Source organism: Anopheles ziemanni, chromosome 3, assembly GCF_943734765.1.
Source record: "Anopheles ziemanni chromosome 3, idAnoZiCoDA_A2_x.2, whole genome shotgun sequence".
NCBI lineage: Eukaryota > Metazoa > Arthropoda > Insecta > Diptera > Culicidae > Anopheles > Anopheles ziemanni.
Genome location: NC_080706.1, coordinates 22052993 through 22543319, shown reverse-complemented (window position 1 = coordinate 22543319; position 490327 = coordinate 22052993). Strand labels below are relative to the sequence as shown.

The 490327-nt window shown below is 44.6% G+C and overlaps 13 protein-coding genes and 3 non-coding genes across 16 annotated transcripts in view; 9 read left to right on the top strand and 7 right to left on the bottom strand.

The window, feature by feature from the left end:
* The first annotated feature begins 13443 nt into the window (after positions 1 to 13443).
* On the top strand, positions 13444 to 14588 carry LOC131287006 (protein CREG1). Its single transcript, XM_058316021.1, has 3 exons — positions 13444 to 13698; positions 13769 to 14128; positions 14204 to 14588. The coding sequence occupies exons 1-3, from the start codon at positions 13455 to 13457 to the stop codon at positions 14395 to 14397; spliced, it is 798 nt and encodes a 265-aa protein (XP_058172004.1). The 5' UTR covers positions 13444 to 13454; the 3' UTR covers positions 14398 to 14588.
* A 723-nt stretch (positions 14589 to 15311) lies between these two features.
* LOC131286362 (bifunctional 3'-5' exonuclease/ATP-dependent helicase WRN-like) lies at positions 15312 to 18002 on the top strand. The gene has a single exon (XM_058315309.1). It carries the CDS (start codon positions 15354 to 15356, stop codon positions 17970 to 17972), a length of 2619 nt encoding a protein of 872 aa, XP_058171292.1. The 5' UTR covers positions 15312 to 15353; the 3' UTR covers positions 17973 to 18002.
* A 962-nt stretch (positions 18003 to 18964) lies between these two features.
* On the top strand, positions 18965 to 24590 carry LOC131284348 (organic cation transporter protein). Its single transcript, XM_058313203.1, has 6 exons — positions 18965 to 19167; positions 22584 to 22745; positions 22864 to 23318; positions 23386 to 23554; positions 23640 to 23932; positions 24022 to 24590. The coding sequence occupies exons 1-6, from the start codon at positions 18965 to 18967 to the stop codon at positions 24588 to 24590; spliced, it is 1851 nt and encodes a 616-aa protein (XP_058169186.1).
* Positions 24591 to 24693: 103 nt separating this feature from the next.
* LOC131284347 (transmembrane protease serine 9-like) lies at positions 24694 to 26958 on the bottom strand. The gene is made up of 5 exons (XM_058313202.1): positions 26720 to 26958; positions 26269 to 26277; positions 25346 to 25450; positions 24945 to 25272; positions 24694 to 24867 (listed from the first exon to the last, which is right to left on the bottom strand). The coding sequence occupies exons 1-5, from the start codon at positions 26956 to 26958 to the stop codon at positions 24694 to 24696; spliced, it is 855 nt and encodes a 284-aa protein (XP_058169185.1).
* A 6255-nt stretch (positions 26959 to 33213) lies between these two features.
* On the bottom strand, positions 33214 to 146916 carry LOC131286361 (uncharacterized). The gene is made up of 5 exons (XM_058315308.1): positions 146461 to 146916; positions 136773 to 136801; positions 124634 to 124835; positions 33775 to 35439; positions 33214 to 33706 (listed from the first exon to the last, which is right to left on the bottom strand). Exons 1-5 carry the CDS (start codon positions 146769 to 146771, stop codon positions 33394 to 33396), a joined length of 2520 nt encoding a protein of 839 aa, XP_058171291.1. The 5' UTR covers positions 146772 to 146916; the 3' UTR covers positions 33214 to 33393.
* Positions 103299 to 103371, bottom strand: Trnav-aac (transfer RNA valine (anticodon AAC)). The gene has a single exon. It is a non-coding gene; the product is annotated as a tRNA-Val (tRNA).
* Positions 146917 to 149521: 2605 nt separating the features above from the next.
* On the top strand, positions 149522 to 152859 carry LOC131286026 (zinc transporter ZIP13 homolog). The gene is made up of 4 exons (XM_058314883.1): positions 149522 to 149680; positions 150167 to 150797; positions 151831 to 152376; positions 152454 to 152859. The coding sequence occupies exons 2-4, from the start codon at positions 150584 to 150586 to the stop codon at positions 152786 to 152788; spliced, it is 1095 nt and encodes a 364-aa protein (XP_058170866.1). The 5' UTR covers positions 149522 to 149680; positions 150167 to 150583; the 3' UTR covers positions 152789 to 152859.
* Positions 152860 to 153940: 1081 nt separating this feature from the next.
* Trnan-guu (transfer RNA asparagine (anticodon GUU)) lies at positions 153941 to 154014 on the bottom strand. The gene has a single exon. It is a non-coding gene; the product is annotated as a tRNA-Asn (tRNA).
* Positions 154015 to 155896: 1882 nt separating this feature from the next.
* On the top strand, positions 155897 to 158213 carry LOC131284346 (uncharacterized). The gene is made up of 3 exons (XM_058313201.1): positions 155897 to 156168; positions 156914 to 157271; positions 157341 to 158213. Exons 1-3 carry the CDS (start codon positions 155897 to 155899, stop codon positions 158211 to 158213), a joined length of 1503 nt encoding a protein of 500 aa, XP_058169184.1.
* Positions 156718 to 156790, bottom strand: Trnak-uuu (transfer RNA lysine (anticodon UUU)). Its single transcript has one exon. It is a non-coding gene; the product is annotated as a tRNA-Lys (tRNA).
* A 645-nt stretch (positions 158214 to 158858) lies between the features above and the next one.
* Positions 158859 to 161557, top strand: LOC131287065 (nuclear pore complex protein Nup107). Its single transcript, XM_058316081.1, has one exon. It carries the CDS (start codon positions 158920 to 158922, stop codon positions 161554 to 161556), a length of 2637 nt encoding a protein of 878 aa, XP_058172064.1. The 5' UTR covers positions 158859 to 158919; the 3' UTR covers position 161557.
* A 5669-nt stretch (positions 161558 to 167226) lies between these two features.
* Positions 167227 to 380195, top strand: LOC131287064 (peripheral plasma membrane protein CASK). Its single transcript, XM_058316080.1, has 20 exons — positions 167227 to 167285; positions 201455 to 201567; positions 209120 to 209225; positions 213601 to 213678; positions 214370 to 214551; positions 216539 to 216607; positions 220988 to 221163; positions 221520 to 221642; positions 221706 to 221853; positions 223583 to 223761; positions 224369 to 224536; positions 373672 to 373863; positions 373938 to 374171; positions 374529 to 374558; positions 375372 to 375470; positions 375567 to 375705; positions 378891 to 379010; positions 379120 to 379242; positions 379388 to 379671; positions 379936 to 380195. The coding sequence occupies exons 1-20, from the start codon at positions 167227 to 167229 to the stop codon at positions 380113 to 380115; spliced, it is 2802 nt and encodes a 933-aa protein (XP_058172063.1). The 3' UTR covers positions 380116 to 380195.
* LOC131288721 (alkaline phosphatase) lies at positions 242007 to 247220 on the bottom strand. The gene is made up of 8 exons (XM_058317894.1): positions 247127 to 247220; positions 246690 to 247021; positions 246425 to 246617; positions 244980 to 245152; positions 243528 to 243692; positions 242881 to 243049; positions 242513 to 242682; positions 242007 to 242357 (listed from the first exon to the last, which is right to left on the bottom strand). The coding sequence occupies exons 1-8, from the start codon at positions 247218 to 247220 to the stop codon at positions 242007 to 242009; spliced, it is 1647 nt and encodes a 548-aa protein (XP_058173877.1).
* A 30335-nt stretch (positions 380196 to 410530) lies between the features above and the next one.
* Positions 410531 to 411332, top strand: LOC131287531 (mitochondrial inner membrane protease subunit 1). The gene is made up of 2 exons (XM_058316590.1): positions 410531 to 410632; positions 410699 to 411332. The coding sequence occupies exons 1-2, from the start codon at positions 410531 to 410533 to the stop codon at positions 411305 to 411307; spliced, it is 711 nt and encodes a 236-aa protein (XP_058172573.1). The 3' UTR covers positions 411308 to 411332.
* A 103-nt stretch (positions 411333 to 411435) lies between these two features.
* Positions 411436 to 415183, bottom strand: LOC131286087 (ubiquitin conjugation factor E4 A). Its single transcript, XM_058314953.1, has 2 exons — positions 412515 to 415183; positions 411436 to 412227 (listed from the first exon to the last, which is right to left on the bottom strand). Exons 1-2 carry the CDS (start codon positions 415177 to 415179, stop codon positions 411773 to 411775), a joined length of 3120 nt encoding a protein of 1039 aa, XP_058170936.1. The 5' UTR covers positions 415180 to 415183; the 3' UTR covers positions 411436 to 411772.
* A 55471-nt stretch (positions 415184 to 470654) lies between these two features.
* Positions 470655 to 490327, top strand: part of LOC131287273 (tensin-1) — a 111832-nt gene continuing 92159 nt past the window's right edge. The window contains exons 1-2 of the mRNA XM_058316308.1: positions 470655 to 470786; positions 476327 to 477334. Of these exons, the coding sequence (XP_058172291.1) occupies positions 470721 to 470786; positions 476327 to 477334 (1074 nt within the window). The 5' untranslated portion in view covers positions 470655 to 470720. The remainder of the gene's footprint in view (positions 470787 to 476326; positions 477335 to 490327) is intronic.

The window sequence follows — 490327 nt, the reverse complement described above, 5'->3', positions numbered from 1 at the left end:
GAATGTTTAAGCAAGTAAGGAAAGAGAAAACAATGAGACAGTCTTCCATTAAAGCAAACGAGACAAAACAGTAAAACACAAAACCACTACCACACCTACAGGTCCCGAGTGGGGCTAAAACGAAGGAAAGCTAATCACTTAGTAGAGGAGACAAACTGTATATTGAATGTGCGAACTGCGCTACTAAGCAATATTCGTTCAGGGAACGAATCGAGAGATGTTTTAAACTATTTTTCCCAACGTGAAGTTTGATGATAAGTTTTAAACAAAAGAGTATGCATTTGATTTACGCTGTATACCTGGGTGAGGTTAAAATAACAGGGAGAATTTTGATCCACTTGTGTTCACTTTATTTTACAACAAAAAAAAGGTTAGAATTAGATAAAAGTACTATAACCAACCCACCCTTTCCGGTATGAACTAACTCTTTTTAACTGAATTCTTGTTAGATTTTTCAATAATCGAATCAATAGGTTTGCTTTTCTAGAATAAGTTTTAAGACTTTCTTTTTATTATCATAAATTGTCTCTAAAAATATTAAACAAAACGTCGTAAGCTCGTTAGGTCAACCCTCTAGCATATCCAACCCAGAATATCAAAATGAATCGAAATAACAGACCATATCTTTAACCCGTGTTCCTCAACGCCCGCACCATATCTCTCAACCTTTTCCGTTTCTCTGCCTTTATCCCTTTCTCTCTATATCTCTCTTTCTTCCACTTTTGTTGACAGTTAGTTTGCTCCTAACATCTAAGTATCCACCCGATACAGTTTGTACCGTATTTGAAAAGTTTAACCGTCGATGGACGAGTCGACGCAGTTCTAGTGACGTTTGGGAGTTTTACGAGAGTTGTGGAAATTTTGTTTGAACGCGCGGGGGCTAAAGGCAGCTCTCAAGCAGCAAATAAAGCAGCAGCTAACGCAAATGTACCATGTGCTGTAGGCTAATTATTGCAAATGTCAACGCCGATGAACGTTGCTTTCGTGTCCGCCGAGCGGTCGATGGCGTACCCGATACCTGTCCGTAGCTAATTTGTACATACTCGTCTAGTGTAAATTGTTCCAACCGCGAGAAAACGATCGCGCCCGCTGAAGGGCGACCGAAGACGGTAAATTAAACCAACCCCAAAAACCAAGCTTCCCTTGTTTTCCCAATGTACATAGTACGAGCGGCTAGTTCCGAGAGTTCCGTAAGCAAACCCGTAAGGCTAATTGTTACTGCAACTAGACCAAGATGGCAGCGAGGTGGGTTGGGCAGGATGGCGCTCCCGCGGGCGTGGCTAGATGTAATGAAACAGTTATCGAATTGAAATTATCCATTAGCATCCGTTTTGAATGAATGTACAGATGAACCATATACTCGAGTGTTAGGAATGGAGCGCTGGAGCCAAAACCGCGAAGAAAAATGGGCCTGCAGAGAACGATTCCAATAAACATTGTACATAGCATAGGGTTTTAGGCTAAGATCGACAGTGGACGATCGACTTGCCTGCGTTGGAGTGTGGGCTAGGATTCGTTTGCTCCTAGTGAACAGTAAGAGGCGAACGGCTAGTGTGTGTCTCTTAGTGAAAACGAACGATAAGCCTCAAATGTGAGGGCAAAACGATTGCAATGTAGCCCGAAAAAGTAAAGAAGAATCAATAAAAAGTCTAACTAATGGTGTTTTTTTAAACCAGTGTTTTTTTTATCAAGTTCGTGTTCAGCTGATATCACATAAGGACATAAGAAAATACAAGCTTGTCGAAGCTTTCATACTATTCACTTCACTTTCAACTTTCAATAGTTCGGAAAAATACCAGATTGATATTTTCTAGCATAAACTTTGAAGAACTTCTATTTCCATTTTAACAACTTTTTCATAAAACGAACTGGCAAATATCTGAAAGCATAAATGTGACTGATTTCACCCTCGGATATAATCCAGATAGTTTTACGCCGACTTTCCATGATTTGAGCCCTAGAAAGCTACTTGAAATAATCCCTGATGGAACCTAAATAAACTATTATAAGTTTTAGAAGTAGGAGCTTTTGGAGGAGCACACTTTGACAAGAACTTTTCTGTAATAATGGGAAAACTTTACAGTAGCTGTTATTCCCTTAACTCGCCAGAAAAGCTTGATGAACGCTATCATTCAACTTACTTCATCCGAATGAAATAATTGCCTTACGTGGTGGCTTTTACAAGAATTTAAGTAACCTAGATAGGAACTTTATAAAACTTTTGACTCTTTCAAACAAGTTTTGTGTTCAACATGTTTTAAAAAGAATACAACTCGTGCAAAAACGGGGCAACGTAATGAACCGTATAACAATCAAGAGAAAGCACATTACAATCCATTATAACAAAACACAAAGTTCGCTCAAAATACTATTTTACCCATCATACTATTCACTTTCAGCTCACCCATCATCACTTCACTTCACTTTCAATTTTCAATAAACTTGCAAATAAGTATGGTAACTAAGCATGAACTATATTCTATAGAAAAATTCAAAATAAATTGAAGAAAATACGTATTCTCCTATTTTTAACAATCATACTGAAACCATCAGAAGTGTCTTTACTAAGTCGCCAATTCAATATCGCAGGTGCAATAGTGTTCGGACAAAATCGTATGTAAAGTCATGAAAAGTTCGGAAAAGTAGCAGATTGATATTTTCTAGCACAAACTTTGAAAAACTTCTATTTCCATTTTAACAACTTTTGCATAAATCGAACTTGCGAATATCTGAAAGTATAAATGTGACTGATTTCACGACTTTCCATCATTTGAGCCCTAGAAAGCTACTTGAAATAATCCCTGAAGGAACATAAATAAACTATTATAAGTTTTGGTAATAGGAGCTTTTGCATACTTTGACAAGAACTTTTCTGTAGTAATGGGAAAACTGTACAGCAGCTGTTATTAAATAACACGCCAGAAAAGCTTGACGAACGCTACCACTCAAACTTCTTTCATCCGAAAGAAATAATTGCCTTACGTGGTGGCTTTTACAAGAAATTAAGTTACCTAAGTTCTAGCTATTTCAAAACAGTTTTGCATTCAACATTTTATAAAAATAATACAACTCGTGCAAAAACGGGCCAACGTAATGAACCGTATAACAATCAAGAAAAAGCACATCACAGTCCATTATAAAAAAACATGAAGTTCACCCAAAACGTTATACTCCATTGACATGCGCAGTATCACTTCTTAAATAAAGTGTCCTTGCTGTATCCTGTTGAAAGTAAACTTAAATTGATCCTTGCTGTATCCTGTTGAAAGTTAAACTTAAATATCAGCGGTAGCTATACTTGGAGCAAGAAAACTTTTCCCGAAAGTTTCTGGAATCAATTTGATTTGATGAGATTATGTAACAACGGAAGACTTTTTGAAGATAACATATTTTCGATAAGTTGTGAGTTTTATGATAATTTTCATATGACATCGTTCAGTTTCATACGATCCTTGAACTGAAAATCAACTTAAAGTTTAAGTTTTTGAAATATATCGAGAGTAAGAAATACATACGTTCAAACGAGTTGAGATACAAACATAAGCAATGTAAATATTAAACTAAAAATTGTTCCAGAATTTTTCTTTTACTTGCTGCCTCGTTTGGAAACCCGTTTTAAGACTCCATTAGGAAAACAATCAGCAGTACAATAACAATAATTTGAACTATTAATTAAATTAAAAAAAATAAAAATAATTGATATAGTGAAACAATCAGTACAGCATAACAATTAGATTTGATTCTATCTACTAGTTTTCCATCTCGACAAAATAATATGGATTCATCTCCTCTCTACATTCATGCAATGAACGTACAAAGCAAACCAGAATTCTTCCTTAAGGAATTCATTTCCTTCTGACTCAAACAAATCAGCCGCCTTTCCAGTTTTGCAAGAAGAAAGGACAATCGTAAAACGGCACTTCCCTCTAGTCTTCCATGGTTACCCCTTGGTTGCGCCGGGGAAATCGTTGGAATGCGAAACATCCCCTATTTCAAAGGGATGCTGTAGCTGGAAGAAAACCCCCCGTCACTGAACGGGAGGGGAACTATGTTGCATCTCGAATGACACGTATCATCATCGACACACGATTCAGCCATCGCGATTTTACTATCATTCTCCCGAAGTCCTCGGTTTTCCATGGTGATGCACACCCGAACGCTCCATTCCGGTAGAGATGGGTAAGTCGTTTTAGTGTTTGGTGAGTCCAATTCCACGATCAGCTCTGTTTGTTGATTGTCGTAGCGAATCAAAAATTATTTTCAAGAACGTTAAAAAGTCGTATGCATATTCGTAACAAATCAATGCTTTTCACGCATGATTGATTTTGATATTTTCGTGTGAAACATTGTTTCCTGGATTCAAAGAATTTCTCAACATGCAACATATTAGTTTCGAAGAACCACGTATTAGTTTAAAGTATTTTTCCCATCTTCACGGCCCAATGGAAACGATGTCAAGTGAAGCAAAATTTAAAAAAAGGAAAACACTCACAAAAAAGTTCAACACTGTGTAGCGCAAACGAACACAATGTCTACAGCGTGTTGTCATTTTCCCCCAACGGCAAACAAGGTTCAATCCCTATTTTTGGAAGCGAGCGAAAGACGAACCCGTACCAGGTATGGTTGTGAGAAAATGTCATGAGAAAAATGCAAAGCATAGATTGGACTCGAGGAAGCGGAGAGTAAATCTCTGCCGTATGTTCGCCCCGACGAGACCGTGTTGTTTCACGTGAGGACCACATTGAACTTGAGACAGTCGGTGCAGCCGGAGGGCGGATTGCAACCCACACCCGGCACCCAGGAACGACAGAGCGCATAGGGATGCCCGGTTAGATAAACAGTACGTACCGGCACCGGCACTCGGCCGTCGATCCGTTGCGAATTTGAATGCAAATTTGAACACATTCGTACCACCAAATCGGTGCAATCGCTTGTTTGACTCAGCCTCAGACCTCCGGCGCGCGTTACTTCCTGGCCCTCCCTGGACGGTCCACGGTTTGTCTGACGGTTTATCATTCTTTTTCAACCCACGGCCATACGCTGGTGTGGTGTCTGTTGTTTGTGCTTTGATTACGCTCCGGTCTCACCATGCAATTCAGCTGAAGCTCTTTTTTCGATCTGCACCTGGAGACAGAATGGGCTCACGTTTTCCGCCCGCCAGGGAAAAGGCGGCCACTACAAACGATGTGTTCAACCAATCTTTGTTGGTTGGTTTATGGTAACATTGCAGCTTCCCGGAAGTCAGACGGTCGAAAGTATCCATATGCCAAAGGCCTTCGGTGCCATTGATGCAAATTGATACAATTCACCATAAGGCTTTTGGTCGTTCCGAGGCCATAAGGCCCGAATTCGAAGGATAAACAGCACAAAATCAACATATATACACCACCCTCCCGCAAAAGACTTCCATGGAATCCGTTGACAAGTTTTTCCGATTTAGATAAAATCGTTTTTGAACGGATCAATAATAATTGTTGCACAAAACCTCCCGATCGTCTGATGTTTACCAATCCATTTCCATTCTCTCTCCCTCTCCCTCTCTCTGGGCTATAATATTTGTCCGTCCGAGTGAAGTGCAGCCAAAGATAACACGTCGCAAGATTTATGCACCGTCCGCCATTTGTCGACGTAGAATGAGGATGGACAAAAAACTAGCGCCCATCGCGCGGTGGCGTCCAGGGACCACCAGGGCGTTGGGTTCGTTTGTCATGAAAACAAATCCTCCAATCTCCACTTACCCCGACCCCTGTAGTTTTCTCCCGACCTTCTGGCCTCATCCCTCGGGAGCTGTCGGGGCGAGAAAGTAGTTGGAGAAGATGAAACAAACCGGCCAGGCCAAATCAAAGCTCTTTAATTGGAAAAGTTTTGCAATAAAAGAATAGCTTTTGGAAGGTGGCATTTGTAGTAAAACCAGAGAGAGAAAGAGAAAAGAAAGTGCAAAAAAAATGAAACTTTAGCCAATGTGCAGAATTAGTGCGACAGCCGGGAGTCCGTATGAAGTCCTAACCATACGGTATTACAACTTGACCTTTTTTTTCCTTTTGCTTCCGACGAACTGATAAAAAGACTCGTTGGTCACCGTTGCGTTCGGGTGCGCGTTTCGGAAGTTAAAATGTTTGATGAAATGACACACATTTCTTGCAATATCTCAACTGATTGGATTGGCCATTCGTTGGACTAAGGTTTTTTAGTAAAAAGTTTTAAATCATACACATCGTCCAGCAAAGAGTTTGAGCGCTTTACATATGAAAGCGACTGAGAATGAAATCGTTTTCTGCTTGAATAAATCTAGGATTTGTGACTCGTTCGGATACACACATGCCAGTTCGTTTAGTCAGCCCTACCGAATATGAAAGGCCGCTTTTCCAATGGCAATTTGTTGCACTCCAGTGAACGCAAAGGGAAAAATTGCATGTACTACATTCAAAATCCATCCCCTAGCAGATATCGGCCAGTGTTTGTCTTTGGCAAAAGTTGCCTTTCAGCCCGGTCAGTCCCGTGCAATAGATGCCCGACCACAGCCGAAGCAGCGCACTGTGGTCCAGCCCGGGCAAGATCTGCCAATGGCAAGAAAATTATTACATTTCAAGCAACACTTCCGGAAACGGCACCGAACTTCAGCGTGCATCGGGAACACACATGCTTCCCCGACCCGCCACGACCGCCGGAAAACCCATTTGATCCGATTTGAAGTCGCTCCCACGCTCTGCGGTCGACTCCCGTTCGTCGGATGAACGTTCAAGAGGAGCACTTTTCTGGCTACCATAACACTCCATGTGCCTTTGAAACTTCACACACGCACATGCTCTATGTTTGACAGTGTCCTTCTGAGTAGCTGAAGCTTATTCCTGCTCGTTTTCTATTTTTTCCCCCAGTCGATCCACACCCGATGATGATATTTTGAAACGAACGACTGACAGAAAGCTGGAAACGGTTCTGCACCGACCAGCGCACACGAAAAGTGCACAAGAGAGAAAAAAAAACATGGAAACTAGAGCTGAAAGAAATAACTCAGGCGTAGGAGCGGGTAGGCCGCAACAGAACGTTACAGTTGGCAACCGCACCGGTATCGTAAAATATGCAAAACTTTGTCAAATCCATGTCAACACCCGAACAGGGACACGCGCTACCGGGGAACACAATGACCTCAACAGCGTTGCACAAACCCGTTGTGCACAAGTGGTGCGCACACACTTTACGGTGGAAACTTTGCTGCATTTGGGTGGGGGAGGTGGGACTATTTTAAACGTGTTAAGAGTGTGCAATGCATCAACGGATGCTGGTGCTCGTCGGTGGCAAAGTTAGCTAAAGTGGCTTTGATAGTCATCAGACGACAGTTAGATGCACCACGAGCGAAGATGTTCCTGGTGAACAACTTAATATGCAATTATGTTTCAGCTGGTGGTAGAATATTATTCGCCTACGGTAGAAACTCGCTATAAACTCGTTTCAAGGAATTACTTTTTGAGCTCAATAATGTTCCCACATTCACTGCTGAAGCGTGCGAGCCGATTTCAGAAGAACGCAAATGCATTGACTGCCGAATTGCACCGACGCCGACTTGACGATGCATGTGAAGGCGGGCCATCATTGAACTCCACCGACTAGCGTGTGGAAAGAACCATCGGAACGAGTACACCAGCATCTAACCGACCCGGTTCAACACCGACACGGTTGATTTAGCTTTGGCTTTGCGGTTGACGGGTTTGCTTTTGATGCGGCCCGAATCCCGGCCAGGATCGATCAAAGTGCATTCGAATGCAATAGTAACGACGGTTCCGGACCAACAGCACCAGAGTTCCGCGGTCACACATACGATCGGACGGGCAGTCCTTTGCAGAAGGTTTCTGACCGATGCTCGAAGTTAAACCACCCAAACCCACTACAAAGACCACTAAGCAGCGACATATTGCCAACACATGCCCGCCTTCAGACGATTCGCCGTAAAGTGACGGCATCGTCCGGATGTGTCCACAAAGCCCACGGATTCCCAAAACACATTCACACACACATACACACACACACACACATCCACACGCTGCGTGAAGTGAAGCGCGGTCAAGCCAACGCCTCGGTGCAAAATAGTGGCAATTAATTTCGTATTAATAGCCAACATTAACTCCGCATAATTCCTTCAATCGGCGGTGTGGTTCCTAAGGGTAGTCCATTGTACACCCCTCTACCCTGGCGCCCGATGCTCATTTAAGTCCCATAACTTTGGCCTCCGGCTTACCCGTTGACTTTAGCCGGACCCTGTGCAGCTGCTGCATTTCACACTTTCTTCCGGGCCGAAGTTGGGCCGAAGTTGGGCGACGGTGGGCGATGAATCACGCTCCGCAGATTCCGCGTTTCAATGGTAATTTATTTATTACCCTGACCAAGGACTTTTGGCTACCTTCGTTTCAAAGGGGTAGCAGAAGGGGAGAACGGAAATTGAGAGTTAGCAGCGAACAGTCCCCACAGGAAGGAGCGTGTGAGGGACAAGTTTGCTTTAATATTTATGCATTTTTCATTGAATTTAAAATCGCCAGACTTACAGCAGTGAAGGACGGTACTCAATAGTAAGTAAGTAAGAAAGAAAATTGTTCGTCAGCTCAAAAAAAACAAAATGTACTTCCCAGCATTTGCCTTGGTCATTGGATACCTCACCTTTTTACCACTTTGATTACAACGAAAACATCATGAATGCACTTTGAAAGACCGGATAGTTAATGGAAAAATGTTTGACCACTCGTCGGTTGATGGTTTTACTAGTTTTCATTTACTGCGAAAATTTACCCTTTCATTACGGTTTTGATTTCCCAACAGCAAAACAGGAAGAACCATTTTTACAGCGAGCGCTTTGTAAGTAACTGTTGCGTAGATGCATCATGCAATTATTTTTCATACCATTTTTGTAATGGCAACCATTTCATGCATTCATGTTTGTTAAATACATAATGCTGTAAACTCCGTCATCGAATGAGCCTAAATTAAATACTTCATCATCAATGTCAAACAGAGGTCTGTTTTATCCTATCCTTTTCAATGTTTAATCGTTTCTTATGTAACTTTATACTAATTTGTTTCATCATCAATTTTAAACAGAAGTCAATTTTATGCTATCATTTTCCATTTTGTATCTTATTATGTAACTTGATACAAATTTGCTACGGTAAATCGGGCTGAAATTATTTTAATCATCGATTTTCCAAGAATATCCATTACATGAACCACGCACCGAATGTTGCTGGTTTTATAAAATATGATTTTTGGAAAAAAAACTTTTTTATTTATACCGGCCCACTTGTTCCATTGGAACCGCGGTCATAATAAAAACGATTTAATACAGCAGCAGCCCCTTTCGGCACGCCCTGTCCGTGCCATTATGTAGCTCGTAGACGCTTCATTAAATTTATCTTAATAGAATTCACCACCCAATCAATTAATCGCAACTCGCCGGTAGCATGCGCTACCAAATGCCCATCAAACGGTCTTTAAACATGATTTTAATTAAAGTGTAAACAGAGACAGGTTCGGGATTTTCCGCGGAACAGCGGCACCCACTCGTGTGTGGGTGTACAGCACACATCCGGAGCACGTTCGATGGGGAGACATAATTGCAGCACGCACAGTAGCTCCAATTATAGCACCCGGGTGTTGTCTGTGATTTTGCTCTCATTTTGCGAACCGATATCGGACGAACGGTACCCCGAAGCCGAAGAGGAGGAAAAATATCTTGTTTCCGATTGAAGCGAATCGACATCTCGAACCATCTAGCTGTATTGACATTGTGCGACAGCTCACTTGGACGTTAAATTTCGTCCCAATTGCAATCCACAATGTAACCGTGGGTATTTCCCTGGTAACCATTGCCCTGGTAACGAGTTTCGGTTTATTTTTAAACCCCACTTTTGGCATAGACTCTATTTTATTTTTACCGGCGCACATTCAGTGCAACCCACAGTGCAGCTTTTCATAAATCATTTATTCAATATATGTTTCCCCGAAAAAAACCTTCACCGACGTGGGTGCGAGGGCCGAAGACCGGTGTGTTTTTCTTTTCTTTTGTCAGCCTCCATCGTTCGCTAACGGTGCTTGAGGCACGCATATCGTGTCTGTATAGTTGGCGGCGCGACATAATTGTTGCAATTAACCCATTCATCTTATCCGCCCACTTAAGCCCCTGACCCGGATCCTGGGACGGGATTTTGTCCCGTACCTAGAGAAGCCGGCCAGAGCCTTCCCCAACGGAAGGATCCAGTGGTTCACATTTTCACGACACGACCCTCAACGCGAATGCAGCGAAAACTTATAATCCCGTCGGTCCGTTTCGGGCACGGAAAGCCCATCTCGCGAAAGCGCACACAACAAAAGAGGCTGCAAAATGGCATCACTGCAACGTATGGGGGACGCGAGGGAGGTGCACAAATTTGTTTCCCTTCGTACCAGGGGGGGAGGGGTGGGAAAACTCGACCGAACCGTACCACTGGAATGGGGTCGATCGACTTTTCGAGCGCTTCGCGGCGCCAACGACAACGGGACACCCGCAGGAACTCGCGCAAGGTGTGCCCGGTGTCTGGGTGACGATGAAATATGCTAAAAATTTATGCATAATTACCTTCACTCTATCTTTCGCTGCACAATGGGATGGCCGTTCGCTTCGCTGCCTGCACTTCCGGTACTCGGGATCGCAGTCCCGGTTGTCCATTATGGCCTTCGGTTGGGGAAAAATGGGTACACTAGGTTGGGATTCTCCTTCTTTCCAATGGATTTGAAACAATTTATGACCGACCTCTGCCGTGTTGCTGGTACGAGGTGATGTTTCTTGCAATGCTTGCATATCCAAGGGCTGATGCTGTTTCGAAAGGTTTTTTTTTCTATAAAACTCTTTTCTTAATCCCATGTCCTGGAAACCGACCTACCTTCCCAGGACCATACAGAGCTCGTAGGGTTTTTGTTTTCATTTGGGGTTAAGATTCATTATTAATTAATTTTAAGATTAAATAAATTTTCAAACCATAATATAACATTCATTGACTCATCGGAAGAAATTGACAGTGTGGACCGTTTGAGGTGATTGAATTATTATAAAATCTAATGAGAACAGAAACAAGAATTTGTTTCTAGGATTTATAGTCTTCAAAACAATAAATATTTACCACCAAATCATTCAACAGATTTCCCAGTAAGATGGAAATAATACGTCTTATGAAACAAATTAATTTTGAAAATTTGTTAAAAGAATTAAAATAAACTATAGTCAAAATTACATATCTATTTTGAGAAGTGTTTAATACTTTTTAAAATGGTTACAAAAATATAATATTCGACACTATTTGAAATGATGAAAACAAAACTGACTTAATGTGCATGTACATATGGCAAACCGATTGTTTGGCAGAGAATTGAATCGACGGATACTGGCAGTAACACAACAAATTGCCGTGTAACAATGTAAAAAGTAGTAAAAATGTCCCACATTCCCCAACGGTCGCGCTGGTGTGGCGTATGACAACGCGGTACTTCCGTTGACCATTTTCCAGTTTCAATCGATTGGAAAACTAAAGTTTTATTTCCCAATTATGGCCAAAACTTCGGGCTCACGGCATGGCGACCGACCGACCGACCGATCCGTTCCATGCCGCCGCATAGCTACACCGAACTGCAGCGCACTCAAACAAATTGAAAATTGAAAAACCCCCCCTCTGGTTCGCCGATTCTGAGTCAGCAGCGTTCGGCTGCGAATTGCGATCATCATCAGTGCTATCATCCCGGGAGGAGGCCGGCTTCACCTTCCCCAAAAAGGGAATGATTATTCCGGAAGTGGTGGATTACACGGGAACTGCACAACGGTGCCCCAGTGTGTGAAACCACGGACACGTAGGGTATTTTCCAATTTTTGCTTCAGTTTTTCAATCGCCCAGCAACGGGTGGAAGGGGATTGAGACGGAGGCGAAAGTAAACAAAATGGACATTGCTAAAAGGACATTCTTACATCAGCCCACACGTGTGCAGGTTGCACTCGGCATTGCATCGTTGGGCGCGACCGCCAGGACAGAACGGGAAAGAATGTAACGTAACCTAAGCGGACATCCGGTCTCGTTACCGGTCTCAATTGAACTGCGGGCTGCTTCTGATCGTGCGGGAAATATGGACGGGGTGCCTGAAACAATACCAGTCCGCTGGCATCGAGATACAATGTCCACATTCGTTCAAATACATTTCCGATTTCTCATTATTGCCAAACCGTTTTCGATAGATTGCATGCGTTTGAATTGCATTTTAGAATACATGAGTAATCAGATGTTTAATATGGCTTTAGTAAATAAATGTGCGTTGGAGTGCATTTTTATGGAAGGTGTTATTACTAGATTTACTATCAAGCGTTAAGGATTGTCTACGCTGATTGACAAATTTGGCTTTACAAACATGCTAGTACAGTTTTTACAGCAAGTACAAACATGCTAGCACAGTTTTTACAGAAATTTTAGAGAAAATCGACATGATTCCTTGGTTGAAAAAAAACAAAACGTAAAAAAAAATCTGTTAACATTCAAAAGAAAACGCTACACCAGTTCAAGTTAGTTCGATGCAATATTGCATTCAATTGCGAACCGGTTTGAGACAAAGAAAATTGGAACAAATGAATAGAAATTTTTTCATAAAAGGATTTTGTTTGAGTTCGAGTTTTGGTATTGTTATTTATATGAGAGATAAACTTTTAAAAATGCTCCGAAGACTAAAAAGTTATCAGATTCAAGCTAAAAACTCCAACCAAGGTTACTATATACTTTTTTAGCCTGTTAATTTATCCTTATTAAACTAGCTACAGCGGGAAAATATTTCTCAAAAATGTTGTAGGCTTTTAAAAGAACTATCGTTTGTGGGATTAATTGCTCAAATTAGTCCAGGAACTTAAAAGTTATTTACGAAACGGCTTTTTCAGCCATCACTTCAAATGTGTGAAGGTTTTGAAGCTTTTTTGAAAGAACCTTGGTCGTATGTTATACGTCAAGATCAGTTTGCGGACCAATTTGTTCAAAACAAGCTGCAGCGAACACAAACTGCACCATTTCATCGGCGACTCTTGCTCCCGTCGTAAAGAATATAAATACAGGAGAAATTCCAGTGTCCAGTAAGTTGAGGGTAAGTTTTTTCGCGACACATCAGATGAACCATTATCAAAGGTGTCTCGAATTTGGTTCGCAAAATCAAACAAAGGAAAAACCAGTTTTGCCCTTGGCGATCGTGTATGGTGATCATCAGTGTACGCTTACCCTCCGCGATCTTGCTGTGCAGTTTTATCACTCGCAAACGCTTGAGTCATGTGTTGACGCATCGAAACAAAGAGGCCTACAAGATTTCGCCTACTACGCGATCGACGCATTTACTTGTACAAAGGGGCGTTTTAACTGAAATATTGGTATTGCGTTTTATCCTATTTTTGTTTAGTCCAGCACCACGCCACCAAAATGACGATTCCGACGGTTTCGTACAAAAAGGTCATTGAACCTGAGACGAGGCCACCAGTTGCTGATAGCTCAAGACGATGGGTTGTAATTTACATTCTACTCGCTCTATCGTTGCTGACCACGTACGCATGCTGGAACAATATACGGTCCTGGGGATTGATGGAAACCTTCGAAACGACTAACGATACACCACCAAATTACAAGGAGTACGCCAAGATGGCTCGTTACCTCGTACATAAGGCCGGTACGTCTCACCTGTTCCTAGATAATGAATTATTTAGCAACTAATGTACACTTCATCTTCATCTATCCAGAATGGGTTTCTATGGGCTCGTTATCTACGGTGGCCGCTGTTAAGGGCTTCCCCATGGTCAACATCATCTCGGTGGCGGATAGTGCCCGTGGAGAAAAATCCACCGGTGTGTTGTACTTCTATTTGACCATGCTCGACTACACGGCTCAAGATCTGGCCAAGGATAACCGCCTGACTGTGTTGCTCTCGATGGACCAAGATTTGTACTGCACAAAGAATGGCATCGACCCCATGGAACCAACGTGTGCACGCATAATGATCTCAGGCACTGTGGTGAAAATCAACGAAACATCGCCCGAGTATCAATTTGGCTCGTCCGCTATGTTCAGTCGTCATCCGGCTGCGAAAAAGTGGATCGAAAGTAAGCCTAAGATGACACAAATGTTATCAACCTTTTGCTAATCTCTTTTCATATAATTTTATCTTCTCCGCTTAGCCGATGGGCACAACTTTTTCCTGTGCAAGCTTGACATTGTGCAAATTGCCGTACTTGACTTTTACGGAGGGCCCCACTACGTTACCGTGGAAGATTACATGGCTGCAGATCCCGATAAGAAGGCAGTCGCTAGTAACACCAACGGTCGTCGGGTGCCGCCTCGCTTTGCTGAAGTGGCTGGTGATGCACACTAAGCTACGATGCAGCATGCGAATCGGCATCATTGGGCAAGAGGGACAAATATTCAAAACATCAATCGAACGAAAGTGAAAATGAAGAAGATCGAGAGAGATTGGCAGACTGTTGCAGACCGTCGTGAGAGATAGATGAAAAATATGTGTTGCAATGTTTCTTGCGATAAACATACACGTTGTACGAAAGTTTAGCAATAGCTAGTAACGGGAGCAGAACGCAAAACAAGCGTTTGTGATAATGCTAGTACAGGCAAATGGCAACGCGTGTAACTGATAAAGATTTTGAATCATTTTATTTACATTAATATAAAGAAAATCAATAAACAAATACAGACGTAATCATGCGAGGGTTGCCTTTTATGTTTTGGGATTAGAGAACGAAAACAAATATTATGTTTATGCAATATTGTACTAATACCAAAGGTTGCCTTTATCATACGATAGGTCACTTTGGGATCTTGCAATGTCAGTTCGCACACAGCATCAATGTTTTTCGGAACAACAACTGATTTTGGACGACACGAAACAACTGATCTCGAAATTTGTCTTGGACGAAATTCCGACCACGCTTGAAAGCACACTGGTCTGTGATGGAGCTTCATCGCCAAAAGCTGATTTCAGCTCATTCATGCACTGCTGCTGTGTTAATCCTGGTCGAAAGTTGTAAAGAATAATCGTACAAATTTGTTCACAAATTAATTCCATTATTTGGGTGCAGATGAAACTTATAATCTGTAAATAACACAAATATCGCGCGTATGTCAAACAATAAAAATAAAACAAAAAGATCGAAAAATACAAATCTAACATACTGGCAACACTTCCTGTTGTTTACAAACTTGACTTTTAGATTTGACGGCTGCAAACGCGGGGTTTCTCAGTATATCAAAACAATCACAGTCGTTTCGGATCATGTTTTCTGCAGATCTGTTATAAACAGAACTCTATTACACGAAATGTTCGCAGATCCCGGCCCGGAACACCTAGAAGTATTGTCCAACCGATTCGGACACTCGTCCTTTCGTCCGATGCAATGGCGCATCATTCACTCGATCATCCATCAGCAGCGGGACAACTGCGTCATCATGGCGACCGGTTACGGTAAATCGCTTACCTACCAATATCCGTCCGTCTTTCTGGACCGCCTCACGTTCGTCGTTTCCCCACTCATCAGTTTAATGGAAGACCAAGTGCTATCCCTGAACGTTTGCAACATTCCAGCCTGCCTGCTTGGATCTGCACAACGCACCAATCAGCTGGCGGCCATCGAGGCGGGAAAGTTCCGTGTCGTGTATCTCACCCCGGAGTACATTACCGGTGAGAGTGGCCAAAAGTTGCTGGCGTCCGTGCGGGACCAGCTTATCCTGATTGCCATCGATGAGGCGCACTGTTTGAGCAAATGGGGTCACGACTTCCGGCCGGCTTATCGAGGCTTGGGCGTCATCAGGGAGCTCTGCCCGAATGTGCCAATACTGGCCGTTACCGCAACCGCCACACTGAAGGTAAGGGACGACATTGTGCGTAGTTTGAAGCTGAACAATCCACAAATACTCTGCACCGGTTTCGATCGACCCAACTTGGAGTTCATCGTGCGATCTAAGGGACCGCAAGGTCCGCTGGAGGATATCAAGCCACTGCTGTCCAAAAACCGTCCCGGTAGCGTAATTATTTACTGCATCACACGTAAGCAAACGGAAGAGATAGTGGAACTGCTACGAAGCAAAGGATTCGTCTGCGATGCGTACCACGCAGGACTTTCGATAAAGCAGCGCCGAACGGTGCACGAGCAGTTCGTGAGCGACAGAGTGCAGATCATCGTGGCCACGATTGCCTTCGGAATGGGCATCGACAAACCGGACGTGCGGTTGGTCATCCACTACGGTGTGTCGAAAGATCTCGAAAGCTACTACCAGGAGGCGGGACGGGCGGGGCGCGATGGGCAACCGTCCCGCTGCATCATGTTCTGGAACCGGGCCGACTTCAAGACGCATGAATTTCTTCGCTCCCAGAGTGAAGGATCGGTTAAAACTAATCTCGAGCAGCTGTCGCGCACGATGAACGAGTATCTCGACACCAGAGACTGCCGGCGGAAGTTCATACTGCGATACTTTGAGGGCACTCTTTCCCAGATGGGCAAACAGGAGGAAACAAAGGTGGAGATGGGGAGGAAATGCTGTGATAATTGTACGCGTGGCGGGGTTGCGAAGGACTGCGAGCGATACGAGGGCATCGATGCCGACGGTCGGTACGACTTTGCGGTGGACACCGTTCAGCTTATGCAGGCGATCGAACTGTTGGGTGGTGGAACAGGCCTTTCTCTACCGATTCTGCTACTACGGGGATCCAAAAACAAGAAATTGGGCGACCGTCTCTTACGACACCCGCTGTACGGGAAAGGCAAGGCGAAGGATGAAACGTGGTGGAAATGCCTTGGAGGATTGCTCGAGCGGGAGGGTTACCTGTGCAAGGTGAAAATTCCAAATATAATAAACAAATTTGCCACGATTTACAAGGTGCAACTCACCCCTGTAGGGCGTCGATGGCTTAACTCCGGTGGGCCCGATCGTAAGCTAATGCTGAAACCGACCGCGGAAATGTTCAAAATGATGACGGTCGTCAAACCAGCTTCACTGTACGACCCAACGGAACCACAGTCATCCGCTTTACGAGGCCAGTTACCCTCCAAGGGCGCAGGACTCCAAGATCTCACGCAAGAACTTGTTAAGTGCCTGCTGAAAAAACGCTCCGAACTTGCGACCACATTCGAGTGTATGCCGTACATGATAGCCTCGAATGCCGCCTTGCGTCAAATGGCAACCCGTAAGCCGCTCAACCTGAAGGAGATGAAGGAGGCCCAACTGGACGGATTTTCCGATGCGAAGCTGCAGAAATTTGGACGAGAGTTTTTGATCTGTATTCAACGGATGCTAAATTTCCTTCCCCCGACATCCAGTGAAAGCAATGATGCTGCCGATGCGATAAAATCGCAGCCAACGTTCACCCAAAACGTGGCATCACAGCCGACTTGCAGTCAACCAAAAGATGCCATAGCAACCGTAGATTCCTTTTTCGACGAGGAAGATGAAGATGTGTTCGATTTGGACGAACTAGATCGGGTGGAAGCTTCGTTCGTTAACGAGAAGGATGTTACAACGCCAACCTCTTCGCCATCTCTCTTGGGATCATCACAAGATTGCCGGATAACGATCGACGCAGGTTCAGAAGGAAAAGACTGTCAAGAGGATTCTCCTAACAGGGTAATGGATGCTGCTCGTCCAGGTGGAAATAGTGCCAATACTCAAGTAAACCTTCCATCGACCGTGCTTTCAACATTGCCCATTTATTCAGATACGAACGTTGGAAGAGAATTGAAGCCGCAAAATCCATCCCAGCCATCACTTAGTGCCACTCCCACCGCGGAACCGCATAAAAAGGGAACATTTGTCATGAAAACTCCAATACGCGGGCGTACGGTGAACCTTAAACGCATCCTTTACGAGGATGACGAGAGCGAAAATGATGATGAAGTCGAAAATGAATTGTTTTCCAAGAGGTTGCCTAAGAGAAAATCGTAAAATAAAATTGTTGACCTGTTAAACATCTTTGTAAAATAACAGCGTTCGTAAACATCCATATCACGTTTCTATACAACCATATTCCAGGGAGGAATCAGTTTGGCCGTTCCAGTGCCGAAGATTAATTTCTTCCCTTACGCGACCAACGACTAAGCCAGGGTCGGACCGAATAGAACGACAAAAGGTACAATCAATGATAATTTCGGGTCTTCCAGAAGGCAACAATTGACGCTCCAGTGGCCCTTGTTGATTGGTGCACAAAGGACACGGTTTTTCACAAATTACGCTCGCATCGCATCTACGGGACCGGAAGCACTCGATTTCAAAGTAACGCGGTCGAATGCTAACGTGCCCACGAAAATTCATCATGCACTCGAGCGCGTATGAAGGGCCTCCAGTTTATGCAGCGCATTTATTTTACAGCAAACGACATCATCCCATCTTCACCGCGGGCTAGCATTTCCGCTTTGTTTTGTCCACCACTGCGTTCGGTCGCAGTTTCTTCTTCTTCGCCTGATAAACGCTACACGGGCCACCACATGGTGGTGTGTACGATTGAAGAACGCGCCACTACTCAACGCGCATCAACCACGAGGTTCCCGGCCTCTAATCGCGGAGAGCGGGCAAACGGTAACGCCGTATCTGGTGCCGGAGAGCATCAGCGCTCAGTTCTTGACCGTTGGTCGCGGAATCAAGTCACATTGAGCTGTGCTGTGTGCGAAGAAAGCGGGAACACAGAGCGCAGCTTACAGGAACTTAAAAGGTGCCTTTTGCGGGCATTGCCAGCTGCACGGATTGGTGTGGATCTGATCGAGTATGGCTAGGGATTGAAACAGAACCGAACTGTAACCACTACGCACCGGTGTGAGTGTATACAACACACGATCGTAGTTTAAATTTCAAACCGAAAGTGCTTCGTGAAAACGTGCTCGGTGGTGCAGTGCGGTGTGCGGTGTTGATCAAATCACGAAACAAAGTAACCGTTCGTTGCCATGGGTCAGGAGCAAGATCATGAAAGCGATGTCGGTGAGGAAGCGCGCAAGGCAGATGGAAAGCAGCTGCAGCCCAACCAGGACGAATCCGTCTGTCAGCTTAAAAACGGTACGGCCAAGCTGACCGTCGAATCGAACGGTGACCTGAAGCAAACCATCCTCGATGGGCTGGAGAAAAAGGGTGACCGTGGACTCTGGCTGTGGTAAGTCGTGGTAGCATGCGCGCGCGCAGAGGATGCTAAAATTAAACCGGAGAAATAAACACAACTCTGGCCGCGCCCGCCAGCAACGGTTGGCGCGTCCGCTTTTTTGTTCTTGCGAAACATTGACCCATCTTTTCCACATGCGCTACGGAAGAGAAAAGAAACGAAATCGTGCCATTCCCACCGCGAACGACTTTACGGTTGCAAAATACGGCTGGTCATGAGGAAGGATAAAAATAAATCCCATGCAAAGATAACGTTCACATATGGTTTCCCGTCCGGTGTGAGACATTGAAACGGGTTGTTTTCTTTTACTTGTCATGGTCAGTTTTCCGCTTGCCACGCTCGCATCACCCGCGGAGAGCTGCACTTCCTGCGGGAGGCACTGAGGCATTAGTCCAATTTTCCCGCCCACAACGTGAGCTGATGAGGAAATTAAAATCGCATACTTACACACCAACCGAGGTCAAACCACTAACAGAGAAGAGCGTGTGTCGAAAAAATGCCATTTCGATAAAAAAAAAAGCAACACCGGATATGTCGGCAAACACGTTCTAGGGGAAAGCGAAGCGCACGTGCTTCGAGCAAAGCCACGAGATGGCCTGAGGAATGTGAAAGTTGTGCGCTGTTTCTCCCGGCGTTTGTTGTCACCGGTGAGAATGGTTCTACATTTACTTTCTATTTTCTTTCACTTCGTTCATTCTCCTTTCGTCAAGCGACCCGGATTGGTTCAACGAAGTTCAGTGAACATTGGGCCTGAGTATGGCGAGAAGCAAGCTGAACGATGAAGTGGGCTTGATAAACTAGAAAGTGATAGTGTTGCATTCCCTCTTCAGTCCCACTGAATTACGGTTATCTGATTGAGAAGGAAAAATGTGTTGATTACAGTGGGCTGTATATTTAATCGATGCGTGGCTCGTTCGGTAGTCATGGCAACATGATCCCTTCGATGTCAGCTGTTAAAACGTTAATGCAGTAGACACATGCAGTTAACCTAAAATCGTTCATCTTTTTGAACAGGTATCTATTGTAACAAAGATTTATCGAAATTGGAAAAAATAGTTAAAAAATGTAGTTGTGAATTTACTTACGATTTTCTTTTGCAGGTAGTTTGTACTTGGAAGAACCTTTTTGGAAACTTGACCCTCCTTAAAGGCATTACCTTCAAGAATCCACAGCGGTGTTTCATGCCAACAAGAAAAAACCGCGGTTGATAGGCAATGTGCTGGGATACAACACGAAATACTCCCGGAAAGACCCCGGTCGTGCCAGGTTACAAAATTCCTGAACGTTCCTAACGTTTGCCAATTACGGTCTCGAACTAATGAAATAAATGGTGGCGCTGTAGGACAGTTCGCTCCAAACGGCTAGGGCTTACCTTTTCGAGGTGCAAGAGGTGGGACACCTTGCGCGACGGCGAGTGCAAAGAAAATGCGACTAAAACGTAAACATTCAATGCCAGCAAGTTTAACAACTGACCTTTGCCTTCTTGGGCACACTATCGTGCGGGTTCCCTTCGGGTGCTTCGTACCAAGGAACCCTACCCCTCTTCGAAACGGAGCTCATCGTGCCGTGCTTATCGGTGTGTCGGGAGGAGCCGTAAAACGTATCTGGAGCGTGCCCACTGGTCGATCGATTGGGCGGAAGAAGATTGAATCTGAGTAGTACCCCTTGCGATTACCTTTGCCACTGTCTATACATCAGCGGCGAGAGGTAGTCGAGGTTGGCGGTAAAGTGCAAATCTTCTACCAAGCCCAACAACACTATCAGTCGCGCGGTCTTACCGCGACAACGGAACCCAACGACCTTTTATGGTACGCCTTATCGGGAGGGGCACATAAAACGATGGAACCGAAAAGAAAGGAAACGTACGGTAATTGAACGATTGACAGCGGCCAGGATTTTGCGATGATAGACCGCAGCAGTACGTACGCTTGATTGGCCCGCTTAAGGCAGTGGAGGCTGCCGTATTCTTATCACCGAAGCGAAGAAGAAACGTTGCCGGGAGTGGATCGGATGCACCGTAAGCGATAATGACCCGTGAGTCGACGGAATTCGGCGGCACGATTTCCGTCAATATAACGTCCAAAACAATGGACTGAAACACCGTGGCCTCAGTCTGATAATGAATTGTCGGGTTCGGAAGATTAAAATATTATTTGCATACATACTATTTGCATTCCGTTTACACCACACGTTTGGTCAGCATTGACTAGGTCAGCTAATGATAAAAAAATTAAAAACATCCCACGGTTATGTACGCAACGTGTCTCCGTAAAAACTTGCCATCATTTGTCCAACAAGGGCACGTGAGAAGTCGGCCTTTTAGCGGATTTTGCCAAGGTTGATCAGGTTTATCGACATCACGCACGCGGGGGGATATAGCGTGGATATACACTGTATACATGCACAGAAACCTCAGGGGCAATTTAATCTGACACGGTGTAGAATAAATTAAACTATGTCAAAGAGGCTTCCAAAGAGAGTGCAAAAACTAAATACAATCAAAGAGAAACATAAAATGTGTAGACAACATTCGGTTTCAAGCTGCAGACTGTAAATATTTATCGGTTTTATTATTCATGAGAATGCAATGAGAAGCAAAGATAACGAGATATACGACGGTGCACTAAGCATGTTTATCATTCGAAACTGATATGGTTTGTTAAAGATTATCATACCTATCTACTGGTTTGTTTTAATCCGTCTTCGTTATCTTCCGTCTGTTATGAAAGAGATATCCTTATGGGTCGCATTTTTATTACTAGAACAATTTAAATTCTATCTGACTGCAATTAACCCTCACTCAAACCAAGACTCGCCAAATGTGTGACCTGAGGAGTACCTAAAATGAAGTTGTTTTAAGCCAATAGCCAATAGATAAAGGTGATTGGCGTTGATATTGAATTAATCAATTAATTTGATTTTTAAACAATGCAAGTTAATTCTACAATCTTAATCGTGCTTTTCACGCAGTAATAGTTGTTGCAAAAGCTAGTGTTATAAACGCAAAAATGTGGTAATTTCACGATTATAAATGAAAAATTACAATAAAAAACCTGAGCTTGTAAAACATCATTGACAAATGTTGTAGAGCTGGTTTGCACCGTTAATTTTGCAACCAAAATTTGATCTTTTTGATAAACATTGTAAAATCATTACCTGCCCTGCTCCTGAACAAATTGTTTTTTTGTTTAGCGATGTTAAGCTCATCGTCACCATTGCTTCCTTCACGAAGCTTTACAAAGTATGTCCGTTTTGATTACCCGTTTCAAACGTATCACAACAGAAGATCTCCTAATGTAATGACTGTTTTTAAAATAAATTGGTCACGAGGTGAAACGTTTCTCTCGCTCGACTCTCTTATGGCGCCACGTGATTGACTGTGTATTTTTTCATTTCCATATTTCCCCCAGGGTTTTGTTCATCCTTTGCCTCACACCGAACATTCTCAATGGTTTTCACGTGTCGTCGTACGTTTTTCTTGGCCAGCAGCCAAACAACTACTACTGTATGGTGCCAACTCTCGTGCATGCCGGCTGGAGTCACGAGGAAATACGCAACATCACAGCACCAACGTAAGACCATCCAAAACCGTAAGACACTGTGTCCCGGAAAGCGCGGTTCACGTCCTTTCCCCACCGGAACGATGGATTTATGAACGTTCCAACTTGTCCCGCCGTTTCTTCCCTGCAGCGGTAGTGCCCGGAACGGGACCTGCACAATCCTCGCCTGGAACTACAACCAGCTGAGCAACCTGAACTACCGGGACGCGCTCAGCTACACCCAGTCGCATCCACGCCCTACCGAGCTGGACTGCCTGTCGACGGCGTCCACCCACGGGTGGCACATGTACTACGATCAGCCGGAGGGCGTTTCGATCGTGCCCGAGTGGGATCTGCTGTGCGAGCGGACTGCCCTGCGCTCGACGGTACAGGTGGCCCTATCAATCGGGAAGTTTGTTGGCGCGTCCAGCTTCGGGGTCATCTCGGACAAGTATGGACGCAAGACGAGCTTCTCGATTGCGGCCACACTGTACATCGTGGCCGGGTTGCTAACGACCTTCTCGCCGGTGTACGCCCTGTTGCTGCTCGGTCGCATCGGACTCGGTGCCTCCGCTTCCGGAGTGTTTTATCCTGCGTTCGCTTTGCGTAAGAGTCACACTAACGAGATGTTGGGCTCGAGGGTTTCTCATCGGTTCTCGGTTCCCATTTTCAGTCACCGAAAACATTGGCAAACGGCATCGATCGTGGATGAGCATCGCGTTCAACTTCTCCTACCCCTTGGGTATGCTGTTTCTCGCACTGGCCGCCTACCTCATACAGCCCTGGCGGGATCTATCGCTTGCCCTCACCGTACCCTCGTTCCTGCTCATCATACACCTCTAGTAAGTTTATAATTGAACCCGAAAGATATGCCATAGTTGGGAATTGTTTGATTAAACGTTTGGTCTCACTTTCGCTTCAATTCAGCTTCCTGGTCGAATCGCCTCGCTGGTTGCTGAGCAAGGGTCGGGAACGGAAGGCCTTCCGGATGGTGTTCGGACGGAGCGCCCCGAAGGAATTGCTGGACAGTGCGGCTGTGGCGGAGAAAAACCACGACGTCGACGCCGAATCTCAACCGGCGGCGACCGTTCCGTTCAGCACCAAGCTCAAACAATCGGTCAGTGAGTTTACGAAACTGTACGGCACACCCGTCCTCTGCCGGCGGGCTCTAATATGCCACTTTACCTGGTGCATTACGTCACTGTGCTATTACGTGACAGGTAAGGGGTTTACATTAACTTTAAGGTTTTTTAGCATATATTTAGAAAAAAAGGAGATTATTTACCTTCCATCGTTTGATTACCATCAGCGCTCAATGCGGACAACTTCGCGGCCAACCGGAACGTGTACGTCGCCACGACCGGCTCGGTGGACATCGTCGCGTACATCCTCTCGATCATCGTGCTGGCGTACTTCGGGCGGCGCAGTTCATCGTTTTGCTTTTTCCTGTACGCCGGCATCTGCCTGCTGGTGGTGCTGGCCATTCCGGAGACCAACACGACTGCCCTGGTGACGCTCGCCATGCTGGGCCGGGTCGGCATTACGGCCGTGTACGCGATCGTCACGTTGCACACGGCCGAACTATTCCCAACCGAGATCCGCAACACGGCCCTCGGTATCTGCTCGACGATGGCGCACGTCGGTTCGATTGCGGCACCGTACATAACGGATCTGCTCGGACGGCTCGCCTGGTGGATACCGACCACGATCTGTGGTTGCTCGGTGCTGCTGGCCGGTGCCCTAACGCTGCTTCATCCGGAAACACGTGACGCCGCGCTCAAAGACCATGCGCAGCAGGAACAGCTGGACCACGCAGACGAACCACCACCGACTGACCCAGTGGATCCGGAAGACGTGGAAGCGAAAAACAAACACTAGTTGTAGGCAGGGAATTCACTTTAGTTATATGATAGTTAGGTTAGGAATCGGACACGATTTGTTTAAGTTTAGGATTAATTCTTGCTTCCGCTTTTTTTTTGTTTCAATGAACTGACATTATGGAACTCATCGGGTAATGGTGTAGGTAGTATGCGACGTCGGTGTACACCCCGGGTGTACCGGCCGCACCACACCCGACGCCGTACGATATGATGCCGCGCAAGACGAACTGGTTGGAGGGAGGCTTGTGGCAAACGTAACCGCCACCCGAGTCGCCCTGAAAATATGATACCATTATTTTTAACATTACGATATAAAAGTACATAGCCAACATAAAGCAGGCCACAACCCTACCTTACACGCGTCGGCCTGCCCAATGGCACAGAACATTCCCGAGTTGGGTGGCGGTGCGACAACCGCGCCCATCATTCCAATGCAACTATCGATCCCGAACGCCAGCACGGTCCCGTACCGGAGCGTCGTGCTAATGGGTCCCTCGTACGATTCCGAACCGTAGCCAAAGATGTAGCATTGCTCCCCGTTTACCACCGTTCCATCCGAGGGCGCTGGCAGTGACAAACGTTTCGCCACGTGGGTTCTAGGACGCAGACGTAAGACATTCCCATTGCTTTCACTACTTGTGGCCGCCCGAAGAAGCGCAATATCACCGACCATGGTAACGCTTTGAGAATGAAAAAAGGCGAGGCAACTAAGTATCATTGTACCCACCAAACACCATGTACACATGTGCTTACCGGTTGTAGGTGCCCTGTATGTGCATCTCGACGATGGGATACCGTACGACGGTGGTGTCGTTCAAATTCTGACCTCCGATCTGAGCCACTATTTGAGAGTGGTTACTTTTTCGTAAAAAAAATAATAAAAATCATACAAGCAAAAGGGTCACACTGCTACGATATTAAATAAAACTAGGAAAATATTTGGTACGACCGCAAGAGAGAAATAGAGCATATTCTGTATCAATTGTACAAGGTTTCAATAATAAAAACTGCCCCAAGCCTGGTAAATTCGGCTGAATACGATGATCTTCAGAGTGCCCAATATATTTTCATACAAATTCTAACATCAGTTATTTCTTATCACTAAGTCGCGTTTTCTTGAATTGTTTTTTTTACATTGAAAGCTACATTTTTAAAGATCATTTTTGGATGAAAAAAAATGTGCATTTCAGGCCTGTACCCCCTCTCTAAGCCATGGTAAGGTTTTAGAAACATGATTTTTTTCCTATTAATGGAAAAAATATCACGGAACCTATCCTAAACCAGAATCTGCCATTTTCTCTGGAACTGCTACAAGACATAGCTTTCACCTGCAAAGACAAACGCTCCTCGCTATCTGGGTCTGCTACAGGACATAGCTACGGTCTACAGGAGACCACTACGGCTGGATGAAAATAGTGTATGCGAATATATTGGACATCGTGTATGTCTACTGTATTACATGCTCAGACGCTGAAAATATCGCAGCAATAAAAAATTATAGTGGATTCCCAGTTAATGATCCGCAAAATATTAAAAACATAATCAAAGGCATTAAAACCAACATTTTAAAACTCAAAAAGACGCAAAATAGCTACACAGTCGATATTTAAATAGTAAAAGTTGATTTTTTTATATTTAAAACCAAATCAATCACCAGCTTCTATCAGTTAGTATACCCAGTCTTCCTCTTTATTCATAGAATAAGTTCACCGGTATATTTCGTTAAAAAAATACATCTTTACGTTAAGGCAGATAAATGGAAGTACGCTATACTTGAGCAAAAAGAACAAGATGATCCGTGAAAGAAGTCAATTGTATCTTCCAAATCGATATCTTCAATACTATCAATGGAATATATTGTCATTTTGTTTAATCTTGACAAGAGTTTTAGCAACGTAATCAATTTTTTTTTCACAAAGTAATGCATCTAAGCTGGATGGTAAATAACAAAGTCCTAGTTGGTCTATTTACCCCAATTCAATCTTATATAACATTTTAAAGAGCCCAGTAACCCATTTTCGCTTAATCCACACATGTGTTACTTGACCTTGTTATTGAAGTAACTTTTTTTTTTAACTGTCAAGCAGACAGAGCTTGACCCATCAGGAACCGTAACACTCTACTTACAACGAAATCACGCAGTGTGCCGCCGTCAGGATCCACCCGTCGCCCAGATGCGTTCCGCCACAGAAATGTTCAAAACCACGATCGATTAGCTGCAGTGAAACGGCAAACGGAAACCATGCAGACCGCCGCGCCGTCCCATTGTCCGACTCACTGCGCACTACCGCCTCAATGATCGTTGGCAGTGGTAGTACCAGTAGCACCGCCACCAATAGCAGCAAATCTCCAACGCGATCGAACATCGTCGTCGGTTCGATCTTTTCGACACGCACGCACCGATGATCACCGCCAACTTAGCTTAACATTACCGAACACAGTGCTTACTTTTCCGATAGTGTTTGACACTTTATTGCCATGAAAAATAGAAACGAGCTCATCCAAAGTATCGCTTCGTTTCGTTGCCGTTCGTTCTGGGACGACTCACAAAATTAAACCGGCTGTGTCAATAACCTAGCAGTGGCAAGCAATAATTGAAGCATTGGCGTCATAAAAATAGGCTCAGCACGCGACAGCGGATTACAAAAATATGCTAAAAGTTTGTTGCATTTCGTTTTCAAGTCTAATTTTTTTATTTGTCAATAGTCGATAATTCCAGCGCTATTGTTTGTTCCGTTCTATAATCGCGTAATACTTAGGGAATTCTTAATAGTTATTTCATTTAATATCCTTACTAACGAACCTTATCACGGGGTTCATTAGATTTAAAAAAAAGAAAGATGGAAGATTCTTGCAACAATTAAATTTGTAAAGGAATCATGGAACAAATATTTCATTCTATGTGATTGAATGAAATTTAAAGTTTAACGATAAAAATTTAAACCAAGGAAAATTATGTCATTACAATGCTTTACGATTTCTGCGTTTAGCGTTTAATGATAGAAATGATTTTCATACGAAATAGTTCAGATTCTTCATCAAAGTACACCTTTGCTTTAACCTTCATGCCGCGCAAATCATCGGTCAAATTGCTGCTTCCTATCATCTCTTTGGTTAGAAAATCGGTATCTAAAAAAAACAGATAAGAACGAAAAATCATGCCATAAAGTATACCTTCAGGTTAAAGAATCTGAATGAGAGATCAACACTTACTTTCTATATGATATTCCGAACAGAAAAGCTTCCGTGTGAGACCTGGGGGGTATCGGCGCTTGGGGCACGATTTGTCAAGCTGGGAAAAGAGTCCCAGGTCTATCAAAAAGAATTGATTTTCACAGTCCGCAGTTAGTTTGACCGCCCGGATCCAGGCGCCTTCGTAGTTTACCAAACAACCATAGTTATGTTCGGGCTCTCCTAAGTACTCGTTCCGATCCAACTGGCCGTACTCTTGGCACTCCCGCATCATGTTGGCGAAAGCAGCCTCGGACTTGGCCAAGATTGCTCCAACCTGATGGCTGGTGGCAAACTCGGACGCTTCCACTATGACGAGCTCTTGTTCCTCGTGCTGTTGAATGTCCGACCGGAGGGAAGCTTCATCGAACTAAAATAGAAAGCGACTTGTATTATCACTGAATAATGAAATTAACTGAAATAATGCATTCGTTTTCGTATCGAGTATCATTATAAATCAAAGTTGCAAAATTTGCTTGGATCTGCAACCCGTTCAACTCCAGAATAGAAAGGGCAAAGCATTATGCTTTAAGGACAGTATTAATTATCAGCAGACCCGACAATAAGTAGACACATTCTAGAGATAATTTAAAAAAAAGGAATAACTTACCTCACTTTCGTAAACTGGTTTGTACGTTGCAGGATCCGTTGCCTCGAGCTTGATCGTTTTCACCGCCGGGGTTGTCATGGAACGCACTTTGGCGCCCAAAAGATACTGTGACTCGACGTGACGCAACTCCACCGTTTTGACACCCGACGTGGGACCGTCCTCCACAAGCGTTAACTCAAACTGGTGCGCCTCGACCAGCTCGTTGAGGAAGTGTTCCACAGCCGTTGAAAACGGCGCTCCTTCACGAAGGGCAACGGCATGCGTTAGGCAGTTGGCATACTTCACAGAAGCGTCGCGAATTTCCTTCATCTGGCGCCAAGGGAGGGTTACCAAGTTTCCAAAATCTGGAAACACCACGGTACCATCGTTTCCCTCGACCTTCGTGACGACGGCACGGTAGAAACAATCGTCAAACGGAGCGAACACAATGTCACCCTCTTGCGGTGGCTGCTGCAGTAGCTCATCTATCTCATCCGCATGCTTCATGCAACGCGTTATGAAACTCAGGAACGGATCATCGTTCCCACCGTACACCTCGTGAATGTGCAGCAATTTGTTCGAAACGGACGAAATGGCCACCTTGCTGCCAACCGGCGGGAATGGATCGTATGCAATGGTCCGCTTCGTCGTCGCTGCCTTCTTTTGCATTCTCTTCAATAGCGTCGAGGACGGTTGTTGCGGAGAAGCATTGGATGGTTGTTGCGGAGAAGCATTGGATGCTTGTGTAGGATCAGGCACCTGATTCTGCTCTCGCTTTTGTTGTTGTTCCTGTTGCACCGTTTTCTTTGTATTCTCCGGCACGGCAGCACGATTTGACGTTTTTTCCGGAAGAATCGGAGTTTGCGGTTTGTTCTGTAGCTCTTCCAAAGCCTGTTTTACTTTCTTGAGTTGCTCTTGCTGCGGCTGCTGCTTTACTTGTGGCTCGTTTTCGATATTTTTCTGCGGTACGCGTTTCTCTGTCGCCGGGTTTTTCTTGGGCCCATTCGACACGGCCACATGACCAGCTGCCTTTGCCTCCGACTTCTGTTCGAACTGCTCTGTGTTTGGTTTTGGCGACGGCTGATTTACTTTTTTAACTTTTTGTTCCTTCTCCTGCTGTTGGCTCTTCGCCTTCGGCTCTCCATCGGAGTACAAACTTGGGTGCGGTCGATGTTTTATTATCAAGGGTCTGGCAATGAGAAATATTACAACATATTGTTAAAAAAGGTTCCAATGTCAATAGAATCCCACACAACTAAGAAAATGGTAACAATTATTTCCTGAATGCAAACGATGCGTGAAAGTGGGAAACCGAGCTAGCAAACCACAGTTTAGTTTTGTCGGGTTTTTGGTGTTCTTGGAGATTAGGCTTTTCTACTTCACTACCCAAACCTTATTATTCACTTTATACAATCACGTTCACTCTTTAACACGTTAAGCGCTATTCCCAAATTGCACTACTTTCCGTTCTGCCAGCGATTCGTAGAAACGGCGGCCTACCTAACGGACTCTGTCGGTCCTAGCAGACCGACGCCGGCTTACGGGAAAGAACACTGTCGGCCCCACGGGGCCGACGCAGCGCTTAACGTGTTAAGAGAAATACACATAAATCGGAAATTAGATTAGAAGGTGGTTTCCATTACTTACGCCTTACAGATTTTGCGATGTTTAGCAAAATCATCATCGCGGCATTTTTGGCTGCAGTACGAAGCAAAACAAATGCCGCACATGAAACCCGCATCAATCTTACGGCATTTCACGCATCCGTCCAGCAAATCTTCCCTCATGGTGCTATCTTGAGACACGGGATCAGACGATTTTGAGCTGGATTTTGATTTCTAGCATGAATAAAAAAAATCAAAATACAACATAAGTAAGATTACCATAGCCTCAGTTCTTCAGAAATGCAAACCTGCTCACTCGACGAGGACTCCGCACTTCGTTTATGAAAGGGCCAGTTGTCCATTGGTTCTATAGAAGCCACGCGCCGATCAACCTGCAATGCCCTCTTCGCATTCATGGCAGAACTGTGAATTCCGAGTAAATCATTTGTAGTATCAACCAAGTAAGGTTAGCCGCATCGATCAACGATCTTACCTCGCTTCCTTGTATTTTACGTTCACAACGTCAGGGGCGTAGGGTGCAACGAATACCTGGTACGTTGGTCCGAATGTTTGCAGCCACGTACGAACATCGTTTCTATCAATGTTGCTATTGACGGTAAATTTAAAACACGTGGGATCAGACATAATTGAAAACGATTTTCGGCAACACAATAAGCGTTATTGTCTTCGAGTTCCAGATTCCAAATGGCGTTGAAATGCCGAATGACAGATGAACTTGCCGCCAAAGTAGAGGTGCAAGGCCGGAACTGGAGCGATTGGAATGCATTGAATTCGATATTAATTCGCTCTCGGAGCGACATTGATTCGCTCGTTTTGCTCAGAGTGTCAAAATGGTGATAAAGGTAAGTCTTGAAAGAAGTAAGCTCGTGGCGGTCAACAATTTCCTTTATTTTTCATATAAACAACAACCGAGCTGGACAACCTAGCTCGTCCTTTCATCCACATTGGAGTTGATCCCGGAACTCGACATGCCATCACTAAAAAACCCTGGATGTCAAGGTACTGATATCCAAGATGAGTCAACATACAGTAGTAGACATCTTGGTGATCCAGCCTTTTGAATATGTGTCCGTTAAATGCATTTCGCAAAATACAAAAATTGCAACCAACTTATCAAAAACCACCGCGCATATTTAAAATTATTGATGCGTTCGCCATGTGTCCAAAAGAAGGCCTCTGACCATAAGATGCAATCGATGACGAGTGATCAATAACCACGACAGCAAACGGTTCTGTACCAATTCCATTACCAATCAAGAGCAAGTATTTTTGCTTTCATTAAGTTGTCCGTTTTATACCAACATTATTGAGACACATAACAAAAATACTGTTTCGTGGCAGTCTTATAAAAACAGATTTTTAATTTTGTATTCAATGGAAATGGATATTCAACAGACAGGTTTTTTTTTATATGAAAACGACGAAGGCTTCATAACCATTCGTCAAGCATCCACGGATAGTGCCGGATTTTTACCGACAAAACCCCAATTAACATCTGTTGGCTCCTGACCATCATTTTTGTTTTCTTTTGAATTGAACCATCGTTGAACTAATATTCAGTGTTATAAATATTTTATTCAATTATCGATATACGCGTACCACTGGCATTTAAACTGTCGATTTGATGTTGATTTTCAGTCGGCACATGACACAGAATGTCGTTTGTGAATTAAGTCTAGCTGCTGTGTATAACGCAATGCGGACATTCAAATGATCCGCAAAATCAGTCTCTCGTATAAACAATTCATTTTAGCAAGCAATTGGAAGACAACCGTTCCATTCTGGAGCTGGTGTCTGCGTTGCTCGGGATATAATTTCGCTCAGTTTTTTGTTCTCTCTAATAATGCGCGAATGCGTGTGTCCTGATAGGTTTCGTTTGTTATTTCATGATTTTTATATATATATTTGTTGCTTACTTTTACCTTACATTCTAATAAGGGTATCTTGCTATCGTTGTTTCTTGCACATTTTTTTCTACCTCAATCTCATCTTCGCACCGCTTATGCTTAAGCTATTGTATTCTCACTTCTCTAAAATTTGGTAAGAAGGTCTATCATCTAAACATTTGCACTCTTCCTGGAACGAATCAGCAATGCGAAGACATATCGCTAGCGCATGTTTGTAGAATTTGTTTACGCCAATGTTTAACAGTCTCATGTTCAATTATGAAATACAAACGAAATCCTTTCGTCTGCAATGCTTTTCGTATTTCGCTTGTATAAGAGGATCTTGGGATGGTTTCGTTGCATAGCTCAGGAAGTATTTTCACGGGTATACCCCATGCCGACGGCGGCGTATAGGATATGCCAGAGCGTGTGCACCTGTCTAGGACAGTGCGAAATTTTTCTATTAAAACAGTCATCCCCATGCAGCTAACGCGCCCAGAATGGTGGAGGCGAAGTTATCTAGATCCATGCACCTTCGTCCTATCACTAACAGTTGTATGACTTTAACACGCTACCTAATTTGCACTTGTCGCTTCATTTACGCATTCGTTCTCTCAACAACGCCCGTCACTCCGTCAAACTAGTTTCCTATTGCAATTCAATTTACAAATATATTCAATAAACCAGTAAAATAGCAATGTTCACGTAGGGCACTTTCAGCATCGTGGTTTCATCACGTGCTAATGCTGAAGAAAGGAAAACACAAACTAGGAAGCTTCTAGTGTTTGATCTAACCGTTTGTCTTGTGTGACGCCAATGATGATCAGCACTGCCGCCTATCTTAGGTCAAACGAGTCATGCTTGCCACGGTACAGGTACCTACTCTGTCGACCAACAGTAGATGTTACTAACGTTGTGCAATCGAGGCTACGTTTTGTTTGTGTATTTTTGAAAAGAAATCCGCGAAAATATAAAGAAATTCTAAATCACAGATACAAAATAATGAATAACAATGAAACAAAAACTAAAGAAGCAACGCAACGCAAAAGAAAGGGAAGTGCTCCTAGTGAATGGAGCCGGAAAGCGGCTTTGGCCGTTCGATACACTTGGTGAAAACGGTGAGTAAAAATTGTTGCAAATTTTTGAAAATTGTTCAAACGTTTCGTAAATTGTCCGAAAATGAAGGGAAAAGCTATTTAGCAAATAAAATTGTCTAATGTTGGGGCACCACTCGAGCGGCCATTGCTATGAGTTTGAGAAAAAAAAACAGAAATATAATATATATATGCGTTTAAAAATATGATAACAAATAAAAATCATAACGTATTTACATGCGGAGGTGTGCGCGGATAGAGAATGAAAAGAATAAAAATTAAAGTGACAGCATGTGGTACAGATTGTTTCCAGTCCGGATGGTTGGATGGGGGAGGTGGCAGTGGAACAACTTTGCGTCACCTTCGGGGCAGTGCATTAAAGCATCAGCCTTGACCGGGACTTGGTAAGCCGACTGCCGCCGGCGAGTGAAGAGGACGAAGGAGCAGCGGTAGATTTCACCGTTCCCGTACCGTCCCCATTCCAGCTACGCGACTTCGCCCGGAACTGGCGGTACTGGTTGCCAAACTCGGGGTCCAGCATCGGTCGGTACGCGATCGGATCGCAGAGATCCGCGTGCTCTCGGAAGAATTCCTTGTAGCCACCGTGTAGCAGGTACATTTCGGGATAGTGCAGTGCTGGATAGCTGTCCGCGTTCAGGGTACGATCGTGATTGCGCAAGAAGCGTGACCTAAGGAGAAAATAATGAGCCGATTAGTTCCATGTCCCAGTTTGGTTGTTATCGATGTTCGAACTTACAATTTGGGACCACGCTCGGACGAAAACTCGCAGTGAAACACGACGATATGACGACGCACGGAGCCACCATCTGGACCATCGGCCACCTGCGGTGGTTCGTTCTTCGAGTTGATCAGCTCCTCGATGATCTGCTCCTGGGTGTAGAGATTCTTCGCGCCTCGTATGTGGCCACCCTCGAACTCGTACGGGTACCGGCAGTCGATAATCTTGAAGCTTTCGACCTTGTCATCGAATGCACCCCGCAGCAGTCGCGCCATCGTGTCGCCGGAGATTGACTTCAGGTCACGATGCTGCCCATCCATCAGTGGCAGGACGTACGATTTGCTAAAGTCACCGATTAGGTTCGGCTCGGACCGGGCCAGGGCGCTCATGATTTGCGCATCGTTCATCGAAATCGACTTCTGGTAGATGGGCTTCTTCGGCACGGCTGCCAGCACCGTCGTGCGGGCCGGACTGTCCAGGGCGTTCGGGGCGGGCGGAGACGGCACGGTCGACGAAATCGCCGCTGCCGTCGCTAAGGCCATCGCGTCAAATTGCGCCGTCTTGTAGCGCTTGCTCTGCACGGGGCTGACGCCGGGCGGTTCGGGCCGCTTGAAGCAGCGCGTCACTTCCGCCGACACGCGCGATGAGTAGGGGGTGAGGTTGAGGTTCTCCTGATCCTCCATTGCGATCGCCCGGCGACCGAAGCGTTCCGGCGTCTTCGTCTGCAACACTCCGGCAGCAACGTTCGCTGGTGCGAGCGGGCTTGCGGTCAGCTGGCTGGTGGCACTCTCGTTCAGACTAAGGCACCGGCGAACGAAGGGACGTTTCTGCTCGGGTGTGGTGGCCGTGCGGGTCGTCTTGATCGTGCCGCAAATCAGCGAGTTTAGCCCGCTCGGCAGGATGGATGCTTGATGATGCTCCGCCTGGTAGGCCGGGGCCTGCTGAAACGAGCCCGCCGAGTGGTGGTGCTGGTCCTGCTCATCGATCGCTTCCATGTCGAACAGCTCCATATCGTCCATCGACTCCATCGAGCCGGACGACAGGCTGCTGTGCAGCAGTCGCCGCGAGCCGGTGGGCGAGCTGACCGAACTGTGGCGCGAAATGGACGCCGAGCTCGAGGAGTGGAAGTGGAACAGGGAGTGCTGCTTCGATGCCAAGCTGCTGCCGCCCGCACTGGTGATCGTGGAGCTGGAGTTGTTCAGCGAGTTGAGAAGCGCATCGTTCAGCACGCTCGCACCGTACCCGGAGTCCATCGAGTTGGGGTCGTGCTCGTCAAGCGGCCGCCGAAGCCGGTAACCGAGGCTGCTCATCTTCATCCCGACGGCGGCGGTGCTCCCCGCGCCCACGTTCCCCGCCACCATCGTGCCGGCCTTGATGATGTGCTTGCGCGGGGTGTTGTTCTCCGAAGGAAGCAGCTCGCTGACGCCGAGCGCATCGTCCGGGCAGAGCAGACACGGACTGCACGCCCGCGGACTCTGGCTCTGGGGGCTGTGGCTCTGGTAGAAGGACAGCTCCTCGGTGGGCAGCAGGTTCTCCTTGCCGGGCGAGCCGAGCTCGTGCATCTTGCTATCATCGTACACCATGCGCTGCGGCTGGGTGTGCTGGCGCCGCTGGATACTGCGTTGCCGCTGCTCGGCTCGTCTGCTCGCCGGTGACTGGCTGGCCGAGTTGAGCGTGAAGCGGCTATCGGATCGAGGGAAATGAAAGAATGGACAAGAAATCATCAGTAAGCTGCAGGAAAAAGGGGAGCCTCTTACTCCAAGGGCATCGGGGTTAATTACTAGGCTAATGGCCCTCGTGCATCTCAAGGATAAAACCATGTGCTGCGGAGTGCAACACGGTACAGACCGCGCGCGCGTTAAACTTTTATTTTGTTATGCATTTTTCAGTCGGGTGTGTGCGTGCGTGTTTGCGCCAGCGCAAGGACCCCGGGGCGACGCACACACACGCATCGTGGGCGCAAAGGCAGGGGCACAACTAATAATAGCGGTAGAAATTATACGGCCAAGCCCCAGGAGCTAGCCGTGAGAAGGTCACATCTGGCGCCTCGCTCTAGGCGCACGGCCCCTAGACGACACCGCGTGTTGCAAGGGACCTCCGTTCTCGCTGTCGCACATACATTCGCCACCAGCCTCGCACCACTACAAAAACGAGTCCGGCTGGCTAAGCGAGGGCCCTTTCGGAGTATCGGCTTCGGGTGTGAACTGATAATGGCAGGGGGCGGGTGTGTATGTTGGCGGAGGCCTGTTTTCCCTACAACCCCGGTTGAATGAGCTCGCGGGAAAACTAAAAAAAAACCTCCAAAACATGGTCCGGGCGGGTGGAAAAAAAACCGAGGGACCGATTATCGATCGAGACGTTTGGAGGAAGTTTTTGTGTGTGTGAGTGGAAACAAAAACAACAACAGGCTACCCGGTTCGAAGGCGATGATCTCGCCGTAGAGAGCAAGATCCCTTCGATCCCCGGTGGCGCTTTCGGAGGGGGTTAGGGAACGGAGGTGTGCGAGGATCGCACGCATACAGCGAGACGCGAGACGTGAGTGTGTGTTGCACATGTGCATCTCGAACGGTGTGCATCACCGGACGGATCGGTGGATGATCTTTGACTTCCCCGTGCAAGGCGCGCTCGATATTTTCCCTTTTTTTTGTCGTCTCCCGCTTGCATCTTTCGCGTGCACGGAGGAAAAGGCGACTTCGGCGGCAAATGTACCGGGGTCGGTGTACGTGTACCTACACAACACACGCGGTACGACAGCTGGACGTAAGGGAAAAAAAAGTTGTAATTCTTACCGAGTGCAGTTAAGCGAAATGCGGAAGAAAAAAGTACACCGTAGGATGACTGACCTAAACCGGGGAGGCACAAGAAAGTGTGGTAAAAAAACCGCTACCCCCGTCCGCCTCCCTGTTCCACTGGCCGGTCGTCCAGAACGCAAAAATGCAGCCGGACTCGAACACTGACCTATCCCAAGAGCACAACACACGGCACTCCGCAGTGTGTGGGCTACAAATTTGGAGGTACAACTCGCGGGGTGGCTAGAGAGAGTGGACGAATGACTCTTTTTTTATTTGATTTACCTTAATTTCTTTTGGAGGTTCTTAAATTTCGCTGTTTCCGTCCCCACGCGGCTTTCGGCGGCGTGTTTTGCCGTTTTACGAGAGAGAGAGAGATAGAGAAATGATTTGAACCCAAGCGGTAGGAAGTCGCCGGTGGTCAAATTGCCAAATTTGGGGAAATACCATAACAAACCGCACACGGCCCACCTCCACCCGATCCGCGAACGTTGCGCAAAATGAAGAGAAATAGCAAGCACAAGACGGGCGCGAGAGAAAGGAGGCACGAAAGACGGAGCAAAAGGAAAAAACGAAGGAACACTCAGCCGGCAAATCTCATCCGTAAACAAACCGCTTTGTGGTCTGCTGCTGCTTCTCCCACCACCCAGCTGGCCCACCCTCCCACGGACAAACACACACACACACACACCCACACACACAAGCACAAGACACAACACATTCGCGCATTTTCACGTTCTCGCGGGCCGGAAAGAGCTTTTCGGTATTAAAAGGCCGCGCAAAAACCGGCCACAGCCTGGCCTGGTGGCGGCGGGGCCGACCGGGGCCAGAGGCCGGCGCGAAACCGAAAGTGAGTTTTTTCGCGATTCTACCATCCACCGGCTTCCACGCAAAGCGGCCAGTAGAGCACGAGAACCAACCAGTGGCCACCAACAGCTGAAGTCATTAGATTCGCTGGCAGGAAAACTGCCCGAACGGTGGAGTGGAGAAAATGGAAAGTCGATCGGCTGGATCCGGGCATGCGGTGGAGCATTGAAGATGCGGAGATTTGCGATGGATTTTGAGTGCGGGTTCTTACCGTTGGAAGAAGTCTTCTTCTAAGCATGCAACGTTAAAACTTCTTACTGCTCGCAAGAAGTCTTATGCTAAACACACACGTCAGTGACCTCTGCCTGGGGGGTTCCTTTTTTTCCCCCAACACAGACATTTTTTGGGGTTTTTTTTCATTCTTTCCCCTCCCACCCCACTTCAGCCCGCCGCCGATAGTAATGACCGGGGAAATGTAACGAAGGGAAACGACCCTGGGGGATCGGCGCTAGCCGAACCGAGCCGTGCGAAGAAAGAAGTGTCCTGTGTCGTCGTCTTGTGGGACCCCTCTCTCCGCCGTGCGTCAAAAAACGCACGCAAACGGAACGGGCGGAAGTAGAAATTTCTTCGCCTCCCTCTCTCCCCTCGGTTCCCTCGCCCTTCCTTCCCTGCCCCGCTCACAAATGTTCTTTTGCGCCACTCTCGACTGCACACGACGATGGCGACGACGACGACGCCGGCGAGAACTAGGTAAAATGGGGTCTTCTTTCCAGGATGATTCCCTCCTACCCTCGTGTTCCGCATATATTTTCGTCCCCCCCGAAACCACACGTACAAATGGGGTTGGGAAGAAAATGAAAATGCTTTCCGTTGTGTGGTTGTGCGCGGAGGAAGAATGTGTTCAAGCAGCAAGAAAAGGCTACGAAAAAAAACCCGGAGGAACAAAAACCGTACGAGACGTATTTAATGTGGGCCTCGACAGCAGGCTGGTAAAACTTCCTCCCGTATTGTTTATATGTTTGTCGCTGCTTCGGTCGGGGGAGATACGGGGCACACGCTGCAACACTCGTGCGGTATTTTTCCTTCGTCGGGTCGTTGCCACGCGGGGGAAAGGAGGAAACTGCACCATGCACGTCGGGAAAATGGCGTGCAGCATAAGCGCAGATGAAAACCATCCAAAGTTGGTGTGGGAGAAAGGCAGTGTGTGTGTGCGACACTTGGTTTTTCCTTTTTGGGAAACTGATCCTGTCTGCTGTGAAGTCGTGACTTCAGAAAAATTACTACAGCTCCGCGAAAGGCTCCCGAAGACGTTTTATGGAAGCTGAGCGAGAAGGCGATGATAGCGGTTCGGCAGTGCTTGCTTACCTCGTATGCTCGACAATCTCGAACACCACGTTATCGTCGAAGTACATGATGAAGCTGGGGATTTTTTTCTTCTCTCAGTTATTTCGTAATCGTTTCCTTTCCACTGGTAAACTGCCTCGAAATTACACTTCGGGGGAGTGTTTTCCTTTGCCTATTTGTATATTGCCAGGAAAAGTCTTTACGATCCCACAGACGCACGGCGATCACAACGGTACACACGAACACAATTCACCACAAGGATTCTACACTGGATGCCGGTCACTTGATCGCTAGCGGCTGCTGGGGATGCTAGGAGTCATTTTCTATGCTTTCACCCCGTAACTGTCCGATAATTATGCACCCAGTCTGAATGATGATCACACTCTGGCAGGCCTTCGACATGAAACACACGGTCACACAACAACACAACTGGAGCACAGTTCACCGGAAGGGTTCCGTTGCGTGCTCTTTCCTTTAAGCCAATGCTACCGAAACATTCTCGCTGGTGTGGTGGATATGGTTCGGTAATGTTTGTTGAGCTTGAAGATCACAAGATTGCGGCACGATCCTTGCTATAAGTCAGCCCGTCACCTGCTGCGGCACTGATAAAACTGATCGAACATTTGCCAGCGGAGATCATGGAGAGCAATTCCCAACACTTGGGGAAAGCAGAACAATTTCCACTATCGTCCTATTGCTAATACCCACTACTCTGTACGCGTTCCACGGTTCCAAGGAGCTGCTTCTGACTGCTCTGAAGCGCTAAACTCGAGTGACAGGCCGTATCGCCCGATCCCGATGAGGTAGCCCCTGGTTCTGTGTCGAACATCGCAGGCTCGCTGCTGCTGCTGCTGCCTTATGCTCGCGTCCTTTTTTCCCCTCTCGTTTCGTCGAGAGCCTGCACACAGCACACACCCTTGGGGGCCAGCATAGACCCGTCTTCTTGCCCGCTGTGCCCTGTCTCTCTCTCACATACAATCCCTCTTTCTCACACACCACATACACACTCGCACACAGAGATGTGCCCGTTCTCGTTCTTATGTTCTGCTAATGTTGCCCTCTCGGCCCATTCGGGGTTATGTAGCCGCGTACGCACACAACACCAGCCCCGCGAGAGAGCGAAACGAAAGAGACTTGCCGAGTCTCGAGGTGGTATTGAATGAAGTGAACGAACAAGAATGGAACGGATCGGCAAGACAGAGAGACGATGATGATGATCGCGACGGCGAGGAAGTGCCCGATCTTGCGGGGGGCTTCGACTTTGAACGGGTGAGCGAGTGAGTCATGGGCCGGGAGGCGCCGCCGGTAAAAGAGTGAGCGTGAAAGACGCACCGAGTTTTCGGACCTCCACGGGAGGTTTTGCGGGTGTGCGAAACGGAAAAAAAGGACACACCACACACTGGTGCATCTATGCTGCGCTAGTGTTCATCGGTGCATACAGTCAAACGACGGTGCACTACCGCCCTTCCCGGGGCTTGCACTAACGATGAAGTAACAGCATCCAACACTGATGTGCGATAGATCAGAAGATATATGCAACGTCAGTGTGTGCAGTTTGCCATCCGACCGAAAGGGTCCGCTAGGAGGGGTGTGAGTCCGGAGAGATTTCGTCTTATGCACTTTCAAACTCCAGCCAAGAATTTCGTGCCCAGCATCCACACACCCGGAGGGGCAAGAGCACACAATCCAACTAGAAAACTGTCTAAACAAATCCAATTCCACTTGTCGCTTGATGGAGCGACTTGATGATTCAATCTCTATTGCATCTCCTTCACCATAAATGGCTACATGCTCCGGATCTCTTTGGTTTGGAGATCCACGAAAAGTGCGTTCAACCAGAGACTTTAAATAGAAAACACTCTGCACCACCGTCACCTATCCCGCAACCCCCCCCCCCGATTTCCGGGTGCGCCCGTTTGAAGAATTAGGGACAATCAAAACAAATTTAACTGCAGCCAGTGCCCGGGGCCACCACCACCACCACCAGCAGTATTGATAACCGACCAGATCGCCCGTTTTTCGTCAATGACCCGGTCCGGGACCCGGGAGTAGAGGCTTTACCAACCCGGGGAACAGGGTCAGGATGGGGGTGGGTTACCATCTCTTTGACCGGGGCGGAAATTTTGATTAGAGAACCCGCCTCTTCTGACTGTTCGGGTGTTTGGGGCTATTTTTTGTTTTGTTGTTTGTTGACTGATTTTCGTTACGCCGACGTTGTGTAAGTGCCTCTTTTCTATGCGCTAATCAGGCAATAGGAGGAGGAGGAGGCGCGAGAAAAATGACGGTTGACCAACGGTTTTAGAGATGGGGCCGGTTCGATAGCGGTGATCCAGAAGTTCACCAACGGCCGGCGACGGTGGCGATAAGTTGTCGGATGCGCAAAAAAAAAGCGGAGAACTCATTTCCTCGTCCTCGCGAGCGGAAGAATTTAGTCACATCCTATGGGTTTTTGTTTACGATCTTGATAAAACTGCTGCCCAACTCCCATTCTCGCGGGTGGTAACCACTGGCGTGCAAGTTCGAAACTCGAAACTTCTCCTTCAAAATGATGTCTTTCTTTCGCTTTGCCGTAAAGATCGTATTTAGACGATAATATTTGTACACCCTTGGCCGTCGCCGGGGACACGGATTTGTATTCAGCGCACATTCCGCCTGTTTATTTGCTTTAAGAATTTCCAATGAACGTCGATTGGGGCAGCACCTCTGCACACATCAAAGGCAAGAGAGAACCCCGAGAGAGTTGAAAGGAAGAAAACAAAGCATTCCGTCCGATCGCGCAGACGGAAGGACATAGTGCTCCTTCTTCCATCTTGAGCGGCCGGCCGGATCCAACCGGACGACAAGAACCTGTCTTCGAGCGTTGCCCGCTCAAAAGGCTAGAGGATTGAACCGGTTGTTAGAGCGGACAGCGCAGATCAAACAGTAAGACGAACGGGGGAAGCAGTAAACAGACGGGGTAAAAAAAAACTCCATACACAGATTCCTTCCTCTGCCGAGTCACCGAACGCCCCGGTCCCTTAAGCTCTCAGCTGACCGTAAGGGAGCTGATGACGAAGGGCAAGGGCTTTAGATGCTAGCTATGGAGAAAAGGACTAAGGCATGATGGGCTGGGAGGAGGGTGTAGATGGGGGCGGACGTGCGGGTCAAGATTTCCGATACTTCTCGGGCGACCCAGTAAGAGAATCTCAGCTCAGTCTGTCCCAATTCTTACCGGAATCCTACCATCATGCACGGGGAATCCTTATGAGACCAGGCGTGCGTTGGTGTTTGTTTCTCTTGCAAGAAACCTTCCATTTTCTTTTTCTTTTCCTTTACTGACCACTTTTGACCAGTTTCTACGTACACACTGTCAGGGCCAGGAAGCTGCTGAGAGCAGGATGGACAACCACAAACATTGCCATACGGAGTCGGGGTAAAGGCGACGTAAGCGACCAATGAGCCAGCATAACATAACCGGCAATGTTTGTGCCTGTAAAAAAGTCAATACCAGAGCAGAACTGTAGAACTGTGGAACATACATATCGACTATGGGCAAATGTAATGTAATACTAATATCCGTTGGACCTGCTGCTTCGAGACGAAGTAATTCGGGATTTCCCCGAACGTTGCGATGTACGTGCGAGTATTGGCGTTGGGAAGCGCGCTCTAGGCGAAACAATGCCGAGCAGCTGATTCCTCCCACATAATTTAGGCAGTGGGGTAAATCGGTCTCTAACGAATTTTTGAGCAATAAAAACATTATTTGCTCGTTTTACCCGATTAAGGTAGTAATGGAAAATGTATTCGAGATAAAAATAATTCTGGATAGCATAACTGAATACTGGTAGCTATAAATCAACGGTGAATACTAAAATGGAAAATGGTTCGTTTTTGATCAAATAGTTTAAACACAGCAGCGAGTTTTCAAAAGCTGTCTAAAAACGATTCATTTTGATCTGAAACAATTCCACATTATACCAATCCTAAAAGGTATGAAAGTTATGCAATGAATTTCTCGAACCAACTCATGTGTTGCTATGTAGATGAATAAATATGCTCAGACCAATGAAAAGAACAAGACCATTCCAGTGCTCCGGGAATCTTTGCGGTGGAAAAAGAACTCAAATCTGCCAAGAACATGCAGCAGCAGAATCGAATCCGGCGGATCGGCATTTGAAGATAGCTTAAAAAAGCACAACACATGCATACGCATGATCCGCGGCGAAACGATCCCGGAACGGCAAAAGGCGAAGCGCATTCCTGGGTATCCGCCGTCGACGAGCTCGAATGGACCCTGGTTCGGGACGCGAGAACTCCGCGGTCGTGAAACCACGGCGGCGCAGCTAAGAAGACGCAACGGCCATGCCCAAAGGAAAGGTCCTTTCCTTCCAACCTCGCGCGCATATCTCGCATGCGCAAGCCGAACGACGGTAGGAATAAATTTTCGTGGCCACCGCTCCCCACCTTCCCACGAAGTGTACTCTCGCGCCTCGACCAGAAGCAGGTTATTTGGCACCGATGTGGTCGTGCGGGCAAAGACAGTGCCTAAGGTTTCGCGAGTTCCTCTGTGTAAGTTCGCAAAGAGGCGCACGCAGACCCACGTCAGTGTTCGCAATCACAGCTGAGCGCAAACGATGATCAAAAAGATTTAACTGGAGGAAGGGCGAGCGAGTTCGGGGGAAGACCGGCGCTAAACTCTGGATCTTGTCGGTCTTCTATTACGCCACGCTGGTTGCATTTGCCCGAAAAGGTTCGCCAGCGGCGGAACGGACAGAACATTGCCAAAAACTATTCGCGCCCATTGAGCGAACTAACACATTATGCAAATCGCAAAGAGAGACGTTCCTGTGTGTTCGTTATACACTCGACCGTTCCCGGTTAAATGTGCGGGGATTTTTTTGCAAGTGACTATCTTTCGCGCCGTTCTAGGAAAAGCGCGAATAGGCCTTGCCAAGGGTTGTTCCATCGACAGTCTTCTTCCTCACCTCACCGAAGTCGCAGCAGAGCCGGGAGTTCGGTACCTCTCGGTTTCCAGTACCCTTTCACCACTACGACCACCACCATCGAAGTTCCATATACGCGGCTAGGACCTATATGCACATGGACGCACCGTTAATGGAACGGAACCTCGCCAAGAGGTACTCGGTCGCGGGAAATTAAGCAGGTGGCGTACATCATATTACCGCCAGCGTGGATACATACGGGCATGCGCGCGCCGTTACCGGGGCGGGAAAACAAAACCCGACACTCCCGAAGGGGTAGGAACGGCGGCGGTGGTTTAGTGCTGCCGTTAGATACCTCTTCCAAAAAAACGCCCAACTCGGGCTAGTCACGCGCGACAAATTCCACCCCGCTTCGACACACCAGTCCGAAATGGGGCGCAGGCGCACAATCAGGGATGGGATTTATCACATCTGTTCAAATTTTCCACCACCATCACCGCCGGGAGACAATTGGAAATGTGGCGAGGGTTGCCGTGGCCGTGGATCGATGCATGTGCAAAGCCGCGCACTCTGATTAAACGAGGGTGCGCAGGTTCCACAGGGGTGGTTGGCGAACTAACTAACCCGCCACCGGCTACAGCACGGACTAGGAACCATTGTCAACTGGACAAGTTGATCTGGCCCTACCGAGGGACGATAATTCAAATAGGGGTCCGCCAGGAGGATTTTCAGGACATCACAGAATTGAGCCGTGTTCTAAGTCGGAGCACCATAATTCATTAAATCAATTCAGTGCAATGAAAGAAACCTGTAACATAAAAAAAGTGGAAGGAACATTAATATCCTTTTTATGCATAAATGAATGTTACCTATACTAGGCCAATTGAAGGGAGGAGAAAAATATTGCTTAAAATATAAAAATATATAAATAAATATTATAGAAAAAGAAAGTTGACACACAAACAAAATAGAAATATATTTTTAATACTAAAAAAGAGACAACATAAAATTTCGTTAACAAACATCGAGTAAAGCACCATTTTCACAAATCAAAACTATTTCCACCAACATCGGGAAACATCCCGATATAACGATCTACCGAACCATATTTTCCTCCTCGCTAGTTTCAAGAGTCCACTGACCCCGTTTCATTATAAGCCGGCCGGCAACCATCGTCCTGTAACGGTTTCCTGCTAATCCTGTTACGCTTAATGAGACTGCGTAGGATATCGAATCGAAATGCGTTGCGACTATGTGGCACAGGGGAGTGGGAAATATCCTAACCCTCCCCCTAGCAGAGCTCAACGCAATTTGGACGTCGATTGTAGCGTGTGCAGTTCAAAAGTGTTGTACGGGGTTTCGTCCGTTAATACCATGGCGCCATCGAGTGCAGATTGGTTTGTTTTGTTTCGCGGATCGGCCACCATCCATATCATATCGATCATTGTATGCCAGGGAAAACTTTTTTCGTGTTTTATGCTGGTTTGCCCTGCCCGACACCAACCGGTGTGCCACTTTGGTGACAAGTTGGAGGTTGGTGAAGGTGGCGGAGGGAAAATGATGACATAGGGAAATTTTGGAACCTCCCAAACCGGCCGTGTGGTCCAAGGGGGGAGCTCATGATGGAGGGCATGCGGGGAAAATCGAAACGGTATGGCACCGGATCTCGTCCTGGAACGGGACCTAGACGGCTCCGAACTACGGACTCGGGACGTTCGCACACACACACACGCTCGACACTCGTGACGTATGGATCCGGTTTCCATTTCAACCCCTGCGCGACGGGGAAAGGCTCGCGAGCGAGCGCGCGCGCGCATTTCGATCAAACTTCATCCTGGCCGGTCGTTGTCAGCCGGGCTAGAACCAGCTAGGCCCTGGAGAACCCCTCGGTGGTTATCAACCGAGCAAACCCCCGGCAAAAACATCTGCAAGAGTCGCAAAGCAGCCGGGGAAGGGGGAAAAAAGTATAAATAAAAGTAATAACAATATCCGCGCTAAGAGCGAGCACTCGAGTTGGCATCCCTTTCGCACCGACGCAGAAGCCAACGGCAGGATCGCCGACCGACGCAGGGTGCTCATCCAAAAATCCCTCGAATATACGGGCACGTGCCATAAGGGATTCGCCTCCCTTTCCCCGCGAGCTCAAGCGCAAAATAAAGCAAAAAAAAAGGAAGGTGTCCTCGCTTTTGCTCGCGTACCTGAGCGGGAAAGAGATGGGGAGAGGGAAAGAAAGAAAAGAGCGAAAGTGCAGTACTCGCGCACATTCGCTACAGCTTCTCGCTTCACCCTAACCTACATTACAAATTTTTGCCATACGTACGCACGCACCACCACCAAAAGGATCGCCGCACGCAAGGACACACCGAAGAGTGCCCCAGTGCGCCGGATCGGAACAAGGAACAAGGATGTGGAGGAAATGAACGAAGCCCGCCAGCCCGATATCCCGGTCCCGGTGCGGATTGGCAAAGAAGAAGGCGAAGGAGAGGAGAAAAAAATTGCATTACGCTCCTTTCTCCTCCATTCCCTTCGCGCCGTGCGACTCCTCCGAGGGCGACTCTTTCTTCCGGACCCCGGACCCGGGTGGTGCGGCTCTAGTTCCGATGTCCTTTTCTGCAATCTTAAAGATCCAGCTGCGCGAGACACTCCGTCTGGCGCTAAAGTCTACGCAGGCAGCGCGCCAGACGGCATCAAACTTTCCCCCTTCAGCTTCTCATGCATATTTCTTACTGTTGTCCGAGCGACGGGCCGAACTTCCTGGCGAATGAGATCAATGGCATCGGGAAACAAATGGCAAATCCGGAAGAAGAGACTCTCGTCACCCAAACGATGTCATTGTCCGAAGCCGAGGAAAACAAAACAGAAAGTCACACTGGAAACATAAATGAAGATACTGTGTCGATGAACCGGTGTACAATCAGGAGGATGCGGTTGAGACTCATCAGCTGGAAACTTGAAGTGTCAATACGCTAGTAATTTGAAGATAGGACAGCTAAGCTAAGCTAAGCTAAAAATATTTCAAATTTTTTTTTACATAGGTGTTTTTTAAACAAGAAAAACATTACTTTATCAAATATAGTAAGTAAAAAATGAACATTTAAGGAAAAATAAATGATATAGAGAACAACCAATAGAAGAGTAAATATACAGAATAAGTTTATTGATATTAAAAAAATCATATTTCTCATGTTCGACCCCTGGAGCAGGGACTAGTACAACCAGTTAAAAGGCAGCAAATTGCAAAGCAAACGAAGAAAAACTCATAAACATGAAATGTGTAATAAATACTGACAGAGGCAAACAGAGAAAGCAACAAACGAAATTGGCAAACCTAGTCTGAGTTTGCTGCCATTATAGCTCAAGTTCCCTGCTTTAGTCCTTCCCATCCAGTTCGTTCGCTTTCTTAGCAAAGTTACCATCCCTGCAGAGCCTCGAGACGTTGAGTAGAGGACCGTTTTTCCCCGCTTACCAGAGGGACAGAACGGGGAAAAGGAAAACAATTAGCTCCGTAACGAATAAGGACCCGGTGGCAAAAGCGGGAAGATGGTTTGATTCATGACGGGCATCGACCAGGGGCGAAAGGGAATGGCAGAAATGTGCAGACCAGCAGTTGCCCGCGGTGTGCAGAAACGTCTTGGAAGGATTCCCGTATGAGGCAAACTGCATGACATTGCCCTATGCGACTGGGCGGGTGGTCAGTTTAAATCTCTCGCTCGGGGCAGACCCCTGGAGGATGGCAGGGGTTGCCGTGGACATGGAGAGACATCTTTCGACTCCGATGCACGCAGCAGCTTGCCGTGCGCGCGAATTTTCCTAGGTCAGAGCAAGCAAACCCGGGAGCTGACCACAATAGGATTTTAATTGCTCACAGGGAAAGAGAAGCGCCAGCGGTTTTGCTTTGGAAACTAGATTTCGTTGCATTGAAGCGCCAAGACAGACCCTTGGTTGATGCGCTACAGCTGGAAAGTGTCTAAGGACTTTGGATCTTCTCGTCTTTCATCGGTTCCATCCTTTAAAGTCCAGCTGACATCGTCTATGACTATGACATCCAGCCAGTTTTCTTGGTGCTCCCCAAAAGATCGCTTACCCAAAAGTATGACAGAGCTATGGAGCCCCAAAGTAGCAGGAAGTCGTGAGGTTCTGATCAACTGCCCGGGCATCTACACAAAGTCAATTGAAGTCAACTCAATTGCCTCCAATTTCACGCACACTTCGACATGGCTAGTCAGTGGCTTCGGAGGGCAGTCTTGCGGTGGAGACCTCCGACACCGATGGCAGAGACGGTTTTTGGGCGAAACACTTGAGCACATTCGCAACGGTACCGCCAGCAACGGGATGGCAGCAACTCAATTGAATTTCATTGGAGCTAATTTATTTGTGGGCCTTTTCGAGCGGAAGGCAGCAGATTGTCTTACTCTGCTGCAGCTAATTCCGATCGACACCGTTGCAAATCGTCAAATGTCGCGCACATTCATCAGTCTCCCTTGGAGAGGGGGTGCGAGCAGTATCACCTACAAGAAACAATGTCAAGCACTTAAAAACTATGGTTCCAACTGGAGAAGGTGAAGTATTGGTTCCTTAACCAGGCTAAAACTAACGATAAGGTACGTTACATCGAACTGAAACTGTGCAGCGATAACGACGATGGGAACCTTATGAAAAACAGTTTTACAAATGCTTGAAACGAAAAGAAAAGTGATGATACAGGATACGGTTTGCGGTTGGTCTGATTTATCGGAAAGATACGAAAAGGAAACTGGATCTTTCCGATCGGTCTAAGTTTTGGGTGGGAAAATTCTTCCACAGAAAACCATTGCTTGCGAGACCCTCTTTCCCTTTCAAAACCCTGTTCCGATGCAATTACAGGATTCCATGCGAACAATACCTGAACGAATGAAAGTAGGAAATCGCAAAAAAAATACATTGAAAATGATCGATCGTACTGCGACGGGAAATGCTGGCGCCATTAAAATAATGATAATTAGTTCATGAGTTTAGTTCGATATTTCGACAATAAAAAATATATTGTGGAATTCGAAAAATGTTTGCCTTTCCGGTTGATTTTCTTCCCAACCAAATGCCAGTTAGTGCAACAATTTTTCCGGAAGAAAATTTTCCCATCCTGTCTTGGGAAAAGTGTATTACCCACACCGGGGTACGTCATGCACTGGTTGGCACCGACCGTCATATGGCACACCGATCGCCTCGGATCCCTCGAAAAGGATGGTTGCATAGTTTAACGGAGGGAAAAAACATACCACACCACACGGAAAGGCGTTTCGAGCTTCAGCTCATGGTGGGATAACAAAGAAAAAAAAACGGAATGCCCCAGTAACAAACGGGCAAACAGATATGGTGAACTATTTTAATGAAAGTCAAATTTACTCCCAAATTGCCTCTGAACATCCAGATAGGACAGTCGGCAGTCCCGAAGCGGCATGATAAGTTTGCCGATAGGGCCTGATTTGCATTTTTGTGTAACGCTTTTCGGTAAAGAACGTGGCAACGAAAGGACCCAAAGCAAACATGGCACAGGGTAGAGGAAAGGAAACGTCATATGTTCGGCCTGAGAACGTCTTGACATGCTCGGGAAGCGATGATTTCCCGGCTGGGAAACGGAAGCGGCTTTACAAGGGGACACCACCCAGGACAGCCGGGCGAACACGACAGAGTTCGTGTAAACTAAATTCTACCGCATGTCATCGGACTCCGTGTACGGTTGAGTAGTAGCAATGTTAAACATGGAGGAATTTGCCGCACGACTGACTTAATATCTCGGTGAAAGGTAAACGACCATGTCCGGAGGCGTTCAGAATGGATCTGCTAGTTGACCGAGAAAAGATAAGTTAATCTGACTATCAAATAAAACCCGCTACAAATTCAATAGATAGTACTCGGTTGATGAACGTCGCCAAATGTATGGAATAAATAGAGACAAACAAAACATCACCTAAGATAGAACTCTACGAGAGCGTTGCTGTACGAAATGGGAAGTAATATATTCATAACACTTGTGGTTTGTTTGTGTAATAAAGTAATAAACATTTAATTTTAGCAAACTGGCCCAAACGACAACTGTAATAAAACAATTTAGCTGTCATTGTTTGCACACGGAAAGGGCGTGAAGGATAAGAACAATTGGCTGTAAATCGAAGAAACGCAACCGATGAGCTTAAACCAGCAGAAAATGGGGCGTACGACAATCATTAGGCGCGAATTGAATCTGCGAGCTGCAGACACTGTAATGTCAGGTGCGAATCGTACCCACAGCCTTCACACCTGGTCCATTATTGCCCATTCTTGCGGACGATGTCTATCTTCCTAAGCGCGGAAAGGAGCTGAAACACGCCGGGACATGCCAGGGCGTATCAGGATGCAGCCCGATTGCACGGGCGCCCATCGTATGTTGATATTTTGCCCGAAATTACCCTAAATCCGTTCCGGCCGGTTACGAGTCTCCCGTCGACACGTTAAGCAAGACGAGCTGCTGTTGCCACCGGACTGTAACCGTTTCAGAGGGAATGTCTGCGAATTTTATTCTTTGCCCCCGAAGATTCATCACGTTCCCTGACGACAGCAGGGATGGACTCGGTATGGTTTGCCCGCTTTGAGCGAAGCCTTTGACGTGTATCCTAAGGTAGCGCTTTTGCCTCTAATCACAGTATGCTGTTTTCGCCAATATATCGAGGCTCTACCTGCCCCAGTGCCGGTTTACGTCTTTTCTGTGGCCGATCGTCTTGAAGGCAAAATCGGGCAAGGATGCAAGAAATGGACTAGAGAGCATGGAGAAAAAAAACAGGAGATATGTGGAAGTCCCAAACAGTGGGCTTTCGTCTGTGGGCACGATCGTGACAGGGGGAAAACTAGAAGATAAGAAAAAAAATCGAGGTCTAAACACGATGGGAATATTTCATATGTTTGTCCTTGCGTGCAGCAGGGCAACTCTACTTCCAAGCTCAGCCATCAAGAACCATCGTCCCGCGGTCCGATGTACTTGTTGTCATCATCCTTTTACATTTCCCCCTTGATCTGATTCCGGATCCAGGTCCGTACCGGGAACCGTTCCGGACGGGACGCACCACCGTGCGTTCTATATGTGTTCCGACCGTACGACCGGTAATTGACAATTGCACAACCTATTTCGGGACGATTTCGGGACAGCCTAATCCCCTTTTCACGGTCCGGACACTGGTGCCCATATTTCAAATTCATTATCAAACCCGAATTCCCGGATAGTGAATACACACACACACACATACCAGAAAAAGGTTCTTCCTCTTGCCAACATCATGAGGATCTGCGCGCGAATCGGGCTGCGTCCAGGCGCTTCGTTCTGCCGGCGAACCAAACCCGGGTCCCGGAAGGATGAGAAACGAAAAAATAATCTCACAGCCAACCGGGGCACGGATGCGGCAGGAAGATGGCCCACTGCATGTTGTTCCGGACGTGCAAGGGTCGACCGGTGGTGATCGTTGCGAACGTCGGGGCATAATTTGTTCCCAGGACACCGTTGGTCGTGGATCCGCAGCCTCCGCGCTCGCTTCGATCGACATGCCTGGAGACTGATGGGAACGGAATGATGAGTTTTAAGTATGCAAGATAAACATCTCCCGATGGCGGTGGCTCGAAAACTCGTTTGCATATCTACATGCACGGTTGTAGAAGGACTTCGCTCCACTTTATCGGCCCTGAATGGTTGCCGATGCTGCATGCTTGTCAAGTACCCGTACATAATTGAAGATCTAAACAAAACTAAGTACCATTGTTATCAAATTAAATCGATGCTTGTGCGTTGCTCAATCAAAGGGTTTCATGCAAATCATCCAATTGAGAAATGCTTCGAAAGGGTCATGGAAGGTTCCACACTATCTCTTTTTGCTATCTTTTTCTATAAGGGACAGATCAAACGACTCTTTTCCAATTGAGTTCAATATTTCGATAATATCTTTAGTGGTAGAAGAGAAGAACCTGATACATTTTTCATACGAACCTAATTTCCCAATATCTCAATCAGTGTTCCGGAGGGTCCACTCTTCCAAGCAAGACAAATTCATAGATTCTAAAGAATCCCAAATGATCTGTCTCGTGTAGACCACCGGGCATTTAACGAATCGGAACAAGTCCCAATATCACGGAAACAACTTCCACTCTGCACAATTTAAGGATCAATCGGGAAAAAAGAACGCTTTCTTTCCACAATGTGCAAAAAAAACAAGTGAAGTTTAAGAAACTGGAGTGAAAAAAACACACAAACTCTATTTCTTGCACAGGAAATAAGGTAATTTTCTTCGGCATGAACGTCTCTGGAGCGTGTGCATTTCCCGTATCCCAATCGACGAAATGTGATAATTGATCTTTCAGTTCAACCTGGCTCAGTGTCAGCTCGACACTTCTCCAATAATCGGGCAAAGCAGAAAAGTTGCACAAGATAAGGCGAAGAAAAAAAAACTAACAACCTGAAAACCAACACCAATATTCCACCACCACACACCGTATCGAACCGAACCGGCCGTAGCGGTTGCTCCTGAGGGCCATGTCTTGTCCTACTGCCCTATGCGCCGACAGTGTCCTTTGTTTTGTGCGCTAAGAAGGAAGTGGTTTTTGTCTGCTGAGCCGTATCCTGCCCCGAAGTCCCTGGACCCTGGACGGAACCGGGAAAGTTGGAGTCGAGAGAGAGAGAGAGGGAGCAGTTTGCGGCGTTGGTGGTCACTTCGCAAAGGGAAAACCGGTTCCGCACGCCGGTAACTGAAATTTTGGCATTTTTTCCCATGAAACCCGACCGCGCGATGGTTCGATGCGATCCCGGCACGAAATCCAGTATGCTTCCCTGCCTGTGGAGCCCCGGTAGAGGCGAAGCAAAAGGATGGAAAATAAATTGGCTAATAGTGAAGGTTTGTCGATGTTGCTTGATGGCTTTTTTTTCTTCTCATCCGAGGTTTGTTTTCGAATCCAAGGATCATTTGTTTATCAGTCGGTCAGATCTGACAGCATGGAACAACATGTGGGCGGAATCATCAAACTTAATCGAGCGCCAGGAATGTGACATAAAAACACGAAGGTATGACACTAGGAGTGCTAGAATTTAACATTCATTTATCAACTATAATAGGCAATATAAAAGCATTTAAGAATTTTTGTTTGTGCCGAACACGTTTTAAAACAGAGAAACTTAGGTAACGAAGGCCAGTTACCATTCATATAAATGTGGTTTGGTTTTCTCCATAAAGATTGCCAATTCATCGTATTCATTGATATGTACAAAGTAACGACCACTTCACTGACAGTAACACTCAATTTGTTTCTTCCGCTTCCACTTAGGCGAACAACAACATTATCGACACTATCGTTGGCCAAAAGTGCGGCTCGTCGGAGGTGGTTTCGTGTTGGAATATAAATCAGTTTTCTTCCTGCCCACTACCACATCTCTTCGAATCGAAGGATGAAGAGGTGCTCAAAGTGTCGAACCGAATGTTGTTATGCGAAGCATTAAGCTCTGCCTCGCGTCCGGGTATAGGGTAGGGTGGCGATACGCCCGGGACAGTTCTTGTTTTGGCAATATATTTTCGCTTTATTGTAAGCATAAAATCTACCCGGGGGTGCAGACGACGTGTGCGCGTTCTTCGGGTCCGAAGAACGCGCAGACGAAGTGCGCGGGTTAGCGAAACTCCTCCCCGAAAAAAACTCCTGCAGCGAGAGTGAGCAGCAATATACTGCTTTCCTTTGCAACCGTACAGGAAGCAACGTAAAATCTGAGCTGCACTCCGGATTTTAGGATGTTTACGCACACAATCTTAAAAACGCCTTACATCCCTAGATGCGCAGCTTTGGGTTTTCTCTAGTGGGTTAGCCATGGAGAAATTTTTATTATTTTGGTAGCTGTTATTTCTTGTAGAGCCAACAGGCCAATGAAAAACATTTTAAGAAAAGGGCATTTGAAAGCGTTATCGAAAAACATAAGCACTGTCATGAGTTCATTGCAGTAAAATAAAAATAATTGGGCTCATGACATTATGGTTGGAGGACAATACCGAGAGGTTGAGCCCTTCAGACATTCGTGCAACCAATCTTCTCAAATGCCCTGTTTTCATATCACTTTCAGAGGACTTTTTGTATGAGCCCGAAACGGCTGGCCTACATTACTGGAACTAAAAGTTGGATCGCCTCAGCTTTTCATGTATATTACTTAGATGATAGTGGGTACAAAAATGAATAAATTTTGAAGTTGATATAGATACACAGATAAAAGTATTCATTAGAATACCAATCAAACAGGTTTTCCGATACAGGAATCGTATGGTCGGTAACTGTAAATCAATATAAATGTGTTTTATTCCCTGGTTCTATTGTTTTCTCGTTATTGAACGGAATTTATAAGTTTATTACGAATGTTTGTTTTGGTTATCCTACATCGCAAGATAGCGCTATTTTTACCAATTATATCGTTCTGTATGACCTTGCGGCTGATACAAAATTGAGGCATTTTGCTCTAGCGTTAGTCTAGTTTGGTGTGAGCCGTTTCGTACTCATACAAAAAGTCCTCTGAAGGTCATGTCAAAATAGGGCAGACTTGCAACTTGAGACCCACGGGAGTACGAGAGGCCATTCAAAAGTTTGCATACACCGTCAGATTACAACAGCAACCAGCAACTTTAGCGCCAAAAAAGAAACAATTGTAATACTCATTCCTTTCCGGGTCCACCAACAGTAACAGAAAATCTTGCCTGCAGCGGAAGTGAGAGTTCAGAAAACCCGAACATTTTCTTATCCTGTCGCTCTTCTGGTAGCCAATGGAAAACACGAAGGTTACCGAAACCTGCCCGAAAGGTTCCGAACAATTTTTTTCACTACCACTGCTTTGATTTGTGTACGTACACGAAACACCGAACTCATTGCGTCCCCCTTTTTCATATAATCATTTTTGTTCTTCCTTCTCTCTCGAAACTGTTTCATCGGCATTTTTCTCAGTACTTCGTTCTTTTTGCATGTGCCGAACATACATCGGAGGAAGATGGAAGAACAAAAATTGCCATAGGATAAAGAGAGAAGTAACGATTTTGGCATTTCGTGTACGTACACAAATCAAAGCAGTGGTAGTGAAAAAAATTGCTCGGAACCTTTCGCGCCGGTTTCGGCAACCATCGTGTTATTCATTGCCTACCAGAAGAGCGACAGGATAAGAAAATGTTCGGGTTTTCGGAGTTCCCATTCCCGCTGCTGCCAGTTTTTTTCTGTTACTGTTGGAGGAGCAGGAAAGGAAAGAGTATTATAATTGTTTCTCATGATATGTCGCTAAATTATGGGTCTCCTAGTATGTCCCTTTCTTAGAAAGTTCGTTAAAAAGATACCGTAGTCGGCCTTTCGTACCCCAAGGGGTCTTAATTCGAGGTGCGACTTTGCAGTTGGCACGTGATGTGTTGGAACCGTTGTGTTATAGCACCGCGGCTATTATTTTGCTGCTATGAGTTTAGAAGAGCGCCTATTTTCGTTAGCTCTTTAAAATGTCCTAACTACAAAACGTTTGTTCTTAAGACTGCAACAATTTTAGACAAAAGATTTACATGACATAAAATTTATATTTCTTGAATCCCTACGCAGTGTTGCTTATAATACTCAGAAGACAGCATTGATCATAGAACGGAACCATATTCCTCAGCTGCGCGAGTCATAATGGAACTGCAGTTGTCCGTCACTGAGAACATCGGTCAGAGGTTACCGAATCAACCAGCTTCCTTCTAGCAACAGTCGAAGCTCAGCGTGCAGCATTGCCAGGCTCGGCTTGAATTTGCTCACTAAGGTGTAGTCCATTAGCGAAATGTGCTGTTCAGTGATGAACTCAAGGTATGACATATGTGAGACAGCTCCGGAACAAGCTATATGACCTACGATTTGAGCTACCCGTCGGCACAGTTTGTATATCATGATCTAAGACTGCTTTAAGGGTTAGAGTGTAGGACCTTTACCTTTACCTTTAGCTAAGCGGCTTTGACGAAATTTAATGAAATATGCACTATAAGCCGTGCAATGGGAAATACAGAGGCTCAAAAATGAGAAATGGATGTGGTGTACAACTTGTGTCCGACATTGTAGTTCTTCATGAGAAAACAGCAACCAAAATGATTAAATTTCCTTCATGGTCAAACAATTAAAGAAAAACCAAAGATGCGCATCTAGGGATGTACGTTACTTATAAGGTAGTATGCGTAAATATTCCAAATTTACCTTGCCTCCTGTACGGTTGCAAAGTAAAGCAGTATATTGCTGCTCACTCTCGCTGCAGTAGTTTTTTTCGCATTTTGCCGAAGCTAATCCGCACACCTCGTCTGCGCGTTAGCCGCGCCCGAAGAACGCGCAGACGACGTGTGCACACCCCTTACGAATTATAACGAATGGATTATCGCAAAGAGTTGGCCGGCTTTGCTGTAAAGGGGGTCCTTTGTGAGGTGGAAAGAGAGTCCCCGTGGCGGAGCCGGCGGGTCAAAAGTTGCGGAAGATTAGAAGGCAACGTCTTGGAAGATACAGGTATGGGTGATAGCGAATGCGAACTAAAGGAGGTGAACAAGAGAAAGCAAGAGATAGCGAGAGTGAGAGAGAACGATGGAAACAGAGAAAAAAAGGAAAAGAGACTCGGCTGCGAGAGAACCCTCGAAGGAGGTGATAAAAATAAGAATCTTCAAAGGATTCACGATGCGCGGTGGTCCAAGAAATCGCTCTTCCAAGAAGTGGATTCAAATAAAAAAGAACTAAAATGAAGAAAGGGGGGTAAAAAGGAACAAAAAAAAAACCAAAGCATCGACCAGTCGTTTACGCGAGACGTTAAGGAGAAACCCCTTCTTTCCCCTCCCCCACTTCTCCGCTGAAAGGCATCTCACGCCACCGGCAGTGTTTGGTTCATTCATATAAAAATTTCTTATTATTAAAAGGCAAAAAAACAGAAAAGAGAAAAAAAACACATGCTAAAAGATCGATGCAAAAAGGGAACAGGAAAAAAATAACAACCTAACAAGCTTAAAAAATGAAAACGAATCCAACACCGGACAGCGAGAACGTTGCCGGAATCCTAAGCTCAGGTGATTATTAACGAACGCAACGTTCTGTGGAGTCTCGGTTGTGGAATGAATTATGATACCGATCAGCTGTTGAAGGTGGTCAAAATATGTCCATGATGGGTGGCGTTGATACAACGAATTTGGTCGCGATTCATTTGTACAATTTGCAATCCGAAGTAGCGCGGATAAGAATTAAACTTTAAACCTAATATTTTCAACATGCTGTTATAGGAAATATTCGAACGTACTTATTTGTGATGACGGAGCCACGGCGGGTAATCCTTAAACACGTCGATCGAATTAAAATTGCACCCAGCGACGGATGCACGTCCAGTGTGCCGAAAACCCGAGCTCAGCAGGAGCGGATGGAAGGCTTTTAAATAAAGGTGTCCAGCTCCAGCTTCTCCGCCGACCTCGAGAGGAGCGCGAACGTTAGTGAAAACTGATTATCATCTCTTCATCATTGCCCTCCTCCACGATCGCAACTCGTGCCTCCACCACCCCCCCAAGGCATATCCTTGTTGGCGTACCGGGCGATAGCAACATTCCGAAACCTATAAAAATCCCACCGAAAACCTTCCGAGGCCGAATCGGCTGCCAAAGCGGGGAGCCGAATAAACGGCGTGCAAAGGCAAGCCAAGTGGCGTTCGGAGACGTGTGCGTACACTAAGATCTAAGCATGCTTATGTTCTCGGCTCCTTCAATCGCGCCCGGGCCCTTGCTCCCGTGCATACATTACCGCCCCCGTGTCCGGCGCGTACGGGACGGCCCCCGGGCGAGAGTTATTGGCGTATTTCACTTTTTAAAAACCGCGCACAGCGCACAATTAGGTTTAATCGCTATTTTCATATGAATCGTTATTTTCCACAAACTGCTTTTTCCGGCCCTTTTCGGCGGCTTTTGCGCGAGTTCTTTGAGGAGAACTTTGCGAGAGCAAAAAAAAAACCAGTCCTCCCTTCGTACCACCACCTTCACCACCCACAGGGAAGAACCGTTCCGGTGCGAGGAAAGCCAGCGAGGGGTTGGCGAAGAGCTCCCCCCCTCCCCCCGGTGGACCATATCTGTGTCTGCGTGGAGAATAATCAGCGGGAATTGCAGAACACACAAACAAAAAACGCATCCGCGAAATGAATGGACCGGGGCCCCGGGTGGAGAAAGAATGAAAGAGAAGAACGCATGGTCAGGGCGCGACCGGAAAGAGACCGAGCAGACGAAGAGTAAAATGCAAGAATCAGCGTAACGGTCACATTCCAGACCGTGCGCGCTGGCCACAGATGAGACTGGTCTGGAACCGACCAACCACGTCGGCGGAGCGGCACCAGGGTAGGACCGTCGGCGTCTGATTGCATAACAAATTCTGCAACTTTCACATTTAGCCTGGGAAAGGGGAAAGATAACAAAACTAACTCCTTGCTTATTAAAGAAAAGAAAATATTAAATAATTACAGCAAGTATTAATGTTCTGATTGATGCATATATGGAAGAATTGAGGTATGCGATACACTTATTTTGTGGCAATCGTATAAAAATGTCAATCGGCAAAACACAAAGAAATAAAATTTTATAAAGGCCAATAAAAACTAATCCGTGTTCTCTTGATGATTCTGCTGACTGAGGACATATATCACTGTACCTTTTAACATTTTCACACACCATATTTGAGGCATCTGCAGTTTATTAACTGCCTGTTTCAATTTGTCCCTAACTCCAACCCAACTTCCATGTTCACTGTGGGAGTATTAAAATGAAGATTGATATACATGTGCGGTTCTTGATGTGCCCCAAATCCCCCTCTATATATCACTTGCGATGCTGCACACCATGCACGAACCGGCTTCTCAAACCACCATACTGATTAATTTAAGCAATAAAAAAACACACGAGGATACTCGCGTCAAAGCGACGAACTAAAACAAACAGTGGAGCCTATAAAACACATACGCATCAGAGGATGTAACCAATTGAGCCTGATTGCGAAAAAGTGTATAATAATCTGAAGTAAAATGATAAAAAATAAGGGTAGAACAACTCCTCGGAAAATCAAGCGGATGTGGTACCGACAGATCGATTGAGAAAAATTAACCGCACTGAAGTTTATGCTTTTTGCCCGTTGTAATGACCACATATTTTATGCATAACTTCGCAGCATCCCTAAGAAATGTTTTCTTTTTTTGGAAGTGTAGCTTCACGCCTTGCCGAATGAGAACAAAGTCACGCGGCATTACTCGTTACAGTAAAACAATACGCTCGCATGAATTCCAGGGAATATTGCAATCCTTGTGCTGAAAGGAAGGGCCCTTCGAGTCTGTTTATGCCATCGCAAGTCACGATCGTAATTATTTGTCGGTTGCTTTAGCAGTTTCGCTGCGGGAGGAATATAAGATATGTCTAACGTTGAGCAAAAACCAATGAAAAAAAGGGTAATTCTATCCTGCCGGATGTTTTCTGCGGTAATGAAATGCTCCAAAAAGTGTGCGAGGTTTGTAAGACCCACGCGCTGTGTTGGATATTCAAGCCTTTCTACTAGTTCACAATTTGTGCGGTGTCAGAATTTTTCCTTAAAGGAAAACTGCGAGAGCTAATAAAAACAGGCTCCAACATGGACGCCTTATACTACGACAATGCTAGAAGAAATGCTATACAGCTCCTCTTTCAGGCGAACCAGGCTTTGGGTGGCTCGTGCGTGCAGAACTAACACTTTGCGTCAGATTGATGATGATCGCGTTACCAGCGATTCGCAACGGTTCATATATGCACGGTCGGTGCGCGACCGCGTCGGCTCCGAAAATGCTCAGCGCGGGGAGAAGAACCAACCGGGCGGAGGCTTCTTCCTGGAACCCACGGACGAGCTCGAGGAGGACCCTCTCGGATGAACCCAAAACCGGTTGACGCCACGGTCGGCGACGAGCGTAGCAATTTATTATCTCCGGGGGTAACTATTGTTATTAATGCTGCGGCTATTATTAGTCGCTCAACATAACACTCTCTTCGGCCTCCCGGCGCACGTTTGGGGGTTGGGATCGCCCGCCGTATGGTTTCCCGTTGGAGGAGCTCGTGGATAGTTTCGTTTCTGCAAAAACACACTCCACTCCAGGGACCGCCCTATGGCCCCCGAGAGGACTCCGGTGGATATTGCCAGAACACGAGAGAACTGCTGAATGTACAAGAAAAGCACGACACACGGGAAGAAACCAAACGTAGAAGGATTCGCAGCAATCGGCGGACGATAAATTCGACTGTGGAATGAGTGTGGGCGACGCGGATTATAAATTGAGTTTCACGGTTTAAAGGGATGAAGTATTTCGCAGCGGAATCCAATAAAGAAAGGGTACAATGGAATCTTTTTGATACGAAGTTTTATCATATGTTTCCGCTCCTTCCCCCAGAGCATATTGGTAAAGCCTTTAAGCATGCTTTTATGATCCGTGCACGCCGAAAGTTGCTAAAAAGGTGATTGTATCCTCCGGAAACCCCCCAAACGAGGATCGTAAACCGAATGATTTACGACAACAGTAAAAATCAAAACTGATCTTTTCTAAAACTGCCCGCGGCGGTGGCGTTAGCTAGAGTTAGTTTTCTCTCGTTATATCCCTTGCTCAGTATTCTGCTCGTGTTTTTAAGTTAATGTTTTTTTCATGTAACTAGAACCGGCCACCTTATCCCGTTTGAGAAAAAAAGGGACGCACAAACACACACACACACACGTGACGAAGGCGCTGGCAAAAGAAACACAACCCGGTACCAACAAAGTCTGCCGGTAAACGGCATAGGACACAGGTCGGTAATTTATTCTTCGCTCAATCTCTTCAAATATTGTTAGTCAATTATTTAAACTTCAATTATTGCTTTTCTAAGGTAAACTGCTGCCTCACTCCTTCGCTCCCTGGAGCTGCTTCCTGCCATCCCCTTCCAGCCCCGTTTCCAATGGTTAGTTTGAGTGTTGCGGGCACGGGAGGCTGGCGGCCATTCTTTCAGAACATTCGGCGAAGCAGGAATAACCTTTTCCTCTCCTAGGAGAGCTGCGAATAACGACACAAAGTCGGCAAAGTGAACCGTGGCTCCGCGTCGATTCCTTGGGCCAATGGCTGAAACCCGACAAACCGCAGCATCGTGTGTTGTGTGTGTATTGTCTTTTCCGGTATTTCGTCTTCTGGCAGCGGCAACTCCTCGGCAACTTGACCATTCGACCGCTCCATCCATCTTGCTTGAAGTCGCGCTCGTCTGTGTCCTGCTCGGGCTATGCTGGATGAGAACCGGTTGCGGGCCGGACGGCCGGCTGTTCGCGGTGAGGATCACTGCAGACTGACAACGTTCATGAGCTTACCATCCCCGCCCGAGCTGGAGCAGATCTCCAATTGCCACCGACGAATGTTATCGCTTATGCTGAACCGTTTATTACAGACACTCGCTGGCGATGTGAACCATTGTAGCATCCCGATGCGTGGATACATGGGAAATTGTACAGTTTTTTTTTTTTTATTTCAGGCCAACCTTTGCTCTATTCACGCACATCCGCTGTTCATGAATGGCTCCAAAGTGGTCCCTAGTAATTGAATGGAGGGGAACCATTATCGAATACTACGACGAGGAAAAGAAAATTTCAAGTGATTTCTTTACTTCCTTCACAGGGAAAATCCCTTCACCGCGATCGTACTTATGTGAATTGGTTTAAATAAAAATAAAAGGTGGTTGAATAAATTATCTCCAGCAGCTCTGCATATAGCAACAGAACGAGACGAAGGTCCATAAATTCCGAAACAGGCCACGGACAAACGGACCTTGCAATACCCCATATACCTTCCCCAAACATCTAGCAGGATGCATGTGCACCATTCTCACTTTCCATTTCGACGAGGAAACGAAATTGGCACATCGGAAATTGAATTAATCAGAGAATCTAAGCCAGTCTGGCTACGTTGAGCAGTTGCTGTTATCACTTCTGGCATGGGGCAGACAGGAGTAACACCACACATCCGTTCGCGGCCGAACCACACAGCGTCCGGATGGTCGCTGCGTACGCGTCTCAGCTGATCTACCCCGTGAGAAAATGGTGCATAATGCATTTGCATTCTCACGAGTGCACGCCGTCTGGAGTTTAGTTTTAGATTAGCCAACAGAGGAACCAACAGAGGATGGTTTCGGCTGGCGTCTCCGAAGGTGCGCGCCGTCCTCTCGCACGCTCGTCTGGAAGTTGTCCATTCAAGGAACGCCGTGTCGTCGTTCTGCCGATCGCCGGATGAGCGATCAACCTCTTTAATTATAGAAATTACCCAAGGCGAAAACATATTGATTAACGCCACCGCCGTGGCCGCCGCTGCTGCCGTGGACGATTATCTTATTACTTAAGGAAGCTCACCGCTCATCCGCTCACGCTGGGCGAGTCGGGTACGCAAAAGGGGTGGTGCCGCCCGAGAAGCTGCTGGGAGGGGTGTGGGCAATACCCGTCGGGATAATCTTTCGCGGGAAGACCTCAAGCGCGCATTTAGACGGTGGGGGAAAAGACAAAGCAAAAAAACACATTCACGACGAACAACCACACCATAGCACAATCAACCGATCCGCGGAAACCGTCGGTACATTTGAACGATTTGCAACGGCGTCCGTGATAGGAGGGCGACCACACCCTGCACCGGCGAAGACGATGCTGGGATCTTCTCGCGTGTTTGGCGGATTACTTTTTTTTTGCCGGTTTGCTTTCGGTTAACGTGAGTCGACCAATTTTACGTTCGCCATGGATGAGAAGGCCGAGGGTACGCTGGGCAAAACAAGCTTCAAAATCGTGCTCGTTCGAAACCGCCTACGGGCTCGACCAAAGAGAGAGAAGGTATTTTTTTGTACGAAGCTGTTAGAATGTACGAGTTTTCGTAATTCTGGATAACAAATCGAATTATTACCTTCGAATTAGTTCTATTCGTTCGGCATCGGAAGCGGCTCGGTGCAACATTGTCGAAATAAGCAATACTTTGAGATGAAACGAATTGATTGATCAGCAAAGAAAAAAAAAGAACTAAGATATTAGCAGGCAAGGAAGCTTAAGGCGTAAATCTCACTTAAAAGAAAGTATAAAAGAGTAAGAAAAAAAAGCTCAGCGAAAGCCAACAGCAAGTAATAAAAATAACATTTAATTGGGTAATTTACAACAGTACAAACACCTAAAGACAACGTTATCCCTAATTAATTGACATCCGAAGGGGCATGGACATGGGGGAGGTAGTCGATTAGTGCAGAAATTCGCAAACAAGACTATCATCAAGCTGGCTGAATGTCCCCAACCTGATCGCATTCTTCCCGAAAGTCCCGAAACACACAAGCCATTAGAACACCTTTTCGCATAATCTTCCCGTAGGAACCTCTAACCATACCAAACGTGCGTGTGCCAAGAATTCTGGGAACGGAAAGCATTAACGTCCGCACGCATTTCATTTTCCCGCGGACGGTGAGTTTTGGGTTTTTTTCGAACGAGGCGCACACGACGGTCGCTCCCAGGGACACGCTGCGACGGGTCGATAATAGTAAAATTATGCGTCTGAGCGAAACAACCCATAAAAATCGCCTCGCAATTTGCCGACCGATCGCCATTTCCTGTCCAAATATTTATCATCTCCAATTCTCGGTCGCAAACGGCTCTGCCCGTGCGTTGCCGACTTATGCGAGGCGCGCGCATAGGAGAAGAACTAAATAAACGGATCGGAATCGATGCGTTCACCTGCGTACCGATAAAGGGAGAAAAATGAAACAGGCAAAGACGTCTAGCGCGCCTGTGTGCGTCTAGCCAAGACCAAAAACGACTAGGCGACTATTTCGATCGCCAAACGCCACTGCCAGCTTCAAAGGTTCGCTGAAAGAGACCTTTCCTATGTGCCCGAACGCTCGCCGGAAGATAACGTAAAAACTTTAAAGAAAACATCCAGCAAACGGTGAAACATGCTAGATAAAAAATATACATTCCTACGTGCGCTCTACTGGAAACCGTATCCAGCACCGATAGACTCCATCGATAGCTATTAGGCTGCCCAACGAGGGGAATGAAGAAGTCTCTGGCCGGTTTCGACTAGCTCCTTCTGCTGACACCACGAAGAGATAGAAACAGTGGAGAGTCTGAAGGAGTCACTGTGCTAAACATTTTAAATGCCATCCCGGAACCTGGGCGCATTGAACTCGAGCCCGTTCGGTGACAAAACCTCGAGCCCAAAACGCGCGATAGCATTCAAGGTCTGCGCCCCAAATGGCTTCCCACCAACCGTTGATCCTGTCCACGATCGGGTTCTTCTGCATCATATCAGCTAAGCTGCAGAAAAGGAAAGGCGAAATGTTGGGAGTGTTTAGCGAAGCTGTTGCCGAATAAATACACCGGCGATTCCTGGGAACCCGAAACGATGTACGAAGCATTTGCCTGACACTGGAACGGTTTGGGTGTATGAAAAACAATAAAACGATAAATATAAGACGTTTAACCAACAAAACAGACAAAAAAAAAAACACACGCAGAACCTAATGTTTCGACGAGCGCGCCGCCAAAGAAGTCCCCATTTTATATGCACCGAACGATGCTCCCAAAACGCAGCGCACACCCAACGCAGTCACAATAAGGTGATAAAGTTGCGAATGCGGATGGGAGAGTTGTCAGACCGAAGACCCGAGCAAAAACAAAGCTGATCCGAGACAGAGGCAAGATAGTTTCCAGTCCTTGATTATGTATGCAAGGCCATTGCTTTCACCTGACCAACCACATTGACATCCAGCCCCGGTCCGTTGTGCATCTTGGGGTTAATGTTAATCTCAATCGACGGATTGTCTCTAGGCTGTCACTGGGGGCTATTCTTAACGGCTTTGCTGCCACTTTTTGCCACTATTGGCGTGAGGAGCGAGGAGCGAGGAGGATTTTTTTTGCAATGTCCCAAGGTGCAGTTTCGAAAGACAATCTAACGAAAAAGTTAGTTATGCCTATAGGATCACACTAAGTTTATATGGCACATACGTTGCATAGACCATACAATACAGAAACAATCAATAACAGATGAAATATTCTTAAACAAGCAAAAATCGAGATGTTGGATTACTGTTATAATAACCCGAACAGTGAGAAAGATACCCACAAATGTTAATTAATAAAATGCGAGCTGTTGCTTCGGTTTTCATCCTAAGGTTGTGCATACCAGACATACGACGCCAGCCCTAACGAACAAACGCCCGATGAGATCATTTTGCATTTCTATGTTGTGCTAAGTTCATGCAGGAGAAGCAAACATGCTGCAGCGAACAGCCTGGCCGTGACCGACAGCCGTAAATGGAACCGTATGACGCCCCCCCACCACCATAAGAACAAAGAGTTCTCCCATATCTCGCGAAGAGCAACAAAAAAAAGAAAAAAAGGCGGCAGTTAAGTGAAAATATAAAACTTCATGAAGGGGCGCACAGAAAGCCACATTTATTTATGTTCTGTTCGTGGAACGGAAACGTTGATATCTTCCAGGCAAACGGCCATGGCGACGACGCTGGGTGGGCATCTGCTGAGAGCGATCCACAAAGTCAGCATCCAACAAACACACACGCTGCGCACCCGAATCACTGTGAATGTGGAGCCCACGTGACGTGCGGGATCGACGAAACGGCAGTGCGTGACAACGGCGGCTTATGTTTTGCCCGAGCATAAATAAACAGTTGCCATAACGTCCGTTGCGTCGCGCAGTGCCGCCGACCGGAATAGGGAGGCACAGGACCACCATAAGTACATGCTTTAAATATATAAAAAATGGAATAAAAACAGTGGGTAGACCCCGAACGATGTGATAAAACATCGAATCGGCCGTGAAGCCCTTGCAGGGTGCTGGGATCGTGTTGGCCCGTTATCAGCGGAACGGTTTTTCGCGCTCAGAAGACGTATGAAAAATACACACATGCTAAGTTTCGTAGGGGAGCGGATAAGAGTGTGCAGGAGGCGCCTTTTCGGAAGCATAACAGTGTTGAAACAAAACCGAGAACCCAACGATACCATAACTACGCAACGCAAACATAAGACACGCTCACGCACGACCCACCAAAAAAAACAACATATAAACTGACTCAGACCCACCGAGTTCATGCATCGCCCCTTCTGTGAGCGTCAAGCGAACGTACCGCCGTGCATAATGTTCTAAGCGAAATCATAAGGGTCCATTCATGCCATATGGCACCGAGTGTGTGTGTGTGTGCATTAACGAACTCCTGGCCCAACCAAGCCCGCCCCGTCCACCCTCTGCGACATCGAGATCGAAATGAAGTGACAACAAAGTGGTTCCCTCTCCAGGGGGCGTTTTTGTGGAACGTAACGGTCGATCCCGGTTGTTTGGCGAATATCCCGTTGAAATAATGGTCAGTGCTGATTATGCTGCAGAAATGAAAATGGGCGATGCTGATTAACCATTGTTTTTATCGTTGATAAGATGCTCGGTGCTCGGTATACAAGCGTACGTTTAAATGCTTACTATATTTAAGTCCCTGACAACTTTCACGTTCATAATATTCTGATGCTACGTTCGTTTTTGCACTAGCCGGATGATATTACGGTTATGCTATTGCGGCCATTTTGCAGCATAAAATCAGCAACAAAAAACGATTACCAAAAAACTGAATGGCTCTTTTTTCCATCGTAACAACCAGACTGGTTCACCTCGAAAGAGCATAACCCCACGCGCTTCTCGTTGTCTGGTCCGACGAGGACGTCGAATCCGTGACCGAAAACATAATCGCGCAGGCGCAACCATCGATGCCGTGGTCGCGGCGCAGAGGCCTCGGAAGAAAAGGAAAGACGCACGAGGAAAAAGTTCGTTACAACCTACTTTCGTTCGGGCGTCGGCGTCCCTGGAGTCTGCGTGCGGGACCCACGCCGTTCTGGCGAGCCGTTTGGTGGCTTCGAATATTCAAAATCTCGATCGCCCCATAGGGCGGAAGGTACGTCTCCCGCTGGATCTTTCCACCATGGCGTACATTGTAGCGTTGGTCGTCGAGCCCTAGAACCTTACACCCCAAGGCACGAGAAAGGTTCGAAGAATGATGCTCGCAAGATGAGGCTTGCGGAGGCAGAAGGGGAAAGCGGCGGAGAACCAAACAAGCGCCCGGTAATTATGTTGAGCGACGCGTGAGCGGATTAATTTTTGTCTGTGGTCCTCCAGCCGTGGGGTACTTATTTCGGGCATCCTACGCACAGCATCTCCCTCCGCGATATTCTATTTCATCCGCCGAGATGAATAACCTTAACGGCCCTTTTCCACGGCGCGTACGCAACGCGAGCTAAAGCCGAAGCCCAACGGAAAACCCATTCCGTCCGGGGTGAATCTTCCCGCGGTAAGCCACTCTCTTTCACTCACTCCTACTGGCCCGGTAGGCCTTATATCGCGGGATGGAGATAGTGGTACAATAAATACTGGCTCTTCTGGCTTCCAAGGGATGGTTGTTGTTAGTTCAGACTCGCGGTATCAACTTGCCGGGCGAGGGAAAATCAAAGCCGGAAAAAGAGTGAACGTCAAAAAGAGACCCACATAAAAGGCAGAGCTACAAAAAAAGCCAAACAAATGAAACGTTTTTTAACGCTTCTTTCAAACATGAACGAGGAGCGGGAAAAGGGGACAGTGTTGGAGGACTCAAAAATGGAGAAGTAAAGTGTTAACAAATATTGGTTGATTAAAAAAAAATGAGAGAAAGGGAATGAAACTGTCGGAACGTGGTGTGAAAAGTTTAATCGTTTTTCCTTCCTATTACATGAGACGTTTCTTTACATTGAAACATATTTTCTTATATTGTGTGGACCTGGTACGCACATGGCACATCTGGCAGTATGATGTACCCTGAACTGTGGCTTCAGTGTATTAACATAAATGATTTGTCAATCAGTGCCAGAAGAAATCAAATGATTGACTCATAAGTAGAGATCCATCACGATAAGAGATGCTACTGTTGTTGTACTTTTAGTTCGTTTTATCCAACGTTTAAAGTCGTTCCTGATAGGCCTTGGAAAACCCTTGGAAATACGTTGAAAAGAGTAATACGAGCAGAATTTGTAAACATAATATTTTAATTTATGATCATAATCCTTTCACTGCATGATACATGTTGTTTCCAAACGAAACGCCCACCGAATGGAACAGTTACAGTGTAGTCCGGGGGGTATGACGGAGAACAAGAAAAACACTGCAGGTTTCAGCGATCCTCAGAGTACTTGCTGTCAGGCTGACAACCGGGTACAACCCATTACCTCCTAGGGGCACTGTGTTGAAATCTTCAAGAAAGATTCTTCGCTTGCTTACCACACAAACCGCACAATCTGCAGTATCAGCGTACGATCGATCGTCTGACGCACCCTTTCTTTTTCTCTTTGCGAACCCAGGAGACGTCACCGGTTTTAAGTTACAATGTTGTCCTTTGTGTTGGTCAAAACAGTTCACCACCTTCTTTTCTTCTAACAATTGTGCTTTGTGCAAAATCTTTCAGCGAGCGAGTATCACAGCCCACTAGGAATGGCACGACACCCGCCGAACGACATCAAAGACCGCGGACCTGCAAGTGCGTTGGATTCCTTATTCCTGTGTCGATGCTATCGTCCGGATTACGCGAGAGTTCCTAGGAGGAAGTGCCCCGAATCCCCCTGGGTTGGACCTGCGTGGGTTATCCTAATCCGCTTATTGTGCAAAGTGACGAGGGCAAAGGCGCACAGGTACGGTTTGGGGAACCGGCAAGGTGCCGGACGAAGGTTCCGCACAAGAACACTCCGTAGTGGCCACAGGTAGAGGATGGGTTCGTTCTTTCTGTAGAAGTTTAAAAAACCAGCTAACCGGCATCGATTGTAGGAAGCAACCGGCCACAATAGAGGATTAAAGTGTCGAAGACATCGGCTTACATCTTCCTTTTGGCAATTGTGGCCACCCTACTGCATCCCTTTTGCTCTTTAATATGTGACGTATTGGTTATTTTTTCTAAGTTTACATGTTTTACGCTCACAGGAACTAATCATTTCCGATCAGACGATTTTTCCGGCGAAAAATTCCTCCCATTCAAGCTCCCATGTCCTTTGGGCGAGGAAAGTAGGTCAAACGGGCCGGCGCGATGGGCTGATCGGTATCCTGAATCATCCTCTTTTCGCACGCACAATTGAGAGATGCCTGTGCCTGTAGCATAGTAGACACTTTGAAGGTGTGAATTTGGGTGATTCGTTCTTTTTTGTGCACATTTTTAAGAGACTTAAGGAAATGTCGTCTTTTGCGTTGATTGATCGGTTTCGAGTACAATAAACTGTACATGATCTTGACGAGGATTTCACACTCAGGTATCGGTGTCCACCGTCAAGTGTATTATCGCAATAGTAAAAGAATGTCGGAATTTGGGATATCTCCCAAGCTAGTGCATTATCCTGCAACAAAGCAAGTGAATTCCTCGCGACTGAAGTGTCCTAACAAGTTTTGCGAACCAGCATCCCTTAGGCATCCTGATGTATGGGCATGCGTTCTAGGTATTCTTGACCACAGAACAAACCAAATTACACAAGACACACTTACCAGCAACCATTCTCTTTGGACAATGGGGAACAATTGTGCTGACCGCAGGGCGGACGGGTTGATCCTAGCTCCGGGACCAGGACACAAGCGATCGATCTTGAGCGGGACACAATCAATGTTTGTGCGAAAACTCACCTGAAATAAACGACAAAACGAATAGAACAGTGAGAACAATGGAACCGTCGGTGGTGGTTAAGGAGATTTGCATTAAAAATAACATTAGCCACAATAGTGGAAAGTAAATGGTGAAGAATGGGAGAAGAGCCCACAAGAATGGAAGTGAAGAGCCATAGGAACAAAAGGAAAAGAGTTGATGTCGGGGGTGTTTCAGACGATTGGTGATCTTGTGTTCGATGCATGCAAATTCCTAGAAGGTGTGTCGGGAGGACATGGCAGCAAATCTTCGGCAAAGAAAAAGAAGCCAACATTTGAATGATCAGAATAATGCTATTTTCCGTAAAGAAACCCATACCAACTTGTTAGGTGAAATGTTATTTTGAATAAAAATATCATACTTTTAAAAATAAGGGATGTGAAAAACCGTGCTATGAAATAAAGAAAAAAGATAAATCAGGATGCCTTCTTCGATGTTCATGAGTTCTTGATCTGCTGTACCTAGAACACGAACTCAGTGTTGAATATTCAAATGTATACGCACCCCGCGGAGGTGTTTACAATGAAGCGTAGAAGAATCTTCAAGTTATTTAACTATTTCACGCCGGAAGAAGACTCTATTATCTAAGAATCTAGCAAGCCCCAAACCCGAACTGATTGGAGGGAGAATTATGTAAAAAGCCTTTACCCCTTAAGCTCGGTGCCGGGGAGGAAGATTAGTGTTTTCCGTCTTCTGATCACTATCGAGGACGGATGGTTGCGGGCCACCTTCTTCCTTCCAGCACGCTTCCCATTGCTTCCCCCCGGGTGGCTCACCTTCAGGCAGGACAAGCTCGTGGAGAGCCTTGTACAATGGCGCTGATGATACCGAGCGGACTTCTTGAAGCTGTGCGTGTGGCTCCTCACGGCAAATCTTATTATAAAAAATCCTTAACGTCACGCTCTAAAGGTGACGCTCCAAGGGTGACGCTCCTACTTGGATAAAGTGACACACTAAAATCGATGCAAAACCACATCTTTGTATGGACATTTTTGAAACGCACATCTTATTGCATTGCATTGATCGCCATAGCAATCAGCTTCCTTGGGGAAAATGGACGGATCGCTATAGCAACCTCAGTTAACGCTGGGGAAACCTGCTCAATTGGAGAAAAGGAAAGCCGGTTTTTCGAAACGGTTTTAAATTTTGGGAAATGAAAAGGATAACAAAGAACGACGGCGGTCCCGGGCACTATGAGTTTGGTTGAACAGGCATGTCAAGGAAACACCGGATTGATAATGTATAGTTCAAAATGGTTCGAAAAAAATGTGCGTCAAATCCGTGTTCGATATTCACGGGCAAGTTGACTCAGCTCGATCACTCACTTTTGTTAGGTATTTTCTAATACTGGAAATGCTCGAACAATTCTTCGAAAGATTCACACATTAGTCAATTAATGGTGCTTGGCAAATAACGGGTATTGGCCCTGTTATTTTTCTTTGACTAAATTTTTTCGTTATGATAGTCAGGAAGTTATTGTATCCGGGCAATGTAAAATAGGTAAAATCTTCAGTGATCAACAATTCTTCTGTTTGGCCCGATAAATGTTTCATTACCATTCAGCCATGAGCATATCATAAGGTAGCCAATGAAATTGGATCAGCCTCTCGCAATTTGATACAGGTTCAAACTTCTAACTGGGCTGAGGCTTTGATTTACTGAATTTTCCACAATTTTACTAGATTCTAATGCAAATTCTTTTATCAACATGGGCCCGTGTAACCGGGCCTTTATACCTAGTATAATACAAACAATCTAGAGGAGCACACCTCTAGCCCCACTCTCGCGTCGGTGTCTTTAAGGTCTTCCAATCACATCGGTAGCAAATTCTTATGTGCCTCCTCTGCTGCCTGCCGGTTGGGATTTTGGCCTGCTCATCAGAGATAATTGCGACCCGAAGCGGCCTGGAACGGCGAGAGGTGATTCCACTCTCCCCAGCTGGCAGGACTGCCGACATTTTTCGAAGCGTCTGCTAGAGCGGCCACTGAACCCCGTCGCCTGGAGTACCACTACGAAGCTCTTGAACTATCCTACGCACATACGCACGGTCGCGAACCACCGCACTATCAGGGAAGCGAAGTCAAAGGATCCGCGACGCACGAGGAGAGGTGTTTTCGGCGTTTTATGCGAAGCAATTAAAACATAAATCTTTTTCAACCTCATCACCGTCCTAGGGCGGTTAGTTTCGCCTTGTGACCTGCGGCGTTTGATCTACGACCAGAGTCCGTGTGTGGAAGAGTGTTTGTGCTTGACCAGCTCTCCGGACGTTGGAGCGTTCATCTTAGGATCGCGGAGTGGCGAGATGTTGAATTTCTTTTTTCCTGCTTAACCGAAGCGGCGGAGAGCACGGCAATGTGCGATCCTCGAACCGGACGTGTCTTACATTGACCTTTCTTCACACGAGCGGCCGCTGGAAGAATCACGAGTTCCTCTTCGCACCGATTGCCGAAAATAGAGGTGCGTGCGGTTAGCTGCCGAGATCCGCGCAAGCTTTACTCCTTGCTCCTTTTGTTTGATCTTCTGACTTGCCTTCTGGTGGATAATTTCTTTGGTAAACAGAATCACCGAGCAGGACGAGCAGGGAGGGTCGACTAGTCTATTCCTAGGCCATCGCGCCCATTATAAACTGACCGATCCTTTTCGAAAGGCAAGTGACCAGGAAAACACACACACGCTGACATTTCGAATTAAAATGTGAGCGAGCAGGATAACAAATCAGTTGGAGAACACAAACCCCAGAGTGTGGAAGGGAAGTAAGGTGCCTTATTTGCTTGGAGAAAGAGTGAAGTGATGTACAAACAAACTTCCAGTGGGAAGTGTTGATAGAATGCCGTCAGGTTCACTGCTGCATCAAGTTCAGAGGCCTGGAACGTTCTCGAGCAGCAACCAACACTGTCGCCCTCCAATGCCCACACAGGTTCTTCAACCTTTCGCCAGCGTTCCAAAGGGCGGTAAGTGGAAAACCGTCACTCCAGACAATCCGCTGCATTCATCTGGGCGGAGGTCGATATCCTGAAACATGTCGCCTTCATGGGATTTTCCCATGCCGATTGGTACAGTCGAAAACGCACAGAACACTCGTGAAAGCCGGCGATGAAGAATTTTTCTGACATCGCCACCATGACCTACTTGGATGCGTCTTCACACAAAAACCTAGCCCAAGGATGGAAAAGGGGTAAAATTTGTGCAAGCCCTCACCAGCCTGCTTTCTTTTCCAGAAAATATGCAGTTTTGTTTTTATTTTTCGTCTTCGACCAAAACAAAACCCGTTTTGCAGCCATTTGGTTACGCGGTCTCGTTTTATAAACCCTTCAACAGTGTCCTCCAAACCAATGGTTATGCCCTTTTGCCCACCGAGGATGTCTTCACGGGTCCGTCGCGGTTTCGGGCGTAGCGAAGAGATTGTTTTCGTCGGATGAATTTTCCACCGCGGTCGAAAAGAAGAAGGACCTGGCCCGGCCTGGCGGCAGGTTGAGGAATGGGCCCCGTTGCAGCAATGGATGCTGTTGCTGCCTCCCGGGTGCTGCAGGCGGCGTCGTGTACCACATTCTTGTCATCGGTGGAATGAAAACCGGTTGGCCGTGTTTTTTCGGCGAACAGACCGAGCCGTTGACCAATCCGACCGTTGGTCCGGATATTGGCGAAACTTGGTTCAGTTCCTACCCTGCTGCCTGCTGATGGTGCGCAGGCAGACAACGAGATGCACACGGGGAGGATGAGAAAAAAAAGCCCACCACGCGAGAGATAAATCTTTCCATCTCAAGATCTCGCTCACAACAAGGATTACATGCTTCATTTGGGACCCAGGGCTGGACACGACACGGGCCGTTGATAAATCGGAAAACGGGCGCGTAAACAAATGAGGGAAAAGCCCGCTCCGCACGGCCCATTCCTACCGGGGACCGCCGAGCCATGGACCCCTTCTTTCCCCGGGACGGGCGCTGCAAATGCATTAAAAAAAATCGAATCATTCTCAAGCCAGATCAAAGAGGATACACCTCGGCGTTTGCCGTGCACCCGGTGGTACTTGCCTTCACTAATCACGTTCATTAATTTTGGCAGGCTCCGCTTTCTTCGTGTCGTGAGATTTTGGACAGTTTTGAGGAGGGAAACCAGTCGAACCTGGCCAGGATGATGATGGCAGCCCTAGCAGGCTGATTTCTCTCCCGATGGGAAATGTTGTTTTTTTTTGGTCATATGAAACTGTGTTGTCTTACACCTCCGAGGAACGATCGTTTGTTGTCAGACAAGAAATCGTAAAAAAACACCCTAAAATAGAATTTTAATCATCAGATTCGCTCAACTCAAGATAGATCCATGTTGGTTCCCACCAATCTTGTTTTACTGTTGGCATTTTCAAAATGCAGTCGTGTCGAAAACAAATGAATAGCTAAGGAACTGGGCAATAGAGGTGTTTAAAACATCAAAGCTTAGACAACTTTAGATACAAAAACAAACAAATCCATGTGAAAAAATGATTTAATATAAGTTTTGGCTCATGTGGCTTAATTCTCTACCGTTCAAATAACGCTTATGCAATGTAAACTGACAGAGTTCAGCTCGACCTACGCCAGTTTACGAAAGCGATAATCCTTGAAGGGAATTGAATCTCATGTTTACTGTTTGGCGTTCCGTGGAGTGGAACGAAACGCACCTGAAGCGCCGCAGCATCCTGCTTTTATGCTGACGTTGACGTTGGTGATATAGCAACAAACGTCTGAACATTGATCGGCCACTTCACGAGCCTCCCCGAAGGTTCGCTAATCGTACCTTTCGGCCAGTGGGGGCTGTGTTGGTTGAATCCCGGTTCCAGCAGGTTGGTGTGTTCGTGCCGGGCCTTGTCCGGCGGCCGGGAGGATTCCCGCGCTTTTACGTACCGGTCAGACGGCGTTCGTTCGCCATTTTACGTTCGATCTTTCACCTTCCTCTAATCGGGTTCTTGAGAGCCGCACGAGTGCGCGATTTTATGTCGGTGTTGAGAGTGTGTGTTTCACCGTTTTTTTTTATTATATAAATCACCTCTACTTGTTCCTTTTCTCGCCTACTCGAAAGGTTCCGGCTGCGAAAGATGTTTATGGCCCAACACAAAGTTTCAATTCTCACACGTCGGCGAACGGCCAACGGGACAGGAAGAGCCGTTGTTTGCGCTGATAACGTAACCCACAACCTTCTCTCGTCGGGATCGTCCGATCGTGTACCAGAGTTGCTTGCAAGATCAATATTTCCCATGTCCGCAAATAATCCCTAAAATCGGTACCGTGTAATTCTGCATTACTCTCTGGCAACCGGCAAACCGACTGCGTTCACAAAAATCTAATTTGAATGCAAATCATTCCGTGCAGAAAAAACAGATTCCCACTTGGAGGACGTTAGCAAAACGAAGACATCAGCTGACAGAATCGCATTCCAGGAATGTCCGTTAAAACTTGCCACTTTCGGGCACGTTTTGCGCCGTCTGGGCAGTCCCCTCGTGCGGCTCCGTCACTTTCCCGTTCCTAAGAGTTATCGAAGAGTACGCTTCTCGCTCATTCTTAATCTTCACCCGTTCTCGCGTCGGTTGGTTGTTTCTTTTCCTCCCGTCCCGAGATTGCGAAACGTGGCGAAACACATAACCTGAGGTCGGATATCACTTTGACATTGGTGTACGGTTAACAACGGTTGGCTTTATCGGTGTGACGTGCGACTGTTTTTGAAGCCCTTTAAATTTATCTATCGATGGGCAGCTCTAGGCCGAATAGTTCTTGTATCATATCTCGATATGCTTTGGACGTCTCTATCTTAAACAAACAGTGCCTATCGTTAACGATTTCCTGCACGCAACGAAACCCCGAACACCGATCGGCCGGAGAAAGCTAACGAGGCTTTCTTCTTGTTGGTGGCAATTTAAAAAACGAATCTTATGGCATTGGTGTAGAATTTAAACCACTCATTACCATACCGCAGGCTTGGCCCGGCGCGCTCGAAACCGGACTTTTGCTATGCTTTCTGTTCGTTCTGGAGCGTCGAGAAGTCGAGCGGCTGGTAGCACACCCGCGCACCTCCCGTACCGTCCGCTCCACCATCCTCTGCTGACTATCTAGCTGGGAATGTTCTGCCGGGGAAAATCTCACTTTTCACACCGGTATGCAAATTAAACCGAGACCAGGAGACAATCATAAAAAGCCGGATTGACAACGGGAAGTCGGGATACGAGGAAGGAAGGTACGAGGGAAGTCGATGATGGTTTCATTCATTTCTAAACCATATGCTCCAACTGGTTGCTCGACCGGTTCGCTTCCTCCAAGGTGCTCCAACACCGAAGCATACATTTTTATAGCCTCCTTCTCCTTCGCCCTCCTCCTTCATCCACTCTTTTCAATCCTTCGACTTCCCCAAGATAGTGGGGAGCTGCAAAAAAAAAAACCTACCTCGCCCTCTCTGAACATCATCATCAACATCATCGGGCAGGCAACGACAGAAAGCGATAAAGCAACTGTTTATGAATAAACTTTACGTGGAATAATTTGTCCGACTCCGATAACTCCGGGCGGCAAATGCGCAAGACATTGGCGGTGGACGGCGGAAAAAATAATCAGAAAAAGATTACCCTCACAGTAATATTCCTCAGCAGTGGCGGCTTTAATTCCTTCAGATAGAATGTCGTTTAGATGGGTACGCTTGTGAAACACTGTTGTGGCTACAAGAAGACAACTTGTGCCGGGTAACTATGGCAAACTATGCCGTAGTGCCGGAGGAGAACCACCGGCAACCGTTGTCTAGGTCAGTGTTTCTCAAAGCGAATGAACTTTTACCGTTATCTAAGTAGCCACAGGAACAAATGGGATCGATTTATCTACATTTCATATGCACACAATCAAACTGTACATCTTTTATAAAATTTAGTGTCAATAGTTCGCAAGGTTTGAGAACCACTGACCTTAGCAGAAGCAAACGAGAAAATGAAAAGCACCGACGAAAGTTTCGATCGCGCACGTTCGTCCTGTGTCAATGAAACAGTTCAAGGTAACATCAACCGTGTTTCAGCTGTCCGAAAATAAATTAGCCTTAAAAGAATAGCACACATTCCGCGACAATTTGACGGGAGCTTTGTCACCGAAACAGGATTTCCTTCCCATGGTATAGGTTAATGGGTCGGGCGAAAATAGGAAGTTCGTCGGTCAGTTTATTAGGCCTACACATTGTGCAAACAACACATGTGCACCACGGAGACTCATGGCTGAAAATAAGTTACATAGGATGCCCGAAAGTGGCCAACTTCTTCCGGTGCTAATGGAGCGCAATAGAGTGATTTGCGCATGGGAATCCTGCCCGGTACCATTCTGTCGAGTCAGTCGGATTAATTGACGCGCCGGGATCGGAAGAGGTCCAACCGACCACGATGCTGGGATACTCTAGAAAGCGGAAATCCTTCGTCTTCCTAATTTCCTGGCGGATGGACCATCTCGCAGGAAAAGAAATGCGTACGTTAGACAAACAAAAGCCGGTTCAGTCCAGGACTAGCGATTTCGACGTGAAGCAAACGGCACCCATGTACAGGGCACTGAATTGACCAACCATATAGGTCCTTCCGTACACTTGTTCACGGCCGATGCATGTTGATTCTACAAGGATTCCCGTTGGATATCCCTGGTTTGCAGTTAGAAGGACCATCGGTTCAATATTTGTCAACGCACTCGAAAGTAATTTGAGAGCGAAGGCAAATGCCTAGCCGGAACATGTCCCGCTACGACTGGCGGTTCGGACAAGGCGCTCTTGGTTGAGACTAGCTCGTTTTTCGCTATATACAAGGGTACTGTGTGTGCAAAGATTTGTGGGAAAAATGCACAACTCGTCCGCAGTCCTTCGTTTCAAGTGTCGGTTGAACCGTTAGCTTGTCCGATCGGGGAGAACGGTTCTTCCGGGATGTGTGGGAATGTTTTGCCTGACCACACAGTACGCACAGGAAGGTGTCGGATGGCTGACACTAGTGCTGTGGCAGTAAAAATAAGAAGTGTCCGAGTTTGAAACCAAATTCACCAGCCTGGTTTTGACTTGATTTACTGTGGTTTGCATATTTTAAGTAATTTTTATCTGTTTGACATTCCTTTTACGAACTGTCGGGCCGTTTGGGTAACGGAAACGAAAGACATTCGGGGTGCAGTACATAAATCAGGCATCGGCACTTCGACGAAATCGCGACATTCTTGGACATCTTTAGCACCATTATTTTACCAAACTTCAAACATCATCATGCTGATGCCATGACGGGCACAAGTTCACGTTCAATGATTTCGTATATTTGATAGTAAATATTGTTTCACAAACTTGCCGGTTTTGTTTACTGTACACGCGATTCGATGTGTCGCCACAGTTCTTCTTTGAAGTATGGACCGGTCAAGTTAACGATGCTTACACTTCAGTACTCAGGATGATACCTATGTGTTGCAATTACCAATTACTATGTGTTGCAATTACTTGCCACATACTTAGCCACTTTGTACTGGCATGTTAAATGTTCAAGTTTTATAGACCATAAAAGGCGAGTCGACTGCCCTTACGTACGTCACATTCGCAAAATCGGTTCTTTGAGAGCCGGGCTGAGAATGTTGACAGCGGCTTCGAGTTATTTGGAATCCATTAGGTGAAGACGGACTTGGATTTGGGACTTGTAACATAAACATGCAATCATCTGTTCGACAAAAAACAAGTTAACGAGCGAGAAAAACAGGAGCAACCCTGCCGAGAGACTCGACTTGCAGTGAAGCCTGAACCGCGGTGGAATAACATAACAGAAAAGATAAGCCAACACTGACGGATCGTTATCGGTTGAGGTCCAGCCTGAACTTCCACCGGCCAAGACACAGCCATTTTACGGGACTGAAAGAAGACTCTCACGCTTCTAAGCCCATTTTAGAGAAAACATCATCCTTGACCTTCCAGCGTCTGGGCACGAGGATTTGTGCCAAAACGGCAAACGAACTTCTTAAGAATCCCCACCCATACACCGGGAGGACACCGGTACGTCCATCCCCAAACAGTTCGCCGGCCACTGACGAGGGCAAGAGACCTGCCACGATGAATTGCCAACCGATTCTGCCACACCAACACCAATGCTGGTTCAGGCGAGCACGGATGAGCGAACGGAGCCCACCACCAGCGATCGTTCGTTCGTGCATTCCAAGAGCCTTTTGAAGTCCTGAACCGGTTTCCATCCAATTGCGCGACTCAGCGCCATCACCACCAGACCGATGAGGTCTTCTACTTCGCTTTACCAGCCGTAACAATCCGTCGGGCGTCGGTCGTTTGTGAACTCCAACAAACCAGTTCTTAGACGACGACGTCGCCGTTGCCACCACCTTTGGCGTCGCTTTCCCATCATCCTGCGCAAGGTACATACAAAGGCTCCGAAGGCACGAAGCCTGCGAGCATATACGATTACACCACAGCCAACGGAGGGGGACCGGCCCCCACCGAGGACCTCCGGTGGCTTCATGAAGGGAGGAGAGGAACACAGCATCATCAACCTTCCACCGGCACACTACAGCAGGACGACTAACCGCCATCCCATTTCAACCATTGTTTGCCAAATCTGGATCACCGAATAAACCCCGACCGGAGAGGTGGCTGGGGCTAACGGTGGAAGTGTGTGCCTTAACGAATGTTGTAGGACCGTGGAGGACGGGCTGCAGCAGCAACATTTCGTGAGAGATTGTGTCGAATTCTGCGAATCGAGCGACCGTTGCATATTAAAAGGGAAAAGAACCGCCGGCAACGGCAACGGGCAGACCCTTATCGCGCGAACCCGAGACGCCCGAATGTCCGACATTCGCTGACGTCGAACGGACGGGCAAAGAATGTCAATAATGACAAACAACGGCCCGCCAAACACGAGCGCCGAAGGATGTAGGGAAGGGATGGCAAAATGATGTAACTTCGGATGCTGAAACAAATCAGCTGATTAATTTGGCTCGTTGATACAGACCAATTAAGGCTGGCTAAAGAGCATTGAAATTCCGAAGGATCATAGTGCGATTGCCAAAACGAAAACGATGGCAAAAATGTCACTCTATTTGATCAGATACTGCTTTCAAAGCTATAAACTGAGCTGTAGTCGAAATTGCCAGGAGATGGATTCAAACACCCAAGCACTCTAACATTCTTCTACTTCAAGATAAGGTTCTTTCGAAGTCTTTAGAGGCATTACATAATATGGCTGCAACCTAAACTTGATACCTGGTTCGCTTTATCGCTTCCTAAGCATCTTCAAGCAAACCCATCAAGACGGCGAAATGAAAACCAGGATTCTGTTTCTCTGGATGTCTGATACTCAACGGAAAGCAAAAAAACAAAACAATACCACACCCCTAACCCACCCGACGAAGGTGTCAAGATCCGTTGAGGGAAAAGTTTACGAACCAAATGAACGTTGCCATTCCCCACGTTTGATGCTCCAATCCGTGATCGCGGTCCTGTGGTGTGCCCCAACCGACGTCAAACGCTTGCGATGAGAACCGAAGATTAATGGTAACTCCCCCTTGCGGCTTCCCGGCCCGTTTTCTCGCTCATTGTCGCCGGCCGCATTCGATCTCGCTCCGATGATCGCCACAATCGTGATTTAGTTTCGTGGCAGAGGGTAGCAGAGATAAAATAAATGATATACGTACACCAAGGGTTGTGCAAAAACCATTGGCAAGGGCAGGGAGACGTAAAACGGGCCTGTGGGGCACGACCCAGGCCGAACATGATACCGAGGATATCACGGGGTGCGATTGGGTTTATGCTGGGTCATAAAAAATACGGCCCCCATAAAATGTTCAGTCCTAACAATCCTCGGGCCGAACCCTTACAAGAACGCGCCCTCAGAAGGTCTCCCGAAAGATCCAAACAGAACGTCAAAACCTGATGATGCTCCAGAAGATATGGACCTGTTCTTATACTAGCAACATAGATGAACCGACCGTGCCAGGCCTCGAGAAGTTGAGTGACCCCCTGAAGTTTCGTGACACCGTCAGCTCACTGGAGACGACCGGAAAGCTCCTACAGCAGGAGGATATTTCTTCCAGGATATTCTCTCGCCCATCACCACTTCGAGGGCTCCGTTGGGGCTCACACAGCATCCGATCGCAATTACTCTCTAATTACGCAATCTCACTTGGCCCGAAGGACGGAATGTGGTTTTATGACCTGTTAAAATCCAATGATTGACCAAATCGAGCATTAACGAAATCGCTAACTGCCGGTGATGAGCAGCGGGTACATCGAACGTTGTCTCACCAGAGTCAACCGCCCGGTTGGACCTGTTTACCGCGCGCAATGGGCTAGGATTCATCATTTAACGATCGTATTTTGTGTTTTCGCTACAACTTTGTCTTGAAATTCCTAAAACCTTTTCGCGTTCCAAAACCCGGGCTTGCTCCTTCCTATCGGCGTCTTTCGTTGCCACTTTTCGACGGTGCGTACGCTTTATTACTGGTACGACGAAACGATTTACTTTGGAAAAAAATGCTACAGGCAATAGGAAGATGCGAAGAGAAAAAAAAGCACACACTCAAACACACCGGCAGATCGGTCAATTTGTGAGACGTTTTGCCTTTCGGCACCGGCACATTCTTGTTCTTCTGCTTTTCGGGTAGATGTTCATCAGGCGTCGTTGGGCATGGACCGCGGGCGAAGGGCGGAGTAGTTAATTGTCTCACACACGATTTAATTCGCACGCATCCTCGGACCCAAGATTGATAGCTGTGTGAACTGGTCGACGGAAGAACGAAAGTTGCCTCCTCAGCCCTCTAATCTCTAACACTACGGTGCTATCGGACAGTTGTGCCTCCTTAGAACGTGCAATCTACTGTATAGTGCCCTATTTAGTCAATTCGCTCACGTGCCACCTTGGCCTGTCAAAATAGCCACATCTAATCGCATTCGCTCACTATCCGTCACATTCTCACTCAGTGGCGATCTTATCGATTCAGAAGTTCACCGTCTTCAGTGTGATGATTTCATGATGCTGAGCATTAAACGGATTCTTTTCTCCCGTCCTTCCCCTAGCCCAACGTCTTTTAACCCTGTGTACTAGAGCTTAGAGCGTCCAGCACAATACGTTCTTATCGTACGGCTTGCGACCCATTCGAATGTAAATACGGAGTATAGTCGGGTAGCTGACGCTATTCCCGGCTTCAATGGAGAATCTCGTGTGTATGTGTGGGCGCATGTCCGGTTGGTCGTACGACGAAGCAAAAAAAAAACACCGGAACAATCTTCGGCACCATCTGCAAACATACACTCCACACATAAACCGTGTGCAAATGTTGACTGAAAACAGCTGATTAGCTCAGCTGCTTTGGGTGATCTGTTTTTTGGCAATCTTGACACCACCTTTTTTCCAAGCATTGACTACGTTCAAAGAAACGATTTATCAAAGCATAACTTTACTTACGGTGTGACCACACTTTACCTTTCTGTAACTCCACAGTTGCAAAAAAATCTTAGAAGAAACTGATCATCACCACTGCCAAAACGTGCCTGCTCCAGGGTGGATATGGTGTGCATTTATTCATTCAGTACCGCACATGTTTACTCGCTCATTCATGCGGTCGTGTAGTTTCCATGGGGCTTATCGATAATAAAAATGCCGGAAGCGCCCCCCTGAAGGTTGCACACACGCACAACGGAAACAGATGAACGCCTTATCAAACGTCATCAGCTTTCTTTTCAAGAGCGCACTGCGCCGATGAGATAACGACATCGGCGATGTCGAACTCCGATTGTGTCAACAGTTGTGGCGACTTTCTGACATTCCCGACAATTGTGAGAATAAAAGTGACCCGTGCATTAAGCATCAGGATCATCGACCACAAGCAATCTAAGGGTCATTCATACATTTAAACGGCACGCCACTTGCAAACATTTGAAGTATTGCCTTTTTTTTGCAAAATGTAAATTTACACATATTTTACATCTCCAGACGCCGGAAGCAACGTTAGATAAGATACTCACAAAAGTATGTGAGAGCTGCAAAAAAAATGCAAACACACATTATTCAAACTAATCGAGTCGTTACATTTTGTACACTTTGTATCGTGTCTGATTAAAAATGTTTCCAATTGACTTTTTTGTGCACTCGAGCCGAGTAAACCCAATGCATGTCTTTTTGACGAAAAAACTGTAATCGGTCATACGACGAGTCGTTGACTGTTGAGTACGAGAAGTATATGGGAAAAGGAAAAAAAACAAAACTGGATGAAAGAATAACATTTACTTTTCACTCTGCGGGAGCAACACATCATTCTATGTCGAACGGAGTTTGGAACCGGAGTTCTCATCGCTCCTTGCCATCAAAACAATCCATGCCTTTGGATGACGACCGCGAATGAACAACACAAGATCATGCGGCTTTGAGGTTTGCGGGACGCCGAAGCAGTTCCCGGACGTTGATTGTTGTGCCTGGCTTTAGATGGCACTCTTTGTCTCTCCTACTCCCACACGATCCCGCGAAGAACCTGCTTCGTAAGCATTAAACGGACGCAAAAGAAATCTACACAAATCCTTGCGCAGAGCGCGCGCTTATCCCGCTAGCACGGGCTCGCTGCCACGAAAACCGAAAGGAGTCTCGAGGAATCAAGGATGATGACCATCTACATAATAATCAGCCTATGGATCGAACCCGGGGGAAGCGGAGAAACGGGGCAGACAAATCATGGAAAGGAAATCTCACCCGCGATGGTGCGAGGGCATAAAGGGGCGCGGTTCAATCGACTGGAGAGGGTTGAAGGAGGACGCACAGTCGAGGCTCGCGGACGAGGAAGCAGAACAGATAAGAAGAATGGGGCACCGAATCCACGCTGAGCCTCACCAGCCATATGATTGATGAACTTAAGTTTTTCACTTCTTCAATCGTGCTTTTGTGGCTCTCTGAAGGGGACCACTTCAAACTGTACGATCCTCACTCGAAGACATCGGCTCAGAATAACAACATCAATCGTCCAACTGTAACAATTGAAGAATCCATCAGTTAAGATATTCGTGGAATTTATCTCACGACAGTGCTCTTTCAAAATTAAAAATTGATTTTTTTATCTTCTTTGTGACAGTAAACTCCAAAGAACGAAATCCTTCGAGGAACGAAATTGTGAAACAGAGATTCGTGAAGACCTTGACATACGCCCACAAGCAACGAATTAACATGATAAAGTATACTCCTTATTGTTCATGCGTATTCATAAGTTGTGGTAACAATTGCGTATAGCTATTTTATATTACTATATTCAGCACCTTTGTATGTTCTATGTACCTGTACCCTAAACTTTTCTTAACCTCTTGTTTTTAGATGAGACCAATAAAATCCAACTATGTAATCAACTTTACTTTGTAGCTGTTGCTCAACTATCTTAAAAGGGGCAATTACAAAGAATGAGATGTTGCTTTTGACATCTCCGCTCACTGTCAGCAGAAGGATTTCTTCCGTTTTGTTATTTACAACGCAACGTCCCAATACAGGAGACACAAGAAAAATCAAGTTAATCAATTAATCCTGCAGCGTACGCAACAAAAGGAAGAAAAGGAAACATCAACTCCGATGACGACAACGGAATACACACGGCCACTTTCCGTGACGCCAGCTAACGGATACATTTTCTAGCCTGAAAAGTGATCGGAGGAAAGGATTTTTGTTTTTTGTGTTCGCTTCCTTGTTCTGATCGCCTCCAACGGGCCGTCATTATAGCTTCAGACGGGTGTATGGTGCCGGCAAAGGATATCCTCTTCCTCTAAGCGGCGCGGAAATGGTGGAAGTGTGATGGGCCGCAAAGTCACAACAAGACATGCATCTTGAATTCTAGCGTCAATTATCATCCATGGTCGTGCGGACGACAGTGAGAAATCCGGTCTCGGCGAAGCATTCGAGGGCGAGAATTCCATTAAAAGTCTTAGACCAAACTATGCATTCTGAAACTACGTTGGTAGCAATCGGTTTTCCTAATTATCATACGTGTTTATCCTTTTCCGTTCTTGTCCTGGAATGTCTCCTTCGAGTTGCTGGATTCGTTTTTTTTTAATTTGTTTTCACTACTGCCGAAGATGCTTATAAATTATTTCCGATGAGCAGTGCACGGAATGTGGAGAAAGATGAACAAAATGCACCAACTGAATACTGTGAAAGTGAAGGTTTTTTCACCTTTTTTTTAGCTTAGGAGATGCTGGATATACGAGTTGATGTCGGTTGCAAACGGGTTAAAACTGAGGTTCCTGCGGGTCTTAAAAAATGATCGTGGGAACGCGACACGTCCTGACAGTGTCGACGGGGGGGTTGAATGTATTGCAAGTAATGAAACATGATGGTGGATCATTCCAGCTACGCTTTTGAACAGAACGCAACGATGCCAGAAAAACAGATTGAATTACACCACACGATGATGAAGCCTGTTTCTTGCCTCTGTTCGGCTCTACATCATCAGAATCCATAAAAATATCGTGGAATTCGTACGTATCAATCAAAAATTCATACATTTAAATAAAATATGAAATAATATAGGAAGCGTAGTGAAGATCTTTTTACTACGTACAGTCTAACGCTAAGTCTAACGCCTCACTTATAAGATTGCCTAATTGATATAAAATACAAAGAATAATAATTTCCTATCATTTTCTAAGTTAAAAGTTCCTTCCATTGCAATTAATAATGCTTTTGTTGTCATTCTGTACAATCTGTGGGAAACTATTCCGATCTATTTGTTGCAAAGTGTAAACACGAGAGGGATCGGAACATTCAGCCTACTGGCACAAGAAAAGGACCCACCGGGACATGGAAGAGGATCGCGGAATCGAACATCTATGAAACAGATAAATTTCCACAGTATTTTATTACTGGCTACAACAACCGCAACGGGGTTTTATTGCATTTTTTCACAACGATACAGACGAAAAAGTCGGAAAAGCTTCATAGAATGGGAAACGAAAGATATTAACTCAGCCCCTGCAGAGCCTATGTGGCAAAGAATCAAAGATATCTTGGCGAAAAAAATCTTGTATATCCCAATCCAGCCGTAGCCCTTTAAATCGAAGGATAACGTCTGCAGACAACTATTTTAAAAAAAAGCATTCGATCGAAAGGACAACGACCAGAACCGCCAGCCTGGAAGGTAGAAAGGACCCTTCCAGGATCGACGGTGAGACGAATCAACCACAGAAAACGAACTGTCAAAGAGTCAGGTGATTTCCCACAGGCCAAGATCAGCTGAGCCGGCCGCGATCATATGATTTTTGGGACCGTCGCCGGGCCGTCGCCACCTACTATCCTTTTGTACGCAAGAAAAAGTCACGGAACAAAACAAGGGTTCACTAGCTCCTCTCCATCGTTCCACTTCCCCGGGACCACGCCCGGGTACGATTGGTATCCTTCTTCGAATTTTTTGCGAGCATGGAATGTCTTAAGAAGATACCTTTTGCCTCCTCGAATGTCTTCAACAATATTGGGAAAACACTTTCGATATTGTTCCACATGGGAGTTTCCTTAAGGTAGCGTGGAGGCAGGAGTAGAAATAAAATTACAGAAAAAAAAAACACAGAAACCAAACTGGACACACAACAGAACCAGCACCTAGCCTAATGGCTCTTTGCCAAGGATTGATCTTCATGATTGTCGAGTAGCGCTCGAGATCTTTTTGCTTCCTTTCGTCCTGGCTCCTTCTGGCCGAAAATAGTCCATGATGATGAAAAAACTAAATCGCCCTTTTTCGCCTTTTTCTTGGTTTTTAAGGGCCAAAGGTATAGGAAAGCATTTGACAAAAAAAAAAAACACGATTACGAAGCTGTAACCACTGGAAGCAGGGAAAGCCGTAGCAAGCGATAAGAATAATGGAAAGTTTGAAAAATTGCTATAAAATGTTTCCCTAAATTGATCCAAATGGAAGCGAGATCATTGGCAGCGTTCCGATGCAACCTGCCATTTTTCCCACCGTATGCACTCACAAACACGAGCGCCAAAGACTTTCAAACCTCGGTGATCATGATCCTTCCGTTGGGCCTCCCATGAGGGCTTTGATTTCGCAAGACATTTATTGATCTTCCTCACAGATCCCTGTGAGATAGGCACATTTTTTATTGTTCAAAAATAAAAATATCCCAGAGCCGACCGGGGGACAAGAGCGACCGTCTTCGAGGATATGCCGATATGTTTACCAAATTGCCCATTCAAGCGGTATGGTTTGATCGGAGGCGAAATCCTTCCTTTTCTCATCGCTATTAAATCCTGAAGGAATAGAAGACTCTTTTGATAATGGTGAGAAAAATCTTGTGGGCATCCGTACGTTTTCTATTAGATGGTACAAAGAATCGGACCAGGTGACCAGCAACTCGAAACAACAGTAAATGTAAAACCGGAAGTTCAAAGGAGCGATGACCAATCGAAAATCAAGTACGAATGGAAAATCAGGTTCAAGAAAAACGAACTTCAAACTTGTGCGTAGTGTTTGAAGCGTCATTAATTATACAATTTGCAATACACTACCATACGTTTGAAGGTGGGTAAATCGTGACAGGCCTGGTTTCGCTTCAAAAGATTTCAGCTACCGTAGCTGATCCTATTATGAGAGGTAGCAATTTTGACATCTCATTGATATTGCTTATTCATCTTTTAAATAACAAAGGAAAGTGCCGAAATAACTTTTAAACCCAACAGGATTACATCACTTTTTAACATGCACTTTAGGCGTGGGAATAAAAAAAAATCAAAAGAAAATGCAAAAATTGAATTTTGACCAAAAACGTTGCACATAAAATCTAAAAAAAGAGGGAGAAAAAAACAATACTGAAACTAATTTTTGGACGAAAACAGTTTTTTTTAGAAAACTGTATCATCATCCGCATGCTGGGCACAATATCCTTTCGTCGTTGCGGTTGGTCTGAGCAGCGATGGGTTGGTAAGATTTATAGATCGAAATAAAACTGTATCCCTTAATTTGCTACGATCTGATTCCTACGTTCGGAACCACTGTTAGAAAAGCCGGCGTTAACTGCCATATCCTGGGGCGTTAGGTTTTCAAATTGTTTGACCAAAGATCATACCTCATCTGACCGGTGGGAAATATAGCAGCATCATATGGTCCCGTGGAGATCCACTTGAGGTGCATAGCGAAGCAGAATGTCGGGCAGGATATGCATCAGGATAGTTCACACGCCCGGACGAATATTCAAAAACACACCACAAAACCGTACCGACGTCGGTGGAACTGAATCTTCATTTGTTTTCATTTGTTCCGAAAGGAAATATGAAGTTTTTCCGGTGCTTCAAAAATAAAGGACTACTACTAGGACAACCGCGGTGCGATTGTTTAGTTTACCAGGATCTACCGTGAATTATTTGTCGTGGCGGCGTTTCTTTTCAAAGTGTTCCATCAGATGGCAGCCGGAATGAAATCCGGTAAGAAAAGAATGAATACACCGCGCATTTTGGGACTTCGTATAAGTATTGGGGAACTTACGCATAGCAAATTCAAAATAATACGCTGTATTAAAATTATAATAGATTATAAAATTTGTTATAGTTGTGTTCAGCGAATGGGAGAAAAGTATTCGTAGAAAAATGTTATTTTTATAAATTTAATCTTACACAAAGCATCATGCTAAGGTATGACAAGGATGGGGTCGAAGCAGCGGTGCACCAACACTGGTCAAGATACAACAAAATTACTTTGCTTTCTTCTTTTTACAGGATGTTTCGCACGAAATATCCCGTTAATTTCATATTCAGCTCAATCAAAACCACAAAACTCACTCTGCGCCGTATAATTTATGGTTCCTGCAGGGTTATCGACGAAAGAAACCCCCCAAGTGCAATGAGAAGAAGACCTGCTATCAACCAATGGTTTTCGAAAGCGCGCCAACCAAGTCTCGTTCGAGGAACACCCAACTGCCCATGGGACACGCTATAAAGAAACTCTCGAATTGGATTGAAGATGTTCGGCCACGTAGGACATTCGTTCTCTCTCCTCAGTGCGAAAGAACGGATAAAACAAACCAAGAGTGGCAACATAATATTTTTAGGCCGAAGGTACACGTCTCGATCGAACCCCACAATCCCTTCGCCTACTATTGCGGTCAACGAAACATGGACAAAGATTTAACGGAGCCCAGAGGATACAGGGCCTGAACGTTGTTCCTGAAAACCCACAGGTTCGCCAACGTTTCGCGAAAATCGTGACAGTCTTGGATAAAAGCAGGTTTCCAAAATATAGCAAGCGGGAAATGTACAAGAAAAAAAGGTGAAGGTTTCCTACCAATCGATGCGCCATGCCGCGATCACGACCCTTAGGAGCTGGTAAATGGCTAAAGGAGGTAGGGATGATGAAAAAAAAGGTTAATGACATTCAGGGAATGAGCGGTACGCGCCTTTATGTGTGCGACCTCTTCCTGAGGCCTCCGACAAGAGCATACCACAGCAGCATGGCAACATAAACCATGTAGCCGCGCTTTCCACCTACTCCGCAAAAGCGATCCGAGAAGACGGGAGTGTACGAAAATTGAACCTTGAATTTCATTGTATGATAAAGCAAGCCAGTATCACAACTGGGCACACCGGAGCCCAAGGGACCGTTGCCATGCACGTTTAGAGCTGCGATCAAATCCCCCTAAAGATCGGCAATGGAACAATCAGTTCGCAGCGAAAATAATAATCTGTCAAACATTCAAGCATGTGGCCTGCCGTTAAAATCGTAACACTTTTCCGAAAGGACTCAAATATAAAGCAAACGGTACAAAACTGGCAGCAGCCAAAGGAAACCAAAATAAAAGGAATCGAATGTGTGACACGAAGTCGGCGCATACAGAAGAAAACTGAGAAACGTCAAGAAACGAAAAGTGTAAAACCAACGTGAAGGAAAGAATGTAGAAATTAAGGAATGGAAAAGCAATAAACGCAACAAGACGAAACAACAAAGATGAAAACGTATTACGAGATTGCTCAATGATGTCTGCCTACGTGGCAGCAAAGAAAATACTATAGGAAAAGAAATAACTGAAGCAAACGCCTTAACACGAAAGTATGTGAATGATATGAGAAAGAGACAAGATGGAAATTGAAGTGAATAGAATGAGAAAGAGAGATAGGGATAGAGAGAGAGAGAGGATAGAAGAGGGAAGGTAAAAAAGAGAGGCAATCATAATGTCAGAAAAATGAGTAGGTAGGAGACTTTACCAAATATCCTGGCAGGATAAACCCCTGAATGGGCGGGTAGGAATGTAAAATAGATTAAGTTTTTACTGTATCAAATCAGTTTTATGCTAAAAGAACTACATATGTAAATAGCTACAACTTTACATAGTATTTTTATTGAATCGTTTCAATAACACACTTCAAGTTTTACAGGGAATTCTGTGCACCTGAGGGTTGATTTACATCAAACCGAGAAAATGGAACAAGGAATCCTCGCGGTACGAAAACAATGAAGAAAGCCACGTTTGTTTATGCGATGGTATCTTTAACACGTCGTCTTTCGCGTCGTCGTAATTGGTCGTTAAGCCATGGGTGTCTGTTTGGTACGTCTGAGCGTCGAACCCGCGAAGACAGAAGTTCAAGATCCCTACATCAATGTTCGGAAAGGATCGTAGCGGTTTCTTCGCGGGGGCTAATGCATCGGACTGATTGTGTTGCGTAACCGTTGTTAGTGTGCGCTGGTACGTTTATTCTTCAAGGATATGTGTCGAGGATACTTGGCCAGTCATAATAGCGTAAGGTAGATCGATGGTGTAATAACTCAAGCCAACTCAACGTAACGGATATCAGGACAACAATTAGTCCAATCTACTTCGGTCGGGACTCAATGAAGGGCACTTGGAAGTGAAGCAAAACATTGATGCCATAAACAAAGACTAGCCGGCTATAAGGCAGCGGTCTGGGTCGAACGTTTCGTCCGATAGTAGCAACAGAACCTGTTTCGTCCATCGCGGCCAACAGTCGATCGTTGATCTTCGATCGTCACTTCGCGAAGGGCCGATTGATTGCCATATCGCGGCCTGGGAATTACAAGGTGTTCCAATCCAGGACAACCTGCGGCAACTTCCATTGGCGGGTCCATTGATGGGGGCAAGAAGATTTTAACGCTTTGATATCGAACCAAAAATGAGCGTTTACTATTGATTACAAGAGCGCGAGCACCTTTAGCCGATTGGACGACAACTGCAGATATGTCCTCCCGAGGAGAATATCATCGACACGTTTGTTAACGGTCGTACGGTTCAGCTGTTGACGCAAACATTTCCCTCGCATTATTGATTTGTTAGTCAACTACATATATAAAAGCAATTTCTTGGCAATAAGAAAATTATTATTCTATCTTTCCAACTCCAAATTTTCTCGTCTTCTAGCCACTCTTATAATAACCTACCAATTAAAGATCACTTTCACTCATGAAGCAAAGTTTGCGGTTCGGCCCGTAACAAATGATTCCATATTTCAAAACAACTTCATCAATCATTCATTCCGTCATCGAGAGTATAGTTCTGTTCCCTTTTACGGATTTAGAAAAAAACCTTTCCTCGTCGGAGGAAAAGAAATTTCATAATATTGCCAGTTCCTAGCCAGCAAATTACAGCGCAGTCTGACAAATCGCTGGTCCTTCATTAGCAATCACATCATTTCCAACACGCCCTGATTGAGGCAGCAAACAGCGTCTTGGAACAATAAAAGATCTGTAACGTAGCGTAAAGTAAACGCACGTCCATCTCACACGTTTTTCCCACCGAATTCCAGCACCGGGGGGTGATAAACGATCCACGGACCGTATTAGATCGATTGTTTTCCTAACACAGCTATCATTATTATATGGTTTCACTCTTTTCGTTTCGGAACGTCCCGTTAGATTTTATTTTATTTTCATTTGGAAAGATTTATTCTACCCGCCACCTTGACGACTTTCCGCCCGCTATGGTGGTGTGCCGAATATTCCTAGAAACCAAACGCTCCTGGGCTAGCTTTCAACGAAAGCCCAATGACAGAGGTAACCGAATCAAGCAGCGAGAGAAAGATAATTAATAAATTTAGGATCACGAACAATCACTTTCATCTCCCCATCGGCCGTACAAAGAACCTGATGAGTAATATCACTACTTTGCCGTCCGTAGTGTCCTTTTCACTCTCTGTTTTATTTCTAAGTTTGATTTTAATCAGCTTCTTTGACGCCGCCACGGCCATTTGAGCAGCGCAATAAAAGATCGAGGTGGCTATCACAAGGGGTAAAAAATCCCAACGCTATGGCTCGTAAAAAAATATCACCAACGTTATCCTTTTGCCTCACCGTCGCTTTTAAATGGACCACACTTTTACTGAGCATTCCGCGCCGGAATCCTTGGCTTCAGATCCAACGGAGGCACCGAAGGTTCGTCATCATGCTGCAGGAGAAGTCATCATTAAGTGGTTCGGTTCGTCTGTCTGGCGTAGACCTTAAACCTTGACACCTTCGGACTGGAAAGGTAAGATCACCGAATGTTTCTCTATCTGCTGCACTTTGTGCGCTTCTGATATCATGTTATTCCTCTACCTCCATTTCCGTGCAATGTCCTTTTTCCTACCACAACACGCTCAAAGGAGTTGCACCGATCGACTCCCTACCAGCGTTGGTTTTATTTGATTTCATTGGAACTCCGCGTCCTAGGACAAGACGAAGGTTTTTGTAGGCAGTCAAAATTCTCCCACCGTGAAGTGTGAAGAGAAACGGTTTGCCATCGAACGCCGGGGCGGTGTTTTCTTTCCTGCTTTATTTTCCCTCCCGTTTACCAATATCAAATATTTTCCTTAAGCACATCACCTCACGGCGCTGGGTTGGATTTGGTTTGGTATCCTTTCAATATTTACTTCTCTCCAGTCATCAATTGAGAAGGTTATTTTTAAATTCTGGGGTCACTAGTTTCGTATTTTACTTGGGTTCGAATAGAAGGAACCTGCGGGAAAGAAGACAGTTTTGGCGCCTTTTTTCCTTGTTTGATTGAAAAAGAACCGCGAAAAGGATGGTTTTAACGCTTTCATGGAAGGGAATCGTTAGGTCCGGTGGGAAACTATAGGAATGTGGTAGATAAAGTTTTTACTCTGGAATAGTTATTATATGGAAAATTGTAACTGAAATACGAAAGGCAAACGAGTAGGTTGCATTCTTTTGAGTTTTTTCAATGTATCCAAAGGAGGTGTATAGAAGATCTCTCCACTGCGTAGTACAACATCAACCGTTGTAATAACAGTAAAACATAGTTTTAATTTCATTCATTTCACTTGCATGTCAACCATTGTGAAAGTGTCTTTTGCACCGCAGGCTTCTCAGCCATTATTTCCAAACTAAATGAGCAAAAAATGTAATTCAGTCAGAATTTAGAAAGTAAAAAACTCCGACGTTCAATACAATGGACAAAACAATAACTAAAGATCAGCTGTCGAGAACTATATCCTTCGAGCAAATAACAGGAGTAACAACTAATGGAGAAAAAATCGGGTGCCATCGAGCGAAAACCTCACCCAATTACAGCCGCTTGCCCTAATCTGCAGCAAACAAAAATCCCTCCGGGGTGGTTCCCATCGTTTTAACCCTTTGCGGCGACGTCTCCACTCGACGGCGAAGACGACGGCCGCGTTTCGACAAACGAAGAGCAAACACCACTCCACGCATTGATTTATGCGCGCGCCGCGCTATAATCCTTTTCTTCCGTGTTTGTGTTTATGTGCAAAAAAACCGACGGAATCAACATAGGAAATCCATTCAAAAAGGATAGAACAAAAATGTTACAAAATTGTGCTTTTTTTTTCGCGCATACGACCTCCTTTTAATCGCAGGAAATGTTCAAGTACTGTTTGAGGTTATGTTACGTATCAGCTGTGGGGAAGAGGAGCAAAGCCTTTTCCGTCAGCTTACTGTTGCGAAGCACAGAAGTAAAGGGTTTTAGGTGATGGTTTGTTACACGTTTTTTGATGCGTTTACTGTTTTTTCCTTCGGCAACATCACTTACTTTCGCTTTCCCTATCCAACAAAAGTTCCTATGCGAAGGATATTACACTGCACTTACAACACTTCGTGCTATTGTTTGGCGTGACAGGAGAAAAGTGTCGATTTCTACGCGCTCCAACGGGCGGATGATTCCGAGCGGAGCAAAACATAAAAACTATGTAAAATAAAGCAACCGCTGTGAGCGCAAAGAAAACAGCGTGAGTTAGTTCTTAATTAAGATTTCAATATATCCGCTCTGCATTGCCTTGGTGTAAGCGCAGCACGATCCTGTGTGAGAACGTATGCTAATTGAATACGTGCTAGAAGCGGGATGCAAAGAAAAACACAGCATTTCACAAATGTTAATAATTTTTTGCTTAAGGCTGTTATTGTTGCTCTTTGTTGCACAATGTAGCGTCACAGCTAGTTTCCTTCCTTTCCTCGTACAGTTCGGTGTTATTGAACAAGTTGGTAAATTGGACAGCTTGAAAAGTGAAAATAACAACAGGAGGAAAATTGATGGCGCGTCGGGTGAGAAAGATAAAAAAAACCCTAGAAGAGAAATAAATTATGAAAAATCATAAAGCAACACGCAAAAACTTGCATCAGATGCGTCCTTTGTACCGGGCGCAAACCACGGAGACAGGAAGGAAATGTAATGAAGACGATTTAATAAGCAGAATACGACCCCGGTGAAGAGGGATGGCACTACCACGCACAGGGTAAACAAAAAGAAGCGGGAAAGGGTTTGGCCATGTTAAACGACTCGCAACCGCGCATCCGGAACATCATCGCCGGGAAGAGGAGCGGAAATGTTAAAATCTAGAGGTCGTTATCCATCCATCGGAGGAAGAGCTTCAGGGTGCAGGGGCGCCACGCATCAGGAAGTACAAACAATAGGTTTTAAAGCATTTCGGTTTGCCAACAGTAGAATAGTACACATGACTACGTGTGCTATCACTGCAAAGGACGTCATTAGGGAGTTCCAAGATATTGAAGCAAAAGACATGTTTACTGACGACGTTTTTGTACCTTCGCTCAGAGTTGCAACCATGAACACACCCACTCGTAGCTGATCGTATAACAAATAATGAACAATTTTATTTCACAAGAACTTGATGGACAAACACGCCTTATACCAATGTAATCACCAAAAAATCCCAAAAGTTCGTTAGTAGGTAGTAGTAGCAATTATTTTTCCTCTCTAAATGATGATCCTCAAAACCGTTGGTATAATCTGCTACCGTTGTTACAAGTGCAAAGTAAAACAGGCAAAGAACTAGAGCCAATACGCCTATTTCCAAGATTCTCGGTTTTGCAGGAAAAAAAATACAAACATTTAATAGAGTTTCATCATTTTTTTTGTTCAATTTACCCTGTCACCTGCTACGAGACGAAGGCATAATTCTTACGGCCTTATTCTTGGTGCCATTTCGGTTCACACCCAGAAACATCCCACCGCATGATCACGAACGATCTCGAGAGAGCCGGTCACAGTGACCACATACTAGCTTATAAACGGGTGGAAAAAGTGGTTCGCGCATCGTAAAAAGAATGTCCTTCGCTAAACGGTAGGACAACGAGCTTTGCTTTTGAGGTATGTATTTTCGTGCCTCCATACTTCACTTTGCTTTGTTGTTCCATCGCTTTTGTTCCTTTTCAGAAACGGGCTGAGGTTGATTTGGTTGCCTACCTGTCGCGGAGGAAAATTCCTTAACCGAAGAGAACGATTGTTTTCGAGCCACCGTTTGAACCTTACCGCCTGACAAAAGGACATGCAAACATGTGTGCATGGCACTGCAAAGCTTCCTAACTGTCACATTTGCGTTCCCACTTGCTCTAATGTTGTTGGATCGTCACTGTTGAGGACTTTACGCAGAATTGAACTATCTTTCCCATCCAGGGTAATGTTTTTCATTAAATTTTGCAATTTTTTAAACCTAGCTTCCATGGTACGGCATCGTACGGAAAAAAGAAAGCACATAAAAAAGATTCAGACATGCAAATACGAAGCGCATCCGAAAATCTTTATCACCTGAAGTTGACCAGCCAGGGGTCATTATTGGCAAGTTATCATTGTTGCCATTTTCAGCTAGGACGAGGAAGAGGGAAAGGAACCTTTGTTAATACCAGAACATCCCAGCTCTAACCTGATGCGCACCATTATGCGCAGGAGAATATTTGCAAAATGCATTAACGCTGTTTGGCCAGTGCCTCGAAACCGCACGTAAACGACAGGATTCATCTTTCCCATGGACCTATTCACTTTTCGTTTTTTGTTTTTTGCTCGCTCGGACACACCGCAGGACACGTTTGTTTGGCTCGGACATTGTCCACCATTTTTAAAGGACACCTTCATTCTCCAACCTTAACGAGCGCCTACGGGTCGGACAAACAGAAATTAAATGACATACGATCTCATCGGACATTTAAAAATGGCTGGACATTGGCCGTTTTGTGTTGCACCGTGAAACCAGCGTACCGCATGAACAACAATACTTCAAATGTTCAGGTACTCAAAAAGCGTTTTGTTTTAAATGAGAGGAATTCAACTGTGCAAACACCGTAAGATCTCAATTTCAAACAAGCACAAGTAAGAGTTCGGAAGTAAAAACACATGCACAATGCAACCAAATTGATTATTACCGGTTTAAAGAATGATAGTCAAATTGATTTGTAGTAAGTAAAGACCATGGAATTATATTATACTTCCAATCCTAATTCTGCTGCTAAGCATGATTTCAAGTTTGTTAAATGAATCAAATAAACAAGTATATAAACTTTTATGGAAATCAAAACATAAAATTTGCGTGCATCACACCATCCCATTATGCAACGCGGACTTCAGTCTTGAAGCTTAAAAAGGGAAAAAAGCATCTCTTCCATCAGATAAGAACCCAGCAATCCATTACGATCATCAATATCCTTCGTGGTTTTAAGAAAAATGACTGCTCATTTTAACAGACAATCAATATTATCGTACTGAGGTTTATCCTCCGTACAGTGGTTTTCAATCATAGTCAGGATTCTATCAAAAATCGTTGAAATATTGAAGTTATTATGGATATTGTTACAAACAAAGATTTGTTTTACGAGATAGTACATTAGAAGTATTTCTACTTGATTTCAATCTTAAAACAATCAAAATATATTTAAATTTCTAAAGATTGTCACCCTTAGAAAAGCTTTAATCGCCTTAATGCATGAAAAATCCTCCGATACATAGCGTCTGCGCTTTGTACTTTAATACTTGCAATGTTTTATGTTGACACGGGGTGAAGTAAACGAAAATGCTTATGAAGCCGCTTCTTGGTCCGGACAGGTTCTCGTGCTTCTCATCGCTTCCCACGCGGTGAGGGACATTTTGCATCTTGCCTCTGCTACCGAAAGAAGTGTCTCCCAGGCACTTCGTTTTGCATCCCACTGCGCACGACACAACCACTTAAACCCTAAGTTGATTAATGTTGGTTGTGCAAAACGGCAGACGAAGCTCGTCGTTCCCAGGCATCCTTGTTTCGGCAATCGTTCCGACAGCATTTCCTCCTTCCCAGCCAGTGGCAGGACGGCCAGTGCCAAAACGATACCGGAGATTCTCGCACTCCAGGGCTGACCAACGTTTCAAGTGCGCTTCATTCATTAGCCTTCGAGTGTGACTTTTCTTTCGCAGCGCTCGGCAGAAGCAACCCCTGAAGCCCTAAGTGTCCTATTACACTGGTATTGATTGAAATACATTGGATAATTGGTGAAACCGAGGACCGAGGCTCACAATGGTCAGATCCCGGCTTTCCGGCACAGTCGCCAGTCTCGGTCCGGGGCTCGGCGACTATTTCTCCGGAATTGGCAGGGACTAGGCAACCCTAGCCGGAGCAACCCTGCTGCCCGTGCCCATCCCGGTCCCTGCTGGCCGTTGCTCCTTTCACACCAAACAGACTCTCCGGGACATCCAGTCCCGGACCTGTACCACTCACAGTAAAATGATCATTGCATAATGAGAAAAGAGTGCTCAAGGAGCAGCATTTTCGGTTCATTCTTTCTCCCGGACATCATGCGTCGATTTCGGTATCGTGTTTTTGTTATCCTCTGGCCTGATCTCTTTGCAGTGCGGGGGCGCAAGAAAGGACGGCCGGGAGAAAAAAAAACATTGAACAAGCACACAAAAAGTGAACAACCAAGAACCTCGCCTGTCCTACAAGATCTTGGACAGCCAGGATGGACGCAGGAACATGTGACCCGTCGCTTAGCTCTTTTGCGACCAAGGACAATGGGCGCGGCTTGACCGAGGGGCCCCTGATGCGAAAAAATAGAAATTGTGTGCGATATCAGTTTACGGTTTCACAACCGGCAAACGGCGACGTAACATTTTCTCATGACCTTTTTTACGCATTTTTAGCACTTTGCTGGCTGCCTTTCGGAGGTCCTACGCTGGACCCGTGGCCAATAGACTCTCTCACAGGGCCGACGGGAAGGCACGAAAAATAATGGAAAAGACAGTAGTCCAGATAGCACAAAAAGGCGCAGGCTATAATTTAAGGCTTTGCGAGCACAATTATCAACAGTGCATCAAAAGGTTTTCAATTTGTGGAACTGGTTAGTTTGGACAATCTAAAGCCCAGGATTTCTGAACAAGAAGGTATGGCAAACTATCGCATATCACACTGGAAAGGGAAAAGCTGGGCTTCAAAGTGTATTTTTGTATAAACCACGATCAATTACCGCGTCATTAGCAACGCGACGGTGTGATCAATTCCAATGCATTTTCTAACCCAAATATTCCATCCCATGAACCTAACCAGTTTCCCAATCAACGACTAAAAGGCGCCGAATGTTTATACGACTTGAATGCTTGTGCTGCGTGTTGCTACGAAAAGCGGCCGATAAAAATAACAATCGACGATCCTGCACGCCGAAACGATCCTCGCTGCATCCAGTGGGGCAAGCTTGTTTGGGATTTGATTGCAACCGAAACGAAAGTCTAATCGTCGCTCATCCTGGGGCGGAATTATTTACACACAATTTTACATCGCCGTAAAGTTTATTGGGGTGTTTTATGGCGCACAAACGTAACCCTAAAGCGCGCGTTAAAGCGAGGGTCCAAGAGAACAGATACGAGGAGAAATCTGTAGCTTCACGGATCGCAGGGTACGGTTGTGCGGAGGCGGTAGCTAAGGAAAGGTAAGCCACAAAGAAAAAACATCAACAACGAAATAGTCATAAAAAAACGTACGGAGGAAAATAAAACCGGTTTCAGGCGAAGCGAAGGATTCCCGCGCCAACCCCTAGGCTGGTGTCAAGCCTTTCAACAACCCGTTTTCGAAAGGATAAATAGGATTACACCGAACTCCAACGCAGGGCCGCTAGCGGTTACTGATTAAATTATTTACGCAGCGCATCCGCGCATTCCGTGTCTGAAGGGCATGAGAAGGAGGAACAAGTGGATCTGAGCCGAGCTAGGCGTAGGAAAAACATCATAGTTGGGCACACGTGTTCCGTGGAGTCGTGCGAGTTGTTGCGTTCGTGGGCAGAGATTTGACGCACCACAGTGCATGGAAAGGATGTTTTTCTTTTGATTCCCATTTTTCCCATTCCAATCCGTTCGGTATGGCTCACAGAAACCTTAAAAAATGAGCAACGCAAAGCGATACCGATCACTAACTTTTTTAATTACACCCAACACATTTAAAAGCATTAGGCTGGAATCGAGCAGCGTGTCTAGGATGCATTGGATGCGGTGGTGTCCTATTCGGGGGAAAAATGCAGATAAACCGAGGCCCGTGATCGTAGCCGCGGATCCCACCAGAAAGCGTCTCTTCTTGCCATCGAGAATGCATCGTCGTCGTCCCGGCTCGCCTAGGACAGGTACACAAAGGAAGCAAATGAAGGAAAATACCTACGAGAGAAACCTGTCCGTTCGATGATGATAAGTGAAATTGAAAACCCGCGGGGACGCGACCGAAAATTCGTGGGTCAAAGGATTGTACGCCGGCGCAAAGGATCATCCTTGCCTTACCCCATGTTGGGTCTGTTTTGGCCGGATGGACAACTGCGCTGGCTTTTGATGATCGTCGCTCGTCGCAGGAACGAGAATTGTAATTAGCCCTCGGGCATGATTCATGATAATCTGGACGCGACACAATACCCGACGTCGTCCGAAGCTGGACAGAACCTGTTTTGTCATCCAACGCTACGTTCACTCGGTCGGAGTATCCCCAAAAAGGCCGAAAACGACACAGCGCGTTTGAGAATGCGTCGTTAATGGGCTACATTTTTATGGGAATCTGTGCGTTTGGCTGGGATGCCGATTAGTGCCTGGAAGACTCCCACGGTTTCGAAAGGGGATTGCGTGAGAAAGTTTGTTCTCCACTTGTGGATAAGGATGACATATTGAAGTTACTTCCTTCATTATCCACTATTGCCCATTTGAAAATTAGAATACTTTCCATTTTACAACGTGCATTCAATCGAAAGATTTAATGTTTACAAACTATTAATACGTAAATATAGCTTTATACAAGTTAAATCCGTACAATGGTTTTAAACATAGTATACAACTTGAAACAGGAAAGTTGTAATTGTGCCAGGGCTTGCAATTGAAACTAAAAAAAACGAATATCCTTGAGCAAAACCAATATCCCACATGCAACTCTGCTTCCTTCTGTTTAGTTCTGTTGTGCCCCGAAACTACCCTTAACCTTGTGGCAAACCGTATGCGCAGAGGTTTTCTTTTAAGAATAAAAAAATTAGAGCAGAATGTCTTATGCCTTAGCTTAGAAAAAAACGATCTTTGGTAAAAATAAAGGACTCAAGCAGTTTTTGGTATTGGCCTAAGCCATGGCTTTCGCAGCATCTGTCCTGATCTCCCTGGCAACCGGTGACCCACATCTGGACCACGCACTACGAAAACAATCGCGTTGCTAAATTGCTTTCGGAAATAAGCTCAGCATCCAACCTTCGATGTTGCTCGGAATGCCACATCGGACGGCATCCTACCGGCTTCCTGTTATGCCTGCCGTGCTTGCTGCTAGCCGGAAAAAAAATTACGTAACCCCCCAGGCTAGGCGGCATCCTGCCACGCAGACGCTCGTAAACCCTTTTAACACGCAGAGGCTACTTCCGGATGATGGTCGCTTTTCTTAGCTATGCCCTTTACAGCGCATTTACATCGGATATGGCCATAGATACAAACAACCAACAGCAACGAAAAAACGAAAAGTCGAATTTGAATGGAAGATTGCCCGCCCTTCACGCGCTTACCTTCAGGGAATTCTGTTCAAGGTTGTTTATTGAGGCAATCAAACCAAACTGCCCCAGACCGACCGAATGGTACGATTGTTGCCGCTCAATCTTTCCGTTTTGGTCAGAATTCAAAGATGTTTTACAACACAGTAATTTACAGAAGAAAAAAAGTTTAACCAATTCCGTCATGACTTTAAACAGGACGGCTGATAAATTGTAATCGCCATACACATTGAACAAACTAAGCGACCACCAGCGATATTCTCCAATCAGAAGAAGAAAGTTTATGACTTGAAATTTACCCATCAAGCGATCGGTTGAACATGTTTCAAACAATACATTTGCTTTGGTGGTACCGGAAGATAAATAGATGCAAGTTGCCACGTAAGCTCACCATTACCGAAAGAAAGGGTTTCATACCGAATATATACAGCGTACTACTGGAATTCGAATAAGATTTAACGAACGCGTAGATGGGGAAAATCCTGGTACAGGAAGAAACAGATTTCATTCCAACAGGAAACTCCACAGGTATGCTTCGAGCGTTGGGCCAAAATGAAACGATGTGGAGGGTGGGGAACAGTGGTGCGTGAGATCGTGTGCGTTGGTTTGGTTATGAGAGGGGAAGAGACGAACAGTGTGTGTGCGTGTGCGTGTTTGAAGGGCTCAAAAAGGGCACAGGAAGACAGGTCCATCGACAAGTGGACAGGTACGCAGCAGCGGAGTGTGGGTGAGTGAGGGGTTAGAAGATTTTCTGGTAAGAAATTACTTTTCATTGCCACAAAAACCGCCGACCATCTCTCCAGCGGTACGGAGGAGGGGCAAGAGAGCAGAAGCTAAGAAAAACTGGTTTCTGAACGCTTATTAAGCCCGATTAATGAGTGTTCGTTTCGGGCGCGTCCGTCCGAAGGGCGAGCCCCACAAATCCTGCGCCGTGCGCGGGAACTTACTGCGATTGATCTGAGAAAGCACCAGCAGCAATGGGTGGTTTCCTAAAAATAAAACATAAGCATATCGCGGTCTCACGATGCTCGCGAGTGTGAGGTCCGACTTTCACCGCCTTCAATATTATAGGTACCTAAAATTGAGAATAAAAAAGAATACAAAATAATCATAAGTTACACAGATGTTCTTTTAGACACAAAGGTATACATTTTATAATTCTAAAGGAAAAAGCGAAGAGTGATTATCACGACACCGTCGGGAGTCCACTTGAGTTGAGAGGCGGGCGTGAAATCGCGATTATTGCATAATAGCATGAACCGTTCCCCGCATGACACGTAATGCTGGCCCGGGTACGCAGAAGAGTTACCACGGTACCTATCCCAGACGATTCAGGTGACAGCAGAGGGAAGAAAAGGATTCACCACGCGGTGGGACACCAAGCATACCTCGACGACCCAAGCCACAGAGACACAGAGCGAACCTCCTGATGTTTTATGGCGTATGTGCGATGCAAAGGGTTCGCCGTACCGATGGAGTCCCACCAACGGAACACCAAAGTGGCCAGTCTAACACCTTTCAAAGCACCGATCTACAAATCTAATATAAATGCACAGCCAGAGAAACAGTTGTAAAAGAATTATCATCTTTCACCTTTCACCGTGCATTCAACATAAGCGACATTGCGCTGGAAGTTCGTAATGACCAACAGCAAACAAAAGAACAAAACCATCGCATATACTGATTACAGACATAGCAACTGATGCCGGCGAAGCAAATCTGTACACGACGACGATGTCCGAAATATTACACGCCGCGGTGGAACATACATTCATTTCTCCAATTGTGGCTGGCGAAGGGTTGCCCTTGGGAAATTCTTTAGAAAATGAAGTAGACTACACCGGGTGGGGTTCGGATTGCAGTCGTACGATAGACGAAAAATAATAACGCACCACACGCGACAGGACATTCATTAAATCCACCTAGAGGCCCTGCGCCGGGATCCACTTAAAGATAAATAAGGAAATCAAAGGAAATGTTATAGAAAATATAATATTGTGACTAGATAAGTGTAAAATACATTAAATGGAATTTTCTTAAGCAAACACAACCTCGAGTAAGGCAAATCAATTCTAATTCTCCACATTTCCCAACCTAACGAGAAAAATAATCAAGAACATGATGTTTTATCGTGACACAATTTCCAGGTCCGTTTTTCCACACCCCTTCACACACAACCTGCGCCAAATCGAGGCCATACAGAGGTGATACCGGAGGCACAAAGGGTGGGCGCAGGCGGTCAGTCGGTTGCATGCGTTTCCGTTTGAATCGAACAGCTGAAGCCGTCCAGCATGATGCCTCCGGATAACTTAATTTCATTCCGGGAATCCACCAGAACTGGACACTATTCGGGCCGTCGCCAAACGCCGCCCGGACACGGGGATCCCTCGGCAGCCGGGAAGCCGCCAGTTCCGTTCCACCACGCCAAGGTCAGACACGGGAGAAGTGCGAGAATGTCATTTCGCTTTCGTTCTCAAACCAACGTTAGCACATTCCAGCCACGGTCTTCTGTAACGGACGATTGGAATGCAAACGTTTGGCGTCTAATGAAAACCGAACTCTCCTGCCGTATCAGCTGCATGCGCGCGCCATTTGCGCTGGGCCATGCGATACGGGTCGCTTTAAAAATAACCATTTCCGAATATGCATTTGACGCTCAACAAAACGGCTAGATGCAACAGCGGAAGTTTTGCAACGGGTTTTTTCCTTCCTTGATTGACCAGTGCCTAGAGCGTGCATAAAAACAAATGGATGAAAGAGCAAAACAAAAAGCGAAAAGTTTGATGTTTCCGCCCGGGATCGAACCGGGGGCCTTCCGCGTGTTAGGCGGATGTGATAACCACTACACCACGGAAACAGCTGATGACCGCTCGGTGACCGAACAGGTACCAAGGTTACAACTGTTTTGGAATGCTGAGATCAATTAGATTGTAACAAGAGATATTTGTAAAGCATCGCATATTTCCCATTCAGGCGAACAAATGAAATTCTTCGGAAAAATACCATTCACTCGATCGTTTAAGAGATACCAATTGACCACCTCCGAGATGCAACCGTCCGTTCCACAAACCCATTTCGGTGAGAAAATGGGACTTCTCGCCTGTTGATGAATGAAATAACACAGGGGACAAAAAAACACACGAGCTCTGGCAACAAAAGAGCGGCATTATGATAGAAGTGGGCCATTATCAAATTGCGAGCTGTTCGAAGGACCTTTGTAAAGACGGGCACCACAACACATTCCTTCCCAAAGGAACCCAGCCGCCGAATTGGAGAGCAGAGCAGGTTCTCCTTTTTCCCGGCGATGCTTTCCATTCATCTCGGAGCGACCGATTGCGAATGAAGTCCTGCGGAGGTCCCGCGATGCCGCCACGTCAGGCCCTTCTCTTCAATCGTTTCCTTACTTGTTCTCACAACTTCCAAGTGAGCTCGGAAGAAAAAAGCGATAGACACCCGGGACCTCTTCAGGCGGACCGAACGCCGAACGTTGATCCTTCCGAAAGGATCTTCGACGAAAAAAAAAAGAGCGATCTCCCTAGTTCTTGGCCTTCCTCTTCTGCACTGTCTCACGGCTTGTGTGTGGGGGGGTATGGAATTTGTAGATGCCGGTGTACATGCGGCCGTTTTACTTGGAAGGACACCCGAAAGCCCATAAAATCTCATATATTTCCACGCAAGGAATGCACCAAAACGGTCGGTACGTGCTGTCGGCGACTGGAGCCTTTCTACCCCATATTCCGGTGCGTGAAACACGAGTAAAAAACCCAAAGTTCTAAGCTACCCGAAATATTTTCCCACCACGCCAGGATTTACGGAACACAAAACCGGTATCCCACCAACATGGTTGGCTTGTTTCAACCATCTTCACTGTTGAACGTTGATCGATGAATAAACGAACAAAATTGCAACATGCAGCTCTCGAAGCGATTCCGATGCAAGAATGCAATAAACATTAGTATGGGTCCAACGTCCTACCGGTTGCCGCCAGGGTGCATAAACAAAGCATGTTACCGAGCCTTCTCTCTCAGCGGCCAGTTTTTAACAATCCGCAGCGCCGTCCCTCAGCCCGGCCGGCCAGAAAATGCCTCCGGACTCCGGCCGCACATCATCCTTTGTTGAATATTTTTGCATCGTGCACATAACGGTCAATGAGCATAAAACGATAAACGACAACGTATGCAGCTGATTAGCATGCAAATGTTACGACGCCTTAACCAACACACTGCCCTCCAATGCGCCAGAGCTCCACTGTTCTGCCTGGCAAATTGCACCCTAAAGCAGGACGAAGTAGGAAAATACATCCATCCACTACGAACGGTTCGAGCCATGAATCGCTGTGCATATTAACGCCAACGAAACGAGAAGCATTGTCCAGCACCAATTGGCATCGTGATATATCGCCTTCGGTGAAATGGTTCTTGTACCATTGCGCATAACATTGTGGCATCGGAAAGTAGATGGTTTGCAGTTTACTCCGGACTTCTGGATTTACTTCCCTGGGGCCAAGCACCACACTATTTGGACATTTGTTTCATCTTTCAATATGTTGTTTATATTACAACACCCGGTACTTAAATTGCCATATTTTAAACAGGAAATTTAAGACACACTCCTTGCCATTTAAATAGGATTTTAAACACTTGGCAAAAAAAAAATACACAAAGAGCAGACCGCACGCTGCAATACTAAACCTTACATAAATTATGTTTCAATCTCGCTATCTTGCGAGTTGCCCAAGCACGCCCGTCTGGTCTGCAATAAAACTGCCATGCCGCTGAAAAACGGGAATGATGCACATTTTCACTACCATAAAATTGTTTTTAAAGGTCCGACGCACCATCGTAAAACACTTCAACAAAAGAACCGGATGCGTTTTTTTTTCTTTTTAACTTTCGCCTGCAAATTTTGACGTTCGACGCCTATATTTGAACCTTTGCCAAAAGAATTGGACAAACGAAGAACTTGTCGGTTCTTTGGCTGGGCAGTAAACATAGGTTTGTGTTTGTTTTACTCATTGGTCCCTTTAAATATTCTTGGAAAGGACCCAATGGAATGTTTGCCGAATATTACACACACAAAATTGGAACCGAAGTGATCCGTTGAGATGAAAACAATAACATGATTTTTGAAGTCAGCTGACACCCAACCAGGTTTCTTCCAGGTATAGAGCACCAAAAGCTGTCAAAAATGCCAACCTTAAAAATGACAATGTTTTGCATAACGTCCTAATATCGCCAAGCAACGATCCAACTAAATATATAAATTAGGTACTGATTGGTTTCGGATGAAAGTCCATTTCCTGCTGGATATTGCGTAAACTGTGCCTTAGCTTCAGTCTGTCTACCTTAATTTGGTCGATTTTGTAGAATGTTCGCGTCCATCATGCCCTTTTCCTGCAACTCCGGATACAAAACCAGTTCAACTCGTTTTTAGTACATCCAGCAACGTTCATCCCAAACCCCGGTAGCAGTTACTCCATCAAAAGGGCATCCCACAAACAGACCTCGGTCGGGCATCCAGCATAAAAAACGTCCGGATCGTGATGGGCACGGAAGAGCGAAAGATAACATACAGACTCCACTTTCTCGCCATACCTTCCCAGCATCCCGTCTCCTCAGCGCACGTAACGTTCTCCAGGCTTCTGGGCAGGTTCACCAAGTTCACCGATTTCCTGTCATACTTGATATGTTTCATTTCGCTCGTCCATTCCTTTGATTCCTTTGGAAGCGGCAAGAAGATGCTGCCCCAGCTCTGATCCAGCGGAAAAGGTCCAAAAGGGCTTTTGCCATTGCCGTACCACTCTTTCAGCCCCACGGTTTCCCCTCGCACGTTCTTCCTTGCCACATCCACAATAATGCTTTCCAACGAATTTGCCGCACCGAACAACCGACCAACCGCGCCGCAGGACGGCCCGGTAGTGGTTCGTTGAACTTTCCGATGTACGATTTCCTGTTCTCTCTGAGTGTCTTCTGGCCCGGATCGTGAGTTTGTAGCACCAACAACAAGTTACAACGTTCGTTTTGTAAGACCGGTTTCGGGCCACGGGAGGAAACCCACAGGAGCTGTCATTGCTGGACCCTCGGAGGACATCCCGCGAATGTGATAACAAAAAACAAACTGATAACTTCCAACTTTGGTCAACTCAAATTATCAATGAACGTGATCGCCGCGAGTAGATCGTAACCACCGTTAAATGGAAGGAGCAATCCCAGAAGAATGCCAAGAGCTCTTGGCGAGAAAAAGAAACGAATACAAAGTAAATAATTATTGCATAATATAAAATGTTGCGAGGTGAAGTAAGGGATAATAAGAGGAATGGGTTTCTTGAAAACTAGTAAAGGAATGACAAACGAAATTAATGTTAGATACATAAAGATGTATCTGGTTTCATCAACGAATAAAAAATAATAACATGCCACTATGCTCAATTGATTATTTTAACAGAAAAAATGTTAGCATTCTTAATCCAAAAGAATAAATAAAACAACTTAGCAACATGTGAGGAATATTCCTAGAAAAACCTTGAAAAAAAAAACTATGCTAACAACCACTATCATAAACCACACATGGCACACACCACAAACCGCAGCGCAACCTTATCGCATCATTAGACGCAACACCTTTAGAGTGCGACACTTCACACTGATCCGATAGGGAACTAATCCCCAGGAACAGCTGGCGAATGAACCCCGAATGCTGATAACCATCGGCAGATCTACAAAAATGACCGTTAGTTAAAAGAACTGTGTCCACCCGACCTAACTCGTGCCACTGGCATGGCGCGGAAAAGCTTTAGCACCCCAGTATGGTCCGGTTGCTCTAGAAGAGTTAGCAGAGCCTCTTCGCCCATGTGGTAAGCGAACATTGTGGCACGGTAAGTTAGCGCACGGCGATCACCAGTTTGTTTTTATGACTTTCTAATGAACCGGACGGTACACCCGAGCTCCCATTAGTTCATAACGCACGCAAGAGGGTCCTAAAGATGGTCTAAAACAGGTCGAGAAATAATTTGTGGATTTCAGGTTATTCCAAACTAGGATGGACAATTACCTGGAAGTTTATCTTACTATTTCACATCGTTTTTGGACTTTGCATTGAAAACGATGTGTTAGGGGAAAAAGTATCACACGCGTAACAAGTAAATAAATAAAATCTTTTACGTAGTTAAATGAACTTTTAAATGTGTTACACATCAAATCAAATTATACTATCATTTGAGGAAATTATTTAAATATCCATAACCTACAACAGAAAAATAGGGAACGACAGCAAGTCCAGGCAGCAGATGTTCCGTCTGTTGTTTGTTTGCGTCCTGCAAAAAAACACCATTTCACCGTCAAATTCTTGCTTATATTCAACCAAATTGACCACCACCGAACCATGCTACCGGTAGCCAGCCCCCGAATGGAACTGGCCAACGTGTTACAAATTCTACCACGCTCGAAACCAGTTCGTTCTCTCGTTGGAAGAATGGCAGAAATTTCACACCTTTTCCGTCGTCCCGATTCCGGATTTTCAACCATAATGCCCACAAACGGCAACCGGCTGCCTGTCGGTCAATGCTTTTGGATTTTTATGCAAATTTTGCCGCCTCAAAAGATGGATGGGATGCCTCCGGTTCGGCGAATGGCCGGTCTCGCGCCCGATCATCAAACTATGAATGATGGCGATTAATGAATCGGGCTCCTTGGAAAACCTTTCGCCCCACGTGCATATTGGCTGTTCTCAAAGGGTGACCGATTTCGGTTTCCGTCCTTTCATTTCGCCAACGGGCGAACGGCCTTCTTGATGACAGAATCGGAGAGAAGCGTAAGCCGCCACCCGACCCGGTTCCCTATCGCGGTGATGGATGAGAAAAAGGGTTCCCTTCAATTGACCGGCATAGGCATATCGGTATGTCCTGGGCGGAAAATGATGAATGACCTGCCGGCCGGACATCGGCGCGCATGCCGAAACACGGGGTACGAGGTTTTGACCACAATGTTTTGTATTATTTACTTAGACCATCCCTTGCACCGTCTGTCGGCACCTTGAGCTCGATGAAAAATGTACTTCGGTAGCCAATTTGCTGGACAATTAAAAGCGGTACTTACTTTGCCACATTCAACTTTTAATGACATATAACGAAGCCGCTCTTCAACGACAGCAACTTCAAAGCATTATAAAACATCATGATGTGTATCAATGTGTATGTTTTACTACACTTTGAGTATGTTGTCTCTAAGTATGTAGCCCCTTGTGTGTAGGTATCCTTTTAAAAATCTTTCATAAACTACACATTTCACTACCATTATTATTAGGATAGCTCTTTTTTTTGTAAAGCCTAAAAAATCTGGTATAAAATCTTCATTGAAACTATGGTAGATTTTGTGTTTGCGAATGATTGCAACTAGTGCAGAATATTAAAATAAGGTGTAAATAACTCTATGTAAAATATACATAAAATCGTTAAAATAAAGAATTGATAAAAAATGCTTGTTTTATACAATACGGGTAACAAATAATTGGTTGCTTATAAATGCTAAAATACGGATTTTTGAAAGAAGAATATGTACGTTTTCAATGAAAATTTAACATCCAAAACAAACAGAAAATGAGTTCGAGCTGTGCATTCAATGACATCATATTCCATGTTTTGCACTGCGCAGATTCCCGCCTTTGGATCCGATAGCCGTTCATAAACAATCCATTCCGTACCATATGGTCCTGCCGTGCTCATGTGTCAAAAACACATGTGTGGTGAATTCAAACAATCCGTTGCGACTCAGCAGATCATCATTTCCGGCCAAAATTGGTCTTCTCAGTTTTCGCCACACACACCAGGGGGTAATCCCAAGCGACTTTGCTGGAGCCCTTCAGGGTCTGAGCGGGATCTACGGGGGCCTTTGACAAATTCCGAGCATCACTCGGCTAGCTTTTAGCTTTGGTCTGGCTGCTTCGCTATACCAAATTGCGAACATGTGTAATCCATGTGTAACATAGAGCAACGATCTTCGGCCCGTTGGCATGACTGCGTGAAGGAAAAAAATAAAATAAACGGTCCGTTCCAACGGTCGCATAACAAAGTCACAATTTTTACCAGCCCAATCGAGCAGGGCGCTGGGCAAAAAACGGTGAACCGACTTTACATACGAAGTAAGGCATCGAGATCAAGTGCGGAGTCCGAGAAGAAGGACGAAGTTAGGATGAAAATTCTTAGAAACGTTTGGCCAACGCGAAGAGTTCGCTTTAAACCAGATCCGACGAAGGAAAACAAAAAATACTATATCAACTTGTGTTCTTGCGCGAGTTTTCTTTCGGGGTATGTTTCGGATGGCTTCAGCTGCGTTTTATAATTACCCGGGTGATTTTTGGTGGAAGAGAGAGTTTTGCTTTATTGCAACTATCTTTTATAACCTTTTTGTAACTCCCTTTTAGTTCCCCTTTTTGACGTAACGGGTTCGGCCCTATAAATCAATTATGGCCGTAATTGCCATAATTGCCTATGTTTTTGTTTACGTGTTTGAATGTCAATTTTTGCCTGATCATCCTCCGCCCCCTTGACACTCGTCAACAATTATTCTCCACGTGGTGATAAGCTCAGTTTGTTGCCTCCGGTAGCAAGCAAATTTTAGCGATTGGCCTAACCGAAATTCCCTTTGCAGTTCTTAATGTTACCACACGTGTCAAACTATCCGTGCCGGGGTGTGTCTCAACTATCCGCGCGAGTGGCCATTGTGTTGTAGGAAGAGCCTCGTCCATCAGGATTGCCAGTCTGCCAGGTGAGAAATCTGAATTGCTGCAGGTCTTCATCGTATCCCTTTGCATCTCTTGTAGATACTCGCTGGCCCAATGTTTCCAGAAGCGCTGGACGAGCAGTTGCCACTTCTGCCACTCGCTCAGGGTGTACGTCTTTCGGTTTGAATAGTCCGGCTCGGGGATGGCGTTCATGGATGTGCCTATAAGAAAATGTGCAGGTGTTAAAGCGGCTAAATCGTTGGGGTCGTCCGACATAGGTAACAGCGGACGCGAATTCATTGCTGCCTCTATTTGGTGCAGCACAGTGATGTATCCTTCATAAGGCAGTCTCGTGCTGCCCAGCTGGCGAAACAGGTGTCTTTTGGCGGTCTTCACTGCAGCTTCCCACAATCCGCCAAAGTGTGGAGCCCTTGGTGGACTGAAGTGCCAAGTGATGCCCATATCAGCACAAGTCGAAACGATGATGTTGCTTTGCTCCTCATCATGGAACATCTCGAATAGCTCACTAAGCTCCCGGGCTGCGCCTTCGAAGTTTTTACCGTTGTCCGAGTAGATATGGGACGGACGTCCTCGGCGCGATGCAAACCGTCGAAGTGATGCTAGGAAACCAGCAGTGGTCAAATCACCCACTAGTTCCAGGTGAACAGCCTTCGTAGCAAAGCAAACAAATACGCAGAGGTATGCTTTGGCGGGCTCTGCTCGTTTGTGGATCGGTCGTAGGTAGATCGGCCCAGCATAGTCCACTCCGATGGTCGCGAACGGTCGATTCGGTGTGATCCGCGATGATGGTAACTGCCCGATTTGTTGCTGCGCAAGTATGGGCTGTTGGCGAATGCATCGTAAGCAGTGCCTAACGACGTTTTTCACCAGATGTCGTCCGTCGAGTGGCCAAAATTCTTCGCGAATCTGGGAAAGCAGCAATCTTCCGCCACCATGTATGAGTTCTCTATGAAGGTGCTCTGCGATGCGGCGTGCGAAGATGTGCTTCTTGGGCAGAAGAATTGGATGTTTCGATTGATAAGGCAGTTGTGAGAGCTTGAGGCGCCCTCCTACTCTCATAACTCCTTCGCTGTCGATGAACGGGCTCAGACGTCTAAGTGGTGAGCGCTTTGGAACCACCTCACGCATCCTCAACCGCTCGAGCTCCGTTGGAAATGCGTCTTGCTGTGCCAGCTTGCATAGCACAGTTTTAGCAGCTTCCATGAGGTCCGGAGTGATAGTTGATGATGCTGGGGGCTCCAATGGATCGCGGCGAGTACGGCACTTCTCCTTAGCATTGCGCACGAATCTAAGGCAATACCCAATGACGCGTAGAAGCTTGGTGTATGATGAGTACCGCTCGAACCAAGGATGCACTGTCTCGATGACGGCAACCGCTGCACTCACTTGACGAATCTCTAGCTCGGCACCATCCGCAACCGTTGGTGTTGAATTTGGCCATTCAGACGCTGGACGAATTAACCACTCTGGACCGCTGCTCCACAGTGCACTTTTCACGAAATCTGCTGCGGTCACGCCTCGTGATACCAAATCAGCAGGATTCGAACATCCCGCAATGTGTTTCCAGGGATGGAGATGTGAGTAGGCTTGCACCTCCGCGACGCGATTGCCTACATACGTTTTCCAATTGTTGGGCGGTGAACTCAGCCAATGCAGCGTAACTGTCGAGTCGGACCAAAAGTATGACTCCGCTGATTCGAGTCCCATCGCCTGCTTCACACGATCGTATAAATGCGCTCCTGTAACGGCTGCATTAAGTTCTAATCGCGGTAATGTAACCCGTTTTAGTGGTGCTAAACGTGACTTCGATGCTAATAGCGAGATTCGTACGTGTCCTTGTTTGTTTTCGCAACGCGAGTAAATACATGCACCAAACGCGGCTTCAGAGGCATCACAAAACGTATGTAACTGAACGCGAGAATCAGGTAAGAGAGCGTAGCGATCACTTTTATAACCGGAAATAATTGGCCAGTCGGATTTAATGGATGTCCACTTTTTATAGATGCTGTCAGAAACAGGATTATCCCAGCCAGGCTTCTGCACCCACAATTCCTGCATCAGCAACTTAGCGCGAATGATGATCGGCGATATCAATCCTATCGGATCGAACATTCGGGAGATGCCAGAGAATATTAACCGCATTGTGGGGTAGCTAGTGTCGGCGTCGATCCGCGACTCGAAGGATAAAACGTCAGCTTCGGGCTCCCAAGCGATACCGAGTGCCTTTATCTTCTCGTCGGGCATAAATTGAAGCGTTGACTGCGTTCCGATCTGATCCTCCGTCAAACCAGAGAGCACGGCCAACTTACTAGAGGTCCATTTTCGCAGAGAGAATCCACCCTTTTTTAACAATTCATCGAGCTCCTCTCGTAGCTGCTTTGCTTGCTCCTCTGAATCAGCACCACCGATGAAGTCGTCCACGTAGAAATTTTGAACCAAAGCTTGTGCAGCATGCGGAAAGTTCGTGCCTTCATCCTCGGCCAACTGCAGCAACGTACGCGTAGCCAAAAAAGAAGATGGAGCAAGCCCGTAGGTCACCGTATTCAGCTCGTAAGTCTCCACTGAAGCATCCGGTGAGAATCGAAACAACACGCGTTGAAACCGACGGTCATCAGGATGGACTTCTATCTGCCTGTACATTTTCGCGATGTCACCAACGAGCGCTACTTTGTAGGTGCGAAAACGAAGAATTATATCCAGCAACTGGTCTTGCACTACTGGACCGACACGCAATGCATCGTTTAGCGAATATCCAGTAGATGTCTTCGCTGATCCGTCGAAAACGACCCGGAGCTTTGTCGTCGTACTAGATTCTTTCAAAACGGGATGGTGCGGTAAGTAATACCCGTGATCATTGTCTGCTGGAGACGTGGGAGTCATGTGCCCCAGTTCCAAGTACTCTTTCATGAACTTGTGGTATTCTTCTTTTAGGTCTGGATCACGTTGGAGTCTTCTTTCGAGAAGTATGAAGCGGTTCAAAGCCATATCCCTTGACAGTCCAAGTTTGTCAAAGAAATCTGGTTGCTTCGGAAGACGAACTATGTATCGACCCGATGGATCCCGCTGGGTTGTGTTTCGGTAAATAGCCTCACATTGGCGTTCTTCGGGTGAGTAGCCATCGTTGAACCATAACTCTTCTGATTTCCAAAACCGCTCGATGGATTCTTCTAGAGTTGTCATACAAATTACAGCTGTCGTGTGAGCAACATTAGAAGTGCCTTCCGAAGGCTCTGGCGATCCAATCGAACCAGTGACGACCCATCCGAATACGCTTTCCTGCAGCGTTGGAAGGGTAGGTGCTAGTTTGAGCTGGGCGCTACCTTCGAAGAAAGCAGCATAATGTCGAGCGCCAAGAATAATGTCGATTGCCGAAGATTTGTAGAACTCTGGATCGGCTAGGATCAGCTCGGACGGGATGTTCCAGCTCGTCGTGTTAACGTCCCGCAGCGGCAGATTAGCCATCAACTTGTCGACAATCAAAAATTCGACACCCACTTCAAACTGTTTCGTTCGTGAGGCAATCTTCGCGTGAACGGATTCTTTCAGCGGACGGGTAGATTGGCCTGCACCCTGCAGCATAACATTAACCTTCTTTCTTTTTAGCCTCAGTCGATGAGCGAGCTGACTGCTTATCATATCAGGCTGCGAGGCACTGTCCAAAAGTGCTCGAGCTGGATGAACTAATCCGAAAGAATCAACTATATTGATGATGGCAGTTTGGAGCAAAACCTGCGTTGGTGCTCGCTCCATTGCTGCTGCGAAAGTTCGCTGAAGATTTGCCGTGTGATCGTTAGTGGCTGGTCCAATGCTCGCAGCTGGCATGGCAGTGGAGAATGTTCCGGCAGAGTGATCCTGTGACGTGTGTGAGTGCAACATAGTGTGGTGTTGTGAATTACAGTGGCGGCATTTGTACTGCGAAGTGCAGTCGCGGGCGCGGTGATTGTCTCGAAGGCAATTCAAACATAATCGTGCGTTCATTACGGTGCGATGGCGTTCGTTCGGGCTCAATGCAATGAATCGGGAACACTTTGCAATAAAATGCTCTGAATCGCACAGAGAGCATTTGCGTACAGCATTTGATGCCGCTGCAAAGCTTCCTAGCCGCGTGGGTGGCATCCGTTTTGTATGATGTTGCGCTTCGCTAAAACTGACATCCTGCTCCTTGTTCACCGATAGCGTTTCAAGCACTCGCATACGGCGCTGCAAGAAAACAATCAGGCTAGCATACGTCGGGCTTTCTTCGTTTGATGCGTGCTCCTCCCAGTCCCTCAGTGTGCTTGTTGGCAACTTGGTGCACAACAAGTGTTCCAGCAAAACACCCCATGTATCCGTCCTTTCCCCAAGATGGTCAAGGGTTTTCTTGTGCCGTTCGAACTCGTCCACTAAGAGGTGCAGTGCGGTCGCGGTTTCCCTTTTAGCGGGCGTCATAGTGAACAGTGCTTGCAAGTGACGTTTTTTCAATAAATATTCGTTGGAGTAGCGCGCCGTTAATGCCTGCCACGCTATCTCGTAATTTGCCGCGCTAATAGTGATCGCTTCTATCACTTGTGCTGCTTCACCCTTAATCGCTGCGCGCAAGTAATGAAACTTTTGGATGGCGGGAAGATCACGGTTGTCGTGAATCAGACACTCGAACGTGTCCCGAAACGTAAGCCATTCCATGTAATCTCCATGAAACTGAGGCAGTGATATGGTCGGAAGTTTAATACCAGCCAAGGAATTACCGGTGGCATTAAATGACGAGCCTTGTGAGGGTCTTTTTGCCTTCAGTTCTGCTTCCACCCGTATCAAACGAGGCTCGAAATCGGCGCGAAGAGCTTCATTTTGCTTGACCTCCTCTTCGGTTGTAGCTCCGTCTTCAAGCTCCTGCTGCAGCTTTTCAAGATCTTCACATAACCTTTCGAACTTGGATATTCTGGCTTCTACTTCAACAAGATCACGGTCTTGTTGAAAATCGCGAACGAAGCTTTCGTAACGGCTGAGTGAAACGAGAAGGATCGCTCTTCTCGACGAAAGGATGATGGGTTCCGCGGGCATTTTGAATCGAAAAACGGCGTACGTAGCGTTTATGGTATCGCGCAATGAAAACGGCCCGAAATCGCGAAGATAAAATTAACCAACGTTCGTATTTCAAGAATCCTGGTCACGGCACCAATGTTCGTGCGCGAGTTTTCTTTCGGGGTATGTTTCGGATGGCTTCAGCTGCGTTTTATAATTACCCGGGTGATTTTTGGTGGAAGAGAGAGTTTTGCTTTATTGCAACTATCTTTTATAACCTTTTTGTAACTCCCTTTTAGTTCCCCTTTTTGACGTAACGGGTTCGGCCCTATAAATCAATTATGGCCGTAATTGCCATAATTGCCTATGTTTTTGTTTACGTGTTTGAATGTCAATTTTTGCCTGATCAACTTGCTCTTGAGAAAATGTCGAAGAAAAACAAATACCCCTGTAGACTGCTTTAGCGGTCGTGTGATGGAAGAGAATCGCAGAACGAACATCGTATCTCAACTTAAGACGTGCAGTTTCCGTTCCACAAGGCGCGTAGGTGGGCGCAAAGCTACCAAAGAATGGGTGTGATCGAGAGCGAAAAAAAAAAGATACCCTTCGTAGGCGGAGAAAGTCCCCGGAAAAGGATACACACGAAGGACCCCCGCTCAAGCTTCAGAGCAAACCGAACGCGTTTGAGGTTTTTAAAATTTAAAAGGAATCCCTTTTTTTGCAGCACGGACAAACATTTGAAGAAAAGCGAGGATAAAGGAAGGATTTGACTGTTCTTTAAGGTCCACACCACCAAGGCCCTTTTTTGCGGCCTCTTTAGTAGTCGTTCACGTTTTGCTTTGAAATCCGAATCGGGTATCGATCGACACAGGACCTTCCATCTCGGCCGAACCGTTTGCACCCCGGGACCGGCAGAGGACCACTGGAGACAAGCGGAACAATAAATAATCATATGATCGAAAACACATGACTTCTGCGGGTCCGAGACCGATCTCGGAAAGATGACGACAGACGCAAAAAAAAAACAACTGATCTTCTGCGAACGGTTGGTACAGAAATGGTGGGAGTATAAGCCACTGATGCGAAACACTTGTTACAATTCTGAGGGACCTGTTTGGGCTGGTGCATTTCTTTTTCTCCTTTTTTTTTTGCTTGTCTCGTTTCTCTAGAGGTTTCGGTTTCATTTCGTAGAACGATTTTCCTGATGTTTCTTGCACTTGCTTGTCCAGAGGCCCTCTCGTTGGGGGCCTATTTACAAATAAGAACCCGAGTCATACGTTGGCGCGTAAAGGAAGCAACAATGTTGGTTAACTTTTTACCGAAAACTTATTCTATGTTTTCTTTTATAGATAGGCATCGCTGCCAATCTAAAAATCGCATCACAGATGGTTGAGGTAATCTATGAACTGTCAAATCAAGAACGAGGTTACCTTGACGCCCATTTCAGTAACTTTTGGATACATAAAAGCTTCAGCCTTTATGTACTATGAAAGCCGGTCAATATTTGTACTGCTCTTCAATTAAAGAAGGACACCTTTCCGGGGACAACCGAAACATCTTATGAAACAGAGCGGCTGAGAACGAAAACCACCGAAAAGGGGTTTCGGTGCTCGTACCAGCTACATTTTCCCAGGGGTCCCCCGGGTTCGGGAACGGGTACATAAAACCGGTTCGCTAAAGTTTCCAATTATCGGCGGTGCTGATTTAATTACATTCTCTCTTTAGGGCCAAAATGACATACGGCGGAACAGAACCTGGCTTCAAACATGAAAAAATAAAAATACACACAAGCGAAAGGTCATTTTGGCAGCGTGGCCGTTTTGCAACCCGATGATTGCCCGATCGACTCGAACGCTTTTGCAAGCAGTAATTGGTAAGCACCGAGGTCCGAACTGAACCGGATGAATCCTTGATTACAGGGTCCCGTACACGCAAAGAATGCTGAGCAACGGTACTTATGTAGGGGATGATGGGCAGAAGAATTTACTCGTTGATAACGGAGTACACAAGTAGTAATTAATTCAATCTATATGAATGCATTCTTTTAAACAAGAAGATTTAAAAATTGTTTTCAATAATGAGATATGTTTTCAAAAATATTAAAATAATATAATGTAATTTAACTACCACAAGAAGAGAGTGTTCTGATATTATGTAAGGTATTTGGACTTTCATTCATGATTGTAAATTACTCATGGACGATGAACAAATCATTCACCATTAAACACGTGCACAGACGGTCTAAATTTCACGTTGTCACGTAGCCACAGACCGGTCACGTTTTACCAAATAAGAACATTGGTCTGGTTGCCATTGTCGAACAGGGCGGCAACAAATAAAAGTAAACCCTGCCAAGATGCAATCGCCCAACAATTGTGAATATCCGGGCACGTAGGACCACCGCCGGTATGAGCAGTCGGTGCAATTGTCATCGGCCGCACAATTTCTGCCAGTTGACCAACGTCCGTCGAACATAAGCCGACTGCACAATTCCCCTGGCCACCGTACGTCCTTTGCCAGCGCTGCAGTAACAGCGTCCGGATGGCACTTTTGCACCCACCGTCTTCGTCTAGGAAGGATTAACATTTTTTGTACGTCCTTCCAGCTGCACCGTGGGGGTTCACCATTTCTTCGTGCGTTCCTTGCGGCATTCTGGTCGCTTCCTTACTCGTACCAAGAGGCACAATGCTTCCCCGGCTTATCCTCTTGCGAGGGGTTTCAGCAGCGTCTAATCAGCTTCCACCGACCCGACGTCCGAACGGCCTGGTCTGTGCAAAATTGAAATGCAAATGGTTGCCGCCCCGGGTCGGCCCTTGTCAAAGAAGAAATTCTAGTGCGGTTGTTTATTTTTGTAGGAGATAAGCTGCGCTTCCCAGAGCCACTGATAAGATTTACCTTCCTTGACCAGCTTGTCGTGCAATGGGAGCGGGGAAGAAGGTAAAGGCAAAGACGCACCCAAGCACCGACATCCTTGGTCCGAAAAGAGAAAACACCTGAGCAATTTTTCTTCCTGCAGTATAATTATGATGAAACAAATCGAGCAACTTTTTCCAATTCCAAAAAGGACATTTGGAGGCACATTTGCATGTTGAACCGTTTTGAAATGATAATTAGTTTCTATTTCTCTTTCTCTCTTTCTTGATTTTATCCAGAAATCTGAGGGCTGGTCGGTGCATTCTTACTAGGCCAAGATGATGAAGGACTTATAAGGAGCTGATTGACAATTACCGGTGAAGTGTGCTCTGTGCGTCCCACCAGCGCAAGGGATGAGCAGTCGCTAATGCCATTATTCTAATAATTGAAGTTGAAATGTAGCCGCCGGAGAGAAGATGGTAGGAAATGGAAAAATGTTTATCAAGAAAATTATGCATAACGTGATTAAAGTATATTTGATACTAACATAGTGCATACAGTTATGCACACGTTTTGTGCTTACGCCTTGCTTAAACAACATATTGCCGACTTTTGTGTGAATATTATAACCACACCAGAGATTTTGACCTATTTGCTTAAAAACCGTTTGTTTAAATTTCTTTTAGAGACTTTATGTACAAAATACTTAGGTAAACCAAAATACTTAGATCCAATTAAAACATAAAATATATGCAATCCTTTCGTTCCTCGATTGTGCTGAACGAAGTGAAATTCAAAAATGTCTACGCCAAATTTTTCTTTATAAGAGACCCCATACCAAAAGATAAAGGATAAGTGCAAAATGAAAAAATGTATAAAACACCACTCTACTATTCGAAGGCGAAATTGTGGAGAAAAGGTGGTGTGATGAACATGACAATATAGAATATTTCACCAGCTATTTGATTTCCGACAAAAAGATACTTGCAAAACATGTAATTGAAAAGATTTGCTTAGAAAGCAAGAAACAACCAAATTTGATATCAAATATAAAAAATTACCTTTTAAGAATCCAGTTAGAACTATGCCGTCCCGTTGGAAACTTCGGCCAAAATCCACCTGACGCCGCATTTTCGCGCCAGAATTGTAAAAAGCGCGCCTAAATCTTTAACCCGACTGACATACCAATACATCACATACCAATACAGAGCGAAAGAAACCCAACCAACCCAGTCAAGATCCCATCCTTGGCCGTCTGGCTTACTTCTCCCACGGTTCGCTCCCGGTCACTGGGCCTCGAAAAGGATAACAGAGACAGAAACCGTTCGGTGTAAACAAACGAAATAAATATCCAGTAGAAACCCGGACCCGTTTCGACGCTCTGAAGAAAAGGAGAGCTCGAACCCATCAACAACAAATCATAAAAACGCACACTTTTGCTCCGTTGGCGCGCACGTTCCCACGAACCCCGCCGCCCACCCACCGCACCGCAACGGCACACAACAGACGTTGACTCGTGTCCAACACAGCCTCCAGAGGTACTGGCACACTACGACTGTAGCTGTGCGCCCGTAGCACACTTTGTCTGTGTGACCGGGAGGAGATCGACGAGCGAAAACACACCTATCGGAAAAAAGGACAACAAACCGTGCCCGAACGAGGAAGCGAGAACCGGCCAACCTATTACCTGTTATAATCTTGTTAGAAACCGAACGAGCGCACGGTGCGTGAGCGAGAAGCTGGAAGCTGGCAAGCATCCCGCACAATTCTCCGCACGTACCAACAACCGTTCGCGACGATCACCATCAACACCCCCGAAAGGATCGCATATATTGGCCGCACGGGCTAACCTGCACACCCCCGGGGCCCCTTGTACGGTAGGAGGGGGACCGTGGTACTGCTCAAACACGAAGAACAGGTAGCAGCAATCGCACTCGCTCGCACTTCCAGGACTTGCCCACTGGCAGCATCTACAGGTTGGAAGAATGAATGGATCGGATAAACCACTCCGTCGACAACGGTCCAGGGTCCGGGCAGCGATGCAGCTCCTTTTACAGGCTCCGAACCTGCGAGCAACAGGTACTAGAGCAAGAAAAAGGTCGCAAAAGCAAAAACTGGTGGGAAAACAACAAAACGGCTAGGATTCCCTTGTACGCACCGGCATCATCCGGTAAGGAGCGATTCTTATAAGCAAGGTGAAAATAGCGGTACTGAAACGGTTCTTAGCAGAATTGGGCGGAAAGAAGAGGAAAGCGATATGCCTTCTTCCTGTTCGGAGCCCCGTCCGGTGGTCTGTGTCAGGTGAAGTGAGGACTGCCCTGTCAGGCCCACATATTCCCACCGAGAACACACACGGATAAAGAATTGAACGTCTGTTGTTCAAATTTGAGTAACAAAGCGCTTGTACTACGATTATTATGAGTCTATTACGCACCAGTCAAATGAGATGCTGCGCAATGCTCGAACTCCTTTCTATAGTCCTTTTATGAAAAGGGTAAACAAAAGCTGGCATTTTATTCCCATAAGGATTATCAAATTTCCTACCCAATAACCCAAAACGCTAACAGAGATCTATCCTGGGTTGATGGAATATTCCAGATCGGGATGCAAGAGATATGGCGGCGCATAGGCACGCCACGTTCACGCGCCAAAACGTGGCGCACCAGCATCTTACATACCAACCAATTCGTATGCCGAATATGGACGAGTAACGAGTAACATCTTTAACTCCGTGCACAAACAATTCCCACTGTGTCAACTGAATGCCCTCGGAGTCTTGCATAAACAGCCCCCGACCATGCTGCACGCAGACAGGATGGCTTTGGGCAGCGAACCGGAGCCGTTTTTCCGTCGTTGGCGTTCCAGAAGAACTCGAGCATCTCGAGTGGAACTTCATCATCCGGGTTTCCTTCATTTTCGCCAATTTGGTTAGGCTCTGGTACAAAGCCTATGAGTAAAGAGTAATCGTATGGCCTATTCAAGCCTAGAAAAACATAAACACTTCAGTTAAAAGTACGTAGATTACAGTTTTCAGAGAAGCTTCTTGGCGGTCGTGGCTCCTTTTCTTTTTCGTAAAGATCAAGTTTGTGGGTAAAGATTCAAAATTTTCCATTGCAATCCGAAACCAGAGGATGCTGAGGAAAAACATGCAAATTCAAGAACCTGCAACCATCATAATGACCTTTAAAAAGTTCTCCGGTTTCCCGCCTATACGAGAGTGGGTGGTCATTAGAATCCATAAATCTCACACTCAATTAATCGAACGCATCTAGTGCGCGCTAATCAGGGACCTGGACCCAGGATCCGCGCATAACAGCTGCGACGATCAGGCAGTATTAGATTACCTGACTACGGGGCAGGGTTTAATGAGGGATTGCTTCCTTTCTGGGGACGATCGGGCACCCGCTTGCCATACGGCACTCGGGAGGACCATCTTCGACTAAAACAAACATCGACCGCCGATCACGTAGGCCTTCGTTAGAAGGACCCGGTACCTTACGTTTACTTGCCATCCGGCGATCATCACTTTGGTGCCGCTACTACCAAAGGGTAATAAGGAGGATAATTTATGAAACAAAGGAGCCCACATGAGGAAAACATAATCCAGACGGTGAAAGTATGTGATTTTTTCGGCCACTAATGACCATTTCACAAGAACAGATCATGAGAAATCAGCTTACTGAAATGAGCATCAGTTAGAAAATGTCCCTTGCATACAACGACTTCATTCAACCTGCCTAAAAGCACCGGATTGGCCGACACAAGTGTACGAAAATTTCTTGGAACTCTAAACCAGAGCGCAACTGTCATGCAAATCCGTTTCGACAACGGATGGGATCAGATTTCCGATCGGTTTTCCGCTCCGTATTTCGTTACAGCACCAGCATCAGAAACAACCACAGGTTTCCTCTGGCCGTTTTGACGTACAGACCACCGCCATATCCTGCGAAATTGGCCCGTAACATGTGAGAAAGTATCAGATTACTTAGGCGATAAAAACTTTGCGAGGTTCTTGCGTAATATGTTAGCGAATATTGAAACGACACAAGCATAGAATTTGCCGATGCCACGAACGTTAAGTTGTTTGATTCAGTTTTCAAAATTCATTCAAGGATTAAATCATGAGCAAGGAATGCCAGGATATTGAATGTTTCACAGATCATAAGATCAGACTCAAGTCTTTTAAATATGTAGTAGTTTAATATTAGAAAGGTATATTCCAATTATACAAATTGATACATTGTTAGACAAACCAATTCAGAATAATTGTTTGATCGATTACTTATTATATTGTTGTTGTGATTTGAAATATCAGTACGATCTTCTTATGCCTCGAATCGATATCACCCAAAAGTCGAGTTCAAAGAGACCCCACGCGGACCGTAAATTGACAGCGTTCCGTTCCCGGAATTGGCAACATTCTGCTATCTATATGGGATGTCGTAAAACGGGTCAAAGGCGGCACTAGCACCCAACGCTCGCCTTGACCCTTATTTATGGCATGGCGCTCGTCCTGTGGCGCGGAGGGTCCGAAACCAGGGACACAGCGAGAAACCGTGCCGGCGAACGCTACGTAGGTGCTGGACCAGAGCATGGACAAGGATCTCGGTAGGACTTTTATGGTATGCCCGAAATCGAGAAGTCATAAAAATTGCATCCAATCACTGCTGCGTGTGAATTATGCAAGCATCCCAGGCGATCTTCATACCGCACTGGCACATCTACCTAAAGATCTACCTTTTCGCAAAACCTACCGATTTTGCAGCAATTCTGGTTATAAACATTTGATTGAATGTGGGTTACAAGTAGCGTGTTCATACACAATACATCCTTTTTTCTACTTAAGAAGTGTTCGAGAGTGGTAGCTATTATTAGAGCAAGTAATAAGGTATATACAAAAATGTGAACAAAAACCGTAGTCATTGTACAGCATAAGATTACTGGAAACAACCCAAATACATGGACAAAAAGGGATCCTCGTGAAATTGGAGAAATGTTGGCTTTTTTTCCTTCTTGTTACTTTATTTTTTTGCAAATCACGTATCATCGTTAATATTTCGAACACCGAAACGCACGGCATGGTGCCAAAGTAGGTTTCCCGACAGGCCAGAACATTAAATTTTAGAAAAGTTTTAAAGCAAACTAGAGAAATTTCGGCAACGGCGGCAGCATCCTGAGGATCGAAGGTATCTGATCCATCCTAACACAGTTCGTCGGAACCGTGTGACCAATTTGTGTTGGTGGGAGTAATTTTGGAGTCATTTGTAGAAGGTTTCTCTCCTTAATGGAAAATTGCTGGCTATTAGCTATGGTATTGTTGGAGAAATTACGAATCATACTGCTACTGGCTGGCGATCGTTAGCCATCGTTCAACCTGCCGGGGTATTTTTTATACCTTACAAAAGCAAAAATTCTTGGACAAGAGTCGTATATAATTTACCACTTCAGCTAGGATAATGTATAAATTGCAGCAGGTACCGCTATTACCGGTCACTCAAAGCAGCTATCGTATGGGTTTCCGACGGATTTAAAAACACCTACGACCAGAATGACCCAGAACCATCGAGAGCGCCTTGTGTCCCTTTAATCTTTGACAGTTACCAAGAAAAAAAGGAAGCAAAAATAAAAGCTAAATAGTGCGCCAAAAGTGTTTTAATTACTATTTTCGGCAACTTTGGCAGAACGATCTCACGCCAGAGAGCCGTGTACCGTATCGGATCGGTTTTTAAAAAGCGCACGTCAAGTGCAGCGGACGCAAGAGGACATGCACCCTTGCGATCGCTGCAGGGAATGGGCTCGGTGCCGAACCCATCGATAAACATGATAAATGACCCGAGAGAGAAGGAGAGAAGCAAAAAAAACCCATCAGTCCGTTCGTCTTAACGAAGGATAGCGCCAAAAGGAAACCATTGCAAAAAAGGAAGCATGATATGCAGTTACTTTTCTAGCAAATTCTCTACTCCTTACGTCGGGCGCAGTCAGTCATACCCGAAAAAGATATCGATGTTCGTTTTTTCCCTTCTTTTCGGTACAACACTCCTAACAATTGCATTTCCCAGCACTGAACAGCGAACGGCACGCCATTGGACAGTGTCGTCCTTTTTGGACCCATTTGTCCCTTTTTCTACGCTTTTCAAATCGCCGACTTGCATGCACTTGTTTTGCGCACCATGTCACGTCCGCTGTGCGGACAAAAAGATGTGAAAAATTACTTCCAGTTAATCATTGTTTTCAGTGTCACTGGGATTGTAAAAAGAAACTCAATTTTTTTTTTTTTTATACAGTGAGCGATCGGTAAACAACGAGGTGAAGAGAAGGGCAAACTTACACAAAAGAAAACCTGTCTCCGGGCGAAAAAGATTATTCGTGGCGCCAACAAATTATCCTGGTTAGCAAATGTAGCAAAAAGACAATGGAGAGAATGTACTTCAAACACTGAAGTGCCGAAAACAGACACTTGTTGCGAAAAGCGAAGGGAAACGGTTCTGCAATTGAAATGCGATAGAAAGATGGTATCGTACGGCGCCTACCTGTTATCCAATGTTGCTTCATCTTCCTGCTGCTGCTGTTGTTGCTGCTGATGTTGCCACCGACTAGATTCGTCGTCTTTGGTGTTACCGCCGACGTTGTCAAGATTTTGATGGTGGACCGTGCTATCCTGCAGTGCCCGGTGGGAGGCGTCATTTCCAGACGGCGCTACTGTATTGTTTTCTTCAGGTTGTTGAAATTTGTCTAGCAGAGAGCGGAAGAAATATTTGAAGAATACTTAGAATGTGTACTGTATCTTATCATTTGGCAGCAGTTGATCTGCTTCCCCCATAATATGGCGAATCTTAACATTATCATACACTCCATCAAAAATCAAACGTCCACTAGTATAGAGCTATAAGCACTATTCTGTAAAAAATCAGGTCAAAACATACCAATAGCTCAATGATGGCAGATGGCTGCAGATTACACTTACGGTCAGCGCGTGATTTTAGAATTGTATTTATATTCCATTACTTAGAATAGTTTAAGACACTTGCGGAAACGTAGAGATCCTCCCCACGAAACTCTTCAGCTCGTCATTTTTCTTTTCCCAAACCCTAACATCGATAACAATGATCGTGGAAGGGAATTCGACGATTCAACAAAGGTATTAACGCGTTCCCCCAAAGCAAATCGCACACCATACGCGAAATGAACAACGACCTAAAGAGACGCTTCAATTGGGACGAGCATCGTTTCCTCGTGTGCTGATGGAAAAGTGTCTACTTCCGATTCCGGCATTACGCATTCAAATCTTCCGCAAACTTCCGCCGCCGGGATCGTGGGTAGACAAACTTTTGCCAAAGCCCGGCAAAGAAAACGGAAGGAAGGAAGCAAGCGATCTCTATTCTTACAAATACGTCTATTTGTCATCACTTTCGATGTGCCCTAAACGCATGATCTTTGGAGATGTTCATGTTGGGTTAAAGAATCTGAAAAAATACGCAAAGGAAGCTGCGGTACATGAAAATGACCCGGAATTCATTGATGCACGCCAAAAGGCGTTTCGTTCCGGTATTCTTTCCTGTTTCTGCCGAAACCGTACAAAGTAAAGATGCAGAAACTTTGAGCAAACCCAAGGATACACAATTTTGCCCTTAGCTGACAGAAAGCAAAATAACGCCATCTAGCAAAGGGAATATCTTTTCCATATGCGTAACACGTGCGGCTTTGAAAATCCAAAAATCTTACGATATTTGAACTACAATAAATCGCACACCGGACACTTGATGTTAGCATCTGAAAAATGTTAAATTTACAACACAAAAAAAGAAGAAAAGCTCGTGGCACATCGTGGAAAAAAAAGAATATCACATTTAACATTGATGGTATTTTCCTTTTGTACTATTGCTCAAAGGCACACGCGTGTCATAAAATAGATTAGAACATTCTGACAAAAAAAAACTTGCCAAGCAATCGAGGCTCGCATTCTCTTTATTACCATAAGAATGTCGGGCGGGTTCCTTCCGGAGCGTCTGAAGCAATGGTCGTGCGGGGTTTGAACACGTGCGCAGCACAAGAAGCCCGAACCATCCCTAGGCTGCACGAACATGCGCAGACAGCTTTCAAAAACTACAAAACACAACCATGAGAGGAGTGTCCATCGTCTTCGTTTTTCTTGCTGCACAGCTCCAGTAAGCAAGCCCCGAACCCCTTAACGGCTGCAGGCTTCTAAGGCCCCGTCAAGCGTCCCTACGTCAGTGGGTGTCCTTTGAACCGTGGCAACATAATTTCGTGGCCCGTGCGCGCCAAGCCAAACTGCAGAGACTTTGGCTTTCCTTGCTGAAACAGGAATTACGCCGCGCTGAGTTTCTGTTGAAATTGCCATCACCATCCAGCATTGCCCACCACGTTACCGCGTCCGGCACACGTTTCGGTTGAGATTCCTTGATGGCAAAGACGGCAGTGGAAAGGAAAAATCAAACCACCGACATTGGAAAAACCGTTGGCCGCAAGCTAAACGGCAATGACCGTTGCACCTGTTATGCCCTGCGCGCACACTCACGTTCGTTCGTTCCTTGCTGACGGGGTCGTCGTGGGGCTACATACTTCTTCACACTTCCGTGCACAATTCCGGTAAGGACTGCATCCATGTTCTCCACCCTATCCGAAGAGCGCACGCTACACGCCGTCCCAACGTCCCTCGGTCGACGATCGTTGTACTCCCCGGCCTTATGGCCACTGAATCTTTGATGTAGCTGAACAAAAAAAGCGGTTGACCCATACGAGGAAAGCAAACACATACACGCACACAGGAGGTTAGAGAACAAACAAATTGCTCCCTTACGCAACTGGCCCAGGAAGAGGTACAACAAGTGGTTAGAACTTTTCTAGCCGGTGATCGACGTTGGAGACTAGGACTTGTTGACCTGTCGGAACGAACCAACATACGCCGATGTCATGAGGCGGTCGTGCATGTCAAGTGCGGACGTTCATAGTTGAGTTTCCACCTTTCCTCCTACCCACCCCTATACTCCATCCAGTACGGAAAGCGCGCGAAGAAGGAGCACAAACGTACTCGAAGGTTTTCACGCTCCAACAAACCCATGCGGCGGCCGTTCACCGTCGATGGCACGGAGAAGCACCGCTTCCTTGCAACGGACAGACATGGACAAGTGCTTTCACTCAACACTGGTTGGTTCTCTATGATTTTACGCTTTTTGTTTGCTCGTTCAGCTCCGCCAAGGTTACATTGACCGTTAGAGAGACATTGCTCAATGTTAGCATGGGAGGCCGTCCTGATGGGAATTTACACTTCGCTTCCATTTTCCCAACCGTCATTCACTGCTCGCTGCTACATGTCCCTTTCGAAGATGCTCCCACAAGCCATGTAGTGCGTATCGAAATCTAGCCATCAGCAAACAAACGGCTCGACGCACTTCGGCACTTCCGGCAACAGTTTCCCGGGCTTTGCTTGACTTTATTTCAAACAAACCGATTGGTAAATATTGAACTATCTAGCGACGCACTATCGCCGCGTTTTTGGGGTCCGGAGAAAATCTAACTTCTTGGAGCCATGGAAGGGTGTGAAAATATGTTGGTTCAGACTGGTAGGTTTCCAGTTGGAAAAAGGTAACAAACGACATTCATTGAACCCGGGGTCTGTAGACTGATGCTTTCTTTGATCTGCAGAATATAGAAAAAAGTATGTTTGATTATTTATGCTTATTGGAATTTTTTACCAACCTGAATCAAATCTCAACACATAGAATAAACTTTGCATTTTACAATACCCCCCATTGATTGCCCGAAACGAATCAAGCAAAACGACGGAAATGGCGCTTTTTGTAATAGCCCACGAGCACCGGGGGAATCTAAAAAAAGGATTTACCGGAAACATAATCTAGCATGTGTCGTCTGTGTCGCTGTAAACTCCTATGTCCTATCTAATCTATACAAATGAGACGAATTAAGCGAACGCGCCCGGGGAACGTGTCCCTCCGTTCGTGACGAACAAACGGCAAACGGAGCTGGAAAGTAATCGAAAAGCGTTAAGCTAACGTTTTGTTTCGGGGTTTTCTGTTCCATCATCTGCTCCTGCTTTCCGGCCATCTTTGGCATCAATCATGACACAAACGGTACGAGTTCAGTGCAACGTCCATCAGCAATCGCATATCCTGTCCTGCCAAACCGGACTGTCTGCCCCCATGAGGGACGGTGAACATTCCATCAGACCACATTATAGCTGTCCGGACGAATGCAGCGCATTTCCATAGGAAAATGTCACGTCACGGCAAAGGTCAATATGATCGCTTAATCAAACTCGTTGAAGCAGATGTAAGCGGACTCGGGCGCGTTAAAAACTCGAGATTTCCATCCCTCAGATGCTGCGGAAGATGATGCTAGCCTGCCCTGAGCTGCGAGGCTGTGTGTTCCGGTGCGGACGGTTGCATTATCCGTGGCGAATCTAATATTTTCCCTGCCATTGTGCCGGCCGGGCGTGCTGGCGCCCGGTAAACGGCACGTTTGCGTAAAAACAATAACCAGCAGATGACCATCTCTCGATCCCGAGTGTTCCCTCGGAAGTCCAAACACAAACAACCTGAAGAACCAGTTAACCTCTCGTTCCCCTTTTCGAAACCAAAGGTTCGCTCGGTTCAGTGCCACCCGGCAAGTACATCATTCACGTTCGCTTCCCTTATCATCGCCCATCCGGGGAAAAGAAGTTTTTGTTTTACTTTTTCTCTCGCAATCCAAAAGCGACCGGTGACATTATCGCACTTCAAAGCACTCTTCACCATAGCATTCACCGTAACTGGCGTGCCGGTAATGTGCATGCGTCATCGGCCGTTCTGATGTTGCGCTTCGAAGTAAGAGAGCCAAAGGGAGGAGGGGGGGACACATCTTCCCTCACCGGTACTAAAACAAACAAGATTGATCAACGCACCGGGAGGAAGGCAGACGAAGACGATGCGATTATTTTAATTTCAAATCTCTAATGTATGCATAACCCCGTTGCTCTCGGTGTTCCGGCGTAGAAAGTGGCATTCGAAATGGGATCCCAGGGAAGGATTTTTCCTCGAGAACAGGAAAAACCGGGCACGAGCACGCACAGCAAGAAGTGGAAAACCTCCCAAATAGTTCAAGGTTTTTTTTTCTTCACGTTATCGTGCAGGCTTTCGGGGGTATCCGTTTTTTATTTATATTGCACCAAACAAAACTGCTCTTATCGTCAACCACACCAGTCATTTGGAATACTAGCGCAAAAAAAAATGCTCCCACCGTTAGCACCCCTGGTACCGAAAGACCAACGGTGTGTGATTAATCTTTTGCCAACGGTTCCGGAAGCGGCATGAAAAAAAAACAGATTTCCTCAAACTGGAATCATAAAATTGTCAACCACCTATTGGTACAAGCGCGTTCCTTACTTGATTTGCCTTTATGTGTTTTTTTTTCTTCTCCATTGACTATATTGCATGTTTAAAAAAATAAACCCTCAGCAGCGTTTCTTATCCCAGCGAAATGTACCGACTCGTTTTAATTATGCAAGAAGTTGGTGGTGACAAAACAGTTTTCCTTCCGGGTCACGCTTTACGAGTGCGATATGCGAAGAGGAAAAAACATCCTTTGCTTACGGTGGAGGCTTGCAGAGCATATTCATTTCGTGCCTCTGTTGGTATGAAAAGATTCTCAAGATGCTGCAGCTTCAACCCCGGGCAGGCATATCATAGACAATTTCCTTTTTCTCTCTGTGTCGTATGCCGCGAAGATAGTAGTGGTGATAATGTTATCAATCATAGTTAAAATCGTTTTTTCTCAACCGTCTCTTATTGAAGCTGGAAAGGAAAAAATGCCTGCCCGGCTCGGTTAAACTGTCTAACCAAATTACATTACTGAAACCAATTCAAGAAATGATTACAAAAAATAATCTACCGGTAGGAAGTAATAAAAAAAGCCCTAGGGGTGCCGCACGGTTGCCTTTGTAGGGTAGGATCAGTTTGTGCCTTGCCTATTTGCTCGATTCAGTCTTGAGACCAAAGAAAACCTCGAGCAGCAAGCAGTTTCCCCCGAAACCTACTAGGGGTGTCGTTTTTTCATGTTTCTCCTCTCCAAAAACGGTATATTTTCATTACAGCGGCTTGTCAACTATCGAACCAGCTCCCTTTGTTGCCGGCCGAGTGCATAAACAATCTTTTTTATTTCAACATTTCCCCCAACACCGGGGCTTATTGCACATCTTGCCAGCGCAGAAGCGCAGAACCAAACACGTCCTTCCAGAACCTTAAACAAACTGCGTCCTTCCCATCATGCATCGGTGGTGGCACGGAGTTTATTTTTGAGACTATTCTATCAACCCGCGCTTCTTTAGGGAGCATTATTTTCTTTTCGCCCCATTGCAAGCATGCAACATTGTTGCCGCCATAAAAATGCTCCCGGGGGCGACCGTGCCATGGCCTTTCGTCCGTCGTTTGGAGGCGCCCGATTCATTCACGTGCTATCGGCGGTGGCATCATCTTCCATAGGAAAGCGCGCCAAAATATGCTCCCGAAAAAAGGTTATCGCGGCGGAAGGCTGTGGAAATGCAAAGGTTGCACTTTGGGTTACGGTCCAACGCCAGCCCGGACCATTTGAACCCGCATCACAAAACGGCGAAACGGAGTTTTTTTTTTCTGCCCGGTCCCATTCGCCATGCGCTTATCGAAACTGATTAAAGCAAGAAGCTCCCCCAAGAAACTCGTTACAGCTGTACTTCCCCATCACCCTTGTTGGAGCTTCGTCGTCCGTGGGTTTACACTGGCGGTTCATGAATGAGAGACGATCCGATGCCGGGACGCCTTATCGCTCGCTCCCCGCCAGCGTATCAATGGAGACGAATTTCCGTTAGATTTGACCTACATACTACGTTACATAAACGATCGGTTAGGATTTGCGGCGGGAAGGCCTTCATTCTCTAACGGGCAACTTGTGGCCGGGAAGCGATAATGCAAAATGCAATGATGTCATTGCGCGCGAACGTGTTTGCATCACACATCAACGTTGGTTTGTGTGCTATGTTCTTCCGGATTGTGCCATTGGAGTTTTCTAAAATGACGGGCAGATTGCTAAAACGAAATTTAAACAAAATGTTTAGATTAGAACAACCAACCATTATTCTTGGCGAAGACCCGATTCACATCATGGAGAATAGCAACCGTTACACAATATGATCCCTACCATCTTCATCGGGGGCTTTCTTCATACTGAAAGGAAAAGAGACTTCTAACACGTTCCCACAATGCAGCCAACACTAACGGCAAACCCGGGAAGGTGTCAAGCAGGGGGATTTGCTGAATCAATCTAATAATTTACTGCCCGGTCATGTTTCAATCACCACGTCCATCATATCCTGGGGTATTTTTTTACACTTTCCTTTCGAACACCAAACACCAAAATATTTCCATTCACGCGTAAAAGATTCACTGTCCGCGCGAACGCACCTAAACAGAACAAATCCACAAAAGTACAAAGCACTAAGAAAGGTAGCTGTGCATTGCAGAAGCCTGCCCGGTGCGCTACCTTTGGCACCTTTCCCCGAACAAACACGCGGGTATCCGATCACTGACCAGCCCCGGGTTCCACGGTGAACATGCCGGACAATATTAATGCCGCGGAAAGTGGAAGCCCTCGAAAGTCCTCGTCCGTCGTAAGGTCTACCGTAATGGACTGATGCTCCCGGGAGTCAAGTAGGTTCACATTTCTTTGCCATCTCGGGAAAGATGTCCGGTGACCACACCAGGACCTGACCAGCAGTATGTCCCGGTGGTCGGCGAAAGGGTCATCCGTTTAATTATGCATTAATTCTCGGATCCGCGAGTGACCGCCGCACGGAAACCCGCGGGAAAGGTGGTGTGCTTGACCGGTACGGGATGGCTAGGACATTGTGTTCGGCCGCGGGGACCCATTACATGCGATCCGTTCGCGGGTAAATAAATCGTTAAAGAAAGGCAGGCACCGGAACGGAAGAATGGGCTTAGCATAATGAGGCGGCGAGGGCAAGAGATAACACCACGGTGCACAATGCAGGAGAGCGCGGAAGAAAGTTCGTTTGTTTTACGCTCGAGGGCAGTTCGGGGTGGGGCTGTTCGGACGGAAAACCAAAGATTGAAGTGGCCAGTCAAGGGTCGCACCCGTCGTACCCGATGCGACCATGCTTCGCGATATCATATCTTACAGCACTTCAAGGCGAAGAAACTCGGCAAGGGTCACTGACTTACACCGACGTTAGGATGACCTTACGCGACGACGGCGGACGCTGGCGAACCCCTTTTGCGCGAATGGAACGGGGCTGACCGGAGACGGGTGACCCTTTCACTATTTGGACTCGCGGGGTTCGCGGGTCCGCGGTCAGCATTGCCGTGGTAGCGTGCGATCGGGGTACCATTGTTCTTTAAGATTACGGTTTATTTTGATTAGCAATAAAAATAAATCACAGCTCCTAGTGAAATGTGAAAGCCGCGCGCGGTGCTTGGATTAGAAGCGAAGGGCGCGCAAGGGTCTCGCGGGACCCATCATCATGATCGCGAACCACGTCAAAAACCATCGCGAACCAGCTGCAGGCCCGAGGGCACCTTAACCGTCATTACATAGTTTCCTCGTGGACAGTTCTCAGGTATAATTTTCCGATATGGACCTTTGGGAACCGAAAGAGCACTCGAGATTATGCGGATCCTTACTGTTTCTCTTCTTTTTTCTTCAAATCCTTGTACATTCATCCCTTATCTCACACGGCATACGTGCATCCCTTTCTCCAGTGTCCAGCTGCCGTTGCCCACAAACGTCATCTCAAACGTTGCGTCCCGGGAGACGGGAATGGATAATTTATGTGTTATCTTGTACAACGCTCATCATCTCACGACATTGATGGTCTCCCAATCGCTGCAGAACGAATGCAGCCAGAGGAAAGTATAATCCCTTAACGTACCGAGCCTAATCAGCCTAAGCAATCGGTAAAGACAAGGAATCTAATTGTGCAACCAATCTAAACACACACACACACACACACACACACAAAACTTTTCTCGGGATGCCCCAGAACTTCAAGGGCTTTTCCTGGTCAAGAAACGGAGTTTCCTTCACTAACGTGTTATTTCACTGGCGGGATCTAATAAAAACGGAAAATTCGCTTCGTAACGGTTTCTTCCTTCAATTGCCGTTGGCTTTCCCTTTCGGGACGTTGTGAGCGTCTTTTTCCTTCGCGCTCCTACCTTTCCATACCTCGGACGGGATATCCCTTCGATGCAGTTTCCCACTTCCGTCCGTGTCTTGTCTTGCCTCACGTTTCGGCCCAAAATCCTACCTTGGCAGGGCGAAAAAAGGCATCGACCTGGTTCAGCGACCTGGGCGCCGCAGGTAAACGAACCTAACGGCAGGCCTCAAATTCGTTCACCTCAGCTACCCGTCCCGTCCTACTCTAGGGAACCGCGCGTCTGGGACGCCCCGATTGACGTTTGATAAATCATTGATCCTGATGATGATCCTTCCGCAAGCCCGCACCCTCCGTTCTCCCATCGCGATGCGCGCATCTTCCAAGCCCGATTCCATTCTTCAGGCAGCATCAACCAAAAAATTAATGTCCTATTCACTTCCATCAATAGCAAAAGGATCCTGTTGCACCGAGACGCTAATAGCAACGCAAGGGTGCTGCAGTAACCATCGGCAAATCTAAGCAAATCCAAGACGCTCCGCGTTCCGTTTGCGAGAACTAATAATTTGCGCAGTTTCTTCGACGATTTGCTCCCGCGTTCTGGGATTGGGGTGTGGTGTGGCATTTTGCAGCCCGATCAGATGCATCTGTCCTAATAAAGAAAAGGCAGCGACAGGGTAAGAAACTTGGCCACCACCTATCATCTATGGCGCCAACAGCTGCACACACGCAAGCGACTGGTATCGTTTTGACTTTCGATTTGCCAGTTCGTCCACTCGAAGGTTGTTTGACGACGAAAGTGAACTAAACAGTTACCTAAAACGATCGAAAACTTTAATACAATCTTGCAAACTTACTTCCCCTTTCCATTGGAACGCCCGTTCATCTCCCTACCATCATTGCATTGGAAACAAAACAACACAAAACCGTCCTACCCGCTGGCGTTTGCAGGCGTGATTTTCCACACGCAAATCGCACCACCATTCTCCCTGACACCGGCTTTATCGCGTCTAATCATCCCTTCGCCGAGCCCCGGACTTTTCTCCTGTTGCTCCTGGGACTACTTTGCCTCGGTTAATTTGCTTCCATTGTCGGTATGCACAAACGCATACCAACATTAGCATAGTCACACTCTGTGGGGTACCATTCTTTCGTTTTATCACACCACTATTTCCCTGCATTCGGCCCTGCAGAGAAGAAAAGAAAAAAAAATCCCACCAAGCCGTGTGATTGCCAAACAGAGACTTCCATTCTGTGCCATTCATCCGAAACCTTTGTTTGGTTGCAATTTCCATGTTTTATGCAATCTCCTCCGAAGCCGACGAGCGCGCTCCGCTGAGGCCCTTCGAATTTTGGCGGCATCTTGGCGCCTTCATCTTCACCGAGGGTTCCTCGCTTTCCTCGAAGGGCGCAGGAACAGTTCCTCCTATCTTCTAATCGATATTCCGTGGGATTAATTACGGCCAATAAATTAAGGGGTTGCTACCTCGAAGTTCGATAATTTATTCATACCCCGTGTGTGTGTGATTCGCTAGCTCGAGATGCACCATATCACTAAAGCATTCTAAACGCATCCTCGCCAGCTTGGGACGAGGAGAAAGTAGGGTCTAACCGTTGCCAGCATTCGCACCCTGCCTAATCAAATGATGCCCAGCGCCGCAGACATCCTTTCACTTACTTTCCCCTTCCCTTTCACTGCGTAAGACAAAATTCTATGCGAATTTGAAAGAAGCAAGGAACGCTAGTGAAGTTTGGCACATAAAGGGTAGCGAAAATCTAGCGAAAAGTATGAAATGCGCCCCGAAGGGAAATTAATCGATCGGTGAGAAATTTGTCCCGCTGAGAGGAATGTGTTGTATGCGTTGCAGGTTAGTGGTAAAACAAATGAAGCAATGTTTCCTCTCAATCTGGCCAAATAATGTAACACTTAAACTGGAAGGTTCGTAGAAGAGTTTGTTTTTTCGAAAGGACTCAAGGATCCGGATCAGGGAGCTTATAATCGAAGCACAACATGTTTAAAAACGGGAAACGATAAGTGTTATACAATAAATATAGCAGTTTATCTGGAAATATAAAACGTTATTTAATCTCCCAAATAGAACCAGATACTTTACGTTTGTGTTAAAAGCATTGGATTGGTTTTAACATTTTCTCCTTCCGCACCGTAATTATGTCATTCAAAAATGGTTATACTTTGTATCCTATCGCAAAGAGAAAAAAATGACTTTATTCTTTACCGCTCGGAGGCAAAGAATGGAAGCAGAAGATGCGTTAACAGCATCCCTCGGGACAAAACTCCCAAACCTACCTCTGCAACGAGAACGCAAGCAGCTTTATGAGAACGGCAACCTTTCACTAAAAGATCCATTAATATGCAACTAATTAACTGTAACGACGACCGACCGATCCAATAGAAGGTAAAAAACAAAAACAAATGGTTCGCACAGTACCCTGCAGTACCAACGGAAAGGATTCCACAGCCCGCGAGGGCCAGTAGAAAAAAAACAAAGAAAAACAAACCAATCGACGTCTTTATGCAAAGGATGCAATAACCATAACTTTCCGCATTACTATTAACGGTGACGGTCTTCTCGGTCGCGGAATTGTTCTGCATTTAAATGACACCCATCGTGTCCGCGAAGGAATCCGCCCCAGCGGAACGAAGACGGTCCTGATATGCATGCAACCGGCAACATCGGCCAAAATAAAAAAGAGCCCAGATTCCTGATTTTAATTGTCTCTTGCTGTTCTATGACAAGTCAACGCCACCGGGCAAGAAGGTTCTGATTGAACTCCCAGGGAGGATCCAAATTGATCCACTTTTGGTGCTTTGTTTTTTATCAATTCTATTCTTTCCTCTGCTCTTACAGCGCCTTGGGGGGAACCCATTTCCGTTCTCTTTGGGCTCGCTGCAGCAACAGCAACGAACCGCAAGCGCAGTTCATTAACTTGGACCGAGCGCGTTGAAGAGCTGGTTCTTACTTAAGAATTTGGCTTTCTGCAGAAGACGTTCGAATGGCTAAAGTGTCATTGACTTGTGCAGTCAGCTTTCGGGAATTTTTGAATGACTTCGGCATAACATGTCGGACAAAATGGAAACAGAAAAAGTAAGGCTAGGGAAGGGAGTTGGCGTTAACTTTTTTATGCAGCTATAGTTTTGTTTGTAATATGTTTCCAAAAATTAAAAAAAAACAACATACACTTCTGGGCGCTCCCTAGTGATTTTCCTAACGGAATAAAAATCGAACAAATGTCGATAAAGTCTATCGAATTTTCCCTGCCCTTAACGAAAACGCAGCTGCATTCGCAGGCCCCGGTGAAGAAAACAATTTCTTTGTGCCCTTCCCTGCTGGATGTTGCTGGTTGTGTTTCTTTTTTTCCCTACTTATGACTCTTGTGTTGCCAATGTTTGATCGAAAGCCAATCACTATCGATCGTTCGAGCAGGCTGAAGAAGTGTTGTCGAAATTCAAACACTCCTGGTGGCAGGAACAACCAAAACAAACCAGCGACAACAGTTCCTACCAAGACACACAGAGCGTTGCCTACATCATGCGTTTCTCGTCACGATATATGTTTCTAAATTTAATTAAACAATGGATTCATGCTGCGTAAGTGCGAGATCACTAGCCGAGAGAGAACAAGGAAGGCAATACCCAAAACAGGACGAAGGATCAGGATGCATTATAATTTCCCTAAAAATGTAACCAACCGAGCAGACACCGCACACCTCTCTCCTGCATCGGGTCCTTAAACCTTCAAGCACGAGCAATGCAAGGCGCTACAAAAATGTTAATATTATGCTGCAATACCTCCTTCCTACACATACCGGCCTTCGCATTTCCAGCCTTAGGAGTGACGGTTTCGTTTTCCTGCTTCCGCTACCCTGCCGGAACACACGGTTTGGGGTGGTGAGTTATTACCATCCGGTATGCCCGGGACTCAGTCTCACTTTCCTTACTTCCCGGGCAACGACAACCCGGCGTAGGAAAGGAAAAGTTGAAGACATTTCCCAAGTCTTGATTTGACGTCCATCGACAGGCCCGGAGAGCGGTCCTCGGTGCTGGGGGAATCGAGCGCCGTCGGCGCAGGGGACGGATCATAGTTTCGGTTTTCGGTTTCGGAAGGAGCTGGCTGAGAACTGCAGCGCAGGGAAATCCTGGCGAGAACGCGAGATTTATTTCCGATTTATGACTATTACTTTTACCTTCCGGAAGAGAGGAGAACCTTTGCCGTGAGGAGCTGGGATTAAAGTTTAAGGGATTCGGGGACGTGTCGTGGAAATGAACGACGGAACGAAACGAAGCAAAACACGTTCCCCCGTGCGCAACTAGGAAAGGTTGTTTCGAAGACTAATTTTGTTGCGCAAGCGCGCCGAATCGGAGGGATTGTACGTTTTGGAGGGAAATCTTTATTTGTGCAGCGAGGTGAAGACCGCTATCTGTATTTTACAACTACCCAAATTTTCCATTTTATTTTAGAACTAACAATTAATGATGGTAGGGCGGTGGAAATAAACTTCTCAGATATTTTGTGTGGATCCATCACTTACCCAGATTAGTTACTTTAGAATACTGCGATTGCATCCAAAAATATAAACTTAAATAATCTAACAATTGGACCCATTAGTTAAGACCCGATCATAAAAATAATGCAAATTTTATGTAACAAACTTTTACCCTCCTCTCTATATCAAAATCAATTCCATCGGAAATTCTTATGATGTACAATCTAAAAATAAAATAAAATAGAAAGCAAGAAAATAAATTTGGCGCCAATTTTCAGTCTGTCAGCTCTCGATGACCACCTAATGTGCACAATGCACTTATTGTGTGGCGTCTTTTGCCTATCAAACAAATTAAATTATACCACTGTGAAGAACCATGGGGAGTGTCGTTGAAATTGGTGACCATTGTTCAAAGCACAGAATTGATATACGGGCTTTTTTACAAAATTAAATCAAAAAACATTATAAAAATGCCCCGGGTAATATATTAATAGTTATGTATAACTATGTATAGTTTGGCATTTATCCTAATACATAGCTAGGATATATCAATTGCTTATCAATCTTAACGATCATTTGTCTTACCTCAAACCAAGTTCAATTTCAAGGAGGAAAATTATTTTTAGTTTTTCATCTACTCTTCGTTACAGCAGTTCATTGCACCCTACGGTAAAACGAACCAACTCCCGCCACACCCGGCCACAGTCCATATGTCGCCTCGCTACCGATTCCTGCCTACCGGGGCGCGCTGATCCTGGCAGGATCTAACACCGTTGGCTTCACCAACTTTTACAAAAACTGTAATAAATTTCATTTCCTATCGTATACACAGCCGGGTCGGCAGCCTCGGTGACACACACGGGCGAACGAGCATGGGCAAAGGGAATCGAAGTTTTCGGCGCGTGCCCTTCCGAAGACGTGAACAGCTGACAGCTTTTCTTTGGCGCTTTCTTACGAGCAGCGGTGAAGAACACACCCTCGTTTGCTTTGAGAAACGGCCCAGTTCCTTGCGACTCGCAGTGTTGCCCGCCGCAATCCGCTTCCCCTGCCCCACTGGCCCTTGCGCATCGCACAGTAGGCTCAATGTTTCCGGACAAATCTTAGCACGCGCCAAATCCATTCACAAGTACGCTGAAAGGTTTTTCTCTCTCCTCCACGCAGACCGTGTATCTGCCGCTTGATGGGGGAAGTGGGAACTAATGTCCGAGATAAGAACCAAAACAACATGATAGCTGCAAAAGAAAACTGATTCTGCTTTCTGTCAATCGTCTGGCGCATGCCCGGCGCGCTGTAAAAGGATTAGCCACATATACTCCAGCGGCTCGGCTAGAACGAAACCCTACAGATCCCTTGTGGAAAGGAGGCATTGGAAGCGGGCCGCGAAAAGTGGAGGGAAAAATTATAACTAGAGCTCGCGTTGTCTAACGGAAAACCCACACAATTGGGACGCGAGGGTCATCAACCGAGGGCGATGCTGATGGCGGTGGTAGGTTGCATACATTAAAAACTTCCCCAGGATACTCCTTCGTCTTGCAGGAGGGAAGTAATAGACGCGACTACAGGGGCATACTGGGATACCCTCACGCAGGAGGTCGCTCAACCGTACAGCGCCTAATGCTAATTACACGCCAAGGCATACTTCTTTCTTCGAGCGTGCGTGAAACCGTTCCGTTGTCACTTGGAACTCGTGGAGGGTGGATAGGTTATATTTAGAACGTTACTTTCGTGCTCGCAGTTCCCGGGTGTCACGTTAAGTCGTGGAGTAGCTAAGGTAAAGGTTGTTCGCGGGAAACGGAAAGGATAATCCATGCTGACACAACTCCAACGTTTGTAGAATGACTTTTGAGTGCAACGCATTGGCCTATTTCTACAACTGCACTTTAGGGCTCAGACTTTCAAAAGATTTTCCTCTCTACAAGCAAACTCGGGAAACCGTAAGGGACCTCTCTTTAGAGCACCCATACCGAAAGCTGTTCCAATTCGCAGTCAATAGAAACTGCTGCGGCACATCGTCCTCGTTCGGTCTACAAGGGTGTTCCCCTTGACGTCACGCCAGGCAAACCTATCGGCAAAAATGACCCCCACTCGAGGGCTCTCGATGGTGGTTTTTTTTTTAAATGTTGGTTCTTCCATTTAGAACGAGTATAGAACCTGCATCGCCACCCCAATTTTCCATCGGCTGGAAGGATTCGTATGCCCTTCCACCAACCGTTTCATAAAACACCAGCATGTCCTTGTTACGCGACTGATCAATGCGAGTCAAACTTAGCGGGGAAAAACCCGACAGGGAACCGGACCAATAATTCCAACATATGGTCACGTTGGCGCACGGTTTCCCGGGTCCTCCACCCCTGGGTTGAATGGCGCGCAGGCGCAATGCGGCGGCGCTACCATTTCAACAGCGAGGCGCATACTCTTTTTTTTTGCGCTACGCTCTGCTCAATGTCGCGCCGTAACGATGCCGGCTGGACGACGCGAGGAACTTAAGGATCTCCCCCATACAACGCTGCATGCAGTTGGCACGATAGCATGAGGTCACGAGAAAGTATACCCCTTACAGCACGGTATTTGGTTCGACAAAAAGTAGGTTCCATTTTTCCCCCTTTTCCCTCCCGCATTGGGCTACGATTGTCTTACTTGCTCTTGCTCTCTTATGTCTATATCCTTGCTTGTCTTTTTCTCCCGGCTAGCTGGGGCAAGCCATGACACAGAATTCGAACATAACACTCCATCACGGTTGAGGTCCATCATTTCACGGACCCCAGCCCACGAGTATAACCCCCGACGAACGACGCATAGCGCCTCACAATACAAGGATCATCAAAAAGCCCAGGGTACCCCGGGAACGATGCACCTTGGCTAAAGGGAGTTGCAGTGGAAGTCGCCCCGGAAGTGATGCACCGCCAAATGGGCACGTGTTTAATTATTCATAAGTCCCACAACTGCTCCTTGGAAGACGCTCCCGCTCCAGGATGCTCCACCGAGCGTATCGAAGAACAGTGAAGATAAAGACACGTTAATTACATTATGGTTGTATCATTTGCCCTAGGACGGACTCCACACTCCTGTCCTCACAATAGGGCACGTGCCATCCCTTTGAGAACCCAGATGGGAATTTGCAGGTACAGGAGTCTTTTGCTTGTCCGGCACAGTTCAAGTACTATCAACGATATGACCTCCATTACCTTACTAGCTAGCCGTAGTGTGTAGGTGACCAAACAGGACATATTGGAAGGGTCAAAAGTTTATTCACCGCAAGCCAATGCTTACCTACACGCCGTTTCGTTCTGCAATCCAAAACAAGGATGCTTCCAAAGAGTTTATTATCCTTTCGCTTCCACCTCGCAGACGGTAGTCGGTCGTTTCGGGGTCGGCTTATCTTGATTCCAAACACAAACGAACCTCCCGCAAGTAGAGCGCGTTTTCAACAATGAAACAATTTTCACCAAAAAAAAAAACCCCAGAAAAGGGAGCCTCCATCGGTGGAAGCGAAAAAGAAACTCGGTACCTAAATTACTCCTTTCCCGGGCGAAGAATAAATGAATATCTAACAAACAACTCCCTAGCACACCGAAGGACCTTCTGGGGATGCCCCGTGAACATCGTTCGTGGCAAAGGAACGTCGTCGGCCACCGGGATCGGGGCACGTGTCCTGACGATCACGCTTTGCTGACCACGATCGGGATCGGAGGCGCACCGAACAGGGGATGATTCAAGGATGAACCATGCGCAAGGGGTTTGCTTGACTGCTCGGGCGGAAAGGATGGTAAAAACACTTGCCGCGACAGGAGCAGGACGAAGGAATAATAAACAACAAAAAAAAACTATCTACTTCTACCGCGGCAGACGACTCATTCATAGCGTCATTAGCGTACAAATGTGTGGCACCATTCGCGCTACTTGCACAGGACTTCTCAAGCGACTATTACAACTAGTTGCGGCCCACAGTGGCCATGTGGTGTTGTTACACTTATAATCAATCGTGAAAGGACCCTAGATGAGGCGCAGGTTACAGTTTTTTTACTCACAAAATATTTTGAAACTTGTAACATTTTGTTTGTTCTACATTCCGGTACACCATGCTTTTGTCTATGGTATTTTGTGTTCAACAATAAACACTGTCATTTTTAAAACGTATAATATGTTTTTAAGACCCACAATCGTTTTGAAAAGAAACTCAATAAGACACAAAGGATGAAGAAATCAAATTGACATCTAACTAAAATTAAATTATTTGAAATGAACAAAATTTTCCGAAGCTCACAAAAATTTTACATAACAAACAATCGTTGACCTAGAAATTAGATTGACTATTGTTAACGCTGGTCTCAACAAATGTTTATATGATACTGGTATGAACGGTTGGGCAGCTGCTTTTATCACAGCTTATAGAGTCGCTCGTGCCAAACTATCCTACGGTCTTATAAATTGCAAACTGCAACTGGCCGATTTTTTTTTCATTTCCTTTCTGTTTTCATTCGACACACATTAAGCCAATGTCCTTGGCGCCTTCGCATGCGTTACAGTGCGTGTAGAATCGACAAAGTACCCGCGCACAATAGCGGTAACGCAAGAATCATAGCTTTTACACACAAAAACTGCATTCAATAGGGCTTCATCAATAACCAACACACGCACGAAAAATATCCTCTTCCCACCCGTCTACCCGCCCGCCACAAACGGTAGACGACTTCTTTGCGAACAAAAGAAGAAGAAAAAGTTGGCTCAAGATTTTGGCTCGTGCTTGCAATTTTCCGATCGTCCTTTTATGTGCCGTGGGGTTGTTGCCTTAGCAATTTTGTTTTACCTTTCTCTACCTCCACTCCTTCGCCGCGGCAGACAGGCAACGGCTGGCAGATTGGTAGGTTAAAGAAAACACGAGACATTTCTTTCCATTCCATCCCGCTTTCGCCCTCCCACACGTGGCGTACGGACGTGGTTCGAGTGTGCCGTACCGTTGGCACACAAAACCGCAACTTGCAGCCGCCTGTGCAGCGGTGCGGCACCGGGAGGAAGTGGTGCCTGATTGTACCGCACAGGCTTCCGGTTTGACTTTCTGAATGACTTCTTGATCTTGCTCCTTGCGAGACGCCAGGTCAAAGGCCTTCGCCTACCGGGCACGTCCAGGTGTGGGGCACACGGGGTGTGCTCGAAATGGTCCACGCTTCTTCGGTAGCTCTCCAGGCCACGTAATCCCCATACATCAGCGAGTCCGGCGCCGTCCACACGGAACTGCAACTGCGGCCTGGGGCCAGCTATTTGCTTGCCGCAGGTGGGATAATTTTCGGCGTCCGAAAGAGGTGTAATAAACGCATGCCCCGGTACGAGTTGCTCCTACTTTAATCAATCAAAAACTCCGAGGGCATTCCAAACCCTTCCCTAGCGGATCGAAATGTGGAACTTAAACTACATCAGCACTTCAAGGGGTATTTGAATAATTATGATTGAAATCCAGAACAATGCAATGTACGCCAGGGGAACCCAGACAAATCACCATTCAAAATCGTCGCGAGGGGCTATTGTTGTGGGTTTGAATATACTTCAAGCAACCCGCATGTAATACATGAAAAAGTGCAAAAGTATTTTTTTTGTTTTGGGAAAGCTGCAAAATTTGATTCATTTTATAAAAAGAACCATGCAGTGACCACTGAACTAGGCGCACTATGAAAATACTTGCTTTATAAAATAAATTACATGTAAATAAAACATCAGTTTGTAGCAACTCGAAAACTTTTGGCGCCACAAAACCCTATAAACATTATGAATTATAATAAAAAAAACAACACGGAGTTTCGCGCCGAAAAGTCTCCGGCAAACCAACACAAGTGATGGCAGGTATCCCTCCTATGCCACTCGCGATGCCCCTATGAATCTACCGCTGGCTCTCCTGTAAGGAAAATTGTACCTGTAACAACGGTATGAGCAATTGTGTCCAGAGGGGGGAAAAGCCCGCGCCTAGCACTAGTTACACCTAGCACAACTATATATGTATTTACACCCATATCTAATTATGAATGTGCCCCGGGTGACGGTTCCGTCTACTCTAATGCCCTGACGATCTACGGGAAAGAAAACGAGATAGATTATCTATTTTGTGCGCTAGCATAAATTGCCATCCTTCGAAACAGTTGAATGCATCGAGCCACCCAAACACACATACACACAAATACAAACTCCAATCGAGCAGCCCCGCAAACTCACTGAAGCGTACCCATAATGAGCCTCAAAGAAAAGCGCGCGCGCGCACAGTCTCGTACGGCCCGTCGCGCAGGGAAAACCCCCAAGGGACGGATCGCGGGTATTCCTTCAAGGACTCGAGCTCGAGCTGCAGTTGAGAACGGGCTCACGCGCGCATTTTCGTCCTGCCCGGCATCTAGCTGCGCGACCCATACTACTAGGGAAATAGAGCACAACATAGACCGGAAGAAAAATCTGGAAAGGGTTCATGCTGGCGCCAAGAGGCATGAAAACACACACACACTAATACGTTTAAGGGTGCAGTTGCATGTAGCCCGAGTGCGAAGAAAAGACGGTGACCTTTTAAGAAAATTTAAAGGGACTACGTTGGTTCCGTTCGGGCATTCAAGTAGGGGCCCGAGACGAGGATTCGCAAAAACCGGTAATAATCCTTGGCAGCGCCGGGTTGCCGTGGTCCGTACGGCAGGATTCGGCGGTGTAAGGCATCTTGTTCGACCGAGGGTTACCGGTCGCCGGCAGCAGAACTTGTGGCAGCGAAAGAAACGCGGAAGATGCCAACATCGTAGAGCGCGCGTATAAAAACAGCGAAAGAAAACAGGAAGGAAAATCAAGATCCTGATTTACTTTTTTTCCTTCGTGCCCGAACGAAGATCAAACCTTTGTTCTGAGGCCATTTAAACGATTTTTTGCCAACTCAGTTTTGCCCTTTTTCCGTGCACTGGCATTTTCCTACTCTCTCATCCCTACGAATGCCTTAAGGATCCAGCCATCGTAGTTTAATTTGGCGCCCAAAAATCCAGTTTCGGTAATTTGCATTACAGCTACGAACGAATACGTTTGATGTGCGGTGACAGGCAGGCCGCTTTGCACTGCATGCCATGCTCTTTTGCATTCCGACAGCCTTACCAAACATGTGTGCAGTTGCATTTGCTCAAAGATGTTTGCAACTTCCCATGTGAAAATGGAAACTGGAATCTCTAAATCGTTACTTTTTAAAAAATAGATTTAATGAGCTATTCTACGAAAATATATCAATTAAACAAAAACAATTATCTCTTGGAAAAAGGGAATGATGTACAAATGTTCTGTTACAACAGTTTATAAACAACCCATTTTCTAACTCATCATCAAATTGCTGTTTACCGTTACGTCGTTCTAAAAGGATATTTGAGGCAGAACTCTGCCACCCCCGTTCAGGCATGGAACATTTCCACATTACTGACAACAGCTAAATCGTAAAGGGTTTCCACGTCCATACAGCTGCCAGCGGCGCATGGAAAACCTTTCAGTGAAATCGAACCCTCCTAAATAGGGGTGGTCTATTTTTAACGCCCGGCGGAGCGCCCTGGCGTAGTGGCAGGACCTCAAAGCAATCATCTCTGACACATCCCTGACTGCTACTACTAAAGAAGCCAATTGGTAACGGCAACGACCCGGGATCACCACGAACGTTCGATCATGTTTCTAAGACGCGTGACGGTAAATATAAACACAAGAATATTGTTCGGCTATGTGGAATTATTAAACATTTCAAATACTATCAAAATAGGTTAAGGTAGAGCAAAGTAATTTTTTTTCCTGTACCCCGCAGAGTAGAATAACAATAGTGAAGGTTTTAACTGGCCGCTTATGACGTTTGCGGCAATCACGAATCTTTTAATTCAAACCACAAGCACAGGAAATAAGAAGGTTGCGTTGTCAACACTTATATAAAGAAGCTCTTGTTATTCATCTGACTTTTTTTAAACAAATAGTTTACAAGAACCAAACCCTAATTTTGTCCTGCTTATGCAGTGGTTAAAACCGTCACCGTGGCGACATCTTATGCTTACCAGCATAAACATGTTCATATGTTGTTAGCCAAGACGCACACCTTTTGATATGCTCGTGTTTACAGTAATTTACGAAAAACGGTCCTGTTTGGTTTTTGCCTCCATAGTATTGTGGATTACAAATAACTTACTCATAATTATGAGAATAATGGTTATATTTTAGTATTTAATCCTTACATTCAGAAGCATTCGTATGAGAAAATGAAATTTTGCTTTACGAATACTGAGCAGCTGTTCCACATATTCCACCAACAAACATTCGTTTTCTTAACGACGTTGTTCTCAGCAAATCAATTCAGAATCTGTACCTTCTTCTTCTTTTGACGAGACTTTTGCCCGGGGTCTACGTGGATAGTCCTCTCGTACGGAGGAGAGCCAGGGCCTCGGTTGGAATTCGAACCAACGCCGTCGAGGTGGAGAGCCCCGGCGGTGCTCATGGGGCCGATTTTCTAACCGGCGCTACCGACCGACTGTCACGGACCCCAATCTTTACCTAACAGGACCTATTTATCTAGTTAGAAGGACCTATTTATCTAGCCAGAAGGAGTTGATACTAGTGGATATCGTAAAAACCACTGTACACTAAAATTGTGAATTTATGACATGCTTCTGTTATCCAAGATTTTAACTACTACACGTACCTTTTCTTTTGCTGGCGAGTCCTGACCTGTCCGCTCGGCTCAATCTGGGTGTATCCAATCCGGTGCAGTGCAGGGCAGCGGATAGTTCCGAAACGGGAGAGAGGCCAAATATTTTCGTGGAGCATTTTTGCAGTCGGAATATCGTTGCGTTTCTGGTCGGTGTTTCAACCATCTGGTCATCTATTGGACCGGCATCCAACGCCGTTACTGATTGCCTTTGGTGGTCCAGCTCCGGTGAAGTCTTCGACTGGATGATGTAGCTTCCATCATCAGCGGGGCACAGTACATTGGACAGTCCATCATCACTTTTCACACCGTTTTCAACACCGTTCTCCATCGTACACTGGATCTTTTGATGCAATGGTTTGATGTGCCGGATGCTATATGCTGCACTGTTCAACAATGATCATATAAGATAACCCCAATCGACGCCACTCCTGGACAGAGAGTACCTGGCTTGGTAATATCTTGAAGCACACGGCACACCAGTTTACTAAAACAAAGGTTTCATGTTAAAAACTTGTAGACTATTAGCCTTTTGTGGGGTGCTGGAGTAGCGAGTCTGAACGATAAACCACAAAGCTAAACAATGTAACAAAATGCAGCCCACGTCAGCGACAACTTGCAAACTACTATTTTACTCACGCTCATTCCATGTGGACTCCTGCGATGCGTCGGAGATGTTAACAAGCCTGCATACTGCACACTTCGCCAACTGTTTATGAGATGTCTTTCCGAAGCTGGAAAATGGCTAGTTCACAAGCAATTACTATTTTCCCGTGCTTTACATTAAAACCACTAAAACTGGCGCCGAAAGATGACAGCCTCACTTTGTGACAGTAGACAAAATGATCTGTTTTGGCGCAAATAACGTAGAAAACAAAGATAGGCTCCCCTTGGCATCATGCGCTATCCGTCTTCTGTCACATTGAATCAGAACATCAACAAATCAGAAAAGCAATTTAGTATTGTTGGAAGTTTAAATTGTTATCTGAAGTCAACAGTATGATTCCTCACTTTTTCTAGTTTTTGACAAAAATATTTAGCTTGAAAGAGAATCACAAACCTATGCTGAAACTGCTGTTTCATATGTAACTTTTCTAATGTGGACAGACTGATTTGTTCAGTGCAGACCACTTAAATTAAATGTCTTTTTGAGAAGAATGATGATGTGCAAGGAAAGATGTTTCCTTTTTTCTTAGTTTATGATAAAAAACAGATTAGGTAGAGGGTAGTGGTTTATTTTGAAACAGTAAATTTAGAACACCATGATGTTGTTAGACCAAACCATCAGCTGATTGAGTTTGACCTCCTACGTACGCACAGACCACTAGGCACGCAAGCACTTCGACAACTGTCAAAATACACAACAGCAAAAACAACAACAACAGATAGTGTGAATAACAAGTGTACTTTCGGCAGTGCAGCGATTTCAGTCGTAATAAGAAGTTGCTGGAATTAGTGTCTTAATTGTCCAGGAGATAGTGCATTCATCATTTGACGCTACTGCTATAGTTTAACCAACAATTTGTTACTTTTACAAGGTATGAGAACAACGTACCATCTAAAAACAGCTGATCGGTGTTTACGAAACGACGTCATTTATCTCCCGTGTCTTGAAACAAAGCGGTTTTCGCGGTTTACTTCCGTCTTGCGTGTTTTGCACGGTCATTATTGCGCTGTGTGTCGCATGCAAATTTTTCGATACGCGATTGTTTCCGCTTCTTTCGTGATGTAGCGTCTGGTGTACCTTGATCGTTTTTAATTTTTGCAACGAGCGTGTTGTATAAAGGTAAACATTGCCAGTGAACACATTACTTTTGCACGGAAAGAGATGTGCAATAGCGCACCGACAGTGTAATAAACTGCGTAGGATTACCAAAGATGCTACAGATTCTTTCCCGGAAATATATGTAGTTCAGGACGGATTCCTACTGAAGATATAATACTCATGAAGCTGTTCTGAGACACACAGCGTCGGATAAATGTTGCTAATTGTTAATCTTACAAATATTGCTGATCCGATCACCCTTTAACGGTTTGTTATTTTGTTCCCATGAAATTACGTGTATCGGAAAAGACAAACGTTATATTGCACATCCTCGGTGAACTAGGAATGGGGTATAAATCTGTCAACATGTTGCAGTCGATGCATTGCAGTTTAAATCCATGTCGTTTCAAGAAATCCATTCAAACTGCACTTCCACAGTGCCCATGCGAATGATTATCACCAACGCCCCCGCCCCGAGACGAACGGTTGAGATAAGCAATTTGCCACAATGGTTATTACGCGCAATATGGTTGTGCCCGCAAAGCTATGCCACTGGATGTGTCTACTGTCATGTTTCTATTAGTAACCGGACGAAGCATGCGGTGACGAATTACTGTATTGTTTTCTGCAAATCCCCGTACTTTTTCTAAGATAAGCGATGGTTTCTCGTTCAAAGTTGGCCCTGCTGTTCGCAGCAGCGACGATCGTGCGTCAGAAAAACCATTCCCCTCAGAACGGATGGTTTTGCGATGGTTGTGTGGTATTTGTGCCTGCCAACCATGAGTAAGCTGTTATTGAGAGCTGGGCTCGTGGTTGGAACAAAGAAAAATCATGGTTTCAGTTCCAAAGGGTGACGCACATGAGATTTGCTTTCCACGAATGGTTGTGAACAGATAGTGGTTTACATATAGTGGTTTGCGCTGTAAAACCATTTTAGATGGTTTACTTGCCTACCCACACCCGTCTCACACCCCGCGTCATGCGATTACTTGAGTGTGTGTGTGAGTTGTGGTTGAAAACCATGAGTAAATCCCCCGCCGGTCGCACTGGCCACTCGATCATGGAGGAGAGATTTAAGTGCGCAATAGCAGCAACCACCTCAACCATGAACCACGCGATCGGCGAATGGTTGTGCGCCGTGCGCAGAAATGGTTTCTATGACTATCGCTCGATGTGGGTTTCTTCTCCCTCCCTCCCACTGCATCTATCGTCTGCGAAGGGGACGGAACTTGTATGTTCACGAGAAGGCCAAACGCGGTCAGACACGTTCTTTGGTATGCTCGACACTTCGTTCTGCCTGTAGTGTTTGGGCGTTAGTTTTCTTGACGATAGATAAACGATAACGCCGAGTGGAAGAATACTGGGCGAAGACAGCGATAAGAGCCCGGAGTCACGGAAGAGAAGACAGCCTCTATTTCGCGGGTTGCCAGAGATGTAAAGTGGCTAACAAAAGAAGCACGCACCAGCAAGTAGAGGTTTGTTGAAGAGGCCACCTTTTGTCCGCTTACCTGTTGTGGGTAGGGTACGGGTACAGGGGGAGTGTTGTAGCTGCAGGAATTTCTTATCACTTTCGCCCGCCAATGCTCTCGCGGTATCGGTATACCATCGGTCGATCCTGTACCAGTCCGTATGTGTATGTAGGTTCGTAGGGTTTTCGTATGTTTCGTCCATCTATCAATGTTGGACGCTATACTACGCTGGTAGTGCAGTGTAGTCGATAAGAAAGCAGTAGAAACAGCTGGCCGAGTCATTAGCGAACGACCAGTGGGCCAAGTAAGACGTTCACGCGTGCGCACAAACTCTGTTGTATCGCTTCTCCGGTTTCGTCCATCGTCCATCGTGGTGTTGTGTTTATTCTTTCCGTTTTTGTAATTTGTTTTCTGTGGTACGGACGGTGTTTTATTTTTTCTAAAATTCATACAGATTGCCTGATAAATGTGTTTTTTCTTTATCCAATACAGGTGAATTAGCAGCTGCCGTTTTCGAAAATATTGCCCTGCTACAACCGGGAGGGGGTCTCCGGACGCGATAAAAATCCTCACCGATAGGCAGTTTTCGTGGAATATGTCCCGCAAACTCTAAACGAACACCGGCTCTCGATCACCCAATCAGCGAAGAAAAGAAGGGAGTCGCGAAATAAGCGTGCTAATTGCGGATCCCATTCTGACCGGCAAACAGACCGGCTCCGGAACACGTAAAAGATCGTCGCCTACCCTGAAGGGGGAAGGGTATATCCGCGCTGCGATTGTGCACATACACGGGTGTATGAGTGTTTGATCGTCGCGATCGCCTACCGTTGCGCAGCATCAGCGCCACCACTGACTTCAAGTCAGTTGACCGAAGACATCGAACGAAACTGGTTGCAAAGACGTTTCGAGATGAACGTAACTAGCTCGTTCTTGGACGAAACATTCGTCTACCTGTACAAGGAGATGAACCACTACATGCCGGAGTTTATCAGCTCGATGGGATACGTGCCGTGGGTGTTTTCGCTGCTCGGTTCCGCCCTGATCGGGCTGAGCGGTATCCTTCCCATGTTCATCATACCGGACGCGGCCAAAAACAGCAAAGACGCGTCGGAATTAAGTGATCGTAAGTGATGGTTTGCTATGATTCGCAAGTGTTGTTACCGGCAACGATTTTCCCTTAGTGTACTAAAGTGATCACCCAACCATTTATTTCATGAAAAGGTTCTGTGTCAACACGATCGAAACGATGACGCACTAAAACGGGCGTCATGTGCTTCTTTCTTTTGTTTTGCTGCTGTTTCCTTTCCCTTATGTTTATGCTTTGTATTTTCAAGGTCATCAAGGTATTTTTTTTTCATTTCGTTTTGTTGTCTTGATTCGTTGTAGCACGCGGACTTGCGTTGCGCGAACGCGGACAGTGTTTATCAGCTCAATTCAAAATTGTGTTGTTTAGTTTACGATATTTTATCTTCTAAAACATTTTTTTATTATATTTTATCTGTATCAACCATTTCGTATTTTGCGTTTAAAAAAAGCCTTGCATGCCGAATGAAAATTATACATTTTATATTTTGTCACATTTTGGAAGTAGATCTAAAATTAATATCGGCGATTCTTTTAACTTAACTTACCTAAAACAATTTTCAATTAGCCTATTATGGAATGATCGTAGGAAATCTATTAAAAAAGATTTTTTTTAAACAAAATTGTTCGAAAGATACGTATGCTTCCAAACTAAAATGTTGATAAACATTTTTTTTATCTTTCTCATTTAGTCACCTAAAATAACCTTGTTTTAACTTAAAACAGTAATAGCAATTGCCTCCGAATTGTATTGAAAAAAGCCTTATCGTTGTCGCTGGAATCAGTGCACCCCCAGTGACAGTTGCCCTGCGGCGAGATTTGATAAATTTATTGCCCTTTATCGGAAGCTCCCGACAATTCGGATTGCTTTTTTTTTGTGAAACCATCCCCTATGGTACGTAGTTGGTGGTGTGTCCAGTAACTCTATCTTGTTGAAATCATCACCCACCACGACGTGCCATCTTGCAGTCACTATCAGCGAGATCTCTATCACACTTATGTGCTGCAGTGCCGGTTTCATTTGTCCTTCGCACATTCTAACCGATCTACTTTCCTTTGTTTCAATTCACTAGCGTCGGAATCGAAAACCCTAAAGTTACTGCTAAGCTTCGCGGTCGGTGGTCTACTGGGAGATGTGTTCCTGCATCTGCTGCCGGAAACATGGGAACATGAAATAGCGGCCGGTCCGACCGCCAGCGGCCACCCGTCGCTTCGCAGCGGACTGTGGGTGCTCGGTGGCCTGCTGCTCTTTACCATCGTGGAAAAAATCTTCTCCGGGTACGCGAACGTCGACGAGCAGAATCCCCAACCAAAGTGCGTCGAAATTGCAACCTGTCTGCTTCGGCGAAGCGGGGGCAAGTTGCCTGAAAACTTCGTCGGCGGTATGTGTGGTGGTGATGGGAAAGGTTCGTGCGATATTGAGGATGTTCCGAATGGATGCTTCCTGGCGGGTAATGCACCTGCCGAGGCGGCACGGGACGAGGCGGCCCATAAGAAGGTGGCCGGTTATCTGAATCTGCTGGCCAATTCAATCGACAACTTTACGCATGGGTTGGCCGTTGCCGGGTCGTTTTTGGTTTCGCTGCAGCATGGTCTACTGGCTACGTTTGCTATTCTGTGTAAGTATTTTACCATTATTCATCGTCTGCTCAGCGTCAGAAGGGTTGTTACGATCAGTCACCTTTATCACTTTCAGTGCACGAAATTCCTCACGAGGTCGGCGACTTTGCGATCCTGCTGCGATCCGGTTTCAGCCGATGGGATGCCGCCAAAGCACAACTACTTACTGCCGGTGCCGGTCTGCTCGGTGCCCTGGTGGCCATCGGTGGAAGCGGTGCCACGACGGCACTGGAAGCGAAAACCTCCTGGATCGCCCCATTCACGGCCGGTGGGTTCCTACACATCGCCCTTGTGACCGTGCTGCCGGATTTGCTGGACGAATCGGACCCGTGGGAATCGTTCAAACAGTTTGCCGCACTCCTGCTCGGCATCGGCCTGATGGCCTTCATGACCGTGTACCTGGAGCATTAACAAATTTCCCAAGTTCGGCAACATCTCCTAAGACCGTTTGCTCACTGAGAAGAGAAATAGTTGTGGTAACACGACAAAAACAAAAACGAAGACGACAAGGCGACAATCAATAGGCGTTGCCGAAGGACGAAGACCGTTTTTGTTGTTGTACAGATTGGTCCAAATATCCTGTGAAGACAAAAGAAACAAAAACAATTGCACGAGGATACACGACAACATTAATTCATCTAACATTAAGTGTAAAAAATAAGTCTGAGTGATCTGTGTATGTTTGTTAGATTAGTCGCGCACAAAGGCTCTCGTTTCTTTATCATTCGTTTCAAACGAATGGTGCGTGATTAATATCGTATGAAAGCGTGTGTATGCTATAGTGTAGCATCTCCCCGCGGTACGGGGACTAAAAGAACGATTTAGAGTTTCAAATTAAAGCATCTAATTAGGGTCAAAAGTATTAGAGCGTCATCCTATCGAGGCACTTGCATAGATGCATCAAAGAAGACCGGAGTTGAACGATCGATTACGCAGTAATTGAAACTATCATCAAGCAGCAGACAGGAAAGTACATCTTTCTCATTATAAGCATCGTAGGGTACTGTAGGTTCGCAATGATACGAGGACAATGAAATTAACAACGTTGCCATATTGTTACTCCTTAGCCTTTCTTTACTAATTATAGATAAGAAAGGCTCTCATTTGTTTATAGGTGTAAAATAAATAAATCTTCCACAAAACAATATGGCAGCTGAAAAGGAAAGCGTGCTGCATTGTAAAAACTAGTCGTTTTGATTCCGAACCTGCCTGTGCTGGAATTGATCGAGGGCGCGTACGTGTGGGCATGTTGTGATAAAATAATTGTTATAAATTTTACCTTAAACTCATCTTAAGGGAATACAAATATAAAAAAAGGAAATAAAATCATCCCCCCAAAATAAACTGGTGGTATGTGTAAACATGCTTTTCCCATTATTGATGAACCACGCTTTCCATTTTTTTTTTACAGGCATCCTCAAAAAACACTTGTCTACCATCTATACATTTAACCTTATTTAGCAGCTACTTGCGGTTTGACGACACCTGGAACCTATTCAAGGAATTCGTATGGAATAATCAAGAATATTCTTTAAAGGCCCTGTGCTACTAAAAAGAAACCTTCGCCCCCGGGTGGGCTTGAACCACCAACCTTTCGGTTAACAGCCGAACGCGCTAACCAATTGCGCCACGGAGGCCACGGGTCCATTTAGGATTATGGAAAATTGAAATATTTTTTTAAGTTTTAGAAAGTATTCAAACATCATAAGGATCAGTATTTTTGAGGGACCTCATTCTGAGTCTGACTGATTCTATCTGTAAAACTGTTCCGTATGTTTATTTAATAAATTATGTTTGTATTAAAAATTTGAACATACAGTAGAACACCATTGTTCAGATATACGAATAAAATGCAAGGTTTGAGCAGAGAATAAATGCCAACAATAACAATAACAATAACAATAAAGTTGTTAAATAGATGCCTATGCTCATGAATCGTCTGTGGCTCGTACATCTACATAACAAATTGCATCCGGAACTTGTAGTAAAAGGAAACGGGTTTTTGGTTTCAATTTCCAACGTGCGTAGAAACGCGCAACAACATTAGTGAAGACAGCGTGGTCATATTTTGCACGACGAGCCCCTCGAACCTTAGCGTAACGGTTCCTCAAACAACCCAATACGGTAAAGAAACTGTATCTCGCGAATCGCGACTGACCCGCACAAGGCCGATGCTCGCAAAAAGACTGACGGAAGCTGTACCGATCCTTGTATTGATCGATTGGCGTATGCGGACTATATAGTGCACATACGCAACAAATCAAACGGACCTGAATTGCCCGCGCTGGGGCTGTCTTATAATCGTCATTGATAAATTGACTTTCCTTGAACTAATAATAACGGACGATGATTGTGGCGCTGCACCGCAAATGCAAGCCGATGGCTTCCCCATTGCCCGTTTGGGCGAGACAACGCTCTATGTGCTCTTACATTATTGATCTGCATAGGTCTGAACAATTAGTTCAGTGAGTGTTTTTCACGTTTTTTTCACGGCATGGCGCAACAATCCGGTGGGTGGGAGGCAGAGGAAAAGAGCAATGGCTCATGTACATGATCGTCTTTTTATAGTGATGAATTTCATTGACGTGCTTGCACAATGCCTCAAGTGCGATGGAATTGGAAATAAATGTATTATGCTTGGGTCTATTTTATATGTCAACCAATATTTTTCTTCAATTATCTTATTTTTAGACGAGTCATTTTTGTTGTTGATGTAAGTGTTCTACATCTGTCCTAATTACTGTCATGCTTTCAGTTGGATAATAGTTAGTATCTGAATGGTTCGTTTATGGGGACCTTTTTCCCATCCTAAGGCACAACAATAGCAGCTTCACAAATCAGCATCACCCGATCCGCTGGGAAAGCACGTTGGGCGCGTGGAAGAAGACCGTCCGGGATGCGTAACCCGATGCCCGTCGACGGTGGTACTACTTTTACTGCGTAAGCATTACCACCCCCATCTCCGGCGATGGAATCATCCGGTGGCCGGAGGGGAGGAAAATTCCAGACGGCAACAGCAAACCAGTTATGATTCTACGCGAGCCGTTGCACGCTGTTGAAGAAGATGCGCACAAACTCCCCGTGTAATGCTCGCTGCATGTTCGGTACGCTCGTGGCCTACGTTACGCCTCGAGAAAAAGGGGCACGTAGAAGATATTGACCGCGGTGCAAGAGCGGCAACGAGTGCGATAGAGACGCTGTATGGGAGGAGTAGAAACAGAAACCCCCCGGATCTGGTATTTATCAACGCCAGCCCGACACACTCCGCGATCCCGACCACCACGGAGTACGGGTTGCTGCGGTTCCGAATCGTCCGCGCTCGGTTCAGTACAAGATCGAGCGCTCGATCGATCGGACCGCCATCGTACGCCGAGTTTTGACCACCGCCCACACCGACAGCTGAACCCCCCGCACGGTGTCCGTTTTCCGCGATTCGGTCGAAGGGAAATGCTGTAGCTGCAATTAACCGTTCGTTTCTCGTACGGCACCGGTGCCGGTAAAATAAACATGCCGTTAAAGATGCTCCGGTTGCGTTGGTGGTGTTGGTGGTGCATATCGCTGGTGCTTGCGGCCGCACAGGAAATGCTGATCAGTGAGGAGCTGGAAACGTGCAGCACGCTCGATAGGGCGACCGTGGAGCAGGCGTTCGGCGATGCGGCGGACGACTTTCACGGAAAAGTCACGGTGCTTTTTAATGTGGCCCCACCGAAACCGGTGCAAACGCCGCGCGTTTTTGCGGATCGGGATCCGATTCACTACAACAAGATCGACTATCGCGAGCAGATTAACCTGTGAGTTGGGAGGATGGAAGTGGTTTGAGCAGTGTGTGAAGTTTACTGAAGAAGGTGTTAACTGTGCTGTGTCTGCCCATCGAGAATGTTGTTTAGTGAAGTCGTCACACGATCAATCAACACATTTTTTGCCCCATCAATGATGTGAAGCTAAGAGCAAATCAAACCAAAATCACGTTCAATTAAGATAAATTTATAATCGACAGCGAATTAAAATATGATTCAAGAGGAAAAGTTATTATTAGTGGAAATGTAAACTGCATAGTGCAACCATCGATCGAGTCATGATCACCAAGATTTCGTCGGGTTTTCAAAGTTATTCTTTGTTTTCTCAAATAAAAATTCAAATTGCTGAGTAGACCCAGTGCCCATTCTACCTTTAAGTTCTTGTTGAATTATCATTCGTCGACCGCAAGAATTAAAACTGCCCAACAGCTTCAACATATTCAATGACATAAATAGCATTGTTTTATGTTTGAGAACAGCTGAGCAAGATGTTAATATCCTTTTCTATTATTAAAAACATTTGCAAAAATGTATTTTCCTCTCCGCCCGAATGGGGACTTGAACCCCAGACCGTTGGATTAAAAGTCCAACGCTCTACCGACTGAGCTATCCGGGCTCACGGGAAAGGATGCGCCTGGACCGTTGCGCGTCAGGATTCCAGCTGTCGGCCGTGATTTAAATGATCGATGATGGTCGAAAGCTATACTCTCTCAATGTGCTGTTTTGCTTTCACCCGCAGATACCACAATCTGTACCGGATGTTCCGCAGCCAGGAACCGTACCGGAATGGAGTTCGGTTTTTGCTGAGCGCTTCCCTGCATCGCGTACCGTACGAGCTGGTGGAGTACAATTTTACGGACTTCTTTCGCTCCGTCCAGACGCTAGCAGGCGGGCATAACTTCACCGTCTATCCCAACCATTTGACCGAGAATCGAACCTTCGCGCTGTTCGGCTTGCGGGAGTTTCAGGTTTACGTCATCGATCGTTGCTTACGCGTTTCGTACATCATTCAGCCACCCTGGAGTCTGCTGCAGTATGCATACGTAAAGGCGGCCGTCTTATCAACGTTCTACGATCGTCCGTGTGGGAAATGTGAGGTACGCCTTGGAATAGAAAAAGGTTTAAATTAGATTTATTTATTGTTTCTTTTTTTTTCAAATTTTTAGCTCGAAAACTTTCTCAACTCGACGGTATTGGATGATGAGAAGGGCCATGGAAAACTAGCATCGATCACCAGTTGGGCTAAACCGTACGAAGAAACCTCGGATGAGTATACTACACCTAGCGAGGATGAAAATGAAGGCGAAGGATCGCACAGCGAGGAAGAGGATGATGAGAACGATCCAAATAGAGATCGCACCAGCACCACCAAAGATGATTTTGATCCTTTCGCGAATCTAACTGTAACAGGGCCTGAGTTATCGTTACCCTTGCGTATAATACTCCCAGTGCCACATATTCACGTTCAATCACAATCGAAGCCGGACAATGAGACCGGGGAAAATAATTCCACACAATTGCACGAACTTCATCAATACATTGTGCTCCATTCGAATGACACTGATCGTCACCATCATCAGGTCGGTCTGGCTCCACAGAACAACGATGTTAAGCTGGAGGAACTAACGCTCGCATTTAATTCAACCATGGTGGACAATCCGAGTGCAGGAAATGAATCCGATTCGAACAACATTCGTATCGAGGGCACCGACTGGCCAATGGATCAGCTACGGGAGATCCTAAATGCAAGTTCCGTACTGTACGATTCGGCCCAACAACGGGTTTTCGAGCGGTTACAGAGGTATAATTTAACGGAACGATTACAGTACGACGAAGTGTCGGAAATTTCGGTGGCCAACCGCTACGCCGCCTGGAACCGACGTCGTATGCCACCCAAAACGGAACAACCACGTCATAACCGCCGATCGCAGATAAAGAAACATTACGCCCGGTTGATTCCGTGGCTTAACTGGACGTTTGGGAAACCCATTCCTCCGGTAAATGCGGGAAAGCTGAGAGCTTCAAGACGATTGAATTGAATTTTCGTTGACCAGAGAAGTTTAACTTAAAATATTACTGAAATACTACCGACAACAGAATCAATAAAATACTCTACGTTTGATTTTATTGCCCGTTGTAAATAATTAAGAAGATTCGGTTTTCTTATTACAGTAATGACTTGTGAAGGATGCTGCATTTTTCAATAACGTTGGATATAAAAAACAAAGTAAAATAGTGTAAAGTAAACACACAATTAAAGTTATTTGAGTGGTGTATTGTTGCATAGTCACAGTGTATCGTATCTCAGCCTTTATTTTTTCCAAATTCACTGATTTTCAAGTTACTGGTCGTTTTGTTTTCAGGCCGAGATATTTATCCCAGTTTTTAAATAAATTTTGATTGACATCAATTGTCAAATTTGCACAAGATACACTCAATCAGTCACTGCCTACCTCGGTATGTACAAACCTTGAAAGCCGCAAAAAAGCGCAAGACGATCCGAAACACATAGCGCAACAAATATTGTCTATTTTCTTTAAATTCAGTCGGTTTTACTTGATTTCTGCTGTTTAATCGATTCAGTTGAATATCTTCATCAGTCGACGGTAAAAGTGTATGGTTGATTGGCGTGTGTGCAGGAATAAACGCTGACTATTTTTGTTTTGCAAATTTTCTAGGTTATGGTGCAGTGTATACCGCTTCGAGCCTGAAGAACCCAGAAAACAAGTTAGATAGTTTGCAACAATGAATCAACTGGAGCTATCGTTGCAGCTGCTGGACGAAAGCGCGGTGAAGTCCCATCGTGGATTGCTTCGTTCGAAAGAATCTTTCCGGGGCCTGCAACAGCAACAACAGCAGTTCGCAACTTCGTTCGACGAACCGACGCTAAGCGGGACGCTCGATTTGCTACAGGATGTTAGTGCATATCGGCTGGGAGGAGGTGCGGAGCAGGACAGTGAAATGAGTATCATCGGAGCGAGCACGACTACACATGGTTTCACGAATATAAAGGAAGTTACGAAGGGTCTTTGCGAGGAGTTCCTGGAGATTCTTCAGCGGCACAACAGCGAATCGAATGTGTTCGAAACGATCGATGAGCTGATTGAGACGCTGAACGAAGCACTTGTGCGTATAGAACTTGCCGCTCGGAAGCTGCAGATGACCGGTCGCGAGCGGCACTTGCACGAGGACGAAATGTGGTTGAACGCCGAAAGGGAAACGTGGAAGCTGATGGCTTCTTTGTACCGCGATCGATTGGTCACGCAAAAGACGGACTGTGACATGGAAGACTTGCCGCTGGTGAACAGTGAACGAGCGATCATAGAACATCTTTACGCTGGGAATGAAAACTTGCGCGAGTATCAGATGATAGTGGATTGGCTGGAGAAGATGGTGCTGCGGCAAAATCAATCGCTTGCGGGAACGTTCACGAACCACTCGGTGGCCTGGGAAAACACACTCCACCAGCTGCTGGAAGTTGGTGAAACGGCTTTCGGTAGTACGCGAGAGCTGGTAAAAAGTCTCGATCCGGATGCACCGCTTCGCGAGAATCGTCCCCTCCACGATCTTGACGCAGAAGATCAGGTACGGTTGGCGAAGCACATCTTTCTCGAAATCCGTTCCGGGCGGCTAGAGGAAGCGCAAAATAAGTGCGATCAATGCGGACAGTCATGGATGGCGGCCGTCCTAGAAGGATGGCGGTTGCATCACGATTCAAACTATGGCAACGAAAATCCCAAACTCGAACGCAACCCGATCGAAGGCAATCCGAGGCGCGATTTGTGGAAAAAGTTTGCCTGGAAGATGGCGGAATCGCGCCTGCTCAACCCGTACATAAAGGCTTCGATTGGGGCGCTCTGTGGCCATTTGGATTCGATGGTGGAGATTCTGTCCAATTGCACGTGGAACGATATGCTGTGGGCGTACTTGAAGGCACAGATTGATATTCGGGTGGAGAGCGAAATCCGATCACATTGCATCAAGAGCTACCTACCGATGCCGGAGCAGTACTGGAACGGAAAGATGTCGCTGGAGCAAATCTTTGGCGAGCTGGAAGCGCACAAGAATGCATGCATAAGTCTTGCAGCGAAGGACGTGGACAAGGTGATTCAAAAGTACATGATTCTGGACGACATTCCGGGACTGATGCGCATCGTTGACGGTTGGCTGAGCGATTCCGATGAAGGCGAGCTGGTACTGTCCCAGCAGATGCTTCGTTTTCTGTCACATTTCGTGATGTGTGTACGTCAGATCGGTAAACCGTTTCAGCAGGACATCGGTGATCGGATTATCAAGCGATACGTGGAGCATCTGATACAACTTGGGGAACCACATTTGGTCGCCTTTTACACTGCCACCCTGCCGCCCGTGATGCAGCTTATGTTGTACTCCAACTTTCTCATGACAATCCGCACACCGACCAGCGCAAGGAAAAGAGCCCTCGTAGAAGCGTACAACTTTGGGCTGGATGTACCAAACATTACGGTGCATACGGTGGAAAAGTATCGTGCCGCCGAGGAGGACAGCAATGCACCGGCTCCAGCCCAGGGCGAACTGACCGACCTGGATCGGGAGAAAATTTCCTCACTCGAGTGGCTCACATTCTACCCGGAGCAACGGGGACAGCTTCTTTGGCAGGCGAATGCCCTCATTCGCTACTTCCTTGGTCGTCGTTGTATCGAGGCAGCTCAGAAAACGTTTGCCCTCGTGCCGGCCGATACGATCGAGCAAATATTCACCATCTACGGCTCGAAGGTCGACATACCGTGCAAGGAGGAGGTAAGCATTCGCGAATATCTCTGCCACCAGACGTACCTCGGTGCGATCGATGGCTACAACGGTTGGTCGCAACTGTTTTTCAACGGAAAACCAAAACCACCACCGTCCGTCTCGGTCACGAACTTTACCGAGCGTGTTACCTCCGAGCACCGGGAGCAGGCGTATAAGAAGGAGCTTGACAACTGGGAGCATCGAGTAGCGGATGCGACCAAGCGGGCACGCGATCTACTCTACAACGTGCTGCTGTTCCCCGAGACGGGCTGGTTGGTTGATCCGGACACGAACATGGAACGACCGGGCGAGAACGACGATGATGACGACGAAGAAAGTGATGCATGGCGAAACCGAGCGGTACAGATGGAGAATCTGCGGAAGCTGTGCATTCCGGAAGTGGTACTGCTGCTGCATCAGTTGCACACACTCACCAACCATCACGACGAGTGTATGCTTCTCGCCAGCGTGCTTAGCTCGGAGTCGCGTAAGCTGTATAGCGTCTTTTCCAAACACAAGCTGGCGGAAGTGCTGGCGAAGCTTGCCGAATCGTCTCTTACGCTCATGAACGACCGGAAGGACCCGTTCGTTGGGGAAGCAGCCAAGAAGTAGAAACGGGGTACTTTAAAGTTTTTACAGTGGCCACCGAGGTGTGTTGCATTTACAATCTTTTCTTCGTATTAATAAAGTAAATGTTGAAACATTATACCACGAATGTGTTTATTAATCCAACTTTCTCTATAAAAGTCTCAAGTACACAATTTTTCTACGGTTAAGGCGTCAATTTACTATCAAGCTTATATTTTAATAGTTTTACTGTATTTATACGATTTAACAATTTGATTCGAAAGTACATTCGATAACGTTAAAACAACAGCATCAACAAAGCAACCTATGCAAGTGCGAGAGAGATAGAGAGCGCGCAGCTAAATCCAAGTAACGTCATTCGCCCTTCGAAGGCGGCTTGCAAGAAAGAGTACAATACACGGTGCGGGAGCTTTCTTGCAGGGCTCGCGATCCGCGAGGGCTTATCATTTTGACAGCTCGTTTCGCTGGCCCCAAAACGGGGTGGCTATCCGCTGTCAGCTGGGATTCTTACGATTTCGTAAACATTGCGCGGCCCGCACAGTTGTGTAGTTACATTCAGCTCGACTAGTGCACTCGTTTTTCCCTGGAAATTTTTGAAAACATTCCCACCCAGAAACCCCGCTGTGTGTGTCGTTGCTATTGTTTCGCGGGTGGAGGATACTACATTCTGCGCGAAAGCGTACGGCATTGTGTTTAGGTAAGGTGGTGCGCTAATATTAGCAGAGAACTTTCTTTCAGAAAAAAAGGGTGGCGAGCGATAAAAGCTTCTGTTTACACAGCGTCAAGTGGGGAAGCGTTCGAAAAGCTGGAAAAGGGTAAACGATAACAGGGGGTTGTTAGAGCTGTGCCGTGTTGTGAGGGGATTGCTTGGAAGGGTTGGTTCGGTTTGCCACCGTAAACATACCGGTGTATGTGTATGGAGACTCGTGCCGAGCGGTATTTGAAGTGATGTCACGAGGGGTCACGGGCCAATAGATTCCCAGCAGCAATATGACCGCGGGAGCGATAGTGTTAGAAACACGGGCACATTCGCCATTCGATGGAACGGTCGGTTGAAAATGGAGCAGCATGGTTGGAAGGCGCACAGTTGCATTCGTACCTCGCTGTGGAATGTCGTGACGACGATCGTTAATGTTACGGCTCGCGTGTTTTCTTTCGTGAGTCATCGATCCGGTATGCTGCGGTGTTGTTCGTGTCCCCGGATCCGTTCAATGCGATACAAACGTGCAAGTGCAACTGCCTAAAGCGGATCAAAATCCTCCGGAACCACTCACCGGGAAAAGGGTCCTGTGAGTGCCTATGTTGTGAATTTTCCATCACCCCCCTCCCCTTGAAGGAAAATGAGTGATCCGTGCGTGCGCAAACGTGTGTGAGTGAGGGCTAGAATCACACCTACCAGGAAGCGTGTAAAAGGAAAGTGCGTGCATGTAGGCGTGCGTGTGCCTTTGGGGTAGCTATCGTGATTTTGCCCGGAAAAAACGGCCCCGCAAGGATACGCGGTCGCTAGCATCGGACGGTGCCGTTGCCTAGGTGGTACATCTTGGTCGTTGGCTGCTGCGCTTCGCTCGTGTCCTGCTGTGTGTGTTGTGTGTTGTGAATGTTGCGTGCTTCCTTTCCCAAAGCGCTAAGCAGTTAACGTAGTAGCGCGTTGCGGAAAAAGCCCACTGCTCGGCTCCAATCTCTGCCAGCTTTCAACGTAACCTTTGATTTGCTCCATGGAAAGGCATTTTCAGTGAATTTCTTTCGGCCGTTCCCGTTACGAATAGTAAAAAATTGGAAAAAAAGGTGTGAGCGAGCGTTTTCGTGTTGGCGCAGGATCGGAGGGACCAGTCGGGAGTGGCCACAGAGGAAGACATTTATCCGTGTGCCAAAACAAAACCCAGAGACTATGGTTTCATCCACGCAGCCTTGAATGGTTCGTCGGTAAAGACCTCAGCCTTTCCGTTTTGCTCAAGTCCTTACAGTGAAGTAATAAATGTCATTGGCACGCCTCGCATGAAAAACGGCTTCCCCGAAACAGTGTGTGCCAAATAGCAAAAGCCAGCAGCAATTTGAGGAAAACGCCCCACCCGCCGTACGAGAACGAGAGAGAAAGTGAGTGAAAGTAAGGGAAAGAACATTCGAGCTCTGGTACAGACCGTATCGTCCTGCCATCCTGCCCTGTGTGACGGGCGGCCAAATTGTGCAGTGCAGTGTGTGACCGTGAATGGAAACATGTAATAGCAGCAGCATGCGTTTACGTGCCCTTGTTCCGGACCGTCGAGAATGTCATCGGCTGTCGGGTTGGAAATAGTTGTGGTCAGCGTAAATGTCCCTGTCGTTGGTGTCCAATGTTGCGGTAAAGAAAGTGTCAACGCGCAAAGGAAAAATAATCGGTCAATCTGAAACATTCGGGAAAGTCAGCACACAACGTGGTCGTGAAAAGAATCTTCTAATTTCGGCACAGTGGAATTCCAGTTAAGCGGTATGCTCTATTTACTATCGGTTGCTGATAGCCGTTCCTGCACGCCAATCATTCGTCGTGAATAATGTCTGTCAATCGAGGACTTACACATCGTCGGAGAGCGTAAAATCTTCCTCAAAGAAACTTTGTGATACCGTTTGTCTTCTAACGCTATTAGCAAATCGCCAAGGGATTTGGCAACGAGACAGGTTCCTGAAACATCGGAGCAAGGTGCCGAAAGTCAACCGGAGAGTATAGTTCTACGATACGATCTTGGTACGTGGTGGCAGCTGCGCGTACAAACCTCCTCGATACACGGTGTACAGGTACATCGTCTTCTTACGGTAGTATTTGTGCGCATGTTTTGCACGTGTGGTTGTATGTTGCGGAGTAAAAGGTTCGGAAAATTGCATCCTTTTTAGGGACACTTTAATGCGAAAGGGCAGGTACACGGCAGGTGGAAGTAAACCTCTTCGTGGGGAGCCAGCATTTTTGACAGATTGGTTGGTGTTGCTTTGGTGGTGGTTGGTTGCAAATGCAAACGTTGGCAAATACAGTCCTTGCTCTGTTAGTTTGGTTCCGGTAGCCTGCTACTTTGTCTTGTGCTCTGTTTTCAAGGTAGTACCTTTAGTACATGTTCCTACGATGATTGCATAAATCAAGTTAAACACAGTTTTGGAGAACAGTACATTTTTATTCTTGTCTGCTCTAACAATATGGCAACGCTCGAAGTACTAGAATAAACAAATAAATACATTTTTATTCAGTTTCAAAACATCTTGGAACGATTGCATCCAAAAAATAAAATTACATGTCTCAAAAAAGATATATTACTTAAATTTGAAAGATTCTCATGCTATGATCCATTTTGATATTCTGAAATATGATAAGTTTTCGTTTGTTCATGCATTTTAATTAGAGTGTTATTTGAAAACTTTTCGACATATTTCATTCCATAAGCGTTTCCTCCTAAACTGTGTTTTTTGCACAAGAGGCTTTTAATGGATTTGTTTTCGTTTTGGCTTGAGTACTTCAAGTTAGCTAAATATGTCGACTATAAGAGAAGAGACTTAAAATTGCTTTTATATGTATATATTCTTTGGTTTTCGTACTAGTTTCTTGGAAACATTCTCAAATATTTCTGGTCAGGGGATTGAGCTAAACGACCACTTAAAGTTTCACTTATTTGGCTGTTTTAGTTAATCAAACCTTAAAAGGATTTGTGAAGCAAACCACAACGCCACAAAATATGTTCTAATAATTTGTCCATAAATTGCCGAACAAGTGTACCAAGAAGTTAGTTTTGGTACAATAACATCCAAATTTTACACCAAACAACATAATAGGATTTGAGCAATCTCATCAATTTTGGATTGATTCGCTCTATCCTCTTCAATCGAATATCACAACACCAAATCCGCGCTGCTGGTCTCTGTTTGGGTGGATGCCAGATTTTCCGCTGGGTGACTTCGCTTCCCGTGCGAATCGTTGCGATGGGAGAATTTTTGAGTGTCCTGACAGGAGCAACAAAGGCAAAATAATGTTGTTTTGCTGGCGTCGCTCCGATGTAAAAGTAATTGCAGAAAATTCTTTCCCCCCCTGGTGGCGTCTGCCGTGTGTTGGTGCTGGCGGCGCTGAGTGACAGCTTCATCGGGCCACGTAGAGAGAGAGCGAGATCCCACCCACACGACTCCACCGAAAGGGGAGGCCGACTTTTCCGACGGAGGCTGTAGACCCGGCTTCACCGGCGAACCCGCTTCGGAGCCGTGCACAGTACAACACGAGCCAGAGAAGCCATCGGACACACGGAAGCGCGCGCTCTGGCAGCTGCCCTACAGCGAACTCCGAAGGGTTAGCTGCCTGGCCCTTCGGGTGCATCTGGTCGGTGGCTGGCCGTAGAACGAAAGGCAAAAGTCACACGATTTGTGTGTCGGTTTGGCGTTTTCCCATGGCCAAGGATGGCCACTTGCACCGGTAAGAGGAAGCCGAGTGAAAAGATTGTTGTTACAGAGCGGGTGTTTTGGGTCTTGGTGTTTCACACGCCGGGGTTTTCCATGAACCGTGGGGTAGTCGTTAGTGTGTGTGTGTGTGTCCCGATGGATGGAATAAAAATCAATCTCAAACACACCACCCATTGTTTACTGACCGGTCACCATCATCGTGTAAGTAAAACTGACGTTATTTTTAGCCAACCATCCAAGCCGCTCAATCCCATCCCTCGTCGGGACGCGGATTCGTTGGGGGTCATCTGCGCCCATTGTTGGCGTACACCCACTTTACGTTTGCACTCGATAACAACTACTACGGTGCGCTAGGTCGAGGCAATCGTTTCTCGATTGCAAAACGATTGCAAGTGACAGTGAGTTTTTGGTTGCCAGCGCTTTGGGGCGGGGGAGGGTGAATGAAAAAAATGTTTACCATAAAACAAGGGTGAAACCATTGCCACCGTTCTGCTGCTTTACGTGCCTTTTTTTCTATGCTCGCGGGACGTATGTGCGTGTGTTTGAAAACATCGGTGTCGAACGATCGTAAACATATTTCGGACCATAATAATTCGCATGGCTGATCGAGTGATCGATTGCATCGTGCGGGTGTTTAACGGGGATAGGAAAAACTAAAAAAAAAAACATAACCAGCAGCGAGAGGAAATGGACCGATCGCCCGCTAACGATCGGCTACAAAGATCTGCATGGTGTGGCAGTAACGCGTTAAATAAATAATAACAGTTCCGATGCGTGACGTGCCGCGATCGTCAACATTATTTCCCACACCGTACGGCGCGGGTATCGATCGGGAAATTTCCACGTTTCATTTCAGTCTGACCCTGGCGCTGGTGTTCGAGTGTTACAGTGGTTGCTCTTCTTTGCAGCGTTGATCCAAACACTATCGCAGGAAGGAAAACAAGTCCCTTGTAGTGTGTTTTCATCCGCCGATGGCGCAGTGTACTGTGTGTGCATAGTAAAAACATACCTTCGCTGTGCAGTGAAGACAAACCAAAAGTACCCAAAGTGATTGCGTGAAACTTCTTCTGTGAAGAAAGTGTTTTAATCATTGTACAATAATCACAACCTACTCGTCTTCGAGTGATTTCCCAGAGCTAGTAGTTGTTAGTCGGTGTTACTAGCATTGTCCACCCAGCTGGGTGGTTAGTGTGTGCAGTTTTCCTTCAGTGACGAGTGGCTATAGCATCCCGAAATCAACATAACAAACCGACAACCACCGACGGAACAGGAACGAGCACGGTTGTCACAATGGCCGACGACGAGATTCTGTTCGATGACGTCTACGAACTGTGCGAGGTGATTGGGAGGTAAGAATTGAATTATTTTAAACATTCCATTTCGTGCGCCATTTCAGATGAGTGCGCCAAGAAAAAGAATTTGTTGTTAAAATGAGAAAAAGTTGCAAGACTGCTGACGTTCTTGAAACAGAAGTTATTTCTAGCAAAAAGTTAGTCCACATTGTGTAGCTTGACGCAGAGAGATTCAATGTGCTTTGAGTACTTTCGTTCAATAACATTATTCGATTCTTTGTACATGAGAAAATCAATAACCACAGATTTCTATGGTATTTTGTTTCTGCAAAACTAATAGACTTGCGGAGCTTGCGATAAAAAATTGTATAATAAATCAAATTCAAATGATTTTGGGGATAAACATTTTAGAGGAGTGTATATTCAATATAGATTTAAGCAAACATTATTACATTATTATGTTAATAATATCGTACTGCAATGTTTGTTTTTCATAGTATTAAATTTTCATATTTTGTCTACATCTTTGTCAATGTAATAAAATGTCTTGAGGAATATTTTTAATTGAAAACGAATAATTTTTTTCATACTCAGATAATAGTCAAATGCTTGAAAAGTTTATAGCAATTGTTGATTTTATTTAAAAATTAGTGTTTTTTCATTCTATGGAATATTTTATATCAACTTACATTTTATATCAATTTCCTTGGTTCGTTTTCTTTTTCATTGATTTCAAAGATATTCCCTTGGTTCGTTTTCTGTTTCATTGGTTATTTTCCCTCAGAACGAACAACTTTATTTTATAAGCAGAATGATAAAAAGTACTACTGCATCTATAAAATGGTTTATTATTTTAAATCCTTCATGAATACAGTACGTTTAGTTTTCCGCATTGTTTCTTTTTGTTACCATTAAAGTATTATGAAAATGCCCCCAAGGGCATGCCGTGTGGGGCCTATTGCGCACTCTTCTGCTTCGATGACTTGTTGATTTATTGATTTGTCAAATTAAGGCTAGCACGCGCTGTCCAGATAAGCCCGCGCCACACACAATAAAATCGTTGCACGAACGGGCAAAGGGACCAGGCATGCATGTTCAATGCTGTATTGTTCCTTTCACCACTACATTTAACCGGCACTGGAAGAGCAATTAGCATAAATGTGTTTTTTTGTTGTTGTGTTTTTCACATTTCCTAACGTTGGAAAATGGAGCGAATAGGACGCAAGCAGCAGAAAACTATTTTGCCGTTTCTGTGGAAAATTTATTTCTCCCAGACCGTGCGGTTTTCCCAGCGGACGGCATCAACTTTTCCCATATATATCCGCAAACTTTGCTCCTCCGATCTCGACGCGCCAGTGTCGCCAGGGGGAATGGAATGGAAAGGTGTGAAAAAAATATCCGGATTTTGAGCTGCCTTACCCGGCGGGTTGTTTTGATTCAACAGATCTCCACAGCCGAAACCACGACGCCACATGTGTGCGGCGTTGCTCATTTGCCCATCCTGAATCAATGAGGCGAAAGTATGCGCCCCGCTCCGCTTGTTGATGCAAGGTTGTTGATTATAAATTATGGTGTGCTTCTTTCTTTTTTTTGTGCCGCTCACGCGTATAACAAAGCGCTCGGTTGCGTTTTCAAGTACGGGACAGGGTTTCTAGGGTACCCTTTGTTGCGGAGCGTGTCCTGGGACTGTGTAGGGCCATCATGAAGTGCGCCATCATCGTGCGGCTTCATCATGTGTCACGGCGAGCAATGAATTAGGGGTCTGGCATCTAAAGAATGCTTCGTTAGCGGACACGAGGATCGGGTTGATAAATCCGTGCGGGAGGGGGAGGGATTCGCATTTCGCTGGATGTGCACGAAGCGTATTCACTGCATTCTCAACGCGCCCTCCACGGGCCCGACGCTGTGACAGACATGATAATTGCTAAAGTTTACTCCTTCACACCGGATGCTCACAGCTCAACCGGCAACCGGCCAACCGCGGTCCACCCTCGTCCTGCCCTGCCGAGCCCGTTGGTTGGTTTGGAGGACGTACAGCATCCGGTTTGCGTAACGCGATCCGCGAGCTACATCATCTTACGCCCGTCACAACGGACACCTTACAGCCCGTTTGGGTTGCGCGGGCCCGACATGGGTGAGCGGGCATCAAGAGCCCGGAAGCTATACTCCCCCCTCCCATCTCCCCCTCCCCACTCCTCTCTTTTCCAAGTTCCCTTTCTTCCGGGAAGGATTTTGCGTCCACCGTTCACCGAGAACGCGAACTCCGGCGGGAAAGAAAGGCGCGTTACGTACGTGCTTACGTGTGCGGTGTTGATGCTGGATGATGGCTACAAGGACCGGGGTGCTCCTGCGCATGGCCATCACCACCGTGGTCGCTTGTTCGCCACGAAGATGCTGGAGCTCCCGCTCTGGCCACTCAGCGCTCGCCGGATATTATGGGTTGAAATTTTCCATGTTTCCACGCCAGAGAGTTGTGTGAGAAAAGGTTGTGCCAAGCGTGGAGGGAACGACGACGACGACGGGGTTTGATCTCCGATTCCGGCTGAGCTTGGTATGTGTGCTGGGAAGTAGAGTGTGTACACCGCACGAGAGAGGTCCTTGCTGCTATAATGTTGTTTTCGGAATTGTGCCGTTCCCTCGCTGGTCGCTGCTTAGTGAGCCGGAAAAGTTTCGCTTGCGCTTTCGTCACGAATGTTTCCCAAGACGACGCTCTCGGCGTCTGCGGGTGGGGTAGCAGCGGGGCTCGAGACACGAATGCTACCGTGAAATGGTGCGAGCGAGCACTCCATGACGTCAGCGGGACGCGAATGTTACACGAAATTCCAGCCAACTCGGCCAACAATTCTCGGGGTAGACCAACCCGTGCAGGGCTGTTTGTGTTTGTATTTGTTTTTCGCTTCCAACTATAACCTAAAATACCGGCCAACTTCCCACTTTCCCGTTATGTGGGTAAACTATGATTCCATTCCCCAAAAAGAAGTCGATAAGATCTCCCTCGTCGGCATCAGTTGCGGTTTGCAAACGAGAAGTATAAAGTGAAGATCTTAGACGCACGCAATTGGTTATGATTTTGCTACACTTTTCCCGTCGCTTCATCGCCACCACGAAAACGGCGGAACGGCTGAAGTATAATGAATGGAAAGCTTAGGGCGCGGAAGTTGCTTTCAATGACACTTGAAATTATGGCCGAATGATTATTATGGCAAACCGGTGGCGAACCCACGAAGGATGGTCTATGATAATGATATTCTTCTGGCAGGGATTAGGTGTGGTACGCAAGCAAGTTTCCAATTACGTCTCACCCGCACTCATCTCCCACGCTCTCCGTCCTGCCCATATCCTTCGTTGGAGTGCTATATCTTACGAAACCTGTTACAAAAAATGGAACGAGCCTGAAACGGCCACCCATTTGCCGGTTTGGCGGAGGCTTTTAGTGTCCGCTGCGTGGGCAGGAGCTTACCTCCGTCGTACTGTGGCCAACAGGATGGCACACCTATCCCAAGCAGTGGATGAATCCAGACCGGGGTGAGAAAATTCCGGACCCGACCGGGTATCGTCTTTTTGCGCTTTTCGGTCCCACTGGGGACCCTTTTTCGTTCACCCCGGAAAATGGGATCAATAGACAGACGAAATGCCGAACGCCCCACCCGCGGCAGGGCGACCTCGACAACGGGGTCCCCGGGCCAACCCGGAGATTAAGTGTGAAAAGCATGATTAATGGTCGCATGCGTGAGCAGGTTCATATTTTCCGGCAAAAGACACACCAGCGTACCAATAATTGCCTACCGAAGGAGGGTGGGGGGGGGGGGGGTCCGAACCATGGGATGGGTTCTCTCGGAGTGGATTAATTGTACGTTCGGACACGCACCGAAGGTTACGGTGATACTTTCACGCACGCAGTCGCAGACCTCCAGCGGCAGGGTGGCGAGGAAAGGGCTTTTCCGGCAGGTTGATGGCCATGTGGGGTGGCTAAAAATACCGCACGTAGGTGGTGGCCCCGTGTGTAGGTGATATCGGTAATCACTTTTCCCACTCGAAATGGTCCGTGGTGTGGTTGGTGGTACGCTTCTCACAGTCCGGCGTACCGTTTTATTGCTTCCCAAATCATTTATGACGAGCGTTACGGACCATTTGTTTCGTTGCGATGCTGCAAAAGTGTAGGTAAATGCTGGGAAATGGTATTCGATTGCGTTTATATTTGCGATATGTGTACCACGTACGGGCGAAAAAGTTAATCTTTCTAATAATCTGCAAAATTCGAATCAACTGTTTTGTAATATAAAACCCGCGAAATGCACGATGAGTTGGCATAGAGAATTAAATTTGAAACGTGGTATTCCAATCATTTAAGAGTGGAAAAATGAAAAGTGGCTTAATAAAGAGGTTTCTCGCTGTAACAGTAACGAATAAGTGGATGACTGTAAAATGTACAGCCTTTTTCTCGGGATTACTTACTGTTTTTGTTATTCATTGATGTTTTGTGGGATCCTTCTCTTTTGCATACGCCCGATTCATTGCCCTTTCAGAACTGTACTTCCGCTGAAATTATGATCGTTGTAACGCAGGGTTTGCCACCTATGTTCAGCTATAACCCACCGATGATTGAAATAGCTCATCAACTGTTGTCTCTAAAGCATATGGTATCGAAATAGCTCGTCGACTGTTGCCTCTAACTCATCTCATTTTGTCTCTAACTCAGCTGACTTTGCCTCTAACGCATCTGGGTTTGTCTCAAGCCAAAAACTAGGGAATAAACAAAGTAATTGTGCTTATGATACATTGTGAAACTCCAAGAACAGTGAACATTATTATTTTTGTATGCTTAAAGTTATTCTTATGCATTTTTGAACAATGTTGCGTTTAATTTTTATACGTGCCTGCATCGTACATCAACTAAGAAGGCAGCATTGTGGTGTTTACCTCGGTGGCATAAACGTACTTGCTTGACAGTTAAGATAGGGCGTTTATGCCTCCGGTTTTTTTTTTGTTTTTTTTTTTTATGTGGTACGACATTCCCAAGTAGGACAAGGCCTCTTTCCGAAGAGAGTTAAAAAAAAAAACAAATTGTTTTTATTTATAATACCTATCGGACTGTATTCACTCCAATATGATGTGATAAGCTGTCAATCGATCAGGCTTTTTTCACGCCGTACGGCGGCGAAGTGTTAAAATACAAAACTCCAAATCACAAACATTCAAAGTTACTCTTCCGATTCGTGTAACTTCCTGGGGAAAAATCCTGACAGAGTCAGCTTTCTCTTTTACTTCCTCGTCAACTCAATTTATCCTCCAAAAAATTTCATTCGAGACACATGAGAGTTAGTGAAATATTCGAATCCCTCAAAGAATTATTGTTTCCCCTCACTATTTTAGAGTAATGCTATAAAATCCCCGACTATGGATGCGCCCGTCTGAACAGAAATATATTTTTGCGCGTAATCCTGCATAGTGTTTAACTAAAAGCTTCCAATGAAAACCAGATTTTTCCTTGTTCTTTTTAAATTGAACAGAATCACGACAATGGAGGCGCCCGGTATCGCACGTCCGCAGGTTCCATCACGCCACCGGACCCGGTAATAATCCGGTAATGTTACACAATGAATGCCGATGAACGGTAGCTTATTTATGCAACGGTTGTACCGATTTTTCGGCCAAACTTTGATACGAAACTTGCCGAAACTCATAAATAATAATGCCTCAGCGGGTAGCGAAACAAATAATTTCATTCGTGTTTTTGATTCCCTTTTTCATTCCCCTCCCCACGGTATTGTGCTTATCTTCCTTTCAGTTTTTTTCCCCATCCGTCTCATTTGAATTGTTCTTCCGAATGGCCATGGTCGAAGCTGCTGTTGTGCGTGCGTGTTTGTGTGTGCTCGCTGATGGAAAATTGAAGATTTTACCAGAACCGTTCCTCCCCGGTTCTTACTGGTTTATGTATTTTATCCCCCCTCTCATTTACTGTTTTTCTTACACGGTTTCGCTCGTGCTTTACGGTCCGGCTTTGCTTTTTCAACTTCTCCGTTCTAACCTTCCCTTTTCGGCAACGTAAGGCGTGCCCAGTATTCATTTTGCAAATGAAAGTTTCGCTAAAACTTCCATTGCTCATTGCGATTCCTCTCGACGGTGCGATTCGGCGAAGCGGAATTAATTTATCGATCATCGGCTCCGTTCCGGTGGGTAAAGTTTCCCCCGGCGTGGCTTTCATTTCACCATCGATGTATCTCACCTTTTACTTACTGCCTTGACTTTTACTCTTCGGAAAGCCGTTAAATATGCAATCATTTGTGCAGTTGGATTTTATTAGAGCTTAGCTTCTTTTTCTACGCAACAGTTAACCTAGGATGGTGGACGTTTGGTGGTGGTTAAATTGAAGTGACTCCTCCATTCGATGGCGACAAGAAAAAGTTTCTCGAAAGCCCCATACTCGATACTTGTTGGCGGGGGAAGGAAAAGTGTATGTAACGAGTTCGGAGTGCCGATACTTCAAACCGTCGATAGGAAGACAAATAAAGATAAACGACGAACATACCGACTTGGAGGGCTGTGGGTTGCTTTTTTCTTATCCGTACGGATGAGAATTTCTGCCCTCGCATTCCTGGAGGTGGGTGGGCTTCACGGGAATGCTGTTGTTACCTTTGTGTGTATGTGTGGGTACGTGCGCAAAGCATGTTCGGGTTCATCCACTATGTATGAACCTCTGCACGATTCGCCGCGGTTAACGTCTTCCGATGATCAATGGTACGCTTGAATGGATGGATGGATGGGTTGGTGAATTTATGGAAAAGTTTTTCTCCATTCGGCCCGCACTTCCCGTTCGGCAGCGCCGATGGTGGTGTGTGTGTGTGTGTAAGGCGTAGAAGATAGACTGGATCGTGCAGGACAAGTTGTTTGCCACCCGGGCGTTTGTGGTCACACCACCGTCTCTGCGGTTTTCCCTGGGAGTGTGTCCCAAAGTGTCCCCGTGCCCGGTTTGTCGCTTGGGTACGTGACTAACGAGCAAATAAAATGTATGTAGCGGCGATGTACTCAAGTGTTTGTGTGGTTTTGTGAGTGTGTGTATCAAACCAAAGTTACCAGCGGTTAGAAAGTGCCGAAAGTGCCGATGGAAAAGCAATTGATGATATCGCTGTTTGGCTGATTTGATGTCCTTCCGCGATGTGGCCTGATTTCCCGGCCTTTCTCCCTTCGGAGCGGTAACATCTTTCCCTCTCCTTTCTCCATCCCCCACGCCCCTTACAAAGCTACATGCGATTGGTATCTCTGACGTGTACTTCCGTGCCTCCTGCTACTCCTGCGCTCCTCCGAAGATGGCCGAAGAGTTCGTCTTTAATAGAGTGCATGTTGCTGCAGCAGACGTGACTTGTTTTTAACCGCACGTCTGTGTGTGTGTGTGTGGGGGGCTTGGGGCCCGGCTGTCTATTTGGGGTCGAACGAATCGCACGTACAAACGGTGCACGGGAACTTGCACGACCGCAACTTCTTGTCTCTTCCGGCGACGTTAAGGAAGGATGAAAGGAGATGGATAAAAAATCACCACGTATACATTTGACGATGAACAAAAAAGAAAAAAAAAAACAAGAAACACCCGGAAACACTTCAATCTGCGGGCAAACAAGCCCGTTGTGCTACCAGGAATTGATTTGCTACCCAGCGCGAAGGGGGCCACCACGAACGGAAGGATGCGGAACGTGGATGAACTTTGTCTTGGAAGGAATTCCGATTTCCGCTTCGGCAGCGCCCGATTGGCATTTTCGATTTGATTTGTTCCGAAAAGTTGAAACACGGCACGGTCCCCGTGGTTGTGGGTGATGGTGGGCCCGGTTTGCGTCTCCCTGCAGTTGACGTGTTTCACCCCCTGCCCGGCGAACCCCTGGCGTAACTGACGGAGATTTATGGCGACGTGCGACTCCGCGGAAGTCTGCTGCGTTACATGCACGGCGTGGTGTGTATTTATTGGTCTAGCAAACCGGCAACCGAACCGTGGTGGTCGGTGGCGTCTCCTCCCTCCCTCCCCCGCCCCTCTCCTCAGCTGGGCCGTGTATTTGATGTAGTTCAATATCACCCATGACGGTGACAAATTGAATTTATGGGGATTTCTATTATGGAGTTGTTTTTCTCACGTTCCAGTTCTCCTTTCTCTGCAAACCAACCAAAATACTACACCTTCCACCATCAGTAATGTGGAGCCCAATTTCCCAATAGATGATAGCCGGAGGCCTCGATCGATTTGGCGACAGTGTTGCTTTGTTTTTGTTTTTTTCCCCCGTTTTCCCGCAAGCTCGTGCTTTGCACCGCGATAAACCGTCGATGGTGAGTGCATTTGTTTTTATGTTTCACTCCCCCCTTTTTTGCGTCGGCCACCCCTGGTGTGTAGGCAGCCGGGGTGGGTGGGTTGGGTGTACATTTCGCGAACCACTTAATGAAATATGCCTCCGGGGGCGGAGCTGCGGCACGTGGGCAGATGTTTTTTTTCTGTTTGCTGATCCGTTGAACAAACCACTCGGGGCGGATGGTTAACAGCAAAGGAATAAAAAACACGCACACACAACACTGACAAGAAACATGACGTCGCCCACGCTGCTTTCCGTGAACCCGAAAACCTCAACCGAAATTTTGTGATTTTCGGTGCTTGCTTTATGTTTGCGCTGCCTTCCAAAGTGAGCCTGCGAAAGGTCACGTACGGTACAAACTGTGAAATAATTGATACGCGATCCCTTGCGCCTTCCCCGGATCAAGGGATACGGGGCGAGCTTTGACGAGAGCTTTTTTTTTGGGTGGGGAACGGTGGCGGAGGGGTCGAAAAAAACGGGCGACAACAGCCGCGCTGAAAAGTTGTTGGCGATGGTTCAAAACATGAAAAATAATAGTCCGAAAAATCCGGCCGAACCGAAAGAAACAAGCCCGGAGGCGAACGGCGAATAGGTTTCGCTGTGTATGTGTGTGTTTGTGTACGTGTGTTTGCAGAGTTTCCCGGGCGCTTGCCAATCGAACGGGAAGACTATATAGTCAGTGGCCGCGGCGGCATTCAGCCTACCGTGGTGTTTACCTCCAAACTACCCGGTCGGTGTCCGCCATCTGTATGGGAATGGTGAGACCCTGCCAAAAGTGGACCCTTTACGTACCGTAGCTTCTCGCAGGTGACTGCGGTGGCTTAGCTGCTGCTGCCGGCTACGGCTTTTGAATGGCGTGTGAGTTGTTGCCGGAACTGGACGCATTTTTGGCATGATGCAGTAGCTACACTCCACGATGGAGCGAAGCCGGGATAAAAATCAAAAATTCATTTTTGGATTTCAGAAAAAAGAGACATGTTTTCTTAAACTACAAGATGAAACTAAGAAATGACCCAAAAACTAGAGCCTCTGCTCTTCCAGGTTCTGAGAAACAGCCTCTCAAAGTCAAGATTTGTGAAAATATTGCGTGAAAAATTGAAAAAAATCCATCAACTTTGAAGGTCTGTAACTCCTATAATAATGGTCGGAATCGGATTCCAAGCACAGTTTTGGAAAGGTTTATTATCAAGCTTTAAAATTATTGACAGTTTAAGCTAATTGAAATTGAATGTCACAAAATATTAAGCATTGTTTCGCAAAACTCCCGGAAAATTTTTCAATTTTCTGTTTTTAACCTTATGCCATCGCTAAGGATTGCGAAAGATTGTAATATGATGCATACCCACTTATAGCCTAGAATGTTTTGTAACAATAAATGATAGTTTTTTTTGCGCATACGCGCGCATCTTTACGTTATTCTGTACTTTAGATGTGAAGCTTATAGTTTATCAGCTACTAGGCGCCTCCATCATGCCATATGCAGCATCATGTGTGGTAAGAAATATGAATTCTCATTCAATGCATTCAAATTTGAAATTCTCATTCAATGAAAAATGTGAAGCAGGGTAGTGATTGAACATCACATAAAAGGGGAAAGACAAGCCAAGTCACTGGCAAAGAATGAAACTTGGTTTGGTTTGCTTTGAATGTATCAGGTCGCTTTTACTTGTTCTACAGCTCACAAACCCATTTTTTTATACCCAAAATTCCTCGGAATAATGTACCCTACACTAAAATAATAAATAATAATAAATGTACCCTACACTAACACTTTGTTCTGTTTGTACCCTTACCTGTAAAAGCCGTGAATTTTGGGTAGATATACCTGTCACTCTTTTTCTACCCTAATGGTAAAACGCCGCTAATTGTGGGTGGATAACTCATAGAAGTGAACACAAATATTTGATAATATTTGCTTTTGAAAACAATATACCCTAACCATACAGTAACAGCTAAGGTAGATGTTAAAATTTTGACCTTCGAACGGCATACCATAGCGGTATGCATTTGAAAAGATACATATATAACATACGTTCGTTTATAAAAACATCATTCAAGCTTTACCTTGAACAGCATAAACACCAATTGTCAGAAAGCTCCTTGGAGAACGAACAACGTTTTTTTAGTTTTCAAGTAAATAATCTATCTGAGATTGATTTAATAATTTCACGATGGGTTCCTTTATAATCAATGATATCATAAACGTTTTGAAAAACAATGCTTCTTGCAAGGAAAACATTGGGTATGCTTTACAGTTCATTGAAAGTAAAGTAAGCATCAAACCGTGTGATAAATTGAAAGTGACTAATAAGTTGATGATACTGGAAAAAAGTTTCAAGGCTAGATTGAAGAAATGTGCTAGAAACTCGAAGAATTTTCAAAAGGATTCGAAAATCTGGTTGAACAAACCATTTGACATTAGTGCCTATACGGAAAACAAAAGTCGTGGACGGCCAAAAAAAGAGTTTAATGATCTCTGCGTGAGGAATAAACGTCGAAGTGTGGCCAAAGAGACAGATATCAACGGCAATCTCGAAAAGGAATTATACTCAGTGAGGTTGTTAGCTTTTAAAGAAAAGCAGTTAAGGCTGATGAGTATGATAGACATGTTTTTGAAAAATCCTTCAAGTGTTATGCCAATGACAACCAAAAGTGATGTTTTAGTATCTGCCGAAGAAGCGTTGGCATGTTTTATAGACAATAGTTTCTCAAAATCCCAGTATAATGATTTGCATAAAGTATCAAAAAAAGTTTTTCCGTCATATTACCAAATCAACAAACTTAAAAAAACCTGCGCACCAAGTGAAGATTTTATTTCTATTAGTGAAACAAAAGCTGAAGTTAATCTACAAGAGTTGGTTAATCACACTGCGTGTAGAATAATTGAAATACAAAAGGCAGAAATCTTGCGACACCTTTCATCTTCTTTGTGTGATTCACTAAGCGTCGTATTATTGTGCTCGTGGGGCATTGACGGATCTAGTGGACACAGCATTTACAATCAACCGCTTCATGGTTCCGGAGAAAATACTGCATCAGACAGTGATTTATTAGTATCGGCATTAACGCCTATCCGTCTTTCGTTCATCAGTGACGATTCAGATATCATCTGGATAAACTTGATGCCTCAAAGTGTTAGGTTTTGCAGGCCAATTGTGATCGAGTTTGCGAAAGAGTCAAAAGAAAAAGTTTTACAAACAGTAGACGAAATCAAAAGCCAAATAACCAGGTTAGTTCCTTATACAATTCAGCTAAATGAAACAAGTAATGTGACGGTAAACTATTCATTTTACATGAGTTTAATTGATGGAAAAATTTTGGCATATTTAACCGACACTCTATCTATGCAAACATGTTGTATATGTGGTGCAAAACCAACCGAAATGAACAGTGTAGAGCACTTAGAAAATGGATTTATTCCAACTCCTGAGAATTTATCTTATGGAATATCTCCACTGCACTGTTGGATCAGATTTTTCGAATGCTTGCTTCACATTTCGTACAGAATTGAATTTAAAAAATGGAAGGTTACTAAAAATTTTAAAAGCATGTACAATGATCGACAAAAAATTGTATTGGAAAAGATGTACAAGGAATTTGGTGTAAAAGTAGATGAACCAAGGCAAATGGGTGGAAATAGTACGACGGGAAATGTTTGTCGTCGGGCTTTTTCAAACATAGAAAAATTGAGCGATATTTTGCAAATAGAAACAGAACTCATAGAAAGGTTTCGAAATATTTTAATAGCCATCAACTGTTCACAGCCTTTAAATCCAAAAACTATTAGTCTATATTGCAAAGATACATACAAGTTTTACATACATCATTACAATTGGTACAAAATGCCTTCCACTGTCCATAAAGTTCTTGCGCATGTAGGTGAAATCATTGTAAATGCCCCAGCTCCATTGGGATCCTTAGGAGAGGAAGCAGCAGAAGGTAGAAATAAAATATACAGAAGGGATAGAAGAGAACACGCCCGTAAAATGTCACGAGAATTCAATATTAAAGACATTTTTATGAGAGCATTACAATCATCCGATCCATACATTTCAACAATATCTCTGGCTAAATCGTTGAAAAATAAAAAACAAATTCCATACCCAGACGCAGTAAAAACATTCTTCGTAGATTACAGCTCCTCAAATAGTAACAGTCCCTTGCCAATTCAAACCCAAGAAGATGATGGTACAAGTTCAGAATATTCAGATAGTAGCTCTTCGTTAGGAGACGTTATGTCCGCGTTAGATGCTTTGAATATCAATTATATTCCAGATGACAATATTTTGAATGGAAGTTTGTAGTAAATTTAGTTTGTTTTATATCAAACTTTAAAAAATCTTTAAGTTAGTATAAAAAAAAAAATTAAAAAATAATGCACCCATAGAAAATTCCAAAAATATGAGGTTTTTGCAGCGCCACCTGGCGGGATTGTCCCGAAACATCATAATTTCGTGTAATATAATAGTATTACACGATATTACAATGAAAAAATTGCAAAACATTTGATTCTGAATTTTATCCCGGCAATTTGCTCTTTTCGCTCCATAGTGCACTCGGCAAACATATGCGCTTCATGTGACGTACGCCAAGCGTACGTTGAGCCTTCTGCAGTAAGCCGAGTGCTCGGTGTGCGCATGGTGGTCCTCCTGCAAAAGCAATCCTGTCGCCATGTTAATTGTGATGGACGCCGGATGCCTTGCGGAGGCTTTTGGTGCGCCATATCAAACTTGCTTTTCCAAACATTCTGTTTTTTTTTGGGTTTGAGTAACCACTCTTCAACTCAATTTCTGATTTTAAATTAAACATGGGACGGCGTTTTCTGTGAGATTTTGTTAGCTTTTTCCTCGAGACTTTCTTCGAGACGCTTCACGAGAAAACTTTTCGTTTGAATAACGAAAGGAAATGCTGTGGTGCACCAGTGGCCATAGAATGGTGGTAAAATAAATTTTTTTTGAATGGCATGAAAATATATAACTGTCAAGTGTTGACATTTTCCGCCTTGAGAAGTAATGTCCTTGGTCACGGTTTCGGTGAAGTGTCATATTTCTTTCAATTACTTGTTTTTTTCTGTTTTAGTCTAGTGATGAGATTAACAACTCTTTTTATTATGATGATGATAATTTTAAAGATTTTAATCAGAGTGCATCCTTAACAGGGATTTGCATCCCAAAAGAGAGAATGGGCGAGTAAAATAGTTGCTAGTAATCCTAGAGAATTCGAATCCCAAGAGTGATTAAAAGAGTTACTAATCGTAATAGAGAGTCGATTCCCAAACAGGGATTCAAATATAAAATAGGTATCCGAATTACAAACTGTATGTGTATTCATATATAGTTCGTATGTAAAGTCTCAGTCTAAACTTCGAACCACTATTTAAAATTAGAATCCTCATTTGAGATTCGACTCGCTGTGGCGACTAGTAACTCTTTTACTCACTCGTGGAATTGGAATCTCTATGACGACTAGCAACTCATTTACTCGCTCATTCACACTATTAAGGATTCAAATCAATAACGAGTAACAAAAACTCTCCGTTAAGATTTAAATCAATCATTCAATAGTAAGATTCAACTACATCATTCATTCTCACTCAGAACGCACATCGCTAATTTAGTCAACACTGGAAAACCCTCAATTTTTGTTATGAAAACATAAAAGAGTAGAATCACGAGTATATTTTCGTGAGAAAGAGTAGAATCCGGGTATATTTTTAAATATTCGTCTATTTATTAAGAGCATTACTGTCGTGCGCTTTTTCTTTTCGTTTTATCACATGTATTAACATATATGATGTTTAACACTTGGCCATAACCATTAATCTACTGATCGTTAAAAAAACGACTTTTCTGTTAATGTCTCAGTTCAGCTAAAGACAAACGGTTTCGGTACATAGTTACGTGCACTGACAGCAATTGTATTACTTGAGATCTCATAAGGCAGGCAAATTCGCGACCGTTATCTATGCAATGTGACAAATCCCGTCTTAGAACACGAGACATTTAGATCTAACCGCCACGAAAACGAAAACAACACCAACGCACTCCATACCATCCAGCAGTGGGTTTTCTCAGTTTAACATTAAAAATTCATTCGATAAAATATTCAAGAGAGCATTCAGTTTTCCGAGGGACTGGTGCTGCCATCGTGATTGTGTGCGCACACGGCGGTGCTTACTGGCTGGCAGCAGTAGGAAGTGGAAAATTTGCCGCACCAGCAAATTTTCCGTCCGCCTTGGACACACAGCAATTTCGGTTCGAGTTTCCGCTGGCCCGCAACAAAGCCGGGCTGCAGAGGCAGGGCCAAAGGGCGTGTGTTCGCGCACCAAGTCTTGCGAAGAAGGAGTGTTGGGTGGCCCTTTCGCTATTTAAACGACGCTCGGAATACGCGGTACTCTGCTGAATCGTTTCTTTGTTCATTTCACCCGCCATTAACCGGGACACCGAGTGGAAAATAATCCACTCCGCCCGGCGACCGTAGGATGCGTTTCGGAAACGGGCAGCAAATGTGAAACTTTGTGAGCCTGTTATTGTTTTATGTGTTGTGGTGGTGGTATGCTTCGCTTTCGTCCTGTTTTTTGTCCGTCGCGAGTTTATCTTTTTTTTTTTTTTTTGGTTTTGCGACGTTATGCGACATCCCTTGTCGATGGTTTGACACTTTTTCTACGGGAGGGGGCTTTCTGTTCTATCTCCTGTATCCTAGCCCTCGAGAGCCAAACTAGAAGTGGGCTAGATTTATACGCTTTGTTTCGCTGGGAATATCCTTTTCTCGAACGCCTGTAGGGTCTTTCTAATGTTGGAAGGTTTCTTAGCATCGTGTAGCCCCTACAGGGCAGGGCAAGCTGGAAAAGCTTTCCCGTAGGTGGGTGGGTGGAGGGGGGGGGGGGGGGGGAAGGAATAAATAAACAAAACGGACAGGAAAATAAACGACTTCAATTTCGTCTCAAGTTTAATCCTTTGACACCTTCCCTGCACTCTCGCAGCGGAAATCGGACGGTTTTTTTTGTTTATCACTGTTGTGTTGCTTTGTGTACAATGTTTTGCCCTTGCTACTTGTGTTTGTGTGCCCTTTCCTTCATCCTCGTCATTCATTAATCCCTGCGATCCTATTTGTGTCCCACCGATCCTCTTTTTTTTTGCATCGCCACAGCCACGCCGAGGACGTATTTCTTCATAATTCATTTGCCTTTGTTTTTTCATTTTGTGCGAGCTCCAGGGGATGCTGCGCGGCGATGGTTACCTTTCTGGTAGTAACGGCAAAAGAAAAGTTTTCCCATGCTTCTCCAGCCCGGGGGACCGAGTGAGGGAAAACGTTTACCGGTTGAAGTATCTTTGATCGGTACCGGCTCTGGGTTTTGCAGGTTGCCGGGGTTTGGCGCAAATTGAAGGATGATTGCTGGAGTGGTAAAATCATTTTCCGCTTTCCGGCGCCCCGAAGGATTCGCCCGGTTTTCATGGCCGGTACGAACACTCTCACTTTATGGTGGTATCGTTTTACGAGCTTTATGGGCTAAAGTGAAAGAAGTGGTTGAACCTGCTCTCGAGGGTTAAGCAAAACCGGTAGTGTTTTAGCGCTACCCGGACGGTGGAAAATCGGTTGGTGGAAGGGAAAATAGCCGGGAATAAGGGGTTCGGGACTCAATACGGATGTGATACCTTTTTTTTTTTGTTTGTTTCCTTTATGGTGCCGACGGTCCTCCATCGAGGGAATTTTCCTGCGAAAGCTGCAGTAGTAGGAGGGGGGTCTCGCATTTAAAGTTGAATTGAGGAGTTTTTGATGATTTTCGTAGTATGTCGTAATTTTTGCTTTTAGTAAAATGTTGTAACATCTTTATAGTTGAACTTTACGCAATTAATGTGCACCATGAAGGTCGACATTGATGTGGAATATTTTTACGAGTTGGAAAATCGTGTCATTGCCAGGTTTTGTTTTTAGAAATGTGCTATCGAAAAGGTCATCGAAGCACCTTTACTCCGAAGGTGACCTGCTGTCGCAGCAAGGATGGAGATCTGGTCAGCAACCAGCCAGAGGTCCTCTCGCGGTGGGCTCAGTACTTCGATGAATTACTAAATGATCAGTTTAACGAGCAGCTGGAGGCTCCACCAGCAGATGAAATCATGCTTCAGCCACCTAGCATTGAAGAAACACGAAAGGCTATCCGTCGCCTCAAGAACAACAAGTCGCCTGGCACGGACGGAATAACAGCCGAACTGATCAAAAACGGAGGCGCAAATCTAGAGAACGAAATTCATCGACTGATATCTGAGATATGGGATAGCGAATCGATGCCTTGTGACTGGAATCTTGGTATCATCTACCCCATATACAAAAAGGGAGATAAGTTAGACTGCAGTAACTACAGGGGTATTACGGTGTTGAATACCGCCTACAAAATATTCTCCCTCGTTCTTCAAGAACGACTTGACCCATACGCTGAAGAGATAGTAGGAAACTATCAGAGGGGATTCCGAAGAGGGAGATCAACCACTGATCAGATCTTCACCATGCGGCAAGTCTTGGAGAAGATGGCAGAGTACCAACAAAACACTTTCCATCTCTTTATTGACTTTAAAGCCGCATATGATAGCATAGCCAGGGTAAAACTGTATCAAGCCATGAGCTCATTTGGAATCCCGGCTAAATTAATCAGACTTGTAAGAATGACCATGACCAACGTCACTTGTCAGGTGAAGGTGGATGGAAAACTCTCAAGTCCCTTTGCTACCACCAAGGGACTGCGCCAAGGGGATGGGCTTGCCTGCATACTCTTCAACCTAGCGCTAGAGAGGGCCATCCGAGACTCGGAGGTGGAAACTTCGGGGACCATCTTCTATAAGTCAATCCAGATCCTGGCATACGCTGATGATATTGATATTATTGGTAGAAGGCTCTCCTATGTAGCAGAAGCATACCAAAGGATCGAGCAAGCGGCGAATAACCTCGGGCTGCAGATAAACGAGGGGAAAACCAAGATGATGGTGGCACCATCAGCGGCCCTGCCAACAATTGCCGAAAGCCTACGCGGGGGTGACGTACAAGTAGGTGAACGCACTTTCGAAGTCGTCCAAAATTTCACCTATCTTGGGTCAAAGGTCAGCACCGACAACAACATTGAAGATGAAATTCGCGCTAGGGTGCTGGCAGCCAACCGGTCATATTACAGTCTGAGAAATCTCTTCCACTCACGATACCTGTCAAGACAGTCGAAGCTGGGACTATACCGAACATTCATAGTACCAGTGCTCACATACGCCTCCGAGACATGGACTCTGTCCAAATCTGACGAAACCCTCTTAGCCGTGTTCGAGAGGAAGATGCTCAGGAGGATTTTTGGCCCCGTATGTGAGGAGGGACAATGGAGGAGCCGCTATAACGACGAGCTCTACGAGCTGTACGGTGACCTTACTGTCGTACAGCGAATTAGACTCGCCAGGCTCCGGTGGGCTGGTCATGTCATGAGAATGGCACCGGACGACCCAGCCCGTAAAGTCCTTTTAGGCTGTCCCCAAGGACAGAGGAGGCGTGGTAGGCCTAAATTGAGATGGAAGGATGGCGTAGACGAAGCCGCCAATAAAGCCGGGATACGGAATTGGACCAGCGTGGCGAGCGACCGTGAGCGGTTTCGGATGGAGCTTCGTCAGGCCAAGACCGCTCAGCGGTTGCAGCGCCACATAAGTGAAGTGAAGCTATCGAAAAGGTAAGGTGTTTGCGATTCGTTAGAAACTCTAAATAAATGAGAATCCTTTAACTAAGTAATCACCATTTTGCAAACATTGTGTTGACTTCGAAAAAACAGTTCAACACAAGGTTTTTCATCCTTATCCCGTTTGTGCTTATCGAACATCTTCAAAGGGTTTTCGGCGACGATGGTAGACAGGGATTACTTGTCTGCCAATTGCCTTGATGGTACGAATGGTTTAATCTCTCCTAAGCCAGAGAGTTTGCTAAAAGCTGGGGATAAGATGGTAGTCAGGACTTTCCTGTTGGCATCCTGAAGAAGGAGGCAAATGGATTAATCTTACTGGTCGATTGAAACATTGTTTGTCTACCATTCGGCGAGGGAATGTAAAGATGCTGATTATTCCTTGAACTCAAAGGATGACGTTTGGAATTTTTGTTTTGAAGACTGAACAGCCTGAGGGTTGGTTGAAATTCGCCCATCAGCTGTTGACAGCTTGTTTAATGTATTTATTTATTTCTTTTAAATTACGTCGGGGTAATTCTACTGGTGCCTTCCGTTGGATGTTTCCGACTCGCTCGACACCGTGTGGAAACCTCGTGACGAAGGCAGGAAAGGGCTCGATAATAAGGTTGCTTTTGCCCGGCGTTAAGGTGGTTTAGTTTCCTGCACGGTCGAGTCTCGTACTTAACGATTTCGCTAATTAGTTCCAAGTGTGTTTTTCTCTCATCCTCCTATTCATGGGTTCAAGTGATTGCGCTACTTTCGTTCGCGGTTTTAGTAGGAAAAGAAGTGCCGCTTAATGTTTCTGTTTCCAACGGAAGAGTTGCGGAGACCGTTGTAGATTCTTAGGAAGAGTGTTGTATACATTCGTTACAATGAGTGTTTTGCGGTATTTCGTTGGTTTTCGTAAGTTGTTCTAAAAAAGATAACTAGTAGCATTCCGTTTCGTTGATGTTTGTGCCCACAATTGACTCTTATGCCAGTTCACAATTTAAAATTTCATTTTAAGCAAGGTTGTGTTTATTACTATGTCCAATAATCTCCTCCGAGTTATTACGACTCTATGAGTTCAATAATAAGAGCCGAAAAAAATTCCTTTGTAGGTTAAAGGAATTGTGACAACATGTAAGCGAATGCTGCTTGACATTGTGTGTACTTTTTCCAGCTTTTTTGGATTCGCTGGAACGCGATGCTCATGCCATGTTGCCACCCTTAGACATTCCGATGTCATGCATTCGCCACTGATTGAGCCCGACAGACGTTGCGATGTATGGGCCAACGGAAAATCCTACCCAATGGTCCTTCGCTGAGCCGAGATGTTGACACTGAGCACAATGTTGTAGGCCCGGTCGGTTGAAAAACTATGTACAATTTCACGGTAATTATGAGCCTGCGGCGGAAACAGGAAGCAATGGGCAAAAAGTGGCAAAACATAGCAGCGAGCACGCTGAGGACGTAATAGTGGGTGATGACGACAGAACGGATGGTTCGCTTGGCAATAGTGCACTATTGTGTTGTACCATCGTCGGTCGGTCGTCCTTACCGAAGTGCATCGGCTGCTGAAGAACGGCATAGAGTCGCAATGGAGTCGTCGTCTTCCGTACCAGCAATCTGATGCACCGCCGCAAATGTGCACATTCTGTCATCGTTGCTGGGAGAGGAAAGCATACATCGTATAGTTCAGCTCGCTCATCCGTATTGACACAGTTTGCCCGGCAAATACCGCTCAGGACGCTGTCATTAGAAAAAGGGCCTTTCATCGGGTTTGTCGGAGTATGGCGCACGTGCAACTTCTGCCCATCGATGTCCTATACATTTGCCCCTCAAGATGACATAACGCATCCGCGATCCATTTCGGTTTTCCTAAGGTTGTATAGTGTGAGATGCAGGCAATTCGTAATCCCGTTAGCTATAAAGTGGAATCATAAATTGCATTCCGTTGGGTTGAGTAACACGCGTTGTTTTAGTTGTAAGTAGTGTTGTGCCTTATGAATCTTTAGGCGAGATTCATTCGATTGATTCATGAATCTTTTGGGATTCGCTTCTTAAAACACAGATGAATCTTTCGAAACCTTAATGAATCTTTCTTGAATCTTTATGAGTCTTTCATTGGGAAGGAATAAGTGATAAAAACATGGGTAAAAATGGGGTTTTTTTTCCTGTATTATTACAGCATTTTTCGGGCTATACTGTTACGGGCCTGTTCTTTAAACATTGATGAACCTTTACGATTCATGAATCCCTCAAAAAGCACAAAAAACCAGATTCATGAATATGAATCGGTATTGCACAACTCTAGTTCTAAACTGGCTTAATTAATTATTTTTCAAATAGTAATAATGCTTCCTCACAAACAGATTGCATCTCTGTCTATTTCATCGCTGTAAGTAAATTTAATAACGTTTCATCAATTGTCTACCTTATCCAATATATGATTGCGTGGACAACAGGAGCCGGAAAGCTGAACTCGAATATACTTCGAGTGGTTAAATAATACTCATATGAAAAGGATATGTAGGTTTACCGCACCACTACCATCGAGCAACGGAAAGCATCTCACATCTCCAGCTCACCGGAATAAACTCACCGGTTTCATTTCGATGGGTCGTCGTCGCATTCTGTCAGCAGCAGAAGGTTGAAGTGACCTCTAGAAGATGGAATGGATTGATTACCGGTCAAGATGATGGGTTCGTCAGAGAGCCGTCTGATGGGTCAAATGGGCTAGCACCGACGAGTGGGTTGTGTTACTACCCTTTCGCTTTAATCCTGAGACTGGAAACCTCCTGTCGGTGGCAAACGTTTGAGATTAAAGGAAACTGTTTCATCTACGTCACGGATACATCGGGGGGGAGGTCGGCTCGTGTAGCTAGTAATGAGGAGAAACTCACAAAACGGACGAATCATTGTACTGGATTTTCTCTTTGATCGATATGGTATTCTTCTGTTCCCTCGTTTATTCTACTGTTCCGATTGTTTCGTTCGGGTATCAGATTCTCTATCCTAACCACCTCACCTTAATAGCAGAAAAGTGGCTTAATCATCGGTTTCGTCAATCGGACGGAAGGAACCGCCCGGTAGTCGGGTGCGCATGTGTGAAAATTAAATTACCCTTCTGGCGGTTTTACGTCTGCCCTGCACAACGGCTAGTAGGAGTGCGCGGGGGATTGCGGTGCCGGCGATGGCAACTGTGAGTTGGAAATTAATTTACTTCACCGTTTGGTCACCCGTTTACGCACCGGAGCGACCGGGTTCGCTTGAAGTGGGCCGACACCGTCAGGCCCATGTGCGTTTGACCGGCGAGATGAACTGAGATAACATCTTCAGGCCCGGCCGACGGGTTGCGACTGTGGCCGGGGCAGGATTGATGACGACCGTCACAACCCGTCAACGAATCGATGTAGTCGACTGGTCGAGGATCGTAGACAAATTGAGGGCTCGACCGGGGGAGGAGTCGGGTGATGAGGTAAATCAAATTAAGAAGATGAAATTTGTCTATACAGAGGCATACGATGACGTGGCACGGGGTTGACGGGGAGGGCCGGACAAGGGCGCTGAGGAGAGAATTAATGAATTGGAGCTTACCAGAAATTTCCGGCCCGGTGCGTTTGTTCCAGACGTCAAAAGTTTCTGATCCGGGTCGGCATTTGGCGGGATGGACTGACCAGCAGTTGGCACTACAGCTGACATTATATATAAATGTAGTGTCATGTCGAAACTTGTTTGATTCTGCCATTCTGATCGCGGAGCTAAATGCTGTAGGATAGAAAATTCCAGAGGTTTTGCTAGCGATAGACCTTTAATCAGTTTTGGTATATTTGTATCGATCTAACGAAGTAAATAACGTCTGAAAGGTTTCTTCAGATTTTATTATGAAATGTCATCAAAACTTACCGAACAGTTAAAAACAAATAATCGAAATTATGAAATTTCATTCAATAATGTTATTTAAGCAATCGAATTTTGGCGTCAGAACTCTTACTCTTGCCCGGAACTTGACTCAAGACTTGACTTGCGTTATCTTAGTTGCGCACTTCAACTAAAACTGTAACACACGGTAGTTAATTCCGTTCTTTACAACATTCCGTATGGTGTACAAAGGCCATCAATAGCGAAATCTAATTACGCAACACTTGAAGATGTATATTAAAGATTTAATTCTTTACCCTCACATCTACAAATCTTCTTTATCCTACCTGTAATCTAGAGTGCTCCATAACGCTAAAACACGTCTGGTAGAAGGCCAGTAAAACATCCATAACTAGAACCTGGGACCGTCCTGCGGCCCCATGTCGGTAAAAGTGGGTTATACACCTTATACAGAAAATCTCACGCCGAAATATGCTCTTCACCGCGCGGGTGTCGGATGGTGTGTCATGAGGACGGAAAAAGGATCCGGTTCTGGTTTTCTCTAACGTGTGTGACTCGTGCACGATGTTACCCCCCCAGGCTATGCCGGTGCCAGCAAGAACACCCGAGGAAGGAAGAACAATAATAATAATTCAACATTTTTAGCACCTATCCTCTCATCTCGTAACATTGTCCGGGAAGGCGTTGGGCTAGAGCTAGGTCCTACCGGTCCTTAACGTGTGCTTTCTTATACCTTTATTTCTTCTCCCCCCCCCCGCTTTCCGTGGTTGTTTTGGAGGGGGAGGAGCATAATGGTGTTTTCTGCCGTTAGGCATTCAGAGTCTTGTTTTTATTTCGGTGCTCTCTTTCGGAGTCGTTCACGCACCGCCGCCGACATCCCCAACGGCGGAAAAGGCTTCTGCTGTCGGTCGAGCGCGCTTTTGATGTTGCTGTGTGAAACGTGAAACGATGGCAGGGACGTGGGACGTGTGTCGCCACCGGCGTTTCCAACCAACTGGCTGAGGGCGTCACAAAACGCAGCCGTGACACCGGCCGGAGCACGGACACACTCCGTCATCATAGGGAATCCATAAATGGCCTAAGCACCATTTTACGTCGCTCTCACCGGGAATCATCCGGACTTTCCCCCTGCCGTGACCACCGACCACTCCGGCCCCCTTTCGGGGGGAAACGTCTTCACTTGGAAATCGATCCGAGAGGGACGTGTGAGGTGTTCCGGGGGTGTGGAGCACGACTTTTGATCCCGACTCGCCACGGATCGAGGCCCTTCCCTGGCCCGGACGCGTTTGAAAAATCGACCGCCCATCAACTGGAAGCTTTACTGGCTGGGCGAATTTTTTTCGGCCGGCAATGTTTGGGGCTGTCTGTTCGCGTCACCCGAACGTTTCCAGCCTCCGAGATAATGGAGGTATTTCTTCTGGAACTTCAAACCTTCGAAGCGCACCGGCGATCGAATCGATTTTTGCTATCTGTTGCGGGTGAACCGGGCACGGTTTAATGCTCACCTCCCCATGGCCGTTTTGCGGTGAATCACGAGCGTTTGCTAACCGCAGGGCTTTCACCTGCAATAACAACTGCGGAAAAATATGTCCCCTAATTCAATCGCCCGCGTGTAACTTTTAAACGCGTGTATGCTGTACGTGTCACATATTTTTTCCAGTCGTTTGACGGCTTAGTGCCATAATTTTTCTTGATATTATCGGATAGATCGTTCTTTCGCCGTCGTTAAGAGATTTAGATGGAACTTAACGGGTTCTGCTGTATATTGAAATGTTACCATAATGCATCATATTTATGTGTATGGCCTGTGGTATCTTTATTGCTTCTTTTACTGCGCTAAAGTGATTCACCTTTGCATCGTAAAATGTATGTAAGTTATGTTAGGGACGTTATGGACTCCGATGGAACCCCTGGTTGGATGTGGATTCTCCTTAAACTCTTCAATAAAATGAACCAGTAGTTTTAGCATTTATTTTCAGGTTTTTAAATCTCTTGTATAATTTTTAAACAAGAAGTCAAAACTTCTGTCAGTCAATCCTTGAGGGTTGGCTTGTTTTCAATTCATTCAATTAATTGAAATTTAAATAAGGTATTGTAAGTCTTTCCTGACTTTGTAAAACGCTTCCGAGTATTTTGAACCAATCGAAAGCATGCAGCAAGCACGCCCAATCAAGTCGACTTTTAATTTTAGCCTGTAATTGCCCATGACGAAGGTTAACAGCGCAATGGTGGCAAAAAGTATGCCGGCTACGAACGAAAGACAGTAAAAAAAAGATCATATTAAAAAGAAGTAAACCGATTAACAGCGATGACGCCTGTTAAGAAGACAATTGCCACTCTTCAACACAATAAACCGCCCAATAACAAGGGTAACAACCACGCCGCTCAGAAGGGACCGCAAATGACAAGGATCGACAGGGGAGGGCACGTTTCGCCCCCCCGACGGTGTGAAATGTGCAACATTTTACATGACCTTTTTTTCCCCTTCTGTTGCATGCTACAAAAAAATTAAATATTTCGCTAATTTTTTTCTTGCACTCTCACTTCCGGTTCGTACCGGCGTGCAAAACAAGGTTCCGTTGCTTTCGCGTTACCTTCAGACGTTCGCAAATGGGTACACCGTTTCCGCGCAATGGTGAACTTCCAGATTTTAGCTGAAATTAATGATTCATAATGCTTCCCCGGGCTTTTATTTGGAGGCAACATGGGAGGGAGCTGGTGGAGCGGTGAGGAGAGTGGTGGTGAATAAAAATGAAATTGCTTGCCAAAGCGCGCGCGTGATGGGAACGCGACAGTCCCTTAAGTGTGCTTTTCATGTAGCGTGACAGCACAAATTTAGCGAAACGTCACCGGGAATGCTTTTACCTCTTGACATGCTTTAAATCATCAAACGAAAGCTTGGTCACGCGGCGAAGTGCAATTAGGAAAGTACAACAAAGATGCTTATTGAGCATCGAATGTTTGTTTTTAAGCGTTGCTCCCAGAAAGACCATCACTTTAGCTTTTTAAGCACTGTTAAGAGTGTTTGGAAAGGATGTTTACAAAGGTTTTATAATTTACTTTGTTTATAAACAGTAAGAACTTGTGATGTTTATTAAAAAGATGGTTTAAAAAATTACAGAATCGAATTAGTTCGACTGATTTGTTGTTAAAACCTATTTTCAAACCTGTTGAAAGATAAGAATCCTCTGACATATGGAGACGCATGGTGGTTTGTACAAGAAGTGAAAATGACCTGTTTTTTTAGGTTATACTTCCGTAAAAAATCACTTTTACTGGCTACGTTTTTCTAGTTGATTCTAATGATGACATTATGAAGCAAACTAAAGCTAATGTTATTTTAACTTTGATACCGCGCTGTAAGGAAAAGCAAACGTAACGAAACTCGCTTCATCGCTCGAGTGGCAGGATGGAAGCCAATGGAGTCATTGCTAGCGATACGCTCGTTGGCTTGTATTCTCCGGTATATAGTCTTTCGCAGCCGGCCCTACTTCCAACTCGTTTTCTTTGCGCTTTCTGGCATGAGTCTAGCTAACCGGCATCAAAATGGCGAACGCGTTTCGGTGGTGGTTAACGTTGAGTTGGCATCACAAATTGGCCCCGGTGTAAGGTGTAACGTACGGGAGAGGCTGGTGGTGAAAAGTGGTGCCCTGGTAGGGTCGGGAGCTCGATACCGCGCGGCTTGTCCGCATATTCCAAACGGCAGTCAGCGCAACAAGCGTGTCACAGCTTGCTGAGATGGGGGGGAATTTGCTCAAATAAATGCGCTCGCGCTGAGAGGTTAATTGGATAGGTTAGGCTGTATTAAAAATGTTTTCCCACGGGGCACCATCGACGACGAAGTAGTCAGATGACGGAACACCACGTACGGCATAATTGTGCTTACAGTTATGCCTTCCGCACCTGTCTGTGATGTTCCGCAACCATTTCGTCAAAGTTACGACTTATTGAGTAGCAATTTGGTGGCTCCTGTTTAAAATTACAGAAGACATACTGTTTGAACGTTAGAAGTCACCGGATTGGCTCAATTTATTTTCACAATACTTGTCGAAAAAGTTCCTTATTTCTTAGAATGAGGTAGTTCCCCTTAAAACTACAACACATTGGTTTTAAAAATTGCGGTATTGCTTTTTAGGGGTAATTTTGACCGTTTCTGTCTAGTTTCGAGCGTTTTAAGACGCTCTATTTTTTAAAGTTATACGTGACTGCTCTAGTTTTTAAGGTTTTTCAAACGGCTGCTTTTTAGTATATTTGTTGACTATCTTTTGCGGTTTTTAACTTTTTGAAGCACCTGTTCACCATTGAACGGACTTTGAATCCCCTTCATGTCACCCCTAAGAAAAAGTGTGCGCTAGAATCTAATATAAGCCATCTATTAAGACCATTTTTTTTAGTTTTAAGATCATAAATGAAGCCACGATTTGACCTTGAAGTTGTGATTTTTTTAATTATTTTTAATTTGAAAAATTTTCAAGAATTAAGAAGTTATAGCGTCTTAAAAAACGGGCGAAATGACCGCTAAAATGCAATGCACTTGTCAATTTGGTAGCTTTGGATTTCAAGAGAGGTCTGTTGTGACAAATGCGGATCGAGGCAGGGAATGCGTTTATATGTTAGGGTTAAGAGCTTAGCTGATAAGAGCGAGTTGTCTTATCTTTATCAGTCCGTTGTCGTCGCTCTATCAGTAGCTCAGTTTTTTGTAATCGTTAAATTTATGTTAGTGTATGTGCTAGGGACACCGACGCGGGAAACCATTTTTGTAAAGTCCTCTTCTTCGTCAACTCCCGCGTCGGTCGGACGTTCGTCGCTTCAACGTACAGTTAAGTAATTTATATTAAAATAAAGTTAGGTCAAGTTACCCAAAAAACACACAACGTAGGGTTAATGTCAAACAAGGTCTTTTTTTAATATTCAGTCGTTTTGAGATATCTAATTCCGATATTTAGGTTGATATATGTAAAACTTTTTCTCCCGCCACTCCATTAGATCCTGGACTAGTTTCTTTCTGGTTGGGCTTACTAAACTAATTTTGCTAAACTTTTCCCCCTGTTGAACAGTATGTTTGGCTTGTGTCCGTCTCGTTTGGTAAACAAAGCAAGTACCTGAAGAAGGTCAACGATATTGAGCCCCTGTTTCTTGTCCGTTATTCCCGCCATCACAAACGTCGTACGTAAGTCACTAGAAGCTTTCGGTTGTCATTGGCTTTTGGACGTTTACTACGTTGTCGTGTATGTGGTTGAGCACCGGATTGTCACATATTAGGTATACGTGGGGCCTGTTTTGCGTAAAAAATGCATTAAAATATGAACGTACGACCGAACACACAACGAACAAGGTTAGGAAACTTCAGGGGCATCACGAGTGGGGAGTGAAACAGGTTAGAGGAAGGTTAATGGTACCTAAGCATCGTACCGGCGGTAAGCGTAGTGGCACAAGCTTCGATGTACGACGTGTACCGTTTTATTAAACGAACGCAAACACGGTGATCAAATGATGCCGCCGTGCTTTCGGCGACGCTGATGTGCATCGTCATGGAATGCATTGCCACTGCACTGGTGTATGGAGTTCCTGTCGCACCAGCAGACGGAAGGCAGACGGAAGGCAGACGGAAGGGAATAGGCAGTAAATCCGGAAAAAAGCCCTGTTACACACTTATGGGTAGCAATTTCGTTCACCTTATGGGTTTCTCCCGGCGTACCAAGTGCTTCACTGTGCAAGTGTAATGCAGGTGTGGATGCAGGGGAGAGAGAGAGGGACTGGTGGTTTCGTTAAGCATCCGTTGACGGCGAAAGTTTCGGTTCATGAAAAATGGACATTTGTAAACGCTCCTTCGCACACGTTCGTTCGTTACCGTACCAGCATCAGCTGTACGCAGCACTACCATCTGTCTCATCGTTATCATCATCAACGTAAGCATTATCATCATCGTCATCATCAGCGTCATTTTCATCGTCATTATATGCTCGTGAAGGTGTAGAGGAAAACGTTGCAATCACTGATTCATGTGTGTGGCCTCGACATTCAGCAGGAGGAGATTTTACTTCCCAGCTACTACGCTGGACGCCTTCCAGCACGAAGTTGGGTTACTTTGACTTTGTGCTATGTCTCTCTGTGTGTATGTGTGTGTGTGCTTGTGTAATGACAAAGTTGACATCCTGGCCCCCGGGCGAACCCTTACCTCTCTATCAAATTAATGTCACTTCTGTGAAAACATTAGGGATGACTTTTACGAGAGCCGGATCTTTTCGTTTGTCGTCAAGGTGATACAGCTTTGATGTTGTCGACTGTTCGTACCTTCTGTTTGCCGACGGAGTTAGAGTAGGGTGGTTTGGAAAGAACAGGTATACTGGGCACTTGAAAAAGATTGCATAAAGCAGATAGGGTACGTCGACCAACATTGATTGGTTGAATCTTGGTTATTGGCTTAAACGTGAGAAATCAAGTTAACCGCCTACTGACAGTAAGTTAAACTGGTTAAATGGGTATGTTACTCGAGAAGCGTACGTTGATTTTCGTTCAACTTAACGCAATTTATAAAACCGAGTTCACAGATTGAACAAAATACAGATCTGTTCCGTATGCTTTCATCCGTTTTGAACAAAATCGAGACGATAAAGCTGGAAGCATTTCTTTTGGTCATCGGTTCAACTATCGAACCGGGCTTGAGAAAGGCTAAAGAGATTACATTGATTTGCGTACTCACCCGTGCAAACCGTTCCGTGTGGAACGCATTCCCATCCTTGTTCTTGGTGAACTAAAGTAAATGCTTCGATTGGTTGGTAACGAATGCCATTGGAAAGGTGTACAGCTTTACACTGTGGCAAGGCTTAATAGATCCGGTTCAGGTTTGTGCTAACCATAAATCCGAATGGGCTTCTTTTTTCTCCGAAGGCGGTTTCTTTGTCCTACGGGTAATACTGTTACCAACGTTGGGCGCTTTGGAGGTCCTTTTTCTCCTCTGTATCTCAGCTTACGGTGGTAAAGGTTGGCGATCGTTTCTTCGCCCCGTGTGAGCGTACGGAGGAAAATCCCCTGGCTTTCAGAAGGACGAACATGATAGGGGATTGGGATTTTTGTTGTCGGATTGGATTGTACATTTTCAGTTAGATGAAAGGCATTTTTTAGAATTAATGCAGTATAATAGCGTTCCTGAAATACTGAATACTAAGCCTATGTGCTTCGGAAAATGTGTCCATTACGCACCTTGTTTCCATTGCATGTCCCATTTATGAGACGAAGTTAAATGAGTGAGTGGCTAGAGTCCACACGATAAGCCTTTGCGTATTTCACACGATAAACGTTTCGAATGGGTTCTTATTAGTGTTGTACTTAATGAATCTTTTTGGCGAGATCCACTCATATGAATCTTTCACCCAAGATTCATTCAGATGGATTCATGATTCTTTGTGGATTCGAATCTTCAAAGCTTAATGAATCTTTCGAAACCTTAATGAATCTTCATGAATCTTTCATGGATTTCTCAGGAATCTTCCCGATTGTTTCATAGGCGTGGGAAATGCGACCAACAAAAAAAAAAAGGAATCCCCCAACCCATTTTTGGCTGATGACTTTTTATCAGTTGGTGCGTCTTTGGGATTCATTCTCTCGACGAAAGACTCATGAATCCCTTAAAAGGCAGAGATTCATTCAGATTCATGTATCTGAATCAGATTTACACAACTCTAGTTCTGATATACATTTTCAAACTCTTATTTTATTTTCAGACTGTTATAGTTTTAAAGCATGATTATACATCGCATTGATTCGTTCGATGCATCCAGCAACTAGTCACGTTGCATCATTAGTTAACCAGTTAAGTTTGGTGTCATGTTCAAGCACTCACTTGTGTGAACAATTTCCCTCCACCGAATGATGGATGATTGATCGGGGGATAGTAGTTTTTGAAAGCGGCCAGCTCAATTTATCTTCCTAATGCGCCGCCCGGTGGGACCCGGTCGAGCAGGCACTTAAACTACTGGAGAATCTTCCAAGAGGCCCACCCCCCTAGGCTAAGTATCGCTCCGGTAAACGCAAACGAGAACGGCCTGCCTGTGGGTGAACGATAAATATTATTGTCTCATCTGTCTTCATTACCCGGTGTGTACCGGTGAGACCAGGTCTACCGTCCAAGGATTGGATTTGTAGCGCTATAGTTTCGAACGTCGGTTTGAAGCATGGCAAGCCGACTCTATCCGTTGGCCGGGGCCGATTCGGAAAATGGAAAATCTCTCGTTTTAATGGAAGATAAATATTCGAAGAGCTTAGCCTGAAGTTTTTTAATTATTCATCGCTGATTTATAAACTGCTGTAAGCATTTGATATTCATAACCCGTCGCAAAACTAATTAGGGCGACTCGTTTTACCTGTGCGCACGTCGGTTCAACACCGTTCGGTACTACGGGTTGGTCCATCCGGTGCGAGTTGCGCTTGTTTGTTGCCTGGTGTGGTGGTTTACCGCAGGGTGACAGAATCGCTAGTACCTCGGTCGGTCATTTTCACACTTGTATATACTTTTTTCGTTGGTAGAAAATTATCCCATCACAATGTCAGCTGTTGTCGCTTACAATAACGAAGTGGTTTAATGCCTCCCAATTCCGGATCACAATATTCCCCGGATTGGGTGTATCAACCGCCATATTTTCGCAATTGGAACCACTTTTGTTTGGACTTCTATAACCGACGTATTATTATGCTTACTGCTGCAGCAGATCTGCGGTCATGTAATGCCAAACGGTGAAGGTCGATACATGAAAATAACCTCTGGTTGTTCCAACTGCAAACCAGCATTGTGGCGTATCGAATGTCTATGGCAAAATATCTCTCCATTTGCCTCTTGGACAAACAGCCGTTGACAATCAACCTTGTCCCTCGATGGGAACCATTCTTGGACGACCGACGATTTGACTTCTCATTTTCCGGTGGTGGCATTACTTTAGCCGCACTGCTCCACGGATTTATTTAGTGTTTGGGAACAGTTCAACCGTTCCCCGTTGTGGAGATATGGTACCACAAGCTAAAATTTGTTTGCTCTATCGAAATCGACCAGTTTGGAGTGTGTGTGTATTTGTATGTGTTCCATTGAGCTATTTGATTGCGCTATACGGCGCTGATATATTGGCACAGGAAACCGAGGAGCAATGTAGGGTTCGGTGCCACAGGAAGTCTACAACCATGCTGGTTAGTAAATGTTTGTTCACCTTCGATGGAAATAGTATTATTGTTTGCTTTGATGGACAGCTTGGCTACATATTCGCTTCATCAAAACATGTGAAATGAAAGTTGGCCATTGCATAGAATTTGCTTGCTGCACCGATGTACCAACTGTGCAGAGTAAGGATTCATATTACGCTGGGAAAAATTTGTAAGAATGTTTGTTGAGCATACAATGTCGTTTGTCCGTTTGGAAACTCGAGATCGGTAGCAAAAGTGACATGAAAGAAGACGATCATATCATCACTGTCGCGCAGGACAGGTTTGCTGTACAGCGCTGGTCCCAACTGCACCTCCGTATGTGTTATGGCACGTTGACAAAAAAAACTCTCCGCTGGGTCCTGTCGAGCACGACTAATTAATACCATGTTTTACGAACGATTACTTCACCCCACGTTCGGACTTGCTGTAATTCTTGGAGTGATGTGTGCTAAATCTTGCCGAGTGTCCTGCGCGCCGTCGTTTATGTTTTTGGTAACGCGTGGAACGCTGGGCGGTGGGTAACTTGTTCACCCGCCACCCATCACCAGGCCCCGCAAACCGGGCGCGGTTCCATTAGCGATTATTAATAATGAGTCCGGCGCGCTCGGAACGGCGTTGGCTTTTGGTGGAAGAGATTTCGGTTGTTTGCTCGCTACTTTCGCCGAACTCGCTGTTTATTGTTGCTAACGCTCACTCCCAACGGTGCAGTTCCGTTTCGTACCCTCCCCCCACCCCCTCAGCCAGTTGTTGTGTATTTACGGATTGTTAATTATAACCGTACATCCACTTTTGCCACGCTGGGAGCACGTGGGGGGGGGGGGGGGGTAGTGGAGGGGGAATGAGATGGAACGAGAGCAATGGTGGCAAATTTAATCGTGGCGAGCGCGCCCCAGGGTGGAAAAACGGACGTTCCAACTTCCAGCGTCGGGGTCGTTCCATGATGGTACCTACGTACCTGGTTGGGCTTAGTACACTCATCAAAGAATCATGGGAAGCAATATGGGCCCCGGACCCAACATCAGCCGCCCACGGTTGATGCTGCGGACGTGCGGCCATCCGGTTTCGGGGCGGGTGTTTATTTTTCGTCGTTTCGTTTGCCAACCAATGAGCCATTGCTTATTCCAATCGTCGGTCGCCGGTTATTGGTAGTCGTGGTCTATTATGGAGTGGATCGTTGGCGCGATCCCATGACTGGTGGGAAAATTATCTGGCGGTGACGTTTCCTCACAAGTGGGGGAGTACTTGAGGGACCTTTTCTTTATTGAATATTCGATGAAAAAATACTTGCAGATGGTTTGCAGGTCGGTCGGGGGTACTTCGAGGCGAATAAATCCATCGAGAACGAAGAGCGAAATGTGGTGGACTACATTATTCTATTATGCAAATTATAGCGCACAACACTCCGGCCGAGAAGCCGAGCTAGGGCAAGTAATTAGGGATCTTATCCGTGTGTAGTGTTCTCCTAAAGTTTCCTACTTTTTTTTTTGTTCGGTGTACTCTCACCGAAGACCGTGAGTGTGCCCGTAAATTACACTCGGCTCCTCGTCCGCCCGTTAATTTCTTTAACTGAATTAGTAAAGGATGTTCATTATGTGTCCGTCGTGCACGGCTTACATACATACGTGTCCTCGATCCCGCCGCACGCACCACGGCTCTAGAAATGTTTGTATAGTGGGAGAGGAATAAAAAAACGACCAGTCTCAGCTCGTGCGGAAATCCATGCGCACACGAAACCCCCCCGGGAATCATTGCAAGAAGACTAATTGCCTTGGCTGTAAATGGGCAATGCCATTAGTGTGGTTACTATCTTTTTTTTTACCTTTCGTTTTGGGAAGTTAGGATAGGAAGGCATGGTTGAGTCTGCCTGACCGTGTTTTAATGTATGGTTTGTCAAGATCTAACAGAAAGTCTATATTTACTAGATTACACTTTATATACCTCGGAGGAAGCCGAACTAAACACATTCAACTAGTAGGAAAGATAAACATTCTGTTCAAATATATGTGCCATTCGCAATACTGTTGTCAACCACCGTCTTGCAGTGTACCTTGTGTGCTGCCTCGCCGACGCTGCATCTGCCTGAATGTTATGAATAATTAATTGGAAAGTTTTCACGAGCCGAAACAAATTGTAAATTTTACTCCGCACATGCTAATTTCGCGCTTCTCGGCGCATGCACGTAAAACAACGCGCGGCACACTTGTGTTCCAATCGAATTACACTGCATTTACCCAGTACATTGCTGGCGCGAGTTCACGACCAGCTTTTGCTGGGCCTGGATTCAGCGCAATTTTCTTCCCCACCAGCGGTAAGATTGAGCCAGCAAGCGAAATATCATTTCGCTTCGAAACGAGGTCGACGGTGGAAAGTATCGAATGAAATTAGGATGGTAATCATACATTATTCGCGTAAGACAACGAACCGAGCTGGTAGCACTGGCAAGTCGCACTCCCGTACCGTTTTCCATTGAATTGGCGGCAAATTATTACGCTTCCGGAAGGAAAATGCGGGTACATTAACTAAATTAATGGTAACCTTTTAAAGTAAGATAGAAAGAAGTCAGGTGGAAGGCAGATTCGTGTATTTTTCTGTATAGCAGGGAGATGAGAAGCATACCGTATGTAGTATGTTTTTATTGCTTATGTTTGGATAAAGTTAACGTTTTAAACGAGAAATGTGATCAAACATTAATGTTCACGCAATAGTCCATATTTTACAAGCTTCATTAAACATAATGGTTCATTTGCGTACGGTTGAGATCGAATGCAACACTCTCAACCTTTCGCCGGACATTGTAATCCATTCGTTGCAACGTTGGATCATTTCCATATACAAATATGCAAATTTCATTCCATCACGCGATGATGCGCTTATGCGCATTGAATTACGAAGCGGCGACCGCTCATACAGCAATGAGCTTTAATGCTTTATTAGAGTCGGAACGTACGTAATGAACTTACTTTCCCGAGTGACGATACACTGGCAGTTTATTTGATTAGAACAAATTAGTTGTTCATGATTTATATAGCCGGCGAAACGAGTGGTTTATATACAGGATATATTAAGCTTTATTGGTTCATTATTTTACCATTCTTCATATTCTTTCATGAACAATGTTATAAATTAAAATAAATTTTTTTGGTGCTATTTTTCAGGGGTCCGTTCTCAATTGTACGCCGATGCATCCACCGGGAGTCGAATCAGCAGTTTGCGGTTAAGATTGTGGATGTAGCGAAGTTCACTGCAAGCCCCGGTCTCAGCACATCTGGTAAGCTCAATTAACGTTGTTCAAATATATGTGTTAAGGATACATAAGCTCACATTTTAGATGCTAACTCTCGAGGGAAAAATAGAATGTGCTAAGCTGGGGAAGGCTTTGACTACACTTCTACCTAAGCACAAATACTCGATGAATGAATCATACTTAGCAAATACGATAGAAAACAGTGTAAGCGTAGGTACGATTTTTGAATGAACCGGAAAGTAAGATTGGTTTTCCCCGACAATCGTGGTTCTTTGAAGCGCACTTTAATTTTCCACAGAATAAAAGGAAATCTATCACATTGCTGCCAACCCAAGTTAAATTTCTCGTGAATCCCGGGAGCCATTATTCTTCGTCACGGTACGTATGTGAAAGGGCGCGTGAATTGGGGGTGGGTTTCCATCATATCCCTTTCCTTGCCGCGTGCCTTCCTTCCCACCTGACGAATGGACCAATTTTTCGGCGGAAAATCACCCATGCGTGTGTAGCGTTGGCTTACCATACAAACTCCGCACCGCCTTACATCTCGTCACCGCACATCGTCGTTAAATCAGATTTCTTAGAGAATACCGCCCGTCCGCGAGCGGGTGGGAAGGCGTGAGCGGTGGCGGAAGTATAAAGTAAATAAGTGGAAATAAAGTCTCTTCTTGGCGTTTGGCAGAGTTACGATACACGACGTTGAATTACGTGCCCATGCTTCAATACTTTCTGACATTTTCGGCACATGATTGCTGGTGTCGTGCAGTGTGTAGGCACGTGGCAAGGACAAGCGGGAACCAGCCGGCATCACTCGGCGAATGAACGCGGTACGATCCGCTAGTGGAAATGGATCAAACATTCGTTACCTTTTGCGGTACCACCTCACACGGTGACGCTAGCATCGCTCGGAAAGAAGGGCGTTGTTTGCGGTTCTGTGCTCGTACGTCAGCAAATCTTTGCGTTTTGCCGTGCCGCTTCCGCAACGGACTCGATTGCTCTCTGCTACCTTCGGGTTGCGCGATGAGCGTTTGGTGTAAATTTATAATTAATAATTTCCCATGCTTGCCAACCGATGCCTTAGGTTGGTGTTGGAGAGGGAGTCGATGGTTGATGAACGGCTGAGATGGCTGTGGTTGGGAATGTAACCGTTCGTCACAATAGTTTTTCCGGCGGGCTGGTTTCGTACCGTACCGTAGTTGCTTTGTTCTTTCCTCCGACCGAGCGGGAAATTTCGGTTGACGTAAATAATGCAATCAGTAGCACCGGCATCCTGAAAGGGCCTATGACCCCCTCGCAGGCGTCAACGTCCAGGAGTTGGCCGGGCTGTAGCTGCCTTCCGTTGACGAAGCAGTCGTTCGCCACGAGCCCACGCCTCGTTCGAACCTTTGGATCCGCGGATGGCTTCATCGGTTTTTCGGCAGACGTCGCAGATTGAGCCGTGTACGCGCGCTGTGGTGTGCGCGCTTTTTCGGCTGAAATCCATCCCGTAATTCAATTTGACGGGAAATGGCGTGGAAGAATCGGTATCCGAAATGGACTCTCACGCCCGGGCGGCCCCAGCAGGGCACACGATGATTGATTGCGTCGCCGGTGCCGTTGTCATCATTACTCATCCGTGCGGTGCCGATGGTGGATGCCGTCACGGTGAACACGGTCCGCGGACGTGCTGTGGGAGACCGGTTTTAGGTCCACCGCTATCGCCAGTGAACGAAGCGGGGATGCGCATCCGATACCGGTGGACCGGTCGTTAATTGAAGTGAACTTTGTTCGCACGGTCGCCGAAATTTCCTGCGCCCGGTTCCCGGTGAGGTAACGTTTGATTTGCGAGACTTGGCTTGTAGGAGGGAAAAAAACCGAAGAAACATGGTTGTTTCGCTGTAGTTGCGACCCGCTAGATCGAAATGTAAATTGAATACTTCACCCATTACGGTGGCCCGCTTTGGTGCCATTAAACGTACCACTTTCGCTTCAGCTAATGACCTAAATTTCGCCAGAGGACATCTTGGGCTGGCCAGTGATTAAGCAACAGTTGTGCTCTCTGTGTGGCGGCCTGAGAACTTGAACTATACCGTCTGGTCTAATCTTTGCCGGCAGTAAGAATTCTGTTGAAGCGGAAACATGAAACTGTCAGTGTCCTTTAGACCAGGTTAAACACGGAGCTGCCGGGATCGCAATGTCGTTGAAACCAGGCCGGCAAAGGAAGCCAATTAACTTGCGAAGATTAATGGAAACGGGGCATGATTTATGGTAAGTCGGGCGTGTAGTTCAAGGATGTAACGGTGGACCTATTAAGCCGCAAGGTTCGAAATTGAATAAGAAACGGAAGGAATACTAGGAAAAAAAACAATAAACATACAGACGGCTAGTTTGGTTGAGGAAGTAAAAGTTAGGCTGGAAGGCTACTGAAACCGTGGCACAACAAAAGGGATTGCGCTTTGCATCAGGGTATTGTTTTCCGTTGGTATGTGTGGAGTTCGGAAACAAGGATAAGGAATGGTAGAGCAAAGTTAATAAATTATTTATATACTGGAAGCAATCCAAGGTATTTTCTTTTAGATGTTTTACTTGTAGCGTGTATAGTTTTCCGTACCATGTTGAATGAATTGTACAAGGAAAGCAGTTTAGGTGCACTCAAGATCATCAGCGACTACCCTTTTGCTATTTACGAATTCATATTTCAAATCGATGAGATAATGGGTTTGATTGTATGTTAAAAATTTTATTCAACAATTTAACTCCTAATTTAGGTTCTAGCTAATACAACTTATGATACTTTTTGTGTATATTCAAAGCTCCTCGCTTAAGGGCTTTGTATGGTCATACTTAGTTGTATATAATTGTATTTCTTGTTTTTATTCTGCATGTTAATGTTTCTTGTTAGATAAAATTGTGAGCGAACGTAATAGCTCAATTATAGATGAAAATTGTTGGTGCAATGAAATACTTTCAAGCAAAAAGCATGTTTCGAAACATGTTTTTGTTGACTTGATTAGATTGCTTTTCCATTCCTTTTCTCCTTGTACGATTGATTGGATACTTTACCCTGCATTTACTTGGCTTTTCTTCGCTACATTTCCGAAAAGTTTCCATTTTTCGCCTTGATATCATTCTGTTTGGCTGCTGTAAAGGATGTCCATCGACAAGAAATTCATTATGCTGAAAAATTACTCGAGCCGTCTCCTCTGACGTTGGGCGGCGTGAGTGCACCATCCAGCTGATTAGTATTCTTGCCACATTATTGGCCCGTAGGCAGTCATCATCCAGCAGCTTTGCTAGCTCGTGCTGGACGGTGTGCTTCTAGCGGCGATGTTGTTGTCCCGGCAGACAACACCGAGTGGGATGTGAAGCATTCGACGTCCCGTGCATTACGTTTGTGCATGGGCCCACGGCCCCTGTCAGACGGGAGAGATGTGGACTTACGAACGAACGAAACAATACCGACACAACACAGCAAAGACGATCGCTCGAGCAGATGGGTCGTCCCGCCGCCCCGTGTTTGCGGTTGTGTCCGTAGAGTTGAGCTAGGATGAGCAGAAAGTGAAAGCAATTATCATAGATTATGCTCTGGTGCCCGTCGTTCTTTTCGATTAGCGGTGTGTTGGTCGTTGGCGGGGGAAGACGAATGACGACGGTGGGGCGGTGGGGTCTCTGTAGATACTCCACCCCCGCTGTTGGCTACAACAGGCAATAAAATGGGAAACCAAATTTAGTCTAGAAATCAGTGGAGCAGAGCTAAAAACATTATTTGATTATTAAATTTGCCTTTCTTATTACTGCCATCTGTGGCGGAAGGAAATTTTTCGACATGGGAATCTTTGTTCTCCACTGATTTGTGGCTGAATCACGGTGCAGGTTTGCCTGTCAAAAGATGCGCGAATGCGGAAGAGTGAGTTTGAATTTTATCAACTTAAATATTGAGGAAAGGAATAAAGCTTTTGCTAGTGCGCACATATTATTTTATATCTGCTGTGTGTGCCGGATTATGTTGCCTTCGTAACAGTTTGTTTTTACGATGTGTCCCTTGGATCGTAAGCTTAAAAAAGATGACGGAATTTTGTGACAGAATTTATCATTCGATTCTCATCTTGTTTGGCAAGATGGTAGATGACTTGCCGTAAACAATATAAAATTATTGTATTTTGATTTTAAATAAATTTTTATTATAAATTTAAGCTTCGTGATATTATCGTTCAAAAATTTACATTCTACACTGATGAGCTTTTTTTTTATCGATAACATTGTTATGGTGATGATTTTTATAACGCAGCAATCTAAAATAAACGGATTAAGATGAACCATATAATAGAAAGTTTTCTGCAAAATAACAACCACCTTTCTAAAATTGGCGTTCATGCGTTATCATGCTTTAAAAAGTTAAAGAAATCATAAATGTTTATGTTTGTTTGTGTGCTTGAAGTTTGGTTCGTGTAACACCGTGGAAATTGCACGCACGTGCGTGGGTGAAGCGTCAGATTAAAAAACAAGCTCAAACAGAGACCGCGAAGCGATGAGCATAAATTATGTGGTTCGGTTAATCTTGAAATCCACCAATGAAGTGAAATTTATGGTTGTGAGGATTATTAGGTTTGGTGCATGGGGCAAGCAAATTGAATTCTTTCTTTATATGGGAGGTACCCCGAAATCGGAGTTAAGGGTTGAACGCTTATCCAAAAAATAAAATGTAAAGCAACCAAGGTCCACCGGTTCTTAAGAGGCAACCGCGCACTGAACCGTAACCCACAGCAACATTTATTATCTGTAGGGCAAGAAAGAAGAGATTTCCTCTCCGTTAGGGGCGAAGAGCGTTATCTACCTTTTTTTCTCAAATTGATATTCATGTGCATGCTGTAGGAAAAAGGGATGAGTTTGATTGGTTTTTCATACCAAGATTAGAGTTTTGTGTTTGGAAACATTTAACTTTACAAAGTGAAACACATTGCTGATGGTGTGTTTGTTTCGCGTTGGACTGTTTCATCGTCAACATAGGTTTTAACATTTCTGCTAACAATCGTTCTTTTCTTATTTTCCAAATACTTTATTTGTTTTTAAACCGTCTGGAACTCGACAAATGTAGTCGCTGTTCGCGCACGAGAGTTTGATTTTTTCGGTACAAAGCGGACTAAATTATTCCGTGCAAGGTAATGGGGTCAGGAGTCATGCTGCAGCCATAAACAGCACGTGATACATGTTTGCATGTGTACTCTACCGGGGATTGTTTTGCCAGCCACTGACGACGGGCCCCATTCGTCACCGTTCTTCCCGGGTTCGAGAGAACGCTCTCGTTCGGGTCGTATCCTGCTCGGGACGGGTTTCGTTTCTGGCAATATGTGAGAAAAGGGGATGCGAGCCTTAGTTTGCGATGAGAAGAATTCAATTTCCGGACATAGAAGTGTGACCATGGGGGGGCCACAGCAGGGGGGGGGGGGGGGGGGTGCTTCACAGCAGGCTCCGACGAGTATCTTACGCGTTGGTTTCGAACCCGCTTCAGGGAGCGGGACGCTGGGGAACACCGTTCGGGAACACTCGAAATGTTCTAATGAATGCAAAAAGGTCCCATTGATATGCCGGTCATGTGCTGCCGGTTCGGTGGCGTGTTGGTGGAAGGTAATGGGTAACGAAAAAGAATAACTTTTGCCGTGATGTACGCTAACATTTGATAAAATTTACGACCACGTTTAACTAAACATGTTTGTAGATGTTTAAACGAATGAACTCTGGTACCCGGCGTTCTTGCGGAGTGTTAGAGATGTGGGAAAAAAAGAAGAAATACCACAGCAATTCCCCTGGGTCACATTTCATCATGAATCTCTGGTGTAGAAGGGCAGATTATTTTCCCTACAGAAAACTGATTCAGTTAAGATGAAGGAGTCTAGCCTTGCCTAGATTGGGGGCTGCAGGGGTACGAAATTCATGTGAACGGAAAGTGGATGAATAACAAAATATAGGCGCAAGAAATATTATCGCTTGAAGCCTCGTCTGCTATCTAATGATATTTGATTTTGTTTGTTATTTGTTTACCTTTTATTACACATTTTTGTTCCATACTTGTTGTTCAGATTTGTTCATATGAAACAGTTGGTCAATATGTGTCTTTTGGAGTCGGTAAAGCATATTCCTCTACCATTGTTGGCGCCGCAGCCGTTCCTTGGCGCTCGCTTTCCAACTCTCTAAAGAAGTATGCCATACTGCATACTTGGGAATTCATGCCCTCTAACATATGCAGATCTACGGCCACGTTATGATATTTTTGTTGAATTTACCACTACCGGCTACTCAGTTTCCAGTTTTCCATCCGCGAAGCCGAACTTTTGGCCAGGCCTAGTTCATTTATGATACGTGCTCGAAGCGGCGTACCCAACGCGTGTAGCTTCACTGCCGTGCGGTGGAAATTCATATGGAAATGAAGCAATTTTTCGCAGCTTCAAAACGGCCTGGGTGCCTTTTGATTGCTTCGCTTTGTAAGCGAACGGTGGCGGAACTTGTAGCTATGGTGTGTCTGGGATCGATTTTCTTCCAAAGCGATGTTTTACTTGCTCAAGAACTATATAGTTTGTTTCAGGATGGAAAATGAGAAACACGTTATGTACATCACTTTACTTTCTTCAAATTGTTTTGTGAGAATCCGATCTTACATGTACTGGAGAACATTCTTAAAAGAAAATTTTGTGTTTCCCTTTTAAAAACGTTATGAAATGATATGTGTTCTGTTGAATAAATATACCGTAAACTGCTCACTTATATGAATTGCCGATCACTTAACAGCACAAGTGGTCTTCGTCATCTAGGTAACCGTGGCTATTTTGAAAATATTTCTATTTGTAATGCCGATTGGGATCGTTTCTTTTCCAAACATGATTATCTATCTATAGAGGCACAAAAATTGCCCAAACTTTGACTATTCTTACCTTGGGAAATTATGGGCTTTCAATTAGAGTTATGGTTATGAAATGATGTTACGTACGCTTCCATATGAATTCACTTCGCAAGCCAAAGTGGGGGGAGAAAACAAACGACGTGTCAAGCCGGATCTGCGATGCAACATCAGCCCCGGCAGCAGCATTAACTGTCACTCGAGAGCGCTTCGGGAGGCTTAGGATGGAATAATCGGGGCTTGGTGCCCGCTTTCGTGGAGTGACGGTTTACTTACGGGACTACGCACCTCAGGGACGCCGGCATACTCCAGTGGAACGACAGTGGGATGTTGAAAACACAAACTGTGCGAATAATAACGCGTGTTTGCTGACGAGTCGTGATACGAACGAAATAAAAAGCGTTCCCTCATATTGCAGGAGAGTGTCCCAAAGGAGGACGCTCTTGAAGATTTGTTTGGAAGCCTCCCTAAGTAAGCATCGCACGAAATCTTCCTTGGGTATAACTTATAATGCTGGTCTGGCTTGTGACAGATAATAAAACATTGGCATTTCATTCCCTTTGTTTGCGCGCGCTTTTTGAAGTGATTTTTCGCATAATGATGATACTATTTCTAGGCGTTTTATTACTTTAATACAATATCGACAGTGGAACACGCTAGTTAAGGTTTTCCGTACTTTTAATAACTTTCTGCATAATTTCATTTCAGACTTGAAACGCGAGGCAACAATATGTCACATGTTGAAACATCCACACATTGTCGAGCTACTGGAAACGTACAGCTCCGAGGGAATGTTGTACATGGTGTTCGAATAGTAAGTATGATTTATATTGCTTGTCGTTATCCTCTTTACAGTACAATCTCCGTTTGACGTTCTTTGATTATGCCAAAAAATTAGTTGATGATGCGCTTTTTGAACATAACTAAAGTAAATAGTTAGTGATAAATATAAATTTAAAGAGTTTTGCATAATATATTTAAGAAAAATCCTTATTTACAATATATTATATATTATTTAATAATTCAGTTAAGTTTTAAAGTGTTCGTATAAAATGGAACTCTAGACAATTTAACAATCTTATCCTTCCTCCGAAAATAGAATGATTTTTTTTTTATTTTTCGCACCTAGAATGAGATTCTTGGCTTAATGAGCTTATCAAAAGTTAGACAAAAAACATACTGAAGTAAAAAAGTAGCCATACAACCGTATCTACAGAATGTTTGGATCAAGTTGCATGAAAGAATGAAATTGAAAGTGTTAAAATTCAATACTTTGATATTTTTGGTAATGACGTCGGCGCATCAAATCTTTTTATAAATTTGATATATGGTTTTAGCCATAATTATTATGGTTTGCAACATTAGTTTTTTGCTGTATTTCTAGGGTATGTCACTCACCATACCAATACTTTTGGTTTTGTGCTGCCAAAGCAATCAAACCTACAATGTTGTAAACTCCGTCTGGGCGGTTTGATGAGGTATCGAAAGCATACGCACCGTTTTTGCCTTTTTAAAGATTTGATTATGCAGGCTTGGGTTGATTGGAAATTCAGCAGTTTCTTCAATGCACAGCCATCGAACCCTTTTATGTTTTTATGGGCTATATTATGCATTTAAGTGTGTGCTTATTCGAGCGTGACGCGCCTGGAAGCTATAAAGCAGACAGGCTGGCAAACGAACCAATCTTGTCTTATGGCAGCATAGTTGAATTTGAACTCGAGTTGAAAAAAAAAACATAACGAAGACGTCGAAACACTCACATTGATGCACACATTTTCGGTAGGCCATGCTGAATTTTGCAATGTTTATCTTACCGTATATCTCTTTTATGATTATGGATAAATTCCGGCTCACTCCACTCGAGAATGGATCGCAACACCAAAAGCGACATAATGTTGTAGGCTCTTCACTCCCTCGGTCGAACAGGATATGAACGCTTGACCTTTCCACACCATGCCTTGTTGCTTTCCCGGCTTTTCCTTCCCGGTTGCGATGTTCGAAGTAAGTGATAGGTTTTAAACATTCGCCTCCAATACAGAGCGGGCAGCGTTCCTTATGTGTGTTGTCCTGTTTTGGAATAAAATTGACTTCGAAAAATGGTTACAAGCATAATTTTCCGTCGAATCATCGTAAGTGGATTGTTGTCCGGGGGCCGCCATTGTCGATATCTTTCCTCCGTTTTCCGGAGCCCAGGAAGATTGACCAAGCGTCGGAAACCAATCCGCTGACTCAGAGCTTATCCATCGTCCAACAGCGATAGCATGCAAACAGCTTCTGAGAATGAACCTACCGCCATTGGCTAAGGAGGAGGTCAACGAAGCCAACGGAGAGAAAGAGGCTGACCATGTCCAGCCCTTATTTGTACTGAGCACAGATTTTGGTCAATCAACTCGTTTTCGATTCACTTCGGTCAATGATTTCTATCCGGCCTGATTGCTCGCTTTGTGGGTAAAATCTGGAAAGTTTTACTCGTTATTCCAACCACCTTTCGTTTCCACTTCTTTAACTATGGCACCGATTGGCATCCTCCCGTCCCGTGTCGTCAAGACACTTTTCCACAGCAGCGTTTTTTTCCTGAACCAGCGTGGCCTGGAATCTTTCAACACTGATCGAATTAGCGTAATTAGATTTTGCTCAAAAGCTCGTTCGCTCCGGGTTGAAGTGTTTGCTGCTGGCTACTTGTCGTGAATGATGCTGTGCAGTGGCCCTGTTTGCACAGCAGCGTTTGTTTCCGGCTCTCATTTTGATCACAATACCCTCCGTGGCCGTGAAGGGTGGCGAGAAGGGTGGAACAAACTCGGCTCCCATTTCAAATGCAAAAAGGCATCGAACGTGGTCGTTAAGGAAATACTACGCAAAACTGCACCAACGCCACAGGATCCGGGATAACTTTGTTCGTTTTGGTTCAGCGCCGTGGGTGGTGGGAAGGTGAAGGGTGAGCCAGAACAGAATTAAAACTATTTCAATAACAATATAAGTGTCTCCTCGAGGAGAAAACTTTTGACTCCTTTCGGCGTGAGAATGTACCGTGGTGGCGTACAACTTTTACCATCGGGCCGCCGTCGAGTGGCACCGGCACAATGCCAGGCGGCCAACAACATACTTTCATGCCAAATAAAACGCACTTCCCAGGGGTCTTATACGGGTGTTGTGTGCTGCCTGGGGGTCGTTACATGGCTATCGGGGGGCGCAGTTTCCTCTCGGTGAGAGAGTGAACAACCCTGAAGCGTTAGAGGAAGACATTTTCGGGTACAATTGGAATTGAATTTATATGGTTATGGGTGGATTGTAAACATTTAAATTCATTTCAACGGTCGAGGTGATAAACCGTGCCGTTATGGGTGTGTGTGTGTGGGTTACGCCTGGTTATGGCCTGTAAGGAAACCATACAACATTAGGAAATTATTATTATTATATCTTTTCGGAAAGATTTTCGTGTGATTTCTTGTTCTCGTTTCTTTAGTTAAAATGTAACAGTAAACATTAGACGTATTTTTAATTCTTCTGCAGTTTTGCAAACGTGTTTCAAAAAGGAATTAATTTTATCAATATGATTTGTTTTGTTTAGTTTATAATTTGAAAACTTCGCAATTTCGCAAAACAAATTTTTCGTAATGATCATGCGCGTGTTCATTTTATTTTCTCTAAGACGAACGTGTATATATTTTCTGCACGTTGCTAAATGTTGAAAGTCACGTGCCCGGTTCCTAAATTGCGCGAAATACAGATTGATTGTTTCCCATTGCCTGCATCTGCAAGTGCTTAAGGTTCGGTGCAAATGTGCTAACATTTTTCGAACCAATCGTAACAATCAAGATGAGAACAGTTTTTTTTCTCTATTTTGCATCAAACCCATTTCGCAAGAGAACCACCCCGTGAAGGTCTTATGGTAGGAAAAATTGCCTGGATTTAGTATGGCCGTTTTTCAAGCTTTTCGAAATATGAGTTTGAGCTTTTCCTGCCTGTCTGATGCCACGTTTGGCGTTTCGTTCGGCGTAGAAATTGGGTTCGCATGACTCCAATTCTGAGAGATTTTTTTTTTCCTTTTTTTCGGTGGGTGTGCCAGCTTTGCCATGGTCTGCCGGGAGGCTAGTAACACCGATTGCAATGTAACCATCAAGCACCCAAAATCGATCGTGATGGCTTACTGCGCCCGGAATGTTCGGGAATGGCATTTTGTTGGAACGCGCCGTCCGTACTGTGATGTGTCGATTGTCATGTGAGCGTATGAAGGTTTACGTTGGAAAAACGTGCTTCGATTTACGGAAATAAGATTTCACGCGTTGGTTCGTTTGTTGGTTGGAAAATGAGAATATGATTATTTGGGAGAATAACCATTACACGAGCAGCGAAAAGGATCAATTGTATAATTTCATTAAGTTAACAACTTTCATCGTTTTTTTTTTCTTCGGGATGGCTTTATGTTTTACCGTACTTTGGGCATTGGTCTCTCTGTGACAAAAAATGTAAAATGTTCCTAATGAAGAAAAAGGATGTTTTTAGCTTGATTGATTTAGTCAAATTAATCAGTCCAATAATGTTTCATCGTATTTAACACCCGCAAAGTGATAGACGAATAAATTTCGCGCGGTTTCCCCGTTTTGTAGAAGTCACAGCAATCAGGGTTTCATCAAGATTCTCATTTGCAAAGCACAAGCGCGCGCTTTGAGCGAATCGAATGGTATCGCTTGCGTCGGATGTCGACCGTACGCTTGAATCCTTCTGATTACCATATTTTATCATTCTTAATTACCCATTGCGGTGGTAGGACACTGGCCAATGTAGCTCGTCGCCAAAGCCAGTGCGATAGTTGAAACAAAGTGGGTGGGTGTTGGTTCGTCCCAGCGGATGGTGACTGCTTGGTGTGCTTCCCCATCCCATCCGGCTGTTTTATCTTCTCAGCAAAAATATCGTAAAGCGCAGAAATCATGATCGATCGATGGACGACGGTGATTGGATGAGTCGTAAATTTGTTAGTTTCTTGTTACGCGTCACTCGAACTGTCGGTTTGGCCACATTTTGGAAAACAGACCATCCATTCAGCCCCCTTGGAACTTTCGATTGCCATCTTATTTGTTGTTCAAGTTGGAGTTTACTCATACAATATGTCGTTTTTCTTTCTTTTCTTTTCCTATCGCCGCTTCGAAACGTTTCGCTTCATCTTCACATTGCGTCTCTCGTATCATCAGCATGGAAGGATCGGATATTTGCTTCGAAGTGGTACGCCGGGCCGTGGCAGGCTTTGTTTATAGTGAAGCTGTAGCATGGTAAGTATAGGGTTTCATTCGGTTCGGGACATTAGATCACTTGGTGGGTTGGTGAACTCGAAGCTTATTTTGTTAAGATGAATGATTTCACAACCATCTATCTGTCTTATGTTAATAGATGGTAGTAGAGTTGATGCCAGATGTCATTAAAGAGATGATATTTTACAGCGTAGATGATTAATCGTGATTGTGAGTCGTATCTGCAGTTTCGATCGATAAATGCCATGATTTCTGGCCATCCTTTTCATTTTCACAGCGTAAATGATTCCACAAAAAAGAACTACGATGGTAATTATAATATAATTATTTAAATTGTTAGATTTTATTGTTTTTCTTTTGCATTGTTTCGCATTTGAGCCAAAGAGTGTTGTAATTGAGAATTGATTTTGAAGTGTTTTTTGCAATCTGTAAAATATATTAATATTGTTGCTAAAATGGTTTATGGTTTACCATGAATGATTAAAGAGTTTCGCTTCCTCGGATGTGTCCAAGCAAGAGTTTTAGTGCGAAAGTAATTTTGGAATTGTTTAAGCGATACCATGCACGGTGAGAACAATGAACTTAGAATTGAAGTGCTGACATAACGCCTGATGCTCGATGGTACCGATTTTCCACCCGGCTTGGGATCCAACCACGTCCGCTAATCGATTTTCCCTACTCGTGTTTGTTGATGCGTACGTTTTATTTCCAGCCACTACATGCGTCAAATACTGGAGGCATTGCGCTACTGCCACGAGAACGATATCATTCATCGCGATGTCCGGCCGGCCTGCGCGCTGCTGGCCACCGCAGATAACTCGGCACCCGTCAAGCTTGGTGGCTTCGGTTCGGCGGTTCAGCTTCCCAGCGGACGGGATTCGGTGGAGACGCACGGTGAGTGTTAAAATTCGGGTGTGAAAGAAACCATACGGGGCGGAGTTAGTGGGAAACGAGTTTCGATCATTTTCGTGACTTTATGCGTGTGTACGTGTGTTTTTGAATGTTTCCAGCAGCTTGATCGCTCGGCAGTTGAGCGTTTTCCGTTTCAATGGAGTAAGTGTTTTTTTGTTCCAGACATTGATTTGTTCCGAGTTTGATTTGGCGTTTTAATCGAGGGTGGCTACAGGTTAGATTGATGGACGTCTGAATAGAGGAATTAATGATAATCTTTTCACAGTACTTCAATCACTGCAAAATGTTATCGAAGAATGCCTTTAATAATTTTAAGATAAAATCATTTAATTGGTTTCCGGTCGATTTTGTTTTGTTACAGTGACTCGTTAAATAGCTTGAGTTTATAAACCCTTTTTTTACAAATTTAAATGCAAAAAAATCAGTTCAATTCAGACAAATATTATTTTGTTTGTATAATGGAGACGCCTGGTCAATCTTAAATGGAGGCGCATGGTCTTTTGTAGTGTTGAAATATTCCCATTATTTTTGGGCTCATTCAGATTGAAAATTTCAACCGACAAATTGTAAAACAAATTTGACATGCGTTTGTAAAAAAACACTTCGTTTTGCTACAAAACGTATGCCATTGCTCATCGGATTTTTATTCCTTCCGAAAAGAAAAAAAAGGGTAATGAGTCACGGAATGGTGATGAATTTTTGTGATGGTTTCCTTTGACGCTGACTGTAAATTAGCCAATGAAACATACGTCGGTAGCACGTAATTTGATGTTATCTGAGTTTTCCCATTTTTATCACTTAATGTCAACCTCTCGCAGGCCGACAAATCCAGCCTGTTCTGTCGGCTATGAAGGGGCAATTACAGCTGTTACCGGACGGTGACGGAAGATAATTAATAGGAGGCTTCACGCGCAGAATTAATAAAGGGGTTCAACGTGAAATTAATGGATGTTTCACACGGTTGGGGTGGAAAGAGAATGCTTGTCGTGCGGGTAAGCGGTATGTTGCAAAAAGTTTACTGTGGACTTCATTTTTTATTACCTTCAATAGAAATCAATGAGAGAAAGCAAGGATAGATAAAGTTGGGAAAAGGTTAACCCAGAAAAGGGTCGTGAGATAGCGGTGTATGTTGGAACGTTTAACAGTTTGCCGGAAGTCTGTTACCGGAGGTGGTTGTGAAATTTTCGGGTAACGGCGTTCGAAGGTTAGACCGTGTTTTGCCATGTGTTGCTTGTCGGTTTCGAGAACCGCGTTTTCGCTAAACGGTGAACCCTCGGTGGTCTTTTCTTGAGTGAACCTTCTTATTGTGTAACAGTCAGTTCGGTTTAAAATGATGTAAATGTTCGTTGACCCATACCAGGGATGAAATGGTATCATGTACATGAATATAATTCAATGAATGAATGAAGATGAAGTAAACGTAACTGACCCGTTCTGATCGTCCCTTTTAAACCAATTTTTGTTTATCATAGAAAAAGTTGAGTTTTCTTGGTATAAACAGTACACGAACTTTTGATTTGATGTATATTAAAACAAATTTCACACTTCGGTTTGTTTTTAGCCAATTTAAATATGAACAATTCTAAAAGTTGGTAGTGTGAAAAATTATTCTCATACATTTTATATTAAAATCTTATACCAGTTATGAATCGATAAAATTTTACAGTTTTGTTTGATAAATTACCAACTATATTGGAATGATATTTCGAAACTGTAGCAAATCTTTGTATTTCACAACCAAACTTTTTAACATCATTACCATATTTCTGACTCTCACCGCGTCTGTTCTCTTCTCTTCCTCTTTCTTGTTTTGTTTTCCACCATCACTTCCGCTAAACCCCCACCCTGGCGTGCGAAATCTATGGGGGTTGACGATCACAAAATAAAACCATTCACAACAACATACTCATGCCCATTTCCTATCCCCGCGGGCTGCCCCATGGAAAATGAACCATGTGTCTGGTCGCAGAATCGGTCGATTCCCGTCGTTCGTTTTTGAGTCCGAGAGGAAAACTGTACCTGAAGTCAGATGGCGAGGGTAAGCAAGAAAACGCAAACCGTGTTATTCTGTTTCTGTGTGTATTCTCATGAACTATTTTCCGTTTCCGCTCGGTTGATACTCGGTATCTTGCCGTCTGGTTTTGGTTTTCTTCACGTTTTTCGCAATTCGCTTTATCTATTCATCAAGTCTGCCATGTTGCATTCGTTTTGGTTTAATTTTTATACGTTCTTTTTATCAACGTTTCGCATTGTTAGGGTTTCTCGTAACTTGGCTTCCCAGTATCGTTATCTCGTTACAAAAAAAAAAAAAAAGTTTCATCGTTGTCTCCCACGGTAACAAGGGCAAGTGCTGGGAGTTAACATATAGACATTACTTTTTTATAATCTTTCCCATCAGCACACTACTGAGCAATACACCCGCGTACACTTGGACACATGCCACACTAGGACATATATAATCATTTGTAATAAGCACTTGCACATTGTTCGCATAAGGTTTCTCAACACATTTATCTTTGAGTACCATTGTAATATATTCGGAGTATGTTAAAAATAATTGTGGATTCTTTTGTGTGATGGATCGTATTCTGAATACCATTGTTCGTACATTGTTTTACGTCTTCTATTTTCTTCCGTATCCTTTAAAAATCTTTCGTAACATGATCTCCAGACAGCTAGAATTGAATTGCGTTTCCCACCATGCTGTTCAATGTTGACCAAGCAAAGCAATATATTTTATCGACTGTAGAAACGATTCGTTTATTTTCTGTTTGACTTGTTTTGCGTAATTTCACGAAATACGCAAACCTGAATCAGCTCCTTATTCTAATGGAACACCGGATGGTCCAAATTTTTCCTACGTTCAAACAAGCCCTCGAAAGCGGAGCAAAATAAACGTTCAAGTTTCGAGCTGTAGCACGCCCACTTGCCTTCCGATCATCAAAGCTACGAAAAGAACATTCGGTTTATTGAAGTGCCAAATCGCCGTTTTCCAGCAGCTTTGGCAAAGCCTTGAGCTCTGCCTCGATTGCGGTTACAGATATTTGCATGAAATGAGAAAAGTTTTACGTGAATAAACCACTAAATGGTCATGTCAGCTTTCCTTTTGCTGTGACTTTTGACGTCGGCATCGATTTCCACTTTCTTCGTGTGCGCTGTGGGAGGTGACAAGTATTCTTTACATTTTTGCATACAAATAAAGCCAACTTCTAGTTGCTGTTGACTGTGTTTATGTTGGTTTTGACGCTGTACCAAACCAGTTTGGTGCAAAAATGTCCAGCTGAGAAGTTATGGTTTTATGCGGGTATAATAAATCATAATGTTGGTATTCACACATCTTATCATTTTTATTTAAGCTGTTTTAAATTCATTTTGTCTGTAGTCCTCTGGTTTGTTTGTCAGTTAATTAACGTAAGTTTTTTAAAAGAGGATAATTTCTTTGAAGGAAAAATGATTTGATTTCAAAGTAGAGGAAATAATATTCAATTAAACTATAATACTTTCCCATGTATAAAAAATACGCTTTGTAAATTGCGAAATGACAAATGTTCACCTAGCAGGTTTTAAAAAATTTGACAGAACAATGTCATTGAAGCACAGAATAAGTATAACATCATGTCTCAATAAACAATGTTTACATTAAATTATACTCAACAGAACCCTTAGAAGTTTTACAATTCTAACGAGTAGATCTAGATGGAGTATGAAAATATCATTTAAATAAGTGCTTGAAATTATATCAAACTGAGGATGTCTTAACATACACACATATATCATACAATAGTTTGTAATCGGCTTGTGTATACTAGAAAAAAAAAATAAAAAACGCATACTCACAATATTTTAAAAACTTACTGCAAAACCTGTTGGAAGCACCACTGCCTGTCTGGGCATAAAACTGCGTAAAACTTTGTTGTGGTGTTTCACTGCGGAAGATACAGTAAATGGGCTATCCTACGCAAATAATAATCAGAATAGAAGCATCTCCCATCGTCCGTTTGTAGTATCATAGTTTGAGCATGGGTTCAGAAACTTTTACCGGTACTTAACGATACCCCATGTTTGTTTCTTAAATATTTAGAAAGTAGAATTCTACCGTTGAGTGGGTGGTGCTATCGGTTAACATCGGTAGAGGCCACCCTGGTGAAGTGTGTTACCAAAACTAGTTAGTCGGCCGGACATTGGGCTTGGAGCTAGGGAATTGTGGTTGCACGAGGATTTTTGGTAACGGCTGTGAACACTAAGTTCTGCCGACTCGTTTCGCTAAGATAAGGAATAAATGGCGGTGATGAGGATTGAAAACGTAGTGCGAGAAAGTCTATCCCCTTTTCACAACAAGTTACAGGAAGAGCCGACGTGAAAAGGGCTTAGGAGTTGTGACTGGTTTTGGTTTTGCACATTTCTTTGAATAATCGTACGTCTCTGGCCAGGCATGAAATTGAAAGTTTTGATGATAAATTAGAAACTTTGTGTAGCTGCGTTAGACAGAGGTGAATCAGGTACGGTGTAGTTGTCAGTGCAAAACGGTTTTAGGTTAACTGATTGCCAGGGTTCGGTAGGTTTGTGGAAAGCGGGAGAACATTTTGTGAGTTTCCAGCTGAAGCGGTACGCTTCGTGAAAATTGGAGCAACAAACAGAACTGAAAAAAGGTCTTGAACAAGATGTTGTAGGTTCCCATTGGGCCAGCTTCTATTTGTAGAAGATGAATAATGCAAATTGAGAAACCTGTTTGATTCGATTGAAGAAGTGTATTCTCTTGCTAGAGCGCTCCTTACATCTTTAAGTGCTTTTGAAGATTGTTCATGGTTTTTAAATATAAATTGATTCTAAGAATGGATGAAATGGTGCAGAGAAATGCTACGGTTTGAATAGACATGATGGGAAAAAGTACAAACATATCATGTTAGTTCTTATTTCTTTCGTGTAAAATTTATTGTATCATATCTTTTCCTTTTTTTAACAACAATCCACTCAAATGTTGTAACATTATTGTCTTCGCTTGATGTAAATCAGTAAGCTTGTTCTCGTACCTTTGATTGCTACCAATGAATTATCTAGGCACATTGATATCAATCCATAGTATCACGTTACGAAGCGCTTGTGTTGCGTTGTAGCTATTTCTTTTTGTCTATTTTGATACGATTGCTCAATTTGCTGCAGGTAGAACACGTCTTAAATGAATCGGGATGCTCCATTGCTGTCTGTCGTAGCCGGTCTGATGAAGGTGTCCGTTAAATAATGCCGTTGCGTGCGATTCTCGCATCACAATGTGTGCATTGATTTTGTTTCACTCAATCACGTCCTCGGCAAGTGGTTTGTGATACGGGCGAGATTAGGGCTTACCGTATCACTTACTCTTACTAGCTATCGATGAAAAATGCTTCCAACACGTGGGGAATGTGTCCCAAGATGATACTGATATCGCCCTCCCAAGGGAATGGCTGTTTTGGGTTGTTTTTTCATCCGTTTTTTTTTTTCGGCAGTGGGCTTTATCAACTTATTTCTGATACTTTCGCTCTTGCCCCTGCACCTTGCGACTATGTGGAGCTATCGTTGGCACGTTTACGGAATTCTAAATCACCATCAATTTGTCAGATGAACCTCCGACGGCTGTCGATAGCGCACCACGGTCTTGCGAGGAAAGCTTAGTGATGGGGCATTTCATCGGTACGATGGTTTTTTTCTCTCCCTCTTCTTCACTGAGTGGTCAGCGGAGGCGAGAGCTATTTCTAGATCGAAAGCTTTATTGAATCCGAAATAAGCCACTGCTTTTAGTGTTCTAGCGGCTTAAAGAAATACAAGTGGGGCAGACCATTATAGGAGCACGCATAAAAGAAGGTATCTGGTTTGGGAATACAGCATTTGAATAACTGAAGAGAAGGTGTTCCTTCTAAATTCAATTTCTACTAGTGCTTCCGTAAATCGTTCTGATTGATTGTTATAAGGGTTAATTTAGTTATATCAAACAATAAATCAAATGAATTGTGAGTTATTCAACAAGCAGTTCAATCGCATCCAAAATGTATAATGTTGTCAACAATTTCCGGATGTTATTGCTTTAATGGGTTTTGTACTCCTAATGCTGCAAAACCAATTGAGCTTCTCTGATCAATATATCGTTTGTGCCAAATATCTTTTAGTTCCTTGTAATTCCTAGGAAGATTATATGTCTCTCCAATAGACGAAAGAGCATTTAACATAAATTAAAGGCACGCATATGCACTGCAGGGTAATCGTAGTTAAGCTCACCGTCAAGCTTTTAGGAGATTTGAGTACCATTTGTATGATTTCGAGGCTATACTTATCATCCATAATAACCGAATGTTTTCAATTCTCTCTCTCTGTCTTTCATTGTCTTCTTCCGTCAACTGCAACATTCCCTGGTTGTTGTTCCTTCGTCGACGTCATCTTTGTCCAGGGCGAGTCGGATGCCCTCACTATATGGCCCCGGAGGTGGTGGCACGGCGAGTCTACGGAAAACCCTGCGACGTGTGGGGCGCTGGGGTGATGCTGCACGTGCTGTTATCGGGTCGTTTACCTTTCCACGGTTCCGGCAAACGCTTGCAGGAAGCAATCGCCAGGGGACGTGTAACGGTGAGTACGCCATCGGAGGACGTTGTCTCTCTGCCTCTGCCTCACGCTAAACCAACCGCCGATCCGTCGTCGATCCGTCGTCGATCCGACCGTCGCAGCAACCGACGTCCGATACCGAAGAGGATGTCACGGAATGGCAAAATAGGTGTTATTTCTGTACCGTACGATGGAATTTAATATAGCGTCCCATATAACATACACTTCGGACATACCCGTTGCGGTGTCTTGCTTCATCTTCTTCGGGTTGCCACGTACCATCGGTCGGGTCGGCAACGGCATAACCGGTTTTTGAACAGCAAATCGTTCCTTTCTGACACTTGCCTTTTTTCCTTCCCTCTTACTTTTTCGCCATTCAGCTCGATACCGCGGAGTGGAAACACGTCTCGAGCAACGCCAAAGACCTCGTGCTTAAGATGCTGGCGCCCAATCCCATCAGTCGACCGACAATAACGGAAATTCTAGAGCATCCCTGGATACGGGTAAGTGTGTGCAGGTCGATTCTGATCGAATATTGGAGCTGGAAACGACTTTCTTTTCGCCAGGACCGCGATAAACTGCAGCGCATCCATCTGGGTGACACGGTCGAGGAATTGAAGCGCTACAATGCACGCCGCAAGCTGAAAGCCGCTGTGCAAACTGTGGCCGGTGGCGTTGCGATGGATCCGCTTTGCTGTGCTGACACCGACTCAAGTAAGTTCAAGCGAGAGACTTTTCAAGAGATCGTTCAGTTTAGTTTGCTATATTTGTTGTGTTAGTTTGTTTTTTCAATCAAACTTGTTCAGTTGAATAGCAGGGTCTATATTTCATGCCGGTTGTAGCGGGATTTCACTATGTGTTGTACTGAAGTTTCTCAAAACAAAATATATGTCACCTACAATATAATGTCACCTATCTGAAAATGGATAAATTGTTTGATCTTATCGTGACTTCCTCATTTGAAATCCGTAATCCATGACCTTCGGTTTGTTAATTGTTTCATTCTGGATAAGCCAATAGATGGACAGTTAAACTGTAAGGAAAAAGCTTAATTTGGCTAGGGCCAACCTAAGGGCTAATTAAATTGCAATCAAAGTTTTTTTTCGTATCTGTCCGCCATGCCTGTGGTTTTGTGTGCAGGTCGGGAAATAAAGGAAAGGAAACGCAGTAATGGAAAGGATAGAGGAAAGTGTGCCAGGGAAAATAATCCATTCGTGTAGACATTTCAACTTTTCGGTGGGTGCCTTCCCTGAACACGTAGTTTGTGCCGATTTGGGAATGTCGCACAAGGCAGTTCTGTTGTCGTCGGCACACTCTAACGACAATCTGCTTTGTGTTTTCTGTTCCGTCTCGAGCAACCAGTATCAGGGGTATTTTTTTATATGTTCATTATTGAAATTGTTTTGCGGTTACATCTCTCCCATCTGGCAATGGTAGCTTATTGGTAGCGTCATCCGTTGGTGGCGAGTGGCTTCGAGAACCTCGCGAGATGACTTGTTGCACTGGCCGCACATTGAAGGTAATGTTCGTTCGTGTGGAGTACTTAGGGTTTACGGTTCTTTGTGTCGGATACGTGCCGGATTGCCATGTTGCGAAAGTCTACCTCCATCGATGTGACGTTCCAGCGGTCCGCGGATGTGTGTAGCTGTGCGTGCGTGTGTATGTATAGCCTGTTTTGGCAACTGTTGAGGGTACACGGAGTATTCATTTTATTACCACAACGGTGATCTTCTTCAGTCGGTCTGAGACGATTATGTTTAAATGATGCCATTTTGATGGAGTTCATGTTGGGCATGGGGGAAATATAATAAATGCGTCGAGTGGTACTTACTAATTTTTTCGACGTTATGTGCATTATGCTGATCACCGGCATCGGGTTTCTTTTATTATGGGTTGTCAGCGATTAATGATCCAATATGCCATGGAAGTGGAACCGCGGGCCACAAAGCATTATGTGTACATCATATTTATTGAGCGGCAAACAAGTCAGACAAGCGAATGTGATGCTGGAAATTATCTTGAAAAAATCAGGACTGTGGGACAACATTATCGACCAAACTTCGAAAATTCGATACGTGCTTTAAAATATAAATTTAGTGTTCGTTTGAAGCTTTTTTAAAATGTTGACTTCAGTTCAGTTCAGTTCAGTTGTTAACCTAATTTTGATACGGATCGATTGCTACTGTACAAACCCGAACGTAGCGTCGTCCACACTTCATTGCTGTTTACGCTTATTGGTTTTGTCTTTACCCTTTCTTCTACTTCTTCTTCTTCTTCTCTTTTCATTTTCTTTATTCCGTGGCTCGTACCGTTTATCATACCGCTACCCGCCCGTTTTCCACTTTTTCACCATCCTGCAAACTCATCCGCTAAACACCATCGATGAAAACCGAACGACCAAATCCAATCCCGAATCTCCGACGCGGTTTGCACACATACACAGTGGCGATCGGCACCGCATCGGAAAGCCTCAACGAGTGGGCCGACGAGGAAGCGGGCCTGGAGGCGATCCAGAAAATTCTTGACTCACTAGACGATATCATTGCTTTGCAAGATGCCAACTGCGATCCGGATGTGCTGGCCGGCATGCTGCGCGACGTTAAGTTGCACGAACTGCTGCAGGTAATGGCGTTGTTGTTTGAATGTTCTGTGTGTGTGTCTGTGTCTGTGTGTGTATGTACGTGTTGTTGGGTGCCACTGGCGCATCCTACAATGTGAAACACGTACCCCTCCTTAGCATGTGTCCTAGGAAGTAGTACTCCATGGAGCGTAGCGTGTGTTCCGCAGTGGACTGGAATGATCTAAAATTCGTTACGGGACATTTTCACCAAAAATCAAGATCATTTGAGTTACGTGTTGATCATTATGTTAGTTGTCCATTCTAAACCTTATTTTTCTCTCTTTTCTTTTCCGTTTTCTGATTTTCATTTCTCACCCGATTCTTGCGTTTACGAATTTCAACGCACATCACTGGCTTCGTCATCAAATGAACCAAATGCAACTAAACATAACTACACCGTTATGTTCACACTGAAACGCACGCTCACCAACTAAAACGGTGATAAATGTGCTGCATTCATCCATCGTCATCGAACCTCCGAACGAAACATTTCCCCCTTGATGCTGTTGTTTGCTGCTGCTACTGCTGTTGCTGCTGCCACCACTGCTGCTGCTGTTCTTATTGTTTGATGCGTTCCTGGTACTCGTTTCGGGTGACATCGTACTACAGCTGTTCGATAGAATCAGTAGTTCTGTTATCAATCCGTCACGCGCTCCACCTGGGGATGCGATCAGCCGCTGCCGGGACGCAATCGATGCCATCTCGTCGACGGCGGGACACAAGTACACACGCGAGAAGACGGAACTGATCAATCTACTGGGATCACCTCACATTCAGGTAGGTTTCGCGCGGTTAAACGAAAGAATCCTACCTTCATGTATCAATTTTCATGCGTTGAGTTTGTTTCTTTTGAAGGATAAGTTTAGTTGTAACGCTATAACTTGTGTATTATTTTTACTGTATACGCTTTTAAATTGTATTTCGTCCTTATTTGCTCGCATTTTCCTTCCGACCATTGTTGTATACAAGCGTTGCATAGGACTGTCTGGCCGCGTGGCGCGAGAAAACCATGCAAGATATTTGGTTACAGTCTCCATCGCTTCCATCAAATTATTCCGTCAGGCGTCAGCAATGGCGGGATCGAGAAATCGGTGGTTTGTGGCACCGATAAGGATAATAGAAAGTTTCACACACACACACACTGAAGTCCCTACTCACACGCCTCGTTGGAATAAGGACTCGTTGAATTGGTTTTGCTTTGTTGTTTGTGCGCGCATGCGCATTGACTCAGCGCGGGCGACACTGGCGTCCGGGAGTCGAATCAGTGGTGTCCGGTTCTGAGAGCTTTTAGTACGCGAAAGCTCGTTCGATAGACTCCCGGGTTTATGCACCGAGACGTTTCGAGAGTTCTAAGGACAGTGCGGGACGAAAGTATACCATCGAACTTTAGTACAACGTCGGGACAAGGTCGGGTGTTCATTTGTCTGATGGTATCACGAAGAACATTTGGAACGCTGGCAATTCGGCCGTCAATACGAATAAGCCTGCGTTCACTTTGTCTTTGGTTGATCCTTTGGAATATTCTTTTTCGTCTGTGCTTCTCTTTGTTTAGCCTCCAACTCCCTCGTCAACGTTCCGCGCGGTTTGACTGCGGATGATGTTTAATTAAATTTTTCTAATTATTTCATCTTACTTGCGGAAGTGGAAATATTCCTTGGCGGTGGCTTTGGATGTACTGGTTGAGGTTGTCAAGGGATGTGGAAGGATGCGAAAGATTTGGTAGGGGTTTTCGGACAATCTGTAGGGATTCTGCTTTGTTGACATTATTTTACCGGGGGGTTTAAAAATATGAATAACAAAACATCCCAAAGGCCGTCACAATCAAAGTGGAAACAAATTGAATCGGAAACCTTCCTAATCCTGAAAGTTGTGAGGACGGAATTCAGATAAATCAGATGCAGTGTATGATTAAACACGATTATGAGCAGGGTAGGTGCGGTTTTAAATAAAGTGGTTAAAAAAAATGCCATTCAATCATTGATATTTTGTCGGAAGGCAAGTAGGGGCAGCGTTTTGTTTCAAATTCGTTTGTCCATTTTATGGTTTTGATTCGTCGCGAAACTTTTTGTCGAAAAAGTTTCCCTCCCACCGGCCCTCATTGAAAGATCGCTCATTAAATGTTTGAATCGATGCCAAATTAAAACGATTTGTTTTGTTTTCACGTTTCGATGGGTCAATAAAATTAGGCAATTTAAAATGCAGACGGACCTGAAGTGGGTCGTAACATTTTCGCTATCTAAATTTCCGACTGAATTAAACAGTTTCAATTTAGTTTCGTGAGCCGACAGGAAGCGAGTTCGAATGGAGTCGAGTAAACAATAATCATGAATTAAACAAGCGAAACAAAAATCTGTTGATGTAAGGCACATCAATGCATTAACTGCATTTGGTACAATATTTAACTACATTGAATTGTATATTTCGATTTGTTGAATTAACTATGAAACTAACGGAACCTCTCCCCGCTGCCTAATTGATAGTACGGCGATGGCATGTAACCGAGCAGGAAGGATTGAACACGTAGGAGTTCTTTTTGTCAAGGCCGATCGGTGCTTTTTCCAGATTTTCTATTTGCTGCTAGTGGTGGCCAAATGATGTCTTTTTTACTTTTCGTGAACTAGTTCGTATTCTTGCGGATCAGGTGTATCCAAGCCAAGAATTATGGTTCCATCAAGGGAGGATGTAATTGTTTTGCATTTACCACGCATTTCGTTTAAAATGTGAAAAACTTTGTAACGGCTCATTTGGAAAACGTTGATGAGAAAGTTTTCCTGGGGGAGGCAACCACCGTATTCTACCATTACTTAAAATGGAATAATCGAATCATGCTTACTTCAAAACATAGGAACATATGCTACCTGGTTAGCAATGCTATAAACATCATCCACATGATCCAAAGTTCAGTAAAGAGTTACACTCTAAGACCACTTTTGCTAGTCTACGTTTGCCAAGTTTGAGCCATCCAGCTCAATCCATGTGGTTTGTTATCCCGTCGTTTTTCATTCACTGTTTGTATCAAACGTCTCATATTTTCCTGTGAACCAGTCAAACAGTAACTGTAAGTTATATACAAAAATTCTTTCAATGAACAAATCACTTACCGTTGATACCACTAACAAACGTTCCCAGGATGATTAATATTTCGTTCATGATGAATAAATATTTGTAAGAGCCAAGAGCTATTTAATATACAATATTTGCGCAGAGTTCGCTGCACAGGAACCTATCCCGGCTTCGGCGCTAAAATAGGGTATAACGGCCTCCGGATACCACGAAATAGTGTCCCGGTTTGCTGCTGCGTTGAAAGCAAAGGAAAACCCTCAAGCTCGTGCTGGTGGTACCTATTTTCTATTTTTTAGTTGGATCTTTTTTCATTTAAACCGTTTAAAGGTGGATGTGTGGTGGCTTAAGTTGTTTGATGTTTCCTTACCCGGACGGCTTTGGAGTATTTTTTAAAATCAGATTTTACTCTTGTTGAATAGAATGTGTTGACCCTTCCGTCCTTCCTTGGCTGGTCTCTGTTGGCGAGGTTTCGGTCTGCATAGTTAGGACTCACGCTTAGTTGCGATGATGAGACCGAAGATGATGCGAGATGATGGTGGGCTTCAACAGTAAGCCAATCCCCGCAGTATGGCAAAGTTATCGTGGAAAACCATCAGCTACCGAAACGCCAAAGCTCGGCGTTGTGCATCAGGACTGCATCAGCGTGCCGGCAAACGGAAGCCCAAAACATAACAAAAAGAAATCTGGTTGTGCTTGTTTATGAGATTCATCTCTGGGGCGCGTCCCTATTAAAAAATGAGCCCCGGTACCAGGCCAGACCAGGCCAGGCCACACCGGTGTCCCTGGCTAGCGTGTCCCCGGCGATCGCCCAACTTTCATGTCCTGCAGTAGCCACTATCCGTAATGTGGTGGGGCTTGGCTTTAGTGGGACGATTTCGCTGAAGAACCCGCATTTAACCCGCGCCATGCAAACCCCACCTCCACCTTTTAATACTACCTAGTGGACGCGGGGAGAAGGATGGATTATAAGAATCTCTTCAGTTGACTTGAATGTGGTGAGCTTCCACTGCATTTCTTCGACATGCACGATTGCATTCACCGTAATCTGCCTGGTCGAGCTCGGGCACCAGCCAATGGCTGTACGCTTGCACCCGAGCGGGGGAAACGTGGTTCTATCTGGGTGGGTGAATGTTTTCCTGTTTTCTTGTTGCTGTTGTGCCACCGCCTGGTCTACTTCTGCAGCCAGCCGGATGGTTCAAATTGAGAAAAAGTCGCTGCATCTGCAGAGAAGATGCACAGGCAGGCAGCTGGTGTGATTGTAGGTGAAGGTCCTGCAATTTTCTTTTCATGCTTTATCCACACCACCATTTCTGCTTCCAGAGCTACGCGATGAAAAAGAAACGGAGGGGAAGGAAAGATGATGCTAAACTTCTTTTCCGTAGCGCGGGAGCGTTGCAGAAGTAGTAGTACTGGTTTTAGGACTCATAGTAGTAGTATTAGCAGACTGTGATTGATTATGGCGCTCGTGAAGAGTGGTTTCGATGGCCTCTGGGAACGTTTTGATGGGAGAGGTCTGGCAAAGAAAAATGGAACCCATGGCAAAAAATAAACAGCGAATAGTACCGCCTCAGCTTGTGCTAGAAACACACACCCAAGAAAGGACTATTTGCATGCGAAGTTAAGCGCTGAGTGTGTGAACGAGACGTCGTGGAAGTGGGAAATATCACTACGTGATCGAAAACATAGCCATGCGGCGATATAGAATAGAATCAAAACAAGGATTGGGGTAAAAAAGGAAGAGTAGTGAATGGGTATTTAATCGATTTTTTTGTCGGTCTTTTTGTGAAAGGGTTAGGGATTGTGTGATAAATCGGATAATAATTCGTTATTTTTAGTTAGGGGGTTTAAAAATGTTCGTTTGAAGCACCATTTATTCCATTCTTTCCCTTATCTTGCTCACTTTTAAAAGCATGATCAATCGATTATGAAAGGGATAATCGTATGGATATTAGTGATTGAGTTGTTTGTATTTCTTGCCCTTATCTTGCATTTGGTAGGAAAGAAGTTAAGATAGAAGTTTTCTTGTTGATGAAGTTTTATTTAACTACAAGCTGACCCAACGAACTTCGCCTCGTCAAATTTTAATAACCCGTTAATATTGAAATAACAAAGCATTGGAACTCAAAGAAAGTCCCTTATGTTCGTTGATGTCGACACATATCAATAGCAGATCCATCTTTAGGACACGGCATATGAGCCAAATTCAAAGAATGTTATAAAATTCTGCTAAACGATTCTTGACTTCGTCTTCACGATCACGATCAAACAATTTATATGAGGGCAATGGTCCAATGGCATCAGTTTTTTTAACTCAACCATTCGTAGTTTCGATACTATGCGCAAAGTTCGGATAAAGATTTGTAATGAGTTCAATTTTCGATGAAGCGTAAAATGCAAAATAGCAACACTCACGTTACAACCCACGATCCACTACAGATTTAACTCGACAATTCTAATTTTCATTTGTAATTTTTGAAGTTTTCGTTTTCCTAAATTTTTGTTTGGCCCAAAAGAAACAATTGATCCTACAACATCGTTAAAATTGAGTTTCTTAGTTTTAGTTGTAAATTGATCCTACAACATCGTTAAAATTGAGTTTCTTAGTTTTAGTTGTAAATTGTATATTTGATTTTATTGTATGGGAAAAAGCCGTTTCTACAATTCTTAACGTTTTCTGGATTTTCCTTAAAGAATTTCCAATTTTTTCATAATTCTTCTATGGTTAAAAAGGAACATCATCCCATGACATCTTCAAGATTTGCTCAGCCGATTTTAAATATTGGCGTTACAAACAAACAAATAAAAAATTTTATATGATTTTTCGTATGGAAAGAGCCCTTATTCGTGATTTCTAGTTTTCTTCCTTTTTCTTAGGAATGTTTAAAAATATTCATCCTAATAAATTCTTAATTGAGTCAAAAGAAATCAATCACCAGAAGGCTTCGTACGAATATAGTTTTTACAAATTTTCAAATTTTCCGGCTTTTTTTTGGGAATTTTCAAATTTTCTTTTTTTCTAAACCTTTCTAAGGTAAAAGGAACAAATCATACAAAGATTGGTCGTACCAATGGTCAAGATTCCAGCCAATTTTAGCATTCATTTTTATAGATATAGATAATTACTTTTACGGAAAAAAGCCTTTCATCGAGTTTTTTTATATTTTCTGGCTTTTCCTTGAAAATTTTCAAACTTTTCATTTTTCTAAACCTTAGTTGGACCAAAAGGAATAAGCCATAAGAAGACTTCATTGTGATAAATCCAACCATTTTTTAGTTTTCGTTAGAGAAGGTAAATTAAATTTTTTATATGGAAAAAGCCGTTATTACCGAATTTTCCCATTTTCCGGCTTTTCCTTGGGAATTTTCAAATTCTCTTTTTTCCTAAACCTTCCTTGGGTAAACAGGAACAAATCATACCAAGACGTCATCAAGATTGGTCCAGCCGATTTTGAGTTTTAGCATCACGAACATACAAACATTCATTTTTATAGATATAGAGATTAGTTTTTATTATCAACAATTATATTTTAGTTTTTTGTTTCAATCGATGGTCAAACGAACTAAAGAAAATTATAATAAACAGTGTTCTAAAAATATTGCATACCTTTCCTTTTCACTGTTACATTTTACGGTACATTCACTTTTCGTTTCTTTTTCTCTGGACCTATGTATTTACCCTCACTTTAACCTGGCTGTATCAGAACAAGCTAGACAAATGTTCATCATTCGGATAGAGTTAAACTAACAGTCAATGAAATTTTCTTTATATCCTCCATTTGTACTGCTGTTCTGATGGTACAGTGTATGTTTTTACGCTCTCGAATACTCTCGAGTGTTTATGTTCCATCGAACGAATCGATTCCTTTGTAAAAAAAGATGGGAGAAACATGGTTGCATTCATTTTTCACTTCCTCCCTTAATGCTTTCAAGTAAAAGTAATCGCCTAGGTGTCTGATTTTGCATGGAATCGATACGATACCGCTTGTTCGGTTCACTTTTTTATGTCTAGTAGTGCTAATCAATTTTGAGCATAGTAAATGTTTGTCTTTAATCAGTTGACGAATTGGTATGCGGTTTCTTGGGAGTTTCGTTTGTGCAGAAGGAAAGTACGCTTGAGAGATGGCGTTCTTTTCGTTTCTAACCGTTTCTTGGGGGATGTTTTGTATGCGAAACTTTCGCAACCTCTAAGTAAGCTCTATTGTTATACTTTCAACCGCAGAAGCTGGTGGCAGGAGGGCGGTCACCCTTTTTCTATGGCCTCGAAACTGACTTCACATGCCCCCTTTACCCGGTGGAACAGATGGTAGTTCATTTGTGCAAACGTATATTAATTGCCTTCGCCTCCAGCAGCATTAGTTGGTCGGAGAACGAATGGAGATTGATTCCTTCGGAACTGCAGCCTTTCGGTTGTCTGGGATCCGCGCTCAAGTCAATGGCGCTGCATACAATGTTTCGTACGGTGCATTGTTTTCGCTTGGGCACCGGCGGTTTGCTCGGGAACTGAGAGATGGAGTATCTGTAGGAAAACTTTTCCTCATGTTTGCTGCGGTTTTTCGGTGGGTGCTTTCCACCACACTTGCACCGCATGCAAGTGAGCAAAATATGAAAGAATCAGCCATTTATTCCGCTCCGCGAGTGAGAAGGCGTCTGACCGTATCGTGCCCCTTTTGCTTGCTGTCAAAAACTTTCGCACGATTTTTTCCGGTTGATGAGCGTCGGATATGTTTTCCGGGAGTATGAATTGATTGGACTTTAAACTAACTTTGCTGTTTGTCCCAGAACTGAGGATCGTCGGCGATCGTACAGGTTGATTTCTGCGCGTACGATGACGATGATGGAAAGTGGATAAAGCTTTGGAAAATGGAAAATTTAAATCACTGCAAAACAACCATTCTTATGAGGTTTTTTTAGGAACAAGGTGGAAATGGGTGCTACACTTGGAGAAGAACAAAAAGCAAATCGATGTGACAGGATCCACTGCGAAAAAGTGTCGGTCAATCCGTGTGCTTGTAAAAGCTTCCTGCAACTGGATGAGGCTGTCATTGTTGTAAACTTTTCGTCCGATGTTTGGTAAGAGGCGATTACGACCGTAGAGTGGTTCCGCGATGTGCCTGGTCCGTGGTTTAGTTGCCGTGAAATGTTTGATTTTCTTTTTCTCACAATAACGTTTATTTTCCAAACGGCCACCATCATACATCTGCTAAGTAAAAAGACTGCACCATCGTTGGGGGGGAAACATGTTTCACTCGGACCGCTGAGTACTTTGTGAAAGTGAAAAGTAAAGTTAGGTGACGGAAAAGAATTTTCCGGAAAATGCCCGGCCGAGAAATACCGTCTCTGTGAAGGCAATCAAATGAACGGTCGACGAAGAAAATGGGATAGGAAGCAACGTTTAAAAAAAGAATGAAACAACCACATGGCTCGACACGCCTTGCTTGTGGAAATTTTGGTTGAGTGTTGTTATAATAACCATTGTTTTGAGTGTTGTCCTAATGGGGTTATTGTTTTTACCGTTTTTGTTATCATTGTTGAAATGTCAGCTGACAATATTGAAGTAAAGGTATGTTTTTTATTATACCCTTGGTATTTTGTGGAGGGTTTTACAGTGCAAAACTTTTCATATTTTTTTCAAACTTTTCTCTCGTCTCTCTCAACTACTTAAACACACGAAGTTCAGGGTAATCCTGTTGTCATTGGGTTGACGTCCCACACTGTAAAGTTGTGTGGTAAAGTTTTCGTAGGTTTTTCTTGTCGAACGACGACATTTTTGTTAATTCTGTGTCTCACCGGTCATGTAATTAAGCGAGTCCAAATAAAAATGGCACCCATAAGAGACGGCGCTTTTAGAATGGCTTCACGGCTTCATTTTTCATTACTCAATACTTTTCTCCCGATCTGAGGCAAATGTGAACAAGGTTGCGATGAATAGTACATGCAAGAGCGGTTTTACTTACAAGGGGTTTTTGACGTAGTGAAAGCAAATTTGTAAATAAATAAAATGACCATTATAAAAATAAATATAACGACCTTCTTTTTGATAGACATTTTCATTTGGCAGTAAAAATTATACTGATTTTCTATACCCACCAAGAGTATCGTTTATTGGCGACAGTAACGTTAAACGCAACAAGAAAGGACCGTCACTGATCTTCTCGAAGAATCTTTGCATATTTTTATAAACTTGCCCGCTCTGAAAGTACTGTGAAGCAAAGAAGGGGAATGCATAATACCGAAGCCATGGAACGGCAGTTCTTTTGAGCAAATTATGCACTTACATTCATAGAGTTGCTTGATGCTTTAAACAGCACGATGACCCTTGTTTTTTGCGGTTGTTCGGGGAGAAAAAGGAATGCTTAACGAAGGCAGGTAAAGAATAACTTTTTTTGTGTCGCAAAAATGTACCTTTTCGTATTTGGCTATTTATTCCGTCGGTTTCATTTAATAACTTTAGTGGAACTTTAAAATAGGGCATCAGTCTCGAGGGGAAAAGAGCAGCATCAAATTAATGCTCAGTTATTATAATTGCCGTTGTGCTAAACATTTTCCTGTCGTCAATACGCCGTTAAATACATTTATAGTGAAATACAAGCGAAGAGCAGCAGTCAGTCACACAATTTCAGCAATGATATAGCATTCAAAACTTAAATACGCCCTTGTGACATGGCCTTCGAAATAGAAACAGGAATAGCGTCGTTTCATGTTTTTTCGAGAAAAATAAATAAATCGATGATGGTACTGGAGCTTCGGTGGAGCCCTTTTGAGAATGCGGTGGAATGCAATGGAAAATGCTTTTAATTGGTAGTTAGGAAGAGGATTCAAAGGGCACAATTTGTTTTGTTCCTTCTTCTTGATAACTGGCCTCTAATCTCGGTTCAAAATTACACCCCGAAAAGGCTTTCGGTTACAAAGGGACGCTACGGTTTCCATCGGCAACATGATGTTATCGAATTAAATTTAACGATTTGCCCGAACCTATTTTCACACAACGGCGACCCAGAAAAAAATGTTGGTTGGTCGGTGTGAGATGATGGGTAAAGGGAACGGGTGCCTAATGCTAACAATTCAGCTGTGTAGTACTGAACCTGGGGCCAACCGAAAGGTGCTGGTGGTTAGCGGGTTTTTAGCGATTTTCTAATTTAATTCTGAATCGGTCATCGCCGCGTTGGGCCCGGGAGGATGGTGTGAGGTTTGCGGTGCTGGCAGGGATTTCCACTGGACGGAAATTGGAACGATGGTTCGAAGGACACAAGCCTTAGGGTGGTCTCGACTACTTGCCGATTTATCTAATAGAAATAGTTTGCAAAGTCATATTTTCACACTCCCCGGGCTTACCGGTGTAATGCGGGGGTTTGATTTGCGTGACCAGGGAAGTGCCGGGCACAGGACGAAACTTAATTTAAACACCGGATTTGAAAAGGATCCTCGTCCTACCGATGCTACGTTTTACTCAGTATTTTGGTTGGAAAATCATTCTCCTCTCGGAAAATTGTCGGAGCGATTGTCTATATTCTCTGGAAACTCTCGTTATGAGTTTTATTAATTAAACAATTGAATGCAATGGTTTTATGGAGTCTGTGCGGTTTTCCGACCGAAACGAGGCATATCCTTATCAACGAGCCAACCGCATCGAATTAATTTCTGTTCTGATGATTTCGAACATGATTGAACACATTTTCCCGTGCTCGATAGTTGACGCACGGATACTTTGAATTGTGCTTACGGTCTTTTGCTGGCAGGCAGCAGTCAAAAAAATGTTTGGTCATGTAATCTTGAATGATATTGAAGATTAGTGGTAAAGGTACAGACATGTTTTATGCGTTTTGCGGTTTGCACATCATAACTTCTCTGAGTGAAGATGGTGATTTTCTAGTTCAATTTAAAATTTAGGGCTTTGCATATTCATGCGTGGTAGGTATGTTGTTACATCTGCATTTTTGATTTCCGTGAATGATATTATCCATCGCATTCGGTAGTTCTGTTAAGAACGACCAATAAAGGGCTTGGTTGCCGGAAGACAAATACACAGTTCCGCCAGAACATTCCTTCGTTTCCCTGCAGTTACCGCAATTTCTTCTTGTGCTACATGTTTTTCCTTCCGTATATGATTGGACGAATTGAATTCGGTGTCGGTGAGTTGATGTTGACGGTAATGTGCGGTAAAGTGGTGTTGGAGCTAGCGGCACACAGTGTTTCGCTGTTCCACTCGATGGAAGCCGCTACGCAATAGCTGAGGGTTGCTAGGGGCTGGCAAATACTCAATATCAAAGTTGTTCATTTCGCTGTACGTTTGGGGTATGGCCTTGGTGGAAATTGAATCCTTGCACGAAATTACGACTTGAAAGTTTTGCAATTTTGTATATTGCAGCATAAATATAATGGGAACCAGTTTATGGCAAAACCCGCCGGAACAGTCGAACCATACTTAGAGCACAAACAGATGAAAGGAGTGAGCGATTGATGAAAAGAGTATAAAAAAAAGTAAACAGTCAGTTCCAGCACAAGCGGCGAATTTTTTTTCAAAACCATCAGAAAAAGCCTTCACTCATATTTTTTTCCATTCAGTGATATGCAAAGATCCACTTCTAAACATCCAAACGGATGTGTTCTCATACGCTGCTACCATGTGTTACTGATGACACACACCCAGACATTGTACAAATATATTTTAAATGTTTTCCCCATTCGGACATAACGTTATCCTTCACAACAATAACTTTCTTTATGAATAGTGAGCAATAACGGGAGAATTGAACTTACCCTTAGGCATAGGATGTTAATTAGTGTGCTGTTTGCGCAGTTATAATTCGTCCGTAATTATGCGAAGGCAGGTGGTGTTTGTTTTAGCAAATAGTATTACATTTGCATCCGGCTGTAATTGAGTAATTAAAATTAACATGAACAGAATTGTTCCACATGAACGCATGTGGTGAAATCTAAAATTAATTTTGATTTTTAGGAACGACTGTGCCTGTAATATTCATTGTACTTGAAACAAAGGTTTTGCTACGAACCGTAGATGTATAAACGCTCGTTGATAATCAGCACACTATTCCAGTAAAATATTTACTCTGATTGATAAAATTGTAATGTACAAAAGCAGTCGAGCATCACGTTGGGCATGCTAACTTGTTACTTTTTAAGGGTATCAAAATACTTGGTTCAGTGCATAAATCTGCAAATGATGTTTTTAGTGTCCATTTCCAATCGATAATAAATGCCATCGTTTAGCGATCCAGCGGGCGGTTCGCGACATGGCATTCGTATTCATGTCTTGCGCGCCACAAATATGTTTTTCCATTACACCCGCAGTAGAAAACCCATCTACAGTTAGTCAGGCAACCCGGATGATACGGCAAGTAATTTGTATCTCTCCGTAGGTATTGGTAAACAACTTTTTCACATTTCCTTTGTCTTTTGTTCGCGCAGCATACGACGATTCCTTGGCGAAAAAGTTTTTCGGTGCAAAAAGCAAAAAAAGAAAGAGAAAATGTCCTACGTTCGATTCTGCTCCTTCCCGTTTGCTCGGTATGCTTATGGTTCTCATTTCATTTAGTTGTATATTTTTCACCGGCCGTACTTTGCCACGATGCGCAACGCTACCGAGCAAGCTACAATGGTGTGGCTTGTTAGAGTTCGAAAGGAAACTTTCACGAGTCCTTAACAGTCCGCTTTTACAGACTTGAGATGCTCGCGCGGGAGATATGTTTAGCAAAGGGGGAAGAAAAAAGAAACGATCGGAAAGAAAATGTATAAAAGTTGAATGAAACTCACAGAAAAGCCCCTCTCTGTAGGAAAAGTTGAAAATGGGAAAGAAAGTGACGCAAAGAAAGTTTGAAAAATTTACATCATAAATCTCTTTCATGTTCTTTGCCTCTCGGTTTGTTAAAGTTAAGCTTGCCACTTTCCCCCGCGAGCGGGACAATTTGATTGGAAGGCCGAGAGAAATGATGATGAACAGAAAACTTCAATGGGAGTGATGTGAGACCGTGAGGCGAATTCGATTTCGTAGGCTATATTAAGTAGAGTAAAGGATAGTTTTCCAATGCACATTAGAATCAAAAATCAATCAAGCGTTTCATACATGGGTTATTTTTATTTCTTTCCACAATCGAAACAAACTCATTCTAGCTGGTTCTCCTATGGTGACATTCTTGCAAACACACGATGATATATTGTTTATGATTTCTAAATATATAAAAAAAAAGTTTCCCAACATTCACTACGCGTGAATATCGCTGATTTATAGGATTTCGTGCGATCCTGTGAACCGAACAATTTTGAGATTTAGTATGCGAACCAACCAAACGTGCCAAGTGCTTTCCGTACGGCCTATATGATGACGACTAAACATGTCTTACAAGAGATAAAAACGATACATTGAAAGTTTTCTTGCGTTGCTGCTGAAGGCGGTGGATTTTATTGCGTGAACATGCATACCATCTATTTATGACTAAACAAGCGTATGTTATGAGTTTTGGAAAAAGTTTCAGGTGGTTTGAACAAATTACACTTTAGTAAATTGGCAACGTTTTTCAGGTCGTATTCTTCTTTCGTATTTCTGTTAAATGTTGATATTTAGGAGGGACATTGGTTTTGTTCATTTTAATTTGTTTTAAAATTTTCATTCTTTCGCTGTGTTCAATCAATTCGATTGCTTATGCCTCTGTCAAACGATCGTGTCAAGTGATTTATGAAAACTTCTCCTTTTCTCATCTCTTTTTATCCCAACCCACACCGCATCTAGGTAAGTGTTATGAAAACGGCCCCTTCCACTTGCGGCACTTGTCGTCGTTCATCGAACCGTTTCGGCGTTTAATGCAAGAGCATCAAATTGTAAGTAGTTACGATGGGACGTTAGAGAAAGGTTAAAAATGGCCCCGGAAAATGCGGCCCATTCTGTGGGCAGGCATACCGGCTGGCCTCCCGGGTCTTTGGTGCGCGATCCAGACGCTTTGGGCGTGCTTTGGTAATGCAATTTTTCATACACTGATAGATGGTATCCATTTGTCACGGCGGTTACGCTTCTGTGTTTGGTTAGCAAAAAACAAAAAGGGCAACAATCATTGGGAAGGAAAAACATGATGATGAAATTTGCCATAGAAACGCCCCATCCTTTTCGCTGTATTTGCCGTGCTGCTAACCATGCCATACCGAGGCGCTGAGTTGTTTCGTTTCGTGCACTTGAACTACGGGACCTCCGACCATGTTTTCGGTCCGTGTTTACTTAGCGAATGGAAACCCGCGAATTGATGCGTAAAACACGGTGACGCTAACGGTTGGACCTAATGTTGGTTTTTATTTTCTATTTTGTATAGACCGGGGCACGCTAGGTGCATGATTTGTGAGGAGCTCCGGAGGAGAAATGCGAAAACGTAATTGGCTCGTCATTAACGATAATTCCGATAAATGCAAGCAACGAAACCGGCAGGAATGAAAAAACAAAATGAATAGTATCTCTACCCCATCTTGTCTCTGTTGTATGCTTCTCCTGATTTGCGTCAAACAAGGGGACAACCCTCCGGGAGCGTTAATGAAATCCTAGAAACCAAAAGAAAGACACCAACCAAAGGATGACTGTAATTAGGACAATGGTGATGGGCGGTGGGTGTGAGAATTCGTTTTGAAAAATGTTCGCCCAATTCTGTCCTTTTTAAGTTTCTCCCGGTGTCCAACCGGGATTTTTCCAACCCGTGCACAATCGGTCGGCATAATTAATATTGCGGTTTAATAACAATTTATAAAAAAAAAACAGCGAGGGGCTTCTAAAATGGAGAATCTGTGCTAGAAAACTAAGAATTCATTGTCCGAGTAGGGGTTCCATTGTTATTCTATGCAATTTAAAAAAAACACACAGACATTGTTGGACAGCGACCTTTGAGTCTGGCTGGTCGCTATTGAATCGCGCGACTTAAAAGGGAGTAAATGAGCGCAAAGATAAAAAGAAATAGAAGGAGATAGTGATAAGAGCTTGTAATGGCATGAGCTTAAGGACGACCCGTCTAGCCCTTCGCCTATTTTGCTATTCTTTCCCCTACACGTTGACCAACTCGCGCGGGTTACCTGGTTAATCGCTAGAAGAAATATATATAAAAAAAAGCGTAACGAGCAACCGTTAGTCATCAGTTCCGAAACCACGTTCCATTGCCTGACAATGGTTGCATTGGCGAGTGGACCGGCATCACGGCCAGCGGTCTAATATTTCAGCTACAACGGATGGGATGAGAATGCACCCGGGTTGCGTTACCGCGCTGCAATCACTACAGAAATGCCGTTCAAAAGGGGTGTTTAGGGGAGGGGGTTGTGGAAGGTTTTGCGGTAGTGAATATTAGTGGTATTTTCCGCTTCCCCATTGTTTGGCTTTGTTTGCCTTTTAATGAAAGTAGCAGCGGCAGAAGCTTGATGAACAATGTACGGGAGAACCATCTTGGTGGTGTCGCGAGGAGGTGGGCGGATGGCAGTGGACGAGAGCACATTTTCAAGCATATCATGTCAACTCGTCCACCGCATCGCATAACCCGCAGCAATGGAAAACTCATTCAATTTTCTAGTAGATTGTTCGCCATTCATTGCACTAGGATGTAATTCTAAGGGTTTTTCTTTTTGGGAAGGGGCTCGGAAAACGTTGCACAAAATGCATGCGGCAGATAATGTGATATTGCCCATATTCCACGCTGTCCAGGATTATTTAATCTCATATAGTATTAATACTATGAAAAATAAATTAATACTATGCATGTTGAAAATGTGTGGTACAAATTTAAAAAAAATCTCCTTAATCCAGCGGTTTAACATCCAAGTGTTTTCACCATTCATGATGCAGTATGGTTTCCATACCGACGTTCCTTCTACTAGATGTGAACCAGCTTTCTCGATTTTACATGTACCGTCCCTCGAAGCTTATGTCCAATGTATAGGCGTTACCAACAGCAGGACCGGACCACCAGTCAGTATCCCCTGGGACTACCAAATATAAACCCACGACACTGGTGGTGGAAAGGATTTATTTTTATTTCCGCATTCCCCGCATTCGGATCGCGGACTAATGCAACCGATAGGCAAGCGCGCGCGCACGCGGTAGACCTCGGCGATGGCATTGGCATTCCGTTACTGGTGGGTTTATTTGTGTCTTGTTCGCGGTATTCCATCTTTGGATTTACCGGCCCCTGATTCAGTGGTAGATTATTTGCCACTCTGGCAGCGCACCGTGTTGCATATTAAGTGAGCCGACCGCAGTAGTAGCGGCTACTGTCCTCCGAGTTCGATTAACCTGGCGGGAACAGAGAGGTTATGGAGTGGCCAACGGAGACCACGGTGAGGCTCCTGGACGAGTTGGAGTGGAAAAGGCCAGGACGGTACGTATAATTTCCTATTACGGTCAGATGAACTCAAAATGAGCCTCCTTTCCTCTCCCCCAGGTTCGCTGTTCGTTGATGACGCGTCGAGCAAAAAATTAACAGTGTTGTTGAGCACACGCCTCGTCCGGCTTCGCACTGTAATATTTCTTGCAGTCTGAGAACGTTGAGCCTTCTGCTTGGCATGGTCCATCGAATAGCTTCGGTCAAACCCGGCTTTGGCAGCAAGTAATGGCTCGGTGGAACTTCCACCGGAGAGCCATAATGTTATAACTCCACCGGGACGCGAATGAACGATGGTTGGCCTCGCACGCGGTATTAAAAGTGGGAAAATATGGAAATAGTTTTTCCCTTCGAATTTGCCTTATTTTTATGCTGATCGCGTTGTTTTTTTACTGTTCTCTTCCTTTTTCTCCCTGAATTGTTTGAGCTGCTGTCGAGCTCAATCCGTGCCGAGCGGAGGCATACGCTTGAGTGAGGTTGTTCCTGACGCGCGCGTTGAAGAAGTGTGGGATTTGTTGAATTTTCGCAAACGGGTTTCGGATAGCGTTTCCGCTCGAGAAAAACTCTACCGAACGCTTTATGCTCCACTCCCCGTGGCCGTAGCAATTAACTGTAGCCTTCGGCTTCAAAGGGGCGCTGGACGTTGTGTGTGTGTGTGTGTTCATTCAAACAAAACCCGTGCGCAAAAGTTGGTGCAGTCCAGCGAGTAAGCGCCGATCGCGTGACGGATGGCGAATGAGCGAAAAATAATTCAAAATTATTATTGTAAAAAGCGAGAGGAAAATAAAACGTCCGCAGCAGCGCCGGCCCTCTCCGATGGTGTGTTGGTTTGCCGGGTGAAATTAATAAAAAACAAAAATCCTTCAAAGGCTCACCAGGACCACGCTGAAACAAAACCGGGCAAAAGCGCTGCTTTACAGCTATTACACCCCGAAGGGCAACGGCGTGGTCGCGCGTGTGCCGCTACTTGCTTCATTTGCCCACCGTGTGTAAGCCTTAAGATGCTTTATGTATTCGTGCTACAGTTGTGCGCGTTCCCTGGAGCGCCGTTGGGCGGCTTTTGTTCCTTAGTCCTTAGACTCCGGCGTGATTTATTGGGAGCTTGGGTTATTCATGTTATAGTTGGAAAATTGCTGCCGTTCTCACCCCAAACCCTGCGCAGCATACGGGGGTATAACTAAAAATTCGAAAGTATAGTTTGTTCTGGATTACGCCGGTTGGACAATTTTTCATGGGGGACCAACCCGTGGACCTGCCCCGATGGGCGACTATTGTTTTCCCATTTGTTTCATGTGCACTAAAATTAATTAGCGCCTTTCCCAGGGAAAATGAGCTCGCTGTTCCGAAACCTCCTAGCTGAACCCGTTTTCTCAGACGGCTTTTTCTTGGATGAAAGAAATATAATTAGTTATTGATTTATTGAAAAGCAACGTTGCTGCGTGTGTCACGGATGATTTGCTGTGTTGATTAATGGTTCCATAGTTCTGGGAAGGGAAAATTGGAGTTAGGTTAGGTAGAGGTTAAAACATATTGGAAGGAAGGAAGTAGCAAAGGGTTTCTTTCATCTTAACATTACAATGAAGCACATATTGTAACTGGTTTACTCATTTCCATTTAATCTTTCATTTGTATTCCTTCGATGCCAATGTTTACTGGCTTGGCAGCTTCGTTGTTTGCAGTTCAAAAGGCAAATACTACGCGGTATATCAATCGCACCCAGTGCAGAACTGATCAAAACTTCAAATGCTCCTGTCTATTATTAGCTCGTAGCTTAGCTGAGATTCCAAAACCCTTGGCCGGAGTAATCCATCCCGGACTTTCCAGCTCCATTAAGGTTCCCCTTTCTCGCAGGCGGTCCGGCCGGGACCGATGCAGGCCGCGAATGCCATCGCATGCGGGATGAAGTGCTGCTCGAAGGTCCCGGTGAACAGATGCGCCCACGGACCGCTGGCGAACACGGCCACATCGTCACCACCGTGCGTCTCCAGCCCGAGCGGTACCGTGCTCGGGAAGGCGAACGACTTGTCCCGCATATCGACGCCGTTCAGGTCGAGGCGGCTTTCGTGGCCGCGCACGTTCCGATCGTAGCCGGGTCCGTTGGCGTAGCTGATGGTAGCGTACGGTAGCTCATCGTCCGCCTTTTGCCCATTGTTGACTCCAAGAATGTCATTTTTGCGGCTCTGTCGAGGGTGGACCGGGGTGGGGAGAGAAACAAGCCGGATAAGACAATTACTATCCACTACTACGAAACGCATGTCGCTGGAAGCCAATGAGAGCTCAGCCGGTTGACCTGGCTCCTGGCAGTCCACACGCGGCCCCCTGGTCAACTACTTACCGAGTACCCGCTCATCGTCATCGTGTGCGAATGATCCGAGGTAACGACAATCAGCGTATTATCCTGGCTCGTGCGGCTGCGTGCCATCTCGATAGCATTGGCAAACTCAACCGTCTCGTCGAAGGCCCTTATCGGCTGGGTGTAATGATGCCCGTGATCAATCCGACCACCTTGTGGAGCAAAAACGAAGAGAGGGAGAGAGAGAGGGGAAAAAAAACTACATTACGACCACCGGACGCACAACGGTCAGCAATCTGAGGGACTCGGCTCTGGCGTGCCACGGTAAGACGCTAGGGCTTCGACGCCAGACGCAGCGGGATCCGAAATGAGCCGTCCCGTGCCGCCCGATGTTTTGCAGGATCACGTACCTTCCACAAACAGAAAATATCCGTCGCCGTTGCGCTCGAGGACGTCCATGGCCTTCGATACCATCTCGGCGAGCGTGGGTATCTGCTGCTCGTCCGCATCGAGATGGTACGGCATATGCTTGGTGCTGAACAGGCCGAGCAAGTAGTCCGTCGTCCGCTCCGTGTCGGTCTGGCGCGCGGCAAAGAAATGAAAGCCGAAACACGTTTGCAATGTTAGGCCCTTATAGACAGCGTTCGATATTTGTCCGAGCACAGGCAGGCCCCCACCCCATCATCAGATTGAATGCTGCCCGGCATATCGCAAAACCCACATTCGGATTGACTGCTTTGGCTTTGATTTCCAAAACCGATGGTTATATCCCGGATGAAAATGAAGACCTCCCCCCTCCCCCCCTCCCCCGCGACCACCATATTCAGTAGTCAGTTCACTCAACTATTGTTCGACGGGACAAGTAAATGGTTGACCCTGTTTGTCTCGTCTCATCCCATCGTAGTTTTTCATCTCAGCGATATGCTGCAATACGATTTCCGGCGGGCCCAATACCTCCCAGCCAACCCAGTGGGAGATTTCTTGGTTGGCATTTTTGTGTGAGTGTGTGTGTGTGTTTTTTTTCGCTTTCTCTCAATCTCACCCCCCCCCTAATTACCTCGAGTAATTGGACACGATTCTGCACGTATGCAGATTGGTGATGTGCATGATGATGCTGCCAGTGTTTAATTAAATTCTTCCCGTCCGTCCGGCGCCCGGGATTGCCATCGATGTCGGTTTCGTGGGTGGTCAGGAACTCCCGTCTACCTCCGCCCATGATCACCTGCAACGGAATGGAATGGTAGGGATAATTTTTTATTAACTTTTGTACAAGAACCATTTGGACTTCTCATCTGTTGCGGTTTCCACTTTCTTAAATTGGGCTCGGTTTATGTATGGGATGCCATGTAAATTTGCCCATCGATTGTTTAGTTTCAAATTTTAGCATTTCAGTTGCACTCATCTTCTAAATTCGTTACAACTTTAACAAAAAAAAACCTTGTTTCTTCTTCTTTAGAATAGGTGGTACGAGGGAAACCCGCAAATCAACTTAAAGAAAACGTATAACTAGCTGCATTTCTACTTATAAAAGTTTATCCCTTTTTCATTTGGCACCCTTAGTAACCTCGGTCAGAAGTACTCCATAGTGCGATGATCATTTTCACACGGGACATAATTACGCTCACAGTTTATGTCAGCCGTGGTGTGGCCTGCACTCCCGTGCCGCAAGCCCCGAAGGAACGCTGAGCTTGTTTGCGGATTAGGTGTATTAGCAGTGTGCAGTGCTAAGGGGTCGGCAGACAATCGTAGATTTTCGCCTAAGCTTTCGTGTGACTCCACTGAAAGTCAACTTGGACAACTCCCTTCCCGCCAGCTCCCCGACTCGGCTTGGGGGTGGAGGAAAACTCACTCAATTGGCAAACACTGGACGGCAAAACGGAGTGGCACGGACAAGTGCACGTACATTTGCTTTAGGGATTTGAGCTGAATTCGATTACCCGGTGCGCCCTGGGGCAAAATCTTCACCGCGTCGCCAAGCGCGTTACACATGGACGGACCACACCCGCTCCTGCGCTTCAATATCTTGTGTCACCGGTGGCAGTTATCAAACCGTCCAGCGTCGGTTCCTCGAGCGCTCGAGGTTAAGACTGAAATTTAGATGATTGGACTAGCTCCCGAGAAAGACGGGTTGGTTGCGGGCCATTTTGCTTGATAAAGTCGTGGAACGCTGGGAGAGGGTCAAGCCGTTCGGAAGTGCTAGGTTGGTCTTCAGTAAGATACGGTGGTTCCTAGATATGGAGTTGACGTAATAGTCGCTTGCCTGGTGAAGCTGGATTTGCGGATTTCCAACTCAATGGCCACTTCTTACAATCTACCCCGGCACGCAGTAGTGCAACCACGTACCGAATGTAGAATGCAGAAAATTATACGCTCGCCTCGGCGGTTGCTCATCAGCTCAGGAAGCTTTACGTTGAACCCGGGACTACCATTTGAGTTGAGTGACTAGTAAGGGTTTTTTCGACACTTCTTCTCTCCCCCCTCCCTTTAACAGGTGCTGAAGCTGACTTACCCGCATATGCCTGCCCACCTCCCCGTGCACGAGCTGTGTGGCAATGTCTTGACATACGGTCGTATCGAAGCCGTCCTTCTCGATCGCACCGTTGTGCTCCCAGTTGCGATTGGCCACATGAGCATACACGCCGGCCGGCGACGCATTCGTAACCTCGGTGGTCGTGACGAACCCTAGATGTGTGGATAGAAGACAAGAAAGAGGAAGAAAACAAAAATGATGAACGTTTGGTCCTGCCGATTAGTCTCTTGGCGGTCTCGTTTGAAATGAGCTAGTGTTTGTAGTTATCCTTCCACTTCCGGGGAAAACTTGGTCGGTCCTTTTAGTGGGTTTGCGGAGTGTTTCTTCCCGGTTCCCCCTAGCTATCGGTGCATGGGCGTACGACACGCTGCCCAAGCTTCCGAACGATGTTTGCCCGTCGCCAGTCGCCGGGGGACGGGGAGTATATTTCGTTACTACAGAAAGTCACCGCCCGGTTGGAAGTGGCCGGCTTGTTATAACCACTCGGCTTGTGTGGGCCCGTTTGCAACGGTACGGTAACAGGGTGGACCGTGTGTCAATAAATTTGCATAACATATTTACGAACTGCTTTGCCGAAGTAAAACTGATCCCGAAGCAAACAAGTTCGTCTTCCGTGCGCTTGGCCTCGTGGTGGGCAACATTCGATCGATTCAACCTCGGGTCTCTTTTCTATATCACTAGTGGGGCGATAGAGGCGATGGATACTGGTGGCCCGTTTGTCCTTGTTTGTATCTGTTATGTTTTCTCTGACTTTTTCACTAATTTAACGCTTCCAAAGGGGGTCTGTGTGTCGCTTTTGTTGACATATTTCCACTCCATTCTACTACGAACGCTAGTTTTGCAGCATCGCCGCCGTAAAACTCTGGCTGGTCAGCATGCAAACAATCCTTCCCTCCGGGAGGGAGGGGCGAAAGATCGTGGCGTTTGCAAAAGTTATGCGAAGCGGGGATGAAAGATGGATGTCACAAACACTGACACAATGCAGCCCACAAAACCGATCCCCCCCCCCCCCCGCCCGCCCAATCGCCCCATGGCAACGTGGTCGCCCACGGTTGGCATATTTTTCGTTCTCCCACGGTCATCAGCTTTGTATGTGGCCGGAAAAGGAAGAAAACAAAGAAAACTTTACAACGCAGCACATAAGTTGACACAATGTGACGAATGATTGACGAATGACAGCGCGCTGTGTGCCGGGACGAAAGGAGGGATTGTGCTATCAATTGTTTTCGATGCATCATCGCCTCACACAGCCGGGAGAGGCGAAATGTTGATGATGACGGTGACCGGTCCACGGATGGGATACAACTGCCCGCAGCAGGTCTGCGGTGGTCAAGATAAGCGAATGTGCAGAGACCGGTCGTGTGGAGCGTGGCCGATTTGTGCAACGATGACGATGATGAGTTGCCATCCCGGCTAGTACGTACCGGTGGAGAGACCGGAATCCTGGGCCCACTTGGCGATGGAGTGCACGTGGTTGGCGGTGTCGTTCTGCGCCTGGCAGTCACCGAGGGCGGCCGCGGCCGACAGTCCGATCGTGCCGTAGTTGGCCTTCACTCCGGCCAGGTATGCCGTGGCGGTGCAGGCCGAGTCGGCCACCTGCACGTTGGCGCAGTACGTCTGCGGAAAGCAAAGCCGATGAATATGAATATTCGATGCAGCCGAACCACCACCACCCTTTACCCCACCCACCTTCGATAAGCCGACGTAGGGGAACCGCTCGAACGAAAGCTCCGTACTTTCGTCACCCAGGTAGACGCGGGTGGCGGCCAGCGTCGGTATCGAGAGCCCGTCGCCGAGGAACATAATCACGTTCTTGGCCACCTTGCGGTTGAGCCGATTTTTGTGCAGCTGCCGCTCGAGCGTCTCCTGTGCCAGGTTGTTCCAGTACTGCGCGTGATGCTCGGCGTCCGACGGAGGCTCGAAGCGCAGCTTGGGCATGGAGGCGGAGGCGCGCTTCGACCGCTGTCCTCCTGTGGCCGGCTCTTCGAAGAGGAACCTCTGCGGGTGCATCGGATCATACTCTGTGCCAAAGGAGAAAGAATACGCCAATAGCAACACCAACCACACACCTCTTTATGCTTCAAGCAAACTTCAAACCCACGCCGATTAAGCAAACATTGACTGACCTTCCTCAGCAGGATGGTGCACGGTGGGCTGCAGGGGGGACGGCAAAACGAGGACACCGGTCAGCAGCAGATAGGTGCACAGCACGAACAACATCTTGAGCCACTTAAGGGGGTCACCGCTCGTTTCTCGAACTTGACACGCAACGCCGCCGTCCTACTTATGAATCGCCGGAACGTCAGAAGCCGCGAGAACGCGAGCACACTATCGTTTCGAGACACCCGGGGTACCCGCTCGTGCAATCGAACACCTGAACTGCATCAGCTGACGGGACGGGTGGAGCCTTTTATATGAGCGATAGGAACGCGCGGAACGCACAGCGAGTCCAGCTCACCCCGCCTCCTCCCTCTCATTCCTACTATCGATAAGACAAGACGCGCCGGATTCACCTTCGGGTTTGATAATGCGAATCGTACTCTATTTGTACCACATATTCCCCTGCCCTTTGCTTTTCGCCTTCATCCTCGTACAGCTTTCAACGGCGTGCTCCTGTTGAGTCACAATCATGCAAGACGTTCCACTGAGGCGCCGATAACTGAAGCTGGCGTCTTTTTTCTTTCGTTATCGTTTATGCCTTTGGATCTATAACTGCCCTTTTTGAAAGGGGAAAAAATGTTGGAAGGCACTGATATGATATAAGTATGCTTTATAACATGATTGTCTTAATTGATTATCTTGCGCAGTGAATACAAAACCCCATTCATTAATTTAAAAAAACAATATTAACTCATTACATTTCTCGACCCCACTTTATTTATGTTACATAGATCGTTACGGTCCTGCTTGTGTTTTCCTGTGAAATTACTTGATTTATCGCTTGTTTGAAACAACAATATGTTCGATAATTATTTGATCAAACCCGATTAAAATTAATTTACATCTAAAACCGTGTGATCGTTGTCAAAAATAAAGCTGCCGGAGGGAATCCCATCGGCTCCGAGAAATGGAAATCATTTGAAGTTGAACAAAACGTTTAGCACGACTCAACCGCAGATTGCTTGTTCGGTATATGTATGGATGCATTGTGGACCGAGGGTTTAAAATACTTGTCGAATGGCTACTTGGGACGGGACGGGGATGGTAGTAATTTCGAAAATGATTTTTCAAAACAGCGCCCTGCAAGGTGCGGTTAAACCCGGCACGGCGTGCTGAGTGGCGTGGAACCATTTGATGCCGGCGTACTGATTTTTTTCTTCTCTTTTCCTATATTCACTTTTCGCTCGCCGCTAGTGGTGAAGGATAAAATGGTTTTCCTCTGGCGAATACTTTTCATTTCATTTCCATGGGGACCGACGAGCGGGACTTGCCGATAGTGTTGCGTTGCGCGAGTAAAAAACCCCTTACGAACGCAGCCAGTTGTTTCTGCAGGACTTTACACCCCACGGTTGAGAATTTGATGCTTGTTAACGAGTGTGCAGCAGAACGCCCTTAAAGTGTGAAGCTGGCACGGAGCTGAAGCAGTAGACGTGTAATACCTTCAAAGCACGCACTGGAGCGACACTCCAGCGTCGGGACGAGCGGAGCAATTGCCGGTAAGGAAAAATATTGAATAGTTTCGCGGAGAAGCTGGCGCCCCCTGTTCCATGGCTTTGGCACGTGGCCGCGCCTTTAAGGGTATTAGGCACAAGGGGTTTGCAGTGAGCGATGTTTACCGTGCTTCGCGTTACTTGAAGCCGCCCAGGATTTCAGCGAATGAGAAAAGTGGTTCCACACCGTTGCTCTCCTTACTTGCGCGGGAGCCCGTTAACGAAGTGCATCTGGAGTGTGGAGGTCCGAATCGTCACCCACTAGAATGTGTATATGTGTCGTTCCGTGGATGTTTGATGTGGGTTTACTTCCGTTGTTCTGAAGTGCTATATCAGCACATTCGCATCTGCCGTGACGTGGTAAATATCTGCAGCACACCGCTAGAGCGCCAACACCGACGTCTGGTGCTAGAAGACGCCAGAGAATGGGTTCTTGCACACGCTGCACACACCGTCTGGCTGATGATGCCGCTCGCTACGTGCCGGCGAAGTGCGTTATAAACCCTACAAATATTTGATGCAAAATAATAAGCCATTCATCCCGGTGTCGCTTTTAACTGGTCTTGACGGCCAGCTCGGGGTGGGTAACATGGAGGATGTAGTTGATGTAACAGAAAAAGGACTGCGTCCGCACTAGCATAACTGGCTTTTCGTGGTAGCTGAACGTTCAGGTGTGTAAAACGATGGAGCAAAAAGTGCACTGCCATTTCTTCCGAGTTTCCAAATTAATTTAGATCTACAAAAAACTTTTATAGTTGAGATACTGGTTAGTTAGTTTATTTGTAGTTAGTAGCTCTCACGTCTATGTCTGTAGGATTTTGAAATATATCGGTTTTCTTATTTGTGAATCCGATTCTGGTTCGTACTGCAGCAAAGCCGTTTGGTCCGCCGTGGTGTTTCTATTTTTGCCAGACCCTCACGTGCTGCCATCGGGCTCAAGCATGAGTCGACAAACGCGACCGGACATGAGCGTGGGGGTAACGTTTCTTATCGAATAAGTCTCGAGCGCGCCATCTCGACCATGGGCATCTTAGATAAACCACTCAAAAATAATCCCTTATTTGTTACAGCACCAAACAGGCGTCCCTCCCCCACAAAGCTGAGCGTCCCCCAGTGCACCCGCATCGTTACTTCAGGACACGTTTTCGACCCCTGTGTACCGATTATCGGTGACAACGGTGGATCGTGGCTCATTTGGGCATCTCATGCGCCGCACGTGAAAGGTGTGTCGCTATCTGGCGTCCAATGGCACGAACGATAAGCTTATGCTGTGGCGCAACGAGATGTGATAAGAAAACGTACTCCGGAGCCACTCAGCCGTACGATGAGGAGGCACTTTGTCTGCGGTGCATGTGATGAGCGCAAGGCGCCCCACCATTGAGGGCTTACCATTCACTTCGATCGTGATATGCTCTTTACCCGACGATTGATTACATTTGTAATTGTGTTCCAATTGCTTTGTACAGTTTGAATTGAGCTCAATTGAAGGTGCCTCAATTGCCGAATGAATTTCGGGAGTTATACCGATTCCACTTCCGGTTAGACCTTTATGAATATTGGTCGTCTTTAGCTGCGACAACATTTCATTGCTATGTCCGGGATTGTTGGTCAATAATTAATTGATTACTCTTCTTTTGATCACGTCGTTCATAAGCCTTACGCATTCGATGAATACCACTAGCTTCCTTTAAACACAGCTTGGCTGAATATATGAAGTTGCTGTCAATCAAAGAGACGGGAAACAGAAGCCGCTTACAAGGTTATGAAACGTTCCCTAGCAGCAGGTGTCCCAAGTTGAGGTGTAGGAGAGGATCGAGCTGGTATCATGTTGAAAATTTAATTACATTAATGCACCGTGCGTTCGGTAACGCTCTGACTACATGCAGTCAGACGCGACGCTTACATGGAAGCGCAGTTCGGCCGACAATGAACCGATGCCATCAATATGGTATCCTGCAATTTAATATTAAAAGCGTATTAGTGAGACGGAATTTTCTGTATGGTTGAGCGCTTATTTAAAGTAGGTTTGCATTGCAGTTTCAAAACTTAAAAAGTAGACAAGCAGGATTTGTAGCTTGTAACCGTTTGAAGTAACGACAATGCATTTAAATACATCAGAATGGTGATGTTGACCATTATACCTTTTAATATGTAATCTATTCGTGTCTGTTACAACACTTCACTTAGAAAGACTGCACGTCATCGGTTCCTATCGTTCAGTGCTTTAGATCGAGTAATCAAATGTGCATCCCAACTAGTAACGTAACGTCCGTGAGAATTAGGATAAAAGTCTAAAAGCCTAGCGTTCGCTAATGGCCACTGGACAGGTTCTCACTACGCCCGATTTATATGTATAGCCCGGGAGTTGTTGATTCCATTTGCTGGAATTTAGAGCCCATCGTACAGCTGGTTAGGAAAAACTGATGCTTATGGTTTGTTTTTGATTGGTGAATAAATCCTGTTAGTTCAGTGGTTAGTTCAACTAACCATTGTGAATTCTGGTTAGTATTGCTCGAAATATTGCAGCCGTGTCTCGTAGAATTACTATTAGATATTCCCACCCGGACCCCATCTCCGGTTATGTTATGTCGAACAGGTTTTGATTTGCCTTAAAAATACCTTTGCCAATCCTCAATTTCACCGGTGCTGCCTAGAGTTTGTGTTTGGATTTCTTTTAGTCGATAGTCCTATCTTGACGTTAGTCCTGCAGTGGGTTGCCCAGCAAATGCCATAAAAAGTCACTTGAATGCTGGAAAGAAACAGTGGCATGCTTTAGCGGAAGTGACGATGTTAAAAAAATCAGGCCGGCAGGTCTGTAGGATGTTTCACACTTCGTTGCTTTCCTTGAAATATGCATACACTTCTTCAGTTTGAAAGTTGTCCTTAAAGAACTTTACTCTGGAACCCTTCAAAAGCCCAGGCCAGGCGCCTACGTTTTGTGTGGATGTTTTTGGTGTTGTTTATGGCTTTCTATGCTGCCCACGTTACCTCGTTCGGATTGCCGCATTCGCATCAATAAAACCAAGCTGCTTGATGCAGTCGTTTGTGCAGTCCGCTGGGACGAATGAGAAAATGGGAACGTGAAAGAAGTTATGTTTGGGGTAGGACATCCTTTCGAGTGTGTTTCATTGGTGTTCAACACGTTTTCGATAGCATACTACAGATGTGTTTATTTCGTCAATAACAAGTAAAATTTTAAAAAAGTTTGGAACCAATGAGTTGCACGAATAACTAAATAAATAAATAATTCCCAGAGCATTCTGAATTTCCTGATAGTAACGATTCCATTGGTCATTAGCTACTATTGACTTCTTTGCCAAATCAAGCGTTATTCAAACAGAAAGTCCTATCAGCAGTCCAGCCACGATGGTTAATGATAAATCGCTGTCGATGCCATTTAGATCTATTAGACCTCTAATCGCAAACCGCGATCGAAGCGCTGCGCTAATTGATGTCAATGTCCCTCCGGTGGCCAATTTACTATCAGCATCGGTGTGTGGCCGATCTCGCTGCCGAAAATACATAACCCGAATCAGCTAATTATGCCGCAATCGGAGTCCAAACTCATCATGTTAATAACACTTTTCGCCATATTTCCAACCAAACCCAAACGAAACACTGTGGCCAGTAAGGAACAAGTGTCCCGCTTACAGTCGGGCAGCAACTGCAACCTGGTGCCTGTAAAACAATTTTGTGATACAATAGGATTTATCTATGTCGCGGGACAAATGCAACCATGCTGGTTCGTTCGAGTGCAATATTGTGGTCGTTAGTGAGGGCACATTGTACGATGCCATTTTTTGCCCGTCTGTGCTTTTCTCTATACCCACCGTTTCACATTAAATGTGCATTGCAAATCATATCCCGTCATATACGGGATCTGGTTCTCGGACGAGCGACACCGGTGTTGGTGCTGGTGGTGTTGATCGTGTCGATGGTGGATATTCATCTACGGGTCCCCGCCGGCGTTACTCACGGCGGCGGATAGAGCGGAAATAACGAGATCCACCTCGCTCCGCCATCCAATGGCCGGCAGGTTGTGTGGTTTCGCGAAACCCTTTGGCGTTTTTTATTAAAACGCGCGATGAAATATTAAACCATCACCATAAAATAACTATCACCATTTGTCAAATCAGTCGAAAAGTGCAGTGCCAAAATGTGCATTTGTTGTCGGCCTGCCAGCAGCAGCACGACGAGGATGCGAGTGTTTTATTCGCTTTGTGCAGGTTCTACACAACAGCGTTTGCCATGGCCAGGGTACTTAAATGTGAATCCGTAAAATTGATTGGATTTGGCGTGGCCATCAGGAGTAGCGAATCATTTTATACGATGAATAATTTGTGCCGAATAAAACTCACAGCCGCTTGGGGTAGCCTGTTTTGTTGTTCGTTGACAATGTATTATGTTGCTACCTTCGGCTAAGTATCGTAACGTGTTGCATGTTTGTTGAACAGGTTTTGAATACGTGTGAGACCAATATGCCTTTTACTGTTTCGTTTAAAATCTAAAATAACATCATTTTCTCCGGAGCAGTGACTGAATGAATTTATGTCCATCATTCCAAATTCGCTTTACTGCCTTGTTCATCGTGTTCCAAACAACAGGTATTGTGGTACTGATTGCTGATTCCATATTTTAATTATCGCTGACTCAACATCATATTGTTTTGTTGGAGAAAATAATGTTATAATTCATACCCATTTTCAATATTACCTTTGTTTTATTCAAAAAAAAGTCGGTCGTTACCAATTTCATAGGAAATTGAAAATGAATTTACTCGTTCTGCTCATTTGCAATATTTTTGTCGTGTTTCACGCATAAGTTTCATGAAAGGAATTGTACTAAAAGTTATAACGAGCAGCATGTTGTTATTTTCGCATATAACACGTTTTGTGGGAATTAAGACTCAATAAATGCTCAAATGATATTTTTTTAGAAATATTTTTGTATTCTGATTACTGAGCATTTGCTTTAACGGTCATTTTTCACTCATCATTATCGTTCCGATGGATTTGGTTGTAGCATGAAAGACAAGCATCAAAGTAAAACACTCACAAACGCACACATTCTCCGACATGTAACGGGGTGGCCCTGGCTTCCCGTAACGGAAAATGAGATTTAGATTGCGACACCCATCCATTATTTTCCCCGTGGAAATTGAAATTACCATCGAAAGTAATTAAAAATTCAAATTTCAATAAAAACTTTGAAACTGTTTCTATTTCCATCCGGGAAGGGGGGGGAGGTACGAGATGCAGGTTGTGTTGCTTGCGGTAAGAAGGCATGGAATTATTAATAACCGAACATTTCGGCCACGCCCAGCACAATAGCGTCCAATTTAGCTGTCCATAAACCTGACGAACCGTCGCTAGAGCCATCTCGTCGTTCTTTGTACACCCTCCGGTTCCGGTGGTAAATGATATTCCTTTTTGAAATCATAACTAACGAGTGTTGATGATTTTTGTCCAAACATTACCCTATAACGCTTGCGAGAACGGATCCTGTAAACGCAATCCGGTCAAAGTTTAATCAATTTTCTTATCGGAAAGGTGCGCGACAGACACACATACACTGGGGTGTTTTGGTCCGACAGCTCAATGGCGGCGAGCACATCAACACAAGTGCCGTTCAAAACGTTCGGTACTGGAGCTGTGCACGAAACGGCTTATTGTAATCATCTCCCATTAGCTTTAATTAGTTGACAAACAGTTAAAGTTAATTCACCTGTTTATGGTTCATCTTGCGGGGAGGGCTGTAACTCGTTCACCTGACCGCCTGAAGTGTGCCGCCGGCCGCTGGGGGTCGATGTTATCTTACTGCGAAGGGGCGAAAGGAAACATGTTGGGTTCTTTTGTTGCTCCCTCGTGCCGGTGCTGGCTATGAAAGAGTACCCCATCGTCGATCCTGTTGAATGTCCCGCCAGATCGAATGAATTTATCCCATCGAAAGTCAAGAATAATCCTTATGCTTGGACGGTGAAGTACAAAACCGGATAGGAAGATAAAAATAAACGAGTGTACAACCTTTTTTTTTCTTTCGTTACCTTCCCAACACTGCACTTGGAGTAGCTCGACCGCCTGGAAGGTTTTCCATGGGGCTTTCACTTTTATATACTTACACCCCAACCTTTCCAACCGTGCCACCCGTTTTCTAGGATGCACGGGGAGGAAATTGATGATAATCTGCTTTCTCATCGTTTGCCACTGCTGGCGGTCCAACGCGTGTGTCGATGGATATTCTGTTTTTCGCTTCATCATGCATCCCGCCGCTGCCAGCCTTCTTCACCGTGGGCTTAAGATTCAATGACGCAAAAACGCGCGCGGGAAGGCGAATATTGTTAAATTCCAGCAGTGTGCGCGCGTCTCGGTGCAGAAGCGGACGCTCCACTCGTTGCCATCGGGATCCGCTAGATAAGTGGAATTGGTCGGTGTAAGTTTTAAGTGGCTCGTTTGAAAACGAAGGCAGGTCCCCCCCTTAAGGTGGCCGAAGACGGCAGAGAAGAAGTGATGAGAGTGTATTGTACTTCTGCAACGGAGACGCGCTCGTAAAGGAGATTTCATTAAAGGATAACCGGGTGGCTTTCGGCACCGGTAGATCAGCATACTACTCTCGCAGCTCTCGCCGGCTTGGTGGGATCATAATGCGCTAGAAATTGATATCGATAGTCATTGCAATTAATTTACCCCCCCTGTAGGTTACATTGTTACTGCTACCTACCATCGTGACTCCGTAGATGGCAATAATTGGTGGATGAGTTGCATTGCGTTTGGATACGCACGTAGGGTATTGAGTTGATCAAAAAAAAGAGCTGAACCAGTAAATTTACGGTTCTGTAAAAAGGCAATGAGTATTTGGGAATCATTTTTCCGTTTCTTATATGTTATATTCAGCTACTCCTTTAAAATGTTGTTTGCATCGTAAATCAGATATGAATTGCGTAACATGTTGTAGGGCAAGTGATATTGTGGATTGATTAATTTTCCAGCAGTGCTATTAATAAAATACAAGCATTTTTGTAATTTAAATAAAAGTCATATTTAATTTTAATTAAACCACTGTCCCTACCATAAGCTTAGACTTTGAGTAGAGAACCTAACCAAATCCCTCGATGGACAACGACCCTTCTGATTCGTAGTAAATTTGCTCGTACAGAAAGATAATAAAATAAACTAGCTAGTCGTCACCTTGCCCACTCACTTGTGGCTTTCATTTCCTAGCAGCAGCAGCAGTGCCTTGCGTGGGAAATGCTTGTGGAAATGCACACTAGTTCAATTCCATCAGCTAGGGATAGTACCGGGCTTCCTGTGGTGACTGAAACCGTACCCGGCAGCAGCAACAGGGGTAGAGCATGACAGCAGCCCGGACAAGCTCGACACATCGTGTGCAGCTGTCAACAGGTACTACAACCGGCCGCTTTCCGTTCCACACTCCCGGAAAGTGTCATCGATTTAGGGTGGTACATTTAATTTCCTCCAGCGCGCTGCACCTGTCATGTAATCTTGCCCGGGTCGGATGCGAGAGAGAAGGGCCTCGAAAGTGGATGGACGGGGGCGACCGATTCGAAACCGTGCGAACAAACCCTTTTATATGCGATTTATGCATCATGTGCTTTCGGTACACACAAGTGTGCTGGGCATCGTTTGAGTCATGCTAGAGGAATGATTATTGATTAGGCATGTAAAACATTAGTGTTCCATGATGTACCAACCGATTGCCGGAGACGTAATGGCAAACGTGGACCACAATCCTTTAATTTTCGTCTTATATTTTATGCGTCTAGTCCAATTCTAGTTCGTCTTTAGTAGCCTTAAATGTCTGTCACTTTGAGGCAATGGGCAGAAGCGACATAAAACTAATAAATACCCATCATTACGACGGCTCCTTGTAATTGGCCACTTAGTGGCGTCCCATTACACGCCGGCTGTCTCTTTGTTTAAAGCTTGGCATTGCCACGCGAAACCGTGCACACTCACTTGGTTGGGAGTTATTGTCATTTTGTGGGATGTATGCAGCGTTTGTATACAGACGAGCTCCCCGTTTTTTCCTCTCCTCGTCGCCACTCCCCTGCCGGCTTAAATCCGGGAGCACTTTGTACGATGCAGTTTTGAACTCCGACGGACACGAAAAATATGCAAATTTCATTGCGACAGCCAAATAGAAAAGATCCTGTGGCATCACAGGACGCACAGCCATTCGGCTAGCCACAAGGAAAAATGAGTTCTCTGCGTCCTTCGCCTGCGGGCAGGGAAATTGACGGCGGCTGGCAAGGGTCGATTTTGAACTCGGTCTGCGATGAACAGACTATTTTCAGCTCCCCGGCTGCTGTGCATGCAACCGGAGATGGCCAGATGAGCTTCATGTTTGGATCGGGCAAACTGAACGAGCTTTGGTTCGGGTGAGATGGCATTTGACTCCTGCCGGCCCCAGCCAAGAGTGTGGTGCAAGGAAAATAGCTTAGTGCATACTTTTGCCCGGGATTTGGAACTGATAGAGGAGACGGGAACCCGGGGCGAGGTAATACTTTCGAACGCGGTGGTAGTGCTAGAGCGGTTGATGGGGATGATGGTGTTGATGGTGTTGATCACGATGGTGCTGACGAAACGGTCGGAGATGAGCGCCATTTGAATATTGTTATTTGTGCCTCTTGTTTTTGTTGAAACAAACATTAGATCATAACGCAAAAATGTGTTTTTCCATCAATAGGTTTCTCTTGTTCGATGCAGTGTGATACATACGATGCAGCAATCATTCTTTTAAAGCCATGAAAAATAATGGTTTAATTTGAGCTTATGTCGGCAATGTGTTTGGGATTGCAGTTCTTTCGAATAATATCATCAATTTTATTATTCTCCTGCGCACTGCCTGTGAACAAAATAAATCGTACTTTTACAGCATTTTGCAATTGTTTTTAAAGAATTTAATATTGGAAATCACGGAAGCGCTCCAGCCCGCACAAGAGAATAAACTTTTTAAGGCTATTTCCCGTTCCGTTTGTGCAATAACAAAAACACTCACCACAGTGTCGGCGGCGATCATGCGGTTTTCCCGATCAGTAAATCTGCTCGCTACTCACCGAGAAGTTACATTCTATACATATATATGTGTGTGTATATGTGAGTGGGCGGTTGTATGTGCGATTTCCACGTTTTTCCCAGGGCAAACTTTTATGCGCTTGAAAACAAAGCGACAGATTAATCCTTGCGACGTGGCGAGTTCGAGCAGGTGGATGGAACCTTTCCAACTTTGTAATGTTAAATTAAATATGAAATCAGTGGTGCACTAGCTAGCGCACCAGAGAATCGATGGGGCGAAGTGGTGTGCAGGATAGTACCGGAACTTATTTGAAATTTGTAATAAATGTTTGGTGGTTGTTGATTTGCTTTAACTCGTTTCAAGCCATGTCGTTGGAATGTAACTGTTGAATTTTTATGACAAGTTGAGTCAGTATGAGACATAAGAGTATGCAATATTTTTGTACATTTGTTGTCGTTGTGTTTACTCTCATTTAATTTCCCGGAATATTTCATTCGAAAATGAAATCCTGTGAAATGTAAGGTATGGGAAAAAGTTGTTGGCAGACTGAATATTAGACTGGAATCGCGACGAGAGTGGATTACAAATTAAATCAAACTAACTAAACCCCGGTTCGGAATAGCGCTATGCTAAATCCAAACACACCTTCACCAAAGAAGACAGACACCTGATGCTATTTGAATGCACCAATTTATTATGCATGGTGGTAGTCATTAATAATGTAAATTGGCAAAATTTGACGATTAATATTTGAGCTGGCCTGAGTATGGATGGTGAGCTTTCGCGTGGCTTTCGCGGAGCAAAAGTAAGCGAAGGATGCACTGGCTCGAAGAACGCGGCGTATCTCTCACGGGTAAGTACATAACTTAATCCGTTGAAGCCAGGAGGGTTTCGTTGTGGATTAAAGTACATTCTTACCTCCTTAACGCTAGTTTCAGCTAAACGAATTGCAGCTCCAGGAGCTCCGTTCCGTTGCGTTGCGCATACGATAGTTAAATGAGATAGAAAAATATGAGTGAATAAAATTTTTACGATCAAAAATATTCACCCTCCTCCAAAGCTCAGTCACGACTACAACCCTTTTCATGGGTCAAAAACGCTACTGGTGTGCACTCTATTTCTGCCCAGATTTTCTTAGTAGTGAGGCTAAAGTTTTCAGTAACGTAAGTGCCTTCCTGCAAATCGTAACTCTTGCCCCAGAAAACTCGAAATGGAATAACTGGCTTCGTTTCGAAGAGGAATTGGGTTGCACGACAGCGAGGACCTCATGACCCCCTTCGTCATACGGTCCCACCCCCCAGTCGAGTGCTCTAGCATGTAAAAAGTTGGACAAACATTTTCATCGGATACGTAACTTGCGATCCGTAATTAATTCGAGTGAATGTATGCTTTTAGTTTAGCGCAGCCTGTGGAAAGAGCCGTTCCGCGCCGGTATGCTTTCGGCAATGCTCAGTAAAGAACCAACCCTCCCGTTCCGGGTATTTGATCGGGAAGATGAGCTCCGGATGGTTGAAATTTGTCAGGGGGAGTCAAAAGTTTGCCAAACTCTCGCATCTTGCGGATTACAGACGTATCTTTGATTTGGTATTTTCACCATTACCACTACCACGACCTGCCCACAAGTTCACGTGTGCACCGCGCTAGAAACCGCACAGCATGGAGCATTCACCGGAAAACTTTAAACTGTTGCAGCAGTTTGCAAGGAGCGTTTGGATTTACAGTGGCGATGCATTCTGATGATCATTCCGATGGTTTCGTTTCTGACTGTTTTTTTTATGAAACGAGCAACAAATAGCCCTGCCGTGTACATTGTGTATGTTGGGTAAGAACGGTGGGATGCAAGAGCAATCGATTTTGTTGTTGTGTATCTGTGCTGTCGTTCGTGGTGAGGTTCTAGTAGTTCTTTTTTTTGGGTGGTGAGTTGCACTTCGGTGTTCGGAAATACCGAAGCAAACAATGGCTTTGCCCAACCGAAAAGCTGTGGGGGATGGGAAGAAAATCGCCATGTTGCCTCTCAGCGGGGAATTGATGCTTCAATGGCAGTGAGGCAGTGAAGAGGTATGCAAACGGAATGTACAGCGATGTCTACAACATGGTTTCAACTGGCAGTACCATCGCCGGATTATAAATAGGACGAGATGGGGAAGGGTGCGTTACAAAAAAAAAAGGATAACACAGACACACAGACTATACAGGGCAATAAAAGAAGCATCTTAGAAGCATTTCAATCGGGAAAAAGTTAAAAAATGTAGTAGTCAAATAAAGAGAATAAGATAGATCAAGAATGAGCTCATAACACAAGCAACGTGAAGCGGAATGGAAAATGTGCATTCTGATGCACACTGAAACACATCTATATATCGTTTGCAACGGGCTGTTAGTTCCAGCGCATCATTCCTCTTTGTTTCATACGAGTTTACGGTCCTGCCAGAGGGCTATTCTTTTATCTCGGGGTCAAACCAGTCCACATCCCTCATTTTTCAATACAGATGCGACTCTACTTCTCAAATTTACTTTGTAGCAATGCAACATCTTATTTCATTTTGCAACGGAGCTCAATTGAATGCTCCTTCGTGTACGTCAATTTGGAGTAATAAAATGTACCGAACCTCATCCTACACATTGCCGTTCGGATCAGATTTGACCAGAGTTCCATTGAACGTTGGTTGGGATATGCAATGCAAACGGGGTCTCTTGATTGGTTGTGATGTCACTGGTTGATTTACGAATCACAGAAAATTTGATAAGGATTATCCATCAAATGGATTAGTCTGTACGGTTCTGCCCACCGGCTACAATCACAGTCGAGTAATCCGATCGGCAACATGGATACCATAAGGGAGATGTCCTACGGAGTTGAATTATCCTGCCATGAAATGTCTTTTCATCAGCTCACAGCATGCTGCTGCTTAGTGCGGATTAGGTTTATACGTGTTCCTATCGCTTATGATTGATAAAATTGAAACATCTCAAACGGAAGAGCGGACAATGCTTCCATTCATTTAGCACCGTGGTTTAAGCTAGGATAAAAGAGAATTTCGATCAGAATCGATATGACAAGAAGTAATTAGTATCACTGTAACGCCTTTTGGTCCTCCAATCGTTGTCTTGCATCGCTGATCCGCTTCGGAAACGTATATTAATGAATGAAATAACAACGTATGTGAGTCAAATTGAATTTTATTGTCGTTTTCTTTGCAGGTAAGAGTACGCAGACACCAACCATGGACATGAACTTGGAGAAAGAAATCAGACATCTGCACAACCAGGTATTTATTTTGTCGGTAGAACTTTTCCCATTCCTGCTCAGGGGACGGGACGGGTTTTCCAAAGTAGTCCTGCACTGGCCGGGCGAAAGTGTCTGTTTGAAGTTTTTTTCTTCTGGGAATTCATCAAACGCATTTTCTCTACACAATCTGGTTAACAGAACGCTAGTCCGACTTGGTTCGGGATGAGTTTTACTGTCCTCCGACATTGTTTAATTAAATATCTCCCGTATGGTGTCGGGTTGGTACGGGTGCAATTATTCGTATATGGTGGTGCTCGAGCATGAATCTCGAGTAGCGTGCACCTCTCGAGCTCATAATGCCCAGGTTTGGTCGTAGAATGGCTTACTTGGAAGCAGCCCGTGCCCTTGTTTTGATTCGCACTAGGCGTGTGGAGCGTTTTCCAAGGATTCATCCCAGGTATTTTCATACACGGCGCCTGCAGCCGCCACAGGTCAGCTCGTCCCACAATCAGCCCCTGGACGATGGTGATGGTGTGGATCGTTGGAAGCCCGTGTAATTTGCGTAAGCGTCCGCCAAAAAACCCCTTAATGTGCCAGTTTTACGAGCAGCGGTATGAAAGAGGCATAAACACTCGTTTATTACGGTGTGCCAACCGCGGCGGTGCAGTTCGCTCTGCCGGGCGACAATGAATGGTTTAGTGTGGAGCAAATCTTTTCACTCGCAGCCGACTGTACTGTACAGGTTGGCCGTACGAAGGGATTTCGAAAGCCGCGTGCAACTTTGTGTTGAATTGGATTTTAAGTTACTGCTTCACGCGCTTATTGGAATGAATTAAAGTGGTGTTATTTTTTACCCACTTTTTAAGATGCTTGAGCTGAACAAATTGCTACCTGTTTTGTACTTTTATATGGGGAAGGTAGGGTGGAGGGTAACGCCGTAAAACAATACGGCAATGCCCGTAATACCATAATAAATAAATATAAAACATGTTTGATTTTTTAGAAGAAAAAAATTCTTGTGACTCGATAACAAATAATAAAATTGATTCTATTACAGCTAACATACGTCAATCTTTTCATGTCAAACTAAAAAAATCTTAAAGAGATCGATGGGTTTGTGGAACACTATCTGTTCTGCTTTTACTAATAAAATTAATCGAGCATTCGGAAGTGCACTACATTTCGGGAGTAAAATAAAGCAGCTCTTAACCATGAAATATAGTTCGATCCACTCCTCTCAGCGGTAAGCAAAGTTGTTCTAAAACAATCCCGTCAATTCTATCGACATCATTTTGTTCACGTTTATCTTCTCATAAATACGTCCAGCATAAATGACTCACAAATATGTTCGCAGCGTGAGTTCGTATGAGAGAAGTACTTTTAACTGCGAAGCTAATTTAATCTGTTTGCTATTGCTGCGCATTTCAAGACCGATAACGACTAAATTTGGCTGTTCTTCCACAGAAAACAAATTCCCATATGCTAACGCTGTATTTCCGTCAGTCAAGCTTTCTTCGGCGCTTTCGGTAGCCTTGGTATGTTTTTTGGCGAACCCACGCAATAGCAATAATTAATTCAATAATCCCCAATTACCTAATTCCTCCCTCGGAGCGGTGCGCAAACGTCTTGGCTGAGCTGATGAAAAGAACACTCGCTGACAGTAGGAAAACAGAGCGCTTCAGCGTGGTGGTTTAGCCATGAGATATGCGGTCTAGCTAGGGCCGTGTTGCCGATGAGTAAAGTGTGTATGTGTGGGAGTAAGGGGGAAAGAGGAAGAAAAGAAAAATCTCTCGCAAAACCTTCGGAGGTTGGCAATATCGCGCGCCATTCAGTCAACATCAAAGCGAACGGTGCGAGCCCTCCTACTGCGCTTTCCGCTGCTCCCCGGGTCGGTCGACCCGCGTCAACTGGAGGGTTGTACCTACCCACCCACCCGAGTCGTTTCCTGCTGTGGGTGGCGCGACGGGTAGTTTGTTTAGACTTCATTAAATTTCAATCAGTTTCTAATGGTTTCGGTTGTGCAACAAATTCGAGCACTTAAGATGTCTTTTGCTAAACGCGCCCCGGTGCTGGTTGCTGCTTCAAGTTTTCCCGCGCGGACCGTTAACTGCGCAATGAGGGAGACGCGTGGGAGTGTTGGGAAAAGCGGGTGGGCGTACCACTCCACCGGGAAAATACGCACCAGGAAAACGAAGCGGATCCATCCCTTCCCATGCTCGCCGATCTTTTCGGCCCGATATGGATAGGAGCTACTTGCTTCGGCGAAGGATTATGACAAAGAAAAAAAGAGCAAAGAGGTATGGTATGGAGTCGAAGATCAGGAAACTCAAGAAAAGGCTGACAAACAGAAGCTGGAGGGGGTAGAGCGAGGGGAGGTTGATCCGCCATAATTCCGCCCTACTCGATATCTCGCTTCTTGCGCGAAATGGTATTTTTTTTGCGGGATGGGTTTGGGGCGCGCGCGTTCAAAATATGCATTTTATAAACATGGGAAACCATCGCCGTGGCAGTAAGTGTGTGTAAGCAAACATGAAGTTAATGGTTCCCGCCCACCCGCGGCGTTCGGGTGCCGATGGGTCGGGCGGGATCAAAATCAATGAAACAGTAATTACGCATCAAAAAGAGCTCAATGAAAATGTCATGCAGGTTGGCACGCAAAACGAACGTGCGGTTCGTAGGAACGCGTGTTTATGCCGGAGGGCAGGGTAAAAAACCATCGCCGTATCAGCAGAGCAGCGGGGGTAAATGGAGGCGCCTGGTGGCTTTCGCCAACCTCATGGTAGATGACTTTCTGACATTTTATCGCACCCCTCCCCACCTCGCGCCCACCCGCGTTCGGAGTGTTGAAAAGCCGACAGCTTTGGGAGGGGTTCTTGTGAAAGCAAAGGAAACACGAAGGAAAGACGAGATGAGCACAAAATCCCGTACCCGTTGCCTACGCCGAAATTTCGATCACAAAAATGCTCATTATCTTATCCCGATCCGGTTTTGCGGCGATGGGTTGGTTGGCCCGCCGTGTAGCTCCAACATAAGTACAACGAGAAGATATATGCACAGTCTTTTGCGGCCCCTTGGATGTGGATCGTTTAAAACCCATCAAAAAAGTCGAAGCACATCCATTTGCGGTGGCGACCGGGCCCACTAACTTACCGTTGACTTGTCGTTCTCCGGTGCCGTGGGTGGCTCGACTTGCGTCTCCCCCCCTACGGGAAAAGGCGGGGAGGGCATCCTTGTGCCAGGGTAAATCTTGTCTCAAATCGCGCTCCCGGTGTGCTGATGAATGCTTCCGTCAGCTCCGTTTCGTGTTTGGCGTTCTGTGTTTCGTCGCCGTGACGTAGGGCCTGGGATGTTTAGTAGTCCAAGTTTGTGTGTGTGTGTGTGTGTGTGTCGTTTTTTGTTCCCCCAAGTGTCCGCAGGCACCGGAGAAAGGATGCGCGCGTGCTTATGGGCCTCTGACATTTCTCCGCAGCGGGCGCAGGACAGCTGGCCGGCCGGGGGGTGGGATGGGGCCGGCGTGTATAGTGAAGGGTGCTTACCGGTGCGAAAGATGGGCAGAATTATGACTTAAATAACTCCCCATAATGAAGGATAATAATGTTCGTTTAATGTTGTGACGTTAGGTGGCGAACAAACGTCGCTCATTTCAGAAATGGATTGTGATGGCGTTAGAGACATGGAGTGGGGGAAAAGGTAGACCGTGGCACAAGTTTTCCCTCCAACACAAACAGCCTTTCCCACGTACCAAAATACACACACACACACACACACAAACACCCTTAGATCTCATCGTTCTATTAATCTTAGCGAAGGGGATGCTTCGGCACGGAAAAGGTGCACCGAACGAAAGGCAGCTTTCGGCAAAGTTTTGCGTCGGTGTTTTCTGTCGGTGCTCGATCCTATGTGTATGTGTGTGTGTTTGTGTTTCTGTGTGAGTGTGCTTGTATGTGTTGTTTTTTTTTGTTTATTCGCTGCGCTCGAGTAAATTAGACTCCGGCGGTTGGGTGGGAAAATCTGTGCCAGCAGGGCACCGGAGAGGCAACCGGAACCAACGGTGACAGGCATCGAAGGGAAAGTAATTCCCTTTCTTATCTGCGCCGTGTGGTTTCGGTTGCCTCGGGCTACATGATTGACGGTGTCTGTCTTCTGGTGCGGTTACCTTTGGTGGCGGCGAACTGGTCGTCCTTCCCCCGTTTGGCGTCGTCAAAATATGAGGACGTAACTTTTGGGGATGGTCGCTGCTGCCTGTTGAATCTCTTCTAGTTGTTTTAATTCCACTCGTCCCCATCGTCGCATCCTAGCGTGTGCCAGCGTGCGGTTTTGGTAGTTTATCGATTTTACGTTAGTAAAGCAGTAGTGTGCAGGTGTGATATCCTTTGCACGTCTGCTTCAAAGTTGATTGTTCTATGAATGTTTGTTTGTGCTTTTTCCTCGCTTTATCGGAATTTTTTTCTGTTGGACTAGATATATTGCCAACAAGATTCCTATTCCGTTTCTATAATGTATATTTTTAAACTAAACTGCAAATTATCTTGCACCATCAAATGGCTACCTATGAATTTGGAAATATAATCCACTTTCCTTTCGATGAACGTACGTTCACATCAAACAAATACTTTAGGTCTTACCGGGAAATTGCCCCACTGGCTCGTGCCAGTGTTGTCGCGTGGAAAAGATCCGCTCGGAATGCCGGAAGCACGCGTCGGTTGGCGATTTATTTTGTCGCAAACACGGCACGGTGGTGAGCAAGCGATATGCCAGCCATTGTCATCGGAGCCGTTTCGTTGCAGTAGGCTGCAGGTTTGCGTGTCGCTCGGGGGCTGCAGTTTGGCACAGGTAACCATTTTCGGACGTGCGAAATACAGTCGAAAAATGTGTCAAACAGTTGCGCATGCAAAGGGGTGAGCCAAACTTGCTTGAGAGCGTTTGCTTTTCCAAGCATATTCGTAAGGGCCCAAAGTTGAGTGTATGCCTGTACGCTGATTTTATTTATGTTTCACGAATCAATTCATTCCAATTCCACGATCAGCTTTAGGCAATCCATTTTGGCAAATATTTCATTTTAAAGGGTTAAAAACGCTGCCCAATCGAGGGTCCGGCTTTGAAAACAACACGGGAGGAAATAAATTAACCAAATTAAGCAGTGAAGGACCAGGCGCCCACATCGATTTAAAATTATGTCAAAGATGAAAGCGGGACTAGGTGAAGGGAAAGGTGTATGTTCCGTTAGTTGTCCTTCATACTTCGCATTCTAGTGGGTATGTATGTGTGTAGGTGTGCTTTCGTTTCCTGTGCAAAGATTGCTGCGAATCACGGTCGAGTAGTATTCACCCTTCGGTTTCGGTTCGTCGGCTCGTCCCGTCACTAGTAATGTTTCATAAAGTTTTCACTTGTCCTGGTGTGTAAGTGATCGTGTGTTTTTGTGTGTATGTGAAAGTGTGTTCTTGTGTCCTGATTTTGGCAACAGCGTACGACACTCGCTTGCACGGTTTGTATCAGGTCCTTGCATCACTTCGGAGCTTTTCCGTTTCGTACACCGTTCGGGTTGGACTCGACTTTCGATGACGATACTGACCGTTCGAGATGACGATGATCTTGATGATGGTTTTCGCACTGATTCGAGTGATGTTGGACGTGTGACGAATTTCGTTTTCAAGAGCACAATCCGCCGCGCGCCGTACTCTCCTGATGCCGTAAGTCAGCATCCGTTTTTCAACAATGGTTCCGAAAGAGATAGGTTTCTGACGGGGTGAAATTTCAGAGAGAAAAACAGAGAGAAAGAGAGAGAGAGAGAGGACAAAAGATTAGGAACAAACAACGAAATGCGAGTCGACAGCGAGAGCGAAGCTTTGAAGAGATTTTTCGACCAAATTATGTCGGAATGCTGTGCGCAGGTCCCCGGGAACCTCTCGCGCTCGTTTTTGTCGACCCTGTCGTCTTGGTAACATTTGTGAAGCTTTCCCTTTGTGGGATCGTTCCCTCCCCCCAGCAGGGAGGCTGCTGGCTAAGGATGAGTGAGCTGGGATGCCTTCGAGATGGTTGACGCTTTCGAACGAGAAGGGACGGTATGATGGGAATCGGTAAAAGCACCGTTTAAATGAAAAACATTAAAAAAAAAGCACAATCACACGAGCGATGGAAAATTGCTCCTGGTGGCGCCTTACTTGGCTAAGTGTGCGTTAGACACGTTGTGCCAGCACATTGTGTCGAGTTGTATCTCGACGGTCTCAATCGACTGTGTCGTTCGGTTTAAAGCGTACAAGTTTCTGGTGAAAGTGTCGAAAACACTAGCAGAAGGTTGGTTCACGAGGAAAGAAATAGCTGTACATTCCGAGCCGAGTGTGGAGCCGTTTGAAACCAGTGTCGGTGCCATGTGTTCTGTTAAGTTTTTCCACCTTCATCGAACCGAAATTGATGTATTGTCCGTGCCCGATATGCCTCTCGCCTAGCCTGCTAACAGGTCAAACTGTCAAAATTCTCTGAGAACTGAACATTGACGGCTAACGATGACGGATCCATCCCCGTATAAGTCACCCTGGCACAGCATCCTGGTGTGAGGGAGTTTGCGCTGAACTCTTCATGGGAGCATCTTTCCATGCTCCAAATGTAGATGTGTGTGTGTATGTTTTTTTTGCACTTCTCTTCTCCGGGGATGCCCGGAGAGACCGGATCTCTGGCGCTTTGTCCTCTCCCGGCTCAGGAAAAGAAGCTTTTTCCCGAGATTTTCCCAGCGTGACTCGGGTACAGCATCCCCAACTACATTCGGTCGAAGCAGCGCGACACGAGCGCAGCGCCACAAAGGACGAGCGAACGAACCGAGCGCGCTTGCATTCCAGTGTTCTGTTGCTCCGGTCCAATCGTGGCCGTGTGTGTGTGTGTGTGTATGTAAGTGTGTGCGCACGTTTTCCCGATTGTTCCGGGCATCGCGTGCGCTCCCTTCGTGGGTGTAGTTAGTACTGTGCGTGTGCGTTTGTGTGTGTGAATGGCTGTGCTGGCGCGTGTACATGTTGTTGTCTGCGTGCGCGCTCGGTCTATTTGCCCCCCCAAAAGAAGAAGTAGCGCGTAAAAAGCACAGCATCAGCAGTAGTAGAAGCGGGAGCAACAGCAGCAGCATCATCATCCCGGCGGCAGTCCCTAGGATTCTTGGCGATCCAGAACGCGTCACGGTGCCAGTTGAACGGAAGCCCTTCAACCGAAAGGGTGCACAGCAAAACTTGCAAACACTCTCCATTTGCAGTATTGTTTTCGCCACCATAAGGGCACCGTTTCTAGTTTTATTTCCGATTTCGTCATGTTTTAATTGGTTTTTTCTTTCTCGTGATTTGTGTTTTTCTTTTTAATTTTCTGGAGTCGATCGGAAGTGCCAACATCGACAGTGCCACTGTGTGCGAATTTTCCCGGTGTCCACATCACATTCGAACCAGCGAAACCAACACCGTAAGCGATCGTCGCAGGCAACGCCGTTGCTGCACGAATTACGAACACCAGCGCGTTTTCCGTGTGGCCTCGAGTGGATTAAAATTATTAACGATACTAACAGCACCTACCACGAACACTTTCCCTGTTTTACGCTTCTGGCCCGTCGCCAGTAGTTTGCCAAATTGCCATGGTTTATGTGAACATTGTACGGTTTCGCAGTTATCTACGGATATTCGAAACCTGTCGATTCTATGTTTTCCGTTCCAGAGGAACCTGCTTATAAGTTTCGTTAAATCTCCAACATCCTTCGGTGTCCGCGACCAATATAGACTTTTCCGGCCTCTTATACCCCCACCCGGGCGGGCATACATCGTCAAATTTTGAGGGCATCGTTAATCGGCAGGAGAACAGACCACCATCCAGTGGAAAACGGTAGAGACGGGAAGTTCCCTTAAAGATCACGCATCGTCCGGATGGTCAGGCGTCGTGGTGTGCGTCGAAAATTGTGTCTTGTCCTCTCTGTATGTTGCGTCTGTTTACGTTGTGTATGCGTATGCGTGTGTGTTCGGCTACGTATGAGTGTGACACTGACCGTTCACCTATCATATTTCTCGCAGGCACCAGGCCTTTCATGTGATAATGCCAGCGGGTTGATCTCTGGGCGCGAAATGTAAAGGAAAATTCAGAAAAGCAAACTCTCCATCGGAAAATGGTTTCAAAGTGCTGGAATTCAGGTGACAATCCGAGTGCGTCACGCGGCCAGTGTCAACCGAGGGTCAGTTTTGCGTGTGAACAATTCAACGCTGCCAATCCGTAATGATGCCAAGTGGTGGTAGAACTCTGTCCAACATCCTTGGAGTGTGCTGGATTTGTGCAACGGAAATACGTACGTGGAAGGGTTTTAGCACGCGGCGTTGCAGAAAGCGAAAGGATAGGGAAAAATCACATACACCCAACGGGATGGCAAAGTGGAAAGGATAAGAGCGTGTGAGCGAGGGAGCGAGAGAAAGTCCCCGAGAGAGCTAGGTGGATAAAGGGCATCTCTTCTCCAACATGAAGTAGAGCCCGAGAAAGGGAAAAAAAGGGAACGAGCATGTGAGCAAATGTTGATGTAGGTGGAAAAAGTTTTTCCACCGTTGTTAAGCGGATGTATGGTTTTCGCGCATTTGGTTGATACCAGTCCCTTCTGCAACTGGGGTGGTGGATCGGGAAGGGGGAAGAGTCTGTTTGCAACGAAAACTTGTGCAGCAAACCACCAAGGCGAACAAAACAAAAAAACATAAGCACGCCAACTCAAACACTCGCGCAATGTGTACCGCGTGCGAGAAAAACATATTGTTACAAGGCTCCTGGAAGAAATGGCTGATTCTACGAAATGGAAATGCGGAGCCCTGTTCGGGGGACTTGCACAGAATAAGGGTTTGTTTTGCGTACTAACCGCAATAAAAGCAACACAGGAAAACGATGTTTTTGGAGGCAAAGGGCAGCCTTGAAAATTGATAGCACAGGTGAACGATTGATCGTTAAGTAGGGGTTCTCACAAACATCAAATATTCGAGGGGTAATTTGAGCCATGGAACTCATCCTTTTTTTGACGAGCGTTTCTAACACGAAGCTTCTTTTATTCATCATGAAGTTACAAACAGTTGAAAACAGACTCAGAGTTTTCATGCACTTCATAAGTTAGTAAAAAGTAATGGATTAATAATGGTACATCGTTTTGATACTGAAGAAAGTCTAGCATATTTTAAAAGTGTGGAATGACTCCCTAAAAAACCTGATGATGATTCGAAACTTTTCTTTCACCAGTACGGAGTTTACTCTGTTTGTTAGTTAAGGGCCGTTTTTGCACAACTGAACAGTGGCACAAAGTATTTAATATGTTTTTCATTATAAATCCATGGATGAAATATTTTATGGAAATCTAAATTCCAAAATGTCGATATGAGGCTGATTTTTTGGCTCTGTTCACCTCAATTGACTGCTTGCGGACAGTCACGGAAATGGTACAGATAGAGTTTTCTCAACTACCAGCTAACTACCGAAATACAGTGTCCTTTGGGATTCACTTTTATTCGGGTGCGGCGCACACACCCAACCACGCCGACACGTCTCCAAAAGGTGGGTCAATATCGGGCCCTTTACAGCTAGCCGAGAATGGCCTTGAGAATTTAAAGTTTTTATCCCTCGCCCGGTTTTTCGGAGTCGTTCCATGGAGTGGTTTTTCATTTTATTTTCTCCCGTCTCCAAGCGGCGGCCACATCCTGGATGGTGTGTGTGTGTGTGTGTTTTTTTTGTGCTGTTCATTCCTCCGCAGCGGAAGGTGATGTTACCGCGACGCGAACCGAAACGAAAGCTATGAAAACTGACCCCGTGGGTATAATATTCATATTTTTATTTTATTATTCATCCTTGCGAGTTTTCGTTCCGCCCGCAAACCCCCCCCCCCCCCCCCCCCTCGGGTTCGGTTCACCAGCTTATCTATTCCTGTGCGGAACAGCAGCAAGCCACAGGGATAGCCAGAATCCCGCAGAAAAAGCCCTTAAGCGACCGTTATGTGACCGAGCGACCTGACGGTTGGGGGTGGGCCGTCACCCCCCGAAACGTGCGGTGGTGAGGCTTAGCCAAGCGAAGCGACTAAAAAGGTACACACTTAGCGGTTCGTGGGAATGCGTGAGCTGCGTAGGATTCACCTTGTTCCCCCCGGTGGCGCGGATCCGGTCCTCACAACGAGGTATGATAGATTCGGGTCTCCACGCCGATCTTGGTGCCATTGTTGCTCTCGGTCTGCCGTGTGGAGCACGCGATATACTCGTGTGCCGGTTGGGCAATTGATTTGGTTTTTCCTTGTCTAATGCCAAAAGTCGGTACAACCTGCGGGGACAAGCAGTGAAAGCCCGCCCATAGATAAACGCACATGGGACCGCAGTCCCCGCCGTCCGGATAGGAGGATGTACGGGGGTTCGGTCTACATTTTCGGGCCTTCGCCTACTGCACAATGGGGGCACTCGATCCTGAATCAATAAGGCTGTTTTTCTTTCGCCATGGCAAAATGGCCAGGTGTAGGTAGCGTTTCGAGCGGTTTTTGTTTATTTTCCTCCACGTCCGTGGCGGGGGTGTAGAGGATTGGAGTCAATACAATCGCTACACAATCGCGCTCCGCCCGGTACCCAAATACCGTTTCGTTTCGGCAGCTTTTGAAGGATGTAACGGTGATAAAGGTAAACAAAACTTCCGATGTCGAAGGCATTTTTGTGGGATCTTTCACGGATGTTCCGTTAACTCGAACCAAAGGGGGACCGTTTTCAGTCTGGCTAGGTAAGACGACGGTAGACTGTAGGTCGAAACGCGCCTTTGAACTGCGTAGATAGTTTATTCTTAACGCCATTTTGTTTTTGTTATGTGGTAGCCTTGAGTAAAACATTGGAATATGAAGCGTTGGTAAAGGTTAGAGTTAAAAATAACAATGTTTGGAAAAAGGTGGTCAGTTGGGGTTTAGTGTATGGTAAAGTGCCGATGGATGATTTCCATCTTCACTAGGGATAGACTTTTCCGAATTGAACCAAAGAGGGTAAATTTGGTGTTGAAAACTTTTTTTCAGTTCTGGTTAGACACCATGGCCCATGAATATTCATATCCTTTTTGCTACAATGCCATGTGGGCGTAAAGGTAAAGGTTATTGACAAATTTGAAATGGAATTTCATTCTTTACTGATTGAAAAAAATATGTGACTAGATGTAAAAGAGCCTTGTAAGTTAAAAAACAATAACACTTTGCCTTATGATTCGTAATAAACCATAGATATTCAATAAAAATGATGTTAGACAAAACAAAATGCTAACAAAACATTATTTTCTTAGGAACTTTAAGTGTTTCCAAATTCATTCTAATTGCTATTTGGCAATGGATTATGTTAGTAGCAAGTGGAGTTGGACAAAACGACTTAAAAAGTCTAAATTAACTTTTCATTCTTTTCTTTTTGGCATAAAGAAAAAACTTAAATGGACAGAAACAAAAAATCCCAAAATGAAACGCCTGTTTATCTCCCACAAAACAAAGAACCACAAGACAGGCCCGTCAGCAGCAGAGCATGGAAAAGGAAGACCATTTTTCTTACTGTCAAATGTTAAATGAACTTTGCACAGTCTTCACTTTAATTTGAAAAATATTGATTTAAGCTATAATATTCTGTCCTATCCCTGTCATATTTGGTGCCTGGCCTGGACTATGACATTTAATTCGGTGGTTTGTTTTATTCCGGTAGGCAGGACATTTTCCTATCCCACACCCCCCCCCCCCCCCCCGCCCCCCTGACATGCGACAGAGTGCTGCTGCTGTGTTATGGCGCGCATTTCCAAGGTTTCATGCTTTCATCCGCTTGTTTCGTGGGTAAATTAGACCCATCTAGGGCCGCTCTCGGGTAGGTGAAGGAAGGGAGAATAAAACAAAGCGATGTAGATCCCACAAAGATCCTGCTGGTGGTGATGACATCATATCGCAGCCGACTATCCCCCCCACCGGTCCGGTTGGCCGAATCCAAGACGAATGTAAACGGCTCCCCAATAAGACAGTTCGAAACGAGCAACGTCCCGGGGAAATTCGGAATTTGACCTCCGGGAGACGGCTGGCTATTTCCACCCACCGTGGCAGACGCTATTTATTTTCCAATTTAGCTCTGTTTGAGCTTATAGTGAATCGTGTTTACTTTCCCATCAGGCTCGCCCGGGTTTTTGGGAAGCGTAAAGTCGGGCAAGCGATTGCAGGAATGTTTGTCTGTGTGTTTGGTGCGAATCAGCAGTGGGGGTTTGTTTCTTGGCGGTCAACGCAACACGGAGGGGAAGGGGATGCCCTGATCACTTGCCCTTTTGCTACCTTTTGCTTTCTTCTCGGAATGTTCCTTCTTGTGATTATACTCGCGTGCCATACAAACCAAGGCTATATTCGTGCGCATTCGGAGTGGCACCGGTTTGCGAGATGGCAGTCGCATTTTGGGTTAGGCCCTTACCCATCGTCCCATCGTTGTTTTGGTAAGGTATTTGGATTAGGCATCTTGGAGGAAATGTGCCGGAACAATAAACCGATGATATGGGGATGGTGCCCCTGCCGATGGCACTTGTACTGCCATCCCAAACCGAAGCCCCGGGGTCCGCTTTTTGGCGGAAAGGGGTGGAACAGCTCGGAATGAAACGTGCATTTTCAATATTTGGTTCCCGAAATCCTTCCGCCGTGGCGAAATCAAACACACATGTTTGTTCGAAAAGATGCCTTTTTTGGAGAGCGAAGCAACAGTAAGGGAGTGGGTTTTATCTTCAACCCTGCCCTGCCCAACTCCATGTTTAACGAGTTTGTTGGCGATGGTAGCATATTTAAGATTTGAATTTTACGATCTGCTCGTAACGTGCTTTCAATAGGATTTGGTTGGACGCGCGAGCACGAGATGGAGCAGGTCACGAGATGTTTGTGCGTGTTCTGACGTGGGACGTATTTTTAATCCCATCTTTTATGACGTTTAAAAACGTGTTGTTTTCTGCTCCATCTGTTATCAAAAATAGTTCGATAAGTATCCAGCTAAAAGTATTCTGGTTTAAATATGTTTCTAGTATTTATTGATTCTTGCAAAATTGGATCGCCCTTCCTTTTTCACATCGGGGAATTATTTCGCTAAGCTCCGCCACGCGGGGGAGAATAAATGCAAACCATTTGTAACGCGCTAAACAGGCTTTTTCAACCAAATCGTTGTCCCAATTATCCGGCGCTGACTTCTTCGACCCCACCCACCCCGGATCGGTGTTCAATTTCAGCGGCTCAGGTTTCGTTTATTTCAAACGCGTACGCTAAATCCAGCGTCTCGTGTTTTTCCCCCTGCTGCTTCAGCTGCGTTCCCCTTCGGTTTCTCTCTCGAACGCTCGCGAGACTAGGCACTGATTTGAAACTGTAATCATCTTATCAATGATTAATTTCCTTGAACCTCTGGCAGGGAAGGAGTAAGATGTGCACCTCCGGGTGAGTGGAATCTGCCAAGGAAAGGGAAAAAAACCATGGGATAGCAAATCCTAGTAGCGTTTGGTAAGCCCAAGCTTCACCATCGTCGTCGTCTTCTTGCGCTAATTCCATGCGTTTCCGTGTCTGGCGAGAGCGGTTCGCTATCTTCATACTAAACATTAGCCCGCCACCCGACCGTCGATTACCCAGCGCCAACTGCGTGAGCATAGAGCGCGCACCCTGGGAACCCCCGCCTGCGAGGAAAATAACTTGAAGCCCTCTCGAGCGCTAGGCACCATCCTCCGTTTGCCAAACAGCGTTACGCTTTCCGGAATCTGAAGCGTTGCAAGAAAAACGGGCCAAGAATCCGGAATTGATCCTATCGTCTGCGCTGTGTTTTCTAGCAACGGTTCGCCGATTGCCTGGGAGTTTTTTTTCCACACGGAAAATATTGCCTTGCCCCCCCCTTCTCATCCTATCCACACGAGAAGTCATCGGCGCGACGGAGCGGTGTTCGCGATACGCGAGTCTACTTTGTGCTGAAAGAAAGGACTACACACGGCGGAACATGTGCACATACACATACACCGATGAGCCAGCTATGAATAAACATGAACTTTCTTTCGAGTGTGAGCTCAGTTGTGTTGTGGCAAGCTGTTCTATCACATCTTACTTACCGATTCCGATAATTCAAGCTTCGAGGCCCTAAATTCGAACGAACGATCGGAATGAATGGTGGGGAGTTTTATGGTAAAATCGGCCCAACATTCTTCAGGGCTAAAACAAAAGAAACGAAAAACAAAACTTAAGAATCGATAAGAAAATAAACCTTATTCTTGCTCCTGCTTGCTGACTGTAGACCAAATATAGGCAAATATGATTGGCCTCATCATGATCCATTGGTATTCGTTGGTAGAGATATCATCCGAGGAAGGAATAGAGGAGTAGAGCCTACGATATGTAGACTTTATGCCGTAGACTTCGTTTGAGTCTAGCTCTCATTTGTACTGCGACGAGAAGAATTCTTATCTAATTGATGGGGTCATCGCTAAGGTGGCAAAGAAGTGTGGGGTGATGAGTAGACTGGGGAACAACCTAAACTTTTTTGGGAAAGTTCACCTCTACAAATCAATTATCTCACCGCATTTTGATTTTTGTCCATCAATATTGTTCCTCGGCAATCGGACACAGCTCAAAAGGTTGCAAAAAGTGCAAAATAGGGTAATGAGGTTAGTGTTGTGTTGTAGTCGGTACACGCCGTCTGCTGTTATGCTGGATGTCCTGCAATGGATGTCGGTAGAGCAGCGGATCGTGTACCAGACTATGATACTAATATTCAAACTCCTGAGGGGCTTGTTACCGGGGTACCTTGGAGAAAGAGTAGTTAGAGGTTCTGACGTTCACCGGTACAACACTCGAAGGGCTCATGATCCTAGAACGTCAAACTTTTCGACAGTATTTGCTAGAAATTCTTTGTTTTGTAAAGGTATACAATGGTATAACAGCATGCCTAGAGAGATTGCCGAGGCTGCAAACGTTCGCGAGTTCAAGCGCTTGTGTGCCGTGTACGTTAAGCAGGTTGTTAAGTAGAACCCAGTAGAATGTGTAATGTCTCGTAGATGTGTATTGTGAAAATTTAATGTTTGTAAGCATTGCACTTGTCATCACGATCTCACAGATGATGATGATGAGATTTTTGTTTTGCAAATTTAAATGTAAATAAAAAAAAAAATGGAACAACATATCTTTGAGACACGCGCGCGTAAAAGTGGAAATTTGAAGTTGATCTTTCTGTAGGAACTGTATCAGTCGCTCTTGTGCAATCACGTGGCAGGCGCCTCGAATTCATCCATTGATGATTTTTTCGACGTGACCAACTGTTTCACGGATAAGGTTTGCTTAATTTGCCAATCCTGGAAAGTGGTAACTCCCCTCCATATGTTGGACAAGGGAGATACCGGCTACACGAATAGGATAGAGCATTTTTTGGCCGTGCACTCCGGAGAGCGGTTCCACGACTCCTGTCTTATGGAAGCTGTGCTAACCGCTGTACGCAAGGAAAAGAGAGCTGACTGGTCTTTTTCGTGAAGGGTCACTTTGATCCCACCACTTCGTGATTTGCTTTAAAGTTTGAAACAAATATCTTTTGATAACTCCGCCATTCTCAAACCTGTGTTGGGGTAAGAGGTGGGACTCATCATCATCTAATGGAATGATTGCCGGAGATTTTGTGGTATCAAAAGTAAATAATTCCTTGTGTGAATCTTTTCTTTTAGAATAAGTTGTGGTTATGGGCTTAATGAACTTCAGCGCATTGCAGACTCTCGTCGAAATAACTCATGGTTTATGTCATGATATACTTAAAGAATCTCTGTTCTTTGTTTACTACTCAACTTACTAACATCAGTTGTATTTAAAATGACGACAGTGTTTTATTATTAGGAGGACATGGAGGATTTATCAGCTATTTTGGAACTCGTGGGTATATTTAACACCCTTATTTATTTGAATGTAATTTTGTTTATTTCGAAAGTTTTATGATGTGAGCACGCTTATAAATTATACCTACACCACTATCATTCTACTTGCACATGGCAGAACACCGACGAGGGTTTGTACGCGCGACGTGTCTTGCAAGTATCAACCATTCAAATGTATCACAAAGTGAGGTTGTTTTTCATCATGCTTTTTCCATTCATTTTGTCGCAAAAAGAAAAAAATGCAGCATGAAATGTGATAAGCTGATTTTGACAAAAATACCCACTGAATTATAAATGAACCCTGAATAGAAAGCTTTATTTTGCGAGTTTACTATGTGTGGCAGTACATTTTGGACGGTTGTTTTTTTTTCATGTTTCGTACTAGCCGGCTATCTAAGCCACAGTTGGGTTGATAAAGTGCCACAGCAGTCTCGTTTGAGATTTGCGATCTGTATAAGAGCGGTGACACTTTTTTTCCTGTCTGCTCGGCCATTGGTTCATGAGAACCTTCACTGCATGCATCATTCAACAGCGTGACATATATGGCTAAGCCTCTTGTCTGTTTTCATGATAAACCCTGCTTTAAGTAGGATATTGTCCAGTTCATTACGTCATGTGACGAAAAGTTTGCTGAAAATACTTTCCGCTTATTGAACGACATTTTTGTTTTGAATGGGATTGTTAAATAAGTTATGTTCTGCTATAACCTGAATAGAATAGGCTTCCGTTTGTATGATCAAAAAGATTAAACCAACTATCACTTAGGTTGATTTTGGGGACCAAGTGTCAAATTTTAATACCCTCAAACTTTTTCTCTTTCCTTCCGCAAAGGCTCTCCAAGACGGAGACAGTGCGCAAGAATGTTGTGAGCTTGTGAGTACGGGTATTTTCCCCAGAGGACAAGAAGGGTGTGAACTCTGGAATATTATGCGGTCGACAATGTGTGTCGTTCCACTCACCAGCATTGCGATGTCTACTCGGGCGATCGCACGAATCATAATCAACAGTGAGTGAATATTTGTCGTGCTGCTGTGGCTGTGTGACGCGCGAACCGACGAACGGTTCCTGCACGAGGAAGTGCTTGCTGGCCTCGCCCGGATGCGGGACACAATGGGGTGAAAAAACTTTGTTAATTTCAAGTCTAATAAAGCCGTACGGCCTGTGCGGCGTGACAGGAAAAAGTTGAAAAACATCGGAAACTTTTCGTATGCGGTATGCGACGTGCTACCCATCCGAACGCGCGACCGCATAGGCCGGTTCGGTGGGGGGTTTTCCGTAGTGGAAAACGATGCCCTTCCGGCGAACGTGGCGCTGGCGCCATTAAGAATAATACCATCTTGAGAATAATTAATACTTCCATCAGTTGGTTGTTCCAGAGGTTTCGGATTCTTCCTGGATGGTGGCTGTTGCTGCTGGCTCGAAATTTTTCCCCATACACCAGATGGAGTTTTCATGCGCCGTGCACTCCTCGTTGGCGTGGACCGCAAGAAGTTTGGTTTTATTTTATTCTATGTTGCCCTTCGGTCGCCTCATCCTCCACTCACCGCGATCTTGGTTGAGCGCGTTGCGCGTGCATAATTATATCGTAAGAGTTATGAGCAAAATAAAAATTAAATTTCAATTACACTAATTATTAATCGTGGCAGAAGTTGAGGCGGTGGATGCAACTCGTCGGGAGCGCAAGCTACATTAGCATAGTCATTAAAACAGGAAGCATAGCGAAGAAGTTGAGTATTGGCCGTGGAGCAAGGAAGCCGTGCCTGTTTACAAGTGAGAAACTCGGTGTTGAACTGAATCGCAGCGTCCATAATTGTGTTTTTTTTTGGGTTTTTTTAAGTGTCATTACTACCGGAAACAGTAATGTGACAGTCAGCCAGAAACTCATGCCAGATGGTTCCATTTCGATATGGCACATTCGTTGGCGGCGTGGTCAGAATAGCGAAATACGCCTGGGAGCACAATTGAATCACCATCCTCCGCCACCGGGCCTGGACGTTGCAGATCGTGTGTATTGTTTATTCAGCACCCGTTTTATGGAGGGTTTAAAATAAATCATAAAAAATTCATGGCCGAAATGAGGGGGGGGCAGACAAAGCAGTGACGCGTGCGGACGGAAAGCAACAACCCCCAGGCCGGCAATAAGAACTCTATCGCAAAGGGGTAGCAACGCAATGCACCGAACACTGGTGTCCCCTTCCATCACGGCCACATTAAGGGCTCGGAGAGAAACTTAAAAAAATAAAAGCAGCCCAACTCCGAACCGGGGGAAAACCGTGTGGAAGTTTCGTGACGCGTTGTGCTTTCCATCAGTCTCAGTGCCGAAAGGGACACGATCCGTTGTTGCCTGGGCAGAGAAAACGTGCCCACACAGCAGAATGGTGTTTTATTTGTCGGTGACGGCTCGACATGCCATAATAACGACCGAGGCCCCGGCAAACCGAGAAAAGCACAACACACTAATTGAAATGGGGAGGGTGGACAAAAAGAAAAAAAAATACAGGCGGAATGATTTAATGTAGTTTATAGCAAATATTTGAGCACCGCTTTTTGACCGATTATCCTACTATTTTCCGTGTCCTGTTGTTGTTCGAGCGTGTGAATCCACTTCCCCCCTCCGGTTTGGACATGCGTTTCAGCGGCCGTCGGGCCGATTTATCATCGGCAGCTTCAATTTGTTCAACGGTCTTTGTTTGCTTTGGCTAATGACGTTTGAATAACGTTTCGATAATCTGCTGAATTATTATGACAGTAAATTTTAAATTCTACCCCCGCCCGATCTGCACGGATTTTAACCGCACGGCTGTCAAGCTGCCTCTGTCTAGAGGGCGATTCCACCCAACTGCAAGAGTCAGGGCCAGCGAAAAGGGGGCGGCCAGAGCACTTGCCGTTATCGAATGGAAATGTCCTTTTCGTGCATTCGTTTTTTCTTTCGCATTTACATTTAATAGTATCCGATTGTCTTTGGCAAAGGCGAGGGATTATGTGTGTCACTTTTTGTCAGTTTTCCTCCAGTGAAGCGCATTCGAAAGCAATCTGGAACGTATGGCCAGTGCCGAACGGGTTTTGTGAGCGACTTCTCCCCTCCTGTGACCCCCTTAGCTATTGATTGATCGCAGTTCCCCATTACGGGTGGGTTGGCGTTCGAGCAGGGCCGGTCGTCGAACAGACCTTCCGAGGAAACTGCAATCGAAAGATAAGACCGATTTGCGAGCACGATCGACTGCATTTAGCAGCGTTATCACAGTCCCATCATCCCGTCTGGTCGGCCGAGTGGGACGAAGGCGTGCATTGAGCTGCAAACGGGATGCACTCGACCGGAAGCGGCGGCTCAGGCCGTAGTGTAAGTGCCATTGGCCGATAGTGTGACACTTATGACAGTCGTTTCAAGACAATAAAAAAAAAATCGGACAGGAAAATCCCCGACATCCTGTTCCACCGACTTTGGACAATGGCGGATGGGTCAGGAAGGAAAACAGACCGGGGAAATCGGAGGGGGCTACTGAAGATGGAATATAAATCGAACTTTATGGCTGGTCGGGTCAGATCGTTCGAGGTTCGGATTGGAATATGATAGAGGCAGTAGGAGGGGGACATAAAAGTGGGATGTTGGGTACTGTCCTGCACTACTCGAGAATATTGGCCACGAGAAAATTGCACCGTCGGTGGAAATTCAGTCGGCGGAAAGTGTCGTTTGTGAAAAACTCCCGATGCACTCCCGTGAAAACCGCCTTGTTTTCCTTGCTGGAAATTTCGTGCGGGTCGTCGTATTGGGGTCGACCATTTTCGTTTCCGACGAGTGTTTTGCTGGCAGTTCACTTCCTCTGCGATGTCCACAGATAATATGCATTTTACGATAACGATGGTGCGTCCTCGGCAAAGGTTCGATTTTTCTCAAATTGAATCATATTTTCTTCCTGTGCGCTCACTCGCACACCGTTTTCTTGCACTGGCGAGTGGGTTTATATAAAATGACGTCTTTGAATATAGATTGTAGATCCAATAGCACACGGTTCATGTTCTCTTCTCTGTACGGAAAATGAAAATGATGTAATATATTTTCACGTGAAATTATAAAACATGACACTTATTTGACATTAGTCATCGTTGTTTTAAACTTCACGTTGCTTCTAGCTTTATACAGCACGTTCCAAACTAAAAGATCTTCTTCATTATTCGTGATTACATTTTTGTTGACGAAAACTTCTTGTTGAAGCTGTAAACGTGACGGAAAAAGTCGTTTTAACTAACACTTTGCGTCAATCAGGTGACGTTCGTGTGCAAAGTTTTTCAACCGAAAGCATTAGCAACAGCGAGACGAATTTGTCTGCTGAAGTTTCCCACCGGGGGATATTTTCAAGTTCTGGGAGAGATTCTGCTGTCCTGGAAAACTTTGTTCAAAGCTCTGCGAGCACCTACCTCTGAATGGAGCAATAACCGTTTGTGCGAAATTTCTCACTCGAACGCTACCGGCTTGAAGGTTTTAAAAGAAATAAAACCAAACGCTTGATGAGCACCTTTCGAGCATCATTAAGTTCCGCCATAGGAAATCCGAGCTAAATGGTAAATGACTTCAATGCGGGGCCCATCTCGTGTGAACAACGCCTGCACGCTTCCACCGTACCGCAATGGCAACGGTCAACTGCTTTATTGGCTCGTAACATTTTTTTCCCGGTGCTTTTGGTAGGACACTACACCGATTCACGTTTTATACCCACCGTGGAGTTTCATCTTTCGGTACGTGTTGTTTTTGCTTTTGTCTCAGACCAGCTATGGATCATAAGTTTTTAGAGTCTGCAATGAAATCAAAGAACGAACAGGCCAAGGAGATTACCCTAAATTACACGATACGGGCAAGGTAAGCCATTTGGCAACGCTTTTCGGATCTCCATCTTGAGGAAATTGACTGAAACCGTGGCAACCGAAGATGTCTCTACCAATTCAAAACGGTTCTCAAACGAGCGCTTGAGCTAATGGTTGGAGAACAACGTTCTCGAATATGCTGTAGGTTGGGCTTTTTTGATCAGAATTGAAATCCAATGGGATGTTGTCACGATTATTAAAAAAAACATTATGTGACACTTTTGGTGTAGAAGTTTGCACCATTGGGTAATTTCATCTTAGACAGGAAAAGAAAACAATTTTATATTTGGGCTTTGCAGATGTTTTCAACCTATTTTAAATAGGTTTTCCTCTGACAAGTTTGTCTTTAAAGTAAAGTTAAATTTGATTCTATGGAAGAAAGAAAGGCACAACAAAGCAAGATGTTGAGGGATACAACGCAAACATTCTCCAATTTCTTATCGACACCCTAAGGTGACACGATATAATGAAGTCAAACCTGCTCAGGCCTCGGTTACATCCCCAGCCACAGTTATCGTGCAATGTTTTCGCTTCGCTTAATATTTTTTATGCTCTCCCAACATCCAAAATCGAAGAATAGGCAAAACAAACTCTCCTGCTCCACGTTACCATACACACAAAAAAAGAAAAAAACGGTGAAACTAGAGCAAAGTGAATGCCAATTGAACTGAAATGAAATTACACGCAAAAAAACGGACCTCTCCACAAAATGGCCTTTTTCAACCCCCGCTCGGGTAAGGGAAAGCGGGCGAAGACTCACCCTTATCTTATCTTTTATTCTCGCGTGCTCCTCCAGCTCAGTGATTATTGTGTACACTGCTCGAACCGCTGCGGAAGCTGTGTTCCGATCGATCGACGGTTTCCTTTTTCCTGTTTTTTTTCTCTTCTTTGCCAATTGAATGGGATGCAAACTGACTGTTGTTGTTGTGTTGTGGCGCGCTTCTGTCTCCTTTTTATTTCCGTGCTCACGTAAGTGTGTTCTTTCAGATTATTCGACCGCAGCTTTCAGTGGCTAAACAAACGTTGTTTGACATTGCTGGAGAGTGAAAAAAAAAACGAAACAAGTGGTACACAAAAGAACTAACAAGAACAGAGGCACAGAGAAAATTAAACGGAAGTATCATCGGGCGCTGCTGTTGTGTGGTGGTCACTAAGGTGCACGACGGGACGGGGCAGCAGGGCGTTGTCAAACAAAGAGCTTCCAGCAGTAGAAAAGTCCGTGTCCTTTCACGAGTGAGAGTGTAGTACGGAGTACGCGCGCTCCTGTATTTAGTTGTGTTTGTATGTGTAACCGTGTGTATGCGTGTGGTCGGCGTGCGTGCGCCGCGTGTGGTTTTCGTGTGAACCGAATTTATGGACAACTTGCTCGAATTGCTCAATGAGTTGTGCTGCGCGAGATAATGGTACCGGGCGTATCGATTAGACCTCGGTGATGGTATGTCCAGCGCCCGCACGTTTCGGAACTGTACGCGTCAAACGGTGGCTGGCGACGACGACGACGAGATCGCACTGAAGTGGACGCAAACATTCCCGGTCGGCCAGGAAGCGAAAGGACAGCGTTGCCGCAGAAGGTTTGAAGTCACCATTCCCGGCTCTCCCACCGAAAAAGGGGGATTGCGTAACCATTGCTGAACGATAAGGGGCCACCGTGCCAGGCTTCTAGCAAGCGTATGCTCCATTGCTCGTATCCAACCATAGCAAGACCGCAGCAGCAGCAGCAGCAGAGGGCCAGCCTGTAGAGACACTCGGGCGGAGCGGTGCCAGCGCAACGAGCATAACCCCCGGACCTGCGTTGCAAGATTCAAAATATACTCGAGACAATCATCGCCACCGCCTACGCTGAGGTTGCAATGTTCTGGTAGCCAAGAAAATTTCGCCGTGGATCCGTATTGCGGCGGCGGAATCAACAGTGGTGGCCAATGGCCGATACCGAACTGCGGCGGTCCGATGTGTCATCATGGGCCCGGGCCGGGGCTTCCACCGGGGCCGGGTCCAGGGCCGGGCCCGGGACCGGGACCCGGACCAGGGCCGGTCCCCCCCGGCATGGGCACACTAGTGCACGGTCCCTCGCAGCTGTCACTGCACGGTCCACCACTGCCACCGCCACCACTCTGTAATCCATGCAGCAATACGAATAGTTTTAACTCAGTGCCATTACCGGGACCGTCTCGCTGGGGCCCCCGTACATCCTGTCCTGTACATAGTCCATTCAGAATACGAGTGCCGAACGGTTCGATCTGCTCCGGACATCAGGTAAATTTGCCTTTTTCCCCCTTCCACTGTGCTTTTGTGTTGTGTGCTTGCGAAAACACAGGCGCTGTTTGACGAGAGCCGAGCGATGGGATAGGTCAATTACCAACCGTTCGTACTTGCTGGGAAGTAATCAAACCGTTTGAAAACAGGCAACCCCGTTGGGGTGCCAGGGATATGATTAAACGTTTTCCAGAAACTCTTACTTGCCCTGAGGGGATTTTCAATTTCCGATTCGTAAGAAATTTCTCGAGAAACGAGAGAGGGTCCTTCTTGGAGCTCATGTTCATTTGACAGGTTGATTCCATTCTTAAACAAACATATCCGTATGAGATCCGGACCGGGTTCGGGCAACAGAAAGACAGCCCAAGATTTCCTTGAAATGGTAACGGGGGGAAAAAAACTATTCCATTTTGCACCCGCCCCCAGCTCTCTCGACCAACAACTCCTAAAGAAGCAAACAATCGGCCGGCAACTACTTTGGATAGCAAATTTGTTATGTAAATAAAACTAACTACCCAGAAAAAGGGATACTGCCGGTTTTTGCGGAGCAAAGTTCAACCAGCCACCTTATCGACATATTGTTTTCCTTTCTCGGTTCAACGAACCAACCCTGCAGCCGCTGAAAGTTTGTTGCTCGAACGGATTTTGTTGATTCAAACTTTTCCATTGTACGTGGTCGGTACGTTCGGTTCTCTTTTTCACCTTATAAGGGTTCGAACTTGTTCCGGATCGGATTAAACTTTTCCTCTGCAGTTGCCGGTCGATGCCAGCCACCTCATGTTTCCAGTGTTTTAGCTTTTGTCTGTGACATATCCGATCTATGCCGGGGTTCGAATTGAAATTCATCAGCTCATCCATCCATAGCAGGCTTTAGTGGGGTGGCGATTTGCACTACTCTAAGGCGATAGTTGCACCTAGTCTAAGACACATCCGTCAATTGGCGGGAGACGTTTGGAGATATCCGTAAAGTTCTGCCAGCCGTCTCAGAATGATTGCCCCTTTAGCTCGAGCGGATCCTTTTGCTGCCAATCAAATCCAACCCAGTTGGTCCGATCCGCTTCCGTCCGCCTCCTCGTCCCGAACCCGATTAGTTACGCTGCGGCTAGAATGTTAAGTGGCAAACTATTACAAATCCGGCCTCCGAGCTAATCCTGTCGACTGGAAATTGAATAGCACTCCGCTGAAGATGACCGATGATTGAGATGAGTTTTCGTCAGCAACAGCCCCGCCGCCGGTCCCGCACCGACACGCTCCGGCTAAGTTTCCGAGCGCTGTTAAGTTGTTCGAAATCGGTCTCAGCCTTTGAAAAGCACCACTCGAGCATCTTGCATACACTGAACCACCGTTGATCGATTGAGTCTCGATGGGCGAGGCATAATTTAATCAATCGAAACCTCAATCGGCCGGACAACTAGGGTGGTGGATCGGTGGGGTCGATGATTGGCGAGATGTAGAAGATCGAGTTGTCGAAGACTTCAGCATGCTTCGGAAGCCAGCTATCACTGCGAAGCTCGTCGGTGCTGGAGGCTCTGGACGTTGGAGAAGGCGAAGAAATACCTCACCCGTTTGCGGCACAAAGTTTTCTTATGGCGTCGTAGGTGGGGTATCTTTTTTGTTTGGATCATGCATGCAAATGGTCGAAATTATCGAACAGCCGCAAGGGTTGGTATGTTTTAAGACCAATCGTTTCGAGAACCCGGACCCGGGCGGTGAAAATGCTGAAAATCTTCAGCACGAATTAATTGAGTTTAATTATTCATTTGCCTCTTTCGCACGATTGCCGGTTCCGGAAACACATTCCTATGAAGACGTTTTGTGAGTGGTTTTTGTTGGAGAATGTTAGTTCGGTTTTTCTGTTGCCCAGCTTTTTACTTGATGTAAATTTGCTACAACACAAGTTGAAACCAGTAGTGGAACTCTTTTAATAATAGTTGGGTTAAAATCTCGTCTCGAAATTTAAACTAAATCTTTGGTTTTGGTCATCTAGCGATAATGTACATCAATAGGTGAACAAAATACTAAACCAACCAGTCCACACAACGTCGATCCATCCCAGCTTCGTGTCAATCCTTTTCGCCGAATAAATTTGTCATTATTCATTTCATTGAGATGTATATCCTCTCGAATATCCAGCTTCAAATTTCATTTGAATTCTGGAACTCGAATCGTTACCGTTATTTTAGGATTTCGCCGAAGGTACCGGGCTGAATAAATCATGTCGACCACCGGTAAATTATTGAAACCTGTCTCGCCCTTTTCACTCAGAACCGCCAGCTTGCCCGTTTGAGGCAATCACCACTTGTCGACGGATGTGTTTGCCGGTTTTTATTTCGGTAGAACTTTGGGGTTGTCGGTCACATCAAGTGAAGATTTCCTCCTCACGATGCCACTGTTCCAAATCAATTGTGTTGCTGCCTCCATTTTTTCAGTAAGTCTCTCTTTATGGTACGAATGTTAAAGTTTCTGCAGCTCGTTAGGGGAAGAGACCGTAGATGGCTACGAGGAAACAGAGCCAGCTGGTACGATGAACTCCGCACCGGAAACAACGACACGGAACGGTCTCGGAAAAAGTTCGTCACCGTTTCTGCACTTTTCATTCCACGAAGCGACGGAATTGCGGAGGCTGAACGGTTTCCTTCCTGGGAGTGGGAGTACGATCGAAGCTCGGTTCGGTCGGTGGGTATCTCGGATTGATAAGAGCCCTGTCGGTTTATCTCACCGAAATCCGGGCCGTGTTCACGGCAAGCTGTTCCGGTTTGGGCTCTAATTGAGTGAACCATTAAACGAACAATTTAATGAATAATCGGTTGGGGCGGTTATGTTGCGGGTGCGGCAATCGTCATTAATTATTTTCTCATTCTGAGATTTTCCGAACGAAGCCTCTGAAGCAGGGCACTCAGGGTTTGATAGGTGAGTGCGGTAAGAGAAACTTAAACGGCTGCAGGCAGTTAAACGTTCGAACGGCCATGAGATTTGCTTCCTGACACGTAAGGAGTTTAATGGTGATTGTAATCTGATAAAAGCAAGTTTAATTGATGTAGTGTGTAGGTTGAGAAAAATGTGTTATCAATTGCAATTGTCCTCTTAACGCAGGGGAACACTGATGATATCCACTGTAGGGTAGAAGAACGAAGAAGACAAAGCTTTTATGACTGACCAAGAATCATGTACTAATTGCATTAATGGATGGTTTCTTAATTTAATTGTGAAACATGATACTTGTATCGATTGCATATGGTTGAAACTTTGATGATACCTTCAGTATGGTCAGATAGATCGGGAAGATGTTATGCATTGTAAATATGTGATTTGCAAGTATTTTGTCTATGTCTCTTGCTGTGTATTACCAACTGTTATTGATATGAATTTATTTTGTTGTTTCCATGCTCATATAGTTTTCCAAACCAACATTTCCAACATTTTTATTATTTAAACCAACCTCAACATTTTTATTATTTAAACTATCTTTACTGTACATTAAATATTAGCGAGAATTTTCATCCAGGAAAGTTCCTTCGGGTTGCGATGCACCATCCATTCGAATCGACAAGCCATTATAGTTGCACGGCCAATTGCTCGTTATTAGCATGAGCTTTCGCCTGACTATCTGCCGATAAGGCAAGGGGATGATGTTGCCTGCTGCCTTTTTTGCTTACTGTCCCTGGGAGATAAAACTTTGCTTCCCGAGGACCTGGGCCCAGTTCCGGCCGTCATTAGCTTGCTCATGTCTATCTCTTGTCCCGAATCGTACCAAATTGGCTCGCAACGGAATTGATGGAAAACTTTTCCAATTTAGTCCGCCTCGCCGTACGGTGGCCGGCGGGCGAAAGTGTTGAATGGCAGTTTTAGCTTTTTTTTATCTCCCTCTTCTCTCCGACTCAATCGACCCGCTATTATCCTACGGTGCTGCCATTGCCTATCGGTCCCGCGGACGGAGGCAGCCGGTTTTCGGAGTTCCGGCCTTTCCGGGGGCCCAATTGGGTGGAAGTTTCGAGGGCCGGTAACAGATTTATCACGCGTTGGGACGAAACTGGCTACACCGGTGGTCCTTGGCTTACGGTCGATTGGTTTTGGTCGTTGGCTGGAACAGCTAGGTTGACCGAAGACGAGCGAACGACACCCGTCACTCTCTCTCTCTCGGGGGGTGGACCGGATGTTGTACTTTCTTTCGTCATCCCATGGCAGCGGGACCGCCATTACTGTTGGACGGTGGTGGTTTTTCCAGGGCTTTGGTCGTGGAAACTATTCCATATTACCAAACGATAGCAAACCTTGAGAAAAAACACCAGCGAAGCAGAGTGAGAAGGTATGGCGCGTTCGAGTTTTCAAAGTTGAAAATACTGAAATGGAAAAGTTTACCTTCCCCGTTCGCATTGATCCTCGTCCTACGCCGTACTTGCCCTAGAGAGGGCATTTAAAATCATTTTTCCTCGTTTGCAGCTTCCACTGAGGGCGGGTGGCCTCATGTCTGCGCACCACCTACGTCGCCACCAGCCACGAAAGGGTCGGTGACAGCCGAGAGCGATTGGCCGTAAATCTTCATTCGATGGGAATAAATTTGAACATTTGATTTATGACACTGGCAAAGTTAGAACCAACACGTACACCTCCCCTGGGGGGAGTGACTCGTGGCCCTGCATCCTATCCGCGTTGCCGTCACATCATAAGCACACAATCATCACTGCGTACGATGATGAGGGAGGCGGCGATGACTTACGCCACGTCGGCCCGTCCGAATGTTCGGTGCACCAAGTGCTGCTGATGACAGCACGTTTTGCATCATGCTCTGCGGGGAAAAAGTTAGTTTTTCGTTTGAATAGAATGTTCGTTTGCAGCATGGTCGTTTTGGGGGTGGAGTTTTTTTTTCCCTGGGTCAGAAGATTAAATGTTGATGATCTAAAGTTAATCGATGGTATTGCACCCAAAGTACCCGACCAGATCCCCGGGCGTCCATTGAAAAGAGGATGGCAATAAACTGCAAGACATCGAAGTTTGAATGGCTCTCGTAGTGATCATAAATACTTCCCTCGAGTTTTCTAATTGAACTCTTTTGTGGAACTATCTGCTGCTCATCGCAATGGTGAAGATTGTTTTTTTTTGTTTTTCATGATAAATGTTTCACCCGTTCCGATTACTGAACTGCATTCATGCCCTAACACTATTGAAATCTCCTTTTTCAAGAGAATATCAAGTGCTTGAAGCAACAACCAGTTTTGATTTGGTTATTGTATGCCATAAAATCCGCAGTTAGTTGGTATGGGGGTAACTGCTTGGTAGTGGCCGACACACCTCTCAAAGGATCCGCTGCGAGGTGGTCTCGACCTCACCGCAGTCACAGGAAAGGACCTGTTGCAAGCGCGATAGCTTCCATCCAATCGTTGTTGACAGTGCACCGTACCATCGCGATACTCCAATGAGCCACCACTGAGGTCCAATGGTTTTCTTCACTGGCAACTTGTTACTATTGTAATTGTCGGCATCGACAAGCAACGGTGTCGGGCGAGAGCTAGCAGGATCGTTTACGCCAGCTGCAGCCCAACAGCCAATTAAAGACGATAATATAGAGCAGGTTTACAGCACACTGGTTCGCACTAATGATGCCGGCAGATACACCGAACTCGGCCTCAGGATCGTTTGACCATTGGGTGTATTTTGCTCGACTCTTGTTGTTGATAATGATGATGATGATGATGTGGATGTTGAGTACGATGATGCTTCTTCTAGGTGTTGAGTGATTTTTTGTAAACGATGCAAACGCGAAGGTCTAAAACAACATCGCACTCGGAATAATAGCAAACAACGATGTTGTAGTACCGTCTTCCACCATAGTGACCATTGGGGGCTTTCCTCTTTTCTGAACATAGGACTAGTGTACAAGCTCAACTTATCGATTCATTTTGTACAAGCTTCATTGGGTTTCGTAGTAAGGGGTGGAAATCATTACGTTCGACAAGCCAAGTTAATGGTCGCTTTCATCTAGCAACATACAACTGGAACAGAGTATATTGATCTACAACGATTTGCTGCACTGATCGCAGCTATCACAATTTCTCTAACCACGAACGTTCATTACAGACGCTGGTTGTTAAGATTCAGTTAGTCAGGCAGCTATCCACCTCTTTCAACTATATTTCGAATCGTTCTGAGCGGTAGCCCTCTATTTCTATTTATTTTAATAGGTTTCGTTTAAATGGAATTTTTCTTGGAATGTACTCATTTTTGCAAGAACCAGATGGAACGCAAGAAATCCTTGTTAAATATTGGAACCATGAGATATTGAGTTTCTTCTTTGTAACAATAATCCTACTTCGCACCGGTTTTCTGTATTGATTTAGTTGTCAACTCTACAATGTGCGAATTAAATCATGTGTGTAATTATTATTTTCAGAGGATAAAGTAATGACATTTTCTAGTCCCGATACGTTTTTAAAGGATCCAATAGCTTAGAGCAAAGTGAAAAATTGAAATGTAGAAATAAGTGAAAAATGTACTTTGTACATACAAACATCTTCGCGCACTGAGTGAATTCAATATTGGCAAATTAATGCGGTAGAAAATTTTTTATTTGCAACTGACGTTTTGTTCCCGATCAATTATAGCTTACTACAGCAAGTTCATATGACCAATTTAATCTTCATTTTTATCATCCCTACACCGAATATCGGTAAAATTTTCACATTCTCATTCTTATGTTGGAGCAAATAAGAGTGAATTTTTTCGATATTTTTTCCTCTTTTTCACGCCGTTCACATGGACTACCGCCATGCTGTGTGTGTTTGTTTTTGCGCTATTTGCGCAGAAATTAAAATTTCATTAAATTTCCTGCTCATTACCAGCAGTGTGGGTTTTCGCTTTTCGTTTCCATGCAGCGTTGGAGTGTTCCTGTTATGTTTGCTATGCCACCCCTCAAAGGTTAAGTTTCATTTTTTTAATTTTTTTTTTACTTTTCTTATTGCACAATTTTCTTGTTAGTACGTATTTCAATCCCGCGTACATACATTCAGTAAATTGGTTATATACCCATCTCCATGACCGTGGTGTAGCGTTTCCTACAATTTGCGCGGTTTTCTTGTTGTACTGGTGCGGTTCGATCGTCTGGTGGTCGTTGCACTGTAAGTTTCATTAAACTTTTCAAGTTTTTCATGTTATTTTTAGTTAGTGATAGTTCACTCTGCTTTGTAAAAGCTAGTTAATCGGTATTATTTGGTTGGTAAAATAAATTCGATTTTGAATGGTTCGAATGTTTTGATTTATTATGCAGGTTGTGAGCGCGTTATTTTTTTATCCTTCCATTTATCCATCTGAACTCAAAGAAATCAGAGTTATTCCGATGTTTAAATTGTCACTCCTGTTACTTGTTTGCCTAGATTAGATTGTTGGATCTAAAAAAAAAGGCTGGTGAAAGTTTTCACTGTTTATATCATGCACTAATCTGAAAAACTCAGAAAAATCGTAACCCGGTATCCGGATGGAATGCATCCATTGTCGGTGCGTCGGTAGCTGGCTAATTTCCGCTCACTGGGCGCGCTATCACTGATTCCCTATCATTGTGACGGCCATACGTTTATTGCAATGTGCACAACCTCCTGTTTGACCGATGTTGGCCTGAAGCTTTCAGCGCTTCTTTCTACGCACAGTTTGTGGATGGTGTGCGAAGAGTGGCTGGAAATATGGCTTACATCATTTCGAGCAGCAAACCAGGAGAGCTGCCGCTTTAGGCCGGTGTTCAAACTAGATGGAAAAACCAAAATCGTGATAGAAGCAAATATTTCGCCGGATGTTTTTTGTGCCAAGCGAACATCATTTAGCAAGGTGTCGATAAAAGGTCAGGCAGAAAAACGAACTGTTAAAAAAAAATACACGAGGATACGTCATAAATATGAATGACAGTAGCGTTTGAATGAGCCTTTTTTGGAGTCCAATCCAACCACGGCAAAAGATGCTTTCAGGGATATCATGCCGTTGGTTGTGCTTCCGTTTTCTTCGTCACATTTTCAACGTCTTCTTTGAGTTCGATTCTTTGCCGACAGCTTCCTTTTGAAAAGACCGGTGATGAAAGTCAGTGAACCAAATCCAATGATGAGATCTCGCGCTCATAAGGATTGACTAAAAAAAAAACCCCCAATGGCAGCATCGGAAGTTTGGATGTGATGTGTTCGAATTTGTGTGGTTAAGAAATGGAATCCTGGAGCTGATGAAATGTATCGCGAAAAAAGGGAAACAACATAAATTCGCAAAAATGCCCGAAGCGTCATAATGTCACCACTGGACTGGAAACTGTCCTGATATGATTGATGTTACAATAGGCCATCGAGCGATTTCATTCCATTGTTGCTCCATTTCGTTGCGCCGTTCGCATCCGGTGTTTGAAACGCCCTCGAGCGCTGAAAAGGGTGACGTTCATTAAAATAACGTCAAGCACGCGTACTGCTTCCTGCCGAGGTACGATGTTTGCGTTTATTGCCCCGCAGCAAATAAGGGCAGTTTGATAACAATAAAAAAAAACGTGACGCTTTACAGAGGTTCCTTTTGTTGACAACTTTTGTTTGTAACCTTTTTGATCCATGATTGTCATGGTTCAGCTCATGCTCGCAACACTTTTTTCCTGTAAATTTGTACATAAATGCACACTTCTTATTCATATAATAGTATTAAACCAGAAAATCAATCCATCACATTTGTGTATCGAAGAGAACTGATCCTTGGAGTGTACATTACATACCCTCGTTATCTTTGCCTCGGGTATCGTTGCCCACACCCTCTGCGAGAAGAGCCCTAACGTGGCTGTTTTTGGTGCGGTGTTGGTGCGCTCCAGTTTTCGAAACCGGGTATCGCGCTTGTGGGGGGGAAAATCAATATCCGGCGCCTCTTGTTTTTCCGAACTCGTTATTTTCACTGCAAAACACCTTCTCGTGTTTCCTCGTTGCAACATTATTTCCGTTCCCTCGAAGGCACAATTGTACACCACCATGCGGTGGGTCTGGCACATCATCACCAGCCAATGGGCGTCAACTTATGCGCAGAGAGCACTCCGTTGTAAGGGCAAGCGTAAAATGGTCCCCGAGGGTACTTTGTGTCGATCGCATCTAAATCATCCTTTCTTGGCTCCTTTTTGGATGAAAAGGCAGCTCTCAGGATTCAATGAACTCTCTTCTTGTGGGTTTATTTAAAATCTCCAGAGCGTTGGAAATTTCACGAAATAAAAGCTTTTTATTATTGATCTTTTTCATACACAATAATAACTCTAAATGCGCCTGTTATTACGGATTACACCTATCGAAAATAAAGTGCGTTTAGTTTCTGCGTTTAAAACACATTCAACTGTCACTAAAAGTAAAGGTTTACGCTAAATTTACATTGAAAATTTTTTACTTCAAGTTTTTGCGTCTTGTTCATCTCTATAATTGCTTCCAACACAACGTTCATCATCAACAATTGCTAACAAATTATTCTAGTTAGGTTCCTTGATCTGATGTATTAGATAAGCGATGATTGATGATCTTTCTTAAAGGCGTGTTTCTCACTTTAGAAATTTGCTTGTTTTTCATTTTCATGTTAAGGTCACTTCCACTGCTGGTGACACTTTCCCAAAGTGCGACCCATTAATTATCGTGCAACAAAACTTTTATTTAATTGACCTGCAATCGCTCCAAATTAGGGTTTTATTTCCTCATAAACTTTTCCACGGCTACATAGCTAAAGGAACGCTCTTTTCAAGGCTTAATGGCTTTATCGAGAAAAATAACTTCCCATCTCTCCGCCCATAGCTTATAGGGAACCCTTTTCCGGCGCGGGAGTTTTCTAGATAAATTAACTCGTTCCACTCATGCATGATAAATCTACTTTCTCTTTTGCTGCCTTAGGCAATCGGCCCGGCCATATTCATAGATACCAATCGCATCTGAAACTGATATTACATTTATCTCTGCCGCCATTGCTTCGTATCAGTTATCAATCGTTCTATAATGTCGATGTAATTCCATACCGTCCCGGGCCTGATAGCGAACGCCCGAGAATGTTACGGCTGAACGATTCCGCCTGGAGCGGTTTTCGCAATGATAGTTTTTCTTTTCGCATAGTTTCCGTTGTGGAAGAAATATGCTGCTGCTAATCGGATAATAGCAAACCTAGCCATAATACATGCTCGAAGGGCTGAGCGACGGATCGCGATGTACGCTCGGAGGCAGGCGGATCGGTCCGATGGATGCAAAAGTCAGGAATTCAATTTCCTTTTCAATATGTCTTGCCCGCTGCTCCGCCGCAGAACTTATCCGCCGTACCTAGAGGCCGAGGAGAGAAGGGTTTCTATCAACTTCTTGCGTACGTGTACATCCGTTTGCTGGCAGCTCTCCAGGCCGGTTGGGCTTCATATTTTACGGCTTAGACGAGAAATGCTCGGTTTCTTGCTTTCCTGCACGGCAGTGGAACGGAATTTCCATCTAGAACTACTGATTTATCATTTCTCCCTTTATCTAATGGGAAATGCACCGTTGCTGCCCGTTAATCCTCTCTGCTAGGGTCGCTTCAAATGGATATTTTCGGTCTTGTCGGGGTTTTCTCTGTTGGAGCATCAGTTAGTGTACATGTAAAGCAAAAGATTCTTTGTTAATGTTAGCTGTATAAGTAACCGCACCCGAAGAAACAATGGCTTGAACTAAGTGCGTTCCGGTTCGCTAGTTGATTTCGTTGTTTTAAACCGTCGCGCCTTGTTGAAGATATGCTTCGTCGGAATGTCAGCGAAGGTACGAAGAGCAAAAGTAGGCAGCTTGAGGGAAATTATTAACTGAAGGCTCGGCAAATTATTACGCAAAACTGCGTGACTCTTTGGTGACCCGTATCTTGGTCGATGAAGGTAACCTTTCACGAAAAGGTAGAGTTCATTTTCGGCATCTTTAAAAGTGGCAAGTAGGTTTTGTTTCGGGCATCTACCAGCACCAGCTGGGAAACGCGCGTAACACTTGGGGTGTGCTATTTCAGACCCGTCTGCTTAAGCTCCTTGCCATTTGATCCTGTCGGTGCCTCGCACCTGACGCGTATCGAGGCGCGAAAGTATTTAATTAGGACCGTGGAATGTTTGTGGACCGAAAGGAGATTTATTTATTTTGCGCTTTTTTTTCGCGTTGGCATTGTTTCTAGCCTATTTTTCTTCAAAAGGGAGGTTCATGGAGCAGGCCCGACTCAGGACACCGAGCAAATTAAATAGGCAGATGACTCAAGGTTTATTGTTTCGGGTCGTTTGCTTTGCTGTAGGGGCATTTGGTTTGCAAGGAACTGGTACGAAACGAGAGGAGAGAGTCGGTTGCTTTTGAAACAGTTTGAAACTGTTGATTTGTTTTGATCAAGGTTTTTCTGACAGAGGAATAAGCTTGTTTTTCAGCAGAATAGCATTTAGCAAGAGAACTGCATTTTATTTGATGTTATTAGCAATGTTGTGCCCCAGTTTAATCTGCTGAAATATCTCGGTGTGATCGATATTGACTTTTTGCTGACACGTTTCCACGGTAGAAGACATTTCATTTTGAACAACTTCAAATATTGCATTTTCCATGAAGTGTAAAGCCGGCTGTAAATATAATTAGCGAATAGTATTGAGCCGGGCGTCCAGTCGACGAACACATGGGCGTTACCCGTCGTTATCCTTTGGTGTTCCAAATTGGGCCTGATCCGAGATGAAATCGTGACTGAAATATTTAGCAGTTGTGCCCAAGGGTCTTTCTCTGCCGGCGAAACGTCTGTTTTCTCGATACGTAAAACCTTTCGTACACTTCGACGCCCGAAGTCTCGTCGTGTGCCGGGTGCTGTTTTCGGTTAGAGTGCATTTCATTACTTAGCTAATGGGAGTAGTTCCATTTTCCTTCGAAATTACCAACCATCCAGAGCAAATCAAGTTAGGAGGCAGAGAGTCAAACAAAAAGGAGGCAAAATTCTACCGGCTCATTGATTGATTTTCTTTCTTGGCGCGAATTTCGCCCGCCCCGAAGCATTATGGCCCGCTATTGCAACTCATTATCGTTCCGGTGGTGGATGCTGGAACGGCAGACCTTGTTTTCGCTTCACTCACATCGGACGTTAATTAAATTTCACCCGGCCCGGGGGGGTTTTCGCGACGTGCGAACGCGCGGGCGAAGGTTGGCGGCGGGCTGGTATCAGAGTTTTTGTGACGCTGCCGGTTCTTTTGTCACCCAGGGTGCAGCATTGGTGTTCATTTTTAACTCGTCGCCATTCATCGGTAAAATGGTGGGGCTCACATCTACACCCCGAGGCGATAGAACGGAAAAAAAACTCTTCGTATCGTTTGGCGATCATCATCGTGGACGGTTTATTTTATAGCACGCCGGGTAAGGTGTGGCACCTCAGCTCACTCCGGCTTTTGCCACCTTGATTTAAGAAGCGCGATAAGGTTGCCTTTGCTCCCGGGGGTACTATTTATCTTGTTTTTCTCTCATCGGCCGACCCCCGTTTACGCACCGGTGAGAGCGGTTTATCGCGGTGATGGATCTGTGAAAATTTCCTTCGAAAACCCGAAACACCCCATAGGCTCTGCTCGGCCTTTGTAGGCCTTGAACTGCGCGTTCGGGTTCGCCGTTTTGGGGCGGGTACCAACGCTCGTCGCGTACCCAAATAAACTTCCCACTACGGACGGTTGTCTGATGCTTAATTAATTCCATTATTTACCGAATTCCATTATTTGCCAGTTCGCCAGGTTGCCTTGAGGGGCAGGAGCTTTCCTGGCCACCTGAGCTCTGGTTGTTTAGGGCAACGGCAACCGGTAGGAGGCGGGATTAAATGAAATCCAATTCCGGTGATATTTGAACGCCATTTTAGATGTGGTTTTTGCGCCCAACCAAACCAAAATCTGTAAAATTGTTCTTGTTTATTTTTGAAACGCATGTACCAAGTCAACGCACATATAATTAAATCGACTTTCGATCGGAAGCTAGTAATACATTATGTGGCATATTGTTCCATATCACTGTACTCATGAAGCATGGACGGTTTATACTAAAATTGTTTTTCTTCTTTTATTTTACTTTCAGGTAAGCCACATATGGACCCTTCTACGTAAGCAAGTTATTGGTTGATTAACTTTATAATTTATGTATTAAATTTAGCTGTTATTTCAGCATATTGTTTGCTAGCAACAAACAAGTTTATTTATTTGATGATTGACTTTGCAATCTCTAAATCATGTTTCACGTAAAACTTGTCTGAATATTATTATTTTTCCAGACAACATTTACTTAAAATCAATTAATTTTGTCAATGTTTAATCTTACTAAAATGTTTTACTCATTATGATTAAAAGTTTTTCATCAATTGCGTTGATGGTAAAGAAGGAAAAGACGAAACTTTACTCGCTACAAACAGTTTCTCGTAAGACATAATCTTGAAGCGAAACAGAATTCGTTTTATCGTTGCCTTTCGTCAAAAGACGTTGATAGCAAGATGAGTTCGTTATAATAAAGAAAAGGAACGTATCTGCCTCGCAATCCAAAGCAGAGCAAAAAGAAAAGCAGAACACATTTAATCATACGAAACAAGTCAAAACTTCCCCCGGGGGGTTTTATGAGAACGTTTGTCTTGGAGACGTTTTCGGCGCAGTTTTTCATTTTTCAAATGACTGACGGAGGCACAGCTCCTCACACACACACAAACAGTCAAACGGAGATCGTGAACGTTCCGAAATTGAGCCCACTATTCCGAACGCGTTTGCGATTGGTCAAACATGGGCGATGATAAATAAAGTCTGTTTTTTTTTTCGTGCCGCTTTCAAACCCCTGGAGCTTGCAATTTGTCACTAATTTGAGACTTTTTTCATTTTCTTGCCTTTTGCCGAACTGTCACGGCCCAAACCGTGACGTTCCTGGCATGTTGTGTGCTACCAGTGAAACAAACGTCCTTTTCCGGCCGGCTCCGCACTAGTTTTGCCCATGGCAGTTTTTCTGTTTGACCGCTTCGCTCTTGCGGGAGGAACTGTGTTCAATGCGAACGTTTCGTGAGCTTTGAAATGGAACCGTATTTGTCATTGTTGCCAACGAATAGCTTCTGCCTTATTTGGCCCGTGGCTGTTTAAATCCCGAGAATCTGCTTTATCTTCGCCCCGGTTCCGGGTTCGGTAGTGGCCAACGGCCGTATTCGCTCTGCTCCGGTTTCAATTCCTCGGCAGTCTTTTTGCGCCGTTTTCTGGATCAACCGGCTATATAGATGAATGAAAAACGAGTTCTTAAGAAAATTGCTGTAGCAAAGCAAAACGAAAAACGAACCTTTCCCATCTTCTTCGACAGCAGGGTACACTCGGCAATCAAAGGACGTATCAGTTTGTTTCTGTCCATTATGCTAGCGTCCTTTGTGTGCCCCCCCCGCGATAAAGGGGAAGATCGAAAAAATGGTGGATTTTAGCATGGTTGCAGCAACAGACGCCATCCGACAGACGGACCTTCACGATAACATTAAATGTGAAGCTTCGCTTCCAGCGGTTGGTACGCGAAGCAGATAAGAAGTTGAGCAATTTGTCAGGCAGGATGTCTTTGTCGGATGAAATTTTATCCCGGATTTCTTCCTTTTTTACCATTCATAGTACCCGTGAATTATCTCGGGACTGGGCACCGAGTCCTTTGAAGCTTGCCGCGCAAAAGGAAAAACATAAAACGGTTGCGATGGAAAGGGGCCGATTAAGGCAGCGAGTTTCTTAAACGCCGAACTGATAAACCGTGATGAAGTGATGATAGCTCTAGGGGCTAAATGTTGAAATTTGCTAGAAAGGTTGTTCGGAACTGGAAACTGGACCCGGGAAGGCTCTCGAACCGAACACGATTACGTGACACCAGGCCGGTGTTTGCTCAAGGATTCATTACTTTCATGTCGTTCGGCTATCGATGAGACCGTTTACACTCGTTTTCCAAAGCAAAAACCATAATTCATTGGACAAGTAATTGAGTGTACAGGTTTTTCTTCGCTGTTTTATCGCCATCGACGAAAGTAATTATTCATTCTAGCCCGGCAACCAATCGGGCTAGGCTCATTAAGTTGTGCCATTTTCAGTCCCTTGGGAAATTGGGAGATACGACAAGTGTGAATGTTCTTGTGTTGTGCTGAGCCTGGGAGTCGTTAGTTTTTTTTTCCTACAAAAACATTCCATTATGCTCAGGCTAAACTTGATAGATGCACAACAGTGTTTGCATTAATTGTGCCGTTACGGATCCTCTTCGGTGTGTAAGATCCTTGGTTGGAGGTGAAACCCGTCCGATGCTCGAGCGGTTTAGACGCATAGCGATAGTGTTTTGCTGCGCTAGACATTCCAGCTTCGTGAGTGGACGGATATTGCTTGCAAATTGACCTGATTATCATTGAGCCGTGAACTCCGTAGGCAGTTGAGTGTGATGAGAATAAGGCTAGCATCAAGGCGATAAGCGAACATATCTGCTGGAGCCGGATTTACGAAGGCTCAACTACATGATGGAGAGATCAAAATGAACCTTGCGAATTGAAAAGCTCCAAAGAACCCAAACGTAGATTGGTCAGTTCGATTGCCAATTGGCATCGGCATTACCAGAAGGTTAATCAATATTCTGTGAAGCAGAGAGGATTGTATGACGTCGCTTGGGAAACTACTTTTTTTCTTAAACAAACAAAACCTGGATGCACTACTGTATGCTATTCGTCATGGGTTTTTTTTCTATCTTGATCCCATTGAATTGGCACATCACATTTCCATAGTATACTACCACGTTTCCGTTGGATCTGATAAGTAATTTTAAATTCGGAGTCTACACATATTCCCGCGTTATGGATTGTTGCATGGAATGTTTCGCACAATTGCACACGGGTATTTTCGTCATCGATTTTCTTTGCCTGGAATTCTATCCAACCGATTAATTTATTTTTCTTTCGTTCCGTGGAATCGTTATGATTAAATCAAACTTCAGCTGGCTTTCGTGTTTTCCAAGAACAAGCATATATTTCACAGAGCATAGCATCAAAAGCATATATTTCTCAGAAGTGTTCACGTTTTGCGATATGAATTTACTCTTAAAAAATATTTTTTGTAGGCAATTGAATATCGGTTCTTTCAAGGTACTTTGTAATACGATTTTAAAGTGGCAGCAACTAAAGTCCTATACTAAGAACAGCTTTCGATGGACTTAAGGAATCCTGAGATACGGATTCAACAAGGCGCTTAACGTCTGAGTTGAATGTGGGTTCGGAGAAATTGTGTATTTAGGTCAAAGTCTAACAACGACTGAGATGAACTTTTCGAAGGGAAACATGTACCGTAACGTTATAATTCCAAAAAGTTTAAGAAAGGTTTTCCTTGGATGCTGCAGTCAGCGAAGGGAAGTTGTCATGTACACTTACCTGACGGCTTAATCATTCGAAGAACCTCTTCGGACGGTAACAAATAAAAACACTCACCTGCGCCCGGGTCACTTCGATAACGGAAACGTCGATGATGGCCTGTCTTGTTCTTGCTGATGAACGTTGATCTATTCAACAATGACAACGGAGGCGGAGGCATAAAGTGTTATTGTTAGCCACGATAGCCACCGTTCGTGCACCGTTCGTTTGGAGATGGTCGACGATTGTTTACTTTTCATTAGAAGTAAAAGGGAAAAATCGATTTTACACTTCGCTCAAGGTCCTCTTGGGTTCACGTATCCCTTTGTCTTCCTTTGTGCCTCCGGGGTAGCCTCGTAGTTACCGAGGCAGCCAGCCTGCGCTGCCAGGCAAATTGCCCCAGTAAACGAGGCACTCGGGACTTTACTGCCGAAAGGAGTGATCTAGTGAAAATTTAAAGCACCCCACGAGCGTTTTCTTCGGTGTTTGGATCCTTCGAGTCGGCTAAAGAACACTGTAGAGCAGTGCTGGAATGATTGGGGGTAAACAGTGCAGTCGTTATTATTGCCAGCACGTCTTACCTGCCGGTTGTGATGTAGCAGCAACGTGGGCTTCAACCCATCCCTCATTCGCATGTTCAGGTGAAATTCGGCTCCAACGTGTGCTGGACGCAAAAAAAAGGGATGTTTTTGAAGTAACAGCGCAAAGGTGTTCCGTTGCTTCGTTAACAGACCCATCGGCAGCTTTCAGTTCTTCGCGACAGGGTGACACCATTTTCCGGCGGCTATGTTCACAATGAATGTGTCCATGGGAGCCGTTGTGAGGGAGGCTACACCCGAACCAACCGTAGGCGATTTGATTCCCAACGAGAGCTTTCAGGCAGGTTTCGAGGACTTTTGCAAGCAACGAAACCGGCGGAAGCGGCGGCATGCGGCAGAGTAACAACGTGAAAATGGTCTTGTTTGTTGCTTCTTTGTTTTTTTTTGTTGTTGTTTTAGAATCGAAATCGGAGCAAAAAGCAGGCCCCGGTTCCGGTCTACGGTGTTTTGGAGAACAATGATGTTTGGTCCATCGTTTTGGGGTGGCACTCCCTTTTGGGAGTCATTTTTAACGACATTAGACAGAGTGCAGGGAAGATCCGTCAAGGACCCATCGCTGATAGGGAAACGCTGGGCCCAAAAGGTTCATTTTTATTTTTGGGCCTTTCAGCGCCTGGGAGCATTGTACCGGGCACGGTGGTACAGCCTCTTGAACGGACGCGAAAAACGAAAGGTAAATATCGCATGTACGTGATGCTGGCACGCAAACGCGCACCCATGGACCGCACCGGCTAGACCTGCCCGGGAGCAGAACAGAATGGCAGCCAGAAGAATGCCCGGGAGTTACTTTTTGATCCGACAATGCTCGAAAATGTCAACACTTTGTCTTCGGTGCCAAAAGAGCGCCGGGGACGCATTGTTTGCCTCGTCACAGTCGCAAGGTTTTGCCGTCTGGATGGATGGATTCAGGTTTCCCGAGCGTGCCTGCGCGTACCGGTGAATGACTTTCCCGAGAGTGGTGTCGAATGCCAGGCCAGGACCACCCGCTCCCGATGAACGTGCGAACACGCAAACAATGTTCCGTTCGGGTTATCTCTCCCGAGTCATCCCCGGAAGCGTTGGGATGCTGGCAACAAGCTGCCGGAATGCCGTGGAAAGTGCGCATATTTACACATCGGCACCCTTTCCAGCAGGGTGTGAACACTAATAGCAGCATGTTCGAGCGTTCTGCGTTTTGCAACAAAGTAAAGCGATCTGTTCAGCATTAACAAATACCAGAGCAAATCGGGATTTCTTGAGAAATCTTGTTCATTTTTATCTTTTCCCTCGATCTGCGATTTATGTTTGATTTTATTTGCTATTACGTTCGATCGATGTGTTTTATTGCTCTTTATATTAAACTTTTAGTGGTTGGCGTCTGTCAAACACTAAATCATGTTACTGTATTTTTATATCGGTGGTAAGAAGTTTATTAATTTGTGCCGTCAGCGCTTAGCTATTGAGTTTTTTCTTTTACAATTTTTGTTTTTCGAATTGAAATATTCTAAATACGTTTGTACAAAAAATTCATTTTCATAGTACCAAAGTAATTCCCTTAACTTTTCAACACATAAGCATTTGAATAAACTCATTCGTAATCTGTTTTCACTCAGTTTAATTTAAATGAACGAATTTTCAAACTGTCGTTGCAATGCGCTGCTTGCAACTTCTCCATCGCACCGTAGCTCCCATTGTACGCTTTCATTAGGTCGGAATGCGCAGGTTTTTCCTTTTCCCGGCGGTTTATGCGTTGTGCCGTTGAATTATAAATGAAAACCCTTGCCGACGCATTCCAAGATGCTGGCGGCGTTGGGTAGAGAGTAAGTGGCTAAGCCCAAAAGTGAACGTCAAGAAAGGGGGGAGGAGGGAAAAGTCCTGTAACGGAAGAAAAAACTCCGGCGGGTTGTGGAAAGTAACGGTGCTGTGGTGGGTAAAACTTTACTCGTTATCCCCGGGAGCGAACGAAGGAAAAATCCCCACTAATGGAGTTGCATTCTACACCACCGAATCCACTTCGCTCCTTCTGGGAATGGGAATCTCCCTGCCGGAAACTTCTTGGTGGCAGAAAGTCACCCGGGCCGCCCTACCCCTTTTTCGAGGTAACTCGTATTTACAGTCCCTTTCTGCTGTCGTTATAGCGCGCGATTCTGAGATATCAACATCCGACGGAGTAGCGAAGCTGCTGCGGCCCACAACATCCTTCCGCCCCTTGCAGCCGGTTCCAGCGGCCCGCAATCATTACCTTTTTGTCGTTCATTTCGGAGTTTGCATAATTTATTTCGCCACAGATTATAATTGAATTTCGTTTGTCTGCTACTTTCGAGTTTAAGTTCCGAGTGCGCCCGTCCCGGGAGGGGCGAGGAGTGCTGACGAGGTTAATAAAGACTGTCGAAGTAACGGTTTAGAGCAGCAAGCAGCTACGATGAGCGGACCCGGTATCTCAATGTGCATAAGTACGGTCAATCTGTAACTGGTTTCGCTTTCTTCTAATTACATCTTTTAATTCGGTTAAGACAGAGTTTCGCTTGCCGTGCGTTGTGAAGTGGGTCGTCTTCGCTAGCACAAACTTAAAGAATTCTGAGCAATCATCCCTTCCGTTCACCGTTCCTTGCCCAGCCATTCCGTTGTCTGCGCCCGACTTTGTGTTCAACTCCCGGGTTCGTTTGTGGTTTGTAGCGTACACCATCCCAAGCGAACACGTGGCCGCATGGAAACCGTGCAAGTGATTTAGGAAATTTTATTAACATCCTTTGGAAAATAATTGCTAGATGTGTTAATTACTGGCGTTGCGAAGCCAAATGAAGTTGTTAATAGTGATGAGCGCTTGATGGCATCTGGTGATGATGGTATGGTGCACAGAACTTTGCTACTTTTTTTCCGGTGAACGGTAATGAAGGGAATGTCGGGATAGTTGATAATTTTACTATACATTCGAAACGAAGAAGGACAGAAGGTGTCTTGTTTCATGGGCACTGGATGGCGGCTGGAGTAAAAGTATTCAAAGTTTAATGGAATATTTTACTTATTCACAAGTGGAGCAGCAGTAACTATTTAGTGAAATTATGGGTTGCGTTTTCATCCGTTACTTTTTCGCTTCATCCTAGTGCAGATTTCTAGGTTCGAAGCAGAAGGAACGAAAAATACTTCGTGGTAATCATGCATGTTCTGCTTAATGAATGGTGCTCATTATTACATTATGTGCTTAGATGAGCATTTGCGTTTTCTTCACGAGAAGTTATTCTACGCTTTCGAGATGCTTTTTTTTGTCTCTCTGTGCCATGAGGTGTAATTGTTATTCAGGACATATTGAGGATATCTAGCTGGTTTTCATTGGAATACATGGTACATAAAAAAAACATATGAAATTCCACTTTTAGTAGTATGTAATGAATATAACTTAATGTAAAATATGAAAGCATCCTTCAAAACAAAATTCATTTAAAAAATTTTATGCCAAATTTGACGATCTGTGGTTGTATATGTTTTCTCTTGGATTGTGTGTTAGGTTGGTTATATTTGTAAGCGCGTCGAAAACACATCTACCATTTAGTACCAATATTCGCAAAACGCATTTATATTGACTTTCCTGGTAGAGCAAGAATGAGCGACAAGAAAAAAATCATTTGGCCACCGGCACTACCTTTTTTTCGTCCCGTTTCTTTATTCTACCAGCCACCAGGCGTCTCCATGACACGGAAGCAAACGAAGCGCTCATACGCAGCAGAAATAAATTAACAATTTTCCCTTTTGCGATTGCGTGTGCCGAAGTAACCGATACTGATTCGAGATGGTATCTATAACACCTGCCACCCCGAATGTTGTAGCACGCAACACCTCCTTTTCACAACCAGCTCCGATGAAGCATGGCTGAATGTACTCGATCCGAGCCATACACTCTGTATCATTGTTCATTTGGACACCTTTTCATCTACCCCCTAGGAGTAGTGTTTTGGGCCGGCAGTCGTTAAATGACGGAATAGAATTAGATTCTTGGAACAGCAAGGAAGCAGGGGGACATGTCGAGTGATTTCGTCTGTTCTTGAATCTCTTATTCACTCGACAAAAAAACGATAAAGCAGTTGGAGGTACGAGAATTCTTTTCTGAGTCACAACGGTGGAAGCGCTAGGATTCACATCTCATCGGACATCTGTGAGCGTTTCGAATGTAATCGAGTCTCTTCCGTTTGATGCTGACCGACAGAAAATTCGCACGAAGGCTCAACGATTATTGCTTCTTCTATCCTTCTACGCAGCTGTCATCGATTTTTGTATCTAATTTGGTTGGGTTTGTAATACTTTCCCTGTTTGTGCCCCGGAGTGCTCAGACCGGCTTCCAAGGGACGTCACTTCAGAATCAAAGGTTTCATTGTGCAACCGGAATTGAGTTTTCTCGCTAAGATTTCCCTCTCAACCCTGCCCGGTGGCTCATTAGCGATGGTTTAACTCTCGTATTTATGAGTTGCTGAATCGTGGGCGACGTGAGGTGGTGGAATGGGAGCTTCCGAGAGTGACAGTGCAGGGTCGAATTTTCGTAGCTTCAAACACGCTACCTCCAAATCAGTTCCTTGAGCAGACAACCCATATCGTTGGTCGTTGCATTCACCAGCGGAAAGTGTCTAGTAAGCCCTTAATGGGTCGGCCTAACTAAAAGCGGTCGTCACGCCAGCGAGGAAGCAGATTCATCACTGGTGCCATTTCTTATGCGAATGATACGCAGCAATAATGCCAGGCGAATGGTTAAAGATGAATGAGGCAAGTCAGTCTCTCCACTGCGCTTGCGGTGATGCTGTTCATTATGCTGTAAATCACCTTCCGTCGAAACTAGGAACAGTCTTCGACACTGTGCCCATCGACACCTCTTCCGACCCCTTATCGCGGGCCAGAAGATTGCAGGCAAATCTCAATCTTTCTCATTCATCTTCCATTAGCACCGGTGGGAGTCGTGATCGTGTTTTATTTTGATAAATTACTCTCACCTGAGCTTCATCACGCAATTAGTGAAGTAGGGTATCGTATAAATTTGCTCTGCCTTTCCTAGCCGGAATAGGTGGAATAGAACTACCTCTCCGAACCGGCTTGGGGCCTGTGGAATAGAACCAAGTATGCCTTTCCTTTTGCAATGGATTGCATAAATCACAGAGATTGTCTAATTAATAAATGAGATCTAAAAGTTCGTGTGTTAGAAGAGATTTTTTCTCAGAAAAAATATTCCCTTTACGCTGTGTAACAGTACATTGAAGTGAAGAGGCTCATTAATCTTACGCTGTTCTCATTTTAATGCGGCATCCGGGGTGACCTGCTCTTCAAATACCTTAGGGTCGAAGGCGGGCTGCATATTTTTCTCTCGGTGTTCTGCTGTACATTTTTTTTTTTACTGGAATCTTCTCCGATCTTCTGTAAGCTTAATTAGATTTTGCTTGGCCACAGAAAATAGTTCCGCTGGTCAGAGATGCTCGTTGCGAGACAGTAAAAGTTTGCGAAAAGGGCCATTTCTCGGCTTCCTCACGTGGCACTCGTTTGCGTTTGCCTTCAACGCAGGTAAAATATAAGTGAATTTCCATCTCCCAACAAACCCTCTTTGGCGCACAACTAGCCGAGAGATGAATGGTGCGCTTATTAGTAGCGAGCACCGTTGAAACGTTCCTCAATATTCCTGTTTCCATTTCTCGGAAGACGGTGAGCGGTGGGCCGACCCCTACATTGGTTACTGTGTCGAGTGCAGCAGACACATTCCGTCAGCGGGAAAGGTGAACAAGGTTATTTGAATGTTTTCACCATCCAACCAGCGCTCCGGTGAGTCAGGATCCGGAAACGGAATGCGCTCGATGGAGTACACAGGAATGTTACGCAAAATATCGACAGGGATGGAACACGCTGGGCAGGAATGTGCGCCTGCCGGAGTTGCCCCACTCTGCCGCTAATGAGATTTGTTTAAATTGCTCCAGATTGAATATTCATCCAAGCGGTGGGAAAGGAGCTTAGATGGATGATTGTTTTGCAAACGTTTCGTGTTTTATCAGCGAGAAGAAAGCGTGATGGTAGCGAAGGAATATGATTAGTAGCATTAAACATCCGGTGGAATGTTTTGCAAGTAAAATGAATTGTTTGTACTGCTTACCTTAATCGAACGTCTTAGAAACAAATTAGTGAGATGCTTGACGAAGAAGCGTTGTGGCCTATATCAAGGGTCGAAAAGACCACTTTAATCTGCCTCGCACTCTTGTTAAGGTATACATGTGTACTCTGTTGTGATTGTTCCGCTCCAAAATAACACAACAGTTACATAATGTTTGCCAAATGCGTCGCCTAAAAGTTGCTCGCTCGCTGCTTCAGTTAAAGTTTTACCTAAACCGAGCTAGTATTGCATCTGGCACCAATTTTCCGGTCGCATCGAGAGAGCGCCAAACAATGCTCCCTAATGGTTGGAATGGCCAGCAGTTATTTGTTTTCTATTAAAAAGTGGTAAAACTTTGTCAGCAGCAACACAGGAAACCTTCTCCAGTTGGGGGAAAAACCTCAAAACCCCAAAAGCAACCTCCGACAATCGTTTCCCGGTTTCGGTCCCAGCGGGACCAAACCCGGTTCGGGGTACTGCAACGTCAGGATTGCGAAAGTTTTTCTGAGCGCAAAGTACGAAACTTTGAAGCTGCAAACAAACCCAAATCGCTCTTGATAATGCAATTGTGGTAGGGGAGGTTTTTTTTTACTGAAAAATGTATACATGAGAGTGTGCGTCTGTAGTTTTTCGAAACAGGAGCTCCATTGAAGAGTTTGCTCCACCCTCGGTAAGAGAAGCGGTTAGTATTCTGTTTGTTGTATGATTTTCTGTTCCCGTTGAGATTTAGCGAACTTCAACCTAACCAGGTCATATGACAGTTGTCTCCATTGTTAGGCAAAACGATGCTTCTACGAAAATAAAAACTAAAAGCAGCCACTTTCACCAGGAGCTTCTATAGCCATAGGGGAACAATTTCAAGAACATGCGATCGTAAGAGAGAGTTTCAACCTTAATATCATTGGGTTCTGTTGAACTTCGAACACAGATGAACGAGTACACAATAGTCAACCACCTAACAGATGCGATGGCTGTAATTGAGAGCAGCAAGCATTCCGTACACCAGGACGTCTCTGGTAATGGAAGCATTTTGTTCAAATGAAAAGGTTTCATCAACTTCATCGACATCAGATAAGATCTACCACAGGAATATCTAATAGGAGCATGAGAAGATTCTTGAAATCCTTTGTAAAATGTTTTGTTGACGTTGAAAGGTACATGTTTCGACATTATCCGAAACTGGGTAAGCGTATACTATGATTGATTGGCTGTTTGTCGGTAGATCTATTTTTAAACCGGCAAAGTGTTTCGGGGTAACAAGGTACATCAGACTTACACCATACGGGAATGAAGTTTGACGTAAAGGCTTCAATTTCAATGAAAGAAGTGGAGATATCTTGTATCTTATATCGTCGTTGCAAAGTGTGAAATTTCGTGACGTAAAGCATGACAAGCCTGTCGATATTTAGAGAAATCTTAGAATGATGGTTTTGGACGGTTTTGATGGCAGCTTGTTGTTGGAATGTTTTACAAAATTGTAAAATAAAACGCTTGTCTTAGAGCTTCATATATTTTAAGCTTTTCTCATATTATGTTGCCGATTAGATGTTGTTTGCATTTAATTTTTATGAGTACTAAAAATAGGAACTAGTAATGACATGAGTCAGAGTAAATGAGTGAGTCGATTCTTATTAATGAGTGAATTTATTCAATTCACCGAGGTGATTTGAAGATTTGACTCGCAAAGAATGTTTGGGCTCACAAGAAATGAATGAACACAGTGAAAAAGTGGCGAAGAATGGGGTGGTGAGACTCTCTTTTTTTGGTTCATCATAAACCATCGTGATGATTCCTTTAATACAAAAACAAATTAATATTTTGAGTGAGCCAAATTATTCTGAGCAAATTGAAAAACTGAATCTCCATTTCAACTCTGAATTGCATTACTTTACGTTATTCTCGTCACTAACAGGGACATTTAGTCACTATAAACAAAGAACAGTAAAATAAATGATTATGATTTTATTGCGCTCTCAGACATGAAATATGCGCCTGTCTGCTTATTTTTCAAGGTTTTGTTTTTCCTATTCAACTCTATGTTTTTGTTCTTATCTATCTAAAACATCTGTGTTTTAGTCACTGCATTACGGAAACATTATCAGATTAATCCCATGACGGATGAGCACCAATGACAAAGATTAATCACATCCTTTAAGCGGATCTTTGTCGATCCACGCAAATGGTGGCAATTTGTGAAATCAATTGCATATCTTAGAAATATCCACAGAAAATTGTCTTCTTTGAGAAAGTCATAAGAAGGATGCTGCTATTTCATTTGCTATGTTGGATGCTATTTATCTTTATATTATAATTAAGTTGTATAAAGGTGATTTGCATTTAAAATCTTTACTTATGTTCAGTGTTTTAAAAAATGTATCTTTTAACTGCGTAGCTGTCATGATAATCTCTACATCTTATAATTTCAAATCATCTTTTACTCAATACGAACGGTACTAGCGTCGGTGTCTTCTTGCCCTGTCACATCTGGGTGAATGCATAATTGACTTAATTAGCACTCGAAATTAGCCCGATCACATCAACAACACTTGTTGTCGATTTAGATCAAACGTCTCTGCGTATGACCATGAAAGCAGGCTTTGCTCTTTAGAAAGAAACAAAGGCGTGAGAACGCTCCAAATGTGGAATATTGTTTAAGAAAACATTCGTGACGTTTTCCGACCGGCTTGAAGCAATGAGTCTTTTGAGCACTCGATTCCGGCTTCGAAAAGAGCTGCATGGAGATGGAAGGTTTTAACATTGCTATTGTGTTTGTTACAGTGGGGGTCCTGTTACAAACGATTATTGCAAATGAGCGAGGAAGCTTGAACAAACATAATTATACGTTCAAAGCTGATTTTACGAGTCGCGAAGCCTGCGAGGTCGTACGTTTGATGTTTACTGTCCTGAAGTTATATAATTGAATTGAAGTAAACAGTAATGCGCTCAAGTCTTAATTGGTACACTACCTACCACTAGTTGGCATTTGTTAGGTTAAATGTTATAATCAATAACGACAATTGGCAAAAACAATCAAATATACCGTCCCGAAGTTATAACGTTGAATGCATTTTAAAACTTAAATTAATTGTTCGTAATTTAAATTTTTGAAAAAAAAAGCTAAAAAAAATCATCGCCATCATTGAACACCAAATATTACAGCCGGCCCATCAGGCAACCGTTGGACACAAGTATCTGAAAAAGGATCCGGAAATGATTGTAACTTTATCATATTGCTGGGCATTCAAGTGGACCGTAAACTTACCGAAGTAAACCCTCGTCCGGAAACAACACTCTGTTTGGTAAAGTGAAAATGGAAGCAATTTTCGCGACCGTTGTACAACGGCGAAAGTTCATCGGTCATTGTTAGATAAGGTACGAAACACGTTGTTTTGCAGCAACAATGATGGTGGAAATTTTACACCGATTTAATGCTGAGAAGGCAATGAAAATCGGACCAAGAATAATCATAATCACGCGCCCAGTATGACGGGCGGGAGAGGAAGGAGGATGTTGAACAGTGCCGAGCTTCGCCGTTTCGTGGTGGGGCCGTCGACTGATGATTTTCCACGTAGCTGCCGCTACCTCGTGGCAGCATTTCCGACAGTGTGACGCCAGGGAAGTCTGTAGCACGACAGCACGGTAAAAATGGGAAAATGGTTTCGGTTGCAATAGTTGGCTGACGGCGGGAACGGCGAAAACAATACCTTGCTGCTCCACAGCTCGGGACAGCTTTTCAATGTAACCGAGTGGAAGAAGAAGAGCCAGCAACAACGGCAGCAACAGCACCAGTAGTCATCCCTTGCCATACACCTTTTTGTAAGACACTTTCTCAATGGAAAGTGACGGCTGTTTCTGTGCCGAAGAACGGACGAAGGGGGGGGGGGGGGGGGGGGGGCCCGTTGGATGCTTTTGAGCGGAACACAAAAAGACTCCTGGCACGTCCTCGAAAGTAAAGCCGTAACATTGTGTAATGTACTGAAACTGGATACTGTGAAGTTTTCCAACGGTACGCTCGGTGGCATTAGTTGGCAAAGACCGAGGCGTACGGTCTCGCAACGCGCAAGGCTTGGAAACTAGCATTTAACGGGGTCGCTACTAAGCGGCGCGGAGCGGAGGAAGACGAGCATGGTATGGTGCAGCATCTGACAATTGCCTCGGTTCTGCGGCTGGGCCTACCGAGCGAAACGATGTCCCACTCGAATTTATGACGTCTGCTTAATGACGACGAGAGCAACTTCAACTCCGGTCCACCGAATTGAGACAACAAGAAGCGAAGGCGCGCGGGTGTGTATTGTTTCCGGTTCGGCATTGTGTGCGCGGCCAGTAGCTCTCCAGTGGGTGAGTGAATGTGTCTGGGAAACGCTCTCCGGCACACTGTTGCTGAGTGACGGCATCGGAATGGAAGTACTGACGTGCGGAAAGTATACAAAGGAGCAAACCGTAGGAACATCGTGCATCGAGAATGGAGCATGTCTTGTGTAGATGATGGAATTAAATGTTGGTGTACACTACCGGAGGGTATTGTTTGTGCACGGATAACTTTGCAAGCAGAAGAGTCGTGTAACTAACAATTCAATTTTAATCCATCCTGTACGCTACATCTCAGCAAATGTCGTTGATATGTCACTTGCCACGACCAGTGTGCTGGGGGTAAGTAAAAGCAAATGTTTTTGATGGGGAATAAGTATTTTTAAGTTCTCTCAGATCCATTTTTATCAAGTTTCATCAGAATGCGATAAAAGAGATTTGTTTTTGCTCAAATGTTGGCATCCTATTTAACGAATTATACCTCGTGAGTCGGTGACTTTGAGTTTAATTACTGGAGTCTTAAAAGGCTTTCGTCTTTACGCCACTGCCCTTTTATTTTATTCGAAAACAAGCCTGACTGTTTTACGATGAATGCTAAGTTGGTCGAGAACTGAAGCATTAGAACTTTCTAGTCAAGCTTCTTGTCACCTGGCGGGTGGCACTCTTTTCTGATTAATATTTATAATCGAAACCATTTTATGGCAGGCGACGGGGGAAGTTTGGAAAAGCGACTCCACGCTTTCTTTCTGTGTTGAAAGCAAGGTTTTCAGTGAACCTCGCGAGCTTGCTGATGTCCCCAGACCCCGCAGACGAAACACCTCTATTGTTACAGTTTATATTTTTTTTATTTGGCGCAATGAAAAGACCGCGGGCAGTGCTTTGAAGCGATCGAAAAAGGACGAGCCACATCTGATCGGTACACGGGCCCCGATTCTGCACGGGATCGGTTTTCAGGCTGGGCTTTTTTCGACCATCCGTCGCCGGTGTGCTAATACATCTCGCCCTGGTCCGGTTCGGATCGGCGCCGATCCATAAAAAAATAATTGAGTGTAAGTTATGACGCAACCAACAAAAGCCGTATTCCATCCGGCACACCGCCAGGGGTGTGGCAGAAAGGGCCCCCGGGGGAAAAGGTTTAACGGATAAAACGTTACGGAAAAGTTTTCCATACCTCTCGCCGCAAACTATGCTATGGTGGAAGGGGTGGGGTTCGTGGAAATCGAGCTAGGCCAGGTGCGGTCGGTCTGGAGGAAGGAAAACCCGGTGGCCGTTAACCAGACCCTTCGGATGCTGCGTGTATTTTTTGACGGAGCGGGACCCAAACCTCACTCAATTGTACATGCCAGAACGGGGGAAGGAGAGTGGTGTTGCTGGCGTTACAAAGTGTGCCTGTTCGGAAATGGGTCGTCGGGCAGGGAGCGAAAGCGAATATTAAAATTAATTAAAATTTCATAGCGACTTAATTTATGGCCGATAAGAGTTACTCTCATCGGGAAGCGAACCGTGTGGGCTTAACTCGGATGGCGAAAGATCGTTTCATATGTTTCGTGATATTTCATTCTCCGCCACTGGACACTGGAGGGGCGGTTAAAGGGAAGCAGGTGAAGCGGTCGGATGAAAACAGGAGGTGTGCTTAATCTATAGGTCGTGAAGGATTTGGGGGAAATGAAAGAAAATGTTGTTTTATTTCACTTTACGTGGGTTGTGCAGCGTTTCTCCCGGGGTTGGTAAATGTTGATGAAGTATCATGAAAATTTTTGACAAACTTTTAAGAAGATTATTTCGTCTCGATGCGTAACGGAAGCGGTTTTGATCAAGTTGGAAAATTGAATCGTCATCCATCGAAATCATGGTTGATTGAACAATCTGTTTATTATTCTCATGTTTTTAATTAATAAATTTCAATTATTTGGTTTTAAAACAACCATCATTCTACGATTCTTTCGAAATGAACGATTCTTTCGAAATGCTATGAATGTTTATGCCATATTAAATTTCTATTTCCTAGGAGTTCCAGTATCACGGTTGCTATGTCACAAGTGAAAGGAATTTTCACGCTAGAGCCATATCTCATCTTTAAAATTCCTCTCTTTTTTTTCGTTTTTCATTCCATTTCCATCCGACCCTCGCGCAATGGTTGATAGGAGGTGCAAAAAAAAAAGATAACAACGACGACACATATGTTCACTTCCCATACGAGATCGTCCATTTTTGGGTGGCTCAAGTTTTTTTTTTGCATCAACAACTCAACATGCTACGGTTGTGTTTTCCTGGTTCCTTTGCTTACATAAATGATCGCACGCAATTCATATTTCGCCCCGTTCAACGAAGCCTGACGCATGAAGATGATTTCTCTCGGGAAGCGCAACGCTGTGTCTTCCCATTTTCCCACCGTGGGATGACAACATGGAAACCATTTTTCCTACTTCTTGTTGGGTTGGTTTTTTTCTTCTTCTCCATATTCCGAGCAGAATAGCTGTTGAATGTTGAGAAAGGTTGTTCGTACCTAACGGAGAAAGCGTAGCTAACTGATTGAAAAGTAGAATGAAAAAAGAAAAAACGGGGGTGATAAAGCTCATTGGTGAAAAGGGTAGGAAGGGGGTCGACTGAGCTCGAGAAGCGTAAGCCGATTCGTTTTCATTTATTTTAACTTCAAACGGAATGTATGTGAGTACGCAAAGTTTTGACATGTTGGAATAACAAATTGGGCTCCAGTCGGGAACGGAAGCACAGCGGAGGAATTGTGTTGTGAATTTTCCAGTACGAAAAGTGTCCCGTGAGAAGTTGGATTTTTCTGTCAGAATTGTGCAAATGAAACCTGTAAACTGCTTCGAAAAGATGTTTGAAAACATTCACAATGCAGCAGCGTAACGAAAATAGAAACGGATTTTAACGGACGGGAGCAGCGTATTGGTTGACAAACAAACTCCAAGAAGCCCACGATGGAGGTCCCCAGGGTGCAGTTACCACAAACCGTACCTTCATCTTACGACCCTCAGCAGAAAAAGTTTAGCAATTCACCGCTAAGGTGGCTCCCCCCGGTACCACTATGCCGAGCCAAAACCTTAACGCCAGGGAAATCAGCAACGACACCGGGTGAACACATTTCGCTCCCAGAGTTGTGCCGAGTCCTTAGGTGTATTGCTCAAAGTTTGACGACTGCTGGTGCAGACTGTGGGTGCTAACGTATGCTAATTTGATGTTTCAAATTGAATCAAACTATTTAAACGAGTTTGAAGCGGAACGGTCTTTTACGCTGTTTTTGTGGTATCCCTGGGGGAGCTGACATAAAAACCATTGGTGCACACACACTGCTCACCAACACTCGATAGTCCTTGGTGTGATCGAACCGGAGCGAAGCGGTAACTATTTTTCGGAATATTTTTGCTATTTGCTTCACCCATTTTGTAGCGGTAGTACTTTCGGCTTTTGCCCAATATCCCGGGAAACCTTAAAGCCGAGGGTGGAAAACTTTCGGCAAAAGCTGCTGCAAATAGTCGTGAACGACGGTCGGTTGGTGGTGGTACAGTCGTAAAAGACAAAAACTCTCGCCTGGTTGCTCGGGTATTTGCAGCACAGAATGTGCGAACAGAGAGAGCTTTCATTTATTTTTCCACATTTCTTCTTCTTTTGTGGAACACTCTTCTCCGTTGGTTCCTACACGATGCTTTATGACGATTTCAAAAGTTTCTGGAAATAACGCGCGACTCGGCGAAAAGGAAATATTAACACATTCGCCGTTTGGCGTGCTCTTATTCACACGGAGCTGCCGGTTGACGGATGGTGGCGCATGCGGGATTGGAGATTGGGTCGGAAGGAGGGATCTTTTTCCTTCCCAAAACTAGCGCCTAGTTAGTGATCCGACTTTACCGCCACGGTAGTATTTCATGTAAACCCCGGAATAAGAAAAAGGACGTAAAAAAGAACAATTGGATCGGAAAATGGAACGAAACTTCTGCCTCGTTCGCGTTGTGAGCCGAATGCGATATGACTGCGGCCGTAATTGCACAATGGAGTGTTCGGAGAATTCGACAGTCCGTTTGCCGTCCCAAACCGCCATTGCTTTTCATAGTGTAAGTGTCATGGCAGGGATGGTGGAGATGGGGGAAGGGACTTTACCAGGGTCTTCTCAAGTTTTGTTGCCAATTGGGAATGCATGTGCCGCAGGCCACTTTGCATGTGAGCCATGTTCTTCTCGGTAGATTGGCCGGCTCGTGTTAACAAGACGGTATAAAGTTGTTTTTCAGTTTCACCAGTGTTCGGCCGGACAAGTTTAGGTCTGCTGGCCCTACTAGCACTCTGGAGGAGTTGTGTCTGGGAGTTGAACGTATATATTTCGCCACTTTTTTTTTGGCGTGTTCAAGCTCTGCCACGGACATGTTACGTGCAGTACAAAAGGAGACGTTCCTTAGGCACGGCTTGTTTCGCTTTCCATTGTTGCATTCGGCGAATTCGAAGTTACAAGGATTCGAAATGACAACGCAGTGCCATTTTTTCACTCCCCTTTCGCACCTTGCACACTACACACTGCACATTGTCATGGAGTGAAACCCGCGTGGTTATGGAGTGAAACCGAACCGAACGGGTGGTTTCCGCCTTTCGTCATACTCACGCGTCAGTCCCGGGCATTAGTGTTGCATACAAAACGCTACATTATCTACAAATTGAGTTTGCGGTATGCTGGGTCCGTATGAGTGATATTCTGCGTACATCTTGCTTCCGTGTTGCCGTTAAAGTTTTTCTCGTGCGAAGAGCTTGTGTGGGGCCCAGCTCCGTTTCAGCTCGTTTAAAGCACCGTATAAAAACGAAATATAAAACAACACTGTACCACGGCGCAGAACAACGCAGTTGTTCGAAATCGGTACAATGATATTTACGAACAGTCAAAAGTATCAGACACCAGCCAGGGCGACACATAAAGGCCGCACAGGAAGGGGTTACGATTACATGTCGCCTGATGTGTTCTAAAAGGCCGTGTGCTCTAGGATTGTGCTCCTCGCATTGATGGTTGTTTCCGAGGCAAAAAGAAAACAATGCTTTGCAAAGAAAGTGGAAGCGTGTGGGACAAAAAAGGACCCTAAAGAAATGGCGGTGAAAACGAAAGAAAAAAACGACCACTGAATTTATCGCCCAAACCTCGTGTGGCATATCAATTTGTGTTTTCCAACGAGCGTACTCCTATGATAAGGCTGCTCTTTAAGGCTGGTATGGTGTTATATTTTTTCCTTCATTTCCGTACTTACACCAACCCCATTTTCGCACGAACAGCCCCCTGGGGGAAGAGGGAAATGTTGGCCGCCGGTCGGCGTAGTACGTGTTACGGTTGGAATTGAAAAATGTTCCGGCTCCGCGCGGGATTGCGTGTGTGTTTTTGTTTTGCCTTTTTCCCACCCGGGGCCCGTCCCTGAACGTCTTGAGAAAGAGGTTTACTGTTTGTTGAAATGTTGTTATTTAATCATATGCTTTCGAAAGATGAACTGATCTATCCCGCCCCAAGGGTCCGTAATAAATAGGCGTGTGAACTACGGTACGTGACGGCTTCGAGCATTGTTGTATGGTGGGGCAAATCAATATTGTGCTTTATTTAATTATAGAATATCATTAGAACGCTTGTAGTGGATGATTTCTCTCGTTCTTAGTCTTCAATGTACCTGATTTAGGTACATGGCAATGAATGAATATAAATGAAAATAATGAATTTTAATCTTTATGTCAGAGATATATGAATTTCTAAGTATTTCTAATGTCTAAGACCTTCCAAGCATCCCAAAGATTCCAAAAAAAACCTTTTTATTTGGTGGACGCTCCATACCCAAGAAAGAACCAGGAAGTGCAATCTTTATGATTCATTAATCTTAGAGATTCATGGAGATTTGGAGGTTCATTAATCTGATTAATCGAAATCATCAAACTAGATTGAAGATTCACATTAAAAAATGTAAATCAAAAAATTTATTTGCCAATAAATGTGGTGCTTTGCTTCTCAATTATTGTTTAGTTTACTTTGGAGTGGTAAATGAGAATATGAGTTAAAATTAATTTGATCAACAATAAAATCCTAGGCTGTAACGTGAACGAAACGCATACATGCCTAAACAATTCCCTCCAAACTCATAAGCTCATATTCCGAGAAAGACGGAAATAGCACTCCGGAACATGAACAAAAAACTACCTTCAGCTGTTTTGATGCGAGTGCCGGTTATGGTTTCCCCCCCCCCCCCCATTCAACCTTCCATCGATCGGGTTGCCACGCTGCATCTGCACCATACGCGGAAGCAGCTTACAATGGTGGCTGCAAGGTGCTCGGTTTCCATTTTCGATTAATTTACTCCTCCCCGAGCACCGTAATTAGTTTCGTCGTCGTCGGTTTTGAAAAACGGTTCAGTTGGAACCGATCGGCGTATACCGTCGCTGGTTGGTTTATTTCAATGCACAAACCCCAGTGTAACACAATCCGGCCTTCGACGAAATTGTGCCCTGTCGCTCAGTGACGCTGGTTTGGCGGTGTTGGTTAGTTCGGTAAGCGACGAAGTCCTTTTGTCGATGGGTTCAACCTACGTTTGTTGAACGCTTCAAAGCAAGGACTCCGAGTGGAATGCGTTTCAAAGTACGTTGTGATTCGATCGCTGACTTTTGGAGTTTTGGTACGCCCCTTTCCCGAATCGCAACGGTTCCGTGGTTGCATCAATAGAGAATGTGTATGTGGGGTCCTTGTTCTACCTACAGTGCACACCGTGGTTATTCATACCAGCGTGAGCCACTGCAACGGTATGTGCTTGCCTTAATGTGGTTTAATTTGTTTAATTCAGTTGAAAGCTTCACCACATTTTGGCCTGCCGATGCAGCATTTGGGGAATGTGTATTAGAGTATACTTTTTCCGTAGTGCCCTTCTGTGGGTATTTTGTCCCAAATCGTGATTTTTTCTTTCCCTTTGAATCACTCGGTCTTATTTGTGTGCGCCAACCTTACTTGCAGGTTTAAATTGAACCGCTCCGTCAACGATTGCCTCTGCCAAAACTGTAACACAGGCCTCGAAATGCAATCGATCGACTTTTCCTGCCCAACCTGGTGCCAACGAAGTGCTCCGTAAACAATAGCTAGAGGCTTGAACATAGAAAACATCACCAAATGCCATCCTTTTCATCTCTACGTATGGTCGCTACTCGGGAACGAAAATAGTAGTGCGACAGTGTCGGCGACTGTCCTTGGAATTTTTCAATTTCAAAATGGAATCCTTTCTCCCTTAGCTGCAGTTTCAACGTGTGTGCACTTCCTTCACATCCGCCCAGAAGCGAAGCGATGATTGTGAGAGCGAGCACTGGGTTGTTTTGCAATAAATATCTCACATCTATCCCAAACAACTGCTGCCTGTCGAATATACTTTGCCCTTACGGGCTAGACGGTTGAACAGGATTCTCAGATCGAATGCTTACATGATCCTTGTTTTCGAAATAAGGTATTGTTTGCTGCCTATGCAATCCTACTTCATGTTCTCATATTGATTTGCCTTGTTATTGTAGACTGAATCTAACCTCACAACACTATCTTTGATGTTGAAGTATCCTTTGCAATTAAAAATTCCCTGTCCCACTTCTTCTGCACATGATATTGAAGAGCAGTGCAATCTTTAAAGACGACAATCGTGTGCAGCCTATTGATCTGTCTTGACGTCAAACGACCCATTGGATATGTTTTGTTTGTGAAACTCCTATGCTTTTCGGTGACCATATTTTACTGACAAAAGCAGTTGCCTCAAACGTTCCGTTAAATCTGGAAGCACATCTGGTACCAGTCTCGTTCATTCGCTTTTGCCGTATCTGACGTGGTGCAGAGTTGATTCGCTTCTAGGCCTACCTCATGGATGCTTTTATTTGCTGCACAGCTTGAATATATAAGTCAAGCCAAACTTCCTGCCGGAACATTCAATCTTCTGATGACAATTTTCATGGTTTATAAATTAAACTATCGGTAAATAGTACAGACCAGTTGCTCGGAGGGCCATGCCATCGTTGGTTTGCGTTTTAGAGCATGTGAATTGTGATTCTTTGTGTTGCCGATCTGCAATACTTCTAACGTTCTATATGGCAATCGGGCGATATCAAGCCCCGACTCGGTATCAGAACTCGCTGCAAGCAATCCGGCGATGGTGACCCACTTTCCTGCTGACGAATGGATTTAATATGAAGTCTGGCAGGGATAAAGAGCCACATAATGCAGATCGCTTTCATGCCAGTAACTGCTGATAACCGTCGGCCTCGCAACAATTTGTGTGTGTGTGGAAATGGTAGCTGGCAGCGGCGTCGTAATGCCATTTTGTCACACGTTTTGCACACCCCAGACCAGGGCCCAGAATTTACGGATCTGTTAATGAAAGTGTTTCGGGAATGAATGGTGACTACATTGCTGACTATTTTTGGTTTTTATTCCTCCTTTGGTTTGGACCATCTGTTTCCCCCTTCGTGATACAATCTTTCACTGGACAGGCGATAAATTAATGAATTTTCTAGTCCATATTTTATGGACATTTCTAGGGCTACATTATCGCACACCACACCCGGGCGCACGGGTTGGTGGTTTAGTAGCCCGAACGGGACAAAAGATGGCTCCAAGCAGGCAAGAGATGACTCCAAAATTACATGCCTTTTTCTATGCACCCTTTATTTTTTTGTGTTGGTTGAATTTTTATCCGTTTTGTCTGCCGCCCTATTTCTTACCCAAATGAGCGCTTCGAAAAGCCATCTTACCCGTGGGGGGAAAGGGGATTTTCAATCCCACTGTCACGTACATTTTGTCAGATTTCATTTCTCATCGCTCGACCGCGCATAAATCACGTTCCAAAGCCGCGGGCGAAAGGAAAAAAAGAGAGTAAGAAATATTAACTTCCTCCGTGTGCCATCTTTCTGGGAGCGCGTTTCGTCGTGCGCCTTCGCGACTTTGCGATAGCTTTCGAGGTTCGCAACCCTTCATTACTGAAAGCGTTTTCGTTTTTTTTCTCACCTACTACCACGCCAACCAAACATTCCAAAACGCCATTTTCCGTTCGTTCTTTTCTGTTCGTTTGTGTTGAGAGAGATTCATTTTAACCCGAACTCGGCAACCACTCGTTAAGCTACCCCTTTCTTAAAGCGAGTTTTCCAAAGGCTTCCCCGCGCCGTTGAGGGTTTTTTGGAGTTTTTTCCGGCGTAGGACAAACCCTGAAAAAAAAACACCATTCTACCTCGTTCGCTATCGCAAGGACTTGGCATCCGGGGGGCACAACGGTGTGTCATCGTCGCGTCGGGGCCGGAACGGCTTCACAATATTCATAAAGCTCGTGTCATAAATTATCACTTAAACTTCGCTTCGGGGAGTCATAAGTGAGTGGAAAAATGGGCCATTCCAACACCGTACTTTGGAAACCAGGGCCCAGACACCAGTGCCGTTGTGTATGCGTGTGTGTGTGTGTGTGTGTGAGGTTGTTGAAAGGACGAGCGAGTGCGGTGCGACGACATCATCTATAAGAAATCAGCCGTAGCATATCAATCAAAGCTTTGCCATCTTCCGATTCGGCACGACAAGCGGCAAACGATCGCTCGGGGATGGACCGAAACGCGACCGAATCGGACCGGACCGGCGGATACAGCTACGGGGCCGGCACCGGAAGGCCCCATTAAGGCGAGTGCTTCATGAGTTTGAAAATGAGGCACACCTGAGGATCCGGAAGAGGATCCGGTAGGTGGGTTCGGCGGGCGATGGTGGAACCGTATTTGAATGTGTGCAAGTCACGTCTTCAATTCGGGCAAACATGACGAGCACCTGGGGAGGTGGCTCTGAAGCGGCCCAATGGAAAGGGCACGTGGCTTGGGTGGTGTGGGAGTGTAGCGAGCTTCCAACGTGGTACGCAATCGTAAATATTCATCACACTTATCTGGCTACCGGAAACCATCCCGCGTCCCGTGCTTGCGCTCTGTTTGGCGATTGGCTTTTTGGCAGTTGTCATTTGACACTGTCGCCCGCTCGCTGCGCTCTGTTCCTCGTTCGTTCGTTCGTTTGCCCCTTTTGCTCGGAATCGGCTCGATGCGGTCCATCGAACCACCTCCCAGGCTCGAGAAGAACCACACCGTGACACCATGTTTCATGGAAACGGTCAACAGGAGACTCGACCGCCTTCCGGTCCTTCTACCGTGCCTGCCGTTTGCCATTAGTAGATGGGTCGAAGGTAAATTACGAACGCGAACGCCGAGGAAAGGATGATGACATTTATGACATTATTTGTTTAGGTCAAAATGGCCCGCCCGCATGCCATTCTACATTCCAGCCCGCAAATGGGGCTACGGTTGAACCGAATCGCTGCCTCGAGGAATTCATGTGCCAACCAAGCACGGCTCTTGAGGGGCTCGTGAGGGAAGTTGCCACCCGTCAGTTCGAAGGATAATACAATCATTCAATTTACAGTTTATGGATGATTTTTCCCTCCCGTGTGTCCTTTTGAAGAGTGATGCTGTTTATTTGGGGCAGCTTGTGCCGGTGCGCTTGATTTATGCTGCTCACGTTCCCGGCGCCCTAGGCTTAGTTCCGAGAATGTTCGAGTCTTTTCTCGTACCCTCGGCTCAGTAATCTGGGCTCGATTTGAGTTCCTTTCCGTACGGATTTCGTTAGAATTGGAAGGAAGGAAAAGCATCATTTGATATACGAAACACGACTAGCGCGATTGTTTGTTTTAATATGCAGCAAACTAAAGTCCCGACATGGTGTAGAATGTTCCGATGAGCCTTCCGACTATTCTTCAAACATGCGCTTTCTTATCGTTCCCTTTCGTAACCCTCCGACAGAAGTGAACTTGACGGACCAAACCCCTCTATCCGAGGAACGATTTACGGGTGGTGATGGTTGAACATCTTCAACAAACAACAAACTTCTGAACAAAACGCACCCATGGAGTCAATCGTAACGGCTCACTGTAAGTTGAAGTGGAATTATCGATCACCCTCCCCACCAGCTCCGTTAGTTTCGCTCGGGTCCAGTGATATTGTGCGAACCTCCTAAATCCCCAATGATATATTGCTGTACCGTGGAAGAGGGAACCACCAATCCAATGGGCCAACCTCGCTGCGAACCCAACCTCCTTTCTCCGAACCTTTCTCGTTCGCGCGCGTTTGATGTCACTTTGGTCATGTTTTGCGACCACCGCCGGTTCGATCGATTGTGTCGGATAACTAGTCGGCATGTTATCCGTTTTGGTCATCCGTGACAGGTGCCAAAATGTGCGCCTCGCTGGGAACAGTCTACGAAAGGACGACGCCCGGGGCAAAAGTTTCCTCGAAATGCGCCTGGCGTATCAATTTGAGCGCGAAACAAAGAAGTCGAACCGTGTTGGTACTTTGTAGTTTGAAGATTGTGGGGGGAAAAAAAGGGAGCCTCCCGCTGCTGGCCATTACAAAATAATCAAACTTGAAAGCTTAACTGAACTCCTGGTGGTGTAGCAAAGCCGCATGAACCATTTTCAATCAACGGGCTAGGTGGGATTTCAATTGGAACATGAAAGTCAGCGGGGCGTCTAGCGAGCATGATTGTTATGTAGCATCGTAAGGTTGTGTCCCGCTAGCAATTGTTTGCAGAGCATTCCAGTACGTGGAAGTAATTTTTGTCCTCAATTGTAGGATAGACAGTTTTGATTAAAGTGTACTAGCAAATCGAGCACAGGACCAGGATTTAATTTAAGAAATTTGTATAACCAGTTATTTGTAATTATTCTCGTTTCGTTTACAATTGTCGCGCTTCAGGACTTAACATCAAGGACAAGAAAAGGCTGCCGGATGGTTACGGTGTAGATTCATTGGAAAAGAACCATTGAATCCAGGGTTCGACAATTCGACAATGCAGGAAAATAAGAGGACGATCGACCCAAAGATGAACAAAGCGTTCAGTTGTGGCACGGAGCTCAAAACCCCAAAGGATTCCGGCACAAAAGGGTATTTCATCCGTTTCGGTTTGATTGTGGTACCGAAGAAGTTGTTGCCGGGTGCAAAAGTGTACAAAAGTTAGTCGACCGCCGGTGGTTGGTAAGAGACTGTACGGGAATGTCCGTATTGTCCGGGAAGGACATCGGCAAAAGGCTCCCGTTGGTATGTTCACAAAAGCACAAAGGGATGTAAGTAAATATTTACTTGATTGATTGTTGCTGTGAATGAAGAACGTCCGGATCGGCTTTGGATTTGGGAGCAGTTGCGTTACCCTATGATATCATTTTCTTGTCCCAATTGGACTAAACCAATTGCTGGAATAGTTGGTCGGTTCAATTCTTGCAATCGTAAGAGAGTTTAACTAGTGGATGTAATATTCGTTTGTTCATCTTGTTAAGGAAGTACAGGGGTGAAATCAATAGCCGGTTTGCAGTATTACACTCATTAAATGTTATCGTTGAAATAAAACACTTCCTGCATCCAATTAAAAATGAAAATAGTTTCTGTAAACCAGGCACTACGTTCAATAAGATTTCACTAATAGTACCTAAATTTTTTCATATCTAGGAGTGAACTCATTTTTGTTGAGTTCAATGAAGATAATATATTTTTTTTATTTAATGTCTTGATGTTTGTATCCAAGACGCTTCAAAGTAAGAAATTATACACATTTTGTAGTGTCAGTTGACAAGAAGTATGCATAATTAGCTTTGTATGTAAAAATTGCGCTAGCTTGAACAAAACTTATATCCTTTTGTTTCCCGTGTCTGGCTCAGCTTAATCAAAAAGCATTTATAGTTGTGAGCTCACTTCTAGTTTGGTAGTGCAAGATTGTACATCGCAGTTTTCTTCAAAATATAATAAGTAACCCTGAACGCAACACAATCTCTAGTTAAGATGGTGTCTACTGCTAAAAATATGTACCGTCTAAGTTGAAATTTTTATTTCCATTTATATTCAAATATGGCATCCAAGGACATTTTCCGAAAGTGTCACGAACACGTTACACTGCAACGCTTGGTGCACACTTTTGTTCTTGCAGACACTCAAAACAAGGAAAATGTGCAAACCATACGAAATCTTCGCTGCAACGAAATGAGAGTCGCAATTTTCTTTAGTGACAATATTGTATGAATTATGAATCTGTTTCACGGTGCAAGCACATGACACTTTTCAAACAAACTGACTACCCTTTACTTTATATTAGGCGTTGTTTGCGAGTTGTAAAACTGAAGAAATATTACTGCTTTTGCGGATAATAATCGTTTTGTGGACAACAAGTCACGTTTTCGTTTTTTATATTATACAGTAACATTGGCAATGGTACCATCTCTTTATGGTCATAGTACAAACAACCCTCCAACATATTTCTTACAAATCGTAGCAAACAAAACACATTTCGCATTGGTTGGGCTACCCAAATCCTGTCACAGATTGAAGAGAAAAATATCTACGGCTTAACGGAAAAATAAATGAAGATAGACGATAGGCCGTTATGATATCGAGTGCACCATAGAAAACGTTAATCCAACCACATACTCATAGCGCATGGACAGCATTTATCTCAACAAACTTTGCTCCGTGCCGTTTTGGGCAGTGAAATTGCGAAACGAATGGCCTCGTCTGTCCGTTACGTTGGAACGGTCTCTTATTTTTATTCGCGCACAGCCTTTCAGACCGAAGGGCCACACAAACACTGGGCAGCAAATAGTTGGAAAATGGAGAACACAAACATCCCACAACTAGATCATACAAAGCTAACCACCCTCTGCAGGTGCGACCAGAAAAAAAGGGGGGAAACTAAACACGAACATCCGGTATACCCGTGTGTGGTAGCTTATCATAATAAATACGACACAAAGCCGGGAGCCACAGCCGGAGCACCAACTAAATCGGCAAAACGTTGTTCCATTGTTATTGGTTATACTCCGAGGCATCGGAGGCATAGGCTCCCTCTGCCCTAACCTTTCCTATTGCGTTTGATCTGAATACGTTTGTTTTTCTGCGCCATCCTTTCCAACCACCTGGATCTAACCGGTGCCTGGAATGAAACTGGAAAACGTTGGTTTTTATGTTTTTCTCTTTTTGTGGGTTTCATTACAATCTACTTGTTATCGCCCTTGTTTGGGACTGTTTTGAATGTGTTTTTTTTTTCGGTAGTATCCGGTTTATCCCTTGAATACGTTGAAAACGAGTCTAGGGAGACCATTGGTTAACAGGTAAAAGGAAATCATGTTATTCTACAAAATGTTGTTACGATGTATTCATTAAACCACACTCTACTGTTGTTCATATCATTATTTACTCTTATGTATGGTGGACTAAATTTTATTTTGCTAAAAATATAATTTTTATAATATTAATTTCTTTACACTTCTTCTTATTAAAGGTAAACTTCTTTCTATCTGTGTTCTACTACATTATTAAAACTTTGTTTTTTTTTTCTTTACAGGTCAGTACAAAACACCCTCTATGGACTAATAACAAAGGAATCGGACACGGAATAAGGTACTCGATGGTCAGCTATAGCCAGTAAAACAATGATTCCATACTCTTGAAGATACAGTAAGAAATCACCTTTTGTTCTGTGAATTCACAAATTGTTCGTCCAAATTTGTATTCACCAGAGCTCTCGTTAGTGTGTCGTGTATGTTATGTTCCACCTGAATTATTTCCAAATATATATTTAACAAGGACAACAGCACACCTATTTGTGCCTTGTGGTGGTTGTGTAACCGAAACGAGCGGATAATAAGCAAGACTGGAAAAAAACCTTTAATCTACCTCAACCGGACATGGATTCAACTAAACCCGAATACTTTGGTCTTCGCCCGGTCTTTCGTCCCTTTCGATAGAGCCCCTCGATTACGATACATGAAGATTCTTTTCTGTTCAAAGCATCACAGAAAACCCATTGAGTATTGTATATTTGAGGACTTTTTTCTTTATAGTCCATTTGTTTAACCCTTTTAACAATTTTCACAAGATTAAAGAGAGTCTTTTTGTGTCACCTTTTTTGATCAGCAAATGAAGGTCCTCGAATGGTCCGGAAGATTAGAGGGTTGCTGCTTATGTACACAAAAACCGTTTTTTTTAACTCAACGTGCGAATAGCGAGCAACGAACGAAGAAGGGAACATGAAGTACCCAATTTATTGCATTAGTATGGTACATTCCCCATTACCTTCCGCTTTTTTTGACGGGACAAATTACAAGAAACCACGAGTAAAATCAATATTATGTAACCTTTCCAATGATCGATGGATATTTTCATAAGTATTTAATCACATTAGAAACATTCTTACCATGTTTATATATAATATTTTTCATGTTTTTCAAAGTGAATTGTTTATCCAAAAGTCATGTCATGATTATGATCGACACTGTATGGGGAAAGGGACTACTCCATTTTGGATTTAGAAATTGCTTATCATATGGTTTTCTTGTTCTGTCCATCGACTTTAACTGAATTATTAAAGCCTACTATAGCTTTACTTGATTGCATAATGTCGTGTTCTGAAATACTACAGTTCACCTGCAACAAAAAAAATCAATATCTTCCAGGGTTAGTCAGGAACGGTGCCGGCTTTAAATAATTCCATAATTCCACGAACCTTTCCATGGCGCTTGCACAGCCTGAATCATTCGCCCTCCCCCCTCTCTACTGACGTTTAGCACGTTTTTCCAAAGCTCACCAGATTCTGTCCCCGGTGATGTTGTTTTTCCTGTTTTTCTACACTCCTAACTTTTCTTTTCTCGGGCATCAACGACCATATGCTGTAGCGTAAGGTGGAAGAAAAAATTATTTCCACCCGGCTGATTCGCACCTTCTCGCAATGGCAGCAGGGTCATGTGGGGGTGAGTTGGCTTTTTTCTCCAGCCTTCCAACTCTGCTGTGAGCCAGAAACGATACAACCTTTCGACCTCCGGATTTTACGCTGGTGTGCTCTGCAGGACGCAGTGCCAACTCATGGGAAAGTTTGCCAGAAGTAGCCATCCGTCCATCGCCGTTTTCCATCCCGTGGCACCGATCGATGAAACCGAGGGCTCCGACAAAAGGCGATTTGGCGAGCCTGCAGGAGTAAAAAGGCAGCAAATGGTCAAGCCGTGGTCATACCCTAAAGGAAACGAGCATAAAGGCTAGCCGACGGACGGGAACTGTAGCAAAAATGTACACTGGAATTGTTCTCATCAGCATCGGCAAACACGATAAGCGGAATCAGGCCCGACCTACACGACCTACGAGGCCAGCGGGGAACGGGCGGGACGAAGCAATCGGGTGTCGGTGGTGGTACAAAAAAAACGGGCGCACCAGCTGCCGCTCGCTACTTTGTCAATTGTTGCTCGCAGTTAAAGGAAAGCGCAAACTCTTTAAGAGCCCAACGAATCGATCGAAGTTTTAGAGAAATCCTGCTCCAAACCAAGCCATATGAAATGGGATGGTATGGTATTGTTTGTCCTGCTTCCGTTGCCACAATTTCCAGGGAAGGTACCATTCTTTGCAGTCGATGGCACGGGCGTAGCCTTCCTTCTTCAGCTGTTCCTACGGCTTATAAAGGGTTTCGTACGTTCTGTTCAACCGAATGGAAAAGGTTGGAAGTCGGCCGTACCCAGACGATCCATTTCATTAAAAAGGATTAAACATACATTTTGCTTCTTGTAAGCGTTGGCACACTTACAACAGCGAAAGTAAACACACATACACACGCACGCAACGATAGGCCATCGGTACCATTACTCAAAGCATCGGTGGTTCAAACGCGACTTTGCTTGTGCGGGTTCTCCGAGTATATGGCGTGAAGCCCGTTCACAATGATGGTTGTTAAGCGTCGACTGAAGGGTGCCCAGCAAATGTTCGCCCGGCATCGCATCTTCCCACATCGCCTCCCTACCAACACTCGCATTGTCATCTCGGGAGAGTTTGCGCGCCAGATGTCGGTTCATTTTTCACCGCCGCCTGGGGGACACAAAAAGAGTAGGTGGCAGGGTTTTTTTCTCGCTTCCGTCAGCGCGAAAAACACAATTCGAACTTCGTCAAGCGTCTGCCGATCGTTGATTTTTAGCACATTCACACGGACCTCCGCAACGAACGGTGGGGGGGGGGAAGTGTTCGTCACGTGCAATGAAGTCGTTACGCAAATGCCAACGTGTCATCTCATCCTGCTACCCTTGCTCCATTAGAAGCGAGCAATTATTGCATACCGATCGGGCAGGGGCAGGCAGGGTAGGGAAGCCATCATTTCTGTTTATCCCTCAGCACGGAGCCATGCCGGAACACACTTGGTGATTCTCGACCCGCTCACAGCAAAGGCTCGGTTTCCTTTTCATTGCCGCTTTTGCTTTCCATTCCGCGGGCTGAAAGCGAAGCGCGCGGTAAAAATATGTTGCAAAATTGCGCCACCTGCCTACCATTCCGATCAAGGAGTAGCGCGTTTTAATACGAATCTTTTCCGTGCATAAATTATGCATTCGTTATCACGCGTTTTTTTCGATTGCCGTGTGGTAAAACCACCTGATATTTAAATTAGAGCTACCAAAGTGTCTTCATCGTTTTACGCTTAGACTTTAAATTGAGGTAATGACTCGATCCTAGGAATTTTTAAAATCGGTCTATAAACTAGATCAAAATGCATCCTCCTTTGATTTTCAAGATCGCCGATCGATTCTTTCGATCTATTGCTCGTATGCATTATTTCAAGATTCGTTTCAAATGAAACGTTTTTCCTTTATATTGCAATCATTTATCGCTTATAAAGAGATGTTGCTACGGCAATGGCTGCAAGAAAATCAGTTGAAGAATTTTTCACTTTTCTCCCCAGCTGCTGCCCAAGCCTTGCACCGCTAGGTGGATGAGAGTGGGCGTGGGAAATGCAAATCCTGCGTCCGGCTTGACTTTACTCCGGCACTCCAGAGCAGACTGTTCACGTGCATCCGGGATGGACTCGATTGTGCTTCCTTCCTTCGGGACAAACAAGATGGCAAAAACCCGAGAAGTGATGCGCAATTTGTGAAATTGTTTCAAGCGCCCAAGCGTCACCAGGCGTCCCGGGCTTGGTGAGCGATGATCCTGGACGCCCTGGATGGGTGGAGAAAATGGATGAGCAAATAATTTCTAGCGACCGCAAAAAAAAAAAAGATCCAACAGTATACCCCCGCTTATCAGCCTGGTTTTCTTTGCCGGCATCAGCCCGCTCGTAGGGTTCAGTAATGCCCTGAATGTGGAGGGCAATGTGCAACAATAACTCACTGCTATAAGGCACAGCTCCCGTCCATTACAACCACACACCCTGGGTTTATCGTTGGTATGGTAGCATTTTATTGGTCCACGGTTCTGGTTGGCGCATGATGCAATGATCCACGCATACGCGTTCGTGTATGGAAAAAGGTTTTCGGTCAATCTATCCCGGTTCCACCCTTTATGGCCTTACGGAAGACATCCAAACAAGGCCTGGAACTGTAAGCTAGAAAATTAATTCCATCTTCTTTACATCCCGGCTGAGCCACCCCATTTCCGAAACAAATCCCTCCACACTGTCTTCATGTTAGTGGACTTTTATTTGCATCCATCCACTTGATGGAGAAGCATCATTTCCCGCTGAAACAATCCGTAAATTTCACCGGTTTCTAAATCTGCTTCAAAAATCCATACCATTGTTTTGGAACGACTTTTTCCAGTCGTCCCGTCAAGGCGCGATTCCAAGCTGTGAAAAAGTGGAAAACATTCACCATTTGCATAATGGTGTCACGGCGTGGGTAGGGCAGACGCAAGCAGATGATGTGAGTGTGCGTTGCCACCAAATTCCCTACCAGAAGGCCTGGCTAGGCTTAACTTTGGCCGAATTTAGGGTGATGGTCTCTGCTTCGCTAACGTCCCCATTTCAGGTCCTGAGGCGCGTTCGACCGGAGAAACGACTGTTTTATTTTCAGACAACGGGCGCACATGCAGATCATTATGTACGCCATTTGCAAAGATATGTCAGGGAATTATGTGGAGTTTACATTTTTATTCTATTTTGTTTGCTGCTTTGTTACACTCCGGTTGCGTTTGTCACTGCAACCGTCCTTTGTGGTGCGCGTTTTATTTGTTTGCAAACTCCACCACTGACGAGCTGCTTGTGTGGCCGAGTATGTGGACAACGTTTTTGCATGCAACCGATGTATCGTAAGAATAAGATACTCCCAACAAAAGGAACTACTCGCTCCCCGTGTGTCTGTGTGTGCTCTTTATATGCAACGGAAGTTATCCCACGAATGGTCGACCACCAACCGAACGGAAGACGGTTCCGGTCGCTGCTGGAAGTTGTTTGGAGCAAATGTTTCTGCAAATTGCTGTTTCGCCGATGTTTTGACGCCGGATTCGGTGCCAGGGATCGTATCTAGTGGCAAAAAAAGGAAACTAGGTTGACCTGGAAGGGAGCCCGCGAGGGGCCGGGAACGATTTCGTTTTCTCCGGTGGTTTCATGGATGATTTCCTGGACGCAAATGTAGTTTTCCATATTTGTGTCCCTCTTCTCTCGATATTGTGTTGTTCCCTCTTCGTTTCAATCGGACGCTTTATATTACTTTATCTGGCGGTAGTAATTTGGCATCGGACCCTTTTCGGTGTTCGGAAGGCAGGAGCGGGAGGGTTTTATGGTTATTTCACGATCGATAGTAGTGTACCGGTTTATGGCCAGCACGGGATTTCGGGCATGTGTGTGCCTTTTGGCTTTTGCTTCTGCGTCTCATTTCCGTCGCCTAGAAAAATTTAGTTGCTTAGCGGCCCACTTTGTGGCGACGAAACTATTATCCATTGTTGAGGCCACCGCTTCATCGCCTTTTTCAGACGCCCGGGGATTTCCCATCGGTGATAGATATAGCGCCTGAATGGGCGCACATTTGCGGTGTGCTATGATATTAAAATCGTCCATCGCATCGCGTGCGTGCTCGACCCGCATCGCACTCTCTCTGCGCTCGTTCGGCTGCGAAATCGATTGATTTGCCATGTATGCTCTGCTATCGGTTGTTGTCGCTACGTGATGACCCCTGACGATACGAATGGCCGTAATCGGTGGCCTTAAAACAGTAATTTTGGCGATATATTTTATGCTTTATGGAACGTCCCAGTCGATTGCCGGTCGTTGGTCAAGTGGTCATAAAATGGCACGTCTGGTAAACCAATCGATATAATCAATAAATCATTTAATTTGTACTTATCAATCTATGCTAGTGATATTACATACTGATGTGTACTATTATATAATTCAATTTTTGGTGGAAACTCGTATCATACATATAATTATTGTCTTAATCAAAACATTGCATTAGTACATTAGTTTGTGTATAAGTATATTTTTTCCGTTCCAACAGAATTGGATTGATACTGCAGCTATGTAAGAAAAATAAATAATAAATGGAATTCCAATAAACTATTCAACGCACATCGTAACTTGGTATACCAATCCATTTCCTATCAATGTGTATCCACTATCGCCTGTTGTGGATTCATCTGTACGGTTAACCAATTCTGACGATAAATTCAACGGAATTAGCCAAAGTTCATCCAAAAGCGATCATTCATCGTGACATGGCACAACAGGAAACGACGAGCATTGTGAATGGTCGCGCCCGTGGTTGGGAGAAGGATGGAAATAAAATTTCAAAGTCGCACATGATCCTTATCAAAATTCAATTAAAGTCTGATCCGCTGGGAAAATGACACAGCCAGAAATCCCGCTGAGTGTATCCACCTATATCGGTGCGGCTGATGGGAGGAAGCCATGGCGGGGTAAATGCGTTCATAACGTTTGAGGGTATTATCCTGTTTTGTATGCTCCCCTGGAGCGTCAAATGCTCGGCTTCCTACCAATCCAACATTTTATCCATCCATCCGGTGCTGGTGGGGATATGATGGAAAAATTAACAATTTTCCGCCACACACCGATGGATTACTTTTTTTCATTTGCGCGAAAAGTGTTGCTGGATGATGAAAGTCAAATAAAGGAGAGGAAATTGTTGAAAAGTTTCTATTTAAAATTATACGAAACTTTTGCGTTCGTGCGAGCGATGCGTGTGAGAGAAGGAAAACAAGAAAAGTAAAGCCCAAAATCGAAATGATAACATCGAATCCAGTGGCCGGAATTGCAAAAATAAACATCGTCACGCCAGATATTTTCCCAGAGAAAAAATGCGTCAGTGAAAAGTGAAAAGTATGCTAGGACAAAGCCCACTCAATTCTCTGCCAACCACTCTGCCAGGCTCATTGTTTTATGATTTTTTTTTCTGTGTACACGAGAGTGGCTGAGTGTATCTCAATTTAATATTCTTCACTAATTTATGCCTCGTGTTAAAACTAGGTATTCCTTCCCTGAGAAAAACCTTTTCGGGAACAATATAAGGTGTTCATCAGACGAAACGTCTGGTTTTTTGGTACTAATACGGGTTTTTCTGCGCATAACTTTTTCTGCGAAACAAATGGTCTTGAAAAGTTTTGTTTCAATAATGGTCAGTTAACAGGAGCTATGTTCAACATTGGATCGCTTGGGTTGGATTATGAACTTATCCCATTACGGTTAATTACTAAGCCACTTTCTTTTTAGTATTTCTCTTCAATTGTCTCTTAACAAAAATATTTGGCATTTTTCATAATTAAGTTTTTCGGCAATGAATGGTATTTACCTTAAACTTGGGGTTTGGTTCAGTTCAGGTGGCCACAAAGGCAAGTATAGATGTTGCCATTTTTTAATCCATTGCATCTAGGTTTTGTTTTCCTATCTTTCAATCATTAATATTTGAAGGGCACCTCAAAACATGCTCAGTAAATTCATTGGACAGTATCATTTTGAACTTTGTAAATATCAATTTAAATGTTCACCTTGGCTCGTAACGGCCGATAACAACCTTTGTGTTCAACGCTCATTTACCCCACGCGTTTCCTTTTGGCTGATAAACAAAAAACCTGCTAGCAAAATTTCATAACTGAATGGCTTGCTCCTAAGTAGGGTTGCCAATATTATTAACATAAAGGAATTACAAAAAAAAACATTAATTCCCTAAGAACAGTGAATGGCCCTGCGAGAGGAAAGAATATACAATTGGTTTCTTCAAACGTTTCTAAGTTTCATCCCTTTTCACTCTTTTTTTGACGTTTTTGTTTTGTTATCATCTGAGTTTGATTTCATTTACATCCCTCATTTATTTTCCTTGCATATTACCCTAGGCTAGGTTGAGGAGCGATTGTTGCATTATTTATAATTGTATTGAAGTAACAATTATTTACTTAAGAAATGTTTTTGTTTCCACTTTTCGATTACTACGTCGTCTTATTATGTTTCCATCTTTTGGCATGCGTAATGATGGTTGCACTAGAGCAAGGTTTACTAGATTCTTCTTATACTATATGTACCTGGATTGTCAGTTCTCTCGTTGGATGTACAGAGTTCTCGGTTGAATCCACTCTTGAATTGACTTAATGCAGGGTATTCAATAATTGCATACCTTGTTTAGTTGGTTGTAAAAGTTTACGCGTAATTGCAAAATATTCCATCAGAACGATTGAAAATATTTGTTCATTGTAGCACAAACAAGTTATAACCAAACACGCCACTTCAATCGAATATTGCTTTACAGTTGCAACTTGCCATAGCATATTGGACAAGCTACGCCTTAATAGCAACCACTCGGTTAACCGGCGTAACGACGTGAGTTCGGTTTCCAATATCATAAATTCCATGCTCCCAATAACAATAATTAATAAAATAATAACCGACCGTTAGTACTTATGTCGGTATAACCACTTGTTGGCACTATGACAACCATTAAGAAGCGTTTTCGTGCCTGGCGTGCTACACACCGGTTGGTTTGTTGTATGCAATGCTTTTGAAAATATTCCAGTTGTGTACAGATCAGAAGTTGCTTGGCCACCAACCATAGACAAAAAAACAAACCAAAAATATGTTAAACCGAGGATGAAATGATTCATTACGTCGTAAAACACAAGTTGTGCGATGTAGCTGTAACTTGTGTAAACATACATTTATTTTATTCAAAAATATTACTCCTTTACAAAACGGGTTTGATAATGAAATGCCTTTCGTGCTTTTCTAAATTGCTTGAAACAATCTTTGGTATGTTCACTCCCTTGCCAGTAAGGTGTTGAGGAAAATGAATTTTGACTACAAACAGAGTGAAAATGATAAAACATGTAAACTTGCAACCCTTTCTTATCGCGCAGGTTGGCGGCGCTGGTAAACACACGTTTGAGTTGGGGTTACAAACGGGGAGATAATGAAAAATGCCACAAATTTTTACACTGCATCATTAATCTTTCCAGCCAAGGGTGGAAAATTGTGTTTCATGGAATGTTCGCTGTGTTGGTACTTTTATAATTTTCCAGCTTTCCCGCAAACCTTCTGTAAGTAGGTAGTCTTGAGTTAATTAGAAGTCTAAAAGCACCTTCGATGTGCAAAACCAATGAGATAATTTAAACTGAATTCTTATGGAATATTAATCTATTTTTAAATCAACTATGAACATTTGTTTTTTTTAATTTATGAATTATGCGTTATACTTATCTGTAAATTATGTGTGCAAACAATTTCCCAATACTTCGTAGGTCAATTATACATAAAGCAACAAACGATTGCTGCAATCCATAAGGGAGTTCAAAATTTACTATCTCGCAATAACTCATCATTGAATTCAATCCACTTACTCTCGGTAGATATTTCTCCCGCATAGTCTGCGTTTGTACGAGGTTTTCAATGACACTTTTGCCAAAGCGCAATCTGAACTGGAAGTGCCAAGTTGAGCATTATAGTTGCAACAAACACCGCGGGACATTCAAATGAAAAGTGGAAAATCGTGAAGCAGGGACCTTCATTCCGCCTGGATGAAAATATATCGATCGCAATGCCAATGGCTGCGCCCGTGGAATAAACTCCACCTTGAAAGCAGTATCCTGTATTGCAGCCTCCGTTGCGAAGGTTTAGCCGTTTGCTTTAAGCAATCCCCAATCGGTACACTGAAGTTTATACCCAAGGGTGCCATTCTTGGGCAGGAATGTGACCCCATTACGAGCGCGCGCGATATGGTGCCAGCAGTGTAGGCCGTTGCGTTTGGTTCAATAATTGAAGCAGCACCGGTTTGCACACGGAGCAAATACAGCGTTACGAGCTAATCAATATAATAGTATAATGAATTATTCCTCTAATTAATAGACGGAGCAAACACATTCAAAAACACAGACCGGGAGAAATTGGGAGGAATGAATGGGAACACGCCTGGGATGGCTTGTATGTCGGATGATTGCAATTTTCGAAATAGTTTGCCACCCAGCGACGACGGCCGGGAAATATTGCAGCCCAGCGTTTGCCCAGATCCGGCGGATGGGTTGGTGGATCGATAGGATTGTCCGCCGGAATGGTGGTTGGCGCAATCGGGTTCGGAATGTGGCTGTTCGTTTATCGAGCGGCTCAAGAGCTCCGTGGCGACAAGGGCGTTAATGTGTTTGTGTTGTTAAGCGGTGTGCGATCGGCGCGTAATTGGGCCATAATCGTCATGCTGCCGATAAATTGCCGGCTAAGCGTTGTCGTAACGTTTCGGGCCGCGTACGGTAAAACAGTATTAATAGGAAATTCCTTTAATCAGTTTCGAAAGATTTGCACGAAAAAGGGGAAACTAGAAAACAAAATTAATAGGAAAATTGTAAATTATTTGTTTAATGTTTTAACTGTCAGTTAGAAGTACAGTATTATAGTAAAATGCATGTGAAATTGAAAAGCTTGTGGAGTTTTTGATTAGTCAAAATAATCAAAAAAAAAGTTAAAATGAAGCACATGTTATGATAAAAAGATCGGTTGAAGGTTTTATGCAGTGCATAAATATTATTACTGACAGTGAAAAATTCCTATTACGTACAACGAACACAAAGGAACCTGCTTGTGTTCGTTTACTCATGCCGGAAAGCATAATACACTGCGTCCCAAAATGATAGCCTCACCTAGTTTTTTCTGTGCGGGGCGATCATTTAAAATAGCATATGAGTGAAAAAACTGAGTGAGGCTATCATTTTGAGGCGCAGTGTATATGTTGTTGAATGAACACCAATTTTGTATTTGTGTTTATACTATGATTCTGTTTATTACCTACACTGAGTAATCCTGTAATAACTAAATGCTTGCTTTTAGTGTTGTGTTTGGAAAATGGCATAACGTTCAAAGCACACCACAAAAACTTGACACACACCACTTTGGAGGACCAATGAAGCGGTAAAGCAGTGAAGGCAAAATTAAAATGCCACCACAAGAGCATAAATAGGTCTAAAGGCTAACCGGTCTAGGTAGATAGGTCACCGGTGAATAAAACCATTGCAAAGAAAAGGGGTCCATGAAAGCGATGCACGGAAAGAAACCAGGCTAGTGCCTTCGGGAGCAAAGGGAAAAAAGGAAACCCCATTCTTGCCACCGTCCACCGCCTGCCTGCCAGCCAGCAGCAGGGGTTGAAGTTTCCGTCGCATCAACCACTAACCCTGCGGAAAGGGCTTCGAGATGTGGATCTAAATGAATCCATTATTTATACTATCACTCTCCATTTTGCTGCCCCAAATAGCCTGTGCCGGATCGGGTGGTTTTCACTGGTGATTTTCCTCGGCTAGAGGTGATCCGGTTATCATAGCACCGTCCAAGCTTACGACTTACTAAAGGGAAAGGGTGAGTGGTTTGGCTTTTTTCTTTTGCATGGCCCCTGGCCTTTGCTAGGAAATCACTGAATGACCTACAATCCTGTGATTATCCCGGCACCTCTTGGACTCAATGTGAACGGAATGGGCTCACGGATTCATAGAAAAGGAAAAAGGTTAACCCGAGGGTCGGTGGATTCGGGAAAAGGATGAGTGATAATCTTCCTCCTTCGGTTCGTAAACTTCACCATATGTGGCCGAGGTGAGTGAGTTTATTGTAAGCGAGTGGCTCAACAGAATTAGATTATTTCTTTATAAGCGTAAATTGAGAATGGTTGTAGAAATGTATCAGGGATGATTTTTTCCGCTAGATGCTCAAAGTACGGTTTTTTATGAGAAACAAATAATTCCTGAAAGTGAAAACAACATCTTCATCACATATCCGATACTTGATATGCTTATGATAGAACGGAAAAGTTTGCCAAACTCGTTGGTTTATCGTTGGATGTGTTTTTACACCCACCTTCTGTCATTGCCAATAAAGTGTGTTGCTCAATCTGCTTATCAAACTGTATTAAAAGTTTTCTTCGTTTTCTTATCTCCTTTCCATTCCTTGCCCCAAGGTACGTACCTTGCGCAATGTCCACGGATCCCGCAATCTCGGCTATTTATGGCTGCGAACGATGGGCCGTTTGCGAAAGAGGTGAGGCGCATAAACCATGCGAACGTCGACGGACAAACTAATCCCCGGCCAGTGCGTACCCTCGAAAGTGGGGTTTGCGGTATAAGAAAACTTCTTTCATCAGATATTTCAAAAACATATCGTAGACAACACTCGGAAAGCAAATGTGGTTGGAAAAAGGTTGAGCGCTGGCACTGGTTGCAAGGTCCGTCCATGGCCGCCGCTTCCTGCCCGTCGTAAACAACCATTTTGTCAGACAGATTTTGGTCAAGGGTTGTTGTACCGATGGATTTTCTTTTCCATTTCTGCCCAGCCTAATCCGTACCATACATATCTCCCACGGCGCGGTTCATTCGGCATTCGATATCTATCCTCCTCCCGGGGGGGAAAACCACCGACAACCGCTCGATCTTTTATCCGCTTTGTGGGGAATTAATCTTCCGAATCGGTCCCAAATGTGGCTCTGGCGTGCTCGACTCTCGAGGAGGATCCTTCAAGCTTCGAGGATATGGAAAGGCTTTGATTTTGCATCCCAAAGTCTTCAGCAACACCATAATGTAGTTGTGACTGGGAAAACCAAACATGAAAACCAGGCCGACGAGTTTCCATCCGCTTTAGGTTATAGTTTCATTATTCTACGAAAGAAATTGCGTCGGTAGGGGTACTGACCAGCGCTAATGCCCTCACCCAAAAACTTTGTTTACAAAGTGTATCGTCGATGCTGAACAACTAACGCACTCACACATACCCGCACTAGGTGGAACGCTTAAGGCGTTTGGTGTGTCCCAAAAACATTTAAGCTCGCATAAATCTTTGCAATAAATCAGCCGAACCCTTTCGGGTTGACCGGTTTCTTGTACCCTGTGCCTGCCAGTCCCCGTTTCCATGAGACAAGAAAAACTATTATCAAAACTTGCAAACAAACTGGCTTTTTGTTGAAGCTGCATGAATTTCAGTGAAACCTTACGTGGATGGGCACTATCTGAACAGTCGGCCATCGCGAGCGAAAGAAAAACGAACCAAAACCATGGCGCTTACCAGACGCCGTTTATCTCAAGAACAATCTCCGATAGGGGTTTTAATCGGTTCGTGTGTGGCTCGCAAACACACATCTTGTTCTTGGATGTAAGCCAAAGCTCGGCTGCAGAATGTTAACAACGTGCTTTGCACTCTGGAAATTGTTTTGTCAATGTTTCTTGTTCGCGTAGCAGCGTATTGACGTAGTTCTTTACTATTCATGGTTTAATTCGTTCCAAAGATAAGCGCCCAGATTGGGAATAAATATGTCAACAATCTATCTATCATTTCACGATAAAGAAAGATTCATGGCAACGCTATGCATTGAGTTGTCTGAGACTCATTTGATAGCACACACAAGTTGGAAATTAAATTACCACCCAAGAAGGCAAACTAGTTTATGGCAGTCATAAAGAAACTTTCGTCACTATAATGATTCTGAAAACGACCTTCTTTTAATTATCTTTAAACTCTTCTTTCTAACGACTTAAATCCCAACCGGGACGCTTTGGGACGGAAAAACTATTGCGAGCATTTTGAAACGACTACTTAATATCTTCCGCCAATTTGCTCGTGGTTGTTAATGCTGGATGCACGAACCGAACTTTACCAGGGGTCAAGCAAGCAAGCTTGTGTAAGCAAGTGTTTAATTCTTGTAATTATCCTTTGCCAATTCCACAGAACCTAGCGGCGACGGTGCAGTGAGCTAACCGCTATGATTGAGTGGCAACACTGAACCAGACAACTGTGGTCGAGACTTTTGAGTGGTGTGTTCCATCGGAAACCTGGCAGTTGATGGTTTCTTTCAGTCGGTCTTTACAGTCTTCTTAGTTCTTTTTTGTCTTTCATCTGGCGTACACGGTGGCCGGTAATTGCTGAAATAAAGGAAGAATCAGTGAATTCGCAAAAATCCAACATCCAACATCGAAACAAAGATTCGTCGGTTGATATGGTTAACCTCAAACTAACTCTTTTTTCCCTCGTTTTGGACTCGGAGTGGTTCGTTCTGTTCGTATCTTGCTTTTTTTTCTTTCTTTAATTTAAACTCATAAAATATACATTTTTATGGACGGTCGTAAACATCTCACATAAGGTCCTTTTACGATGTCCTTACGCTGTTTGTTTCTTATTTCGCACTAGAATGGCTTTAAAATGTTTTGCCGTGCTCGTTACGTTTGATTTGCGAGGGCATCTTGAAGCGCTCCGTAAAATCCATGCCCCGCTGTAAGGCAAAGGGTACAATTCGTGAACTTTCAGGCGATCAGCAGCACCATCCTTGCAAGTGGTTTCGTTTTTTCGTGTGTTTCTTTTTTCTCTCTTTGCGCGCGAGCTGTTGGTTCACCAAACAACTCTATCCTTTCGCATGATTGCGATGATGGTAACGATGTTGGTTTTTGAAAAGAATACCATTATTCGACGTTGTAAGATGGATGGATGGGGTACGTACAACGCCGAAACGGAGAAGTTACGAGGAAGAACGTCCTAGGAAAACAGCCACGCCAAAATACATGGAGCCGCTGGCCGAAAATGAAAATTGTTGCGAAAAACGGTAGAATGAGTTCTTTTTGCCATTTTCTCCCTTGTGGGTGAGCCCGGGCAAGCAATGCATTAAACATAAACTGAATTTATACTGGCTCCGGGTTTTGGGCAGCAGTTAGGTTGATCATCATAATCAACATTATCATCATCGTCGTGAAGGAAAAAATAACATCCCAAGGCGGGGCCATAAAAATGTAGCAAAACCATTTTGAAAAGTAAACTTAATCATCGAAAGAAGGGCGAATGCTTTAAGAGTGTTTTCATCAAGGTTTGGATCCATCTTCTTAAATACAAATCGATGGGTTGTTTTTATTAACGTTTTCTGAAAATATGTCGGAATGGTTTATAAACTCAAGGTAAGAAAACATGAGGTATTGATTGAAGTGCCTCATTAATGGTTACCCTGACTATCAGCGTCATAAAACTGCGATGACACGTTTCAGACTAAAGGATCAAAACTTTCACCATTAATCGGTAGTGGCTAGGAATTTTAACGCGTTTTCGGTGTTAAAGAGACCTGTTCGCCGTCGATCACACGTCTGGAGGTGATTTTTCTGCCGGCCGAGCAAAGTTCGGTCCCTTGTGGCCGCCACGTCCCTTGTTGTTTGGTGGACGTGCGCGAAAACTTCTGTTTCATCCAAGCAAGTTAGCCATAACCGGCCGACATGCACAAACTGTTGCACGTCCATTAATTTACGCCGTCCCATCATTCATTGCGGTTGTGGCTTCAGGCGAGCAGGTGTCATCGAAGGAAAAGGTGAAAAAGGTGAAATTTTCGCGAAAGTACTTGGGGCCGTCACGACATCGCACGTAAAAGAAGTTTGCCCAACTTTTGGTGCAAAAGGTATAGAATGAATTTCTAAGAAAACACCTTCTAAATCTTCCACCATATGTGCATACTTTTGTATATATCGGCACTGTTTATCATCGAATGGTTGGAGATGAGAAAGAATAGCAGCATGTTCATCCGGAAGCTAGAATAGATAAATTATGGAGTAACATGATTTAGTGATAGTTGAACGGAATTTCCTAACTTTAATTAAGTCGATGAATTTCTAGCCCTTATATTATATAGAACAGTTTTCTAGCTATTTTATCAACACCCCTTAATCATTTTTCTTGAAAACATAAAACTCATTGGAGATGTAGTGTTAACTCGTTGCTTGGTATATGAGGTGTAAAGTGAGGGCGGCATGATCCATTTGCTCAGGCTGGGTGCTTTATCAAATATTTTCGCTCCATAAATTCATCCCTAGCCACAGCCTCTCATTAATCTTCCCTTTTTGTTTCAACGCACACACAAACATGCTGCTGAAAATAATAGTGGTTGTAGTAGAGTCAAGGTGGTGGATGGAACACCCACTGCAACATCGACTCCTCTAGCGAGACCTCACCGACCCGAGCAAACGAACAGTGTATCAAAGGAGTGTATATTTGCATATTTAAATTAAATTTTGTTACCATTAAAACCAACACGCACCCGCCGCCCTACGGGATGGCCACGATGAAAGAGTGAAGATTTCCGGCATGAAACCAAAACCCTTTTATCGCTAGCTTAATACCTCAACCGGTAGCGACGATCCGGGTGTGTGGATGGATTGGAAATTATCTTATCGTGCACGATCCGGGAGGAAAAGGAGCGATACCAATTTGGGTAGCGAATCCCCCGGCGCTGTGTACAAGGTGGCCGATAAAAGTTTTATCGCTCCCAACCGGTCCTCCAATGGGCGTTGTATGTGTGTGTGTTTGAGTAACCTCACCAAGGGATGGTAACCATTTTTGATGTTCCCTAGCGTCCTTCGACCTATAGTCCTTCATCAGTCAATGTCGGATGTATGTTTGGTCTTTCTAGCTATAAACACATTGCGAGGATGCAGGTAACGTTAACATGAAAACCTGGGGGTGTTCTCAAAGTTTGTGAAACATTGGGTAGCAATTCATGGCAACGAATACTTCATTAAGTAGACGTGCGCTGTAAAAGAAATTCCTAACGAAATAATTCGATGTAGCTCAACAGAAAATACTACGCTTCTACTTCCACCACAGCGTCTGTGGTTACAACGTTTTTCACGGAATACCTGGGAAAATGATTTGGCGCACATCTTTATTCATTACACTCATCAGCATATCTTCGCCCCAAAAGCCTCTTCATCATCAGTACACATCTGAATACATTTCGTTGGCTTTAATGTTACCCCAATGTAGAACAAAATTGATGATATCATCTCTTTTTCTCACATCATACTTGTTTGCCATATCTTACAAACCATTCGCACATGCACGGGAAGAATCATACATCCATCAAATTGGTCCATTCCAGGCGGATGGATAAAAGGTAGTGGAAGCGGTCGAATTTATGTATTCGCGTGGTTAATTATGCGGGATAATTTGGGTCGAACAGCGATGGACAGAATCGTAGACCTCAGTGGGATGAACTAGTAGAAGCAAGCATGTAAATGGTATCACTCCCAATTATGCGACTGAAGAGATATGTTTATAAGCGTGCGATACTAGAATGGAAATAATTTCAAATGAATTATGATTTGCTGAATGGTTTTCGATGTGAGAGCTTTTTAACGGTTCATTGTTCAATACTTTCCTTTTCACGCAATGCCTCTCCTTTCGACAATCGCAAAACGCAATGTCGGTCTTCTTGAAATGTAAGAAAATATCACAATTGCTTTGTAGCAGGAAAAAGTTCATAAGCATGACAAACGATGTGGTGAACACGTGCATTGACACTCACGGAGATACGAAACATACAACTTGTTGTATGCGGTATGGTGTTGGCGATGGAAAATGGATTAAACAAAAAAACGTAATCGTCTCTGCTGGACCGGAACGCAAACGAAACAAAATGACAATGACTTTACGAAATGAGTCGTTTTTTCTCACGGACAGTTTTAATAACGTCTCCAGCCATGCCAGCACGTTGAGAAATGACCCGTGTAAATTAGGTACTTTTGTTTCGTGTCGCTAGTCGTTTGCGATAATTTTGCAACTCACGTGACAGTGACCGGCCACAGTGGATAGATCTGACGTTCCGGAGAAAGAGGTGACATGTGAATATTGGACAGAAGCACCATTTGTGTCGCCATATTGTCGCCCCCTCCCCGTTCAATACCCCGCAGAATGGGTCGCCCGGTTAGATATGAGATCGTGCCGAGCTTTAATCACTCCCTTTCCCTGCGACACGGTTGGCTAAAGGACGCCTGTGGGCGGTTTACGGGGATCGTGCGACCATTCCTTTAGCTAAAGTGTTAATAAATTAACGATTTTTATGAACCCACTTTCTGCGCGAGGTGCCGCACACAAGGACTGTTCAATATATCAAACAGAATGTTTCCCAAGTGGGACGGACACCAAATGGGCATGGGACCGCTTGGTCAACGAAGATGTCCAGCATCGACTCGGTATATCGGTTGGAGAAGATGGAAAGGCAGGGGCCCATAGTGAGGGCTGCTAAGCTGCGAGGGTCTCGGCAGGATGTTGCTTACTCATGGGAAGCTAACGGAAACGACTCAGTGTTGATTTTTTGCCTGTAGCTCCTCCTCCGCCCGGCCTACAATTGTGCCGATGTGCGGAAAAGGTCCTTGCCGGCATGGTTTATAGCAACGGTTACTGCTGATATCATTGTTAACTCAAGCATACGTTGTTTACAAGCGAGGGGGCGGTATCGGAAACCGAACCGAAAGAGATTTTCATATAATTTGCTCCCTTGGATTGGCTGGCTGGTCGTTATCGACCCATTCGGTAGACTATCGACGCTCGGAGGACATGTACCGCCCGTCCAGTTGCATGCACTCAGCCTGTGTAACGGACTTATGAACGAATGGAGAGTTCTTAAGGCATCAAGAAGAACATGATAATTTACCCAGCAAAATGGGGTCAGCATTGTGTGGGATGAAGGCACTCGATGAAGAATACGATTGTCAATTGGTGGATCACTGGAACCTCCGTGCTTACTTTGCACATTGTGGTTATGACAAAACGATATTGCCATACGTTCCGAGATGAGTCAAGGTTGGGAGAATAAACAAACTTCCAGCAAAGGAAATGTTAATTGTTTGCCACGTAATACCCTGTTGCACATTCTTTCTCGATCGACATCTGTTAATTAATTTTATATAATTCTGATCCTTTTGCTAAATTGTGATACTTTACTTGGATTCTGTACTGTATAGAAAATCGAACCTGTAAAGATAAAAGAAGGAGAGACATCTGTACTGCACACATTTCTTACTTAAAACCAACCGTTCCTTACAATATTATCAATTGCTCACGATTTTGTAACAGTTTTGTGTTCAAAGCCTGAAATATAATTTGCCGTGCTTAAATTGTGTGCACTGCGTATTAATGGAATCGCCGAAAACCAGAGCACACCAGCACATAAATCTTTCCTTGCTACCCCAAGCGAAAAACTGCTTCAAAACAGTTTCCGATGTTTTTACGGATGCTTGAGCCTGGAGTGCATTCATGCCATCCGTTCACCATCCAGCCTCGTCCAGCAGCGCTTCGCCTTTCTTATCAAGCTCGACTGTACCAGCCCGGATATGTAATCCTCACGAGACATCCCGGGCTGCGTTGTGTGGCGCCGTAAGCCCTCCGAATGACTTAACGATTTCCAGCCGTACCTCCGAGAGCTTAGTTTACAAGTCTTTCGGAAACAAGCAGCCAACAGTAGCAAAAACACCATATGGTTGGATATTTGTTTGCTGAGCTGCCTGTCCCATCAAAGCGAGGTCCCAAAGAAAGACAGTTTAGCTTAACAATGGTACATAAATTTTACATCGAACCATCCCCGGGTGGACGAGCGTCCTGGAGAAGAGCAAAGAAAAGAAAGGAGTAGTCCCCGCACACTAGCGCTTGTCAGACGCAAAGCCGCTTGTCCACCTGTCGTTCTGCGTTCCCGATGGACCGCGACTCTCGTCGTAGCGACGTGAATCTGTGCCGATTAAACCTTGCAAATAGCGTATTAAACCGATAACAAGAGGAACAGAACAAGTTAAGACCAAAAGCCCTAGAAACGGTAGAACCCGAAGGTATTCTGTTAAACGAAAGCTATTTTGGTGTGTGTGTGTGTCTTGGCCCGTTTCTTTTAGCCACGTGAAGCGCAATCTCATTGCGGATCTCATAAATCAAAGGAAGAATTTTTACACATTTTATTACTGTATACCTGTGTTCTGTTCCGGTCCCAAGCAGCGCCGTCGGTCGGTGCAGTAGATTCCCAGACATGCGACGTTTGCACAAGGAAAATTGAATCACAGCATGCCAGAGCACCGTGCGGAATGTGGATCACCGGACGCGTACGCATTGGGCTTTTGATACAGAGGGGATTTTAAGATTCCTGACGAAAAATGTTTTCGGTAATTTATGTGCACCTTGTAGCAGATGGTACCGTGACCTGACCCATAACCATTCGTTTACCGAACGATTCGATGAGTTTGAAATTTTGAGAAAATATTTGTTTGTGGTATTTGTGGCATGAATATCATTCAATTTTTCCATTGTTTATTCCTTAACACGTTGACTGCCATGTCACCCAAAAGTGAGTGACAGTAGAAATCAGTTCTGAAATGTTTGTGACCCATAAATAAATGAAAATGCAACATAAAAATTATAATAATAAATTTGATATCGATTCTTTGGGAAGCTATGTTTTCGCTTAGCCTTTAAAAATCGTTGGTTTGATAAATGTTATAAACTAATTTTATTTTTTTTAAATTGTACTTAAAAGAGTGCTGAAAACGCTTGGCACTCAACGTGTTGATGGAAATTAAATAGTACTTAAAATCTTTTTTGAAAGTGACGAACAAACGTTTGATTTGAAAAAATATCTTGTATCCGTTGTGTAAATGGCAACAAATTAATATGAAATAGCAGTTAAAAAGCACAACAAGCATAACATTGTCGTCTTTTCCTATAAAAAAAGGAGTGAGAAGTGATCATCAAATCAAAACCAGTAGCGCTGGAACATCTGGATCTATTCAGCTGACTCAATCTTGACACTTAACAGAAGAAAAGACCACGCTACGAAACCGTGGAGAGCGACAACACGAAACAAATGGTAGTAACAAAATGGCCGAAACGATAAATCGCACCACGAAGCATTCGCATGAGGACGGCATCCTATCAAAAGGCCACCGGGAAGGCAGGGATGGCATTCGAATCGCAGCAGCGCGCCCGAATGCCAATAGAAGAAAGTCAAAAGATCAGTATAGGTTCGCCCTCGGAATGTCTTCCGTGCCCAAGGGTTAGGACGCCGTGGGGTTGAGTTGAGCATGTGCGGAAAAGCGCCCCCGCACCACGGAAACATTTGGTATGTGCGCCTTTTATGTTTATCACATAATTTTTCTTCAGGTACAAATTGTGCTGCGAGACAATCCCCGTGCCCGTGGACCGGCACTGCAGAGGATAGCGCGTCTGGCCGGGAAGACCACCAGGCAGCGACTGCTCCGGTCGTTGCCGCATTCCTCGTTGCTTGTGGCCATAAATTTCAAATGGAAGCTGTCTCTTTCGGGTCCTTCGAAAAACTGTGAGCAGTTCCTTCGCCCACGCGGTATTCGTTCGTTGTCGCTAGCCTGGTTCGAAGGCGACTGAGCGAGGCAACGTGAATTGGCAGAAGATCCCTTAATGTTTGTCAAAGCAACAGGATCACTAGAAGCATACGCTTCAAAAAAAAAAAAAACGGATCACGCCATTTTCCACCCACTCCACACCCGCAAGCGACATAGCGGTGGTTCATCGCTCCTACGGCCATCTTCATCGAATCGCTTTCGGGTGTTTCCTTTTTTTTCTTGGAGACAATTTATTTTTCCACTCCTGCAACGTCATGCAATATCAGTTTCACCCGAACGGCTCTCCATTGCACCCAGCCCAACGACGACGCAACCCCTCGAATCGGCACCAACATGCCGGAAAGTGTTTTCCATGAAAAAAAAGGGCATGAAGTGTCGGTAATTTCATACATGATTTAGCTATAAAGTTTATCGGGAAATTAATGCTCGCACGCTTTTCATTCGTAATACGCTTTTTTCCAACTCCCGGAAGCCCTTGTTGGTAACGGGGCCCTCTCACCCACGTAGCAAATTTTCCATTTTCCACGCCAAGGTTGTATTTATTCGATTTTTATTAAAATTATTTTCTTCCCTTGATGGTGAGCGCAGCATGCAGCTTCATGGTTCTTGCGCTGCGTTTTGAATAACAATATTTGCAACCACGCTCGTGCAGTACGGCCGTAGCACGATAAGCTTCAATGTGCTCTTAGCAGTTTATGGCGTGTACGGCGACAATTTGGCGTCGGGTTGGAGAGAAACGTGATGTTTCCCGAATTTGCCTTCGGTGATAATTTCCGATAGTGATCTAATCATCAAGGCGATGCCTACTTCGGGAGGAGTCAAACAAGTGCTTCACATTAAAATGTTCAATATAACGATACCGAACAGATTTTTTATGGTTCGCGAAGGTAGCTTGCCTGATTAGCTCCGTAGGCTACAGGGGTTTTCCTGAAACCTAAAAAAAATATCTGTGAGCTACATTTAACAAAAAAAAAACCCGCGTTGTCCAAAAGGTCCCAAACGGATGTCTCAAATAATCAACTCAAACAAGCAAACACACTGGTCCAAAATCAACCGGTTTTCAAGGGCCCTCTTCCCCCTCCCCACTACGACCTTTCGCGTCCCGTTTGGCTTCCAACTTCCAAACAGCCGGGGTCCCGATAGAGCTTTTCTATTGCCGCTGGCCATAGAAGGGCCACATTGTGCAGCGTCCCTTTTTCCGGCTCACTAAACATTTTGCCTAGCAAGCTCTTCCGAGCGCGCTTGGGCTTATTCAAAGCCCACGGGGAGGTGTAGTTGTTTGTTTTGATTTTTCCACTGCCCGTTTCCTTTTCCCAATCAATCAGTGCTCGCAGAGTGCTGCAAATACGTAAAAAAACAAAAACAGCGTGATTTTGTCGACCGGAAAAGTGAAAATCGTTTGTGTGTGTATGCTCTGGTGCGTTGCGGGTCAGCTTTGTTTTCATTTGTTTCAGCACATCCGGCGATATTTTCCCTGACGATCAGTTGACGAAGCCGGCTCAAAAGATTCGCGTTTCAGGGCACACACACACACAAACATATACCGTGCTCGGTGAAACAGTGAGGGTGATTTGAATTTGAAATCCGCTAGAGAAACAACGGCAACAATTTGATTAGATTTTGATTTCACGAATTGTTTTCATTTTCTTGATTTTGTGCTGCAATGATTCACTTGTTTCATCCACTGAGAGTTGAAACAAAAAAAAATAAAACAACGCTCGACGAAGGACGCAAACTTTTTCTTTCGCCCAACTGTGACGGATTGTTGTTCTTTATGGTCAATTTGCGCGAGAACGGGTCGGTCGCAACATCGATGGCCAATGGGCGTATGATTTGCGCAGAATTATTTGTGCGTTCCGTTCTGGTCCCGGCACTTTTATCCGATTATGACATCACTTTCATCGGGGCCTTCTCCTCCCGCCAATCCTCCCGACCACAACGTTAGGCCCTTTTCCGAAGCGAAATTTGATGACCGTTATTATCGATCACCGTGGTACTATACGACCGGGCAATGCATTTCCTGGGCAATATAGATTTGATTTGCTTTCCCTCCACTTCGCCCAACTCGACCCAGTTCGTGATTTTACACAAAAAAAGGTTTCATGCAAAAAAACCTCTATTGATGGTTATCGATCAGACCGTTATGATTTTCCCCCCCCCGGCAGAATAAAATACGATGACCCACTCGAGGCGCTGGCTAGCGGAATGGAAACATTTGCGAATCGTGAACACAAAAACCTATTCGTCCGTTTAATGAACTTCGTAGCATTACCGTCATCATCGACAACATTACAGATTACTTCGAATCTGCTTCCTTTATTTTAGGAAAAATAAACAAATCTAATCTACCTCATAGGTCTTGCGGTGAACAAGTTGTTTTGGTTGGATGATATTTGACTTTCGGAAATTATATTACTATCAGTCTTTGCATCTCTGCCATACACAAACCCGTTATGTATGCTTTGCTTTGGCTTTCTATATCCCCTTTTTTAGTACAGATATTTCGATAAAGGTTGATATTTGAATGATTGAATTTATCCTCATATGCCCGGGGTTGTGAATGTTTCAACTTGATATGCACAATGTATAAAAGGTGGAGGGACATTTTTTCACCCACATCGATAATGCTTTTATTTGATGATTTTTTATGATTTATGTGTAACATGCTCAGTGCACGCATGAACATAAATCGTATCTGAAAATAAAGTGCTGCCATAATAGTTTTTTATTTGCACGCGAATCTATGTTTCTGTCCGGCCATGCAACCGTAGCGGGAGTTGTTCGTGCTTTAGTTTTGAGAAGATCACAAAATGTTCTCTTTCGGATAGAGTATTTATTTATGTATCAAGCGTTTCGAAATAATTTGGTTCGTCCATGAAAAGTGGATTTATTGTTCGTAAAACTGAAACTACAATCAGCATTTTTAATTAAATTTTTCCTGTAACTATTTTTCATATTATCAAAAATTGCCCTATCTCATCAAACTTAGGCATGTTAATTTTATTGCGTAAAATGCTCAGAGCAATATGCTTTGTCTAAATGATAAAGTGTAATTTTCACCTTCAGTTCAGAGTGGTTAAAACTGCTACAAACACACCATTAATTAATTTTATATGCAGAACAATTTAATAGCATTCTAATTCTACTGCCAAACAAGATTTCATATTTCTTTATTCCTTTATTTTGTATTATTTCTTACTTCGGTTCTTACTCAAATGTTATATTTAAAAAGCCAATGTTTCCGAAGTCATTGTTGTTGTTGAGATTGTCTTGGAACGCCAGGAAGTGTCAGACAAGAAAATATTACCTCCCCTTCAATAAAAGAACACAAACAAAAGACAAATATCTACCGCTTTCCGTACGGATCATTAACGCGCTACCATTACGGTGAGTGGAGATTTTTGATGCTCGGTAAAACCGGCACCGGAACGAAACACAAATCAAAAGTTATCAAATTAATTGTATCTCCCAGCATTGTTAATAGTTCACGCACTGTTGTTGGCTGGTGGCGATAAAAGCTTTTTTTTCAGTGGTCATAGTAGCATTGTATCACGAAAATTGTCAAATCCTATAAAATGCGGTTCGCCTGACTAATTCATCGATGAGCTATAACGGCAAAAGTGATAATAACCTAGCTCAGCAAACCGGCCGGCAGAAACTGGGCAAGGTGGACATTGTAGGTGCTCGAGAAACGGTCGGTTCGTGCTTTCCCGCTCGGGTCGATAAGTTTTGTGATGTGGTCCGTGTACTTTCAGAGTTTCTATGTTCTTTCTTCCTTTTTTTTTTGCCCCTGTTTTATACCATTGATCCTAGGAGTGGTTAGGTAGGAAACAAGATAAAAGCAGCCCGGGGTAATGAAAAGTCATTGTCAGGTTTCGGAAGGCTGGATTGGCTAATAGAAAATGCGGAAAGGAGCAAAGTGGAAAGCAAGCAGGAACTGATTTATTATTTAATAAACGAGAGATTTGCTATCGTGCAGCGTTTACCGCCCGGGGAACGCGTTCCTCGGCGCCGCACGCCTCCTTCACTTCAACCGGGTGAAAACGGTTTCCCCCAACGCTCTCCCGATACTGGCCCGTCGGTCATTCAGCTCACCGGAAATTACCCGAAAAACTTTTACTTGCCGGTTACTTTCACGATCGCCGCGAAACCATCACACAAAAACTGCGTTTGTTTTATGGGCTGGATTAAGGAACATAAAATTAACACATCGTTTTCTATAAAGCCTGTTGCGAGTCGAAAACGAAGCCACGCAAGCGATTTTCGGTGCGATATAATCCCCAACGGGGGCCACCGTGGGTTTCCGGTGGGCCAGGGGAGGGGTTTGGGGGAGTAGATAGACCTTTTAGCTCCTGGAGAGAAGCGCAACTTAAAAACGGGAAAAGAAATAATAAAGGAGAAAAAAAAACATTAACACCCAAGCCAATGATGGATAAGGATAACTTACACAGTTTCCTTGGGACATGGCAGACGGACCATCGCCCACTTGCAAAAGCTGTTAGTGGTAAGAAAGTATCTAAAACTAAAATAATGACGGTACTCAGAATCCCCGCCATACGATGCGGGGTACAATATTCAATGTACACAAGGAAGTACTTACCATGTTGGATGGTTCTAAGCTCAAGCACATAAGGCAACGTCATAGCAATTGTTTAGTTTTATTGAAAGCTTCATACCATCACCAATTTATTCAATTATTTAAAATAAATCATGATTACATGTTGCACTACTGCCGATAAAATTAAATAGTAACTAACGTTGATTGAGAGTACTAGAACTGGATATGATAAATGTTTGATGTGAAATTGATTTTCCATATTGCTACACGATATTTTCAACGACCAACTTGATGCATTGCTAGTACCCGATAAATTACATTCGTCTCCAGCTGGAGCTCGACCACTACACCCTTATTCAATTTCACCCGGTGCACATTAATTCAGCAAGGTATAAATGGTTCCCTGGGGAAATTATTGGCAGCAATACTTTGCACCGTGGCACCATCTATGTGACGGACCGTCAGCTTTACCGTGACTTGCTTGCCGTTTGTTGCAATTAATTAAAACTACCTAACATGGCGCTGCTTTGCTCCGTCCAACAACCCTTGCACCACGTCGCTAATCGTCCTACCTTCGGTGCAGGGTGGTTTAGCGTTTTCAAAACCCCTTTTCTCCGTCCGGCAACGTTGCAAAACATACAGCAGAGCCTGGCGACGGTCCTTGGGTCCGGTGCAAATTCTGACTGCAGCGTTATCCCGTCGAGCTCGAGGGAAGCATCATGGGAATTCGATAAAATTTTGACTGACCCGTCCGTTGTCTGTCGACGTCGTCGAAAATCCAACCAAACGGGATGTTACGCATCATCGAGATCCGTTACCATCCAGAACACGCTTTTGCCCGGCGTTCAGTACTTTCGTCGATGCACGGCCTTCACGGAGATTTAAATGATTCTCGCTGCCATACTTGCATCGTCGACCAGCGATCGATGCGAAGCGACGTCAATCAAACCGTTACTTGTTACCGAGCGTTTCCAGACGAATGTCGACGGCGCGGATAATGTTGATGACACTGATGATAGCCGACGGGTAGGTTAATGATGAGCGCTGAGTTTTCGCGTGCCAGAACGAGGCCAACTGAATGAAGATTCGCATAGACGGAACAATTTCCTGTCTGAGTTTTTTACATGTCTTACCGCCCTGCTTGTTTCAATTTTCCATCAAAAAGCGTGTTCTGATTGGGATATATGTATATATTTGAATGTATTTTACGTGTTACCTAGCACGTTTATTGGTTTTATTAGATTCGCTTGATTGTCACTTTCAATATTTTCTAGTTTAATATTTTGACTTATTACTTATTTAAGATTTCATTTCACTTTTGATTTCACAACAGTACATGCGATAACTTTTTTTTTATGTTCAATTTGAGCTTTAGTATCTTGAATTCTATCAAGTTAATTTTTCGTTGTACTCTGTTTGTTAAATGGAGGCGCCCAGTTGTTTACTTATTTCCTTTCTTTGCTTGTTTATTTAATTAATTATTCTTCTTTACGTACACTATATGACTTTTCCACAAACGCAAAAACGCAAAAAAAAACACAACATGTTCAATTTGAGCCTTAGTAACTAGAATTCAATCAAGTTTATTTTTCATTGTCATCTGTTTGTTAAATGGAGACGCCCAGTTGTTTACTTTTTTCCTTTCTTTGCTTGTTTATTTAATTTATGGTTCTTCTTTACGTACACTATATGAGTCAAGACAACGCCAGCGTATACATTGTGGACAACGCCATCGCATACATTGTGGACATCGCCAGAGCATACATTGTGAGTCAACATTCGATCATCGAGACGCGGCCCCCGGACCACAACATTATGCTGAGTTGCAGCTTCCCATAGCAACGCGGACCGCCCGCATTATGCTGAGTTGCAGATTCCCGCAGCGACGCGGACCACCTAGAATCAGAAGACCGTGAACCAACGATCCAGATCGCGAACCGATCATCAGTTGGTATCCAGCATCCGAACACGATAGTTGGGTATTAACCCGCACATATGTTGTAGGAAATAAAGTTTAAGTTTTTTTAAAACTCAAACACCCGCAGCAGTGCGTTAACTGGCGCCCGAATAGGGACCGCGCTATGTGAAATTAAGTACAAGTGAAAGTGAAAGTAACCACGCTAGAGTGATAGTTACCACCGAATCCCAAACTTAAAAAGACTTTCCTGATCGCCGAGTGCAGCCGTGTAAAAAGGATCCCGAGTCACCTGTGCAGTTAGCAGCTCACACAGGACAAAAAGGAGCCATCCATTACACCGAGAAGGAAGTCATTCACAGCCGGTTTTCCAGAAACTAAACTACGCCCGCTAGAGGAGCAGTAAAACACAACGCCCGTCAGAGGAGCATCATAAATTATAAAACCATCGCCCGATACAGGATGCGTATGGTACTGTAAGTAACAAAAAAAACAGTAAGTAAAAATTGTGAAACAAACACAAAATTGTGAAACAAAAATCAAAAGTGATTAACAAAAACGCGATTAACAAATATTAAGTAAAATTACCTAGTGAAGTGAAAAACGTGTTAAAACAAACAAAAAATCCTGGAGGATCTTATAAATTCATTACAATCTTTTTCCTTCAAAATGTCGAGACCAGACCTTGACCAAATTATTAACCGCATTGCCGCACTCGAAGCGTGCAATGTCGCCCCCGCTCAGATCGATTATTCCGATCCACCGCTTTACTTTACAAAGCCAGATGGAACAAGTGTAAATCCCGAAAGTTTTGAAAAAATCCCTGATTTGGTAAAGGATCTACCAAATTTCACTGGGGATCCCAGCGAACTGAATAGCTGGTTGAGTGACGTAGACAGCTTGGTAAAACTGTACCAAACTAAAAGTACAGACACACTTGAACGCCAAAACAAATACCACATGATCTGCAAATTCATTCGCAGAAAAATCCGCGGTGAAGCGAACGATTCACTCGTTGCTTCAAATGTAGGCATAAATTGGAACCTGATCAAAAAAACATTGGTCACGTATTACGGTGAAAAGAGAGATTTGGAAACATTAGACTTCCAACTTATGAGCGTGCAGCAGAAGAGCCGCTCATTGGAAGTATACTACGACGAAGTAAATAGATTGCTCTCGCTTATAGCAAATCAAATAAACACTGACGAAAGATTCACACACCCCGAAGCCTCAAGAGCTTTAATCGAAATGTACAACAAAAAAGCAATCGATGCTTTCATGAGAGGACTAGATGGAGACGTTTATAAATTCATTAGAAATTATGAACCGACATCCCTTGCAGGAGCGTACAGCTACTGCATTTCATTTCAAAATATTGAGTGTAGAAAAATGCTAACCAAACCAAGGCCATATATCCCACCAACGGCACCAAGGAATATGATTCCCTTACCGCCACCAACGCCCATAAGATATACAAATCCACCTCCGCCACCAAGGCCTTACCATCCCAAACCGTTCACGGGAAATAGAAATTTTAATAATTTCGCCCAAAGGAACAACCAACACTACCAACAAAAACCATTTAACAATTTTCAACGTCAACCGCCACCAGAGCCTATGGAAGTTGACCATTCCATCAGAACACAACAAGTGAACTATGGAAACCGCCCTAACTCAAACAATGTTCGACCCCCAAAACGTCCCAGGGTCAATAATATCCAAACACAGCCAGGACACTCAAATACGGTGAACCACATAACGGATGCCAATCCGCCACAACAATTCGAAAACGGTAACCCCGCGAACAACACAATAGATAACAACACATTACAATCGTTCGAGAGATACCTCCGAACCATTGAAAAACAAGAAGGATGCAACTTCAGTGACACTGTCGAAGTCGCAGAACTTAATTTTTTAGACTAAACTCGGCGTTGCCTTACTTTCTTTTTTATGGTAACGCCTCGGAGCCATTAAAAATGCTCATTGATACCGGTTCTAATAAGAACTATATCCACCCGAAACATGCTAAAATTTCCCATAAAATTGATAAACCATTTTATGTATCTTCTGTAGCAGGAGACATAAAAATCGAAGCTTATTCACAAGCCCGTTTATTCCAACCATTTTCAGATAAAATGTTAAAATTTTATCATCTTGAAAACTTGAAATCATTCGATGCCATAATAGGGCACGATTCACTGAAAGAAATCAAAGCAGTAATTGATACAGCCAATGATGAATTAATCATTGACGGTACAAATGTAATACCCCTACAACAATATGAACTACAGGAAGTAAATAAAATAAACATCCGCGATAGTCATCTCAACCAAAACGAAAAAATACAGCTACATAACCTATTACAGGAATATCAGGATCTTTTCCAACCACCTGATTCTAAATTACCTTTTACCTCACAAGTAAAAGCTACCATAAGGACAAAAAATGAATCCCCAATCTACAGTAAAACTTATCCTTATCCCCAAGCACTTAAAGGTGAAGTTAACAGGCAAATTGAAAAACTACTAAATGATGGAATCATCAGACCTTCAAAATCCCCATACAATGCACCAGTGTGGATTGTTCCAAAAAAACTGGACGCTGCCAATGAAAAAAAATATAGACTTGTCATAGACTACAGAAAATTAAATACTCAAACAATAAGTGATAAATATCCTATTCCGGATCCATCTACTGTTTTAGCCAATTTAGGCTCAAATAAATTTTTCACTACCCTTGATCTTGCATCAGGATTTCATCAAGTACCCATGTCGGAGAACGACATCGAAAAAACTGCATTTTCGATAAACAATGGAAAATATGAATTCGTACGCATGCCCTTTGGATTAAAAAATGCACCTTCCATATTCCAACGCGTCATGGACGACACTTTGAGAGAACATATAGGAAAAATATGTCACGTTTACATCGATGACATTATCATTTTTAGTGAAACAGTTGAAGAACATCTGCAAAATTTGAAAATTGTCTTAGACACATTGCGAGCCGCAAATTTCAAAATACAGCCAGACAAATCCGAATTCTTAAAAACTGAAGTAGAATTCCTCGGATTCATTGTCTCAAGTGAAGGACTTAAGCCAAACATAAAAAAAGTTGAAGCCATAAAAAAATTCCCAGAACCACAGAACCTTAAAGAACTGAGAAGATTCTTAGGACTGTCAGGTTATTACCGCAGGTTTATTAAAAACTATGCACACTTGGCAAAACCCATCACAAAACTCCTAAGAGGGGAGGATGGCCATCGCCAAATTTCAAAAAACGAATCAAAAAATGTTCCAATTAAATTTGATCAAAATGCAAAGAACGCATTCCAAACCTTGAAAGACATAATATCTTCTAATGATGTTTTAGTTTTTCCAGATTTCCAGAAGCCATTTGAACTGACAACAGATGCATCAGATAAAGCACTAGGAGCTGTGCTTTCACAAAAATGCCACGACGGAGATAGACCAATAACCTTCATTTCCCGAACTCTTTCCCAAACTGAGGAAAATTATGCAACAAACGAAAAGGAGATGCTTGCCATCGTGTGGGCACTACATACACTGAGAAAATTCATATACGGAGCGAAAATTAATATCCATACTGATCATCAACCATTAAAATTTGCTTTATCACCGCAGAACAACAACGCAAAGCTGAAAAGATGGAAATCATTCATAGAGGAACATGATTACCAGTTATGCTACAAACCAGGAAGATCGAACGTCGTAGCCGACGCCCTTTCCAGAATACAAATTAACTCACTAACACCAACCCAGCACTCAGCTGATGAAGACGATAATTCATATATCCCTTCAACAGAAGCACCTATTAATGTTTTCCGCAACCAACTAATATTTAAAATCGGAACTAATTCCTCTTCCGAACTAATAAGCCCTTTCCCGAAATTTAAAAGGCATATTTTCATCGAACCAAATTTTACTACTGATTTTATCAAAGATAAATTCAAAAAAGTTATTAATCCAAACGTAATTAATGGAATTCATACAGATGAACAAACAATGTGAATTATCCAAGAAGTTTATAAAAACCTTTACAATCCAAAAACAGTTAAAGCTAGATTTTCTCAAATACAAGTTGAAGATCTTTGCGACGTAGAAAAACAAATCGAAGAGATTAAAAATATCCATAATTTTGCACACAGAAACGCTAAGGAAAATTCATTGCAATTCATAAAAAAATTCTACTTCCCCGGAATGAGAAAAAGTATTCAAAATATTGTTAAAAATTGTGAGATATGCAAAACCGAAAAATACGATAGAAAACCACAAGTATTTATACCAGTAAAAACACCAATACCGACATATCCAGGAGAGTTAATTCATATTGATATATTTGCATACAACGCAAACTTTTTATTTATCACGTCAATCGATAAATTTTCAAAGTACGTTAAAATTCGACCGATAAAATCGAAATCAATCGCTGACATAAAGGAAGTATTACTACAACTTTTATATGACTGGGACTTGCCAGCCCAAATTGTTATAGACAACGAATGTACTTTTGTATCGAATGTAATCGAACAATCAATACTAAATCTAGGAGTCAAAATCTTCAAAACTCCAGTTAATCGTTCAGAAACCAATGGTCAAGTAGAGAGATGTCATTCGACTATCAGAGAAATAGCGAGATGTACGAAAAAACTCAATCCAGAAATGAGTATCATAACATTAGTGCAACAAGCCGTTTATAAATATAATCATACTATTCACTCATTTATAAAGGATACACCAAGAAATGTGTACGTAGGAGAACGATCAGATGATCCACAAGAAAGAGCAAGAATAAGAGAAGCTACAAATGAAAGAATACTCGAAATATTCAAAAAGAATGATGAAAAAATCAAAGATGAAAAATATAAAGACTATGAAGAAAACGAATATGTATATGAAAGGAAGAAAACAAATAATAAACGCGAAAGTCGTTTCAACATAATAAAAGTAAAGGAGAATTATCCAACTTATATAATCGATTCAAATAATCGAAAAATTCATAAAATGAATCTAAGGAAATAAGGAAGAAATATTAATACACTCTTTGAAATTCTTTTAACTATCGTTACAGAGTGATTACAACCCTGTTGATCAAGCTTATTGTAGCAGATATAAGCATATATGATCTAAGTAATAATCCCTTAGCTATAATACCAATAAGTAAAGCTAAAATTCAAATCGGATATGTAAGGACGATACATCCAATCGATTTATCAAACATAGAAGAAGCAGTAGAAAAAACGTTAGAAGAAATTCCAAATGGAATCTATACGGCATCAATTGAAAGTTTGATTAATATAAAAGCTAGAACGCTACAGGAAACCTTTAGAAAGATTAGACCGTTTACAAACAGAGAAAAACGATGGGACACGATCGGAAAGGTTTGGAAATGGATCGCAGGAAATCCAGACGCCGACGACCTACATATTATTAACTCAACGATAAACTCCCTAATTGCTGAAAACAACAAACAAGTAGTTATCAACCAAGGTTTAAATGAACGACTCCAACAAATAACAGAAGTCGCCAACACGGTTATCAACATTGAAAATCAACGATACGAAACGCACCAGACAGAGATTCGTCAACTGATCCTGTTATCAAACATGAACATGCTACAAGAAAAATTAGAAGTAATTGAAGATGCCATCATACTCGCGAAACACGGGATTCCAAGCAGCAAGCTACTATCCCTAGATGATCTAAACTCTATAGCCCAATTCCTAGAGAGTAACAACATTACTTACCGTACTCCAGAGGAATTGCTAGGGCAATCAACTGCGCAAGTTGCTGTAAACCAAACGCATATTATCTACATACTAAAGTTCCCCAAAGTAACCACACAAATGTACGAATACGAATACATTGACTCCATAATCCAGCACGAGAGACGGATTATCGTAAAACAAAATTTCATAATACGAAATCGAACGCATGTATTCGAAATTACGGAAAGATGCCAAGAGCAGGAAGATTTCTACATATGCCAACAAGTAAATCTGCAACAACCCACCAAATGCATAGAAAAACTCGTGAAACGAGAAGACGCTGAATGCCAATACGAAAAAATTTACTCGAAAGGATTGGTGAAACGCATTAATGACGCCAATATTCTCATTAATGATGCAATCGCAGAAATATCGTCAAATTGCAGTAATGCAAACCAAGTATTGAACGGGTCATACTTGATACAATTTGAAAATTGCAACATAATCATCAACGGAGAAATTTATTCAAACAACGAAGCCATCATTCCCGGTAAACCATACTACTCGACAGCGGGAATAAAAGTCAACATAAGCGAAATTGAAGACAGACCACCGATAGAATATCTAAACAATCTTACGTTGCAACATCGAGAAACGCTACAAAGTATAAATCTACAAAACAACTCCATCAAATGGAAAATTCATGCATTCGGAGGAACTTTCATGCTACTATTCATATGCGCAACCGTAATCTGCTTATTTTTCAATAGAAGGAGAATGGTAAAAGTAAACATAAACCAAGAACCGCAACGCGGAGAAACATTCGTAAGCAGACCAACATCATTCCACGCAGCAACAAGACTTTGAGGACAAAGTCATTTAAGAAGGGAGGAGTCAAGACAACGCCAGCGTATACATTGTGGACAACGCCATCGCATACATTGTGGACATCGCCAGAGCATACATTGTGAGTCAACATTCGATCATCGAGACGCGGCCCCCGGACCACAACATTATGCTGAGTTGCAGCTTCCCATAGCAACGCGGACCGCCCGCATTATGCTGAGTTGCAGATTCCCGCAGCGACGCGGACCACCTAGAATCAGAAGACCGTGAACCAACGATCCAGATCGCGAACCGATCATCAGTTGGTATCCAGCATCCGAACACGATAGTTGGGTATTAACCCGCACATATGTTGTAGGAAATAAAGTTTAAGTTTTTTTAAAACTCAAACACCCGCAGCAGTGCGTTAACTTATGACTTTTTCACAAACTTGTTTACAGTCAAGCTTGTCGCAGATTTTCTAAAACATAATATTTTAGAGAATTTATTTCTTGTGCGTCTAGACAACTTTAGATAAAAACGAACTGTGAACCAAACTATTTTAGTTCTTTTTCAGGTTATGATAAACCTTATCACTTCCTTTATGTAAAATATATTGAATATAAAAGAAGCGGGGATATTTTTAATCTTAATGGGTTTTATATGTAGCCCAAAAAAAAATTAGAAAAAAACTTGAATGAAAAACCTTGGGCAGTAAAACTTTTCATCAATCGTGTTTCGCGTTCGACCGGTCGAGTGAGAAAAACTCCGCAAACATGGGTCAGAATGGTGCGAATGATTGATTTCCCGCAACACATCACACGTCTATTTATTTTTTTGTGTTCTATTTATTTTTTTGTGGGTCAAAAGGTGGCAAAAAAGGAAACTTCCCGCTTGCTAGACACTTTCCGCTTTCAAAATGCTAATGATTTCGTCCCGACATCATCGTCATTTCCCTTCGGTAGTACAAGTTTGAGAGCTTTATCGATACAGCATGAGGCACAAACACACACACACACACACACACTCGGATGCATGCATGCGTGTAGACACGTGTAACGGCAGTGGTCCTGTTGATTTTGCCCACATTTTTCACATGCAAATCAAGGCTCTTTGGGGTTATATTCTTTTACTTTTTTATTGATATTCTCGACCGTTCAGCTCGAGTGTGTCGATGTATTCCGTCTGCACCGCTTAACACTGTGCGGTCTTCGATCTGCTGGATATATGGTTAGTTACGGTGCCAGTTAAGTGGATTTTCTATCGCTGCAATCTCACCCAGGCCGGGAGAGTGGATTAAGGCTGGGCGAGTGGATGTCGATTTATGCAAATAAAGTGCCAAACGATGAGTGAAGCAGATCAATTCTACTGTGCTTGGCCCAACGCGAATTTGCGTTATAAATTGGTGGGTGGATTTCGATTAAACATAGTACTTTTGCATGAGGGCCCAAAACAAATAAGCTCCAGTATGTTTGGTTCTCTGTTTAATGATTAATGCCTCCATTTTGCTACCATAGCCGAATTTTAATTTAAAACGTTCGAACTTCCAGCAGATATATAGCTTCCTCAATGCTTTCTGTTCTAACTTTCCCGTGCAAGTACAATTTGTACACTAAACCATGCTTGATACGCGCAGTAATTTGTCTAAGACAAGCATCGATGATTTATTGAACCGCACCGAGTAAATTGAATCACGACATATTACTCGATCGTAATAAGTAATCTATTTACTATTGTTCTCGCCCCGCGTACGAATTGAGCACCAGACATATTACTGCTCGGAACAACGATCATAAATATAGCACACCTCGATCCTGAGTGCTGCGAACGGTAACGTGCTGTTTGTGATGTTTACGCCGTGGACACCGGAAACGAACGAATGATTTATGGTGTCCTTTGCTGCGACCGCGTTACCCGTCGGCAACCGGACGTCCTAGCACGAGCTGCCATTAATCAAACCGCGGGAGCTTCTCTCTCTGGCTTAGTACGGCTCAAAGCACTTTTTGTATCGCCTAAGCTGCAAGGGAGCAACAGTTTTTGGAGGCAATATTCCTTGAGCAACCATTAACATAACGTCAATTGTACAGTTCTAGCCAGACTGGGGCATCAGGGAGGTAGGACGTGATTAGATTTTCCACCTATGATCGAACACTTCACAAGCAGATGTGTATTTTTTACCACAAAAGATGCCTCCTATAGTAGGATTAAAAGCTTTCAGCGTGGAATGCTTTCCTTTGGCGTGGTTTTTCCATCCATCAATCGTACAAGATGACCCAGTGTAGTATTTTAATTTTTCTTCTTTTAATGATATCCCTCGATGGTGTTTTTTCACGTTCCGATGTTTAATGTTTGTGTATAATCTTTAACGATTATTTCTTACCCATCGTTAAGGATCATTGAGAGTCGATCTTTGATATTTTTTGAAAAGTATTACGGCCGATACATGTCACAATAAGAGTAGTAAAATCAATTGATTCTTCTTCTTCTTCTTGGCGTAACGACCTCTTGGTCATGACCCGTTAAGGGCTTACGAGACTTGTTTCCCTGTTGTACGTGGATAGTCAGTCCTCTCGTACAGGGGAGGGTCCGGTCTCGGTTGGGATTCGAACCCACGCCGTCGAGGTGATGAGCCCCGGCGCTCATGGGCCGATTTTCTAACCGGCGCTTCCAATTGATTATTCTGTTTTTAATTATTTTGAAATCAACATATACTGTATTTTTTTTTTTTGCTGTATGGGATAACTTTTAACTAAAATAATTTAACCTAATAAAGTATATCATTATATGAGATTTAATATCTATTTTCTTGCTTTTCCTTTTTCAGGTAAACAACAAAATGATTGCACCCTTGGCATAAATGGTCAAAATGGTATGAATGATATTTTTGTCGAAACTTGTGGCATACTCATGACGCATGATTGTTCCAGCCAATTATTATAGTTTTGTTTTAATGTCTGACAGGCCAAGTGATTGATTCTTAAAAAGACTATCGTGCGAAATAAAAGCTATAGTGGCGCTAGCGAGGACGCGGTCATGCAGTCTAATATTTGGCATTAGATTCAAATGTTAACTGTAAGACTGTGTCTTTGACAGTGCTGTATCGTCAAGCTAAATTCAAATAATTTCCTTCACGCTCTACCATAACTGCTGCGAGAATAAAAAGGCTAATTATTCTATTAACTGCTCGCTTCTGGTTCAACCACTTTTACGAGCGATAAGGAACTTGACTTTGTTTTCCGTTATCGATTATGGTTTTCTGCACATCCCAAAGATCGCGTGTGTTTATAGCCTCAGTAAATACAATAATAATCTTCAGTGCCAACTTCCCATCCCTTCGGCACGATCTAGACGCTTTCCTTATTTTAAATGAAACCCCATGCAATGTCTGGCATCGCGAAATTCGTTGCCCTACGACTTTGTGCGCACCACATTAAATCACTAAGTGTACTTGTACTTGCCACGGAGCACTCAATCGTTCGGCGGAATACGCACACCATTTGATGCCATCGTAAAGTGGCTGGATGGCAAATTGTAGTCATTTCGTGCAAAACACCTCCCATGGCGAAGGTGAACGGAATCGAAGTCGATGCAAAGTTTCGTCTGTGCATTCAAATGGGGCAAATCTCTGATCGTAACCGTGGAGCGAGGGTTGTAAATTACGTTGTTTTATTCTTCAAAATTTTACGTCTGGCCATCAATTAGGATGGATGTAGCCAGTTATGATACAAGTTTAATCGTCCCAGTTTTATTGTTATGTGTTTCATTGGAACACAGTTCTAAATGTACATAAATTGATGCAAACAATCTTTGTTTGTCTTTGAAGTTGAAGCGATAACCTTTTTGATACTGTGAGCTGTACAAAAACAAATCGTTACCCCTTCACCGACCTAAAAGTAAACGCTCCACTGTGTCTTGGCTAAGTAAGATAAAATGGTTTTTGAGAAATTTCAATGTGCATCGGGAAAATTGTATCCTTTTTCAGCTTGAAATCCTTGAATGCAGAGGGCGCTTCAAATAGTACACCCAAAGCTTTCAAGCATACAACATCGCATACGCATCGCGTAAGACGAGTTGTATAGCAAATACTAAAAGCTCGTTCGCCAAATTGTATCCCAGCCTTCGATAAAGCTGTTCGAAAGCTTATACCAAGAATAGGGGTTGAAAAGATTATAGGAAAATTCTACGAAAGCTTTCCGCCATTCTCTCAGCGTGAGTACCGGTCAACGTGCCGTGTAGAATGAGTTCCCCCGGGATGAGCGTCACAGTAAACAGACTCCATGGCATTGTTTGTTATCATCATCGTTTCAGTTCAATGATAGCGCCCGCAGATGAAACGTATCCTCCGTCCTGCTGCGGAGCGCTTTTGCTTTAGAGTCGGGCTCGTGAGTTCGTTGCATCTTCTTTTCGTTCTTTGAAATCGTCGGTGCTTATTCCGGTCGGATAAGGTTGTGCAAACAGCATCGTAGTGCATTAGGGCAATCATCTAATTGAGCAAATATTTTAAATGTTGATGTGCGGTATTGTGCTGTGTTTCTTCATATTGGAACATTTTGATTCCATACAAGAGTGAAAGTTTTGTACACACCTGGGAATTACTGTGCTTTAAAATATGAATGCCACGCATACGGAGTATGATTATGGTGTGAAGAATCGTTAATTTTTAAGTGTAAAAGCCATCATTATTACCCCCTCATTCTTCCCGGAGCATGTGGATACCCAAACGGATTACTTCATGAAGAACCGGAGGCTGCAAACGAACAAACTTTATGAATTATGATATTTGGATTTTCAATTAAACTTAATAAAGTAAGCATCCATTTCTCCCGCTCTCATTCGTCATAATGCCTTTCGAAAACAATTTCTAGTCATGCCTCCCAACCCCCAACAAAGTTTTTGGTTTTTGACGACTGTAAAAGTTCAAAACAAGAGATTGGTTTTGGAATTCATCTTATCCGTTTAAAGCCCTTGGCAAAGCGACGATACAAACCTTTTCATACCACCCTACTTAGCATCAGGCTACAATGCGTGTAACATTTGAAATACTCCGAATAAAGCTTGGTTTTGTGGGTATGATATGGTGCAAATGTCGTGTGGGGTTGTAGCTTTCATTTGTCAACAGTTATCCCTAGGCAGTCGTGGTTCAGCAAAGTTAGCTCTTTCTTTTTCGAACACATGCTGAAATTCCTGCAATTTAGCTCGCAGATTAATATGTAAATTTGTTGTTCCTAGAAGGGGGCTTAACTAAGTCTATGTGCCGGGTAGTTAAATTTAGAAATGAGTTGACAGACAGTTTTGCTCATGGCATGTGTGGGTAATTGTTACTTAAAACTGTCAACCGAACACTATACCATACTAGTTCTAGAAAAGTTTTGTAATGTATACGAATAATTTAATTTATTAGAATGTTAATTAATACCAACTCCTATTAACATTTCCATGTGCTATTCATTGAAATTATTCTGCGTAAAGTACGGTTAACTTTTCCGTATTGCCATTGAAAGCATCACAAAGGGTATGAAAAAAACTATAAATTTTCAAGAGTTCCAGTGAAAGATAGCTTTGCTTGCTATTTGAACCTCTTTCATCAGGCTATACCTGTACCAAATTGAAGTGAAATCTAGCTCCTTTTCATGAATACGAATAAAGTTTTCAAGATCCTTGCAGCACAGTTCGAGGATCCAGATATGTTTGTACTTGTGTTCACTGTTAGTTTTGGATTGTAGCTGAAGTTTTCCAATGTTCGCGTACAGAAAATGCCTCACTTTGTGTGGATTTGAGCCTTGCCTAACAAACGCATGATGGTTATTACAGTTGTCATACCTCTCATTTTGTAGCGCTTGCAATCGTTATACAAATGGAAAGTTTCGTTTGGCATCCTTATTCCCTGAAAGTAGTCTCATACCTATGTGTCACTCTGTATTTTAATTTCTAATTAGGAAACTTTACATGACCTTTTGCAACCAGACTCTCTCTGGTTTAACAGTAATCCCAGAAACTTGTTGCTTCAATTCCATCTGGTGAATTAACCATTTTTTATGAGTTTTAGCGCACACTGTCAAAAAACGGTGGTAAGACAATATCACATAAGATGGTTTCACAACACAGTACGGCAGGTTGTTGACTTGAGGGAGTAAGAAATTCTCTTCCCGGTGGATTCTGAAACCATAAAAGCAGACACATTATTTATCACTGTCGTGCATCACAACATGCGCCTTATGAAGTGGTAGCTCAAGTGTTGGAAGGAATCTGTGTTATGTTGGCATGCGACGCACATTGAAAAAATCATCATTCGCACGCACGTTCAAAAGCTTGTGCTCGAGATCATGTTTCATTTGCAAGAAAGATAGTTTGTCAAATTTATGAGCCGTGGTAAAGTATCGTTTATGGAGGTACTGTTCCAGATTTTTTTTTTCAAATAATATTATCTGTTTTACTCCGTACCCTTGAAAGTTACACAGCCTGTGTCTATTCGTATTCTACTATATTTCATTTCATGTTATTTACGGCAAAAATGAAGAAACGGATGTGAATTAGACCTAATAAGAAAATATGATAGTACATATTTCCGGTTCTGTACAATTTCTCGTGAGTACTGACTGCCCGTCTCGCTTATTCTTCTCCCTGGTGAGGGAAATATCACTTCTTATAAGCGTCATCGAAATTGAATAGCCTTTACATTTAACCATGAATAACTGGTTCGCGAACAGTTGAAGCATCCCTTAGTCTGGTGAACCATCATAGCTCATGAGCTCAAAGTGGTACTCATAAATATTCATGGTGTAAATTAGCACGGCATGCATCATTCGCTAGGTCTCGTGCTGCATATTTTTCTTTATATTTTTTTTCTCCTTTAAACATACTAACTCAGCATCCCCATAGTGGTAGTGATGGCTAGCGATGTTAAACGAAAACTTATGTTCCTTTATCTTTCTTCTATGGTTCGTTTTTCCATTCCGCAAAGACAATTTTTCTCTCTTTGCCGCTATAGAAGAAGCTTCAAAGGGTCATGCGTGTAACCTTTATTTTTCTCTGCTCGTCCGTGTACCAAGTAGTAAGATTACTTGCAATAAGTTACCTTTTTAAACTCATGCCCAGCGAGTAAGGATATAGGAAGCTGGAAGCTGATCTCACTTTGAGGTTAAAACAAGTCTACCTTTTTCTATTCAGTTAAAACAAACAAAACCAGCGAAACATTATCGAGGGAAAGTGTTAGTTTAACATGATGTAGTACTTTTCCGTTACAAGCCGATTCATTCATCTTTTGATATGAAAACTTTCAAGAATGCTGGCAAGGAAGCAGGCAATCACCCCTCCCCGAAATCAAGCTGGTGCTCTGTGAGTTCCTATGCAGGCGTTCTTCGTTTTGTTTTAAGTTCCTCGCTGATGACATGTGGGCTAAACTTTGAATCGATTTGAGTTGGTAAAAGTTTCGACATTTACAGCGGCCTAATCTCTATTTATATGCGCAGAGGGACCAAGGGAGGGAAATGATGTACGAGCCATTGTGCCATACCATGCGGGTGCTGCGAGCAAGTTACCGCACTTGAAGGTGGTAATCCACCCGGCTGGAGGGGGAGGGGGGGGACATATTATGATATTTTGATGGCATAACTGGATTTTTTTTATAGATATAAAATCCCACCAGGGAACGTGCGTAAAGTTTGTAGACGTTTCGCTCGTGGCAATCGGTGTCGTTTATACAAGAAATGCCTTTTTCGCACACGCGTCCCTGGAATGGCCTCCCGGGGTTTAGCAGCAGTGAAATAACTTTCATTTGGTTAAATAAACGATCCACCGACGTGCATGTGATCATTCGGCTTTGCCGGAAAGGGATTCTAGGGCAAAAAGCGTTTTATTTTACATACCTGTGCGAGCCGTTTCACATTTTTCACTCTATGAAAACCAGTGACGCATCTGTTTTGTATGTGTGGGTGTGTCTGATACAGTTTTAAAGGACACTCCATCAGTGTGATGAAGCGACGAAACAGTTACCAAACGCGGTGAGCATAAAAGCACCTATATTGAGAAGCTTTTTATTCATGATTATACGCGATTCCGGTTCAACTTCATTCAATTTTCATGTCGTTCGTTAGCTGATCCGTGCATGTGACATTTTGCGTGCTTTTCAATCCGATGCAATGCTCAACATAATCCAATTAAAAAGCAAAATGATCAAACGGGCAGCATTGCTCATGACATGATCAGTTTTTAAGGTAGCGTGTCCCAATATCCATAAAATTTTGGGTAAAGGTTAACTTGTTTCTTTATAGATATTTTTAATTTAGCTTGTTGTATATTTCGGTATTAAATAAATAATCAAATGAGATTTTATACATCTATAATTACACAATTTCAATCAGTGGATATTCGGAGTAGGTCCTCCTTATTTTATGTTTGATGAAAAGTACGCACAGTTTCACTATCGCTATAGCGTATAAAATTTGATCTCTTCGTTTCATTCACTGTGACTACTCTCCGACGCGTAGCATATGCACGGTGTTTGCTTGTGGGAGAAGCACAATCCCACAAGTGCTTGTTGCTTCTGCTAGGTTGGCTGTCAATTAATGTTTGCTGAATAACGTGGCGCATTATTTCGATTGGTGACAGTCGGCAATTTCCTGCATCAGCGCATCGCAAAATTCACGGACAATCAATAGCTTATCAACCTATGGGACCGAAACGGAAGCCGGTGATTATTACGCTGCTTCGCTCCGGTGTCTGCCCCGTTTCGTAGGAATAGAAATTCGTTAGACTAATGAGGGACAGCATCATAAGGTTAGGCACAGGGAAAACATGCAAACGATAATTACCTTTGGGCGTGATGGAGATGGTACACGCCAATACAGCTTCACATGAAGACAGCACGACTACACAGCCAATATAAATACAGTCACACAGTTTTGTTTTCTACAGGATCAAATGCACATTACTCTTTTAATACTAAATAGACAAAACAGACCGGAAACCATCTAACTGTGACGGAAAGTGTGGAATATCTCTTAGATCCTGCCTGTGAAACGGGATTAAACTTATATTTTAGCTTTGGCACATGCTTAAAGTAACTTTTTCCCTTTAAAGAGTATCATCAAATATGCTGTGTTTAAACCTTAGCAAATAATCTCTTTTCAAATACCCATCCGAGTGACTATTTTTGCGAAAGTAACCTAGCGACTATGCACCGAAAGCGGCTATGAAAAACAAACACTGAAACAACTGAACTCGGACGCTGAGTATACTCGGCCTTGCTTTGATTCAAACGGTGGGAAGCATGATAATATTTACCAAGTGCTGTGAATGTACATGAAAACCTTCTTTTTCCTAATAACGATAGTAGCCAACGTCCGGTCGGCCGTAGGATGTAGATTTGAGGCAAGCCATTTCCTTTACTCATACTTCATGCTGGCATTTACATCTTCCGGAAAGATAAATCGCCAACGACTCTGTGAATGCGCTCGCAGCAAAGTGTGATTTGGTAGTGTTCATTATATTTCCGTTGGTGCATTATCCAGAATAAATTGCAGCTGGATGATAGTTTGCTCGATTTAGAGTGTGCTTCGGAATGTATATTTCAAAAAAGATAATTAAGCGATATGCACCGAGAGGTCCGACACACTTCACTTTTGTATGGAAGTTGTGGCACTGCTGTGTCAGTAAACATTATTAAATAATATTTAAAGTACCTACGTCAATTTTGTATGGTAGCCTTCACTTATACTAACCTTTGTTTTGCTTCTCTACTAACTCTCCTGTTGGGCATATTTTTCGCTTCGCGTAGAGCATTAATTTACTACCCTTAGCTCATATCTATGAGTGCCGGTTCGCTGCACTAATCGACCGCTAACAGCCTGACCACCAACCGACGATATTTTCCAAGCACTCACCGCTCAGCTACGATGCTGCCCGAAACACACTGTTCGTCTGGTTGCAAAGTTTTGCTTCCAAATTCGCCAGGGCGACACAAATCTCCCATCGTGACCCCACATTATTACGGATAGCCTTCGGTGCCAGTGGAAGCTTCGCCGAACTTCTGTTCGGGTACTCGTTAACAGTTCTTGTGATTAATTTCACTCATTATCTTATACTTTCCCGTCGTTCCGGACCGGTCGGGGTCGGGGAGAGATGCTGGTTTCACAACTACGAACACCCGACTGTGACTAGTGCAGAAAATGAAATATGTTCCATTCAATGTGCTGCGCTGTGTATAGGAGCGCCTAAAGCACTGTGGAAAGAAAGTTTTCTTGCCTGGTCCGTGAGTTTATCCCGTCACTCTACGTAAAGATGCGGTTTCCAAACAGCTTTGTCTTTAACTTGCTTACGTTTCATTTCTAATTAATACACGCGCCGCAGCAGATGGAGAATAAATAATCAATTGTTAATAATTGATCCAAGCAAGATGTTCCAATTATCACAATATTCAATGTACACTGCATTGTAGTGGATACGGTTTTCGAACCTAAAACTTATGTTTGGTATAATTTGCAACTAACATTACACTCCAAAATGTGGTAAAGCATGACCGTGGATCCGCACAGTGCTTCCACTGTGAGTCTAGCCAGTCTAGCTTTAAACCATCAAGATGAAACTAAAGTACCGTTCCAGCGAAATTTATTTTGAAGTAAAAAGGAAATGAAAATTCATCTCAAACGAGATTTCCAGTAACATGGCCGACAGACCGCATTATCCTTCATCATGATAATGGACCTAATATATTTTTCACAGTTAGCAAGCAAATTATTTTTTCACGCATTGCATCATCTGAATGAAACATGTAAGAGAAAAACGGAAAAAAGCACGGTGGTAGAAAAAACCTACCGCTTTCATTTATACGGTTCATTTAATCAGGGGGCTTGTGGGATTATTGCTATTTTTGCATGTAACAAATACACTAGGAGTAACTTTTCTCTCGCCATATATGCAGTTTAAACTGGGCTGCGTTTTGGGCTTCATGCAGAACGTTGGGCTTACTGTTGGTGTTTTGCACATACGCAGAAATTTCGTGTTTTAGGTGTTATCAAAAATCTGGTTCAGAAAATTAAATGAAACTACTTGAATCAAAAAGTTTTACATAAAAATTATAAACTTCTCCAGCGGCCAAGTTTCAGTGTTGTTCTGTAGAATATAAAATTATTGAAAATTGTTATTAACCCAACTGTTCTGATGGGTTCGAGATGATGGAGGCGCCTGGTGGGTGGAGACGCCTAGTGGAAGCACTTGGTGGAGACGCCTGGTGGTTCATTCAAGATTCAGCTTTGCTCGGTTTTGGGCTGTTGAGCTTTGAGACAATCGGTTTGACTTCCCCTTTTCGTGCACTTTCAACCAGAAATCATGAATAACTTACCAAAGCAACACCAGCAAAACGGCAGCCACATGTTTCGATTTTTTTGGGAGCGCAAAAAACTTTTTCAATCAGCCATTGTTTTGGTGGCGACATTAAATTCTCCAGGCACCCACTTCGACTTGTTGGTTTTTTTTTTGGTTACGTTTTTGCTTCTGCGGCTTTCTGAACCGTGGATAACTCCAGTTCGTTACCGCCGTAAATCAGCTCGAGACTGACAGCAAAGAGAGCGCTGAAAAGAAACACATCACAAAAGTAAAATGGGGGAAAAAAAACCAAACACCATTCCACCCAGACCCAGGCAACAGCTTGACCGGGCTTGAATTTTATTCAAGTTGCAGTACGCTTTTTGGCATGTGCTGCTATAATTTATGGTAGTGCGACAAAATACCACCGACCAGTGGCTTCCGTTCGGCTGCGCGCACCCCCACAAGGTGGGGCGGTTGTGTAACTATACGATCGCTGTAAATCATTCCAATACGCATCGTTTAACCATACGTTCCGTTGGTTTGTTGCAAAACTTCTACTATTCCCGTTTCGCATGAATAACTGATCTGCTTACAGTTCGATTTCCCTCTCGACGTAGCATTTAAAATTCATCGCGTCAGTATGCTGTCGCTTTTCGAAAGTTGCTCAAACTGTGACACGATGTCGGCGGGTGGTGGTTTGTGTAACATGTGCCGCACTCTGGGCACATGAGGTCTGGTTACAATGTGTTCTTTCATTGATTATAAATTGATATCGGCCTGCCAGAGGGTACGCATAACATGAACAGCTCAAACAGTGTCACGAGCAGGCAAAATTGCTACCTTCTGCTAACACAAGCACCGCAGCCGGGGGAAATACTTGCGGTACTCGTTCTCACCACAACTGTGCCAGTGCACGTTGAAATTTCTTCACCAAGAAGGAGGAGTCCTTGCGACATCGATTAGGAGCGGCTCGAGTCTTGCTGTCGGCACTTCAAGCAGATTTATGCTACCGATAAAATGTATCTTTTCGCAACGTGAGGCTTTTCGAAGTGCTCACCCGGCCGGCTTGCTGTAAGAAGCTGGAAGAAGCTTGAAGGCTTCTTTATGGCTGCGACCTCTTCTGGAGCAAATTTACACTCTTGCTTCTTGTCACACCGTTCTGGTAGAATGGCTTCAACGGGCGAACTTGAAAGCAGATGGTAGACAGAACGGATAAGTACCCAGGCCACTTATCATACCATGGATAGGAGCATGTGGGACAGAGCAGGCGCATGCATGGCACATAGATGTAAATACCTTTGTAATCCATGAAGTTTATGGGAATGTACATTCCCTTGAACTTTGCCAACTGTTTATGTCGTATTTTTGAATCAGTTAGATGGAACAGAGCTAGGCAAACCTGTTTTGGTCCAATGTTCTAGCAGAAGGGAACAGATTGTGGAACATTATTGTGTCAACGAGTAAGAACTTCCGGGTCTATTGCATTTCAAATTGCAATTCCAGTCTATAATCTACACTTGGGTTTGTGCATAGCTTGTGCGTTTCATTCACATTTAGTTTTGAAAAGAATGGTTTTATATGTTAGATACATTGTTTCTTATGTGTTTCATACATACCTAGTCGTTAGTTACATTGATATATGTAAGTGCTTTTACTGGAAGCACCTCTCCAATTTTAGTTGAAATCATTGAGAAAATAAACGTTTACAACACGGCTTCAAAAATGGTCCTGGTCTTTGAATGCACCTGGGGTTTAAAAACACCTCGAGGTGAAATATGAATTTATAAATTATGAACCTGTAGAGCAACAAATTTAATGCTATCTCAATCACAAAAAAAAAGTCTACCTACCATCATTCCATTTTGTACGTGTCATTTTCTTAATCGCAGATTCAATGGACATGATAAGATCACAACTATGATTGTCGAATGAAATGCTTTGTCTGCCCCGTGCTATCAGTACAGCATACACTTCTAGCCCACAAGAGATGGAGAAGGTAGCGATTTTCAATTCCGGTTTTCCCCGGTAATCCGACTTCCTCTATCATTCGTACTGCAGTGGCAAGTAAACTGATCCGAGAGCGTGCTATTGGTTGATAAAGAAAATGCCTTTCTCAGCCAATGGAATCGGATTCCTAAGATTGTTATTTTATGCTGCCATTGCCTCTGGAAAGTGCAGATCTGATGCAGATGTTCGATAATGCAGCAGGTAGCCTACATGGGAGCAACCGTGATGCAGAAAGGTTGAGATGGTATCGATTGTGGAATCCAGTCGTTCCCATTCGTATTTGTGAGCCGTTGCATTTCTTGTTGCATAACAGGGTAGGGTATTGGTGAACAACCGGGTATGTTATCAGAGATTTAGCGGAAATATTGTGTTTGTATCCTTCTTTATTGATTGATCTATAAAATTTCATAAATAAATATAAGTGCATTTGGTTGTAATTATTTATCGAACTAGTAAAGTGTGATATTATGCCATATAAATGTAGTAGTGTATGTAGTTAGTTGCACTTTGCCATCTGCCAATCAAGCCGGGAAAACGTCAACCATTAATAATATTGCAATCCAATGCAGACCTCAGCGGAAACTCGCCTCGCTCGAGTGACGCAAAATGTTTCTCTAACACAACCGCACACTGCTAATCTCGATTCCTTCCCGTTGCGTTTCGATTCCATTCACAGGCTCTATTACACACGCATGACGTGGTAGCTAGGGAAGTATACGGTGAAGAAGCGCTACGTGTAACACCACCACCGATCGCACCCTACCTGAACGGAGGAAACGATGAAATTGACAACGGTGACGCCGGAGAGCTCCAGCACGTCACACGCGTCCGGCTGGTGCAGTTCCAGAAGAACACCGACGAGCCGATGGTAAGCGTATGGCGCGGGAAAATTCAATCTCAACCCGTCCACCCTCACCTCACATATTCTCCGAATCTCCGCAGGGTATCACGTTGAAAATGACCGAGGACGGCCGGTGCATTGTGGCCCGGATCATGCACGGTGGCATGATCCATCGGCAGGCCACGCTGCACGTCGGCGACGAGATCCGGGAAATCAACGGCCAGCCAGTGCAGCATCAAACAGTTAGTCAATTACAGCGATTGCTGCGGGACGCTCGCGGTTCTGTTACTTTTAAAATAGTTCCTTCATATAGAAGTGCCCCACCGCCGGTTGAGGTAAGTTTTCGGCCCACTGTTACTGACATCTTTCTGATTCGGGCGGGCTCCAGCCGTGAGCGGTTCCAGTTGTAGAACTTGACTTTATACTTCCGATTCCTACGAAACGCACCGTTCGGCTCTGCGATTGATTTTCCTCCGGAACGTGTCAGGTTTCACCCTTTTGACGATCAAATTTGCATGCCATTAAGGGCGCCAGTGGTTGAATCCGTGAACGTTCATCGCGTCCCCATTCGAAACGCCCCCATTTGACAACCGGATATATTTCCTACGAAACAGCTTCCGTTCGGCATACATTTCATTGTTGCTTACCGTATTTTTTCCCACTTTCTTCTCCGTAAATGCACTCCCGAGCAGCTATTCAGGATAAGACCAGCACCGGTTTTAGTAAGTATTTCTGTCGACAAGATACTGCCCGTGTGCTTCGTATCAATCGTTTCATACCCATCCGTCTGTGTTTCGTTTGCGTTGTTCGGTTTGAGTTGTTCGTGACGCCAACGGTTTTATATTTCATTCGCACATTCGCTATTCGAAGAAAAATCTATGAGTTTTCCACAAACGGTGGGGCGGAATGTTTTTGTTTTGCATATTTTATGGGACTGGATATAACAGGCTTTTCGCGTTCCATGCCAGCGGACGCATGTCCATGGCAACCGTAACGAACTTAAACCGTTGGCGAGGTGAGAAATAAAATCAGAGTTCAAAGGGATTCAAATATGGAAAGTTCCATTCCATCACGCTATACTCCTGTTCAATTACAATCCAAGCTGAAATAACCAAACCGAGAAATATGCCAACGTTAGTACGATAGGAATTTTAACTGAGTGCTCGTTACCGTGGACACCTGATTCAATCAATAGTAATTTGATGTGAAACCCCTGATGATGATAATATCTTTCCCTTATGATAACGACCCGTCGTGTGCTAGGGAAAAATATAGACCTGCGCATATGCTTCAGTTAGGAGTTTATTTTTAAATAACATGGCTTCGAAACGGTTAGATCATGGTATATTAATCGAATGTTCTACATTACTTATAATTGAGTTTGGGTTTTTATCATCCTATACAAAAGCGGTCATATACTTCATCCAGTCTAACTTCAGCCTCATCTGTCCGTCTCACATGAAACCGTTGCGATAACCAATCATCACAATAAATGTCTCTTCACCCTTCGCTTTCTCTCAATTCTGGTTGATCAGATTTTCGTTCGAGCACAGTTCGACTACGACCCGCTGGACGACGAGCTGATACCGTGTGCGCAGGCCGGGATAGCTTTTCGCGTCGGTGATATACTACAGGTCAGTACCATCGATCGAACGCACTACACTCAAAATAGGCGTTGTTGCTTCCATTATCAGCCTATCATTCCGTGTTTTCTTTCGTCATCCTTGCAGATTATTAGCAAAGACGATCATCATTGGTGGCAGGCCAGGCATGACACTGCTGGAGGTTCCGCTGGCTTGATACCTTCACCAGAGCTTCAGGAATGGCGCATCGCTTGCCAATCGGCGGACAAATCCCACAAAGAACAAGGTAAGCTCCTGAGCTGATTGCAAAAGGATAAAATGGAAAGCAAAAAAATGTTTCGATATACAAAAACTAAAACGGTGGTGTGTTGAGTTGCCATAATTTGCTTATTAAACGATACGCACATTCGCAACACATGTTTGTATCCTGCGAGTATATCAACGACTCAACGTCGCTGGCCTAGTAACAAGACCGATTATGCTTGTTATCCACAATTTCTGTATCAATTCGTTGATGGTTTTTCGGTTTGCTTTCACCATGCCATCGCCGGTTGTGGGATACACGCATCATGATTCGTATCAAAACCATTTGACCAAACGAGTTGATCCCAACTAGGGCAAGAGATAAATTATGATTATCATAATTTCCAGATGAATATTCATCCATGCGCAGGAATGCCATTCTCGATCAGTGGCAAAATATGATGCTATATAAAAACGTGACTCGTTTCCTATTTCATTCATTGGTTGACAAAGAAGCTGAAGTTTACTCCTTATAACTTAGGTTTTTAAAGTTTTTATACCTTTTATTCTATTTTCGAAAATGATGCCAATTTTGAATATAAAAATATATGTATTAATGCATAATTTCATTTAAAAGGTTCAGCTCGTAGTTTTCATAGCAAATTATGGCAAACCTGCACATAAGTAATTTATTGTAAAGACATTATGAACTGTAAAAAGAATGTGCATTTTAACCATTCACAGCAACCATGTATGACTAATCCTAAAACGAAACACAATGCATCTTAACGTTACCGTCCATCGTATTAAAGAAAACACACGCATACACCAACAGTATCATCACATCACGCTCATGAGCCATCCTCATCGATCCTAGTGTTAATATTTAACTTCCTGTTGTCGATGTGTCTCTTTGTATTTGAATGTGCGCTTCTTTACCGTTTTCCTCTATCGATGTGTGAATGATAAATTCGTGCTCGATTTATTTTCCCTATGTTCTGTTTTAAATTATGTCAAAAGTTTCCATTGCCTAAAACCATGGCTCCTTGTTTTATTGCTGTTGATTGTATCAGTGATACTCGTTTTGGTTTAATCTTAGGTTTGGTCGAATATTTTTCGTTGCGTTAGTAAGATGCTCTAAAAACTGGCTATCCTTACACTTTCCATGTCGATTCTTGTCTAAGCTCGTGTCTATCTTTTTCCCATCCCACGTGCTGCTATGCTATTATGATATCTATCATAAATCTGATCCTCTATTTGATCCTGTATCTCAATCAAATTTCGTACCTATTGTGCTTCAACTATTACTGTTTTTCCCTCAACGATCATTTTACTCTACTCGAGAGCAAATTATGTACATGAATAAACGTCCCATAGTTTGTAATCCCCCTCTCTATATGCCATACATGTATCGATGCAGCCAAATATCTCCCAATTTGATAATACGTGACTGAAATTGTTCTCAAAAATAACTTTCTCCGAACCCCCGCGCCCCGCACTCGGTACACCTCGAATCGACAGGAGAAGCAGGGCCTGGTTGTTCAGCACAGGCCGAAGGATGTGAAGGACCCACAGGTACAGGAACATAATGCAATAACGTCTGCAATCTTTACAAAAGCAAACTATCTGAATCAATAAAACAACACGATTGCGTTTTTGTCAGTCACTGAGAGCTCAGTGAAACCGACATGCTATTTGCAATTTTCCCAATGTTGTACTTTTTTGCTTGTTTTTGACATATAGTGCTCGCTTTCGCTTCTTTTATTTACGATGAATGTTTTACGGTATCTAACGAAGCAGTAATTGTTGCATAGACGCGTATGCTATTAACAACATGGAAAACATGTTGGAGCCCATATTTGATGAGAACGAAGTTCTACAAATACAATCTTGATAAAGTAGATTGGAGGCGCAGGCATAGCAACATACCGTGAAACATAACGTAAGGCAACATAATTGTATCATCTGTATTTACGATTCCCTTTATTTTGCTTTCATTTTGCGTAATGCTATGTTATTGTCTATTCGTTCGAATTCTTTAACATAAAATGAATTCTGGTACAATAAAATGATGTATTTCAGTTAGTCAATAGTATTGTTGTAGTAGATTTGGTAACAAGCTAACAACCCACTGCAGAGCAGAAAACTTGAGTGAGATTCAACTGAGTTATGATTAACGAGGAACCACCCACAATGGTGTTACGTTTGATTGTTCCGTCCATAGTTGATTTATTATTGCATTTCTACCAAACTTCTCCGACTTTGAACATTTCTACCGAGCCACTTAAGGTACACCTTTTTTTTGGTTTTTTGTTTGGCAGTTTCATAATCATTATTCAAAGCGATAGCACTTTAGAGAAGCGCCCACTTGCTTCCAACACCAGCAGCACTGGTCGAACGTGACAATAGGGTTTCTAGGAAAAATGGACGCAAAGAAAGGAACTGAACCGAACTTTGCATTCATCCCCCTGAGCACGTTCGCCTTTTCGTTAAGGGTGAAAAAATCTCCCAGCATTGGTGGCTCTTGGCTTTGTTCGTGAAAATATATGGAGAAATGAAACAGTTGGAAACCCGGTTTTGTTCTTTCCAATCACGATTTTCAGGTTTCATTTAAGTTGCTCAATCACCCCATAAATGCTTTTAGCGTTGAAACTATTTCTTCCCGTCTGCTGGGCTGGCATCGCTTGCACATGCCAACACCTATTTGAAAGATGTGCTTGAGTATTCGTTCGATTTTTTGAAGAAGTTATGAAAGTAGTCACGCTTGTTAGTGTTTGTTAATGTGTGTTGTTTCTTCGTTTGCCTGATTGAAAATCAGCAATTGCACTACAAATAGTATAATATATTTCATCGCTGAAATTGTTACCGTTTTTGTGTACGCTTGTTTGAGTATCGAGCAACAGTTTTGCCGTAGAAGAAAACTACTTTAACTCTCGCTCATCCACTTTCGCACTCGGCACGATTTTGCTTGTCTTTTGTTCGCACACTCACAGAACTATTACCGAATGAATCACACTGTCCCGAAACCGAACGATGCCCCATTTTCTTGGCACACTTTCCCCCAGCGTCACTTAGCTGAGTGGGTTTTTTTGTTTTGTTTTTGCTTTTGGCTCCGAAGTAAGCGACCGGCTACAAATATCTAATCAACGAACTCTCTTCCTCTTCTCTTCACCATTCATCCTTTCGTGACGTCGTACACACGCACCCCGGAAACGACGACAAAAGTAGTTAATTGCTCAATATTTAGTCGTAAAAAGAAACAATGTCGGGATAAGTATTTGGCAAAGCACAATGCAGTCTTCGATCAGCTGGACCTGGTGACCTACGAGGAAGTTGTCAAAGTGCCAAGTAAGTATGCGCTGGACGGGGACAAGTGTGCACACCATACGGGTGTTGACGTCTGTCTTCCGGCGTTCTATCATTGTATCTCCTACCCTTACCCTCCGCTCTCCAACAGTCGGCGATCCAGCGTTTCAACGGCGTACACTGGTGTTGCTCGGTGCGCACGGCGTAGGAAGACGTCATATCAAAAACACGCTCATCGCCAAATATCCGGATAAATACGCTTATCCAATACCACGTAAGTTCGGTTCAGGCTCCGTCAGCCTCATCCTACCCGGTGCTTCACACCACTTCCGGGTCGGTCGGGTACCTTGTGGCATCTCATGCATGCTAATTGTTTGTCTTTCGATCGTCTGCTTTCCATCCGAATACCCCGCGGGCAGATACCACCAGACCACCACGGCCGGATGAGGAGAACGGGCGAAGCTACTACTTCATATCACACGATGAAATGATGGCGGATATCTCGGCCAACGAGTACCTCGAGTACGGCACGCACGAGGATGCGATGTACGGCACCAAGCTGGAGACGATACGACGCATCCACGCCGATGGCAAGATGGCAATACTGGACGTGGAACCACAGGCCTTAAAAATACTTCGAACAGCCGAATTTACGCCGTACGTTGTGTTCATTGCAGCGCCACTGCTGCAAAACATCGCTGACGTAAGTAGACATATTTGTTTATTTTTTTCCTAAAATTTGCATTATTCGTATGACGAAAACTCGTCGTGCTACTGCTATTCGTAGTAGCAGCCATTTTTCATCCTCAATACCTTTACTACTACGGCGTTATTGGCACTATTTTATGCCAATTGCTAATTACGTTAGCAATAGGGTGTTTTACACCAAGTTGAATCAAAAAGCCTCCCCTGAAGCAACCCAACACCAAAACGTTTCTTTGCATTACCCACTTACTTCCGCACGCAGTACGATGGTAGTCTCGAGCGTCTCGCCAAAGAGTCCGACATGCTACGTCAGGCGTACGGTCACTTCTTCGATCTGACCATCGTCAACAACGACATCGGCGAGACGATAGCAACGCTGGAGAACGCCATAGACAAGGTGCATTCTACCGCCCAATGGGTGCCGGTGTCCTGGCTGTACTGACAAGATAGTGAGCTAGAATGTCCAGCCTGTTTGGAAGACGAATGCGATTGCGATTGCGACTGCGAGTTGGATCTGAAGTGAGGGGGGCACGCTGCATGAAGGGCATACTGCACCGACTCCCTGGGTGCACTGCAATCAAAGACGTCGGAAAAATAACCACCTCGGTGACACAACACTTTATTGAGCAGTGGAGCGGTTCAGGACGTCATGTCTTGTACCGACGGACGTATCCCGTGGCCACACATTGGTTGACATGAAAATAGCATGAATAAAGGTGCAGTAGCAATTAGAAGGAAACAAATCAAACCAAACAAAACAAAACATAAACCACAACGTACCACAATGTAAGTGTCGTTATTTATGAGAGGGAATGTGGCTAATGTACGCAGCGATACGTTGTTTTTCATACCAAATCTTCCAATAATCAAATTCGATTCAATAGACAACGTTAAACGGGTGCGAACAGTGGAAACCCAACTCCCCATTCTTCGGTTCCGTTGTGAAATTTATTTTAAGTAATTTTTCTAAAGTTGTTACAAAGTACATCACAGCAATTATGATCAGGCACACCACCCAGTTCGAAACGTTGGGTCGAATAAAACGCCCCAAAATCTGCTGATCGCTAATGTTTTTAAATTTGCAACAACCACCATTGTTGCGGTCTACCACATTTGCTCCAAGTTTCGTCTGATGTGTTATGTGTTTCAACATAACCTTCGCTACTTCTTCTAGCGTAAAGTGTAGCTCATTGTCGGATCGTAATATTACGAAATTGATCGAAACCATCACACTTGGAAGCTGCCCAAACTTATCGGTAGCCAAAATGCAAGAGAAAACCAAAAAAAAAAGAACAAAAAAACACATTCAAACGAAGTGATAGAAAACAGAAACATTCACACAAAACATACGCGACAGTGTGCGCATTATTATAAAGATAATAACTAAAGCCCGAAATAACTAGAACTCTTTTTAAAAGAACTAACGCAACAAAGAGTAAACATTGAGAGAAAAAACCAACAAGTTACAAAACAGAAAAACAACAAACTAAACAAAAAAAAACGATTACTGGAATACGAACAAAACAAGCGAAGGAAATATTAGTTAGATTTAATCTTAACCAAAATAAACTGAAAATGAAAAAAGAAAAACAAATGTTAACATAATTCATAATAATAATTATAATAACGCTAATAATAATGATGAATGAAAATAAATCAAGAGTATTGCAATTCAAAGAGTAAAAACAAAACAAAACGAAAGTAGAAACACAAAATGATGAGAAACATATAGGCGAGAAGTATTACGTTAAAATTGGGTGTAGAAAATGGTAACATACAATTATGTGTTTTTCATGTGTTTTGTTTTCTAGTAATTCTGAAAGAAAAATTAACAAAACCCCGGCTAGGCTTGGTGGTTACGGTAGGGGTTTCGTGGGTGGGTTAAACATGTTATTTCAGGGGAAAAAGCGAAAGCAGTTGTTTCAGCCGGGTGAAATAGTAACAACCGACACAAACCGCAGATTGATATAAATATAACAAAAATTAGGAATCACTCAAATGCTAGCATGAACATATGCCCATGTTTATCGGTTTGCATTCGGGTGGTAAGAGATCAGCATTAAGGAAACCAACTGGTTTAAACATAATAAGCAAGTGAAGGTGTTTGTTAAGATTCATTCTTGGATAGAGCCGAACTTTGAGAAACAAAGAACAAAACAGTACGTAACAAGTGAATGAAAATTAATGCAAGTCTTACGCACTTTTACAGGACAGTTTGATCATTATAGCGCCCAACAGAGAACGGAGGCAGAGTTTTGAAGTTGTTTTTTATTGTTAACATAATCTGTAAATGGTTTTGCAGTCTATCGAAAATCTATGACCATATCCTTTTTTCCAACTCCGACTATTCATTTAATGTAGTTTTGTTTTGATTTTTTTTCTATTTTGATAAATTTTGCTTTATTGTCATTAATTTGTCCTAATCAGACCATGTAGCCTGTTTCAATTGACAATTCAAAATACTATACAAAATAAACACAGGCAAAAACGTACGATTATAAAAAAAAACCTGATGCAAAATTGTGAAGAACAGAAAACTAATTGTACTAAGTAAACATTATGTAGTATGAAATGTACTACCAGGAGCAATGTGTTAATTAAATTTCTTTTATCCGTACAGTACAACAAGAATAACAAAAGTTGTTGCTGAAACAGAATTTTCAATGCTTCAGAAAAAAACCAAAACAATCGTGGATCGATAAAAGCCCTTTACACATACTAAAACAGGAATGTTTTATGAAATCAATCCTGCATCAATCAAAAAGAGTGACTCGGTCGCTAACCCTACCTGTTTTAACATTTGAGCTATCCAGTACTACATGCATACAATATGAAAGGAAAACAATCGAGAAACGAAAATAGTAGAACAAATCGAAGCACAACAGTCGTGCTGCTGCGTGGAACCGAAGAGCTTCTCTTTATGAGTGTATAATGAAAACGTGGATTTCGCTACAACAATGAACGGTTTGATAGTTTTTTTTTATTTTAAAGAGCATAACAACAACATGGCTTCACGGTGTGGTGCATTCATTGAGCAAGAGATGTGAAAACAAACAAAAAATAAACGAACGTAATCGTTTGAAAAACCAAATACATTATCCAAGAGATTGAAATCCGGAAGGTGGAAAATCAAATATATTGCACCTAGTGGCAATTTTGGCACAACAGATAGTTTATGCAGATGGCGTTAATCGAACACTACGCACAACAAAGCTATCAGCAAACTTGCAGATCTCACCAACACGCTACTTATAATAGCAACTGCACACAGTACATGCCAACCGGGAACACCGCATAAGCTGACAAGATACACGTGAGTTCACAAACCAAAAGCAATTTTTAAAAATACAAAAAAATACATTGTATCTCTCTCCTAGATACACATACACACACAGACACACTCACATACAGTCAAACACATTTATATTTATGGAAAACTTTGATAGAAACCAAACAAGCAGAGCATATTTAGTCATTCAAAATTATTGAGCATAGATTTCTTTTTCTGGAGTTTCATAAATTAGTAACGAAAAACTACACTATACTTGACATCTAAGAAGCATAATAGCAACAAATATTGAAAGAGACAAAAAAGAACACTCACACACAAATGTCATAACCAGTTACCTTGGCATTTACTACCAAAAAAAAGCAAAAGGAGTGACGACGTATATAAACACTAAAACAAATTAAACTTTGAAAAAGGGTTCGTTCTGTTAACCGACACGGCTCTCGGACGGCAGTAATCTTCCGCGTGAAACTTGTATACAATAAAGAGAAGTTTTAAATTTATAACAATGATCGGTGACTAGGGGCAGAGCTACTGAAATCCCATGCAACACTCTCCCAGAAAAAAAAAAACACAGTCTAAACAAACACTAAACCAAGAAACTAATAATTCAAAACTAAAAACCGAAACCCGCTACAAGAGCAGCCTAATCTTTGTAAGCGTACAACTGGGAGCTACAAGTTTAAACAATACAAAATGCGAACAAGGGTCGTACTAAAGCAACGCACAGAAGTAGAAGGTAGCGGTTGAAAGACAATTCTTAATTCTTCTTCTAAACCATTTGAGAAGATTTAACCGAACATACCTAACTACCACAACGATTTGCCGACATAAAACAAAAAGCAACCATAAAAAACTGGGCCGCCTGAAATCGTAAAATCAATTGCCAACCACGCAATAGAGGGAACCGCCATGCATGTTGAAGAAAAGGAGTCTTATCTCTTGGGTTTAGAGCACGCACATTTCTTGATAATAAAATGAAAAAAAAGAAGACCGAAAACAGAAACAAATAACGCGGTAAACACAGGCGAAAACGAGAACGAAAATAACAAACGAAGGGAGAAAAAGCAGTATAAACGGCAAACGGCAGATAAAATGATACAGTAAAGCAAAAGCAAAAACAATGTTTAAAACGTGAAAGTCGAAACTCTGTACTGTAAAAGTATTATTTTACTAGTTTATTTTGTTTTTTGGATGAAAAAATTCTAATAAAAGTGAAGTTAATATAAAAACATACACCAACCGTTTTTGCGACGTTAATTTTTCGATGACCTTTCCTGCATTTGTTTTGTTTTTTTTATATGTTTCATATTTTTTTAAATTTTTATATTCTCAACTTGAACTGTAGATATCCGCTTTCCTTCCCCAAAGGCTAAGGTATGCAGCTTGTGACGGTGGGTGTGAGACGTGGTTCCACAAATTAATAGCATTTGTAGCCCGAGGGCGAACAAGGCGAACCCAAACGAAACGTAACCTGCATCGTGGTGTTCTAGGCTTCAAGCTGAACGGCTGATGCTTGTGCTGATAGAGCCCGGACGACAGGCTGCAGAATCCTAGGCAAGTACCCGGACCTGCCGGTGTGTGCCTTCCTGTGTAAATATCATATTACTTTGGCTAGGTGACGCCACGAAATTCTTTACATATGTTGCTCGGGATGAAATATGAGGCCAACGTTTAGACGCTGGCTGTTTTGCCATTCGTAGGTAGTATCGGGGAGACACGCCATCCACGCCAACAACGACGACGACGACGACGACGATGACGTCGGCTACGATTCATCCCTTAAGGCCTGAAATCCGCCCCCTCCGTGGCTCCCTCGTCCCCCACCGCAGCCTGCTTGCTTGCGATCGAAGATGGTTTATCGTACGCCGGCTGCTGCTGCGGTGTAAACGTTTCATGAATATTCATCCCCCGTGTCAGACGTTTGGACCCGAACCTATCGGATCCTACTTTCGGACCGAACCGTGGCCTGGGTGATGAGGGGTGCTAAGCAAACCGATCGCCTGCGGACATGTTTGTCTACCGTGGAGCGGCGTAATTAGAGTAATCCCGGTTGTTGGTTGGGTGGGTTGTCGGTTGCAGATGATTAAATGTGCGGCTTGTAGCGTCGATGAGGTGCAGCATGAGGTCGATCCATGGGTGCATGCCTTGCGATGGGTTTGCAACGGCGATAGATTAAAATGGCCTCCGGATGCTGGCGATTGGGCGATGTTTCGCAGTAAATGCTTATTTTTCCATCTGCTTAAGGGCAGTTTCGGGTCAACATGTTCTATTCCTCCCCGACCTTCTTTTGGCAACTGATGAAAACGTTAGCGGATCGTCCAAAAGCGCCCTCGGAATCAATTGAAAATTGCATCGTACTAGTGTTGGGTCGTGTACTACTGAACTGCCCAACGCATACAGCACACTGACACCTCACACGATATAGAAAAAATTTGTGGTACCACAGTAAATACCACAGTAATACCAATAAATTGTATAACCGTTCTTTGGTTCCTTGGTATACCAATTCCATAGGTAACATATGAGATTATTATGATTGGAAGGACAGAAACGACGCTAACTGTCAGTTATCTCGTCACTGTGCTATACAAAAGGCAAACAACCCTTTGAAAAAAGCGAAAAAACGGCTGACAACAGCTTTACAGTTGTCTCGTGTTGGAGGTAAACAGTTTGTTTGAACACCTCTCTAAAGCGCTGTAAGTTTTGAAGGTTTTTTTCAGTACTTCAATCAGATGCGGTTGTGTTCACTTACTGGTTGTCTTTTTCCAGTGTACAGTTAGTTTAATACCATGGAAAAAACGCAGTTTTTAAAACATATGAAACACGTGAATGCTATGACTACGAGCTACGATATAGCGACCAATCTCATCGAAGGCCATCTTGTTTACAAAGATGGCGACGAGTTGCACGATTACAGATGTGCTCGGTATCGAGTTCAGCTGAAACAAGCATGGGTAAGAGGAAAGAATCTGTATTTGTGGATGTTCATAATGCGAGCAATACCTGCACTGTTCATAACCCACTTGAAAAATGTGTCTGTATGATGAGAAGCACTTGTATAGTCGTTGTGTTTCTAATGCACCACCTTTTACAAACCAACCACAGCTCGATTTCTTACAGAGCTGTCGACAAAAAAGACCGAGAGTCATGGAAATACTCAACTATTCACGAGCTTGTATCTAAAATGGGGTACTGAAGATAATGCACGTTCCACGTTATGATGTAAACCTGACGTCTTGGGCGTAAGCCCCAAGTTCGGCCATTCGTTTGTTGTGCCTGAGAAGATTCTAAACTCCTAAAAAACGCCCGGCAGACCAGCAATAAGTGTTGGATAGCAAGCGTCCGTCAACAAAGTGTTATGACACGCCACGTTGAATTGTAAATATGGGTACCTAAACATTCTGGCCAAACACTGGTGTTGCACTGTAGCATTTTCGAGGATTGTAATGAAAATTGACAATCCACTTCTACAACGTAACAACAATACACTACAACACCTCGCCACGCAGTTTGAGTTTTGAAAATAAACCACAAGAGATTTTAAACTGCTATGGCCTTGCATCGTGTAAAACCTGTACTGTTTAATAACTGGCATCTAAACGGGTGCTGACAAAAATGCACCACGTTCTAATCCAAACCTGATCGTTCATCTACCTCAACAGCAACTCTCTACGTATAGGCTTCACGGGTCGACCGTTTGTTTGTTGAGTCTGTAGGGTTTGTATCGATGCTTTGAACATCGAACGAATCGACGAAGTGGTACAGTTATCGTCAGCATCGGGTTCGTTGTGTGACGCAGCTTACTTTATTTTAACAGCCAGTGCTGTTTCGAAACCACACTCTTTTTCTAAACGGGGACGCGTGCTTTGCTTACGGTAGGTTCTAGAAAACTCCTACGTGGGTTGGCCTTGGTGAATTGGTACACATTTTGAAAACCAGATGTTCAGACGAAAGCAACGGTATAAAAGCGACACGATTCGAGACTATAGCTATCGGCTTGCGATGGGAAAAGTCTGGAAGTAATAGCGTGTTTTGGACTTTTCCCATCGCAAGCCGATCCCAATCAAGACATCAGCATTTTTTGCGCGAGTTAACCCAGTCGATTATTCACCTCCAGTCGGCTGATCCACGCGCCGCTATCGGACACCCGCCACCGACGCTACACGACACCCGTTAGCAACCGAACATCGCCGCGAGCCAAACCAACCACCAAATCGCTACGTTGCAGTTTCGGCGCCGGACGCTTAGGGTCATCGTTCCTTCCCGTCCTCTTCCCGCATTTCCATTTCATTCATGTTCAATCATAAATTTTACTCAATAAACTTCACTCCGATTTCAACATCCAAACTCGTCACACGTTTAATTTCTTAACTGGCGCCCGAATAGGGGATCAGCCGACTGGAGGTGATTAACCGACTGGGTTAACTCGCGCAGAGTAACAACACTCTGCCCACAAATGCATAGCACAGTAAACTGTGAGTGGTACCACAGTAAGGCACATCAAAAAGTTTTACTTGACCCAACACTTGTCACGATGTTGGAGACGCGAGGCGACAACAAAAACTAGCGATGGACAAGCCAGTACTAGTGGTCGAGCAGATCAGTAACGACATTGAAGGCACTTAGGGCTCGCCGCCATGAGTGAACAGTGAACGGAGGGTTGGGGATGAATAAAGAAGGGGCACTCGCGGAGTTGGTAGAACGGTGCATAAAGAGGTATAGTTGCAAGCAGGGAAGGTTGGAGAGCAGGATGTTAGTAATAAGCAAAGAGCGTGCGTTGTTGCGACGATCACTGAGCCTATCCAGCATAAGAAGTTGGCACCGCGTAGGGTGGCGAGGATTGGTTACGGGAGTCCAGTTGACGCAACCATAGTCCAAGATGGGTCGCACCCAGCAGCAGATTCTCGGAAACCATACGGGTTGTCAAGCCCAATATCCTGTTTGCGCGCTCGATCACCGAGTCGAGATGCCACAAGCCACATCCAAAGGTATTTAACACGCTCGGAAACGGTACTATAGACAATCCATCTTTTCAAATGAATACTTAGGCGGGCTATTTCACAGAACCTGGAAGTCCAGCGACTCTAGTTTTTGGGTCACTTCTTACTTTCATCTGGTAGTTTGAGAAAAAATATTTCATTTTGTTCTAATTCAAAGTTCAACTTTTGAGTTTGATCTTCGCCTTATCGAACATTGCACAGATATTTTAATACCACGGAAAAAAAGGCTATTTTAATAACATGTGAAACGCATGAAAGCTTCGGCCGTGGTGTGCAATATCGCGACCAATCTCATCGTAGCATTGTGTTTACAAAGCTGGCGACGAAGCCACGGGCTGTACGACTACAGATGTACTCGGTATCGAGTTCAGCCGAAACAATGTTCCAAGCATGGGTAAGAAGAAATAAATCTTTAGCTTTGGATGCCATCATAATGCAAGCAACACCTACACTGTTCACAAGAGAAGCTTCTGTATAGTCGTTGTGTTTCTAATGTATCACCTTTTTATTACAAACCAATCACACCAAGGTTTTTTTTACTGCAGAGCAGTCAACAAAAAGACTGAGAGTCATGGAAACACTCAACTGGATCTAAACGGATACTGAAGATCTGTTCCACGTTATGATGTAAACCTGACGTCTTCGGCGTAAGCTCCAGGTTCGGCCATTTCTTGGCTGTGCCTGCGAAAATTCTAAACTCACCAACCGACGCACTCCTGAGCTCTGAACGCATACTGTGAGAAAGGGCTAGCGAATGCTTGTGAAGGAACCACCCAGTGGTGCAGCTGTCGTCAGCATTTGGTCCGGGGTGTGACGTAACTTACTTTATTTAAACAGCCAGTACTCTTTCGAAACCACGCTCTTTTTCTTAAAAAGAGGGTCGTGCTTTGCTTACCGTAGGTTCTAGAAAACTCCTACGTGGCCCTGGTGAATTGGTACACGTTTCGAAAACCAGATGTTGAGACAGAAACAACCATCCATATCTCAACGGTATAAAAGCGACACGATGGAAAAAGTTCAGAAGTAATAGAGCTTCTCAAAGCCGAAGAAAAATAAACTCTACTTCGAGAAGCTCCATTACTTCTGGACTCTTTTCCATCGCAAGCCGATCCCAATCAACACATTTTTGGGCACAGAGTAACAACACTCTGTACACACTTGTTGAGTCGATTACTTTGCACACACCTTTTGGATCGACAAGGTGTTGCTGATTAAATACGTTGACGTTGAATGACTGTATGACACTTTACTGTGCTACCACAAATGCACATATAGTACCACAGTACGGCACACCAATAAGTGTTACTTGACCCAACACTACATCGTACACAGCGGATGTTTTGGATGGTAGACACTGGATACTTTACGGTAGAAGCAATGGTTTCATTAAACCCAACGAACAAAACAAGAACAAGATAGACATTAACGAACGTCTGTCATAGGATTTCATCTCCAGCCTGTTTATCATTTGTTGCTCAGAAAAGAACGAGCAATGTAAGACACAATATTTCAAAACTTTCTTTTGCAAACTATGATTTTAGAAAGGCATTTTCAGACCATGAAAGCAACGATGTTGCTGTAATAATATGCGAAAAAAAAATACATTTCGTTGGAAGGTAAGAAAAGGTTCGATCGTTAACATCACTGGCATACACATTCTTGAACTACAATGTGCACAGTGTGAGCTTTTTTTTTTTTCTTTAAGACCGGGACGGCGTAAACATGTAAATGTTCGCCGGAAAGGAAAAAAGGTCATCCAGGTTACCGGGGCCACCCTGCGGTGGCATGTCGTTAGCTTTTATGAATTATCCTTTCTCGGCCTGATGTGTATCTTGCGTCTCGAAAATTCTTACCCACCAAAGACGGGAGGAATGCACCGGGAAAGAGGGCATGTCTCGCAAGGAAAATGTGTGTAGTCACCCACCTGAAGATGGCTGGGAAATGCCCGATCAGCGCATGGGGGAAAACTTCCACAAGACAACTCTATTATTCCCTTAAAAAGAAACAAAAACACCGCCGGGCATGGGGTCGTAAAATGGGCCTACCCATGCTGGCCCTAGTTAGCGTAGGTTCGTTCCCTTCTCGCGCAGATCGATCTTTCCTTCACCGTTTTGTGACGCTAGTCCTGCCTGTCCCGGGTCCTCGACACTCCTTTCGTCCTCCGTCCAACATGACCGTACCAATTTTCATTTCCATCGAAACGCAATTTCCGCCAGCATCCTGCATCGTTCGCTGCCACACTCGAACGCGAAGCGTATCAATTTCATCACTCGCAGCCCTAGCAGCCCCAAATGTGCGTTTATGTGTTGGAGGGCGTGTAAAAGCGAACTCGTTACGCTGACGAACGTATGGCGTACGTGGCGCGCGGAAACGTACAACAGCGGAAACGGGCCCGAATTTGGCCGGTGGAAAACAAAAATAGCACCTATCGAGTGTTTGGTTGTTTTTTTTTCTTTGCTACGATTTCCTCCTTTCCATGTGCGTGGCCGGGGCCAATTTTTCACCATTAACTGAAGTTCACCGGATCCCGGGGGCGAAAGTTCGTACCCCCCGAGCTCGTGTGTTCGCGGTGATTGTGCTATCGATCGACAATCACCTGATAAGGATCGACCGATGGAAAAAGCCTCGTTGGAGCAAAAAAACGGAACGAATGGCGCACAACGAGATTGAACCGAGATTGGCGCGAGCACAAACTATGCGTCTTGTGGTTAGGTTGAAGTGATTTTCATTCTGCCTCTCTTTTTCTCTCTGCTCAGGGAAAACTAATGAATCCCAAGCCGGATGGATTTGATAGGCCGTAATGGGTTACACTTAGTCCCGCTAATTGGATCTATCGTTCACATGGTGATTAATTCGAATTGACTCTTTACCGCCCCCGGGGGAGGGCCAGGGTAGTCTCCTGCCCACCTAAATTAGCCTTAAGTGCATTGGTTGCTGCAATTAATTCCTCACGTCGCTTGAGGAAAACGAAAAGATGGTTAAAGCCGTACCACCAAACTTCAATCCGACACTTGACACCATTCGTAACGCCGTAAGGCCATTTCACCGTGAACCTTACGGCGCGGGCCAAACTCGTGGGCAAAGTTTCGGCCGAAAGCTGATTTGGTTGAATGTTTATCCAGCGAGTGTCAACTTCCGCCGGCGGAGATTCAATCTGCCCATGGCGTTTTCTTTCTTCTTTCCTTCCTAAGGCCGATGGCCAGCCGCTTTAAAGAGCACGCTTTTGTGATCTGTGCGATGAGACGAGGGAGGAGGGACTGCCTCTGGATTTTGGTGCTCGCCTTTTGCATAATTTGATTTCAGCAAGCCGCCGGAAATGGACTCGATGCAAAAAGGCAGTATCGTTCACTGGTAATACATTTCGACGGCACGATAAGGCTTAGGGAGATGGTGGAGAGGGTGGAGGGAGAGGAGGGGTATAAATAGACAGTAATAACAACAACAACAACAACAACAGTTACAGCACCAACGAAGCTGGCAGCGGGCAGGAACATTAGCTTTCGGCGCCTTTAAACCGATGGAGGCGCCTGGTGCTTTGTTGTAGTTCGGTGGCGGGCGCGCGCCCTCCCGACCAGCATGGTGCGGAAATTGGCGTGAAAATCCACGCCACCGTGCCGCTTTCATGGGCCGAAATAAAACTTCATTTACGTTCCGTGGCTAGCGCATGACGCTTGCCGTTTTTGCTGTGTTTTTTTTTTTTTTGTCCAGCAAGTGTGCTGAATTGGGATTAATTTATTTAATTTATCTGCTACCGAGATCGCATCAGAAAAGTGATTTAAAGATCCCTGAAAGCTTGTTTCCCTGACCAGCTGAAACAGCTTGATCCAAGATGTTTGCAGAACGTGGATTGAACTTTTAACAGTTCTTTTAATTTTTTGATTGAAAGCAATAGTAATTCTATATTCTATTCTATATTCGTTAACAAATTAAAAACCTACTTCCGTAAACGTTAAAAATCATTACAGGATAGAGAGAGGGAAAAAGTGAGAAAGAAAAATGTGACAGTTAGAGTTGAGTAAAAGTAACTCTCGTGTAATTCTTCTTTAAAATGGGCTTTCGGGTTGAAATTATCCTCGCGACCAACCTTCAGAAACGAAGCAGTTATTAATTATTTTCCAGCTGCACTTAACTTGTACCTTTTTTTTGTTTTGTTTTCATATTTTCCCCATTCACTTTCCAGTACGCAGCACCAGCGTGGGCGAATGCAATTAATGAAAGTTTTGTGTCTACTTAACGGACGCCTGCATTTGATTGATGAAGCCGCAAGCTTAAGGCGGGATAATAATGTGATGGGATAATCATTTCTTCGTCAAGCACAAATTAACAAACCATCCGAGGTTCGTGCAGTACCCGGCGCCGATAGTCCCCCTTTCGCATCGTCAATCGGTCAACGATTTCGAAGCAACAGCTTTGATTTATAATGTATCAGCCGCGATTACAATGTCGAGAGCAGCTTAAATGACTTCAACGTGCATCGTCCACGTAAGCGCCACGTTTAAATCGGAATGTAGCCGCATGCCGAAATGGAAATGGAATGAAAATACAAAACTGATTGTAGATCAACAGCATCCATTAGCCGACGCTCGTTTAAGCGAATTGAATTATTTGAGCTCCACCGGCGGCGGCTTCCTAATGCAATGGCATTTGGGTGACAAATATTTACCCCGGCATTAGCCCAGACCCCCCCGTTTGACTACGGTGCGTCTCGTAACGGGGCGCGCTCGGGCTTGCGAAGGATGAAATATTATTGCATCGATGCATCCGCACAGCAAACACGCGAATTATCTGATTAACGGGCCGTCCTTTGGTCGTGCACCGGCCCGGGCCCGCGTATGTCACACGGTTCGAGCGGAAAATTCACCCCAACGGTAATGGAACCGACGAGCCAATTATCCAAACCCCGTGACCTTTCCGTGCTCCTTGAAGGTTCCCCGGCAAAATACTTGTGGCAACCTCAATTATTTACTAAAACAATTAAGCCCAGAAGTGTTCCCGGGCGCTTTCCATCCTGTCTCCTTTCCGGTGGCCCACCTTCCGCCAACGAAGGTCGGACAAACTTTGGTCGTGCAAAAGCCGCTCATTGTGCCGTACCGAACGACGTTGGCGCATGGCGAGCATTGAAAACAGCATCGTTGGAACAGCACTGCTTTACGAGTCCGAGGCCCATGGAGCGCAAAGTGGTCCATGTCAGGCCGAAAGTGGGGTTCACACGCAAAAAAAGCCCGTCCAAGCGCTAAACGAACTCCGCCCGCTCTTCCCAGCGGAGAGCAGGGAAGCGAAAATTATTGTTAGCACCATGCAAGAGCGTTCTGTTCGGTGAGGGTTTTTTAAGGCCACTGCAAAACATCGTGCGTTAGACGCGCGCATGTTGCTGCTGCTTTTATGAGGACGAGATTAAAACAAACAATAACAAAAAAAGACACAGCAACAAACCGGTGTGCAACGGAGAGGAATGAGACACTAATGAGTGTCTGGTGGGGATCAGATTTTTTCGTTATCTTGTATGCTTATTTCTGCAAATGAAAATTCACGATGCCCCGCGTGGAGATAAAACGATGCAAACGTCTGATTGTGAAGGAGAGTGTCTGTCAAGGATCACAGAATTTTGCGGAAGAACAAATAACATCTTTGAGGAAATTTCTTCTTTTTCTATCTCAATGACCATGTTATGCACATTTTTTTACTTTTAAAACACTCTCACACAATGGATATAACTGTGTTATTTATAGACGTAACTTATGTTTGTCACCAACATGACGTATCAAATTAATCCCCGAAAATGAATGACATCGAATGACAGCTAAATGCATGTGGGAGCGAAAATTCGTTGCTAAACACAACCTTCTCCACTCCTCTGTTCACGTTTATTTGTTGAACTCTGAAGTTCCTCAGAATATTCCTTTTCTGCCATCGACATTCCTGTTTTGCCGTTTTTTCCAATTCCTTCGCGTGCCGGAGCAAAGTTAAAGAAAGCAAATCTTTGGGGAGGAGAAAGAAGAAACCAATGAACCGTGTATCACCTTGGTGCCCCGCTGGGAGATATGGCATGTCTCGTCGCGGCGTATGGGTCGCACTTTTTTCCTAATGAAGATTTACGGCTAGGCCTTGTCTCGTTCGTTCGCGTGCGCGCTCGGTTTTCCGCTTTGCCAAATGGTGCCGCCTTTTTACGCTTCGGTTGTCCTCGCGCGACGCTAAGCACTTTGGCCTCGCCGAACCGTCGCGCCAGTGTGATATAAAAGAAGTGCGGTGGAAGGGGGGGGGGGGGGGGAGGGGAGCAATGAAAGTCTACAATAGGAGAAGGAAAACAATGGGGAAAATCACAAGGAAGCTGGAGAACGCTGTCTGAATGCGGAAGAGGGCGAGCCAAATCCGTGGCGGTTAGTGAGGTTAACCTCAGCGTACAATGGCGTTCGAAGGTCTACAGGCTGTGCTTCACGAAGTGCATGGGGAAGATGGTGACAGCGAAAACTTTGGTGCTTTCCGAACACGCTACCTGGGCGAGCGCTGGGAATTGTGCATCTTGCATGATGGGCACCGTGTGGAGCATCAAAACAACGAAATTGTACGGGTTTCAATCACGTGCGATTGTCTCTTGTCTTTCCACGATTCTTCTCCTCACCGTTGAGGGCGAAGTGGTGAAGTCCGCACCCTGGAATTATTAATGCCACGAGTGTAGGACAACAGCAGCTATTTGTGCCGTGGTAGATTGTTTTAAGTTGAGCACGTGCTGCATGCCGAAAAATGAAGCATTATCGCGATTAAAATACACTAAGTAATGCGGTTTGCAATAACTGATTGAGTTTTGAAACGAATTTCTAATGAATTCCTCAGTTCTTTGTTTCTAATCTCTATTTATTTTAAACTTTTATTTAGAATATATTCTTTATATTACTTTACGTTTCAAAATCATAATTAAACGAACTGCGTTTTTAAAAGATTTTTTATAGATTTTAATTAGCTCTACTACCCAATTTTTCTCAATTCTTTGTTCAATTTCAAAACAAAACATTTTAATACACTTCCAGTAAACTGCCATTTGAGAGAGCAAGATGCTTTCATGAAATATAGAGTTAAGTATGCAGAATCTGTGTCTTTATTTTTTAATACAACGAAAAAATTGCTTTAAGTACATTAAATGTTAAATGGATTTATAATTTTGGATTTGTAATTTCCCGAAAAGTCGAATAGAAAAAAACGGCTTTAATTGTGTTACACTATTCTTTTCCCTACAATATATTCTACAATCGGCCAAAATGAAAAACTGTTAAATTCACAAACACATTAAATGCCTGGCTTAATACATTTTTATTATTCCTGCATAGTTTGTATCGTACAATACGCTTCGTCTGTTGGCTGTGCTCAATTTTCTCTTGAAAATCATGCTTCACTCGTCCTCACGTCGACTGTTGCCTTTCTAATTCGGTGAACAAAAGCCGCAAAGAAGATTTCAGTCAGTACGCCACAATCACAATGGAGTTCTATCGGTGGAATGGAAAAGGCGCACACACAATGGAGAAAAGGTTCATGCCACAGTCGAAGTGCGTTGTAACTGCGATTGCAAACAGGTTCCCAAAAAAAAAAACCCCACCCAAATACAAAGTCAATAACCAGCGGTCCGGGAAGAATTTTACTTTCACAGTTCAAGGGCCTCAAATTGTCCTTTTTCGCACCCGCTTGTCGCGTGAAAAGAGAACCAGGATTACGGGTGCCATCAAAACCGTCCAGAAAACCGCTCGACATTCCCAGTTCGCACCATTTCTCGATCGCTCCGTTATGCGTGTTGGGGAAAAAACGTTTGATTTCTTCATTTCTTCTCCTCTCGTCCGTTCACTCCCACGGGTACACATGTGACCACATTTCCGTAACCGGTTACGGGACACTTCATTGTGGCTTCATAGGTGAGGGAGAAATTGGAAAAATTCGACACCCCGTCCGAATGAGAACAGACCGTCTGTCCAAATGAACTGTCACGATGATCGAACGAGGATGTCCGCGTGGTGTTCACTTTATCTCACCCGGGGCACATTTTTCACGCCCATCGCCAAGAACCGACGAAAAGAACCACAACGTTGGGACTGCGGACAGGTGTGGAACATCGTTATTGATTCCGGACCGATGTCGATGTGTAGCATTTAAATACACACATCCGCTCGGGTGGTTTTTCTTACGTTCATGGAAAAAGGTACAACGTGAAAATACCATACCGTTGTGGTTCCACGCTTTCCATGAAAACATGGGAATAATCTTCTCACCAACGTTTTCATTTTCTTTGTGACTTTGATAAATTATTTTCTACAATTGCGTCACTGTTATTCTTTTGAATGATTCCTTCGGGTCAACAGTAACCACTGTAAATCGAGCCGTCGTTTAATGAAGCTTTAACCTGTACAGCACCTGAGCAACTGATGGGGTTTATTAAAGTATCATTTCTTTATGAGAAAAATAATTCCTAGCCACTTAACCTGATTTTGAATTATTTGCCCTACTGCTCGGAAACGTAACTCAATGGAATGCGAAAGCTCTTACCATTTCGGGTTCTCTTACCTCAACCACTGTTACAATGGTCTTATCAACTAGGTTATGTTCATCATTACCAAGCGTCTGGTAATCCTTAATGCATGCGAAACCCCCTTCCTGGTTCGAAAGGACGAACTGCGTCGACCTTTTGCGGCTTAATCAATTTTCGACAAATTTCGATGTACTCGTCAAGTTTCCGCCCGACGAAGGAATAGTCAACTTGGGAATTCAATATGGTTATCTCTTATCGCAGTCTTCCTGTTCATTCTCCTCCATCCGGGTGCAATTGTTCGATGATGTGCAGTTGTGCAGCAGACGGCTGATAGAACACTGCTGAGCCACCGGGTTTTTCCCCAGATCGTAATGTCTAGAGTCGTAATGAACAAGCTTTCCACAAAACATGCCCCTCGGGGTGGGGGAAGTAAATGTTCTCCTTTGGTAAAGCTTTATGGTATTGAATTGAATTCCATATAAACCCTCTATTTTATTGAACGCAGGGATGCATACTGCGTTCGGGAGAAAAATTGCAACTAACACAAGTAACCGTTGTGTGCGTTCATCGATCCATTGTTGTTCGCTTGTGCGTCCTTCTACTTTCTCGAGCATTTTCCAACTAAAGTTATTTTATATTTCGTGAAGCCAAGCTAAAACACACACAATGTTGCTTCCGCGTGGTATCGAAGAGCTTAAAGAACCAAGAAAATAAAAAGCAAACTATTATGGACGAACACGACTGCAGTCAATTTTCGTACAATGAGATCGTTGCGACCAGAGCTGAAAAGGGATATTCTTCCAGCACGTGCCCGTGCGGTTCGTGGTGCGCCTACACGCTCCAAACTATGCCATATTGTTTGCGGCCATTGGAAACCCGAACCCGTTCTGAGCGAGCTATTAAAGTGTGGAGGATGAAAACATAATATTTACCATGCCATTGCAGCGCACGCCGAACGTTGGTGATGCTGGTGTAGTTTTTCATCCGTCAAAAACTCACTTTATGGTTTGGTGCTGTCAGCAGTTAGGTAGGTAAATTGAATGAGCAATTTTTCCTCTCCCCCCCTTGCCCATGGACGGTGTTGAAATAGTAAAAGAAAACAACCTGAACTGGTCCGAAAATAAAGGATCGCCGAAAGCAAACGCATTACGCTCAGCCCTATCATTATCATCTGTCTGCCATTTCCGATGGCATTATCTGATGCTGATGTAGGCATCCGGCGACGGAAAGGAACTGCTTGGCGAAATAAATTGCCTCGAATGTGCGAAGCCATTATCGGGACACTAATGCCGAATGGTTGTGGCGAGCGGTACAAACTGCAAATCTTGCTCCGATCGCTTGACTCAAGCCTGTTTCGGTTCACTGTGGCGTTGGACTTCTCACTCGAGTGAGAGCTGTCCGGAGGTAATTCTATTAGTCAGCGAAATCCATACACACTAATCGGACCATCTTTCCAGAGGGCCGCTAATCGAGGGGGATTTTCACGGGCACGCCGGACAGCCCAGGATAGGTTAGCATCTTTCGAAACGAAACGTTGCGGCAAAACGACCGCATAATGGGAAGAATGGTAGGAAACATCGCCACACTGCCACCGGACTGTGGCGAACTTGGGGCAGTGTTCTTTGTGTTGGTGAGGATTTACTTCGAGTGCGTGAACAACATTCCAGTAGGATTTGCTTACACCTTGTACATATTTTCAAAGACGAGCGTTGTCCTCCTAGTTTCGTTGCTTATCTTTCCTTTCCACCGCAGATTCATGCGAATTCCATCTTCGTTTGAAACGTAACAATAGACAATAGACAATCTGCTGCCCAAGGCGTCCACCAACGACGGAAGGCGGAAATGCACAAGGTATAAACCCATACAAAGCACACGGCTAAAAGCCGGAAGCAGCCGGAACATTGCAACAAACAAACGCCAACGCTCTTATGCTGATTTCGAGTGCTCTTTGTTTGGAACACGTACTCCCGTGTGAAATGCCCGCCGGGTGATATAAAGGTATCCTTTAGCTCCCCCATCATCCCCCACCCATGACCGCCTAGCGTTCCCAGTCAAAAACCGCAGCTTAAGATGATGCGCTCCACTCAAAACTCGGGCTCGCAAAAGGAAGACAATTTTCATTTCACTAATTCGCCCTCGCCGCAGTAGGAAAGGCTGGGTTGTGTCTGTGCCTTGGATATTTCTATTTAAGACACGAGCACGGCAAGCGCCCGAATTTCCAAGAAACCCCCCCGAAAGACAAAATAAAATCGGCAAAATATAATTCGCTACTTCCTCATATCGTGTGGCGTTCGTTTATTTTTTTTATCAGTGTCGTCTAATTAAAACTCCTCCCGGCAAAGCACTCTGGCTGGCATGTCGAGGTGTGGCTTTTCCCCCCATTTGGTGGGCAAAATCGCATCAGCTCGCACCGCAGGAAAATACTGCCGAAGGCCCCCCCCCCCCCCCCCTCCTCGAGCCCTCGCACTTGTAAGCTCCCGGCCGGTGTTATCGGTATTTTATCTCTTCGCAATGCCATACATATTCATGCGGGGCCGGGGCAACTCTCTCTCTGCGTGATATTTGTAAGCTGTGCGCTATGATACGAGGTTATGGGTACGACGGAACAGCTCTTGAAAATCTTCTCCTTCATAGCTATTTTTTTTTTTGTGTTTTTTAAAGCCCACTCCATTATGCAACGCAATTAAGTGAAGCGTGGCATTTGGGAGTTCCGCGTACGTAAAGTTTCAATTTAAAATATTTTGCATTATTAGCAACGTGTAGTGGAGCGAACCGTGGAGGTAAACATTATCAAACTTTTTCCAACCCCCGGTTATGAGTGATATTTATGCTCTCTGCAGAACGCAGTGAGTGCTTGCAATTTGCTCTACGGGGGGGGATGCGATCGGGGCGGTATTAATATTTTAATTGGTTCATTAGCAGGAGGTGAAAGGTAGCTGGCAAAAGTTTTTCCTCCGATCCTAGATCAACAAAAGGACCGATGGTGTTTTCGTGCAAACTTTGTGTATTTTTCCATCGCTTCCGTCTGGGAACATTTTGTTCCATTTTCGTGAACTAAGGCAAAGTTTAGTCCCGCTCATATCTGACCGCCCGTTGTTCGAAGTGTTTTCTTGAATATTTATTCACTCGCTTTTGTCTTCAGTGTAGGTTAAAAGAAAAATATAGAAAGCTGCAAGCAATCAAACTCTTCTCAAATTTATTTAGGTTTTTCTTTCTTTTCTGTTGAAATTTAAACAATGCCACAATCCATCAACGCACAAATGTAGCACAATTGGTTCCATTATGAGCTGCATCGCACGAGACAATTTCACACCTTTCACCTGTACAATAGAACCATTTTCACCGTCGCCCGCGGCTCCCGCCCCCCCGGGGCAATCAATATCAATCAGCCGCGTGTCGCCATTTCCACACGCTAATTGAGCTTTCCCACATTTTCCCACGTTTCGCCCGCACCATTAGTGGTTTGACGAATCAAAAACTGAACGGAGCGAAGCTTATTTCTTTCTCTCTTTTTCTGTCTAATGCGACCTTACCAACACCCACCCACCCAGCCGGAAGGAAGCTTATATTCTTATGCTAATGGTAGCAAAATTACCTCTTGCGAGCAAAACTACGCCCGCTTTGGTGCCCTCGGGGGGCACAGCAGCAATTGGTTGGTGGATGTGTTGCGCCGGAATTGGATGGAGCCATTCAGAGCGCGAGCTGCACGAAGGCGAATTATTTTTGAACTCCAAACCTGCGAACCACAAACCGAGCATTACTTTAAACAAAAGTTTGCCCCAAGGCAGCTTTAATAAAAATGGCCAATGGATCTCATTACAGCGATACACGGCGTTAGAAGGGCGAGAATGGGCATGGATAAGGTTTGTGCACTGCCACACAAGCGATGGATTTTCCTAAAGATGAAACGTCGATCCAGTCCGGATTGATGTTTACATTGAAACAATTACCGGGCGGTCCGAGCGGGGCAAGATAAATAACAAGAAAACAAAGAAAAACTAATTACGCTTCCCGTTCATTTCCCGTTAGCCACAGATTTTCATTTACGAGTAATTAAATTCCAATTATTTCACACAAACGGTAAACACAACAATCTGTAGACGGGTAACAATAACCTATTGATGTTATTAACCGAACCATGCATTTTTGAGAAATTTTAGTAAAAACCCACGTTCAATGTGATGGTGCGGTTTGAGGGGGACCCACGGGTCCATTTCATACCCATTTCTCCAGTCCAACTCATTGGTTTATGCTGTCCATCTTGTTCAATTTAACCGATTAGTTCATAGCATTACAGCTTCTAACCGAAATTCAACGGTTCAAATATTCAAACTGATTCGATGTTCCACCTATTGCATAACCTTGAGGCGAAAACGTGGACAAATATGGCGACGATGCGACGGGTAGGGGGCCTCATCTAGGGTTTTACCGAGATATATTAATACAACGAAAAAAGGCTATGTTAATAACACATGAAATTCGTGAATGCTTCAACTAAGTTAGACATGGTGTGCAATATCGCGACCAATCTCATCGAAGGCCATCTTGTTTACACAGCTGGTGCCAAAGCCACGGGCTGCACGACTACTGATGTACTCGGTATCGAGTTCAGGCGAAACAATCTTCCAAGCATGACTGAGGTTTTACACGTAAAGCTGTTTACATCGAACGAACGTTTTTTTGTTTTTGAGAGGCTTCCCATGAGTCAGTTGCCTCTCGCTCTAATGGCAGTTCTCTCTTTCCGTCCTTCGGTTCACAGGAATACACGGTAGATACAATTTTATGCGTGGCATCTAAACGGCTAAATCTCGGTGAATCTCGAGTCTGGCACCCCCCCCCCCCCCCCCCCCCCGGTATCACGAACGGCTGACCACCGATCTATAATATACCGTCTTTCGGTCACCGAAAACTCTCCTCGGAGAGAGGCCTTTGTCCCACTTGGGGATGTCGTGCCACATAAAAAAAAATCTAAACGGCTATAGTAAAACTGCTCCATGTTCAGATTTACACTCGATCGTTCGTCTTCCTTCACATCAACGCTCCACGTATAGGCTGCATGACTCGACAGCTGTTTGTTGAATCGGCAGTTGTTTATTGAGTCTGCCGGGTTGAAAGAAGCTTCCAACAAATACGAACTCGCTCTAAAACACGTTCAAATATTCAACCAATGATGAGATTGACGCAGGAGAAGCCGAATGTTGGACAACCTCGATGAAGGCTGAAGAAAACTAAAGCAATCTGGTTGATCATTTCAATATGACCAATTTCAATATGCAATATGACACGACTGAACAGCATGCAACATGACATGTGCCTGTTATAGATATTAGATGGAACCTGTAGACAACTGCTTCTGCTATCGAATAGATGGTACAGTCACTTTTATAAAATACGAATTAAATTTCTGTGTACACTAGCTAACATCGATTACGTTCAGGTTATGTAATAGATGGTGTTCATTCTAAATAGCGCCTGGAATTAATGCCGAATAATGTACAGTGTCGAAGCATTCAACATCAGCCAATTCCACGAAGTGAGACAGTTATCGTCCGCATTTATTTGCTTTCCTTCGTTCTGCAACGTAGCTTACTTTATTTTAACAGCAAATACTTTTCCAGGAAACTTTTTTTTTCCAAAAAAGAGGCGTCTTTTGCTTACTCGGTTGGTCCCACAAAACACCTATATGGGTTGGCCTTGGTGATAAGGTACACTTTTCATAAACCATATGTTAGGATACGCCACGCAGAACGAAATCTCCATATCTCAACGGTATAAAAGGGATACGTTTCGAGACGTAGTTACAGAAACAGTGCCATTCTCTGCAGTGCGGGTTGTGTTTCGCTAAACCAGTTGTATAGAGCGCCAGTGAGATGGATAAATTAGTGTTCTGTAAGTATGGATTGTTTACTTTGTCTTTTGACAGCGAACTTATTATTGATCATTTGCTCTCGTTCATCGATTTCTTCCACAGCTTGTTTTCTCCTTGGAGGGCTAACTCCTGATCCAGGTCCGACGGACTCCTGTGCCCTGAATGCCTACTGCGCTGCGGGGCTTACGAACGTCGGATGCAACCCACCTCCAATCACTGGAGGAACGGATTGCGATGGGAAAGACGCAGTAGTAATAGACCTTCTAGAGCCAGCACAAACTTACATCGTGTCGTTTCTGAATCAGATACGCGATACATTCGCCTCGGGAGCGAGAGGCAATCCTCCGGCTTATCAAATGTTCCAGCTACAGTGGGACGCGAGTTTAGCCACACAGGCCGGTCACAATGCCCGTTCTTGCAACATTGCGAGGGATGCTTGTCGGAATACTGCAGATTTCAGTAATGTAGGCCAGATAACAGCTTATTTCAATGACGAAATAGCATACGTAGCATCACTCTCCGTCAACGAAAAAATTAATTATATACTTACATCTATCTCCTTCGACGCATATGATTCTGGGACAGCATCCTACAGCAGTTACTCGGCATCGTAAGTATTTTAAATTGGAAGATACGGAAGTTTTCGAATGACAACTCATAACTTTTGTTTTGTCTCTCTTTTACAATTCAGTACCAACACAGAAAACCTGGCAAATATTTTGAACGATCGTTCAAAAAAGGTGGGATGTGCTCTAATGCAATATGACATCGACGGATCCCAACGATACTTCTACCTGGTGTGTAACTTCTCAGAAAACGTAATCGAAGGCCAACCACTATACACACCTGGATATGCTCCGGCTGTCGGATGTGCAACGATGGACTCGACATACTTAATGCTTTGTCTCACGTAATATTGTCACGTGTTTACACGTTAATTGTACAACCGAAAAGTGCTCAAATCTTCGTTTGAATCGATCACGACGCTATTTGGTACATTTTTTTTCCCGGTCTCAGTCTCAGTAGAGCCCATATCACGATGATGAAAAATTGAAATAAAAGCAATCGCATTAAAGTGATACTTACTAACAACATATGGTAACTAGTTAACATTACATAAGTGAAATTAACAAGGGAAATCTAAGAAAACCTGAGCCAACGCTTGCCCAAATGCAACTGCCCCGTTCCTATTATTGATTGATATACAGTTCGCGAAGCTTGTAGAATACTTGACTAGCTGTTGATGCCAGAGCAGTCGGGATACCGGGTAGGTCAGTTCTGCGAAACCACTCTGAATCTGTTTTTAGCAAAGTGGAAACAGGGGTAAAACCCCAAATGAGGCCCCCTACCCGTCGCATCGTCGCCATATGTGTCCACGTTTTCGCCTGAAGGTTATGCAACAGGTGGAACATCGAATCAGTTTAAATATTTGAACCATTGCATTTCTGTTAGAAGTTGTAATGCTTTGAACTAATCGGTTAAATTAGACAAGATGGATAGCATAAACCAATGAATAGAATTTTCATAATCTCATATAGGGGTGGATGGGGTAATACGCACCCCTTAAGGAAAACTATAAAATTTTCTAACAACTTGGCTCTTGATTGTTGATTTTATCACTGGATAGGATTCATAAATGTTCAAACTAGTTACCAATTCAGGAATATTTTCGTTTTTTGCTAAGAAAAACGTATTTTTTTCAGTTTTGAAAAAGTTCAATTTTTGATCGATCTGTATCTGGTTGAGGCAAAACGCACCTTTGCTAGGGGTAATACGCACCACAACAAAGGGACAATACGCACCACAACAAAGGGGCAATACGCAACATAGCAAAGAGGCAACATCCACTGTCAAATAAAGATAGTTTGTTTATAAACTGGTGCATTTTACCCCGACATACTGGGTGCATATTGCCCCCATTCATAGTTCCCCACATTTTCAACTAAAATATGAGTAAATTTGCATACTTTCCGAAATTTTCTAGAATAGTCTCAAGCACTGATTCTCAATTCACTAAATTTCGTATTCCTCGTGGGTAAATATCGGTTTTTGCACTTAATATTCCTTAGCGGAATGGTAAGTCACATTATAACAAAAACTGTCTGAGCTGAGAATCATTTTGTTTTGCGTTTATTTCGCGTTTCTGTTGATGTAGAGCTATCAAACTCACAGGGTGACCATATTTCAGGTTGATCTTGCAGGGTGACTACTTTTTACGCGTTGAAAACTCGTTTTTCAAGGGAAATGGGAAAGGGTGCGTATTGCCTCAGGGGTGCGTATTACCCCAGCCACCCCTATCTCCTTATCTTCCACGCGATACGGAAAACTGAAAGCGTCGCATGTTGTGATTTTGTTTCCCCGTTTTGCGGTACCATGATATTTACTGATTGTAGAACAGGGGCAAATAGGATTTTCATCAGCATCTGATCGTCATTAATATACAATATACAACTTTAAGCCTAGTTATCTCAGCGAATACCTGACCTACCACAACCGTTTAAATGACATATCGTAGATAAACTACAATTCTATGCTATTGGTGATTAACATTTCGAAAAAGCTGCTTGCAAGTTACTTTGGTTCGAAAAAATCCACAAAAAGGCTCAAAATCGATGACAAAAAAGTATTCGTACATGGTTTGTATTGATGATGTGCCATCCATACATGGTGTACCAATATGTCGCATTCAATGCCCCTTGCCTCAATGATAGTCGGCAAGTGCCACGGCATCATTTCTACCAGTTTTTTTCTCGAAAAATGCTGGAAATTTGACCCGATTCCATTATAGTTCCAAAGATGTCTACTAAGATCAAGTTAATGTCCCGTTGATGGTAAATCTATAGGGATCGATTCCGGATCGATTCGTCAACATTTGTACGGTCTCATAAAGAGCTCACTCGTGAACAATACTTGGCCTATTCTTGGGATCTTTATTTTACTCAGAGAGCATATTATTGAACATCTAAAGTTTTACCTAGCCGTGGCTTGTCCAAGTAACAAAATGGGCGAAGTACACCATGTCCCACAGATATGTTATAATCAATCAATATGAAACGTTTTTTTTTGGGCTATTTTCTTTTCATTCCCTGCACAAAACAAACTTCACTCGACAAAGAAAAACAGATTCTCTGGCCAGCAGAACCGAGCCCACAAAACGGGTGATGATGTAAATATGTTTAAACTGTTACTGGCAAGAGGGAGAGAGTGAAAAACAAAATATCCTTACTATCGCTCCGCACAGGTTTTTCCCTTCCAGAAAAGCTCATTACGAGGGAAGCAAACGACCGAGCCGCGTGCTGCACGTCGGGCGCCATTGCGCGGCCGGAAGCCTTTTCGTGTTTTAATTTCCCTCCTCACCACGGAGAAGCGAGAGGATGGAGCGAACATCTCTTACCCGACACAAAAGGTGTTTGGTTATTTTAATCCACTATATTAAAAGATAATTATATGCGAGGCGAGGAAAATACAAAATTCGGAACGAAATAAATCTCGAACACAGCAACATGCAGCGCCAGGGATGCACATTTCATCCGGTTTGGGTTGCAAATATAATAATATAATAATAATGTCGTTCGATGGCACCACGCAACGGAACGACGTTCGTATGTGTGTGTGCCTGTGTTCTAGTAGCGATGAAAGAACTATCCAGTGGCTTTATCCGGCCGCCGGAAAAGTGCATCGATTGAATATTTAACTCCATACTTGGCTCAACAACCGACCGTGCTGTCAATTTTCCCGGAGAAAAATGCACAGAGAAAGGAGAAAGAGTAGGGCTTTATTTTTCGACTTCCCAGCACAGACAGTGCGCCGTGTCTTTTACGCCCAATCAAGCATGATCCAGCATGGAGAGTACTGCACCGTTTGGATGTCTCCGTGCCTCCTTCTTTCCGCCTCTCTTGTGGCCGCACCCAGCGCCGAGTCGTAATCTACCAAAAATGGCCGCACGTACCGCTTGGGAAAGGCGCTTTGCTTCAATTTCTCAATTGCTTTCCACCGGTGACTTAGGCTTAAAATCGCTCCTCTTGACGGCTTTCCGTCTGGGCCTGGCCCTTTTCCTTCGTTCTACCTTTTCCCAAACCCCGGAGCCCGTGCAGAAGTGCTTCCAGAAAATCCGAAAAGGTTCACTACAGGTTTTTTGTAGACGTTTATTTTTTCATCTCCATCTTTGGTTGCTTTATCGGGGTCACACTTTGGTCCCAAGTGGGGACCGCCGGCCTTGATGATCGTTAATGTTTAATGGTGGCCCAAACCCCTCGATTGAGTTGTTGTTGAGTTGAAGAACCGGATATAAACGAATTGTACCGATAAGCGATTGAAGCGCATCGATTATTCCGAAACGGCAACCGATTGTCCATAAATTCAACTCGAAAGCATCGAGAGAGAGAGGTGGAAAAATGGATAAAATTTTATCATGCTTAAGACGTTCTTTCTGCTTTCGTGAAGGAAAGATATCCTCTTTCTAGGCAAAAAAGAATCGCTCCTGTTGAACATTTCTTGCCGCCAATTTCAGTCTCTGTTTGACCATTTTTGTGAGAGCTATAAGAAATGTTCACCTTCTTTGTGTACTTTGTGTGATTTTTATAAAAAAAAACCTTTATTTTAAATCTCTTATATATTTTTGTGTAATTTTTCTTTTTCAAATGGTGAATCATTCATACGTTTCGGATGTTAGTTCTGTTTCTTTTCAATAAAGTTTTTTTTAGTTTTTGCATATTCCTTCCAGAATCCAACCGGGACCCTTTTCATTACAAACCTTTCAGCCATAACTGAAATCATCCTCTCAAACTCCCACCCCTTCCCCTCCCTCCCACAGCCCTTCTATCCACTAATTCTAGCTCAATTCATCAGTCCACAGCTGGACGCTCTCTTCGCCCCAGCGTTGTGGTTCAGTTGCAATTTCATTCAAGGCAAACACCAATCTTCTCCGCCTCCAGCCTCACTTCTACTTCTCCTTGGGACGATCAAGAGACAGGACCAGCATGTGTCCCGGTGGCGACCCAAGCCAACCCGGTTTTAATCTTTACGAACTTTGCCATTCGGGCACGCGCTTATACCGTTTGGCACGTTCCTTGGCAGTGCTTTGGCCGGAATCCGTTTCTTGCACCGCCCAACCGCTTAAGGCTATGCACCGGGCCACGTCGAAGTCCGATACATACAGGTACACACACATACACACAGACACACGCTAAACAAACTCCGGAGAAAACCACTCTCGACGATTCGTTTTCCGATCCGTGGTCGGATTGAATGGCAAATGGAATCCCAATGGCAGTCGCCGAGCGATGGAGCGGAGAGCTTTTAAGCTTAACGGACTGACATCAATAAATAATTACCCTTCAATACACCCACAGGGGTTTCCCGTGGGGTGGGATGGGTGGCATGTGTCGGCACTGTGGGAGCGCAAAACGGTGGCCCGCTAAGGGGTGGCTGGCGATAATGTTGTAGCTGACTGGGGGAGACACAAGGATCACGCCTTGACCGACCCAAGGCTTCACCGGTGTTGGAGATTACTCTGGGAGCGTGTAATACCTTCATCTTTACCTTTCGGGGGAGGACATAGCGGAGTGGAAAACGTACAGCATATTTTAGGCACTGTAATGGAAGCGTTTAGAGGCAGTTCCACTTGTTAGCTTTATCGCACGTGAGAGGATTCGGCAGTGCTTTATCACCAATGTTCTAATAAATGTAATTAATTTTAGTGGGCCTTTCACTTTAAATTAAATTTGAAAAATATCCGATGAGCAGAATATGTTACTTGGTTACTTGTCAAACCTTCTCCACTGTGCAGTAGCCTGTTTACTTCAAACATAAATCAACATCACACCTTGAAACATCGAATACTGCAGCCCAACCCGACCGATACTGCATTGGTGGTCTCGGCCAACACGAGGTCCTGTTCCTGGTTTTTTTTCCATTTCACTTGTGCAACTGTACAGTTCCCAGGTTTTGGTTTCGGTTCGCAAAAGTTTTGTCACGATGCCAAACCCACCCCAAAAGCCGAAAGGGTGTTGGGAGGGGGGTCGAAATCGTAAGCTGGAAAATAAATTTCAACACAACCGGGCAGCCATAGGGAAATCGCCAAATTGATGCATTTCTAATGATATGGAACACCGACAGTGCAATCCAAAAGCTGGCTCAAAAGCTGGGCCCTGTGAGGCGATGGACCGAGAAAAATAACGTTTTGCCCACTTACTTTCTCTTTTGTGCTACCTTAACCCGATGGAAGTGGTGCATTGGAAAGTTTGTCCGATGAAGTATTTATTATTTGCTCAAACACGCTAAGTGTAAGATGAGTGGCAGAAGAAGGATAACTTATTAAACAGCTTTTCTTTTCCGGCCAGCATAAGTATGGTTCACTGATAAGGCCTTGCGGCAACAATTCGGATGCTTTTGCTTTGCGTTTCAACGGAACACGCCATTTCTAAGTTTATCGCAAAGTTGATAATTATTTATTCATCTCTAGCTCGACTAATGCGATAGAGTTTTTCGTAAAAAACTTTTCTGTTCGTGCTCGTCAACGTATTGCAAAGGTGTACGGATCTGTGCACAAAATAAATAAATATGAGTGGAAATTTGTAAGAAAGAAAAAAATCGATTGGATTTGTTTGTCAATTGTTATTGATTGAAATTACTTTTTCTTGTGTATTTACTAACTGTAAGAAATTGACAACGCCTAAGCTAATTAGCTGTAACCAAGAATTAAAGAAACCCTTAAAATAAACCATAAAACAAACCTTCAACATACCTTTGGAAATACTTTTGATTTCTTTGTGTTTTGATAAAGGTCCGATGGTTCTGCCGTTTCATTTGTTTTGATTGACAGAGGGCAACGGGTTTCCTTCGCGTTTTCATGGTTCAACTGTGACATGCCATTTCCCCCCTTTGGATCGAAGGTAGATTGAGGTTTTCCAATTGATTTGGGTTTGGTCGGAATTCCAAACCGCTTCGTGAAGCATCATTTAAAGCTATTTAAAAGGCCCCACTGACGTGTCCTAGACTCGCAACGAAGGGCCTCAACCGTTCTAGTCTCTGAAGATCAACAAAATCAATATCCTGCAAAAACAAATACGTTTGCTGGTTGGTCGTCGGCTGCCACCGTTGCAAAAGCATGCCACATAATCGGAACATGTGGCACTCATCAGTGCTATCGGTGGAATTGAATTCTCGGATTCGGAATTGCTCGGTAAAGTAAATGTACGGTGCCATATGGTGGACCTGAACACTCCAAACGAATCATAATGAGTACAGGATATTCGATAAATGGCTGCCTTCTTGGGCTCCCAACAAACTTTCGGTGGTTTTGCTGAAAGGGGAAAGTTAAAGTTGTTGCAGCAAACGAAGTATGGTTATTTTAGCGTAAACATTCATTCCGCACATTCCCTTTAACTTTTTTCTGTAGAAACTTTTCAAACGATTTTTATCCGAAAGATACCGAGTCGAAATTTGCTCGCCATAAAACAATTCCCTTCACTTTGGAGTTAACCTCTTCGATTACAAGAAATATAAAAAGTTGAAATTTTCCTTTAATTTAATTAAGGAAACCTTTAGGCAGGTTAAGGACTTACTAAGGCCATATATCCCATTGTGCCGTTCAAACTTTCTAATACAACAAAAATTGTTGCGCGAGTCTGATGATTCCTTTTTTATCCTGTTTCAACAGTTCAGGACAAATGACTCTAGCTTGAAAAACTATCGCTTCTTGGGATTATGGTAAATCTCATCATCAAGTATATTTTGCTTGCAAACATTCCTTATTTACTGTACTTTGAGAAAAAGCCGTTCGCTACAAAGATTGTTCTTTATTTTTAGAAATTTCCAACAAAATTATTTAAATTCAAAATTTAAATCACGATGACGTCACCTGTTGACAGTTGTTCAATTCAAATGTCAAGGTGGAAGGAATATTCTTCTACAAAGTTTTTTGTTATGAAATAGCTTTCATTTGAGGGATTTTAATAAACATTTGGTCAAATTAATAAGAAATATTAAGCAAATTGGCAACGTTTGCCGTTATTTCTCCTAGCGACCCTTGGTTTTTGAGCTTTGTTCAAGCAACCTTGGTCAAAAGGTAAATATTTTGATCGCAGGGTTTGCAAAATACATCTCAGCTGCTACGAAATTCGTAGCGAAATACGTGCCGTTGTGTGTTGATATATTCTAAACTTTGTCTATCGTTGATCCAAACAAATGTTTAAATTCGTTTCTAAAGCGATCGGTGTTTGCGGGTACATTATCCAGTATGGTTGCATTACGCATTGCACCTTCGAGTACATCGGCGATTTTGTTGTGGTAGGCAAATCTTTACATAATGATGTCCATTCGCCGGATTATAACTTCCCGATCGCTTCCTTGTAGTGCGTCGGACCTTCGATGGAACCCACTCTGACGACGAATAATGTGCTCATTACGGATCGCATATCGCCCCGGCTGGCGAAGCTGCAGCGGGGCGACATAATCATCACCAAGAGCCCCACCAATCCGGTGCAGCACGTCTGCAAGCGTATCATCGGAATGCCGGGTGACCGCATCATGACCCGCGCATCGTTCAACCTCAATCCCCTGTCGAATACGTACACGATCTACACGACGGTGTTGCCGAACGCAAGCGTTGAACCGGAACAGCACCAACTGTCGCCCAAATCGAAACAGCACTACGAAGCGCTTGCAAAGCTACGAGAAAAGGTTGACTATGTGAGCCACTCGGTTGAGGAACCGCGGGGGAATCTCCCACCGGAACAACCTCAACACTCCACGGCGGATCTGCACGGGAAGGAAGAAGAAACGTCCCACCAGGAACCACGGACGAGCATCGTCATCGTGCCCCGGGGACACCTGTGGATCGAGGGTGACAATGTGCAAAACAGTTCCGACTCACGCAACTACGGTCCCGTTCCGATCGGGTTGGTCAAGAGTCGCGCCGTGTGTCGTCTTTGGCCGTTGAGTGAATTTAAGCTGTTCGTTTAGGCGCATACCGTGTAATGTGCGGTGGATGGTTGCACTTCCGCTAAATTGTTTTGCATATTGAGATATTAAGATTAAAATAGGTAAAAAATAGTTCTCACACCATAATGGAAGCAACGTTCGTTCGTTTCTCGACTTTTCATCCCATTTATTATTTATTGCACTACCGAATATTCCATACAGAATTTGGTTTTATTGGTCTCACTACACGCAGAAGTGAAGCTAAACGATAAAAGATCATATTACATTACTAATTGTTTGCCGGATGGCAATCGCCACGAACTCGACCCCTGATTACAGCTTAGATTTTGTTAAAATTAAAGAAAACCCTGCACTAAGATTTACGATAAAACCGAAACATGCACGACGATAGCCAAAGTAGTGGTGTTGGGTTTCACGGGACTGGAACGGTGCCGTGGTGCGTTCACGGTAAGGAATTGGCTAGGGAAGGAAGGAGACGGTCCGCTGCTATTGGTCAGCTGCCGTTTGTTCGGCATCAGCAGTGGTGGTCTCATCGGTGCTACTTTCCATCGTCGTCGTCGTCGTCATCGTCGTCTGCGTCGTCTCGTTTGCTTTGGCAGCCAGGGCCACGGCATGGGCGGCCCGTTTCTCCCGTATCCACGCGTCGATTTCGCTCTTCAGTTGATCGTTTCGTTTCACCTGTTCCATCGTCAGCGGCGAACGGTTGAACGGATCGGACTGATCGGAGAGAAGGTGGCGCGCGATCGTCGACCGATCGACGGTGATGCGCGAACTGGGCAGTGTGACGGGGTCGGTCATCAGCGACGACATGATCGGATCGAGGAACTCGTCCGGCGGATCGATCAACGCTTCCTCGTCGATCTTTTGCTGCTTTTCGATGCGCTGCACCTTCTGCGAGAACTCCTGTATCTCGCCGATCAGTTGACCACCGCCGATGCGCGCTAAAAACGAAATGAAGGGGAATTTATTATTATTAAACTGCATTTCAACGAAGCACGAATGGGAAGTTGGATCCACGAGAAATCTCGAAAGGGAAAATTGGACACAGGTATAAATATGTGTCTCGTTTTTCCTCCTTTTTTGATGCATATAAATTGATAAATTTAACTTAGTTCAACGCTTACAAGGCAAGACAGAGTTTTAAACAATTCAAAATAAATGTTACATCCAAATTGTTTGTCGCCAAACATTCACCCTGTTTTCCCTGCCGTCCCACTCCTATACTCACTCAACACCTGCTCGGCGTACTCGAACAGCTGCGGACTGTAGCTACGGCCATCCTGCGAGACGGCCAAACAGAACGCATCGCACTCCCGCAGGTTGACGTAAATGCGACAAATCTCCAGCACCGTCCGTGCCGGATCAAACTCAAACTCGCGCTTATCCTTCACCTTAAAGTTGCCCTTCTTTGGGCCGGTCAGATTGAGCAGGAAGTAGTTCAGCATCGCCGCCACCCGGTCCACCATCGACGAGTGGCAGAAGATGGACTGTGTCTCCGACGTCAGCAGCTGGAGGATGTTGATCGTATCGCGACCGAGAATATTATCGAACCGCGCCAACATCCCCAGATTGCGCAGGTTCGCTTGGTTCTGCTGGCGTTCGGTTTGGGGCAGTGATTCCCACTCGCCGTTGTCCTGGGCACCCTGCATCTGGCGGATCTGCTGCAGGTTGCTCAGCGACTCGTCCAGCAGGAAGATTGCATCGTTGATGAGCAGGTTGATGAAGCGCAGGAAGATGGGCGGATCTTCGGCCTCGATGTTTTCGATCGCTAGCCGCTCCAGCTCCCGGAAGCACTGCTTCTGCTCGTCAAGCTTCCACAGGTAGTCCATGATGGCATACATCGGCCGTCGGTAGTTAAACTTCTGCTCAAACTGCACGCTCTGGCCCGTCATTTCGATGCTCACGAACACTCGCAGAAGATTGGGAATGATTTCGAGCCGGTGCGGATGGTTAGTGAACAGGGCGGCACTGAAGCTGAATCCACCCGTTTCCGAGTCCTTCGGTAGGAGACTCTCGAGACCCTCGGCGAGCCGGGCCCGGAGGTGCGGATTGCGGATGCGCTCCGAACTACCCATAAAGATCAGCACCATCGTGAAGACGGCCTTCTGGGCCTCGACGTCCACCCGCAGCGGTTGGCTGTCGAAGTGGCGCGAAAACTGCAAATATCCCACAATGTTCTCGATGATGTACTCCGGAATGCACTTGAGGACGCGCGAAACTCGCACATCGGTTCGCAATGGCAGCTCAACCGGTTCCACCGTCTGCGGCGAGAATCCTTTGGCCGGATCGAGCGCATCGAGCTGCGCGGCATCGCGGGAGCTAACCTGCGTTAACCAAATGGCGGACGCCTCGTAGAACTGTAGCAACAGCTGATCGGTGGCCGGTTCCAGCAGGACGTTCTGGAGACAGAGGAACTGTTGCGTTTGCGAGGACAGCATCTGCATGATGTCGTTGGCCACATCGGGCCCGTTCTGCGCGATCGTTTCGTGGTACATCGTCTGCAGCCGGTGCAGCTCCCGGTTGGTGCGGAAGAACTTTTCAATACACACGCGAAACCCGAGATCGATAGCCTTGTGCGTCATGAAGAAACACTCCGTGACGAAGTTGTACCGCTCCGCCTCCAGCCGTTGCTCGTTTTCCTCCTCCAGCGGAAGGAGGCAGGTCTCTTTCTCCGTGTCGAGCATGTGCACACCTTTCGTCTGTTTGTCGGCCGCATCCCGGACGGCACAGTACGTGGGATCGACAATCAGAACCTTCAGCTGGGGCTTGAGTAGCGGTTGACAGAGACGCAACAGCACACCGGCCAAATTGATACTGAACGAATCGGGCGACGTGGTTTGGTTGCCAAACATTCCCAGCCCATGGTGCGTGTTCCAAATCTGTCCACGGGGTACATTGGCGTGCAGACACTTTCCTATCCAATCGAGCGTTTTACTTCGGACGTCCCCGCCCAGTAGCAGGAAACTCTTCACAAACCCGTGCATCTGCTCCAGGTGCAGCTTGGTGTAGTTCCACAGGCTCGAGGACAAATTATCACACGCCGAGCGTGTCGTCGTCAGTGGGTTCTCATAGTACTCATACGGTCCGTTATGGTTTTGTGGCATAATCGAAAGCGACAGTAGTTGCCCTAGCAACGATTCGGAGTACTTGATACCCTCGGAGCCCGCGGGTGGTGTGGTGTAGTCGAGAAAAATGTGCGCCAACCGGGGATTGGTTTTGTCGCTGGAGAATACCTGCAGGAACGGCATCACCCAGCGCTCGATGCTGATCAGCGACGCCGTCCGTAACGCCTTCAGCACGTCCACAAACATTGGACCAAAAATGCTTCGAATCACAAGGTAGCCCTCCTCTTCCGTGTCGGAATCGGCGAAAATTTCGCGCACCGTTTCCGACACGAAGTGTGCCTTCACCGACTGGTCATCCAGCTCCGTTTGCTTGAAGATATCGAGCACCTGATTGGATAGGTTTTGGCCCTCGTACAGCTCGGGTTGTTTCAGCGAGGTGCAAGCGTTCCGCAAAATAAGGGCTTTCATTTTGCGCCGATTTTCCACTGCAACACTGTCGCCCTGATCGACGGGTTTTTCATTGCGCACGAAACATCCGTAGAGGTACACGATTACCTTCGATTCCGCGATCTGAGGCGTGTCGGATGAGGTAATGTTGTTGGGGATAAGATACTCCGACGGGTTGAACAGCATGAGCCGCTCGAACAGTGCCTGCTCCAGCACCTCCAGATCAAGCAGCCCATTCTCGACGCCCTGTGCCACATCCTCCATGTAAACCAGCTGTTTGTTTTTCTGCGGATTCTTGTTGAGCGTAATGAGAAAGATTCGCTCGATATGGGCATTCGTTTTCTGCTCAAGCGGGTTGGGTTGCTGCTGCGTTGTGTCCATGTTGCTTTCCGCTGAAGTGTGAAATTGAATCAATAAATAAAACGTGAAGAAAATGTTGCCACGAGCGCCAACAATGCTACCAGCACGACGTACCTGTGTTTGTTTTTCTCTATGAACACTTGAACTTCGAACCAAACGATTGTAATATACCGTGGAATGATACTATAGAGAATGGGTTGCGCTGAGTTTTCGAAGCACTTTCACTAGACAAAACACATTTTTCTTTGCGGAACGATTGATGTTTTCTTTCTGCACAACCAGGACGTCTCGTCAAAGAGTTATCGAGAAAGGAATGACTTTTCGTTTCTCGACCAAGACTTGGTTATTCGCAAGGTTGAGTCATACAGAGCGATTTGAGAGGTAAACATAGCGCCATCTTGGAGTTTCTGAAAACCAAAACAATACTTTTCAAAGAACGTTGTAATGCAATGTAATGAAATGGAATTCCATAACAATAACATCATTTAAGCATAATATAAAACACATTTATGTTGACTTATTGCTACCAACCAATGGCGGATGAAATGTACATGTGATGATGCCGTTGTGCCACAATTAAAATGGTTGCTTCTCTGATACAATATGATACAATATGATGTTTCATAATATTCTGTTTTCTTATGTAAATAATTAATTGAATTTAACAAGAACGTGCTCTCCGAATCCGAAAGTCGATAACCACCGACTGACAGCACATGTCGACAAAATATAACTAACAGCATTTGTCGATGAAATGAAACTAACAGCACTTGTCGACAAAATACAACTGACAGCAGAAAGGAACAGCTGACAGCAAAACAAATCGTTTCGAATTTTCAGTCTGTCGACGACAGTTAACGAAGGTGGTCGTGGTCGGTGTGCACCGCGGGCTACTACCTGGCACAATCGAAATGTTTATTTTGATTTTACGAAACGCAAATGATGTTTTCCGTAATCAATACGTTTTCTGCTAATAATCGGTAAAGCATGTGTTATTCGAATTTATGATACGGAATTCACCTCATTCATAGTCCGTGGTTTTTGTAAAAAAAAATCGTGCATAGTGCGTGGTTTTCGTCAATTTGTTGTACCGGCAAGCGGGTGTGAAATTTGGCGTCGAAAATTCCTAGACCAGAGCCGGTTGTGTTGAGGGCAGTGGAGTGGTACAAAAACAGAAAGGTACAAGGCCAAGCCAGCATAAAGTGAATTGCCGGAAGAGTTGAAAAAACTCCAAGTTTCTTATGAGTTTTCCTACAATGTTCAACCTTAGTAAATCGTCCATGCAAATGAATTTCCAGATCAATGTCAATTGTTGAAAAAGCTTTTCCTTCTACCAAGATCTGTGTGTTACGAATTGTGTCTATTGTGTTAGCCAATGTTTTAGGATTTCTATAGTGAGTTTTGTTTCATTATTCGTTAGTAATGATTGATCTAGTGCTTCGATATTAATAGGTCCATCGAAACGCAAACGGAAATAAACAAGCATATAAAAGGTAGTTTTGAATGAAGTAAACCTTATTCAAGATTTCTTCGAAAACAACGGATCTGGCATCGAATCGGATTAATTGCAGCTCGAGTAGCTCATCAAACATCGAGGTGAGTAGTTTAAGCTTCGATCATGCAATATGAAACATAAATAATGGCCAAACCTTCTATCAACTCTTTGTGTACAATGTTTGGCAATCTTCCTCTGCTGATTGTAATCCTTGTCATAGCAATGATGCTTCCAACTTGAAACAAACATGATGTACGTTTAGTTTTAGCATTTGGCGGTGATCTTATGATGGGGGGCAAAAAAAATAACTAGCTGAAAGTAATTCCCTCGCTCTAATCAGTTCCCGGCATCTTGGCATCTTGGTGGCTGTTGGGTTGAACTAAAGTTCAACTGATTGTGCCATTTTTTGGTTTTTACATGCTTGTTTTGTTTACACCAGCACATATCAGCAATGCCATGTCTAGGAGCTTCTCTCCGATCGGTGGAATTTAAATGCAATCTTAATGTTTTCTTTTTTTTCGGAAGCCAAATTAGGCAAAACAGTTGAATCATCCAATGGGATCTGAACAAAAAGCTTTCCTTATGCCCGTAGACGGTGAAGTAAAAATAGAACATTCAATTGACATAATCTCTGGACGACGTTAATCCCTTCTTTCCCCGAAAATAGAGCTGGAAGTTCAATCTGTAATGTGTTTGAATAAAAAATGACCAGCTTACGGGTGGACGTCTTGTCGCCTTCCACTCCCAAGCGCACTGGGACATTCTACATTCTTCCCATTCGCCCGGCCCAATCCAGTTCCGCGTCTCCAAGGCACGGTCCGTCGCTTCGGATTCGTTTATTTGAGACTCCCACAACCCTGGTGGCAGGTTTGCGCGGTTTGCGTGTAGGTTTTTCGTTTTCGGTTTTCAATTTCTTCTACCTTTTTGGCCACAACCCTTCCTGGCGTGTGTCTGTGTCTGTGTGTTTGTGCTTTTCATTCCATCCTTTCCTTCCGAGCTGCCTCGATCTAATCGGCCGGCTGTATCTGCGTTCAAAGTCAGAATCCCCCGGTTGCCCCTAGACGCCGGTACGGGAAAGGCTTATGATGCCTAGATGCCCGCACCCGCGTCCCATCCGACACATCAAAGCCCCGAAATGATGGAAGTCGTGTGGAGTGTGCGCCCCGAAAAGGCCAGCCCAAAACCTTCTAGCTCAAACAGCGGGAACCTCCCGGTCTATCTCGTCTCTGTTATCCTCTATCCTTCGTGACTAATTCCAGGCCCGCACCTCGCCCGGTCCTAGCTCGTTCGCCTTCCTCCAAATCCGATGTATAATAGCCAACAGCAAAGCTCACACTTCGCGGTCCACTCTGTAAGAGTCCCTGTCGACAGCCTCGTCCCCGGGAGGAGTGAGAGGCTGAAGAAAGGATTCAATTCGTTTCGATGTTGTTGGTTTTTTCCGGGTGTCTTTTTGTTTCGGCACTTCTCGGTTCTCAACAGGCCAGCCGGTGGGAATGTTTCTGGTTTGACAAGTTGGGCAACCGGCGTTTGTTTTTCTCGTTAGCATCGTATCCTTACCGAGTGACAACCGGGGCCAACTTCCCGTGCCCGGACAGGATCGGTCATCGGGCTCTCGGGGCCACCCGACTCGTGCCCGGCGCAACTGCTCGATCATTCTTTCGGACACTCCGCTCTTTGTCTAGGCCAACGGAAAAGGGAAAAACCGGTGGGACAAGACATTGGCGCGGCCTGAATCTAATCTAATTCGGCGTTTGACTGTTTTCGTTTTCGGTGGCCAACAGCGCCGGTAATTCGGTCCACCGGTCCACCGCATTCCTATCGCGGTGCTTCCGCTTGGCCAACGCTTTCGAAAACATTCGCTTCAAGGGGGAGTTGGGTGAGAGGAACTGGTACGGATCGACCGTAACCTTGAACGCGGCGAACGCGAAGCCTCGGCAACGTCGGGCACAAACATTGGGCTACGTAGCATAGCGGTGAGAGATGATGCTGTTTGTACGGTAGACGTACATGAAAGCTCACTTCACCGAGCGCGGACAAAGTCTTGCGAACGCAGAGCCCAACATTGGCGAAGGCGAGCAGAAACAAAGCGGGAAGCCCAAGAAAAGAGGCAAAAAATTGGCAAGATACATGTGGCTGCGAAGGAGAATGGAACTTTTACGCATTTTGTACCGCAGCATACACGACGTTGCCGCCAGTTTGGAGACGAAATTTGGAGGAGCCCCCTCGCTGAGAGGTGTTTTGAAAGGTATTTCAAACGCAAACGAATCTTCGAGTACCATCTAATCCATCATGTCTCTTCGGGCCGGGCATTGTGTGTGCGGGGCAACATCTCGACCGTGCTTATGCTGATTCTACGAATTGTTGAAGTCTAGCTTGTTTATCTGGAACAATGAACGGTGCGAAGCCATAACACACGGTTCTTGTGAATATTGATGCAGCATCGAAGCCCCGCGCCCTATCGAAACCTCGGGCGTAAATTGATTTTGTTTTATTTTTGCCCATGAATTAGTCATTCTACATTCCACCAACAAGAGCTCTATTCACAATGACAAGGTTTGAGGTTCCATTTTTTCTTTATTTACCACCCATCTTATCGCCCTATACGCTTCGTCTTCAAATACGGCAATAGGTTTGCGGGAGTAATGTTTGCACTGGAATTTGTTGTTTACACAGCCCCGTTTCCCTGTTTCCAACCTGGAAACCGCTCGTCCCTAGACGCAACAGACGAATTATATTTGTTTGCCGGTAGAAATGTTTAAAAACTTCCTACACGATCAACAAACTGTGCAAATTCGTCCCGCACCCGGGGATCAGGGAGCATGCCAAAAACCTCAGGCCTTTAGTCATTTTGTTTGCTGTTGAAGTAAGCAATGTGAGACTAGTTTCAAAGATCAAGGAGTGTCGAGTTCCTTCATTATAAAAAATTTTGCATAGTAATGCCATTGCGTAATTGTTTAGATTCCATTCATTCGTGTTCGCTTCTCTTGCTTATGCGTTACGCATTTATTTTAGAAGATTAAGTTCCGCTTGTGTTAACCTTATTTCATTAGGTACTAGAATGGAACCAACTGTGCTATTGTGCGCAACTTCTTCGTCATTTTAAGAGATTTTTTAAAGATTAAAAAAATCGTGTTGAAACACTATACTTTATTTTCGACTTTGATTTGATTAAAATAATTTGTTAGTCGGAAAACCCCATTGAAATAGACGTCATTAAATGACGTAGGGCAACCAAAACTGTGATTCCGTTCTTTTATCGATGCTGTCACAAGGGGTTTCCCAATCAGGCACTTCCAGACCCTATCAGTATCGAGTACTCCCATTAAAAAAAAATGTATAGTAACACCATTACGTACTGGTTTAGATTCCATTCATTCGATTTCGCTTAATTTGTTTATGATTTACATATTTATTTAAAAAAAATTGAGTCAAAGTTATTCGGCGCCGAATAATATGATTATGATATTAATAATCATAAATTCTGCTTCGTCTTCTTGCTAAGAGGTTAATAAAACCAAAAAAATAGTTTTACAATACTATGCATTATTCTCAACTTTGATTTGATCAAATTAACTTTTTAGCCAGGAAAAACACATTTCAAAGAAGAGCATTATGAATAAACACGCTATAAAATGGACGAATTCGTCATTCAACGACGTCAGGCGACCAAAACTGTGATTCTGTTCTTCGAAGCTGTCGCAAGGGGTTTCCCAATCAGGCTCTTCCAGAACATAGCGATTACCAGAGCTACGCGTTTCGCCAGATTTTATGAAAAGAAATGCTTCTGCTTGGCAACCGGGAGCAATGGTGTGATTTGATAGGCTTTTTTCTGTTCAATTTCCGATATGCACTTTGAAACGATGACGTTTCAACCACACGGATTTGTCGTTCGTTTTATGGTGTCGTGAAATAGTTCCGACCGAATGTGAAATAATGTTTGTTTCTCCCCGTTGGTTTGTTTTGAACACCCCTGCCCTCGGTGGAATGCACGTTCGAAACAAAGAAAAAAGGAAGGCGGAATTCCTCGCGACATCTGTAACCGATTTTCATAATTATAAAATGCTACCCCAAAAACGCTCAACGGAATGACAACGGCGCGTGGGGAAACGTGGGGTAGGCATGTTTTTATTTTCCATGTTTTTTTCTTCTCTTCAAATTATTATTATTTCAAGCAATCTAACCCCAACGAAATCGTTCCAGGCGTGCTGCGCCATGTCAGCATGTCTTTTCCCCAGCGCGCCAACAATGGGAACATGTTATTGAAATATTGGCATCCACCCTCCAAGGGCCATTCCGATGCACTCCTACCTACCCCTTACCGGTCCCCCTTTGCAGCCCTGGGGCATGGAAGTGCGCCATTTGGATGGAGTTTGGTTTTAAAAATAAATCGGACAGAAATGCGCGTCTGGTTTTTTACCCACAACTGGCAAGAAATATCTCCGTAGAATTTCCCTGCTTTTCCGGCTTCCGTTCCGCCTGTCGTCTGTGTTTAATTTTTCATTCCCTACGTTCCATAAAACAAGTCTATTCCGGAGGCCTTTTCCGGGGCCGGCCCAAAGGGACGGTTTTGTGCTTGGCATCGATTCCAACGCGAATTTCGTCGCAAAGCGTCGTATCTGGTGGTAGGGAAAAATAAATACAACACAAATGTGTACTTGAAATCATCCTCTTGAACAAGTGGCTACGCGGGATACTGTAGTAGACTGTGTGCCGTTCGGCTTCGGATTCGGTTGGAATGGGCAAGAGGTGGTGTTTGTTTTTGTGCTCGGATATTGCAGAAGCAATGGCCTTGGTGTCTTTCCCGATCGACACGGCTTGAAGATGACGATGGAAATCTCGTCGATAATCCGATTCCGTTGGCAAATTAAATCATCTTTTGGTGCCGGTGATGCCGGCCTCGAGCTAAAACTCGTCATCATAACGATGTCAATCGCGCCTTCAAGCGATGTGATGAGCTCACCAACTCGAGCACTAGACCGTGTGTATACGGACACGGGTACGGCTCGTGTGTGGAAAAGAATTCCGCCGTGATCGCGACGAGAATCTGGATTGAACATATCATCCCTTGGAAGTACGGGGGGTTGTGAAGGGAAGGTGTGGTATGGCGTTGTGGTGCGGGGTGGTAGTAATTTGTACTTAAACACCTCGTTCGTACGGTCGCCACTTAACCGTCTCGGTGTGCAACGCTCGTGCCTTCTTACGTAAGGGCATGTCCACCCCCTCTAACCTCTGCTGCTAGTTGTTGCAACGTTGCAACGTAAAAAAATAAACCCACTACTTGCCTAGTGCAAGTGCTTGCGTGTATTGCAGTTGCATCCATCCAGCAACCGCCCGTAATCGTCATGTGCTCTCGTCATACAACCGAAGGGCGCAAGGTTTTGGCTCGAACGAATCGAACAATTAGGAATCATGATTGATGCCGCTCGGTCTGATTGGCGAACGTCGTCAAATTACCATCACCGAAAGGACGCTGGAACGGATGTTGTGGAAAGGCGCGCCACAAAGGGGGAAAAAGGTTTATCCGCTGATGACAAGCTGCGACACGTTTTGTTCCACCAAGCCCGGTGGCGCGATGGTGACCTTTACCTTGAACGGAACAGGAAACGTAACAAACAGTTTGAACAAAAAACAAAATCGGATCAGACGAGTGACACTAAACGTAGCCCATTTGGAGATGGACAACTTCATTCTTGTGAAGACCGGCATTAGGAGGGCGCTGTTGGAACGCACTTTCGATGCGGAAGGCACGTAACACGGATTCCCGTACTTGATGCCTCGTGTTTTCCATCCGAGAAAATGCCTTCAAATCCCTGCGACAAACAACTGGTAATGCTGCCTGTTTACCAGGGTCGTGGAATTAAGGATCAAGGTTTTTGTGTGTTGCGTTTTGTTTTTGTTTTTTTTTTCCGATTCCCTTTTCGGGCCCTTCGGTTCGGCTGCGTCGCGGGTGTAAAAGTCATCAACAGCTCTCTTCCCAGAGGATCGATCGGTCCGCCATCGGTTGCATGGGGTTGCGTAGTGCGCTGAGCCGTAACGAACCCGAACCAGATGGCTGGAGGAGGCTACACGCAGAGCAACAGGGCCCGAGGTTTCGACTGTGTGAGGGACGTTAAGTCTGAAGAGCGTTTTTCCGTCCCGAGCGCTGGCGTTTGACTCGGAATCATTCGAACGGAATAAACCGGATGTGAACTATTAGGCCCGGACCGGGTTGGATCGAGGAGTTGTGGCTCATGTTACCGACGTTCTTGCCCGGGCGGTGTGTTGCTGAGGTAAGGACAAAAACATACTTAAAACAGGAACTCCAAGATGAGGCTTAAGCCTTTTCATTTTCGAGGATGTTGATCATAACAAGCATGCAAGCGAATGCAGAAATCAGACGCACAGGGTTTATTGGTGTAGAACCTCATTTAGATTGCAGGTCCGAAAGGAGGTAGGTCCTTATACTAATTGTAAAAACGTTTGATGTCTGGTGGATTACGGCACAATGGAAAATATCGCCCCGGAATGTTCCGTTTCCTAATTGAAATGCGCACAGCAGCGTAAGGAAAAACACATGCTTTTAAGTGAAATGCTGATCTTTATGGCGCCCATAAAGCGTAACGGGGCTCTGGTGTGTTTTATGGACTGCTGCTTGTCAGATTGTTTTTTTTCGGATCACTCCTTAGACACTCTGTGCACCATGGGAGTTTTGGGTCGTGAGTTTTTCCAACGTTGAGGGGCGCCCATTTTTTTTTTATTCCTTCGGTTTTGTGTAGGAAATCGGTTATGTGTTTAACAGCTACTATTTCTTTCGATGACACATACGTCAAATGGTCGAAGGAAGCAATCACCACCACGAGTTGTCATCATGAGTCCCCGTTTTTTGTGGGGGCCTTCAAATTTTTGTCCTCACTTCTTTATTCAATCCTTTACATTTTTCCTTTTTTCGGTGGCTTGTTTTATTCAATCTGTCCATTACGCACTCGAGCTGACCACCCTCCGCGTGGAGTAATTGAATAATAATTCATCGCAATACCGGCCCAAACCCGGGGGCCCGAGATAAGCCCCGGCACGGGGGGGCCATCTAAATCACTCGTTTGGCCAAGTTTCTGCTTATTAAGGTCATAATTTACGATCCGTGCGTACCAGCCGTATCAGCTCGATTGCGCTGTTTATTTGGTCGTAGGCTCCCACTGACCATCTTTAAGGCCAAGGCGCCTTGACGGAAGCCACCGTTGGCCCGAAATTGGCCGCCCGATGGTTTGATGAATTTCTTGCTCAAGAAGTCAAGATTCAAATCACCTCCTGATCTCCATGTTCGGCAAGTTTGACGTCGCGAAGTCCACCGGAAGGGGAGGGGGGGTTGTACGTGATTAGGAGGGAGAAATCGGGAGCATCCGGGCGGCCCTCACAAGCCCCAGTTTTGGAGCCCCAGGTCGGGGAGTTTTCTCCGGGACCCCACACGGAAATGTCATCTCCATCCGACGACGACGACGACGCCGGCCTGGTGACGTATACGGGAATGGGTGAAATCTAGTGTGCCTGCGGAATGTATAACCATAAAAATGGCGGCAAAAAAGGGCCCATAACCCTATGGTTCACCCGCACGACACACGGTTCGCCCCCAAACACGACTAAAAACAAAGCACGGAAAGTAAGGGAAGGCCCTCGTACCGGTGTATGGTAACGACACACACACCCCCACCCCACGAGCAGGGCGGTAGAACATCGGCATCCATCGTGCAACCTAATAAAATTATGTTAATGATACCTCGGGCGAGCGTTTTCCCTCCCCCCCGTTCGCCTCCTTTAGTGCGACACTATTTTCTCGTGTGCTCCGGTTAAGGTTTTTGGGCATTTTTGGTTGGGTTAGTTCGATGTGCTTGGTGTGTGTGTGTGTGTGTATTTAGTTCCCGCTGTTTTCTGGGCCGAATGTTGGCTGCATAAATTTCTGCTGCCATATTCATGGGCGTGATCGTCGGGGGGAGGAGGGTAGGTTCCTTTACTGCTTTTACACTTTTTTTTCCACAGTTTCCCTCGGGAGTGTTTTGGTTGCTGCTCTTGACAAAAAAGTCGACCGGATTCGTGACTCCTCGCGCGCGCACGTCGTGGTTCATTCGCACGATCCATGGATGTTGGTCGCACACACTGGACATTTGGGTTTTCCTTTTTTTTTTTTCGTTCGCGAATTGGCAACGATCGATCATCGAGCGGGGGTCGTCCGAGCTTTGAAGGGAAGGAGAGAGCTTTTTTCTGAGCCGCCTGACCTGACTTTGTTCGGGTTCGGTTCGATTACAATCCATCATAATCCAGCAGTTTGGTTTTTTTTTTGGGGGGAAGTCACACAATCTAATACCCCCGATCGAGGTGTTTTTGGACCGGACAGGAACATGTTGTGACGACTGTATATCAGATCGGGACCCCCATCGAGGAGGTGGAGGTTGAATTTGCATGCATTTGGATTTCTACGCACCAAACGGTTTGGTTGGTTGGCTCGATTGCAGATTGTCAAAACACTGCGAAGGTGTTGGTAAAAAATCGTCAAATTCGGCTCACGCTTGGCCATCGCAAGGGGGTTCGGTGTTTGGGCAAATTAATTCCTAACCAATTACCATAACATTCGCCCCGAACCGAGCGAAATGGAGTAGCTTTGTTTTGCGATCGACGTCATGGAAAAATGTTGCCCTTTTTACCAAACCAAGTTCAATCGGTGTTTAATCACTGGTCTCGTTGAATTAATTTTTCGGTGCACATTATAATTCCGCGCAAAAGGGCTAGAAGAGCGTCATGCCAAGATATAAGAAAAAGTAAACAAAACAAAAATGGAGCTTTTTTTCGGCAGTGTAACATTGCTTTCGACCTTCGCAGCAGTCGGACCGTTGAAGCTTATTTCGGTCCGATCCGAAGGAAGCAAAATAGAAGCGGAATCAATCAATCAAATCGAAAAGACAAAACAAAAAAATACACCACCAACATGTGCAGAAGAGAGGATACATAAAGCTCCCGATATGCGAGACCGCGCGGGGAGAAGAAGCCGAACGCGATGTGCGCGATTGCGCCTATTCAAGTATCGATTACGGCGATTAATGCGAATCAAATTAATTTTCCGGTCCACCGTCCAAAATCGGCATGAATGTCGAATGTGAAAAATAATCACCTGCCACAGGCAGACGGAGCTTCGGATCTACGGAAGGGGGCTTTGAGTTTGGGAGTTTGACATGAAACGGATAGGACCGGGTCGCCAATGGTCTAGTCCAGGGGTCGGCAAAATTCGGTCCGCCAACCGATTTTATCTAGCCCGTAAGAAAATTTTATCAAGAAAATGTTAGAATTACATACGAAAAACTCATCTCAACTCTTATCGAACTTTTTCACTACGTCGTGCTTGTTTTTTTGCCCAATAATGAAAATTGAAATTGTTGTACGAGTTGTTAATACCCTCCTAATATACTTTTTGTTGGACTTCTTTCTATCGTATTTGGATTATTGATTGTTCTCAAATTTCCTAGTCTCGCTTAGAAAAAATCCAAAATACCTTGTTTACTTTCAATCCAAAATAGCTAGAAAACTATGTTTATGCATACACAATATTGAAAACTTCTCGAAGCTGAGTTAATTACTGAGAGTATGTAAGATTGTACTTTAATTTGAGTCAAGGATTAGTTTCAATTACAAATAAATACATTAACAGGATACAACAAACCAAAACTCATACCTAGAAAAAGTTCAAAATTCAACGAAAATATTAATAAAAAATCAACTATAAAATTTCAAAGTTTAATAATTATTTTTTTGAATATGTTACATAATCGTTTAAGGAATCCGGATTTTCGGGTTCTTAGGTTCATAAGGCACTTTTTAGAAAATGTATGCCGACCCCTGGTCTAGACAACAGAAAAGAAAGGATCGCCATCCTCATCGTCATCGTAGTGGATCAGATAAAGATCATGCTCTCCATGTTGCATTCATATCAACAACTCCTGGCTCGCGCGTGAGCCGTCTGATGTCAGCTTCAGGTCCGAATTAAGCTTGAAGCTGGCGAAGGGATCCTCATAATCCAATTTAACGAAACCGACCAAATCGTTTTCATCGTCTTCAGGCGACCGCGTTTGGTGCTCCTCTATGTAAATGGCAACGTCTCCGACCGACCGGCGATAGCTGTGTGAACAGATTCGTCTCAAACCGTTTCTGTTGTTCGGATTCCATGCACGCGGACGGTCGTACATATGTTCCCTCCCTTCCATCCAACCCCCATAACACCCCTTTTTCCACTTCTTCACCTTCTTCTATGCGCCATATCAATTTCGGCTATGGTGTGGCGATATGACGTTCGCCCAGCGTTGGCCGCAGTTTCGCTCGCCGCGAAAGGTCAGGCTCATGTTTTCATTTTTCGCCTCGCCGCCTTTGACTTTTGCCGCCCATTTCGTCGGCCTGTCGAAAGCTGAAACATTGTCATTAGCTGCCTGCCCCGTGGAGTTTTGATTTGCGCCCCTAGATTTCTCCCTCCCTCTCCCGAGGCGGGTCGGATTTGTACCACCGAGCTGACAAACGTTGTTTACCATAGGGACGGATTATCTGTGATCTGCGAACTCGACACGATAGGGTTTTTTGTTTTTGTCCGCCAAACGAAGTATCAAATAACCGGACACCTTTCTTCGGTGCGATTGTTTGATTTGATGTTTTACTTCCGAAAACAATTTGTCGATTTGTCGAGGTAAGTAAACTGTTTGTGCTTTAATTCGTAAAATGTTTGCATTTCGTTCAAGTACCAAAGTGCTTTCAAAAGCTTAAAATTCTCGCAGTTACAGTGGTTTAATTAGGGAAATTTTGTTCTTCACTTATCTTTGCACATTCCATTTTAATAGATGAAAACGGAGTTGAAGCTAGTCGAAAATGCAAACAATGAAAAGTTTATTGTTACAGTTTTCGTTCAGGGTTCTTTTTTTGTTTGCCATATTTCGCTGCACCAAAAACCCAACGACCCACTTTGCATATGAATCATGTCCTTTTTCCTTAAGGTAAAAAAGCACCCCTGCAACGAGTGTACTTCGGGCGAGTATAACTTTTTACCACATTGTGCCAACCCCAAAACCGCGAGGGAGAGAACAATCCCATCTCGGAGTGGAAGCGAACGAAAACAATGCCTGGTGGATGGTTGGCACCGGGAAGGACAACTCGATAGCGGGGTTGGATACCGGAAATTAATCCTCCCAAATGGACGCTCCGACGACCGTAGACGGAATGCGATGCGGCATTACTACTGTCCTCGCATTTCTCCTATCTTTGTTACTGCGCCGTGCTGCAGTTTGTTCGTAATCGAGATGCTCATTCCTCGGTAAAATAAAGGATACCACTCAGCAGACCGGAAGTATTGTCGGTGATTGTTTTGCTATCAAGCTTGGCGCTTTTATGATGTCCTCGTTGGGCTTCGAGACACGACAGTTGGGCGCACGGTAGGTGGTCATTAAAGTTTAATCTCGCTTTTTGTTTTTGTTGAAGATGGGCTTTTCCTCTGTTTGAATACGCAGGAAACGGGTTCGAAAATGAAAAGCGAAAGCTGCGAGGAAATATCAATGAAGCTATAGCAATCGGAGGATCTAAATTATGTGGCTTTTCCAAGCCTAACAAAAGAAAATGTTTCCGTTTTTATTTTAAGATTATTATTATTCTATCTAGGACTGTACTTCAAGATTGGTTTTAATTAAAATGGTTTGTCTTAATTTTAATGTATGACATTTTAAATCGACAAAACAAAAATTATGGCACTTCATTTCGTTCATAAATTGATGCTCTTGGAATCAAATGTGCCTCATTTTTTGCCACCAACCATGTTCCGGCCATAAAGAATACCCCTTAATCCAACGTTCCAAAGGGAAATGGCACCACGTTATTATGTTGTGAACATTTAGGCAAAGCTGTCCATCGTCCTCGTAGTGAGACCATTTCTTACGGCCCGACGGCCTGGATGATATTTTTCAACTCTTCTGCCCAATAAAGATGCAACAAACATGCAAGAATGCGTACAAACGCACCCATTGAGGAGGAAGATACTCAGAGACAAACAGTAAAAAGTAAAAAGCATCATCTTCCCCCACCGAAAAGAACATGCTCGACATGCCAATAAGCTACGGTTGGTGGGTTGCCGAAAGAACAGAAAACCGAAAGGAAACAACTCCCCCTCCCACCGTCACACATCGTAAAGGCATGCCGAAATGCCGGACCCGATACGCGATGGAAAGCCAAGAGGAAAGAGAAAAAATGGGAATAAAAAAAACATATTCGTTGGGGAGAAAAATGCGCAACAGCAAATGAACTTTATGGCCGAAATATGCTACACGGCCGCGACCTTCCGGCCGGAGCAGCAGCCCGACTTCTTCCACTTCCCTCTCCCCTCTCCCCCCACCCTGGGAAGGAGACGAGGTGGTGCTGGTTGACGCAGTGTAACATTTGTTCCCATAATAAATGACTTCTTCGTGATGGGCCCGTATAATACGGCAACCTTCTCCTTTGCTCTCCCCAAACTCTTTCCCATCCCCTTCCCTGTGGAACACATCCTTTCCCTACCCCCCCAGGGCAAGACTCCCGCACGCGAGAAGATTCAGGACCCGGGAAACCCGTGGTCCCGGAAAAGATCAGCAGGTCCGAAAACGTTCATTATCAATTATTTTACCTTTTGCGTTCGTCTGTGTAAGGGCTCTAACCCCCCGCGCAATATGATGGGCTTGGCTTAAGCCGTCCCTTCCTCGGAGGTGTGCTTTTAATGTTCATGTTCGCCGATCGATGCGTTTTCGAAGCCCACGGAAAGGTGCGTGCGTGTGTGTGGTTCATATGGCACTGGACATACACGTACGGTACCTCCACCCATCCATTGGTTAGCTGTTGGGTACAAAAAACACTCATAAAACCGATATCGGGAATGCATGTTGGAATGAGGCATCTTATAAACCGAAACGAAGAAAACATGTTTATGATAAATCGAGAAGTGTGATCATTACCGAAACCCTTGAAAGGCACCGGACACTTCGGGCCTGTAACGATTATGCCTCTGATGGGTAATGCAGAGCCCGAGCGGTAGCAGCATATCCCAAACGGCGGGCCAAACGATGGCCGTTGATTGTGTCAATCAAAATTAAGTGATGAAACACCAAACCGAGCCGAATACAACCGAACGGGCGCACAAAGACAGTAAATTAATTTTATCCTCCCGAGCCCTCCACGTGGCCACAGACGCTTAATCGATGGCAGTTACAACAATGTTTCTCGGTTGTGTGGTTTGTGTCTTTAAGTCGTCGGACAGCGCGCGTGATCGGTGCAACGCCAGAATGAAACAAAATGAACACACAAAAAAAAAACGATCTTCGCCGCGTGATACTTGATCTCCCGCATCTTCCGTAACACGCTGATTGGTGCGTGATTAATTCTGGGAACACCCTTTTTTTCTTCGGGCGTCTGAAGGAAGCTCCACGGAGAGTGATCTCTACAAGATACCGCGTGTTTTATGAATGTTTGGAGAAAGTTGGTTTCCTTTTTCTTGTTAGTCATTTGTCAAAACGATGTTCATATCAAGAACGTTAGCATGTCACCAGGAAGAAGAGAAGGTGAGCTGTCTGAAAACTATTACGTAGATGTATCTTTGCTGTTGCTAACATTTAGAGGGATTGATACAAAATTATTTTTAATTTGAAAAAAATGAATGATTGTTTTTTGTTGAAAAATATTATTTAAGAGTAAAGTACACAATAATTAAAACCATTCCTTAATTCGAAAATACACTTACCTTTTTCTTGTTAGTTATTTGTCGAAAAGATGTTTAAATCAAGAATCGTTAGCATGCCACTAAGAAGAAGAGAAGGTGAGCTGACTGAAAACGATTATGTTGATGTATCTTCGGTGTTGTTAACTGTTAAATTGCTTTATACAAAATTGGTTTTAAATTGAAAAAAAATGAATGATTGTTTTTTGTTGAAAAATATTATTTAGGAGTAAAGTACACGATAATTAAATTCTTTCATTATTTTGAAAATACACTTACCTTTTTGTTGCTAGTCATTTGTCAAAAAGATGTTCATATCAAGAGCTTGAGCCTGCCACTGTGAAGAAGAGAAGTTGAGCAAACCTGGTGGAATGTACATTCGGTGTTGCTAACTTTTAAATGGGTTGTTACAAAATTGGTGTTAAATTGAAAATAAATGAATGTTTTTTTTTTGAAAAATAATTTTTGAATATAAAATAAACAATAATCAGAACTTTTCTTTATTTGAAAAATACACTTACCTAATTGCATCCAATGCACAAAAACGAATTGGCCCTGGTGCGTAGTTCTTGTGGCTGATGCAGTTCAAATTGAAGTCGAGACAAACACTTCGGACTCCGGGTGCCGGCGGTATCGAACCGCCGACCGGTTTCGCCAGAGTGTCGCCCGGAAAAACGGCACGGGAAAATACAAGGACAGTGCAAACAATCGAGTGCGACGGGATGTTGGGGTTTGCCTTCGGGATTATGAACCCGTTTTGCCCAATTTTGGTTCGAGAGGCACCCAACAGCTGATGTTGCCGTATCCGAAGGAGCAAGCACATTGCAGGGATGGTGCATCGGGAAATGGAATGGAATTGTTCTGCCAATTTCTGCGCCATTTACACCGCACACTGCTCGCCATTACGAACTTTTCGCGCCGTTGTCTTCCGCGAGTCCACTACCAAAATACTTTTCGGGACTGCGGCTTTGTCTAAGTGTGTATGTATGGTTCGCAAGGAATGGAGGTGAATGAACCGCTGAAAATATGGCTGGAATGAAAAGTTTGTTCGTCGTTTGCCTGCGCAAAATGCAGTGGAATGAAGTTGACAATTTATTCGTTTAGCCTAGCACCAGACGCGTCGTTGGAAATGGAGCGTTTCCTGAAGATAGGTTCCTTTTTGCATCCGACTTGGAGCTTATGAATCTCACCCAACGGCACCGCCTTTAAGTTCTTAGCCATTTTTTTTTGATAAACTTTACAGTATAATCCATACTCCAGCGTTCACCCCGTTCGCTCAAACTCCTTTCACTCGTCTGACATCGTAATTGGGATGGTATCGTGACGGCTGAATTGAATGGAGCGGATCGGACATCAAAGTGCATCCGGGGCCAGTTGCGGGTGCAGAAGGTTCATTTCGATGCTGGTCAAATCCCGCGGTTAAATTGTCGGCAAACTCCCCGGGAAGAGGTATTATCTCGCGGCTCGTTTTCTTCTGCCCTTGTTTGGTTCGCAAGAAAAGTGATACAAAACGTGAAACATGATACGTTTTCGGCTTCCGTTTTCGTTTCAGAACAGCTCTTCTTTTCCAACGTAGCATGTATTTTTCTTTTTTTTTATTTGTTTTTATCATTCGTTTCGTGAAACAACTTTATTGATGCACGTTGCGTTCCTGTTGTTATTATTTTTCGAGCTGGATTATGTTACTGTTCGTGATTGTAGTTTCCATAAGCCACAGACACTCATGGAACGGTCATTTCCTTCGTGGGGCCCAACGGTAGAAAGGAGGAGAAAGTTCTTACCCCCAAGGCACCACTTCCCCGGTGCCGGTGGACACATCTTATCGTCGAGTTCCTCATAAGGATATTTCGCTGCTGACCAGCTGCATGTGGCCACGTACGACGTGAGGTTCGGGTTTTTACGAGCAGCTACAACGATGCGATCCAACCCTCCCCGCAAAAGGATGCTGTCGAACGTCCTTCGGTTGTTCACATTCTCACGCGAGCCCCACGAAGTTTAGTCGTTCATTTTACCCAAAAGCACAGCAATAATGTAATGGGTCGGGGGTGTGGGGGAGGACTGGGCGGGGCCGGGAGTTTCGGCCATGTTTTTTTATTGCGGCTGTGAAACATTCATTTTCCTAAGGGGGTTATAATACGATTTTCGTGTTGTTGTTCGCCCGTTGGCATGCGGATTGTTGGCCCGGAGGGCGACATTAGTGTGGCATATTAAAGCACCGTGTAATGTAGTGTGCAGCTCGTTCCAGGGTTGAGCAAACCGCTGGTGAAATGTCGCTTTCGATGATTGCAAGCATTTTCCACGGTGTGAGGAATTTCAAAAAGTTCATAATATTTAGCTGGGGATGTAATTTGAGCTTCTTTCCGTTGTTGAAAGTTTCCTATAAATGAGTTCTTTCACTTGTATAAATTAAAGAATTCCTTATGCCCACTCCACAATGCCATACTCCAAACTTTATCAACATCCCCAAAACTAACCGCCCCGCACGTCAGCAGGGTATTCTTCGGCCGAAAGCCCTTCGTCACCGCGCGCCTTTCTTTGGCGCCTTCGGTTCGGGCGGGATGAGTCGGCAGGTTAGGAAGTTTGTTTGTTTTCGCCTGCACTTGGGGGTTCTCGGCTCCGGTGGGAATCCGATTCGTCGACCCCCCAAAGACGCCAACTGCGGTACCCGCGCAGTCACGATCGACGTGTTCGTTCGGTGTCAGATGCAATCAGTCAGTGGGAAAGATTTCCTTCTCGAGGCCGCGGGTTCCTGCCTCTTACGCACCGGAAAGCTAGCGACAGGGGAAAAATGCGTCGCTTTTCACACTCCCTCGGGGGGGAGATGGCACACCCCGGAGGAGGAGGAGGAGGAGTAGGGTGGTTTCATTATATAGATCTTTTTGGCACCGTTGCGTTTGCAATGGCGCAGGGGTCGACCGTTTCATAAATCATCGGCTTTTTTTCCGTTCGAGCTGTGGCGCGTTCGGATATCGCGTACCGGGATGGCTCCGGGGTTTTGCGCTTTTCGACTTCCCGGTCATGGGAAAAGTGTGTTCATAAATCATAAATAAAGTGCGTACATTTAGGGGAAAGTAAATAAAAAAGAGAGTGCAAAGAAAAATATGTTTGAGAGTGATATGCCATCCATCGCATCAAGCAAACGACATATTCAAAATGCATGCGACATTTAAAGTACATAATTGCAGCAAGTTTATTGCAGGCAAACTTTGCAAAAGTCATAAAAATATTTGTTTGCCCTCACGATGAATCACATTTTCTCTTTTTTATTTCACCAATAATTTACCGTAAACATAAATTCAATTTACACATTTATTTATTAGCTCAACCTCTGAACTACATTCCTCCAGTCCGCCGAACCGGGATGCGGGATAGTCCAATAACGTCCGAAATTCTTTCTTGCTGACCCACCACTTACGAGGGAGTTTGGATGGATTAATATGCTGTTAAATAGAATAGCAGGCGGTAGTAAAAAAAAACCAACGGTGAATGTATTGATTCGTCAAAACCATCGCGTAGGAAGCTGTCCGAATCTTCGGCGTTTGATAATTTTGTCGTAAACGAAAGCAAGGAAAGTGGACGATGATTCGTTTCGATGATTCTCCGTTTAACTGCTCTCCGCGGTGCTGTTGCCGGTTGGTTTATTGGATTATCGATAGCGAGTTTACGATCCGACCGCGAGGTAAACGGGGCGTTTTATTTCCTTTGCCTTTGTCATATTGCAGTGCGAAAGGTAAACCGAGTAGAATGTTAATCTTCGTTTCGGGCCCGATTCGGGTGAAAAGTAAACCATTTTCCCACAGCGCTAATGTGGCTTCCACCATTAATCTTCGCTCCGAATTCCTACCGGATAATCCGCTTTTGACGCGAGGTGGATCACTTTCCTGGGGGACGATCGCGATATTATGCGCGGATCTACCGTATGCGTACGATTATGCTCTCTCCATTCTCTTATCCAGCGGCACGCATCGGCCCTTATTGGGAAGTGATGTTAAACGGGATCAATCTGATGGGAGCCTTCTTTCTTCGCTCGCCGAACCTCGGGTCGGTATCCATTTCAACCCCCGTGGCATGCTGCCGAGGTTTACATACCTAATGGTATTCCATTTATTCATTCATCATCGTCGTCTCACCTGTTGCGTCTGCGGGTTTATCGGATTTCGGTTCGTTCGGTTCGATTGTTTTCCCGAACACGCCGGGCGGATCGATTAAACTGTTGCCCTCCTTGGAAGCATGAAATGGTTGGAATTGATGCCGTGATGATAGCGATCTGATATGCCGTTGTTGGTGGAGCCAGTCTGAAAACGAGATCGTACCGCCCCCCTCTGGCCGAGGACTCGCCGAGGTTCCTTTTGCCCCGTTACGTTCCGATCGAATAGATATAAATATTTTTTTCGCTGTTGATCTTGTGTTGCGGTGTTTAACTTCTTCGATTGCTCAAATTGTTTTCCCATTGGTCTCTCTATTGCGGGGCACAGCGGGTGATCGGATCACGTAATTGGTCAAACTGTGTTCAGCTCGTGAGTTTGCGTAAAAAAAACAAACAAAAAAACGCCGATAGGAGATTTGCGGTTCCATTTCATTTTGGATTTTTTTTTCCCCGGTAACCTCTACTTCCTTCGCAAACGATATATCAACAATCCGCAATGCTGCCCTCCCCACCTCCTTCCCTCCCGCGGATCATGGAGATAAGGCGTACCGTCCAGCGAGATGAGATGGCTTCGTGAGGTACGCTTTTGCGCCCCGCAGAACCATTATCCGGGCTTAGCCAGGAAGCGGCTGAAAGATGGGCTCTTTTAATGGGCCTCGTTGTTGATGGGCCATCGCCGCTCGTCGGTAGGTAGGATCCTTTCGATAATTATGCTGGGCCCTTTCGCGAGCGCTGCCCGTTCTTGGGCCACGACCGGAGATTCGCTTTCGGTCCCATTGGCTCGCGTCCCAGGTTAAGCGCTCTTTTCGCGCCGCCAAATGGGATTCGACGCTCGACAGAAGTGGACCTGCGACTCGTGCGATTGAAGTCATCCGGCAAGTAAAGAGGGGAGGGGGAAGGAGAAGATTTTTGGATTGCGATAGCGCCTCCAATGGGTTAGTGTGATCTTTTTATGCCGCCAGCGAAGAAGAACCTGAACCAGCGACGTTTGGACGAAGTGTTCAGCCCATTATCACCTCGCGTTGATGGGTATTATAGGACTTCCTGGTGCCGCCCGTCATTTGGATCGTTTATTAAGTTTGATTATCTACTGTTTTCAATCAGTTTTCACAGCTTTCGGTGCCATTCTGTTTCAACACCGGTTTGAATTTGTTCGAATTAGGTTGAGATTTGGTCGATTTTTGTTTAGTTCCTTTTCCGTTACTCAAAACCGGACGAATTATCAAATTTGTATTTCTTTCACTAGGAACTAAAAGCGGAGCTAAATGTGAGCGGAAGGATAGATGTGAGAGGAAACCATTAGTTAGGAAGTAATAAATCCAATCAAAAGGCTAGGAGAAGGCATTACCTGAGATAGGACACACGTTGTTGTTGATTGCTATAAAGGAAAAAGAAAAGCTCACCTCAATCATATCTATAATAATCAAGAAGAAAGGAAATCGTAAGATTTATTATGGGAAATGTATGGGAATAAGTTAACCGAATACAATGCAATGTGAAATGACAAATTTTTCTTCAGAAATCGATTATCGCAAAGGTCGCCCTTGAATTTCACTAATAACTAAAGTAAAACTCAAGCCAGCACTAAAACTAATCTTTTTATCAACCCATTTTACTTAAGCATTTATGATACAATACGGCTCATTTGCCAAGTGAGTAGTTTATCAATAGTTAAATGTGGTTCAGCATTCGATTGGTCAAATGAAACAATTTGTCTATCATTGTGGGTTAGCGCTTTTTATTTGATTTCGTTTTGAGAATATCCCGCTTCGACCCTACATAAGCCCGCTATAGTTTCCTAGAAACCCTACGAAAACCTCCAACACGAGCCGGTCTCGACTGAACAGCATCGTAAAAGCTGAAAGATAATTTTTTTACGGTTTAATTAAGTTGCTATAAAATGCAAAACCATCCTCCAGCGCCAGCTTCTCAATGGAGAAAAACTGATGGTTTTGGAGAAATATTGTTTTATTTCCCCGGGCGGGGTGGTTTAACTGGGGTGGTCAAACCTAGTCATCGACCACGCCCGGATCGGTTGGTAGGGTTTACCTCCCGACGGCGCATATGGGCCTTCGGTATTGGATGTGTGTTGTAGCTCCGCTAATAACGGCGGTTTCGGTGATAAATTTATGTACTTCGCCCTGCTGCCATCCGTTTACAAGTGTTGTGTGGGTCAGTCATTAATGAACTTTTTTTTTTTCGGAATGAGTTCGTCGCCGGAGTTGGCATTAAAAGTTCTTCATAAGGGACCCCACCAAGAGTGGGCTGGAGAAAGCCCGCGGCCTCTTTGCCGTCTAATTATCATTATGGAATTCAACTGAGCAGCCATGTCGCGAAGCCATTCCATCGAGTTATTAATAATGTGTGTAACGGCCCTTTCGGAAGGCGTGTTAGTGGGACGAGTGTTGAGGTTTATCAGTTTTTGATCAGTTTTCGTAAACGTCTCGGCGCTATTCAACTGTCCGATTGTGACAACTTGAACCCGATTTTTCCCCATTTCTTCCCAGTTGTCCTCCTTTCAACGGATTGTAAATCTACAAAATCAGTCATTTATATGTTACCTCTGTACGTGTGCATCGGGAGTGGCTTAGTGCGCTGGCAGATGGGCCAACATGAAAGGGTCATTGAAAGCGCGATAAAAAAAAAACGCGTAGGAGCGCCAGTAGCCAAAGGGTATTCTGGGAAATTCACGTTGCGTACCCGTCAACGGTTCGTCGCGCAACTGCTGCCGATCGCGTGGGTCCTAATTTGCATGCACGGTAAGTGGCCGGGCGGCTCACGTCCTGTCACGGTCGGCTTTTTAGCGCACTGACAGCGTCTTTAAGTGGACGTTTCTTTTCGTTACGATGCACTTTACCCAAACCCCTTCCCTACCGGTGGCTTTTTGTGTTGAACAATCGCTTTTCGGAGGGACCCTTATTATTTAATTTTACTTTACAAGCAAAAAATTATTGATATTTAGATTCAAATGCCGCTGACAGAACTGCCCGAAGATCAAAAATGTGTCCGGTGGTCATTGAAATTAAATTCAAGTGGAGAAAAAACGACCACTAGCAATTCGATTTCTGAAGGGGACAATGGAAAAAGACAATTTTATGTTTGTCAAACTAGAACGCATTCGATCGGGCCCGATCGGAATGTCGTATACATTTTAACGATCGCCTCGTGGGATGGAAACTCCAACCGGGTGGGAAAGTTTATGAAGCATAACAAATACAATCTATTTCATCGTCCATTGCCCTGTATCCGGTTGCTACTGTGCATGCATTATTCGATCGGAAAGATTTCATACCCAAGTCAGGCTGCGGTTTGTCGACGACAGAATGTGGTTGATAATAGAAAAAATAGCTGCGTTTGTATTATAGTGAAACAAAATTACTTCCCAGCGTCGTTTTAATTAGGTTATAATTTAGAAACCGTAAATATTTCATTAAAAGTGTGTACCATTTTGTTTCAATTAGCTCGTACATAAATTATATGTATTAACTAAACTAATCATGCACCGAACGCCGTATTCATCGTGTTAATTTGACACCATGACAACCCCTTTTTTTGCGGCCGGCATGGGTCATAGCCCGTGCATTATGCCTACCGCTAGATACCCGTAAACCGGTTTTTACGCCTGCCAGCCATCGAACATTGTCCAAATAATAAATCATAATCAACCATTAGTTGTTCCATCGTCTCGTCTAGGATTTTTTCTTTCCGCCTCGGAATGTTGAGGCGCCTGGTTGCGATCGCGGGACTAGTTTAAGGCTGCCATCGATAGTAATAATAGTGGGGCCCTCGAAACTTGAGCCAGAAACAGACGGCGTCGGTTAGCGTAACAATGCCGAGAACGAGAAGTATTTTTGGAGAGGCGGCAACTATTGCGGTGCAGTCACAGATCACAACATTATGCTCGCATCATGGGTGCCCCGTTAGCCCCCACTTAAAGGGGGAGGGGACCCTTACGGCACACTTACACCAGACGAGCAGCACACGCACGAAACTTGTTTGATACAGATTTTTATGCAAATTAACCAACCACCAAACGGGCATAATGGAGAGCATTAAAATTATGCTAAACACAACACATTAAGTGGGCCATTCTCGTGCTCGTAGGCAAACGATTAGTCGTGGCCCACTGATCCCCCGGGGCCCCCGGGCTGTTCTGGGCGGAGCCAGAGCCTTTGGTGAGGGATGGGAGCTGATGGAAACGCACTGCTATCCTGCACGGCACTACGAGTGTGTTGATGGCTTTTCCCGGGCCAACAGGCTTGCTCGGGAATACTCGCCGGAACGTCGCTGTTAATCGGAGCTAGCCCGTCGGAGTGTTGACGGTTGAAAATTAATTTATTATTTACATGCGCTTTTGGAAAGATTACGTGTCCGAAGTCGGTTGATGTTTTGTTTTGTTGGTGTGATTTTTCCCTGTTTTCGTTTGTTCGTCTGTTTTTCTAACTTGAAAAATACTACTACACCGTGACCAATCTGTTGCGGGGCGCTGCTGCGGACAACATAAATTAAAATGAGTGTGATGGTTTTATTATGATGTTACCAACCTAATGAGATTGAATCATTATTTCGTGCCCGTGCTGGTTTAGTTGTTGCATCGGAAAAGGTAAAAATGGGTTTTTTCATGGGCATTGAAATATTCTAGTTTGAATGGAACTCGTGTTTGTTGCGCGAATATTTTGAAAAGGAATATTAATTCTTCTCATAGATGTTACATTCTGAAGAAAATCTTCATCCAAAATGGTCGCTCACTTTACTGGAAAAGATTCCGCACGCTTCTTCTCTTCTGCGCACAGAAATAATTTTAAAGCTGTCTGGTTAATTTCATCTCGAGTTCAATTTCGAACGCTTATCGTATGTAGCAGAACGTCGACAATTTCGTTTTTCGTGCGCCTTTAAATTCCCAATATTGATCGTGCTCTACTATCGAATGCCTATAGGACGCTGTTTTTAGATCCCCCATACATAGCAAAAAACGCAGGAAAAATAATTGGCGCCATAACGGCACACCATTTGGCGAAATTTAATTTTGAACAAGGAAGAGAACCATTTTTTGTCCTTCACGGCGGCGTGCGATGTATCGCTAGACTTTCGCCGATTTTTTTTTGTCTATACTTCCACCAGCCCGGAACATCTAGGAGGTCGCCCGAATGCCGTCATCTCCAGATTCAAGAGGCGTTCGGCTCACGGAATGCGCAACGAAACGGAACCGAGTTCGGCGTGTCGCGCCCGCATCGTACGTCTGTGAAGTAATGTGTGCCGTTTCAATTTGGCCTTTTTTGCGGGCGTTAGTTTATTTTTTTCCCGGCCTGCCCGCCCGCCTGCGACCCATCCTCGGTCCCAAAACTGGGTCTAGGTGTCATGAGGATGGCCCGATGGGGTTTGGCAAATTGACGGTGGTTCGCTTTACTTCGTAAACTATTTTTGGTTTCAGCTGTTCCTGGAGTGCGGGTTTCGCGACGGCGATTTTCCCCGCCAACGGAGGATAGTTTTTGCACTCAATCTCTTTTTAAGCCAACCTTAGGTTAGCCAATCTGGAAGATCCCGGGTTCTTTTTACAGTCCATTCTCTCTCTATGTAGGGAAACGTGCGGATTGAAGGAAATGAGCTTATCAAACTTCGCACTGAACAAAAGTGTCCCGCTGTTATGGGAACCACCCATTTGCAAGTCATTCGGCATAAGCAATTATGGTTCGGCTCTATAAAGGCCAAAAATTGTGGCTCGACCAAATATGGGCACCCGAAAGGTGATTAAATCTGTCTGACGGAGGATGCTATCTGAATTGCACGAAACTCTTGATCTGTTAATCCCAAAGCGATTCGTCGTAAACTGTCTTTTTATGTGCGTCCCGTCAGGTTTGCACTGTGCGGTCGTAAATCGAAACAACCAACAAGCTAGTTCCATAAAATATGATAGACTTTGAGGAAACAATATCTTGAACGCTAGATTCTTGAGAATGGCTTTACCGATAGCCGTTGGAATGTTTAAAGTGATCCCAGTTCCTCCCGAAAATGAAATCTCATAAATCGTTGCCCGTTTAAGCGGTGGCGTTGTGGGTACGGTTGTCCTGAGTGCTCTTCGCGAGCGTTCTTGAGCGGCGATTGACTTCTTGCCTTGGGAAGCACCCGAAGAGTCGCAACGGAACGAAATCTGTCGGAAGCAAGTCGTCGCGTCATCTGGTTTTTCATTTTCGGCGTTGGAATCTTGGACGCTGTCAATCAGAAGACAGTTGATGTGTACCCATCGGCAGTCAGTCACGGCGTAGTCTGCTTTTTAGGTGCACCCGTACAGTGAGCCGCGAAAGAACTGGGCAAACAAGTCGAGCGGATGAAAATTAGATATTGGTTAGCGTTCCGCGGTATGTTTGAGAGACCGACGTTGGAATGAAAGAAAGTCATTCTGCGGTTGGAATCTTTTTGAGACGCACTCTGCCTTTCGTATCGTAATTGAAGAGGCACCCATTCAACGATAGCACTCTAGCGCCACTAGGACCATCGCCGGCAGACGCGGCCAAACCCTTCGGTTCTCCCAATGAGGAAGGAAAACAAGCGTATAGATGGCATGATGGATGCCCTGCACCTTGTCTAGCGCAAGCCGATCCGCCGCCGCCGCCGCCGGCGCAGGGTTACAGTTGATGGATAGAACGGAACAGCGTGGGTCTCATAAAAATATGTGATATGTTAATTATAGGGTTCTGTCGGCGTTTGGAAGCCGCCCATATGCCTGGGAATCGGCCATCGCTTCAAACGCCGCGATACTTCTCGGTTGTGGTGTTGCAGTCAAAATGCAACAGTGTTGTTTCATTGAGTAAGGAAAAAGAAGCTACTTGCGTCAGTTTTACCCATATAAAGGAAGGTAATGTTAGAAATGTAGCCATGCAAATGGAAGATGTAGCTTGTTGGAAAACAAGTTAGTATAATTGTATACAATTAATTATTGTAATATGACTATTCATTATCAAAGGGTGATCGAATGATCGAAGGATTTTGTTTAAAATAAAGGAAAACGAAAAAGATAACAGCACGTGTTGAAATGTGGAAAATTTAGTAATGAAAAGGAACAAAGTATCGCACAACTCCGTTAAATGGCTTTCACATTGAAAGGTTAATTCTTGAATAGATAATGTTGAGGGGGAAACAAGTTGTGATATTTAGTGCGCTTTGTATGCAATGGCGTTTTCTGACATTTTTGACGTTTGAATAAACGGTGTGATGTACTTATGCTTATAGTAAATAGTTGTAACCCCTTTATGAATAGGGAATGTGTCGAAAATAGTTTTCCATTTTCCGCCTAAGAATGCATATCCAGGGAAAGATACTGGAACACTGCATCATCAATCACGTAGCGAAACGGCTCATCAGAACATGTAACCGATCATTGAGGATCGTATGTAACAATACATCATTATTGGGGAGGCACTTCGTGCCGTTGATAGTTCCTGGAGAAAATAGTTCAAAGCTTCTTCGTCCGGAATGATTTCGCGCCGCATAATCCCAAGCGGCATTTTCATGGCCCTCCAGAGCACCGATGGTGGCGATCGTACGCTTCATGTTCTTCAAATAACATAATTCCCTTCATGCAACACTTTCAAACCTATGATCGTACCTCGTGGGGGCGCGACTGTCGGGCTGCCTGATGTGTAATTAATATTTCTAGCCCACGTACGTATGATACGATGATTTATGTCCATCTTCGTCCCCCTCTGTCCGCTTCCTTCCCATGTCCACCACCTGAAAGTATGGCGGTACCGACCGCCCCGGTATGGTTTACTTTCTTTTCCGGGAACCATTCCGCGGGTGACAGTCCGTTTATGGTATCAAAGGCAGCGTTCCGTATCCATCCGGGCCATCTTGGCATCTCGGACGACAGCCGGCCAACCCGACCGGAGTCCAGTGATACTTTTTCCACCTAGTCACTCATAAGCTTCTTTCGGTGGTGCTGTGAAAGAAAATGGCCGGCCCCCGGAAGGGAAGGAATGCCCTTTGCCTTACCCTTGTGTAAGTTGAAATGTGAAGCAGCGAAAGGTAAATAAAACTGGTGTAAAATTATGGTCCATAAAGCAACACGACACGCGTCCATCACCGATCGAGTTTCTAAACGCAGCGTGGAAAGGCAATTTCCGTAATTCGAAAGCGGAAAATGTCAGCCGCCTTGGGTGGAAAAATTGGCACTGATTCCATTGTGTGAGGAAATTTCACGCTTTGATGGAGCGTTTTCGTCAACAATGTAAAAAAGTTGTGTGAAAGAAGCCAATCCTACACGCTCACTTAAGGCAGTCTTGACAATAAGGCAATAGATTTAAACATGTTCCGTTTTCTTAACCATATCCTAGTGAAATACGGTTTTAATCAGCTTTTAGCTCAGATAAATGGGTTGAAAAAGAACTGTGGCGATAAGGTAAATTGAATTATTATTTACGATGATACGTTATTACGGCACGGGGTAAGTAGAAGGTTGAGCACACTAAGCGCTCCTTTTAGCTTCATCTCCCCACCGATCGGGTGTTTTGCCTCGCTAAGAGGATCGCGATCGTCCGCTGCAGAGCATTATTGATCACGTTAATGAGAGGTGGGGGGCAGAAGATTGGAAAATTCCTGCCTCCATTTTTCCTTCGCCCGGTACGAAACGCGTACAGATGGGTTGCTGTTTAGACCGGCAATGGTAACGTAAGGGGATTGTGAGTGGCTAGCGTGCTTTATGCGTTTCCCTTCCTAGGACGGGAGCAAACGCTCGTGAATGCTAAACATGTTTATTTCTTCGGCACGATTCGACGCACGAATTTACGTCTCCGACGCTCGGTGATAAAAGCCTTTTCAGATGCTTCGTTAATTACTTCACGTAGCCAACATAATTGGCACGCTTATGAGGGGCTTCGGAATGAAAACGAATCGTATGACTTGTTAATTATCTTTATGGCGGTGAATCATTTTGACAGAAAATCCTCGACGGTGTGTTTTATTGCTTACTTTAAATACCGATCACTTTTAAACCGCACGTTAAAGTTTTCGATTTGTTACTGTAAACATTAGAGATCCTCTATTTGGTTCGCTTTTATGGTAAACTTTTCGTTGATGTCCCTTTAACACAAGTAGTAAACAAATTCTTTTATTTACAACTCCATCCATCCTATGTGGATGTTCTTTTTTGACCAACTCCCGCTGCCTCTTGACGCACCCTAACTAACACACCCTCCCACCGTGGATGGCAGTTGGCGTGCGTTCCATCGCACAAACGTCCGTCCGTCAAGTGCACGCAAGCGAAAAGGTGTCAAACGTCAGATTTATCGTTTGCCCATCGGTTTCGCACTCATCTTCACGTCGTCCACGGCACGCACTTCCACCTCGCGACGCACTTGACGTCCGCCACGGAACCGCGTTCAACATTAAGTACTCAAGGGGCAGGTGCGGTGACGTGACTGACACTAAGCGTTCGCCGTAGGTTCGGTAAAGGAAGAGGAATAAAAAAACACACAAACGGAAAATTTCAATTGTCACCAACGTCCAAAGAGGCTATTTCTTGGTTTGGTGATTGCGATTCTATTACTCGCTTGGGCAATTGATGAGTTAAAAAGAGGATTGTGTCATCTGACCAACTCTTGTGAGTTCTCGCTAGATTCTTTCCTTCCTCCTGGCTTCTTAATTGTCCCGCAGTTTATTGCGTTAAATAAAGGACTCAATATATCTTTACAGCCACCTTTTGCGATCCATTGTTTTGCTCCTACGAACGATTTTATGTTCGATCGTTTGTACCAAAATGACCCACATATCAAGAGATGACTTCATTTTCCCGAAGATCAATTATGTAGATCCTTTTAAAGCGAACCTGCCCAACCTTCGCTCCGACCGTTTAAAGACTCCGAGATGCAAGGAAAAGAATGGGGAAAAAACAGGATCCCCGGTGGCACCCTCGTTAAGCCGAACCACGTACGTGCATGTGCGTGCGCCATCGGCGTAAACATTGTTGAAACGATTTATTGTTCCGCGAATTAATGGCTCACCCGTTGTACTGCCACGGGCCCCTCGGCGTCATCATCTCCATTCCTTCCGTAACGGTGCGGATTCCAAAAAGGACGAACACAATTTTTGGCTCCATCCCTTTCCTTCAGCCTTGGGAAAAAAAACCGGACGCGTCCGATCGATTGTGGACAGCCTACACGGTCCACGCGGGAGCGACCACTTCAAAGCCTGCGGCCTCCAAAAAATGTCGGCGGCCACTTGTTTGACCATTTCGGGTACGAATTTATGGCTATCACGGTGTAAATTACGGAACATTAACCAAACAACGGTGGAAGGGCGCTCGCAATGATAAGAAAGGTACCGAAACAGGACGTGCTGTTCCATAGCCTCCGCTTCCGAGCCGCCTCCTAGGGCGGCCGTTGTGGAATGCATCGTGGAGAGGAATGCACTGTAGGCGATACTTTCAAGTAGTACGTGCATGTGATGATAAAATTACAAAGCAAAAACAAATCACAAACTGCACATGCACCGAACGGCTATGTGTCTTGGGATGACCACACAAAATGCAGCGGTGCAAGAAAACGCCACCGGATGACAATGGGCAGGACGTACGTATCTTTCGTTTGAGGGGCACCTCTTACCTACTTAATTGTGCTTTTCCTTTTTTCCCTACCCGCCCCAAACGATGATTTATTCGCTTTCATTAATATTTTATTTTCACATTCTCGTTTACTCTCGACAGCGACGCAGGTATGTTGAAGCCGCATCGATTGGCATCGGCGTTTCGGAGCGGCGACGAAATTTATGGGCGGTTTATTCAAATTTGTCTCCCGAGGTGGCGGTTGGCCCTTGGACCGTGACAGGCGTGAAGTGAGCAAGTGAGACCGGCCAGCGTGCAGGCCTGCGGTAATTGTTTGCATATTTATTACTGGAAAAATCGGTTCGCATTTGTGCCGGTAGCGCCCAAATCGCGTTGTAATTTCATCTGGCATCGGCTTGTATCCACCCACCGTGTGGAGATGTGTGGATCGAGCGACGTTTGAGTGTTTAGACTGTCGAGCAAAACTTGCCGGTATCTCAACAGGGAGACTAGCAGCAGTGTGGCAACATTGAGCTGTTTTTCCTAGAAGGTGTAAGGCCTTTCTTTAGTCACGAACCTGATGCTTCGACATCGGCTTGTCCCGGGAACAACTCTTGCTTCGGGGGATCGTCGCAACATCAAACGAGTGCTGGAAGAATGAATTATGTCTTGTACACCCACATACTTGGTGCCGCTATCGGGTCGCTATCAAACATTGCGCAAAAACATGATGTTGACTTATGCGAGCGGCCCATGGAACGCATGCAGACGTACGTTTACGCATTCTCATCACCCTCATTTATCACTTTATATCATCACCTTGAATGTCAAGCGTGTTATCGTGATACTCCTCAATGCCGCTCGTGCTGCGATGGTTTGAGTGTTTCGAAAAACTTAGTAGTTGGCAAGTATGTAAGATGGCGTATTAGTACAGGTTTAATTTGGCTTCCCGTTACATTTTACTCCATGTTCCGTACAGACTAGAAATATGGACCTTAAATAGTACTAATGCTGTGTCGTATCTATCAAATACCAGAAGACCACCAGCATGCCCGGAAGCGGACCATACTTGTGCAGCCAATCGGAAAAAGTCCTCTAGTGTGCCATATTGTCGAAAGTTCTGCGCCGCAGACAGCTCACGAACGAACCCAACTACCGTTTGATTGACAAAGCATTTGGGATCATCGAATTAATAGATAACTTCCTACGGGTTGGACACCTGGGTTTTTGGTAGCGCTTACCACCGTTACTTCCGGTGTGCGTTATTGGAGGCGACGCAATATTTTATGATCCGCTATGAAACTATAATCAACTAACGGGATTGGCTTCGTACCGATTTCGGTCGGGGTGCCCCTTACTCACTTGTCCTCATTAGACGGTTCTATCGGCAAATCCATGAACGAACTTGATGCGGCTCAATTGACCGCTCGAATGACCAACGGGGTTTATTTTCAACCACTTTTCTCTTTATTATTATTTCGCGATATCGGAAGTGATTTTCTTCGAGCAGTTTTTCTCTCCGGCAACAATCACGATTCGACCTGAATGTGTGTTTTTTTTCTTTTCGTTTAGTTTGGTTGAATTGTTAGATCGACGTTCAGCCGCGTGATGTGAACTCTCAGATGGCCGAATGGATTACCTTTTTTTTTCCTCGTCCCCGGAGGGGTGGGTCCGAATGGGACATGACGGTGCAACAATGCAATTTCTAAAATTCGATTAAAGTACACCCTTTCCCCGTTGTGTTGTGTTTGGAACGAAATTGAAAGCCAGTGTTTGGGGTGGAACTATTCATTACGCTGCAATCGGAACATGACCAGCAACGGCACAATTACGCGCGTCCGAGGAGGAAGGGGCTTGGGGAAATGTGGGCCTAACAAAGGACAACATTTGTGGGCCATTTTCATTGCTCACGGTTTCGGTATTGGGTTTGGTATTGATCAACTTTTATGGTTGCATTTTTGGTTTCCTGCATTAATAGATCACGCTTTCAAGGTACTCCCTTCGAATGCGTTGTTTTGATTTTGACCCTAATTTTGATGTTGCACAGGAAGTACAGCATGAATTCTAATTCCCAATGTACTGAGCACTCGGTACAATGTTGTAAATGTACTTTCTTTTCTCATCCAATGCATTTCGTCATCCAGTTATTTATTTCTTTTTTGAAAACCAAAGAAGCACGCGAATAATCGTGCATTTTCCACTCGAAATTATCCTACCTAAATGAGATATATTTTAATGAAGAAACATGATAGTCCTTAAGTCCTAGAAGACGAAGATCCGCTTACTTTTGTTTCTTCAAGTAAAACCTTCACGGCAAATAACCACAAGCGTAAACAGCAAGTCTAGAAAAGTATCTGTTTTCAAAATGGACAAGCGGAGACAACGAGCCTAGGAATCCAAGCCTGTGAGGGTAAGGTTTCGTTAAATACATTGAAAATCAGATTGAATGAGTACAGTGGCCCGTTAATACCCGTTTGCCCGTTTTGCTTTAACAAACACAAGGTAAGAAAACGGTACGATGAGTGATGTAGAGAACAACTAAAATATGCTTTATTGTATCAATTTGGCATTCTGCTGAATGAAATTCACATACAATTTGAACACATCATACAAGTTTGGAATAGGCGTATTCGGGGATCGTGAACACATCATTCCCTTGCCAGTCGAACGGGACACGTTGGTTATTGGCGACGATGCGCCAATCTTCATTCTCACTCGCTACATCACGAAACTGGTCGTTTGAGACGACTGCACATTGGAAGGTGTGCGCAATCGCCATCGTGATGCGATCCTCATAAACTTGGGACTTCGGATTGGGATATTCTTTGCACGGACTTGTTATAAGGAGTCCATTTTGATGTAATGTTCTTAAATATTCTGGCCGATCCCACTGGTTAGTGTACAGGTGAAATTTAGGACATATTGCGTAAATGTTTCGACAATTTTGTGCTACGAAAAAATCGATTGCTTTGGACAACCGTTCCGTCGAAAATCTCGGCAGATGTCGGTTCTTATGGGCCACATTGCATGCGTCGAGAAGAACGATTCGATTTGATGATCTGCCTGCCTGCAGAGCGCCAGGAGTTTTCGCTACTGCTTTTATTGTTTTGTTCGATTTCTTTTGAGACGCTTGCTTCTCTGGACGTTTTACACGATTTATCGTAGATTTTTCTGACTTGGAATTTGGTACGGTCTGGCGCTTGGCTCCCATTTTAACGAATTATTAGTTCCACGCAGTTCGAAACGGCTGATGGATACGTTGAAATAAATCTCAAAGGATACTGCGATCTAAAGACACACCATTAGTACCTTCATTAAGCGGAACATTTTCCTACGCATGCTATGGAAATTCATTTTAATTCACAAGGCCCTGGGCTTACCTGTAAGGGCAAATTATGACACCTTCTGTTTGCGCCCGGTGTTCTCAGATTTGCATAATCAATAAGGCATTTACCGGCCGGTAAGCTGCTATGAGGAACTGTAAAATGTCGGAATCGACCAAAAGAGTTCCATCGATAAGCTTTAAATAAATTATTCATACATGGCAGACATAAACTTGTTTGGAATTCGGTGATTGGACGAGAATTACGACGCTTCCGGTGACATTAGGTTTTTAAAAGAAGTCTCTATTGTGAGTACAAAATGAGATTGACATTTTGTAGTGTTTTGTGTTTTCTAGTCAAACTTGTTTTTAAAATCTATCACAGTCTACACTTGAGTGTTTCTGAGAAAAAGTGTTTGTTTTTGATGATGTCATCAAGAATGTTTTGTAGAGTTTGAGTGCATAGTCCATTTATATTTTACCCATGTTTCATCTACAGCAATCGAAAGTTTGGTATGAGATTTTACTAAGCCAAAAACTTCCAATGAATGTTAATTTACAGTAAAAGACCACATCTAATAAGAGTATAATGGAACAATATGATTTTTGCCAAGCACACTGATTGTTCGATAAACGAATAAACCTGTGGTTTCGGTTAGATCGAACAAAAAGGAGTGCGGAATGGCCTCGAATCTCGATCCGAACTGCGTGACAGAGCAAAGTGAAAGTAAGAATGCGTGCGCTCAAGCAAGCGGTTGCACTCTTCAAGCAACCATTTTATTGACGATGCTTTGGTGAAAATGCCACAAAATCCTCGAACCATCGAAGGTTGTCACCGCTGTTGGCTTCCCGTGGACGGTGGTCCTGCTTGAAGCGGTGCGAAACATAACAACTGCTCCCGGTGTTACGCACGTGAAACCGTCCCAACCGGCAATGTCCTTTTATGGGTTTCGGTCGGTTCTGGCGTGGAACTGGAGTACGCGTCGCACTTGTTTATTTTTTTTATCGCTATGCTTATGCTTGCCCTTTTTTCTTCGCTCCACCGTTTGCGATGTCGCTCGATGTTATCGTGATAAGGTGAAGTTAAAATAAATTGATTCAAAAAACCTGAACCAACCGGGTAGCTATGCACAAGGGCTGCACGGTGGGCAGGAGGAAATCATGCCAAACCCTGGAAGACACGTTTAGTTATGTTGAGCACATCTGTTTTGCGACGCTTTCGGTCGCCGACAGACCGAAATCGGATCGAGGACGGGGCCGACGGCGAAAAACAGGTTTTCCTTCAGACATTCCAGAACGAATAACAATCATTCAGGTAACAGCCTATAAGTGGCAGGGCGGGAAACACTGGTGGTCGTGTGATCGGACCATTTTGGCTCATCAATTGATTATTTACGACGGCACAAAAGAACGGCTCCAGGATGACACAAGTCAAACAATTCATCCCAAGAGGTGCGTATACGATGCGTTAAGTATACCTGGGTTTTTTTCTATCGATTATTTTTCGGTTGCCAATAGTAACCATAAAACTAATTTTTCTTCAAAGGAAGTAAGTAGAGCAAGTTTGTGCCAAGAAAATTTATTTATCTTATCAAAAACATTGGGATGTGTTTATATCTAGTGTGCTAATGACACCAAGGTTGCACTACATACAAATGTTCCTTCAACATAGGAGAAGAAAGGTTGAGAAACCTGGAATAGTTTAAGAAAAGTTGAACGTTTCAGTTTAGGGCGAACGAGCCACGAATAATCTTCGACCGGGGGTTTTGCTAAATTCCACAGTTGCGAACTGCAACCGCTAGAATGTGAGAGAATGTGCTTCTTGGCGAAGGAGTACGATAAAAGCAAAGCCTCCGAGAATGTCTAGGAGGCAGCAGGAAAAGAGAGAAAGGAATCTGTTCGTGGCTTGGGTGAAAATTATCGGAAAATTTTCCTGTCGCTCCCTTCGCCGGCGGTGCAGCATAGTGGTGCTCCAAGTTTTATGAATGAATGCAAGAAACTTGTTCGTTTTGTGTCTTCTTGTTTGTATCTCCGAACTGTGAAATGGCTGTCCGCGTGGGGAAGATGCAGTCCGCGGGGCCACGGGGGCTCGCCGTCGAATGCATGCCAAGCGTTAAAACATAAAACGTGACGGAGTTTAAAATTATTCCGTCCGATCCCATCGGAAGCGGTGCAGTAACCGGTTTGTCTGTCACGAAACGGTTTGTTGGCTGGAACTCGACTGGGAGCACGTGAGGGAAAAAGTGGCTTTGCCAGAATGGAGTAAGGTAAAATAAAAACTGGCCGTGGTCCGGGGCGAGCCTTAAGAAACCCAACAGGTTGCTGGATGTCCTTTTTGGTTGCTCAATGCATTATTTATGTGAATCAAGTTTGGTGAAATCGAAAGTGATGTTCAAATGAATAGTGTGGCAAAAAGAGTTTTATGAAATCGCAAAAACCATGAATTGAATTATCGATATTATATCATCCAACCAAAACTAAAAGTTACCTTAAAGTAAGTATATGCAGTACTGAAGCAACATATGCTCACACAAAATCATAAATTAAGATAAAGATTTTTGTTACTACGCCATTTCAGTGTATTTTCATTGAATCTATTTTACAAAAAAAACAAAAACGAAACCACTCTTAACTTTTCAGTCAAGATTGTCAAACTGTGTGGCTTTAAATGGTCGACTAGAAAAATGTCGCTAAATTACTACCTCGTTGTGCGCGATCGCTGAAGGAGCACGCTATGCGCAAACCCATAATTTCTGTCCATCACTTTCTCATAAATTTACCCGCGGCTCCGACAGAAAAGCACGCGAACAGTCACCTTAAAGACGACGTAGAAAAATGGTAAAATATGGGTGAAATCATAATATCAGCCCACAACTCAATTTTCACCTTTCCGTCTGGTCCGTCATGGCGCAGGAGTTGGGTTCGTCGTATGTTCCGGCGACGTTACACGACTTGGCCTCGATGTATTATTGTTGATGTGTTACAAGCACATTATTTCATTCCTATTTCCCCCTGAAGGTCATCCGGAATGCACGTGGATGAAAGTTCGTCCTCTTAAAGCCCTCGCATCGCCTGCTGGAATGCAACACTTTATTCGCCTTCTTCAGTTACGAATTACGATAAATCTCCCCATACCGGCTTGTAGACGAAAGGTGGTGAAGGTGGTGCACGCACGCTTGCCTGGACATTTGTGATTTGTTGTCGTTGATGAGGTGTTCCTGTGCCGGTCCCTGTCCAACACCGTATCCACAGATTCTCCGGTATGAAAAGGGGCTTGGTTGTGACAATATCGTTCCTTTCCTATGCGGCCAGCATGAAAATATTTAAACTGTCAAGCGTTACTCACTCGATCGAAGAGGGTTTCCCTTGGGGACTCGTACTAATTCATACTGAGTTTCAACGAACAGATATTTGCTTCCACTTCATTATCACGTGCAATCTATGTGCAATGCGATTCAGATTGAAAATATATTTAGCAGCACCACCTAGAAGTTGGTTTCATTTTCTGCATCTCTTTTTCTATCTCTTCTTTATAAAAGCGCGAAAAAAAAGAAAAGTCGGGATGGTTTAACATAATTGTCACGTTGGTGTTTCCGCTTGCATTGGTGCCGCATACAAAACGACACGCATATCTATGATGAGCTAACATTTCCGTTGCTATTTGGACGCATCACATAGAACTCCAGACAACAACTCAACTTCATGTAAGAAAATTACTCTTTTCCTAAATCCTATTTGAATGCCTGAAACTACAGATTAAAATTATTATTGATTCTTTCGGGCTTTTGATGTGTGGAGTTCAACTATTGTGGAGTTTCTTTAAATAGTAATTCATTTTTATCTTGCAGCTTAATTGTGTTTCTGGCCTTTGATGGTAGTCACTGTAATAAGAAATAATAAAAAATGTAAAATCCCACTATTGAACATCCTTCACGCCGAATTCGGTAGAATAACATGTATAATAATTAAGAAAATTATTTTTGACCACGAACGTCTGCGGTACGTGTTGGTCAAATGAAAGATCCTACTTGATCCCGTTTGTCTGCCTTCAGGAGACCGGGAAGCAAGGCTGCCGGTTAAACCGACTAAGTGAGGGCAGAATTTGTGCAAAAGTCTGCCGCAGAGATCGCGCTTAGTAAGCTTCGCATATTATGATTATTAATATAAATCTCCTAAGCACTTTATGCATGGATCATTTCGCTTCGGCTCAGCGGGACGCAAGATTTATGGCCTCGAAAGGGCGTCCGTCCAGGCTGCCGGAGTGGTTTGTTGTGCGGATTTCCTTCTTTTTTTCCGCCCTCCTACGAACCACAATGCTTTGCTGCTCAATCTAGTCCAATCTTGCTTGGGTTGAATGCTAATACCGGAGCCAAATACAGAGTAGAGTGTTTTATTTGCTTCACTGAACCCTACCAGGAGGGTGTCGCTGATTCTAATACACATTTTATTGTGCCCGAGATCGGATTTGATTGCTTGAATATGTTGTGTAGCATGACTCGGTTCCGTGGCCCGAAACATATGCCGCACAGACGCCTGCTCCGACGGCGATCCAATAAAGCGTCTACGGTTGGTATGTTGGCTTCAAATTCATGTCTTTTCAGAATAGACCTTAAGGGTTCAAGGACGCTGAGATTAGCATTAGTTTCCGCTGTGAAAGTTGTTTGATTTAAAAAATGATGTCCATTATTAAATTCATTGTCCAATGTTTTATTTTATTGTGTAAAATCTGTGTTTGTTCTACTCTCAATCTAAAATGAATTGATGTTATATTGATCGCAATTTCACTTCAAACGCATAAGCCCATAGTTTTATGGCTTCGATACTTAATTATGATTCACCTGATCGCTAGTCGCACATTCCAACCTTTGCCAATAATCGTCGCCACTGGTCGGAAACAAGTTAAATGCCATAATTACAACGTTTTTCCGTTCACTCCATTACCACGATCCCCTGCCGTTGAGCCCATTTATGAAACATTTCCCTCCAGTACGCAACAACAGAAAGGAAAACCAAAACGGTACCGAGCCTGAAGCCGTCTTCAATCTCATCACGGCCACTTAAAGATCCCGCCTGTGTGCAAAACGAGTCCAGCAGCGAACGAAGTTACCTACCGGTTATGTTTATCATCGCATTGGTTTGTTGCTTTCGCCCGATCGGCCACGAGCTCCAAGTGGGAAAACCATTGCGAACGGCTTAACATTAATTGAAATGCTATCACTTCTTGCCCAATCCCCCTTCCGCGTTGCCCCGCTGCCCTGCTGCCCGAGCCTTTTTTGCAATGTAATTTATAGGTCGTGCCTTTTAGTGCCTCGGCTGCACGATTTTCTGGTTTCGATTGCATCCCGTCCCGTCGGGAACGAAACCACCGGGAGCCCACGGGACCGACGGCGCTGTATCGGCGGGTGTTGCAACGCTTGTTGTCGGCTTTCGGGGATGGTCGGTGGAGAAATATTATCTTGAAATAATTATCGTAATACATTGCTCGCGAAAGGGCTGTAGCAAGAGCACACCAGCAACGGGGGAAATGGGAAAGCGATACCGTTGGTGAACTTGAATTCCGCGATTCCGTTTGCAGCTGGCGCGGAAGGCCACGGTCAGGGGCGACAGCCACTTGCGGGAAGCTACGTCGTAATCAATTAAGCTTCATGATGCTATTGCATCCAATAAATAACTCGTTAAACAACAGAGCGCTGAGCTGGCGGTGGAGGTTAATTTATTATCCTCCGGTTGCCATAGATCAAAACCTCGCCCGCGGGAGTAAGATGCTTGCCGTTTTTAAGTGAGTAGGTTGTAGATTTTCTTTCGCGATTGTTGCAAGCCTTCCGTGCAGGAGGTAGGATAGCTTTTCAATTAGTTCTTCACATTCACCAGGGTGAGTTTTTTTTTATTCATTGCGAAGAGATGATTGAATGGAACATTCGCTAGCGACTGGTTTTGCAATAATCTTTTGTTGTGTGAAAGCAATGGTTGTCTGTTTTCATTAACTTCCTTTCCTGCGTTGATTCACAGGATACTGTTGTTCAATCAAGCACGTCTGGGCTTATGATGCATTTATTGACTTTTCACTCGACCGTTATGAATATGGAAAAAAATCGGGAAACCGGGAAATCTATTGAGTTTAAATTTTTGCCAAAACATATCAATATGTAAAAGTGCAACAAATCAAATCTTCCTTTTAAGCTTTGCATGTTTCTCCCAATGACGTTCACTTTTAACTGCACATTTTTCTTCCATGTTTCGTCCACTTCTCCAATTCGCATGTTCGCACTTCCTTTTGGCAGTTTCATTTGATTAATAAATTATTCTGCCACCAGCTGCTAGCACGCGGACAAGCACCGTACGGTCGGAATCCTGTCCCGTGGTGCTGTATCGGGATACATTGCATGCGCCCCGCTTGCATAACTCACCGTGATGGTCAACCTTAACCATGGCAGGATCAGCGACACGGTGGATAAATCGTGGCCGGGCTCGTGCGGAGCGGAATGATCAAATTTATTGGCTGTCATTCGGCCGGCTTTTTGCTTTCGGCAATGTTGAAGAATTAATTAACCAAAACAGGAGTTTCCAGATTCGAATCCACGGATCGCGTGAACTGTTACCTCCACGGACAACGGTGCTAACGTAGCTAAACATAAAAAAAGAAAATCATAAAGCAAGGCAGCTACCACCACCGCGTTCGAAGCTCGTTAGAGGCAATAAAAAGCGGCGAAAGAAATGGACTGCCGTGTGAAGCGTGTTTGCGTGCCGGCGGTTGTTTGGGGTTTGGTTCGGTTTGCAGGGTTGCGAGATGATTAAATGATATCGACACCGTTTTAATACGTGCCGTTTTTGCTGTTTTTACTTGCCACTAAATTGAATTATGCTTGCGCTTAAACGGCGGGCGAACGTGCGCACCCGGAGGGAAAGCGCCGCAGGGAAAGGTTTTTTCGGTAAAGGTTACGATTTGCACCGATCAAGTGGCTCCGATAAGCGTAAGCATAATGTTTTTTCGGCACGATAGAATGGGGATGGGTGAAAAATGGATTTTAGGACAAATGGTTTTCCTTCGGGAGGGGGAGAGCAATATTGGAGTTAGGATTTATACTCGATGGGATTTTACTTTAGGTACTCCCTGCATTACAGCAGGTCCGGTTTTCCATAAATCGAAACTAAAGCACGTAATTTATTTATTTTTATTATTGTGTTTTTAATCATGGCGTAATCTAAATATTCAAATTCGATAAAAATAATGTTTATACTTTGCGCGTGCTTTGCTGAACCAACGTCAGCCACTTGGTTTCAGTCGGGCAACACATTTTCGTGGCACACTTTCGGTGACACAAATTTTTCCTTCACGCCCTGTTCGATAAAAGAAACACAACCTCTCTCCCAATGGCGCCCTACAGAGACTCTTCGCGCAGGAAAATGGGCACAACAATGGGCAATACTATCGTGTACCGCGTAATGATCCTAACACGCTCGAACTCGGTTCGCTTTGAAATATTGTACACGGGCTGCCGGGTAGAATGCAACACGACACTGCAGTTGCACTCTCAATGGCCCAACGAATGGCACTTTCCCAGCCAATCGGTCGCTCCTACGCTCGTGCGGAAGAAATTAGTTAAGAGCATCACCTACATTTTTCAAGCCACTCTTCGAAAACAACCACAATTTAACGGACCTTGGCTTGGTGTCGTACAAGGAGGGTAAGCCCTTTCGGGTGTACGTACAAGCGGCGAAGGTTTGTGGCTTGTTGTTGGCAACCCTTCCGCCCACCGCCGTTCCCGGGATTCAGTTCTCAAACGAGCAAAGGTTCGTGGTAGTCGTTTCGAATGTTTCAACCACTTTCGAAACCATGTAATCTTCGTATTTGCTGTTCTAACGGTGATTTCATACACTCTTGCATATGAAAGATGGAAAATGCAAATGATACCGTCGAGATCCCATCGACGATGGGCATCGTTTTCGTTTTGTTTTCAGCGAAGGACACTCGAAGCTCAACTCGATGATGAGGGCTGGAGCTGGCTAAAGAGAGTCTTCAGCAGCTTCCGAAGACCACGTTCCATCCATCGTGTCCTAAACATGTTTCCTAACATTTCAAAATTCCAAAACTGGGAAAAGAAACCCATAAGTACGAGAAAGTGTTGTTGGAAACATTTTTTCCTCAACAGAACGCACATTCCTTCCACGGACAAAGTTCACCAAGCGAGTTGAAACATTTAAAAGGCATATAGATACGAATAATGAACCCGTGCCATAATTCATTCCTATTAAGCCTTCGACTAAGTCCCCCCCCCCCATGTACCCTTGGGGAAGCGGCAACACCGACCAGACCAGAGCAGAAATAAAATGGGAATGCTAATTTGTGGTCTATAGCATAAGCTCACCGATGAATTGTGATTCGAAAGCAAACCAAAAGGATTAGGGGAGGGTTTTGCTAAGTTTGCTACATAAATTAAAGTTTGCCGGCGAGCTGGCTTTCGTATAAACTTTTTTTGCCCGCATTGTTCCCTCCCGGAACCCCAGGAGTCGTTTTCTCACTTAAAACCATCGAACCATAGCGCCCGAGTGATTATAATGTTAGGAAAAAATTTTCTGACCGAGATATCAACGATGCGACCCACTTCAGGCCGGACACAGTTTGCCGAAGGTTTCTCGTCCCATGGTTGGCATAGTTTTCTGTTTTAAAGTTTGTTTCATCTTGTGGATAGTTAGAAAATTGGCCGAAAATTAGATGAGAAACCAAACAGTTTCTCTGACAGCACCAGATTAACTCGTATCATCAACAAGGGCCACTGGTGTCCTGTCCATCTGTGTCCTTTCTTTCGTCGAAAACTCGTTTGAATTCGCACAGAAGGGTCTCTTTTTCATGTCTTTCCCTTCACGTCAGGGATGACCATTGGGAAACACGGATCCGAATCACAGCTGGAATCCCTCTGGGGCCACCGTCGGACCGCATGACGCGTACCGGGTAAAGGTGAGGCCACAGAAATGTCAACATTGAGGTGATTATTCAATTTAACTGCCTACCGAACCGTTCGTTGGTGCCCCGGGTGCGTATTGCATTGTGTGTGTGTGTGTGTCTTGTAGTCTGTTTGCCTTCGATCGGCGCAATGCACACCCGCACAATTAGCCGTGCCCCTAAGCGGTTCGATCTGATCTCCGACCCGTTCCGATCGACCTCGCGAACGACGACCCTCAGGGCCTCAATTTGCAGAAGCACTCTCCGCAGGGGGTGGTCGGGAAAGCGTAGCGGAAACCGCCATTGTTACGGATCGCTTCGGGTAATTTATTTGATTTAAAATTTTATTGTCGTTTCACGCTGAGCGCTTCGTCATCGACGGCGCCACCCCGCGGGGTTTACGGGGATCGTCGGCGTCGTCGTCGTTGCTCCGATCCACCGCGAGCCACATTTGGCATTTGTGCAAAATCTAATGGTGGTTTGATGTTGCGAATCGAAACATTCGAGGCCTGGCCTTTCGGTGATCCATTTTCGGCAACGAAGATGCGCTCGATACGCCGGCCTCGATGCAGCTGCCGAGAAGGGTCTTGGGCCGATGGTCGATGATTGAGTTGTGTTTGACTTGTGCGCAGGCATTGTTGAAGTGATTGTCCTCGGCGTCCGGCCGATCCGAGGAAGGAACGATACGGCTGTTTAATTTATTGCTCCAAACATAAAAAGGTGGCGAAAGTGAGCTGTCATGAAAAGGGTCCTTTGAAGGGTTTGGCATACGGGACAAATTGCGCATTGACCATATGGGAGAATTTAACCTTGATGACTAACTGTGTAATGTCGGTTTTACATGTCATCGGTTTTGGAAATTTAGATTTAAAAATAAAGTAATACAGTATTCCAATCAATTTTAAATGCTCTGAAACTTAAGTTCATTTTTCCTTCTTGTAGAAACCTATCTATATTTAATCCGATTACCTGAACTGTTATTTACATATTTTTATTATTTATACAACAGTCTAAAGCCGACTAATCATAGTTTGTTTAACGTCTACATGCCACTCAATGTCCAATTGAAGAGTTAATACCGCAATCAAATGGAACGTTTGACGGTGAAAAATTACAGCAGTAAAGCTTTGTTTTCCATCAAACTCGTCAAATTCCACACTTCAGGTGACCCTCGGGGCGCGAAAGGTTTGTGCTGGAGTCAAATTGGCGCTTTTTTTTTAGTCCAGCTGACAGTAATGTGTGAAAATGATAAACGAAGTCTCCAGCGGGAGGTTGCGCTGGCCGGTCATCAAGCCGTTCGCCTGCAGCTCTTGGCTGGCGTGTTTTTTGTTAACAGAATGTACTCAAACAAGCTACACATCAGTGTGCTAACTGGCAGTTGTTGAGAAATTGAGGTTGTAAAACAACTCTACGATGACAGCATGGACAATGGCCTAGGACCACTACTAATGACATTTTCCCATGCGTTCTTTATCAGTAGGATTTTTTCATTTGAAGAATAAATTTGTTGTTACATGTTTCCAACAAGTCAAATATTGATGAATGTAATGTACAACTTAATATATACCCAAAAATGTTTTTTGTACTCTTTTTTGAACTTCCACCATCTATTTCTTTGGCAATATTTCTTACGTAACAGGAACCAGTTCTTTTTCCTTTTTCATTCCTCAAAACATGAAGTAAAAATAAATAAACATCGCCCGACAAACATCTGCTTGCCTCGGGAGTCAACCTGATTGTTGATTGTTCAATCGTGTTAATGGTGCTTTTGTTTTGACAGCCCTTCGGCAGGCTTCTTGGGGGGGCCTGGTAAGGTATTTTGATTTAAAGTTGCGTTTCTTAAAATAATTATTCTTTCCTACCGATCCAAGTTGTTCATTTGGGTTCATTTCATTTATGCGACACGTATAAATGTAAATTTAGATTGTCAAGAAAACATTGTGTTTGACACAAAATATCGTAGTAAGCAAGCCGAATATTTCAAAAAAGTCGCAAAAAATAGTAAAACAACCCAGAAATCTCTTTTAAAAGCTTTAGATATTAACTACACCAGCAAAACTGAATTTTACGACGTTGATTTAAGTAGTATGTGTGGCGCTTCAAGCAAAAAAAAAGTCTTCAGATAAAAAGCGTCATATTTCAAACCACCTTACTCTGCAATGTAGACTAAAATCGCAGATAAGCCGATACGACAACGTTCTAACCAGATATCTGGTGTCTCGTGTGCGCTCATATCGTGGCTAGCTCCTGGCTTCATCGGTCATTAATTATCCTGAACCGGAATCGAGCCGGCAGGCGAGCTGGCGAACGGTAGCACGGTTGGGCAAACGTGTGACAATCGCTCCAAATTAACATGTCGCAATCCGTGGCTGACCCGGCAACGATTGACTTTAAGTGTCCAACAGAATCAACCCCCGCAGGGGGGACAAGGTAGAGCCCGGAATTTAGTGCGAAACATGTTGGGTGTGAAGAAAAACCTTCCGACACCGGACAGCACGCTAATCACGATCTCGCAGGGCTCTAACCAATGCAAAGTCGTATTAGTGATACCTTGGTAATTAATTGTACGATCGCTTCAACTAGACCACGATGACACACGGGGCTAACAGCGCCTTCCAGAAACGGGGAGGATGGAGAGAGCAGTGATCGCGATAGTACATACAAGGTACAACACCGTAAACTGACCGAGCGCGGATCATTTGCATGTTCTCTGCGGGGTACACTGGTAGCGTTTTTATCTCCCAGATATAGGATAGACTAAAAAAGTGCATGAACCCCCGACGTCGTTGTTTGTCGGTTGCTAAAGTGTATGTTGCTGGACCGCAGCACAAAGTTGGCACCTGTTTTGCACGCCATGATGGACGATAAATCACCTACGATGTGTGTTTGGGGCGCCCCGTTTCTTTACAAAGATCCTTTCGTTTAGACAAGAAAAATCGTTTACAACTTAATTCAAATTCCCTCCTCACGTGATCATATTTCATATGCTGTGCCCTTCTCTTTTCTTTCACAAAATGTTCATGCTCAACAGTTTTATAACAAAAAGAAATCGTTTAAAAGAGTATCAAGAGATCTAGGTGGCTTATTCCGCTTACTTCAGTAGTCGTCTACCACAAAAAAAAAACATAATCATTCACAAAAGCTTGATGTGGATACTGGTCTTCCGAAAATCCCATTCCTTCCGCTTGCTGGAGCCAGTTGAGAATGCCAACCCAAATTCTTCCCAAAAGTCTACATGGAATTCCTAATGGAAAATAAATGTACCCGGCGACGTTTCCTGCCGGGAAGGTTTATTCGTTTATTAGCACCTTCTCACGAGACCCGACCACAGTCGCCTTGCTGTGTGGGCTGGATATACTCTTCTTCGGTACGGTACTTCATTTTGGACCATCACATAATCTACAGTACACAGTCCCCACGAATCTCGAAAGGGCACCCTTTCGGTTGGATGAGAAAGGTTACCCTGTAAAGCTCTGCCACTTAAGCCACTCATAATAAACACCTATGCACGCGAGGCGACTCATAATTGTAATGGCAACTGTTCCGTGTAGCTGAAATGAAACGTCCTACCGACGAGCCGTTGTCCATTTATGTGATTTTTTATTTCTGAGCTAGTAAATTATAATGGTCGTTTTGCTTCTTTGCGACCCATTTGTTGTTGCGAATGAAGGATTAGAGGTTTTGAACGTCGTACGCCCAAGCGGTTTCTGGTCATGTTGTTACTCGCTTTTAAATCCTCTTGTAGCACGGAGTGCTTCACCCGAAGGCTGGCGAATGTTTTTCGCGATGACTGTCTCCACATTAAACCGTCCGATAAATGTCAACGACACGGATATCCTCGAGCGTCTCGACGGGTTGGGTGGTTTATTTCTTCCGAGTTTCGATTTCCACCAATACAATGCTCGTCCTTCCATCGGCAGTGCTTCATTTCCCACGAAAAGTAGGCCAACTCCTGCCACTGAGTGTGTCGTTAAGTTCTTTCTGTTAAATCGATTACTAAACGGAAGAACCGGTCGACTCGATGAGTGTGCAAAGAACAATTTCCCGCATGGGAGGTTATTTTGGTAGCTCGATCAGGTCGCCGGTTCGGTTGACTTTATTTGAAAATGCGCCAAGGAAGCGGAATCACATGTGGCTAAAAGCTCCCGATGGTGGGTAGGACACAAACAGAAACCACCCAGCGCTCACATGCTGCTCCCCCGGGGCTAAGGTGTTTCGTGTAATAATAGCCTATCAAATATCAATTTCCTTTGCGGACGGAGCCTCGATTTAGGTCCGAACCGAACATAAATCATAATCCGCCTTTCCGGCCGGTGACCTGGGACATCGAAATCTGAAGCACGGTTCGCGGCACGGTTGTAACGTTTGCTCGAAGGGGAAATCGTATAAATTATAGCTCCAACCGCGTCTCAAAGTTTTGAACGGAGCGTTTGGGGAGTAAATTCTGTACATTGTTGCACCTATTGACATCGCTGGGTACGCTAATTGAAGGAGTTTAGACCGACCGAAACCCCTGAGAGCGGGCAGCGGAAGCTTAAGGTGTCCACGATAATCGGCTTTGGGGTTGGATTTCTAAAGGCCAATTTTGGGAGCTTGTGCAAGATTCCCACCGCGTTCGGTTTCAGAAGCCTCGATTGGGGGGTTTTGAGAATTTATGTTTTCCCCAAAGACGAGACCTCGGTCGGGGACTACCAATCCTATTTCGTGGATACTTTTCACACCCGTTTGATTCTTCACACATCCTTCACGGGAGGGTGGAAGTAAAGGTGCTGTATGCTTTCCGTCCTGATTATGACCATCACACACTTGATGTGAATTTTGGCACACCTGGAGCCCTTTCGAATAAACGTATTCAATCCCTTGGACCAGCAGGTAAGGGAAGGCAATAAATTCAATCATAAAACAAATGGTACTCTTTGTGTATGCATAGTTCTGGGAAACACGTCGAACCTTCTACCATATTTTATTGTTGGAAGCAAAGGTTAATTTGAATAAATTGCTGATAAAGATAAATCATTGCTATTTGCTGCAACTTATATGTTTTTATGATCCTTGTTATGTTTTGTTAACATTCAATCAGGTGGGTTTGTAAAAGAGGGATCTATAATGGCACAAATTCAATAATTCCAGCAATTGTGTTAGGAAGTTTTGGGGTTACTTTAACTACTAAAATTCTTTGCAGGAAGTAAGATTCTTTTTATTTATTTTTTCTCTGTGGAAAAGAGTGGATCACTTACAACCACAGCGGGAACGGAAGTGAGTAAAATGCCATTGCACAAATTTCTCAACCAGTGCCAGCAATTTCTCACCGGTAGCCCTTTCTTCCTGCTGACCCAGTTCTCAGCAGCATCGATTCTGCCACTACGCCGCTTCGGTGTGCCAGTACTTCCGCAGTGCGAGGCTTTGCATATGGTCCATGAAAAATTACGATTCCAGACGAGAACTTCCAGCCGAACCGCAGTCCCGGGAACGTGCTCCGTGGCGGCCCCGACTCGATAATTTGTTATATCTGTTTGCAGCCATTGCGAGTTGCAGCGGTAGCAAACCGGGCCACAAGCATAAGGGCGGTAGCATCGGCGCTCCCCTTCAGAAACATGGGAAGGAGCATGGCAGCGGACGAATGTTTGCATTCCACGAACACCACACACGAACGTACCGCCAGTCGTCTGGAGCGTTAATGTTTTTATGCTTTAACCCGTCGAATCGGTTAAATAACACACACCACGCACGGTGATGGGAGGCAGCGAAGAAAACCGGAGCAGCATCCGAACTGAAACACATGTTTTTGCTGGAAATTTACGTCTTCTTCCGCCTCTCCCCCGCACTGGTGCCCGGGCGGTCGGCCATCGATGGGTATCCAAGCCGGGCGGCAATGTAGTCCTCGCTGTGGGACTGGGCTGGCCGATTGCAATCTCACCGGAAAAGTGTCCAGCACTTGCGACTTATCTCGCGGCCGCCCGGGCGTCCGATCGGTAAAACCACCCTCGATCAAATGCGCAACTGCCCGGGCGGTCGGCCATCGATGGGTATCCAAGCCGGGCGGCAATGTAGTCCTCGCTGTGGGACTGGGCTGGCCGATTGCAATCTCACCGGAAAAGTGTCCAGCACTTGCGACTTATCTCGCGGCCGCCCGGGCGTCCGATCGGTAAAACCACCCTCGATCAAATGCGCAACTGCCCTGCGCGCCGAGTTAATTATGCGTCGGTGGCGTACAACGACGCATCTTGTCTGTGGTTGAGTAAACAAAGAATTTGTTTTATGGACTTGTTGGAGGACGGGATGGTACGTTCCGGGATGGGAGCGTATTAGATGAAAACGCTGACTCTTGGGCGGAGAAGCTGTTTAATTGGAACAGTTTGCCCTAAAAACACAGAAAAATGAGCTCCCACTTCGGGCACCCGCGCTGCCGTGTTGTGATGTTTTGGATCGTATGGCAACGATTCCGGGAATTGCATAATCGGTTGCATTGCACAGTTCGACGTTGTGCTACCGCAACCGGCGTGCAGCTGTTGGTTTCGTCATCAAGATATTGCAGATATACCGATGGAAATAAAAATGCCTTAGAACCTTTCTTCTGGGTTGGTAGCAGAAAGGCAAACAATTTAATTCTTGTTTTGAAATCGATATATGATTTAATATTGGACAAATACCCAGCTAACCTAAGAAAGCTAAGTCTAAAATTGTTCATCTCTCGCACTACGAGCGGCCCTTCAGAAGGTATCTGGATGAGGGCTAGCGATCTCGGCCTGTCACTGCATTTTCAATTGAACGCCAATCGCTTCCCCATCATTAGTGACGCTCGATCGCGTTTCAATGTTGGTTAGATTTGCGGTCGGATCATTAACCCATCGAGGGTGGACCACCGTGGAGCTCATGGCAGAGTCCATCAGTCGCAACACGCGGGACCATCAAACCCTTCGTTCGTCTCGCTTGTTTATGGTTGTTTCGCATGCACAACACGGCGAACACGTGAAGCCCTAGCGCTGGAAGGGAATGACCACCGGAACAGACAGACCGAGCTGCACCGGTTGATAGACACATTTTGTCACCGATTCTGTAAGGTTCTAAATTGAGCTGGAAGGTCACCACCGGTAACGCCTACCACCTAGTCGCAGTAACATCGGGCCCGCTCGGCCACCCAGTCGACCCAGTCTAGCGTTCCAATTATGGGTTACCCTCCAGGGGGCCTCAATTACTCATTAGTTAATTGATGTTGATAGAAAAATACCACGTTGGGGCCACCCCCCATTCGAATTTGCTGGCCACCGGAGAGCTGTGATGAAACGTGCGTTTGCCTCCATTATGAATCATTAGCAAAAATAATTGCAACTTGCGGCCCTAGATTGGGCCAAATTAGTACGTTTAAATACTTCAATCTGGCCGAAGGGCGAAGTTGATGATTACAGCGAAAATGAAGAGCCAAATTCAATCTCTTTCGATATAAAATCTGTGCCACAATTCAACACGCCTCCTCGTAATTCCACAACGAAGCAGGAAAACCTGTGTAGCGAACTAAATTTTACTTTCCATCGATGGCTATCATCGGTGCATGCAATTTATTATCCTCAATTTTCTTTTATTCATAACCTTTTAGCGCACGGCAAAGACAGATAGGAATCTTTATACTTTGCCCCAAACCATCCCGGCGACATTAATTCATCCTGCAGTAATCGATGCTCTAAATTTGGCATCATGATTTCTGTATGTAAAAATGAATGAATTCCCTCATTCGCGAGCGGGTGCGTTTGGGTTTTCGGACTCAGACTGCACCCACCTTCGCTCGGTATAAAATGCACTGCAACATTATCGGTGCATGGTAAATATAATGGAGCCAGTTAAGTTATCGTGCATCGAAAAGGCAGCCCACGCATGATGCTTTGTTTGCTCTGCAGATCGCGATAGAGAAAACCCACGATGACCGAGAGGAGGTTAATGTCTTCCGTTGATCTCAGCACCCTTTGCTTATTTGAACGGTTTTCTGAAACTGCCATAGTGGAGAATTTTTATTACAATTTGTTTTTTAATTTAACCGAGTCCAAAAGAAATAAACAACTTCTTTGATTTGTTTTGATCGTTGTACGGATGAAAATGAGAATGTTAATCAACTGGAACAATGTTGATTTCAGTAAAATTAATATTGCCCTGGGAGACTTCTTGTTTAAGATGCAAAATGCGTGGAATTTGTTAAGATGTAGTTTTCTCTTGTTTTTTTTTTTTTTTGTTATTTATTGCTCCCCAATATCTCACTGACATCGTAACCAACCAAGCGTTGAAGTCGTTGGTTTGCCATGTGACTGGAATCAATTATAAACGCAATAAATTGTGCATTCGATTCCGACACATGCACCCACGGGTGAGAGATATTGCATTTCCTGTTCCAGTAGCTGGCCGCCGGCACATCTGCAACTGCCACCGCCGAAAACTGAAATCGAGAGCTGCCAGAAGTGAAAGAAACGGGGAAAAAACACGATCCAAACCAGAAACATACCGCTTAAAAGTGAAAACCACTTAACACCCTCCGGTTCCCGGAGCAGCGACCGAATGTTCGAAATTGGCTTTGATAGATGCGCATTTAATGTGCAAGTAATTTGTTCTCCGTTCCTTTGTAGCACATTTATGGTTTATCCGTTTGCATGCGATGGGCCATGGTTGTTTCGCTTTGTTTTTGTGTTGGCCAAAGTTTCTTGTTGCTGCGCGGCCGCAGATCTGTTTTATTTCTTGCTCCATTTTTCACGCTTTTCGCCACCGATCACTGTCAGGCGGACGTGTGAATATTTATTTCAACCAAGATGAGACCTTTAGGGGGGTTTTGTTGTGGTCCTCGTACGATGAAGGATGCCGGTGGTTTTGAAGGTTAATCTTGATGATGTAGCTGGTAGAACGCAGAAGAATTACATCCTGCAATGTTTGCTTGGTTGAAAATATTGGAGTTGTTGAACGAAATTGTTAAAATAGGCGACATAAAAGTAAAATAAATAATTTCAAACGAATATTGGAATTAAAAATTGGTTAAAAGGATTTTGTTGCAGTACTACATATTTCCCCAATTAATATTAAAACAACGAAGTATTAAATGTGTGTACCATCAATCTCAAATGTATTCACACATGGATGGTTTCAATTTCAACTCCCTTAATGGAAAGCTGCACATCGGGCCGCCGGGAACAGCATCCTACGCAAATACCAGAGCTTTTGTTCGGGGGCACAACCGAATAGCAACACTACTCTGAACCTCTTCAGCATTCAAAGCGCTGTTGCAACGCTCTTCAGATGCAACCGTTCGGTTGAAGTTTCCATTCAAACGATCCATGCATAAAAGCATCGAATCGACAAAGCGTCTCCGGAACGGAACTTTCTCCAACCCACGTGCGATGTCGTACCGCCCTTCACGCCCCATCGTGCCTAGTGGGCCTAGTACAATGAAAGGTATTGACAGTAAAAGTCAATCCGCACCGTGTCGGGCTATTGATTTGAAGTTGTTTTTGTCAGGGCTCTGGAAGGAACGTTTTCGAAAATTGCAATCGAATGTCGAACGACGACTCGATCAAGCTGCATCTATCTTAGCTGAGGGATGGTTTTTTATATGGCTTGGATCTAGCTTTTCCAATGGATCAACAGAGTGGATAACAAAGGTACAGCTAAGATAGGGATGAATTCGCGGACCTGTGAACATTATACTCCTATGGGTTATAGATACCTTTTAGCAAGCAAAGTTTAATGAGAACCGTCCAGGGAAACGTCCAAAAAGACATGTAGAAACTATTCTTGAAAATACACAATACTAAACGATGCATTTCACATGAAGCAATATCTCTGAAATCCACTGCAATAGTCTAAATTCTCAACGGCGACGTGCTTGTTGCTGCTTGAAATCCCCTTTGGAGCCGCGCCGCCAGTGACAAATGACTACAAATAACTCTTCCAAAGCCTAGCCTAGCCTGTGGTGGATCAGCCCAGCAGCCACCCGATGCCAAATGTGCTTGTAATGTACATGCACGTACGTTGTATCTTCACGATGCGGGAAACGACGATGCGTTCGGTGGGAGCTCGGAGCCCTCGGGCCAACTCCAGCGCGGACACGACGGCCCGCGGGAATTGGAATGGACATTAGACATAAGGAAAAACAAATGGCAGTGGAAATGCAAATGTTCGAACGAGATGGCGGAAGGCTACGGAAGAAATGGATGCTAGATGTCGAGTGATGCCAGTGACAAGTTCGGTACGGAGCGAGTATCGGTTTTGTCGGGCCGATGGATGGTGTATCAGTTTTTGTTTGCTTTCCATTGCTGAATGCAACAATGTGCATGCCCTCGCGAGGTGTAGCCCGATTTGTTTTGCCAATAGATCTTTTGAGGCGTTGTCAAGAAAACAGAATCCATGAATACGTACTTTTCGCATGCTTGCTTCGAGTACTATTGGAAAAACATAAGCCAAGAAGGTGGCACGAGATGACATAACAAGTAGAGTACACTGCGTCCCAAAATGATAGCCTCACCCAGTTTTTTCACTCATATGCTATTTTAAATGATCGCAAGGTAAAATAAACGACAGAAACATATTTCTCAATCTAAAAGAAATGTGTTTCACTTCTAATTTATCAGAAAAAAGAATTTAATTATAACATTTTGGTCAAAAAATTAAAAAATGGAGTGTCCCATAATGATAGCCTCACTTCAAAAATCATTCAAATTAACAAAGCAACCCAGTTCCTAGCCACGTTATCAGTTGCCAAAAGTAATTTTTAAGTTCTCTTACTTTAATTTGTAATTTAATTTGAACATTGGAAGCAAAAAACAACTCCAGGAACGAGAAAAAAGTCAAATTGATGCTTATCGCTTTAATGGCAAGTCAAATCATGAGATTGGTGTGCTAATAAATAGATTTAAGGGGGGCTAGTTATATGGGCAGTTGATATGGGCTTCAGAAGTCTCCTGGTCGTCTTCAAAATCTTTCCTCGCGTGATAATCGGAAGATTTTTTAAGTTGCTTTCAATGCAACCAAAGGTTGCCGTAGAACAACAAACGAATTCTGGTTGAATGTGTACAAAAATGCTGTGTTGCGAGCTTTGAATTCATGTTCTGATATTGTAAGAGAGTCCATGAAGAAAGTTTCTGCCCTCAAACTTCACCAAAAAGTCGCTAGATTGGAGTTTGCTACAGAACATATGACATGGAAGAATGAGTGGAGAAACGTAAGTTGTCCGTTTGCAGTCTTGTTCAGATTTTAAATTATTAATTTATGTTAGGTGGATTATATTGATTAAAAAAAGTTAAATATTGATGGATCGGATAGTTACATCCATTACTGGCGAGATTTGAGACGATAGCACGATTTTTCTATCGTATCAATTTTGAAGGTGTTTCGGTCATGATTTGGGCTGCGTTCAGCGGTCATAGTAGAAGTGAATTGGCTCTTGTACCAACACGTATGAACAGCGATATGTTTATCGACATCCTGGCGAATCATTTGAAGCCTTATCTGAAAAATCACAACACCCAACAGCTCATTTTTAAGCAATAAAATGCTGCCGGGCACGCCCGCAAGACAACAAGAACTCACCTTGTACGGTCGGATATCAAAACAATGTCTTAGCCAGCCGTTTCCCCAGACCTTAATCCAATGGAAAATATTTGTGGAAGGCTAGTTCAAGAGATTTATGAAGATGGGAGACATTACGAGACCATATAGGAGCTTAAACTTGCTATCCGAACTGCTTGGCGTTCCTTATCAGTAAATACGTTAGAAAAATTATCGGAGAGCATACCATCAAGCATTTTCCAAGCAATAAATCGTAATGGAGAACCAACTGATAACTAAATCATGACTTTTTAATCTATTTATGCTATTTTTGTTGATAATTCGATCAAAATCCTAAGTGAGGCTATCATTTTGGGACACCACAGATTTTAGTTTTTTGTACCGAAAGGGATTGTTCATTCGTTTTTTTCAACAATATTTATGCAAAGTAGTCAGTGTATACTTACAAATATTTGTGTATTTTTTGAAAAAAAATATATGCTCGGTATTCGCCCTGCACAGAAAAAACTAGGTGAGGCTATCATTTTGGGACGCAGTGTATGTAGGAAAGTTATTTTTCCTATCTCTATATAAACATTTTACAAAATCTAACAGTACAGAACATAGCTAGACCGTCTTCCCTAGTATGTACGTGCCTTCTTTTGTTAGGTGGTAAAGCTAAACAAATTCTTTGTCGTGGGGAAACTCAAGTCCAACGCCATATCAGCTGCCCTCCACAGTCGGCAATCGCAATCAGTATCCGTTAAGCTGGGCATGCATGTTGAAACGTGATGATGGTCGACGGTATAGAATTGGATTTATTGACAGCATGCATCTGCCATAGAGTGGAGAAAAGGTGGGAGACACAGTGAAAGAAAGCTCGAAAGTTTTCCTGACTCTCGAGTCCCGGGATAAAGCTGCCCACAAACGGTATTTGCACGTTTGAGGCACATATTTATCCACATTTCGCGCATTAGTGATGGGACGCTTGACAACGTCTTTGGCCACACTCGATCAGCGGTGTTGCCGGTGGTCGTTTTAGGCGCAGATAGGTGTTGACTTTGGATGCAAAATAAGCCAGTTTAAGAGCGAACGTCGAAAGCACTCATGCATCTTGCAATAAGCCAGGTATTATTCAAACCATGAATAGTGGTAATGCCATCGTTTGGATCAGTACAGCACCCACATGCAATATTGTTGCTATTATTTTTACCGTCTGAAACATATCCAATAATATTTGTATATTGACAACAAAATACTGATGACATTGTGTCAACTTACTTATCCGAACATGCATTGAAAATTAGTTGATTTATAAAACTAATTAAAAAAGGTTTATGTTGTTGTTGTTTATAATAAATATTTCGTTGGAAAAACTACGATGAAAGCAGACACATGTGGAGCGATACGAAACTAGCTTTAGGGGTTGGTGTCAGGCAAAGGAAATCGAATCTCAACTTGAATAATCCGTTCATTTCGTTTTGTCTCAGTTCTCGCATTGCTTCAGGATCTCTTTTCCATTAATCCATCTTTTTCCTTTTATCTCATTTCAGATCCCTTCAGGGCGTTGATGGACTTCAAACACACAGTATTACCGGCACCGGAGCAGAGTCTCCCCGGCGCAACGTTACGTTCCAGATGAAAGTGACATTGAAATGGGAAATTGAAGCAGTTACATTGTGGGCGCGTGAACGGATGAGCACAAGCTCCGAACAATGAAACGCCACAAAGCAGCCGTGCATCATGTGCATTCCAAGAAGACTCGCAGTGTCGTGTGTAGTGTAGGTGCTTTATTCGCGCGCGATAGACTGAGTGCTTGCTAGTGTCTGTAGTAATCTAAGTGCAGTGGTGGCAACCCCTAACACCACCGTAAGATGCCGTGGGGTTGCCTCTGTTCAAAGGAGAAAAAACGGCCCCAAATAAGTAGTCCCATACTGAGCGTAAGTACTCTTCTTGACTGCTTCCGGACGGAGATGCGCGGACGGATGTTTATAGTTGTATAGAGTGGCTGTACAGTGAACATGTTTATAATTTCTTATGATGTGCTATAACGTGATATCTTCGAAGGAATGGAAAGATAATTGGCACAATTATAAATTGTCTTATTTTATACAGGAAAACTTCTACATAGTTATGGAGTGTTTATAATTTGAAACTATTTTACACAAGGCCATTTTTATGTTATTTAATTATATAGCCCACAATAATTAATTAATCCATTCTGCAAACAGAATTCATGCGATACTTGCGCCTGCATTTTGTGTTTCTTCTCATGAGAAACTCTGCAGCAAAGGTCTGTACCAATAAAGTCGAATCCCTCAGCCCTTAAACGTACTTCTTTTCCACGGGAATCTGCGAAGGGAATATCGATGCAATTCCAACCCCTCCCCCAACGCGCGCGGGGCGTATACGCCGGAATGACGCTGAAATGAAAATGACAGGCACTGCAATTTTCATTCACAACAGTCATCCATTCACGGAGTTGTCATGCAATCGCTGGCACAGCCTTACATTTTTGCCGGTGGTGTAATGGCTGACCTAGATTTAGTGTCTGGCGGTTTTTCGTCGACAAAAAATCGCTGTGGATCCGCTCAAAGTTGGATGAAGCAGCGGGCCGGAAAGGATGTAAATCACGGTTTTTCTTTGTTTTGGATCCTTGGCGGATAATTAACAGTCTTTCGAACGCACGGCCACTCCAAGGAGGAAGTTCTTTGGGGCATCAAGAAGGCAGCTGGATGGAAAGCGAAACGCCCAGCACGATGGAGGACGTTAATTAAATCAATTGAAAATTTAATTTGGTAAAGGAATTACCATCGAGGAGTAAGTCTGTAAGTGGGCTAAACATCCATAAAAATTTAATTTCATCTGGGACAAGTTTATATAATTAGCAAGATAAAAAATTGGGATATTTATTTGGCAGTATTTTGAAGCAGCAATTATTGAAATTTATGCATCATAAATTTCCGTTTTGTATTCTCAGAGAGCTAATACTGAAAAGTAATGTTTTGTGGTATGTTTATCAACATATTTGGGTACAATATTTCACTTAGAGTTAGCAAGATTTCATAAGTAAGTACATAGTAAAATGCAACAGACTTGCACTTCAAACGTACCCGCTTTCGGATCACCGTTTCCCTGGATTCGTAACTGCCACCAGTGAATTATTGCTTTTCGCTCATTCCGAACCATGGAACTAGTTTAAGTCCTCGTACAAACGCACTTCATGCATCTTTAGCAGTCTTGTGGGATATGGACCATTTTCATGTGGTTTCCGCTCTGACGCCGCCATAAAGATGACGTTCGTAATCCATGCGGCCATAAGTTCTTCACCGGAGCTAATCTCACACGAGTATATAATTGTGCGGTTAGCTTCTCTATCATTGGCCGAAAGGAATTGCACACTTAAGCTGCGATTATCTGACCGGGTTCTTTCGTAGACCGAAGAGAGTACGCATGTTTCACGGGGATAGAGTGTCCCGAGATTATCCGATGTCCAGCGGCACACGGTGTGGTTTTTCTATCGTTCGCTTCGATCGCAAATCAATACATCATCGGTACACGCCGACGGCTGCATCGGATCGTTATCCCATTTTTCACCAACCGATAGACACGGAACGCCACGGACGAGTCTCGCTGGTGCTCAAGATACGGTTTGCTTGCGTTGCATATCACCGCACGGTGTTTTTGCCAGCCCCGGTATTCAATAACACCCAGCGTGAAGCCAATCGGAGCTATCGGGGGTACGCAAACCCGACCTAAAATCCGACCACAAATGCCGCAAATTTCAACGCCAATTCTTTCGTCTTTCGCTTGCACACGAAGGGAACGAATGGCCGGTTTTGCTGAAAGGTTCGCGTGAGCATGGAACCCACTGGTGGTCGAAAAATTTACGAGATCTGAATTCCGTTTATTGCCGTTCAAGTGGCGAATGTTTTGTCTAAACGCCACGGGCGGTGTAATATAGGTTGGCTGGCGAAAATTACAAATCATCCAAGTGAAATGTCGGAAGGTCGCTTTTCTTTTTTGAAGTTGCAATTTGTTGAAATCTTATGCAAAGTATAATCTATATTTGAATTACAAAACATTTTTTGTATTACGTTTTCTTTAACGTACGTTTAAAAACGTACGTTTTTTTTTCCCAACCTAAAAAAAGGGAAATCAGAATACAATTTATTGCAGCCGATTGTACATCGCTACGAACTAACGAAATGAACTCATCTTATTACTCCATCAAATCGATGGTTGGTTCCTTATCTCATTGAACTTTAATAATATTCAAACATGTGCATGCTTCGCGTTTGCTTGTTTATTTTCATTAGGACTTGTCCGTGCGCATGTTTGATATTCAAAGATGAAAGTAAAAAATAGTTGGTCAGACAAGCATAAAAACATCAAATGAAAGGATTTTTATTACGCTGTGGATTAGAAAAAAACGAGACGCTAAGTTATTAGTGCCATGCATAGTTTATGAAACAGATTTAGACTAGTGATTACTTGTTTGCTCGCAATTCTTCCGTCGATAGTTTATTACCATTAGATGGCTTTGAAAACTTCAAACTGACACAATTTCCTGGCGCTTTCGATTTACAGTTAATTTGACTGGTAAATTTCTTCACTCCACATCAAACAAATTGAAATCAGTTACGATTCGACGACCATTTTCAACATCTTGCAACGCTGGTGCTGTGTCCTCTTTACGACGGGTTTATGGAGGGGTTCTTTTTTTGACATTAAAGATGCCGGAAAGTTTGGCCAGACTTAACAAATCCCATTTCACGAGCACCGTATAACCTTGCAAAGTGATCACGAAACCGAACGCACGAACCGACCGGGTAACCATGAGCGATTATGGAAAACTCAATTAGTCTTAGCGTTTTATCTCCTCTCCGATCTTTCATCGTGCCATCCATCCAATACCCGTCCCCCCAGCCCTTCCCTCACACACCAGCACACACACATCGCCCTTTAATTGACCGACCCGAGTCGCTTCCTTTCGCGGAGCAGATGTTACGTCGAAACTGCCGCACCCGGAAACCGTGGGCCCCAAAAGTCATTAACTTGGCGCAACGGCGAGCGGCGTTTGGCAAAACAAAGCTGTCCAAAGTATTTTCTCACCCCGGCTGGAGGTCGGTTCCGCCCGTGCACCTCGCGCTCGCCTCGCTATATCGAGAAAAAAAACGGTACACTTTCGTTCTCCGAGCTGTCAAAAGAATCCTGCCGGGGATGGCCGGGATTAGCTGTCCGGTTCCGTCGAAATGTTGCGTACGCGTACCTCGAAATGGGTGCGGGTTTTAAGTTTCCAGCCGAAAATGTGTAATTGCATAAGCACTGATGCATCAAATCGCAGTGCATCGGTGCGTGCGGGAGGGGGAAAGAAAATGGTCCACAGCCCTCGCCCATGGAAACTAGGAAGAAGGAAACGGCTCTCGTGCTCGAAAAGGGAAAAGTAAATATTTACCCACCCGGTGTAGTTTACCGCGAAAAGGGAAAAAAGTATCAATTATCAGCCCCACGGCTTCTATTAAATCCATCAGTTAAACGCTACTTCGAGGTGCGTAGGTGTACACGTCCCCCTCGTTGGGGAAAAGTGAAAACGGTAGCAACTGGGTTTGTGTGTTCTCTTGACTTTCGGTGAACGTTCTTTTCCGGGTCACGTGTGATTTTATTGTATCAGCTGAGTGAGCGGGGCAGGGCGCGAAACGGAAACGAACGGTGACGAAAGATTTACACTACCTCTTACGACGGCCGATGAAATAAGAACCAACGCGCAGCCATCGAGCCGGCGAAAGCGAAAGCGAGTCTAGGGCTGGGCGAGCGAAAAGAAAACAGACCGAAAAAACAAAACAACCCTGTCCGTGTGGGAGCTGGCACCCCGAGCGTGGTTTGATAGGGCGAACACAATGAATCCGGCAGTAAGATTATTGTCACTGTCACAAAAACGCTGTCAAATCACTTAAACTCAATTTATGCTAGCACACCACAAATCAATAAAAACATTGCCGAGCCCATTAAGTATGATGGATATTCAATATGGAGAGCGAAGCGTTTGCGCAATCCCGCATCTGTGGCAGGCTTAGGACTCATCCGGCCGGTCGTAAAACGCAATCGGTTCAAGTTAGACGATCAATCTACGAATGCTGATGGTGTTTCATTAGAATTATGGGGAAAAGTTTACGAAAATGGGGTTTCTTTTTTGTTGTTGCATTTCTAACGGTTTCCCACTCCCTTAAGAATTTTTGCAGTCTATTATTCCTTTGCTTATGGTTTTTATTTTAACTGGCTGTGCGACAGACATGAACGTTTGGTTTTTGGGTTCAATGTTTTTAAATGTTTCTACTAATTAAAAAACAGATTTCCATAAATATATTTAAACCTTTTTTTTTTTAAATCAAATCGTGTCGGGAAATCTGTGCTTCCGCGTCGATTTATCCAACACGAACATTGGCTTCATATACAGTTCGTATATTGAACCTCTCATCGTGGTTTTTAAGGTTCTTGTTTGATTGTTTAATTTTTCCACAAACATATTTCTACAAAATTAGTTGTGTTGGAGTCTAAAGAATTGTATATGTATACTTTTATCACTAAAAAACAAAAATTGTCCTTTTAAAAGGAAAATCATTCCGGTTTCGGGGAGTGAAAGTTTCCAAAACGTGTCAGAAAACACAATTTAGTGTAGACTCGTATGTTAGTGTGTTTTATTTGTTTTCGATATTTGTTTTTTTGTCATGTGAACCTCCATACCCGGGTCGGAAAACTTTTTAATCACTGTGTACCGAACGGTCTACTAGTTGCCATACACATTCAAGTGCCCATAAATCTCCATTTCCAATCGTTCGATGTCTGATTATCGTCCACGGGGACGGACTCGTACGACGTTGGCATACGCATACTTTATGCTGGAGAGGCTCCGAACCCCAAAACCAAAGCGCTCGTTGACCGGTCAAACATCGAGGACATCGGACCGTGCTATCGTGCCTCCTACCCCCACTGGCTGCAATCTGTTTCTGTTGGAAATTTACGACCAGCAGCAATTTTTCTGGCCAACGATTGCCTTCCTCCTTTCCTGTCTGCTCTCTTTCTCTTGGCCGACTTCGAGGGAATGTGCAAACGTGAATTCATACCACACACAATCGGCAGAACGCTTCCACAGGATTTGTGGGGAGGAATAAACGGCAAGAAACCGATTCCCTGATGCAGCGGCGGATTATGACAATGATGAAGATGATGCTGGAAACCACGATTGGTGGGGTAAAGGAGAGAAATAGGGAGAGAGATAGGGATAGATTTATGACAATCGGACAGAGATTAATCCACATCTACGGACTGTATTTCGCAATTCCCTTTGGTTCCAGTTTGCAACTTTTAGTCATGGTGTTGACATTTTGACACAGAAGTCCATGGAATTACATTTATTAGCGCGATGGTTTTGCAACCAAAATAGACTGACCCAATTTCTTCATTACCGTTTCCATTGCAGCCGGAGGATTGTCAGAAGCTCCAGTTGCTTCCCGCCGCTAGACGTCCATTGCTATCGGCCGCGGAGAAACTAGAGGAGCGCCTTCTTCCACCGAATTCCGGTGCCGGCGGTGAGTTCGACAACGAGAGCAGTGAAGAGACGCAACCACCGAGCGATGCTGGCCGCGACCGACTGCAGCAGCAGCTGCTGCAGAAATCGAAGCTCAAGTCCTCCAACCTCAAGAGCACAACCTACACCCGCAACACCGAGAACGACAAGCTAACGCGCCATCTGAACACCGTCAAGTTCAGCTTCGATGAACCGCACCGAATCCCGATCGACCAGCAGCAGCAGCACAATGAATCTGCCAAACCACCGGATCGTAACGAACCTCCTCCCAAGCCAGACCGTAAGACGACGACGACTACGACGGCGATACCAAAGGTCGTAGTAAAAGCACCGGAAGCAACCGGCATCGGTGACAACGGAAACCAACCCAACATCGGTAGGGACGATGTTGATTGCAACGGCAACGGGAACTATGATGTGGTGCCGTCGATTAAAATCAGTGACGATTCCGGCAAGGACGAGCTGCAACCGTCGGTCGATGAGAACAAGAACGAAATCATCGTCGGGGCGGTGGGCAGCGACAGCGGCATCCCGTTCATCGACGAGGATCCGTCGCAGATACTGAAGCAGCTGAACGCGAACCCGCAGCGCGGTCAGAACTTTCACGATGCGCGCGTCATCACGCTAACACCAAAGAATGTGGGGTCGGAGGCGACGCGGGTGGCCAGCGAGCAGGCCAACCGGGACCGGATACGGTTACTGGCGGATACGAAGAAGTTCACACGGTTCCTCGTCGAGCCGCAGGTTGAGGTGGCCAAGTTTACACACATCTTCCAGATTCTGCCGCCGTCGTACGACCGGATCTGCCAGCAGTGCCACCAGGCGCTCCATCTGGACATTGGGTTGCGGTGTGTAGTTTGTGACTTCACATGCCACCAGCAGTGCGTGCGGCTGGAAAAGGTAAGTGAAAATATCTGTTTTTCCATTTATATTTTATTGATTAAAGTCTTCTGACCATATATTTCGACAAAATTTCAAAACTGATACAAAATGTGTTCAATTTAAATTTAAATAGTTTTTCAAACTGTCATTTCAAAGGTGATGGTAACGTACTGTAACGCTAATCCGTTACCGAATAGTGCTCTGAAAATCCAACAGATGGCGCAGATGTCAAAGCGTTACGCGTTACGATATTGTATCATGTCTCGTGATAATTAAAATTTTAAATGGAAAAATCGGTTGCTAAAGCAATTAAACTACTTTTCTTTACTTAGCATATTTTTTTTCAAATAGACCTTGAAGCCTAGAAAACAAAAGTAAAAGAATTCATCAAAAAATCACTCTACCACGGCGAGAAAAGCGTTGCCAAACCAGCGTCCTCGAACCGAGCAGCGGCGAGCATATTTCATTATTTATTTAGAATTTGTCAATATTGTTCCTCTTGCTCTCACGTGATTTTCATGCTAAAACAAACACATTTTTTGTCACTTCATTTTCCGCTGCAAACAGCATCACCTACGGGTCCCTGTTTGCTCCGGATCAACGATCTATCGATTGCAGTGCAAACATGGCGGGAGAAGCTAAGAACGAAGCAAGGCGATCGTGATTTGCTTGTTGTAGCTTTGGAAATGCTCTTTTACAAGTATGATGATATATTTGTTCCATTGGTTCTACTTTACAGTTTCTCTGTGTACTTTAGTAAGAATTATACTTTCGGTGATTTTTCTGTCAAGTTTTGTAAGCATGTATGGTAAATGTTACGTTTTCTATTTTTTTTATTTGAATTGATTAACTTATCAAATGTATCATATTTTTACAATCAACTTTTGCAAATATTTTAAATATTACATGTATGATGCAATTAAATATACTACTCGCACAACAAGTTGTTCTGAAGCGCTCTAAAACGGCATGGAGATCAAAGTTATTCTTGACTCTTTGGCAGCTATCAAAGCGTTGAATTGGAGCTTGCCCTTGCCATATAGCGGAGCTGGTTCGCCTACACTCGACGCGACAACTCCACCAACCGCCGTTTTACTTCCTCCTTCCTCCTCCGCCGGTCGCGAGCAACAAATTACAAATTCGTCGGTGGGCTCCATTCAAGGAAATCCAGTCTACCAGACCCAGGCCCCCCGTATCTCTGGAAAGGTGCCGCTCGGGTATGCTACGGCTGTGGGAGAATGAATTAACGCGGACGAAGGAAGAAACGTATGAATGAATGGGTGAACATCCTCCTTCCTCCCCCCCCCACCACACGATTTCCTGGGGCGGCTCCGACGAGTTTCCTTCTAGGTAAACAAACCATTCTCGCGCAATTTCCCTTTGGTTTACCTTCTGCTGCCATTCATAAAAATGCAATGTTATCAATCTTGAGATGTGGTTCGACCCGGTTAGAGCGCTCCGTTTGTTCCCTTCAATAGCTCCGAGTCCCAGCGCTGGTTTCATGTTGCTCTCCGGTGCGGCATCCTTCCGCAAAACGGCACACCGCACATGGGCACTTGAGGAGCGTAGTTTTATGTTTCACCAGCTAGCAAGCGATGGGGCTGGTTTCCATCGCAGGGTGGAGGGCTGGTTTTTAAAGGAAAACCATTGCGCGGTTGACCGCACAGAAACGAGGGCAAAGAGATGTTAAATCGCACCACCACGCCAAGTGGTATGCCGAGTGGTTGGTTCCGCAAAGGAAGTGAGCTGCAAATGTTTATGGTTTCTTCTGGTGCATCTCGAACGCATCTCGTTTGTGGCTTATGTTTCACTTTCTATTGTGGACCGGGAGTTGTGCGATATTGGTTTCATCCGGTTCGGCCCCCCGCTGTTTTGAAGGTTTAGTTCAGTAGAAACTTTTCCCCAGCTAGCGTTTCATGTTCTTTTATTTTATTTGCTGATATTTGTTACACTTACTTGTCGTTGTTTTTAAATTTGTAGACATGTGTTTCAAATTCTTGTCAACCTCCACGGTTGGGAATATCTGTCTCAAGAGGAATGTTTCAGCAATGAAGTCTCCAGCACGCTCGATCATAGGTTTTCCGTTAGCAAATCGAACCTCGAGCAAACACCCACGTGCGATCGCAAACAAGCTCGCCTTCCGAGTGACGGCCGGAATCGGCAGAACTGTTTCAGAAAGTCATTTTATTTTAGCACTCCGACCGTGTCGCTTGGAGCGAGCACGCGACTCAATCTCCCCGCGTGAAGTAAGAAGGAAGTACACACAAAACCAAACGATGCCGGTTTGTGGAGGAAAGGAAAATAAACCACATCGAGGTGGAAGCGGGACGGAAAAAAGGTAATCCAGATTGACAAACTATCCTACACACAGAGAATAACTGCCTAACTCGTGGTATGCCAGCCACTCATGATTGTTATGTTGGCTTCCCTCCTGCGACCTTCTGCGACTGTTTTCTTCTGTCCCTACAATTAAAGTACTTGTACTCAATCGACGATGACTTGAAAGAGGGGCGGGGGAAAACGAGGCAAAGAGAGGGATCGACATCTCAAGAGGCACCGAGGAGCGCCCACAGTGTTCCCGAAAAGAGTTGTTAAGAGGTGCCTCTTCAAAAGCGTCCCTCTTGTGTATATGTGTGTTTTTTTCTGTGGAGAAAGAACGAAAATAAATGCACTTAACCGCTTCGCCCCTCGCCGCCCCTCGCCGGCCCCGGGCCGGGACTTCGCTGAGTCGGCCATCCTTCAAACCGGATCTGGCCCACCACCAAATCCCGGCGGCCCCTCCGGCAGTGCAGCATTCCACCGGAATCGATTTGTCACGCGGTTCGCGTTTGGTCCGTGCGCGCACACGTCGATCGCCTTGGTGGCCAATCGCGCACACACGTTTGCATCGAGCATCGCCGATTTTCCCTCGGAGGAAGTCAATACTCAGACGGTGCCGAATCTGTCGCGCGCGCGATGGGAAGCGGTATTCGGGCAACATCTGGGCGTGCGTTGCCGTGAGACGTTGAAACGTCCTCGCAGCTAATCCAAAAATTAATTTCCTGTCGAGCGGATCAATCGCCTAGATTGCTTTACTTGCCTGGTATTTGTTGGAGTTATTTTAGCCTTAAACCGAATGCGGATTTGTTCGTTTTAATCTTGTCATCCACAGTTTCCAGGGGGAGTTTTAAAGGAAATTTACTTTTTTCACTCATATAAAAGAGAAACAAAATTTAAACTTTTGTAATAAACTTTTTTCAATGTTTTTCTTTAAATGAAATTTTATATTTTTCTACAAACAACGTTTGCTTCTTCGGTAATAGTTGAGCACCCCCGCGTTAAACATTCTTTCGACGGTTGGCGTGGAGAAGTTAACTCAGCCGTAAACATTTACTCATGCTAAACAACAAACAAACATTCCCGGTCGCAATTTTCGACGCGTTTCGTGTAACTGCTTCGGAAGATCGATCCTGCAGCGGAAGAACCATTAATCCTGCTCACGGAGGACGAGGAGGTAGGCGAAGGAACTGCTGACCCAACATGTGTTCGTAGTTTGACTTTGGCATGCGCCTGCATAAGCAAAAGGGTACAACAACCGCCGGAAATGATCGATTTTACTTTCTGATCAATACATGCATGGCAGATCACACCATAGGGAAGGTTGAATAATAAACTGAATTTCGTTTCAATGTAGCTTGAGTGTGCGCGTTAACGCGTTTATACAATCGGTTTCTCCATATCATCTACTGTTTAGTGGAAAAGAATATTTATTGTAAAATGCCAGCCTTGAGGATGCTAATTTTTGACCATCCTGAAGGCTAATCCGTGTCGTTGGAAGGTTTCATGTTTCAAAGCTCCGCCCAACTCAAGGGCGCTTGATTGGCCCTTGCGTTAAACCGATTAGTTAACCTTCCAAAACCCTCTATCGATCGTCGAGCGCCCGTTGATCGATCCGAAACCGAAAGCAAAGGTAGCCGCCAAACGTGTGGCACAAGTTTATCATCCACGCGCGACGCTTTCCACGGAACGGCTTTTTAAAGCCTTTTCCTTAAGTGTCCACCGAATACCACACACATCGCCCTTGAGAGCTGGCGGCCTAGCGAGCGGGGTGCGGGATGGTGGAATCATCTCCGTAAAGTCCCTTCAAATTACGCAAGATCTCCTCGGTCCCTGCAAGTGGGACAATTTGGTGGACAAACGAAATTTTTGGGGACTTTCGTCCGCGAACCCCAAGAAAGATGCGTTTCCCGGGTCGGAATCGCATGTAAGTTTGTGTACGGGAAAGTGTGGCATTATGTAAAAGAATGTTATTGAAAATATACCGTCTTATACAAACGTTTATATTTAATGTGAATCAGATTTTGTTCTATTAGGAACGCAGAGAGAATTATGATTTTTAGGTGCTTTTAATAAATGAATCAATAGGGATATGTTTCCATCGTTAAAGAAGTTCAATTTGCCTCACTTTCCCTTATACTCTAACAACCGGTTCTCTTCCCGCGAGTAAAGTTGTGAACAATATTGCGTACAACGCTGCACGGCACGAAAAAGCCGCGCAAAACCAATTGGAACTTCGTGAGCAGCAGTCGTGTTTGAACCTTCGTCGCGGAAGGACGTACGTTTTCGTCGATGCTCCATCGATTTGATGCGCGGGAAGAAATTGTGGTTATTAGAATACAGTAAATATGTTACACACTTGTTAATGTGAGTTTTAAATGTTTAAACCAGTGTTTTCTAGTTGCATTTTGCAACGATTTGTGCTTCACTGCCATTCGTTTTTTCACACATTTTTAAGTGCGCTCGAGGTGTGTTTTGTTTATCGTTGTCGTGCAGGAGTTTGGTTGGCTCCCCTTCACCAACACGTGGGCTAGATAGGAGGCTGGTTTTGGGGTGATAAGGCGCCAGGTAAAGCCCCCTAGACGAGTGTGTGTGTGTGTGTTTGTATGGTTAGGTGATAGTTCAAACATCGCTATCGATAGCGTTCGATATTGAAGTGAACGCCAACCGCAACGCCTTGCGAGGCACACCTCCCCTTTCCACAAGCCCTCCCGATCAAGCGCCATCGGATGCGCCAAAGGTGCATCAAGTGCACGTGCAAGTGTTGCCGCCCGCCCGTTTGTGCGTTTGTTTGTTGTTTTCCTTCCATTTCGGTTTCACACAACCGCGGTTTGCGTCAGAAGACAAGTGCAGCCATTCCGAGTGTCTCGCGGGTGTGTTTTGTTGTGGTCGATCCTCGTCATCGCGGTTCGCGATCGAGGTGGTGGTGCGTTGCCAGGTGCGAACCAATCTGACAAGGCGTCGACAGTGTTTTGACAGTTGGTGTGATTAATTGCTCCAGCCGGGAAGATCAGATCGTACCGGTGCGTGTCGTACCGGCATCAAGGCTCTGCTTCCTGTGACTAAAATTTATCGTATTTTTTCCTCAAAAGTCAACGTGCTGGCCACCAGGACGCCGTGCGCGTTCCGGTGAAAGTGCCTACGGCTTTCGCAAAAACAAAACAACGAAAAATACCCCGAGAAAGCTACCATCATCAGCGTGCGGCTCTGATATCTCGGTCTTAAGGTCGTTTATTTTCCGTCCGCCCAGCAGCCCGTCAAAATCGTACCGCAGTGCGTCGTTATCAACCGATCGGGCAACTCTCTTCGGGCGACCCCCGAAACGTTTGTGCGTGTGTCGGAAGAAAGGAAGCAAATGAGGTTGAGGAAAAAGAAAAGAAGTAAAACAAAGCGCGCGAGAAGAAAGGCAAAATCCACGATCATCGAAAGTGATCGAAAGCGATCGATCGCCGGGAGACTGGGGCTCGAGATTGTAGGAGGAAAGAATGTAGCAGCGGGTGATGTTTATGTTGGTCCAACACATAACCGCATTGATCACGCCCCCCCACCCCCTCCAAAGTGGTGGCATTTTTGAGTGTGTCGCGTGGGATGCGAGAGTGGGGACGTTGTTTGCTTTTATCTTCGCTTTTTTTTGACGATTTCCAAATCAAATTTAAATCCGGCAAACTTTAAATCTCGACAAACCGTTCCGCCACGAAGGGCCTGAACTGAAAATCGTAGGCGATCTCCTCCACTCGATCGGATAGATTACACGGCGCGCTTTGCCGGGGGTTTTCCCGGGTTCGCCGCCAGCCCACTTACCAGGCCTCGGGTTTGTTTTCAAACGCTTCAGGTTTTGTTTAACTTTCCTACATTATTGCCCCGTTTCTTTAAATGTGTATTGGTGTGGTTTTCGTTTTCAAAACTTTTTTCATTCATTCGTGTACGCGAATGCAGTTCGCGGGGGCCCCCATTGCTATTGGCATCTTGGCATCGGCTCGCGAGGGCCGATGGATTTATTTGAAGTCGACCCAGTACCAATTCTATTTTTACCAGGTCGCGCGGGGCCACTTCGCTTTGGTTTTCTGGTGCTTGTTGGTGTATGGCCGCAGACATCCACGCACGTGTTCGGGGGGTTCGGTTTACCATGGGATGTGTGTCTTACAGTGCTGCTTTCCACGCTTCCAAAGGAAAACCTCGAGGAGCAGGGAAGCGAAAAATTTAGCGACAATTTTGTCTTTTTCCCCCGGTTTTTCTTTGCGTTTTTCCGTACGACATCCACGGGCGTGTATTACCGAGTGGCCTATATTTAACGTCGCCGGGCCACCGGTTGCACTCGGTCGCGTTCGAGAACCGTCCGTAAAATGTGCGTTTTGACCTTTTTTCCTCCGCTAATCAAGTAAGAAATGCTTCGACAAAAAAATAAAGCAACATCAATCATCCTGGCGGTTCCTTCGTAGAACTCCTCTCGGGGCAACAACGCCGACCGGGTAGAAGACTCCTTCCTAGAATGATATTTGCACTGGGCCTTCGGTGGTCTCGTCTTCGGTTTGTTAAATGCCGTTTTTGCCGAACGAAACGAAAGAGAAAAACCACCACGAAACTGCATACAGCTCACCTGAGAACCTGCAACACGTGAGAAGAAGGTGCCAAACGATCAAAGCTCATGCGAGACAGGGCAAAAAGCAACCCCCCGCACTCGAATAGGGGATCACTATACCCTTCCAAAGGGGTTGGTAGGTATGCGCGGGACGGTTTTTTAAGTCGTCGGCGTCGCCGCCGCCGCCGCCGCTGCTGTCAAACACGCAAGTGACAAAGTCGTGTCGTCGGCGGCGACGGCGGTGCACCAGCAGAAATGGCCGTAATGGCGCAGCGACTCAAACGACTTCCTTCTATCGCCGACGGACGAACACCGGGCGGCTCGCTTTCATGTCTCGGGTAGGTGTTGTGCGGGCAGCAACGAGAAAAAAACTCCCATCCCAACCCTCCCCCAAGCGCCCAGCGTCCGTGCGACGGCACTAACGACGTTATTCCGCGACAGTTTGTGGATGGATGTAAAGCACAGGCGAAGTGAGAAAAGCCGCACAGTTTCAGACAACCGTTGACAAATCGATGCGTTCTGGTTTTGGGCCAGTTTCCTGGTGCGCATGGGGGAGATACCGGGGTGCGCAATGCACTGAGGGCTGCAGTGGGAGGGGTAAAAATACGCATAGGTTTTTTTTCGTAATTCATTTCACCTGTATTCGATGAAAAGCATTACTATCGCTCTGACCATTTAAATACCTTTCGCTCGGAAGCAACAGCAAGGTTTGCCACAATCGTAATTGCGAACAGGACGATCAATTAATTTCAAAATCACAGCTGCTCGCCTTCTGCACATTCCGTTGAATGTTGTTTGAAAAATTTATTTTTCTCCATGCTTACGGTTCGTAAAATGGACAGAATTACATCATCTGCAACCTCAACTCATCGGTACATTGCGTCCAGAAGATAACAGTATACTTCGAATTCCGAACATGCCTACGGTGTAGTTGACGCAGATGCCTGGTGACTTCGATGAAGGTCCGCAGTACCCGTCCGAGTCCGATAAGGAAACCGAAAACACCGAATAGCGAGATAAGGCTGATTTTGAAACATCGGCCAGCTCACCCCGGTTTCCATGTTCTGTTAAGTGAGGGAGGTGAGGGGTCTAGAGCGCCGCGGTTACAATTACAACCACATCGCACTGTCGGCGATATACCTTGAAGGCGGGCAAAAACATTTCAAAACATTATGCCCACCCCTCCGATGGCTGCCGGACGTGGGTTAAAGGATGTAGCCCAGCCGTCTGTGTGTGGCGTTGAGTGAGCAATTTATTTCTTTATTTTTCCCGCTCTCAACCTCTGATCCGCGTGATCTTCTATGTTTCTTTTCCGACCTAGACGGAGGTAGGTTGTTAGGGAAGTAAAGGGCATAACGAAAAGAAAGAAAAAACGATGAAATAACAAGTCTAAGAATCAATTAACAACCTCCGCTAGGTTCGAGACTTGGTGAGGGCCCACTCCTGAGAAGTAGTGGTGGTGGCACATAGGAAATCCTTATCGAATTGCTTCGAACGCGTTAAAAGTTTGGTTCTCATAATTGGATCATTGGTAATGGGTTTTTCCCATTTTTGTTTCAAGGTTTGGCGGTTCAAGGTTCATTAAATAATGATTAACAACGTTGATTCACTCGCCTTCAGTAGCAGCTTCCGTGAAAGCGTTCTAGTTCCAGTGCGTAGAGGAACTATTGAGATTCTACCATTTTTTTACTGTTTATGTTCATTTTATTTAGTCACACTATGTTATCCCCACGGTATTTGGGCTGTGGTTTAAATTCAATAGTGGCTCATGTGCTTTTTAAAGGAAATTGTAAAATTCTTATTCTTAAAAATGTAGCCAAACAGTGACCTGATCGAGCAAAGGACAAAAAAGAAAAAGAATTACGCATTTCTTGATTCCCCAGGCAGAGACCCTCTGTGGCAGCATCTGGTTAACGGTGCAACCACTTAACAGTTGGAATGCATGGTGGGGCCCGTAAACCCTGTTCTGCTACTCGTCAAACATGAAAACCACTCATCAGAAGCATCACTTCTGACACGGCCAAGAGTTGTTAGCGGCCGCGGGAACAGAGCGGGCTCGAGCAACAATTGAGAAGCAAAACCGAACAAAACCAGAAGTGAACGAACTCCTCCGGTCTCGTCTCCGAAGGCTAAAGTCAAAGAACTTTTAATCATTATGTTTACTGTAAGATTTTGGATCCGAACACGAAAAGGGAGCGGAAAAGGAGGCTAGCTCCTTTTTCCCCGGGTTCCAAAACCTTATCCCTACGAAGTACTGTGAAGTACTCGACCCCCCTCCCACTACTGCTCGTAGAAAGTATGTCGGCCGCTTTTGTGCCGCTGCATAGGTTGCTGCTGCGTGGGTTTACAGAGAACTAAGTCAGCAAGCCATTCATTTGGGGCCGTTCATTACGGTACGCTGTAATGCTGAAGCGAATTTGTTTGCTGAACTCCATAAATTATGTATGCTTAATTTTGCTGCTGCTGCACTGGCGGCGGTCGTGTGCTGGACTGTTGAAGCACTCTGGAGAACAAGGAGAAATTCCACACCAGCACCGATGATCGTGGACGGTAAAAGAATCTCTGGACTTCTGGAGGACACACCAAAACAAACAATCTGTGGAGTCTCTCAACTGAGGTCCCGCCAAGGGTTTTCGGGAAGTGTCTGGATGTGAAGTAGACGATACCGGCTGCAACGTTTCGTGCTACGGAGACCCTGCCCAGCGGTGAGGTTGGCGTGCAGCATAAAATTTAGTGCTCACCGAGAATGTAGGTTATGTTTAGAGCGGCGAGCACGAGTCAAAGTTCCGCGGCTCGACCGTCGCCATCCCGGAACGGCGCGTCACCCGGAAGGGGCAATCTGTTGCCTCAGACATTGCACGCGGGGGTGTTTTACTTCAGAGGGCAACAACGTTCCCCGAAAGTGCACGTTTTGCGGGGCCAGTTTTCCTCCCAAGGGGGAAAATGGGCAACGAAGAGTTCTATCGTCGAGGGCCGTCGGCGAGATGGCGTCACGGTGGTTTGTGTTTGGGCCGGATGCGATGGTCGGAAAATTGGTTTCGGATTACCTCGTATGCCCCCTTCCGCTGTACCATCGGTCGGGAAGATGATCGATGGATGCTGCACACACGGTTGTGCGTGTGTGTGAGTGTGTAGAGATAGGCAATATTCTCAACCATTAACCAAACGAGCTCGCGCGATAGAAAATATTACCGAAACGTGCGAAGGTATTCCGCGAGGATACCGAACACAGTTTGGCTTCAATTTCCACGGGCACATGTCGCTGCGGGGGGCGCGTTCGGTCGCACCGAGGCGGAAAAACGATCATAACAAACCGGGGAGACGAACAAAAAATAAAACCACCAGTAAGACTTTCAACAAAACATGCAACACGGTACGGTACGGCGGCGATTTTCATGGAAATCCACCAGCGTGCGCGGGCGCGCGCTCGCGCTTTCGCACCCTTTTTCCCGGGGCGGTGGCAATTTGCATTCGTGCCAAGCACACGAGTATTGCACACCGCGGTCAGCCGGAGGGCACAATTCATTTTTAACCGCCTTCGTCCAAGGCCCAGGTCGTCGGACACTGTTCTGATTCTCGGTCCGGTGGTTAAGGGAAGGGGTGGCGGATGAAAAGTAGTCATCGGGTGGTGTCGCTTTTGGCCAAATGGTCGGCATTAACGGCATGATTGCAGAGTTTCCCCTTCATTAATTGGGAGGGTGGCCGGCAGAGTGCAAGATAGCAGCCGTTCGCTGCAGAAATTGACGGATTTTCACCTAATTGCAATCCATGGAGTCCGATTCGGTCGAGAAAAGGCCGACTCCTTGCGTGAAAGTGCAGTGCCCTCTGACCTAGTTTTCCGGCCCTTCGTGCATTCCGCGGGAAACGGTTCATTTGGCTTACCAGAATGGAAAACAAATTTCCTTCGGATTATGCTGCTCGGCGATTTGTTTACGTTGCAATAATTTTACTGACGCTTTACGGTGGCAGGTACGGCACGGATGCTTCTGTAGGACTCAACCAGCAGCTTAAACGGCATACCGTCTGAAAACCCTTGACATCCCGCCCACTCCATCCACCAGGGATGGTTACTTTGTCATCACCCCGTCTTCGTTTTCTGGGAAAGAGAATGGTGGTTATGCGAGGTGCCTGCACCCAGGTGCCGAAGTTGGCGTGTGCTGTTGACTTTTCACAACGCTTGTAAACACTCTGCTAGGTCACTCGTATTTGTTATACACTCATCAGAGGGTCCGGGCCTTCCCAAAAAAAAAAGGAGTTGAAGACAAAAAAAAAGCACGATAAAACTCCACACCGCGATGGTGACGACGATTGTTACGCTGATGGTAGTTTTGTTGCTGCTGCTGCTGATGATGATGATGATGATGATGTTGACGAAATTGTTGGTAGTTAATGTCGCCGTCATCAGCACGTCAACCCCCGGATTCCGGGGTGGTGTTGAGCAGCGAGTTGAAGGGGTTGAGCCGTTTTTCTATCGTTTTCGTCTGTGTATCTCGTATCTCGGGAACGAATCTTGCGTCTCGTCTTGTTTTCTCTACGCAACTTGTTCAGGTTTGGCGTGGATGTTGTTAGGAACGGGCTCCCAGTGACTAGTGCACACCACTCAGACGAGACTCTGCGACGAAGAAAAGAAAGGAAAACCAACCTGCAGTGGGTTGGCGTTGGATAAGAAAAGCTCTCATTTTAATTAGCCTCAAGGACGCCGGGTTGTTCCCTGCCCGAGTGGTTGGAGGCAACGCGCGACATGTGTTTCCATGTGCCTTTGCTCATTCAGTAGCGGGTGGACCTGCGCGGTTGTTTTCTCAGGTGCTGCCCTGACGCCACGCGAGCCGCCATGGAATATGCACTCTCAAACATCTTCACAAGCCAAGTGTGCCATCGGCGCCGTACGAAACAAAACCTTGGGATGGTGGTGGGTGGACTCGAAATTCCCGCCCACCCACCCCAAACGCGGACTCATTAGGCAGGCCGGATTCCTGTCATCGTTTTTGGTGGTGAAAATCGTGATCGCAGTGGTCAACGGTCGGAAAATGCCAACCAGTGTTGGCCTCTGATTGACAGTTATTTGACAAGCATGCAGGGTGCTAACGAAAAAAAATTGTGTGCTCACCACTTATGGAAAAGCGATGTGTTAAGGTCTTCAGGTGGAACGACGGTAGCCCCTAACCGTTCCGGGTGTGTGCGCCCATGAAGAAAGCCTATCATCCGGAGCGGATTTTCTCACCCAAACGACTTACAAATGAACTACTTTCCAAACGACTGGTCGGAGCAGGTTAACGAGGCAGTCGAATCGTACACTACCATTTCTGACCGCTTCTGTTTTGGGCTTACCCCTCATCAATGTCCTTGAGCTTGGTGGCAGGTTTGGGGCGAGGGAGCTCATCGCAGACCACGGTTCGATTCCGGTTTCGGTTGGCTTGACGCGGCGCTGTTGATGGATGTCAATTAGTTAAAGCGTTTTGCAGCAATTTGCGCTCTGTCTGTACTAAAACTTTAGGGCCGTGCAGTGGGTGCATCGAAAAAGAACAATTAGTCCGCTTGAACCGGGGCTTCATAATGTATGGCCACTCATTTTTAAATGGAATAGACTTTTAAATTGCTATTCTTTAGATGTGCTCTTATGACTTTAGTTATAGGAATGGAAACGAGATGTTGAAGGCCACGTGATATCTTTGCCTCAAAATCCATCCAAACTAACCAGAGGACGTATTTTAATATTTTAGTACATTCAAGTTTTCCTTTGACCAATTTAATGTCATACACTATTTCCTTGTTCTGGTTGTCACTGGATTCGCTTACCTGTTCTTAAGCGAATTTCCATCATCCGCAGACCGGTTTCCTCGATCGGACCAGTTCCACAAAAATGTCGCGCATCCTAGCGGCAGCAGAAATTGGCAAAGCGTGATGGAATGTGAACCCATTCGAGCCCACAAAAAGACCAACATAAGACGAGTATCAAAGCGCAAGATAAGACCTCCGCCCCACCTCCGTTTCGGGGGGGTTTAGTCACCGGTTGCCGGTGGGAGGGTAGTTTTAATTTAATTAGCAGCTTAGCTCCTTCGCACGCGATCCACCCTTCGCCGGGGAGGAGAGTGTTTTTTAGGAACCACGTCAGCGGA

What these genes read in the sequence shown, in the direction of transcription:
- LOC131287006 (XM_058316021.1), top strand. Translation starts at nt 13,455, where the DNA reads ATGACGATTCCGACGGTTTCGTACAAAAAGGTCATTGAACCTGAGACG. An exon ending in TTACCTCGTACATAAGGCCG is followed by an intron (nt 13,699 to 13,768) that starts GTACGTCTCACC and finishes TCATCTATCCAG; the next exon opens with AATGGGTTTCTATGGGCTCG. An exon ending in TGCGAAAAAGTGGATCGAAA is followed by an intron (nt 14,129 to 14,203) that starts GTAAGCCTAAGA and finishes TTCTCCGCTTAG; the next exon opens with CCGATGGGCACAACTTTTTC.
- LOC131286362 (XM_058315309.1), top strand. Translation starts at nt 15,354, where the DNA reads ATGTTCGCAGATCCCGGCCCGGAACACCTAGAAGTATTGTCCAACCGA.
- LOC131284348 (XM_058313203.1), top strand. Translation starts at nt 18,965, where the DNA reads ATGGGTCAGGAGCAAGATCATGAAAGCGATGTCGGTGAGGAAGCGCGC. An exon ending in GACCGTGGACTCTGGCTGTG is followed by an intron (nt 19,168 to 22,583) that starts GTAAGTCGTGGT and finishes TATTTCCCCCAG; the next exon opens with GGTTTTGTTCATCCTTTGCC. An exon ending in TTATCCTGCGTTCGCTTTGC is followed by an intron (nt 23,319 to 23,385) that starts GTAAGAGTCACA and finishes TCCCATTTTCAG; the next exon opens with TCACCGAAAACATTGGCAAA.
- LOC131284347 (XM_058313202.1), bottom strand. Translation starts at nt 26,958, where the DNA reads ATGTTCGATCGCGTTGGAGATTTGCTGCTATTGGTGGCGGTGCTACTG. An exon ending in ATACAGGGCACCTACAACCG is followed by an intron (nt 25,273 to 25,345) that starts GTAAGCACATGT and finishes TCATTCTCAAAG; the next exon opens with CGTTACCATGGTCGGTGATA. An exon ending in GGCAGGCCGACGCGTGTAAG is followed by an intron (nt 24,868 to 24,944) that starts GTAGGGTTGTGG and finishes TCATATTTTCAG; the next exon opens with GGCGACTCGGGTGGCGGTTA.
- LOC131286361 (XM_058315308.1), bottom strand. Translation starts at nt 146,771, where the DNA reads ATGGAGAACGGTGTTGAAAACGGTGTGAAAAGTGATGATGGACTGTCC. An exon ending in AGATTGAGCCGAGCGGACAG is followed by an intron (nt 136,802 to 146,460) that starts GTCAGGACTCGC and finishes CGCATGATGTAG; the next exon opens with GCAACGCTCTGTGTGTCTTG. An exon ending in TCCGAGCGTGGTCCCAAATT is followed by an intron (nt 33,707 to 33,774) that starts GTAAGTTCGAAC and finishes TTTTCTCCTTAG; the next exon opens with GTCACGCTTCTTGCGCAATC.
- LOC131286026 (XM_058314883.1), top strand. Translation starts at nt 150,584, where the DNA reads ATGAACGTAACTAGCTCGTTCTTGGACGAAACATTCGTCTACCTGTAC. An exon ending in CGCGTCGGAATTAAGTGATC is followed by an intron (nt 150,798 to 151,830) that starts GTAAGTGATGGT and finishes TCAATTCACTAG; the next exon opens with CGTCGGAATCGAAAACCCTA. An exon ending in GGCTACGTTTGCTATTCTGT is followed by an intron (nt 152,377 to 152,453) that starts GTAAGTATTTTA and finishes TATCACTTTCAG; the next exon opens with TGCACGAAATTCCTCACGAG.
- LOC131284346 (XM_058313201.1), top strand. Translation starts at nt 155,897, where the DNA reads ATGCTCCGGTTGCGTTGGTGGTGTTGGTGGTGCATATCGCTGGTGCTT. An exon ending in TATCGCGAGCAGATTAACCT is followed by an intron (nt 156,169 to 156,913) that starts GTGAGTTGGGAG and finishes TTTCACCCGCAG; the next exon opens with ATACCACAATCTGTACCGGA. An exon ending in GTCCGTGTGGGAAATGTGAG is followed by an intron (nt 157,272 to 157,340) that starts GTACGCCTTGGA and finishes TCAAATTTTTAG; the next exon opens with CTCGAAAACTTTCTCAACTC.
- LOC131287065 (XM_058316081.1), top strand. Translation starts at nt 158,920, where the DNA reads ATGAATCAACTGGAGCTATCGTTGCAGCTGCTGGACGAAAGCGCGGTG.
- LOC131287064 (XM_058316080.1), top strand. Translation starts at nt 167,227, where the DNA reads ATGGCCGACGACGAGATTCTGTTCGATGACGTCTACGAACTGTGCGAG. An exon ending in GTGCCCCACCGCCGGTTGAG is followed by an intron (nt 374,172 to 374,528) that starts GTAAGTTTTCGG and finishes ACTCCCGAGCAG; the next exon opens with CTATTCAGGATAAGACCAGC. An exon ending in ATACGCTTATCCAATACCAC is followed by an intron (nt 379,243 to 379,387) that starts GTAAGTTCGGTT and finishes CCCCGCGGGCAG; the next exon opens with ATACCACCAGACCACCACGG.
- LOC131288721 (XM_058317894.1), bottom strand. Translation starts at nt 247,220, where the DNA reads ATGTTGTTCGTGCTGTGCACCTATCTGCTGCTGACCGGTGTCCTCGTT. An exon ending in GCACCATCCTGCTGAGGAAG is followed by an intron (nt 247,022 to 247,126) that starts GTCAGTCAATGT and finishes CCTTTGGCACAG; the next exon opens with AGTATGATCCGATGCACCCG. An exon ending in TGACGATGAGCGGGTACTCG is followed by an intron (nt 242,358 to 242,512) that starts GTAAGTAGTTGA and finishes CACCCTCGACAG; the next exon opens with AGCCGCAAAAATGACATTCT.
- LOC131287531 (XM_058316590.1), top strand. Translation starts at nt 410,531, where the DNA reads ATGTTTAAATTCGTTTCTAAAGCGATCGGTGTTTGCGGGTACATTATC. An exon ending in ACATCGGCGATTTTGTTGTG is followed by an intron (nt 410,633 to 410,698) that starts GTAGGCAAATCT and finishes GCTTCCTTGTAG; the next exon opens with TGCGTCGGACCTTCGATGGA.
- LOC131286087 (XM_058314953.1), bottom strand. Translation starts at nt 415,179, where the DNA reads ATGGACACAACGCAGCAGCAACCCAACCCGCTTGAGCAGAAAACGAAT. An exon ending in GTACGCCGAGCAGGTGTTGA is followed by an intron (nt 412,228 to 412,514) that starts GTGAGTATAGGA and finishes TTTCGTTTTTAG; the next exon opens with CGCGCATCGGCGGTGGTCAA.